General features: G+C 47.2%; 2 protein-coding genes across 4 annotated transcripts; one reads left to right on the plus strand and one right to left on the minus strand.

Moving 5' to 3' along the window:
- Positions 1-42,427: 42,427 nt before the first annotated feature.
- LOC138521947 (platelet binding protein GspB-like) lies at positions 42,428-62,884 on the plus strand. The gene is made up of 3 exons (XM_069635120.1): positions 42,428-49,445; positions 53,568-53,636; positions 62,626-62,884. The coding sequence occupies exons 1-3, from the start codon at positions 42,453-42,455 to the stop codon at positions 62,701-62,703; spliced, it is 7,140 nt and encodes a 2,379-aa protein (XP_069491221.1). The 5' UTR covers positions 42,428-42,452; the 3' UTR covers positions 62,704-62,884.
- Positions 62,885-118,931: 56,047 nt separating this feature from the next.
- Positions 118,932-453,852, minus strand: LOC138521948 (uncharacterized). 3 transcript variants are annotated; one of them, XM_069635121.1, is made up of 12 exons: positions 453,683-453,852; positions 321,627-321,693; positions 298,945-298,980; positions 236,290-236,575; positions 229,868-230,016; positions 217,066-217,348; positions 192,585-192,733; positions 189,065-189,350; positions 187,924-188,069; positions 140,641-140,729; positions 138,891-138,975; positions 118,932-123,586 (listed from the first exon to the last, which is right to left on the minus strand). In XM_069635121.1, exons 2-12 carry the CDS (start codon positions 321,679-321,681, stop codon positions 123,528-123,530), a joined length of 1,623 nt encoding a protein of 540 aa, XP_069491222.1. In that variant the 5' UTR covers positions 321,682-321,693; positions 453,683-453,852; the 3' UTR covers positions 118,932-123,527. The 3 variants fall into 3 exon arrangements, with proteins under 3 accessions (XP_069491222.1, XP_069491223.1, XP_069491225.1); XM_069635122.1 differs by lacking the exon at positions 453,683-453,852 and adding an exon at positions 347,588-347,650; XM_069635124.1 differs by lacking the exon at positions 453,683-453,852 and adding an exon at positions 347,445-347,532.
- Between the last annotated feature and the right edge of the window lie 29,855 nt (positions 453,853-483,707).

Here is a 483,707-nt window from a genome sequence, read left to right on the forward strand (position 1 = left end):
AGCCTTCTCTCGAAGGCCGGCTCTCGCCTGCCGGAGATCTGATTGGCTATTTGGCAGGGTGAAGAGCCAATCAGGACAAGCAGTTGCTGCCTCACAAGGGTGAAGAGGTGGTGGCCCTGGTGTCGGCCATCTTGGAGGGGTTTATAGCCTCGTGGCTACCAATGGTGGCAATGGCATCTGGTGGTTGCGGAGGGGCTCAGCTCCTTTATAATGGAAGGTGCCCAGGTAAGTCCTTGTACGCTTCCCAGTCATGGTGCGCAATTAAGATTAATGCCGATTTCGGCAATTTTAAAATTCACTCACGGGGTGCTATGGCCGCGTGGATCGATGAGCCCTGTCTTGCCTGCACATCTCGGCAGGATGAGGGTTTAAGGGGGTTGCTCCAGATGCGGAGGAGCAGGCCAGAGCTCCTGCTCTGGTGGCAATGTCCTGTGGATGTACAGCAGGGGACACCTTGCGAACAGTGCAAGGAGCAATCCTTAGGCCCAATGGTCTGTTTCAGCATCTACATATAGATTATGTGGATATGCTACTAGTATGTAACAGTTATAAGTAGTATGTCCCTTTTCCAGATGGATCGAAGCAGGTCCATGCATGCACCCAGATGCCACATGCACTGCCAAGATTCCTTTGCGTGAGGTGTTTCCTAGATGGGGTGTGTGCAAAGTCTTACGGTCTGATAATGGGCTGCATTTTGTTAATGAGTTGTTTTAACAGATAGATCTCCTATTAGGAATAAAACACAAGTTTTCCTCTGCCTATCAACCACAGGCGAATGGTATCTGTGAGAGGCTAAACAGGCTTCTCAAAGAAAGGATAGCAAAAATAAAAATTACTCTGAAGAAGGGATGGCTACACTGCCTGCCCCTTGCTTTATTTGCCCTGAGAAACCAGCCTGGTTCAGATTAGCACCTAACTCCTCACGAGTTGGTGACTGGTTGGTGCATGAGAGTACCTCTTTCTCCTCCCACACGAATAACAACCGATGCCCACAGTGCAGCAAAAACATTAGGTGATGAGATGCATGATCATTTAACAAATATGATTGCTAGTGTTACTTTTATTTCTCAAAAGATCAAAAAGCAAAAGGTTGAAGAAGATTGATGAAGATGGCCAAACAAATTACTTTATTGACACATTAAAACAGACTAGTTTGTACCCAGGGGACCAAGTACTAGTAAAGAGTTTTGTTTGTAATTGAAACAAGCCCAGTTTTGAGGGACCGTACATAGTAGAGGAGGTCGACCCCCACTGCTGTAAAACTTCAAGGGAGACGTGACTGGCTGCACCTAAACGATGTAAATCTCTACAAAGGAGAGACCCGACCCCTCTGGCACCCGTTGACAGTGAAGCAAGAAAAGATGTTCTGTGCATGCAGACTAGATCGGCTACCAAGGACAAGGACAAATAACTAATGGACTAAAAACATACTGGAACAAATTGACTTTTCCTAAGTCTAATAGGGAACAAATGGACTTGCTGCAGTTCCAGAACTTTTTTCACTTTAACTAAAATCAGACTATATATTGAAAATAAGACAAAATGATTGCACAACACACTTTTATACATAGCACGCATTTCTGCATGCTGTTTTTGTATACATACTGTAAAGAAGTCATGGTATCAAAGTAAGACAGACACAAGTGACCACAGTTCAAGGGTGTTTATTGAACTTTATCAGGGTGTGATAAACATCTATCTAAACCTAAATCTAAGATGGGAGCAAGCTACGACCAGAAAATAATAATAATGCAGTCCTAGTGGAGTCTCGACAAAATAAAAAGGGCCTATACTAAAAAACCTATTGCCAATCCTTACCGCTAAGTTACAAATATGGTGGGGTAATTTTCATGAAAAAGAAGGAAGTGTTCACAAAATGTTAAATCGGGATGTTCTGGCCGTTGGGCTCCCTTCCCCACGTTTTTGGCACGAGACAAGGTGGTTCACTCGAGCATAGCACACTCTTGGGCTTCTTCGGTATGAGGACACAGTTCCATTACAAACATTGGGGCCTTCTACATCCAAGTCTCTCAAGTTATCAAAAGTCTCTTGTTTCAGAGGGCCTGATGAGTCAACCAAACAACAAGTTCCTTTCCAAGCATTCAAGTAAGGGGTGATTCACTCTTCACCCTGGATCCCCCTCAGCCGGGCTCAGATCCTTTTTTTTCCACAATTCCTTTGCGCGTGACTCACGGTTCATGCCAGATATCCCTCAGCCGGGCTTAGATCCCTTTACATAATTAGTCTCCCTCAGCCGGGATCAGACCAATTACAGTTCGTATTAGCTATCGAAGACTTTCGAATGTGCACAGGGTTTGGCTTGACCCGTTGCAGGACCACTTCGATGTTACTATTCACGATTATACACTGTCAGGTGGCAACAGAGACCTTTGAGTGAGCACTCACGTGGTGCCGGACCAGTCTGTATATGGTACCTATTTTGGTTTCATAAAGTTCAATCACATATGAGTCATCTTTCCTCATACAATGTTGCCGCTTGCACTCTTGACCGTAACACAGTCCGGTCTGCTATCAGTCTCTCCAACTTACCGGCTGCGCTGAATTCACTGGCTGCTTTGTTGTCAGAGCCAAGGACAGTACCACAGTGACAACCACTTCTCCCTTCCTTGGCTATCATTGCAGGAGGGCCCTCTGTACCTTTGACACACAGTGCACTGTTCTTCTAGTTGTAATTCCCGGTCTTATGTTTCTTTTCCTGGAGAAATCCTGAAAGTCGTGGTTCTTCTCCGAAAAGGTCAAGGGTAGTTCCCTCCTTGTAGCCCTCTCTGGCCTCGCTGCCTTTCTCCTCGGTTTAAACTACCATCTCGGAATTGCTGCTTCCTTGTGCGTTTTGCCTTGCTCAGAGTTTGCTTTCGTGCTCTGTCTTTTATCTGTGTGGGGAAGTGTAATGGAAGTCAGGTGTGTGTAATTATCAGCAATTGCCTGACTCTGCCTGACCCTTGTGTTGGGACATGTCAGGTATACGGCTCTGGTGTTAGTCTGTCGTTGCTCATGGTGAACTGTCTGCAAGAAGGTGTCCGTGGTGGAAAATGGGTGTGGGGGTTGAGTTTCTAGGTATCCTACTTCGTAGGCTGGGAAAAGGTGTTACTTGGAAGGGGATACCACGTCTCACCCTCCGGTAACCCACATCCACTCCCCGCCGACCCCTCACCCAGGTGATCCTCCCGCAATGGTGCACCTCCAGGAACTGGTTCCAATAGCGATGGCCGTATCCTGGCCACCTGGATGACAGATCCCCAGGGACTAGCGGGTGAGACACCTTCGGGTTTCTCGCAATACTCTGAACATATCCAGCTCTAGTGTGACGAAACGTGGATGTTGTTGTATTTTTGGGAAATCCTTAAAACAGTCCTATCATTCGCAGAGTTATTATTGCAAACATAATTCAATTACAGTTATAACAAAGTGCACATTTTGAAAGATGATTAAAGTGAACAAATTGAATTAAAAATGGGAATTTTCCATTATATAAAACACACATTGCTAACAGGAAGACCAGCTACTCCAAAAGAGATAACGTGGCATCTTAATACTATGGCAATACTTTTTACACCTACAATTTGTCTTAGGTGTTGTCTTTATTTTCTTATGCTCTTTACATTTTGTGATATGTTGTTTTATAACTCAAATGAAGCATCCCAGACTGAGACATCTATTCTTATCCCTGACGAAAGCATGAGTGATATTTTCCTTTATATTTCCAAACAAATTGTTTGACTCAAAAGGGATGTTGGGGAAGATAATTAGAACATAAACTCTTGATAATTCGGCCCATTTAAAGAATAAAATGTGGTATCAACACATGAAGAAAGTGGGGAGAAAAACGTCAGAAGAAAGCTGCTATGTATGTTCCCTTATCTCTTATAGTATGGGAGCATCTAAAATATTAATAGCAACAGACGTACCAGTAAAAAAGGCACAATGCCTGACACACCCTACATTTTGCCTAACCAGGGGACAATTCAGAGGCAAGTCAGCATCAATAGTGTGGGTGAATAAAGCAACATCCCAAAGGGAAGACAATTACGTACAAGACATGAAGTCAAGAGCAAAGCAAGAGACATGCCCCGAATAATAAAATACAGGCAGCCTGGAATAAATATCAGAGTCGAGGGAAATCGGATGTTACAATGCAAGGATAAGAAAGAGGAATAAACACGAGAAGGCTGGGAAAGAGGTCAATTAAACAAACAGTCCTTACTCCTGAGAGATGGGCCAATGGGCAGGTCGTGTCTAAGGCAATGACATTGTTAAGACAATGGGAAGAGTTGTGGTGAATGCAGAAAGAGAATTCAAGGACCAATGGCTTAAGATCACAAGGTTGTTAACGTGGGTTGACGATGAGGGGGGACCATTGCACATATTACCCCTGAAGAATGCGTCCCTATGATTCAGAAATAATGGTATGATAACATTTGGAGAAAACCTCAAATGTGGTTTTGTTTTTGATGTACCAGGCATGAAGGGAGGAACAGCAGTCCGTATGGACCACTACTGGGTATGTGGATCAAGAGCATATATAAAGTTGCCATTAGATTGGGGAGGATTTTGTTCATAACTACTGATACACATACCAGCCCTAGTAGTACCACAAATCGACTTGCAGATCAGACTTCCCGAAAATGGATACACACCTGAGGAACATCGCTTAACCTTATTCAACAAAAGAGGGAGAATTACTTCTCAGCAAAATCAATAGAAGCCTACAATGACATTCCAGATGAGCATAAATTGTTCAGCAGCATGGCAGTGAAATGTACAGCTATATTCATGCCAGGAATTCAAACTGCAGTAAACGCCAAGTGGTTACAGATCACTAGGTGGGAGCTGCTGCAAACAATCAACACAACAATAAAAGAATTTAATGCGATCAGAGACGATCTGAGGGCAATCAGACTCATTGCCCTCCAGAACAGGTATTTCCCGGACTTAATTAAAGCAATGGAAGGAGGCGTTTGCGCCAAGATCAGGCCTTCTTACTGTACATGTATTCCTGCCCATGGTGAAGAAAATGGAACCCTGGCAGAAGCAATAACTATGCTGTCGACCCTGTATACGAAGATGGTGGAAGAAGTAGATGAGACCGAGGATGAAGATTGGTATTCGTCCCTGTTTTCATGGGTTCCAGCCTGGTTGACGAATGCCTTCAAACTACTTGGAGCAATACTAATGTTAGTGTTCCTGGGATTCTGTCTTAAAAGAATATTCATAGGACAGTGCAAGAAGACAGTAATTGGGATGAAGATAATGATCAATGTGAATGCTGTCACTGAGAAGCACACACAGACTGAAAATACAACCCATGAGCACCTGAGAGAAAGTGCTCTGGTACCTCCAGGAACAACGTTTAATTACTCTAAGGATCATAAGAACTATGTAGGGTATTGGGTGTTCTGTCAAACAACTGGAGAGTGATGCCATATGATCTGAAGTGTGGATGAACACATACAAAACGCAGGTGACCTGAGGGGGTGACTGAGATATGAATCCCAAAGACATCCTTCTGTGGAAGAATGAAGAAAATTGAGCATGAGGAGGTGGTTGAGGACTCGACCAGAGGGGGGGGGGAATGTGGAGGAGCAGACATGTACGTAATTGATAGAACCCGCCCCTCACCTCCAACATATTGGATGAAGAACAAGAAGACATTGTGCATGACACCAGGTATCATTCCAATACCGCATCGAGTGTATGAGAGACGTTATGCACTCAGAAAACCATATCGAATGTACCCTTGAACTGAAGTGGTAGCAGGAGATTTGCAGACACCACTGAATATTGACGAGCTGTAAAGAAATTCTGACAGGTACATGGTGATGTCATAAGGAGAAGACACAATGACGCACAGAACTATATGAGAATAATAAAAAAATGAAGATGTAACTGAAGAAGCAAGGAAAACATATATGTTATGTTATGTTATGTTATGTTATTTGGCATTTATATAGTGCTCTATATATCATTGGTATGACCTCAAAGTGCCGGTCGGTTGAACGCCCTCGGGGACCATAGTCCAGGTCAGTTGAGAGAGGAAGGTGTAGTTGGGTGCATGGGTGCACCAGTTATGTGTGCAGCAGATGTAATTGCTTGATGGTAGCTGCATCCTAGCATTAGGTGTGGTGCTTTTGACATCAGTTGAATGTGTGCAGTCTGGTGGGTGGACATCAAGACTGGCTCTGGCTGCGTTAGGCCGGAAGGACGCTTATGTGAGCAGCTAGGCCAGTTTGTTGTGGGGTATAGCTGCGTTTTATTAGAGTGATGAGTTGTCAATGGGGTAATGTTCGTATGTGAGCAGCTAGGCCGGATTGATCGAGGGGTATAGCTGCACTCAAATTGTGTGATGGTATAGAGCAGAGAGTAAGCATAGTGGTATGCGGAGGGAATGTTTGGTGGAGTTAGAAACTAAGGAGATCGATATTCCGGATTCCCGGCGTGGGTAATTTGTAGCGTGTCACAAGGCATATTTATTAGCGACATTGCTTGCGATCACGTTGAGCCAATTAGTTGTTGGATGCTAGGTTAGTCGCTAGAGAATGATTGTGGTTGGTATTATGGAAAGAGCCACGTCTTTAGAGCTTTGCGGAATGTCATATAATGATTAGGTTGAAGGTTGAAAAGGCGGACCCTCCAATTTTGGCAGAGTTAGTGGCTGGAATTACAAGAAGGAGGGCGGTGCTTGATCTTAGGATGCGAGATGGGAGGTAAGGTTTTAACTTCTCTTGTAGGTATAATGGACCAGACTTGTGCATAGCTCGGTGAGGGATGCATAGGGTCTTGAAAGTGGTCCTTCGTCCGACCGGGAGCCAGTGGAGGGTTCGGAGAGCTGGTGAGATGTGGTCTCTAGGACTCAGGGTAAGGAGAAGTTTTGCAGCAGTGTTTGGGCTCATTGGAGTTTGTAAAGTTGGTATGCCGGGGCTCCTAGGTATAGGGAGTTGGCATAGTCCAGTCCCGACATCACAATAGACATTATTGCGGCAAGTCTGCTTGGGAAGGAAAGGTAGGGAAAGATGTGTCTGAGAGGTTTGAGGTGGTAGTGACAGCATTTTGACACGTTGTTGATCTGACGTGAGAGGGTTAGGCCTGAGTCCATAGTGCAGCCTAGGTTTTTCACTGTGTTGGAGGGGGGGCTACGGGGGCCGAGGGACGTGGGCCATGGAGCAGATGAGATAGAAGAGCAGTGTTGCTGCACACCATGATTTCAGTTTTAGTTGGGTTTAAAAGGAGGTGGTTTATTGGCATCCATCGATCAATATCTCGAAGACAGGCTTCGAGGTCAGGGTGGGTGTTGGTGCCGGATTTGCGGATTCTTAGGATGATTTGGGTATGGACAGCGTAGTTGTAGCACGAGATGTGCATGAGGAGGATTCCAGGAAGGGTGGACATATAGAGGTTGAATAGGAGAGCAAATAGGCATGCACCTTGTGGTACCCCGGTGTTCACCGAGCGAGCAGTTGAGACAAAAGGGGAGGGGAGGGTTATTTGCTTCCTGTTGCTGAGGAAGGAGGCGATCCACTTGAGAGCAGTGCCAGGGATTCCAAGGGAGTGGAGGCGGTCAAGGAGGATTGAGTGGTTAACCGTGTCAAAGGCTGCAGAGATATCGAGGAGAATTAGTGCAGCGCATCCTACTGAGTCTGCATATAAATAAAGAAGATAAGTAACCAGATGAGTAGTAAATGTATATAAGCAGAAACACAAGGGAGATGAGTCACATAGAAGCTTGCTGCACTAGAAAATATAACTCGGGTAAAGCGGTCATGTTGAAAAGATGGACGTCAGTTCTGAATAATAGTACGCGAAAAGCTCGAAGGAGAGAGACCAGGGATGCAGAGCTGACAGACGCTGAAAATACAAATTTGGGCGTGAACAAAAAAATAGCCAGAGATCAAGAATGCCACAGCAAGAAAAAACTGCAGGGTAGAAAGGGAGTCAACGAGGATAAGCAATACACGCAGGACATATTCCTCTTAGACTAAGTAAATGAGCAAACATTTGTGAAAGCCAAGTATTGATAGTTAAAGATGCAGAATGCATATGTGAGACGGACCAACCAAGTCTCCAGAGGCAGAAGACGGTAATGACACCTGAGATACTTGAATCAAATAGCACTAAATAGAAAGGCGAGATGGACAAAATCATGGTCTCTTCACACGTGGTGGCTTATTCACAAGCTCTGTACGAAGCTACTGATATACATTAATTCCCATTAAAGCTCCAGAGAAGAAAACATTCAGCAAAGTCAAGTACAAAGGAGAAGCCTTGGCTGAAGGCTTGGCCGATGAGAGATGGTAGACTAATTGGGCAAGTGGGCGTTAGTCTGATGTTGTTCTCTGCACCTGGGCTTCGTTTTGCTTATGTGCTGCTAGTGAGTCGAGTGCCCAAGGTTGGGAGAGGATCCCAACCTATCATGAGGGCCTATACAATGGTGAGCATACAATGTTGCAGTGGCCAAAGCGCCGCTGTTATGCTGCTATAATCTGTGTTATATGTAGTTAGAGGGAGGGTCGAGGTATGCCTGCCAGATGAGGGGCGGCCAATGATGTTACTAACACCTATAGAACCTATAAGTAGATATGTTCCACTAACCATTCCCTCTGCCCCATAGGTTTTATTTGCCACGTAGGATGACATCATAGCTGAAGCACATCGAGGAATAAAGCCTTTGTGTGCCTGAAATGTAAATTAGAGTGTGTGTGTGTGCACTACGATTCCAGGTTTCCCTACTTTATTGAGCTAATGATAAAGTAGTATTTTGCCATATTCTTTGAGTTATTTGGGTCCAAGACTGTTTATTATGGTAATCCCATTCTGCACATAAGAACGCTCAAAAGTGCTACTGCACACTTAAGTGCTTCAACAGCCGTTGCTTGCATTTGCATTCTGGGCCTTGTAGTTTTTCTTTTTACCATTGTAACTGCAGTACTTGAAGCGCCAGAATTGAAAGGAGTGGGTGAGCCCGACACCTCGAGTCTTCTGAGGGACATGCAGTTAGGCAGAGATTACAGGCTGCCCGGCAGAGTCAGGCACATGTTGGGCTCAGGCAGGCCAGTGCCTTTGAAAGCCCAGGGGGATGGGTCAGTCAGTCACTTTCCAGGCACTGAAAGGGCCAGCAGAGCTGGAATCGGGTCACTAACAAGACCCGAGAGACTGCGAGGCCCCGTGCCAGGCATCAGCAGTTCATTGCATTCTGGGACTTGGAGTTTTGCCACATGAGTTCACCTGCACCAGTATACACCGTTTCAGAGCCAATCGCATGTCAGGATTGTGGATGGCCGCAGAGTGCGTGGCACGGCCGCCAAAAGGTTTACCAAATGCTGTGGATCGAAGTCAATCCAGCGCTAGCCCCTTATCCAGGCCTGGGTTTCATTCCTTTGCATGCTGGTGCCAGTAGCCCTGCATTACTAATGTCACAAAACAGACTTCCCTCCATGCCCAAAAAAGGGCAGGTTGGGCTTCTCTCACCTGACGAGGGGCCGCTCAACATGTCTGCGGAGGGCGTTAGGGGGTGCATGGCAAGGTGTCCGGAATCTATTTTCTAAGAAAAATGACTCCATGCCACGCACAGGCCCATATTCCAGTTCTGGTCTTTTCTTTTATAAACACCACCGGGCTTGTTACTTTAGAGCAGTTTGGCCCAGTACACCGAGTAAGAAATACAAGCCCCAGAAGTCATTACAAGTTATTAAGTGGGTGTCCATGGGCGGAAACCTTTCGATGCCACCCCCTAACACCTGGGTGTCCGTAGAGCCACACCTCCTGGGCTGTCTCCGGCGGCCTGCTGCCCTTTAAGGCGTAGGGGGGCTGGGCGGGGCCTCTCCTTTCAGTAATGGCCCGCAGGTGGTACTCCCGCACCTGACTCTCTGCAGGATCGCCCCCGGAGCAGGTACGGGCTAATGTCTAATGTCATAGCTTTTTTCTGCGTCTCAGGGGTGGGTTTAAGTGTTTTTTCCTTAGAACTTTAGAGTGTCGGTGATGCGGAGGGGGGAAGAGGTTCTGTGAAATACCCCTGAGGTGCCATTCTATGCCCCCTCGCTTATCACTGCATGCCCACTGATGCCATCCTCTCGCTGCACGTGGTAAGCGGCACGGATTTCTCGCTCTGTGTGCACACTTCCACCCCCCGCCTGCCTCTGGTAACATGGACTGACCACTCCGTGTCCCCCCTCTGTGCATTTCTGCCTCTTGCATCTCTAGTCTACCTGTGTGTGCATTTTCATCTCCTCTCCCACTCAGTGCGTTCCCCATCCTTTTCCTTTCACTGTTGGTAACTTCTTGCCCCTTCAGTCTCTCGCTGTATGTGCATGCTAACGTGATCAATTCTGTTCGGGAGATGTCCATCTGTCCTGGTTTTAACCGTGCATTCTGGGGCTTGCCCGCCCCATACTTCTCCATTTTATAAATCCAGGACTACAAGTCCCAGAATGCAAAGTTAAAACCAGGACTGGACTGGCGTCTCGTGAATAGAATGGACAATGTTAGCACATTCCCTTCAGTCTCGCAGCGTGATTGCAGTGCCATGGAAACAAACATTAGCAAAGCCAATATCTGGACTAATCTCTCAAGATCTATAATTTACTGCCTGCTTCGCAGCCCCTCGTTCTACCATGTATGAGAAAACCCTAAGGTGTTCCTGAACCGTTCGGGCTGTACCCTTGCTACTTCTTCTCCCTGTAACCAGCGCCCTGGTGCCCAGTAAATGTATGAGCAGCGCATGGCTATTCCCTGGGAGTCTCACCGTGTCTACCTGCCACCTTACGGCATACTGGCATGTCCTTGTGTACTCACTCCCACCATGACCAGATTCGCTGCTGGACTTTTGTTAGCAACTTCCATGTCAACTATAGAGCTGTACAAATGAAATCCGTAAATACAAGTAGCCAAGTAACACACTCAAGGTTTCAGTTATAAATAATACTTTTTTTTTAATTAACATTTTTTAAATAAGCATTCTTTAAAAAGGCCATTTGTGTAACTAAAATCACTTTTCAGAATTAAAACAAGTTAGTGGATAATCTTTGGATATGCTTCTTACACCGGGAGGTGACTTCAATCACAAGGACAGTAAAGGCATTTATGCATCACACTAGTATACTTTGCAGATTCTGAGGTTGCAGAAAGGAAAGGTTGGGGAAGGAAAAAGGTTAAACAGTTTCTCAGTATATGTGAGGACACTTAACTCTTCCAATGAAATCTAGATAAGTCTTTCCCAGCAGTAACAGTCTACACAAATTACCACCTATGAGGGACAAACCGTATCAAAGTCAGTGGACTAGAAGAGTATTCAGGGAGCTAGGACAGCCAAAGTCAATTGGGACACAGTCTATGGAGCTCAGGCACTTCTTAGATCAAAGTCCTGCACAAATTAGAGTTTGTTAGAAAAATCACTTGTAGGGTCACAAGCTGTTAGGCTTGTGAGATGAGAGTTGGGATCCACTCTAAAAGTAAGCCAATGCAATTCCCAACGTAGAGGAGCGCGACTAAAAGGCAATAAGGTAAGTCCTCCAGGCCTAAACAGTACCCCTGGTTTGAAGAAGAGTGGTCCGGCTGGATTCTGTCTTGCGGTGAAGACGCTTGTTCCTGGGCCTCAGTCGTGAGGACAAGGAGGATGTCTGGAGGGCTCCTGCAGCAGTACTTAGGTTGGCGGCAGCTATAGGCTCTTATCGGTTCAGCGGCACTTTGCGGTTTCAGCGCTTCACAAACGGCACCGTTGTGGATCTTGGACACCAGTTGGACTCTCTTCACTCCCTCGGTCCTGCACTCTGGTGAGGGGACTCTGGATCTGGAGTTCCTGCTTCTGGAGGGTGCTTGGGAGACTCTGGAACTTCTAGTCGGATTTGTCCCGCAACAGACATTGCACTCTATTACGGACACTCGACCCCTGGCATTGGGCTTCCAATGCAATGAAGAGGCACAGCAAGTCGGGATGGTGGTCCAGTGGAGTTTGTCTCAGAGTTGGTTTGTCCCACTAGCCCAGGGGAGAAGTAGTACCAGAGAAGCTTTTCTGTTGAGATGAAAAAGGGGTTCAGCACAGCGGCGGGGCTTCACCTGGCAATTCGAAGGTCCAGGAGGGTGCAGCAGACTTCGTTCACGGTTTCTTCGTCGGGTGTTTCTCCCAGTGGTCGACTCTGCCTGTAGTGCCAAGACCCTCGCCTTTTGGGCAGGTTTCTTTCATTCCTGCACAGCCTAGGCTGTCGGTCGCACATCAGGCTGGCTGTCCTGAAAGGACGGCCAGCCAGCCAATCGGGACTAGTTGCATTCAAGCATTCCTAGAGACAAAGGACAGGGGAGTTTCGGGACCCTCCTTCACGTCCTGTCCTTCGAGACGCGCTGGAGCCAGGGGTGGGTTTCAGGGATGAAGCCTGCCGAGGGCAGGACGAGCAAGGGGCTTGGGCCTGTCTCAACACGCAGAGTGAAACCCAAGAAAGACCTCACAAACAGAAAATGGGGGGGGGGGGAAGAAGATGAGGGCTTTGTACTCAACTGCTTTGTTAGGCGTAGGCCTCTCTCCCACTATACAGCACTCTCAAATCTAGCTGTGTTTAGCCTTGTACTCAATTGTTCTGTGAGGCGTGGGCCTCTCTCTCACTGTACAGGGCTCTCAAATCGAGCTGTGTTTAATCTTATACTTAAACACAGCTGGGTTTAGTCTTGTAATCAGTTGCATTGTTGGGTGTGGGCCTCACTCCCACAATACGTGACTCTCAAGTCTGGCTGTGTTTAGTCTTGTACTCAAATCTAGCTGGCTTTAGCCTGGTGCTCAATTGCAGTGTTGGGTGTGGGCCTCTTCCACTATACAGGACACTCAGGCCTGGCTGTATTTAGTCTTCTACTCTACTCGTCGAGATCAACTTGATTCACACCTAGAAGGGTCCACACTGTGATTATATTGTTGCTGCTAGCCTGCGCCGCACACTAGTGAATCAGTTGAGACTAGATAATTTCCCATCTAGAGAGGCCCCCACTTTGATAGTACTGTGATGGCTAGCCTGCTCCACACCTTATAGTATTACATTTGCTAGCCTGCTCTACATTACCATAGTCTGTAACCACTAGCCCGATCCGCACACTGGGGAATTTGTTGAGATTGACTTGACTCACATCTGGAGGGGGCCACACGGCGGTGGTGCTGTGATTTCTAGCCTGCCCCTCACTGTGATAGTATCTTAATGGCTAAACTGCCCCACACCGTAATTGATTACCTTCCCCACACTGTGATAGTGTTGTAACTGCTAGCCTGCTACATACAGTTATAGCATTGTAGTTGCCAACCTGCATCACACACTAAGGTACCCGGATAACGGAGCTCGAGATTAACTTGACTCGCATCCAGAAAGGTCCACACTGTGACAGCGCTTTGATTCTAAAGTATGTCAGTCCCTAGGATCTTGATCATACCTACCTTAAACCTAGACATCCCAAACTCCACCCCTCGCTACATGAAGCCTAGACCTCTACCGCTGTCCAGTCGCCTCAGATCTGGGTGCTGTGTTACTGTTCTATATAACCTAGACCTTTCTCTAGTTATTTAGGGGTCTCGAAACCAGCTATCGAACTACCACCTGAGACCGTTTGAAACACGGCCCTCTCTGACCCGCCAGATCCCAATTGAAGAGTTGAGCACTGCGTGCCTATATTGATCATCAACCTCAGTGAAACCCAAGTCCCACCATCCTGCCACCAATACCCCTGAGAACCCATCGCTACTTGCCATGACTGAGCCCTAAACCTCCTGACAGCCGAACGCATAGCACTCCCCAAAACCCCCTGACAATGCACCCATAGGAAACACACCTGACCCCTTGACAGGAAGGACAGACAGAACCGAGAGCATCCAAGCATATCAAGAACAAAGGAAACATCAATACTGTCTTAGCAAAATTCATCACAGAGGACCACTTACCCTGCTATCTCTGCACCGAGAACCAAAATGCCCCGATGTAGAAATGGACAATGAGAAAGAGAGCAAGATCACGCAACAATGCACACGGATACAGAAACCAACAGCACCCGATAGAAGCTGCTCTAAATGCAGTAAAACCCCGACTAACACTGTTATCACCAGAACAAACTATGTAAGAGAAACATCCTTGTATCTTACACCATACCTCGCGACAACCACGGAGCCTTGATACCTCAATGACACTGAAATCTCGAGACCAGCAAAGAATCCCCCCCCCCCATCTCAAGACCAGCAAAGAATCCCCCCAAACACCCGGAAAAAAGACGGGAGCACCCAATAAGAGAGTGGGATGACTCCAACCCACTTACCCCATACATCACAAGAACAGAAGGGCACCATCGATACCAACAACATACCAGACAAGACGACAAAGCCCTGGTAACCAACAACCCAACCATTAACCTAACAGACCGATTCAATGAAGAAGAAGCCGTCGCTGATCTTTCAACCATTGTCCCCACTGCCGAAGAACCACGATTGAACAGCCATGCTATCAATCTAGTGGACTGCTTCAATCAAGAAGCAGCCACCGCTGTTCTACATCCAATCAACATCAATACAGAAGCACCACGACTGAACAACTACAAACCAAAACAAGGACCAACCAATAAACAAAACCACGCCAAGAAAATCCACTGTAATTTAATAAATGCAAGGTCAATGTCCAAAGATTCAACTGAAATATACGACCTCCTATCTGACTGATGTATCGACCTCCTATTTGTAACTGAAACATGGCTAGACAACAACTACAAGATCACCTTCAACAACTGCCTGCCTGAAAACTTCAAATGCATCGAAGCAAACAGAAAAACCAAAAGAGGGGGGACTGGCAATCATCCACAAGGAACAGCTGGCTATCAAAATGGAAGACCCATTAAACATCGATAAATGCGAATCCTTAATACTACGCCTATCAGTAAACCCCAAAACAAACCTGAAATTCATACTGATATACAGACCACCAACCTACGATGCAACCTTCGTAGAAGCCTTCATGGAAGCAATCGCCATCCTAGCCATCAAGTACAATCATCTGATCATCCTCAGAGATTTCAACATCTGGTTTGATGAAGAAACCTCAACCACACAAAAATCTTTACTAGCAGCAATTAATCTACAACTAGTCAAAGGAGCAACACACTTGGCAGGCTGTACACTTGACGCAATCTTTTCCAATAAAGAACTCATTACCACGGCACCCCCAATTCAAATACTCTGGAACGACCACCTCATCATTCCATTCATAATCATAATGACCGTTTCAACAAACCAGCAACAGGACAAACCACTGATCACCATGAAAAGAAACTGGAGAACCATCAAAAATTCCAACCTAACTGAATTTCTGGAACTCTGCAAAACTACAAGCAACAACTATGGAACAAGCTGACCTGGACAAAAAAGTAGCCCTACTCCACACCTGGATCATAACCACCATAGACGACATCGCCAAAGGAAAAACCTTTCACTCCTTCATGTAAAAGAACAATGGCAAAATGATTAACCCCACTGCCATGAAATGAAAAAAATTGAAAACTAGAATGGAGGGTCAAAAACAACACTGCAAATAAGCTGAAATTTCTGCAACATATCCGCTCCTACAAAAAGGAAATACAAAAAGTAAAGGGGTAACACTACGATAACCAAACCTTCAAAGCACCAACACCCAAAAAGCACTCTTCAAAATCATAAATGCAATTAAAAAACACACTGGGATGCAACAACACACCAATACCATCGATGAAACTATGCAATGGCCTAGCAGACCACTTCAAAAACAAAATCATCACCATCCAACAAACCATACAAAGCAGACCACGCGATCATACTACAGACCCCACCTATTCTCACGAGGAACATCCGAACGAACTACAAAGCTTCCCCGAAATATCAGTGGAGACTATTGTCAAACTGATAAATCAAAGCAACAAATCAGGCTCTCCCAAGGACCCCTGCCCCCCAGACATATACAAATCAATTCTCAAGCAAGGAACTCCTGTGGAATACCATAGACATGTCCTCAACCTTTCGATCTCTATAGGCAAAGTGCCACACTCCTTCAAATCTGCGTATATCAGGCCGCTGCTCAAAGATATAGCAGGAAATGTAGAGGACCTTTCCAACTACAGACCATCTCCAACATACTGTACATAGCCAAACTGCTCGACATCATATACAAAATAACCCAATAATTCATAGAAGAGCACGGCCTACTAGACCAGGCACAAGTTGGCTTTACACCAACGAGAGGAACAGAATCGGTTCTCCTCTCAATATGGGACAACCTAAAAGCAAACACGGACTCAGACAACAGTACTGCCTTGATACTTAGACCTATCAACAGCATTCAACACAGTCAACCATGACATCTTCATAACGAGATTAGGACAGGGAATAACAAACACTGCCCTACTATGGATCAAATCCTTCCTGACAAATAGAACAGAAACCATATGGATGAAACCTTTCAAGTCCAACTCGAGAGACTCCACACGCAGAGTACCGCAAGGATCATCTTTCTCCATGCTATTATTCAACATCTACCTATCTCTATTAATCAAAATAATCAAAACACACAGCCTCACCTGCTACAACTACGCTGACGACACACAAGTAATCCTCAAAATACAAGACACCCAAGAAGAAAACACACTAGAGAACTGCCTTTGTGATGTATTCAACCGGATGAACTCGAGCCACCTCAAAATGAACACAGGCAAAGCAGAGATAATGATTGTCACAAAAAACGGAGGAGACATCTACATCCCTTGGCCAAAAGAACTCGGTACAAGCTCTACTCAAGAAATGCTTCTTCCTCCTGAGAGCGGCAAAAAGGATCCTACTGTTCCTGTCATTCGCCAACAAAACACTTACCATCATTGCTCTCGTCATGTCCTGGGTAGACTACGCCAATAGCCTATACCTGGGTATGCCTAACAACTTCTAAAAAAAATGCATACAAAATGCGGCAGCCAGACTCCTTCTCAAACTACCCCAAAGAGAATGCATCACACCTGTGCTACATTGGCTACCAATAAAACAACTAATAAAATTTAAATCGATGTGCATCACGCACAGAGCAATACACAACCAAAGCGCAGAATTATGCCTACATCAGCCAAAAAGAACGCTCAGATCAAGCAACGGCATCCACCTGGAACCGAAACCCTACAACAAAAGAAAACTTGGAGGTTCCTCTTTCTCTCATCAGGCACCGAAAACCTGGAATGACTTATCAAAGTATATACGGAGCACAAGAAACCACCTACTATTCAGGAAACTGCTCAAATCCTGGCTCTTCACTGTGTAACTAGAAGACCACACACACACAGCTAAAACGACGATTAATGTAGATGCCGATCCCGGTTCCCAGCAAGCAATCGAATACAAACAGAGAATCTGAGGAACGCACTCCACGACATACTAAACGACATAATGAGAGAGAGCCATGAGAGGAGAGAGCCATGAGAGGAGGACACTAAAGACTGAATACATAGTCAGACCAAGACGGAAGCACCTTGACGATTCATCAATTACATCCTGGCCCTGTACCACACCCGAAGTTCCAGCATACCGATTTCACATAGATAGCCAGGGAATAGGGGCCTCCTGATACCTAAGGAGGAGAATAGACACACTGTACTTCATTAGAATACAACGGAGAGTGCGCCGTACTAAAACCCACAATAGTCAGACAGTCAAGAAAGGTTAGTAGCAACTAATCCCACCCATAGTAATACAAATTAAATTGAACAAGATGTGCCATAACCAGGATTCTCACCCCACTAACCCTACCTTCAAATCTCTGCATACCTAACTGACCCAAAAATTCACACCACCAACTCTTGCCCAGCAAACCGCACGCACGTCACCACACCGCATCAACAACACATAATCCGCACCAATAGCACACAGGGTCTCGCCCCGGTCCAATACCTGCACCAAAGCTCAGCGCACGGTGTATACCGAACTGAAGCCGCCAACAGCACACCACCTCTCTCTCCTACTCCCGACTAACCCTGCCCGCCTTCTTGTTTTATAGATCCGCCAGAGCGCCTAGGGGCCAACTCTGTTGGTGATGGTGCGCGATATAAATACCTTTTAACATTTAATTATTGTCACCTTTGCCTAGGATTTTCTTCCTAGCCGCAGACACGTGCCACCCACTGCTCTGGACCTCGCACCATTGCCCATGCTAGTCTCGGCTAGCAAAGCAGGAGCACATGCAGGTTAAGGTGTACTGAAGTTCCGTTTTTCTTATGTTCGTTGCTCTCAAACATTCCTCTAGACACTTACTCTCTGATCTGTGAATGCGGCCAGCCGGGGAGCACCTGTGTCCTGTGCCAGCCATAGCACCTTCTAACCAGTCCCCTTGGGACAAAGAATCGAATACTGCATTCGTCGTGGGTATGGCCAGATGCGTCCATATTTATATCCACTATCTACTCTCCACCTTATTCGGTGTATTAATTCTGAGAATCAACAATATTTACATTAAGTCAAGAAACAGCCTACTAATTCTGACGTTTTTTCCCCTTGTTAATTATTAAATTGTTCAATATCGGAATGGTAGATCATTAGTTACAGAATTAATATTGGGTCTTGCCTGAAAATTCAGTTTCTGGAGGAATTAAACATGTTGTTAGCTTTATCCAGTCTCTATTTGGAGTACCCTGTTGCCTGTATTGCGTATTCTTTACAGAGATAAAATATAAGAACTATATATTGTGTCCTATGTATTCTAGTTCTTACAAAGGAATTCGTGTTTTAAAAAAAATAAATTCTATTCCTACAGAAAATTAGTATAACTACAAGATATCTTTCTTCTTAGGAATAGTACAAATAGTGTAACTATTAGTATTGCTAACGTTTTAGTCAAAAGGAAGGCAACCGAGCACCGTGATTGGCTTTCATTCACTCTGCCGCGCCATTTTGAATTGTATTTTATAACTGAAGTAAACAGCAAAAAAGGACTTCCATTTTCATGCTTTAACCTTTATTTGTGGCCATTACCTCACATGTTTACTATCCCAGCGAAATTCTTGATGAAAACGAAGTAACCGATATTATTAACCTGTTATCTAAACTAGTCCTGATTGTTTTTTATTACATTTGCTCTGTTGTGCTTGCCTCGTTCGAGGGGGGGCAGGCAGGGTCGGTATCCACTGCCTATTAACAACATATATTATTTGTTTACGTCCATATATTCAATAAAATAATAATCAGCAAAAATGAGCAGATGCATTCAAGAGCACCTGTCCATTGATACCCTTTACTAGATTGTAAAAGCTGGGGCCTGCACGCCACGTGCTTGACAGATCCACGTGTGTCCATGTGCATGGCCTAATCTCGTGATCGGTCACACTCCCAAACCTTTTCTCCTCGGAACACCCACTTATTTTCTGTGCTGTTTTCTCTTCAGGTTGGCCCGCCCATTAACCTGACCCCACGATGAGTGAGTGCTGCCCCTTCCAGCAGGAGAACTCGAAAGCAGAGACTTTAGACACTGGGGTGAGTAGTTTCTCTTCTATCTCAATTTTCAGAAATCTTGTGGGGTGTGAGGTGTTTTGCTTGAGATGTGTTGCCTTTTGGTCCTCCAGGATCACTGAACTTGGTCCCTTCTCTCCCCATTGATATTAAGGGACAGAACCCTGTTGCGAGGTCTATTCATGCCGCCTCGCTGGATCACTGCATCGCGATAACCTGCACAGATCACCTTATGCGCCTGAGATTTCATTTAGTTTCACAAAGATCCTCTGAAAACGTATCTTCCACAGGATTGGCCTATTGGCGGAGAACACTCTGTACATTAGTTTAACTGCAAAGCTTTAATGTCCGCCTAGGAGGTTGGCTTTCTGCTCTTAGGGCTGTGACATCGCACTTATTTTGGTCTGGATAGCTAAGGGGGGGGGTTGCGTGCCTCCACCTGCAATGTTCTGTAGGGCCGAGAGAAGGACGTGGTCCCACAGGGTTCCCCGGCCCATCAGAAGCCTAATGAATAAAGTTCCGCCCAGAGTTAAGAGAAAGCATTCATCCCTTAGAATACCCGTTTCTATAAAGTGGGTTCCTGAAACGCACGGTCCTCCGCCCAGGTAGTCCTTATTCTGATGGTCTAGAAAAGCCCCAGGAACACACAGACTTTCGTCACCCTGACCTTTCCCATAATATCATTTACCCACTTATCATGGTACGGTGGCAACCCACCCACCCCAAACCCTCAGTCTTCAGGAGTTATCATGCCCCTTTCCCGCCAATGAAGGCTTGAGGCACATGGACTCCTATTCATTTGCCCAGGTATAATCACCAGATTGTTGCTCAAGGGGCAACTCTTAACAGAGGGACTTGCATATCTTTAACCACTGGGTCCCAGCGCCTGCAGCAAACCAGCACGTGGCAGCAGTTTAGTGCCAGATCAACCGCAAGGTCCCTCCTTGGTGACTGGTGACCCCTCCTTTGAGTATGCCCATAGAGACTGGAATGTGCCATGCTGACTAGCAGCATGGCAGTGACGATGGACAGCCGTCGTGCCTAGAATGGCAAGGAAAGTAAAATGGCTGACACGCCTATTGGTGGCTTGCCCTGTGGAGCTACACTGGCATTTGTGGAAAATGGCAACGCATTTAAATCTCTGACAATCACTGCGTGGAGCAGGCTGTGCAGCATACCACCACAGCTGAAGACCACCTGGTTCATGCAGGCCAATGAGGTGGGTTCGTGGGAGCTTAAGACGGCTGCAGTTCAGAGAAGGTGTGGGTGTACGAAGGAGCACTGCAACAGGAAGTTGGGCAAGCAGAGAGCGAAGACAGGAGGAGGGAATGGCATAAGGAGGGAGAATTTGAAGGAAGAAAGGGGCAAGGAGTAAATCATGGCGTCGGATGAGGCATGGAGGGGAGAGGGGCGAGGAGATCATTAAAGAAAGTGATAAATATCTGAAGTGGGAGAGAAACGAGTATGAAGCCAGGTTAAAGCTGCATGGAAGGGCAAAGGGGGCAGAAAAGATTTGAAGGGGAGGAGTAAGTGCAGGAGGTGGCATGCAGTCGGAGGAGAGAGAAGGCTGAAAAGAGCTGAGGGGAGTAGGAGGAGCGGCGATGAAAGGACAAAGACATGGAAGCAAATTAAGAATTGCTGATACCCAAAGAAGGCCAAAATCGCCCCAAAGAAGAAAAGTTATTGGGAGTTTGGGGGGGTCTGAAAGGTTCCCAATAGCAGGGACTGAACAGTGCGAGAAGACAGAAAAGATACTGGATCAGGAGATGGAGGAGGGGGACTACAGTGTCCCCCCCCCCCCCCTGATAAGGAGCACCTCTCCATCCTGCGCTGGCAATGGTCCTGCAGAGCCAATCGCCAGTATTCCAAGATGCCAGGATCCAATGAGCTCTAGCGAAACGTGACCCAGGTGTGGCCATTCCAGGCCCCATGAGTCTGGCAGGTGGGCAGGACCACCCAGAGTCTGCATCGGACTACAGCGATGACGGTGGAAATTACCAGCCAATAACGAAGAGCGGGCGAAAACCCCTATGGACTGGAGTGATCATTTTTTTAAATTATTATTTTTTTTTTTTTTTTAAATTTATTGGGATTTTTAACATTACAGAATGCAGTACAGCCAATTCTAACATACATGCCGATCAACATTTCTTGCATTGGGCTAACACCAAGTCATCTAGTTTTGTCGCACCCCCCGCCCTCTCAGAACAACGCCTTCACCCGATCCAACAGGAACCACAGCTATTGGGGTCAGCCCCTTCCACACTACCAGCAGACCTGAGTTTTCCTTCGAATCCCGTTTCCATCGGATCGTCTTTCCCCTGCACCCTCCAGTTTGCAACCCCTCTTCAGCACTCTGTTCCTTCCAATCGACTTCCGCCCAACCCCTCACCCAACTGGGCTCTTCCCCCAAAGGCATGTACCTGGTCCGTAATTCTCCCCCCATTCCAACTCCATATTCCCTCCCCTACCATGTATGGCCGCTGTAATCCTTTCCATCACATATACATTTTTCCCTGTGTTTATCCATTACTTTTTACTTTGGAGATTCTCCCTCTTCCAATGTGTTGCCAGACATGCTCTCGCTGCTGGGCGATGCAGCAGGCTGCCTCATTCCCCATCCCATCTTCTAACCCAAATCGGATCAGTAGCAGAGCCTTTATTCTGGGGACGCCTTCCAAATCCTTGATCCAGCCCAACACATCGTCCTAGTAAATTTGGACTTTGACGCATCCTCACCATATGCCAGTAGTATGCCCTTTCGCTGAATTCATGACAGCAGTAAGAAGATACGCACTGAGTCATACTGACATCTGTGGAGTAGTTTGTTCGTGTGTAGTTTGCACATTTTCCACCATAGCGTTTCATCCACCCCCACACCTAAATCCTCTTGACACTTGGCCCTAAACTTCTCCGTGTTCCCCCTCCCAGATGCCACCAGAGCCCTATGTAGGGAGGAGATCAGCCCCTCATATCCTGTCTTGAATCAAGGCCTTTTTCAAAAGGGGTCAGCTCCGTAATCCTCTCCAATGCCCAGCCGTAACTACCCCCTTCCACTGAAGGAACGAGAATACCGACACTCTCCCAATGCCCAGTGCCTCCTCTAGATCTACATGCGAGATAAACTGACCGCCTTTCCATAACGGTCCCACCCTTTCCAACCCTGCCTCATATCAAGACTGTAATCTTTCCACATTCGGGATCTGCTCCCTCACCCCAGGGGCCCATAGATCGTTCAGGGGAGAGGGCCAGGTTATCACGCCCTTAATCTCTATTCCCTTAATCTCTGTCCCCTGTTGCCAAATAACTCCCAAAATAGGGTGCTCCCTATCCCTTATCCTTCTCAGGAGTGACTCCCTCGGTGCCCATGCCCATATCCACTCCCCCACTATAGCCGGCTGAAGACGTAAATTGTCAAGGCCTACCTATTGGCGGTCCCTCTGGTCCACAGGTGTGGGATAAGGACCCTAGGTTGTGTTGCCTTATAATATACATAAATGTGTGGGAACCCTTCTCTGCCCCTTTCAGTTGGAAGTGCTAGGGCCTTCTTTCCCTCCCACAAGAATCTCAGGAGACCACCTTTAACCTCACGGAACATAGAATACGGCATTCAAATTGGGAGCATCAGGAAGAAATAAAGAATCCTGGGAGGAAGTTCATTTTCAGTCGACCCAACCAGGAGATTGTCAATTTTCTCCAAATCTTTGAATAACCTTTGTAGGAGCGGTCGACAATTTGCTTTAAATAAGTCTCCAATTTCTCTCAGGCTTATGCCCAGTGTGGCTAGTTCCCATAGCTCCTTGTCCCCGATTCTGTCCAGCGGGAATAGTGTGGACATCCCTTTGTTGATCTTAAAGCCTGAGAGTGCTCCTCATTGCTCCACAATTTCCACTACAGCTGGAACAGATGACATTAGGTTTCTAAGGTGTCGCAAGACCTTGTACGCATATAGGCCCAATTTGTATTCCACTCTCTCCCCCACCCCCACAAGAATGCCCGTCAATTGGGAATATTCCCGCAACCTCTGGGCTAGAGGTTCCATTGAGAGAGCAAAAAAGTAATGGCGAGAGGGGACAGCCCTTTCTCGTCCCTCTGCCCAAACCACTCTTGAGAATTTTCCGGTCACCACCATGCAGGCATTTGGGTCACAGTACAGCGCCATAATACAGTGCCGCAACTTGACCCCTAATACAAACTAAAACTGCCTCTAGAAACTGTAAATTCACTCTGTCAAATGCTTTTGCATCTACCAAGAGAAGCGTAGGATTTCACCCCCACCACAGGCCTCTTCAATTAAGTGTAAGGACTTCTGCATCTTATCTGCTCTGTCTCCACCATATAAAACCCACCTGGTTGGAGTGGGCCAGCCGTGGCATATGCATGTCGAGAGGTCAGGACTCGCATGAAAGGTTTTCTGTCCACATGTAGAAGCGAGTTAGGTCGATGGGAGGCACAAACCCGTGGATCCCTGCCCTCGTTGTGAATCACTGAGATAAGGGCCTGTACAAACATTTTGGGGGCCCGACCCATGTCCCGGATGCTGTAAAAACTTAGTCAGGTGGGGGACCAGGATGCCCTCAAATGTCTTATACAACCCTGCAGAGTACCCGTCCTCTCCTGGTGCCTTTCCTAGCTGTAATTTGCAAATTGCCACCATGATCTGATCTCCCTTAATGTGGGACTCAATTTCTAGGGCTTCCTCTGGGGCCAGCGTCAGTAACACCTCTTTCAGGTAGCCCTCCAACTCTTCTTTCTGGTCGGTCTCTTCCCTTATAAGTTTTCATAGAAGCATGCAAATGACTCCCCAATTCCCCCTGAAGACTTGAATTGAAGTTTCCTGGTAACTTCCCCTCCTCCAGAAGCCTGAGTTCCTCCCTCTTCCCCCTCACATTCTTGACCCATAATCCCTGCATCCTCCTCAGAGTACTAAATTCATCTCTCTAGGGCCCCTATCTCCTTCTGCAATCTATTCGCCAGCAAAGTTCTCTCCCTCTTTCTCAGAGCCCTTTCCCTAATCAGCAGCCCCCTCCATGTTGCCTTCCCCGTGTCTCAAACCGTGTCCTGGCCCACTGCCCCCATATCGTTCAAGTGAAAATACTCTCGTATCGCCAGAGGGACTCATTACACCTCCACATAGAACACTATCTTCTAGGTCCGGACAGGATAAGTCTAAGGTGACATCCCTGAATTCCCTTGTGATACAGAGGTACTCAATGAGAGTATAGGTCCCTTGTGGTCCCATGTGGCATAAAATGTGAATCCCCTTTCCTCCGGGTGAAAAAAGCACCACACATCCCGTAGTCCATGTGTGTCAAGGCACACTTGCAACCCCTGTCCCCCCTCTGAAGCAGATCCTGTACCTTTAGCCCTTATGTCTAGTTGTGAATTTGTCCACATTTTAAGATCTCCTCAAAGGACCAGGTGTACACCCCCCTCATTTAAGTCTCATCCCACCATGGGCTTCAGGAAATGCATTTGACCCTGATTGGGGGCATACAAGGCCACAAGCGTAAACCTAGTTCCTCTCAAGGTACCCATCAGGAAGATTGCCCTTCCCTCCCCATCTGTCCGCTCCTTCGTCGCCTCAATTCTCAATCTCTTATGTAGGAGGATACCAGTGCCCCCTTTTCTCGCCTCCCCCGAACACCAGTAGGCCTGCCCCACCAGGCCACATGGTATCCTCCGTTCCTCTCCTCTAAGGAACCGTGTTTCCTGAAAGAACAGAACGTCCATACCCAGTCTTCGGAATTCTCTGGCTACCAGGGACCTTAGTCAATGAGTTTAACCCCTTGACATTTAATGTGCATATCCTGAGACCATCCTCCTGCCCCCTTTAGTCTGTTCCGCCATCCAGATACCTTAACCTTTCTGCTCGGGCTGACCACATTCTTTCCTGTACAATTTCCCCCTGGATCCTATAAGGGTGCGTAAACCACCACCCCTTCCCAATTCTCCCCTTATCCCAACCACCTCACCCCCTATCCCTCCCCTCCTTAACTCCCTCCCCCCTGAAGCGCCCGGAACCCTCCAGTAAAGATCACTGGATGAAAAGCGGGCCACCAATAGGACCCGACCCCACAGGCTGCCTCTTAGTGCTCCTCATCATTGTGAGGCCCCCGTACATTCCCTTTTCACCATCCTTGGACCACCCTCCCATTTCCCCTTGACCCATAAGTGTCATTTGCGCTTTCCATTAATATCCATCCTTGAGGCAAGGCACTGCAGCTCCCTCTGGGACATTTATCTTCCCTCCGCCCCAACCCCCCCCCCCCAAGGACTTTCTACCCAACTCTACTCCCCTCCCCTCTCATCTCAGAACCATTCTCGGCCCTGCAAACAGACCTAAACAAAACAGGAAACGACCCTGAACTTCAGTAGTGCCCCTCCACGCCCCCCTCGAGGAGGCAACTTTCATCCAACTCAATAAGGCTCAGACAGGGGGGGGGGGTATTCTGTTTCATGAATTTCCATGAACCTGGTATTTTGCACCTGTTTGGCCCTTATATGATTAATTGATTTGATATTTTATTTCTATCGCGCTCGTACACAAGTGTTTCAGGCCCTGAAGACTGTCTGTCTTCAGGGCCTTTCACATCTCCTTCTGTCATCGTTTTCCTCCCTACCATCAGATCCCATGAACCTCTGTCATCTTCCGTCACAAGTTCATAGCTATAACCATCAACCTCAAAGGATATAGGGGATGCCCCATCTCCTACTCACTCCCTTCTCGTTGAGCCATTTTGTAAGGGGGTGGTGCAGGGGCACATAGATGCCTCTTTGTCAACGTAAGCGAGGACAGATCATGATTTTCACATTGCCCAGAGCCACTGTGTCTTGTACCGTCACTCTTACGAGAAGTGTTTCTGCTTGTAAGGGTAGTTGTGGAAATGTGCGAAGACTGACCTTGGGCTCCCTTCCTGATTCCCCCCACACCCCCCTCACTCTATGCACCCTATCAGTTTTAGTTTCATCAATATTCTCATGTCCGAACAAGACCTTCCCTGCCTCATGGATGATTCTCCGTAGGTCTTTGAGTCTCAAGTTATTCCTCCTCTCGCAGTTTTCAAAATCCTCTATTTTCAGAATAACTTCCACCTCTCTTCTCTCCAGCTCTGCCAACCTCATATCCATTTGAGCCTCCCGTGCCTTGAGGGAGGTTTGGTTGTTCTCGACTGCTTGTTGATTCTAACATTTATTGTATCCACTTTCCCTCCAATATCTGCCCTCATCCCCCTAATCTCTTCCAGGAGTGAGGCAATGTCTCTTTGTGAACACAGGGTCGTCCCCCCCGCCTCCAGCATGATAGTATTTGCAGTGTCAATCTCCGACCTCAGCCTCTGACATGAATTGTTCCAACTTTTCCCTCCAGTGCATGGGTGGGTGGGGCCCACTATCATGGCCTCACTCCTCCCGGTCTGTGGTTTCCTTCCTCGTTTCAATTGGGGCCTGCCCCCCGCGTGTCCCAACCCTGCCTTCCCACTTCGCCCCATGGGGATTCTGTCTGTGCGCCTCTGTGATTCCTCAGGGCCTTATCTGGCACCAGTGGGGGCCGTGGCACGAAATCTCCTCCCAGACACCTACACCTGTGGTCTCAACAACCCTGTCCCCACGGGCTGCCACGGCCAGTCAGTAATCCTTGTGCTCCGTCGAGGTCCTCCGCCTTGTTTCACCACCCTCAACTTGATCCCATCACCATAGTCTTCTCCTCCTATGAACCTTCACCTAGGCGACCACACACCCCAGGTTCTAGCCCGCGGGCCCACACCTTGTCACTGGCCTTCGTGGGCACTTCGGACCCAGTAACCCAGGGTCACGAACAGCGGGAGCGTGGCGAGGCAGGCACACACCCCCCTGCCCTTACAGGGGGCCCACACCTCCACCGGCTTCCCAGATCCAAAAGGTTCCCCCTCCGGGTAATTATGTGGCAAGGTCTCTGCATGCCTCTACACGAGCACCCTCGGTGTCTGTAAGCCCCTGGGTGAATCATATCCGCTTCCTTGGGTGCTTGTTTTCTCCCCCAGCTACCACACGGCGTGTCAGCAGGATCCCGAGGAGACTGAGCCTAAGCGCCAGCTCTGGGAGGGACCGACTCCTCTCCCTCCTCAATTCCCTGTCTGCAGGGGGGTGAGGGGTGGCAGGCGGAACGTCCTGAGAGCCTGGGCCTATCCCTCAAAGGCCCTCCTCACTGCAGGCCTCTCTGCGGTGCACCGGTGGCTTTTCCGGCAGTTGTTGCAGACCTGCAGTCGTCACTTTCACTTTCCCGCTGGCATTCGCCTCCCAGAGAACGCGGCCTCCCAGAGAACTCCGCCTCCCGGTGCTCAATCTGCTCCGTTTTCTCTTTGGGTGCAGCTCTGGTCATCGGGGATCCCCTAGTTTCTGGTTCCTCCTTCCGGGGGTGGCGGGGCCAAAGTGGAGGCTGAATCCACTTTTCAGCCTGTTAGGGCGGGAGAGACACGCTCGGGCTGTATTCATGAGCACGCCTAATGGGGGGCCTTGACTGGAGTGATTTTATTTTTTGACCGATGGGAGGTAGAGCAGCCGGGGAGTGAGGGATGAACTGTCTGTGGTCCTCAAATCTGGAATTGCTCCCTTTTTTTTTTTTTAATTTATTTTTAGAAACCCTTTCATTTGCCGGGTGCATCCCAGGCCCTGGACCAGTTTACACTGTAAAATAAACCGGTTTTCACCATATATTTGGAGCCCTGAGTTGTCTAATTCCTCGGCAATGACTGGTCTCGGTGGAGAAAATTGGTGTGTTAAAAACAAGCTTTTCCAGCCAATCCCTTATGAGTGAAGGATATCGCTTCAAGGAAGGGATGTCCCCCTGCATCTGATTCGCTGAATTGTTGCTGAATTACAAGCTCAAGTAAAGCGCAAACCCCAACATTAATCTCACTCCTATCTCTGTATGCAATAAAGCTCTTCCCGGGCGCCTTCTACATCTGTCGCGATGGATCACTGCAACCAAATGCATTTCTATCCTTGTATCACTTCCAGGCGTTTACATTTTTCGTTGGTCCTTCTAGCCCCGCTATACCTACATCTACACTGTTTGGATCTCTCCATTTGGCTGCAGTACAATGACACCAACCAATTCTTTCAAGAAGATTTTCCTTATCCATCCCTTCTTGATTCCTCCGATGTCCCCGGAGAATGGGCGCTCCCATCAGCAAGACCTTCAGGACAATATAGTGTGGGTAAGATATTCCCCCCCTCAGCCCCCCGCCACACATGATGCTCTCTCTCTTTAAGTGAAGCATCACTACTAACAGGATTCCTCCCCCAACGGTTCTTTTCCACCCCCATAGCTGGTCCCATCACTCTATCCAGATACCCTGGGCTTGCAAGCGGAGTGTTCCTCATGGCAGCATACTTAAAACCTCTGCACTGCATCGTCCCTGCTGTGTTGACTCCATCCTATCTACCAGTAAAATTCATCCCATCTCACTCTACCTTCTCTCAAAACAGTCCTCGCCACTGTGGCCCTTGGCAGGCTAGATTACTGATCCAGCACCCACTTTCCCCTCCCCCGGATCTCTTATATAGTATAGAGCTTTGCTAGTCAAAGCCTTGGGCGCATCTGAGCTCTCCTTCCACCTCTGCACACCATCTTCACGTGGGGGGACTATCCGTGCAAATGCATCGTACTTGTGTATCAATCTATACTCTGGTCCGCGCACGCGGGGGAAATTCTCCTGCTACTCCCGCCCTGGGATGCTACACTACCATCCTCCCCCCTCAACCTAACCATGCCCTCATTCTCCCCATGCTACCTCTGGCTCCTTCATCCCACTGCCTCCCCATTTTGGGAACATTCAAACCTCCAGAAATGAGCAACATTTCAACAGCGACAGGCTTCATGGTCACTCTGAAGCGCCATCTTACTTCCTCACCACCTTCCTTCCAGGAGGAAGTCTCAGACGCCTGGTGCCATCATCCCGACTTCCTTCTTGATTGTACATCTGTAATTAATGAAGATGTATTCTGTGCTGTCCCCCATATACTCTTTGCAGGCCCCCTTCCTTCCTCACCAGCATGTTTAATGCACATCCTCTTAAACTAGCATTCCGCATGACTTGTAAAAGGCAAAGGTTTTCTCTCTTGGTCTGCTGTCTTCCACGGCTTAGGCCATCCTCCTGGCATAGGGCTAATGGCTTCAGCAATAAGCTCTCCTGCTTCTGCAGACCTGGGGGTGGAAGGGTCTGCTCTGGATTGTTCCCTTGGCCAATGCCACCGCCTTCCTCCGCTGCATGCACCTTCTTCCAGCGTCTGTCCCCATGCAGTGTGGAGCCTTGAGCTGTTTTGTATTGACCATATTGATCAACAATGAACATTGTTCGTTACCCTTGTGTGAATTTCCATAATAAGATGTTTTCTTCTTCTTCTTCTTCTTCTTCTTCTCGCGATTTCCTTCCGGTTGTGTTGCTTCACTTGTGGCCACACATCACCCCCTTCAACATATTAGATTAACTGATGTTGTTTTCTCTGAGGCCAATGCCTTCAGTAACCCACCTGCCATTTTGAATTCGGTGGAAACGGGGTTTTGGCTCCGCAGTAGATGGTCCTGGTAGTTCAGCACCTCCGATGGGAATCGCAGTGATGTGCAAGATTGGAAAGCTTGTTTATCCTTTGGCCAGGAGTTTGCACTATAACCTGGGCAGCGTTCATGAGGGCTTATTGAAGCCTTAATCAGTGCCTGTTTGGAAATGGGATTTTCTGAAGCTTTGGGTGATGTCAGAAGGGCAAAAGACTAGAGTTCGTGGAGTGGCTTTGAGGTACCAGCCATTTACTTCGCCAAGGAAGCGCATCCCGCCACGGGCAGTCACCCCTCGTCCCAGACACCACATCCTCCCGGAGTCCTAAAGAGGGCTTACCCATACCGGTTCTGTTGCGTTTGGCTAATTCCTCAGGGGTTTAGCGATCATGCAACTGTACATGTTCAGCAAACCCTGAGGAATTAATTGAAGGACTATTCCATGCATTAGTGTGGAAGGCTCTCCCTGATTGGGAGCTACATACAGACTAGGGAAAGCTGACTGGGTAATGTAATTTATAACCCGCTTAATACCCAGAGGTTTCTAAGCGTGGACACAGGGTTCGAACCTGTCTTGCTCTACGTTGTCTTGCTTCCAAGGCGAGCATGTTGCCCCTGAGCTATTCTCCCGGCCCAAACCCGTTAAGCCTATGAGGGACATCCCGTATGTTTCATGGAAACTGTCTTCCTAGTTGATATGATATTGGCAACACAAGCCGGAGAGACGCAGGCTTTCCCTGTCGTTCCTGTTAGGAAGTTTTGTAGACACAAGGTTGTTTTGCCTAAGACTGCTGTATGGCATAACTTCACAAAGCACTATAGCTTCCAGGCCTGGCAAGAAGGCAAGGGAACATTGGACATGCAATCCTATGGCATAGCTTCACGAAGCACTATAGCCTCCAGACCTGGCAAGAAGGCAAGGGAACATTGGACATGCAATCCTATGGCATAGCTTCACGAAGCACTATAGCCTCCAGGCCTGGCAAGAAGGCAAGGGAACATTGGACATGCAATCCTATGGCATAGCTTCACGAAGCACTATAGCCTCCAGGCCTGGCAAGAAGGCAAGGGAACATTGGACATGCAATCCTATGGCATAGCTTCACGAAGCACTATAGCCTCCAGCCCTGGCAAGAAGGCAAAGGAACATTGGACATGCAATCCTATGGCATAGCTTCACGAAGCACTATAGCCTCCAGCCCTGGCAAGAAGGCAAGGGAACATTGGACATGCAATCCTATGGCATAGCTTCACGAAGCACTATAGCCTCCAGGCCTGGCAAGAAGGCAAGGGAACATTGGACATGCAATCCTATGGCATAGCTTCACGAAGCACTATAGCCTCCAGCCCTGGCAAGAAGGCAAGGGAACATTGGACATGGAATCCGGAAGATCCTCTTGGTATAAGAGACCCTCTCAACACCCCCCTCCCTTTCTTCTCATATAAAGTGATGTCTGGCTCTGCTTGTTTATCTATTCAACAGCATGTGAATCTACGAAAGATCCATTGCTCGAGAAGAAATGGTCATAGACTCGGGAGGGGGGCACTTGCAAATCTGAAGATGGACTGCGGGGGAGGAGCTGCACACTACCCACCTTGTCTTCTGTGGGGCGAAGCCTGCACACAATGCTGCAGTATTTCCTTTCAATGCTGTGTTGAACCTATGCCGAGGTTTCCCAGCCTGATGACGGGCAATGTTCAAGCAGGTGAATCTATGAAAGATCCAGGGATGGCAGAATCCATACCGGCGACTTGCTTAGACAAATCTCTTCTGCTATTGTGTAAGCAGTAAGCGGCTTTCTGGTCTTCCTACAAAACATCCTAGTGAAAAGGCCCCCGTTCTGCCTTTCTTTGGTACTGAAGCACTGGTTCACCGGGGACTTTTCCTGTCCTCCTCATAAATACCAGTAATGTCCTACAAGGCTCTCCTCAAAATGCAGCAGATCGTTTCCATTTCTCTAGCACCCGTGGGACTGTCCGGTGGTTAGCGTAGACTTTGAGATGTTTCTTGATGCTTGTCCAGCCTTGCTCTCCCACACGTTGCCATTCTTCCAAACTCCAGTCAAGGACCTGGACATGAACCTGAAACACCACCGCCCTTGTCTCGGCGCTGCTGCTTCACTATCCTTCCACCTGGAAACGGGCTCCGCACTCTCCAGCTGTGTCCCTTGGCTCTGTCACATAGTGTGGCAGTGCCTCAATTTATTACTCATGTACATTCTCTGGATTGACAGATAAGTCTATTCTTAGTTTTTATTTTTAAATATTCACCTAGTGCCAGTTTTGCATGGATACAGGAGAGAGGGATGGGTGGCAAGCTTAGGAGTGTGGTGCCAGGGGACAGATGTGTTCTGGCAATATTTAGCGCCGCGGTGCTTCTACTGTCGTTCACGAGACACCCAGACATTGTGGGATAAGTGCAGCACTTGCTGACTTTGTACTCCAGGGCACAGGGCTGAGAAGGTGAACTGGTGCAAAGTGTGTGCTCGTTCTACACCATTAGCCTGGACTCTGCTACACGTAGAGAATGAAAAAACCTGGCCATGCCCCCCCCCCCACAAACTAGCCAATAGCTGGAGGAGGGTGCTGGCACACTCTGGCCAGACCAGAGACTGACATGATGGGCTGCTCAACACTCCATAACTAATGCTGAGGGGTTAGAGAAGGCGCATGTTCTCCTTGCTTCAGCAGAAATTTCCTCCCAGCAGAGCCCACCACCGGTCTTTAGCTGCATCTTCCACCGGTCGCCACATCACTCCAGATGTGGTCTCCTCATCTGGGCACAGCATGCGGGATGCCGTGACGGGTACACATCTTGCTTTCTCTGCTGGTTTTAGCTGCATCAACCCTGGGCAGAGCCAATGTATTTCCAGTAGTGTGTCCTTCCATTGTGTACCCCACTAGTAAAGCCTGTTGTGGGCCCCCACATCTACAAAGTGATAAAAACAATAATAGACTTATTGTGCTGGAGGTTTGACTCCTTGAAAACATGTACATTCTGTCAGCATTCCAAGAATTATTTCTCGCTGTGTCACTTCATCAAATTAAGATCTCTGCCAACATTCACTGAATTAACGTTTTGCTGTTTTCTTTTCAATTTAAGAACATTTTCCTAATGCCTTTAAAACTGATTTTTCTTTTTTCTTCTCTCCTAAGGTGGAGACGTCCATCGCCCAGGATTTACTGATGAACAGAGATGGCTCCACTGAAACAGGAACCCCAATCTATGCAGGCGGCTCCTCCATTGAGACTGAGCCTGCGGTCCGTGTATACAGTGGCTCCCCTGGAACAGAGCCTTTGGTCGCTGCATATGATGGTGTCCGCACTGGAACTGAACCACCAATCCGCACAGATGTTCTCTCTACTGGAACAAAGGCTCGGGTCACTGCAAATGATAGATCTTCTAATGGAAGAGAACTGCCAAGCAATGCAGGTGAGGGCTCCACCACTGGAACAGAGCCACCAACCACTGCATGTAATGGTTGCACTGCAACTGAGCCAGTGATCAGCCGATATGATGGCACCACTGGAACTAAGGTCACGGCAGACGATGGCTCCACTGGAACCGAGGCCCCGATCATGGCAGACGATGGCTCGACTGGAGCAGAGCCTCTGTTGACGGCAGACGATGGCTCGACTGGAGCAGAGCCTCTGTTGACGGCAGCCGATGGCTCTACTGGAACTGAGGCCCCGGTCACAGGAGAGGATGGCTCCACTGGAACTGAGGCCCCGGTCACGGCAGAGGATGGCTCCTCTGGAACTGAGGCCCCGGTCACGGCAGAGGATGGCTCCTCTGGAACTGAGGCCCCGGTCACGGCAGAGGATGGCTCCACTGGAACTGAGGCCCCGGTCACGGCAGAGGATGGCTCCACTGGAACAGAGGCCCCGATCATGGCAGACGATGGCTCGACTGGAGCAGAGCTTCTGTTGACGGCAGACGATGGCTCGACTGGAGCAGAGGCCCCGGTCACAGGAGAGGATGGCTCCACTGGAACTGAGGCCCCGGTCACGGCAGAGGATGGCTCCACTGGAACTGAGGCCCCAGTCACGGCAGAGGATGGCTCCACTGGAACTGAGGCCCCGGTCACGGCAGAGGATGGCTCCACTGGAACTGAGGCCCCGGTCACGGCAGAGGATGGCTCCACTGGAACTGAGGCCCCGGTCACGGCAGAGGATGGCTCCACTGGAACTGAGGCCCCGGTCATGGCAGACAATGGCTCATCTAATGGAAGAGAACTCCCAGGAAAAGTAGATGAGGGTTCCCCTACTGGAACAGAGCCCTCAGTCGCTGCATATAATGGTTCAACTTCTGGAACTGAGCCACAGATCGGCAGAAGCGTTGGCTCCACTGGAACGGAGGCCCTGGTGACGGCAGAGGATGGCTCCACTGGAACTGAGGTCCTGGTGATGCCAGAGGATGGCTCCACTGGAACTGAGGCCCTGGTGACGCCAGAGGATGGCTCCACCGGAACTGAGGCCCTGGTGATGCCAGAGGATGGCTCCACTGGAACTGAGGCCCTGGTGACGGCAGAGGATGGCTCCACTGGAACTGAGGCCCTGGTGACGGCAGAGGATGGCTCCACTGGAACTGAGGCCCTGGTGACGGCAGAGGATGGCTCCACCGGAACTGAGGCCCCGGTGATGGCAGAGGATGGCTCCACCGGAACTGAGGCCCCGGTGATGGCAGAGGATGGCTCCACTAGAACTGAGGCCCCGGTGACAGCAGAGGATGGCTCCACTAGAACTGAGGCCCCGGTGATGGCAGAGGATGGCTCCACTGGAGCTGTGGCCCCAGTGACGGCCGACGATGGCTCCACAGGAACTGAGGCCCCGGTGATGGCCGACGATGGCTCATCTAATGGAAGAGAACGCCCAGACAAAGCAGATGAGGGCTCTCCCACTGGAACAGAGCCCTCAGTTGCTGCATGTAATGGTTCAACTGCTGGAACTGAGCCACAGATCGGCGGAAGTATTGGCTCTGCTGGAACGGAGGCCCCGGTCCCTGCAGAAGATGGCTCCACTGTAATGGAGTCCCAAGTTAGCACAGAACTCTTGGTAACGGCAAACGTTAACTCCAATTTAACAAATCCCACAAAGAGCAGAGATGGCACTACTAGATCCGAGCATATAGTCCAAGCAGTTGACTGCTTCATTAGAAAAGAACTCCCAGCCAATACACATGACTTGATCACTGCAACAGAGCCCCCAGATGCTGTGGACACAAGAATCATGGATCAGACACTAGATGTATCCAAGTTAACAGAGCTGCTGGTCACTGTAGGCAGCCGCTCCACTTTAACAGACCCAACTATTTGTGCAGACGATGGCTCTACTGGAAAAGGGACGTTGGTCAGGGCAGACTGCTCCACTGGAACAAAGGCCCTGGGCACTGCAGGTGACTGCTCCAATAGAACTGAACTACTCCAGGGTGTGGCTGATGGCTGCAATACAACAAACTCGCCTGTCGGTGTAGATGATTACTCCAATGAAATGAAGCCCTCGGTCAGTGTAGATGACTGCTACAAAGGAACAGAGACATTGGTCAACGTTGACAACGGCTCCACTGGAAGGGAGCACCAGGTTAGCGCAGATGATGGTTCCATTAGAGAGCCATCATTCAGTACAATTGATGGATCCAATGAAAGCAAGCATCCAGAGCCCCTGCTCCACCCAGATGGTGGCTCCACTGAAATGCAGCACATGGCTCATGTAGAAGGTGGCACCACTGTAACGGAGACCTTGGTAAGGGTAGGGGATCGCTCTACTGGAGCAGAGTCTTTGGTCAGCACCGGTAACTGCTCCAATTGCTTAGAGCCCCCATTCAGCACAAATGATTGTTCCCCTGGATCTGAGCCCCTAGTCAGGGCAGAAGACTTGTATTCTAGAACAGATGGCCATTCCAATGGAACGGAGGCTGTAGTCCATGCAGATAATGGTAGGTCTCCTGGAACGGAGCCCTTGGTTGGGGAAGACTGCTCCACAAGAACAGAGCCCCCAGTTAGCATAGATGATTGCTCTAATGAAATCCAGCCCCAAGTGAATGCAGGCTACAGTGTGCCTGGAAAGGAGACCTTAGTTGGGGTTGACGATGGCTCCACTGACACAGAGAACCCGGTTAGCACAGACTGCTCTACTAGAATACAGCCCCAAATCAGCGCAATTGATGGCTCCAATGAAACCAAGACCCCAGTTAGCATAGATGTCTCCACTGGAACAGACCCCCTGCCCAGCCTAGAAGGTGGTTCCGTAGAAATGGAGCCCACACTCCATGCAGAAGATTGCTTCACTGGAACAGAGCCCTTGACCAGGGCAGAGGACGTCTATTCTGGAACAGATGTTGTTGCCTATGCATATGACCACTTCAATGGAACAAAGGCTCCAGTCAGCGATGGCTACAGCCGTGTTGACTCAGATGACTTCTCCACTGCAGCTCAGGCCCTTAGCCATCAAAATGACTACTCTGTGGTAACCAAGCCTTTGGTTAGGCCAGATGATTCCACTGGATTGGAGCCTCCAGTCGCTGCAGATGACGGCTCCACTAGAATGGAGCCCCCGCTCTGCGGAGGCGCCTGCATCAATGAGGAGAACTTGATAAATGCAACGATCGTTGGGAAGGTACATATATTTTTTCTTTGTTTTTAACTTCTATAATACTTTAACAAGATACAAAGACTTCCCGAACAGTAAAACCCTCAAGTGGTAATGCTAATCCATGGAATTTAATGGCACTTATTTGGCAAAGTGTTGCTAATCTATGCATATCTTAAGATTGTATCCCTGTTCTGCACTGAGATTCTGTTTCTCATTTTAACAAAGGTCCACACTATCCCATTTGATCACGGGGGCCTGTGTCAGCAAGTGCTTGAGTGGGTTTAATCATTGATTGTTGGAGTATTCTGTGCATGTTGAGACTCTGGACAACAGAACAAGCACTACTTTGATACATTGGTTAATACAAGTCACTGGAGATGGTGAAGGTCACCACATCTATACAACTGATCTCCCTCTCCTAGTGCACAGAACAACCGTGTACCCGAATGCTTCTGTCCACGGGTTCCCTCATTATGGTAGGCCTTCCTACCATTTCCATCTCCCTGTATCAGAATATGGAATGTATGGATCTCGAGGTGTGACCTCCAGTTCTGGGAGCAAGACTCCAGGTGTTGCCTCCAGTGGTAGTTGTTTTGGAATGGCTCCTGTGGCAAGAAAGCCAGCCTCCCTTTTACTGCTGGTTCTCGCCCCCTCCCCTAATGCCTTCACAGAGCAGGCTAGAGCCGCAAGTGTGTGATGTTAGTGTATACCGAATTAGTAAACCTTCCATCTGCATGACCATATCTAGACCTGAAAGATGTCTATAGAATCATGAGAACTATGGTATTCTTCTTAAGTTAGGGTACTCTTGTGCACAGGCGACAAAATTGCCAACAGTTAAGAAAATCAGTTCCAACACAAATCTGCAAGCTGTGCCTTCATACCACTGAAGATGCATGGCAAATCTGTGCAGTTCTTTGCATATGTGGGACTCGTATAATAGGTTTCAAGTTGTGCTGACGCTCTCCTAAAATCTACTGTGTGCAACGTGATGTCCAGTATAGGCTTGCCTGTCTCCCTAGTCACAATAAATATAGCCCCACGATTTCCACTTATTTTCAACTAGCATTCCATGGTGCTAACCTTCCCAGGACATTCTACCCCTTTTATTCACTATTCTATAATTCCAAGAAATTAACCCGCCCAGCATGTTGTGCTTTTAATCATAACCACTGTCCCAGAGGTACACAGTATTCATTTCTGAGACTGTGGCAGGCTTTACGGGAGATTATGCCAGACACAAAGCTCTTGAGAAAGTTGGATCTCTGTACCTATCGCATTAGAGATCTTGTCGCCTCAGCACCTGACGAGCTTACTATTGTACAGAAAATGTATTCTGGCCCTATACCCATAACACCTAGAAACACATTTTTATTACCTTTTGTGTAAAAATTAACATTAGAAGTCATCAGCAACTTCCACCGTTTTAGAACTAAAACGAGCATTTCCACTTGAATATAGTCTCTTTATTCTCCTAAATAGGAGCACACAAAGAATGCTCTCGCTTTTAAGATGCATATATACATGTTCTCTTGTAGATATGATAAGTATTTTCTAAATTTTTTTATTGATTTTAGTTGAATTTAATCAACTTTTTCAATAATACAAAATATACTTTTATCAAACATATGAAACATAAAAACAATTAAAATTTAAAAAACAAAAGACATTTTTACATTCCATTCCTGATGTACTCCACACAAGGAGAAGGAAGAGGACTACAAGTGCTCGTGAAATAACTTCACAATCATTAATATCAAACAATATAAAATTAGAATCATACAAAAAACGAGGAGATGGAGAAAAATTGATCAAAAATCTTAATCATTATCAACCTGGCAAAACTTAAAACAACTTTACATTTAAATTCTAAGTTTGTGTAAAAATAGTATAGTTGAACAATAAGAAGTCTCCAATCCTGCCACTAGTGTAATTGAATGAAGTCGAAGAAGCCTACTGTTCTCCTATTCACTTATAGGAAAATAAAGCCTAAAACCAAGCAACAATGTGTATATCCTTCTAAAATATGGCACAGCAAAACTAAAAATATTTGCGCAGTAGTGCTGTCGGTATTGGCGAGCCAGAAGCAATGTGATATTTTTCTAGCCTCTGTTAATTTATTAAATGTAAGGGGGCAAAAACGTGTCCACGGTGCCTAAAACCTATTGCATGAAAACGAGTCAGACCCAAAATACAAGCAAAACGGTATCAACCCCTGCCCATTGGACCTATACATGTCTTATTGGATGGAAGAGAAAAATCAATTTATCCGGGCTAGATGTTGCAGGAGGTTTTGAAATGTGCTTTGCTCCGACTTGTACCATGCCACTACTCTGTGCTTCTCCAAACATTAGTTTGTAGTTGGAGCTAAACTCACAAAATACAACTTGGCCAATCTTGGTTTTCAAATAGCATGAGAAACAAGACTTGGACTTTAACACCATGTTAAGCTTCCAAAATACTGAAAAGAAATATTATGAATTTGGGAAAATTGGCAAAATGCCATTTCAGGAGCAGAAGGCATGTTTGCTGTGTCATGGAAAATATATAAGAATAGCTGATGCAATCAACTTAACCAAATCAGCTGTGGTGAACACAGGGAGTTCATCCTTTCTCCCCAAGGAGGAGCCATCTTCTTTGGGACTAGGGAGGTGAGCCTGGTATACAATACCCTCCATACGGGACAGGGCAAGCTGGATCCCGCTGGGGGTAACACTCCCCTCCCATTTGGGGACAGGAAATGACCCAATGACAACATCCACCCTCCCCTTCTCCTCACACTTCGCGATGTTTATGGGATATGTATAGGAACTCAGTCGATGCTGTTTTGCAATACTCTTGTGTGTGCTCGGCAGGCTTGAAAATTTACAATGGCCATGGTGGGCCACCAAATCCGTGAATATGTTTGTCCCACATATCAAATATGTACAATTTCAAACCAATTAGTATCATGGCTTTTAGCTATCCATGCATGCAGGTCACTTAATGTTCAGGCATGCATTTTATTGTGTTCATGCCAAGGAAATCCTACCTCCTCTATTCCACTATCGCTCCACTGAGTAAGCCTTCCCAGTCTGTTTCACTACCATGTCATTCTGTGGTGTTAAGCTTCACAGGAATTCCCCATCAAAGGTGCCTTCAGTGCAGATTGTGTAATCCTTGCAATGGCAATCTCTGTGCTGATCCGGTATTCCTCGTGCCAAGCAAGAATCATTGGCCGTTATTTGTACAGATTACCAAATTCATGATCGATGATTGGCTCCTCCTTGGGTGACATTTTAGAATGTCCAAACGGGGATTGCTACTCCTTCGATTCCGCTAGCTTAGAATTCTATGACGTGAACCTTCACAGAAATTTCTACCCTTCGATTCCTTGCTCGTTGTATGGAGTGCACTTTCCCAAGAAATTCTATACTTCCCAAATCACTGCATTGAATTAAAAACCTTGCCAAGTTTTTCACGGAATATATAATCTTTTCTCTCCATGTCTCGGTATTTTCCTTGTAACACCCCAAACTTTCTAAAATGTCACCCAAGGAGGAGCCAATCATCGATCATGAATTTGGTAATCTGTACAAATAATGGCCAATGATTCTTGCTTGGCACGAGGAATACCGGATCAGCACAGAGATTGCCGTTGCAAGGATTACACAATCTGCACTGAAGACCCCTTTGATGGGGGAATCCCCGTTTGGTGCCACAGTCACCATTAACAAGGAATCCCGGATTAGCAGTGGGGATGTAGGTGGTGAGGAATCGCAGATTGGTGGCGAGGTTGCCATTGGTGAGGAATCCGATTGGCGTAGAGGCTGCCGTTTGGAAGGAATCCCCATTTGGGGCAGTGCTTTCAATTGGCGTGGTATCCCTGATGTCGGTGAGGAATCCCCGATCAAGGCAGAGGTTGCAGTTAGCACGGAATTCCTCACCAGAGTGTGCAACTCTATGGACTATGCTTTGCATATGGCGTGAAGGTGAGGCGGATGTTGTAACTTGCGTGATCTGCTAACAAACTGGAGTAGCCAACAATGGGCTGTTGTTTCCTTTCTAGATATATAGCAATGTGCAGGGCAAAGAATGTCCATGCCACTTCTATCCTCACTCTGTTACTCTTGGGCATTTATTGTAGCTATATAAGCGCTGATCTGTAACTTAAACGTGTTGGTGGGGTTCTAAACCCTGAGATTCTGTTTTTTGTTCTTTCAATTTAATGCTTCTCCCACCGATTGACCAGGATTTCGAGGTGAGCACAGCCTGCTGTCTCAAACATGTGAACTGAACAATAGGACATTGATAACCAGGTGTAGATGTTGCCATTAACATAATCATGCATAGAATCTGTCCCATGAAATAAATAAGATATTAATGCGTTTTCCTTAGTGACCTCATAGACGAACTGCATGCAGTCCAGGGCACAATGCACTTTGGTGCTTCTTATCTGACCAGCCTACATGGACTGCCACAGCTTTTAGTCGTTTGTGTTTGGCTTATAAGATGCCACACCAAATCAAATCGCTTTAGGACTTCACACCATTCTTACAGGAAGCTGAGCTCTCAACCTATACTGCCCCCAGCCCCCACACTTAGCAGCATCTCCTGTAAAATAGCCAATCTTCCTGCCCGACCCAATACTATTGATGCATTGATTACTCCGTCCTGTCTTGGAAACCTGAAACATGTCCTGCCAAACAGTCCTCTGAGTTTCCCCAAATGTTAAATGCCCTCCTGCTCCTTGCTCCAAAGGCATTGGAGGTGGGTAGAGTCTGTGGTAGGAAATCAAAACCGGGTACTGAGTGTAGCATGTTGCGTCTAAAAATGCATTATATTAAAAAAAAGCTCCCTTTTAAAGCGGTAGCACATCAATTTCATGCAGGGGTACTCTGCAAGGTGAAACTTCCTTTAAGGGGGTACTTTGGTTCCAGCTCCCGTGTCAGAATTGTGCAACAATTGATGCCTTGGTTCCAGTGTCTAAATTGAATCCAACACACGCTTTCCACGGTCATCTGTGCATAAGAGACACCTCGCACTCAAACAAGACTTGTGAGTTTCAGCCCAGTGTCTTAGGAGACCTCTTCAAAACATCACTTTTAGCTGTAAACCTATTCACCTCTAGATCCTCCAAGCTTTGCTTCCTGGTAAACTTCTCCACTGCTGATGTTACTCTTACCTGATCGTTCTGCAGTGGGAAGTCGACCCACCACCCCCTGTCATATTGAAACCCGCCCACATCCATCTGCTCAAAAAGCTTACCACAGACCCTGAGGACATGGCTATCGATGGACTCCTCTTTGATCACCCCGGTGAGCTAAATCCGCAGTGTTCCTGGTTAGACTCTGCTCGTCTTGAACGTAATTGTCTCACTTGGGCTTGCGCCTCAACGGCTCCTCAGACAGAGTTCCGATCCTGCCCACTTAGCCTGTGTAACCTCACCATGGCTCTCTAACTGATCTAGTCCTTCCATGGTTAAACTCTCATTAGTGGCGTGAGCAACACTACTAAATTAATGTTGTATCCTCTCTTGCCTTGAGTTTGTTCAGTGCATAGTGTGTGAAATGGAAATATTAAATAATCTTTTGTTTATTATAAATTGCTTCAAGCCAGGCTCCTCCCACCTCAAAGTGCTTTGATAATAACTTGAATTGTCTATGGTACTATCGGCACCCCAACTGGGTCCACCCGTTCTATTTCAGTATCCTTGAGTGGAATGAAGCTCCCATGAATTTGTTCATTTTTATTCTGCTAAGATACCATGTACTGAATGTAGTATTGTTTTTCTGTTTCCGAAGAACCATGATTCTTCTAACACTTCTGTTCTATTTGTTTCAACCAAAGGAGAACCAACTCCGTAATGAGGAATTCCAGATGCGCGCAGACGACGCCATGCATGAGAAACCGCTGCTCTGTATGGATGGTGCCATTCAGATGGGCACATGCAGCACACAAGAACCCTCAATCTGCCCAGATGCGGCCACTGACCAGAAGCGCCCGATGAGCTTCTTTGACAAGGAGTCGCCCATCTTCACAGAATTCAGCATTGAGAAGAACTCCTTGAGCAGTCCACATGGTGTAGGTGATTATAAAGCCCTGGTCCGCACAGATGGGGCTATTGGCATCAACACTCATCGTGCACATAGAGCAATTGATGAGGAACCAGCGATCAGCACAGAGGATTTTGCCCCCGAAATTGCCCAGATCAGCACAAAGGGTGCTGCCCTAGAAATTGACCAAATCAGCTCAGCCTGTGCCACCCTTGACAATGCCCATATCGGCACAGAGTGTGCCGCCCCTGGGGAACCGGCAATTGGCACAGAAGGTGCTGCTAGTGATATTGCCCAGATCAGCATACGGGGTGCCACCCCTGACACTGCCCAGATCAGCAAAGGGGGTGCCTCCCCTGAGGAACTGGCGATCAGCCCAGAGAGCCCCACCCCTCAAGTTGCCCAACTGGACCCAGAGAGCACCACCCCCGAGTTTGCCCAGATCCGCAAAGAGGGTGCCACACCGGAGATTGGCCAGATCAGCACAGAGGGTGCAGCCCCTGAGGAAGCAGCGCTCAACACGGTGGATGTCACCCATAACACTCCCCAGATTAGCACAGAGTGTGCTGCCCCTGACACTGCCCAGCTCAGCACAGACGGTTCCACCCCTGAGGTTGCCCAGCTCAGCACAGAAGGTTCCACCCCTGAGGTTGCCCAGCTCAGCACAGAGCACACTGCGTCAGAGGTTGCCCAGGTTAGCAGAGAGGGAGCCACCCCTGAGGAACTAGTGATCAGCACAGAGAGCATCGCCCCTGAGTTTGCCCAGGTCAGAAAAGAGGGAGCCACCCCCGATGTTGCCCAGGTCAGAAAAGAGGGAGCCACCCCCGAGGTTGCCCAGGTTAGCCCAGAGAGCACCGCCCCAGAGGTTGCCCAGGTTAGCCCAGAGAGCACCGCCCCAGAGGTTTCCCAGGTTAGCCCAGAGAGCACCGCCCCAGAGGTTGCCCAGGTTAGCCCAGAGAGCACCGCCCCTGAGGTTGCCCAGCTCGGCACAGAGGGTGCTGCACCAGAGATTGCCCAGATCAGCACAGAGGGTGCTACCGGCGAGGAACCGGCGATCAGCACAGACAGCACCACCCCTCAGGTTGCCCAGGTCAGCACAGAGAGCACCGCCCCTGAGGTTTCCCAGGTCAGCACAGAGACCACCGCCCCTGAGGTTTCCCAGGTCAGCACAGAGACCACCGCCCCTGAGGTTGGCACAAAGGGAGCCACCCTTGAGGAACTGGCGATCAGTCCAGAGGGCACCGCCCCTGAGGTTGCCCAGGTCAGCACGGAGGGCGTCACCCCTGAGGTTGCCCAGGTCAGTACAGAGGGCGTCACCCCTGAGGTTGCCCAGGTCAGCACAGAGAGCACCGCCCCGGAGGTTGGCACAGATGGAGCCACCCCTGAGGTTGCCCAGATCAGCACCGAGCATGCCACTCCTGAGGAATTGGCGACCAGCACAGAGGGCACCACCCCTGTGGGTGCCCTGACCAGCCCAGAGGGCGCCGCCCCTGAGGTTGCCCATGTCAGCCCAGAGGGCGCCACCCCTGAGGTTGCCCTGGTCAGTACAGAGGGCGCCACCCCTGAGGTTGCCCAGGTCAGCACAGAGAGCACCACCCCTGAGGTTGGCACAAAGGGAGCCGCCCCTGAGGTTGCCCATGTCAGCCCAGAGGGCGCCGCCCCTGAGGTTGCCCATGTCAGCCCAGAGGGTGCCACCCATGAGGGTGCCCAGGTCAGCACAGAGAGCACCGCCCCTGAGGTTGCCCAAGTCAGCACCGAGCATGCCACTCCTGAGGAATTGGCGATCAGCACAGAGGGCACCGCCCCTGTGGTTGCCCTGATCAGCACAGAGCATGCCAAGCCTGAGGAATTGTCGATCAGCCCAGAGGGCACCGCCCCTGAGGTTGCCCAGGTCTGCCTAGAGAGCTCCATCCCTGAGGTTGTCCAGGCCAGCACCCAGAGCTCCATCCCTGAGCTTGCCCAGGTCAGCACCCAGAGCTCCACCCCTGAGGTTGCCCAGGTCAGCACCCAGAGCACCACCCCTGAGGTTGCCCAGGGCAGCACCCAGAGCACCGCCCCTGAGGTTGCCCAGCTCGGCCCAGAGAGCAACGCCCCTGAGGTTGCCCAGGTCCGCACAGAGAACAAGAACACCACCCCTGAGGAACTGGTGACTGTTACAGAGGGTGCCACCCCTAAGGTTTCCCAGATCAGCAGAGAGGCCACCGAGGAACTGGTCATCAGCACAGAGGGTGCTGCCCCTGGGGAACCAGGGATCAGCACAGAGCGCACCGCCCCTGGGGAACCAGGGATCAGCCCAGAGCGCACCGCCGTGGAGGTTGCTCCGCTGAGCCCTGAGCGCAGCGCCCCTGAGGCTGCCCAGGTCGGCACAGGGAGCGCCACACCAGAGATTGCCCAGATCAGCACAGAGGGTGCTACCGGCGAGGAACCAGCGATCAGCACAGAGAGCACCACCCCTCAGGTTGTCCAGGTCAGCACAGATGGAGCCACCCCTGGGGAACTGGCAATCAGTCCAGAGAGCACCGCCCCTGAGGTTTCCCAGGTCAGCACAGAGGATACCGCCCCTGAGGAACCAGTGATCCGCACCGAGAGCACCACCCATGAGGTTGCCCTGGTCGGCAAAGAGAGCACTGCCCCGGAGGAACTGGTGACTGGCACAGAGTGCGTCACCCCTGAGGTTGCCCAGGTCAGCACAGAGGGCGCCACCCATGAGGAACTGGTGATTGGCACAGTGGGTGCCTCCCCCGAGATTGCCCACATAGGCACAGAGAGTACCGCCCCTGAGATGGCCCAGATCAGCACAGAGGGTGCTGCCCTTGAAATTGTTCAAATCGGCACCGAAGTTGCTGTACCTGAGGAACTGGCTATGGGCACAGAGGCTGCTGTACCTGAGGAACTGGCTATGGGCACAGAGGGTGCTGCCCCCGAGTTTTCCCAGAGCACAGACGGTGTGGCCCCTAAGGTTGCCCAGATGAACACAGAGGGTGTTGCCCAAATCAGCACAGAGTGTGCCACCCCAACAATTGCCCAGATCAGCGTAGAGGGTTCTGGCCCTGAGGAACTGGCACTCTGTGCAGAGAGTTCCACCGCTGAAATTGCCCTTATCAACATAGAGGATGGCAGACATGAGGAACCGGCGCAGAGCACAGAGGGTTCTGCCCCTGACATTGACCATATCCGCACAGAGGGTGCTGGTCCTCCTGAGATTGCTCAAACCACCATGCAGGCCTCCGCCCCTGAGGAACTGGATGTCGGCATGGAGGGTGCCACCCCTGAGGAACTGGCTATCGGCACACAGAGCACCCTTGAGGTTGCCCATGTCAGCACAGAGGGCACCACGCCTGAGGAACCGGTGACTGGCACAGAGGGTGCTAACCATGAGGTTGCCCAGATGAGAGAAGAGGGGGCCTCGCCTGAGATTGCCCAGATGAGAGAAGAGGGGGCCTCGCCTGAGATTGCCCAGATGAGAGAAGAGGGGGCCTCGCCTGAGATTGCCCAGATCAGAGAAGAGGGGGCTGCACCAGAGCTTTCCCAGGTCCGCAGAGAGGGCACATCTCAGGAACTGGCGATCAGCACAAAGGTTGTTGACCCTGAGATTGCCCAGATCAGCACAGAGGGTGCAGCCAGCCTGGAGATTGCCCAGATCAGCACAGAGGGTGCAGCCAGCCCAGAGATTGCCCAGATCAGCACAGAGGGTGCAGCCAGCCCGGAGATTGCCCACATCAGTACAGATGCTGCAGCCCCGGAGATTGCCCACATCAGTACAGAGGGTGCTGCCCCTGACATTGCCCACATCAGCATGGAGGGAGTCGCCACTAAGGACCCAGCGACTGGCACAGAGGGTGCTGCCCCTGAGGCTGCCCAGATTCACACACACGATGCCACTCGAGGGATTGCCCACATCAGTACCAAGGGTGCAGCCAGCCCGGAGATTGCCCACATCAGTACAGAGGGTGCTGCCCCTGAGATTGGCCATATCAGTATAGAGGGTGCAGCCAGCCCGATGATTGCCCATATCAGTAGAGAGGGTGCAGCCAGCCCGGAGATTGCCCACATCAGTACCGAGGGTGCAGCCAGCCCAGAGATTGCCCACATCAGTACAGAGGGTGCTGCCCCCGACATTGCCCACATCAGCATGGAGGGAGTCGCCACTAAGGACCCAGCGACTGGCACAGAGGGTGCTGCCCCTGAGGCTGCCCAGATTCACACACAGGATGCCACTCGAGGGATTGCCCACATCATTACAGAGGGTGCAGCCAGCCCGGAGATTGCCCACATCAGTACAGAGGGTGCAGCCAGCACGGAGATTGCCCACATCAGTACAGAGGGTGCTGCCCCTGAGATTGCCCATATCAGTATAGAGGGTGCAGCCAGCCCGGAGATTTCCCATATCAGTAGAGAGGGTGCAGCCAGCCTGGAGATTGCCCACATCAGTACAGTGGGTGCAGCCAGCCCGGAGATTGCCCACATCAGTACCGAGGGTGCAGCCAGCCCGGAGATTGCCCACATCAGTACCGAGGGTGCAGCCAGCCCGGAGATTGCCCACATCAGTACAGAGGGTGCAGCCCCTGAGATTGCCCAGACCAGTACAGAGGGTGCTGCCAGCCCAGAGATTGCCCACATCAGTACAGAGGGTGCTGCCCCTGAGATTGCCCATATCAGTATAAAGGGTGCAGCCAGCCCGGAGATTGCCCATATCAGTACCGAGGGTGCAGCCAGCCCGGAGATTGCCCACATCAGTACCAAGGGTGCAGCCAGCCCGGAGATTGCCCTTATCAGTACAGAGGGTGCAGCCCCTGAGATTGCCCACATCAGTACAGAGGGTGCTGCCCCTGACATTGCCCACATCAATACAGAGGGTGCTGCCCCGGAGATTGCCCACATCAGCATGGAGGGAGTCGCCACCAAGGACCCAGTGACTGGCACAGAGGGTGCTGCCCCTGAGGTTGCCCAGATTCACACACAGGATGCCACTCAAGGGATTGCCCAGATAAGTACAGAGGGTTCTGCCCTTGAGATTGCCCACATCAGTGCAGAGGGTGCAGCCAGCCCGGAGATTGCCCAGACCAGTGCAGAGGGTGCTGCCAGCCCGGAGATTGCCCAGATCAGAGAAGAGGGGGCCTCACCTGAGATTGCCCAGATCAGAGAAGAGGGGGCCTCGCCTAAGATTGCCCAGATCAGAGAAGAGTGGGCCTCGCCTGAGATTGGCCAGATCACAGAAGAGGGGGCCTCGCATGAGATTGGCCAGATCAGAGAAGAGCGGGCCTCGCCTGAGATTGCCCAGATCAGAGAAGAGGGGGCCTCTCCTGAGATTGCCCAGATGAGAGAAGAGGGGGCTGCACCAGAGCTTTCCCAGGTCCGCAGAGAGGGCACATCTCAGGAACTGGCGATCAGCACAAAGGTTGTTGACCCTGAGATTGCCCACATCAGCACAGAGGGAGCAGCCATCCCAGAGATTGCCCAGATTAGCACAGAGGGTGCAGCCAGCCTGGAGATTGCCCACGCCAGTAGAGAGGGTGCCCCCCTTGAGATTGCCCAGATCAGCACAGAGAGTGCAGCCAGCCCGGAGATTGCCCAGATCAGCACAGAGGGTGCAGTCAGCCCGGAGATTGCCCAGATCAGCACAGAGGGTGCAGCCAGCCCAGAGATTGCCCACATCAGTACAGAGGGTGCTGCCCCTCTGATTGCCCACATCAGTACAGAGGGTGCAGCCAGCCCGGAGATTGCCCACATCAGTACAGAGGGTGCAGCCCCTGAGATTGCCCACATCAGCATGGAGGAAGTCGCCACTAAGGACCCAGTGACTGGCGCAGAGGGTGCTGCCCCTGAGGCTGCCCAGATTCACACACAGGATGCCACTCAAGGGATTGCCCAGATAAGTACAGAGGGTTCTGCTCTTGAGATTGCCCACATCAGTACAGAGGGTGCAGCCAGCCCTGAGATTGCCCACATCAGTACAGAGGGTGCTGCCCCTGAGATTGCCCACATCAGTACAGAGGGTGCAGCCAGCCCGGAGATTGCCCACATCAGTACAGAGGGTGCAGCCAGCCCGGAGATTGCCCACATCAGTACAGAGGGTGCAGCCAGCCCGGAGATTGCCCACATCAGTACAGAGGGTGCAGCCAGCCCGGAGATTGCCCACATCAGTACCGAGGGTGCAGCCATCCCGGAGATTGCCCACATCAGTACCGAGGGTGCAGCCAGACCTGAGATTGCCCACATCAGTACAGAGGGTGCAGCCCCTGAGATTGCCCACATCAGCATGGAGGGAGTCGCCACTAAGGACCCAGCGACTGGCACAGAGGGTGCTGCCCCTGAGGCTGCCCAGATTCACACACAGGATGCCACTCAAGAGATTGCCCAGATAAGTACAGAGGGTTCTGCTCTTGAGATTGCCCACATCAGTACAGAGGGTGCTGCCAGCCCGGAGATTGCCCACATCAGTACAGAGGGTGCAGCCAGCCCAGAGATTGCCCACATCAGCATGGAAGGAGTCGCCACTAAGGGACCAGCGATTGGCACAGAGGGTGCTGCCCCGGAGGTTGCCCAGATTCACACACAGGATGCCACCCATGGGATTGCCCAGATCAGTACAGAGGGTTCTGCCCTTGATATTGCCCCTGAGGAACCGGAAATTGCAAAGCAATCACAGACTAAAACGGATGAATCTTTTGCTCAAAAATCTACCATCCGTACCAATCAAGTCATTAAAAATTCTTCGCCGATCAGCACAGTAGCATGTATTGATCTGGTTACCCATGAGAAAGAGGATGACTGCGTTAATGTAGAGAGCCGGAAAGTCGAAGCCCTACAAGGAGAGGTGGGTGTTTTACTCTTTTAGCTTTTCATATCCACAAACGTAATGATATTTCTGTCCCGTCTCACTGCATCACTGCCTGGGATGAAGAAAGCCCTCAGACGCGCTTTCCCATGCAGTGATATGGTCTGATAGGTAATTTATAACGCGCTTAATACCCAGAGGTTTCTAAGCGCGGACCCGGGGATCGAACCTGTGTTGCTCCGTGTCGTCTTGCTTCCAAGGCAAGCACGTTGCTTGCCCCTGAGCTATCCTCCCGAGACGTGACGACAGTGATCCTGTGAGATCAGGATGTCTGTGGCTTCCTTTATCCCCAGCAGTGATGCTGTGAGAAAGGAATGCCTGGGGGGGAAGGGTGTGCGAGGGGATCTTTATCCCCTGCAGTAATGCTGTCAGCAAGGAATGTCTGGGGGGGGCTTGGGTGGGATCCCTTTATCCCATGCAGTGATTCTGTGAGAAAGGAATGCCTGGGGGTGCCTTTATCCCCTGCAGTAATGCTGTGAGCAAGGAATTTCTTGGGGTGGGGGGGGGGGAAGGGGGCTGTCCCTTTATCCCATGCTTTGAGAAAGATATAGCTGGGTGTTCTTTTATCCCATGCACTGATGCAGTGAGAAAGGAATGCCTCGGGGTGCCTTTATCCCATGCAGTGCTGCAGTGAGAAGGGAAAGCCTGGGGGTGCCTTTATCCCATGCAGTGAGAAAGGAATGCCTGGGGGTGCCTTTATTCCATGCAGTGAGAAAGGAATGCCTCGGGGTGCCTTTATCCCATGCAGTGATGCAGTGAGAAGGGAATGCCTCGGGGTGCCTTTATCCCATGCAGTGCTGCAGTGAGAAGGGAATGCCTGGGGGTGCCTTTATCCCATGCAGTGATGCAGTGAGAAAGGAATGCCTGGGGGTGCCTTTATCCCATGCAGTGATACAGTGAGAAGGGAATGCCTGAGGGTGCCTTTATCCCATGCAGTGATGCAATGAGAAAGGAATGCCTGGGGGTGCCTTTATCCCATGCAGTGATAAAGGAATGCCTGGGGGTGCCTTTATCCCATGCAGTGATGCAGTGAGAAGGGAATGCCTGAGGGTGCCTTTATCCCATGCAGTGATGCAATGAGAAAGGAATGCCTTGGGGTGCCTTTATCCCATGCAGGGAATGCCTGGGGGTGCCTTTATCCCATGCAGTGAGAAGGGAATGCCTGGGGGTGCCTTTATCCCATGCAGTGAGAAAGGAATGCCTGGGGGTGCCTTTATCCCATGCAGTGTTGCAGTGAGAAGGGAATGCCTGAGGGTGCCTTTATCCCATGCAGTGATGCAATGAGAAAGGAATGCCTCGGGGTGCCTTTATCCCATGCAGGGAATGCCTGGGGGTGCCTTTATCCCATGCAGTGAGAAGGGAATGCCTGGGGGTGCCTTTATCCCATGCAGTGAGAAAGGAATGCCTGGGGGTGCCTTTATCCCATGCAATGATGCAGTGAGAAAGGAATGCCCGGGAGTGCCTTTATCCCATGCAATGATGCAGTGAGAAATGAATGCCTGGGGGTGCCTTTATCCCATGCAGTGAGAAAGGAATGCCTGGGAGTGCCTTTATCCCATGCAATGATGCAATGATGCAGTGAGAAAGGAATGCCTGGGGTGCCTTTATCCCATGCAGTGATGCAGTAAGAAAGGAATGCCTGGGGGTGCCTTTATCCCATGCAATGATGCAGTGAGAAAGGAATGCATGGGGTGCCTTTATCCCATGCAGTGAGAAAGGAATGCCTGGGGGTGCCTTTATCCCATGCAGTGTTGCTGTGAGATGGGAATGTCTGGGGGTTGCTTTATCCCATGCAGTGATGCAGTGAGAAAGTAATGCCTGGGGGTGCCTTTATCCCATGCAGTGATGCTGTGAGATCAGAATGTCTGGCTTCCGTTATCCCCCGCAGTGATGCTGTGAGATGGGAATGTCTGGGTAGTTTCCTTTATCCCATGCAGTGATGCAGTGAGATAGGAATGTCTGGGGGCTGCTTTATCCCATGCAGTGATATAGGAATGTCTGGGGGTTCCATTATCCCCCGCAGTGATCCTGTGAGCAAGGAATGTCTATAGATTTCCTTTATCCCATGCAGTGATGCTGTGAGATCAGAATGTCTGGCCTCCTTTATCCTCCACAGTGATGCAGTGAGATGGGAATGTCTATACATTTCCTTTATCCCATGCAGTGATGCTCTGAGATCAGAATGTCTGGCTTCCTTTATCCTCCACAGTGATGCAGTGAGATGGGAATGTCTATACATTTCCTTTATCCCATGCAGTGATGCTCTGAGATCAGAATGTCTGGCTTCCTTTATCCTCCACAGTGATGCAGTGAGATGGGACTGTCTATACATTTCCTTTATCCCATGCAGTGATGCTCTGAGATCAGAATGTCTGGCTTCCTTTATCCTCCACAGTGATGCAGTGAGATGGGAATGTCTGGGGGTTGCTTTATCCCATGCAGTGATGCTGTGGGAGAGAAATGTCTGGGGATGGTTTCCAGAGCAATGCCAGTGGTTAAGATTCATTCGAAACCTTCCAGCCATCACCTCTTTGTTTTTGCTTTGTCAGTCCGAGTGGGACAGGTATGCCCAGATGTGTGTCCCGTGCCTGCTGGGCCTAGAGACCCAATCTACTCCTCACTGATGAGGCCCAACAAGGGTGAAACATGTTTGGGGATGCTTGTGGTCTCGTGCAGAAGGAATGTGACCTAGCAGTTCGGGCTGGACTTCCCCTTTTGGGGTGGGGCCAAGCCTGATTTGCATATGGTCTTTCCCCTTCTGTAATGGCTTGGCAGGCCAAGAACGATGGTCTGGAGGGTTGCCCAGAGCAATGCCAGTGGTTAAGATTCATTCTAAACCTTCCAGCCATCACCTCTTTGTTTTTGCAGGGTTTCCTTTATCCCATGCAGTGATGCTGTGAGAAGGTAATGTCTGGGGGTTTCCTTTATTCCATGCAGTGATGCTGTGAGATGGGAATGTCTGGGGGTTTCCTTCCATGCAGTGATGCTGTGAGATAGGAATGTCTGGGGGTTGCTTTATCCCATGCAGTGAAATAGGAATGTCTGGGCGTTCCTTTATCCCCCGTAGTGATCCTGTGAGAAAGGAATGTCTATAGATTTCCTTTATCCCATGCAGTGATGCTGTGAGATCAGAATGTCTGGCTTCCTTTATGCTCCACAGTGGCTGTGGGAGAGAAATGACTGGGGGTTTCTTTATCCCCCGTAGTGATCCTGTGAGAAAGGAATGTCTATACATTTCCTTTAGCCCATGCAGTGATGCTGTGAGATCAGAATGTCTGGCTTCCTTTATCCTCCACAGTGGCTGTGGGAGAGAAATGACTGGGGGTTTCTTTATCCCCCGTAGTGATCCTGTGAGAAAGGAATGTCTATACATTTCCTTTAGCCCATGCAGTGATGCTGTGAGATCAGAATGTCTGGCTTCCTTTATCCTCCACAGTGGCTGTGGGAGAGAAATGACTGGGGGTTTCTTTATCCCCCGTAGTGATCCTGTGAGAAAGGAATGTCTATACATTTCCTTTAGCCCATGCAGTGATGCTGTGAGATCAGAATGTCTGGCTTCCTTTATCCTCCACAGTGGCTGTGGGAGAGAAATGACTGGGGGTTTCTTTATCCCCCGTAGTGATCCTGTGAGAAAGGAATGTCTATACATTTCCTTTAGCCCATGCAGTGATGCTGTGAGATCAGAATGTCTGGCTTCCTTTATCCTCCACAGTGGCTGTGGGAGAGAAATGTCTGGGGGTGGTTTCCAGAGCAATGCCAGTGGTTAAGATTCATTCTAAACCTTCCAGCCATCACCTCCTTTATCCCATGCAGTGATGCTGTGAGAAGGTAATGTCTGGGGGTTTCCTTTATTCCATGCAGTAATGCTTTGAAAAGGGATTGTCTGTGGGGTTTCATTTATCCCATGCAGTGATCCTCTGAGAAAGGAATGTCTGGGGGGTTTCCTTTATTCCATTCAGTGCTGCTGTGAGAAGGGAATGTCGTGGGGGGGGGGGGAGGGGATTATTTTGTCCCATCCAGTATAGAATACCCTTCTATTCAACAGCGTAGGGCAATCACGCTAACCTTTTCTAATGTCTGTGTCCCTGCTCTATACCACAGGTCACACCCCCTGCCACTGTGAGACCCCTGAACCTGACCATCTTGGACTGGGATTCCTCAGATGAAGAGGTGAGTGCCTACATCAACCTGCAGAGGAGATTATGTCCACCCCTTCCTGAAGATTTCTTGGAATGTATAGTCTTGGTGTTCATTGGGCGAGCCCTTAATTATTTATTGTGCATTTGTAAGGCGCTTATACATCAAGTAAATTGTGTTTCAAAGCGCCCACAGGGCAACGTGGTGGGAACATAGGAATGAATGCAAGTGTAGCAATGAAAGAGAGGCGGTCCTAAAAGGCCTTGTGAGTATCTAGAGCGTGCATGTGCAGTGAGAGGGGTGGGGGGTAAGTGCTAGGAGTAACAGGAAGGGAAGGGCTGGGGAGTAAGTTGCAAAACTGTTGGGTGACTGGCAGAGATCACTAGCTGAGAGTGGCCTACTGCCAATAAATAAGTTCAGGCCTGTGATGGCACAGGCTAGTGGGTGCCTAAGGCATGTGCTGGCAGTGGGTGAAGGCTGAAGACGATTGGGGGTCGGAGGCCAGGACCCAGGTGGGCACATAAGGGCCCTGGTCACCAATCGCAGTGTCTGTGGGATTTAGCAAAGGAGGGAGGGGGGAGGAGGAGGTGAAAAGGAAAGTCTTGAGGAGTTTCCAGAATTTTAGGAGATCCGGCTCAAGATGAAGACGAAGAGGGAGGGGGAGACTGTTCCATAGGAGGGAGAGATTGATCACTGGCCCGCTGTTTAGCGAATCGCTTGACATGCAGAGTTGGTGGAAGCGTATTTAGTGAGAGCCAGTTGTTGATGGCATGGTCCATGGTGTCTGACAGCCTTATAGATGATACAGAAGGATTTGACTTTGATCCTTGCAGCAGCATGGAGCCAGTGGAGAGTTTTTAGGGATGGAGAGATGTGGTCCCTGAGGCCAAGGATAAGTCTTGCAGCCATATTCTGAGTCAGCTGGAGGGGACGTAGAGAGGAAGAGGCTAGGTTAAGGAACAGGCTATTGCAGTAGTCAAGCCTAGAGTACTAGAGCTCTGGAGACATTGAGCTTCTGGGGAAAAGTGAGGAAAGGAAGGATTCCTTTGAGGAGGTGGAGTTGAAAGTGGGCCTTCTTGGCAAGGTCCTGGATGTGAGGGAGGAAGGAAAGAGAGGAGTCAAAGATGACTCCAAGGTTTTTGGCTTCAGATGAAGGAAAGGGGGCGGGGCTAGAGGTGGCCAGAGTGAAGGGGAGAAAGAGGGAGCAGGAATCCCAATGGGAAGTATCTCAGTCTTGCTGGCATTGAGGCAGAGATCATTGGAGGCACACCAGGACTGGATGGAAGAAATTCAGTCAGGAATGATGGAGGAGGTAAAGAGAGGATCAGAGGGCAGTTCGAAGAAGTTGTGTGTCATCTGCATAACACCGGAAGAAAGGGGAGTAGGTGAAAATTAGGTGTGCAAGCAGGGCAAGATAGATGTTAAAGAGCCAGGGAGAAAGGTCTGAGCCCTGGGGGACACCACAGGTGGCGATGGAGGTGGGAGAGGAGAAAGAGCCCAGGATAACCTGGGAGGGACGGTCATTGAGGAAAGAGGTCAGCCAGTCCAGTGCCTGCTCCGAGATACCTAGGGTATTGTGGAGCAGTTTTATGAGGATTGAGTAGTTGACCATGTCAAATGCAGAGGGGAGAGCAAGTAGAATGAGAATGGCAGGAGAGTTAGAATCAAGAGATGTGAGCATTTCTTCACCGGTGTTCAGAAGGCCAGTTTCCATGCCTCTGGATGCTCAGAATCCAGATTGATGGTCATGTAGGTAACCAACAAGCTCCGTATGCTGGGTCAGTTTGGGGAAAGACCAGCTTCTCCAAGAGTTTTTCTCAAGGAAGTGGGTGATAGAGATGGGGTGGTAGCTAGCCGCACATATCTGGTCTTCAGAAGGCTTTTTCAGGAGGGGGCGCACACAAGATTGCTTGAGGGAAGAGGGTAAAGACCCAGTAGCAAAAGTGATTGCAAAAATCAGCAGGGGCAAGAGAGCCAATATTGTCTTTAATAGTTCTGGATATTACTGATAGTTCTGGAATTACTGTCCCGCTGAATGGCATGCTTCTCCTGCATGGCCATGTTTTGCTGCAAGTCTGTGCAGTGATCCTCTGAGTTCTAACTTTTCGTGTTAGGCTTCTGAATCATGCTTGGTGGTTTACATTCCCTTGCTAGGCATTATCCATAGTGAATGAGTAATGATGCCTACATGGCATGCTGTCTACCACCAGACATTATCAGTGGAGCATGACCACTGGTGACCTATATATAGTGCAGACCATTATCTATAGGCAGGGAGTGATGGCAACAGTGATGACACTCTGTGCTGCCAGGCATTACCTGTAGAGCAGGACTAGCAACCCCTCTTGATAGCAGTTCTTGCAGCCAAACATTGTCTAAAGATGTGCAGCGAGTAACGCGTCTATATTGCTCTGATGCCCAGCATGCTCTATAAAGGGAAGGAGTAACAATAATCCTATAATGCTTCCCATTGCCAGGAATCCTCTATAGTGCGGCAGTGAAGCCCACTACACTGTCTAATGTTGCTTCTGTTTACCCATATATTTAGTGTCTATGGCACAAGTAGTGGGCTCCAGTACTTGAATTGAGGGGATGCAGCAGGCCAGGACTGTAGTTCATTGGCAATGCTATGTGTAGGAACCAGTACTGGTCTTGCACAGCACCCTGACTGTTACGGTGGAGTGTCTTTGGAAGAGCTGTGTGTGGTCTGTAACAGCAGACTTTAAATCAATTCTGGGTCCCCCAATTTCATTATTACTTATGACGGTGGCTATGGGTGAGAGTAGGGACCACAGGGGCTCCCTGTGCAGAGCTAAGGTGGTTTAATAAACATGTTCTACTAGGTTCTCCACTTCCTTTTTCCCCACATTCCTGAGTCCATCCCATACTTTCTAGGCTGTGGGTTGTTGGCCTCCGTAGCTCAAATAAGCACCCGGCCTCTGAGATATTATAGCGCTCCAGAGCACTTCTTGCTTTGTCCAATGGTCTAGTTTGGCACAGGATTAGTCGGGATATTGCTTTTGTCCAACATTTACTGCTACCGATCACCACCACTCCTGCATACTTTGTCAAGCATCTGACTCTTCAGGAGCAGCTGAACTCCTTGGGGCACTTTCACATCCCCCTCCTCATAGACTCTAGGTGCCCCTTTTTGCCTTCACCTCAATTTCCACCTTCTCTACTAACTCCAGAGCGGGTTTCATGCCAGACTCCAGCTTGACCAGACTCCAGCTTCTAAAGTGCGGGACCGGGGCTCTGTATCAAACTTGTGCTGCTGAGTGTAGTCCCTTTTCCAGGACAGGCGTGTTGCTCCTGAGCTATCCCCCCCACTTCTTTGACAACACTCCACTCCCCACCTTCATCGTAGTGTTCACTTTCCTCCTCCTCCTCCTTCCTTCCCTCTGCTCCACTCCATCATATTTGTATGTATTGAATGTTTAGGTTGTCCTTTTGGCCAGCAATTCCATACATAGGGAAAAGTGCAGTAGCAGTTCGGAAGTGGGGCGCCTTTACATTCTGTTGAGGCTGTATGGGTTAGAGTAGCTAATTGATGAAGAACTAGTTGATGGGGATATGACAATGTAACACGGGTAGCTTGTACATTTAATACAGGCCTAGTGGTGGGATTCCTCATATATGTATGAACAGCTAGGCTACTAGGCTGTGTCTTTTGTGGAATGGAGTCAGTGGGGGGGTGGAGGGAGTGAGCAAGCCCAAGGCCTAAGTTGGAGCTTCAGACTGACCTTGAAAGATTTCCCACATGGGATAGTTTTGTTATCTTGATAAGTACATGCCAGTGGTGTGGGGGCAAGTTAGGAGGAGCCGTGGAAGGACCGCCATGGGGGTGGGGGAGTACAGGGGTTAAGGAGAGCAGAGAAGCATAGTCTCTGTGGGCGAGAGTACAGGGAAATGCAGTCAGTGGGTCAGGGGGATGGGGGGAGGGGCAAAGCTGTAGCATTTAGAGCCACGTTTGTTTTGTGAGAAAGTGGACCTGGAGGCAGTGCACAGAAATTGGGGTGGGGGCGGGGGGGGGTGGAGGGAGAGAGTACAGGGTAGGTTATAGAGTGTGAGGAGTGGCAAAGGTCCGAACTTTAAAGGGAGGTGGGTAGAGAATGGAGCAACCTCGAGCAATAGTGTGATTGACTGAGCACATGTAGAGAGGAATATTTTGGATAAGCAAGGTAGGGCACGTTTCTGTAAGGCTGAGGAGATTGATTCTAGCAGCTGTAGAAGTGGCTGCAATGAATTGGAGTTTTAGGTCGCTGTCAGAAGGCCCCCGAGTTGGCATGCCTTAGGGGAATGAGATGGCAGTTTGGGATTATCATTGGAGGCCGGGCAAACCATAATTTCCCATAGGACTCCATGGGAACGGGGACTCGGAAGCACTGTACCTGGTGCTTCCATGGCAACTCTGGCTGCTGGGGCGCTGCGCACGGCAGGGTCAGACCTGCTGTGTACAGCGGGCTCAGCATGCAGACTCGTACTGTGGTGGTCTGGAAACAAGGGTTTGTTGTTTCCGGACCACCACACTTGTAATGAGGCCTATGGTGTGTATTGCTATATAACCTTTTCTATACATTGTTTATCGATTGTTGTACTGCGCTGAAGGTCTAATCCGAATAAAGCTATGCAATGAATGGAATTTCTTTTTGGGAAGAGTTCAGCATCCTGCAGTGTAAAGCCATCCAGTGGCAGATGGCTGTGAGGCAGCTGATGCGTTTTGAGAGATGGTAGGGGTGAAGAATATGTTGGGTGAAGAGCATCTAGGGGGGTTATCGGCAAAGAGTTGTTAGTGAAAGCCAGCGTGAGAGGTTGCTGTTTCGATGGGGTGCTTAATCCTGAATCCAGATTGTAAAGTGGTCGCAAAGAGTGGTCTTCGCCATAGTTGGCAATGAGTCCGCTCCTCAAGGAATGTGAAGTGGTGGGATAAGAAGACGCAATGGTCTCCAAAAGGAGGAGTTATTTTGGTCCACAGTGGGTACTTAGAAAAAAAGATGTGGTGTTTTATTGAAAGTAAGGAAAATGGCAGAGAGTGAAGAGGCAGCGCCGATGTAGGAGATGGGTTATTGGTGCAAGTACTTGACTCCGTGCACAGGAAGGTTTGGCAGAGCAGAGGGTCGGCAAAGATGTGCAGGAGGAGTGAAATGGAGGTTGAGGGGTTAATCGGAGATAGGGATGGCTGTTAAGGTGTTGTGTATGTGTGCGAGAAGTAGGAGGCAAAGTAGTCTGCTGAGAGAGGGAGGATAATGGAGATCTATTTTTAGGAGAGCGCAAAACTTGAAGAGACATGGAGAGTTTGTAAGGGTGGGAGTGGGGGGAAGCAATCTGGTTGTAAGGGTGCGATCCTTTCACCATTAGTGCAGGCACATGGATTTTCTTGGCTGCTGGATGGCTGGGGTTAACCATGGTTGAAGGCAATACTGGGTGAAGGTAGTGATCATTAAGTAAGGAGGCCAGAGTGTCACTGTGCTCTGTGCAGGCCACTTCAGTGGAGTGGGCAAGGGCAGGAGAGAGGATTTGACTTCGTCCAGGTAGGGAGCTTTGGAGTTGGGTTTCAATGTTCTCTTAGCGATAGCCGAGGGAGGGTTCGCTGCAAGTGGGGTGGGTACAGAGTGAACAGAAGGGGACGGATGGAGGGCAGAGGTGTGGGGATGACGGAGGACATGACGACCTGGTCAAGTGTAGCTGTGAGTCTGTAGCTTATGGCTGCTCTTAAGGGCGTGTATGTGCAATGCCAGGTTGTGGTTGATGGTCCTGGGCTATGATCAGGAAGTTTAAGTTCCCCATCATGACCAGCGGGATAGATACTGGGGGGAGCCAAGGTGGCAATAAATTAAGTGGATGAGTGCAGTGGGAGCAGGCCGGTGAACAGCAACATGTTACAAGGAGGGGGGACGGGGTAAAGTAAATAAAAACGGGCATTGGGGGCAGATGGTGTGGTCTTGCTGTTTAGAGCCTCACACCAAACCCTTTCTTTGAGAGTTGCAAATGTTCGCAAAGTCAGTATGTAGTGCAGCAAGGATTGCTGTACCATGGGAGGTGGAAAGTCCAGGCTTCAGGGATGTCCATGGCAGATCGCTTTGGGTGGTGGGGAGTTGGGATGGTCAGTGATGCCAATTGCAGATGGATTGAGCGTTCACAGGTCCAGGATAAGCACTTTGGGAGAGGGGCGGGGGGGCGTCACCTGAGGGATAACTGACAGGATAGATCAGGTCAGGGTGTACAGTGCATGAAAGAGATGGGCGGCATGGGTGCTGTTTGGAGGGGACTGGGGAGAGCAAGCAACAGGTGTTGTAGGAGGGATGGGGCAGTGCAGAAATTAAGGCACAGAGCATGAGTAAGAGGTAGAGAGGACAATGCCCCTTTGCTGCCCTTAGTCCACCCCTGGAAGGAGGTGCGTGCAAGGGAAGGGGATTGAATTAATAGCAAGGATGTCGAAAAAGGGGAACGGAGGTCTGATTTGAGCATTTAAAACACGCACAAGACGGACTTAACCGTATAAAGGCGCAGATGATTCGAAACGACTCGAAAGGGTGATTAACCCAATAAGCAAACTATGTTCGGAACACTAGTGCTCCTCAATTGCTTTATTTAAAGAGATACGTTTTGAGGGCTTTACGAAACTGATAATGCTGTTATCTCCCGAGGGAGGCTGTGCTGAAGTCTGGGCCGTATACCGCAAATCCTCTATCTCCACTGGAGACACAGGAAGTAGCTGGAATTGTCAAACGCAGCCGATCCCCTGAACAGAGAACCTTTGTGTTGGTTTTGTCCACCAGGTAGGAAGGAGCAAGGTTGTTCAAACATTCTAATATCAAGCAGTTGAACTAGTCTGAAAGATAATTGTTAGTAACGGGGTGGGGGGGTGGATTAAGAATGTGGTGCAAGGGAAGGACAGCAGAGGATAGATGAGCAAAATGGAGTAAATGAGACCGAGGTACACATCTGGAATGGTAGGTCTGCAGGATGACTGTTGCTGTGATCTCTGCCGGACCTGCATGCCACTGCACCCAATTGTGGGATTGGCTCAACCCCCCGCCCTTTCTTTCTTTTGACTAAGTGGTGCATACTTGCTTTATGAACATATATTTCAATTACTACTTCTCATATATATTTTCAGGTTGCTTTTTGATATGATTTGGTGGTTCTGAAGTTCCCACAATTGTGCAAACTAAGACTATAATTCTAGTAAGTTTTTGTTATAGTTGTTAGTCTGTTTCTCAGATGGCTACCTCGGGATCCAGGTGATTAATAGGATTCGCTTGGAGATACATTTGGTGTTTTAAAAACCAGATGTATTGAACAGTTACTCGTTTAGCCCTTGAATAACAACTATGTAGAAAGCATTTTTTTTTGTGCTCCAAATATTGAAAATGGAATAGGGGAAGATGAAGTCTCCCCTACTTTCTGAATTGGAAACTGCGGAACCAGGAAGACGGGGCTCAAATCCCCCCCTTCAACGCTTATACATTATGTGATGCTAAGCAAATCAATGTTCATCACTGTGCCTTATTTTCCTTAACTATCTGTAGAGAAAGCCTCCCTCATATGGGTTTATACGCTGTACAATGCGTTAATCATACTTGTGAGGATCATATGTTGTAGGGGGTGGGTACACAGGGTGCAGGTATGGGTCTTGTGTTGTGGGCTGGGGAGGCAGGAAGCCGGGTATGGATATTTTGCCATGCCAACTCGTGTTTGACTGTGAGAGGACAACTCGGACCGTGTAGTTCGTCAATGGCTCGGCTCCACCAACAAATTCTCTCACTTCGACACCTCTTTACGTTGTTCTGAAACTAAAGATTAGATGGGAGGGGGTGTGGGGCCTTCTGTCAATTTACAAACTGTACGTACTGACAACTGGGCTCAAATTCCAGCTTTCCCACTTTACCAATTCTATTATCCTTGGGAAATCATTTTACTATGTTTGGTATGTGGGAGAACCACAAACCTAACTGAAAAAGGTCACATAAAAGGCCAGCAATGTCAATAGTGTCTATTATTTATACTTCAGAATGTGTGGGAGGGGGGAAGAGGTTGGTATTGAGATTACTTGCTCTGAAAGTTGGGGCCGCTGCACTGTGGGCTTTGGCCATTGCACTATGGTGATGGCACTGAAGTATTGTGTGTACCTTATCTGGGGCAAGTGACTCCATCACAGGCCCCAGCAAAGTAATACCGGTGGGTGCAGCCGATACAGACTGAGGAACGTTAGCTGAGCAATGTCTGGTTCCAGTTCTAAAATTGCAAGTGGAGCCGTGTGCTCAGATCTGGGCACATTGGCAGAACTGTGCCGGTGTTCCAGTACTGATGTAGCAGTGGGCGGATGGGTGCATTACCAGAGTGGAATATGTGTATCGGTACTGAAATAGTGAGGGGGTACAGTCAGGGCGTTGTGTCCAGATTGAGGTCTCAACCAGTGCGTGCATGTCCCAGTACTGGAATAGTCGGAGGAATGCATGTGTGTGGAGGGGTCAGCTGGCCAGCGTGGAGGTGAACAAGCAGGTTTCCTTGAGGGTCCTAGTGCTGTACAGGCAGGGGAGACGAGAAGAAGATTTAGGTGCATCGGCAGGGCTATGGGCTCCAGTACTACAATAGCAGTAGGTACTCTGGCAGGATTGGGATGTTGAGGTACCTAGATAATTTGAGGTCTTGGGCATAATCCCTGAAATTCAGGTTGGAGGCCACTGATGAGCAACCAAGGTCAGTGTTTACCTAGTGACTCCACAGAGGGCACTACAAAGGAAGTCCCAATTTCCCACCTAGTAGCTCACAATCAGATAAGTGGACTCTCTACAAAATATCGGGACTTGGCAGAATGCAGTTGTTGTTGAATGCAGGAGTTGTGCCTCCTCTATCTCTATGCGTAAGGACAATGGCATCCTCTCATGATCACCACCTCCTGCAAACCGGACGCTGTGCTTCATACGTTTCTCACTTCTTTTTGGGGTTTCTAGGGGTCTACAGGGTGAGCTGCTATGCTTGTGTTGCTTCTAAACCCCTCTTGTCACTCTGTTTCCAGGTCTCCACTATTAAGACCAAGCACCCAATCCTCGGGCCGGATAATTTGGATGACACATTGGAGTATGAGTTTGATTGAGCAACTTGTTGGAAGATGGAGACCGTGGACTCTTGGATAGGAATTCTCCCAAACCTTTACCTCTCGTAACTGAAAAGCACTTAACATTTTGATGGCTGTGCGCATCTATAGGCTGCGATGGCTGCCTATTGTCATGACTTGACACATTTATATTGTAAATTAAAGTATATTTTTACAAAGATCTTTGCTTAACTTGAAATTTGTAATGGTTGTGTAAATGTACTGTAAACCTGCTTTTTGGCTCAGTCCTCTCTTGGTGTCTATGCTGCTGCTGGCTCACAGCGGTCTGGTGGGTTACTCCCTGACTCTTGGAGGTAATTTGAGTGCCGTACCCTTCCGCGTCCCTGCAGTCTGTTTAATGGAAGAGTATTCTATAAATTCATAATTAACTTTACGATTCCTTTTATTGACTAATTTTAACTCCGTTCCGCAGAGGATTATTTCAATGCAGGGGATCATTACTAGGAGGCCAGTTATTTATGTTGCAAGACCCTTTATTGTAGCACAAAGTTTCAAAATTCGGACTTCTGTTCAGTTGTTTCTAAAACATGAATTTCACATGATCAGAAACCAATCCCTAAAGACATGGTTAACATGGCTTTTATCCTTTCCCTCTACCATCTAATCAAATGTAATGTATACAAAATATCAGCTATAACTTGCCGGGGGGGAAAAACTCCCAACGCTGTCCCTAATGCATTGCTCTTTGGTGTCCCATGCTGGAAGGGCTTACACCGATTCATGGTGGTTACGTGCTTGGCTAACTGACAATTCCCAAGAATCCATTGACTGGAAGACACATGTTTGGTAGTATGGGGATTCACCGAATGGACTATCTTTTGGGAACCGCGTTAAGTCGATGCGCCTTTGGAACAAAGCAGGCATGGTGCTCCTTTAAGGTGTTGGTATTGTTGGCCTTCAGGGTTCTACACCCCATGCTCTGGATCCAAGCCCTTGGTATTTACAAGGCCAGTTTCTGTGTGAGACGGGACCTGGATTTACCCTGACCTGCACCCCTGCTGACATTGTAAAGATTCAGCATCTGAACTTGCCACAATTGCTGGCCATGGGGACACATGATCCAAAAGGTGTGTAAACTTACTTGAAATGTTCTAATACAATCTATGTGCAAATCCTGGAAAGACTTCTAAGCCCTAGTAAATGAGGCCGGTGAGGTCTTAACTAAGAAACTCTAGCACTTTTCTTTTCTAGTCCCACTCCCCGATTATTCCTCATGTTGACACCTTTGTATTGTCCCCTTTTGGTCACTCCCCATACATGCGCCTCTTGATTAGTCCACGTTTGGAGGTGTGAATTTTCTAGATTTATTTACGGCTCCTTTATCCTAATGGTCATGTTATGTTACCAAACGTGCCTACGTGATCTAAGATGTCTGTCTCGTATTACTGGTCACGCTGGCCTGTCAATACTGGCTCTTTTTTTTATTATTTTATTATGTTCATAACAATAACCTAAAAAGATCACCAAGTACAATTTCTTTAATGAACACAAACTAGTAAAAATAAGTAAACGGTACTGAAGTAGAACTATTATTAATTATTTTCTTTGTAATGTGCTAAAAACCTAAGGCATCAAAGCGCAGAGCAAGCTGATCCGAACAGTCAGATGATTATTATAGTGAAGGATGAAGACCGGAAAGAATGCTACCTAGAAAATCAGCAATAATAAGTCTCTTCTTAAAAGTCGGTAACTCTGAAATGAGCCTGAGTTCAAGAGGAAGTTGATTCCAGAGGTTTGGTGCAATAACATCAAAAGCGCAGCCTCCAGATCACACCAGTTTAAAGCACAGGGTCTGTAGCAGTGCTTTAGCAGAAGGCTGCGTACCTCTACTGGGTATGTATGGAGTGATACGATTCTTAAGATACTGAGGGGCACCTCACTGCCATATGCACAGTTATGGGTGGTAGTCAACACAATGGGCCTCATTACAAGTAGGGCGCAAAGGGATACCGGGCACCAGTAATGACACCGGTGCCGGAAATCCCTTTGCGCCCTACTACGAGTTCCCTTTGCGGGTCCGGACGGGACCCACAAAGGGACATCGGGGTCAATAACGGTACCGCAATTTGTGGTACCGTTATTGCCACCTTCCCCATTCCCATTGAGCCCTATGGGGGCTCAAATGGGAATGGGGAATGGCCCTGGTGAATGGAGAATTACCGGTCCCTCCGACCTCGGAATGGACCGGTAATTACTCCATTCACCAGGCCGGAGTCGGAACGATGCCATGGCGCAAATAGCGGCGTGGTTACCTCCAAAGTCGGAATGAGGCACATTTGTGTTTTATTCTAGCTGCTACCGGAAGGTAGTGTAATTGTCTTAAAGTGGGCGATATATGCTGGTGCTATGGAATGTTGGCCATCAACCGAGCAGCAGTGTTCTGTACCACCTTTAGGCGTTTGAGGTCAGACTTGTAGGCCCTAAGACGCAGTGTGCTGCCATAATCCATTTTCAAATTGATAATTGCCTTGGCAATGGTAGCCCTGTGATGATCAGAAATCGGGGGACCTGACTGTCTCAAATATATATGAAAAGATCACCAAACCTATTGCTACTGAAGGGGAAAATAGAACATTCTACAACGTCAATCAATGAGGTGCAAAAATCCACAACTATAATATGGCTATAGAAATACATACATGTGTATAAATCAAGTTGATAATACATCAGAGAACACACACACACACATATGAACACATACAAAAGGGAGGAAACTTGTACACGGGAGGGAAAATCATCAAAATGTATAATACATTTTGCACCATTCGGTCTGAAGCAAAATACAACCAATCTATACAGCAAAGTATGGGTTATTAAATCTGCTATAGTGAAGGGGTGTTGGAGGGAAGTGACAAAGGCATGCTATTTAATATCCTTTTTCTACATCAGATTTGGAGTTGTTGCCAGGCATTTCTCTTCTCTGTGTATACTACATATACGGTTGCACCATGTTTTATGCGTAATGTTTTGAAAGTGTTTGCAAATAGTTGTAATGCCCAGAATGGCGACCAGAACAAATGGCTAAGGTGCCGTTGTCAATTGCAGAGCTGAAAGCTAAACTACTGAGCAGCATATTTTCAAAGGAAAGGGGAACATATATATTGGAAATATTTTGCAATATCTTCTAAATCTAGAATTCAAAGAACATATGTTTGAAAGTACCTGTCTTGTGAAGACATGACCAGCGTTTCTCACTATTGTTTTTGGCATTATGAATTTTGAAGAGTGTTGGGAAAGCTCTACAAAAGAATGAAATATGACGTTTGAGTGAAACAAACCGATGCAGAAGTTGTTTGATCTCGACCCCTTAGGCAGGACGACATTTCTCCATCCCAGAACATACCGCAATCAGATTCACAATTGCAGGGAACCATTTAGCATCTGAAGACCTGCTAGTAATCAGTAAGGAATAAAACATGGGGCCTTAGAGGAGGACAAATTAGTTAAACATAATCTTGCATCATCTGGTGTAGACTTATTGGTTTCTTGCCTGTCCTATTTAATAATTGTTCAGTAATTTAATGCATTGGGATAGGAAAGGAACCTTTAGTCTTAAGTTCATCAAAGCCCTGGGGTTCCTCTCCATTAAATAGTTCTTACATAAGATCCCCTTTGTCACCCAATGTTTCCAGTGGATGGGTTTTCCATACATTTTAATAAGCGCTTTGTGCCATGAGTAACTAGAGATTATACAGGAGGTAGCATACATTCCTGGAAATGCGAAGCCATTATGTTAATGAATTTTGGCTCAATGATTTTGATCTTTTTATTCAAGTAAAAGGAATCACTAATTGACATGGAGGATATTTGTCCAATTATCTGGAAGAAACCAAGATTGTGCTCTTAAGAATAAAAACTATATGATAAAGCTTGAAGTTTGGGAACTTGCACCACTACTGTTTTTTTTTTTTTTAAACTTTTCTTTATTGGCAAGGAACAGTAGCAGGTGCAGAACACATTACATCGGCAATCAGCATTTCACACTTAGAACATGTAGAACAAGCAATGCATGAGTAGTAAACGGGCACATTGACAGAGGGCGAATTGAGTCTAGCGTGCTGCTCAGAGTCCAGGTTGTGTTTCCGCCCGCTCCGGAGATGTGGGCGAGGATAGAAGCTCTAAGTCAACTTTGTTGTTCAGATAACTACAAAACTCTGTCCACACATTTTTGGGGCGGGCATTCGCAGGTAGGGTATTGATCTAGTCCTGCTCACACATTTGCGTCCAGGTTAGAGCCTTTAACCACATCTCTAATGAAGGTGGGGGAGCGTCGCTTCCAGCACTGTAAGATGCATGTTTTGGCCACTATGGCCCCAACATAAAAAAATGTAGCAACTTGCTTTGCCCCAGTTCCCTCCCACAGTCCAAACAGCACAGCAAGGGGGTCGGGATTAATCCGGAACCCCACCATTTCCGAGAGGGCCTCAAGCACAGCATCCCAGAACGGGGCCAGCGCCCCACAGGACCAGAACATGTGGGTATGATCAGCTTCACCGGATCTGCATCTCTGGCACATGTGGGATTGGTTGTGTGTGAACCTCCCCACCTTATGAGGGGTGTAATACAGGCGATTAAGGAGCTTATATTGCATGCATCTAATTCTGGAGTTGAGGGAGACCTTACGTGTATGTATGCACATTTTTGCCCACATGGTATCAGTAATTGCCAACCCCAGTTCATTTCTCCATGCGTCCCGAAGTTTGTGGGACGGTTCTGCCGATTCTGCCATCAGTATTTTATATAGGGAAGATGTTATGCCCTTACCTCCTGCAGAGTTAGCAATATAGCAGATCTCGGGGGATTCAGGGGCTTTGTCTGGGTATGAGGGCCACATATCACATACTGCCGCTCTAGGTCTAAAGAATTGTAGTGCTGATTTTGAGTGTCCCGGTCGCCATGTCTGTGGGGTGATGAATTTCCCTTCAGGGAACAAGTCGGAGAATGCCCGATACCCCAGGTCCAGCCAGTGTCACATGAGAAGTTTGTCTTGTGTGGGGGCGAGGCCTGGGAATTACCATATGGGCAGCGCCTTGTAGTATGGGTGGCGTTCGGGGTGGGATTACAGAATTGATTTCCATGCCATGATCGTGGTGGCTACTGGATCAGCCGGGGTGTCAGTTTGGTACAAGTGGTAGAGGATCAGAGACATAACATTCACATTCTCCCTTGCAAGGATCTCAAGTTTGACGTGGGGAGGGTCCAGATATATGCAGTATCAGGTGAGGTCCGGGGCGTTGAATCCCCCCCTTCTCATAGGGCAGAGTCATATGTTGCCACTTCCTGCGGACGGCGCCAGAGTGCCACAGGAACCGGGTGCACTCTGCATGCAAGTTTGTGAAATAATGCTTGCCAGGCCAGAGCGGGACATTGGCGAATATGTATAGGATCTTTGGAACTATTATCATTTTGATTAGGGACAGCCTTCCCGAGAGGGACAAGGAGAGGTTGTGCCACCTCGCCATCTTAGATTCTGCATATTGCGCGGTGGCGATATAGTTGTCAGCCAGTCAGGAGGATCTCGTCGGGGATACCTGGACCCCGAGATATTTGATGCCTTCTGGGGACCACCGGAGTGGGAATTCACATGTCGGTTGGGGAGTTGCGGCTGTGAGAGGAAAAATGTCTGACTTGGTGCAGTTTATACACTGGCGTAACAGGGGCCCCCTGCAGCCCCCGCGGTGCGGGGGGCCCCACTAGCACATGCCTGGGAGGGGGCCCCACTTGGAGACAAAAAAATGAAAAAAAATATTTTTTTCAAAATATTTTATTTTTATTTCTTTTTGAAATCACTTTTCCTTCATAAAGAAATTATTTCTGTAACAGAAATAATGTCTTTATGAAGACAGAGTGACTACAAAAAGAAACCTTCTTTTTGAAGTCAGAGGGCTCCTCCTACCCCATGACATGGAAGACCCCAGGTTGGAGGCCTCCATGTCATGGGTTGGTGGAGCCCTATGAATTAAAAAAGAAATGGTTTATTTTTTAAGTCGCTCTGCCTTCATAAAGAAATGATTTCCGTTATGGTTCGGTCCTTAATAGAAATAATTTCTTTATGAAGTCAGAGTGATTTCAAAGAGACAATCAGCCTCATTACAAGTTTGGCGGTAGCCTTGCTGGTAAAACCGGTAGGCTGCCGCCAAACTTGCACTTTTTTCTGGCACCTGCGAATGGGCAATTACCGGTAATTGGCCATTCGCGGGGGCCGGAAAAAAATGCTCCCCATTCTCATTTGATCCTCATAGGGTTCAATGGGAATGGGGAGCTTCGATGCACCAGCACCATTCAGAATGGTGCCGGTGCATCGGACATGCTCTGCTCGCGGGTGCCGCTACGTCCGCCAGGTCAGACCTGGCGGGCGGGAAGGCACCCGGGAGCAGAACTCGTAGTTTGCCGGTCTGGTAACAACGGTACCGGCAAGCTTACTGGTACCATTGTTACCAGACCAGCAAACGTATACTGAGGCCCAATTTCTTTTTTAGTAATAGGGCTCCCTTCAAACCAATGAGGTGTGTAAGTGTATTGTGAAAGGGTGTACACTTAAATGTGGCGGTGGCTAACTGTGTGAGTGTATGGTGAAAGGGTGCACACAAATGTATGGGTGACTGGGTGTGCGTGTATGGTGAAAGGGTGCACACTTAAATGTAAGGATGGCTGGGCGTGCATGCATGTATATGGTGAATGGTGTTTGTGCTTGTGTTCAGGGGCACAACAAAACCTACATTTTGGGGGGCTGATTTTTCAAATGTTGGAAGAGGCGCTAACTTCACGGGTGGTGGGGGAAGCAAACTTATTTGTGTGAGGGCATCTAACTTCTTTCCGCATTTTAATGAGACTATTCTAGTGCAGCTTCAATGTTACAAGCAGTTAACGCTCTCCTTTAAGTGTAAAAGCACCCACTTATGAACTGTTGTGAGAATGAACAGTCCCCTGTTCCCTTTCTACCCTTCTAATCACTTCCCTGGCATGAAAGTACTAAACCCACATCAAATTTTAATTGCCTAAAAAATGTGGCATTTGGATGCAGGTACTAACAGTGAAATGCTTTACGTTAGTAACGGCTGGGCCCTTGTTAACAGCAAAACCCAGGTGCCATTTAACATCTGTGTCCTGTTCTGTCCGGTAACTGCTCTGAAGGTCAGCCAGGTTGAGTCAACATAGCCCACATTTTCTGGGGGTGAGTGCTGCAGCCCAGTCAACTGAATATTGTTAAGACCCTACTTGTGTTTAATGCCTTAATTACTTATTGGTAATTGTCATTACTCCTAGCCCTATTTTTCATTGTCCCTGTACTTGTGTATGAGGCAGTAGTTGGGTATGAGGCACCATGCCTCATACACAAGCACTGGGATGAGGTAGAGGTACATGGAGGTAATGCCTGACTTAGCTACCTGTATATTCATTACTCCTAATCCCACTCTTCCTCATGCCAGTACTTACCTATGAGGCAAGGATCCTCAAACGTAAGCTCTGGGACAAGGAAGAGGGACGTGAAGGTAATTCTGGGCAAAGGAGCTGATTTTGGAGGTTGGGGTAGGGCATGGGAGGGAGAAGGGATGTGTGGGCGGTGGGATTGTGCGATAAATCATAATGGTTGTGCATGTCCAGGCTAAGCAGGCATGATATGTGATATTAGTGGCTAAAGAGGCATTTCGGTGCAGCCAGTCTAGTCATTCCTCAGTTTATTATGACCTTTTTTTTAACTGCACATTTCTGATAAGGCAGTCCTGCTAAGTGTAATTACCTGGCTAGATTGTCATTTGGGTGCTGCCAGTCTAGCCATTTCTTACTGCAGCATTGTATATTTTTTTGAGCATGTGTGATCAAATGATATGATATAAGTCTATTATAGCATGCCTATACACACGTGTTTCTTGGTGCGACAATCAATGGTGTGAACATAGAGGGTGGACAAGACAAATGATCTTACTAGGCCTTGTGTCATTCAAATCGTGCAAGTGCGAGAATGAGAAATGCAAGGGGAAAGGGAGGGGGAAGTGCAAGGAAGAAGGGATGGGAAAACAGGGCTTTAATGCTCTGAGTAAGTGCAGCCAGGACAGTGAGGCTCTAGGTAGTGCAAGGAGGACAAGGGACTGTAGGGTTACAGTTACAGTCCCTAAGTGTGTGGTAGGCCGGAGGCAGTGCAAGGGTGACTGATCAAGAAAGAGCCTGGACTCAGTGAGACTGAGGGTAGCCAAGCAACCAGTCGGTACAGCAGACAGGTAGGTCAGCTGGGGAGGTCAGGTAGGTCAGCAGGGGAGGGAGAGAGCAAAAGCAGAGAAGAGGAAATGTTTGAGCTGCTTCCGGAACATCAGGTGGTCCGCTAAAGCTTGGGAGGGGCAGGGAGGCATCTGCAGAGGAAAGGGATCTACCCCCCACTCTCTGCCTGAAGAAGCATCTAGCCCTTAGAGAGTGGAAGTTGGACGGGGGAAGGGCTCGAGAAAAAAAGGTATTTTGGAAGAGAGCATTGGATGTACGTGTGAGCCCGACCCCAGAAAGCCTTGTGGACAATGCAAAGGGTCTTGAACTTTACTTATTGCAACCACCGGGAGCCAGTGGAGAGATTTCAGGGCTGTAGAGATATGATCCCTGGGCTTGTGGCCAAGGATAAGTCTTGCTGTCCTGTTCTGGATTAGTTGCAGAGGGCGGAGAGAGAAAGGCAGCTTGGGAAAGAGGCTGTTGCAGTAGTCCAGCCTAGAGAGAAATGGGGCTCTGGAGAGAGTGAGCATCTGGGGGAAAGGGAAGAGTCCCTTTGAGGAGCAGCTGGTAGGTAGTGGGACTTCTTGGCAACGTCCGAGATGCGAGGAGAGAAAGAGAGAGTGGAGTCGAAGATGACACAAAAGGTTTTTTGCCTCGCAGGAAGGTGAAGGAAGAGGGCCCTAGGTGGGCGGCCAGGGTGAGAGAGGGAAAGCAGGGGCAGGGGTCCCAATGAGACGAATCTCCATCTTAATGGCACTAAGGTAGATATTGGCGGTGCACCAATCCTGAATCACAGATAGACAGTCAGGAATGAGCAAGAGATGAGAGGAGCCTGAAGGAAAGCGGAGTGCCATCCCCATAAAACTGAAAGTTAGAGGACAAGGTAGGCCAAAGGGGCCAAGTAGAGGTTGGAAAAACAAGGGTGAGAGGGTAGAGCCCTGGGGAATGCCACAGGTAGAGAGGTGGCAGAGAGAAAGGGACCAAGTTGGACCTGGGAGGGGCAGTCCAAGAGGAAGGAGGTCAGCCACTCCAGGGCCTGATCCATGATGCCCAGGTTCTCACGTAGTCGATTTATCAGGATGGCATGGTTGACTGTGTCGAAAGTAGAGGAAAGATCAAGGAGGATTAGGACAGGAGGAATGCTGGAATCAAGGTTAGAGAGCAGATCTTCACAGGTGTTCAGGAGAGAGGTTTTGGTGCCTCTGGCAGCTCTGAAGCCAGACTGATGGTCATGGAGGCAACCAACAGATTCAATGTGGAGAGTAAGCTGGGAGATGGCCAGCTTTTTTCCAAGAGTTTGCTCAGGAATGGGGTGATGGAGATTGGGTGATAGTTTGCCCGACGGGTAGGATCGACAGACGGCGTGTTGAGGAGTGGGTGCACAAGGGAGTGCATAAGGGGAGAGGGAACATTCCAGTGGTGAAAGAGTGATTACAGAAATCGGCCAAGGTGCAGCGAGGGTGTCAATATGGTCCTTGATGGTTCTGGAGGAGCATGGGAGCACCGTTTGGACAGCACTTTCATGGATCAGACTTGTCTAGAAACCTTGTCAGGTGTTGTCAGAGAGAAAGAGGAGAAAGGACGAGGAGAGGTAGAGATTGCCAAAGGGGGGGCCAAGAGAGGAAGAGGAGATAGTGGACAGGATGTCCCGAGTTTTAGCAAAGAAGTGAGAGGCCAGAGCCATACAGAGAGTCTGGGAGGGAACAGGAGAGGTGGAGACCGCAACAGGATTTACCGGTTCCATGCAGATTTTAAAGAGTTTGGCTGTGTTGTTAGGGGCAGCAGAGACCCTCTCTTCTTGATGTGTTATTGCTTCGACTGGCATTTTTGCGCAACCAGTCTAGGTATCTCTAAATGTGGCCTGGCATGCTTTACTGTAATGTTATAATGTGTCTACACTGGTCTACATTGTGCAGCCAGTGGGACATGTTTTCAATGTGGCATGGCATTTTTAATAGCAACGTGTGATTTGCATGTATTGGATTGGTTTTATCCTACAAAACAATGGCAAACACTCTGGCTTTTTAGCCAATTTTTCTCAGAAAGTGTGCTGCATATTGCATTAAAACACATATTTATATCTTTCTCCTAGTAGTGTGCCGTATACCCCTTCAGCAGCACGTTCATGCGTATTGTGCAAGCGCGATAATCTAGGCCGGCCCAGAGTGTGGCACGACCCATGATTTTTTGCTGAGCTGGGGGGGGGGCTCTTCAGCATGGCTCGCAGGGGGGCCCCCCACATTGTGTTACGCCACTGAGTTTATAGTGAAGCCCGAGAATGTACCGATTTTTGTTATCTCGCGGATGATCGGGTCTAGATGGACTGAAGAGTCTGACATACTGGAGCACATCATCCGTGTACAGCGATATTTCAGGTGTGTCACGCAGGCGTATTCCCTTGCGGGTATGTTTGTCTCTTACACTATCCGCCATGGGTTTGATGGCCATTGCAAATAATAAGGGGGAGAATGGGCATCCCTGTGGTGTTCCTCTATGGAGGGTAAAGGGAGCCGACGTGCGAGAGTTGAGCAGGACTCTGGCCATTGGATTTGTATACAGCAGTTTGATGTAGGAAAGCATGCGTGGGCCGATTCCCATTTTCTCCAGTACCGCCCACATATATTGCCAGGAGACCATATCGAATGCCTTTTGGGCATCAAGTGTGACGGCCACCACGTTAGCTTTAGGGTCGATTCTAGAGATGACATTAAATAATCGTCGGATATTTAAGGCAGTGGAGCGGGCAGGGACAAAGCCGCTTTGGTCTGGGTGGACCAGGTGTGGCATAATGGGGAGGAATCTGTTCGCGATGACCTTGGGGAATATTTTGGAGTCTGTATTTATATGGGAGAGAGATCTATAGGAGCCACACTCGTCCGGGTGAGCCTGGCTTGGGTAGCGCAGTTATAATGGCCTCACGCAGGGATTGGGGGAAAGTAGCTAGGCGGAGCAATTCAGTCCAGACCTCATGTAGGTGCGGGGTCAGTAGGGCAGCATGTTCTTGATAAAATTCAGCGCTAAGGCCATCAGAGCCTTGCCCTTAGGGAGGGCTGAGATGGCCTCGGTTATCTCGTCGGGGGGGATGGGGGCATCCAGCTGCTCCTTGGTGAAGTGGGATATGGGAATTTGGTCCAGCAGGATATTCAGGTCCTGTGGGTTATGCTCGCGTTGTGGACCATAAAGGGCAGCGTAGAATTCCGCAAGGTCTCCAGGATGGGTTGGTCAGACCAATGCTGCACTCCGCTCTCTTCCCTGATATTGTCAATTTGGGTTCTACCCCACTCGATCAGGGCCAGCCTGGCTAAGGTTCGACCCGGTCTTTCCCCCTCACTATATTTCCGCACTGCAGTGGGCCGGGCATAGTATCGTACCTCCCTGAGGGCATGCGACTCAAAGGATTCCAATTCCGTCCTTATCTGCGCCAGCTTGGGTGGAGAAGGGGCGGAGATGTATTCCTGCTCAAGTTCCTTGAGTTTGGTCTCGGAGCGTTGTAGGGAATTTTTGATGTCTTTCAGGACCCCTGCTTCCCTAGAGATGCATATCCCTCTGATAAAAACCTTAAATGCCTCCCACCGAGTCCCATCGGATGTGTCATGACGCTTGTTATCGAAAAACGAGGTAATATCTGCAAGGATATCAGCTTTAAAAACTGTCATGCAGTGCCTCTGATTTGAAGCGCCAGTTGGAATGGTGAGGGAGGGCGGGTCGCAGCGTGATCTCCAGCGTAACTGGGGATTGATCCGAGAGCGTGCGTGGTAGTATCTGCATGTCTGAGGCTTTCCCCATTAGCCCAGTTGATATGAGAAATAGGTCAATTCTAGAGTGGCTGTCATGCACAGAGGAATAGAAAGTGTAATCCCTAGTGAGTGGGTGGAGCACTCTCCAGGCGTCGCGTAGGCCAGTAGAGGCCATGTGTGCGTGGAGCCGACGAGCAGCTCTGGATATTGTCCTGTTTGCAGTGCCCGATCTGTCCAGCACGTTGTCTAAGATGAGGTTCATGTCCCCACCCCAGATGATTGGGACCCCAATATATCTCATAAGCAGAGTGTTGACGTCATCAAAAAATTCAGGGGCATCTGTGTTTGGAGCGTATGTGTTCACCAATAGACACTCTGTGTTGGCTAGCAGGCAATGGAGAATCACATATCTACCCCCTTGGTCTATGTGGCTTGTGCGCAAGGAGAATTCCACTGACTTGTGGATCAAGGTTAGTACTCCCCTGGACTAAGAGGAATAGGTAGTGTAAAATTTATTGGCGCCCATGCAGGTGCCAAAGAGGATGAGAGGTGACCAAGAGCGTTGGTTTCTTGTAAAAGGAGTATTTTGATCCCATGTCTGTGGGCGTACGCTGTTATCTTACGGGCCTTTGTGAAGTTGCTTAGCCCCCGGATGTTCCACGTCATTAGTCTAATGGCCATATTGCAGTTTTACGGGGTGTCCCAGCAACGCGCGGCATCGCTTGTTGACCATGTGACAGCTACCGATGCATTGGTGCACCCCTCCGCTCTCCAAGCCACACTTTCCTTGCCATTTGTAGAATAACATCCCACAACTTTACCCCCACCACCCTCACTGCCCAGCCCAACCCAGCAGTGCGAAGTACCCACCAAGAAACCTGATGCAGGTGTGCCAACCCCAACAAGGCAACGCCTGCCTGTATGCCCAACTGGGGCACAACCAGTGATCATAACCTGCCAAACTTGGCATTGCAGCTGCAGCGGGGGTCGCCGCTGCCATTTCCCCAATTTAGCGGCGCACCATAGGATGTACAGTGGTAGGTGACATTACAATTTCAAGGGAACCAATTTGTTGAATTGTGACAAGCAAAATATAGAAGGGATGCCAAAGTCCATAAATTGTAGCGAGGGCCGACGAGGGAGTAGGGAGAAGCCGCCTGGGCATGTCACCATAAAGTGCGGCCTCTCAAGTACAGCCGGAGGCCCTCACATCAAGAAGGGAGATTAGACAGTGTGTGTATTGGTGGTGCCCAAGGTGGCCCACCTGAGGTGGCTGGCACTCATGTCCTCAGTCATTGTCTATTGGCTCATCCACAGGGTCAGAGAGCGAAATATGTGAGTCGATAAATTTCACTGCTTCGTCTGGGAACGTGAAAAAGTACAGTTTGTTGCGATGAGTGAATTTCAAGCGTGCCGGGAAGAGCATGGCGTACTAAAATTTTCCTTTCGCTGAGCATCATCTTCACGCCATTAAACTGCCTGCGCTCCATTTGCACGTTGACGGAAAAGTCTGGAAAGATTCGGATAATTTGAGACTCCAGTTTCAGTTCTCCCTTCTCGCGGGCCAGACGTAGTATGTGATCTCTGTCCCTGTAGCTGAGGACCTTAGCGATGATCGGCCTGGGGAAGTCGTCCGGTTTAGGGCGGGTGGCCAGCGCCCGGTGAGCGCGCTCGATCGTAAAGAACGGTGAGAGTTGGGGGTTATCCAAGAGGTCTCTCAGGAGGTTTTCAAAAGCCTGTTCCATTTTGCCTTTGAGGGCGGATTCCGGGACCCTACAATGCAGATATTGTTTCTTTGGGATCTAGACTCTAAGTCATCACATTTCGTCTTGACTTGTTTCATGTCACGCACTAGGTCAGAGACTGTGTTCTGGAGAGAGTGCACCTCGTCCTCATTGGCCCCAATTCTGGTCTCCGCCTCTGTTAGTCTAGTCCCGTGTTGATCTAGTTTGGTCCGCATGGAGGCCACGCTTGCGTTGATGTCGCCCAGCTTCTCGTGGAATGAAGTAAAGTTCTTTGCGTGTCGTCAAGTCAGGCTGGGGGGAGTTGGGGTGGATCCGAGTCATCATGGCTCGAGGCAGAGCCTCCCTGCTCCTGTCTGGGAACCGAATTGGCATATTTATCCATTGCTTCCACCTTGTTGGACCCGCGTGACTTATTTGACATGTTTCAGGAGGTCAATGGAGTAGGCCAGGGCCAAATTCTGCGGTGCTCGTGGTCTGTGGCCTCGGAGTTCTTTAGGGATGTTTGTGTCAGAACGGCAGAAAGGGGGCCTCACTGTCCCACCGGAGGCCAGGTCGAGCGCGAGGGGAGTTGGGGTTAGGCGGTTTACTGGATTTCTTTGTTCCGGGGTGCCTGTGATGTTATTCGGAGTGGATCATTGCAGCAACCATCTCGATGAGGGTCTCGCGGGCGAGGCGGGGAGCAGGCCAAATAGGGTGCAGTGTAAGGCAGGTTATTCCGCGGCCCACTAGAGGCACCCACCGCGGAGTCACAGGAGGGCCGCAGACCGTATGTATCCGCAGTGGCAGTCAGTGCAGTCCAAGGCGGCTGGTCAGGTGAGGAAGAAAGATGGCGTGATGTGAGGTCGCCCAGGCAGCGCGCAAGAAGAAGGGGGGGCAAGTCCCCGAGGCCCCAAATGGCGCAGCAGGAGAGGGTGGGGGGCACGGCGCTGCTCACTCTGGATTAGGGAGGTTATTGCACTGCCCCAGTTGCAGGATCACAGTCCGGAGGAGACGGGCAGACCGTGCCTTCAGTGTGTGGAGCCCAGCGGGGGGGGTGGTGTCATGGTGATCCCCAGGCATGAGGCGGGGCTTGGGTCTAATGCGGGTATAAGCTGTGCTGGGGTGTCCAGGGCCAGTTGGACTGGTATTACATCAGGGCCAGAGCTTAAAGCAGAGAAGGAGGGGATCAGTTTGGGATCACACGTTGCGGTCGGCGTCCCCAGCTGTCGCTGGATCGCGCTCCGGAGCTCGAGGAGGAGGGGCACAGGCAGGAAGCTGAGGTAGGGGCCGTGGTGGATGGCGGCCAGCCCCGCGGCCCGAGAGCACCCCGCAGAGTGGAGGCGAGCTAATTGGGTGCAAGGCGGGGGGCCGCGTTCACGCCGTAGCGGAGATCACAGCTCTGGCGGCCCCTGTAGTGAGGCGCAGGCTAAACAGGCACCAGCTCGGGTGGCTCCAGCCGCGAAGCCGACACAGCCCCAGGGCACCCGGGCAAGGAGGGGCAGCCCCGTGCAGCGGTGGGCTCAGGCGCACCTGTGCCTCGGAGAAAGCAGGATCCAGCGCAGGAGGCGCAGCCTCAGCAATATTTGGAGGGCCGGGCCCGCGGTTACAGCACTCGGCCCGGCAGGGCACAGCAGGTAGGGCAGCTCCGGCGGCCCCCGCGGTGCGGCGCAGGCCAAACAGGCACCAGCTTGGGTGGCTCCAGCCGCGAAGCTGACACAGCCCCAGGGCACCCGGGCAAGGAGGGGCAGCCCCGTGCAGCGGTGGGCTCAGGCGCACCTGTGCCTCGGAGAAAGCAGGATCCAGCGCAGGAGGCGCAGCATCAGCAATATTTGGAGAGCCAGGCCTGCGCTGACAACACGCGGCCCTGCAGGGCACAACAGGTAAGGGAACCGGCCGGGGAGGAGGGAAAGATCCCAATTCGGCCGCAGTGCTCCGTTTTCATCCAGGGACGGTTCTGTGTGCTGCTCTGGGTTCCGTCTACACACCGCACTGGTTCCGGTCGCAGGATGCTGCAAAGAACTGCTGATGTTGGCGGATGTTTGGCAGTTGGGAACGGAGCTCAAAGCTAGGCAGCCATCTTGCAGGCTGCTCAACAGCGCCCCCGCTACTGTTTTTAGATTGTTTACCAAGAACTATGTAAGCTCCCCTTTTTCTTAATAAGAAATTAATTAGGACCATGTGCTGACAAAATCATTCAGACGAGAGAACAAATTAGTAGAATTGTGTCCTCCCACATATTCCTTATCCTTGATATTTCCAATATCCCAGCCGGATCGAGGAGTGGACGACGCCAAAGCCATTTCAGGCTACCCTCAGCCTCCTCCTCGCTCATCCCGACTGTCTTTCTGCTATTCAGTCATGGTGTGCCTCTAATGATCTCTGCTTTATTGCCAGTAAGACGGAGATCCTTCACATTGGGACCCCTACTCCCTTTCACTGGCCGGCCTCCCTTGGCCCTGTGCCCTCACCCTCTTGTGAAGCAAAAAACATCAGGGTCTTCTTCGAATCCGCTCTCTCCTTATCTTCACACATCGGACCTCTCCAATTTCCAACTGCACCTCCTCTCAGGTATTCCACCTTTTCTCACCTTCCCCCCAGATGCTCACTGTCTCCAGAGCTCTGGTTCTCTCTAGGCTTCACTATTGCAGCAGCCTCTTTCTCAATCTACCTAACTCTAACCTCCGTCCTCTGCAACTCATCCAAAACAGGACTGCAAGATTTATCCTTGGCCTCAAGGCCAGGGACCACATCTCCCCGGCTGTGAAATCCCTCCACTGGCTGCAAGGATCAAGTTCACGACCCTCTGCATCGTCCACAAGGCTTGCTGGGGCTGGGGATGGGTTCTGTACTATTCCAACGCTCTCTTCCTAAGTAACTTCCTTCCAGAGCCCTCTGCTCGTCTACTTCCAATTCTCTGCCGGTGAGTAGATTCTCCAAGCAAAGACTGGGTGGTAGAGCTTTCCTATGCAGGTGCCTCCCTCTGGAACGGCCTCCTTGACACTCTGTCTTGAGCCGGACCTCTTTAAGTTCCGGGAGCTCCTCAAGACCTTCCATTTCCTCTCCCTTCTCTTTGCCTCTCTCCTGCTAACCTTCCCCCATCTCCTTTCTCTCTGCCTTTCTCTCTGCTATCCTTCTTTCTTCTGCTTAGTTACATTGTCTGGCTGCCTGGTTGTCATCTGAGTTCTATAGGACACCTTCCCCCGCTGGCACCCCTGTCCAGTCCCTAGCACTTGCCTTTGGGCCCTCCTGCACTGCCACCTGGCCCTCCTTGCACTTACGGGGCTTGTTGCCCTTGGTGGCCCTGCCTTCCCTGCTCTTAACCCAGGGCTCTGTGGCACTGGGTGCACTTCTCCCCTTCCTCTCCCCTGCACCTCTTGTCTGCGCACTTGCACGATCTAAAAGATAATGGGCCTAGTAAGATTGTTTGTCGTCTTCTCTGTTCTCCCCTCCCTGCCTGGTTGCACCATGAAACCCTCGTGTATAAGCGCACTGCAATCAACTGAAGTAGCAATCTGAACACTCAGATATTTGGTGCTATTTGGGCACCGTTTTATCCCAAAATCTGTCAAATCCTGTTTCAGACACAAATGGGTTGAGCAGAAGGCCTTCAATTGATCAATATTTGAGTTATAGCCAGAAACCATGGAAAATGTCATACATTGAAAAAGGTTCTGAAAGCCTGAATTCTCTATTTTTGAAGAGAATTAAAATATCTGCATGTGCAGCAGACTTCATCTGTATATTTTCTTATAAACTTTATGCCAGGAAGACTATAATTTTATCTGATCAGTTTTTTAAAAAAAAACATGCTAAATCGAGAATATACAAAATGGGAGAGGGAGGCCAACCCTGTCTAGGTCCTGTAAATGGAGAGGATGGGCGATCATTGATTAAAAAAAAAATAGGTCTTTAGATTAGAGTATAAAGGCTTATTTGGGCCTAAACTCATGGCAATTTAGTGCTTCAAATACACCGTCCCAATCGAATGCTTTGTTCACATCCACAGCAATTATTGCAAAGCTGCTAACTGCTCGAAGGGCGCTGCTGTTGGGTTGCCCTGTTATTTCCCAGCAGGGTTCAATGCTGCCACACCCCCTGCTGAGGCCACGCCAGGACATAGAAAGCCAGTTCAAAAACTGGGCCAGGTGGTCCTTGTGGTGAAGCCGGTCGCTCAAAGGGTGCCACTGTTGAGCCGAGCTGAGGTTCCCATAAAGTCCAGTCACGTATAAGCCCCAGATAGATACCTGCCCCCATTGGACCGGACTGATCCTAAAAGGCAAGTCATAAATCTGTTTTCAGGGTCGAATCTGTGTGGCGTCCCCAATAAACTGGGGGCATTGCACCTGTGAGAAGACATGGGGGTGTGCGGCAAGGAGCTAGACTACAGCAATAAAGCTGGGAGTGTAGGTTGCCTGGTCACCCGTCCGCTTATATTTTGGGGCGGACTACTAGCCCCTCTACCACACCGCTATTCTTGTACCCTCCCACTGGTACTGTTGGGATCAACTAGAGTTTAAGCTTCCCGCCCTACTCTGGAGGGGCAGGGTACAAACTAAGGGTGCCCACGGAGTGATTAAGGGTTCCCGGCATCAGCTTGCAGACCTGCGTCTCGCTGAGATCCCCTTGGAGACATGGGGGCAAAAAAAGCGAGTGTTCAGTGATTAACCCTCTCCCAATTTAATATCAATGGTCCAATAAATTGAAGAGCACGAAAGGCACAGTGCTACCGAACAATTAATTGAGCGCACACCAAACACTTTTAAATTGCCTGCTGTTAGAGATATAATCGTGCCCCTCGCTAACTATAGATGCACTAAGGGTGAGCTGGGTGTCGTTCGGGCGTGTCGGTCAGAGTAGGGGTGCCCCTTTAGCGGTCAAGGCACCAGTTCAGAGTTGTAACATGGACTTGTGCGCCCATCATCCGTTGGCCTCCAAGGTTCTGGACAGGGGCTAGATGTTTAGTTCATAAAATAAACTGGACCACAGAGGGCCAGCCTACACTTGAATAATTAGGGGGTTGACCCCATAGCTACAAGAAAATGTTATAGGCACTCGATTATATACAGTTTTGTTTTCATATTGAACTAGAACATAGCTTGTATTTTAGCAATTGATACAGCCTGTTCCTCGGTCACGTATTAATATGCATTTTCTTTTTAGCAAATAGTTTTATGACAAGTTTTGCATAGCATAGCTTTGGTCTAAAATATAATCCATACAATTCTTTAAGGCTGTGATTAACTCTGATCAAGGGCGATAAACAAGATACAAGCCAGTTCATTGGATATTTATTTTTTACATTTTTATAGCGCACTACAGCCCGCGGGCATTGAGGCGCTTTTTCAAGAAGGTGTAAGTAGGCAAGAATATGACTTTGGAACATGCGATTACTTAGTTACATCATAAGGCGGTCAGTTGCAAGTACATTAAGCAGACATAGATTTCAGTTGAGTACCAAGCAAATACTAGGCACGAACATTTCAGACGAACAGACTGGTTTTGATGGCTTTGCGGAACGCCAAGTGGGAGTTGATAGCCCTGATGTGAGTGGGGAGTGCGTTCCAGTGGCCAGCAGCGATAGCTGGGAAACTAGAGCCTCCAGCACACACTCTACATGTTTTCGGCTTGGTAATCAGGTTGGTGTATGCTAGCCTAGGCGGCCTGGTGGAGGTGGGCATGGAGATGCGCTGGGAGAGGTAGGGGGGCGCTAGATCATGGAGGCATTTGTGGGTAATGGAGAGGATTTTGAAGATAACTCTCTGTTTAACGGGAAGCCAGTGCACCTGTCTCCTGAGGTCCGATATGTGATCATTTTTTGGAAGTCCAGTGGCGGCCTTAAGTGCATTGTTTTGGACAAGCTGGAGTTTGGCAATGTTTTTGCTGGATGTGCCTCTGAGGAGAGCATTACAATAGTACAGTCTTGAACAGATGGTGGCCCTGGCAATAGTAAGGCAGTTCTGCGTGGTTAGGAAGGGTCTTGCTGCGTTGAGCAGTTTAGAGTAGTAGGCCGATGAGGATGCAATGGCGTTGACCTGCCTGTTCATGGTGAGGTTTGAGTCAAGGTAGACTCTGAGAGTTTTAACTGTGTGGGACACTTCGATGGGTATGTTATCGATGGTGAAGGAGCGATATTTCTTGTCAAGGTTACCAGGATGGTTGGTGACCCAATAAGTAGGAGCTTGGTTTTGTCGCTGTTGAGGCACAGCCAATTTTCTGCCATCCAGGCTTGGATGGTGCAGTAAATGGAGTTAAGGGTGATCCTGTCTGCCTCGTAGTCACCTGTGAGAGGGATGAGCACCTGCGTGTCATCAGCGTAGTTGGTGTATGAGATTCCCAAGGTGTCGAGAAGGTTGAAGAGAGGCCTTGTAAATAAGTTGTAGAGGGTGGAAGCGATGCAGGACCCCTGGGGTACTCCACATTTAATGTTGCTGGGAGAGGCACACGCCGAGTCGGAAAAGACTTTCATGGCCCGTTCCTGCAGAAACAAAGTGATCCACGCACACGCTTTAGGGGAGAAGTTGGCTGCAATGGAGAGGTGGTGGCAGAGTGTATTGTGGTCGACCGACAAGGTCGAATGCGGCGGATAGGTCAAGGAGCAGAAGGAGCACAGGTTTCCCTGCGTCTCTGATATCGTCCATTTGATTTTTCAGGTCGAGTAAGGCCGTTTCGGTCCCAGTTCGTGGCCTGAAACCAGACTGCCGAAGGCCCAGAAGGCGGTGGTCCTCAAGGAATTTTTGGACATGCAGGTAAGCTGCTTTGTCCAGAATTTTAAGCAGGAAGGGGACCGTGGTAATAGGCCTGTAGTTACCTGGTACTGAGGGGTCAAGGGATTGTTTTTTGAGGAGTGGTCGAACCCAGGCCTCTTTGAGGTCGGACGGGACAAGGCCTGATTGGAAGGAGGCATTGATAAAGGCTGTCAGGAAGGGGGCGAGGGTGGTACTGCAGTCCTTAAAGGAGAGTTCCGGGACTTTTTTTTTATTGTCCCTACGGTTCGGCCATGTGTTTTTAAGCATAACTCGGTAGATCGTAGAAAACTTTCCTATGGACCTTACCCGACTTTTCGTCCATTAACGCACTCGAAATCAGCCGCCATTTTATGATAATCCTATCACTTGCCGCATCGCCCTGGCTCACCTGCTTTTGCGGCACTAAATCAAATCCCCCGCCCCTGAAACAGACTTTATCAAAACATTCATATTCCCCGCCTCTATCCGTGACGTGACTGTGCTGCGTAGGCAAACGCGCCCAGGCGTCTTCTACGCGACTCCACACAGAACCCGGAAACCAACACAGATCAGCTCACACAACACAGCGCGCCACAATTCGCAATATGAAACTGTACTTTTAAATCAAACCGCAAGATTGTAAATTTGGTAAAGTACATTTATTTGACATCAAATGTTTAGAGAATATTCAGCGATTTTCTTTTTTATTTGCTCTCGATCCAAAATAGTTCGTTTTGAGGCACGCGATGTTCCTTTGCTGTACACAGGGTCTTAGATCATCTCACAATACAGCGCCACAATTCGGAATATCAAACTGTGGTTTAAAAGCAAACTGCAAGATTGTACATTTGGCAAAGTACATTTATTGGACATCAAATGTTTATAGAATATTCAGCGATTTTCATTTTTATTTGCTCTCGATCCAAAATAGTTCGTCTTGAGGCAAGCGATGTTCGTGTGCAGTAAACAGGGTGTTGGTTTACGATAAAATAAGCTCTTCAATCGCACTGATAATCGCATGGCTGTTCCAACAACGAGGCACTAGGCCACCACAACGGTCTGTATGTTGCATCTAGCCGTTAGTACCGCGTAAGGGCATACTTGTACTTGGCGATCGTCCCATAAAATGGTCAGGGTGGTAACGTTGTTCACGCGGAGAAGCAACTGGCGGTTAAAGAAGCCGTCCGCTGGTGTCTGGTACTCGTGACACATGCAGTAATGCATGATGTACCTGTTTGAAAAACATAAACAATGAAATTAGTCTCACCATCAGATCTTTATTAAAATTATTCATTTTATATATTCGGTCGGTAAATTATTTCATAGCTAGGATAGTGCAACTGGGTTTTAAACGTCAAGGGGGGGCTGTAGGATACTGAGACAGTCCCTCAGTGCAGGGGTTGACAGGGAGTGCAGGTGGAGAGTGGAAGGGCCCAGGACCGAGATCGCAGACAGTGGACCAGTTGTTGCAGGGGAGAGGGAGAGAGAAAGCAGAAGCAAAGGTTTTGAGGTGCTTCCGTAAAAGTAGACGGTTCTCCCCAAGATAGTGCGCGGTACAAAACAACATGCCACATAGAACGAACAAGTACAACTTAACCCGTCTTTAAAGCAACTGTATAGTAATTAAATTGCGGTATAAACTCATCTAAAGAGTTACTTACATTATATTTGCATGTTCCATTGCGTCTGTGCGTAGGGCAGCCCCGAAATACCACTCCTTCTATGCCGACGTTATTTCTTCTAATGAACGAACATGAAATGGCTTTCGTTTCTGAAATTATATTCATTATCGTTTCTTACGTGGTCCCGGCCTGTCAAGGTCAAAATACAATAGAACCTTATACTGAGTCGTGTGCCATTCTGGCACCCGAGAAAAAATCAAAGCAGCTGACCTTCACTTTGAACGAGCACACATTCCTAGTTAGCTACATTGAGTGTAAGGCATTCTCACAGGACTTGAAATTTACACTCCATCTTTGCATTTTGTCTGCGTGCTTTGCAGCCACACAGAACCATAAATACGGAGACATTCTATATTTTTTGAAAAATGATTTATATTACTGTTTGGTTTAATTTAATGCGCAAATGAACAAGGTTGGATAGATACACATATTCAATGGGCCTGCGACATGAGGAGACTTGAGAGAACAGACAATGAAATTACAATCATTTAAACCGTGATGTGTATTTCTCAATGAGTTCTTCTTTAGGTGGACATGGAACAGATGCAATGTTGGGTGGCAATGCAGTTGTCCCCTGCACAGGTTCGTTCACAACTCCATTTATGTGCCTATCTAGGATGTCAACAATAAGTTTCTCAATAAACTCATATTGCATATCCTCAAACACTGGTTTGATCACCCATTGTTTATTTCTTTTAGTGAAGGCCTTATTGTAGCGAAGCGTCCCTAAAGTTCCGGTCGTCCTACTTTGTTGACGGCCAACATTATGGTTATGTGCCAAGACCGCTAAAAGAGTCCGATTTGTCATGCCCTCCATGCCAAAATGCAATCGTTTTGGCCTGTACTTGAGGCACATATTGTGGAACACCTCCAAATCTCCTGTGTGGCAGAATTCCGTGAGTCCCCTCAAAGCTTTTGTTATAGTTTTATCAAATACAATCTTTTCAATGGCTTTGTGAGTGGGTGATGAAGGAATCAACCACTTCTTCTTCCGTGCCTCCTCTGTGGACAAATGGCCTTGTTCACAATTGTGGAAATGTTGGTTCGTGTTCCATCGGTGAACGTTTGTACCGTGTGGCATTACTGACCGCCATTTTTCCAGTAGAATTTCCAACGACCCTCCACATGTTTTTGAGCTCCACCAAAGATGGTTGCTGATTGACTTGGACCACTGTGAAATACCTTGCAATTCTTTTTTTTTACCTGCAGCCGACAATTTTTTATTGATTGATTTTGCAAGATGCCAAACGTCAAATTGGTGATTTATATTTTTGTACTGTTCTCTCATTGTCTTGGCAATTGAAACGTGTCTGTCCGTGGCTATCAGGTCGATCACCATTCCCCGCGATTGTAGTTCTTGCAATGATGCTACAAAGCCAACTTTCTCCATGGCCACTGAGGATGTACTTTGTGACACCTGCACGACCACCGAACTCACAATTTTCTTACTTTCCATGTCCTGAAAGTGGTAGGTGCAGTACTTGGCTGAAAATCCTGGGCTGTCGCACTGTCCATCACCGGTTAGCCTGAACCGTTTGCCCGCGAATGTACTATCAATAGACATTTTTTCCATTCTCCAAGCTTCGCTAATGGCTGGAAATAGATAATCGGTTTGGTATTTGTAGAACTGAGTTTTCGCAATGAAATGGATTCCCACAAACTGAAAGAAAGACTCTAATTTTTTAAAACTTGAACCACTAAAAAGTGCAGCCGCTGCACAAAGTAGATTGCCTGCTGGCAGTTGTCCCAGCATAGGTTGTGCAGACCATGTGAAAGGATGATATTTTGTACAGGTGGCATGTATTTTAAGGTTAGTGCCTCGAATTGCACGAGTCACATTAATCAATGGCTCCCCACATACTTCCCCACCAACCAAATGCCCACATTTAATCCGAATAATAATATCAATCAAACAACTATCGAATACAATGAATTTGGCCTCTTTCCTTATACTGTCACTCTGCATCCCAGCTGGTTCGGCCTGTAACGTTGAGGACATGTCACTCACATGAAAGGTACAATCTCTGATATCGTCTTCCGCTATGTTCAGTGATATTGATGGTGTTTCATTGTCGCCTACTTCATTCTCTTCCATTGCAACATCTGTTCCTTCTCCGGCGATGGGTGAATAAAACAATTTCTTCAACTTTCTCGCGGTCTTAGTTTTTGCGGGTGTGGATTCTGTGAATTGATCTCCGACTGCATCCGAACTACCAGGAGGACATTCACTATCAATGGCTGGTGGTGGTATAGCTCCGTTGTCAATCACTTCATATTCTTCCCATTGGCACGATGCTTCTCCAGTCCCTGCCAAAAGGTTTGACAAGCAACATCTCTCGTTCGCTTCACTGTCTGTGTAGATCTAGTTCGTACACCCACTCACAACTAGAGGACAGATTGGAAAAGGGATGTTCAGTTTAAACACAACTTACAGTATTGAACTATTAACAGTGAAACACCATAATATAGTGACCAGGACACTAACCTTCTTTTGCTTTCTTTTCTTTGAAACTTTCTTGCCTCGAACTTCAACATCAGGACGCTGTTGCTCCGACTCGTGTGTATATGTCTCCACTTCCTCTTGCGCTGCAACGACTATGTTTTCCTGATAAGCACATCCATCACGCACTGACGCTCCATCGACTCCCTGAAACATAGAACTTTCATTAGTATGTATAATAATATCGAAAACACAAAATGTACTTGGGGACCAATATCCACGTACATCTCAATAGCAAAACACGAATGAACGCTTTGTGTAGAACATTCAAACGACAATTATTCACGCATTGTTGATCTAGTTAGATGGAACTGTCAAGATCCATACCTCGGGCTCCTCATAGACTTCCATTGATGATATTATTGAAGATGATGCTTCAGTGACTCCCTGAAACACAGTAATTGCATTAGTCTGGTTTTCTATTTTGATAAAAAGAACAGAAACTTTGTGCAGGCGTCAACGGCTCATCTAAATAGACCTGCACAAATGATCAGTTGTCTAAAATAAATAATGGATATGTAAATTAGATTCGATTTGCTCGATCGTTGGAAGTGTCACCACCCAGAAATCTGCATCAACTACTAGGGGTGATGTTCTTGTAGAAGAAGCTCCGTCATCTCCCTGAAACATAGTACTTGCGTTAATAAAGAAGGAAGTATAGCGGATGTAATCACGTCATATGATCTCGCTTGATCGAGCTGTCAGTATCCATACCTCGAAATGCATCAGAACATCAAGGGACGATGTAACTGCGGTGCACACTTCTGCAAGCTGTTGCGCCGACCCGTAACTGCACGCTCCCCCTTCTTCTTGGACTAATGCTCCATCGACTCCCTGAAACATAGGACTTTCATTAGTAATGAACACAATATTGAAAAAAGAAGACACATACGAGGGCGACGACAGAAGGACATATCAATGGCTAAAAACGAAAGAAACATTGTGTGTAACAATCACGCTACAAGAATGCAAGATCTGATGATCTCCATCGATGGAACTGTCCTGAAACGTACCTCGAGCATCTGAGTGACATCAACGGTAGTCGTCAATACGTTGGACTCCTCAGCATCTCCCTGAAAGACAGTACTTGAATTATTTTGGATAACAATAATTATAACTCAAAACAAAGACTAGAGGACGAGTACAAGGGTGTACCATTAGGTAAAATAATTACACGATAAATTAAAACTGTTGATTTACATGCCTAAAACAAGTCAATGGCAGAATAGCTAAGTAAGATTACCCGATAGGCGCTTGAAGTGGCTGATGACTGCAATAACGACACGGATGGAGAATCTTCCGCCTTCATATTGAGTGGATACATAAATGGGGAAATTATTGTTAGCTAATGCTACACACTACCGCAAGGCCGAGAGATAAATACGTAAACTTGACTCACCAGTGGAGGGATGTGGACGAATAGAGTGGGAATAGCGGTGGAGAGCAATTTTCGCCTAGCTCGCGGTGTGTTGTTCTTTATTAGCAATGATGTGGAGTACATGTCAGAGGTAAAGTGCCTGCTGCAGATGCGGTATCGATCACCCCTCTTGTCCGCAAAGACTTCTAGGACTCTACTTTCAAGCTCAGAGGGTGGATATCCGCAATATCGGACCCATTCTCTTATCTGATCTATTGTCTTAGGGAAAACATGCATTATAGTACCTTCAGATTTATTATGGGTCTTCGAAGGGCAACCGCCAATGGAACAGGCAGGCATTGTGGAAAGTTCTGAAAAGTAAAGATCAACAATTCTCTATGAATATCAATGTGTTAAAAAATTAAATGACACATAAAAGGTTCAATGCAAGGTATGTTTTGGTTCTTGGAGCTATACACGTTATTCACATGCGGATAAGTATTTGAATAACTTTAAAAAAATAGAAAAATAATTTGACTAAACTCAGAACATGTGACTAGTTCCTTGCATGTACTGTCTTGAACGAAAAGAAATTGGACGCAAAATGAGTATGGTACATGGCCTTACCTTGACGAGCAAACAGTTAGATGCAGGGATCAGAGTAGTTTCTTGTCGTAGAACAGGGAGCAGTTCACAGGTTGCAAACTGACGAGTTTCCTCGAAGTGGTCACGGAAGTTCACAGAGACGAAGAGCAGATAACCAGCACCTTCACGGGTTGACTAGCAAAGCGCAAAGAAGTTCTCATTAGAAATATGAAGTGGGTTATAAAGAATTCGAAACAGGGGTGTGTTTGTGAATGAATGACGTGTATATGCCGTGGCATTATGTGGATTGCAGGGGGCCGTCCAGCGTGAGGGGGGATGCTTGGCAGGAGACACGGGGTCTGGCGGTAGACATGGGAACAACAACCCATGCTCTATAGACCACTTTGAAGTGTACATGGTCTTTGGCACCTCTTGGCCTTTATCGCTCCCTGACAGCTCCACTTGCCAGCACAACTACCCCGGTGCGAACTGCCTTTGATAGGGCGGGGGGTGGATTGGGGCGGTGGTCGTGCAGACAAGACACAGGAAGACTCGTGAATGGAGACACACTTATGTGGATTGCAGGGGGCCGTCCAGCGTGAGGGGGATGCTTGGCAGGAGACACGGGGTCTGGAGGTAGACATGGGAACAACAACCCATGCGCTATAGACCACTTTGAAGTGTACATGGTCTTTGGCATCTCTTGGCCTTTATCAATCCCTGACAGCTCCACTTGCCAGCACAACTACCCCGGTGCGAACTGCCTTTGATAGGGCGGGGGGTGGATTGGGGCGGTGGTCGTGCAGACAAGACACAGGAAGACTCGTGAATGGAGACACACTTATGTGGATTGCAGGGGGCCGTCCAGCGTGAGGGGGATGCTTGGCAGGAGACACGGGGTCTGGCGGTAGACATGGGAACAACAACCCATGCGCTATAGACCACTTTGAAGTGTACATGGTCTTTGGCACCTCTTGGCCTTTATCGCTCCCTGACAGCTCCACTTGCCAGCACAACTACCCCGGTGCGAACTGCCTTTGATAGTACATGGAAGGCAGGGGGGTGAGTTTATAAATACCTCACTGTCCCAGGAGAATATATGGGTGCAGTTCACCCTGGAGACCCTGGATGCCTAGGCTTGATGCCAACCCGCAAAATAACATATGTATGTCTGCTGCATATGGGTTCAACGGTTATGTGGATTGAAGGTGGGCGGCCAGCGTGAGGGAGGATGCTGGCCGGAGACATGTGGTGTGACAAGACAAGGCACAGGAAGACTATTCAATGGAGACACACTAGATTCATTTAAAAAATCAAAACAACCATTGTTAAAATATATGTTGTTTTATTTTAGATCTTAATTTCAATTGAACATAAATAATAAACATTACACATTGTAAAGTTGCGGTTGCAGCACATCCCGGGAAAATCCGCGGTATTGTCCACTGTCGCTGGGGAAATGTTGTCTAATGGCAAGTACCGCACAGGCAGGTATTACTCTCCGAACGCGGTGTCCGAGCCTCCCGTGAAGCCACCAAGTGAAGCAACGATAGGCCACCAGCCTGTACCACCTGTGAAAATGAAAGATGCAAACTGTATTAAAATGACAACTTTCTTATCACTGTCGATTCAGGTAAAAAATGTCATTCTGCTTTGAAAAAAATTCTATCTAGAAAATGCACAACATGGAACCAATTTACATGCATTCGAATGATATGTAGATGTAGTTTTATATGTGGGAGACGACCATGAAATAGTAGTGGCATCACTGACATCACAACCAGAGTATACTTACTCGTTACTCGGATTACGCGGACGAACAGTGCCGCAAAGTTCGTGCATAAGCACCATCATCATCCTCAACACGGTCCGTGAGAGGCAGGCTTCCCTGAACTCTGGCAGCTCGGTGATGCATTGCGGACTTGGCTCGCCTTCCGAAATTTAGGCCAAGCACCCGGAATTTTCACGGCAGCAGCAGTTCTCCTCCTCAGTTGGCATTAGCTCGCACCGATTGCACGTGCACCAGGTGGAGACGCCGTCCATGCGACATGGTCCAGGCTCTTCATCCGTTGACTGGTCCTCCCAACTGCCGTCCGAATCCCCATCGTTTTCGCGTGCTTGCCTTTCCAGTAGTTCTTCCTCGGTGTACTCGGGCTCGTACATATACGGCATTATTGTAGCCATTGTGTGGTAAAGAAAGTAAAATAATTTACAGAGATGGTACAGGTGTTCACAAGGCCTAGAAGCGGCGAAGGTAGCTGACCAGAGCACAGAAACGAGTCACAGAATACTCAAAGTAACACAGAGAGAGTAATGGAATCGAAAATCTGCTGCTGTGTGTTGTGAAACGGTGTGTTTATACTTATTGAGGAAAGAGGCGTCCTGCCATTTCCATGGCGACACTTCATTAGCTGAGGCGCAGCGATTGTTGACACAAAACGTGCTTTGGCGTTGGGAAATGGGCGGTACGCGTCTGCTGATGTCGGGCTCAGGGGCGGGGGATTTGATTTAGTGCCGCAAAAGCAGGTGAGCCTGGGCGATGCGGCAAGTGATAGGATTATCATAAAATGGCGGCTGATTTCGAGTGCGTTAATGGACGAAAAGTCGGGTAAGGTCCATAGGAAAGTTTTCTACGATCTACCGAGTTATGCTTAAAAACACATGGCCGAACCGTAGGGACAATAAAAAAAAAGTCCCGGAACTCTCCTTTAATGACCTGAGCGGGACAGGCGTCGCCCTTGCAGTTGGATGGTTTAATAGTATTTAGGAGGGAGATGACTTCGGATTCGGTGACGTCCTTGAAGTTGAATACCGGAGAGGAGTTAGTTATAGTCTCCTTGTTCTGATGACTATTTTGGGAAGCAATCAGGAGAGTTAGGGCTTTTTGGCGAGCTAGGATTTTCGTTTGCAGGGTATTGAGTTTGTTGAGCATGGCGGATTGGATGTCATTATACCATTTTTCATCCTTCAAGAGGATGGGTGGCAGGGAGGATGGTGTTTCTAACTCCCTAAAGATGGTGAAGATTTCCTTAGTGCCAGATTTGGCATTGGCTATCCTTGTGTTGAAGGAGTTAGCTTTAGCTTTGGTTATGGCAGATTTGTAGTCTTTGGAGATGGTCTTGAAGGCTAGTTTGGTAGTATCATTAGGTTTGGCTTTCCAGGTTGCTAGGGCGGCACGTTTTTTAGCACGCATTTGGAGTAAATCCTGGGAGAACCAGGCATTGGTGTGCTTGGCTTTCTTGGCTTTCCTGAGAGTAAGGGGAGCAATAGAGTCGACCGCTTGGGTAACGGCTAGCTTGAAGGAGCTGGTGAGGGTATCGGGGTCCTGCGAGAAAGGAGCCTGGAGTGCAGGTACTTTAAGGAAAGGAGTAATGTTTTCAGCCGTGAGCTGGCGGGAACTTCTGGAGAGGCCTGGAGGGAGGGAGGTTGTGGGAGGGGGGGCTCTTTGGATGTGTCAAGGTCAAATTGGATGTAGTGGTGGTCGGACCACAGGATGGGAGAGTTCTCAGTAATGTGTACTGGGAAGTTGTGGTGGGAGACCCAGTCCAGTGAGCGTCCTTTGGAGTGCCTGGGGTGGGCGATGGCTTGCGCGAATCCTAAGGTGGATAGGGCTTTATCTAGGGTGGCTGCGTGGGCGTCGTTGGGGTCATTGAGGCTGAGATTGAGGTCACCAGTGAGTAAGACTTTGGAAGTCTTTTTAAGGTTGGCGGAGAGGGAATGGATGAGGGAGTCATGGAAGTCTGTGGTAGGCCCAGGGGGGGGGGGCGGTAGACGATGTGGAGAGCCAGAGTCATGTTAGGAGAGAGGTGGATTTTGAGTGGGAGGTAGTCACAGCTGAGGCCAAGGTCGCCTTCTATTCTTCTGACAGTATGGCTTTCTTTGGCAATGAGGGCTACCCCGCCACCCCTGGTGAGGGGTCGATCTTGTCTGTGAATGGTGTATCCATCTACTATAACTATACTGACATAGTATGATAAATTAGTGGGCCAAGCTGTATACTGTGAGGTTAGGTGATCAAATTAAAAATGGGGGGAAAAGAAAAGCAACCAAAACCCTGCAATCGTCAAAGGCACCATCGTCAATGCATGGTGAAGAGCAAACCCATCGAGGAAGCTAATATACTTACTGGTGAAATTGAGGGTTTACTAAGCACAATACCATTCCTAAAAGATGTACATTCATCTACGTCTGTGGCAATAACAAAAGCCTTGGCATCGAATGGCATTATCCTACATGATCATCTCCTTTCCATTGAAGCCAACATTACCTTTCCCAATAAGGCAACCCCAAGAAGTATGGTTAGGATTATTAGGCAAACTAAGGATAAACAGCAGCCACTCTGTCCATCACTTGCCATTTTGGGAGACCAGCTGGAAGCCTTTGAGAAACCTAAAACTGATAACCAGACAGGTGGGAGGAATGACAAAATACTGATTGAAATACATAAAAAGAAACAACATTTGCACTACAACAAAGAGGTGGGATCAAACCAGATAAGTCAGAAAGGGGCAACATATCGCCCATCTGTTGTGACTGCTAATGGATACGAAGTACTGGAGTTAGTTGACTTTGTAGATAACAACAGTGTAGCCCGAAACATAATGATAAGCCCCACGTACCAAGTGACTCAGAGAATAGGAAAACATGCTAAACACCTGCAAATGATAATAGTGTAGACTCACAACAACTAGACAGGGGCCGTCAATAAGTAGAAATCCATGTGTCGAAAGTGGGCATGGAAAGGGATCACCGGAGGCAATACAACGGAAAACCATGCAAGTGCCACTGAGGGTTGCACGGGTTCTAGAAACATCACATTGGCATTAGCTAACTTGATGGATGGAATCGAAACCATATGAACAGACGTACTTGTAGTTAAGGAACAAATGGCCAGGATGCCTGAGATGGCATGCAAAGCAGTAACTAATCTAAGATCAATAGATGCCATGAAAGATTTAGATAGTTCAAACAGAGATGAATACGTTGCCCACAGATTCACAGTAAGGAAGTGAAAATCAATTAAGTAATCAAACAGGCAACAAGGAATGTGACCCCAAATAAAATGCATGCTTTCCATGCCGTAAAAGCCAAGCATAACATTAATAGGTCATTTTGCAATGAACAATTATCCAGTAGATACTGGGGTGTCGGGTGGGGGGAGTGAAATAATCAATAGGTGAAGGGTTAGGGAAGGGGGAATATATAAAATAAAAGATTAAGGAATAGTGTGAGCGGTCGGTAATGCAAGGCCAACAACTGCATCTAGTTTTCTCAATAGTTTACATTTTATTTCAAAGAAAAAGTGCAAATAAAACCTAACTAAGCCTACTCTACCAGTGAATTCCCTAACTAGTCTAGGGTGACAGCATGCATAATTAAAAGATGACTAAATAACCAGTGTCTAGGATGACTTCTACTGGTCCTGGGTAGATTTCGTTCCCCCAGGAATGTCCAAAGTCAATTTCTTCCAGGACAAAAAAGTTCTAAATCTGTTTGTGCAAAGTTCCAGAGAAACAAAAGTTCACCCAAACAAAAACCCACTGGTGACAGATCTTTCTTTGGTTGCTGAAAAGATTCCCTTTCCAAGTTCCCCAAAGAAAACCGTACCAATGGTAATCCTGGATAGCCTCCCAGTTCTTAATTGGGCTGGTTTAACCTTAAGAAGGCTCTGTCTACTGGCTTGACCAATGCTTGTTCTTTCTGTGATTTTCAACAACTTCTGGAATTGTTAAAAAGTCTGTTCTGGGTGTTACAAGATTCAGGTTTTCCTTCAGAAACATATTTAGGTATATGGGTATTGGCTATATTTAGGTATACGCAACCTTCTTTGGATGTAGAACTTCAACTTATAAACTTGCATTCCCTTTTGAGTCAGGCAGCATTATGCTTTAACATGTACGGGGAATCATTCTTATATGTGACCTTTCTTTCATGAAAGGTTCTTGTAACGCTTTGGGAAAGTCGACTATGGCTTCTTAAACCATTACCATTAACGTTCTCCAACTTAATCGGAGACACAACCTCTTGGTAATGATGATTTTGCAGGAATGGGAAAAGGAAAGATTTCTTCTTTTACGAGCACTTTGCTTAGTGCTGTACAAGCACATGCTATAATTCCCTTTGTTAATCAAGACTTCCCACAACTGCAAATGATTTCACTCACTATAACGTCTACCTGAGTGTGAACTATGCTGGTTACAGTTACCAGCAAGATATTGACAATGATTCGGAGTACATAACTTCACTCAATGGTTCCAGAAACGCTGCCATTGTGGGCGGCTTCCACTTCCCGACTTTTCTTTCTGTTACTACTTCAGGCACTCTTGGACCCACGCCCCTCTGTGACATGGGTGTCTCCGGTCAGTCCTCGACCACAGGGAATATCTTTCACTCCTCTCTCCCTCGGCTTGTTTCTGCACACAGGCCTCTAATTGCAGCCCATTCTCAGCTCTGCATTCACAGCTACTAGGCGCACTGGGGAAGACCTTTAACTTCGGCACATCGCTCTCAGTGCAGCCACAGCCATACAGGGTTTGTGAACACAGGGCCAACTCATAACTTGCAGGTGAAATTTGCTTTTCTCTGGTTCCCTGCGTCCCTTTAGTGATCACACTTCCTCATGACCTGCCAGCCTTGTGCTCTTCTCCTTCTACTACCGGCCTTCCAGCTCCTGCTCCAGCTCCTTCCTGCTGCACCCTTGTATGCTTCTCAGGTGGGGCAACTGACTTCAGGTCCAGGCCCTTAATGTTAATTGCCTGACCCTGGCAAAGGCTATGAGGCCTACTTGCCTGACCTTTACTTCTACATGCCTCCTCACCCCTTTTCTTCGTCTCAGTCCCTGTGGGATTCTTGGACATGTAGTCCTTTTGAAGGAAATTAGGTTTTTCAACTCATTTTACACTTTTAAGGGTAGTTTTAATTCCCTCCAAATTTTTAGAAGAGGGATTGTGGGGTTTAGTCTTATTAGAGACAGATGGTCAACAAAAAGCCACATTTGCTTCACTCCTTTTGGTATACCTTTAGCATTGAGGAAGATGTTTATTTTTAGTAATACAAAAGACCTGTTCTTTCGATATAATATATTTCAGGGTTGCAACTTTAGAGTTTGCCATTTCAGTCTTACTAGGAGGTTGAGACATATTAAAGTGACAATAAGTCACAAACTCCTCTGACGTGGTGGTAAGAGTATCCCTCTTAGAGGAGAAACACCATGTCTCATTCCATTGAAACTCCCCACCTCCCTGGACCTGGTCTCCACCCAGGTGATCCTCCTGCAATACACCATCCCCAGGATTGGGATCAGGAAGCATCTGCCCTCTCCTGGCCACCTGGGATGAAATCTTAGGCAGGGATTTGGTGAGGGATATGCAGGATTTCCCACAACACGCACTGCGTGTACATGGTGAATGTTCCTAAATTAAATGGGAATTCCAGAGATTCTAAAGAAACATCACTGAATAAGGTCACGCACTGAATCAGACACATGAAGGGCTGCCGCTCAGTAATTCGAGAGGGGTATCGGATTGTGTGCGATATCCAGTAAGGAATGACACAAATAAAGATTGCATACATGCAGTACTTATCTGGTGGAGGGATTGCTGTCATTGGAGTACAGAACGTACCCACTGTACGATGTTAGTATAGAACTAAGAGCCCAACCAGATATGAATACAAACTGATGATCGATGACCAATGAGAACTCCTCGGCATATGCACAACCACACAGAGGCCACCAGGTGGTACGATTGCAGAGTAGCTTATTGACAGATGCACAAATGTCCAGACCAACTAATGGTAGGGACACGAGGTTAGAGGGTGTCAATGGACCAACAGAGCATCTCAACACCGGCTGTGTGAACGTGGGATGATTAAGCATGAGGGCAGTGCTGAATGTGAAGAGCAAATTCTATCATGGAACATAGTAGGCTTGGCAAGGCATATCCCTGACGATGCATGGAATACATTTATAAGAGTGGTTCAGATTGTATGCTTCCAGGAAATATCAGCCATTAGACCAATATTATATCAAGGGTATGTTTGCCATGATAATCCATTGATCAAATGAAAAGGGCAGGGCAATAGGAGGCATGGCGACCTAGACAGACCCAGCACTGATAGCCTTTCTGGAGGTTGCAGATTATAAAAGCAATGATTTGCAGCAATTCCACATAGTAGTTCACAAGGGGGCTGAGCTTCTTTCATCAAACATGTCCAATAGGCCAACCTTGGCCAATGGGCTTATAACAATTGATTGTGTAAAAAACAGCATTGGAAGATGGTTGGAAAAGCACAAATAAAAACACATCATAGTAGTAGGAGAACAAAATGTCCAACACAAACCACTTGATGTGACCTCGGGGCTCATTTAGGACAAAGCATGGGACATCCCGGATATTGATGCTTTAAAGCCCAAAAGGAAAACAAATGTACAATAGAAACTGCGCAGACCTGGGCTTCTCTTAAGCAATGGAAGGGCAACCAGCGACAAACCAGCCAAGACAACATTTAAGGGCAAAAAACGAAGTATCCATATAGATTTAAAAACTGCTTGAACTCAAATCAGGGTCTATATTAAATATAATTCGAGGTGGTGACAAGATCAGATAGCGATCACTATCCACTCGCATTACTCTTGGGCTGAATATGAGAACCAATAGCAACAGAGCGGTTCCGATTAACATTGTGGCACATGCTCGGCCTGCGGTAAAATGGGATAAGATTAATAAAGAGGAAATGCTGCCAAGTAGTTATGAGGGAATCTGCGCTTCATTAGAATTGCCACTTATAGATACAGCAGTTACGAATAAAGCCTTGGTTAACTTGGATGGGGAAATAATGGAAACAATGAAACCCCTTGCGTCAAAACTGCAAACTAGGGTGAAGCAGGCAATATTAAAAAGAACTCTATGGTATGATAAGGAATGCAAACACGAAAAACAGCATTTGCTATAATGCCTAAAAAACACGAGCAGCCCAGACAGAGGGGAGATTGGCTTAGCAAGGCTAAAATATAAACAGTTGATATTGGGAGTGGGGGAGGGAAGAGGGATCATGCGGTAAGGGTATGGGAATCAATTCTAGAAGTGATTTTAAAAAACAATAACACCACTGCAACATTTTGGAAGTTAATGTCCTCCCCACATCCTGGAGAAAGTAGGACCATTCAGGGTGCATTTCAGAGAACACCTGTTACCTCCAATTCAAGGATTTATGCAGGGAAGGCCGAGATTAAGGTAAGGCGGAGGTTCCTCCACTCATACCATAAGAAGAACTAAAGGTTCCACTAGTATTCACACTAAAAGAGATTGGGTTGGCCATCTCAGTTCAGTGCAGTAATAAAGCCCCAGGTCTGGATAAAGAACCAGCGGACATATATAAAAGGGAGGATCAGATTTGGCCCCCTTATTTCATTGACTTTTAATGCCATACTAGCATCGAACCCAGTTGCGGAAACTTGCAGGTCTGCTGAAATAGTCCCATTGTACAAGAAATGAGGGCAACAGTGTCCATTCAACTATAAACAAATGTCATTATTTGGTTTGTTTGAGAAAAGTTTTGCACAAATGATTTGGGACACCTAAAGTTATGGATGGCAGAAAACAACTCAATAAGTCACATAAAGGTGGGCTTCCGACCAGGCATGAGCACAATAGATTGGTGCATTAGACTGTCCATATTGGGTGGAAAGAATGTGGCACTAAGGAAGATGAATTTGTATGTCGCATAGATTGACCTTAAGACAGCATTTGACAGGGTCGCTGTTGCGCAGCGGAATAGAGTAGGCTGCTTTGCACCTTGCTCCTCTCTGGCGGGCCGTTGGTGGGGCCATACCGAACCACCGGACTGCAAACTACTGCGGCTTGAAGCGGGGAGCAGTGCAGGAACAACTGAGGTGGAGTCCGAACCCCAGAAATTTTGGGACAACCAAAGTCCCGGGCTAAAAATCCGAGCCTCATGACCAGTCGCCGAAGTGGGGAAATGATGGCCGAGATCAGCGGCTGAGGAGGCAGACCGCACCAGCAGTCTCAGGAGAGGAGGAGGTGGGTCCCGGCCCCCCTCCACGGAGTGGCATTCCGGTGGGCCTGACTGGCTGGTCGCCGAAGTGCAAATGAGGACCGGGTGTGGCAGCTAGAGGCAGCAGTTCCCACCGGCAGATGACGGAGGAGACCCGCCTGGGATTGCAGGGAGTGTCACGGAGGTCAGTCCGGCAATTCAGGTAGGCGGCCCAGACTTACCAGCGAGCTTGCACACCAGCGGGGGACGAGGCGGTGAGCCCTGTGCTACAGCAATGCCTGGAGGTGCTGGAGGGGCCCCCACCAAAGACCTGCAGGCCCAATAAAGGCAGAGGGCAGAGAGACGCCTGGTGAACACCAGAGAAGGGGGAGGAGGCAGCTGGAGAAGCCCCCCCTGGGCCAGAGGGGGCAATAGAGTGGACTAGTGAGATCCGCTATCTCAGCCAATGAGCATGAACAGTCTATGCCTAACTACAGGCCTCCAAAATCAGAGTGTAATCAGATAAACAGACAGAGAATGTGGCCACAACCACGGCAAAGCTTCTGCATTTAATAATACTGCGAGACTTTAATGACCCGTCTGTTCCAGATTCCAGCCCCCTGATGGATGAGATGAACAACTTGTAATACATTCAACTGGTGAAAGGCCCTAAAGATGAAAAGCAACATACACTAGATAGGCACTGGGCTGTCGCACTTATCGGTGGAGAGGGCCCACCGGATCCCTAGCAGAGGGGGTCTTCCTGGGGCGCAACCCAGACAAGTTATTGCTAAGCTCCTTAAGTACAGGGAACGGGACGCCATTCTCCAGGCAGCTCGGAAGATCGGCCCCATCCAGGTAAACGGGGCAAAAGTGTTGGTGTTCCCTGACTTCACAAGGGCCGTCCAGAAGGCGAGAAAGTCATTTGACACGATGAAGAGGAGGCTGCGTCTCGTGGACTATAGATATGCCATGCTCTTATCGGTCACTCTGAGAATAGTGGGTCCTAAGGGAACACAGTTCTTCGCTGACCCGACAGAGGCGTGGGACTGGTTGGACAGAGCAGGTCAGGCCACCGGAGGTCCAAGGCGCGGAGGCGAAGAAATCCCCACAGAATAAGACTACCCTGAGTGGCTCAACCAACACAGATATTCAGAGGATCGAAGCAGTAGTGGACTGGGGAAATTTGCCCTGGCAGAAGAAACCGCAAGCATTGGTTCCTGCCGGAGCGGAGTGGAGGCTCAGGCCTGGCACAGAGTCTCTCCTTGACGTGCACACAGGGGGACTTTTGCGCACGTGATGTTCGGTTAAGAGTTTGGTTTAAGGGGGCCGACTGACGCTTCATTTTGGGGGGAAGTGATGGGTGGGGGGAGAGGTGAAGCAAAGGTATCGGCTCGTGGGGTCAGGTGGGGTGTTAAGGGAGAGCCAGAGGCAGACAAATGTGAGCGCCACAATGGGAGGGGTCCTTCAGGGGGTCACCATCCAGAATAGCCAGCGTATGGGGGAACAGGGGTATCGAGGGGGGGGCAGAGGCTTCCCAGCTGACTTGCATGTCATGGAACGTCAACGGGCTACTAGACAAAGTAGAGCAGGGGTTAGTCTCCAATTTCTTTACCGCTGATACAGCAGACATAGGGTCTGATTCAAGCAGCGTTTTCCAATGGGATTGCGCCATTATAAAATGTTTCCTTGAATCAGGCCCCTAGTGTTCATGCAAGAAACACATTTACTGGGGTCGACCTGTGCTTTTCTGGGACGGATTAAGGTTGCAGTGATGGAACATGCAGGGTTCACACGAAGGTCCAGAGGGGTAGCTATACTGGTGAGGAAGTCTCTCTCCATGGATGTAGAGAAGGTGGTGCAGGATGAGCGTGCGAGATGCCTGATGGTCACGTGGTCATTGTGTGTGGAGTCCGTATACTTACTCTTGATATATGCCCCCCTCCCTACATATATACTTGCGTGCAATCCCTACTGGCACCCACGCGGGAGACCTTACGATACTGGGGGGCGACTTTAACGATACAATCTCCCCCAAGTGGGACAGGTCATCTTACACATGGGGCTGGGTATACCCTACACGAGGCTTCACACTTTCACAGATACTGACACTACAGGATGCCTGGCGGGAGCTACATCCGGCAACAATGGGGTATTCTTTTTACTCGAATGCACGCAACTCTTTCTTGAGAATCTATTACCTCTTAGTACCATCCACTAATATAAGCAGGGTTCTCAAGGCCACCTTTCTGCCAAGGGGCATCTAGGACCATTCCGCTCTGGTGCTCACGGTGGAGGGAAGGGGAAACCAACCCTAGGGGGGTTGGAGACTAAATGCACACCAGCTGCATAACCCTGAAATAGCTGAAGGAATTGCTCAGGCGTGCACAGAACATTATGCACACAACGAGGGATCACTGGGTAGTCGCGTCGTACTCTGGGAGGCCTATAAGGTGCTGATGTGGGGAGAGATGTCTTCGGCGGTCGGGCACGCTAGCAGCTCAGGACGCTCCAGATGGCAGAATGGGAGGAAGAGACGGCTGCTGCTTAGGCAGCCCATGTGGAACACCCCAAGGAGGAGCGTAGGATGGCGATGCTCAGGAGCACCCTTTGACTTTGCACAGTGGCGAGGGATGATGCTAGGGCATCCCTCTGGGACAAGGAAAGTCAGAATGTACGAGATGGGGGATAAATGCAGAAGGATGCTAGCCTAGTTGGAGAGGAGGGATAAAGGGAACCGATGAGTTGGAGAAATCTGGGACGATGCAGGGAGCACTCTAACACAAGCGGCAGACATGGCAGAGGCCTTTGCAAGGTACTATCTGACATTTTATGTGGAATGGGGTGGGAAAGGGGAGGAAGAGACAGTGGTCTACCTAGAGGCCATTAATCTGCCTTCAGTGGGGGACACAGAGAGGGCGGCCCTGGAGGTAGAACTGACTGCCGAGGATATACAGCTCACAATAAGGCAGCTGCAAACGGGCAAGCCCACTGGACCAAACGGAAAGCAGTGAGTCATAAAGTCAGGAGGGTCATGTTAGGGGTGTTCCAGGGTAGCCAGGAGGCTGGACAGCTGCCAGAGGACCTGTTCCAGGCCACTATAGTGGTAATTCAGAAGAGAGGGAAACCCCCAGAGAGCTGTGGGGCCTATAGGCCCATCTCTCTACTCAACGGAGAATCAAAAATTCTGGCTAAAGTGCTGGCCAATTGACTCCTGGGAGTCTTGAGTAAACTGATCCGTAGCGACCAATGCTGCTTCCTACCAGGAAGGGCCACGAGGATGAACCGCCACAGAACGCATTAGGAATGGTGAATAGGCTTGAAGGGCTGCACACTCTGATGGCTTTAGATTGAGAAAAAGGCTTTGACCGGTGGGGTGATATGTGGGCAGTACTACAAAATATGGGCTTCAGCCCGAACTTCCAGAGCTGGGTGAAACTATTGTATGCGGGGCCCATGGACAGAGTCAGGGTGAACGGAGCGATGTCCTGGGAATTCCTGCTACAAAGGGGTACTAGGCAGGGGATGCCAGCTTTCCCCCCGTACTGTTCCTCATGGCAGTGGAGCCTCTGGCAGGCAGGATCTGGGGAGACCTTGGAATCAGGGGATTCAATGGTTGGTCAGAGAGAGAGGACTGGATTTCTCTCTTAGCTGATGACAATGTCGTCTATTTGTGGGAGCCCAGGGTATCGGGGCCCAGTGGTAATGGAACTAATGCAGGAATTCGGGGACTTCATTTTCCTACAGGTGAACTGGGATAAATCAGAATTGCTGCCGGTGAGGGGAGTGCAGGTGGTGGTACTTCATGACTGTCCACTAACAGTGGCTCAGGGGATGATCAAATACCTTGGGATCCACCCAGGCCCGGATGAACGCACCTTCCTCTAAAACAATCTGGACCTGGTACTGGCTAGAGCCAAGACAGACTTCCTTTATTGGAACACCCTCCCAATGTCAATGCTGGGGCGAGCACATTTATTCAAGATGCTGACTTCTAAGGATGCTATACGCCCTACAGAATACACCTGTGGAAATCCTGGTCAAAACATTCCGAACCATTGAGGGGATTCAATGAGAGGTGATATGGAGCAACAAGACGCCAGTGTCCACCCTGGTCAGGTCGTTCTTGGTGGGGCGGGAGGGGTGCAGTAGCGCTACCGGATGTCAGGAAATATTATTTGGCTTCACAGCTAGTGGCCGTGAATGAATGGGTATACAAACAGAGGGCTTCCCACATCCAGGTGGTGAAACATACTATGGGTGACTGCCTAACGGCAGTTCTGCTCTATGGGCACCCGCGGACGGCCATACTGTCACCGCCTGGCATCCGCACGACGGAGGCATGGACGGCACCCCTAAGGGCGATGGGATAGGGGGTGGTGACCAGGGAAGCGTACATCTGGGGAAACAAAGACCTCCCCGAACTGAGAAATCTAGGCTACCCAGCAGGTGTGCAACAAATAAAACGCATCATTGAACACAAACGCTTGGTACCCTTCTGCGGCATGCAGGCTTCCCACGGGCTAGGCGTTAACGAGCAATTCACCTACAAGCGGCTGCACCATGCCTTGAGTCAGAAGGGTAGGGAGGTCCCCGCTGGAGGCTTATCTGTTATTTATTTATAGCATTTGTTATACGCCCAAACCCGGAGGTATCACGGCGTAGGTTACAGAAGGTTTACAGGGCGGCATGCAGGACATTACATGCAGCGTTGGAGGTTGGTTATAGTACGGATATTTGCATTTACGTTACATGAAGGCACAAACAAAAGGTAAAACATTTCATAATTCTAGTGAAGGCAGGTATATAAGCAGGATTTAGTGGAGGAGCAGCAGGTTAGAATTTATTGCAGAGCTAACTTTTAATAAGATTCTTAAAGTGCTAGTGGGAGGGTTCGTTTCTGAAACTGTCAGGGAAAGTGGTCACCACAATTTGTCAGGTGATCAACAACTTTGCTGTGACTCCCATGAGCAAGTTGAAAGAATATTGGGAAAGGGACTAGGGAGCAATTGAGGAGGATGACTGGATGGGGGTTTTGGGCTCGGCAAGGGAATCTGGGGCCTCTAGTAAATTAAGACTGGTTCTGTTTAAGTTCATGCACAGGGTATACTTCACCAGGGTCAGGCTCCACAGGTTGGGGAGGGCGATGGATCCCAATTCTCTTAGGTGCCAGGTGGGCGCGGGCACCTTTCTCGATACTACATGGACTTGCCCTAGACTACAGCGGTTTTGGGGGAAGGTACAGGAATCTGTGGGGGTGGGAGGGCAGTAGGGAAACCGATACCAGACTGTCCAAGGTTTTGTTTGCTGCACATATGGGGGGAAATGGATTTTACCAGCAAGAAATGATGCCTGATAAGGACCGCATTGATGGTGGCCAAGAGAGACACTGCTGCAAAGAGGCATAGCAAGACAGCTCAGAGGTCTTCAACTTGGCTGGAGGGAATGGACCATTGTTGACCAAACGCAAGCAAATGTGGGGGAAATGGCTGGAGACTAATGGATGAAGGGGGCACTACACACGGGACGTGGGCGGACAGGGATGGCTCTGGATGTTGTTCTGTTCCTATTTTGTTTGATAACTCAATAAAAAAGGTTTATAAAAAAAAAGACCGCATTTGACTCCGTCCCAAGGATAATTCTCTGGGAATTATTAAATAACTTAGGCATGCTTCAGTCACTACTCACTGCAGTGTGTCTATTGTACCAAGACAACAAGGTTGTGGTAAGATGGAGTTTGGGCAGAGAAACAACAGCAGCATTTGCGGTCCAGAAAGGAGTCGGGCAAGGTTGCGTTTTGGAGCTAACGCTCATTTGCCTTTTTTTTAACAAGGTGAATGATGACCCTCCAGTGTTAGGCATAAGTACTCAATACTGTTTGCCGACGATTAACACTAACATCAGACACCCGGAAGGAGCAGCGCTATATTTTTAGCCATTTTCGTGACAATAATTGTGTTGTATTTCAATGTGTTGATAGAGTTCCTTTGAAACTCGTGGAATTAGAATGTGATGAGAGGCGCGTGGGAGAGAAGACTGTCGAGTGAAAGAGCGATGGAAGTAGAGGAAAAGGGTAAAAGTCGACTGCTTGTCTTGGAATAATAAAGTCATTCCTTACCTACTTTGCCTTCAGTTTTCCTTGAAGGAATGTACAACAAATTGGCGACGAGGCGGCCAGTGTTCCAGACCCACAACTATCTATCAAAATCCCACGATTGCTGTTTGCATCAAGGATTTGCATGCCGCTGTTTGGCCCTGCAGCATTAAGGCAGACGGCCGCTCCTGGCAGTGGGTGCGCGGATGGGTGAAAGGTCCCAAATAGGTCATGCGTGCACCCTCCGAGGCAAAAAGCACCTGCACAGATGAGCGAGGGATATGAGATGGTGGGTGAAGTGCAGTGCGAAGAGTGTGGCTCATCCGGTACGTGAATGTTTGAAGTATAATTGGAGGTTTGACTATTACAGGGATCGGTGGAGGAGGAAGGGGGGCACTTTTGGGTTTCACATGTGGGAGAAGGGAGTGCAGTGGGGTGTGGGTGATTTGATGATTGTGACAGATACAGATTTGGAGAGAAGGCCGAGGTGGATGATGAGATCTCCAAAGGTGTGTTTGGAGTTGGCGAATGTGGTATCGAAGAAGAGAGATATGCGGGGTGAGATCAAAGCTTTGGCTCAGGAGTATGTGGCAGAAAAGGAAGGATACAAGGTGTTTACGGATGGTTCAAAGGATCCTGTGTCTGGGAGAGTGGGAATGGCGTATTATCTAGAAAGCGTTGGGGAGTATAAAATAGGACGACTGACGAATGATGTGTCTATTTGTACGGCTGAGTTGGTGGCGATTGCATTGGTGATTGATAGGGTGTGTGAGTTGGGGTATGAGAAAGTGGTGGTGTTCTCAGATTCATTGAGTGGGTTACAGGCGATTGTGGCAGGGGATGGTGATAGGGAGGATGTGATTCTGGACATTAGGATGAAGATTGATCGGTGTGTGCGCAGGGGTATGGATTTGGAGTTGGCGTGGATTCCCAGTCACAGTGGCATTTTGGGAAATGAGTTGGTGGATCTGGAGGCGGGTGAGGGTATGAGAAGGGGAGCGATTGATGTGAGGTTGCCTTTGAGTGTGGATGAGGTGAAGGCTGTGATGGTGAGACGGGTCCTGGATGAGTGGCAGGAGAGGTGGGTGAATGGGGTGAAGGGCAGGTGGATGTTCGGTGTTCGTGGGAAAGTGTCGGTGAAGGTGGATGCAGGGAGTTTAGAATGGAGGAGGGGGAGGAGGTGATGCTGAATCGGTTGAGGATAGGTCATGTGGGGCTGAATGACTGTCTACTTCGAATAGGGAAGCGTGAATCAAGGCACTGTGCGGTGTGTGGGGTGCCTGAAACGGTTGGACATTTTTTGATTAGGTGTGAAAGACATGTTGCAGAGAGAGAATTGATGAGGGTTCGGTTGACTGCGTTGGGTGTGGCTGAGCTGAGTGGGAGGACTATACTGGGAGGTGATGGGGAGAGAGGCAGGAGGAGGAGTAGTGTGATGTTGGATTTTGTGAGGCAGACGGGGAGGTGGGAGGAGTTGTGAGCTTAAATGGAGCCAAATAATAATTAGTGGGTACGGTGCACATCATCCTATAGGATGGGGAAGCGCCTGCGTGGGTCGGCCCACGCCTCCGATAATTAAGAAGAAGAAGAAGAAGAAGACACTCGCACAGCAAGCTGGCTCTGTGAGGCAGAAGATGCTAGCAATGTGGATTACAGGAAGGGACCTTTTAGCAGGTCTGAAAGTCACGTACAGAAAGCAAACATCAACGGAAAGAGACGCGAATGGAGCATCACAATTAAATTAAAGCAACATTAAAGGAGCAATGTTTGTCAAGAGACATTTCCAGAAAGGAACTCGTCCCTATCCACATAATCGAAATTGAGATACTTATTGACATGCAGATTGACGTCTGATGGCATCTGACATTTGCAATATATACATTTGTACAGTACTTTGGAAATAAAAGAAAATGCATACCAATATAAGTATTTTAAACAAGAAGCACTAATAAGTTAGGTACTAACATGCAAGGGATGACCATACATCCCCCAGAAAATGTTTGACCAAATCCTGGCAAACACCCCATTCAATGGAATGAATGGAAACAGTACTGGAGGTAATATCTCAAGACAGTGCAGCACGAAAACCTTACTGCAGAAAAAAGGAAGTCACCTCTGCGGCATGCATTAGGACCAGAAGGACAATGGAAGTGCAGGGAGTTGCCTACCTTGCCAGAGGTAAAATGTTGGGACCTAGATGCACACGAACGAGTGATAAGACAATTTGATAAATACTATGGTCTGGAGCCCAATGTTGCAATCAACAGATTCAACTTCTATTCAAGGGTGAAGAAAGAAGAGGAGTCAATGGAAAAATATGTCTCCACTTTCAAAAATGTGTTATCCATGTGTTGATTTGGAGCTGACATAATGACTGAGGAGCTAATAAGAGATCAGATAATAAATACACACTAAAGATGTTTCTGTGAAAGAGCAACTGTGGATGTGCAGGGACCCATTACTGCAAGACACAAAGCCATAGCAAAGAAAACTGAGCACATGCAATTGTGCTCAAAAGAATTTAAACTAAAAAGAAGGAAGTCTAACAAGTACAATCGGAGAATAGAAAAGAAGAATGAAAGAATTGAGCATAAACAAGATTAAGAGTGATCCGAAAAAAGGTAAAGAAGAAGATAGAATGCAAAAACAAAAAGTACAAGAAAATAAAGATTACAAGCAGCCAGGATGGAATGGATATTATAAAGGAGAGGGAAGAGGAAAGGACACATGTTTCAGATGTGACAGAGTTAGACACTATGCAACTCAAAAATGTGTCCAGCGATAGGACAAATGGGTGCCCGGTGTAAAATGGGGGGTTATTTCGCAGTAGTGTGTAGAAATAGAAAGAGAGTGCTAATGGTGTCGAAACAGTCAGACTCAGAAGATGAATGAATGGTAGTAGAATGAGGAGAATTGGAGAACAACGATGGTGATCAGACTCTAAAATGGCCAAGCTGTTAAACAATTGTTGAAAATTGGAAATTGAACGTGATGGTGGACTGTTGTTCACCATACACAATTATTACTTAAAACAATTGAGAAGATTTGAAGAGTAAAGGGCTTAGAGCAAAGTTATGGGAATATGATGTAAAGAATCTCAGAGTATTTGAAGAGAATTGATATCATTGGTTGGATGAAGAGCCCGGTTCAGTTCAAGGGCAGAATAGTGGAAGTGAAGATATGTGTCACAAGGAAAGGAGTAAATGTGCTAGGATGGAAAGACCAACAGCTTTAAAAATAAGGTTAGATCCTTGCAAATCTGAACTGGTTTTACATCTGGCACTTGTGAGTATAGAGAGTTTTATTAAGTATTTCGGGCACAGATGGGTTTACTGAAGGGGTATTCCCACAGAATTATATTGAAGCCAGATGCGATATCAGTTATCCACAAGAAAGCACAACCCATTCCATTTGCATTAGTAAATACAGTGTAAGAAGAAGAATTAGAAAGATTGGATACGGATAAGGTAATTGAGAGGATTGAATCATCTCAGTGGGTAAGCCCCATAATTGTGGTAATGAAAAGGAATGCTAAACTATGGATTTGCATAGATTCAAGAGATTTAAACAAGAACATTCAGATCAACAATTTTCCATTGCCCATATCAGAAATGTTGAATTGTATACAAAGGGTAGATTTATTTACAACATTAGACCTTTCGAGTGCTTATCATCAGATACAATTGGTCGCTGACTGCAGTGACTTAACAGCTTTCATAACACTGTTTGGAATGTTTTGTTATCGAAGAGTGCCGTTCTGGCTGGCATCAGCAGCAGCGGTGTTCCAGATAGCAAGGGCATACATTCTGAAGGATTTTAAAGGAACTATGGTCTATCAAGATGATATCATGTATGGAAAGGGGAGCAGAGAACATGATTGCAGGTTGAAAATTGTACTAGAGAGATTGTGAGAGAAAGGTTTGAAAGTTGAAAAGAGCAAATCTAAATTTAGAGAAAAAGAAGTTGAGTATTTGGGACATTTAGTGAGTGGCAAAGGATACAGATCCTTTTTGGGGCTGGCCGAATACTATAGTAAATGTGTTAAGAACTTTGCAAGTTTGACGGAATCTATTAGGAAATTGTTAAAGAAAGTGAGGAATGTACAGAAACAATGAAACTCATCAAAGGAGGTATTTGTGGGGCGATGGATCTTGGAGGATTTGATACAGGGAAAGAAACAAAGATTACAGTGGATGCTAGCAGTACTGGATTAGGAGCAGTTATTTCGCAGATTGCCGATGGTATAGAGAAAAATATGAAATGCATCTAGAGCATTGACAAGTATTGAAGCAAGATATTCTGTTATCGAGAGGGAATTACTGGCATGTGTGTGGGTTGTGAATTATTTTCGTAAGTATTTATGAGGCAACAAGTTTATGATTCACATGGATCACAAAACATTAGGTGAGCTATTTACAGTAAGAGGGATGTGTAAGGTGACCCACAGATTGGCCAGATTGAGCATCAAGCTGCTGGATTACAACTATGAAATGAGATACATACCAGGAGTAAAAAACAAAGTAGCAGATTTTCTTTCGAGGTTGCCAGTAAAAACTAAAAGACGAGCAGAGGAGGATGAAGAGGAAGTGGTGGCTATTCGTTTCAGATACTATAATGAGAAATATGGGAGAAGAAACTGAAATGTGATGAGGTTTTACAAAGTGTCATGAGGTACAAGTGTCATGAGGCACATTGTTGGCGGATGTCCAGCGAAGTGTGAGGTGAGGGAGGAGATATTACCATTTTGGGAACAGGTTCCTGTTCGTTCTCATATTATCTCATTATTCTATTATCTCATAAGGTCTCTGCCACTTAGAGACAATTTCTTTTTGAGGTGGGGAAAAGGACCGTACTTAAATCTTAAATCTACTTTTTTGGATCATAAGCAGCTTTTTGTTGGTTCTTGGCCTTCCCCATATGAGTACAAACTAAGTCTTGGACCATTTTTATGTGTTCTCGCATTTGAGTGGTGGTTTGCGAGATTGGAATGGGGGCCTCCCTCGTTTTTCCCAAGTTTCCCAGAGAATGTTCAAGACATCTCTGGTTTCTCTTCCGTAGAGCAATTCAAAGGAAGAGAAACCTGTGGAAGCCTGTTTTTTTTCTCATGGCAAATAATGCCCATGGGATCATTCGGTCCCAGTCCTTCCCGTCCTTGTCTACTAATTTCCATAGAATTAGCTTCAGGGTCTTATTGAATCTTTCTACAAGGCCATCAGTTTGGGGGTGGTACACAGAAGTTCACAAGGTGGTAATGTGGAGTAGCTCGTTGACTTCCGCCATAAGCTTACTTATAGAATTCGAGCCCTGGTCTGTTAGTATTTCTTTGGGAAAGCCAACCCTGGAGAAATTGCAGTAGAAGATGCTTAAGGAATTGCTGGGTGGTATTATTTTGCATTGGGAATACCTCGAGAAATCGAGTTGCACAATCTACAATCAGCAGGACACACTTATTGCCCAATTTAGATATCTGAAGAGGTCCTATTATGTCCATGCCAATTCTTGAAAAGGGGACTTCTATGATAAGTAACGGGTTTAGAGGGGCAGGTAATGGGAGGTGCGTGCTGGTCTTTTGACATATTTTGCATGTCTAGATGAATGTTTTTATATCAGCAAGGAAATCCGGCCAATACAATTTCCCACTAATGTGCACCTGTGTTTTAAATTGACCTCAATGACCCCACCCCGATAAAATGGGTATGCATGATCTCTAGCACAACCTTTCGGTGACACTTGGATATTACCAGTTGGGTTTTTACCAAACCTTCGGGGGAGGTTTCTTTTCTGTAGAGTAACCCTTGTTTTAAGAAGAAAAAGGGACTTCCCTTCTCTCTGCCTTTTTCTGCCGGAATTGCTTGTAAAAAAAGCTTCAGCGAGGGCTGGACCATTTCATAGCGGAAATGCTAGGTCGTGATAGATGGTGGGTTCTTCCCCCTTCCTTTCTTTGATTTTAAGAGATTTATCAGCTTCCCCAAAGCCTAAGTTACCTCTTTCTGTTTTATCTGGTTTGCTTTCTTTAAATTAAGGGAATAAAGCTCTTTCCAAAATTCCCTGAGCAATCAGACCCACACCTCCCCCGACGTACCTCAAAAGGGGTTTCACCATGATTCTGTAAGAGAACCGTCACATCTCCTCGGAAGTCAGGATCAATAATGCCTGCTAAGACATCTATCCTGAGCCTCCATGCTAAGCCAGATTTTGGGGCTAATGGGATATAACACCCTGGAGGGGGAATCAAAACTAAGTATTTAGGAATCATTCCTCTTTTCCCAGGGGAAATAATAGCTTCCCTACTGCTACAGATATAAAACTCTATTGATTCCTTAGTGGCAATGGAAGGGCTAGAGGCTCTCTGACTAAGTTTTTGAAATTCTAGGAATCCCCAATGTGTTTCAATTGAGTCACATCCCACTCATGGTGGCAGCAGTAAAGACAGACACAAGTGATCATGATTCAAGGGTGTTTATTAAACTGCAAAGGTGGGTAAAATAAAGGCCTAATCTAAACCTAAATCTAAGATGGGAGCAAGCTTCGACCATCAAATGAAAATAAGGCAGTCCTAGTGGCGTTGTGTCAAATAAAAGGGCCTATACTTAGAAAAACCTATTGCCAATCCTTATGCTAATTACGAAAAAGAGTGTGGGATAGCATTCATAAGAAAGAAAGAAGTGTTCCGAATAATGTGTCCGGATGCCGTAGTCGGGGTTTCCCTTCCCCACATTTTGAGCACGGGATAAGGTGGAACCTCTGAGCACAGCACACGTCTCAGGTTTATCCAGCACGAGACGACAGTTTCTGCTCTCAACCTTCAAGAACCTTGATGGTTAAATCTCTTTTCCTGCAAAAAGTCTTGTGCATTCGAGGGTCAGAAAATAACAAACCAAAAAGTTCCTTTTATACAGTAGTTAGGGTGATAAAGGCTCACCTTTGGGTCCCCATCTTCCTGGCGCAGACCCTTCTCAATTTGCAGCCTCCCGTTTTTGGGTTTACTATGACTTTTCCTTGGTTCACGAATCTTAATGCCTTTTTAAACAAATATTTAGGCTTTGCCCCTTTCTGTTGGCATCCCTCTGACGGGTTCACTCTTGCCAACTTTTGCTAAACAGTTCACTGTGGACATACCTCCGTCGGGTTCCCTCCTGTCAACACACTGTTCATATGGACATCAGGCTTTGGCCCTTTTTGTCAGCATCCCTCTGCCAAGTTCACTGTTGCCAACCTTATCAATCGTGCCTGTCTCAATCAGCTGTCGGTCAGAGACTTTCGATTGTACAGGGGATTTTGCAAGACCCCTGTATGAGCACTTTGACAGTTCATTTGTGGTCTTCCCAAAGCCTTCTGGAATTGCAGTTTCAAATAACACAGGATTGACCAGAGTCTCTCAAGTAAGCACCCACGTTGTTCTGGATCCCTTTGCAGCTGGTCTCCCCTTTATTCTTAACAATTCTTTGAACTTCCTGTAAATTGCTACTTTGTGGCTTTCGTTCAACAAAGTTTGGTTTTTATCGCTTCTCCCCTCGACTTGCCAGCGGTGAGGAACCGCTTCAGCATATCTGGAGTCACTGCCGGTGCCACGGTAGCAGGTGCGTTGCATTCGCAAGACAACAGGGCAGAGGAGGTGGCACTGGCCACGAGTTCAGTCCCCCGGAGCCTTGAGGCATAGAAGGTGTTAGGGAGAATTCTCCAGAATGGCTAATTTCCCTTGCTTACTGAGTCCCTCAGCAGCTTTGCTGGATTTCTAGGATTTCTTTTTTCACTTGGTAAGAGTGTGAGCCTTTTTTCCCACTCTTACATGTGTTTTGCCTTGTGTGTTTAACATTTTTGTGTTCATAGACTGTGGAGCTTCACCTACTCCATAGGCATCATCTTTTTACTGTGTGTTACACAGACCCTTTAGTGCAGTGACACAGGGTTGTCTTTTTCAGACTACACACTTCAAACTCCATTTTCTGGGACTGAATACTGTCTCCCAGAACATGTAAAGTTGCCATTGACTTTATTAGTCTTTTTAAATTCACAGACCCAGTACAAACTATCGTAAATAGAGTTCTGGTCACTTGCCTGACCCTGCCTGACCCTTGTATTTGGACATGTTAGGCAAACGGCTTGGGTGTTAGTCTGTTGTTTGTGGTATGTGAAAGTGTCCATGTTGGAAAAGGGTGAGGGGGCACTGTTTCAGAATATCCTACATGGTAGGAGGGTAAAAGGCGTTGAAAGAAGGGCTATACTGCGTCTCACCCGTCGGTGTCCCACTTTCACTCCCCAGGGACACCCCATCCAGGTGATCCTCCCTCACTGGTCCACCCCCAGGAACTGGATCCAATAGCGATGGCCGTGTCCTGGCCACCTGGATGACAGATCCGCGGGGACTAGCTAGGGAGACACCTTCAGGTTTCTCACAGGTGGACACAGAGCTTTATCATACCGATACACATGCATATAAGAACGACCTCAACAACTGTCGCATCTTGGCCATGCTTGATGCTCTGGCAACAATGCTTGCCAGAGTTCTCCTTTGAGAGGTTAATGAATGGATACAAATAGACGATATTTTACATATCAGAATTGACCAAAATTGAAAAATGTTATCTTAGAACTCTGGTATGTATGCCCACATTATTACAAGCCAATTATTTAAGAATCGAATTTGGAATTAGCTCTATCAAATCTCTCATAAGGAAAATATGCATCAACTTACTCTGGACATTGGGCCTCATTACGAAGTTGCCACCAACCTCGTAACACCATTGCCGCCTGATATCCTGGTGCCACCAGGACATTACAGGTCACGGCGGCCCGGGATGTCAGGAGGCGGGAACTCTAAGTCTCCATTCCCGTGCTGTCCCATAGGACTCCGTTGGAATGGGGATACAGAAGCACCGGCACTGTTGCTAACGGTGCCTCCATGAAAAACATGCCTGCAGGGGCCGGTACTCCCGGCAGGTCAGCCCTGCTGGGACATCTGGTCCCTGCAGGTATTCTCATAATCTGGCGGTCCGGAAAGGGTGCTGGTATATTGCTACCGGCATCCTTCTTTCCGGACCGCCAGACTTAGAATGGAATCAAATTCCCTACTGGATCAACCACATGATACTAAAAGTGGGATATGAATGACGTGAGCGTAAGGACATTTGGCTTCATGACATGACTTTACCTACTTTTACATCCCGGATAAAAAATGGAATGGAGATTTCTGATAGAGAAAAAAAATATTGTAGATTTATCCAAAAGAAACACACAGCTGGAATTATATTCCATATGTCACAAAAAAATACATCCCTACAAATGATTTGAAATCTATCCCTAAACCTTTCCTGAGATGTAAATAACTGAAATATAAATATAACATTACAGAAACTAGGGAAGGCATGGGGGCACAAACAGGCATTAGTAGGGACCACCGTAATTGCAGATTGTGTAGCTCTCTAGAACCTGAAACGCACAAGCATTTGATTACCAGCTCTAATGCTTTATCACCCCAACACTCTAGATATTCGCTAATGTAAGGGGTAAACAATGTAACACCTATGAACTCTAAGCAACTATGGCTTAGATTAATGGAGGGGAATGCATGTATCCTTATACAACCTTCACAAAATGTTGGTTAGGGTGTAAAGCAATGCTCAAGCTAAATGTAATTTAACTCAGTGCTCCGAATTATTGGATATCCATTATTAGAGGAATGCATCAGTCTGCAATGTTCTGCGCCTTGAAACACTTGTGTATAGGCGCATTACAAATGAACAATAAATAAATAAATGTTAACTATCATAAAAGGCCTCTAGATGTAGTGAATTTTATTGTATATTAGCACCCGGGGTGGGGGGCGCAGCCAATCAGATTCCGTGGATCGTGGGCTGAAACCTCTGATCTCGGCCAGTGTTCTACAGAATCCGCAGGCGGCCTCCCTTGCCCCCCAGAGCCATCTTCCCCCAAACTTCATGTTTCATTTTTTACTTTACCCAACCCCCCTCCTGCCTCACCTACCTGATTGATGCATCGCTTCCCTCCTTTTTGCTTTGCTGAACGCCATGGATATGGAAGAGGGGCTCTGTATGGATCCCTGCCTTCCACAACCATGATGGCCATCTTGGCAAAGTATTAAAAAAAAATCTTAGTACCCTGGGTTACCGCTTTGGAAACCCAGGGTGCTACTGACGTTAGTAATCCGTTCCATGGGCTGCACCAGGGGGCGTAACAGCTCAGTGCCCTTGTTAACCACTCTTGTTTTGCTGGGGACGTTAACTCTGCCTGCCGTTACCCCTGGTGTAGCCCGTGGAACGGGTCACTAACGCCACATAGAATAATGCTTCTAGCTGTTTGTATTTATTGCTTACAATTATTACTGTAACTTTATATTTGTTGAAATTATAATTGTGTTAAAAAGCCCTTCAATTGACTTCAAAGAACTTGAAATCTTATTTAAAAAAAATTAAGATGGATACACCTGTCAGGTTTTCACATTTTGTACCTCACAATTGCAAGGGCCCTATGCGAATAGGTTGTTTCACATATTATTCCAGGAAAGCTAGAAAGGGAGGTTAGTTAAAGTATCTAATAAACCCTGGTTAGAGAGTAGAAAATGTCATTTTTAAGTTTGCTTTTATTTCCTTAACTAACTTTCATTTAGAAAGATGAAATGCTCCCAAGCCAAGATGGTGGAACACCTTCCCAGCAGTGATTGGTTTAGTTCACAGCAGTCAGCATTGTGTTGTCATTTGGAATATTCTAAATAGTTCTAAACTGCCTTTGATTAAAGTATTCATCTGAGTAGGTCATATATTTTGTAGCTCTAGTAAAAATAAAGTTATAGTTTAAAATTTTACAAGATTTAGAATCTTTCATTCAGTTCAAATTTAAATATTAGAAATACAAGTCAAGAAAGAAGTAGAAGAAAACTACAGAAGAAGATTTCCCATTTAGAACCAGTTTGCTGGGCAGCAGAATTGTTTTACTGAAGAAACAAAGACAAAGCTAAGTGTATTTCCACTATTTTATTAAGAGAAACTTTAAGACTGTCGATCAGAAGATATTTTAGGTTTTGAAGGAGTTATTATGATGTATTTTTTAGAAAAAGAATGCGTAGTAATTTTTGGAAACACAAGAAAAAGACCTCAAATTGTTTGCTAACCAGTTTTTGGGACTAACTAGGCGTGCAGATCATTTTTCGTTGTGTTTCTAACCTATTAATGTCTTTAACCATTACTTAACATTTATGGTTTCTTAAATTTGCGAGCGTATAGCGCGTATCGTAGTTTTTTCATGTGTGCGGTTTAAAAAAAAAAAAGGACCTTACGACGTAGCATTAGCGTCGCAGCCATTTTGGAAGTTATTTTTGCCTCACGTTTAGTTGCTTTACGGACTGCATTGAATCAGAGACGTTCTCCTGAAGAAACGCTTCGGATTTTAAAAGCGTGTCTGTTTCTTTTTTCAAGTGAGCGCCTTCTGCTAAGACTTTACATGGGACATTATTTTATGGAAGTTACAAGCAGAGTACTTTTCAAAACTTGAATCTGTCAGCAGATATTTAAAGAGACATCAGAAGAAATATAAGGTAACTATATATATATATATATATATATATATATATATATATATATATATATATATATATATATATATATATATATATGATAACTTTAGGAGAAGAAAATACACCGAAGTTTAATATTCATGAATTGAATTATAGTAATAGCAACATTGTTTGGATTTCATATTTCAAGAGAACAGCCAGAAGTTAAAGAGAGAAGAGAGACGAAAGACAAATAGAAGAGAATGTCTTACACAGCATTTTAAGCAGAAGCAATATTCCTTCTGAAGCAGCCTAAGGGCAAATCAAGTTTAGGCAACAGGTAAATTGAAACACATTACATTGAGAGTGTAGTCAGAAAGTAAGTTAATACACATTATTTATTAAAGGCTGTACTTTCCTTTTAGGAACTCTACTGAATCAAAAGACTTTCCAGTGAAGACAGTCTGAAGTACCTGCAGTGGGAGTTCTTGTCTTTTGTTGTTTTCTCCATTCCCCTTTCCCCTTGGGTTTGCCTGGCCAATAGTTTTATAGTATCTGGATTGTTGGGCTGGCAGGCTTAGGGGGTTTGGTGGGCCAGCTTCACTCCTGCAGGATCCAACTACTTCAGTTCTGTGACAGAATGAAAGGCCCACGTATTTGATCCTGCCTGAGTGAAGATGGACACCGAGTCAGAGTTGAGTTTGGTAGCTTTGGAAAAGATTTTCTTAGAAGTTAAGGGAGGCTAGAAAAGAGACATTGTCCCTGGGAGTTAAGATGGCAGAGTTGAATAGTCAAGTAAGAAAAGGAGATTCAGCCAAATCATCAGGTTTGAGTTTTGATTTTGAAAGGGAACCACTCATTTTGTATCCGGAAGAAGGAGACATAAAAGGAGCCAGAGTAGTTACAGAAAAGCGAAGAGGAGTCTGTAGTTTCTACTCCTTTGGCACCCCCAGAAAGATTTTGAGGGGATTTTAGGAAATTCAAATAATTCATTATGCAATGTGAATTGCACTATAAATGCAGACCAGAGGCTTTCCTCACAGAAACTTCTAGAGTAGCTTTTTTAATCTCTTATCTAACGGGAGAAGCGGCAGCCTGGTCAGTGCCTTATGTAGAGAGAAGGGCGGAAGAGTTACATTGTTGGTTAGATTTTAAGAAGGTCTTTGGAAAGATGTTTGATAGAAGAACACATTCACAGAGTGTAGATGGAGAACATTTAGAGTTACGTCAGGGAAATCGAGAGCTAATTTCTTATATCACTCAGTTCAGGGGATTAGTGTTAGAAAGTGGTTAGCCCGAAGAAAAAAGAGCTTCAATTTTTTATAGAGATCTGTGCAATAAGTTGAAAGATGCTTTATCAAATATTGTAGAGAGACCCACTTCATGCAAAGATTTGATAAATTTGGTAATGCAATTAGATATAAGATTGGGTGAGAGGAGATTGGAAAAGCGAAGACATTTTTCTGAGAATAGGGTTTGGTTCAGGAGTGAACGTCCCAGAACAAAACAAGTTATAAAAGAGGTTAAGGGTTCATTGCGGAATGATGCAGTAAATTCAGTTAGGAATCCATTGACCAAGGAAGAAAAGGACAGAAGAAGAAAGGAAAATGTGTGTTTATAATGTGGTGACAGTACTCATTTTGTAGGGAAATGTCCACGCACCCCAAAACGATTTCAATCATTTTCTGGAAAGGGTCAACAGGTGACGAATACAGTCCAGACAGCTGTTCCATACATCACATTAAACGTATCCTTTTCTTAGGAAGGTAAGCCAAAGTGGGGTGGACCATGTGTTATTGATTGTGGGGCAACAGGACATTTTTTTGCTATTGGTTTGGCAGGTAGATTGGGAATTCCTGTGGTTAAAAAGGGAATACCTAAGCAAGTACGAGCTGTAGATGGATCTCTACTTACCTCTGGATTGATAACTCAAATGACAGCTAAATTGGAGATGAAAATTGGGGATGAGCATAGTGAGGAAATTGAGTTTGAGCTAATAGATGCACCACAGTTACTAATTATTTTAGGCATGCCTTGGCTCTCATTACATAATCCTCTGATAGATTGGGGAAAAAGAACCGTAGAGTTCAAATCGGATTTTTATAAAAAAAACAATGTTTGGTAAGGATTACAGAGGAAGATCTGGAGGGAATTCCTAAATCTATTGGAGTATGTTTAGCAACAGGGGTGATTAGGGAGCATATAGTGGGGGCAGCAGTCGGAGTCCTACCAGAGTGTTATAAAGATTTTCAAGATATATTTGACAAGAAAGAAGCTAATGATTTACCACCCCATAGAGAATTTGATTGCAAGATAGATCTTGAAGTAGGAGCACCAATTCCTTGTGGAAGAATGTATGCTCTTACGGAGAAAGAGAACGAGTTCTTAAAGGAATATTTAGAGGAAAATCTTGCTAAAGGCTTTATTAGACATTCACAATCACCAGCAGCCTCACCATTGTTTTTTGTCCCAAAGAAAGATAAAACTCTGAGATTTGACTAAAACCACTATCAAGAATTGCTATCCATTACCCTTAATATCAGTAATGTTAGATAGGATTCAAGGAACTAGGATTTTCACAAAATTGGATTTACGAGGGGCCTATCACCTGGTTCGTGTTCGTGAAGGAGATGAGTGGAAAAACCGCATTTAGAACACACTATGGACTTTTTGAGTACCAGGTGATGCCATTTGGCCTTTGCAACGTGCCAGCAGCTTTTCAATTTTTTATAAATCAGGTCCTTCGTGAATATCTAGATGTATTTGTCGTTGTGTACATTGATGACATATTGATTTTTTCTAAAGAAGAACAACATTTGGAATATGTAAAGAAGGTTTTAGTGAAATTACGTGAAAATCATCTATTTGCAAAACTGGAAAAAAGTCAGTTTCACACAAATAGTGTGGAATTTTTAGGCTTTGTTTTATCTCCGGAAGGTCTTGAGATGGATTCAAGTAAAGTAATAGCAGTACGGGATTGGCCGCAACCAGGTTCTGTAAAAGATATTTAATGTTTTATTGGATTTGCAAATTTTTATCGTCGATTTATTCAAAATTTTTCTCAGGTGGTTTCTCCAATTACTAAATTGTTGAAAAAAGGAATGAAATTTGTATGCAGTGAAGAGGCTGAAAATGCTTTTAAATTTCTTAAGAAAAATTTATTTCAGGGCCAATTTTGTTACATCCAGATGTGAATAAACCTTTCTTTGTGGAGGCAGATGCTTCTGATTGTGCCATGGGAGCAGTTTTATCGCAACGCCATCCAAGAACAGGACAGCTTCATCCGGTAGCATTCTTTTCTAAGAAATTTACATCAGCTGAGAGGAATTATACAATTACAGCCAGAGAACATTTGGCCATCAAGTCTGCGTTCGAAGAATGGAGACATTGGCCCTCATTACGACCCTGGCGGAAATCGCGGTGCAAAATGCACCTTGGAGCACGGCGGAAAGCTGCCGATACCGCCATGGGGGTTGGCGGATTTTCCGCCCCATTCCGACCTTGGCGGGGCGGTAAATCCCCAATCCCCATTTTACCCTTCCCCATTCCCATTTTTGCCCCATAGGGTATAATGGGAGTGGGGAAGGCGTTAATTACGCCACCGTAAGGTACGGTGGCGTAATTAACAACAAGGTCCCGTAGCGCCATGGATTTCTCCGCCCGGAAAAACCAGGCGGAGAAAGGCTCCATGGCGCTACGGGAACTCGTAGTAGGGCGGACGGGTCCGCCACGAATACCGCTGGCGTAAACCCACTCCGCCAGGGTCGTAATGAGGGCCATTATCTTTTGGGTGGATGTCATCGAGTTACAGTTTTAACTGATCACAGAAATTTTACATTTCTTCGTTCGGCCAAGACTTTGACTCCAAGACAACTTTGTTGGTCACTGTTTTTTGCAGAATTTGATTATTTTTCTTCTGCAATGCTACATGCCCCTCTCCAACCCAAAATCCATTTTACTTTAGTGGCATCTTGCACTGATAAGTGTGTTTCCTGTAAACAAGCAATAGCCTTTTTAGACTTATTAAGATACAATAAAATGTTTGTCTTTTTATAGGAATGTTCAGCTTTTTAACATTCCATTAAATATATTTGAATAATATTGTCTTAATAGATTGGAAAAGATGATTAGCAAATGTGTAACAAGAACAGGAAACAATATGGATGTCCTACTTTAAGCAAAAGGTTGATAGTAGACCACCAGCAAGGATAGGATCTAATTAATGTATTCTATAAAATAAACTGAGGGCAGGAGCACACACAGAAGGGAAAGGCATTCAAACAATAAGATAGCTGAAACCTACATATCCAACCAGCTGGTAAATAAAAAACCTGATAAAGAGTGTAAATAAAACAGCAAAGCCACAAGGGATCAAGCTAAAGAGAAAAATTAGAAAAAAGCACAGCATTGATAACTGACGTCAGACTACCACGCTAACAAAAATATGACATTTCAACAAATAAAAGCTGAATAATAAAAATATCTAATCCTAGGAGTAACATCAGATATATAGCTAGGTTAAGCATTTGAGGCGGAAGGCAATTTACTATTGAAATTGAGAAATCTCCATTTCTTCCATTTTGTACGAATGCATGAATTGTTTTAGATCCTGAGGATTATCAAATGTGGAGGTACGACCTTTGAGAGTACCTTTAAAGGTGCTAGGGTAAACAAGACCATATCTGGCATATAGTTCTTGCAAGGCTGGTCAAAATGCCAATAACTCTTTCCACAGTCGGCCTGCACCATTGAAAACATCTTGTGAGTTGAAGATCCTGTTATGTTTCCAGAACAGTTATTTAGATGCTCATACTTTGTCCAAAATCATGTGCACCTGTGTATACTCTAGCAGTAAACAGATTAACGGCCTAGGACCTTGCTTATTATGTGAAGAGGCTTCTTTGGGCTCAATTCTCTTGATGCTCTTTGAATATTTAGAGGTATGGACTTAGGTAAGCGCAAACGATTTGGAAGCATGCTTGCTAAAAAGTAGATTAGGACATCCCCCTCTGCTCCCTCTGGAATACCAATAAGCCGAAGGTTGTTTCTCTTGCTGCAATCCTCCACCACATTTTCAGTATGTTTCTGAAGGTCACTAAAAGTGTATCCAAGTTGTATGACTTTATTGGCAATGTCTTCTGCATCAATTCTTTTTTCCACTTATTCGATTCTGGTCTCAGCGGAAGACTACTTATCATCCAATTCTTGTAACTTAAAGTGCATTGTTTCCATAAAGGGGTTAAGAGCCCTTAATTCCATTAAGATGGTTTGGATTTTAGGATCGACGCAAGGTTCTGAGGGGGTTGAGAGTCACTCTTAGGTCTCTTAAAGGCACTATGAGATGAAAGAGAGGAGTCTTCACTTAAAATGGCATTTTGAGAGTTCATGATAGCCAAGCAAAAACTTCAGAGAGTTCAGAATAAATGATGTAAGATGGAAAAATACTTCACAATGGATAGGTGCCCTTATTAATAGGAAGGATGAATAAACTGTAAAGAGTTAAGGCACCAATAGTAAGTCAGTCTGAGATTGGCATACATTGAGTTTCAGCAGGTGCTTAAGGAAAGCATTGAATAATAACGCCTGGAAGCACAGTCGTGCTTAATCAGGAGGATTCAGCAAGTAAAAGCAGTGATTGTAAACACTGAAGCTGCACAAATGCTCTAGAGAGAAAGGCCATGGAACTGTACATTGCTTACTCTCTAATTACTTTCATGTTAAAGTAATGAGGGGAATTTGCATCCAATTATGTTTCAGGCACAGACATGCATATCACGAGAAATCCATGTGTATATATTTGATGAATGAGTACATTTTATCAGATTGTAGTGATGAAACTGAGTAATAATCACTAAACACCTCACGGGATTGAAGTACTGGTGACCACCTCAGCGAGCATTCTCCTTCACAAGGTCAAGCAAGGCTGTAGCAGCAGTGAAGCAGCTTATGGACAGGAAATCCTCTATCATGTTTACTCTCCCTCCGGAGGAAGCATGGGCCTCCATTCACGCCGCACTGGAGGGAACACTGGTGCCGGCTTCTCTCACAGGGAAGAGAGGTAAGGCAGGAGCAGACGGTTTAGGTGGCCACAGCACAATGGTACCAAGTCACACCCTGCACCCCAACCACTTCGTCTTTATTGACTGGAAAGTGTGAATGTTAAATGTGTTTAGGTCTTGCCAACCTGTAGTTACTGTGCCTGGAAAACATAATTTGTAATGTCAATTGGGGAAGGCCTCAAAAACGCTTTCCCAGGTCCGCCTGGTGCCGAATCAGTAAAACAGTTATTGCTATTTAAATCATGTCATTATTTAGGATCATTATAAAGGTCAAACCTTATCAAACATATCTGAGGGAACACTTTACAAGAAATAATAGCAGAGAAAAACATTCCAATCTCGTTACTATAGAACAATAAATTATAAACAAAGACCTTTCAGCAAGAGAGTAAACCATGTACAAGCAAACATTGCAATATCTATTGATATGGCAGCAATAGAATGGGTCCATGTAACAGAATCTCACTCAGATCTGTTTTTTTGTACTTGGGAACCAAAAGGTGTTTAGTTCTCATCTAAAACCCCTAAGACTGTGGTCCTTTCAGAGGTCACTCTGGTGCCTGGTGAAGTGCTTCTGGCCACGGTGCTGGTGTAAGAGAGGCGATGCATGTGGGATCCTGGCAAAGGGCGAGAGGTTTGTGTTCAGGTTGCCGAGCAGTTGATAGGTGCTGTGTTTGTGGTTGAGGTGCGCACATATAGTCCTGTAGAGAGAGAGTGGGAGATGTTAATACGTCTGCAACATAGAATCAACAGAGCACACGAGTCGGAAGATTGAGTTCACAACCTGCAACTGTCAGGAGGGGATGGGGATGAACCTAAATATAAGGTAAGTGGGTTCTCCTACAAATTAAAAGAGGCTATCATTCTCCAGGAGCAATCTAAGGGGCCGGAGAATAGCCCAGGGGTAAGGCCCTTGCTTTGTTAGCAGTATAATGAAGTGCAGAACAGGTTCAAAGCCCGGTCCTGCACTTAGAGGCTGGACTCCGGCATGGAGCTTGATAACAGAATCCAATTTGATTTTAAGCAAAACAGTGTCAGCATTTCTGAGCTAATGGGAATACTAGGTCCTCCCTTCATCATTTATCACATTGTCTCTAGTTTGTGGACCAGCAGGCTCCCTACTACTTGCTCACAGATAGAAAGGAATTTGGATGAAGGCCTATAGCGTCAAGGGGGAGTGGTTTAAGACTAGAAATAATAAAAGGATACTATGGTGGACGAGTCAACTCAACATGTCTCCAGGGCCCTGCTAGAGAATGGCTGTTCTTTCCAGAATTCCCCAGCCTAAGACACAGTATTGGAGATTTAGTGCTCTGCTGCTTCTTGGCTTCCCTCAGCAAATAGTCCTTGTTCCACCCCTTTTCTTTAAAGTGCTGGTCAGGCCTAGATATTCTCACCCCCTAGCTGCGGGTCACCCTCCTGGGCTAGTGACAGTACTTTTAGACACACTCCTACCAGAAAGTCTTTTGTCTCTCCTAAGGCTAGGATTTTGCCACTGTCCAGCCACGGGCCGTTCTCGTAGGCCCTCATCTTCTATTAAAGAGCAAAGAGGGTGGGTCATGAACTGTATAATCACCTGCGCTGGGCGTGTGTGCAGTATAGTCATGCTGCGTCCAAAAATGCGTGCTACATGTGCCTTAATCTGGGGCCACAGCCTAAGTGCCCCAAGGAATTCACTTGCATAAAGAAGGACAAAAGGCAACTTTTCGCTTGCAGTGTTTGTCAGGGAGTTCTCTCCTGTGTTTTATTTGTCAGCAAAGTGATTGCACATTTAGTATATACAAGTTGCAATGTGTCTGGTTCCGACCTGTCCTTTTGACAGGTTCCTATTATAATTATAGAAGCAATAGTGAAATGGTGAAGGAACAGAACAGCCAACACGTGTTTCAGCCTTAAAGGGTATTTGTCAAGGCTGTGGCAATTAGTGAGATGTTATTTGGCCAGGGTGACAATGAACGCTTACATTGATTTATGAATATGTGGTTGTCTTGCATGGCACCTATTCCACCTGTGCAAGTTATTAATCATTGCAACATGTATGAATATGTGTCCATGAATTATGGAACTGAATAACATGTATCTATTACCATTCTGAACTATGCACGACACTAATTGGTGCAACTGTATCAATTCAAATTCTAACTATGCTCTTCATAAATCAACGTAAATGTTAATTGTCACCCTGGTAAAATAACATCTCACTAATTGCCAGAGCCTTGTGTGAGAAACCTGACGGTATTATCCCACCCACTCCCTCGGGATCTTCCATTCAAGTGGCCAGGGAAGGGCCATCGCTTTTGGATCCCGAACCTAGAGTGGACAAGTGAGGGAGGATCACCTTAGTGGAAGTTCATGAGGGATTACGAGGAGGATACCCAAGGCCGAGACATGATATTTCATTGGTCCCAAAAACACCCCAAACCACCTCTCCCTCAGCCTTTATGGGGTCTCCCCAGTCTCACTCCATCTCCCCCTGGCCATTTCCATTAAATACTGAGACGAGGAAGAGGCAACTAAGAACAATAAAGATTAAACATTGAATAACATGGTGAAAGTAAGGGAAACCTAACATAGAAAGAACTCAAGTTGTCCCACTAATAGAGTCAGAGGCAGGATCAGGCATTCAATAGTAACCATTCACACCTGACTCCACTTGACTGGTCTTTTCACTATAAAAGGTGTGGTCTGACACAAATGGATGAGGGAGTAGGAGAGCAAGCAGGAGAACGAGTTGGGAGGAGAGCCGAGACACCGGAGTTGCCCAGGACCAGAGGCCAGAGACTGGGGTGCCGCGATGCTGAGGAACTGACGTATCAAAGGGCAGAAGGGCGGCGGTAGGGAGCCGTGACTCCAGGGAGCAAGAAAGGTCTGTGTACGGGAGCGAAGAGGCGTGCTGGTGCCCCGCAGAACCTGCGTATGTGAATGCTCATTCTCTGGGGCCATTGAGACAGCCCAGCAGTGTCCAACGGGCAGGTAGTGAGACCCTGACCTCGGAAACGAAGAGCCGGTGGGACGTCTGAAAGTATCGCTGAGTCGGGTTGTGAAGAGCGAGATACAATTAAAGCCAGAAATGCATAAGAAAGAGGAACACATCAACGTTTGTTTGAAGCTGACAGGAAGTCATCAACAAAGATACAAGTAACTGTGTAACAGTTTAAATGTAAGCACGAGACGCGTGTGTGTGTGTGTGTGTTGGACAATGAAACAATATGAATGAAAGTGGGCCAATGGAAAAGGTGCAAGAGGCACGAAAGGAAAAGAAAGTATAAAAAAGGGTGTGAGCGACCCAAAGGGGGCCAGAAGGCCGTGGAAAAGGTGCAAGAAGCACGAAAGGAAAGCACAATATAAAAAGGGCGTGAGTGACCTGAAAAGAAAGAAGCAAGTGCAAGAGTGCGCAAAAGCATGAAAGAAGTGTGCAAGAGGCACAATCAAGATTAGGAATAAAGGTCAGTGCAAGTGTGCACTGAAAAGGCGAACAAACATTGGGAAATGGTGCAGGAAGCACCTGAAGATAAAAAATAGAAAAGGAAGTGAAAGTAACGAACCAAGAGAGGGGCAAAAGGGTCACGGTGGTCACGCTGAAGAAAAGTAAAGAGCCTAGCGTTTTCGAAAGCCTCTGATTCTACCCCATAAGAGGAGGATGATATACAGGAAAGGTTGTACATGAGAAAAGGCACATCCTAAACAGCTGACTTTGAAAACTGGAAGAAGGGCCTGGGCTTGGGGAAGGGAACCGTTAGGGGCCTATTGAAGAAACTGACTTTGGTTTTGCATTGAAAGGTGAAACAGCAATGAGTTGTCATGGATCCAGCCCCTATTGAAAACAATCTTTGCTGCCAAGTCAGGTAGGAGTATGACTTAGCTTCAGATGAGCACGAAGTATGTTGCAATCTCATGGAATTCATGCAGCCATTTAAATATATAAAGGTGGTTCTCTTCTCTTTCTCCTGCTACATTTCCTGCTTTTATTATCTTACAAGAAACAATGAAACTCGATGCCCTGGTTCTTCCTGGCTTCCGTACCTATTGTTCACATGCCATCAAGGGACGGGAAGGTCGCCCTTCGGGTGGCCTTGCCATCTCTATTAACAATATGCTTGAATGTCAGACCACGCTTTTGTATTTATCCGCTTACCTATTGGCTGTTTCTGTGATATTAAAAGAAGGTGTAGCCAAACCATTACTACTTATTTGTCTCTACTGGAAGTATGACATTGATTAAATGTTTGATGACATTGATCTTTGTCTAGAAAGTACTTTTATTCGTAATTCCAACTTCGAAACTATCATAGGAGGCGATTTCAATGCTCTGTGCATTGAGAGGCTCGATGGGATGAACAAATGTCAAAAGGACAGGAACATGAGGGCAGGAAATAGGGGTGAAAGATGGAGGTCATATTTCAAAGATTGGGAAATGTCATTTGTCGGTTGTAAGGAATCATTGCCGGAATATACATGGAAACGCAGGACGTCATGTTCCATGATTGATTTCTTTTGTGTGTCAGCTTCATTAGTATCGATAATTGAACCGGTTACTATACACGGAAAAAAGTACAGTGACCACGCACCCATTCAATTAATTTTTAACAATTTCATATGATGTTCTTAACACTAATGAACTTGTGCAGGCACTAGAAATTAACCGCTCACATATTTCACTTAGGTGGAACCCTGTATTATGCCGGCAACTAGCTGCTAGGGTCCCATCAGACTTAAATAACAAAGATGAATTTCTTACCCCTGATCTCTATTGCCCGCAGTATATGGACACAATCATTTCCTCCTCGGTTGCCAATGTGTTGTCCTACTTCCTGGCCAAGCAGAAACCCTGCCAGGCGCTTACTAAGCACCTGTTTGATTACGATCTAAAATTGCTAAAATGTAAACAAAATTGAGATTTGTGAATGCTCCATAGAGAACAGATACACATGCTACAATTCTCCTACCTGAAAAAAATAATATTACAAACATATAAAAATAGGGTAAAAAGCATCCACTTGTTGGGGCACAATAAACAGAACTGCGCAATTATTAGATCGATCTGTCAGCATAATACTAGGGCTATCTGGTCTGCAATTAAGAATTGCAATTCCAGAAGTGGGGAAGATACTAAAAACATTATTCAAGCTCAAACTTGGAAGGTATTTATTAGTGAAAAGTATCAACTCCCAGCTTGATTTGTTAACATGAATTTTGACATATCACCAAGACCACCGGTGAATTCTTTTAAGTGGTCTACCCTGGACATCGAATGGGCAATTAACAGGCTATCCACTTCACGAGCATGCGGTCCAGACCTTATTACCTCCTGTGTCTATAAGGCTGACCCAGCCTTTTGGGCAAAAATCTTGAAAATTAAATTTGATCACATTTTTATGTCATCAACATTGCCTGAGTCTTGGGTAATGTCTATTTTAATCCTGATTTATAAAAAGGGCGATCCAACAAAGCCGGAAAACTATAGGCCAATTTCACTAACTAATGCAGCTGCCAAAGTATTTTCAATTCTCATTTTATACGATTTGGAAAAACACATTGCACTACACAATATATACTCAAAATATCAAACAGGCTTCAGAAGGTCTATGGGCACTACGCTAAATGCTACTATTATGGCTCATCTGTTAGCAGGGACCAAAACTAAAGAACTTTGTCCAATGTACATGACTTTAATAGACATGTCTGCAACGTTTGATATTGTAGTGCGAAATTTGTTATGGTAAAAGATGTATAACCTACGTATTGCAGAGAATTTGATCTACTGGATTTCCAAACTTCATGCAAATACCTCTTATAAGATCAGAATTACCCAGGGGGGAGCAGTGACGGACTCTGTAATGTACTTGAAGCAACCTGGCAGCAATGTTGTTTAATTTATATTGGTGCGATATGGATGAACTTGGAAGAACGGTAACACGTTTGCTGCCAAGTTGTGTTCCTTGAGGCTACATTGGTTGGCTTTCGCGGACGATATTGTTTTGTTCGATCTCACTCCGTCGGGTTTGCAGAGGAAGTTGCAGTTATTTGGGAAATTTGCATTTAAACACAATCTTAGACCTAACTCCGCAAAGACTAATATCATGGTGTTTGACGCTGGCAAAAAAATGAAACATTATACGTGGAAGATACATGGTGAAGCCATATCACAATCTATTGAGATTGTACATCTTGGCTATTACTTAAGTAATACATATTCCATTATATATTGGATCGATCGTCTCCAATTAAAGGCAAGACCACTATTAAGCCAAAAGAAGATCATTTTCCACAAATACTGCAGATTCTCCTTAATCCCGTTGCTGTAATTCATGGCGTTAAAAGTGGAATCAGTTCTTCTGTATGCACTCGATATGTGTCTGTTCAACTTAAACTCATATCTCAATACCTCACAGGGGCGTTCATTAAAATCTGCACTTCTTCTTGTTGATTCCATCCCAAATTGTATCATTCGTCATGAGCTGGGTCTAATATCACTTTCATGCAGATGGGAGTGGAGAGCACTTTCCAGCTATAACAGATTCCTAGTTCCCTCTGGGAACTCCCTTTATCAAGATCTGAATCAAATGTTAATGGGATGTAGCGCCCGCTCTTTCAAGGCCTATCATGCAAGAATGAAATCAGTATTGGATGAAATTGGGGTAGAACAGAATGACTTATACCTGCGACCTAGCTTTGTGAAAAAAATCCTTTTCGAATTAGACTGGTCTAGGACTATAGATGAATTTACTAAATATAGTACCTATAATTAAAATGCCAGGTTCTCTCGGAAAAGGGAAGGATGCTGCTGTTACCTAGCCATCTTCCCCTGTAACATCACCTACATGTACTTCATGCGCTATAAAAATGAATCAATTTCATACGCTTGAAAGGACAAGGCATTGGGGAAAACCAAAAGGCAAGGGAAATACTATGACCTATAGATTTCCAAATTGTATGGAACCGGAGGAAATGCTTTAACATTTTATATTGGAATGTCCTAATTTTAGAGAATCGAGAACAATTCTGTTAATGAGATTTGTTCACGTTGAGTACGTTGACTGTGTTGACTCACTGTGGAATCAGATGATGTCAGGACAAGAAAAAACTCTAATCTTTGCTTTAGTTGAATTGTTGAAGCTAATTGAAGCAGAAATATCATTATTGCAAATGAACTGAAATCTACAGAGGCACTTGTAATTGACATGTTTATTTTCTGCTGCCTTTTCTTTTGTGTTTGTTTTAGTACAGGTTTAATTTATTTTAATCTGTTATTCTATATTGACAACATTGTATTGTAATGATTGAATACAATTTGTTTGTTGTAAATTTCATATGAATCATTTTTTGTAAAGGTTTTGTTTCAACCATAAACAAATAATTTAAAAAAAGGTGAAATTGAACCCCACAAACTCAAGGACATTGGAGTTGTTTTCACTGTAAGGGCCCTGTGAAGAAGGTTGTACGAACAGTCCTGGTGAATGAGCCCATCTTTGTGACATTAACCAAATTGCACCTGTCGAGAAACCAACTTTGGTTTCGCCATTTTTGTTGAACCACTATTTTTCCTTTGCAAAAGACCTCCTATCACATTTTTGTACAGCGTGAGGGCAAGCATAGATTTAGACACAGACAGACTTTTATTTTGAACTATTAAGATGACGGCGGCCAGTAGAAACATCAGTTAAGGGAACCATCCTTTTAGAGTTAGGGCCAGTCAGGCAATCCACCACCCCAGAAACCTTAGTAAATAAAGGTTTTAAAATTAATACTTTTGAGTCTGTGTCTCTCTTGATGCCATGCTTGTCTCACACTTGATAAAGACCCTTTAGCTCCAAACACGTTTTGGCTGTTCTGTTCCTTCACCATTGCACTATTGCTTCTATGATTATAATACAAACCTGTCAAAAGGACAGGTCGGAACCAGACACATTGCAATTTGTATATTCTAAATATGCAACTACTTTGCTGACATATAAAACAAAGGAGAGCACTCCCTGACAACCACTGCACAAGCAAAGTTGCCTTTGGTCCTTCTTTATCTTCTAGTAAGGTCTTTCTCCATGTTTGGGGTATAGCTTCCCACAAGCACTTGGTTCTCTCAAGCAGAGCTGTGACTTCCCAACAACCTCTTTGTGCTCTAGTCTCTCCCAGTGTGTGGGGATTTTCTCTCACCAAGCTCTGGCTGCTCTCAAGGGGAGCGGGTTGGGGTGTGTGCAACTTCTGTGCAAGCCCTGGTAGTATGGGTTTGGTCTCTCCCAGGGTATGGGGCAGAGCTCACAGCATGCTCTGCTTGCACTCAAGGAGGGGTGGGATGCTACTTTCTGGCAATCTCTTGATGGCCTGGTTTCTTCCGCAGTTTGGGGTGTAGATCGCAAGATGCTTCCCCATTTCTCTTTCTTTCTGTGCTCTCTGTCTCCAGCTCTACAGTCAGTTAAGTCTGTGGGTGCCCAATAATGTGCAGCATCGGGGTGCCCGATAGATCTGATTTTCCAAGTTTGTGAAAGGTTATTCCCAAAGTATTACAGAATGTCCCTGATTGGTTATCCCCTTTCTGGTGTTCCTTTTGATGTAATTGGTGTTCCCAGTTGAAAGTGATTATGGTTGCTGTTGGCGACCGCCATGGGTTTGCCATTTTGAAGTTGGGTAGAAAGTGGTTTGTCAGTGCTGCAGCTTTGCTGCTCAGGCATCTTGTGCCTTTGGGACAGCGGATAGCTGTTTGTGCCACCCAGTGAATATTCTTTGTCTGCTCCGCGAGCCAAAGCTTTAAAGTGTGGTATACTCTCACTTAACACTTCGATTCGCACTTACATGGTGTTTTAGAAAGAATTGGACGTTTGCTTTTGTGGCTAGTTGGAAGCAATTCTGATTGTTAATTTGAAGTTCAGCGAGAATTATTGCTTTGAGGTCTGAAATTCTGCTCGTAATCCAAAGTATAAGGCTGGAAAGGCTACTTGCTTGTGATCCTAGTTTTCTGTCATGGGTATCCTCATGTAATTCATAAATACTGAAATACTAAGATCCCACCCATAGGGAAAGCTACTTCCCCATTTATGAATAATAATATTAGGAGCTCAGTGAAGAATCTGGCAATCGAATATGCTCACCTTTACTTTTAACCACCGTGAAAGTTTGTGGACCACCCACTTTTCCCTCTGAGAAGCCAGTTCAAGACAAGGAAGCATGAAAGATACTAAAGCCGAGCCCTTACCTCTGTGAGTAGTGGCATGGAAGAAAGGGATAGGGGTTCTTACCTCTGTGAGTAGTGGCATGGGAGATACTGAAGGAGGCTCTTACCTCTGTGAGCAGGGGCATGGAAGATAATGAAGGAGGCTCTTACCTGTGTGAGCAGGGGCATGGAAGATAATGAAGGAGGCTCTTGCCTCTGTGAGCAGGGGCATGGAAGATAATGAAGGAGGCTCTTACCTCTGTGAGCAGGGGCATGGAAGATAATGAAGGAGGCTCTTACCTGTGTGAGCAGGGGCATGGAAGATAATGAAGGAGGCTCTTACCTGTGTGAGCAGGGGAATGGAAGATAATGAAGGAGGCTCTTACCTGTGTGAGCAGGGGCATGGAAGATAATGAAGGAAGCTCTTACCTGTGTGAGCAGGGGCATGGAAGATAATGAAGGAGGCTCTTACCTGTGTGAGCAGGGGCATGGAAGATAATGAAGGGTGCTCTTACCTGTGTGAGCAGGGGCATGGAAGATAATGAAGGGTGCTCTTACCTGTGTGAGCAGGGGCATGGAAGATAATGAAAGAGGCTATTACCTCTGTGAGCAGGGGCATGGGAGATAATGAAGGAGGCTCTTACCTCTGTGAGCAGGGACATGGGAGATAATGAAGGAGGCTCTTACCTCTGTGAGCAGGGGCATGGAAGATAATGAAGGAGGCTCTTACCTGTGTGAGCAGGGGCATGGAAGATAATGAAGGGTGCTCTTACCTGTGTGAGCAGGGGCATGGAAGATAATGAAGGAGGCTCTTACCTGTGTGAGCAGGGGCATGGAAGATAATGAAGGGTGCTCTTACCTGTGTGAGCAGGGGCATGGGAGATAATGAAGGAGGCTCTTACCTCTGTGAGCAGGGACATGGGAGATAATGAAGGAGGCTCTTACCTCTGTGAGCAGGGGCATGGAAGATAATGAAGGAGGCTCTTACCTCTGTGTGAGCAGGGGCATGGGAGATAATGAAGGAGGCTCTTACCTCTGTGTGCTGGGGCATGGAAGATAATGAAGGGTGCTCTTACCTCTGTGAGCAGGGGCATGGAAGATAATGAAGGGGGCTCTTACCTCTTTAAGCAGGGACATGGAAGATAATGAGGGAGGCTCTTACCTCTGTGAGCAGGGGCATGGAAGATAATAAAGGATGCTCTTACCTGTGTGAGCAGGGGCATGGGAGATAATGAAGGAGGCTCTTACCTCTGTGTGCTGGGGCATGGAAGATAATGAAGGGTGCTCTTACCTGTGTGTGCAGGGGCATGGAAGATAATGAAGGGGGCTCTTACCTCTTTAAGCAGGGACATGGAAGATAATGAGGGAGGCTCTTACCTCTGTGAGCAGGGGCATGGAAGATAATGAAGGAGGCTCTTACCTCTGTGTGCTGGGGCATGGAAGATAATGAAGGGTGCTCTTACCTGTGTGAGCAGGGGCATGGAAGATAATGAAGGGGGCTCTTACCTCTTTAAGCAGGGACATGGAAGATAATGAGGGAGGCTCTTATCTCTGTGAGCAGGGGCATGGAAGATAATGAAGGATGCTCTTACCTGTGTGCGCAGGGGCATGGGAGATAATGAAGGAGGCTCTTACCTCTTTAAGCAGGGACATGGAAGATAATGAGGGAGGCTCTTACCTCTGTGAGCAGGGGCATGGAAGATAATGAAGGAGGCTCTTACCTCTGTGTGCTGGGGCATGGAAAATAATGAAGGGTGCTCTTACCTGTGTGAGCAGGGGCATGGAAGATAATAAAGGGGGCTCTTACCTCTGTGAGCAGGGGCATGGAAGATAATGAAGGGTGCTCTTACCTGTGTGAGCAGGGGCATGGAAGATAATGAAGGAGGCTCTTACCTCTGTGAGCAGGGGCATGGAAGATAATGAAGGAGGCTCTTACCTCTGTGTGCTGAGGCATGGAAGATAATGAAGGGTGCTTTTACCTCTGTGAGCAGGGGCATGGAAGATAATGAAGGAGGCTCTTACCTCTTTAAGCAGGGACATGGAAGATAACGAGGGAGGCTCTTACCTCTGTGAGCAGGGGCATGGAAGATAATGAAGGAGGCTCTTACCTCTGTGTGCTGGGGCATGGAAGATAATGAAGGGTGCTCTTACCTGTGTGAGCAGGGGCATGGAAGATAATGAAGGGGGCTCTTACCTCTGTGAGCAGGGGCATGGAAGATAATGAAGGGTGCTCTTACCTGTGTGAGCAGGGGCATGGAAGATAATGAAGGAGGCTCTTACCTCTGTGAGCAGGGGCATGGAAGATAATGAAGGAGGCTCTTACCTCTGTGTGCTGAGGCATGGAAGATAATGAAGGAGGCTCTTACCTCTGTGAGCAGGGGCATGGAAGATAATGAAGGGTGCTCTTACTTCTGTGAACACGGGCATGAAAGATAATGACGGAGGCTCTTGATATGAGATGATATGATATGGCATTTATAACGCACCTATACACAAGTGTTTCAAGGCACGACGAGGCAGGGGAGAGGGAACAAAAGGGAAGACAGAGATAACGATCTTACTAGGCCAGGTGACATTGAGTTCCACAAGTGCAAGGGAGGGGAAAGGTGTGAGGGGAAAGGAGAGGGTGCAGTGCAGTATATGGTATCAAACAGTAAACACAATGAAAAAGTGCGGCCAGCAGGTGGCAAGTGCAAGGGTAAGTTCAGACATCAAATGTCCAAGTGCTGCTAGGGGGACTGTAGAGATACAGAAACAGAAACAGACCCCACCTACAAGGGTTGTCAGCAGCATGGCAGATAATGAAGGAGGCTCTCAGCTCTGTGAGGAAGGCATAGAAGATACTTCAGGGGCACTTTACTGTGATCTGGGGCATGGAAGATCATGACAGAGGCTCTTAACTCTGTGAGCAGGGGCATGGACGTTCATGAAGGAGGCTCTTACCTCTGTGAGCAGGGGCATGGAAGATAATGAAGGAGGCTCATACCTCTGTGAGCAGGGGCATGGAAGATAATGAAGGAGGCTCATACCTCTGTGAGCAGGGCATGGAAGATAATGAAGGAGGCTCTACCTCTGTGAGCAGGGGCATGGAAGATAATGAAGGAGGCTTTTACCTCTGTGAGCATGGGAATGGAAGATAATGAAAGAGGCTATTACCTCTGTGAGCAGGGGCATGGAAGATAATGAAGGAGGCTCTTACCTCTGTGAGCAGGGGCATGGAAGATAATGAAGGAGGCTCTTACCTCTGTGAGCAGGGGAATGGACGATAATGAAGGAGGCTCTTACCTCTGTGAGCAGGGGCATGGAAGATAATGAAGGAGGCTCTTACCTCTGTGAGCAGGGGCATGGAAGATAATGAAGGAGGCTCTTACCTCTGTGAGCAGGGGCATGGAAGATAATGAAGGAGGCTCTTACCTCTGTGTGCTGGGGCATGGAAGATAATGAAGGAGGCTCTTACCTCTGTGAGCTGGGGCATGGAAGATAATGAAGGGGGCCCTTACCTCTGTGAGCAGGGGCATGGAAGATAATGAAGGAGGCTCTTACCTCTGTGTGCTGGGGCATGGAAGATAATGAAGGAGGCTCTTACCTCTGTGAGCAGGGGCATGGAAGATAATGAAAGAGGCTCTTACCTCTGTGTGCTGGGGCATGGAAGATAATGAAGGAGGCTCTTGCCTCTGTGAGCAGGGGCATGGAAGATAATGAAGGAGGCTCTTACCTCTGTGAGCAGGGGCATGGAAGATAATGAAGGATGCTCTTACCTGTGTGAGCAGGGGCATGGAAGATAATGAAGGATGCTCTTACCTGTGTGAGCAGGGGCATGGAAGATAATGAAGGATGCTCTTACCTCTGTGAGCAGGGGCATGGAAGATAATGAAGGAGGCTCTTACCTCTGTGAGCAGGGGCATGGAAGATAATGAAGGGGGCTCTTACCTCTTTAAGCAGGGACATGGAAGATAATGAAGGATGCTCTTACCTGTGTGAGCAGGGGCATGGAAGATAATGAAGGGGGCTCTTACCTCTTTAAGCAGGGACATGGAAGATAATGAAGGAGGCTCTTACCTCTGTGAGCAGGGGCATGGGAGATAATGAAGGAGGCTCTTACCTCTGTGAGCAGGGACAGGGGAGATAATGAAGGAGGCTCTTACCTCTGTGAGCAGGGGCATGGGAGATAATGAAGGAGGCTCTTACCTCTGTGCGCTGGGGCATGGAAGATAATGAAGGAGGCTCTTACCTTTTTAAGCAGGGACATGGAAGATAATGAAGGAGGCTCTTACCTCTGTGAGCAGGGGCATGGAAGATAATGAAGGAGGCTCTTACCTGTTTGAGCAGGGGCATGGGAGATAATGAAGGAGGCTCTTACCTCTGTGTGCTGGGGCATGGAAGATAATGAAGGGTGCTCTTACCTGTGTGAGCAGGGGCACGGAAGATAATGAAGGGGGCTCTTACCTCTTTAAGCAGGGACTTGGAAGATAATGAGGGAGGCTCTTACCTCTGTGAGCAGGGGCATGGAAGATAATGAAGGATGCTCTTACCTGTGTGAGCAGGGGCATGGGAGATAATGAAGGAGGCTCTTACCTCTTTAAGCAGGGACATGGAAGATAATGAGGGAGGCTCTTACCTCTGTGAGCAGGGGCGTGGAAGATAATGAAGGAGGCTCTTACCTCTGTGTGCAGGGGCATGGAAGATAATGAAGGGTGCTCTTACCTGTGTGAGCAGGGGCATGGAAGATAATGAGGGAGGCTCTTACCTCTGTGAGCAGGGGCGTGGAAGATAATGAAGGAGGCTCTTACCTCTGTGAGCAGGGGCATGGAAGATAATGAAGGAGGCTCTTACCTCTGTGAGCAGGGGCATGGAAGATAATGAAGGAGGCTCTTAACTCTGTGAGCAGGGGCATGGAAGATAATGAAGGAGGCTCATACCTCTGTGAGCAGGGGCATGGAAGATAATGAAGGGTGCTCTTACCTGTGTGAGCAGGGGCATGGAAGATAATGAAGGAGGCTCTTACCTCTGTGAGCAGGGGCATGGAAGATAATGAAGGAGGCTCTTACCTCTGTGTGCTGGGGCATGGAAGATAATGAAGGAGGCTCTTACCTCTGTGAGCAGGGGCATGGAAGATAATGAAGGAGGCTCTTACCTCTGTGAGCAGGGGCATGGAAGATAATGAAGGGTGCTCTTACTTCTGTGAACACGGGCATGAAAGATAATGACGGAGGCTCTTGATATGAGATGATATGATATGGCATTTATAACGCACCTATACACAAGTGTTTCAAGGCACGACGAGGTAGGGGAGAGGGAACAAAAGGGAAGACAGAGATAACTATCTTACTAGGCCAGGTGACATTGAGTTCCACAAGTGCAGGGGAGGGGAAAGGTGTGAGGGGAAAGGAGAGGGTGCAGTGCAGTATATGGTATCAAACAGTAAACACAATACAAACGTGCGGCCGGCAGGTGGCAAGTGCAAGGGTAAGTTCAGACATCAAATGTCCAAGTGCTGCTAGGGGGACTGTAGAGATACAGAAACAGAAACAGACCCCACCTACAAGGGTTGTCAGCAGCATGGCAGATAATGAAGGAGGCTCTCAACTCTGTGAGGAAGGCATAGAAGATACTTCAGGGGCACTTTACTGTGATCTGGGGCATGGAAGATCATGGCAGAGGCTCTTAACTCTGTGAGCAGGGGCATGGACGTTCATGAAGGAGGCTCTTACCTCTGTGAGCAGGGGCATGGAAGATAATGAAGGAGGCTCATACCTCTGTGAGCAGGGGCATGGAAGATAATGAGGGAGGCTCTTACCTCTGTGAGCAGGGGCATGGAAGATAATGAAGGAGGCTCTTACCTCTGTGAGCATGGGAATGGAAGATAATGAAAGAGGCTATTACCTCTGTGAGCAGGGGCATAGAAGATAATGAAGGAGGCTCTTACCTCTGTGAGCAGGGGCATGGAAGATAATGAAGGAGGCTCTTACCTCTGTGAGCAGGGGAATGGAAGATAATGAAGGAGGCTCTTACCTCTGTGAGCAGGGGCATGGCAGATAATGAAGGAGGCTCTTACCTCTATGAGCAGGGGCATGGAAGATAATGAAGGAGGCTCTTACCTCTGTGAGCAGGGGAATGGAAGATAATGAAGGAGGCTCTTTCCTCTGTGAGCAGGAGCATGGAAGATAATGAAGGCGGCTCTTACCTCTGTGAGCAGGGGCATGGAAGATAATGAAGGAGGCTCTTACCTCTGTGAGCAGGGGCATGGACGTTCATGAAGGAGGCTCTTACCTCTGTGAGCAGGGGAATGGAAGATAATGAAGGAGGCTCTTACCTCTGTGAGCAGGGGCATGGAAGATAATGAAGGAGGCTCTTACCTCTGTGAGCAAGGGCATGGAAGATAATGAATGAGGCTATTACCTCTGTGAGCAGGGGCATGTACGTTCATGAAGGAGGCTCTTACCTCTGTGAGCAGGGGCATGGAAGATAATGAAGGAGGCTCTTACCTCTTTGAGCAGGGGCATGGAAGATAATGAAGGAGGCTCTTACCTCTGTGAGCAGGGGCAGGGAAGATAATGAAGGAGGCTCTTACCTCTGTGAGCAGGGGCATGGAAGATAATGAAGGAGGCTATTACCTCTGTGAGCAGGGGCATGGACGTTCATGAAGGAGGCTCTTACCTCTGTGAGCAGGGGCATGGAAGATAATGAAGGAGGCTCTTACCTCTTTGAGCAGGGGCATGGAAGATAATGAAGGAGGCTCTTACCTCTGTGAGCAGGGGCATGGAAGATAATGAAGGAGGCTCTTACCTCTGTGCGCTGGGGCATGGAAGATAATGAAGGAGGCTCTTACCTCTGTGAACAGAAGCATGGAAGACACTTACCTTTCCATGTTTCATCATGCTGTATTTGCCATTTTAAGACATTAGTGGGCCAATCGGAGAGGTGCTGTCCAATTCGGTCACGGACCTGCAAAAGGAATGAGGAGAGAAGAGTTTGAAACTAGCATTGAGGTGTTTAAAGAAAATGTGGACTCTACGCTGCCCGCCCTAACCCCAATCTACCGCTCTCCTGCATTCTCTGATGAAGTGCGATAGAGGGAAAGTAAGTTAAAGCTTGGATTTACTCTGAAAACTTCATGAGTAATTTAGGAGCCAAATTATCAAAGAGCTTCAATGTACCAAACACTGACATTGCTGGTTAAAGTTAAAATAATGGCTTAACTGGCCATTTTTCAGTCATATTTGACAAGATGCAAAAGCGTGGTCCTAAATGTCACTGCCCTTGGAATGGTATAGTGTGGTTACATTTAGTTAGAAGTCCGGTTCCCTCCAGGGTTTCATTCACTGAGCCCATTAATTTGCCAATGTGTGCATGTGTACCAGATCCGCAGTCTTGGGTTCAGCTTAGATGCATATCTGCACGTCTGGTCAGATACCAATTACCCTCTTCCTCCCACCACCTGTATCTGGCTCTAGTGGTTGAGTCCACAGGGAGAAGGATGACTGTGTTCTGACTGATATTTAGTGACCAGAGAAGGCCATGAGCCAGCGCAGGACAATTACCTCCATTTAATATTTTGCTTCCGGGATAGGATGTTAGCGACGCCCAAAAGGGGCCAAGACTAATTAATTAGGAGAAAGGGTTTTGGGACACAACAAACAGTGAACGCTTTGTGATTTGATGTGTGCAGTATTCTGCAGCCCTTGGAAATCCTGCAGAAACCGTATACCACACGTTGGTTTTAGTGTTGCTTTCAAAGTAAACCGGCTTGTAGTATGTCTTCACTTTTCGTGATTTCATGGAATGAGCAGTCTCAGCCCCTCTCAATTAAAACTCTATTTGTGCAGGGTTTTGTCGCACTGCTTGTGTTCTACCATGGAGTTGCAAGCTGGAGAATGAAGGGCCTCTGAGAGCAGGCAGATACACAGCAGAGTGAAGCCCTGAGTTCCTGTCCCCAGCACCCTGCAGAGAGGAGGATGGTGGCCCTGCGTTCCTGCTTGCCCCAGCCTCCTCCTGGACTTCTCTGCCGATAGCAGCAGGAATGGCGAGTTGGAGGAGTAAGGGCATGTTGTGTCTCTCCCACTGCCTGCATTAAATCGCTGCCCCACATCCAGCTACTTTTGTAGTATGACAGGAGAGCCAGAAGGGATGGGAGAAGTCAAGGACTGTGTACTCCTCTCCTGATGCTTGCAGGGTTGAGAGAATGGCATGGTGTGTGTGTGCTTCCCTTGACCTTCTCATGGGTGACAAAACCTGTGACATGTAGTTAGTACCTAGTAATGGCTGATATATCTTGTCAATATCTGGTAAATGGCAGGAGTATCCGACCAGTTGATGGAATACCTAGCCCCTGCTTAGCATTTCATGGCAATACTTTGCATGGGATATGAGTACATAGGCATGTGAGGGCAATATCTGGCATATAATGGGAAACTGCAAACAGAGAACCCAATTTTCATGAAGAAAAGGCACACTGTTGGCTTTACAAATTCTATTTAACTCTCTACTCGTCCCACCTAGCTGGTTCCGCCCACCCATCTATCCATTCGGAAATACAGCACATCACATTCAAAAGGAGGGCTAAGATCAGAAGGCTGGCCCTACGGATACAGAACTGAAGGGTCCCTTTACCTTTTCAAAAACCTGCTCTCTGCTTTCGGGCACCTCTGGGAGGTTGGCATCTGGGAAGGCCGTTGTGATCTTCAGAGCCAGCCTTCGATCTAGAAAGAGACAGATATTGGCATCAGACTCTGAAAACTCTGTGGGTGAATGGAGGGGTGGACGTTCTCAGTGCAGTGGAGTGCATTGGAGTGTGTGAGGTTCTCTTCCAAAGATCCCCACCGCCAATTTACATATATCCCTTCACTTGGTGGAAACGGATATGATTACAGACAAAAATTGTGGCTGTCTTTTGGATGAATACTGCCTACACCTGTGCTGATCGTGGGCTATACAGGGATAATATTCCGGAGCAGGGCTGAGCAAGTGATCTTCTGTGGAGACACTGTGCAGTGATGGAGTCTGCCTTCTTCATGGTACCAACATGTTCCCACGCCCGTATAGCTGCCCCATCTTGGTCTAGACTCTAGAGCATGCAGGGAGTACAGTGTCACCAATGGGTCCTTTGTAACTTCAACTCTCTTGCAACCTTTTTAGCTCAATCTCCCACAACTTCCTGTCCGCTCATCAACTAACAGACACCTGCGAGTGTGGAATCGTTCTATGAGTGACAGCTGGAGTTCTGTGTTCCCCAAATGCTGCAATATTGCACAACAGGATATATTGCGGTTACCCCGTTCTTGATGTCGCACTTACGTAAACACTGGGCCTGAAGAAGATGCCTCTTGTTTGCAGTGTGCTGTCCTCCTTCTGAAGACGTTTGAGGTGATGCCTAAGTCAAAGAATGAGTCCGCTTCATGATGAGGATTGCCACAGCATTATTATGCAGGCAAAGAGTCCTCATCCACAGGAGGGTTGACACGGCTGTACCATCAAACCAGTGCGTCCTCCTCCAGGTGAGGGATGTTACAACTGTACCATATTAGCAGTGAGTACTCAACCAGATGAGGTTACACACAGCTGTATCATCCAAGCAATGAGCCGTTGCTGCCAAATGAAGGTTGGCATGGCGGTATAATCCGAGCAATAAACCATTATTCACATTAGGGTTAATGCAGCTGTACCATTCAAGCAGTGAGTGCTTGCGCAGATGAGAGGTGAATTGTTTGAATTATCCAAGGAATGAGTCCTCGTCCACATGAGAGTTGGCACAACTGTTCCACCCAAGCAAGTTCTCATGCAGTTGACATGGCTGTATAAACCAAGCAATGAGTCCTCACCAGATGGGGGTTGACACTGCTGTATCATCAAATTGTGTCCTAAGTGCGCAGACTGCAGTCAGGACTTTGCAGTGTTTTGGAGCGGAGCTGTGCTCGGAATTCCACTTGTTCCCTGGTGGTCCATTTGCTCTGCAATCTTCTCACACGCCTTCTGAGAAGGGTGTAAAACCCGTATGCATAGCGCGCACATCGCAAGTGTGTCCTAAGTGCGCAGTCTGCAGTCAGGACTTTGCAGTGTTTTGGAGCGGAGCTGTGCTCGGAATTCCACTTGTTTCCCTGGTGGTCCATTTGCTCTGCAATCTTCTCACACACCTTCTGAGAAGGGTGTAAAACCCGTATGCATAGCGCGCACATCGCAAGTGTGTCCTAAGTGCGCAGTCTGCAGTCAGGACTTTGCAGTGTTTTGGAGTGGAGCTGTGCTCGGAATTCCACTTGTTTCCCTGGTGGTCCATTTGCTCTGCAATCTTCTCACACGCCTTCTGAGAAGGGTGTAAAACCCGTATGCATAGCGCGCACATCGCAAGTGTGTCCTAAGTGCGCAGTCTGCAGTCAGGACTTTGCAGTGTTTTGGAGCGGAGCTGTGCTCGGAATTCCACTTGTTTCCCTGGTGGTCCATTTGCTCTGCAATCTTCTCACACGCCTTCTGAGGAGGGTGTAAAACCCCTATGCATAGCGAGCATATCGCAAGTGTGTCCTAAGTGCGCAGTCTGCAGTCAGGACTTTGCAGTGTTTTGGAGCGGAGCTGTGCTCGGAATTCCACTTGTTTCCCTGGTGGTCCAGTGGCTCGGCAATATACTCACTTGCCTTCAGTAAAGTCTCTAAATAAGGGACACTCCTGAGATCCTGGAAGCAAGCAGCACTTGTACCAGTGTATAAGAAACATTCTCGATTAGATCCAAAAGAGTATCGATTATTATCCATGCTCGATGTAAGTGGGAAAGTGTTTGCAATGGTGATACTAAAGCAGCTGAAGGTGTGGGCCAATACGGCAAATATATTAAACATGTATCATATGGGATTCATGTCAGCAGCATCTACCACACATAGCTCTTAACCTGCTGATTGGAGCAGCCCGTAGAAAAAAACAACCCACCTCTGGATGTAGAGTTTATCGACTTTAGGGCCTCTTTCGACTCTGTCGAAAGGGGGTTGTTGTGGCAAACACTGACTAACTGGGATGTCCCAGAGACACTGTTAACCTAATTGTCCAGTTCGATGAAGGCACCAGTGTTTGTGTAAGAATGTGTAGCATGGGTGAGTGCACAGCAAGTAACAAGTTACTTACCTGTAACTGTTGTTCTCCAGCATGGGTCTGGCATGGATTCACATGCTCATGAATACATAGCAGTACACACATGCACAACCACGGGAGGTGGCAAGGCTCAACATTAAGCATTTCAACAACTCAACATTAAGCATTTCTTACCTCCTCACCATGCTCACCTTCAAGCAAACAGGTTGCGCAGCACTGCCTGGCTGACTCTGGGCTCCTCCCTGGAATCCCGGTCGATGCAGTAGAATCTCGTGAAAGTGTGCGTCGACCTCCACGTAGCAGCCCTGCAGATGTCCAGCAGGAGCACACCAGACAGGAAAGCCGTAGTCGCAGCAATCGCTCTGGTTGAATGGGCTTTCGGACGGCCGGGCAACGGTCGGTTTGCCAACCGGTGACAGTGCATGATGCAGCCGGGGAGCCATCTGGAAATGGAAGCCTTCGAGAGGGCCTTCCCTTGGTTCACAGGGCCAAATTTCACAAACAGCTGTGATGTCTTCCGAAAACTCTTTGTGCGGTCCACGTAGAACTTCAGCGCTCTCGCCACATCCAGCAAGTGCAAAATCCTCTCAGCCGGCGACGAAGGCGACGGGAAGAAAACAGGTAACACCAAGGGCTTGTTGAGATGGAAGTCCGACGGCACCTTGGGCATGAAGGAGGGGTGTGTCCTCAGCACTACCCTCGTCTCGTGGAATGTCAGATATGGAGGCTTACAGGAGAGGGCCTGGATCTCTCCCACTCATCGTGCAGAGGTGATCGGCAAAAGAAACACTGTCTTCCATGATAGGAACTTCAGCGGTGCCAAATGCAAAAGCTCGAATGGCGGACACATGAGCCTGGTCAGCATCACATTGAGCTCCCACGCCGGGGCCAGAGCCTTCACTGGCGGGAACGAGCGGAACAGTCCTTTCATGAACTCCTTCACCAGGCGATGAGACTACAGCGACGACCACCCCGGAGTTCTGGTGTAGCGGGAGATACCTGCCAGATGGATTTTGATGGAGGCATGTGCCAGCCCTGCCTTGGCCAGCGACAGCAAGTACGGCAGCACTTGAGGGGCCGTAATCCTTAGAGGGGGGACGCTGACATGTCCAGAAGGTCCGAGAACCATATCTGCCATGGCCATGCCGGTGCAAAGAGGATCATCCCGCAGCAGGACCGTCTGAGTTGACTGATGAGTCGCAGAAGCAACGGTGGGAACGCATACAGGAACAGGCCGTCCCAGGGGAAGGAGTATGCATCGCCCATGCTCCCCGGTTGGGGAAACCTGCTGGCAAACCTCCAGCACTTGGTGTTCGTCGCCATCGCGAACAGATCAATCTGGGGATTGCCCCACTGTCAGAATAGGAGATCCACTTGATCCTGCCGAAGCTCCCACTTGTGGCAAGAGCGCAGCTCCCTGCTGAGTGAGTCTGCGACTGTGTTCTTTACTCCTGCCAGATGAAAAGGTACCAGGAACATCCCATGGCCGACGGCCTAGTGCCACAGATCCTGCACTTCCTTGGATAGGGCCAGGGATCTGGTGACTCCCTGTTTCCGGATGTAGAACATTGTGTTGGTGTTGTCGGTGAAGACCCGTACCACTTTGCCCTTGAGGGACGGAAGGAAAGACATGAGGGCCCAGAACACGGCACAGAGCTCCAGTACGTTGATGTGCAGGGACCTCTTCTCCGGGAGCCAAAGGCCTCTTGCGTGGAGATCTCCAGTGTGCACTCCCCATTCCTCCCGGGAGGCATCCGTCATCACCGTTTCCATATGCGCTTGGTCTGGAAATCCATGCCCGCCGCAAGATTCTGGCGTCTGCCCCACCACCAAATCGCTTGACGGAAAGTCTCATTGAGGGAGATCTTGTCTTCAAGCTTCCCGCCACTTGCATCCAATGGGCATCGAGGAACTCCTGCAGTGGCCGCATCTGCAACCTGCACAGACGCACGAGGTAGATGCACGACGACATCATGCCGAGCAGGGTACTTGATGGACCTCACCCTGGCCACTTCCATGGTAAACAGCCGTTGTACCTTGCCCAGGATGGGCTTCATCCTTTCCTCCTACGGCGAGGCCAACTGCGCCACTGTGTCGAGTCTGGCTCCCAGGAACAGGGCGTCCTGTGACGGTACCAAGTGGGACTTCGCAAAGTTTATCTAGAATCCCAGTTCCGTGAGCAGGCGGACGGTCTTCGCTGTGTGGTCGACGGCGAGTTCTCTTGACTTTGCTTGGATGAGCCAATCGTCCAGGTAGGGGCATACGTGGATCCCCTGCAGGCGCAGCCGTGGTACCACTGGTGCCCGGCACTTGGTAAAGACCCTTGGCACCGACTTCAACCCGAAGGGCAGGGCCTTGAACTGGTAGTGCCACCCTTGGACTACGAAATGTAGGAACTTTCGATGTCCTTTGTGTATGGGGATGTGGAAGTAGGCATCCTCCAAGTCCAGCGACGGTAGGAAGTCGTCTTCCTCCAGCTGTCCCAGCACGTGCTGAAGGGTAACCATCCGGGACTTCTGGGATTTGATGTATTTGTTGAGGTGGCGAAGGTCTAGGATGGGCCGCCAGCCGCTGGTCTTCTTTCGGATGAGGAAGTACTGCGAGTAAACTCCGGAGCCCCGGAGCCTCTTTGGGACGAGTTCTATTGGCCCTTTCTCAGCATGGCTCGTACCTCCAGAAGCAGCTGCGGAACGTGGTTTTCTTTCCTGGCCACGGGTGGGAAACGGGGGCACTTCCTTTGGAACTCCAGAGTGTGCCCATGGGCCAGGGCATCCTGCACCCAACGGTCGGTGGAGGTGGACTCCCACACGCCAAGGAAGTTCGCCAGCCGGCCTCCCACCGGGGTGCTCCGGTGGGGGCCTCATGTCACGGCCGGTTCACTCCTGTTTAGCCAAGGCCTTGCCATCCTGGGCTCCTTGGCGACAGCAGTATCCACCGGCTTTGCTGCGGCCTCTGTAAGCCTCCTGCAATGAGGAACGGGCCGCTTGGCGGTACGATGGGGAACTGCCGCCGAATCCTTTGGAGGCACCTTGAGATTTGCCTTCGGAGGTCCGAAAGGACGGCCGTTGCTGATGGAGAGTGCCCAAGGCACGGGCCGTCTCGGTGTCTGCCTTGATGGCCTGCAGTGACTCGTCCACTGCTTTGCCAAACAGGTTGTTTCCATCAAAGGGCATGTCCAGTACCCTGATCTGCACGTCCTGATGGAAGACGGTGGCCCTGAGCCAACCGCGCCGGCGCAGGCGAACGATGTTGCCCATCTGGCGAAATCCGGTATTGGCGATGTCCGTAGCTACCGTGATGGCGTGATCCGAAGCCACTTCGCCCTCTTGCAGGATTTCCAGGGCTTCCGCCCTCTTGTTGTCGGGATAGGAGCAATCTTGAATCGCAGATCCCTATCATAGCGGGCCACGATGCAAGGGCGTTGGCTACCTTGATCGTCGTCGCTGCCGATGAGATGACCCGACGTCCCATGGCATCTAGCGTCTTCCCCTCGCCGTCCGGCGGGGAAGTGGAAGATGACGCTGTCGGCCCTGCCGCTTTCCTCTTAGCTGCCGCGTAGACCACTGAATCCGGGTCGGTTGCACCCTGAGGCACATAGGAGCGGAGTCCGGGACCCGGTACTTCTTCTCGTACCGGTCTCTCTTCGCAGGAGCCGTGGATGGGTTCTTCAAAAGGGACACTCCTTCGTCCCATATGTCGTCCAACAGTGGGACTGAGAGTAGGGTTTTCCTCTTGGCTTCCCATTGTTGGTAAAGAAATCCCTCTTTCTTCTGTTCCTCGGGGAACAGCTGGAAGAGCTCTGAGGCCCTGGTGATCATGGCATGAAAGGAGCCAATTTCACTGGGAGGGGACACCCGGGCGGGAGGTGACAGGAGATCCATTCCGTCGTCGCCACCGTCATCAGTCCCCGTCATCGCCGTCTCGTCCTTTGGCGGAGGGGATGGAAGTGAGGGATGGAAGGGAGGGGGAGGATGGACTCGCCTCCACTTGCTCGGAGGGCTCCCTGAAGGTCCAGGTGCCGCTGGATCGTACGGTGGGGCTAAGGGCAACCTTGTCCTTATCTCTGTACACAGGGTCTGCAAAGCCATCAAGATTGCTCCCGAGTTGTCCTGCGGCGTAGGCATCAGTTGCGAGGGGAGTGTCGACTGGGGCGTGGTTGTCATGATTCCTGCCCCTCAAGTCCCCAGCCCTCCAAGATGTCAGGCTGGAGCCAGGCCATGATCACCTACATGGCCCTCAAGGACCTCTCCATCCCTCCAAAGACCCACTTGAAGTCAGACTTGGCGCTTGTGGCACCAGGCACACTCACTCCCATAGGATAAAATTGGGGATTGGACTTGTAGTGCATTGATGGGGACAAGATGGATGCCCCCACATATTTCGGTTCCCAGAACTGCATGTGCAGTCTAGTCTTTTGGGTGTGGTTCAGCCCAGAGACACCTGGGATACCCAGAGACTATTTAAGCCACGCCCAGGCTTAGAAGCATGCTTTGCATTTTCTGCACCTGCAGTGTGACACTCACCGTGTTCGGATCGGTCTCCAGTAGGCCTGCATCTTTCTTCTGCGTTCAGCTCCTGCAAGAACAAGAACACCGTTAGGAACAGCCTTACCTTGCAGCGCTTCTGCCCATCGCTCCTTCTGTTCAGCTGGCATCTTCGGCGGTGTCATTCCCATCCCGGCACGCTGCTTCCTAAGGAAAAGGGAAAAGAACAGAAAAAAAGCATTAGTAAGCATTCAGCAAACCTTTGCTTATTTTTAAAAGACTGTTCGAGCTTCAAACGCTTACCTGAATTCCAGCCGCTCTGGGGGAACTCTGGAACTTCTCATCCATCTGCAAGAGAGAAAAGACACTCCAGGTTAGCGTGGAAACATCTAGAGGCACCGAATACCGCGCTTACTCACCGCATTTCTTCTTTATAACCGACATTCACGCTGAAAACGTCGCGGCACCTAAAAGACACCGAAAAAAAACTCAGTTCAATACAAATACGAAAGGGTCACATTGCGCATCGCGCTCTCACTCACCTTCAGCGCTACTCATCTCAGCAGCATGTCGCTATCCCCGGACGCCGGCCATCATCGAAGGAAGGAAAGGAATGAAGTTAGAGAACTGTTCAAAAGACTCATTATACTTACCTGTCGCACTCTTGCCAGTGAAGTAACTAAGCAGCAATGAGCCTGCATCAATCAACGCGCCTCTGCGCTGAAAGCAGGACGGAGAGCGCACTTTCCAAGAAAACAAGGTGAGCTGTGGATCAAAGGGAAGGGTTGGACCCTGGGGAAGAAGGGGTTCAAGCACACAGAGACAATAGGGGATTAAACTCTACCAGTTCTGTGTTTCAGGCCCAGTCTCCAGTCGAGTAGACTCAAGGGAAGGGTTCAAGGTCATAAGAGGTCAGAACAGGCTGAGTGACGTCCCAGTGTATACCAGGTGAGCATTACAGAACGCAAAGCCTCACATCAAAATCCACCTGGGCGTCATGGAAACGTAAGAAACCGACCAGTTAGCCCACATGTTGGGGCAGCTACGTTCCGAAGTACATGCAGCCAGGCAGGAGACCAACACCTTGAGGAGAGAGCTGATAGTAGCCAAAGAACGCACTGATGATTTAAGCCGGCAACTTCTCTAGTCACAAGCAGGGCATGCACCATTGCCTGGAAGCGTGCCCTCGATGCCAGCACCATCAGCCAATCCTGGGGCAGTTCCCTTGGCCCCGCCCAAACGATTTACGGGGGATCCCAAGAGGTAAGCAACTTTCATGAACCAGTGCCGCCTGCACTTCCTCTGTAGACCAGGGGCCTTTCCGAATGACCAATCACGGGTCGCTTTTGTGCTATCCTACCTGAGTGGTAGCGCCGCGGACTGGTCTGTCCCTTTGTGGCCCAAGGCGATCCTTTGCTGCATGACTTCAGGGGCTTTCAGCAGGAGATGGAAAAGCTGTTCGCCTGTCGTAATCATGGGCAGGCATTAGACAACAAACTTCTGTCCCTACGCCAAGGGAATCAAGACCTATTAACATACATAGCCACGTTCAATAGACTCGTAGTTGAAGCAGAGTGGCCAGTGGAGAAGAGAACCACGTTATTTCATCAGGGGTTGCGGGGGGAGCTCAAGGATGTTCTCGCACAAGTAGTGAACCCCCGAAAGACTGCTCAGAATTCATTGACCTTGTTGTTCAACTGGATCATAGGTTGCAGGACCGAAGAGCAGATCGAACCAGACCGGACCCTTGCCCTATGTATGTGCGTTCAAAGGACAATATTGCCCGCACAACGGAAGGTTCAGGAGAACCAATGCAAATCAGGGGGTCGGATCCCCCTTGACTAAAGCGGAAAGGGATAAATGGAGACAGCAGCAGTTATGTCTGTACTGTGGAAGGTCAGGTCATTTCCTTAAAGAGTGCCCTGTGAAGCCACTGAGGAGGACAGTAGGGGCCACAGACAAGGAAGGTACCATCAAGGAATCGGTAAACTCTCCAGCCCGGCAAGTGTAGGGGGCCACTTGTCGAGCGAAGAGCGAAGAAAGTGAACTACAGACCTCCCATTTTGCACTATCTGTGGTCTTGATCAATCACCAACAACCATCTCGGATGCACGCAATAAGAGCGTAGATTGACAGTGGAGCCGTTGGGAATTACATCGACCAGGATCTTGCGGCAAAGATGGGGCTTCTGTTACGCCCTAAATCAACCACCGACAATGTTACCACTGTCGACGGCACAGAAATAGCTTCTGGTCCAGTATCCCAATGCACTGCAGCTTTAACCCTTCTGTGCCAGGATGGACACCAAGCATCTATTGTTTTCGACCTCATTAAGGCACCACAGTTCCGGTTGATTTTGGGAAAGCCATGGTTGGTAGCTCACAATCCTCGAATCGATTGGCGAGCAAAAGAAATGGCCTTTCCCGAGACTCGCGCCCACACATGTTATTGCCAAGAGAAACAACCAATAGACACCAGAACCTCCACGCTTGCGACTGTGGCAATCGGCACCCTACCAACTAAATACCAAGACTTTCAAGATGTCTTTCAGAAAGAACAGGCTGATACACTGCCACTGCATAGACTATACGATTGCCAAATCGACCTGATACCCGGTGCACAAATTGTAACGCTCACCTGATTCCCGTAGAGGCGCCGGTCTTGACTGGGCGTATACCGTATCTTCAAAGGTGATGTGTAACACACGGCTGGCTCTTTGGGCTGGACCTCTGTGCACTGTATGTCTGGCTCGAAGGGTAAGATGTCTGCAGATAGAAAATGTGGGATTAATGAACTGGGTTATTGAATGTCTCTCTCTTCTTCCCTTTCTCTTCTCCTGTAGAACCCCAAAGGTTAACGCTCTCACCTTAGGTAAGTGAACGCCGTGCTCTCCATCTGCCTCGAGGCAGGGTGCTGTAACCAGTTTCTTCACTGGATAAGGGGAGCAGGCCTCTTGACTTCAGAGGACTGCTGTCCGCCGTTTACTGCACGAACGGTAAGTTTCGAGTAATTCTAATGTCTTTAAAGTCTTTAGTAATGATGTCTCTTGTTTTGCAGGGTTCCGGCGATGGCGGATGGCGGGCTGAAGTGAGTTGAAGATGGAGCCCGTGTGATGAATAGAAGCGCCTGGAAGCACGTAAGTAAGCGCTTGTTGCCTGCTTCACGATGCGCTCTAACTGTCTTTTTATTTTGCAGGTACACGTTCGGGGCTGCTGCAGGGTGCCTGAATACCCACTGGGTTAGATGTGGAAAGGAGTAATGGCACGTGAGTATTAAAGTTCCCCAATGTCTTTAAACGCACCTTGTTTTGTCTTTCAGATGCGGGATGCAGCGCCGAAGGCCTCCGGAGCGTGCGAAGAGTTGGTAAGCTTTTGTCTTTCAGATGCCGGAATGCAGTGTGAAGACCTGCGGAGCGCACGAAGAGTAGGTAAGCCTTTGTCTTTCAGATGCCGGAATGCAGCGCGAGGCGTTGGTGACAGCCGATGGACCAGGTAAGTGAAGAGCTGTCACTGAAGACCGTAATGCTAACCTGTTCTTTCTTGTCTTTATAGGTGTTGCTGAAGACTGGATTCAGAATGGTAAGCCTTTCTCCTTAGGCCCAGGATCAGATGCAGAAGACACAATGAGCGTTCTGCTGCTGAGGATGCAGAATAACGCAAAGCAAGATTCATCCATCGGGTGTGGTTTAAATAGCCTCCTGTAGTGCTTAGGTGTCTTCTTCCACAGCCACGCCTAGGTAAGAAAAGAGTTCCTGCTTTCCAGAAGAGTTCCAGTGTTCTGAATCTAGGGAGTGGCTCCTGCCCCACCCAACAGGAAAAGTAGTTCCAAACAGAAGAGGATCAGAGACTCAACTGGCAGGAAAGTAAGCAGCATGGTCTGCTGCAGGTAAGTCCACCCAAGCATTATGAGCCCGGCGCTTCCAGCGCTGGGACTGGGCATATTTATGAGCCTGGTGCCACTGGCGCCAGGACTGGGTCCAAAAGGTCCTAATTGGGACTGGTTGGCACTCGGAACCTGGGTTATGGATCTGCTTCCAAGGGAGTTGGGAAAACCCTGACCTTTTGGAAGCAGAGATCATGACAGTACCCCCCCTCAAGGCCCCTTCCAAACCGGGCTTCTCCGGGGGTTTTGGCTTGTCAGGAAATGTTCGGTGAAATCTTTTGATTAGGCGAGGAGCGTGGACATATTCAGCAGGTTCCCAGGATCTCTCTTGGGGGCCGTAGCCTTTCCAGTCAATTAGGTAGAATAGTTTAGATTTGGAGATCTTGGAGTCCAGAATGCTTTTGACTTCAAACTCAAGTTCTCCATCAACTAGGATAGGTTTTGGAGATTTGGTTAGTCGGGTTTGAGGTTGCACAGGTTTTAATAGAGAGACGTGGAAGACCGGATGTATCTTCATGTGCGGGGGCAAGTCCAACTTGACCGCTACTGGGTTTACTATGGTAGTGATGGAATAGGGACCAAGGTATCTTGGGTTGAATGTGCGTGGCCCTTTTAGAGGTAGATATTTGGTGGATAACAAGACTTGATCCCCTACTTGATATTGAGGGGCTTCCTTCCGATGTTGATCTGCTCCTTTCTTGTATTGTTCTTCAGCCCTTTGAAGGTGAGAAACAGCTTCCTTAAAGGCTTGGGTGATTGTAGAATGCAGGTAGTCTACTGCTGGTGTTTCAAGATCTTGGAGGGGATCCAACTCAGAGGTTCGAGGGTGACTGCTGTACAAAAGAAAAAACGGGGTTTTCCCAGTTCCCGAATGGACAGAGTTATTGTAGGCATATTCGGCTATCCAAAGGATGTCTTTACAAGTTTTTTCAGTTTGTTGCAACATGCAGCGTAAATACTGTTCCAGAGTTTGATTGGTCCTCTCGGTTTGTCCGTCGGGCTGAGGGTGGTGACTGGTCGATAGTCTCACATCAATTTGAGCCGACCGACAGCAACTTCGCCAAAAATGAGAAATAAATTGACTACCTCGATCCGAAATTAGAACCGAAGGAAAACCGTGCAGTCGGACGATGTTTTCGAGAAATTCTCGGGCCAGAGTTGCTGCTGTTGGCAAGCCTTTGAGCGGAATGAAATGCGCCATCTTGGAGAATAAGTCCACGATTACTAGAATCGTATTGTATCCGGAGCATGGAGGTAGATCGGTGATGAAGTCCATAGAAAGCGTATGCCAAGGGCGAGGTGGGATGTCAATAGGGCGTAAGAGGCCTGCTGGTCTTTCCTTTTGACTCTTGTTTTGGGCGCATACACCACAGGACATTATAAAGTCTCTGATATCTTTTTTCCAAGACGGCCACCAGAAGTAGCGCTTGATCTTTTCTGAGGTCTTGGACATACCGGGATGTCCTTCCATTAAAGAATCGTGATAACAAGAGATTACTTTTTTCTGTAAATCTGTGCTGGGTAGGTATAATCGTTCTTGGAAATACAATAAGTTGTCCTTTACTGCAAAGTCCTTTCCCTGCAGATGCCAATTCTGTATGTCTGCTGGAGTTACAAGTTGCCTGGCTTTATCCTTAACTTCCTCTATGGATTCTGTGGCGATTACACCCAGAATTCTTTGTTCGGGAATGATTGGTACAGGTTTAGGGTTGATCAAGTGTTCTTCCACTCCCATCCGAGAAAGGGCATCAGCTTTACCGTTTTTTGTACCAGGTCGATAGGTAATTATGAAGTCAAACTCGGCAAAGAATAATGCCCAACAGAGTTGTCTAGAGGATTGGGCTTTTGCGGTTTTCAAATATTGCAGGTTTCGGTGATCCGTAATCACAGTAACGGTGTGTCAGGCCCCCAGCAGATAATGCCGCCAAGCCTTAAAGGCAGACTTGATAGCCAGAAGTTCCTTGTCAGTAATCGTGTAATTGATTTCAGGAGGCGAGAATTTGCAGGACCAAAATGCCACGGGATGCAACTGATTGGTTACCGGGTCCTTTTGTGATAGAACTGCCCCCATGGCAAGGCTTGAAGCATCAGTTTCCACGATGTAGGGGAGTTCGGGGCGAGGGTGTTTTAAGATTGGTGCAGAGATAAATTTAGTCTTCAGATCCTGGAAAGCTTGTTCCGCCTCGGTAGACCATTCAAAACGTTTGTTTTTCTTTAACAAGGCAGTGATGGGCTGGACTATTCGAGAGAATTCGGGGATAAACCTGCGGTAAAAGTTAGCGAAGCCTAACATGCTTTGCACACCTTTTACGGAGGATGGTGATGGCCATTTGAGAACTGCATCGACCTTCTTTGAATCCATACGCACTCCGCCAGGTGATAATATGAATCCCAAGAATTCAACTTCAGTCACGTTGAAAACACATTTTTCCAACTTAGCGAAAAGTCTGTGTTGACGCAATCTTTCGAGGACCATTTTCACGTGTTTCCGATGTTCAGATTCCGATGAAGAATAAACGAGGATGTCGTCAATGTAAACAACAACACGCACATCTATGAGCTCTCTGAGGACATCGTTCATAAAATATTGAAAGGCGGCCGGGGCATTACAAAGTCCGAAGGGCATGACCTGATATTCAAATAGCCCATACTTGGTGCGGAAGGCCGTCTTCCATTCATCGCCCTCTTTTACTCGTACCGAGTGGTAAGCTCCTCTAAGATCCAGCTTTGTATATATGCATGCTTTTCTGACTTGGTCCAGGAGTTCAGGGATCAAAGGTAACGGATATCTATTCTTAACGGTGATCTGGTTCAGGGAGCGATAATCTATACAAGTTCTAAGGTCTCCTTTCTTTTTTGGAACGAAGAACAAAGCTGAAGAAGCAGGGGACTTGGAAGGACGAATAAACCCATTTGCCAGGTATTGATCCAGGTATTGTCGAAGGTGAAGGTTCTCAGGCTCGGTGAGGGCATAAATTCTACTACAAGGAGGAGTAGATGCAGGTATCAGGTCGATCTGGCAGTCATAAGATCTATGAGGAGGTAGAGAGTTAGCCTGATCCTTCCGGAAAACATCTTGGTATTCTAGGTATTCGGGAGGTAACTGGGGAGTCTCTGAAGAAATTGCTGCCAGTGCAACACCAGGTGGAGGGTGACAAGTAGAGACACATTCTGGAAACTGGACCGTTCTTGCTCGCCAATCGATCAGAGGATTGTGTTTCTCTAACCAAGGTATTCCTAGAATAATCTGAAACTGAGGGGCCTTGATCACATCAAACACGATCTTCTCATGGTGTCCATCTTGACTTACTAGCGTCACTTCTTGAGTGGTATGCGTTACTGGCCCAGAGGCTATCTCCGTACCATCCACCGTAGTAATGACGTCCTTTACAGCCCTGGGACAAAGAGTTAGATTCATCCTCAAAACCATTTCATGATCCACATAATTGCCGATGGCACCGCTGTCGACGTAAGCTTCAATTGCATGTAATCGATCTGGATTATCAGGGCTAATGAAGACCATAGGTATCACGAAATGCGAGGTCACGGAACTGGTTTTCACGCTCGGCAAGAGGACCTCTATTCTTGTCGGCGAGGTCGTTTCCCTGCTCAGAGTTTGTAACTTTGGTAACTGCAGCTCCTACTGCCTTCTTGGCAGGTTTCACCGGACAGTCTCGAAGAAAGTGCCCTGAGTTTCCGCAATAGAGGCATAATTGCAACTGTTTTCTCCTTTCCCGCTCCTTTTGTGTTAGAGGACCTTTCAGACCCCCTATTTGCATGGGTTCCCCGGAGTCTACTCCTTTGGAAGGAGTTGGCGGTTTGGAAAATACTCAAGCATCAAACTTGGAACGATCGGCCTTCCTGTTCTGCAGTCTGTGATCTATTTGAACGACTAAGTCTATATAGTCCGAACAATCTTGTGGGGGATTCACTACTTGGGCTAACACATCTTTGAGCTCTCCGCGTAGACCTCTATAAAACAGCGTAATCCTTTTGTCCTCAGGCCAGTGAGTTTCCACTACCAGTCTGTTGAAAGACGCAATATAAGCCAAAAGGTCTTGATTACCTTGTCGCAACAAAAGAAGCTCATTGTCCAAGGCCTGCCCCTGTGAATGTCTTGCGAACAGTTTTTCCATACTGAGCTGAAAAGCTTGAAAATCATGGAGGACCAGATCATCTTGATTTACTAGAGGGATCGACCAGTCTGCCGCATTGCCACTAAGGTACGAAAGCACGAAAGCTACTTTAGCTTGATCAGTTGGAAAGGCTGCTGGCCGGCATAAGAAATGCAACCGGCACTGATTGATAAATACTGCAAACCTCTTTGGGTCACCAGAAAATCGTTCGGGCGGAGCCAGAGGTACATTCCCAGGTAGGTTGATCTGCACTGGATTCATAGAGGATGTAGAAGGAAGATTTCCCCCAGATGCGGGTAACGGGGTCTGTCCGGCTTGTGACTGTAGCAATTGTCTAGCGAGATCATCTGTTCGCTCCTTGGAAATAATCAGTTCCCTTCTTAGAGCGTTCGTTTCCTGACGGGCTGCATGCACTTCTGCCCTTAGTTCTCCAAGTAACTGGGCTAGCTGGTCGGTATCCGAGGTTTCCATAGCGCCTGGACGGGAGTTTTGTGGTAGGCTTTGCGTTCTGTAACGCTCACCTGATTCCCGTAGAGGCGCCGGTCTTGACTGGGCGTATACCGTATCTTCAAAGGTGATGTGTAACACACGGCTGGCTCTTTGGGCTGGACCTCTGTGCACTGTATGTCTGGCTCGAAGGGTAAGATGTCTGCAGATAGAAAATGTGGGATTAATGAACTGGGTTATTGAATGTCTCTCTCTTCTTCCCTTTCTCTTCTCCTGTAGAACCCCAAAGGTTAACGCTCTCACCTTAGGTAAGTGAACGCCGTGCTCTCCATCTGCCTCGAGGCAGGGTGCTGTAACCAGTTTCTTCACTGGATAAGGGGAGCAGGCCTCTTGACTTCAGAGGACTGCTGTCCGCCGTTTACTGCACGAACGGTAAGTTTCGAGTAATTCTAATGTCTTTAAAGTCTTTAGTAATGATGTCTCTTGTTTTGCAGGGTTCCGGCGATGGCGGATGGCGGGCTGAAGTGAGTTGAAGATGGAGCCCGTGTGATGAATAGAAGCGCCTGGAAGCACGTAAGTAAGCGCTTGTTGCCTGCTTCACGATGCGCTCTAACTGTCTTTTTATTTTGCAGGTACACGTTCGGGGCTGCTGCAGGGTGCCTGAATACCCACTGGGTTAGATGTGGAAAGGAGTAATGGCACGTGAGTATTAAAGTTCCCCAATGTCTTTAAACGCACCTTGTTTTGTCTTTCAGATGCGGGATGCAGCGCCGAAGGCCTCCGGAGCGTGCGAAGAGTTGGTAAGCTTTTGTCTTTCAGATGCCGGAATGCAGTGTGAAGACCTGCGGAGCGCACGAAGAGTAGGTAAGCCTTTGTCTTTCAGATGCCGGAATGCAGCGCGAGGCGTTGGTGACAGCCGATGGACCAGGTAAGTGAAGAGCTGTCACTGAAGACCGTAATGCTAACCTGTTCTTTCTTGTCTTTATAGGTGTTGCTGAAGACTGGATTCAGAATGGTAAGCCTTTCTCCTTAGGCCCAGGATCAGATGCAGAAGACACAATGAGCGTTCTGCTGCTGAGGATGCAGAATAACGCAAAGCAAGATTCATCCATCGGGTGTGGTTTAAATAGCCTCCTGTAGTGCTTAGGTGTCTTCTTCCACAGCCACGCCTAGGTAAGAAAAGAGTTCCTGCTTTCCAGAAGAGTTCCAGTGTTCTGAATCTAGGGAGTGGCTCCTGCCCCACCCAACAGGAAAAGTAGTTCCAAACAGAAGAGGATCAGAGACTCAACTGGCAGGAAAGTAAGCAGCATGGTCTGCTGCAGGTAAGTCCACCCAAGCATTATGAGCCCGGCGCTTCCAGCGCTGGGACTGGGCATATTTATGAGCCTGGTGCCACTGGCGCCAGGACTGGGTCCAAAAGGTCCTAATTGGGACTGGTTGGCACTCGGAACCTGGGTTATGGATCTGCTTCCAAGGGAGTTGGGAAAACCCTGACCTTTTGGAAGCAGAGATCATGACAGTACCCCCCCTCAAGGCCCCTTCCAAACCGGGCTTCTCCGGGGGTTTTGGCTTGTCAGGAAATGTTCGGTGAAATCTTTTGATTAGGCGAGGAGCGTGGACATATTCAGCAGGTTCCCAGGATCTCTCTTGGGGGCCGTAGCCTTTCCAGTCAATTAGGTAGAATAGTTTAGATTTGGAGATCTTGGAGTCCAGAATGCTTTTGACTTCAAACTCAAGTTCTCCATCAACTAGGATAGGTTTTGGAGATTTGGTTAGTCGGGTTTGAGGTTGCACAGGTTTTAATAGAGAGACGTGGGAGACCGGATGTATCTTCATGTGCGGGGGCAAGTCCAACTTGACCGCTACTGGGTTTACTATGGTAGTGATGGAATAGGGACCAAGATATCTTGGGTTGAATGTGCGTGGCCCTTTTAGAGGTAGATATTTGGTGGATAACAAGACTTGATCCCCTACTTGATATTGAGGGGCTTCCTTCCGATGTTGATCTGCTCCTTTCTTGTATTGTTCTTCAGCCCTTTGAAGGTGAGAAACAGCTTCCTTAAAGGCTTGGGTGATTGTAGAATGCAGGTAGTCTACTGCTGGTGTTTCAAGATCTTGGAGGGGATCCAACTCAGAGGTTCGAGGGTGACTGCTGTACAAAAGAAAAAACGGGGTTTTCCCAGTTCCCGAATGGACAGAGTTATTGTAGGCATATTCGGCTATCCAAAGGATGTCTTTACAAGTTTTTTCAGTTTGTTGCAACATGCAGCGTAAATACTGTTCCAGAGTTTGATTGGTCCTCTCGGTTTGTCCGTCGGGCTGAGGGTGGTGACTGGTCGATAGTCTCACATCAATTTGAGCCGACCGACAGCAACTTCGCCAAAAATGAGAAATAAATTGACTACCTCGATCCGAAATTAGAACCGAAGGAAAACCGTGCAGTCGGACGATGTTTTCGAGAAATTCTCGGGCCAGAGTTGCTGCTGTTGGCAAGCCTTTGAGCGGAATGAAATGCGCCATCTTGGAGAATAAGTCCACGATTACTAGAATCGTATTGTATCCGGAGCATGGAGGTAGATCGGTGATGAAGTCCATAGAAAGCGTATGCCAAGGGCGAGGTGGGATGTCAATAGGGCGTAAGAGGCCTGCTGGTCTTTCCTTTTGACTCTTGTTTTGGGCGCATACACCACAGGACATTATAAAGTCTCTGATATCTTTTTTCCAAGACGGCCACCAGAAGTAGCGCTTGATCTTTTCTGAGGTCTTGGACATACCGGGATGTCCTTCCATTAAAGAATCGTGATAACAAGAGATTACTTTTTTCTGTAAATCTGTGCTGGGTAGGTATAATCGTTCTTGGAAATACAATAAGTTGTCCTTTACTGCAAAGTCCTTTCCCTGCAGATGCCAATTCTGTATGTCTGCTGGAGTTACAAGTTGCCTGGCTTTATCCTTAACTTCCTCTATGGATTCTGTGGCGATTACACCCAGAATTCTTTGTTCGGGAATGATTGGTACAGGTTTAGGGTTGATCAAGTGTTCTTCCACTCCCATCCGAGAAAGGGCATCAGCTTTACCGTTTTTTGTACCAGGTCGATAGGTAATTATGAAGTCAAACTCGGCAAAGAATAATGCCCAACAGAGTTGTCTAGAGGATTGGGCTTTTGCGGTTTTCAAATATTGCAGGTTTCGGTGATCCGTAATCACAGTAACGGTGTGTCAGGCCCCCAGCAGATAATGCCGCCAAGCCTTAAAGGCAGACTTGATAGCCAGAAGTTCCTTGTCAGTAATCGTGTAATTGATTTCAGGAGGCGAGAATTTGCAGGACCAAAATGCCACGGGATGCAACTGATTGGTTACCGGGTCCTTTTGTGATAGAACTGCCCCCATGGCAAGGCTTGAAGCATCAGTTTCCACGATGTAGGGGAGTTCGGGGCGAGGGTGTTTTAAGATTGGTGCAGAGATAAATTTAGTCTTCAGATCCTGGAAAGCTTGTTCCGCCTCGGTAGACCATTCAAAACGTTTGTTTTTCTTTAACAAGGCAGTGATGGGCTGGACTATTCGAGAGAATTCGGGGATAAACCTGCGGTAAAAGTTAGCGAAGCCTAACATGCTTTGCACACCTTTTACGGAGGATGGTGATGGCCATTTGAGAACTGCATCGACCTTCTTTGAATCCATACGCACACCGCCAGGTGATAATATGAATCCCAAGAATTCAACTTCAGTCACGTTGAAAACACATTTTTCCAACTTAGCGAAAAGTCTGTGTTGACGCAATCTTTCGAGGACCATTTTCACGTGTTTCCGATGTTCAGATTCCGATGAAGAATAAACGAGGATGTCGTCAATGTAAACAACAACACGCACATCTATGAGCTCTCTGAGGACATCGTTCATAAAATATTGAAAGGCGGCCGGGGCATTACAAAGTCCGAAGGGCATGACCTGATATTCAAATAGCCCATACTTGGTGCGGAAGGCCGTCTTCCATTCATCGCCCTCTTTTACTCGTACCGAGTGGTAAGCTCCTCTAAGATCCAGCTTTGTATATATGCATGCTTTTCTGACTTGGTCCAGGAGTTCAGGGATCAAAGGTAACGGATATCTATTCTTAACGGTGATCTGGTTCAGGGAGCGATAATCTATACAAGTTCTAAGGTCTCCTTTCTTTTTTGGAACGAAGAACAAAGCTGAAGAAGCAGGGGACTTGGAAGGACGAATAAACCCATTTGCCAGGTATTGATCCAGGTATTGTCGAAGGTGAAGGTTCTCAGGCTCGGTGAGGGCATAAATTCTACTACAAGGAGGAGTAGATGCAGGTATCAGGTCGATCTGGCAGTCATAAGATCTATGAGGAGGTAGAGAGTTAGCCTGATCCTTCCGGAAAACATCTTGGTATTCTAGGTATTCGGGAGGTAACTGGGGAGTCTCTGAAGAAATTGCTGCCAGTGCAACACCAGGTGGAGGGTGACAAGTAGAGACACATTCTGGAAACTGGACCGTTCTTGCTCGCCAATCGATCAGAGGATTGTGTTTCTCTAACCAAGGTATTCCTAGAATAATCTGAAACTGAGGGGCCTTGATCACATCAAACACGATCTTCTCATGGTGTCCATCTTGACTTACTAGCGTCACTTCTTGAGTGGTATGCGTTACTGGCCCAGAGGCTATCTCCGTACCATCCACCGTAGTAATGACGTCCTTTACAGCCCTGGGACAAAGAGTTAGATTCATCCTCAAAACCATTTCATGATCCACATAATTGCCGATGGCACCGCTGTCGACGTAAGCTTCAATTGCATGTAATCGATCTGGATTATCAGGGCTAATGAAGACCATAGGTATCACGAAATGCGAGGTCACGGAACTGGTTTTCACGCTCGGCAAGAGGACCTCTATTCTTGTCGGCGAGGTCGTTTCCCTGCTCAGAGTTTGTAACTTTGGTAACTGCAGCTCCTACTGCCTTCTTGGCAGGTTTCACCGGACAGTCTCGAAGAAAGTGCCCTGAGTTTCCGCAATAGAGGCATAATTGCAACTGTTTTCTCCTTTCCCGCTCCTTTTGTGTTAGAGGACCTTTCAGACCCCCTATTTGCATGGGTTCCCCGGAGTCTACTCCTTTGGAAGGAGTTGGCGGTTTGGAAAATACTCAAGCATCAAACTTGGAACGATCGGCCTTCCTGTTCTGCAGTCTGTGATCTATTTGAACGACTAAGTCTATATAGTCCGAACAATCTTGTGGGGGATTCACTACTTGGGCTAACACATCTTTGAGCTCTCCGCGTAGACCTCTATAAAACAGCGTAATCCTTTTGTCCTCAGGCCAGTGAGTTTCCACTACCAGTCTGTTGAAAGACGCAATATAAGCCAAAAGGTCTTGATTACCTTGTCGCAACAAAAGAAGCTCATTGTCCAAGGCCTGCCCCTGTGAATGTCTTGCAAACAGTTTTTCCATACTGAGCTGAAAAGCTTGAAAATCATGGAGGACCAGATCATCTTGATTTACTAGAGGGATCGACCAGTCTGCCGCATTGCCACTAAGGTACGAAAGCACGAAAGCTACTTTAGCTTGATCAGTTGGAAAGGCTGCTGGCCGGCATAAGAAATGCAACCGGCACTGATTGATAAATACTGCAAACCTCTTTGGGTCACCAGAAAATCGTTCGGGCGGAGCCAGAGGTACATTCCCAGGTAGGTTGATCTGCACTGGATTCATAGAGGATGTAGAAGGAAGATTTCCCCCAGATGCGGGTAACGGGGTCTGTCCGGCTTGTGACTGTAGCAATTGTCTAGCGAGATCATCTGTTCGCTCCTTGGAAATAATCAGTTCCCTTCTTAGAGCGTTCGTTTCCTGACGGGCTGCATGCACTTCTGCCCTTAGTTCTCCAAGTAACTGGGCTAGCTGGTCGGTATCCGAGGTTTCCATAGCGCCTGGACGGGAGTTTTGTGGTAGGCTTTGCGTTCTGTAACGCTCACCTGATTCCCGTAGAGGCGCCGGTCTTGACTGGGCGTATACCGTATCTTCAAAGGTGATGTGTAACACACGGCTGGCTCTTTGGGCTGGACCTCTGTGCACTGTATGTCTGGCTCGAAGGGTAAGATGTCTGCAGATAGAAAATGTGGGATTAATGAACTGGGTTATTGAATGTCTCTCTCTTCTTCCCTTTCTCTTCTCCTGTAGAACCCCAAAGGTTAACGCTCTCACCTTAGGTAAGTGAACGCCGTGCTCTCCATCTGCCTCAAGGCAGGGTGCTGTAACCAGTTTCTTCACTGGATAAGGGGAGCAGGCCTCTTGACTTCAGAGGACTGCTGTCCGTCGTTTACTGCACGAACGGTAAGTTTCGAGTAATTCTAATGTCTTTAAAGTCTTTAGTAATGATGTCTCTTGTTTTGCAGGGTTCCGGCGATGGCGGATGGCGGGCTGAAGTGAGTTGAAGATGGAGCCCGTGTGATGAATAGAAGCGCCTGGAAGCACGTAAGTAAGCACTTGTTGCCTGCTTCACGATGCGCTCTAACTGTCTTTTTATTTTGCAGGTACAAGTTCGGGGCGGCTGCAGGGTGCCTGAATACCCACTGGGTTAGATGTGGAAAGGAGTAATGGCACGTGAGTATTAAAGTTCCCCAATGTCTTTAAACGCACCTTGTTTTGTCTTTCAGATGCGGGATGCAGCGCCGAAGGCCTCCGGAGCGTGCGAAGAGTTGGTAAGCTTTTGTCTTTCAGATGCCGGAATGCAGTGTGAAGACCTCCGGAGCGCACGAAGAGTAGGTAAGCCTTTGTCTTTCAGATGCCGGAATGCAGCGCGAGGCGTTGGTGACAGCCGATGGACCAGGTAAGTGAAGAGCTGTCACTGAAGACCATAATGCTAACCTGTTCTTTCTTGTCTTTATAGGTGTTGCTGAAGACTGGATTCAGAATGGTAAGCCTTTCTCCTTAGGCCCAGGATCAGATGCAGAAGACACGATGAGCGTTCTGCTGCTGAGGATGCAGAATAACGCAAAGCAAGATTCATCCATCGGGTGTGGTTTAAATAGCCTCCTGTAGTGCTTAGGTGTCTCCTTCCACAGCCACGCCTAGGTAAGAAAAGAGTTCCTGCTTTCCAGAAGAGTTCCAGTGTTCTGAATCTAGGGAGTGGCTCCTGCCCCACCCAACAGGAAAAGTAGTTCCAAACAGAAGAGGATCAGAGACTCAACTGGCAGGCAAGTAAGCAGCATGGTCTGCTGCAGGTAAGTCCACCCAAGCATTATGAGCCCGGCGCTTCCAGCGCTGGGACTGGGCATATTTATGAGCCTGGTGCCACTGGCGCCAGGACTGGGTCCAAAAGGTCCCAATTGGGACTGGTTGGCACTCGGAATCTGGGTTATGGATCTGCTTCCAAGGGAGTTGGGAAAACCCTGACCTTTTGGAAGCAGAGATCATGACACAAATCCCTTGTGGGCAAATGTACGCACTCACAGAACCAGAAAACCAGCACCTGAAGGCCTATCTTGACCAATACCTGGCCAACGGGTTCATCCGTCCCTCAAAGTCTCCAGCAGCCAGTCCTCTATACTTCGTACCGAAAAAGGAGGGGGACTTGAGAACGTGCATCGACTATCGCTCTGAACAAGATTACCATAAAAAACCACTAACCCCTGCCACTGATCCCTGAATTGCTTGATCAAGTCAAAGATGCCCAACTCTACACAAAACTAGACCTGAGGGGGGCATATCACCTTGTTCGCGTAAAACAGGGGGACAAATGGAAACCACTTTTTGCACCAAATACGGCTTGTACGAATATCAAGTAATGCCCTTTGGCCTTTGCAACGTGCCTGCAGCATTTCAATACTTCATGAATGATGTCCTACGGGAATTGATTGATGTCTGTGCTCTAGTGTACATCGACGATATTCTAGTATATTCCGCATCAAAGCAGGACCACGTTAAACACGTCTGATCCGTATTGGAGAAACTCTGTGAACACCAGCTCTACGCCAAGCTCGAAAAGTGCTCATTCCTCGTCTCCGAGGTGGAATTCCTGCACTTTATTCTCAGCCTGAAAGGAATCCGAATGGATGTACACAAGGTAGATGCTATCCTGAACTGGCCATCCCCAACTTCATTCAAGGGGGTTCAAAGTATGCTGGGTTTTGCAAACTTCTACCGCCGGTTCATCCCAGGATTTTCGTAAATCGTGCATCCCATCACGTCATTGCTAAGGAAAAGTAACAAAAAGTTCCAGTGGACAACAGAAGCCGAGGAAGCTTTCCAGGAACTCAAAGCAAGATTCACATCTGCCCCAATCTTATGCCACCCTCGCCCTGATCTCCCATACCTGGTGGAAACGGACGCCTTAAGCATGGCTATGGGAGCCGTCGTTTCACAAAAGGACCCCGAAACGGGCCAGTTACACCCTGTTGCCTTCTGGTCGTGTAAATTCACACCCCCTCAACTCAATTACGCTATCACAAAGAACTCCTGGCCATTAAGTCAGCCTTCAAGGCATGGCAGCACTACCTCTTGGGTGCCAGACACACAGTCACCATAATAACTGACCACCGGAACCTCCAGTACCTAAAAACGGCAAAGCCCAATCCTCACGACAACTACGTTGGGCTCTTTTTTTTGCTGAATATGACTATGTGATTACATTTTGACCAGGGGTAAAAAACAGGAAGGCTGATGCCCTTTCCCGTATGGGGGTGGAAGAGCAAGGGTATCAGACCTCTGACCCAATAGCAATCATCCCGAGTGACAAGCTCCTAGGAATCACAGCAACCATAACTCAGAAAGAATTACATGAAGAAATCCAAAACCTGATGAGTCCGTAGCAATAACAAGCGTGGAGTGCACAAGGAGAACATTACATGATAAAAGATCAGTTGCCCTACTTCAGGAATCGTTTATTCCTACCAAACCAAGAACTACGAGAACAAGTCATGTCCGTTTATCATGATTCCTTGATCGAGGGCCACCCCGGAATCGCTAAAACCCTAGCCAAGGTAAAACGAAATTATTGGTGGCCCACGTGGCGTAAAGACATTATCCAATTCATCCTATCTTGTGGAGTGTGTGCTCAAAACAAGTCATCCAAGCAGAAACCGGCTGGGCTATTACAACCATTGGAAATCCCACCAGCACCCTGGCACACATTGTCCCTCGATTTTATTACTGATTTACCACACAGTCAAGGGTTTAACACTATTCTTGTGGTTGTGGACCAATTTTCAAAAATGGCACATTTCATTCCTCTTAAGGGGCTCTCAAATGCTTCCACTCTTGCAAAGGTATTTCTTAAAGGCATCGTACGGCTTCATGGGTTTCCTTCAGTTTTGGTCTCAGACCGAGGTACTCAATTCGTATCTAACTTCTGGAGAAAATGATGCTCTATGGTCCAGATCGACATCAGGCTATCCACCAGTCACCATCCCCAAACGGATGGTCAAACTGAGAACACAAATCAGACGCTCAAGCAGTATCTGCGTTGCATGTTACACCAAGCTGAAGGAAGCTTGTTCTACCTATTATGGATAGCTGAATATGCTTATCATAATTCCTTACACACCAGCACTGGGCAGACACCCTTTTATACCATGTATGGCAGGCACCCACGTACTTCTGAGTTGGACGTTCCTTCAACCCTGGAAATTCTGGCAGTCAAAACCTTGCCCACGACCATTTCTCAAACCTTTAAAAGGACAGCTGAACTCCTACTTCAAGCTAAGAATCGCCAAAAGAAGTTTGCTGATCAACACCGAGTAAAGGCCCCCAACTACCAAGTGGGAGATAAAGTCTGGCTAGCGTCTAAACACGTATCCATTAAAGGAACCCGAACTTTCCGTCCATGATACCTCGGTCAATTCACTGTCACCTCTGTGATAAATCCTGTGGCGGTCAGGCTAGCTTTGCCGTCAAACATGCAGATTCATCCTGTGTTCCACGTGTCTCTCCTTAAACCTGTTCAACCTGGGACCCGGGTAGCAACGCCACCGTAGCCAATAGTAGTCGCCGGGGAGCCAGAATTCGAAGTCAAGGACATCCTGGATTCAAAGTACGTCACATCCAAATTATACTACTTAGTAGACTGGAAGGGTATGGTCCCCAAGACAGGACATGGAAGCCTTGTGAGTACATCCATGCACCTCGCTAGCTTAGACAATTTCATCAAAACCATCCAAACAAATCAGGACCAGACAGAATAGCCACCTGGGGCCTTGGGGGGGGGAGTGCTGTCATGATTCCTGCCTCTCATGTCCCCAGCCCTCCAAGATGTCAGGCTGGAGCCAGGCGACAATCACCTACATGGCCCTCAAGGGCCTCTCCATCCCTCCAAAGACCCACTTGGAGTCAGACTTGGCGCTTGTGGCACCAGACTCACTCACTCCCATAAGATAACATTGGGGATTGGACTTGTATTGCATTGATGGGGACAAGATGGATGCCCCCACAGATTTCGGTTCCCAGAACTGCATGTGCAATCTAGTCTTTTGGGTGTGGTCAGCCCACAGACACCTGGGATACCCAGAGACTATTTAAGCCACGCCCAGGCTGAGAAGCATGCTTTGCGTTTTCTGCACCTGCAGCGTGACACTCACCGTGTTCTGATCGGTCTCCAGCAGGCTTGCATATTTCTTCTGCGCTCAGCTCCTGCAAGAACAAGAACACTGTTAGGAAAAGCCTTACCTTGCGGCGCTTCTGCCCATCGTTCATCGCTCCTTCTGTTCAGCAGGCATCTTCGGTGGTGTCATTCCCATCCCGGCACACCGCTTCCTAAGGAGAAGGGAAAAGAACAGAAAAAAGGCATTAGTAAGCATTCAGCAAATCTTCGCTTATTTTTTAAAGACTGTACAAGCTTCAAACGCTTACCTGAATCCCAGCCGCTCTGGGGGAACTCTGTCTCCAGAACTTATCATCCATCTGCAAGAGAGAAAAGACACTCCAGGTTAGCGTGGAAACATCTAGAGGTGCCGCATACCACGCTTACTCACCGCATTTCTTCTTCATAACCGGCATTCACGCTGAAAACGTCGCGGCACCTAAAAGACACAGAAAAATAACTCAGTTCAATACAAATACGAAAGTGTTGCATTGCGCATCGTCCTCTCACTCACCTTCAGCGCTACTCATCTCAGCAGCACGTAACCATCCCTGGACGCCGGCCATCATCGAAGGAAGGAAAGGAACGAAGTTAGAGAACTGTTCAAAAGACTCATTATACTTACCTGTCGGACTCTTACCAGTGAATTAACTAGGCAGCAATGAGCCTGCATCAATCAACGCGCCCCTGTGCTGAAAGCAGGACGGAGAGCACACTTTCCAAGAAAACAAGGTGAGCTGTGGATCATAGGAAAGGGTTGGACCCTGGGGAAGAAGGGGTTCAAGTACACAGAGACAATAGGGGGTTAAACTCTACCAATTCTGTTTTTCAGGCCCAGTCTCCAGTCGAGTAGACTCCAGGGAAGGGTTCGAGGTCGTAAGAGGTCAGAACAGGCTGAGTGACGTCCCGTGGATACCAGGTGAGCGTTACAGTGGTGTCCTCTGTTTCTTCCATGGCCCACCTCTCTACGTTCGCCTCATCCGGATCATTCCCGTAGGTCTTGACCTCATCGAACTTCTTGTCCAGGATAGCTTTGACGCCAGACAGCTCATCCTCGGAGGAGGTATCTGAGTCTGTTAGGGCTACCCCCCCTCCTTCTCATCCCAGGGTTTCACGAGGGTCTTTTTGATAGGCTGGAAAGACGATTCCCTCCGGGGTGGCAGGGAAACTCTAGGCCCAGAAGTCGTCGCCACTGGGGTTGCCCCTGCAGGCTTTGCCAGTGCTGCCACGACTCCCTCAATCGAGGCCTTAGCTGGGTGAATCAGGGCCTTCACGACCTTGGACGCGTATGAGGCCTTCACCGTGGGGGGAGGCTCACCGCCTCGCCTCGCACCCCCCACCCCTTTGCTTTCTCCATCGGGATCAACCGGGGCTTCTCCCGAAGCTTACCCAGGTTCTCCGACTTCCTTTTCACCAAACCAGAGCGTTGGCTCGTGGTTGACGGGGTCGGTGACATCGCGCCCTGCCTGACATCCGAGAAGCCTGAACCAACGGCGCTCCCAGTGCCCGCAGACTCGCGGTGCTTTGCCTTTTGTTGGGCCCCCATCGCCAGAGCACCCTCAAAGGTCTTAGAAGACCGCTCAGACTTCTTCTTCTCACCTGCTGCTGGGCTCTTCGCCTCCAGCCAGTCAGCGAGTCATTTACGACGGTCCTTCATGGTCTGGACGAACATGTTCTTGCAGAACACACAGTCCTCTTCCACGTGCGACTTGTCGGTGTGCACGCAGTAGAGGCACCGGGAGTGTTCGTCCTCCTTAAAGACGTTCTGCAATCCACATCCCGGGCAGTTCCTAAACAGCTTGGATCCAGTGGGCGTCTAATCTCCTTTGTCCTGGGCCATGCCCAACGCGAGGTAGGCCTCAAAGATCTTCCGGAATCCTCCAAGAAGTGGAATTCAGTGAAAATTCGCCCTTGAGGGGCGTAGAAATTTCCGAAACGGGTCCCCGTTAATCGAAAGAAGAATCGGTGGAGCTTGAGGCTCGAACTGACCGAAAAAATATGAGTAAACTCTTTGAAAAAAACGCAATATGCAATACGCAGTAAATGCTCGAGAGCTAAGCACGAGAACTCCCAACACTTGAACGTGCAGTAAAAATCTGAAGATGGCTGCCAGAGGAGGGGCTTAGGTAGAGGGCAGTCATTGGCTGGGGGCAGTATGACCCAGAGACCAGTGATTGGTTACTAGTAGAAAGACAGTTCAGAAACGAAACTGAAACTGATTTTTTCTTTCCCGAGGATTCCCAGCCTGATGACGGGGAATATTCATGAGCATGTGAATCCATGCCAGACCCCATGCTGGAGAAATATACATATGACAAAAGGACTGCTATTCAATCTTTACTTGGTTGATTTTCTGGGGAGATTGGCCGCTGTGAGGAATTGTGCACCAGAAATTGGTTCCAGTCATGTGGGCCTGCAACGTTCGATGAGCGAGCTTGGACTTTATGCTCAAGAAAATGGTCTAACACTTAACTTTGAAAAGACCAAGTATATGCACTCTAGAAATAAGAAGAATACAGCTAGAATGATGCGCACTGTAACAGGCCTGGCTAGCCATGTAACAAGCTATTGTTACTTGGGGGTCCCGAGTAACGCTTTTAGAATGCAAGAGGGAATAACAGCTTGTAAGAGGTCGAAAGCTCTGGTGTCATTAAATATGTGAGAAAGATAGCTCGAGAGACTGCAGGATATAGCATGAAGGGGACCCTGATGATATATACACAGTGCCACTGTCCCATGGTGCTCTATGGTATAGGGGCCATGATATAAAATGAGGAGAAATTGAGCTGGCTAAATGTATTTGAGAATACGCAACGAAAACGGGGGTTTGTTTGCACCAACTGGCGATTACTCAGCGACCCTGGATGATGTTGGTCATCAGTGACCGTGTCGCACTTGCAGGAGAGATAGAGGTACAGGACCCCACCTCTAAAAATGGATCGTCATCGAACACACCTTCCTACATACAAATGTGCCACACATGAAGTTCTGTGATTCAAAAAACTGTTGTTTATTATCACTTCCAGTTCTGAAGATACATCTTAACTTTCTCTATATTGGTGACACGTGTTTCGGCAAATTATAATTGCTTTTCTCAAACCAGGGCTCATTTCTGTCATGCTACAATGAGGGTAATGCGGTCTGTGCACGTCGTAATAACTGGGTTCAATCCCCAACAAGTAAGTAGCTCCTCTCGTGTATCTGTTAGGCTGCATCCTATATACATGTATTAGAGGGTACGTTTTGTAAAGAAACATTGGGACTGGCTAACTGTGTGCCAATGGCTGCAGTGAAATTGGAGCTAGGGCTGATGTCCCTGTCTGGGCACGTTAAATACAAGTGTGGGCACTTACAAATGATAAAAGAGCCTGAATGCTGACTGCTGGTGCATTTAGGAACCATGGTGGAAAATAACTCAAAACTGCGGGGAAGTGATTATCGAGTGTCTATTAGGAAAATGTTTGAGAATATTGGATTGGAACCTGATTGGTCTGAGGACATTGTGTCACTAAAATATAGCTTTGACAAATAGTTAAGAGCCCAGGATTGGTGTCTGAATTATGACCATTTGAGCTCCTTAAAAACAGACTCTGAATATGCTGGGCTGCCACATCAGTGTTATAGATCTCAAGGTTATCTGGAGTTATGCCCATCGAGTGAATTTAGGAGGTTTATCCTACGGTTGAGACTTGGCCAACTCCCGACCGTGTTTGTGAGTAGCCCGTGTATGGGACTCACATAAGGATAAAGATCTTGCAGGATTTGTAAATGTGGAGAGATCTTCAAAGCAATTAGGCATGTACTGACCTCCGGTACAGACCTAAGGGATGTTTACATCATTCATTTTGGGTGATTCGTTCACAACCCTGAAAGTATTGAATCGAAAGAAATTTGAGTGTAAAGTTTGAATACAGAGAATATGGCAGCGAGAATATTGTTTCATAGAATATGCAAAATAATTGTTAATTCTATGAAGGACCAAGACAAATAATGGGGGATGTGGTATTACAATTAAGCACAGGCACTTAGAGTAACGTGAATGACAAGGGAAGTAACGTTTTTATTGTTTTATTGAGTGGCATGGAATTCATTCTGGTTTTAAATTCGGGATTGTAAAATGAGGAACTGTGTATTATATGTTGTGAAAAGTTCCATGAACTGAAACACAATGGGCCTCATTATGAGGTTGGAGGTAGTCATGGCGCTATTAGCGCCATGACTACCTCCAAAACCAGTACCGTGTCTGGTCCCGTTCAATGGGGGCTTACCGGTCTATTCCGACCTTTGCGGGACCGGTAAGTCCCCATTGAAAAAGCCATTCCCCATTCCCATTTCAACCCCCATAGGGCTCAATGGGAAGGGGGAAGGTGCTAATAACGGTACCGCAAATTGCGGTACCGTTATTAGCTCTGAGGTCCCTTAACTGGTCCCTTCCATAACGCCTGGTAAAACCAGGCGTTAAGGCAGCGACCTGCTAAGGGACCTCGTAGTAGGGCGGTAAGGGATTACTGGCACCGGTGCCCTTACCGGTGCCGGTAATCCCTTACCGCCCACCTCGTAATGAGGCCCAATAACTTAAAGTGTTTAAAAAGTATTGTCAAAGTAATGAGTCCTTTTTCCAGATGAGAGTTGACACATCTATATTGCACAAGCAATGATTCCTCGTCCAGATAAATGTTGACTCCCCGGTACCATTCAAGCAATGAGACCTCATTCAGATGAGGGTTAACAGAGTTGTACAATCCAAGCAATGAGTCTTATTCCTAAGGATGGTTGGCAAGGATGTACAATCCAAGGAATGAGTGCTTGCTCAGATGAGGATTGACAAAGCTGCATCATCCAAGTAGCAAGTTGTCGTCCAGATGAGAGTCAACAATGCTGTATCAGCCAAAGAATGAGTGCTTGTCCAAATGAGGGTTGACACAGCTGTACCATATAAGCAGTGAGTCTTTGCCAGATTAGGGGTGACATGGCTGTACCTTCTAATCAATGAGTCCTTGCCATATTAGAGGTGACAGAGCTGTACCATCCAAGCAATGAGCACTTATCCAGAGGAGGAGTGACATGGCTGTACCACACAAGTAATGAGTGTTCATTCAGATGAGGGTAGACACGGCTGAATTATCCAAGCAATGAGTCCTTGTTCAGATGAGAGTTGACACCACTGTGACATCCAAGCAATGAGTACTCGTCCAGATGATTGTTAATGTTAACGTTAAAGGACATTTGTACCGTGCACTATCACCAACAAAGTAGTCCCCTGGTGCTCTGGCGGCTCTGAAAGAGGAAGGGAGTGGGGGTTAGTGGGAAGGAGCTGAAAAAGTGCAAGAGAGCAGTGATGTGCTGTTGGCAGCCTCAGCCTGGAGGGTCCGTTGGCCGGGCCTGGGGTGTTTTGCAGCCGGTAGTCGTCGTGTACTGTTGTGCGAGTCTATGTGTGTTTTTTGTTTTGTTGTTGCCATATAGTGAAGTTTATGCGGTTTGTTGTGCTGTAGGTTTGTGGTTGTGTTTGGTTTGGAGTTTGAGAGATGTATGCAGAGGGGGAAATTGTTAGTGCAGTTGGTTAGTTGGCATCTCCATCCTGACTTGAGGGGGTGGGTTTCTGTATTCTCCCCAGATGGGTTTCGGTAGCACCCCTATGCCTCTGTCATGATCTGGGTCCATCCAGCCTTCAAGGTCCCTTTCACATCTAGCCCCCTCCTCCCCCAGCCTGCCTTGCAGCGCTACCTATCTTCCTTTCCCACTCATATAGCCGGTGCACCTGCCTACGTCCACAGCTCAGCTTTTGTGGTGATTGGCAATATCCCGAGAATTCCAAACACTGTGGTACCTGGTGGCAACTAAGGGGTGGGTGCCTATGTTGGGTGGGAATAGGGTAGTTGATTCCGTCTCCATGGGTGTTGCACTCTACCCGGTGAGACTCGTCCGGGTGCCGTGGGAGCTTCCCAGTGGGTTCTGGGAGCTGTCCGTGTCTAATTTAGTCTAGTCATCCTTTTGCCTTTCTGTTTCCATTTTCAGTTTGAGTCTGTGGTGTTGAAGAGCCAGGGTTTTAGTAATTTCCTAAATTTTAGGTGATCTTTGGTGTTTCTTATTTCTTTTGGGATGTTGTTCCAGGTTTTTGCAGCTAAGTGGTAGAAGGAGGTGCCTCCAAGTTTTTTCTTGAGGTATGGTTTTGGTTCCAGGCGGATTTCGTTGCATGACCTGAGGAATCTAGTTGGCTTGTAGACTGTTATTTTCTTTTGTAGGAATTCTGCCCATTGTACGCTGATTGCCTTGTGCGCTATGCACAATGTTTTGAAGGTGATGCAATGTTATACTGGGAGCCAGTGTAGTGTTTTTAGAGCAGGAGTGATGTGTTAGCTTCTTGATAGTTTGAGGAGTAGTCGTGCAGTTGTATTTTGGATCCGTTGTAGTTTCTTCAGGAGGTATTCTGGTATTCCGAGGTAGAGGCTGTTTGCATAGTCGATTTTTGACATGATGAGGACGATGATAGTGATTGATACAGCTGAATCATTAAAGCAATGAGTCTTTGGCCAGACGACGGATAACATAGGTGTATCATCCAAGCATTGAATGCTCATCCAGATCAGGGTTGACATGGCTGTGCAATCCGAGCAATGAGTCCTCGGCCAGAGGAGAGTTGACATGGCTGTATCATGCAAGCAAAGGGTCCTCGTCCATATGAGGGTTGACATGGCTCTGTAATGCGAGCAATGGGTCCTCGATCAGATGAGAGTTGACACAGCTGTATCATGCATGCAAAGAGTCCTCATCCAGCTGAGGGTTGAGCGGGTGAGGGTTAATTTAGTGGCTTAATCCAAGTGGCCTGGTTAATTAGAGATGTCTTCTTGTATCAGTGGATTCATTGAAGCAATGTGTCTTACAGGTAGCATAATTAAAGTAATACATCCCCATACAGGCGGTATCATTACTCAATGTGTCCTCTTGCGGGTAAGGGCTGGAGTGGTTTTAATGAAGTGATGAAAGATAGCTCAGGGGCAATGCATTTGGCTTGGAAGCAAGACAACACATAGCCACACAGGTTTGAATCCTGGTCTCATGCTTAGAAACTGGTCTCTGGTATTAAGCACGAAATTATATATAATTATATTACAGCAGCATCTTCCATCCCCCTATCGGTGCCTACCCCCATCCTAACTCCACTCTCTATCGCACCCACCGCCCCAAAGCCAACCCACACTGCGTCGACTGCTCCTTGCAATAAGCACCGAGCTTCGTGCCCTGAGATGATCAGAATACTGGCTCAGGCGGTCCTCTGTCCGCTGACGCAGCAGTTGATTATGCAGAGTCCCCCAGCAAGTGAAGATGGCAATTACAGCTAATGCATGTGCAGGGCAGCCTCAGCCGCTCACTCCCTAGACACTTTTACCATCAGCCCCACAGTACAGGCCAGAAACAGAAACCTATGCGCAGGAACGCGCTTAAAGTACCCCGCTCACCTGCCTTCCTCACGTGCAGGAGCCGCGTCAAGCATAGGAGCCCACATCATCTCGGGGAGACACTACCCAGCAGTAACCCCGCCACTCTTCCATTGCACAAACATGATCTCCACCTCGCTCCGAACCCATCTCCCGGTTCTATGTGATTATCTCGAATATTAAAAGCCGCACACAAAAAAAATTGATTTCTTTCAGCCGATTTTGTGCGGCATTTAAAATTCGAAATACATCAATTTCCCTATGCACCTTTGAAAAAGGGGGGTTCACCCCCTAAAATCCCTCCAACCTCTGCCTCACCCCAAACCCCGCCTCACACTCAAACACTCCTTCTCCCCAGCCCCCTCCCCACCACAAACACTATCCCCTTTAATACACACACACACACGCAAACACACTTACCTGAAACCCATCTTCCCCTGCCCACCTCGGTCAGGCTGTGAGCCCCTGCGCACACTCATGTGCGGCAGGTGCGTGACAGTTAAGATTTAGAAAGACTGCTCTGAGCATTCTCAGGGTGGTCTTTTGTAAATCAGTCTTTTTCGTTTTCGCAAAAATGAAGAAAAAAAATGTTTCACTTAATACCCATCTCCAAGCAAGTATCAAGTCGTCATCGCAGCCCAGGCATTATGAACACTCTCCCGATGACGGCCGCGAGCCGGGCCCAACATATAAACACTGCCTTAGACTGCACACGGGTATGTACATGCCTCCCCACCCAGCATTGCACAATATGGGGCGAATATTCTCCTAGCCCTGCTAAAACTGTGGCCAAAGGTACCAAGCTTGACTCCCCCTATGTATGTCATTCAATTACTGTGGAGTCCATTGATTCTCTGTGCCATACTAATGATACTCGAATTGCTGCGACCAGTGACACCTCATGGCATGCTAATGATGTTAGAAATATAGTGCCCTCTGACACCTCTTGCCATACCAATGTGAATGCTAGGGCCCACCATTCTAAAACAGAGGCTGGCGAAGATACTCACCCCCGGGGAAATGACACTTACAGCCTAGCCAACGTAGACCATGGCACAGCTATCAACAGTACTGGTTCCTCCGACGATACCCTACCTTGCAACAACATCAATGATAACAGACACTCTACCTGCCTAGTCCACTCAAAGACCACAAGTGCACCGTGACTCACAGCTGGTGCTCCCTGTAGACCCAACCTCACCACTCCCAAACCCTCAGGCACTGCACTCAAATGTTCACTGGTCAATGCTTGCTCTCTACCTGCCCATGCTCCAGACATACATGACCTCCTGACAGAAGGGAACTAGGACGGTTTAGGTCTACTTGGTCGAAAATATTTGACCTTTTCACATTTCACCGAATTTTGTTTGATCGTTTTTTTTAATGCAGGGGGAGAATGATTTTTTGATTGATTGTTTATTATGCGCTTATACACAAGTGCTTCAAAGCGCAAGCATGCATGGGAGGGGAAGACATAGGGAAGACAAGTAATAATAATAATAATTAGGCTTTTATATAGCGCTACAAACCCTCAGGTATCTGAGCGCTGCTTATTATTACCCACGGTGTGTGGTGCTCATTTATCGACCTCGGAAGGATGAAAGGCTGAGATTGGCCCCGCCGGGATTCGAACCTGCGTTAGCAAGCTCTGCACGGATGTCAAAGCGAGCGCTCTACTCGCTGTGCCACTTGACCGGCTAGTCAAACGATCTTACTAGGCATGGTATACTCAGATTATGGGGTGAACAGAGAGGAAGTGCGTGGAGGGCAATAGGGACAAGTGCGACCAGTCCCGTCAGAACATGGGTTAAGTGCAGAGAGATACCACGCTCATGGGTTGTAACCGAAGTGCAGAAGTGCTGCGGCAAGTGCAAGGCCCATGGGCCAGTGCAGGAGACTGGCGAGGAAAGCGGGGACCTGTAAAGCTCTGAGGGTACACCGAGCAGCCAGTCAGGGAAACTGAGCAGAAGTAGAGGAAAGAGAGCGAGAGAGCAGAAAGAGGTGGTTAGCAGGGGAGGGGGAGAAAGAAGGAGGAGGAGAAGAGGAAAGTCTTGAGGTGTTTCCGGAATTTAAGGAGATCCAGCTCAAGACTGAGAGAAGCAGGCAGGCTGTTCCAAAGGGAGTCCCCCAAACCTCCTCCCCCTATTCCCTTACCCGACCCCATATATATATTTAATTCAATTTGACCGAATTTCAACCAAGAAAACAATTTTAAAAAAAGCAGTCAAAAGTAAAAGGTCGAATGTTTTTTGAACAAGTAGGCTAATACCAACTTGGACAACCTTGCAGTTACTGAAACCTGGCTACATGCAGCGTTAGGCCCGGCCCTGTCCCTAGCTATCCCGTCAGGCTACACCATCTTTAGAAGTGACAGACAGATTACCAGAGGAGGTGGAGTGACCCTCATAGCTAAAGACCATCTCCACATTTGGCCCATCCACAACCTGCTAAACAAACATTCTGACATCCTTTCCACATCCCCTCCCAACACCATCACTTTCCACCTTGTCTACCCCCCTCCTGCCCCCATCCTAACCTTTGAGGAAGACCTTCTCACATTAGGAGAGGGCATCAAGCAGCCCTCGAAAGTGACCCCTCTGACCTGCAGGCAACCTCCCTGACCAACTCATTGAGTTCTCTTGGTTTCAGTCATCGCGTCAGTCTTCCCTCACCAAAGGGTGGACGGTTGACTGGATAGCTGATCTTAACTGCTGCATAACCGTTAGGTCGAAATCCTGCTGCCCTTGGTCGGACAACCATGTCATTGCCTTCACTATCCCTCTCGACCAGCAAACTATCTCTAGCTTGCAGCTCCCGTAAACTAATTATAGATCGAATACTAGCCTTCCATGATGCACTCGAACATGGGCACCTTGGCATGCAAAACCCTAAGACCCTTGCTGATCTATATGCCAGAACGCTAACTTTCGCTGTTGACACTATTGCCCCCTTAGCTCCAAAAAAGGCCAAACCAGTAGCGCACATTAATCCCTGGTTCACCCGTGACCTTGCAGAACTCCGAACCCAGGAATGGCTTGCTCACATGAGCTGGAAGAAACCCCCACAGATGCATTAATGCAGGCTTTCTCTAGTATCTCCAAGCAGTACAAACAAGCCATCATTTAAGCTAAATCCACTACCTTTAACTCGAGAATAACCATCGTAAATCTGACACCAGGGAACTATTCTCCATCCTTAGGGAACTGTAAGCTCCTGCCCCCCTACCTTCTTCCCTCACTAAAGATTTAGCATGGTGCTCTAGAATTCAGAATACTATGCTGCATAAAATAAAACCACTACAAGAATAAATGGTAGCCAAACAGTCTACCTAACGTGAGCCTTGCTACCCCCCTCCCACAATGCTAATTCCCTAGGGACACCAACATTTCTACTTTATAAATATTACTGAGCAAGAAACCCTACACATGCTTCATAGTCTGAAACTCTCAAGATGCAAAGGGTATGTCTGCCCGGCATCTCTCATCAGGGAATGTGCTGAAACCATGGCACCATTTATCAAGGCTTTCATCAACTCCTCCTTCTCGACAGGCACAGTACCGTCTAGCCAGGCCTCCAGATAAGGTTCGTACCAGTCCTTTTGACGCATGTAAATCTTGCAAATACGACAGCTTTATTATTTTTCTGTGTACATTTATGCAAGTTTGGAGCAGAGGGCAGTGCAAAGGTCAGGTGACTTGACAGAAACCAGAATGCTTCTTTTGATTTTTATCTACATGGATGTAATTGCAGGCCATGGAGAAAAGCCTCTGAAACACAATGGGCCTCATTACGACCCTGGCGGAAATCGGAAAACGATGGCGGAAATGCAATACCGCCATCGAATAGCGCTCGGTGTGACTATGACCCGTCACCGCAAAGTACGAAGCCATTAGCGACACCGTAGTGAACGCCAACGCTAACTGCACCAAGTACGCGCGCGCGCGCCATGCCAAACCGTAAATACCACCATGGCGCAAGGGTACGCGAATTCCGACCCTAGCGGACATGTACCTAACGCCATCAAGCATGGCGGAAAGTACCATTCCGCCATGGTGAGAAGTACGGCATCGCGAATCAACCGTAAACGGCCCCACTGAGTGCCTGTACACCGCTCCCTGCCCACAAAGTACAACTCCCCGTAGGTGCAATGAAGTCACAATGCAACCAGTGAAAAGTACAAGTCACCCATGCATGCCAACGAACAAAAGAATCACAAGAGGGGTCAATGGGAGCTGCAGGGCACAGATGGCACGAATACAGAAGCCATTCCAATGGACATGACCACAGTCCCCCCCCCAGAAACGCACGCAAACACAGGCACCTGTGACCAGCAATATTCCGAAAATCACAACATTCCACCAGTCCACCTGGCTGACCGGCATCTGTTACACAAAACCCAATCCCCCGCCCCTGAGAATGACAACATTCAAACAGTCATATTGGCAGCCCCCATCCCTGACCTCACTCCGTAGGCAAACGCGCCCAGCACAGTACCACGCAACTAAACTCTGAAGCTGGAACCCAATGCAGATCTCCTCACAATACAACGCTCCCCAAATAGGAATATGCCACATCACTCGCAAAGAAGAACGCTACACGGCCCATATCAGAATAGAAATTTAATGCACAACAAAATCACCAAGCCCATACAGCCATTAGTCCATGAACTCCAAAACACATATCACCATTGTGGGCTGCATCCGCATGGAATGACCAGCTACTACTTGTGTGACGCCCTGTTCCATCATGGTACACAGAGCCACATTCACGTACGAAAAGGCAACATGGAAGCGCACAGAACTGCAGGGCCGTCCCAATGGGGAGGCACTAGTCCAGCTGAAAGGCCGAAATGTTTCTCCGAGCCACTAGTACTGCGTAAGGGCATTTGGCCCATTGGCGATCGTCCCATAAGATCGTAATGCTGCTCCACTGATTAACACGAAGCAGCAGGTGTCGGGAGTAAAAGCCATCTGCAGGAGTGGCATACAGATGGCAGTGGCAAAAGGGGAGGAGATACCTGTCAACCAAAAGAAAAGAAAAAGAACAGAATGGCCATCAGAACTACATTCGAACAACTCACTTCAATGATCACACTAAATCCACAGCCATATGCATGCTAGCCCACTCCAAAGGATCATCACCACCCCAAAGCCACTTGCGACTCATAACCATCTATATCGAGGTGTAAACACCATCACAAACGAGTGTACCTGTGCATGCGTCTGTCAAAACAGATTGCATCAGATGGGAATGTTAACGTGCATGCACACAAGTGTCTGAAGGCGCGTCGAGACAGGGAGGGCTCAACAAGGCCAGATAGACGATGGTCCCACTATGGCAGCCCTGCATCACATAGCGCAGGGGAGGCGGATAGAATCCAACAAGCCCTGTACATGGCAAACCCTGTATCAAATCACCTGGCCATGCATCCATTCCTCATTCCCTCATCACGGTATAAAAACGCCTGATTGTTTACTCACATAACATTAGAAATTTCCATTGAGTCTGTGCGTCATGCAGCCTGCAAAATCCACAGTGCCCCAGCCCGTAATTCAAGTGTTGTGAAGTAACATGTATTTGGGAACGTCCGGCCTCATCGCCCACGTCGCTATTGCGCATCCCAAACTATTCATATCAATCATTGCTTCCTCGCCATGGCCCCTGTCTCAAGGACATTGAACAATAGAACATTATATTTGCAGTCAGACCTGTGGGCATCTCCCCGCCGCTAGCTGAAAACCGAAAGCGCCGCCCTTCGAATTCCTCATTTGCAACATCACGTCGAAAAGGCATCTGTGGCCGTTTGAAATCACAAATTAATCCATCTAGTGCGGCTGTGTGTGAAAATGGCAACTGCCTTCACCCACTAATGGGACGCCCCGCCCGTCGTTGCAACTCGGTACAGTGATGCATGAGGGCCCACCGTTACTCGAGTACTACGTTCCACTGACCCATCACAAGTCTGTTCGCGACTGCAAAGATTGTATGTGAAACAATGGGACCATAGCCGATTGTACATATCAACAAATGTTACACGGCCATCGGGTCCAAATACATGATTGCATTTGCAAGATGCCATTCCTCGATTTGCAGCGTTGTGTGCGGGACGTGCTCGCCCAAAGGGGAGAGCTGCTTGCACAGGTGGAATGAATCACCACAGGTGGAGGCCATACAGCCTGAAAACACATGATTTGCACACCCGGTCTCCTCCCACAACCACACTGAAATGCTACCGGCAGGACTCGCGATGTTGGCCCTGGGGGACCTGATAGCACTGCAAGTACTCCAACTCCAAGAAGCAGACGAACACCAACTACAACCGCCCGCACGGAGGAGACGCAGGAGGAGGAGGAGGCCAAGGCAGGGCCAGCAAGGGCCGCCAGCACAGCCGCTACCACCACGCAGGCAGCCCGCAATCCCACGCCTCCGAGCACATCCGTTCAACCTCACTGATGAGCAGATCCACACCCTCTACCGTTTGGACCGGGACACCATAGCCGCCATTGTGGACATGACACAGGCTGACCTTGTCAGCATGATAGATAGCCCAACCGCCATCCCACCCCTACTGAAGGTGGTGTCTGTACTACACTTCCTGGCCACAGGCACCTACCAGCACACAGTCGGACAGTTGCATGGCATTTCTCAGCCACTGTTCTCACGGACACTATTGCAAGTGCTCGATGCCCTCCTGCAGCACGCAGACGACTACATCTCTCTACCACGCTCGGAGCAGGAAATTACCAACACAAAAGTGGGATTCCATGCACTTGCCGGCATACCGGGTTGCATTGGTGCCATCGACTGCACCCATGTGGAATTGGTCGTCCCACATGCCATGGAGGCCCAGTACCGCAACCGAAAACAATTCCATTCCCTGAATGTACAAATGGTGTGTGACTCCAACAGGATCATTACACATTGTTGTGCCAGATTCCCTGGATCAACCCATGATTCTATGGTCTTGAGGAACTCCACTATACCACGCTACATGGAGCGACACGCAGGGAACAGATCCTGGCTACTCGGTGAGTCTCATTGCATGCATGATGATGTGGGGTATGTGATGCGGCAATGACCTGGCAGGAAGGGGGGGGTGTGCGTACGTAGCAATGGCATTCCACATCATACGTTTATCGTCCACATACAGGTGATGCTGGGTATCCACTGAAGAGATGGCTCCTCACACCAGTCCGGAACCCACGGGACCAGCATGAGGAGGACTACAACCATGCCCACTCACGTACCCGTGTAGTCATTGAACAGGCATTCGGCCTACTGAAGACTCGTTTCCGCTGCCTCAGCAGGTCTGGCGGGGCACTCCTGTACCGCCATGAGAAGGTTGCAAAGATGGTCATGGCATGTGTCATGCTCCACAACATGTGTGTACGTAGAAATGTGCCCATGCCCCCTGACGCAGAACTGCAAGCACCTGATGATGGTCATGATGAGGGTGGGGATGTGGCAGCACCTCAAGGAGTCTGCGAGGCACCGGAGGGCCGTGACATTCGTCAGCATCTCATTGATGCATGCTTCTAGCACTCACGCCTGGTGGCTGATACATGGACACGGGACTCGTGGCACTGTGTGTGTCTTGTACATGCACAATATGGACTGTACGCCTATGATGGCCTAGTACACAAAGATCATTGTCCACACATCTCATTGGTTGATCGTGCACTGTTTATGGCATATGTGATATCATGTTGAACACCCTATCGACCCGCCACCCAAGTGAGCCCAACACACCCCCTCCACCCTCCTACCTCCCCCCCGAACACCAGTGTCCAAAGATGCTCATTGTCAGTGGGCTGTCGCTATTGCAAGCCCCCTCTGCGGGTATCAGGGGCACCCCTGCCTGTGGAGCGCAGGTTCCTCCCAGATCTACGTTGGGGGCTGCCCTGGACGGAACTTGCAACGGATGATGTTTCTGCCTGCTCACGTCCATGCATGTCCCTAAGGGTTTGTGAGAGCTCAGTGAGCACACGGCGCACTGCGGCAAGTTCGGCACATACGTCTTTGGACGTCGCATGCAGTTCCCCCCTCAGGCTCTCGGTGCTTCTCTCCATTTGGACTCTCAGGCTCTCGGTGCTACTCTCCATTTGTGCCCTTAGTGTCTCTGTACTTCTCTCCATTTCTGCCCTGAGTGTCTCAGTTGATGTTTCTATGTCTGCCTTAGTGCGCCCACATTCATTGGCATGGTCCTTGAGGAGCGTGGCCAGTTGCTGCTGTTGCACGATTAACTGGTCGAGGGACTGTTGCCTCTGCTGGGCCATGGCCATTTGCGGGGGTGTCACAGAGGGGCTGTCGACCTCATGTTGCCTTGCCACAGGGCTTGTGGGGGATGGCCAGTCGTCGTCTTGTGGGTGCCCCTGCGTGGTATCCTCATGTTGTACGGGATGGGACAGACAGGGGGAATGGGACAGGTCATGGATGGATCTGACTTCGACATCCCCGTCTTCTGTGTCGGAGCATGCTGCCATCAATGGGGTGTCACCTATGGTGCTGCTGCCACCAGAGGCAGTGCCTTCTGTGGCATCCGTTGGGGGGACCTGTGGTGGTGGTGTTGTGGGCATGCTGGCTGCTGGGGTGCCTGTTGATGTTCCCTCCTCTGTGCTGCCACCTGTTGTGTGCAGCTGCCGTGTCTTGATGCGTGCAGCTGAGGTGGAGGGTCTTTGGCCGTTGGTCTTGGCCCTCTTTGCAGGTGTGCTGGTAGGGGTGTCCTGATGCTCGTCGTTTGGATCGGAACCTGTGGTGGAGTAAAGGAGGGCGAGGGTTATTAATGGGTCTGTGGGTATTGGAATGGCATTGTATCACATGCATTGGGGGGGTACCTGAGGGTGATTTGGGTCGGGGCCTTGGAGGTGCTTTCATTTGTGTGTGGAGTGAGGGTGCAGTTGTTTGGCAGCCTGCAGTTAGGGTGTGCCTGCTGCACGTGTAGTGGTTGTTTTAGGTGTTTTTAATTATTTATGTATTTATTGTGAGTTTTAAAGTGCGCTATCAGGGCGATGTGTGTGGACGTTCTCCTGGACATGTGTTTCTGTTGCACTATGTGGACACATGGTACTTCACATGATTGGACATTGTGGATTTAGCATTGTTTTATCTGGCCCACCTACCTGAATCTTCGGATGTCTGCACTCCTTTCTCCATCCCTCCGACTCCCTCTATGCTCTCCATTCCGATGGTGGAGGCACAGATTTCTTCCCAGGGGGTCAACTTGATGGGTGATTCAGGACCTCCCCCGGTGGCTGTGGCAATGTTGCGGTTGGCAGAGAGTATGCTGCGGACGCGTATCCGCAGGTCGTCCCACCGCTTTCTGCATTGCTGTGGGTTGCGGGGTGCGGTCCCCACCGCGCTTACCCGCTGTGCCACCAGAGCCCATATGGCCTTCTTGTTCGCAAGTGCCGTCCTGGTCATTTGCGTGGAGAAGACGACGGCAGCATTCTCCTGGAGGGTCTCTGTTAGCACGGTGAGTTCCTCACGGGAGAAGTGGACCTGCCGCTTGCGGTCGCACGCTTTCTTTGCTACTTTTCCCATTTTTCTTGGTTTCGCTAGGGTGGATGACGGGTTGGGGTGTGTCTCGGGGTAGTGTTTTTAGTGGTTGTGTGGTTTTTGTGGTTTTATAGGTGTACGGCGGGATGTTTCCCGTTCCGGGCCCATGTTTTTACTTCCGTTTCCGTATATTTACGGTCACCTTACTTTCCGGTAGGCGCACACTGCGGTGTCCGCTGTGATGGGTGGCGGTATTGCACCTAGGGCGCCGTACGGCGGCGGTGTGGGCCGTTTTGGGGTCATTTCCGCCATCGCGGACTTTGCACTTCCGCCATGCCGTGGTGCTCGTGCCCGATGGGTCGGAATGGGCCGCACTTTGCTCCTTCGTGCAATGGCGGAAACTCTATTTACGCTGTGGCGGTCCGGTCAGTCACTTTCCGCCAGGGTCGTAATGAGGGCCAATGTATTTCTTTGAAGCCTTTCAAAATATGAAACTGCACACTGTGATAAAAGCAGTGGTTTCTTTCCATTCAGCTTCTGCTTTTTTGTGTGTAGATGCTCATGGAGCAAACAGAAGCACTGTGCATATTTATTTTCTCAGAATTTTAGGATTTTATAATTAATAAGATGGAAAACTAAGTTGCAATTAAGAATTCATCTTTTGTAACAAATTATGCTTTTTTTCCAGTGAAAGCAAACCAGTATTGCATAATTGTATTTTCAGAGTTCCTGTGCTGTGTGCCTAATCATGCGGCAGCAGATCATTTTTGCACTTATAATTTAATGCACACTCTAATTATAAAAACAGTGTGTACAAGGATGAGTATGCACAGTCTAGTTTACATCAATTCAACCTTGCAGTAAATGGGGTACATTACTATAAATGGTCAGTGGCAGCACAGTCTTTGCTCAAGGGTGAGTGATTGTCATTACACCAATCACAAGTGCTATAGCCTCTCAAATTTTCAAGCCTACAATTAAAACATCCAAAACCTGACTCTCCATAAAGTGCAAGCTCTGTTAAAAAACAAACAAAAGAAAGTTACATTTGTAATTGAAAAAGAAACTCTGCAGAACCTGTCTCTGTGATAATCCAGATAGGCATTTTAATAAGTAGCGCTTCATACATGGTTCGTTCAACATCTATGCACTGTGATTATTATACTTCAGTCGATACTCAGTTTACCGACATCCGAAAGATGTTAGCCAATAAGATAGCTCAGTCAGTTGAGAGTTTGTTGCTGTGATCTGTGCGTGATCTGTAGGCTCCAGGTTTGAATCTCGGCAAGGCCAACTTAGCCTTGCATCCTTTCGAGATCGATAAAGGAGTACCAACTTCGGTTTGGTGATAATTGTGATAAATATGTTCTATGTATAGTGCTTTGGCAAAAGCGGTATATAAATAAGCATTTGACCATGATATTAGTTATAGAATTTAGCATGAAGTCCTTGCCTCTCTGCACTGTTGTATCATAACATTGGCATACCATTAGGTAGTAATAGCTCCAGGAAATAGGGACTTTCATTAAACATCAAAAGACAATTCTGCTATTGAACCTCTAAATACACGATACAATTCATGCTTGCTTTACTATGTAATTGGCTAGGTTTTTGTGTTTTCAACATTTAAATATATACAGGAGAGATCAAATGGCCAGACCTTAGAGAAATAATGAAAGGTGTATTCTGTCACAATGCAGAAAGGTACAACCATGGTAATGATTTCCATACAGTTTTTGCACACGTCTGCTGGATGTCACCTACATTTTACTCTCTTGCAAAGGAGAAAAGTCATTTTTACTCTCTTGAAGTCACATTTACTCTCAAAGTTTAAAAATAGGGAGTAAAATACTCCCACCTCAAAATCTTTTCTGGAGCACTGTGTCTAGCCTAAAAGAAGCCTGGGTACTTCCCTTACTAAAATAAACCTCCTCTCGACCCAGCTCTGCCCAACAACTAACAGCTGATCACCACAGTACCCTTCCTGCTGAACATATTGGACAGAGCAGCATATGTCAAAATCCAACACCACCTGAAAGGTAACCGCATTTTAGGAGTTTGCCAGTCTGGCATCTGTTCTGGCCACGGCACGCAGTCAGCTCTCGTAGACCTTAAAAATCAGATTGATGAGATTAAAGATCAAGGGAAACCTGACCTGCTTCTCCTCTTAGACCTTTCTGTGCCTTTGACTTGGTCGAACATAAAATTCTCTGCAACCACCTTAACTCCGCAGCTGCTTTCTCACCGGAAGCAACATCTTGGATTGCCTCCTTCCTGGAAGGCAGAGTAATGAAAGTATTCTCTAAGAACACCCATTGCTGCTGCTGCTGCTTAAATCAGTTGCGACGTCCCTCATGGCTCATGCGTCTCACCGACGCGCTACAATATATTTACAGCTCCTCTTTTTGACCTCCTGGATGCCCTTGGCATAACATACACCAACTATGCCGATGATACGCAAATACTACTACCCCTCTCTGGCAACTCCGCAAATGATACTGAGACCCTGAGCTCAGTCTCTGCAACTGTCCAAGCCTGGATGGTAAATAATGTCCTTTGGCTCAATGACAAAAAGACCAAGCTCCTTCTTATCGGCCTGTCAACTGTACTAAAAAAACTCAACCCAAAATACCTAGCAATTGACTTTGAAGGAACAAGGTTTCCGGTCTCACCATCGGTAAAGACTTGTGGGGTCTACCTCGATGCTACCCTTTCCTTGTCTTATCAAGTCAATGCTATCTCCTTGTCAGCGGCATACACAACTAAATTGATAAATGCCGCCAGACCCTTCCTCTCCACAGCCAGCTGTCAAACTATCGCGGTAGTCTGCGCCAGACTTGACTACTGCAATGTGCTCTTTGCTGGCACATCTGCACACAACATTAAAAATACTTCAGACCATCCAAAACAATGCTTTGCTTGCAGCTTTGAATATTCCAAAAAAGGAACACATCTCAGCGGTGTGAAAAGCAGTGCAGTGGCTCCATTTTTGAGAAAGAATCACCATTAAAACCTTCACAATCACTCACAGATGCATCTCGAAAGAGGCCCCACCCTACATGGTCAACAAAATTGCTAAGACTCAATCGTCCAAACCCACCAGAACACCCTAGACCCACAGACTAGCGCAACCCAAGTTCAAACGATCTAAAGCGGGAGGGGCTAGCTTGCAGGTCATCGCTTCAAAACAATGGAACTCTTCCCCACTTGCTCTCAGGGCTGAGGAATCCTATTGGGCTTTTTGGAGATCCCTTAAAACCAAGTGATTTGCCTAAATCAGGTACACCAATCACCTCCACTGAGTATATTACCTGTTAACCCCTGTGGAGCTGATGCTTTGCATACTCACACTGTAACCTCCTTCATGTTATGTATACTCTGATGCACGCGGGTGTGTGTGCACTTTACTGATGAATAAATAAATGAATGTGGTTTCATTAAAGGGCTGTGTCCTCCTAGGGGTGAGGTATGAAGTAGTTTTATTGGAGTGAGGTGTCCTACTTTATCTGGTTTCATTGGAGGGCTCCTATGGTGAGGGCGTGGTTGCTTTTGTTGAAGCAATGTGCCCTCCTGCAATTCAGAGCTGGAGTGGTTTACTGGTTTTCTCAGCCAATCAACAACCTGCAGTCCCACAGGGAAGGACCAAGATGGCTGTGTCTGTCCCCTGACACATGTGGATGGGCTTCTGAACGATAAAATGCCGGAAGACTTTTATCCTTTTTAAGTTGTGATAGATAACTGCCTCCCCCATCTAATCTGAATGATGGGACTTGTGCCTAAAATGGACTTCTCCTACTGAGAAGTTCAACATATGTCAACACTTGCACCTCTTAACCTGATTTTGGGGTCTTCTTATAGAATCATACTTTGTTGCACCCAATAGAACTGACAATCTCTGCCACAGCTCTGGTGGTTTATGAACTCTCCCAACAAGTGGACAGGTTCTTTATGGGAATGCCCATTGAAACCGGAGCAACTGCTCCCATAAGGAGGCTTGTAGAAGCTCTACATTATTTGTATGAAATGCTCATGGTTCTCAGCCGAGGAACTCTCCTACCCTCAAATGAACTGGCACCACGCAAGCATGTTTCAGTCTGTGATCTCTAGTGGAAAATAGAGACCTAGGTGGGGTGTATGGGTGCAAGCTGGCTGGAAGTTGGCCACCAATGAGCATATGTCATGCATAGGAGGCTACCTGGTGAAACACAGCTTTGGCTTTCAATACTTAAAAAAAAAAAAGATTCCAGTCCCATCACTGGATGGGGGCCACTGTGCCGGTTCAGTTTGTTGGTATAGCAGTAATCCAGCTCGGCGGTAGGAGCCACGATTAAAATAATTCTTTATTATTGTCAAGTCTGGTACTCACCATCTTGAAGAAGCCCGAAGACCTGCACCTCGCACAGCGTCAGAAAATCGCTGCGAGGAATATTGATGGTTACATAGCGGCCGACCATCCAGCCGCAGTTGAAGGATTGGGTTTCTCCAGCTCCAATTGTCACAATGGTCACGCATCTGTAAGGTCAAATATAAATGAGTACTTGTGCTGATCCACTTATTATTAGTAATGACACCAAGGTTCTGTCCTCCATATGGTGAACACCCCGGGTCTTTGAAGCCCCCAAGTATACACACAGGACAACACACCCTGAGACAGGGGTGATGTAGAAAGGCAAACCATGAGAGGTCAAAGGTATGTGTAGAGCACAGCGAAGCATGGGTGTGTGACTTGGGTCATCACTTGAGAGCTCACAGTCATGGGGTGGCAGCAAAGCAGAGCCATCCCATGAGACTGGGTTAGCCCTTGGGAGTTCACAGGCATGGGGTCAGCATAGGAGAGGCAGAGAGTGGGCTCAGTGCTTAAGAGTTCACAGTATTGGGTACAGCACATCAAGGCCAGAGGCCGAACTCAGTCCTTGAGAGTTTAAATGCATGGAGGCAGAACAGTAGAGTTGGAAACTGAGGTCAGCCTTTGGCATTTGACAGGCATGGAGAGAGAGATATAGAGAGAGAGAGAGAGAGATATATATATATATATATATATATATATATATATATATATATATATATATATATATATATATATATATAGAGAGAGAGAGAGAGAGAGAGAGAGAGAGAGAGAGAAAGAAAGAAAGAAAGAAAGAAAGAAAGAAAGAAAGAAAGAAAGAAAGAAAGAAAGAAAGAAAGAAAGAAAGAAAGAAAGAAAGAAAGAAAAAGGAGAGACAGCGAGAGAGAGAGAGAAAGAGACAGAGAAAGAGACAGTGAGAGTGAGAGTGAGGGTGAGAGAACAGAAGAGCCAGAAACTGGGCTCAGTCCTTGTGAGCTCACAGGGATGGAGACAGCACAGCGGAGCCAAAGACTGGCATCTGATAATCAAACTTAATGTGCTCTATGAAAGCTGTAGACATCATGGCACTGTTGACTGTATATTGAGAAGGCTGTGAGTTGTGCGAGTAGCGGTCACGCTGAAGCGAACACATTGGGCTGACGGGTGAAGTATTTCATACCTTGGGTTTGTGATGCCATCATTGTCCAGAGAGTTCCCGATGTGGATTTCAGAACCATTGATTCTCTCTGGCACCGCATCCCCCCTGTTGGTCACGGTCACTGAGGCTACACGGTATGAGGCTCGGAGATCCACCCTCCACCAGGGCATCTGGTCGAGCTTTGTGTGGCTGCACTGATGGAGTTCGAAGTTACTGCCCAGGGATCCATCGATGGCAATGCGTGCAGGCGCGTAGGCTGAATAAAGGGTGGACTGGGTAACCACACCCTGACGCGCAACATTCGTCACTGCAAGGAGAGGGTGAAGATCCAATTGAAAACAATCATCCTTGTATTTAGCACTGTAGGGGAGTACTTTGACCAGAATAATGTACACAAGGCGTATTGCAGACAGAGCGATCCCGTTTCTAGATGATTCAAACATGATCAATGCAATGTGGATGTTATGTAAATCAGGATGTGAAAGGCGGGAGAGGGCAACAGAAAATATCAAACAACACATGTGTTAGTTTAAAAAAATGCACCACTGTGTGCAGTTATACGGTCTGCAGCTGAGGGGATTAAAGGGGTGAAGTAATGCTGAGAGTGCAATCTGGAGCTTAGCTAAAGTAGACAAGGGTATTCTTGAGATAAATCTGGCGATATTGGGACGGGGCTGAAGATCAGGGGCTAAGGAATCCCAGTGGAGGGAGGCAAGGGGGTACAGAAGTGATGCAGGATGGCGGGGAACGTGAGGATTAGAATGGCCTGGGGCGAAGCACACAGGGTCCAGGGGAGTAGCAGGACATAGGGCCTCATTACGACCCTGGCGCTCCCGGAATGAAGGGGGCCGATACAGCACCTGCCCCCTTCATTCCGGGAGTGCCGATTACAAGCTTCCCATCGCGGGACCCGGATCGCACAAGGGGAAGAGCGAGGCAATAACGGGACAGGTGTAATCTGCCCGTTATTACCTCCCTCCCCATTCCCATTGAGCCCTATGGGGGTTCAAATGGGAATGGGAATGGGTTCTTGCATGGAGGAATTACCGGGTCCTCCTATGTCGGAGTAACCCGGTAAGTCCCCATTGCAGGAACCCGGTAATGGAGCCCGGAACAGAGGCAGCCGTGGTGCTAATAGCTCCATGGCTACCGCCGTTCTCGTAATGAGGCCCCTAGTCTCCTAGCTAGAGGGGCTAGTCCATGGACAGATAGTAAAAGTGTTTGCGTGGATAATCCCCTGTGAGCAGGAGGTAAATGGAGATGGATGAAGAACAAGGGAGTTTTTAAAGGGTGCAGGTAACAAAGCTCAGCACTTTCCCTTTAGGGAGTGAAGGAGTAGGGGTGTCTGGCAATCTGGCTGGAGCAGTAGTCCAGCCTGTTAAGGGCTGCAGTGAAGGCAGGTGTTGTGGCGGAGTGAACTGTGAGACGCTGCAGGGTTCTTCGAAATGTTCAGCAGATTGGGTCTGGAATCTGCATCTGTCAATGTGATAAACTGTTGGCATTTAAGGCTGCAATCAAAAAGGACCCCAAGGTCGCAAGTCGTGAGGGGTGGGGTCAAGAGATCAGGATAATGTATGTAAGGTATAGGGTGTGAACAAAGGCTGGGAGATAGATCAATTTGGTCATCGAGGAGTTAAGCATCAGGCAGGGCAGCGCCATGCAGCGAGGAATGGCGGAAAGGCAGTTAGTGATGCACAAGGATGGTTCTGGGTGACTCATATGAACAAGCAGATGCGACTATCATTGTCAAATTGCTGGTGTGAGATGCTGAAAGAGGGGGTGAATTTGTAGACATAGGCGATCTAAAAAGAGAAGAGGAGCGAACCGAGGACAGATCCTTTTGGGACCCCTACTGGGAAAACTTGCTGCAGTTACAAGAGATGAAGATGGTGCGGTCGGCCGGGTTGGATGCAGGCAAGGGCAGTCTCCTGGAAGCCAATATGGGAGAGAGTTTGGAGTTGAGAGGGATGATCGATTGTATTGGACACTATAGTGAGGTAAATTATCAAGAGGGTGGAGGAGTGGTGACAGCGGTGAGATGTTGTGAGAAATATGAGGACTGAGGTGCGTGCCGTCTCCATGGATTGTCTGCTGCAGAACCCAGATTGTAGAGGGCTGCTGAGTCAATTAGCCTCTGCAAATGTGGTTGAAAATCCAAACTTCTAGGGCTTTGGAACAGTGTGGAAAAAGGGAGATTGGCAGATAGTTAGTACTGATTTTGGAGCTAGCAGTGGTTTTAATTAAGATGGACAGGACAGTCACCTTATTGAAGGTAGAACGGTAGTGCCTGTGGAAACTGACAGGTAGAGGGGCGCTAAGTTGGAGCAGCTCCAGAGTGCCATGTCTTTGACTGTCTGTGCTGCAATGGGGACAGTGGGGGCACAGTATTGGTTAGCCAACAAAGAGACAGGTGCGAGTTCGGTCAAGGTATTATTGTGAGGGAAGTATGATAAAGCAAGGAAGGTAAGGGGAGGACAGGTAAGCATAGACTGAACAGTCATAGATAGATGGCAAGTGGTGAGAGGGAAAGAGTTTAGTATAATAGGCATATGTTTCAGAGTCCAGGACAATGGAAAGAGCAAGGAGTGAATCATTGTAGGACACACAGAGGGGGCAGCACAATTTCCAACAAAGGTGCAGTTGGTTACACATACATGTCCTCCAGTGTTTGATGGCCGGGGAGAGTCAGGGCTGAGGTTGCAGGCGACATCAACTAAGGAATGGACTAGGGCAGGGAAGCTCAAAGGGAGATGCAAATACCAGGTTGAAGTTCAGGAAAGCCTGTTCATCTGAGCCGGTGGGAGGTGGAGAGAGAGCTTGGAGACAGCACCATGCTTGACAAGAGAGGGGATCAGGCTTGAATGTACGCTTAGTGAGAGAGGACGGAGAGTGCAAGAGCGGCAGGTACAGTGAATTGAAAAAGGGAGCGCACCATGAAGAAGAATCCATGTGTGGTGCAGAAGTGTTGAGGGAGAAGGTAAGGAAGAAGAGTTTGGGGAGTTGCTGTGGGTGCGAGTCCGTAGTTTGTGGATCGTAACCATGCAGTGGAATCTGTCAGCCTTTGGCATGTCCTTGATATTCTCCAGGGGCTTTAGGGTGGGGTATTTTCTCCCAAGAAACAGAATAGGTGCAATTCCCAAGATTCCTGAAAGCACTATTCCACAATAGGTGGATTAATATTAAAGGAAATCCTGCATAATCTGGGGAATTATGTGGAATAATGCTTCTAGTATTTCAATGCAACACTAAGGGTGCGAGAAGGCTTTTCTGATGAATCTTTGGCCAGCTTGCCCTTATTCCCACAAGGTTGACAGCCAACTGGGAAGTAGAACTAAGACAGACAGTGAGAGCCGAGGGGAGAGAAAGCAGGTTTGGGGATACAAGCATGCAGTGTCTTTCAGCTGAAAGGCAGAGTTTGGATGAAGGTATGTCAACACCAAGTTAAAGTTACCATGGTAAATGACACCTGATTCGACCGATTGCTCCTTTCTCAAGCTGGTCACCTCTCGCCACCGATCTTCAGGTGCGATGCAAGACTTACCTGCCTTAGGGATAGCAAAGACCTGCACTTCACACAGGGTCAGGTATTGAGTGATGGCTGGAATACTGACTATGACATAGCGTCCCGCCATTCCACCACAATCAAAGGATTGGGTCTCCCCCGAGGCAAGAGTCTTGATGATGGCGCATCTGCACAATGGAAAGAGAACAGGTGTCAATGCAATACCCGGAGGGAAGGTAAGTGGGCACCACTTGTTTAAATACACTTTCAAAAGGATGTCTCAAAAAAAGTCGAGATTATGGAGAATCTTGAAAAAAAAATTCAGGAGCTGGCTACGATGAATCTGGAGACACCCTGACTCGTAGAACAAAAGATATAGAAGACCAGGTAACAAACCTGGCCACACAGCCGCTCTCTGTATTTGCCCAACAAGGGCCGTGCAATTTCCAAAATTAGAGTCAAGTAGCAAATGTTCACTGTGTTAGCAGAATAAATCTTGTCCATATAAATCACCAGTCAGGTCAAAAGTGATATGCGTTTATCAAAAAGAAAATTCCAAAATGGTCACTAATTTAATCTTAGTGAGGGCGCGGCTAACACATCCCATAATTGTTATAGACATAAAGTGCCAATGCATTTCGGAGCATGCAGCTCCTTCGTCAGGGCAAGTCTAAATTACACAAACTGTAGAGTATTGCACAAAAGTAACAGGTTTAAGAAAACATACACATAATTATAAATGTGGTACAAAATATAACCATGCGTTAAAAAAAGTAAAAAAATGACATACCAATGTTCGATGAGATTCAGGGTGTATGGAAAGGGTAGGCAGTAAAGAAAAGAGAAGATACCAAAATTAATATTGTGCAACTGAAAAGTTTAAATGGTGAAAAATGGTGAAAAACATGGAAAGTTACCTCAAGGGATCGAGGTAGCCCGTAGAGAAAATGTAGAGGGAGTTGTCAACAAATCCACGTAAGATCGAAGGTCTAGGAACCAGACCAGATCAGCACTTCAATCTGTGGGTGCAACGGCATGTATTAAAGTAGGCTGAAAATGAACCTGTCACTGAAACCGGTCCCATAGGTCTAGAGGCTCACCTGCACTCGTAAAGCTGCGAGTATACAGAAGCTGGGATTGCGGTCAAGCGGAGCACGCCGTTCCGCATTGCCAAGGTTACTCAGCTTTAAACTTTTCAGTTGCACAATATTCATTTTGGTATCTTCTCTTTTCTTTACTGCCTACCCTTTCCATACACCCTTAATCTATTAGCTCCATGGCTGCCTCCAAAACCCTTCCGACTCCGCCCTGGTAAATGGAGCGATTACCGGTCCATTCCGAGGTCGGAGGGACCGGTAATTCCCCATTCACTAGGGCCATTCCCCATTCCCATTTGAGCCCCCAATGGGAATGGGGAAGGTGCTAATAACGGCACCGCAAATTGCGGTACCGTTATTAGCTCTAGAGTCCCTTTGCGGGTCCCGTCCTTAACACCTGCAAAAACCAGGCGTTAAGGAAGGACCCGCAAAGGGAACTCGTAGTAGGGAGGTAAGGGATTGTCGGCACTGGTGCCCTTACCGGTGCCGGTAATCCCTTACCTCCCACCTTGTAATGAGGCCTAATGACATGGATGCAACTTTTTGGGACAATCTAGAGAGCAGCTTTTATGAATTCCTCACAGCAGGAACATAGATCATCAGTTAAGAAGATAAGGGGCCTCATTATAAGAATTGCGGAATGGGTTAATGGGTGCCGCTAATGGTGGCGGACCCATTAAACCCATTACGCAATATTACAAGGTTCCCTCGCGGGAGCCGATGTGGACGTCTGGTTTTACCAGACGTCCTTACCGGGTCCCGCGAGGGGACCAGGGAGGTAAAAACAGGCCGGTCGTAATCGGCCCGTTATTAACTCCCGCGCCCCTTCCCATTGAGCCCTATGGGGACTCAAATGAGAATGGGGAAGGTCCGGGCCCGGATTCCCTGAGGGAGGAATTACCGGGCCCTCCAAACTCGGAATGGGCTGGTAATTCCACATTCAGGGAATCCGGACACAGGGCCTCATTACGGCCTGTGCGGAATGGGTTAACAGGTCCCGCTAATGGGTGTGGACCAGTTAACACCATTCCGCACGATTACAAGATCCCCTCGAGGGACCCGGTAAGGAACGCCTGGTCAAACCAGGCGCTGTTACCGGCTCCCGCGAGGGGAAGAGGGAGCAAACAACGGGCTGCTCGTAATCGGCCCATTGTTTGCTCCCTCTCCCATTCCCATTGAGCCCTATGGTGGCTCAGATGGGAATGGGGAAGGTCCGGGCCCGGGTTACCAGAGGGAGGAATTACCGGACCCTCCGTACTGGGAATGGCCCGGTAATTCCTCATTCTGGGGCTCCGGTAAAGGAGCCCGGTTTGGCAGCAGCCATGGAGCTAATAGCTCATAGCTCCATGGCTACCACCAAACTCGTAATGAGGCCCACGGTATCCCCAGTAACTGTGACAGCCAGAAAGGGATGCAAACCTCTAACAAAGTCACTCAAGCTTTCAATGTATGCATGATACAAATGGGAAAAAGAGTGCAGTACTAGCAGACACGTGAGTACTTAGTAATTTGGGGCCTGATTCACAGATTTAAATAGCGCTGAAAAACGGGTGCAAGCGTGCAAAACGCACGCAAGCGCCCGTTTGTTGATTCATGGAAAACATAGTGCGTGGCTTACCGGAGACTTGCGCTGAATCCACGCGGGTCCAACATGTCACTGCGACACCACAAACGCCTTGCACGAGACGCCCAGCGAAGGCCACGTCCGCCAAGGGAAAGCAGGCGTAAGCGTCACCGCTCATCAAAAACAATGCATAAAAAGAGAGTGCGAACACAAATGCGCATATACAGCTACAATGAATGCCCCATTTTCCGCAGCAGTGATCGATGGACACCGCAGAAGGAGGAGGATAGCCAGGGCATGCATTTTCTACCCAGGACCAGCTTTTTTGGGATGCCTGATGACCAGGTCTGTGGCAAGTATAGGTTTCCACCCCATATCATATTAGACCTGCTCAAAGAGTGGGAAGATGAGCTCACATCACCCACCCTGTAATCCCAAGCTCTGAGCGACTTGGAAAAGGTGCTCAATATACTGCACTTTTTGGCCACTGAGTCATTTCAGCGGACAACTGCCATTGTTGGGGGCATTTCACAGGCCACGCAGTCACGCTGCCTACACCAGGTGTTGGCAATCATGACTGCACGCCCCTCAGTCCGCAGGCACATATACATGCCCAAAACACCCGCAGAAAGGCAGGCCGTGGTCCAGGACTTTTACAGGGTGGCGCACTTCCCTAAAGTGCTTGGTGCCATCGATTGTACACATGTGGCCCTACGTCCACCTAAGTCCACTGAGCCCATCTATTGGAATCGCAAGCACTGGCATTCCATCAACGTGCAGGTTGTATGTGATGCCAAGGGAATCATCACCTCTGTATATGCCAACTATCTGGGGTCCACCCATGATAGTGTCATATTCAGAATGTCACCCCTACAGCGGGCCCTGTAAGCTGGGAGGCATGGCAACACATGGCTCATTGGTGAGTACAAATGGCCCTGCAAATGTATGCATGTCTCACACAGACAAAACCACACCACTGACAACCCATCTCACCTCTACAGGGGACAGTGCCTACCCTTTGAGCACCTACATGATGACGCCAATACGGAACCCCACCAATTGGCCAGTACAACAAACCAGAAACACAGGACCCAACAGTTAATCTGTCTGACCGTGACCATACCCAAATGCACATGTGCCTCAATGTTTCGTGACTTGAACATGCCACCCTTCTAAATTCCACCCTTCTAAATTAGTGTGGAACTGCTAACCAAAGGAGGCCAGGGAAGGTCATACAGCATGAAGGCTAACAACAATGGAGACAGTCAAGGCAATACATGAAGATGGAACATGAACAAAGGATGCATCTCAATGTACGAACATAAAATTATGGCAACCATGCACTGGACAAACAATCATGAATCCCACTAGGGGTGTATACACAGGTCGGACTTGAGACTGCCCACAGATAAAATGGAAGCCCAATGCCACTGTGTAAGTTACTTTCACATGCTGCACTCCTAGCAAGCCCATGGAAAGGGGAAGCAGGAGTGGCAAATGTGTCTGGACCCAAGGCACAAACACCAACACGGGATAAGCCTCTATGGGACCAGCTGGAACCTACAGGGTATGCCCTTTGCTGCCACACAAAGCAACACACTGCCACATAAATGCACAATAGACAAAAAACTAATTTAAAAAAATCAAAAGTGCCCACAGGGGACCAGGGTGGGAGGGGGCCCACCCAGGAGGGAGGAGGTGCAGGGTGCACGTCAACAACCACATGTGTGGATGTCAAAAAAGAACCCTGCATGGGTTAATGGGCCACACAGCTATGATGGAGTGGGAGACCCGTCGCTGCTGTCGCCACCCTCTGGTGCTACATCAGAATGTGGTAGTGGAAAGGGAGGATAACCACGCATAGCCCATGTCTGGTCCTCCATGGCAGTGGCCATGCGGGAGTGAGATGCTTGCATCTGCAACATGATGGCCCCGAGGTCACCATGCAACACTTCACGGGATGCACGCAGTTCCTCCGTGATGGTACGAGTCTGCTGTTCAGACGGTCTACTGCTGGAAGCCTCGAGTGCAGCCAGTGTAGTCCTGAGGGGAGGGACCTATACTCTGACTCAGGGTTTCCCTGTTGGCCCGACCCTCTGCAGCCAAGGATGCACGCAGAGCCCTCAGTTCTGCCCATTGCCTCCTGTTGCTAGCCACCATGTTTAGCCTGTGTGATCAGCATGTGGACCGCAACGCCTGTGGCTGGTGTCTTGCTGGGGGTGTCATGGAATTGGCTGCCCTTTACATGCCCTGAGCCAACATCTCCTTTGAAGCAGCCTGTTGTTGTGCAACAGCATACATGGACTGCTCCCACACAGTATTGCCAGCTAACACACGGCCACCGCATTGGTGGACGCCACGCCTGCCTAGGCCAAGGGTACCTGGCCCTTTATGTGATGATGCCATCTGTGGCTGCAGGACTGCATCCCTCCCTTGATCTGCTGCCCCAGGACCAGGAGTCAATACTGTGGAGCGTGACCCTGCAACCGTAACCACCACAGATGGGCGTCCTGACACTGACTGGCCCTGTGAGGGGTCGTCCCCCCCTCCATACGTTTGGGATGCAACAGCACCCACAGTCGATACACTCACCCGCGACACCACAGAGGTATCCATATCTGATTCCCCCTCAGAGCCTAAGGCTTCCTGGGAGGCAGACTCAGACTGAGTCTGGGCCAGGATGGCCTGTAGCACCAGTGGAACTTCATGGGCTACCACACCACGTTGGTCGTGGCACACTATCCTGTTCCTCCTCCACCTCCTCCTCTGCATCCAGTGCCTCATCACCTGCACATGGACAGCAAGAAAATCAAGAGCCATGTAAATACCACAGACCACACACATAGGCGTCACAATGTCGTCATTTAACACATCGACCTGCCACGTCACAAACTCAGTGTCAATGCAAGTGAAGGCTAGCATGAAAGCAGCCATGGACCTGTGTGGAAGGGCTAAATCCAACCTGTAGTGCATGGTGCATAGCACCTGCTACACACAGGAGCACCTGACTGTCATAGTTCATCCACCAACATCACAGATGCAAACACACATATGCCACGTACCATAGCCATGCCTGATCTGTAATACTGCATTAGATGTGACTTGCTGACTACTGTCCCAGAGCCATGTACAATGGATGTGACATGACATGTAAATCACAAACTGAATACACACAGGTGTCACACGGTGCAACGATGCAAAGGTGGTGGAATGGAGTGAAGCCAGACACACCCATCCCATGAGGCCAGCTCACATTGACATCACACGAGTGAATAGGCATGATGAAGGTGAGTCCTGGGGATGGAAGTTGGAGTGGGCAGTGCAGTGCATGGGAATGGCATACCAAATTAATACAACTACATTATCATCAATGAAAATGCGGTGTGCTGGTGGAAGTGTATGTGCAGACATCAGCTGTCAATAGCTGCTGGAGGGTTGTAGGGGTACAGTCAACCGCCGAGTATGGCAGGGAGGCAGTGCATGGGTACAACTGGTGGCTCAGAGACCCATGTCAGAGATCATATTGTGGGCAGGTGACTAGTGCATTATCTCAGTCATCCAGGACTTCAGCAGGGACGAAGAGGTAGAGAAGGCAGAACACGTGAGGAATGATCATAAGAGCCCCCCGACCCAGAGAAGGTTCACCTCCAGTGCCATTGAGGCAGGGAGGCTGTATCAGAGGTAGACCCCAGCCGAAGACAGCCATTAACCACCAACTAATTGCTCTGAGAAGTAATTGACCCTGAAGGAGTAGGAAAGGGGTGATCAAATACCATGAGAAGGAAGCAAATTGGGAAGATGGAGTTAAAAGAACTGCGGTACCAGGAGCCATAAGGGCCTGTGGACAATGCAGAGCGATTGACAATGAACAGTCGCAGCCACTAGGAGCCAGTGCCTTTATCACAGTCCTAGGGAGACACAATACTTGGCACCAAGACAAAAGGACACCCACCACTGTCCAGGTCAGGATGAGTTGCAGAGGGAAGAGAGTAGAGGCACAGAAACTTGGTATAGATCGATTGCAGTACCCCACCATAAGTATGACCAGTCCACTGGAGACACTTAGCTACTGGGGGAATCAGAGGAAAGGAGTAATCCCCCTGAGGAGGTGCAGCTGGGAGGGTGACCCGTCAGAGATGTGCGGAGAGAAGGCCATTATGGAGTGCAAGATTGTCACAGGCTATCCGCCATCACAGGTTGGAGCAGGAAGAGGGCCAAGAGAGCCTGGACAGAGTGACATGGAAGGAGTGAGCAGGTGTGGTGATGGGGTTCCTCACGATGTGCAGCACATTGTGCCTATGCAGTCTGCAGGTCAACGAGCATGTGTCAGACCACCATAACATGGTCCACACATTGCAGTCATGCAAATTCAGCCAGAACTGCCAGACAACCAACACACTTCATCCAAGCAACATACTCATGACCTGGACACACACGCATCACCACTTACCAGACATTGCCTCATAGATTTTCAGGTCTCCCACGCCTTGGATCTACTCCACATCAATCATAGCACCTATGATCTCCTCCTTTGGAGTGAGTTCTTTGTCCTCTTCTGGTAACCCACCTCCAGTCACCAGAGTAGAAGCGTAGTTGGCACCCATCTTACCTTTGGCTCGGCGCCACAGGTCATACCAATGCTTCATTGCATCAGCAGTTGAGGGCCTCTCATGGCCCAAGGCGTTAATAAGGCCAGAGAAACACTGCCAGTGGGCCATACGCTGGCAGGCGTATGTGTGCTCCCTGCCTGCACAAGCATGCCGCGTTGGTGTACCTGCACGTAGTCCACGAGGACCTGGAGCTCCTCACCACTAACGCTCCTCTTCCTCGATGTGCAGGTCTCCTGTGCCTTGGGACTGAGCCTGTTTGCCTACTGCACGCTTTGCCTTCTTACGAGGCTGTGCACACCCCAAGTGGCTGGGACCACTTGGGTCAGTAGGGGCTGGAGCACTGGTGGCCTGGGCTGTGGCATCACACACTGATGGTGTGACTGTAGGTGCCCTTGCAGGTGGCCTGTACCTGGGTGCTGGTGCCATGACACTGTGCAGCATTTCCCTTCCCCCTCGATGCATGGATAGCATCTGCCCCGGCTCCTCCGTGGACCGGGATGGGGAGCACCACAGGCATGGCCGAGTGACCCGGAGACTGGGTGGTGGTTGCTACAGCTGCCTCTGCAGCTACGTGACCCTGTCGGGTGCATACAGCAGGTGACACTGCTGCATCTGGACCCTGGGTGCTGGCGCCATGACACTGCATAGCATTTCCCTTCCCCCTCGATGCACGGATAGCATCTGCCCCAGTGTCTCCGTGGACCGGGGCAGGGAGCACCACAGGCATGGCTGAGTGACCTGGAGAATGAGTGGTGGTTGCTACAGCTGCCCCTATGGCTTCCTGACCCTGTTGAGTGGGGGGCATGGCTCTCCCTGCACAGGGTCGGACACATCTGCCACCTCAGGCGCCTCTGCCACCTCGCACGCCTCTGCCACCTCGAGCGCCTCTGCCACCTAGGGCGCCTTTGCTAAACGTGTACGTGACCCCTCTGCAGCCCACGTGTAAAGAAAAAACCTAACGCAGTACGCTGTGGCACCCAGAAACACAAAAAATATGTACGCGAAGGACACGTAAGCTACAGTGATGTTAAATAAGGGGTTACGCGACACACAGGGGCACCCACAGATTGCAAAATGCGTACCCTCAGCCTCAAAAGTAAAACGCGTGTGCGTGGAGGCAATCCCCCACCAAAAAAAGAGGCTTGCACGCAATGAAGAGATCACGTGGAAACGAAGTCCACACGTCCGTCTGCTATAACTCGGCAAGCGTACGATGCTCTCCTACGCACTACTTTATACCGATCCTGAACGTCACACCCAACGTTCAGCGCGTGTCACGTAAGTTACGCGCTTAGGGCCTTCCTCTGATTTCACACTTATGCGCTATTTCCGCACTTGCGGAGTCACTCTGTTTCCGGCTGGCCACGCGAGTAACACGGAAGACCCACGCTCCTGCCTACCAGTCAATTTACCTGCCTCCAACTGCCCCAAGCTGCCTGCTACGAGCCATCTGCTGCTGCCTGCCCACTCTGTGTGCCTGCTGCCCACATGCCCTGCATTTTTGTGCCTGCTCATCAGCCATTGCCAGTGATCCTGTCGTTGTGACCACCTCTGCTGATCCTGAAGACTCCCGACTGCCATACCACTGCTCCACAGCCCAGCCCCAGGACCACCTTGCCCATCCATACCTGCGTCAGGGGTTGCCATGTCTGACACAGCACCATCTGAGGCAAGTGGCAACCCCCCGGCAGAGAGGCAGAGGGCTGTCAGCTTCTTACCCAGGGAAGTTGGCATCCTGGTGTAGCAAGTCCTGGGGCATTATGATGCCCACTTCCCCGGAACATCGCAAGTCAGCAATGAAGGACGGAAGAAGATCTGGGTGGATACTGTGGGTGCCATCAACGCGGAGGGGGTGGCACCCAGCGACTACACACAAGTCCACAAGCGCTGGGAAGACTTCAAGTCCAGGACCCACAACAAGGCCCGGCGCTTCCACAAAGCTGGTGATGACGGAAGGGGGTGCCGGGGCCGGTTGACCACCGATGAGATACGGATACTGGAGCGATTCTACCCAGCGCTGTACGCCCAGGTCTTGGAGTTGGTGCTCCGCCTGGAGTCAACTGGTAAGTGTCCATGTGTTCTTGTCCACCATCGTGCATGTGCATGTTGACGTGTGGCTGGAGTGTGCACCTTGGCCTTATGTCTGGCATGCCACATGTACAGATGTCTGTGAGCATGTCCCATCAATGGTGTCTGTGTTGAAATGCGTGATGCGCGGCAGCATGTAATGACGTGCACATGTTTGTATCCGTGAGTCTGGACTGTGGCATGCCAGAGGTGTGACACATGGGTGCTTTGGCCGACATCATGGACATACATGGTGTACATGTGCATGTGTCTGAGTAGTGAGAGCATGACTGGACAACACTCTGTGATGTATGTTACTTGAGCTTTTGATTGTGTGATTGCCTCACGCTGCCAATTTGACCTCGAGTGCACTCTGACGTGATAGCTCCATGGCCTGCCTCATGACTGTCAGGTGATGTGTGTGAATGAGATGTGCATTTTCCATGGTGCGTCTGAGCTGAATGCACAATTCTGATTAGCTGGCAGTGCCTTGACCAAGGATGGGAATTTCTGTTGTGAATGACAGACATGATTGTGCATGTGTGAATGGCACTTCCCTGTGTTTAGTGGACGGTGATGCTGGTTGTGTCCTTTGACAGTGCTACTGATGTGCATTTGCATTGTGACAAACACACATATGTTCAGTACCCTGATGTATGTGTTCTATGTTTCCTTATCCAAAGCAACAATGAAAGAAGAGGGTGGAGAAGGCACTGAGGAGCACGGCAGCAGGGATGCCTCCACCAGGCGTAGCGCAAGGCCCAGTCTGCCTCCCAGGTACTGTCATCTTCCGGGAGCGAGGAGATTGATGCTGCGTCTGAGTCAATGGCCTCAGCTGCTGAGGGTACGTCCAAGAGGGTGAAGGTGGTGGAGGACTCCTCAGCAGTGGGAGGGACAGGTGGGCCCGCACAGGGGAAAGACACTGCGGAAGACAGTGGGGAGGCATCCAGTTTGGCTGGGGAGGGAGAGGAGGAGGAGGCTACATCAGCCCAGCCCATGCAGCCCGGCGGGGGTGATGACATAGGTGTGACTGGTGCAGTTCAGGATCAGGGGCCAGAGGCAGTGCAGGTCACCGTGGAGGGGACTGTGCCTAATCCTGTTCCTGGTACTGGGACTGCACCAGTATACATGCCCCAGAAAGGACCCATCCGCAGGTGGCGGATGTTTCCACCCAGACTGCGGATGTCGCCATTCGGTAGAGGGTGGAACCTGTGGTAGCTGGTATCACAAGGCAGGCAAACTCCATCCGTGATGATGTGCAGGCTTCCAATCGGGGGCTTGCATGTCATCATGAGGAGATCTGCCATCTCGTGAACTGGCTCGAACATTTCCTGGTATCGCAATGGGTGCATGGGCTGGCCACTTATGTAACTCCCTCCTCTGTGCGCCAGTCATCCTGCCTGCCATCTTCTAGCCCACATACCACCAGGGCCCCCTGTCTACCTATCCCAACCCCGGCAGCCAATCTGGTGGAGACCACATCTCTGCCAGGATCAGGAGTCGAAGGAGGATCAGCAGAGATGGTCACCACAGAGATCCATCCTGCGGCAGGACATGTGACAATGGTGGAAGAGCAGGCACCAAGCAGCAGGGCACATGCACGACAGCCCCGGGGGTTGTCATCATCCCGGAGGCTGTGCCAGAGGCGCAGGCACCGGGTTATTCGCCGGCAGCAGGCTCGGCGTAGGAGGCGACAGGACTCGGGGCTTCCAATGGAGGGGAGGCAGGTATCGGGCGGGAGGTACACGTGGACCTTTCAACAAGGATGTCTTCCATGTTGGAGCGATTTGGCCAGCAGATCGAAGCAGAGCGGCAATGGGCACAGGGGGCACGACTCACCATGTACAGGGCGGAGAATATCCTGCGTCGGGCAGAGAGGCGGGCCCAGTTACTCGAGGAGTCTTGCAGGGAGTTTGAGAGGAGCACATTGGAGTCCCTGCAAGCCCTCGAAGGGAGAGCACATGCCCACCTATTGGAAATCGACACAGAGTTCGATGATGCAATGGCCAAGACCTTGTGGGGAAAAGCTGAGTCAGAGGACTAGCTCGCTGCCATTGTACATAGTTTTTTAGGAGTAGGTTTCATTTGTTTTTTCCCTTTTTTTGGAGTTCCTGGACTTTGCTCCACATCTTGTATATAGTTCATTTTTGATGGGATTTTTTTAAAGTTCATATGTGTTTTGGGACCATGGACCCTGGATGTTTGTATATAGTTGACTTTTCCTTTGAAAAATGTATTTTGCACCATGGAGGAATGGTTTTGTTCTAATTTGTGTTTTTATCCCGTTTATTTCCATTTTCACTTTCTTTTGTTTTGATTCATGCAGGTTTTATTGCTTCTTTTATGAGTTTGACTTTCATGCATGTTTTTTAATATATTTTTATCCATTGAAATGAAAGTGGTGTCTGGTCTCAATGGTTTAGTGCATGTTTCACTTATGTTTCACTCTTCCTTGACTCTGTTGCGTGTCCCTGCTGTTGACCAATGTTGTACATGTGTATATACACATGCATGCATGTGTGATTTTAGGATTCACATGACATGGGGCATGTACTGGGAAGCATGACCAACGGATGGGTGTTGAGGTGCACCAGGGGTGTGTGCAGCATGTGGTGGCATTTTGGTTGACGTGCTGCATGATTGTATGTTGGTTCAATATGTTTTGGGGTGGGGGGCTATCCCATGAGGCGGGGTCTGCCTGTAGGTTGCCGTCACTGGTGGGGTGGGGAGACATGAGGCAGGGCCTGCCCGCAGGGTATGGTCACAGGTGTTGGGGGGGTCCATGTGGTGTGGGCTACCTGCGGGGTATGGTCACAGGTATTATTATTTGCATTTTTAAAGCGGTCAACAGCCCGGGGGAATCGAGGCGCTGTTACAGAGTTTTTTTTTTTCTGTTGTTTTAGTTGCATATTTATAACACACTGAAATACCCAGAGGTTCCTAAGCGCGGACCCGGGAATCGAACCTGTGTTGCTTCGTGTCGTCTTGCTTCCAAGGCAAGCACGTTGCCAATGAGCTATCCTCCCGGGACATGTATCCCATGAGGCAGGCCTGCCTGCAGGTTGCCGTCACTGGTGGGGTGGGGGGACATGAGGCGGGGCCTGCCTGCAGGTTGCTGTCACTGTTGCGGTGGGGCGACATGTGGCAGGGCCTGCCTGCGGCGTATGGTCACCGGTGATGGGGGGGCCCATGTGGTGTGGGCTGCCTGCAGGGTGTGGTCACGGGTGTTGAGGGGGGCCATGTGGCGTGGGCTGCCTGCGGGGTATGGTTACGGCTGTTGGGGGGCTCATGTGGTGTGGACGGGGTACGTGCAGGCCTTTCTATGCGATTTGGTGGCTGCGACCAGGGTATGTGATTACGCTGGGGTGCGGATGGGATACGCGCAGGCCTTTCCACGTGATTTGGCTACTGCGAGCGGGGTATGCGATTATGTTGGGGTGCGGATGGGGTACGCGCAGCCCTTTCCACGTGATTTGGCTGCTGCGAACGGGGTATGCGATTATGTTGGGGTGTGGAAGGGGTACGTGTGGGCCTTACCACGTGATTTGGCTGTTGCGAGTGGGGTACACGATTACGCTGGGGTGGGGATGGGGTACGTGTGAGCCTTTCCACACGATTTGGCTGGTGCGACTGGGGTACGCTCTGATTTTTGTATGCGATTACGATGGGGGGCTATGTGCTGGGACACAGATGGCGCGGGGCCTTGCGCCATATTGGAAATTTCACTGGCTTTTTTCTGCGCACAGGGGCGTGTTGGGGGTGCAACTGGCGCTGCTTGGTGTTCATTGCGCCATGGTGTAACGCTCACCTGATTCCCATAGAGCCGCCGGTCTTGACTGGGCGTATACCGTATCTTCAAAGGTGATGTGTAACACACAGCTGGCTCTTTGGGCTGGACCTCTGTGCACTGTATGTCTGACTCGAAGGGTAAGATGTCTGCAGATAGAAAATATGGGATTAAGGAACTGGGTTATTGAATGTCTCTCTCTTCTTCCCTTTCTCTTCTCCTGTAGAACCCCAAAGGTTAACGGTCTCACCTTAGGTAAGTGAACGCCGTGCTCTCCATCTGCCTCGGGGCAGGGTGCTGTAACCAGTTTCTTCACTGGATAAGGGGAGCAGGCCTCTTGACTTCAGAGGACTGCTGTCCGTCGTTTACTGCACGAACGGTAAGTTTCGAGTAATTCTAATGTCTTTAAAGTCTTTAGTAATGATGTCTCTTGTTTTGCAGGGTTCCGGCGATGGCGGATGACGGGCTGAAGTGAGTTGAAGATGGAGCCCGTGTGATGAATAGAAGCGCCTGGAAGCACGTAAGTAAGCGCTTGTTGCCTGCTTCACGATGCGCTCTAACTGTCTTTTTATTTTGCAGGTACAAGTTCGGAGCGGCTGCAGGGTGCCGGAATACCCACTGGGTTAGATGTGGAAAGGAGTAATGGCACGTGAGTATTAAAGTTCCCCAATGTCTTTAAACGCACCTTGTTTTGTCTTTCAGATGCAGGAATGCAGTGTGAAGACCTCCGGAGCGCACGAAGAGTAGGTAAGCCTTTGTCTTTCAGATGCCGGAATGCAGCGCAAGGCGTTGGTGACAGCCGATGGACCAGGTAAGTGAAGAGCTGTCACTGAAGACCGTAATGCTAACCTGTTCTTTCTTGTCTTTATAGGTGTTGCTGAAGACTGGATTCAGGATGGTAAGCCTTTTTCCTTAGGCCCAGGATCAGATGCAGAAGACACGATGAGCGTTCTGCTGCAGAGGATGCAGAATAACGCAAAGCAAGATTCATCCATCGGGTGTGGTTTAAATAGCCTCCTGTAGTGCTTAGGTGTCTCCTTCCACAGCCACGCCTAGGTAAGAAAAGAGTTCCTGCTTTCCAGAAGAGTTCCAGTGTTCTGACTCTAGGGAGTGGCTCCTGCCCCACCCAACAGGAAACGTAGTTCCAAACAGAAGAGGATCAGAGGCTCAACTGGCAGGCAAGTAAGCAGCATGGTATGCTGCAGGTAAGTCCACCCAAGCATTATGAGCCCGGCGCTTCCAGCGCTGGGACTGGGCATATTTATGAGCCTGGTGCCACTGGCGCCAGGACTTGGTCCAAAAGGTCCCAATTGGGATGGTTGGCACTCGGAACCGGGGTTATGGATCTGCTTCCAAGGGAGTTGGGAAAACCCTGACCTTTTGGAAGCAGAGATCATGACAGTACCCCCCCTCAAGGCCCCTCCAAAACGGGGCTTCTCCGGGGGTTTTGGCTTGTCAAGAAATGTTCGGTGAAATCTTTTGATTAGGCGAGGAGCGTGGACATATTCAGCAGGTTCCCAGGATCTCTCTTGGGGGCCGTAGCCTTTCCAGTCAATTAGGTAAAATAGTTTAGATTTGGTGATCTTGGAGTCCAGAATGCTTTTGACTTCAAACTCGAGTTCTCCATCAACTAGGATAGGTTTTGGAGATTTAGTTAGTCGGGTTTGAGGTTGCACGGGTTTTAATAGAGAGACGTGGAAGACCGGATGTATCTTCATGTGCGGGGGCAAGTCCAACTTGACCGCTACTGGGTTTACTATGGTAGTGATGGAATAGGGACCAAGGTATCTTGGGTTGAATGTGCGTGGCCCTTTTAGAGGTAGATATTTGGTGGATAACCAGACTTGATCCCCTACTTGATATTGAGGGGCTTCCTTCCGATGTTGATCTGCTCCTTTCTTGTATTGTTCTTTAGCCCTTTGAAGGTGAGAAACAGCTTCCTTAAAGGCTTGGGTGATTGTAGAATGCAGGTAGTCTACTGCTGGTGTTTCAAGATCTTGGAGGGGATCCAACTCCGAGGTTCGAGGGTGACTGCCGCACAAAAGAAAAAACGGGGTTTTCCCAGTTCCCGAATGGACAGAGTTATTGTAGGCATATTCGGCTATCCAAAGGATGTCTTTCCAAGTTTTTTCAGTTTGTTGCAGCATGCAGCGTAAATACTGTTCCAGAGTTTGATTGGTCCTCTCGGTTTGTCCGTCGGTCTGAGGGTGGTGACTGGTCGATAGTCTCACATCAATTTGAGCCGACCGACAGCAACTTCGCCAAAAATGAGAAATAAATTGACTACCTCGATCCGAAATTAGAACCGAAGGAAAACCGTGCAGTCGGACGATGTTTTCGAGAAATTCTCGGGCCAGAGTTGCTGCTGTTGGCAAGCCTTTGAGCGGAATGAAATGCGCCATCTTGGAGAATAAGTTCACGATTACTAGAATCGTATTGTATCCGGAGCATGGAGGTAGATCGGTGATGAAGTCCATAGAAAGCGTATGCCAAGGGCGAGGTGGGATGTCAATAGGGCGTAAGAGGCCTGCTGGTCTTTCCTTTTGACTCTTGTTTTGGGCGCATACTCCACAGGACATTATAAAGTCTCTGATATCTTTTTTCCAAGACGGCCACCAGAAGTAGCGCTTGATCTTTTCTGAGGTCTTGGCCATACCAGGATGTCCTTCCATTAAAGAATCGTGATAACAAGAGATTACTTTTTTCTGTAAATCTGTGCTGGGTAGGTATAATCGTTCTTGGAAATACAATAAGTTGTCCTTTACTGCAAAGTCCTTTCCCTGCATATGCCAATTCTGTATGTCTGCTGGAGTTACAAGTTGCCTGGCTTTATCCTTAACTTCCTCTATGGATTCTGTGGCGATTACACCAAGAATTCTTTGTTCGGGAATGATTGGTACAGGTTTAGGGTTGATCAAGTGTTCTTCCACTCCCATCCGAGAAAGGGCATCAGCTTTACCGTTCTTTGTACCAGGTCGATAGGTAATTATGAAGTCAAACTCAGCAAAGAATAATGCCCAATGGAGTTGTCTAGAGAATTGGGCTTTTGCGGTTTTCAAATATTGCAGGTTTCGGCGATCCGTAATCACAGTAACGGTGTGTCGGGCCCCCAGCAGATAATGCCGCCAAGCCTTAAAGGCAGACTTGATAGCCAGAAGTTCCTTGTCAGTAATCGTGTAATTGATTTCAGGAGGCGAGAATTTGCGGGAACAAAATGCCACGGGATGCAACTGATTGGTTACCGGGTCCTTTTGTGATAGAACTGCCCCCATGGCAAGGCTTGAAGCATCAGTTTCCACGATGTAGGGGAGTTCGGGGCGAGGGTGTTTTAAGATTGGTGCAGAGATAAATTTAGTCTTCAAATCCTGGAAAGCTTGTTCCGCCTCGGTAGACCATTCAAAACGTTTGTTTTTCTTTAACAAGGCAGTGATGGGCTGGACTATTCGAGAGAATTCGGGGATAAACCTGCGGTAAAAGTTAGAGAAGCCTAACATGCTTTGCACACCTTTTACGGAGGATGGTGATGGCCATTTGAGAACTGCATCGACCTTCTTTGAATCCATACGCACTCCGCCAGGTGATAATATGAATCCCAAGAATTCAACTTCAGTCACGTTGAAAACACATTTTTCCAATTTAGCGAAAAGTTTGTGTTGACGCAATCTTTCGAGGACCATTTTCACGTGTTTCCGATGTTCAGATACCGATGAAGAATAAACGAGGATGTCGTCAATGTAAACAACAACACACACATCTATGAGCTCTCTGAGGACATCGTTCATAAAATATTGAAAGGCGGCCGGGGCATTGCAAAGTCCGAAGGGCATGACCTGATATTCAAATAGCCCATACTTGGTGCGGAAGGCCGTCTTCCATTCATCGCCCTCTTTTACTCGTACCAAGTGGTAAGCTCCTCTAAGATCCAGCTTTGTATATATGCATGCTTTTCTGACTTGGTCCAGGAGTTCAGGGATCAAAGGTAACGGATATCTATTCTTAACGGTGATCTGGTTCAGGGAGCGATAATCTATACAAGTTCTAAGGTCTCCTTCCTTTTTTGGAACGAAGAACAAAGCTGAAGAAGCAGGGGACTTGGAAGGACGAATAAACCCATTTGCCAGGTATTGATCCAGGTATTGTCGAAGGTGAAGGTTCTGAGGCTCGGTGAGTGCATAAATTCTACTACAAGGAGGAGTAGATCCAGGTATCAGGTCTATCTGGCAGTCATAAGACCTATGAGGAGGTAGAGAGTTAGCCTGATCCTTCCGGAAAACATCTTGGTATTCTAGGTATTCAGGAGGTAACTGGGGAGTTTCTGAAGAAATTGCTGCCAGTGCAACACCAGGTGGAGGGTGACAAGTAGAGACACATTCTGGAAACTGGACCGTTCTTGCTCGCCAATCGATCAGAAGATTGTGTTTCTCTAACCAAGGTATTCCTAGAATAATCTGAAACTGAGGGGCCTTGATCACATCGAACACGATCTTCTCATGGTGTCCATCTTGACTTACTAGCGTCACCTCTTGAGTGGTATGCGTTACTGGCCCGGAGGCTATCTCCGTACCATCCACCGTAGTAATGACGTCCTTTACAGCCTTGGGACAAAGAGTTAGATTCATCCTCAAAACCATTTCATGATCCACATAATTGCCGATGGCACCGCTGTCGACGTAAGCTTCAATTGCATGTAATCGATCCGGATTATCAGGGCTAATGAGGACCATAGGTATCACGAAATGCGAGGTCACGGAACTGGTTTTCACGCTCGGCAAGAGGACCTCTATTCTTGTCGGGCAAGGTCGTTTCCCTGCTCAGAGTTTGTAACTTTGGTAACTGCAGCTCCTACTGCCTTCTTGGCAGGTTTCACCGGACAGTCTCGAAGAAAGTGCCCTGAGTTTCCGAAATAGAGGCATAATTGCAACTGTTTTCTCCTTTCCCGCTCCTTTTGTGTTAGAGGACCTTTCAGACCCCCTATTTGCATGGGTTCCCCGGAGTCTACTCCTTTGGAAGGAGTTGGCGGTTTGGAAAATACTCGAGCATCAAACTTGGAACGATCGGCCTTCCTGTTCTGCAGTCTGTGATCTATTTGAACGACTAAGTCTATATAGTCTGCACAATCTTGTGGGGGATTCACTACTTGGGCTAACACATCTTTGAGCTCTCCACGTAGACCTCTATAAAACAGCGTAATCCTTTTGTCCTCAGGCCATTGAGTTTCCACTATCAGTCTGTTGAAAGACGCAATATAAGCCAAAAGGTCTTGATTACCTTGTCGCAACGAAAGAAGCTCATTGTCCAAGGCCTGCCCCTGTGAATGTCTTGCGAACAGTTTTTCCATACTGAGCTGAAAAGCTTGAAAATCATGGAGGACCGGATCATCTTGATTTACTAGAGGGATCGACCAGTCTGCCACATTGCCACTAAGGTACGAAAGCACGAAAGCTACTTTAGCTTGATCAGTTGGAAAGGCTGCTGGCCGGCATAAGAAATGCAACCGGCACTGATTGATAAATACTGCAAACCTCTTTGGGTCACCAGAAAATCGTTCGGGCGGAGCCAGAGGTACATTCCCAGGTAGGTTGATCTGCGCTGGATTCATAGAGGATGTAGAAGGAAGATTTCCCCCAGATGCGGGTAACGGGGTCTGTCCGGCTTGTGACTGTAGCAATTGTCTAGCGAGATCATCTGTTCGCTCCTTGGAAATAATCAGTTCCCTTCTTAGAGCGTTCGTTTCCTGACGGACTGCATGCACTTCTGCCCTTAGTTCCCCAAGTAACTGGGCTAGCTGGTCGGTATCCGAGGTTTCCATAGCGCCTGGACGGGAGTTTTGTGGTAGGCTTTGCGTTCTGTAACGCTCACCTGATTCCCGTAGAGGCGCTGGTCTTGACTGGGCGTATACCGTATCTTCAAAGGTGATGTGTAACACACAGCTGGCTCTTTGGGCTGGACCTCTGTGCACTGTATGTCTGACTCGAAGGGTAAGATGTCTGCAGATAGAAAATATGGGATTAAGGAACTGGGTTGTTGAATGTCTCTCTCTTCTTCCCTTTCTCTTCTCCTGTAGAACCCCAAAGGTTAACGCTCTCACCTTAGGTAAGTGAACGCCGTGCTCTCCATCTGCCTCGGGGCAGGGTGCTGTAACCAGTTTCTTCACTGGATAAGGGGAGCAGGCCTCTTGACTTCAGAGGACTGCTGTCCGTCGTTTACTGCACGAACGGTAAGTTTCGAGTAATTCTAATGTCTTTAAAGTCTTTAGTAATGATGTCTCTTGTTTTGCAGGGTTCCGGCGATGGCGGATGACAGGCTGAAGTGAGTTGAAGATGGAGCCCGTGTGATGAATAGAAGCGCCTGGAAGCACGTAAGTAAGCGCTTGTTGCCTGCTTCACGATGCGCTCTAACTGTCTTTTTATTTTGCAGGTACAAGTTCGGACCGGCTGCAGGGTGCCGGAATACCCACTGGGTTAGATGTGGAAAGGAGTAATGGCACGTGAGTATTAAAGTTCCCCAATGTCTTTAAACGCACCTTGTTTTGTCTTTCAGATGTGGGATGCAGCGCCGAAGGCCTCTGGAGCGTGCAAAGAGTTGGTAAGCTTTTGTCTTTCAGATGCAGGAATGCAGTGTGAAGACCTCCGGAGCGCACGAAGCGTAGGTAAGCCTTTGTCTTTCAGATGCCAGAATGCAGCACGAGGCGTTGGTGACAGCCGATGGACCAGGTAAGTGAAGAGCTGTCACTGAAGACCGTAATGCTAACCTGTTCTTTCTTGTCTTTATAGGTGTTGCTGAAGACTGGATTCAGGATGGTAAGCCTTTTTCCTTAGGCCCAGGATCAGATGCAGAAGACACGATGAGCGTTCTGCTGCAGAGGATGCAGAATAACGCAAAGCAAGATTCATCCATCGGGTGTGGTTTAAATAGCCTCCTGTAGTGCTTAGGTGTCTCCTTCCACAGCCACGCCTAGGTAAGAAAAGAGTTCCTGCTTTCCAGAAGAGTTCCAGTGTTCTGACTCTAGGGAGTGGCTCCTGCCCCACCCAACAGGAAACGTAGTTCCAAACAGAAGAGGATCAGAGGCTCAACTGGCAGGCAAGTAAGCAGCATGGTATGCTGCAGGTAAGTCCACCCAAGCATTATGAGCCCGGCGCTTCCAGCGCTGGGACTGGGCATATTTATGAGCCTGGGGCCACTGGCGCCAGGACTGGGTCCAAAAGGTCCCAATTGGGACTGGTTGGCACTCGGAACCTGGGTTATGGATCTGCTTCCAAGGGAGTTGGGAAAACCCTGACCTTTTGGAAGCAGAGATCATGACACATGGCTACTGATGTCTCGGAAAATCCATGAATGTGCATGTCGCGCAATTGCTGGTTTCCACCACGGCTGCCGCACGCTTGGCGCACGCTCCTACTCCGCGTGCAGCGCTTGCGCTACTTCTGCGCTGGATTCTATGAATTGGGCACTTGGTGTGTAATACGTTTTTGAAATGCTAAAACATTTCCTCAATACATGAGGAAATGTGTAAACTTTATGTAAGCATTAGATACATATGACAGGTAAATATTAACAACTAGAAGCAAGTGTCAGCGGGCTATGCAGTAATGAGAAAGCCTTGTGCTGCAGCAAATCAGAGATAAGCGCGGTGGGGATTATATCAATCCCGGGAGGTTAGCTCAGTGGCAACGTGCGCCCCTTGGGATCAAGACGACACGAAGCAACACAGGTTCGATCCCCGGGTCCCTGCTTAGAAACCTCTGGGTGTTTAAGCGCATTATAAATACGCAACTAAGACAAAAACAATTATGCAACTAAATAAACAGAAACAATTCCTGTAACAGCGCCTCAATGCCCGCAGGCTGTGTGAGCGCTTTAAAAATGTAAAAATAAAAACAAATGAAGAGTCTATATAGTGTAGGACCTCTACGTGACAAAGAGATAGATAGATGTCTAGGACATCAGCAAATGCAGGTTGTAATGTCTGGAGATTAAAAACTTGTCTGAGCAGGAAATTCTGCTTATTTTTCGAGAAATGTTACAGGACGAACATGGAGTTGTACTGGCAACCATTGGGGTACGCATGGCTGTACAAAAGGTACTGAACCAGCAAATGATGGACAGGCGAAGGTATGCAGGCTGTAGAGTGACGGACTCAAACATGAGTATTTTTTGTTTCCCCCAACATGGTGACTTTTTACTATCCATTTTACACATAGGTGGAGAGGTATTGGCTGTTGGGAAGCATGGCTATGACAGTCATATCTCCCTGCGACTTGCATGCCGACAGATTTCCTGTAGGTATTTTAAAAAGTGCACAAGCTTAGGAGCCCAATACCTTTCTGCTGGGATGTCCCTGCTCTTCTGGTGAAGGCGAGAAGCTCTGCCAAATTACCCATAACTAGAGCTCAAGGATAGTATGGAAACTGGAGATACGGAAAGAAACTTATACTCTTTGATTCTCTAGAGGTACCTCTTGTAGTAGGGACCATCTCTGGGGCTGCATTGGCTGGTGTGTACTGGCTAGTTTCTCGCTCAGTGAATTACATAATTAGTGTTTATGCATTCAACAAGGGTAAAAGACCAGGTTGCAGACAGTTCAATAGTGGATGTTTACAGGATGGGTTAGCTGAATGATCTGGGCCCATCACCCCAGAGAAAAACCTTGGCAAAAACATCCATGACCAAAACATTGCAGTAAAAAATGACTAGAAATGTTAACACAGGTTTACTGGCGTTGCTGGGGAATTCTTGGTTTGAACGTATTTTATGTTGCTTCTTTTTCGTTTTTTAACATCAGTTATTCATAATGTGCCTCAAACGAACATGTTGCTTCGGGGTGCTGGTTTATTGGGAAATGCATTCTCATGGAATAACATAGCAACTGTTTCTTCATGAGGACAGAGTTATCTCAAAGTTTTATGAGCCCAATCTTGAGGCAATACAGTCCTATGGGTATATCCTCCAATATTGAACTTACAGCTAATGCCTTTTTCACTGATATCCAAAATGTTGATTGGCCATGTAGTATACACAACTGCATGCACGCAGAAAAGCTAGCATTCTGCTGTCAAAGTTTCTCCCGCTGATGCCCGGCTCTCTTTGAAGACCGTTTTATAGAAGTGTGTACAAATACACAGGGGGACTTGTTAGGATTGCATTTACGTGCACCCAACATCACCATATTTAACAGATTTAGACCCTATCCACTTTCTATCAACAACCATGCTGTCACTTTTTGCACTCCACAATCCGAGGGGGGCCCATATGGTTAACCTGCTCAGTCGGTACCAACCACAAACAACGTAAAGATTTTCACATCAACACACATGTAACGGGTACTTCTGACCTGCATCCATGAACACCGAAGGATTCTGCACCTGCCTTCCAGCTACCCAACTAACACACCCTGCACTCGTATCTTACAGAGCCATGCACAGCGAGGCCAACATTATTGGCATAGGAGAGCTATATATGACCACTTTACATTACATTACCATTAAAAAATTTCAAAAAGGTCTAAAGACAGTTGAAATCCCCTTCACGCCTTGCTTTTGCACTTACAACATTTAAAATGGACGCTTATGGAATCCAACTGCTTTGAGCAGGTGTAAAAAGCAGGTGGATTCCATAGTAATCTAATGCATTTACGACAGCCTGAAAATATTATGCTAGCGTAATGGCGTTCAGTTTTAGCTGGTGAGGAATAGGGGCAGACAGAAATGGCATTTCAATTTCATGCCCCTGCTCTGTCATCAAAAAGAACGTAAATGCCCCAGACGGGTATCTGAGGTCTGAAACAAAGTGTAAACATTTTATACATTGCTTTTATACCTCGGATACCTCTTTGGAGACTTAGAAAACAGTGCTCTTTGCCTCCTGAAATCATTTATATTGTAGAGGCTTGACAAATGGTGTTAACCCACAATGATCCTTCTGCTAACAGTGGGCATGTTTGCATTTTCTGCAATGCCATATTGTGCTTACATCCATGCGCCTCAGGTCCTCTGATGATAGCAACGTACAGTATCCAGATGGAGGGAGATCCCATATCAACAACATTAAAAGACCTGTCCCTCATTACGAGTTTGGTGGACCTGGAAAAACAGGCAATAATGGAATTTACCGCCTAGTTTTCTAGTCCAGCTGAAAGGCTGGACTCCCATTAGGAGAAAATAACTCCAGCACTTGCATGCAGATATTACATCCAGAAACTGGCGGAATGACCACTACAATGGATACCACCAGCGGCGATTCCTCCAATCCCCAAACACGTCCTTTGGGACTTCCTGTAAATGGGGATGAACTGAAATTCTAATGTGGCAGATTTACCTGATACAAATGGCGAGTTGCCTTTTCCACAGGGAATGTAATGAGGTCTTCAGTTTTACTCTGAGAATTCCATGAAAAATGGTTTTGACCACGGAATATGGATTAGGGAGGATTAAACACTATCAAAAAACATTTCAAAAGACCTCTCACATCAGAACATCACAAAAGAACAGAATGAAAAAGAGGACCAACCGTCTCATACCTCTTTCTTTTCGAAAATAGATTTCTCTTAAATCCATGACCCAAACATATCTTTAAAGTCACAGTTTGTGTGCACTACATGTAGTTTAAATCTTCATTGGTGTGCAAGAGGGCATGACTTACTATAGATTTCTAGCCGAATGATGTCTCGACAAGGACTATTTTGTTTTTTAAATAGACTGTCACTCCCGGAACACACTGTGTTGTTTATATTATGGCTTTCGTCCTCTAGGCGTAGGGCGGACATGGCCAGTAACAGCTCGCCAGCCCGAGCCATGGTAGGCCTGAGCGAAGCAAGGCCTGCATGAGGGCTGTGGGTTTGTTACCGGCCATGTCTGCCCCCTTCTCCTGCCATGGGGTTGAAAGCCATTCACACCAAAGGGTTCATCCGGGGTGCAAATGTTTTTTTCACCCTAAAGAGATTCGCTAATGAGATTTGCTAATGTGGGGAGGCAACATGGAGAGGCTCCCGGTGGCCGCCACAGATAAAAAAAAAAAATGGTGCCACCCGGGAAGGGCCTCGGGTGGCTGGAACAGCAGGCAGAGAATATATACACTCTCCCGCTGTTGCAGCCAGCTGATTGGCCAATGGCCCTTTCCCGGATGTGCATCTGCAATATTTAACTTGCTACTTATGTCATACGTGGAGTAATAACCAACGCTTTGATTGGCCACCTAGGATTGCAACACATATATGCATGTGTGTAGAAAGCACACGACAACAGCTTGCTATTAAAATCCAGCTTACTAATGACTCCCTTTGACTCCTGACATCTCTTATACTGTAGAATAATGGCTCATTAAGAGGTGTGACCCCCTCCTTGACCTTTCTATCCACCCTGTGATGCCTTCTGCATGGTGCAGAAACTCCGGACAGTACCTGGCGTTTAAGATGCCATTCCCCTCCAAGGAACTCCCGACGTAGATGTTGGCTCCGTTGATTCTCTCACTGTTGGGGCCCGCTCTGTTGGTCACAGCCACCGAAGCAACAAGGTACGTGTCCTTTAAATCCACCCTCCACCAGGGAGAACGTTCACTGTTGGTGTGGGTGCAGAAGCCATGATCATAGTAACTTCTCAGGTTCCCATCGATGGCTCTGCTGGCGACTCCGTAGTTCATAGTGCTGGACTGAGACGCCATGCCCCCTAGGGCCACATTGATCACTGTATAGACAGACATGAAAGTATTATTAACAAATATTCTCAGAAAGAGGTTGAAAACCTTGTCGTAAACATTGCTTATTCAAAACACAATGTCTACTGTGTCTCACCATTTTAGACTTGCAGGCTACATTGAACACCAGTTTAGTGGAGTGTGATTACGTTCTGAAGCAGCCATGCAGGTCCATGCACAAAGGTGTATTTTGTAAGATGAAAACACAACACTTATTAGGTAGAAACCAAACAATCCCGCAACAAGCTCCAAAACATCCACAGAATCCCCAAGGTTAGGGGTTTATAACATCATATCCTCTAATAACTACAGATGGCATCCTTGTCTTGAGCCCAAGTCTCAAAGCAACACAACTGAATCCATACTGAAACAAAACCATGTACAATAGACAGATATCATAAATGTACTCAGAGCAAGATGCCGAACAACAACACCATGTACAACTGACAGATAACATGGCAGCACTCAGGACAGGATGACTAATAGCACACGCATGTACACAAGACAGATCAAAGGATGTACTGAGGACAGGATGGCAAACAACAAAAGCATGTACAACCGACAGATATCAAGGATGCGTCCTGGACAGCATGCCAAACAACAAAAGTGTGTACAACAGGCTCATAACAAGGACACCCAGGACTAGATGACAAGCAAAAGGACCACACACAAAAGACTGATAGGAAGGACACACCCAAGAGAGTATTTCAAACAATAAAAGCATGTACAAACGGACAGGATGAACCCAGGATAGGACAACTAACAACACAAACATGTACAAAAGACAGATAACAAGGTTGGACATGAGGCAGGATGCTGAAAGACATAAATATGAACAACAGGCAGATAGCAAGGATAAATTGACATAACTGACAGAGAACAAGGATTCACCCAAGTCAGGATGGTGAACAACAAAAGCATGTACAACAGACAGAGAACAAGGATTCCTCCAGGTCAGGATGGTGAACAACAAAAGCATGTACAACCAACAGATATCAAGCATGTAGCCAGGACAGCATGCCAAACAACAAAAGCATGTATAAAAGACAGATAACAGAATGCACACAGGACAGGATGCCAAAAAACAAAAGCATGTACAACAGGCTCATAACAAGGATACACCCATGACTAGATAGAAGCAAAAGAATCACGCACAAAAGGCTGATAGGAAGGACGCACCCAAGACAGTAGTTCAAACAATAAAAGCACGTACAACAGCCGGACAGGATGAATCCAGGACAGGACGACTAACACAAAGATGTACAAAAGACAGATAACAAGGTTGGACATGCGGCAGGATGCCAAAAGACAAAGATATGTACAATAGGCTAATGGCAAGGATACCTTGAGGACAATATGCCAAACAACAAAAGCATGTACAACTGACAGAGAACAAGGATTCACCCAAGTCAGGATGGTGTACAACAAAAAGCATGTACACGAGACAGTGAAGAACGATTCACCCAGGTCAGGAGGGTGAACAACAAAAGCATGTACAACATACAGCTATCAAGGATGTAGCCAGGACAGCATGCCAAACAGCAAAAGCATGTATAAAAGATAGATAACAGAATGCACACAGGACAGGATGCCAAACAACAACCAATAGCAAGGATGCACCCTGGACAGTATACTGAGCAACAATAATATTTATGCACCCAGGGTAGTATGCCGAACAACAAAAGCACGCGCAACAGACTGATGAATAGGATGCTCTAAGGACAGGATAACTAACAACAAAAACATGTACGACAGACAGATAACAAGGTTGGACATGAGGCACGATGCCGAAAGACAACGATATGTACAACAGGCAGATAGGAAGGATACATTCAGGACAAGATGCCGAGCAACAAAAGCATTAACAAGAGACAGGGAACTCCGATTCACCTAGGTCAGGATGGTGAACAACAAAAGCATGTACAACAGACAAGATATCAAGGATGCAGCCAGGACAGCATGCCAAACAACAAAAGCATGCATACAAGACAGATAACAGAATGCACAAAGGAAAGGATGCCAAACAACAACCAATAGCAAGGATGCACCCAGGGCAGTATGCTGAGCAACAAAAATATGTATAACAGAATGAAAACAACAATGCTACTGGGAGAGGATAACTAACACCAAAAATATGCACATAAGACTAATAACAGGATGCACCAAAGACAGGAGGCTAAATAACAAAAGCATGTTCAAAAGACCAATAACAGAATTAACCCATGGCAGGAGGCTGAACAACAAAAGCATGTACAATAGAGTGATAACAGGATGGATCCAAGTCAGGATGACAAATAAAATCATGTACAACTAACAGACAAAAATTATGCACCCAGGGCAGTATGCTAAAAATCAGAGGTCCAAACAGTATAGCCCTCTACCTGGTATTTGCCAATAAAGAGACAACACAGAGTGGATTGTGATATGCCAAATGCAAGGTAACCCAGCTAGTGTGCAAAAGCTGGGGAGGACACAAGATCAACGGCAAAGCTCTCTCTCTCAAATTCCTCTGTTTTGAACAGCAAACATAGTTTAAATAATATAGATGAGTCACTCTGATGTCATCATAATCACTGTGCTATGAAAACCTATCTCTACTTCTCATTGGTCCTAATTGCTAATATCTATATGTCCCACCCTACAGATTGGGTAACTCTCTAGCTAGGGTCCCACCCATAAACATCTCATAGAAATGTACAACCTCATCATGCTTGAATATTATTGGTAAGCTCTAAATTACTTCTATGGTGAAAAGGACATTTGCTTATCGGTTAACATGCGGTCACACTATCCATGAACTGGCGGCATGATGACATGTTTATGTAGATGGAAGGAGAAGACAAGTGTATCGTCTTTGTTCTTAATTAAATAAAACAGCCCATGTTATCTCTCCCATGATGTATCTGAGTTTCAAGGACTTGGTCTTGCCGAACTTCCAGTAATTACGGCCCTCCCCTGTCTTCCAAGAGTAAATGCGCCACTCTGTTCTTGACACAATATATTTTTTACAGATTTTTAGAGGGCAACAAAGACCTGGTGGCATCAAGGCGCTGAAGAGAGAGAGTGAGGTTGCGCCAGGGTCTAGAAAATAAAAGTTTTTAGCTGATTTCAAAAGGAACAAAAGACAGGGGTGCCCCATATATGAGGAGGAAGAGAATTCCACAATGATGGAGCAAGCACAGAGAATGATCTGCCTCCAGCTCACACTCGCCAAAAACCGGGGGCAACCAGCAAAGACTGATAGGCTGATAGAAGAGGCCTTTTAGGTTGGAAGGGTGAAAGTCTGGATTAAAGAAATTCATCCCCAGCATAATGTATTACACGATGGGCAATACACAAAATCTTGAACTTCACTCAGCTTCTAACAGGAAGCCAATGAAGGTGGCGAAGAAGGTCATGAGAGTGGGACAATCTAGGGGCTTTTAGGGAAAGCCTAGCTGCTCTGGAGGCGTTGGAGTAGAGCTTCTGGTTGACCAAGATAGATCCCATTACAGTAGTCGACTGATGGACGCGGTCACAATTTTTGACCTGGAATCAGTCGGAAGAAAGGGAAGAACCTTCTTCAAACTAAGTTTAACAAAACCTGTTTAACAGACTGCAGAAATGTGCACTTCTCTAGAGCCAGAAGCTATGATTTTAATGCCTAGGCTCTTCACTGAGGTAGAGGGTTCAAGACAAGGACCCAAAGACATAGGCCAATATTCTGAGGTCCACCATTGGGCCTCATTCCGAGATTGGTGGTAGTCATGGCGCTATTTGCGCCATGACTGCCTCCAATAACGGTCCGGCACCGGTGTTGTTCAATGGGGACTTCCCGGTGCAGTCCGACCCTGGTGGGTCTGGTAAGTCCCCATTGAACAAACCATTCCCCATTCCCATTTGAGCCCCCATAGGGCTCAATGGGAATGGGGAGGGCGCTAATAACGGGCTTGTGACTTGCAAGCCCGTTATTAGCGCCCTGGTCCCTTAGCGGGACCCGTAAGGGACGTGTGGTCAGAGATCACACGGGTAAGCAGCATTTGTTCACTACACGAACCACGCTGTTCTCTACTTTATTTCCTTGTTTTGGAAACGTATGCGCACAAATTATATAATCTTTTTTAGATAGTTGGAATTATATAATTCTACCGTATGCAGTAGAATTTATTCAGTGATCAGTTGGTCAAGATATTAAGGTACCCATTTATACTTTCACCAATGGCATTTTTGATTAATAGCTGTGCGCAATGACATCATTGCTGTGTTCATTTCTCTTCTCTTCCTTTTTCACCTTGACATTACTGTGCACTGAAAATGGGGTATGTACATGATGCTGACTACATTCTATATTGCTATAATTGCATCTGCGGTTATTGCATACTGCCTTTGTTTGTTTCCATGAATGTTTGATATGATTGCTATTGTACTTCATTTACTTGAAACTTGTTAGAATTACTAATAAAGCTTAGCCCTGACAAAGGAGCCATAGGCTACGAAATGCAATGGCAAATGAGCCTTCAATACACAGAGGTCTATTCGAGTCTACTCTTCTACCTACATTAAAATACACATTCGTTTGTTTGCTATCAACGACTCATTGGGCCTCATTACGACCCTGGCGGAAATCGAAAAACGATGGCGGAAATGCAATACCGCCATCGAATAGCGCTCGGTGCGATAATGACCCGTCACCGCAAAGTACGATGCCATTAGCGACACCGTAGTGAACGCCAACGCTAACTGCACCAAGCACGCGCGCGCGCGCCATGCCAAACCGTAATTACCACCATGGCGCAACGGTACGCGAATTCCGACCCTAGCGGACATGCACCTAACGCCATCAAGCACAGCGGAAAGTACCATTCCGCCATGGTGAGAAGTACGGCATCGCGAATCAACCGTAAACGGCCCTACTGAGTGCTTGTACACCGCTCCCTGTCCACATTGTACAACCCCCCGTAGGTGCAATGAAGTCACACAATGCAACCAGTGAAATGTACAAGTCATCCATGCCTGCCAACGAACAAATGAATCTCAAGAGTGCCCAATGGGAGCTGCAGGGCACAGATGGCACGAATACAGAAGCTATACAAATGGACATGACCTCAGTCTCCCACCAAGAAACGCACGCAAACACAGGCACCTGTGACCAGCAATATTCCGATAATCACATCATTCCACCAATCCAACTGGCTGACCGGCATCTGTTACACAAAAGCTAATCCCCCGTCCCTGAGCATGACATCATCAAAACAGTCATAATGGCAGCCCTTATCCCTGACCTCACTGGGCTCCGTAGGCAAACGCGCCCAGCACAGTACCACGCAACTATACTCCGAAGCTGGAACCCAATGCAGATCTCCTCACAATACATCGCTCCCCAAATAGGAATATGCCACATCACTCGCAAAGAAGAACGCTACACGGTTCATATCAGAATAGAAATTTAATGCACAACAAATTCACCAAGCCCATACAGCCATTAGGCCATGAACTCCAAAATATATTTCATTATCGTGGGCTGCATCCGCAATAAATGACCAGCTACTTCTTGTGTGACGCCCTGTTCCTTCATGGTACACAGGGGCTACATTCCCGTACGAAAAGGCAACATGGAAGCGCCTAGAACCGCAGGGCCGTCCCAATAGGGAGGCACTAGTCCAGCTGAAAGGCCGAAATGTTGCTCCTAGCCACTAGTACTGCGTAAGGGCATGTGGCCCATTGGCGATCGTCCCATAAAATCGTAATGCTGCTCCACTGATTAACACGAAGCAGCAGGTGTCGGGAGTAAAATCCATCTGCAGGAGTGGCATACAGATGGCAGTGGCAAAAGGGGAGGAGATACCTGTCAACCAAATGAAATGAAAAAGAATAGTATGGCCATCAGAACTACATCTGAATTACTCACTTCAATGATCACACCAAATCCACAGCCATATGCATGCTAGCCCACTCCAAAGGATCATCACCACCCAAAAACCACTTGCGAATCATAACTATCTATATCGAGGTGAAAACACCATCACAAACGAGTGTACCTGTGCATGCGTCTGTTAAAACAGAATCCATCAGATGGGATTGGTAACGTGCATAGACACAAGTGTCTGAAGGCGCGTCGAGACAGGGAGGGCTCAACAAGGCCAGATAGACGATGGCCCCACTATGGCAGCCCTGCATCACATAGCGCAGGGGAGGCGGATAGATTCCAAGAAGCCCTGTACATGGCAAACTCTGTATCAAATCATCTGTCCATGCATCCATACATCATTCCCTCATCCCGTAATGAAAACGCCTGTTTCCATACTCACATAACATGTGAAATTTCCATTGAGTCTGTGCGTTATGCAGCCTGCAAAATCCACCGTGCCCCAGCCCGTTATTCCAGTGTTGTGAAGTAACATGTATTTGGGAACGTCCGGCCTCATCGCCCACGTCGCTATTGCGCATCCCATACTATTCATATCAATCATTGCATCCTCGCCATGGCCCCTGTCCCAAGGACATTGAACAATAGAACGTTATATTTGCAGTCAGACCTGTGGGCATCTCCTCGCCGCTAGCTGAAAACCGAAAGTGCCGCCCTTCGAATTCCTCATTTGCAACATCACGTCGAAAAGGCATCTGTGGCCGCTTGAAACCACAAATTAATCCATCTAGTGCGGCTGTGTGTGAAAATGGCAACTGCCTTCACTCACAAATGGAACGCCCCGCCCGTCGGTGAAGCTCGGTACAGTGTTGCATGAGGGTCCACCGTTACTCGAGTACTACGTTCCACTGACCCTTCACAAGTCTGTTCGCGACTGCAAAGATTGTATGTGAAACAATGGGACCATAGCCGAATGAACATATCAACCAATGTTACACTGCCATCGGGTACAAATACATGATTGCAATAGCAAGATGCCATTCGTCGAATTGCAGCGTTGTGTGCGGGACGTGCTCGCCCAAAGGGGAGTGCAGCTTGCACAGGTGGAATGAATCACCACAGGTGGAGGCCATACAGCCTGAAAACACATAAATTGCACACCCAGTCTCCTCCCACAACCACACCCACTCCGAAATGCTACCGGCAGGACTAGCCATGTTGGCCCTGGGGGACCTGATAGCACTGCAAGTACTCCAACTTCAAGAAGAAGACAAACACCAACTACTACCGGCCGCACGGCGGAGACGCAGGAGGAGGAGGAGGGCAAGGCAGGGCCAGCAAGGGCCGCCAGCACAGCCACTACCACCACGCAGGCAGCCCGCAATCCCACGCCTCCGAGCACATCCGTTCAACCTCACTGATGAGCAGATCCACACCCTCTACCGTTTGGACCGGGACACCATAACCGCCATTGTGGACATGACACAGGCTGACCTTGTCAGCATGATAGATAGCCCAACCGCCATCCCACCCCTACTGAAGGTGGTGTCTGTACTACACTTCCTGGCCACAGGCACCTACCAGCACACAGTCGGACAGTTGCATGGCATATCACAGCCACTGTTCTCACGGACACTATTGCAAGTGCTCGATGCCCTCCTGAAGCACGCAGACGACTACATCTCTCTACCACGCTCGGAGCAGGAAATTACGAACACAAAAGTGGGATTCCATGCACTTGCCGGCATACCGGGTTGCATTGGTGCCATCGACTGCACCCATGTGGAATTGGTCGTCCCACATGCCATGGAGGCCCAGTACCGCAACCGAAAACAATTTCATTCCCTGAATGTACAAATGGTGTGTGACTCCAACAGGATCATTACACATTGTTGTGCCAGATTCCCTGGATCAACCCATGATTCTATGGTCTTGAGGAACTCTACTATACCACGCTACATGGAGCGACACGCAGGGAACAGATCCTGGCTACTCGGTGAGTCTCATTTCATGCATGATGATGTGGGGTATGTGATGCGGCAATGACCTGGCAGGAAGGGGGGGGGGTGCGTACGTAGCAATGGCATTCCTCAATATTCCTTTCCTGTCCACATACAGGTGATGCCGGGTATCCACTGAAGAGATGGCTCCTCACACCAGTCGGGAACCCACGGGACCAGCATGAGGAGGACTACAACCATGCCCACTCACGTACCCGTGTAGTCATAGAACAGGCATTCGGCCTACTGAAGACTCGTTTCCGCTGCCTCAGCAGGTCTGGCGGGGCACTCCTGTACCGCCATGTGAAGGTTGCAAAGATGGTCATGGCATGTGTCATGCTCCACAACATGTGCGTACATAGAAATGTGCCCATGCCCCCTGACGCAGAACTGCAAGCACCTGATGATGGTCATGATGAGGGTGGGGATGTGGCAGCACCTCAAGGAGTCTGCGAGGCACAGGAGGGCCGTGACATTCGTCAGCATCTCATAGATGCATGCTTCTAGCACTCACGCCTGGTGGCTGATACATGGACACGGGACTCGTGGCACTGTGTGTGTCTGGGACATGCACAATATGGACTGTACGCCAATAATGGCCTCGTACACAAAGATCAATGTCCACACATCTCATTGCATGATCGTGCATTGTTTATGGCATATGTGATATCATGTTAAACACCCTATCGACCCGCCACCCAAGTGAGCCCAACACACCCCCTCCACCCTCCTACCTCCCCCCCGAACACCAGTGTCCAAAGATGCTCATTGTCAGTGGGCTGTCGCTATTGCAAGCCCCCTCTGCGGGTATCAGGGGCACCCCTGCCTGTGGAGCGCAGGTTCCTCCCAGATCTACGTTGGGGGCTGCCCTGGACGGAACTTGCAACGGATGATGTCTCTGCCTGCTCACGTCCATGCATGTCCCTAAGGGTTTGTGAGAGCTCAGTGAGCACACGGCGCACTGCGGCAAGTTCGGCACATACGTCTTTGGACGTCGCATGCAGTTCCCCCCTCAGGCTCTCGGTGCTTCTCTCCATTTGTACTCTCAGGCTCTCGGTGCTACTCTCCATTTGTACTCTCAGGCTCTCGGTGCTACTCTCCATTTGTGCCCTTAGTGTCTCTGTACTTCTCTCCATTTCTGCCCTCAGTGTCTCAGTTGATGTTTCTATGTCTGCCTTAGTGCCCCCACATTCATCGGCATGGTCCTTGAGGAGCGTGGCCAGTTGCTGCTGTTGCACGATTAACTGGTCGAGGGACTGTTGCCTCTGCTGGGCCATGGCCATTTGCGGTGGTGTCACAGAGGGGCTGATCACCTCATGTTGCCTTGCCACAGGGCTTGTGGGGGATGGCCAGTCGTCGTCTTGTGGGTGCCCCTGCGTGGTATCCTCATGGTGTACGGGATGGAACAGACAGGGGGATTGAGACAGGTCATGGATGGATCTAACTTCGACATCCCCGTTTTCTGTGTCGGAGCATGCTGCCATTAATGCAGTATCACCTATGGTGCTGCTGCCACCAGAAGCAGTGCCTACTGTGGCATCCATTGGGGGGACCTGTGGTGGTGGTGTTGTGGGCATGCTGGCTGCTGGGGTGCCTGTTGGAGTTCCCTCCTGTGTGCTGTCACTTGATTTGTGCTGCTGCCGTGTCTTGATCCGTGCAGCTGAGGTGGAGGGTCTTTGGCCGTTGGTCTTGGCCCTCTTTGCAGGTGTGCTGGTAGGGGTGTCCTGGAGCTCGTCGTTTGGATCGGACCCTGTGGTGGAGTAAAGGAGGGCGAGCGTTATTAATGGGTCTGTGGGAATTGGAATGGCAATGTATCACATGCATTGGGGTGGTACCTGAGGGTGATTTGGGTCGGGGCCTTAGAGGTGGTTTCATTTGTGTGTGGAGTGAGGGTGCAGTTGTTTGGCAGCCTGCAGTTAGGGTGTGCCTGCTGCACGTGTAGAGGGTGTTTTTAGGATTTTTAATTATTTATGTATTTGATGTGAGTTTTAAAGTGTGCTATCAGGCCTATGTATGTGGACGTTCTCCTGGACATGTGTTCCTGTTGCACTATGTGGGCACGTGGTACTTCACATGATTGGACATTGTGGTTTTGGCATTGTTTTATTTGGGCCACCTACCTGAATCTTCGGATGTCTGCACTCCTTTCTCCATCCCTCCGACTCCCTCTATGCTCTCCATTCCAATGGTGGAGGCACAGATTTCTTCCCAGGGGGTCAACTTGATGGGTGATTCCGATCCTCCCCCGGTAGCTATGGCAATGTTGCGGTTGGCAGACAGTATGCTACGGACGCGTATCCGCAGGTCGTCCCATCGCTTTCTGCATTGCTGTGGGTTGCGGGGTGCGGTCCCCACCGCACTTACACGCTGTGCCACCAGGGCCCATATGGCCTTCTTGTTCGCAAGTGCCGTCCTGGTCATTTGCGTGGAGAAGACGACGGCAGCATTCTCCTGGAGGGTCTCCGTGAGCACCGTGAGTTCCTCACGGGAGAAGTGGACCTGCCGCTTGCGGTCGCACGCTTTCTTCGCTACTTTTCCCATTTTTCTTGTTTTCACTAGGGTGGATGACGGGTTGGGATGTGTCTCAGGGTAGTATTTTTTATGGTTGTGTGGATTTTGTGGTTTTATAGGTGTACGGCGTGATGTTTCCCGTTCCGGGACCATGCTTTTACTTCCGTTTCCGTATATTTACGGTCACCGTACTTTCCGGTTGGCGCTCACTGCGGTGTCCGCTAAGATGGGTGGCGGTATTGCACCTAGGGCGCCGTACGGCGGCGGTGTGGGCCGTTTTGGGGTCATTTCCGCCATCGCGGACTTTGCACTTCCGCCATGGCGTGGTGCTCGTGCCCGATGGGTCGGAATGAGCCGCACTTTGCTCCATCGTGCAATGGCGGAAACGCTATTTACGCTATGGCGGTCCGGTCGGTTGATTTCCGCAAGGGTCGTAATGAGGGCCATTGTTTACTTTGAAGGACAATATTAGTCCCAACAGAATAAGAAAAACCATCAAAATAGTTATGCTTTCACTGAATTTAACAGTAACCCCCTAAGGGGCACAGTAAGAGAGTGGCTGTCTAACTAAGTACTCTCCACAGTTTTTTCCTTGTGAAAATATTAACCACTGCCTTTTGTTAAAATGGTACATGACGCCATAAGCACACTACCTATTTGGTGCTATGCTTTCAAGCATACACAGTGAAACTTGTATTTGCTATTTACTGGGATAGTAGATTTGGCGAGCCCTGAAGCTGTAACATCTTAGATTAGTATGGAGCTGTTCTGCGAATCTTCTGCACAGCCTGGCCCAAGTCACCTGCCTTCGTATTGGGTATTTCCATGTTTTGCCAATTAATGGTAATTCGCTGAGCCTAGCATATAAAAGTCCAGCATATAAAAGGAAGTTACACCTGCAACTCCCTCATACCCCGATCTCGTCTGCAGCATTGGCTTGGGGCAAGAGATAAAGCAGGCAGGGGCAGGAAGGGGCAGTGAGGCAGTAAAGCTTCATCGATTGGAGTGAATACTGAATGCAATATTTTAACGCATGGGGACGTTGTCTCTAATAGACTTCGGATCACAGAGATTCCAATATTATCGATGGCTCTAACGATCTCAAAGAAATCCGCTAATTTACCCACCAAAACATTATGCTGGTCTAAAATAACCAGACTAAATTTTCTCATTGTAAATCCCACCATCAACAGCACCTCCCCGTCCTCCAATGTGGCCCACACTTGCAAAGACCATGCCCCCGAATGGGAAATATATATAGCGGCCCCCATGTACTCTAGCTCCTGCCGTGAATCTGAAGGCCGGGGTTCTTCTAGATGGCAGGTAAACTCAATATAATCATCGCCAACACCCCAAAAGTGTGAAGCTCTGAACCATGCAAAGAAATACTAGATATTGGCAGAGATGAAAGATGGGTTTTGGACCAGAAATAGGCTCATCCCTAAAATGATTAAGCATAACTCAATGGGACAATTACATCATTATCGGCTGCTGCATAAAGGACTATTAACTCAGCCACCTCACCTCATCAGCCCCTATGGTCCAGTAAGGCATTTGTCAAGAAAAAACAGACAATGGTAGAAATATTCTAGGATGCAAAAAAACTAAGCCCTACCCGAAAATCATAAAGATGGTATTCACGCATGTTTAGGCTTGGTTGATTGTGGTTGTGCATTTGGTGCTTCCGAGAGTTGCTGGATGAGCAGCCTTGGCATTTGGAATACTGCATGGCAATGGCAGCTTCTCACATATGTTCAAGTAGGGTGGATTGATGGGATGTAGGGTAGGTGTGTGGCCAACCACAGCCGGTGAATGGGATGACACGTATCAAAACCAATTCCATGTGCAATTTTGTTCAAAAAGAACCTTTGAGAAACTGGACTGAAATGCCCTTAAACTGTTCAGGATGAAAGTTTACAAACAGAACAGGGTTTAGCCTCTATGAGAGAGTTTGTTTGACTTAAGAAGGGTGTTGAAGAGAAAGGTTAAAAAGGCCATCAATAGATTGTCTAGAAGTGAGGGGGAGCAGGTATGGAAGGGATATTACGATTCACGCATACGGATGGAGATACAGATGCGTACATAAGAGGTGAGGAATGTAATGACCATCCTACGATGCCACTGAATAATCACCCCAGCAAAGCTCAACTCACCTGGTTTAGGGGCAGCAAAGACTTGTACCTCGCATAGTGTCAGAAATGTATATACTGATGGAATGTTGACAGTGACGTAGCGTCCGGCAATCCCGCTGCAGTTGAAGGATTTGGTTTCTCCAGCGTCAAGAGACCCGATGGTCGCACACCTGCACAGCAGAACACAGACATGTAAGTCCTCTAAAACATCATGGCTGTCCATCATCTTGACATGAGTATCTCTGGACATCCAAGTTATTTAGAAAACAACGACCACCCCCTCCACCTAAATATATGCATCTGAAACATGCCTTCTGCCAACCTTTCCATGGCACAGGCATCCATTCCCACCTGATGACTTGGGTCAGTCCTGACCAAAGACCCCTCTCTATGTCAAGCCTGTCTTCCATCAGATGTTATGAAGATCTGTGCCATTTTCAATGCACAGGTACCCCTCAGGATCATTTGTGATTATGGTGTGTAATATTGGTTGTTGGCAGTGATTACACTAGGTAACTGGATTAATTACATGAGTATGAGATGTCCCAGAGTTATCAGCAGGAAGTCAATCCAGAATGTTCTACACTTTAATAATTATTAATCTCCCTTGGAGCGGCCACTCAAGCATGCTGTCTTGAAGCATTTAGTTTCTGTGATTGTGCTAGCCCATCAAAAAGAGTTCTACATGCACCACACCACCCAAATGCACCGCCTTACTTCATATACTCTGAGTCTTCATCCTGGATACAAAAGAACAAAGGTTATGAGCTACAACTGTCCTGCCAACATCATCAGTGTCCAGCCCGGTTACATAACCTGATCACTAACGCACATTGAAATGACCTGTCTTTCAGCGTGACCGGGTTAAACGGCACTCCTTTCTAGTTTACTATCACCACAAACTGCTCACAGCCTCATCCACACTAACCATTAAGCAGATGTCAATACATCATGTAGGTAAATAGAAAAAACAACAAGAGAAATTCCAACAGCAAAATGATTCAGAACTGCCTTTTCCAGAGAAATTCTCCTCCTAGTGATCCACCCCTGCCTTGCACCCTGCCATGAATGCATCCTTTGGGCTACCTACCCACAGGTAGCTCAGCTCACTAGTCTTACAAAGCAAAGGGACAAAAAGAATTCATCACAATTCACACACTTTAACTTGTATTCTAAACACAATTTTCCGCATTCCCTGATGTCTCCAGAAAGGTCCCTGGACAGACCTAAAATGTGTCTCGTTCTAAAAAGCACGGCCTATCCCTGCAGCCACCCAGAAAATAGCCAGTTGATACTTCCATTCATATCTGACTCACCTCCATTAAATCCTCATTAAAGATGCCTTTGACCGATACTTCATCCCTAGCACCTCAATGGAGCCCAAGCCTGTGCATCGCTCTTGGACCAATTCCTTGCCATTGACATAAATTCCCTCCACCAACTCTACACCCTTAAAAAGCTCAATTGTAAAAAGGTTTCCAACTGGATGTATTCTAAGTTATAGAGCAAATTATGAAGAGCGGAATCACATCAGATTTGGGTAAGGAGATCCTCATTACCAATCGCTCTGAATATAAAATCTTGGTATCAACAAGCAAATAAGACCTTTTCATTACCAATGACGTATTCTTCTGCTCCCATACTGATACATATCATCACTGTAATAAAAACACTACAAAACTAGGCCTCTACAATCAGCCAGATCCGCTAACTCTGGGGCGACATTGCTGCATTCTTGAAGGAAATGTTAGAAAGAAATGTAAGGTGACAACTAGTACATTAAGACTCTAAGCCACCTCAAACACCCACAGCTTTCCTCTTCTGCTTGCAGTAGACCTACACAAAAGACATATGTGCCCCCCTTTAGCAACTGTCACAGATGGCCTCAAGAACACACCAGCTCTCGAGGACAGGTCAAGGGTTTTTATTAAAAGGTTTGAGAAGGGACTCACTAAGGGGTGTCCTTCTGTCTCTTGTCTCTCATGGGCTTTGTGCTTCGTAGCCCGGGTGTCCCTAAGCCCCAAGATGTTCGCTGAAGATCAGTAACCCCTACTAACCAAGATGTGGTTGGCTACTGGTGAGTACCTAAAGGCAATTGCTTTATCCCTCTTACTCCCTTTGATTCTTCCAGGTGTATCCTAAACTGGGGTCTCATAATAAAAATAACAAGGAGTGTTGCCTTTCAATTAACCAGGTCTCACCCAATATTCTTTGTTGCATGCTCTTGTACTCTTTACCCTGATGTTCTGTTCTTCCTTTTCCTTTCTTCTACACTCCACCACTCCTTATCCTACTTCTCGTTCTGTCCCTCAGATGTTACTCTGACTCGTCTGCTCCTATTCTACCTCTGTTCTCCACACCCCTCGCTACTACCCGCCACTCCCCATCTCCACTACTCTCCATTCTGACTCCTCTCCACTCCTCCTCCTTGCTAATCTCCACTACTCTCAGCTCCCACTCCCTTCACACACCACCCACAGCTTCTCCCACAATCACCCTCCTTTCACTTTCTCAGTCACACTTCCCAGTCATTCTCACTCACACCCCTACTCTCACCTAGTCTCATTCACTCGCCTAATTATATGCAAGAACATGGATCTGGGGCCATGAGGTTGGATTAAATACTCTACTATCAATTGTTCACACAAAATGTATTCCAAAAAATATTTTACCAAATTCCGTTAAAACAACATGGATACTGTACAACAAATCAATTTATGTCAACAACACCTCATTTTTCCACCTTTCATACACACCCATATCTTCACACACTCAATCTCTTCACCATATTTTCTGGCTATGCAAAGGAAGAACAGTTTACAGTACAGTCTCCCTTGCCACCTCTTCACCTATTCTATAGGATACCATTGGCACCATTTTGCTTTTCAAGGTATGCCTTTTTGGGCCACTACAGTTTCTTTGTAGGCTCTTTCTAAATACGCTTCGGTCTGTTGAGGGCAACCAAATATCGCCCACAATTCAAACGACCCTGGCCGATCCCTGGGGGATGCCACAGAAAAGCAGTCCCGGCAGGGAGCAAAAAGGGGGCAGGGACACTGACTGGGTTCGATTGGACATAAAGGCTAGAAACCAGTCAAGGACCTGACCTGAAATGCCAGCATCAAACAACCGAGCCAAAAGAATAGAATGGTCCACCGTGTCAAATGCAGCTGACAGGTCCAACACTAATACCACTCCCACCCCGCCCTGGTCAACTAACCGGGAAACATCATCCATGACAGAGTTAAGAACAGACTCTGTTCCCCTTCCATGGTGAAAGCCAGACTGGAAGGGATAAAAGAAGCCAGACGATTCAAGGAAGGAGGTAAGAAGACAGGAGACCAAGGCCTCGAGCAGCTTCATGTTAAAAGGTAATAGAGATAGGTCTAAAATTAGCCATGACCTTAGGGTCAAGAGTAGGCTTCTTCAGCAGGGGAAGCACTAGTGCATGTTTGAGTTGGCTGGGAATTGTACCGGTTTGAAATGAGTTGTTGATAGCGGCAGTAATATGAGGGAGTAACTCAGTGGCAATTTCTTTGATCAAAGTGAGCGGAATAGCATCTGCCGGAGAGGCAGATTTGAGGCCATGAATTGCCTTAAGTATCTTGGGATTAGAGAACACAGGGAAGGAGAACCATGAGGCCGTGGGGACAGAAAGCACGGAAGAGCACAGGCAGTCAGTAGTTGGTAATATCTGCATGTATAGTTTCTATTTTAGAGGAGAAGAAGGATGCGAGAGAGTCACACAGAACGTTTGACGGAATAACTGCCGAGCCTGTTTTGGTTGGAGCAGAGAGAGAGTTGACCAATTCAAAAAGGGCCTTGGGTTTATTTAAGGCTGCTTCAATCCTAGCCCCAAAAAAGACGTTTTTCGCCAGGACAATAGCCTGGTGGTATTAATTAGTCAGCAGGCTGCGAAATGTAAGCTTAGCAGAAGGAGAATAGCGCAGTCTCCTGTTCCTCTCAGCGTGTCTGCAGGCCAGTTTTTTTAGCTTAAATTCATCAGAGAACCACAGCTCTGATCTATGCTTAGTGCCTTTGGACAGTCTGAGAGGAGCCATGAGATCGGCCACTTCCAGGAAGGCGTTCTCGACTGTAGTGAGAGTAGGGGAACTGTCAGGCTTTCAAAGGATGAGTAGGTTTGAGTGGGGATGGTGGAGGCAGGAACCCACTCAGGCAAGATCAGAGCCATTGCGCCACCAGGCCGGGAGGGCCTGGGATTGGACAGGATTTTGTTGCCATTTGTCAACGTTCGCAAATGATTCACACTGCCTGGGACCACTGCACGCTTTACCCACGAATCAAAAATCCTGCTCTGACAATTGCTATGGTAAGCAACATGGATCACATTGGCCTGGACCACACACCGCCCTAGGACACTCTGTCTGCCTTGGCTTTTTCCTGCTGCGTTCCCTACCTGCCTAAATATAACTGTAAACTTTGCACCTACTGAAATATGCATCTTGTGCAACTTTCTGAAGGCCCCTGGCTCCAACTCTCTGCAGGTCAAATTTTTCTCCAAGCAAAGAGTGGGAAGTAGATACTCTCCTCGGTTGGTTCCTTCGTCTGGAACGGCCTATCTGCCCCCCTCCGACTTGAGCCAGATCTTCAGTCCCTGAAACTTCTCAAGACTTTCTTTCCTCCTCTTCCTTCTCTCCGCCCCTAACAAGGTCAACAACACGGCTAATATTTCAGAGGCCCTAGAGATTATCACTACTAGTGTTTAAGGCTTTGACATCAACGGTGTCAGGTTGTATTACTTCTCCCATTCAATGGCTTTAAAACTCAAGGGAGTTATGTGATGTGCTTTGACTGCAGTACAAAATTGTAAAACCGTGTGGATACAAACAACATTTCAAGCTCTTGTTTTGTTGTATTTGTGTCAGATTTTGGTCAATACCAGTTGCTGAGTAACACCACAGAGTTCTTTAGAAGGTGAAATGATAATGTCCTATCCCCAGAGAATACTTTTCCAACATTTTGGGGGCTTTTTTCAAGTATCTGCCTAAGTACTGACTCTGCTTTAGTGATATTTAATTTTCTTTTAAAAGGGGACATCTATCACTTTACGCTATCGAGAAACTGACTCTGAAAATCAAATGTATATGTGCAAATGGTCTGGTTATTAGCTAATGTTACCTGACCCTGATGTGCTTGTCCTACTGCATTCTTCTTATTGCGAAACAAAGGTTTAGCTGCTCACTGAAATGCATAACTCAGTGTGAAGGAAAGTCAGTAATATTCTCAAAAACATGAGGCTGCGTGGCGTTTAACTATGAGGAAGTTTGCTTGCAAGGTTCTCCTTCCAGAACAAGCACAAGCCCGTATGCGAGGGGGGACAATATAAGCTGACGTAAGATTGTCAATTGGTGGCACCACAAAATAAACAAAAATAAAGAATGAAAAAAGAATAGATCACTAACATATATGTTAAGGAAATGCCAGCAGACACTTTGAAGGCACAATTGTATAAGTCAATTACGTTGCGGTTTCAGGTTATCGAATGGATTAAGATCCACCGAAGACAATGAGATAAGATAGAGAAGATCAACTATGGAAAAGTGAAGCGGTTGGGTCCTTTTTTACTGTATTATTCCTACCCAATGGCGGTGACGCCGAGGTTTAACACTGACGCAGAACTGACCTCAATGAGACTGGACTGCGAGAGAGTTCAATCCCCCAGGTAAAAGAAGCAAGGGAAAATGCTTTGTCGTATTCCTGATTGTAATGAAATGCCTTGGTTAATAAATGGTCACTTAAACAAGTGTGTCCACATTCACTGGACTAAAAAAAAAAGATTTTGGGCCAGATTCTCCAAAACAAACTCAAATAAAAAATGGTCACAGGATGTGTTTTTTTGATGTGCAGTAGTTTTGGATAAGAGCAGGCCATCTCATTCTCAAAGGTGACCTGCCCATTTCACTGTGAAATGTTAGAAAAAGAAAAAAGGCACTTCAACCCTAGTTTAAGTGATACAAATGCAAGTGGGACAGCAGCAGTTCGTAGCGTTGCTTATGTTTTAAGAGAAAATACATGGAAGTGTCAGGGATGACACTGTCAAGCTTTGGCAAACTCCCTGCGCCTGCATCAAACAGGCACAGGGGATTGTGGTTATTTTCTGTGCATTGAAATAGGTGTCTCGTTTTGAAATTTGGAAGGGCTTTGAAATGCGCAGAAATGCCCCGTTATTTGCACAAAGGGGCCGGTAAAGGGCATCTGAACGCCCACATCCATGACTAGGTTTGATTATTTCCCTTTGTTGGACTGAAAGTGGTGAGACAGAGCAAAAGGATGGCCACCCTACACGGAGGACCTCGGCCACCCAGTCCTTGCATGTTTTATAAGGTGGTTGATGGAATCATAACCTGGCATTTGCGGTTCATTATTGATTGTCTAACTTTCCCATGTAACCAGTCCCACCACCCAGCTTTAGCCCACCCTACCTGGTGTTCAAGATGCCGTTCATCTCCAGCGAGTCGCCGATGTGGATTTCGGTGCCGTTGATTCGTTCAGGCATATCATCTCCCCTGTTAGTGATGGACACAGAAGACACAAGGAAGGTGGCCTGTAGATCCACCCTCCACCAGGGGGAGAGGCTGTACTCGGTGTGACTGCAGTAGCCTTGTGTGTAATCATTCCCCAGGTCTCCATCGATGGCTTTGCTTGCGAGACCCACCCCATCCATCGTGCTGGACTGGGTGGCAACTCCCCAGAGGGCCACATTGATCTCTAAAAAGGGAATGCCAAAGAATGTGGTTACATCTTTACAGTGAAAAGTGAAGTTATACAAACAGAAAACAATACTCGGATGGCAATATTCCCATATGGTTAAACACAAAGACTGGAATGACAGTTGCTGGGAACTTACAGAGAGCTGAACAGGTGGAAAACTGAAATGAAATGGCTAGAAACCTGGGCTTTTTCAACCCAGGAAATCAAAGAGGGTGTAGGGTGATAGGACACTATGAGCCTAGAGCCAGACAAATAGAAGAGGCACTACAGTGTTAGCTCCCAATACATTCATAGTCCAAAGAGTAGAAGATAGACAAGTGGCACCCTCCTTACCCCTACATATAGAGAGAAATAGGACTGGAATGAAGTGCTAGTTACCTTTTGTTTCTGGAGCGAAGGAAGAGAGGGGTGAATAGAACATTTGTATAGTTATCTCGCTTGAGGGTGCTCTGTGTGTATTTTGTCTAAATGTTTTGTCTGCGCCCTGATGCCCAAGGGTCCATGGTTTACGCAATATAAATGTTATAAAGTAAAGTAAATAGTTGAAATGATGTTTAAGGCCATTCCTGAGCTGCGTGCTGAGAATGCACCTGTTTTAAGATGAGGGAATTATCGTTGATGCAGTTACACACACCCTCTACAACGAAACAATAGCTGTATAGTTTGGTAAAGAACCCTTAGGGAAACAATGAACCCCTTTTGTGTACATTTTTTTTTAATGGGTAGGTCCAAGCACCGACCACTTGAACATATGCATTAACTAATAGAGAAATATTTTCATGGTGATGGGGAGGGTAGTGATGTTGCAAAGGATAGGCGACATTCTGCCTGACGACGCATCTTCTCCGATGGATGAACAGTGAAGGGACAATATAGTTATTAGATCCTCCAGTTCTTTTTCAGTAGGAATACCTGCGCCAGTAGCATTTGTGAAATCAAGGTATTAACTGTGGGTTCTGTACAGCCATTAAATCAAGAATTTCTGCTCAACAACATGATTGTGTATAAAGTCTGCTGCTAGGCCTTTCTGGGTCTGATTTTCATGAAATTCCCTTTGTCAGAAGCTGTTGTAGAATAAAATCCTGAACCAGTTCTCTGTAGCTCCCATGTCTTTTTATTATTAACCAAGTGGCATAGTGGTCTCCCGGGTGCCAAAAATGCTAACAACTCTTGCCAGTGGCAACTACAACATTTGGGGCAGTGTCAGATATGTGCCCATTCTAATGGAACGTACCATTCCAGTGGAAAATGGTAAATAGTGGACATGGCTTCAATTTAAACAGGAATGATTTGATAGGCTTGATCGACTAGATTTTTTCGTATGCACACATATGAATGTGAGCGTTAGAGGCTGGATTTCTGGTAACACTGTGCTGTATGCGTTTAATAAGACAAATCAATTTGCTCAAGTAAGTCTGCCTTCCATGCCCTAGAAGGTCAATTCCTTGGGTGTGAGAAGCCGTGTTCATATTAAACCACAACCAGGCTTTTCTTCATATCGTGATGGTGTAAGAAAGCTTGCCAGATGTTTCCGTCATACCAACGGCAGAATTAAGCAGCCACCCTTGACATTAATCACAGATTGTTGGCACACGGCTGAGCTTTTTCATTGTCTGTGCACCTGAGGTTGTACCCATATAGAAACTCGCATTCCCTTTATGATATGTTGCCCGCCTTACGCCACTGTAAGGGAAAATGGCTTGGTCTTAGATAGAGGAATTCCAAAGTCACTAGAGTAAAGGGAGCCATAGGTTTATCTTTGGGGGTGACCCGTGCAGAACCTCTTGCTTATACACCTGATATTCTATTGCTTGCAGGATCAGAACCATGCTGTTGTGAGAGAAACATAGAGAAAAACTGCAGATACCTTACGTTTATAGGACTAGGACATACATTGACTGAATCGCTGCATAGATGCAAACTCTTCAGCGAGCTCCAGGGTCACTTGTGTGTTACCCACCAAATAAGTTTTGCATATTTAGGAACTTTGCATATGTCCACCCACCACCCTAAGAGCCACTGCCACATAGAGGGTCACAGAATTGCAGCACGCATGAGCTACAGCAGCAGCAGGGCATTCAAAGAAAGAATGCTGGTGCTGGGCACATTTTCCATGTTGTGTGTATTGCAATGAAGTTAGGCCGAGCCGTTCATAAGGGCAGGTTTTCTTTGAACTTTGCAGCCTTGCATCTTTTGATCAGTGGCCGAAGTGTTAAAAAAAAAGGAGTGGAACGATGTTCCCTCTGCACCACCCCCTTTTCTGCTCCCTCCCTTCCCCCATACTGATCGACCCCCCCACCTCACCTCCCCAATTCAAACCCCCTCCTGTCATTATCCCCCTCAGCATGCAGCTTTATGAAGCCTCCCCTTCCAATCACCCGCCAATGGCACCTCTTAAGGGTCATGCCCAGGACTGGAGCCACTGACACACCCCTCGCAAACAATGCTGGGCCTACAGAAATGTGGAGATCAATGATGAGCTGGGCTTTTTGACTGCTTGGGAATGGGCTTTATGTCTTAAAGGGTCTATTAAAATAAAACAAATGCCAATCTAGCACTGCATTGTTGCTGGCAGGGCCTAGGTGCGAATCCCCAGCAGGAGAATAGTTAAAAAAACTAAAATCAAAGGTGGCCTTTCCTATTGTCCTGGAATGGTATTCCAGGTCACATAAAGTAAGGAGACAATGGCAGATTTCCTCAAGAAGTACGGGGACGTCTTACCCTTGTATTGCCTCACACTTTGACCTCTGGCTTTGATTACGATCCTAGGTCAGACTTTCAAATCACGGTTAACTTGGCAGCTCTGTCTGTGGAAGCATTAGAATTTAGTAATAACAATACAAATACATGTTTTTTTCTATATCATTTGCTATCTCCTCTTCTACGGATTCTTGGAGCTGTATACCATGTCATAGCGGGTGAGAGCCCATTGGAATGAATGGGCGTGCAGGCCGCTTGGCGGGTGAATCAGCTCTTTACAAGGCAGGTGACACCCGCCAAAAGCGTGTGAGCTGACAGCTATGCCATGTATTACTTTTTCCTAATGTAATGGTACTGAACGTGATGAAAACAATTACAACCTCTTCTTGACTCCCTTTTAGAAGAGCTGTTTCGCGATCATAAATGTTGGGGGTCGCCATCCGCGCCCCCGATGCGGTCCCGCAAGCCCCCACAACAGACAGCACACGGAGACCGGTGTTGTTCGTTCGGGCTTCCCGGTCGCTCTGCTGCGGCCGGGAACGCCCCCTTTATTTAAACACCACGCGGCGGCGTGATGCGTCACGCCGCCGCGTCCGCCCGTCATCGGGCAACGCCACACTCCTCCTTTTCCGGGAGGATCAACAAACATTACAAACTCGTCAACTTTATTAACTTCAACCCACACTTATAAAACTTCACCGCACACCCAAACTCGTGGACCCCTTTAATGACAGCCACCCCCATTCGGATCCCCAGGCTCAGGGGCCATCTGCCCCACAACATAGTCACTGAGGTAGGCGGGCTTCCCACGCCCAGGTCTCTGGGGGTACCTCCGGCCTACCTCTGGCACTTGATGCCCCTCGGCTCCTTCACCTCGGATGGGAGACTCCGGCACTTCAGCCGGGAGACTGTCATTAAACAACGTGTAGGGGGGATCAGGCTCAGGGGGAGTTTCAGTTCGCGAATCACCCAACTTCTTAAAGAAACTAACGTTCCGGGTGACGGCCGACCTGCCGTCCGAGGCCGTGATCATGGAACCCTTCACCGCCACCACGTCCAGTGGGTCGGGTTCGTAGGGGAGTGAGAGTTTGCCCTGGGGACGTCTATTCCGGATTAAAACCTCATCCCCTTGCTCAAGACTCTGTGGCTGGAGGCCCCGTCGTAGATTTTCCTGCTCAATCCGAAGCCGTCTTTCACTCTCAACACGATTATCATCGATGACCCCTGGTTCCCTGTCCCCCACTTCCGGCAACAGTCCTCGGGGGCACCTCTGGAACAACACCTCGGCCGGGGCTACTCCAGTGGCGGCGTGTGGAGTGGTGCGATACACACGGAGAAACTGGTACAGGGCCCGTTGTAGTGATTGGCCTTGTCCCTGAGCAATTCTGAATGTTTTGTTCAAGGTCCGCATGAGTCTCTCGGCATCCCCATTGGCCCGGGGCCACAGGGGGGACACCTTCCGGTGATGTACTCCACAGCTCTCCATCAGCTCAGAGAATCTCTCACTTTGAAACGGTGAACCATTGTCGGAACAGAGCGTGTGTGGAAAACCATGGGCCGCAAATATTTTCTCAACGGCGATCACCACATGTTCGAATGCTACGGACTCCACAAACTCAACCTCTGGATATCTGGAGTATTCGTCAATTATCACCAGGAAATGGGTCCCCACCGATGTCGAGCCAAAGTCCGCATGGACGATCTCCCACGGCCTCGTGCCCCGGGGCATGGCCTGAATGGCGGGCTCCCGTTGGAGGGGGGATGCCGCTTGACACCACACACATGCGGCCACGAACTCGTCGACCTTCCTCTCGAGCTCGGGAAACCAAACCTTCAAACGGAGTCGCGCCTTGGTCTTGGCAGCCCCTTGATGACCATGGTGTGCAAGGCTGATTACCTCAAGAACCTTTGACTGTGGAACGACAATGCGGTCCCCCCGGAGCAGCAGCCCTGAGTTAGAGAAGGATAGCTCTTCCTTGACCTTCCACAACTGTTCCAGGCATGCTCTCGCTCCTGGCGTGCGTCCAGCCCCGGCCTCCAGCACGGACTTCCAGGACCCACTGTGCATGGCTTGTTTCAGAATTCGGAAGCACTCATCTCCTGCGGCGGCGACTTCCAGTTCTTCTATGGACATCGCGTTTGGTGTTGCCGCCTCCACGACCATGCGTATGTGACTGTCAGTTTCCTCTTCACAGGCCTCGTCCTCCTCTCCCCCACTCGCTCCAGGGTGGCGGGATAGATAGTCCGCCGCATTGTTAGCTCCTGGTCTGTAAACAAGTGTTACGGAGTATTCCAGTAGGGCCAGCATCCATCTCTCGATCCTTGCCGGGGGTTTAGATGAGGACCCCGCCAGTATTGGGATCAGTGGCTTGTGGTCTGTCACCACCGTCACCGGGCGCCCCAGCACGTAGAGCCGGAAATGGCGGCAGCCCCACAACACCGCTAGAGCCTCCCGTTCGATTTGGGAGTATCTCTGTTCCGTGTCCGTGAGAGCCTTGCTGGCGTACGCCACGGGCTTGATGGTCCCAGTGATATCAATTTGGGTCAACACAGCGCCCAGCCCGAAAGGGCTCGCGTCTACCACAATTTCGGACTCCAGCGCTGGGTCGAAGAATGCCATCGTATCCTCCCTGGCGAGGGCACCTTTGATGTCGTCGAAGGCAGCCTGTTCCAGTGGGCCCCAGTGCCACAGCGTGTCCTTCTTGGTGAGCGCCCGGAGGGGTTCCGATCTTGAGGCCAGACTTTGGATGAACCGCCCACAGTATGTGACCATACCTAGGAAGCTCCTCACCTCCGTGACAGACTCAGGTGCTTTCGCCGCCTTAATGTCTTGGACTTTCTTTGGATCTGGCGACACCCCACCCTCCTTGAATATGAATCCAAAGAACTCGATCGACGAGCGCAGGAACTCACATTTTTCCCGGTGAAGGGTGAGGCCCAGCGACAGGAGACGCTCCAGGGTCTTGTCCAGTCTCTGCATGTGGTCCGCTTCGGTCCTGGCAAACACCAGAATGTCATCACTTATATTCAGGACGCCCTCCAGATCTGCCAGCGCGCCCCTGATGATATTCTGGAATACCTCGGCGGCCGATGACACTCCAAAGCTCAGCCGCTTGTACCGGTACAATCCCCGATGGGTGGTGAAGGTCGTAATGTACCGGGACTCAGGGTGGAGTACTACTTGATGGTAGCCCGCTCGGAGGTCCAGCTTGGAGAATACGCGAGCCCCTTGAACCTCCGCAATAATGTCATCAATAGTCGGTGTAAGGTGCCGCTCCCTTCGGATGGCCTTATTGGGGAGCCTCATGTCGACGCAAATGCGTACTGAGTCAGGTTGCTTGGGCTTTCTGGCAACCACGATCGGGGACACCCACGGTGTCGGGCCCTCCACCTTCTCGATGATGTCGAGTTGTACCAAATTGTCTAGCTCTTTGTCCACAAGTTCTCTGAGGTGGAATGGCACTCTGCGGTGTTTCAGCGCCACCGGTTGCACGGACTCGTCAATATGCAATCGGATCGGTTCTCCAGCCATCTTGCCGATCCCCTGGAAGAGCTTGGCATAGCGGTCTAGGAGGTCGCTGATGTCCTCTCGGTGCACGGCGTACGCAAATTTTACGATTCCCAACGCCTCCGCAGCCGCACAACTGAGCAAGGTGTTGCTACTGATCGGTGTTACGTAGAATCGAGCCTTGATGTGCGACCCATCATGTTCCACCTGCGCTATAAATGCCCCGTCCAGTGGTATGGGATCTTGACCACCAAACGCAAATATGCGGGCCCTCGGCGTTACCAAAACTGGGGGAGGCCTAAGAGAGTCATAATGTTCCCTGGCCATCACATTGACCGAGGCACCTGTGTCCACCAGGACTGGGACCGGGGCGTTGTTGATCCCTACAATACACCGTGGTTGCCTTCTGCTCTTTCCTTTAAGCATCCCCACGCTCGAGATGATGAATATGTTTTCCTCGTCCTCTTCATCCGCCACCTCCGCCTGGGGATCACCTTCACCCTGTTCCACCTGGGCTACGCTGGGCTGCTGGTATTGGCGAGGGGCCCATATCCTAGCCTGACCTCTCGGCACCATCACGGGCAGGGCGGCCCGGCACACCCTCGAGAAATGATCTGCCAGTCCGCATCTTCCACAGACCTTTCCGGCCGCCGGGCACTCCGCGGTATGAGGGAGGTCGTAGCCACACTTTTGGCATGACTCACCGGCTCTCCCTGCCCTGTCTCTGGGTCCTCCGCCTGGACGCCTCACTCCTCGCCCACCTCGCCACACGGCACACACCTCCTCCGACCTCACTGATCGAGATCCAGACTCCATCTTGACGGCCCTGGCCTCCGCTACCTCATGGCACCGGCCTAGTTCCAGTATGCGCTGTAGCGTGATGCCGGGCTCCCGGAGGATTTGTCTCCTGAGTTTTCCGGACGAACATGCTTGAATGAGCATAGTGCGCATCATGTCGTCCGCATCACCCCATGCACATCCCAGAGAGAGACGGCGTAGGCGACCATAGAAAGTGTCTAGCGTCTCTTCCTCCTTCTGTTTGGCCGAGAGCATGATAAACCTCTCATAGTCCGCGTTGGCGAGGGGGATAAAATGATTCAGGAGTGCCGCTTTGGCCGCATCATATGTGTTATTGGCAGGCGTCAGGGACTCAAAAATGTCTTGGACTGCCGACCCAGCCGAGTACAGCATAGTGGCAATTCGGCTGTCGTCATCCGTTACGTGTGCCGCCCTGAAATACATGTCCAGACGACTCACCCATCTCCTCCATCGAGGCCCCATGCTTGAGGGCGGACCCGATGCATCGAACTCCGGGATGGGCTGCAGAGCTGCGTGTGCGATGGGCACCGGGAGTTGAGCCATGATGGGAGGTGCAGGTTGACCCAGTGGCCGACCTGGTGTTGCAGCAGCGGGCTGTTGGTTGGTCAGCGGGGCAGTCACCTGGCTCTGATCCCGGGGCTGCGCCGTTAATGAAGAGTCACTGTCAGCACCATCCGATTCATCCATGGACTTGAGCGCACAGGCACCCCCAGCCACAGCGTTGGGGGCCGCAACTCAGACCCACCTGATGATGAAGGAGATGAAAAAGAATGCACAGCACACTGATGATGAGGGTGATGAAGAAAATTGCATGCAGCCACTGTGTCATGTCCCTTCCAACTCAGAAAGTTCCAAAAATTAAGCCTGGAGCATTGGATTGGTATCAGGCAAACCCAGTCATGGCAATCCTTCTCCGGGCTTCTACACGACGTGTGAGTCCCAGGAAAACTCAAAAAACCATATCACAGGTATGGGCGTGCAGATGGAGCTGTCCGCTCCTGATGTGTCCAAAAATTAGGCCCATAAAGTGATTCCGCTCCGAACCGGAGCCTTCGAAATATTTATGGCCTTCAAACAAAATGGCCGCCGGCCGCGTGTGCCTCCTCGCGACCCGGCCTCGATCGGAGCGAATCTTCGATCCGCTCCCACTAGAAAAATTGAGATGAATGCATTCACCGCCGGGCCCGGGTCTCCTCTACACCTCGTCGCCACTGTTGGGGGTCGCCATCCGCGCCCCCGATGCGGTCCCGCAAGCCCCCACAACAGACAGCACACGGAGACCGGTGTTGTTCGTTCGGGCTTCCCGGTCGCTCTGCTGCGGCCGGGAACGCCCCCTTTATTTAAACACCACGCGGCGGCGTGATGCGTCACGCCGCCGCGTCCGCCCGTCATCGGGCAACGCCACAATAAATAGGCGTGTCAGGCGAAGGATAGTAAAAAAAAAAGGGTTAAAGATAGGGAAACTGAGCAAATCGGGAGCGTTTTATATAGTTCTAGTGAACAGAAAAATCAAAGAACGACGGGAGGCAAATGGAAATAAAAATAGTCATCAAAAATTGTCAATTTTACTAAATGTATCAAAATGAGGGTTTCACAAGAAATGCGCCATGTTCGCGCTATCCCCAGCCAGCTTTCCCGCCCGCATACGCGATGACGGGAGGACGCAGACGGCGTGCGTCATCACGTCACTGAATGGCTTGCCGCTTTCTGAGCGCCTACGCAGTGATTCTCTTGGGAAATCTCAGGCTGGTTTTTCCTCAGCTGCTGAGCGCTGACCTACCCACGGCTCTCCTCAACGTCGCGATTGGGAGCGACACTGGGAGAGCTTGCTCTCAGTGACCCACCCCACAACAGCTCATAGGATGGCACGAGATGGTAAGGAACTAGGCCGCGCACCACTCCAACACTGGCACGCCACATCCTCGCCCTCCATCACTGAGGTCCATGCACAAGGCCAAACCCACCCCACCCCCACCTCACCACTAGTGGATGCTCTGGCTGTAACCAGTGGTGGAAACGGAATAAAATTGGTGGGGGATCCCACAAGGGCGAGGGAAGAGGAAGGGGGGCGGGGTTAAGGGGGCAGAGCTGGCAGTTGACCTCCGATCAAAGGAAATGTCAAAAATAATAGTTTAAAGCAGCACTATTTCTTTCATGCTGCTTGTTTTCCAAACTATAAGTCAATTACACTTTAAACCACTTCCATGGCACTGTTGATGAGTTACATCACTATGTGGATATGATATTTTATTTGCATCGCGCTCGTACACAAGTGTTTCAGAGCGCGACTAGGCAAGGGAGGGGAACAAGGGAGAACACAGCACAACATAAAAACGTTCTTACTAGGCCCAGTGACATTGAGAACGCGCAAGTGTATGGGAAAGGGAAAAAGTGCATGGAAGGGGGAGAGTGGAAAGTGCAGAAGCCGGGGAGCGCAGATAAATAAAATAAATAGAAAATTGAGGCAAACTGTGGTAGTGCAGCCAGCAAGTGGCAAGTGCTCTGTTTAAGGCAGCAGACTGGGTAAGTCTGAATAAGTGCAGAAAAAGAAGAAAAATGGGGGGGATGTATGGGTACAGATACAGTCCCCAGTGCAAGGGGTGGCCAGGAGGCAGTGCAGGAAGGTGGCAGGGTGAGCAGGTACCTGGGCCCAGGGGACAGAGGGTGGCCAGGTGCACAGTGCCAAGAGAGCAGATCAGCAGGGGAGAAGGGGAGCGAAGACAGAAGCAAAGAGGAAGGTTTTGAGGTGCTTCCGGAAGCAGAGATGGTTCTCCTCAAGTTTTAGAATGGCAGGGAGGCTGTTCCAGATGGAGGCCCCAGCCAATGACGGAGAACTACCCCGAGCTAATTTCTTTGAAAAACGACTGACACGAGGGAGTTAGAGGTAGAGGAGCGAAGAGCTCGAGAGGGGAGGTATTTGAGGAAGGGATAGCTGAAGGTATTTTGGACCCAGGCCCCAGAAAGCCTTGTGGATAATGCAGAGGGTTTTGAATTTAATCCTTGCATCCACTGGGAGCCAATGGAGAGATTTCAAAGCTGGAGAGATACGATCCCAGGGCTTGAGGCCAAGGACAAGTCTCGCAGTCCTGTTCTGGATAAGTTGTAGAGGGCGGAGAGTAGAGGCAGGTAGATTTAGAAAGAGGCTGTTACAAAAGTCCAACCGAGAGAGAACCAGAGCATGGGAGACAGTGAGCTTCTGAAGGAAGGAGAGGAAAGGAAGAATACCTCTGAGGAGGTGCAGTAAGAAGTTTGACTTTTTAGAGACATCAGAGCTATGGGCCAAGAAGGAAAGTGTGGAGTCAAAGATGACGCCAAGGTTCTTAGCCTCGCAGGTAGGCGTAGGAGGAGGGCCAAGGGAGGCTGGCCAGAGAGTGAGGGAAAAGGATGGAGATGGTGTGCCGATGAGGAGGATCTCCGTCTTGCTGGCATTCAGACAAAGATCATTGGCGGCACACCAATTTTGAATGTCAGTTAGGCAGTCAGAGATGAGGGAGGGAGAGGAGGTGGCCGAGGGCAGCTGGAAAATGAGTTGAGTGTCATCAGCGTAGCACTGGAAATTTGAGCAGAAAATGGCAATGCAGTGAGCGAGAGTTGCCAGGTATTGGTTGAAAAGCCAGGGTGAGAAGTTAGACCCCTGGGGAACCCCACAGGTGGAGAGGAAGATAGATGATAGGAAAGACCCCGGTTGGACCTGGGAGGGTCGATCAGAGAGGAAAGAGATCACCCAGGCCAAGCCTGATCAGTGATACCCAGATTATCACAGAGACGGTTGAGCAGGGTGGTGTGGTTGACCGTGTCGAAGGCAGAAGAGAGATCAAGAAGGATGAGGAAAAAGGGAATGTTAGAATCAAGGTTGGAGAGCAGATCTTCACGGATATCCAGGAGAGCAGTTTCCGTGCTTCTGGCCACTCTGAAGCCAGACTGGTGGTCATGGAGACAACCAACAGAATCTGAATGAAGGTTAAGCTGAGAGATGGCCAGCTTTTCCAGGAGTTTTTTGCCCCGAAAAGGGGTAATGGAAATTGGGCGATAGTTTGCCAGACAGGAAGCGTCAGCTGTGGGTTTCCTGAGAAGAGGATGCACAAGGGAGTGCTTCAGAGGGGAGGAGAAGGATCCTGAGGCAAACGAGTGGTTGCAAAAATCAGCACGGGCAGGAGCGAGGGTGTCAATGTGGTCCTTGATGGTTTTGGAGGTACAGGGATGAACCTGTTTTGACGAGGGTTTCATAGATCAGACTTGTCTAGCGACCTCGTCAGGGGAGAAAATAGGAAAGCAAGAGAAGGATGGTAGGGGTGTGCTTAAAGGGGGGTCTCCAAGCACAGACTGAGATGGAATAGGAGGGGGAGGGGAGGCAAGGGCGGACAGGATGTCCTGTGTTTTAGAGATAAAGTGCGAGACAAGGGCATTGCAGAGAGCCTGAGAGGCAAGAGGAGGGGAGGAGACTGCTGCAGTGTTGGCAAGCTCCTTGCAGATTTTGAAGAGTTTGGCCGAGTTGTTGGATGCCGCAGAGACACGGGCTTGAATGTGGGCTCTCTTCGTAGTGCGGACAGAGAGTCGGTATTGCCTTTGGAGCAGGCGACAGGCCAGTTTGTCAGAGGATGAGCAAGAAAACCTCCATTTCCTGTCAGCCACCCTACACTTACGTTTAAGTGAAGCTAGGTCGGAATCATACCAGGAATTGCACTTGGCTTTGGACTTCAAGCGGATCCTCATGACAGGGGCAAGAGTATCAGAGATGGAACAGCAGAGAAGGGACAGGGTTGTGTTGGGGTGTGAGTCAGCCAGGGGAGAAGGAGGGGGAGAGAAGGTAGCAGCAAAAGCCTCAGCTGACACACGCTTCATATGTCGGCTGTCTGAGAAAGTAAGTGGCAGTGTTGGAGTGGGGTTGGCTTGGGGAGAAGAGTGAGAGATGGGAGGAGAGGAGGCAGTGGTCACTCCAGGAGAGAGGAGTCGTCAGATGAATAGAGAAGGGGAGGCCAGGCAAGATCAAGACATCAAGTGTGTGTCCTGCAGAGTGTGTCAGGCCAGAGGGGAGGATAGAGAGGGAGAGGGTATCGCAGAGGTTGCGAAAGAGCAGCGATGAGGGACAGTGAGAATCAAGGTGAATGTTGAGGTCACCAAGGAGGTGGAGTTGAGTGGTTGAGGCCAGGAGGGAGGAGGAGAGGTCGGGCCACCCAGAGAGAAAATAGGTGATTTGCCCGGGGGGGGCGGTAGAGAGTAGCAACAGAGGATAATAGTTTTCCCCAGTGTTGCTGAGTAAATATTCTTTAAAATGCACACAATTTGCATTCCATTTTATAAAAAAAAATTCCCCTTGGGTACTATTCAAACAAGGCGATTTCTGTTCGCCAAAAGCAGCGTCTTCCTCAACATGAACCCCACACGGCACACCTCCTGCAGCTCCCCTGATAGCAGTTGGGTGGCTGCATCGTGTGTGATGTTAATAGGGGTATTTATTTATGCAACGTTTGTTGGACAAACGTTGCATAAATAAATAAATATTTTGGGACCATGTATCCGACAAACATTGCATAAATCCGACAAACATTGCATAAACAAATAAACCGGAATGTGGCTGAGCACTGTAACTTCCTCTTGTATGGGGTCACCAGAGGAAGTTACAGTTTGCTTGCGTGCACTTTTTTTCTTTCTCCCCAGCGCAGAGCAGGGATTTGGGGGGCTGACTCTGGCCGGATCCCTAGTAGTATGATGTGCAATGGGGGGATAGGACAGGGGCAACTACCTTGGTGGTTCGGCCGGTATACCAAGAAGCTCTAAAACGGGCAGCCGACTGCCTCTATTAGGAAGGAGGAGGGAGGGCAGTAGTGGCCATGGGCCGACGGAAGATGAAGGGAAGGGGTGGCAAAGTGGAATGGATGAACAGAAAAGGGACCATTCGAAGCAGGGGAGGGGGGGCTGAATGCACTGCAAAATCACAACCAAAAGGCAGGAGTGGAGGCAGGATTCAAAGAAGTGAAGATGGCTAACTGTAAGGTGGCAACACTGACGTGAAAGGGCTGAACTCCCCAAACAAAAGGTTGCCTTCTTATAGCGGAAGGGGCACGCAAAAAGAGGGAAAGAGCGCTGCTAGAGGTGAAGGTATGGGAGCAATTCAGAGACATGAGGACAAAGCTAACAGGACCGCGAGTGGACATAGAGGGTTTATTGGAGACAATGCGGGACAAGAGACAGGAACCACACTCACTCCTGATAGGGGAGGTGGCAAACAAAATGAGATATACCAAACAAAGGTTTTACGCAAGGGGGGACCGGGAGCGGACACTGTTGGCAAATAGGGTCAGAGAATGTAGCAGGGACAGGGAGGCCCACCGACTGAGGGACAAGAACGGGGAGGTCATCGGATCCGAGGAACACATCCCTGACTGCTTTGGTGAATTCTATGAAACACTTTACTCCCAGCCTACAAAACTGGAGAAGAAGGAAGTTAAGGAATACTTGTATAAACTCCCCATTCCCCAACTGATAACAGGGGGGAAATCCATGCTGGAGACCGAAATGACAAGGGAGGAGGTGAAGAGGGTGATAGTCTGGGAAGGTACCAGGGGAAGACGGCTATGCAGCAGTCGTCTACAAGCAGTTCCCAGAAATCCTGGCGGAGCACCTGGTGAAGGTCTTTAACTTCATAAAACAGACTGGAGATATGATCCCCAAACTGGGAAAGCCAAGAGGGACTGTCCTTCGTATAGGCCCACATCCTTGCTTAACATAGACGTAAAGATCTTCACAACAATCTTGGCGTTCGATCTGGATATACACCTTTCCCGCCTGATACACCCAGAGCAGACGAGATTCATTCAAAATAGGCAAGGCTCTGATAACCCTAGAAAAACTTTACATATCCTGTACGACCCGAAGACACAAAGGGAAGGGAACTTTGGTCGTCTCCCTGGATGCCGAAAAGGCACCGGGTTAACTGGACCTTCATGGAAGGGGTACTTGAGGAGATAGGTACGGGAGAGCGATGGATGGGATGGATCAGGGTCCTGTATCACACTCCGAGAGCTAGGGTGACATACAATGGGAACATGTCCAGGACAATAGAGCTCCATAGAGGGATCAGAAATGGATGCCCCGTCACCCCTGCTGTACGTGCTGGTTATGGGGCCATGGCTAATAAGCCTGAGAGGTGGCAGAGATATAACGGGGGTGCAAATAGGTGGGCAAGAATGTAAAGCAAGTCTTTTCGCAGGCGATGCATTACTCTACCTCACAAACCCGCAGTCTTCAGTGCCCGTCCTTTTAAAGGGTCTGAAATAGTATCGGAAACTATCAGGGTTCCGGGTTAACCTTGCCAAGTCAGTGGTGCGCCTAGTGGGGAATTGGGATGAGGCGAACAGCAACTGGATTGATAAATGGGGATTCAAGACGAAGCAGGCAGGCTTCAGATACCTCGAATCGAAATCACAAGGGAGCCCGAGAGTTTATTTGAAAAGAACTACCTCCCATTATGGAGTAGTATAAGGGAGTACATGCAGCGCTGAGGACGGATCGGTTTATCTTGGATGGCACGCTTAAATTGTATCAAGAAGACAATCCTCCCCAAACTGCTGTTCCTCTTCCAAATGCTCCCCACAAAGGTGCCAACCCACTTTCCAGCCACAGTACAGAATGCCCTGTTGGGATTCCGATGGCCAGAGCAAAACCTCGGATAGCATATATGATGCTGGTCTTGTCAAAGGAGGAGGAGGGGTGGTATTCCCAGACCTGGGAGCATATTAAAGGGCGGCCCAACTGCGGATTATGGTGGATCACCTAGACCCAGAAACAAGGAAGCAATGGGTCCATATTGACAACACTGTTTTGCAGCCGGTAACGCTGGGTGAATGGATGTGGGTCCCGCAGAAAGAGATCCCTAGGCGAGTACTGGCACACCCCATCCTGGAAGTGTACTGGTCGATTTGGCTGCGCACTCACCTTTTTTTTCATTTTTTTTTCTTGAGCCCTCCCCACCGCAGGAGTAAGGCGGAGCCATCCCTGCCCGGGCTCCTGCAGGGACACTGAGGCGGCGAGAAGACATGACACCGGTAGCCTTCTTCCTTCTCCCTTCTGACCTCCAGCACGACACTCCAATGCCGTAGAGCGCACATCCAGCAGGACACAGCAGGTAGCTGGGTGACTGCATCAGCACTGCAGGTCTGAAGTCTTTCACTGCCATTGTTGTAACTGTCTCGTGGGCACACACACCAGCCAGAAAGTTTCTGGGGGCACCCAGCAGGGAACCATATTGCAGGGGTCACACGGACTTGGACTGGTGCAGGAATCACCCTGATTGCTGTGATCATACGGCTTATCAGTTTCCAGGGGCTCCTGGGTTCGCAACTGGGCTGTGGTCACAGGGCGTGACAGCGGCCTGGGTACTCCCAGGTTACACCTACTGGTGGTGGCTGCAGTACTGTGGCCGCAAGGCGTCACCCTTCAGGCCAAGGTAGCAAGGCCGTGATCACACAGCATCAGCCTGCAGGCCCAATAAAGGAGACACAAGGTAGAAGTGCCATTTATTGAGTCTGCCACCGTTTTGGCGCACATGCCAAATGAGGTATTCGCTTATTTGACCTAAAACAATTGACCTAATGACCAATTTGGTCGAATTTTGCATGGGTAATTTGGCCTTTGGGGCAATTTGGTTGCATGTACTGCAAAATACCAACCATGGAGAGCAGAGGTTGCGGGGGTGTCCCCCGCCCCCCATGTTTGATATTTTTCAATTTTAGGGGTGCAGAAGTGTCCCCTGCTCCCTTAAAATTGGAGGCGGGGGACAAAATAAACCCCAAAAATAAACGCATGTGCGTTCAAATTGGGACGAAGGCACATTCATTTTCAGTCAGTTTGCCGTAATTAAAAACATTTTGGTAAAACATACCCAAATTCCGACTGAGGCTCCTTTTTATTGACAGTCATGACACATCCTCTTAAAGGGGCAACACCACACAAACCTAAACTACTACTCCGCCAAATAGCTCCAGCAGATATTGCATGAACTGGGGCACGTTCTTGCCCAAATCCCTTGCATGCCAACCCTGCCAATTTACTGTTTCCCATGACAAAATCTCCTTCCCAGGCGATCCAAGACATTGGTATGAATGCACCCTAGACCTCGCAAAGCGTGCAAACTAGTGGAGATGCAAACACGTCTGTCAGTGCCATTTAAAGCAAGATACTTAACTCATCTCCATTGCATTCGGCTCCACGTCTGAATCAGGGCCAGCTCATGGCAAGCAGATACTGCTATGCCATCCTCCTTCACACGAGCACCTGCCCAGGTATGGGCCTCAGTGCACAGTGCACATACTGCAACCAACTTAACAACTTTGCCATGGTGCAGCTGTTCAGTTGACACACCATGTCAGAGGAACAAACCACGCTGAGCTCAGAGTACGGCTGGCAAACGCGGCAACTCTCTGACAGCACTAGCATCCTGGACTCTCAGGATGACCAAGAGGTTTGAGGTGTTCAAGGGAGACATCAGCAACCCAAGTGCAAGTTTAGAATACTGCACAGTTTAGAAATCTAATAACATGTCAAGAACTGTCCCCAACATCAGTGTGCGTGCTTTTGGCTGCATTAACCATCTCCTACTAGGTGGTGTTTTTGAGCTGAAGTCACTCATAGAATGATTGCCCAGCATGTGCTGTTTACATGAAACAAGTGGGCAATGGAAGCCTTGATAGCTGTGCAGCGGCTGAAACCTTGTGGTAGATCTACTTTACCTTTATGAAAACAAGGTACAGCACATACTGAGAGAATACACATGTTTGTTGAAGCAGATTGGTCTAACTGGATGATTGGATCATCTACACATTAACGACATATGGGAGCCCAAAGCCCTAAAAAAAAAAAGAATCCAGCCGGCATCATGAAGAACTGGTGGCACCATCTTGTGGAGGAGCAGATTTGTTTTATTGCTAAACAAAGGGGGGTCTGGGAATCTCTCTACCAGCACGAACACAGCCCAATGACCTGTTCTTGGGTGAATAACCCGTGGGAGAGACTCTACCAAGTCTTTAGCTCACTGTCCCTTTCACAGAGAAGAAATTTCCCCGCATATCAGCCTTTGTCCTGCCCAGGGGCAGTCCAGCGCCGAAATGCTAGGCACCGACAGCAACCCCAGACACGTGTTTCAGCCTTGTTGGGCATCATCAGTGAGGTGAAACTGTTGCCTCTCTAAGAACAGTGAGCAAGGGGTCCACGTCTGGATCGCCCTGTTAATTTAGGGTGAAACCCAAAGTTAATTTATGCAAAACAAAGGGGGGTCTGGGAATTTCTCTACCAGCACGAACACAGCCCAATGACCTGTTCTTGGGTGAATAACCCCTGGGAGAGACTCTACCAAGTCTTCAGTCTTTGTTTTATTGCTAGCCATGCTATACCCATAGCACTCTCAATTCAGGACATTGCCAGTGCTACCCGTTGAAGAAGAATGTGCCCAAGTGATTGCCACACTACGCTGGGCACTAGCAACGGGAAGGGCTACCTTGATAGCCAAGATTTACGTCCTGAGGACTCTGAAAAGGCTTTTTATGCTCCGCAATGAATGGTCACCCACAGAAGAAAGAAGTCCGCCTGTGGTGTGACAGACACGTCATGATACCACAGAATCTTGCCAACAGAGTAACTTGCCAGACGTACACAGGACGCAAGGCTATGGTAAAACCAACAGCACAGCTACTAAGAAGTTCTGGTTCATAGGAATGGCGAAGACCATGAAGAATGTGGTGGTTTGTCAGTGCCATCCAATGGCTGGCCATAGGAAAACTGAACCGGCCATACCTCATCATCATCACAGGAAGATGCGATTCTGCAGCAAAACGTGTGTGTGCACTTTTGTCTGTCGGATGGTTGATCCCTGTTCATTTGTCTTTTTGCACCAGATACGCGGAGGGCAGCGGCATCAACAGAAGCCGGCTCTGTGCAACGGAAACGAGAAAAGGTGATGACCATGCATAGGCCGCTGGAGGAGCTCAAGTCAGGCAGTGGGCCTTGTGCAAGGCCAACAGCTTAAAATAAGGGAGGAGAGGGGCATTGGTCATGTGTGCATTACAACATGCCAACCACAAGTAAATGACGATGCAGAACCGCTGATACACAATCTGAAGAAAACTACGAATTGCAACAGAGGACTGAGAAAACAAACTCATTAATTCCTAAGTGAATAAAGCACCCCCACGCCCCCCAAAAGGTGCATTGGCATGTCTCTGATAACAGAATTATTTGCAACATCCGGAAAGTGATGAGCACTCACCTATAATGACACACACTGAGTGAACAAAGGGTGGCTGAAAAGTACTGACTTCTAAACAATCTCAAAACCACATGGGGGGGAGCCCAGGAGTCGACTATTGACGTGGGGGACACAGAGCTACTCAAAAACTGCAAACCCATAAAAGCAGCCAGAATTTTTAACCACATCCACTAACATGGGCAACCATCAGTGGCTTGAAAGGTTTCGCAATTTGGGAGAATTGAGGAGGAATCAAGGCCAAGTGAGACAGAGGATAACAAACACTTTGGTGAGGCGGCGGGCCAGCTGAATCACGTACATCCACCACAACTTCAGGAAAAGCCTTCTTCATTAAAGGCTGTGCAGGCATCCACAAATGAGCACAGTGTGGACTGTTAATCTGTTGATAGGTGTCAAACTCGTTGCTCCTCAGAGGCTGCACACAATGTCCCTCCTCGCATCCCTGCTTGGTGGGTGACCTTTACACAGAGACCTACCACACTTCTCATCTGCCCTGAGCTGCATTTGATAAGAGACCTCAGTCTTCAATGGAAGCAGAAGAAAGACTTAAATGAGAGAAGTCTTTGCTGTTAGCCATGGAAATAGAGACGGGACTGCAAAAGCAAGATTCATAGCCACAGTTGTACTTACCTGTTCAAGGATGACACAGGAGTCTCAGGTACACTTTCAGGGTGATTTATTCTTCGTCTTAGGTTACAGGTTAGTGTCAGAATGCGTAGAGGTGAACACCCATCGCACGGTTACATGTCTATCGCGGTAATGACGAATGCCCATATATCGAATATTTTATCTTGAAAACCTTTATAGTGAATGCATTATTTACTAAAACTTAAAAAAACCTTCCAGACCGTTTCACAAAAATATTTAACACTTTATCCCACCCTAAATACATTCACTATAAAGGTTTTCAAGATAAAAGATTAGATATATGGGGATACAATATACAGGATTCGATATAAACACTGTATACCCCATCAGACACACAATCACATTCAGTTTCCAGGAAGATTCAGTTTCCAAAACACTCAGCCAACACTCACCCGGCAACACTCTCAACATTTCACTGTTTCATGCAGCGTGACATACATTCCAGATGAACATACTAACAGGTTGCACCACCATACATGGCAACATTTTGGATCACCTGGGAGGGAGATTTTGTCACAGAAAGCGGAATAATAAAATGTTCCTATTGAGATGCATTGGAGTCAGGCTTATTTTAGGAGGGAAAGTAAAAAAATAGTATCATTTTTGATAGAAATGTCAGGAATCCCCCACGTAATTTGGGAGGGTTGACATGCATGTACACCACCTGCCTCCTTTCCACACATTCACACCCACACAGCCAGAGCAGAGAAACCACTGGTGGGATACAGCAGATACGTCCCTCTTTTAGACACAACTACACTGACGATACTCAAATCATCCAACAATCCACACGCCTTAGCACTTACACAGACTGGATGTCTCTAGACCGAGTGCAGTAGCTAGTCATCACATTTGCGCTGCCATGGCCTGTGGGAGTGTCCCTGCGTTCTCCCTCATTCCCTCCCTTGTCATCGAGAGCGCTTCGAAGCGCATTGTGCTTAGGCGCTTTGTGGCTGAACCATCATATCACTATGCTTATCCTTTACTCTACACCATCACTCAATTAGAGTACAGCTATATCCCTCGATAAATTCGGCATGCTGTTCAAATACGAACACTACCCCATGAACACCTCATCACTCTAATAAACCGCAGCTCCATTCCATGACAAACCGGCCTAGCTGCACACATAAGCGTCCTACAGGCCCAACGCAGCCAGTACCCAGTCTGGGTGTCCACCCACTAGACTGCACACATTCAACTGATATCATCACCACCACACCTAATGTTAGGATGCAGCTACCATTAGGCAATTACATCTGCTGCACACATTACTGGTGCACCCACACACTTTACAACACTTACTCCCTCTACTGACCTGACTGTGGTCCCCGAGGGCGTGCGTACCCACAACCCCTTAGGTCGCCATGTTTCACTATTGCCCAGACCATCTTGTCACTGCACCCCAAACCGCCGGTCCACTATGATGCCACTGTGTGCCCAGCCCCTTGGCTCCCTGCAGTGTCGCTATGCACCCCCAGCTTCCCTCCTGGTCCCTAAGATATCGCAATGTACCCTATGCTCCTCTAGTGTCCCATATAATCGCTGTGTGCCCAGCCCCTTGGTCCTCCTTGTTGTCGCTGTATACCCGCAACACCTCTGGTCCTGTGATGTCTTTCTGTACCTCTTGCTAGCTGCTTGCCCCTACCCCGGCCCTGCAATGCCTCTGTGTACCCAGGCCCTCCGGTCCCCATGTACCATTCCCAGTCATGCACTCCTGTCTGAGCCTTTGCACGTACACGTCTGGGTTCTCCAGACCGAGTACAGTACCTAGTCTTCACATTTGTGCTGCTCATGGCCTGTGGGAGTGTCTTTGCGTTCTCCCTCGTTCTCTCCCTTGTCATCTAGCACTCTCGAAGTGCCCTGTGCTTAAGCGCTTTGTGGATGAACCATCATATCATATCACTACGCGCTCTCTCTACACCATCACACAATTCGAATACAACTACACCCCTCGATAAATTCGGCCTAGCTGCTCACATACGAACACTACACCATGAACACCCCATCACTCTAATAAAACGCAGCTATATCCCGTGACAAACTGGCCTAGCTGCACACATAAGCGTCCTACAGCCCTAACGCAGCCAGAACCCAGTCTGGCTGTCCACCCACCAGACTGCGCACATTCAACCGACATCCCCACCGCCGCACCTAACGCTAGGATGCAGCTACCATCAGGCAGTTACATCAGCTGCACACATAACTGGTGCACCCATGCACCCTACAACACTTACTCTCTCTACTGACCTGGACTGCGGTCCCTGAAGGCGTTCAACCTACCAGCGCTTTGAGGTCATACCAATGATATATAGAGCGCTACATAAATGCCAAATAACATAACAAATAACATAACAGTATAACATCGGGGAAGTAGGACACCTCATGCAGCTCACACATGCATAATAAAAAGGTGGAAAAAGGGGGCAGAGGATGGACCATAGGGGCAACCCTCTTATGACATGGACACTTCTCTTTCCCAAGGGGAAATGAGGGCTGTTCCCCGCAAGGGCGAGCCTGGGGTGTAGAACACTCTCGGCCTTCCCTAAAGCTGGCGGGTTGCGAGTAAAGTCGGATATGGTACACTAGGTAAAGCTAGTGGGTAAAGTGGACTGTGAACCAGTCGCGACTCAAAAGCATTGGGTGTCCTCACTCCAGGTCCTCATTGCACTCAGTGCCATGGAGCCGTCGCATTGTGAACTCTACAAACAAAACAGAACGTGCATCCACACTGCAGACCCCCCCTTGCACTCAGTGGCGTGGTGCTGTGGAACTTATAACAACCACAATGTGCATTCAGACTCGAATAACATGATATGATATGATCTTTTGTTTGTATCGCATCTACTTGGCATGAAGACGTGGCATGTATTCAAAGTGTGTAGCACTGCATGATATGAAATTGAGGGGAGCTGGGAGCTGTTTAGCTTCTGCCTGTGTCCAAGGAGCGCCTGGCCAGCTTGAAACCAACAGCTAACAGAAGCTACTTTTGGATACCCAGGTCAACAGAGGCCGAATAAGCACACCTATCTAACCATCTATAAATCAAGCTTAGAACACATCTATGTATCATTTAAGGCATAAAGGCTCTAGAACAATGGACAACATGATAAGATGCAAACGTATGTGGAAGTTAGATTTGTGGACTGCTGTGTGCTAGCTCCCCATTGGTAGCTCCTGGCCACTGGTTAATTCTGAATACCCAAGAGCTGATTTTCGCCCCTTTTTTATCACGTCTTGCTGCAAACAATATACCTTGACTCTTATTCAGCACATCCCGCTCTCCAATTCAGTACTGTACAAGAGAATGGTAAATCTATTGTAGGGCCTGTATGAAGTTCATTAACTGTGGAAGACACATTATGAGACATTTTTTAAGGAACACAAAGTGCAAGCATTTTAGGTTTTCAGTACGAATCTTTGCAGGTTAAGTTCGCTGTGCTTTTATTTTTTTTGCAGGATATATAAGAGTTCTCTTGGGCAATTAACTCATTTGGTAACAACATGGAAAGAATAGATATGAAAATTGCTTTGAACAAACGACGGTGAACTGTACGAAATCGCTTGTCACATGCCAAGAAGTGCAGCGTTTCTGTATTTGGGCAGGCTCACTTCCGTGCCTTGGAATGCTTATGTGACTGAAAGGGAACGAACGGCCCACCTAATGTGGACTACCTTTGCATGGGCAGAATATATGCAAGTTGCAACCCTTGTGAAGTATTGCATCCGAATGAAGGTTCTGGCCTTGGACGCGCAGTCACCTCTTTCACCATACGCGGCATGCCGCATGCACGCATCAGTGAAAAGCCTTGTGACCCAGACATGTGACGTCTGCCAGGGGTCTTAAGTCAAAAAATCGTTTTTTAAAAAACGATTTAAAAAAAAGTTGCTTTAGAAAGATCGCTCTGTGGCCGGCGCATAGAGTGGTCTTTCTAAATCGAACTGTCATGGCCCTCCTGCACATGAGTGCATGCGGGAGCTGACAGGCACGCCAGGACTGGGAAGCGCCATCAGGGGAGAACGGGTACGTGTGTGTGTTGCGTGTATGTGTGTTTTATGTTGAGGGAGGCAGCGGGGGCTGAGGTACAAGGATCCGGGGGGTGGGTGGGGGGGTGGGGTGGTGAAACAGCCTGATTTTCCGACAAATCCCACCAGAGAGGGTGGAGGTTACTGGGCGGGGGGTTGGGGATGGGGCAAAGCAATGTCGCCTTTTTTGCTTTTTGTAGGCCGTCTGCTGACAAAGAATCTGTCTTTTTGTAAGGCGATCTACAAAAAGCAAAAAAAAGACATAGGGCCTCATCACGCGTTGGGCGATAACGCCAGCGCTAATAGCCCTAGCGCCAAACCCCCTGGCGCTATTAGCGCCGGATCACGGGTTTGGCGGAAGGGTTATTGCCCATTCCCCATTGGGCCCATTCGGGAATTCCTCATTCCCCATTGGGCCCAATGTGGAAAATTCACGCTATTACCACCGGTGGATTTCCCGCCGGCGGTAATTGCGCCGAAAATCAGCAATTTTGCCGCGGATTTCCCCACAGTTGATAGCTGGGGGGAAATCCGCCAAAGCCATGATCTGGCGGACCCTTAAATGCGGCGGTAATAGCGCTATTGCGTGCAAACCTTTTCAAAGAAGGGTGGACGGTGCTGGCCTGAAGGCATGGTTGCAAGCTCTATGAAAGCACAGCAAGCAGCCAGGGGCCAAGGGCAGAAACCCGGCACAAGGACAGGCCTGGCTGAGACACACCCCACACACAGCTCTGGGCTTTCTCACCGGATTGGTGCAAGAACGCGTCACTGCAGGAACTCCTCCTCCCCCATGATGTTAACAGTGGCACCTGTGTCGATTAGGGAGCAATGAGTGACACTGTCCGCCTCAACCATCACTACTGGGGCTTCCATGTCCTCCTGTTCCCTGTGCATCAGGTTGACACTCATTTTTATACTCGGGGCATGAATCTTGCCCCACTTCCTCGTAGTCCTAGTATAGGTCAGGCGGGTAGTCATAGAGCACGGGGTATCCCATGGGGTGCATCGGTTGGTCATCGTACTGTGTCTCATTGTATTCAGGGCCCTGCGCCATCGTCCGGACCATCCTTTCTGGCATTTGTGGATGCATCGTCGAGGGCCTTCTGACAATGTCCGTCCATCCTTGTGTCAATTGGAAGAATTTGGGGGAAAAATACCTTTTGATCCAGGAAGCATTTTAATTGTTTTGACACCAGGATGGACTGACAGTGTCAAAATAATTATAGGAACAACAAATAGAGTTATTTGAAGGAAGACCATTTTGTTTGAAAAACGTAAGGCTTCAAGATTACCAAATTGACCTGAGGAAGACCTTTCATAGGTGGAAACATGGGTAAACAGTTTTTTGGACAATGCATTCTTGTTTATATTCATTTGGATACCATTGGACAATTCATTTTGAAATCAATTAAATAATGATGTAGAGGGAGATAAGGAGCGCATGATCTTAGCTATCCAGGAGAATTGTACCTTTATGTGATCTTGGGCTTAGGCCATTTGCTAAATGTAGACCATGCCTGAACCCTACTATGGCCACTACTTTATATCGAGAATAATTTGAATATTCACCAATCAACAGGTTGTTAGCTCAACCAGATGGTAGCCCTTTCAGCCTACACTATGAGTGGTAGAAGTGTACCTAATAAATTAGTGGAACTGTGGCCTCGGCAGGGGAGAAGGTAGGCAGAAGCATAGTGCACTATGTGACAAGTGTTGCGGCCGGGGCATTCCATTATTCTAAAGTGACTAGTAACTAAGGCTCCTATTAAAACTTTACACTTGCCCAGGGACATGAATGGACACATCTTCTATATAGAATGGTGAATATGGTCATAAAAAGTAGAGGAATGATTGGCCACCAGGGGGCGCACAAACAGACATGCTCTGCGCGTGAACTCTGCTGCCACGGCCCCCAAAGTGGATTGATCCCCCACTTAAGGTCCCCCCGTTGCAAAAATGTACGTACTGTAGTCGGAGGGCCCCCCATGTGGTAAAAATCTGGAGCGAAAACGCTAAAGGGATCGCCCAGAAATCACGCTGTGAAGAAGCGGACCGATCGACATACGCGCACCAGGAAGTCTGGCGGGCTCTCAGACAACAGAGTGACTTGAAGAGGAGGGCACTGCCAGCGGCATACGTGTTGTCCTCCACCACGATGAACCGGTGAGCGGGGAGCCGGCGGCTAAACAGATCCGAAAGAGGGAGATACACAGTGCGTGGCCGCGCTGCTGAGAACTTGGCCACCAAGCGCCGTGGATAATCGCTGCGGATAATTGAAATAGCCCGCCGGCGTAGAGACTCCCCCACCCCCCGAGCCCCAACGAAACAAGAGATTTATGGGACAGAATAGATAAGGCCCCCGGCACCCCTGCCCTACTGCAGCCTGAGGAAAGGAACAAAGCGGACACTGCGTGTCACGGCCACAGTAGATGAAAGACGACCCGTAGGGGGTGAGATGCTGTGCCCCACGGCAGGTACAGTGCTGGAGAAGCGCAGTGCACGTGGACCCACCCACTCTCAGCATCAGTGAACACAAAGACACGCACTGCACTACGACGCAGCGCACAAAGCCCACAACCAAGACCTCGACCAGTGGCTACCAGAGGACGCGGTCTTGCCTGCTGAGCAAGACTGCAGGCACGTATCCAAAGAGAACTTACAAAGTGAGCCTAAAAGGGGCAACAGAACCCCCCCCTTGCTGAACAGAGCACCCCTAAACAGGCGGAGAGCCCCGAGCAAGACAGAACCATGCCACATTGCACCTGGTCCCGTATATATCTATTGAAACACAGTGAATCCCAGGAGGCCTAGCACCGGCAGTGAGCGCAGACTCACCAGCAAGGGAATAAAGCTTATAATCAGGGTTAGAGGCCACAACTGAAGAAATAACCACATCGGGCCAACAATCGCAGCACGCGCTGCAAAGAATCAACCATACACATACTCATCCCCGGAGCCCAGGCTACCAACCGTAACGCACAACTCTGAGCAATTACAAGACGAAGCCTGAGGTCCAACCCGAAATCACCCCCTGAGACGCCTGTCCAGCACGACCTCGGAAGCCGACCCTGTTTAGCGTAAGGGACACAGTCCCATCACACAGTGACCATAATAAGGACAGCGATAAACGAGAGTCTGAGGCACAGTCTTTGCCCCCAAAGGTAATGGATTGCACAATGACGCACCTCACAAATTAATAATGTAGTGCACAAAGTAAAGTGAAGCCAAGGAACCAGATCGGCAGATGCGGGGGGACATGACGCCCCCCCCTGCAAGACTCATACTACTAGCCCAGAATTGAACACACACCTTGGGCTTGTCCCATACCACCTACACTACTCCAAAGATCCCCGAGACCCCATGAACATAAAAGAGAAACTAGCCCCATTCGCCTACACCACTCTCTCCTCCGAGACCAGCGGCCTCAACATGGCAAACACAGATACTACAGAACGTGAAGCAGCAGCCACCAAAGGGGACATCTGTTACGCTCACCTGGCACCCACAGAGGCGTCGATCTGATCTGGACAGCTGCGGTCTCCACCAATGTGACGCGTAGGGCCGAGATGACGGACTGGACTGGCCCACCTAGCTTTGTTTGCTTGGCCCGTAGGAATATCCTTCTGCAAATGGAGAAAGGGAATTAACCAACCGTGGAGTCGAGTGTAAATTCCCCCCACACCCCTGCTGTTCTCCCCACAGATCACCTTTGATGTCCCCTCCTATAGTCTCACCTGATGGTTTGAAAAGATGAGCTCTCCATCCTGCATTGAGCGCAGGGGCGCGTTGATAACCAGTTGCTTCTCTGGCTAGAAGGCATCAGTGAGTTCCAGAACAATAATGACTCCGAAAAATATGTAGTTCGTAAGAGTTCACATGTCTGACTTTCACTCTTGTCCGATTCCTTGCAGTTTGCAGCTTGACCCCAGCGAAGAGTTCCTCGTGGTAGCTGACAAAGTTCAGGTAAGGATTTGGCTCATCCTACACAGTTCAATAAAATAAGGCCAGGATGTAAGCTGCCTGTTCCCTTATTCAGGTGTGGTGAGAAAATATGAAGTTCGAGGAATTATGCCTCCGGCGGTAAAATTAGGTAAGTCTATTGCAGTGAGAAGAGTTCCCCTTATTGTCCCGTTGTCTCACCTTGTCGTCCTTTTGTTCCCCTTAGGGGCCGGGGTGCGGCGAGGAGGCAATGGAGACTGCGCCGATCCGTGAAGAGGAATAGTACCCCCGGTGGTAATCAGGTAAGTCTATGGGGGTAGTTACTATTGCCTCTATTTATTTCCTTGGCTCACCTTTGCTGTTCTTGTGTTCCCCTTAGGTGCCAGAATGCGACGGAACGTGCACAAGGATGCAGTGGACCGTGAGGATGCTGCAAGGGCCGGTGAGTTCAGCGCGGCACTGCAGCAGGCGAGGCGGCGCGCTTAAATGCTTCTTTCTTCCAGTTCGAAGGTGCGGTGGATCCGGAATCCAGGTAAAGATCGAAGGTTTGCTCTTATTCTAACCTTTCTCCTTCTGTTCCTCCCTTTTTCCAGGAGCTGCAGACTCGAGGCGGGCGTGGCAGAAGACTGGATGCAGGCTTGCAGACACGGTGAGCGTTACGCTGCTGGATGCAGAATAACGCGAAGCGTGTGCTGCTCTTCGGGCCTGATTTAAATAGCCTCCAAAGTAGTCCCAGGTGAGTATTCTTCCCCAGCCCAACCCGAGTAAAAAATAGTCCCTATGTAAAATAGTCCCTTCCAAGCCTCATTTGGCTTGGAGCTCTGCAGCATGGTCTGCATCAGGTAAGTTTACTCTATGAACCTGGCGCCATGGCGCCAGGACTGACTCTCCATATGAGCCTGGCGCCATAGGTGCCAGGACCGCACCCAAACAGCCCCTAACAGGGGCTTTTGGGCTTGCTCAAAACAACTTGATGCCTGCTTCCGGGGTTGCTGGACCTGGTCTGGTTCCCCAGGGGTAGGCATCATGACAGCACTCCCCCCCAAGCCCCCTCCTAAAGTCGTTCTTCCCCATGGTTTTGGTTTGTCTGGGAAATTTCGGTGGAATCTTTTCACCAATCGAGGTGCATGCACATGGTCACTGGCTTCCCAAGACCTTTCCTGTGGTCCGTACCCTTTTCAGTCGATTAAATAAAAAAGTTTTGACTTCACCATCTTGGAGTCCAGGATATTCTTAACTTCAAACTCAGGTTCCCCATCTATAAGGACGGGGTCTGGTGGCTTGGTTAGTCTTGTCCCTGGTTGCACTGGCTTCAAAAGTGACACATGAAAGACGGAATGAATTTGCATATTAGCAGGTAAGTCCAACTTGACGGCCACCGGGTTGATAATGGCCTTAATAGAGTAAGGTCCCTAATACCTAGGGTTAAAGGTCCGCGTTCCCTTGAGAGGTATGTGTTTTGTGGCCAACCATACTTGGTCCCCTATCAGGTACTGTGGAGTATCACTTCTATGCCGATCAGCATCTTTCTTATATTTCTCCTTCACCTGTTTCAAATGTGCAGTTGCCTGCTTAAAGGCTTGTGTAATCGTAGCGTGTAGATGGTCCACTGCGGGCATTTCTAAGTGTTTGGGTGAGTCAAGGTCTGAGGTTCGAGGGTGGTGTCCATATAGGGTATAAAAGGGACTTTGTCCAGTTCCAGAATGTACTGAATTATTGTATGCATATTCGGCGATCCAAAGGATGTCTTTCCAATTACTCTCAGTTTGATGTAATATACAACGCAGGTATTGTTCAAGAGTCTGGTTGGTCCTCTCCATTTGACCATCGGTCTGGGGGTGGTGACTGGTCGATAATCTCACGTCGACTTGCGCCAATTGACAACATTTCTTTCAAAAATGTGCAACAAATTGACTGCCCCGGTCAGAGACCAACACGGACGGAAATCCATGTAAGCAAACAATGTTTTCGAGGAATTCTTTGGCCAGGATTAAGGCTGAAGGTAGTCCTTTTAAAGGAATAAAGTGGGCCATCTTGGAAAAAAGATCCACAATAACTAGAATGGTGTTAAACCCATTACAAGGAGGTAGATCAGTAATAAAGTCTAACGATAAGGTGTGCCATGGTGTAGGCGGAATGTCTAAAGGTTGTAAGAGTCCAGCTGTTTTTTTCTTTTGACTTTTGTTTTGGGCGCAAATGCCACAAGACATCACAAATGATTTAATATCCTTTCGCCAGGTGGGCCACCAGAATTGTCTTTTAATCTTAGCTTCAGTTTTTGCAATACCTGGGTGCCCCTCCATCAGGGTATCATGATAACGGGAAATTACTTGCTCTTGTAGTTCCTTCTGTGGCAGAAACAGTCGCCCTTGGTAATAAGGCACATGATTGGTGACAGAGTAGTCCGGGCCTTTCTTTACCCAGTCCTGCAGGGCTGTAGGATCAAAGAGTTGCTGGATCTTTACCTGAATGTCCTCTAGTGCCTGTAGAGTAGTCATGCCAAGGATCCTTTGTTCGGAAATTATCGGTACTGGTTCTGGGTTCACTTCTGCCTCTCCCATCCCAATTCGGGATAAGGCGTCTGCTTTACCATTCTTACAACCTGGTCAATAGGTTATCACGAAATCAAACTCGGCAAAGAACAATGCCCATCGGAGTTGACGTGACGATTGGGCCTTGGCTGTTTTTAAATACTGTAAGTTCCGGTGATCGGTGATCACAGTAATGGTATGCCTGGCGCCGAGAAGGTAATGCCGCCAAGCCTTGGAGGCGGATTTAATGGCTAATAACTCCTTGTCGGTAACCGCATAGTTTAACTCGGGTGCCGAGAACTTTCTGGACCAAAATGCTACTGGGTGAAGCTGGCCAGTTTCAGGGTCCATTTGAGACAGGACAGCTTCCATGGCTAGACTGGATGCATCAGTTTCCACTATGTATGGAAGTTCAGGGCATGGGTGCTTTAACACAGGTGCAGACGTGAATTTCGCTTTCAGCTCTTGGAAGGCCTTTTCAGCTTCTTCAGTCCATATAAAGCGTTTATTTTTTCGCAAGAGTGCTGCGATGGGATGTACGACATGTGAAAAATCTGGGATGAACCTGCGGTAGAAATTGGCAAAGCCGAGCATGCTTTGTACTCCCTTAACTGAACTTGGTGATGGCCACTTAAGGATTGCATCCACCTTTCGTGAGTCCATTCGGACTCCCTTTGGGGTCAGGATAAACCCAAGGAATTCAACTTCTGTGGCATGAAAAACGCATTTTTCTAGTTTTGCGTATGGTTTGTGCTGGCGTAATTTCTCAAGGACTGCTCGGACGTACTTCACATGGTCAGATTCTGAAGAGGAGTATACTAGAATATCATCGATATACACGACAACACAAACGTCAATGAGTTCACGAAGGACATCGTTCATGAAGTATTGGAAGACTGCTGGTGCATTGCAAAACCGAAAGGCATCACCTGGTACTTGAATAACCCATACTTAGTGCAGAAAGCAGTCTTCCATTCGTCGCCCTCTTTTACACGTACCAGATGGTATGCCCCCCGGAGATCTATCTTGGTGTATATACAGGCGTCCTTCACTTGGTCTAATAGTTCAGGGATCAGAGGCAATGGGTATCGGTTCTTAACAGTTATCTGGTTCAATGCGCGGTAGTCTATGCACGTTCTGAGATCACCTTCCTTTTTGGTCACGAAGAACAAAGCTGAAGATGCGGGGGACTTGGATGGGCGAATAAAGCCATTGGCAAGGTACTGGTCTAAATATTGCCGTAGGTGAAGGTTTTCAGGTTCCGTAAGGGCATAGATCCTGCTACAAGGGGGTTGTGCACCGGGTATGAGATCGATTTGACAATCGTACGATCTGTGAGGAGGTAAGGTGTTTGCCTGTTCCTTTTGGAAGACATCCTGGAATTCTTGGTATTCTGGAGGTAGTTGCATGACTGCTGTGGTTACTGTGGCCAGGCCTACGTTTTGATTTTTCTGTGGGTAACAGGTTTGTGCACAATCCAGGAAGGTTATTCTCTTCTCTCGCCAATCAATACAAGGATTATGTGTTTCCAACCAAGGTATCCCCAGTATTATTTGGAACTGTGGGGCTTTGATTAGATCAAACACAATAGTCTCTCGATGCCCATCCTGACCCAATAGTGTCATCTCTGCGGTGGAATGAGTTACAGGCCCAGAGGCAATTTCAGTTCCATCGACTGTGGTGATGACATCTGAGGTGGTTTTTCAACAGAGAGGTAGATTCATCCTGGAAGCCAATTCATAGTCCACATAGTTTCCTATGGCCCGCTATCAATGTATGCCCTCACTGCGTGCATACGCAATGGCTGCCCTGGATCTACGAGGACCATTGGTATGATGAAATGCGAGGTCTGAGTATCCTTCTTCAATCTCGGCAAGCGGACCTCTATGCTTGTCGGGCGTGGTAGTTTCCCGAGTCTGACTCCATATGGCTTTTATCAGCAGCTCCTACCACCTTCTTGGGTGGTTTTACAGGGCAATCCCGTAGAAAATGCCCAGAAGTTCCACAATATAGACAAAATTGCATTTGTCGTCTCCTTTCTCTTTCCTTCTGGGTTAACCCCTCAGATTTGCATGGGTTCTGAAGCATCTGCTCCTTTGGGGTTAGCGTGAGTTTTGACCAATACCCGATTCTCAAACTTGGCTCGATCAGCCTTTCTGTTCTGAAGTCTGTGATCTAACTGGACCACTAAGTCTATATATTCAGCGCAGTCTTGAGGTGGGTTCACGACTTGAGCCAAGACATCCTTGAGTTCTCCTTGAAGCCCTCGATGAAATAACGTGATTCGTTTTTCCTCAGGCCATCCAGTTTCCACTATCAACCTATTAAAGGTCGCGATGTAGGATAGAAGGTCCTGGTTACCCTGTCGTAGGGACAAACGTTAGTTATCGAGGGCCTGTCCTTGGGAGTGCCGGGCAAATAGTCTTTCCATGCTAGTTTGAAAGCCCTGAAAATCCTGACGAATTGGGCCATCCTGAGTGACAAGTGGAATTGACCAATCGGCTGCACTGCCGCTGAGATATGACAATACAAAGGCTACCTTGGCTTGGTCGTTTGGAAAGGCTCCAGGCCTGCATAAAAAGTGCAGGCAACACTGGTTCATAAACACGGCAAACCTTTTGGGATCTCCGGCAAAGCGTTCGGGTGGAGCTAATGGAATATTTCCTGGTAGGTTTATTTGCACAGGGTTACTCGATAACACAGGAGCTGGGTTACCCCTGGAACCAGGTAGGGGTGCCTGTACAGCCTGGCTTTGCAATAGCTGCCTAGCAAGGTCATCAGTTTGCTCCTTTGACAAAATCAGTTCTCTCCTAAGAGCATTAGTTTCTTGACGGGCCGAATGCACTTCAGCCCTCAGTTCCCCTAGTAATTGGGCCAATTGGTCAGTCTCTGAGGTATCGATAACGCGCGGGTGGGAATTTGTGGGTGGCTTCGCATTCTGTTACGCTCACCTGGCTCCCATAGAGGCGTCGATCTGATCTGGACAGCTGCGGTCTCCACCAATGTGACGCGTAGGGCCGAGATGACGGACTGAACTGGCCCACCTAGCTTTGTTTGCTTAGCCCGTAGGAATATCCTTCTGCAAATGGAGAAAGGGAATTAACCACCCGTGGAGTCGAGTGTAAATTCCCCCCACGCCCCTGCTGTTCTCCCCACAGATCACCTTTGATGTCCCCTCCTATAGTCTCACCTGATGGTTTGAAAAGATGAGCTCTCCATCCTGCATTGAGCGCAGGGGCACGTTGATAACCAGTTGCTTCTCTGGCTCGAAGGAATCAGTGAGTTCCAGAACAATAATGACTCCGAAAAATATGTAGTTCGTAAGAGTTCACATGTCTGACTTTCACTCTTGTCTGATTCCTTGCAGTTTGCAGCTTGACCCCAGCGAAGAGTTCCTCGTCGTAGCTGACGAAGTTCAGGTAAGGATTTGGCTTATCCTACACAGTTCAATAAAATAAGGCCAGGATGTAAGCTGCCTGTTCCCTTATTCAGGTGTGGTGAGAAAATATGAAGTTCGAGGAATTATGCCTCTGGCGGTAAAATTAGGTTAGTCTATTGCGGTGAGAAGAGTTCCCCTTATTGTCCCGTTGTCTCACCTTGTCGTCCTTTTGTTCCCCTTAGGGGCAGGGGTGCGGCGAGGATGCAATGGAGACTGCGCCGACCCGTGAAGAGGAATAGTACCCCCGGCGGTAATCAGGTAAGTCTATGGGGGTAGTTACTATTGCCTCTATTTATTTCCTTGGCTCACCTTTGCTGTTCTTGTGTTCCCCTTAGGTGCCAGAATGCGGCGAAACATGCAGGAGGATGGGGTGGACCGCGAGGATGCTGCAAGGGCCGGTGAGTTCAGCGCGGCGCTGCAGCAGGCGAGGCGGCACGCGTAAATGCTTCTTTCTTCCAGTTCGAAGGTGCAGTGGATACGGAATCCAGGTAAGGATCAAAGGTTTGCTCTTATTCTAACCTTTCTCCTTCTGTTCCTCCCTTTTTCTAGGAGCTGCAGACTCGAGGCGGGCGTGGCAGAAGACTGGATGCAGGCTTGCAGACACGGTGAGTGTTACGCTGCTGGATGCAGAATAACGCGAAGCGTGTGCTGCTCTTCGGGCGTGGTTTAAATAGCCTCCAAAGTAGTTCCAGGTGAGTATTCTTCCCCAGCCCCACCTGAGTAAAAATTAGTCCCTTTGTAAAATAGTCCCTTCGAAGCCTCATTTGGCTTGGAGCTCTGCAGCATGGTCTGCATCAGGTAAGTTTATTCTATGAGCCTATGGCGCCAGGATTCCGGGGTTGCTGGACCTAGTCCTGGTTCCCCGGGGATAGGCATCATGACAACATCGCTGCCCTACTAGGGGAAATAAAGAATATGGGGGCCAACATTGGCTGCAAAATAGACAAGATTACGCATCACCTGGATAGTATGGAAGAAAGGTTGGAAGGTGTAGAAAATAAGCAAGCTTCCATAGACACCCTGGAGGCACATCTTTACCAACGGATGATGGAATTAGAGCAACAGGAAGAGAACTTTAAACTGAAGCTCGACGACTTGGAAAATCAGGAAAGACGGAACAACTTGAGAATTTTCGGCATCCCGGAACGAGAAGGGATGACAGAGAGCGACCTGAAGAATATTCTACACGACATCATCAAACTTCTAGTCGCCGATGATGCGATAGATGAACCCAAAACAGAGAGGATGCACAGAGCCGGAGGCCCCCATGGGTGACCAAGATCCGTACTCGCCCGATTTCACCGCTTTCAGGACAAGGCCAGGGTGCTTCAAAGGGCAAGGAGCAGCGACACGATCACTCTAAGGGGTGCCCAGATCTCAATATATCAAGATCTATCATCCATGACGCTCGCACTCCGGCGTATGTGTGGACCCCTTACAAAACATCTGAAGGAAAAGAACATAAGATACATGTGGGGCTATCCCTTCTCCCTCTCCTTTGAATACGAAGGCAAGAAAATCAAGCTAAGCTCGGAAAAAGAAATCAAGGCATGCATCTTCAACCTACTTGGGCCGCACACAGAAGGAGGCAACTGGGAAGGACCAAGACGAGAAGACGGAGAATGGCGTATACAAGGCCCCAGGAGGAAACGGGTGAAGGGCTCGAGAAAATACTGAAGAGGTAACACCTCCCCGTGGGGAGACAACTGAACAGCCACAACTTTGGTAAGATGACATTTATTCCAAAACAAAAAGTGACCTGAGAGGAGAAACATGTTTTGGCATAGAACAAGGTCAGGACACGAACAAGAGGGGGGAGGACAAACGGGGCTCAACCAAGAGTGAGAAGTTACATTAAGTAAAGGGGCGTGAAGTAACGGTCCCCACTGGTGGTTCAATGCAGGACCAGTGTTTTCACCAAAGTTCGATCGAACGCCATCAACTTGGGAAGGGAGGGGAATGGGGGGATGGGGGGATGGGTGGACACAAGATGGGAAAAGGTTGCAGCAACATCGGTGTTAATTCAGAACACCCAAGACACTGTGGGACTCATTGAACAAACAATCTACTGGGCTCGGGACATAAACAACTACCCAACAAGCACTAATAATGGCACCAACTGAGGAGCAGAAGGGAGAAGACTCCCTCAGGGTAGGGACACTTAACGTAAAAGGACTGAACTCGCCAACCAAAAGATCACTGGTAGCTAGAGAATTCCGTAGATCTAAAATTGACATCCTTCTCCTACAGGAGACAAAGTTTGCCAAAGGCGAAGAACGATGTATTATTGGGAAACGGGGAGGAATGGAATTCTGGGGCTCTGGGCCACTTAGGAAAGGAGGCGTGGGAATCCTGAATAAGAAGGGAATCAACTTTGAGGTGGACAAGACATGGTCTGATGTGGGAGGGCGGGCTCTTTTGATAACTGGAAAAGTCGCAAAGGTAAATGTAACGATTGCAGTGATATACTCACCCAACATCGGGCAGGTTAAATTCCTTGAGAAAACAATTCCCAAAATAATGCTAGAAGCCTCAGGTCATATTGTTCTGGGAGGTGATTTTAATCTATGGGCAGACCCAGCCATAGACTGGAAGCCAGGAAATCCCGAAACAAGAAACCAGAATAGAGGTGACCGCACTGAACTAATAGACATGATGGACATGTACGATCTGAAGGATGTGTGGAGGATCATGCACCCCAATAATAGAGGCTACACTTTTTACTCTAACCCTCACAACACATTCACTCGAATCGATTATATATACCTCACAAAGGATCTCCTTGATACCACAACACACTCGGAATTCATCCCGATAACATGGCCAGACCACGATATGGTCCTGGTAGACATAAAATGGGTAGACCTACCTGTCACGGGAGGGAAATGGTGGTGTAATGAGAGTCTATGGAAAGACGCTGTTTTTAAAACAGAAATGGAGACCGAAATTAATGAATACTTCAAATTGAACAATGATGGCGAGGTATCCAAACAAACCATATGGGAAGCTGTGAAAGCCACTTTGAGGGGCATCTTAATACGAGAAGGGTCCTCTAAGAAGAGGGAGCGGAAGATCATAGAACACAGACATAGAACTGAAATATGTCGATTGGAAGGGGACATAAGACGAAACCCAGGGGTAGATCCTGATAAAATAAATGAAGCCCAGCTCAAAAGGGAAGAACTATGGCTGTCAAGTGGCACAGCGAGTAGAGCGCTCACTTTGACATCCGTGCAGAGCCTGTTAACGCAGGTTCGAATCCCGGCAGGGCCAAACTCAGACTTTCATCCTTCCGAGGTCGATAAATGAGCACCACACACCGTGGGTAATAATAAGCAGCGCTCAGATACCTGAGGGTTCCTAGCGCTATATAAATGCCTAATTATTTTATTATTTATTATTATTATAAACAAGTAGTGCGTAAACTTCGATTCCTCAAACAAAAATGTTATGAAAAAGGGGACAAGGTCGACGCATTACTGGCCGCTAGGCTTAGAGAACAAAGGGCAGAGCGAAAAGTAAAAGAAATAATTGAAGAAAACCCCTCCACGGCTCACACTCCCCACACCATCCCTGAGAGGTTTGCCAACTTTTTTGAGACCCTATATACCTCGGAGGTGAATCCTGGCCAATCAAACATAGATCACTATCTATCCTCAATCGACATGCCCAAAATATCGTACCCAGAATCTGAGCTCCTAGACTCCCCAATATCTGAGCAAGAAGTCCAAGGCGCAATAAAAAGGTTAACCATAGGCAAATCCCATGGAGAAGATGGCTACATGGCCGGCTTTTACAAAACCTTTGGTGCACAGCTAACGCCGTTCCTAACAGAATTATTTAACGAGATACTGGAGAAGGGGGAAGCCCCAGACTCTTTTACAAGAGCACTGATAACGGTGATTCCCAAAGAAGGGAGGAACCCTAAATATTGTGGATCATACCGCCCTATCTCCCTAATCAACCTTGATGCTAAAATCTACACTAGAGTGTTAGCTGCCAGAATAGAGGTACTGATGCCTCATCTCATACACCCCGACCACGTTGGTTTTATACTGGGTAGGAAGGAGCAGACCCTGTGCTCTTGAAAGGGGCCCCTAGGGGACCCTGACGTCTATGGAAACAAGGCGAGTCACCACACACGATAGATTCGTCAGACACAAGGTTGTATTCCCAAAGCTAGGGTTTTATTGCAAAGCAAAAGTCTCAGTTGGCCAACTCGGTCTCATGCCCCGCGACGTGTATCTCTAGACCTCGAGGGACGCAAGAGAGTGAATTACGTACATCAGTTACATATATACAAAATGCATATCAAACAATCAGCTATGACATGTTTAACACCCCCCTGTATTGGGTTTCTTTGAACTTGGTGTGATGATGGACATCTCCGACCAGTATGACACCTTCAAACATCTATTCTAGTAACAATTTGCAATTTGTGAGTGCGAAGGCATCTTTCAGTTGTTGAATAGAACACAGCGCTTCTGTTCTTGGAAGTGAACTACATACGGGGGGAGTTGCATTCCGGACCTTGCTATCTATCAGGTGCTATTCGCGTCCTGGGAGCCGACATGCTCTAGTGGGCTCAGCAAAGGGGGGCCGTAAGAAAAGCATAATTCAAGCCTTTAGCTGTATTATTCTAACATATTCTACCATATAACGAGACTGGCTGGCAGCTGTGAAATGATTAAATGCCCTGCAGCTCTGCTTCAAGACTACATTCGGGAGGGAGCCGGGCATTCTTCCTGGCGCTGCCTATGTTTGTGTTTCAGCGAACTCTTGTTATCCTCACGGCCCTAGGGCCTTGTCCTTTTCACATACAGACAACAATGTTTCACAGTCGAGCAGTGTAAGCGGAAAATATACTGCTAAGCAATAGGAACAGAAAGCAATGAGCAATGGTTAGAAAATAAAATGGCGATTCTTGTTACATCAAAATGGCCGTTCATTGGCAAACTCGAAAACCTATATTTTGTCATATCGTGCATGAGACGGTTGGCCCACGGCCACCAAAATGCGTTTGCGGTTTCAAAGTAGAGGTATCCGTATTTCTAGACTGACAAACCCTCCTTTGGCCGTATGCCAACGTCTCATCTATTTATTGAAACCTCCTCTAGTGATGATGAATCTGAACTACTTATGTCTGAGTCTTGCATGCTATCGTAGATTTCATTGTCTTCATCAATATCTATTGCCATCAACTCTTTTACTGCTCATCTCATTTGGGTCTGGGCTAGTTCGATCATGAGGTTGTTTTTTCTTTGTTATCATATGCATGCATCCTTCCGTACATCCCTCAGTTACCTCAGCGCAAACTATGGGTAAACAATGTATACAACAACAGCACGTTAGGAATATTCCGAACAACCCTACTAATATTGAGATCAACTTCCATGATCGTAGTATTCCCCAAAACCAAGATTCTATTCCCCAGCTCCCTTCTCCAGTAGGGAGTTCAGAGCTTAGAACGTGCATTTTCTTTATTGCTTCAAAGGTCGTGGGGGAATAGTCATCGACATAAACGCAACATGCTGATCCCACTATTTTGCAAATTCCCCCACAAACAACCAGGATCACATCGAGAGCCATTCTATTTTGCAGCGTCATTAACCTGATTCCTCTTTCTTCCAACGTCATGTTAAATAATATATCTGTTGTTGTGTTTATTGTATTCTTTAGGATTCTGGACAGTTGCCTTATATTATAGGAGTTCACTATCTGCCCTAAGAATGGAATGAATGATTTTGCTACATCAGGTGCTATTAAAACACCTTTGTCAGTCCTTTTGACTCTAGTTCTGGATAATCTGGCCATGGCTGCTGTTTCTAAGAGGAATACTCATGGGAACATTAGCCCTAGGTAACATGTGCCTCCCCAGTTTCTGGGCAACCAAGGGTATGCTTTCTCTCCACATATAAAATAAACTGGATCACCTACGTATACTGGTTCTATTTCCCATTTTAGTACCACTGTATTCATACAACCAGCATATGTTCCGACTGAAAAAGAGCCTCTCTTTTTTAGACAAAAAGGGACAGTTCTTGGGCTATAATTCACCGTGTAAGATGGGGGAATTGCATCTTTGTCCCCTTCTGTTCTTACACGAAATGTCATTACAGATGTTTTTTCTGGTGGGGACAATCTATCTCGTCTATTTTGTCGTGTTATCTTCGTGTATTTTTCCTCGAGGTCTCTGGGGCTATTACTTGTGCTGTATGGAAAATGGAACAACCCACAGGCTTCATTATCTCCTCAAACTCATTCATGTTGGTTCTGTCTAATTGACCCATATTACTCTCATTCCATTTCCCATAGAACATTGCACCTAAAGATGCACTACATGCAGAACTTAATGGTAATGGCTGCATATACAAACCCTATTCCTTTCCCGGCATGATGAGGTAAATGGGCACATACCCAGCAGTTTGTTTTCTTCAGAATTGCATGTGTCATGTTCATTATCAACAGTAAGGTGTTATTTCCCAAAACTTTCCCTGTGTTTTTCTTCCATTGGGGGTAGGGTATAAGTGATCACCTGAACCGGGCTTTCAGTAGTGGATATATTACTTATTGGAAAAAACATTTCTAATGGGTGTATTGTTTCTACCCACCATAATATTAGGGCTGTCGATATTGGTGCTACCACGCTCATAAAGCACATTATTATCGTTAGTACCAGCATACAATTTGTTTTACCATGCGTTTTTCTTAAGCTTATAGTCTTTATAATTGACTCATTCTCAGTGGTGGTGGTGCAGGAGGAGGCTGGAACCAGTCCCGGTATGTTGCTCGTCGTCCTTCTTCTTTTTTATCACAGTTCGTTGTGGATATCTCTCTTCGTTGCGCTTGCTCTGATGTTAATAAGTTCAATGGAATTGTCACAGTTCAGTTCTGCCTGTCTTTTTTTTTTTTTAGCCTGGATTCGATTATTCGTTTTTAGGCGAGATCACTTGTCCCCTCTTATACTGCTCAGAGGACCTTCGATCAGTTATCTTATCGCCTTAGTATCATGTGCGCCCAGCTTGTCCGCTCTGGTTCCGGACACATGTACTGTTAATCAGTTATCTCACTTGCCATAGCACCATGTGCGCCCAGCTTGTACGCTCTGGTTCCGGACACATGTACTTTTTATGATCACACCGAGGAGCCGCGAGTCTTGAATTGTCCGACTTGCACAATTCTCACGCTTCTCTCCTCTACACCTCTGGTTCCTTCTCCGTCCATGAGCTGAACCAGAGGTTTGACATAAACACCAAAAAGAACTGCAGATCACTTTGTCTTCAGAGGTCGCAGGTTGTATCGTCTTGCTCCTGGTATCGTATGATCCGTGAACAGTGACGATGCACTTCCAGATTCAGGCTTGAAGTCAGCCTGTGGCGCTACTGCAGGTGCTGGTGAGCGCCACGCCAATGATGCAGATCCGTTCTTTGGTGTGCTGGCAAGTGCTGGTGGGCGCCAAAGGGGTACACGATTTGGTTTTGCTGGTATTTGCAAGGCAGATTTCGTGACATTCAGCAGTGATGTCGATTCTGCTGGGCAACGTCGGGGCACTCTTTGCCCTTCCCCCTCTTTGGCAATCGTCTCAGGCTTTGTTTCGAGTTTCACTTCTCGTTTTGGCAGATTAGGTGGCTGCTTACTGGCAACAGTTTCTTTCGTTTCTGGGACCGCTGTCTCTTTCCGGTCATCAGTGTCAGGCAAGTCTTTCAGTGCAGTTGGAATCTTCTTGGCATGGGTGGCATGGATCCACGACTTCCTTCCATCCACCCGTATTGCCGTCTGCGTTGCCAAAAGTACTTGATGGGGCCCGCGCCATCTGGGTGCTAATGATGACTTCCTTTCAAAGTTCTTTAGCAGCACCCAGTCTCCTGGCTCCAGCACGTGCCCCGGACCGGTGTATCTCACTGGTCATGCCTCCTGCACCTGCTGATGAATCAAACGCAATTTCTGCATTAAAAGGCCACAATAAGTACTAAGCACAGGATGTTCTATCTCACTAAGTCGTTTTGGCTGAGGTGCGCACCAAACATTTGCCGGCCTCGCCATTACGATTTCGGACGGGGAGAGCCCAGTTTTAGCCTGTACAGACGTACGCATGCATAATAGTGCTATTGGTAATGCATCCACCCAACTCAACTTGCTTCCCGCACAGATCTTGATAATCTTTGATTTAAGAATCCTGTTGTGCCTCTCCACAAGACCGGCAGAACTCGGATGCCTTGAACTATGGAATCTCATCAATCTGGAGACCAGCACATATCTGTAATACCACTGCACCCACAAAATGCGGTCCATTATCAGACCATAGGACTCGGGGCAAGCCAAATCTGGAAAAGTACTCCTTCAACATTACTTTTGCCGTACTCATTGCTGTGCAGTCTTTCAAAGGATATGCCTCCACCCACTTACTGAATGCACAGATCACCACCAAGACGTATTTCAAGTTTTGGCACCTCTCCATCTCTATGAAATCAAAATGAATTACCTCAAATGGCATGGAGGGCGGGCCAAAACTGCCTGTTGGAGTCACCGTTCGCTTCCCTACATTGTGTTGCAAACACGTGATACAGTTCTGCACCAATCTCTCTGCATTCTTGTTTATGTTTACATTCTGCCAAACTGTAGAAAGGTGCTGTATTATTTTCTTCGCACAGATGTGCGTAGGGCTGTGGGCCATTGTGACTATTGCAGTCACATACGAATTTAGCAACATCCAGTTTCTAGTTCCCTTGTCCACCCAACAACCCTCCAGATCCAACTCAGCAGATCCCTCTGCCCATCCCTGTATTTCATCGGCCGTAGCCTCGGCCTGCATTTCTTTGACAGTCGTAACTCCATCTTCTATCATACAGGGTACTTCCTCTGTCTGAACCGTCATCATCTTGGTATTCAAATCAGTGGCAGTTTGTTTCGCAATTCTGTCTGCAAACGCGTTTCCCTCTCCTACTTTGCATGTTACTTTTTTATGTGCCTCGCATTTCACTATTGCTAGGCGCTTTGGAAATGTGAGTGCAGACAGCAATCGTACAATCAAAGGGCCATGTTGAATTCTGGCACCATGTGATTTCAGAAACCCTCTCTCAGCCCAGAGTCGACCAAAATTATGAACCACTCCAAAAGCATACTGACTATCAGTATATATATTCACATTCAAATTTTCAGAAATCTCGCAGGCTCTGGTCAATGCTATTATTTCCGCGACTTGTGCTGAATTATAGGGAATTCTTTTACTTTCTACAACACTCTCTAGAGTAGTGATAGCATATGCAGCAGCTGTCGTGCCATCTGGTAATTTAAAACATGAGCCGGCACAAAATAACTCTCCATTCGGCTCTTTCTGTGGAATATCACTTAAATCAACTCTTCCCTTGGTTTCTTCCTCAGTGACCATTAAGCAATCGTGGGGGGGTGATTGATTCTCCCCAATTTCTTTTATGGTTAGTGGCATTAATTCTGCAGGATTCAAAGCGCTACACCTCATAATCTGGATATGGGGCGCAAACAAGATAATCTCATATCTTGTCAATCTAGCAGAGGTGAGGTGTTGCGTCTGTGTCCTATTTAATAGAACGTCTATGGCATGTGGCACCATCAGAATTAAAGTGTGCCCCAATACCATTCCTTCCGTTTGTTTCACTTACACAGCAGCCGCCGCGACAGATCACAAACATCGTGGTAGTGCGCGCGCTACAGGGTCCAGCGCAGAAGAAAAATAGCCGCACGGCCTATTTCTTCCACCTTGTTCCTGTGTCAAAACCGCCAATGCACATACTTCACTTTCACACACAAATAGTTTAAAAATGTTCTCATAGTTCGGCGTACCAATCCATCAAATGCTTTCTGACATTCCTCATCCCACTGCAAAGGCATAACCGCATCCTTTCTAGTTAAATTCACTAATGGTTTCACAATTAACGCAAAATTACCAATCCATTGTCGGCAATATGAAGCCATCCCTATTATGGCTCTTACTCCTTTTTGTGTCTTTGGAATAGGCATACAAGAAATACTTTCTATGCGTTCTGGCGTTAGTCTTCTCCCTCCTTTCGAAAGTAGGTAGCCCAAATAGGCCACCTCCTTTCGATTATACTGACATTTCTTCAAACTAGCTTTATGGCCATGTGCCGCTAGGTGTGACAGTAGTAATACAGTGCTTTCTTTACAAATCTCCTCTGTGTCTGCAGCTAGCAATAGATCGTCTATGTATTGCAAAAGTGCACAACCCACGGGTAATTCCAGCATGTCTAGCTGCTCTTTTAATGCTCTACTGTAAATACTTGGTCTTTCCGTGTAACCTTACGGAATCCGCGTAAATGTAAATGATCGTCCTCCTAATGTGAACGCGAACAAATATCTTCTGTCCTTGTCCACTGGAATACTAAAGAATGCGTTTTTCAAATCTACTACACTAAAATATTCTGCTGAAACAGGTATCATTGTCAATATTGTAGTGACGTCTGGCACTAGAGGAAATTGCGGATCTACTACCTTATTATTCAATGCGCGTAGATCAATTATGAAATGGTATGGTACCTCATTACCTCCTTTTTTATAAACCGGAAGAATCGGGCTGTTGCATGTACTGCCTGTGATTTCCTTGATTACCCCTAATTTCACCAAATCGGTAACAATACTCTTCAATCCTTTCTCACCTTCAACTGAAATTTTGTATTGGGGTATTCACGGTAGGGTAACGCCTTCTTTCAAAATAATCTTTACTGGCTCTATCTTTAAACATCTCACATCGTTGTCATGCATTGCCCATATACAGGTTGGTACTTTACTTAGTTCCCCTGGTAACGCTTCAGACATGAATTCTGACACAGGGGCAATGTGTTGCCATATCGTTAGAAACACTCCGTCTGCCGTGCAATGTATAACAGAACCTAGTTTTTTTTAACAAGTTTAATCCCAACAAATTTTCTCCACAATTTTCTGTTAGAAGGAAAGGACAATGTTCAGTAAATGGTCCTATGGTAACTGGGGCTGGTTTGGACACTGGGTTTATGACTGGTGTACCTGCGAACCCTACGGAAATGTTCTTTTTCCCTGATAGTGGTATATCCAGAATCAAGTGATGGTCTATTGAACACTTCTGTGCTCCTGTATCTACAAGAAAGCGGTGCTCCTCATTCCCGACTCTCATTTCTACGTAGGGTCCTCTCTGATTCACGGGAATAGACACTGGTTCCGACCCCTGTCCTGGGCTGTCCTATTGGGGAAATAACACATCGTCCGATGTGTAATCATTACTATTACTGTAATACGTGTTTGGCTGTGTATCGAAAACATTTCCACTCTTCCCTCTATTTCCCCCACTCTGATTTCCATATTGTTGATTTTGCTGTCCCTGACTCTGGTTTGGGGCATTTTGGTTTTGGCCTTGGTTTTGATTACCTCCGTTATTATGATGCTGCTGCATACTATTCCTATTTGGTCCATTTGCTCCTGGGTGTCCTCTATGCTGTCTCCTCTGACCAGACCCATTTCTATTCTGTAGATGCGGACATTGCGCTCGCCAATGTCCTTCCTCCTTACAATATGCACACTGATTCGGTCCCACTGTTCCCCCATGCATATTCGAATTACTCCTTCCTTGTGCGTTCCCTCGCCCTATATTATGTCCTGTTACTTGCTGCAATAGTACCTGTGTTCTTATTAGACATTCTTTCAAGTCTGCCCCCACATGTTTTAGCAACGATAATTCGTTCACCATCTCCTTCCGCCCCGGCGATGGTAATTGCTGCCGTTCATTATGCGACCCCTTTTCCCCCTTCCCAGGTCTCCCGATATCCCTACTCCTGTATGCAGGTGTAGCAAATATTTCGGCATAATCATTATCTGATTCATCTTTAAGCTCAAAAAGTCTATATACATGTTCTCTCACTTCTTCATCCCTCTCCCTACAGGGTGCTAATGCATTCAAATCTAACAATCGCTGCAGTGGTAATTTCCCAATTAGCTGTTTCCATCTCTCCACCAAATATTCACCCATGCATTCCAACACTACCTGTCTTTCGTTGCTTCTACGTAAGTCATATATCGAAGCCAATGTTGTCGTCCCATCATTCCCGTCTATATACATCTCTGCCTGTTGCTGCAATTCCACCTTCCTTTCTTTGCTGATTGTGCTGCGGGTTACCCTCGTGCACCCCCGTTGGTCAGTCCCGCCTCTTGCTCCCGTGGTTTTAACTTCAACCCCGGGAGGAACGGATGGTACCGAGTCTGTGTCTGAGGCGGGAGGTGCGGATGGGACAATGGGAACAGGGAGTGTCTGTTGTAGGCCTGGTTGGCTAATAGGAAGTGTTACGCGTGCGGTCTGTGGCTGTGGGAGGGCTTGAGATACCGGAGGGGGAGCTTGAGCTACGGGCGGGGTCTGGGCAATAGCTGCTGACGTGTCTGGTCTTACTTCTGATCTTGGGCCTTGTTTTGTATGGATCAATATATTTTCTATCAATTCATCTGCTATGTGTAATTCTCGTTGTAGGTATATCTTTTCTATATTCAACTGGTCACGCCTACCTGCCCTTCTGAGACTCTCACTCCACTCCTGCTCTTCTTTTTCTTCCGCTACTTCACCTTTCGATTTATGCCTTCGCACATGCTTTGCTCTGCTTTTAAATCGGAGCATTGCTTCCTTTCTCCAGTCTTTAATAGTCTCAAATGTTGCAGGACGCGCTTTCTTTCTTATCAACACCCTTTCCAGGTTATCTATCCTCGCTATTTCAAAACTACCATTAATCGGCCACTGATGGTCTTGTTGCTTTCTGGTTTGCCTATGCCAAGTCTCACAGAATATTATCGCACCCACTCCATACTTCACGTACATCTCATACGCCGGCGTTCCCCCGGGTGGTACAATTTGGCCATCTTCGAAAGATTGTCTACCACAGCGGAAAAACCCTGCTAGGGTGGACAATACCCCAGGCATGTTTCAACCTTCCCCCTGGTTAATCAACCTTACCCAGGGCGTTTGATTTTGCAAAGTCAACTCTCAACCAATATCAGGATACTTTGAATCGGGGAATGACTCACCTGATAAATCAAGTCGTCTGTATACTGACGCACCAAAGGACGTCGTGTCTGCGTTTCGTGGCTTCCGCCTCGTTTCAGCACCCTCTCTTCCTTGTTCTCTAGCCAGGCACGTCGATCAGGGATCAGATGTGTACAGATCTGCAAAGGAGTCTCTCATCACTTTTACAGGGCGCCCCGAACACCTCTTGATCCCGGCTCGATCGTCCCGTCCTCGCCGTTCTCTGCCTTACTCAATTACAACGTTACGCGATGGAACAAGTGGGGTAGGGTTCCTATTCGGGCACCATCTTGAAAGGGGCCCCTAGGGGACCCTGACGTCTATGGAAACAAGGCGAGTCACCACACATGATAGAGACGCCAGACACGAGGTTGTATTCCCAAAGCTAGGGTTTTATTGCAAAGCAAAAGTCTCAGTTGGCCAACTCTGTCTCACGCCCCGTGACGTGTATCTCTAGACCTCGAGGGACGCAAGAGAGTGAATTACGTACATCAGTTACATATATACAAAATGCATATCAAACAATCAGCTATTACATGTTTAACACCCCCCTGTATTGGGTTTCTTTGAACTTGTTGTGATGATGGACATCTCAGACCACTATGACACCTTCAAACATCTATTCTAGTAACAAATTGCAATTTGTGAGTGCGAAGGCATCTTTCAGTTGTTGAATAGAACACAGTGCTTCTGTTCTTCGAAGCGAACTACATACGGGGGGAGTTGCATTCCGGACCTTGCTATCTATCAGGTGCTATTCGCGTCCTGGGAGCCGACATGCTCTAGCGGGCTCAGCAAAGGGGGGCCGTAAGAAAAGCATAATTCAAGCCTTTAGCGGTATTATTATAACATATTCTACCATATAACGAGACTGGCTGGCAGCTGTGAAATGATTAAATGCCCTGCAGCTCTGCTTCAAGGCTACATTCGAGAGGGAGCCGGGCATTCTTCCTGGCACTGCCTACATTTGTGTTTCAGCAAACTCTTGTTATCCTCACGGCCCTGCGGCCTTGTCCTTTTCACATACAGACAACAATGTTTCACAGTCGAGCATTGTAAGCGGAAAATATACTGCGAAGCAATAGGAACAGAAAGCAATGAGCAATGATTAGAAAACAAAATGGCGATTCTTGTTACATCAAAATGGCCGTTCATTGGCAAACTCGAAAACCTATATTTTGTCATATCGTGCATGAGACGGTTGGCCCACGGCCACCAAAATGTGTTTGCGGTTTCAAAGTAGAGGTATCCGTATTTCTAGACTGATACGCAAAACACTCCACCTCGTCCATGCATCGCATACCCTACCTGGTGACCCTGCCCTATTATCGATAGACGCAGAGAAGGCCTTCGACAGAGTGGAGTGGGAATTTCTGAGGGCAGTCCTACGAAAGGTGCAAAAAGGGCCGAGATTTCGAAAGGGAATCCGAGTGGTATACACATCCCCCAAAGCATCAATATCAGTAAACGGAGAATACTCCAGATGGTTCGAATTGGAACGTGGAACCCGGCAGGGTTGTCCCCTCTCTGCAATTCTCTTTGCACTCTCTTTAGAACCTCTGGCCCAAAACATGAGAATTTACCCCAGGGTAGAAGGTATGCAGTGGGGAGCACAGAATACAAAGTAGCACTCTACGCAGACGATATACTGCTACATATAACTAACCCTTCTGAATCCGTCCCCGTGCCCTCCACCTACTAGAAGAATACTGCCGACTCTCTGGGTTCAAAGTGAATAAATCCAAATCAATGCTATTTCCCCTACAGGGATCGAAAGAAGAAAACGAAACTAAATGTCTCCAGTTAGGCCTCAAGATTGAGCATTCCACATTGAAATATTTAGGTATACAGATCACCAAAACCCTGATGGAACTATACGAAGCTAATTTTCCTCCCCTCCTCTAGCGATTCTCAGCTGATCTAAACAAGTGGAACAAGCTAACGATTTCATGGTTAGGGCGAATTAACGCCATTAAAATGGTATGCCTCCCCCGGTTCCTGTATCCCTTCCAAATGCTACCTGTTGAGGTACCAAATTGGTTCTTTCTGGAGGCTAAAAAAATTATGGTTAGGTTCCTCTGGCAGGGGAAGAAGGCGAGGATCTCATACAACACTCTAATGCTTCCCAAAGATAAAGGAGTAGGGCTCCCCGACCTAAAAATATATTACAAAGCCGCCCAATTACGCATTCTAATCCCCCATCTACGTGACCACAAAAACCTCCAATGGATCCAAATGGACAACCACTACTTATCACCAGCAACGGTATCTGAGTGGTTATGGACCCCGTATAAAAGACTTGAACGTAGAATCAAAGGCCATCCAATACTAAGTACCATATGGAGTTTGTGGCGGACAGGCAAAGAAATGCGCAAGATCACCAGATGGCCATCTCCGCTCAGCCTTTTATGGTCCCCTGGCATAAACAACCACATACCCAAAGTAGGAAGATTCCAATCCTGGTACGAGGCGGGCCTGGAAAGGGTGGGGCAATTGCAGAAAAAAGACTCCTTCATCCCACTCCCGGAACTGACTGAGGCCCTAGGAATAGGCCCACGTCTACTTTCCAATACATCCAGATAAAAGGGGTCCTAACAAAACCTGAATGGAAGGTCAAACTGAAAAGAGACCTTACTCCGTTTGAAAAACTTTTAGACTCCAGGTCCGAAATGAAGGGTCTAATATCCGCAATGTACAAAGAACTAATAGAAGCAGGAGAGGGGTCCACGGAGACGAAGCAGATGGGAAAGAGACATAGGAGATGAGATAAGCCCTGATCAGTAGGAAATAATGTGCAAAGTGGCATCCAAAACATCCATATCCAGCCAATATAAACTACACGCCATTAAACCGCTACATAGATGGCAATGTGACCCTCTCAGGTTCTCCAAGATGTTCCAAACAGCAGTCCAAGATGCTGGAGGGAATGTGGGGAGATAGCCGACTACTGGCACATGTGGTGGAGTTGCCCGTACATAAAGATATTCTGGGAGGAGGTTCTGGGGTGGATTAAAGAAATAGATGGCATACAAAGGGTTCCCGACCCTCACTTGATCCTGTTCGGTCTAGAGAGGGATGAAGACGACTGGACCAGATCTAAGGTACTGGCTCCACAATTAATGCTAGCGGCCCGGGCCTTACTGGTAATGAACTGGAAATCCACAACAGTCCCGGGGAAAAAGGAATGGATCAATGTGGCATCCAATATCTGCACAATGGAAATGATCACAGCCTCTCTGCACAATAGAGCGTCGCAAAGTGAGGCCCTGTGGATGGACTTTAGAAATAAACACTTCTCAACAACCTCAAACTCCCAACCCGACGAACCTCAGAGGATCTAATGTAAGCCAGAAGAACTAAAAAATGACGTAGGGAGACGATTCAGAACCCACAGCCGAGAAAGACCCGCAGCAGCAGAACTATGATAAATACTGCCCAAGCACATACTATGTCTGTGAAGATGTTTGCTCAACCAACAAGGGGGGCAGGTGAAGGTACAGTTTTGTTAATTGTTACAACCAGAGAATGGAGACACATATAATGTGGTTTGATAGTTAAAAACCAAAGGCTCTATTTGTGTAATGTAACCATGAGCTAGTATTGACGTATTATGTAATGTGAATTTTGTTTTTGTTTTTGTTTAAAATTAATAAAATCAATGTTTTTTAAAAAAGTATAGGAATGGTAAGCAGTACAACATAAAAGTAGTGGAAAGCCGCTCCCGGCCGTTCCCGCTCACTTGGATCAATGTACACTACCTATCAGCAACCACAATCTTCAGCTTTGACAGTCTATACCTTAACAACAATTTTAGGCCAAGACACAAAGGCTGCAATTTTGCATTTAACTCATTTCATGACCAGCTAGCAGCAATGAATGAAAGAGTTCAAGCTTACTAAACAGAAAAATACACTCCCTAACGTGACCCCACATGGCCATATTCAAGCATCAAATGTCTTTAAATAGCAATTCATCTTCAGGCCCTTCTGATTTTTCCAGTTCTTTTTACCACTCAGAACTCATCAGACCAGCACAGAGTCTCTCCCAGCCCCATGCCTTCCACATTCTGCAGCACATGCGCAGTGTGTGACCAGCAGTCCTGTCCAATTTCATAGCTGATTAGTTCTCCGGCGGCTATTTCTTCTCACAGAGAGAAGGGATACATCGGAGCATCTTTTTTCCCTGCTAGACTATGGATGCTGAACTTGAGCTTATTTCCAGTACTACGTAGGGCCCCTCGGCGGTGCCTAGAGAACAATGTCAGGATTTGGCTAAAGTTTATTCTCCTTTGTTGGGTATTTAGTCCTTTTCTTCCACCATAACGGCTACCTTATCAAAAATGTCAGTTAAAGCTGGGAAAGTTTAATCGGGGAAAGTTTAAACATTTAAAAATGTTGGTTATGTCTCGTGACAGTGAGGATCAGGGGTAGCCTGCTGATGGTTCTGGGCCTTAGGAATCTTATGTAAAAGCACCTGTGAAATTCCTAGAAAGCATGGTAGTCCTTCGATGCAAGTCCTCCAGCAGAGGCGTAGACAGGGTAAGGCCTGAGTGGGCAAGGCCCACCCTAAATATATAAATGCCCACTCAGCAGCACTGTGTGGCTTTTACTGATGTTATTGTAACTGCAGTGGGCCCAACTGCATTAGCTTCAGGCCAGACTTGCTAGAGAATCCTGGCTGTGCCTCTGTCCTCCAGAGGTGCAAAGAGCAAAATGCTGGTTTGCGTACCTCAGTATAAATAGAGCTTATAGTGTTAAAGTTCCCTTCCACTTTATCTGTAAGCAGGGCAGTAGTCCCAATAAAATAAAAGTGAGAAGTGGCCTTAACCTCCTCCTCGAGGAGCGAGGCTGTTGCCGAATCAGATTCCCCTGACCTCGTCTTAGTTTCAGAGGGCATTAACTGGTGTATATGTAACATGTTTCACCTATGCAAGAAGCATTGGATGCCTTAAAAGGAGTTCCAGACACCCAGGGTAACCCATTGTGGGGCCCACCGCAGGCTGCACATCCCGAGCCTGGGAATTGACGCATTTGTCCCAGGCAGCAAGGTCCTTAGATGTGAGATTATGGAAGCCCCTCAAGAAGGAGGAGAAAACAAATTATAGGCTGAATGGTCCAGACCTTCTGCCTTTAACATGTCCACCATTACTCCAGAATGGAATCCCCAGTTGGTTATCTTTATGTCCAAATCGGGTAAAGAGCCCAATAAATGCGTTGGTGGAGCCCTCAAGTGATCAGGATAAGGATCTAGATATTTCAGGGTGTTAACAAAACTTTGATTTGGCGGGAGAACCTCGGCAGAAGGGGGACCAGTGGATCCAGTGCCTTTTTGTGAGTGGGGCCACAGAATTATCTATTTCCTTTGAAACGGCAACACTGTCATTGCAGCTGAGCACAGGAAAGGAGTACTTTTATCACTAGACTGTGAGGTGGCACAATTAGCAACCAAGGAGCCAGATACTGAAGCAGGCTTTCCCTAGGTGCCGAAGGACTCCACACCTCCTGGGATAAAGGTCAGACGTCTTTAAAGAGTGTTTTTGTAGGGGATTGTTGGACAGATCAGGAAAGGAAGAGTTTGTTTTTCCCGGCTGTGCTTTACAAGGACTGCCTAAGCATGTGCATCTGGTCCAGCAATCTCAAGAGAATTTCCAGGCCAATGTGTCCATCCAGTGGCAACAGAGAATTTCAAAGACAAAGGTGTCAAGACATTTTTCCATGTCATCAGTTGTTCCCTCAGAAAACAGTAGCTAGCAGACTAGCTGGGTGTTCCCCTGTATGGTACACCATCACTCACAACCCTGGGATATACAGACTATTCAAGGCTTTCACTGCATATTCTGTTCAAAGCCTCATCAAGTTTCCCTCCCTAATCAGATTGTTTTTCCCAAGAAAATATTATTCCAGTCATGTGGTTCAGGATTTACAAAACAAGGGAGCTATCATGCAGATTCCCATTCACACAGTAGTAAAAGGTCTAGCCTGCCACCAATCTCAGAAAAATAAACAACTTCCTATAATACAATCATTTGAAATTTGAAGTTATTCCTCTTTAAAGGTATTCTTTGCTGCCAGGAGACTGGATGACTAGACTAGACCTCAAACATTCCTATTTACGGCCCCATCAGAACTACCTTCAATTTATTTGTGGCAACAGTAAGTGAATAGGAAATCTGAGAATTTAAATGTATCTCTTTGGCCTGATGGATAAGGGTCTTAAAGCGCCTAATTGCAAGCTTATAAGTAGTAAGATTTAATTCAGAAGGCGGTTTGTGCCATAAACGTTCCAACTTGCGTTTTCAGATGGAACAATATATGCAGGAATGTGACATTGACATCGTTAAATCTAGAAGAAAGAGCAAGACAGATCTTGATCTTGAACAGGGTGTACTGGACACCACAGAAACTGTATGAAAGGGGCCTCTTGGAATCAGAAGCTTTTTGGAGATGCAAACACAGAGTGGGGACATTTGAGCATATGGTGTGGGAGTGTGGCAGTTTGAGGGAATTTTGGAAAGAAGTGACGTTGACAATTAATAAAGTATTGATGAAGAATATGATTTTACAAACAAAATCCTGAGTGAGGAGGAGCTGATAGCAGATCTATCTTTTCCACAGAGCTGTTGGTTCTTCAGCCATTTGCTTTCCGCAAGAAAAATCGTTCTATGGGACTGGAAGACTGAGCAAATACCATCTGTTTCAGCATGGTTGATTGATTTACAGCAAATGTCAAAAATAGAGATGGTGATGTTGTATAGTAATAAGAAAATAAACCTATATGAACAAATTTGGGAAAGATTCTTGGATTTGTAATCTATACCTTGATAACTTTATACTGTTTTAGAGCACAATGATTTAGATGGAATAAAGTAGCTAGTTATTATTTAAACCGCAAATGTGAAGGAGTTTATTTTTGTTATATAATATGTAAAATGTGATGTAATATTAATTGTTAATTTTTAAATGCTTAATAAAAATGTAAATACAACAAAAAAAATAAATTGCTTCTTGAAGAAGTCCCACTTTACCGCTGTCCCTGTCTGTCCATAGACTTTCTGGGGTTCCAGCTAAATACATTGTAGGCTTTGATTCAACTTTCCTCGTTCCAAGATCAAGTCCATCAGGAAACAGATCAGAGTGGTTCTTACAGCCTAAATGATATCTTTAAGAACGCTACCTCTGGTTGTGGGCCTGTTGTCCACATGGATCCAGAAGACTTTTCTCTGCCCTCTTCATTATTGGGCCCTTTTCAAGGATGAAACCCTTGAAACCAGGAAGGGTCTCAGTTACTCAAAAACATTTCTTCTTTAGCATAGGCCAGGACAGAGATCCAATGGTGCCTGGACCACAATCAGGTATGGAATGGCAAAGCAATTTTTGCAATGTGCCCAGATTTAATTACAGAATTGTATGCCAATCTTTTGGGTTGGGGAGCTGCTGCAGATCCTGGGGGAGGGGAGTGGTGCCCAGGAGAGGGTACTTAACATCAATTGTTTGGAGTTGATGGCAAGCTTGTTGGCCCTAGAGAGGTTAGTCAGGGACTGGGTGAAGTCTTGCATTCTCTTGAGAAAGGGCAATCATTCGGCAGTCCAGTATATCAATCACATGGGGGACGGGAAGCATTCTTGGATGTGAGCAGTCAGTGATAGTCAGTGATAGTTTAAGATGTTGGGCACTTTTTTCTAGACATTCAGATTGTGAACCAGACAGAAAATCTTCTAGGTCTACACACAACATAGTGGCAGATTGGAATTCTAGGCACCTTGGCAATCCAGTGAACAGAGACTTCACCCTTCAGTTTTTGACAATACTTGTGCCATTGGGGGCCCCCAAGAAGTGGATCTTTTTGCTCCTTTCACGATTTTTCAGTAGGATGCTGGATTTTGAGCCAGCTGCTTTGGATGCTTTCCAACAGGATGGGCCAGAGATCAGCGACTATGCCTTCTCCTTGCTTGATGATTCAGAGGATGATTTGGCAAATAATAATGCATATGTGTTTTGTGAGTGTCTCAGGCTTGGTAACCTAGAGAGTTTCCTTAACTATGTTTGCTCGCTTCCTGTCATATCCAGACAGGGAGGGGCTTACAACCTGGTATATGAAGTATCATTCCAGTAATTGGCTTAGAGGATTTAATGGGTTCTTAGGCTGTCGAAGCCTTCAGTCAAGATCTTTTATCTTCTGGGAGTATTGGCCCCTGGAACTCCCATGGGTTCTCGCACAGATTTAGGAGCTTAGCTTTGCTGATGTGGATCCCACTATGGCTCCTCCACTAGAGCTAGTACAATTTTTGTCTTGCCTGCTCTAACAAGGTAAAGCTTTTCGCAACATTTATTTTTATTGATTGGCTATTTCTGCAGGTAGTGTTATTGGGTTTTGTACCTATTGGTAAGCCTCCCATCATATGTCTGTTTCTTAAGGGATGGGAAAGTAATTAAGCCCTCCGACCCAAAATACACAGGTCTCTGGGACATTCATTTCGTTTCAACCTTTTCTTATACTAGCCCCCTACCTAATGAGCTGTAATCTTTGAAACAATATTGCCAACCTATCCATATTGCTATGCTCCATTTCATTCAGAAGAGTCTATGAGGGCCTTAAATATTCATAACAGATATTTTCTGCCTTTTGGAGTATGCATAAATGTTACAAGACATACTTTGAGAATTTCGACCATCCACACAGTTGGTGTGTGCTCTCCTGTGCTTTTTTGAACTTTTTAAATTAAATTGAATGATTTTAGATCATCCTCCGGAAAATGTGTGGGGCTAACACGCATATATTTTCCTATGCTCAGCACACAACATGCACATAGACCCGTGTATTCTGGGTGGACACAACCTACAGGCACAGTCCCTGCTGTCATATTTAGTTGGGATATAACAGGAGGAGTACACGATTCATCTCCAGAAGGGGGTGGACCAAAACTTCCCCCTGCCATGGCCAGTCAGGTTAACTTACAACGGCTCCATGGATCCACCATGTCCTTTTGTTGGACACTGCAGCTGGTGGCAGCGATTTGCATACCATTCAGAGGGTAACACAAACAGGCCCTCATGGGGCCTGGCTGCAGAGGCTAACAAAGGAGACAGGAAAACCTAACAACCTTTTATATGCAACTGAATCAGCCTGAAGCCAGCTCCCGCCCTCAGTATTGATTGACAGTGAACTGTCATATCTGGTACTGCGTGTCTACAGTAGCCGAGCACCAAGAACACCTACAGCACAAGGTTCATAGTGGTCCTGTCCTCCTGTCCTTCCCAGAAGGCCCATAGAGATTTTAAGAACCATTGCACCCTTTGTGCTGAAGCCAAGTAACCTTGAACATTTTCGATTATTTACCATACCGAATACCATCCTGTCAGTATCCAGAGTACATCCCTTTTCCTTCTTTGAAACTGTCTGTCCTCTGCATTGCTTTACAGGGTGAGTTGTAGTTCGTAGTGTTGCTAGAACTTTCTGTTGTGATAATAATAAGGTAGACAGTCCCTTTTATGATTGGGTAATAATTGTGTTTTCGCTGGTTTGCAACTAACCAACGTTCCACGACCTTCCGGAGATAAGCCTGCCATTCAATGCACGTTACCCAAATTGGACAAGGAGGTTTATAGTTTGATTGTTATTTCAATCTGTTTGGATCCCTTCTGGTGTACAAGAGGTGCGGGGCTGATTGATGGTTTAGAAACCGATGTTCCCCCCATGACCACTGGTGCCCCTGAAGTTGATTTGTCACGCATACTAACTGTGGGTTGGTAACTATTAATCGCACTGCTTTACTTGATCAAGGAATTATGTAGTGCTACAGCTGATCCCAAGAATGCCAATCAATCACAGCTACTCATTTCTTTCAGAAAAGCCTTAGCTCCTGTGTCCTGTTCGACACTTGCAAGATGGGTTAGGTGGGTAATGTTCCTCTCGGGAATTGCCATTTTAGTGTTTGTGGCCCATTCTTCCTGGGGTGCTATGTCTTCTAAATCCTCTTGTCTTGAATGTTCCCTCCATGCCACCCTGAGATCAGCTTATTGGTCCAGCGATTCCACTCTGAAGGCGTTTTAATTTAAACCAGTTCTGCCTGCATCACAAGTGGCTGTACGTGCAACATCACAGCCTCTGTGTCTTGTCCAATTCTCTTAGCTGGCTGTGTAGGAACATCACAATTTTAATGAAGACATAGAGGAGGAGATTTTCTTTCCTTTGCTCCCTCACTTCTCACCTTTCATTCTTCTTTCGTCCTGGTTAATACTTCCTGAGGTCAAGGAGCAAATGCATGCAGAGGTCCATGTCCGAATTAGGAGATGCTTTTTCTACACCATAGCCAACTTGGAGAAGTTTGTATCAACACAAAGAAGAGGAGGGGCCTGTGGATGACCTATATTAGCGCCAAGTTGCCTTCGGGTGTTCGCACACTCCATACATTCCCACAATAATATATTTACAGGCTGTTGATGGTGGATTATGGCCACCTTTGTTCACATCAATCACGTTTCTGGAGTGCTTTGTTAACCCTTTTTTTGCAGCAGGCAGTAGAGTTAACAAGTTAAATGTCCTCATGAAAATTACAATTTTCTTACACAGCTAGCTAAAAAAGATAGGCATTTTGCAGCTGCCATTAATGAAGATTGCCCAAGCGGATAGTGCAGGAAGTCTTGATTCTATTAAAGACACGGAGGCAAGCAGTATGCTTAATCTCCTTTAATCTGTTTAACAACAGCATTTGAAATCTTTCTTTTTAGTATACAAATTTTTCTTTTTTTTACACAAGCCCAACTGGCTTAGAAAACAAAGAAACAAACAAAACAACATGACTGACAGTGGAGGTGATCCTACATGTCCCATGATCCTTCTCCTGACTAGTAGTCCCAGCCTCCATCCTGTGGACCAATGAGGGCTCCTTCCCTAGTATAAGTCTCTGTCAGTGTAGGTACTTTCCTCTTCTTTTAACTGTCTTTGAATTACTAACACCATAAACAGAACAGTCTATAACTCAGTCTGATAACGAGCTCGCTGACTCTTCTACTCTGGCCTCTTCTCTGATGTTCCCTGATGCTCTGCTAGAAGCTCATTCTCTGGAATTCTTCTGCTCCTCTCCTATGTGGAAAGAGATTAACAGTATAAGGGAGGGGAATTCGTCACAACTCCTATATTATACAATATTCTTTACTAATCCATTTCTGTTATATTAACATATCATCTGTTAAATACTTGAATTCCCAGAGGTTGGGATAATGCTTGCATCTGTGTCGTTAATAAAATCAAGACTTCCTGCGCTATCCGCTTGGGCAGTCTTTATTCTATTACAAGACCAGAGGCGAGCATTATGCTTGTTCAAAGCTTTGGATAACCGCTGATGCAATATTTGGCACTGGTTTAAAATAGAAGGTTCTAAACACCGAGTCACTGGACCAGTCTGCCGCTTTCATGATCTCATGCAGTGGAACTCCGACTTGCAAACGCTCTGGAAGCCATTGCTCCTCTGGTCGAATGGGCTCCAAATACTGAAATATCAATTCCTGCTAGTTCCATTACTTCCTTCACCTACCTAGCTATAGTAGCTGGCGCCACTGCTTTATGAGGTATCCTGCGCGCTATAAGTAGCTGCGTTACCCCTGCGGGTCTCAGTTCCGCTGTCGCTGTCTCATACGCCTTTATGCATTTAGCTACACAAAGCTTGCTGTTATCTGGGAAATAAGGGTAGGTAATAACCTTGGAATTGGTCTTAGTACGCTGCGCGATATTAAATGCCACTCCTTCAGGATAGAATATCTTCCTGTCAACATCTGACACTCTTCTACAAGGTACTAAGCATAGTAACGTGGCTAGTTTCCCTGACAGCTGTCTATGCATTAACAAATCGTTTCTGGGCCACTGCTCGAAAAGGTGAAGTACTTTGTTGACATCCCAGAGTGATGAATACTTTGGCAGCGGAGGATTGCTCACTTTCACGCCTTTAAGTAGTCTTACTAAGCCTGGGTGTTCTCCCACTGGTGCACCGTCTGCTAGCTCATGTCCGGCTGAGATCGCCGATCTCTATACTCCTATTGTCCTGAAGGCCTTTCCCACTGTGGTCAGCGATGCTAGGAAATGTATAACTTTATAACCACAATTCCCATGCCTGCCAAGTGGAATTATAGCTCCTGATTGTGGACGGAGCCCATGAAACTCTGATAAGGTCTGTAGCCTCCTCTGAAAGGTCTGGCAAACACCATCTACGCCTGAAATTCTGCAGGCTAAGAGAGTCATCGTCTGATCCTGGATTAGAGGGTGAGGAGCTCCTGTCGGATCTGCGAGGAGATCCGGTCTGTGAGAAATCCTCTGGGGGAAATCCGTGGAAAGTTCCATCAGAACTGGAAACCACGCTTGTGACTTCCATTCTGGTGTCACTATCACCAGCTCCGCTTTCTCCCTGCGCACCTTTGCTAGTGCCCTCGCCAGCATCGCAAATGGGGGAAAAGCTTAGTGGGTGTGATCTCCCCAGTAGTGTAGGAATGCATCTGTCCCTGCTGCATCCGGATCTAGTCTCCAGCTGGGGTATCTTGACAGCTGCGCATTCATTGTCGATGCAAAGAGATCTGTATGGAAAGGACCCCATCTCTGCTGAATCCTGTCGAAGGCTGACCTGTGTAGTCTCCAGTCACTCGAGTCTACCAGGTACCGGGAGTTCCAGTCCGTTACTGAATTCTTTACTCCCGGTAAATATTCTGCCTTGACTGCTATCTCCCTCTCTAGGCAGGCGTGCCAAAAATCCTTGGCTAGTTCTGCTAACATCTTGGATTTCTGGATTTCGTGCCTCCCAGCTTGTTGATATACCTCACCGCTGATCTGTTGTTCATCCTCAAAAGGATGCAACACTGTGCTCTGTCTTTGGTGAAGGCTCTGACTGCGAAGGAACCCGCTAGGAGTTCCAGACAGTTGATGTGCAGTGTCAGCTCCTCCTGAGACCACTTTCCTCTGGTTTCTGTGTGACCGGAGCTGGCTCCCCAACCTGATCTGCTGGCGTCCAATTCTATGGTCATCTCCGGCAGATCTCCGAAGATTGCTTGGCCGTTCCAGGCTTCCATGTTGTGAAGCCACCAGCGTAACTCGGTCTTGCTGTCCTCGTCTAGGGTCACTAGTCGATGGTATTTCCATCCCTTCTGTAGGTATCTGATCTTGAGCCTTTGCAGGGCTCGATAATGTAGAGGGCACAGGAAAATAGCTTGGATGGACGCTGCTAGGAGGCCCACTATCCTGGCTAGATTGCAAAGTGATATAACTGGCTTCTTTAGGTCCGTTCTGAGATCCTTCTTGATCGCCCTTATTTTGCTCGGAGGGAGTTCTAATGTGGCTTTCTTGGTATCTATAGTAAAGCCTAGAAACTCCAACCTCCTGGATGGCTTCAGCGAGGATTTCTCGATGCTGATGAGAAACCGCAGCTCCGAGATTAGCGACGCTGCCCATTGGACCTGACTGTGCAGCCTTTCTTTGTCCTCTGACATAAATAGGATGTCGTCCAGATAGATGATCATCCGAATACCCTGATCTTGCAGGGCGGTCGCTAGGGGCCTCAGGAACGTGGTAAAGGCCCACGGGGCTGAGGCTAGGCGAACGGCAGAGTCTTGAACTGCCATATTCCGTCGCTCCAGCTGAATTGCAAAAACTGCCTGAACTGAGCCGCTATGGGAATCGTCAGATAGGCGTCTTTTAAGCCTATGCGCGCTAACCAATCGTTCCTTCGTAGGAGGTCTGTTAGAAGATGGATTCCCTCCATCTTGAAATTCCTGTATATGAGCCAACTGTTCAACTCCTTCAGATTGATAACAGGTCGCACCTTACCCTTGCGGTGAACTAGAAACATGTTGCTTACGAAACCTGCTGAGTGACTCTGAGCTCTCTCTATTGCTTGCTTGTTCGCTAGCGCTTGAATCTCTAGGTCCAATACACACATCTCTGCTTGTGACGTGTGCATGCGCCGTGGTGAGACTGTCTGCTGGGGGGTTTCTATAAACTCTAGGTGGAATCCCTGCGCCGTCTACAATACCCATGCATCTGACCAAAGCTCTCGCCATTTGTGCACAAAAAACAAGGTTCTCCCTCCTTCTGGGGGATATGCCGCTGCTAGCTCTCTCACCTGAGGTATTGCTATGCTCCCTGAAGTATCCTCTGCCTCAGCAACCTCTGAATCCCCTGCTCCTATTGGGGGAAAAAGGTGTCTTGTTGTCGTGACTCCCAGTTTTGGGCTCTCGGGCCCTGAGGTCTTCTATTGGAGTTATACCGGCCGGTCGATCGACCTCTGAAGCGACCAACCCCTGCAAAAACTCGTCCAGGGAACACTTTACGTATTGAGGCTTGCGCCTTCTCAAGCGCGGTATAGGTGCCTACGAATGTGTTCATCCCCTTGACGAACGTGTTGCCAAAGAGGAGGCCTTGCGCACCTTCGCCCTCTTCATATGATGCCAGATCACCTAATTTATTATCTATCTTTAGAAGCATAGATCTTCTTCTCTCGGCTGATATGGCGCTGTTAGCGTTTCCAAGCAGACACACTGCCCGTTGGGCCCAGCCTGCTAAGATAACGGGGTCCACTGGCTCTCCTGTGTCCTTGGGTCTCTCCGCTAGATCCATTATCTTGGCGATCGGGCCTGTGAGATCCAGGATCTCGTCCTGGCAGGACCACCATGCTCAGTCCATTCCCCTCCAGGTGTCTTTGTTGGCCTTCGTGACAAATGTGAGCATCTTCGGATCAAGTTCCAGAGTTTCTGCCACTTTACCGGCTAGATCTGGTCTGGGACACTCTGCTCTGAGTCTTTTTCCAACGGTTTTCTTATCTTTTGCGACATATAAGTCGCAACTCTTGGAGACGAGGTCCTTCTGTGGACCTGGGGTGCCTAATGGACTCTGGCTCAAACATATCCAAAGTGTCCTCGTCTTGGGGCCCCTCCAATAGGCTGGCTTTGGCATCTAGCTCTTGCATGCTCTCTTTATCGAGGCTAAACTCATCCTCCTCTTGACCCTCCTCCTGTCCGAATTCGTCGGAGGATGACAGAGTTTCCCCTGGATTATCAGCCCCTGGGGCAGGGGGTACGAGGCAGGGCACAGCTGATGCTTTTGCCAGGAAGGCTTTCTTAAGTCTGTTGAAGGCATCAGCAGCCTCCTGGGGCTTCTCTGTATTCCCCGTGATATGGTCTGGCAGGGTAGAAGAGTGATTTCTCTTCCGGTTGACTTTACTCCCCCTTGTATAGTTCTCTAGAGGCTGTGAAGTGGAGGTCCCCTCACCTGGGTCATTTTGCTCGCCAGCTCTGGTGCCCAATAATTCTTCTAGGACTATTAGTCTGTCCTGGATGGGCTGCACCCCCTGTGCTACTGCTTTGACCAGAGACTTTCCTAAAACCTTTTTAAAACTTAGGGATAAATCCATCTCCTTCTCCTGCATTTCTGCTTCCTGGTCACTGTAATCGGCCCATTATTCCTCTGGTCTGTCTGAGGCCATGATCAATTGAATCAGAGAGGGGTTCTAGGTGGTGGGGGTGTTGCAGCCACAGGCTCACAGGCTCTGTTAAAGTGACCTGCCTTGTCACAGTAGTGATAGGTCACGCGTTCCTGATTTGCAGTAATAAATATATATATTTTTTTATATGAGATCCCTAAAATGCCCTCAGCCTCTTTATATCGCTAGGAACGCTGCAAAAGTATACATAAAGAAGCTTGCGTACTCGCTAGAAGCTTTGTGTCTGATCAGAGCTTTCTCCCGTGTTAACGGACGTCTGAAATGCTCCTGCGCATGCGTGCTCTTTAGATAGTGCGTCATTGCGAACACACTTCCCCTCGGGGCTCGGATTCTGGCCCGAATAGTAAGCGCATTCTCAAACTGGAAATAATGCTGCCCTAAGTGCGAGCGAGATCGCTTGCGAGCCGCGTTATGGAAAAGAATGTTTTATAAAGTAAGAATCTCGCGTGCGGCTCTAATTCGCACGTAAATTTGTTTCATTGTGTCACACAACTCGCGCTGAAAACTTAACGCTGCGCGTTGTTTAAATCATATGAATGCTTTGCTATCGCATGTTTACACAATAAATAAACGTGCGTACTGAATAGATGAATGATAATTATAAGGTACTTAGCTGTCGAAAAGCAGCAAAAACGAAGAGGAAAGTACCTACACTGACAGACTTATACTAGGGAAGGAGCCCTCATTGGTCCAGAGGATGGAGGCTGGGACTACTAGTCAGGAGAAGGATCATGGGACATGTAGGATCACCTCCACTGTCAGTCATGTTGTTTTGTTTGTTTCTTTGTTTTCTAAGCCAGTTGGGCTTGTGTAAAAATAAAATGTGTATACTAAAAAGAAAGATTTAAAATGCTGTTGTTAAGCAGATTAAAGGAGATTAAGCATAATGCTCACCTCCGGTCTTGTAATAGAATTGTATGTATGCCTTTGTCTAGAAAAGTGTCTACCGGGATGGGAAATTAAGCAAATCAAAGCATGCTCTCCTTACCGCTGTTTCCTGAGGTAAAGTCAGATTGAGCCAGGCCTGGAAAACAGGACACAGAGAAAATCGAAGTTAATTGCGACCCTGAAACCTATTCCAAGTTACCATGATAGAAAAAAGATTGACAATCAACCACAGATCTCAATGTATTGAACCCTGGTGCTCTGACACTGTATTTTGTATTTGATTTGTAATTTATATAGAGCTTTACGCCAAAGCACTGAACAAGATACACTTAACATACAATGAAAGTAAAATCACAAGTTATACAAAATGGTCTTAAGACTGGAGAAGGTAGTTTTCAATAGAAGTACTTAATAAATAATAAGAAGTAATAGAGCAAAGAGAAAGAGAGTTCGACTGGTATGGGGCAAGCAATGAAAAAGAACAAAACCATGACTGAGCGCCAGGGGGGTGAGAAACTAATAGCAAGAATTGAGTCTGAGAACTTAAGAAGGGACATAAAAAGAGACAAGAGCTGAAAGATACAAAGGCTCAAGACCAAAAAGAGATTTAAATACAATACAAAGACAATTCAATTTAAGGCGTGAGTGAAAAGATAGCCATCCAAGAGAGGATAGTGTCAGTGAAATAGAATTCCAAGGGGAAAGTAAATATAACAAACAAACGGAAGCATTAAAGACAGACTTTAATGGAGCCAAGCGAGAGACGGGGAGAACAAGGAGTAAGGTAGAGCAGTAGAATAAGCGTGAAAAAAATGAGAGAAGAAATACAAAGTTTAGTAGCATTAAACATGAGAACGATATATCAAACAGGAATACTCTCTCTCATGGACGTCATATGCGGGTTACCAGGGGTACCAGCTAATACACCTAACTCCCCCTCTGTTACTCCTAGCGCTGTTTTTGCAAACCCTAGCACCAAGGGAAAAAAGCTAACACTGCTTTGATGTAGCTATCTCCTTTTACATGTAAATAATGCTTATGTGCAAGTCAAACCACAATATAGGGTACACATGGATGTGGGGTGCTGCAGGACTTTGGGGCCTGTGAACAGACAATTCCTCATTACAACACATCATGTTAGCACTGGTGAAAGCAGTTTTTAACTTTATAATGGTCCCACTGCAAAGCCTACTATGCAAAGAATCCATGAGTATCCTCCAGTCCCTTATACATTTGAGAAATAGGTACTTATCCCGCTCTGCCTCATTCCCTACCTAAACAGGGAAATAGCATTTTCGTTCTGCATGGTCTTCTGGTGCATGTTTTACTTATTTCAGATTGTGTCAAATAGAAAAGTAAAGGAAGTAGTTGGTGCCTCTAATCCTGCAATACTCTCCCAGTTAATGCATTAAGTACATTTAACCCTAGGGCGCTCTCCCTGTTACGCATTAATAGAAACATCTTACCCTGGAGCAGTCTCAGTGTTACAGTCAGTACACCCTGACCCTGGGGCCCTCTCACTGTTACATGGGCAGTACATTTGTGGCAGGGTCGTGGACTCCAGAGAGGGTGTGGGTGAGTTGAGGGAGACCCCTGTCCCTGGCTTCCCAGCATGTGAGGAGCCACAACATGTACAGCAGTGCCTCTGTCTCAGTGCCCATCAGCCATTTAATCTCAGTAGGGCCATTTTGGTATCCGCTTCTTGCCAGAGCCAGCACGAGGCAATGGTGGCCTGTGTGGCCTCACAGTGCAGGGGGTCTTGCAAACAACATTTAACATTTTTTTATAAAGTGCTTCATGCCGGACTTTAAGACTCTAAGACCAGATATCGAACCTGTGCTGCTCGGCATTGTCTTGTTTCCAAGATGGGTGCGCTGCCCCTCAGCAATTTCCCCCCACCCCCACTTGCCTCCATAACAACTAGAGGCCGGATAAGTAGGATGCCTTAGAAAGGCGGTTTCTTGGAAACCTCTCCTCTGGCGCCTTAAATAGGGACCTGGCATTGGGACCTTGCAAATATATTTTTATTTTAATCTCTTCATCAGCAACACATTTAAAATGAGGTGCTCTCTATGAGGTGCTCTCTATTAATGATGAATGGCAACAGGTGCGGCAGTAAGTGGGTAATTGCTCATTAAAGTGATCATTGTCAGGGCCAAGACACCCTGAAAAGTGCAAAGTTTTCGGCGATGTTTGCCTCTAAGGAAAATTAAGCTAAGCCCTCTCCTTTTTTTAAAAAAAAAATGTTTTATTTGTCTTGGTTTATTTAAACCTTTACGAAAACATTTCATCAAAAGACAGTACAAATTAATAACTAAGCATATCCAACAACAATACATTAATAAAACACAGTAAAACATAGCAAATTTCATCACAAAACAATGCATGGATAGTTTTTCAAAAGATAAAAAACCAACCAGTTTGCCTGGCTCGAATCTCTAAAGATATTTAGAAGCATGCTTTATGTCCTAGGGGACCTCACTGTAAGAAGAATATCGGTATAGCATAGTATTGAAGCGGCAGTATTGAGTCCCGTCTTTTGTCCTTTCCATTGAACAATTAAATCAAATGTATAAGCTTTAGAACATGATTTACAAAGTATCTTCAATATCAACAATACATCATACCGAATTTCAAAATAAAGGCTTTAAGACAGGTCACAGATATTTTTCAGAAAGGCAATAACCCTTATACTTAAAGCAATAGTATTGCCATGTCTCATTTGATGCCACAATAATTCTCTATTTACACTATATAAATGCTCAACAAATTGCTCAAAATATGGAATATGCAAGGCTATTAAGCAAGGCTGCACAAATAAGTAAAATATGCTGCAGAGTTTCCTCAGTACCCTCAGTTTTACAAAATCTGCACCAGCCCCATGTATCAGTTATCAGATTCCATTTTTTTAGAATATAATTTGTTCTCAAAACACTTAACCTGAATCTCATGATTTCGGCAAGGATATTTTTCCAGATAGACCTCAATTGTAGGAAAGAATTTCCAAAATGAACATATCTGGTTGGAAATTTTCGACTGCAACTCTGTTCTTACAGTCTGTTGCCAATCATCACTTTTTAAGATCTGTTTTACTTTCAAGGGGTTCGACAAAAGCATATCAGTGGAGACACCTAAATTGGAAAGATACATCTCCATATTAGCCTTCAGCTGATTACAATAAGCATTATTATGGTCCATTGCCACAACTGTATATAGAACCTCTGGTGGATTTGTTAGACATTTTCTCCATAACAACATTTTTTTTCCATATAATAATAGATTTCAAAGATTGAAGGCCTAGCTCGTATCTAATTGCCTCAATCGATACACATTTAGGTATATAGAATAAGATTCCTTTCCATATTAAACCTTCTAGTGATTTTAAAAAGCCAGTATTTTCCAAATTATGAAACTCCATACCATACATTAGTCTTGGAATTCCCTTCATAACATAGACATTTCTTAGAGGAACCATTGTATATTTACAGTATTTGGTCTCCAATTTATGCATTTGTCGTAAGGCCATCTCTGCTTTTGTTCTCAATTGTTTTTTTGTAATCACGGTAGAGCCTGATCCTATTAAGTAGTACCCTAGGTATTTAAATGCATTTTGGAATTTAATACATTTACCTTCAACTTGCCATGTGAATCCTAACCAATTTTTTGGGGGTTTACCCAAGCATATAATAGTTGTCTTAGATGCATTGATTTTTAAATGTATTTCTGATACGAAAATAACAAATGCATTTATCATTCTTTGTAGACCTACTTTCGTGCAGTCAAACAACAAAAAATCATCAGCATATGCCAACCATTCAAATGATACATTACCTAGTCTAGGTGCAACCAGCCCTTTATTCCTTAGTGCTTTATCCGCTCTACAAACATATACATTAAATAGGGTAGCTGCTAGCATACATCCTTGACGAAGTCCATTCGGGATATTAATCTCTGCTGTAAGTCGACCTTCAGAATTGAGCCTCACTTTTATCTTTGGCTCTGAGTATAGCTCTATAATTATCCCCAAAAGATGTTTAGGCATGTTCAGGTCTTTCAGTATCGTCCATAACATTGGGCGGTCAACTAAGTCAAATGCTTTACTGAGGTCCATGAACGCCACAAAAATAGGAGTCCCTTCTTTCATCAACGCCTTTGCTTGAAGACTTTTCAATATTAGCCCCCCACGTCCGTGACCATATTTGTTTTAATCCAATCTGTTTGGAATCAAGTATGTTGTTACAGCTAATCCATTCTTGCATTTCTTCCACTATAATAGAGGCAAACATTTTTGACCTAGGGTCTGTAATAGCTATGGGTCCATAGCTTTCCGGCGCAAGTCTTGAGCCCTTTTTATAGACTGGAATTACAAGCGCTATTCTCCAAGACTCTGGTATAGTTTTGGTCAGTAGTATATCATTATTATTTTTTTAAAGTATTTTATTGCCATTTTTAAAGCAGTTTTACAGAATCTTTTCTGTCATAATTATGCCTTGCTGTGATGCGATATACTGTTCCTGGTTAACGGTACTTAAACAATAAACAACAATTAATGCTAACTGTCCTCTAGCTACTTTGTGTTGGTGTCGGTTCCTTATTCATCTTTTGCCACTACTCTCTAAGTTGATGTTGAGTTGCAGAGTTTGAGAGTTATGGCTTGGGGATGGGCACTTAGAATGTCTAGCACTGCTCACGGTGTGGTTGCGTTTTGCCTTGCTGATGGGCTCATGGGGGTTTGTGGTCTGCAGAGAAGTTTGTCTCTTAAGAGGGCTTTCCAAGATTCAAGGGTGCCATTCGAGTCTCCTTCAGCTCTAGCTGCTCCTGCGCACCAGGCTCTGGTTTCTGCTTCTGTCCATCTCTCCATCTCTTTGATCCAGGCCCCATATCTCGGCCCTTTGGGCGATTTACATGCCATCGCTATCGCTCTCTTCGCAAGGATGCATGCCATGTCCATTAGCTTTATGGCGTGTTTGTATTTGCTTGGTCTGGGGAATGTCCCTAACAGACATTCGCTAGGGGTCCATGCGAATCTTCTTATGCCGGCCTCTGCGCATGTCCGCTCTACTTTGGCCCAAAAGCTTTGCACTCTATGACAGGTCCAGTACATGCGGATCATATCTGCGCCTTCGTTGCTGCACCAGGGGCAGTGTGATCGGGCTTGTTTGTTGAAGCTGGCTACTCTGTGTGGGGTCATATAGGTCCTGTAGAGGATATTCATCTGTATGAGCCTGGTATTATTATCATCTTTGTGATGGAGGCTTTGCCCATCATGGATAGCGGTAGTTTAGCAAATAACAAGGGGGGTCCTGGGAGACTCTCTGCCAGACATGAGTCCTGGTTGCATGAGCCTTACCCAGAGTCTTTAGCTCACTATCTTTCACAGAGAAGAAATATCCCAAACATATCAGTCTTTGTCCTGCCCTGGGGCAGTCCAGCACCAAAATGATAGGCAATTCTCCTCTGAACAAGAGTACCAACAGCAACCCCAGACACGTGTTTCGGTCTGGTTGGACCTCATCAGTAGGGTGGATCTGTGCCTCTCTAAGAATAGTGAGCAAGGGGTCCACCTCTGGATTCCCCTAGTAACTTAGGGTGAGACCCAAAGTTACTTAAATATGCAAATATTTGTGGGAGTATAGCTCGGAGTAGAACTCTGTGAAAACTTTGTTGATCTCTGATTGCGTTCGGTGGATTGTTCCATCTTTGCCCCTGATTTCGGTCGGTAGGTGTTTCGGATGCTCTTTTTTGTACAGCCATGCCAACAGTCTCCTTGGTTTGTCAGATTCTTTGTGTGCTCTGGCGGTGCGTGTTGTGTAATCAAACTTGGCCCGTCTCTCCCAGGCCGTACGGCAGTTGTTCCTGATCTCTTTGAGTTTTTCCTCATTCCCATTGGTGCTCGTGAGATTGTCTTCCAGCAGCTTTATCTCGCTTTCCATACCCTCTAGTTCTTTTCTTAGTTGTTTCTGGACTCTGCCGGCGCCCGCTGTAATTTCTCCTCGTGTTACCACTTTCAGAGCTTCCCATATTGTGCTCCACCTGTCCACTGTTCCTTTATTTAAGCATATGTATTGTTCAAGGTTTTCGCCAAGGTTTTCGTTGAATGCTTGATCAGAAAGATCAGAGGGGTGTAGTTCCCTCCATACATCTTCTAGGTCAAGGTGTTCTATCGTGGTGGTCAGTGCCTAGGTGGCCGTGTTTGTTGATTGTGGTGGCGCTACGTAACTATCGATGGTTCCGTCTTTGACGCAATTGAAGTCCCCCCCATATGAAGGGTCCGTCTCTGTGGTGGGTCATTTTGGAGCATAGCTGTTTAAGGTGCGAGGGTATACCGTGGTGGGGGAAATAGTTCACTATGCATATTTTGACGTGTTCTATTAGGCCCCACATGATCAGGTATGTGCCTTCTTTGTCAGCTTCCATTCCCATTAGTTGGAATGGTGTTTCTGGGTTTACCCATGTGTATACTCCACATGCGTATTTAGAGTTGTGTGCACCTCCACCTTGGCCTCCCCAGTATTCTGTTAGTTTTGCTGTTGTTTCCGCCGTTAGGTTGGTCTCTTGGAGCAGTGCTATCGAGATCTTCTTCCGCCGTAAGAAGGACTGGATTCTGTTCCTCCTTGGGTATGTTCCCATTCCTCTCACGTTCCATGTCATCACCCTAAGTTGTGCTGCCATTGTTGGTTCTGGGGGTCTTCATGTCCCGGGCCCAGTCGGGGTGTCGGATTAGTTGTCCTCTCCTTTTCCCGGTTTTTCTTTCTATTCCACCTTCTTCTTTGGTCCCGTGTCAAACACTGTTCGCTTTCGTTGTATCTTTCACTGTGCTCTGGTCGAGGTTGTTTTTACAAACATAATAACAAACATCACTGTAACTGGTGCGCCCAGCGACTGCGTTTCCGTCGCAGTGCTCAGGCGCCCTTGCGCCTTCTGTTCCCATCTCGGGTTTCGTTCACGAGCGTGGTCGTGCTGGCAACAGGCCTGCACTATTGTGTTCGTGGGTTAGTGCTGTGTGCTCGGGTGAGGAGGCAGGGTGAGTTGCGTAACCTATACGCTGTATCTATTTAGTTGCTTGGTGTCTTTATCATTTAATGTTTTCGTTTCAGTTTGTGGTTGAGAGTTGGTGTGCGAATGCAGTTTCCTGTCGTTTCATTGCTTCAGCTCCGGGCTTCTCGGGGGGGGGGGTGACTCTCCTCCTTCTGAAAGATTGTTGTGCTCCATCCACATGGTGGCAGCGGCTTGGGTTTCCAGGAATATTGCTCGGCCTTTATAGATCACTTTCAGCCTGGACGGATATAGTAGCATGTATTTTAAATTTAGTTGTCTGAGCCTGGCTTTGATTGGGACAAATGAGTTCCGTGCCCTTTGTACCGAAGGCGTGTAGTCGGGGTAGATGGCTGTTACCCGGGGCTCAACGGGTTAACGCTCATGAGCCCCCTCCGTTGGAAAGGCGGAGTTTGATTGGGCAAGGGAGTTATGGGGCACGTGTGCAGGAAGCGACACTCCTTGCTTGGTTGTAAGAGAATAAAGAAGTTCCTCCTATCTCTCTGTGTGTGCGTCCTTCATTAGGCCTAGGTCCCTAGGCAACATTTGGCGACGAGGATTTCTCCCGCACACTGGAGTCCTCCTCCTGCAGCAGTCCGCTGCTTTCCACTCCCGCGTGGTGGGCAACCCAGCGAGCCTCCTCCTCCTGCTCCTCCTCCGCGCAACACGGCAGTCCCGTTCTATCACCCCCCTTCCCTGGAGAATTTTAGTATGGTTTCTCTGTCCTGAAAGTTGAGGATTTTTGCGATGATCGGGCGGGGATAGGAGCCGGGTGGTGGTTTCTTTTGTAGAGAACGATGTGCCTTTTCCACAGCGAAACCCTGTGTCAGTTGGCCTGCTCCTAATTCCTGCTGTATCAGGGTTTCAATGTAGGATGTCGGGTTAGGTCCCTCTGTGCCTTCAGGCACTCGAGTATTCGTATGTTACTGCGTCTTGCGCGCCCTTCAGCCTCTTCGGATCTGGCCTCTAGCGTGATCACTTTTTTCTCCAGTTCCGCCATCCGGGCCTTGAGGTCTGTGGTGTCCTCAGTCATTTCTTGTAGGGCCGTTTCAGCTGTGGTAACGCTCTCAGCAAGGTTTCTGGCATCCTGGTGCATAAGTTGCATATCAGATTTTACTTCTCCTATTTTTGTATCTATAAATGGCTTTAGTGCAGCTATGGCCTCTAGTACCTGTTTGTCTTTTCCATCCCTTTCATTTTTCTGCTGGTTTTCAGTGTCAGGGGTTGAGGTGTGCGTGACAGGTTGCGGCTTGGTAGTGATGTAAGTGTCCATTGTGGAAGACTTCCCTTTATTCCTGGATGAGGACATTGCGGTATTGCACTGTGCTTTGGGTAGGCCGGGTGGGGTGCCTTAGGGTCCTGTCGTGCTATTTAGTCTCAGTGAGATATGTGGCTCACTCTTCGTGTCTGTGAATAGCTTGTGCTTGCTTCAGTGTCTGGGTGGATCTGTGGTTCACCTCTCAGGTGTGCGGCGTGGGTATCACTGTTAATGCCCCTGGTCTGGGGGGCTCTTGGAGAGAGGGCGTGTTGGGTTGAGTGACTTGCAGAGCAGTGGTGCCTAGGGTAGGCCATCCAGTGTTGTTTTGTAGAGTGGGTGGTGATGGCGTCTGTGCTGCAGTTCTATATGCAGCACACCTCGGGTGATGGTCTCGCTGTGCGCTCCGGTGCTTAGCCTTACTGAGGAGCTGCTGGGCATCTGCTCGAGTGCCCTAGGTTTTCTTGGGCCACTGTTGGTGTTTGGTGGCACCCCAACTCTCTGGTTGCCACCCGCCTCCCTGGCTCACCTTGTCGTTTCTGGGGTGTTACGAGGGCCTCGCTCCCCACACCGGGTCTCCCCACTCTTTGGCCGTGTCCTGGGGAGAAGGGGGGACAGGGGAGTCCCCCGCTCGATCCGCTCCCCCTCCACAAGCTGACACGGAGCTCTGTCGGGCAAGTTTCACTTGCTGCTCTCCTTGTTGCAGCGATCCCTATTCGCCTTGTATTCTGGCAGCCGCCCCGAGGTGCCCCCGCCTGGTTCCGGGAGCTCTTCCCGCGTGCAGCTCGGGCCGCTTCGCGTTGAGTGGCCTGCAGAGTGGTAGTGCCCAGTCTAGGCCGTCCAGTGTTGTTCTGCAGAGTGGGTGGTGATGGCGGCTGCGCTGCAGTTCTATATGTAACGCACCTCGGGTGATGGTCTCACTGTGCGCTCCTGTGCCCAGCCCTATGGAGGAGCCGCCGGTGTCTGCTTGAGTGCCTTGGGTTTGCGCGGGCCACCGTTGGTGTTTGGTGGCACCACAGCTCACAGGTCGCCTCCCACCTTCCTGGCTCACCTTGTCATTTCTGGGGTGTTGCGAGGGCCTCGCTCCTCGCGCCGCGTCTCCCCGCGCTTCGGCAGTGTCTTGGGGATAAAGGGGGAGGGCGGAGGAGTCCACCACTTGATCCGTTCCCCCCCGCGAGCTGGCACGGAGCTCTGTCGGGCAAGGTTTCGGTTGCTGCTCTCCTTGTTGCAGCGGTCCCGAATCGAATCGCCATGTCCTGCGGCAGCCGTCCCGAGGTGCCCCCACCTGGTTCCGGGAGCAATTCCCACGTACAGCTTGGGCCGCGTCGGCGGGTCACGCTTCTTGCTGGAGTTGGGACAGGATTTAGGTGCGATGTGCTGGGTGCTTGTCGCCTCTCCGCTTATTTCGCTCCCCCAGCGGGTTGGTGTGCCCGCACAGATGACTCTCACTGCATTGCTCTTGCTGCAGGTTGCTGGTCTCCCCCCAGACAGCGCTGGGATGAATGGCGGCTGCCATCTTGTGTTTCATGTTGCAGGAGAGGGGGTCGGGTCCCGATTTGAATTTCCCCCGTTCTGCTTGTGCGATTTTTCCTGGGGTTGTCCCGATAAGCACGGGTAATGTTGCCTCCTCGCTCTCACAAATTCTTTTAAGTTCAAAGTGCTCTGTGGGCACCGTTACAGGATCAGGTCACGTAAACTCGGCCGGAGCTCGGCGTCCCTGCTTCCTCACTCCATGAGCACCAGGCCACGGGCCACGCCCCTGTAGTATATCATTATATAGAATGTGTAGGATTTTTGCCCACAATATGATATCAGATTTTAGGATTATGTTAGATAGATTATTAGGTCCGGGAGCAGCAGAATTTTTTGATTTTCCAATTATACGAGAAATATTTGGAATTGAGATACTCAAAAACCATTCAGCGACTTTATCATTGTCACCCATAGGAATAACCTTATTGTTATCATACATTTTGGTAAAATGATCTTGCCATCTTCATTCACTAATTTCAGTGAATAGCAGATCTTTTTGGGTCAATTCAACATTGTTAATAATTTGCCAAAAGTTGGAGATGTCATTACCTTTTATGGCATTAAGCATTTTTCACCATCCAGTTGGGCTCTTATACTCTTGTGGCTAACTAACCAATTTTTATAGTGCTGTTTTATTTTTTTAGTCAATATAGATGTCTGACCGGTAGTATAGCCATCTTTCAGAATTGTTCGAATTTCTTTTCTCATTTTTAACTTCCGATTTTGAACCTCAATATCAAAGCAATGTTCATGCCTGCCTGTACTTTTACCAGTAGGATTGTTACCCTCTACCAAATTAAGTCTAATATCATTGACATGTTTTGAAAAGGTAATCATAGAGAGATTCAACAAACGTTCTTCCATAGACATTTCATCAAAATCCTGTACTAGGACAGAAGTAATTCTCTTTGTTTTAGCATAAGTCCATCGCATTCTATTTCCTCTACAATTCACAAGCAAACCCTCATTATAGCATGATGTTTTTTCTGTTAAACCTGTATAAGTTAAATGGATATATAGCAGATTGTGATCACTAGTAGGCATATCAACCACAGTAAATTTTGACATATGTTTATCAAGGCCAGCAGTCACAAAAATGTAATCCAAAATAGAGCTGCTACCTCTAGCATTCCATGTATAACAGTTGTTATCAATTTTTATCAATCCCATGATTTTGATAAAATTGGACCAGATAGCCCCTCTCAATTTGCTCCAGTTTTAACCTTTGTGTTGTCCAGTTTGACATCAGACATTAACACATCAACCTCTAACTGGTCAATATTGCAGTCCACGTTCAAGTCACCTGCTATAATTAGTAGCCCATTCGCATTAATTACACGCCATTCATCAATTTTCTTGGTCAAGTTCTTCATTTCCTTATTCAGCTGTGTATCTGTGTATTTTAACGGGTTACAATATACATTTATAATACAAAGATGCATACTTGTAACACCAGAATTCAACAAAGGTAGCAGGCGCCCCTCTCTCGGAAGAACAAGGCATGATAACCTGTTCAGTGGTTGTTAACCACATTGAGAGTTCGCAGCCATCTGCTTTTTGCTCACTGTACCTTTCACAGATGGGAAATATCCATTTGCATATCAGTCTTTGTCCCGCCCACATGGGCAGTCCAGCACCGAAATGCTATAGCAATTCATCTCTGAACAAGAGTACCACCAGCAACCCCATACACATGTTTCAGCCTTGTTGGGCATCATCAGTGAGGTGAAGCTGAGCCTCTCTAAGCACAGTGAGCAGGGAGTCCACGTCTGGTTGCCACCAGGTAACCTAGGGTGACCAACCCCAAGTTCCTTCAAAGAATTCAACAAAGGTAGCAGGCGCCCCTCTCTCGGAAGAACAAGGCATGATAACCTGTTCAGTGGTTGTTAACCACATTGAGAGTTCGCAGCCATCTGCTTTTTGCTCACTGTACCTTTCACAGATGGGAAATATCCATTTGCATATCAGTCTTTGTCCTGCCCACATGGGCAGTCCAGCACCGAAATGCTATGGCAATTCCTCTCTGAACAAGAGTACCACCAGCAACCCCATACACGTGTTTCAGCCTTGTTGGGCATCATCAGTGAGGTGAAGCTGAGCCTCTCTAAGCACAGTGAGCAGAGAGGAATTGCCATAGCATTTCGGTGCTGGACTGCCCTTGTGGGCGGGACAAAGACTGATATGCAAATGGATATTCCCCATCTGTGAAGGTACAGTGAGCAAAAAGCAATGGCTGCTAACTCTCAATGTGGTTAATAACCACTGAACAGGTTCTCATGCCTTGTTCTTTCGAGAGAGGGGCGCCTGCTACCTTTTTTGTATTTTTGAAAGGAACTTGGGGTTGGTCACCCTAGGTTACCTGGGGGCAACCAGACGTGGACTCCCTGCTCACTGTGCTTTTAGAGGCTCAGCTTCACCTCACTGATGATGCCCAACAAGGCTGAAACACGTGTATGGGGTTGCTGGTGGTACTCTCGTTCAGAGAGGAATTGACATAGCATTTCGGTGCTGGACTGCCCTTGTGGGCGGGACAAAGACTGATATGCAAATGGATATTTCCCATCTGTGAAGGTACAGTGAGCAAAAAGCAATGGCTGCAAACTCTCAATGTGGTTAATAACCACTGAACAGGTTATCATGCCTTGTTCTTTCGAGAGAGGGGCACTTGCTACCTTTTTTGTATACTTGTAACACCAGTATTGAACTCATGGGTCACAGACAATAGTGAATTCAAACTAGACCATTGATTGATTATAACTGCCTGTAGGGTCTGTTTACACACTATTATGAGGCCTCCCGTTGGCCGTCCTTTGGCACCTTTTGTGGCAGTCAATTGTACAATATCAAAACCTTCCCATAATAGTCCAACAGTAGCCCAGGTTTCTTGCAATAATATCAAATCATAATGTTGGAGTATGTCTGTCACTTTGATATTTTGAGTCAAATGAAGGTACCCTTGTGAATTCCAACTTGCGAGGGAAATTTTTCCAATCTTCCTTTAAGGGTTTTCTCAATTCCCTCAGGGTATTGATGGATTCTCTGAGTGAAAGTGAAAGCCACCTCCATTCTTGTTTATCAACATTATCAGTTGTCGAGATGCTAGGGTCAGCCTTAGATGTATCTAGGCCACTTCTCTCAGCAAAATTCGTACTTGGACACTTTGCAATACCCGTATGCAAAGGCGGTTCGTATTGCAAAATGTCAAATCCCCCCAAGCTGTAGTGATTCAGCCTCCCTTAGTAATAAACTTCTTACCAAGGGCGACGGAATCACCAGGCGCACATAATCAAGCCTCTATTTGTGAATAAAGTCCACCAGGACAATATCTGCAGATGTTATTAATGCCAATTCAGGAATAGCCGCAAATAAAGAGAGAATATATGGTCGATTTTAAAGATATTTGCTTCCCCTCCCAAAACAATGTTATCAATATAAGGCTAGGAAAGTTAGTCAGGGCAGGTTTTTTCAGGTCATAAACATCATTAGCCTGTCCAGGATATTCCTGTATTTTTTTGATCGGTCCTTTCGGCATCTAAGGCAGCATTCTGGTTAGTATAAGGGAATTGCCATCTATTCTCCTTAAGAGAAACTTTGTCTTCTAGAATTTTCTTTACAATAATTGCGATTTCATCTTCCTTAGTATTAATATTCTCAGTATTATTTGTTATAGTGTTTATACATACAGGCTGGTCTTTCTAAGATGTAGCAGAAGGTTCGGTCACAATAACAACTGTGGGTAAGCATCCCCCATTTGTTATCAATTTCTCGTGCGTGGACAAGTCCTTGCTATTTAAGGCCCAAAAATCAATCTCAGAGGGAACCATGGAAAAGCATCCTGCATAAGACATAGGAATACTGGTCGTAAGATCTTTATTATGCCATTCTTTATTACCCAACTCAGTATTCACCGTACTCATCTTTGGTCTCTTGTCAGCACACGAGGTATGACTCATAGATAGCGATTTGCTACAGATCTTGTCTTTTATCTTTTTTTTCTTAGACTTAGGTTCAGTTAAAACAGTTGGATCTATAGCAGCATTAGCAGACACAGAAGTAGCTGTAGTCGAAGTCAGAGTTGACATCGAATTCGCTTTAAATATTTCAAATATATCAACTAGCCCAGATTTCAGGGATGATAGTTTTTTTTTTTAAACTTTTATTTTTGGAGGCACAAGGTTACATGGTGCAAGCAGTGAGGCCACCAGTTCGGGCACACGTTGAAGATGTAACAATACAGTACATTCAGCATAGTACATTAGACACAGCAATATCAGGCAACGGTCACAAGGGTATATACAAGTACAAGTTCACATAGTAGGGGTGGTTACAGAGGGGGTGGGGGACAAGCCAGAGCTAGAGGCGCTCGCACTTTTACTGTTAAGGTATGAGTTGAATTCCGTCCAAATATTTCGGGGGCGAGATGTAGCAGGGAGCATGGATATGAATTCCTCCTCACAGTTGCGTGACCAGGTAAGCATATGGAGCCACTTCCGGTGGGCCGGAGGGGAGGGATTTTTCCAATTTTGAAGAACGCATTTCTTGGCAACCATACAGGCAATATTAAGAAATCTAGCTGAACATCTAGTGTCATCAGTCGTCCAGACGCCAAACAGGACAGCCAGAGGATCCGGATCAATAGCCGCTCCAATGATAACAGAGAGTGTTTCTAGGATACCCTCCCAAAAACCAAGCAGTTTGTTACAGGACCAGAACATGTGTAGGTGATCGGCCCCCGTCGCCCCGCAGCGGGGACAGGGGTGCGCCGCAGTGTAAGTGAACCTAGAGATTCTATGCGGAGTGTAATAAAGTCTATTTAAAAGTTTGTATTGCATGGCGCGAAAGCGGAAGTTGAGGGAGACTCGTTGGGTGTGCAGGCACATACTCTCCCAGGCCTCATCTGATATTTCCAGGCCCATGTCGCCGGCCCATTCGTCTCGTGCCTTGAGAGTGGGAGCGCGGGAAGCCGCCTGAAATATCTTGTAGAGTGAGGAGACCACTCCCCGGGCGCCCCCTGAGTTGGCAATGTATGCGATGGCCGGGTTGTCTGGGGGCTCGTTCGGGAATGTGGGCCATCTGGAGCGAAACGCGGCCCGCAATCTATAATATTGGAGGGTCTCCAAAGCGGTCCCGGTGTGTCCCGGTTTCCAAGATTGGGGGTCAATAAACCTGCCTTCGGGGTAGAAGTCAGTCAGTGCGTGGTATCCCAGCTCCCCCCAGTGTCGGGCCAGTGCTACATCGTGAGTGGGTTCCAGGCCAGGAAAGGCCCACGCGGGAAGCCACTTGTAGTACGGGGAGGCTTCAGGCGTCTGGGAGAACAGGCAAGTCCAGGCTAAGAGAGTCGTGTAGAGAGGGTCGATAGGAGAGTCGGGTGTGTATTGGTGGTGCAGTATCGCGGACATTAGATCGGTGCCAGTAGTCGCCAACCTCTCCAGTTTGACATGAGGACGCGTTGGCGTACCAGGATACCAGTGAGTAGCATGTTGGGCCTGAGCTGCGTGCCAGTAAAGTGATAGATCCGGGGCCGTGAGTCCCCCCAGTTTGTATGGAAGTGTCATGTCCATCCACTTTTTGCGTACTGCGCCCGCGTGCCAGAGGAACTGTGCGAATAGTGTGTGCAGCCTGGCAAAATAGTTACACCCAGGCCACACGGGGACGTTGCTAAATGTGTAGAGGAGTTTGGGGAGCAGGATCATCTTAATGAGGGAGAGCCGTCCAGCGATGGACAGCGGGAGGGTACGCCACCTGAGGACTTTAGTTTCGACTATGCGTGTTACCGCAGAGTAATTGTCAGCGAGAAGGGTGGGTTTGGCTAAGGATATGTGTACGCCCAGATATCTAACACCATTCGGTGACCAACGGAGGGGGTATTCAGAGGTAGGTTGCTGGGTGGATTTAGTGAGCGGGAAGATCTCTGACTTGGAATAATTGATAGTGAAGCCGGAGTGAGTGCCTATGTGGGTAATGTCTCTCAATATTGAGTCAAGGTGTGTTGCGGGGTCTCTGATGTATAACAGAACATCGTCCGCATATAGGGATATAATTTCGGGGCTGTCTTTCAGTCTTATTCCCTTGCGGGCGTGGTGAGCTCGGACATAATCTGCCATTGGTTCAATTGCTAAAGCGAACAGTATTGGAGAAAAGGGGCATCCCTGTCGGGTACCTCTGAACAGTGTGAAAAGATCAGATGTTAGTGTATTGGTCCTAACCCGTGCCACAGGAGAAGTGTATAGCAATTTTATGAACCTAATCATGTTTGGGCCAATGCCCATAGTCTCAAGAACCAGCCAAGTGTATCTCCAGGAGACCATATCGAAGGCCTTTTGGGCGTCCAGTGTGACCGCCACCGCTTGTGCATCTTGATCAATGCGGGACATTACGTTAAACAGTCTTCTGATGCTGTGGGAGGTGGACCTACCAGGTACAAAGCCAGCCTGGTCCTCATGTACCAAATATGTCATAATGGGCAGGAATCGGTTCGCTATAATTTTTGCAAAGATCTTTGTGTCAAGGTTCATTAGGGAGAGGGGTCTATAAGACCCACATTCATCGTCCGGTTTGTCAGGCTTGAGCAGCACCGTAATGACTGCCTCGCGCATAGAGAGAGGAAGAATAGAGACTCGGAGCGATTCATCCCAGACCTCGAGTAGCTTGGGGGCGAGTATGGCGACGTGTTCTTGATAGAAAACGGCGGTCAGGCCGTCGGGCCCCGGGGCTTTGCCGTTGGGTAGGTCAGAGATGGCTGTCACTATCTCGTCTAGTGTGATTGGGGAGTCTAGTCCGTCACGGGTGGCGGGGGAGATCTCTGTGGTGGGGATCATGTCAAGGAGTTCCCGCATATGTTGCTCGGTATGCTCAGTAGGCTGAGAGTAGAGAGATCTGTAGAACTCGGTGAATGTGTTTAGGATTTGTTGGTCAGCCCACTGAACATTGCCCTGTTCATCTTTAAGAGAGGTGATTTGCGTTCGGCCAGATTCCCATTTGATTAGTGTCGCTAACGTTCTCCGGGGCCTCTCTCCCTCACCATATTTCCTGGCCGCTTGAGGGCGGCCAAGGAATTGTATCTCGCTGACGGCGAGTTTGTTGAATGTTTGGAGTTCATCGGAGATCTGGGCAAGGGTGGCAGGGTCGGCACCAGAGGCGCCATGGGATTCCAATTGTTTCAGTTTGCCTTCTGACCGGCTCAGTGCCGTTCTGATCGATTTCAGCACCCCAGCTTCCCGGGAGATGGACATTCCCCTGATGTACACCTTAAAGGCGTCCCATCTCACAGCAGCAGAGGTGTCTCGGAGAGTATTTTGTTCGAAGAAGGACAGAATATCATCAAGTATTTCAGCCTTAAACACCACATCCCGCAGGGCATCAGATTTGAAACGCCAGGTGCTGAACGTCGGAACGGGTATTCCCAGTCTGGCTGTGAGTGTGATCGGAGCATGATCAGAAAGCGTGCGGGGTAGGATCTGGGATCCCAACACCCCTCCCATGACACCTTTTGAGACAAGAAACAGGTCTATCCTAGAGGAGCTCTCGTGCACTGATGAATAGTAAGTGTAATCTCTAAGATGAGGGTGCAGCGTCCTCCAGGCATCGCAAATGTCGAGGGTCTTAATGTGAGAGTGCAGTCTGCGTGCAGCGCTGGACAAGGGGCGGGGGTTAGTTCCAGTTCTATCTAGGGCCGTGTCAAGGATAAGATTTAAATCTCCCCCCAAATGATCAGTGTTCCCGCATATCCCAGCAATATAGTGGTGATTTTGTCAAAAAAATCAGGAGAATCCACATTGGGGCAATAGGTATTGACGAGCAGATATTCTTTGTTGGCCAAGGTGCAGTGTAGTATTACATAGCGTCCATCGGGGTCAGTGTAATTTTTATGCAGTGTAAACTTGATGGATTTATGGATCATGGTCAGAACCCCCCTGGATTGGGTGGAGTAGGAGGTAAAAAATCTAGCAGGTCCCCATGCCGGGGCCATTGTTCTGGGAATGTGGCCATTGGAGTGTGTCTCCTGCAGGAGCAATATCTTGCAGTTATGTCTGTTGGCATAGGCCATGATTTTACGCGCCTTAGTATGATTGCTTACCCCACGGACATTCCATGACATCATGACGGTTGCCATAACTGTGCCAGGTATCTCAGTGTGTAACACGTGTTCTCAATGAACGTCTCGGATCCAACAATAGTGTGCGCCCCAAGGCTTGAGGCAAAACTCGCGATCGCGGCCCAATAGTGCTCGCCCCATGCAACCTCGTATGCCTTTTGTAGATAACACCCGGTTTCCACCCCCCACCCTCACCACCAACCCATGATCAGCAGTGTACATCCCACCCATCCCCAACAGTGCACAGTAGGCCCGACCCCAACATGGTCCAACCTGTGCATGGGCCCAACAGGGGCGAACCAAAAACAAAAATATAAGAAGCATTGCAATCGCAGTGGGGTGCGCTATTGCCGTGTGCTATCACGCTTGGGACACTAAGGCATCCGTGGGAAATTAAACAGTGTTTGCGGTTTCGTAATGCATGTCACAGCCACTACCTGTGGCCGCTTCGGCCTGGATGTGAAATAGGGAAACATTGCATTCGATGAAAACTGGAAATCAGCATGATCACGATGAGTAGTCCAACAACATGCAAAATAGGGAGTGCATATCTGAGAGCTTAGGAACCGGAGGGCATGAAAAGTATGAATATAACAGCAGAGTAGTTATAGAGGCGGTCGAGTAGGCGGTGATCAAGGAGAGCAAGTTCCGGATTAAGTTCAGTCATTTTCCATACCATCTTCGGCAGGCGGATGAGGGGGAATGTGTGCCTCTATGAATTTCACCGCTTCTGAGGGCACCGTAAAGAAGTAGAGTTTGTTGTTGAATGTGAACTTTAGACGGGCCGGGAATAGGATGGCGTATGGAATGCTTCTCTCCCTGAGCAGGTTCTTGACCCCAAGAAATTGGCGACGCTCCTGTTGTACTGCGATTGAGAAGTCAGGGAAGATTCGGATCACCTGTGAGTCCAATCTGAGTTCACCCCTTTCCCGCGCGAGGCGGAGAATATGATCCCGGTCTCTAAAACTCTGAATTTTTGCAATGATGGGCCTCGGGAAGTCTCCTGGTTTGGGACGTGGGGCTAACGCCCTATGGGCCCTTTCGATGGTGAAGAAGGGGGATAATTCCGGATTGCCCAGCAGGTCTTTCAGGAGGTTCTCGACCGCGGATTCGAGTCGACCCTTCAGCGCATTTTCCGGGACTCCTATAATACGTATGTTATTCTTCCGTGATCTAGATTCGAGGTCATCGCATTTGGCTCGCACAAGTTTCATGTCCGTGACAAGGGTGGATACTGTGCTTTGCAGTGTGGATATATTGTCCTCGTTGGAGCTGATCCTGTTTTCGGTTTCAGTAATTCTCGACCCCTGTTGGTCCAGTTTAGTTTTTAGAGATGCCACATTTGCATTAATCATTAATATCATCTAGCTTTTCGTGAAAAGCTGCGAAGTTTCTGGCCATGGATTCCATGACGACCGTCAGGTCCGTGGGGGGGGCCTCTGCAGTGAGCGGCACTTCGATCTGGTCGCATGATGTATGGGCCGAATCGGGTCTCGGGGTGGCCTTAGCAAACTTGTCCATGGCCCCTGATTTACCAGTGTTCCTGGACCTGTTGGACATCGTGGCGAGCAGCACGGCGTGTTCCAGGGGGTCAGTCTCGTGTGGGTATCTTGCACCCCGAAGCAAGGCGATGCACTGACAGGGCGGAGAGGGCCACTCGCTTGTTGGTGGGGTAGCGGCGGGCCACGTCACCGGCAGACAAGGATAGCAAATGTTCCTGGGCCCTAGAACCGAGTGCCGGAGGTAGTGGGCGAGAAGTTCGTCCTAACTGAACACTGCGCGATTCTTAGGGCGGCAGACAGATTGTCCCAGGGGGTTTGTAGAAAGATGCCGCACACCTAGGGCCCACCACCTCCTCACCTCAGTCTCAGCTCGCCACCGTTAGCCAGATCAGGCCAAGGGCGTCTTCAGCGGAGTCTTCAGCGGCGTGTCGCCGGATCGGCCCACGTGTATCTGCGTAGGCAGCGCAGGTGGCCCTCGAGCCCCGACCTCGGCCCCAGTCACAAGGCAGGCGGGCGCGGTGGTCCAGATGGGAAGCCAGACAGGGAGGCGCCCCGCCGGGCCGCCAGCGGCGACGGGCGGGCGTCCGCGGCGCCGTCCGCGGCGTCAACCGGCAGCGCGCGGGCCCAGCTCGGCTCAACGCGAACACAGGGTCAGAGGGTCCGATTCGGGGCCAGATTTCACAGGCGGGTGGCCCCAAGTGTCAGCTATGTGGGAGCCAAATCTGGAGACGGGGTAGAGTATCAAACCGCAGATGGAAGCAGATGCAAAGCGGCAGCACACGGAGCTGAAAGGCTAGGCAGCCATTTTGTCGGCTGCTCAACAGCGCCCCCCTTCAGGGATGATAGTTGAGAGGCAATGTCAAGCGACTCACTTTTCTTCTTCATAACGTCTGAAATTAAATCATCCGGTCTAGAGTCACTAGGCATTTTTTCCTTTGTTCTCCCAGCTATATATGGTGATTGCCCCTCCACGTCCTCCAAACCCTCCATGTCATTCCGAGCCTCCAAAATGGCGTTTTTAAATGTCATGTCTCTTAGGTATTTACAAGATGATTTAGCCATATTATTTGCTTGATTCGATTTTATTTGTTGTATCCTTTTTTTTAAAATCTTTTGTTATTTAACATGTTATTCGTTTTGGGTATGATTATCAATTCCCCTTCAGTTATGATTGCCTTTGGGATGTCAGTATTTTCAACCATCGCCATCGTGGCAACTTCCACCGTGTCAGTATCCTTCATGTTACTTTGTGAGTCTAAAATAGTAATTATTTCTTTGTTGTTCGGGGTTCAACTACTGGTTGGATATGTATCAGGTCTGGCTTTGTTAAACCAATATTGTCTTCTAAAGTCATTTTTAATGCAGTAAGAGGACTTAATATCAGATTATTCACTCTCAAGGGAATCTGTTCAACTGAAGTAGTAATTTGCATCAATACTTCAGTCTGTCGTATTTTTCGTGGTTTCTCCAAACTCACTAGAAGGAATGTTAGTGTTATTCGATAAGCCTAAAGGGTCAAGATCAGCAGTACAAAAAACACTTGGCGTATCGCAAAATGACTCATTTGGATTTGGGGTATTATTCTGCTTAGAAGTCATTTCTTCCCACTGTTGTTTTAATTCATTTTTATCTCAATGAATCGAAAACTCTTCAGCGTAAAGAGATTGAGGATTCAATCGGCCCATGTGGTTAATAGTGCTATCAACATTAGATCTCAATTCATTCGAGCAAAACTGTGCACATTGCAGAAGCTCTTCCTCCTCAATACACGAAGATGGAAGAGGTAGTGCAACTGCACGTGCCAAGCTAGCCCTGCGCGGTGTTACCGCTGAAAAGAAGTCGGCGCGTGGGTCCTTAATCATATTAGTAGTTTTACTACTTTTACCCATAATAGAAGACGTATCTTAACAATTGTCAGTTATAATAAACAAATAACTCAGCAGACATTAGTATGCGTCACTCAATATAAACTTTAGAGCTCATGTATCACTTACTTACAAAAAACAAGGTTTATTTGTAGACGCCCCAAAATCATTACAACTCATTAGATGTCTGGTAAAGAAAGTATATAATAGATCCGCATCCCGCACCCCACACCCTAACAGCCCAACAGAGTACACTTGCGTGCACTTCCGGATGTGCGCGCGAGATACGCGTGCACCAAATTGTTATGGTGACACTGCACCAATGGGCTGCAGAGGGGGCAGTTCTCAGGGCGGATCTGTGGGAAAACAAGAATAATTTGTTGGTGTTTGAATCTTGTAAAAGCACGAACAACAACAAAAGCGCGTGCCCTAAAAAGGGTGCGCGAGCCCCAGTCACAAGGTATTTACTTGAAGTGTTACTTGAAAGGAGTTTGCGGGTTTCGGTATCGTCGGACTTCTCCTTGCCAACTAGTAGTATCAAAGCAGAACCGTCACAGCAGGAAGGTATTCTTTTAGGCAACAGTCAGGCAGCGATGAACAGGAAAACCAGCCCAACAGCGTACACTTGCGTGCACTTCTGGATGCGCTTCTTATAGAGTGCATTTTCCCATGAATTCTACTTGTTTGGTGTGCACACAAAAGGGTCACTTTCTGGTGGAACTCTCCATTATTCACAAAATGCACACTAAAAACAGCATGTCTGTCAAACAATTACTACAAGTAGGTGACTTAATTGTACAGTTGATTTTGTTTGCTACTGCAAGTCTGAAAAATACATTTGCGAAACATAGAGAGTCTTTTCTAGGCTCATATTACTTTGTACTTGGACCATACGAAGAGGGACACATTAAAATGTAATCATGCTATTTTTCTTAACATGTTTCTATAAAAATATATTTTTCAGGTTCGTTTATTATGTGATTGGCATAATTTTCAAGTCACCTCTATTAAACAAAGAATTAGATCAGTGCGTGAAAGCTAAGCATCACCACTAAAGATGCAAATATATGTGTGGGCTAGTGCCTTAAATTACAAACAGGCTCAAATCTCAGGTTCAGCTCTAAAATAAAGGGGTCAATATTTGAAAAATCATGTTATCTCACTGTGCCCTAACCGCCCAACTTTAGAATGACTGCAAGTTATGTGATGCACAGTGCACAAGATATAAAAGTCATACTCATGGTTTAATAGACACCAGTGTTACTCCATATGTAATGTCAATGTTCATATATTCCACATCAGTTATTTGTGCCATTGCAACCTCGTCTAATGTCATTTCCCAAAAGGCCCTCATGTTCTAAGACTGATGTCAATCCCTGTGATGTCATTTTCTGTGATGTCAATTCCTTAAATGTGCAAGTTAGAATGCACTGCACATCTATTGCCGCACAAGAGCTTGCAAATCCTAGAAGCAGGTAAGCATATGAGGAGTCTTACTTTTATCCTTCCATCCAAAGAGATGCAATGCCAGCAGGAGGCTCCATCCTAACATGTCTGGTTCTCTCTGTGTGAGGGAAAAGACCAACATTAGTGGACAAACTAACACGGAGGCATAGCATCACTCACGGTACAAAATGAGGCCAGGCGATAGAGTCGTAGCACAACCCACCCACCTACCACTGACTCTGAATTCTATTTAATACCAGCAGAAATCGGGCAACTTTCCAGATCTGTCCAAACATCATACAGAGCAATAAAAAAAGTTTATACCACAAGATGAATGTCTCTTGGCACTTCAAAGCTTTGTTGTTAGTGTTACTCAACTCAGTGATACTCTTTGTATCTACCTCAGAAGGATGAAAGGCACAGTCCGAATTTGAAACTGTGACCATAGATGACATGGATATCCTTGCAACAGGCTCCCAAACCACTGAGCTAACTTACCTGTGATTTTGAATGTGACCTCTAGTGCTATATGAGAGAAGAGCAAGTTACTTACCAACTGTAACGTTCTTTCGATTGGATGTTCCTCCCACGTATTCCTCATCTGAGCTATATCCTTACCTTCAGCTTTGCTGCTTCGGAAATATTTTTCTCTCTTCACCAGAGGGCGCTCCACTCGAGGCTGCAGCGTCGATGTCCACCAACGTCATCCGCTGTATAAATGCCTCGATCCGCGCCGGTTGGCCTCAGTTTTTTCATATATTGTAGCCAATTTGTTGTAGATAATGGCATGCCTGGTTTGACCCAATCCTTAAAGGAATTTTGAGTGTAAACCACGTAAACTGTACTGTGGGGTAGGCTGGGAGGGTCGATGAGGAATACGTGGGAGGAACAGCCAATCGAAAGAACGTTACAGTTGGTAAGTAACTTGTTCTTCAAATGGATTGTGTCCTCCCACGTATTCCTCATCTTAGACTCCCAAAGCAGTTTTGTATTGGAGGCGGGAGTACAGAGATACTAGTCATGTATAGAATGAAGTACTGATTGAGCAAAGAGACCTCCCTGTGAAGAAGTCGAATCTAGGGCATACTGTTTTATAAATGTGTGAATGGATGACCAGGTGGCTGCTGCGCAAATATCTTGCACTGGGACTCCCCTTTGAAGTGCTGTTGAATTTGCCATGCCCCTGGTTGAATGAGCTCTCAGCCCATCTGGAGGATCTTTCACAGCCAATCTACAACATTCAGTTATAGCCAAAATTATCCATCTAGATGTTTGCTTAGTCACTACCAGCCCCAATTTACGGCCAGTGTATCCCACAAAGAGTTGGTCACACTGACGTTATCTTGCCAATCTTGAAATATAGAACCTAAGAGCCTTCCTAGGGTCTAATCTATGTAGCCTTTCCTCCTCCTTACTTGCGTGAGGGAGAGGGTAAAAAGCAGTCATTGTTATTTTCTGTGACAGGTGAAAATCAGAGACAATTTTTGGCAAAAAAGAGGGTTTGACCCTAAGAACAATCTTATCTTTATAAATGGTGGTGTGAAGAGGTATGCTAGAAAGTGCCTGCAACTCACTTACCCTGCGGGCTGATGTAATACCACTAGAAGTATGGTTTTTAAAGTAAGGAGCCTTAACGGATAAGAATGTAAAGGCTCAAATGGGATGCATGTGAGGAACTTTAGTACTAAGTTTAAGTCCCACACAGGTACTTAAAAAGGTATTGGAGGAAACACATTATTAAGACCTTTTAAGAATTGTGTAATCAAAGGTATTTTGAAGTAAGATTCTTTCTCTGAGGAGCGCTTAAAAATAGATAGCGCTGCTAAATAACCCTTTATCGTGCCAACCTGGAACCCCAGATTAGCCAAGTATAGCAGAAAAGACAATATTGTGGGAATATTACACTGAAAAGGGTCCACATTCCTATCTCTGCAACTGTTACTGAACTTGTTCCAACGACACTGGTACAGAGATTTAGGGGGTAATTCATGGATTATTTGCGCCAAAAAAAACAGGATTTGTGCGCCATTCTGCCCGCAAATCCCTGTTTAAGAAATGGGGATTTGCGGGCAGAATGGCGCACAAATCCCGTTTTTTTCAGCGCAAATAATCCATGAATTACCCCCTTAGTTGCCGGCCTTCTGGCCGAAAGCAAAATCTCCATGACGTCATCCGGAAGGTCCCAATCCTTGTATCTCAGCCTCTCAGAAGATCCTCTCTTTGTGGAAGATGTATTGGAGGGAAGATGGACATGTCCAGAAGGTTCTCCTGGCCCAATCGGGGACAATTGGGATCATGGTTTTGTTGACCCTACTTAGCCTCTTGATTACTTGAGGGATCACAGGGACTGGAGGAAATGCGTACATTAGTGGAAATTCCCTTGAGCAGTACAGTTCGCACTTCCTGTTGACACTGGTCGCAAACAGATCCACTTGAGGGGTTCCCAAAGGGCGAAGATCTCTTGAAGGACTTCCTGAGCTAGTTCCCACTCTTGGAAGACTGTGCTCTGCCTGCTCAGAGCATCCACTGCTGTGTTCTCCTCTCCAGCTAGATGAACTGCCGATAGAGAGATCCCTTCCTGTATTGCCCAGAACCAGAGCTGCATTGCCTCTCTGCACAGTGGTAGTGACCCTACTCCTCCTCTCTTGGTGAGGTAGTACATGGCCACTCTGTTGTCCGTCAGTATCAGGACATTCTTTCCGTGTACAGAGGTCAGGAAGGCCTTCAGAGCTAGTCTAATTGCTCTCAGCTCTAATAGGTTGATGTGTAGTTTGGACTCCGATGAAGACCAACGACCACTGATTGTCAACTCGTTGGTGTGAGCTCCCCACCCTGTGAGAGAGGCGTCCGTCACTACCGTTATCTCCAGCCATGCTTGCCAAAAAGATTCTCCCCTGAGGATATGTTCTCTGCAAGCCCACCATCGAAGATCCTGTGCTACTCTGGCTGGAACTTGCAAAAGATCTCACATTTCCCCTGAAAATTGGGACGCTTGAGTCCTGAGGGCCCATTGAAGGGATCGCATCCTCAATCTGGCTTTTGGCACCAGAAAAATGCAGGATGACATGAGACCGAGCAACCTGAGGAAATCAAAGGCCAGTAGATGCTGGGCATTCTGGAATTTTGTTACCATCTGCAAAATGTGGTGAGCTCTTTCTTCGGGAGGCAAGGCTTTGCCCGAGCAAGTATCCAGGACTGCTCTGATAAACTAGAGTTTCTGTGAAGGTATCATGTTTGACTTTTTTAAGTTCAGAGAAAAGCCTAGTCTGTGAAGGATGTGGCAGGTCTTGGATAGATGCTCCTGGGCTTGTTCGGGAGGACGTGCCCTGATCATCTAATCGTCCAGGTAGGGGTAGACATGAATTCCCCCTCTCCTGAGACTCGCTGCCACCACCGCCATCAACTTGGTGAAAACTCTCGGGCAGAGGTCAACCCGAAAGGCAGAACTCGAAACTGATAGAGAGTTGGCATTTGCAAATCTCAGGTACTTCCTGTGTTTGAGATGTATTGGCACATGAAAGTGAGCATCCTGAAGGTCCAATGATACCAACCAGTCTTGGAGTTGGAGTGCCTGAAGGATCTGAGAAACTGTGACCATTTTGAACTTGTCCTTCTTGAGGAACTTGTTCAAGTTTCTCAAGTCCAAAATGGGTCTCAATCCTCTGTCCTTTTTTGGTATGAGAAAATATGGGGAATACCAACCCTTGTTCCTCTCTGCTACAGGTGCATGTTCTATTGCACAATTCTCCAGCAGGGTTAAGCTTCCTGCAACAGGAGCGGGTCTGGATGTTTGGCAGAGTTGTATCCCGGCGGGTGATTCTGAGGTTTCTTTTGAAAAGGAATGCAGTAACCTTGGGATACTGTTTCCAGTGCCCAAACATCTAAAGTAATGCCCCGCCATTCTTCCAGATGCTGTGAGATCCTGCCTCCCACCGGGGTCCTGTGGGTCAAAACCTCAGAGTGGCTTTGCGGCAGCTGCAGCAGCAGCTGAAGGAACAATTGCTGTTGCTGGGGCAAATCTAGTACCTTTTCCTCGCCTCTGAGGAAATTTCCTATGTCCTCTTTGACTGGCCTGTCCCCTTCCTTTTCCAAATGAGGAATAAAAACGAAAGGGATGACCCCTCCAAGAAGATGAGCCTGTGTAGGGGCGTTGTTGAGGTTGTCATATAGCGATGCTGAGTGATTTTGCTGCTTCTTTGGAGGTCTGCAGCTTCTCCAAACTTTCATCCGCCTTCCTGCCAACCTGCCAAACAACCTTGAGCCGTCAAATGGCATATTGAGAAGCCTTGATTGCACATCCGGTGCAAAACCTGACTTCTTCAGCCACGCACACCTACGTAGCACCGTACTAGATGCCATGGACCTACTGATGCTGTCAGCCATGTCCAAACCTGATTGAAGGCATTCCCCAAAGCCTCCTTTCCATCCTTACTCTGGACAGGAACCCTTCCCGTTCCTCACCTTCAGGGATGTGTTCAGCTGCCGCTGTCATACAGTCCCACAGGGTGTATGTAAATCTTGCAAGGGTGCAATTTACATTTGTAGATTTTAAAGCCACGTTCCCTGATGTAAAAATCTTTCGGGACCAAGCATCAATCTTCTTATCATCCCAATCTGGGGGAATTGTAGGATATGCTGCATTTCTAGTAGAAGTAGCTGCCTGAACTACAAGACTCTGAGGTGATGGGTGTTTACTCAAATATTCAGGATCTGAAGAGCAGGGCCTGTATTTTGAAACATATTTTTTTATTTACTGCCGGAATAGACTCAGGGTTTTCCCATGCAGTGTTCACCTTCCTTTGTAGGGCTACATGAAAAGGAAGTATGGGGTCTTGTTGAGGTCCCCCCAAAAGGATGTCAGTCATATCATCTTCCTGATAAACAGGTGAATTTCTGCTACACCCCATGAATTCAGTTACCCTGTTCATCAACTTTCTGTATCCTGCATCAGCATGCTCAGCCGGATCAGGCTTTTCAAATTCGTATTCTGGAGATGTGTCCAGAACACTTGCTGACTGCAAGCACTCATATAAGTCATCTTAGAGGGTCAATCAACTCCTCAAGTACTTGTTTTGTACCAGATTTCACACCAGCAGGTGAAACATCTTCTCCTGATGAACCTCCCTCATAAATGGAGGACATGGTTCTAAAGAAATCTTGTCTACTTTCAGGATGAAATAATTTCTCAGTTGGCATAGACTTCGACACAGATTTTGTAACAGGAATGAATGAAGACGTCGACAAAAGCATCAATCGCGTTGACGTTGTATTTATCACCTTTGACATCGTCGAGGTAATCTTCGACACCTTTGAAGGAATTGTCGACCGCGTCAAAGGAATTGTCGATACCATCAACACCGTCGAAGGAGACTTCGACACCATTGACTGTGCACTCGACGTAACCTTTTTGGAATGGTTTATCGACACCCTGTGCTCGACCGCCTTCGATAGAGGCTTCGAGGAAGTTTTAGACAAGGGTTTTGATGGCGTATGAGTATCTGACGCCATTCTTTTGAGTTCTACCCCCGATTTTTGCACCGGTAGGCATTTTTTATGAGGCGTCGGGGAAGATTCCCTAGACGACACCCTCGCCGATTTTTTTTTTTTGTCGGATTTTCTTGTCTTAGATCTTCCCCTATCACTTTTTGTATGACCTGGGGCATGGCCAATGCTAGACTTTTTTGAGGGGGTCTGGGCTGCATTCTCAAAAATCTTCAGCATAGATGTTCTGAAGGCTTCACACTTTTTTGGGGAATCATGTTTCGACGGATATGTAATAACTTCCTCAGATGATGTCGAGGAAGAGGGAGACCGGTGTCGTCTTTTCTTCACCTTTTTTGAGGAAGAAGAGGACTTCCTGGATCTACTCCTCGACCTAGATTTTTTGTGATGTTTTAAGGAAGACTCAGCCGAGTCTTTTCTCCCCCTCGAAGAAAACTTTGAGGACTCCTCCCCCACCGCCAGTTTACCTCTCCGTTCCTTTAAGGCCTTATGGGTCATCGATTGACAGGAACCGCACTCGTCTATACGGTGGTCGGAACCGAGGCACCAGAGGCAATTCCGATGGGGATCAGTCAGTGACATCTTCCACCCACATTTCTGACATTTTTTTAATCCAGTCTTTGGCGTGGAAGAATTAGATGAAGACGACATTTCTACGAAGTGAAGCACTGTTTCCTCAATCCAAAACAAACGGAAAAACAGAACTGAGGCCAACGGGCGCGGCTTGAGGCATTTATACAGCAGGATGACGTCAGCGTTCGATGGATGCCACCGAGGGACATGGACGCCGCAGCCTCGAGTGGAACGCCCTCTGGTGGAGAGAAAACATTTTTACCGAAGCAGCAAAGCTGAAGGTAAGGATTTATAATAAGATGAGGAAAATGTGGGAGGACACAATCCATTCGAAATGCGCATTTGAGCAGAAATCCCAGTTTTACATGGGCAAAACATGTGGCACTTTGCAGACAGTGCTAGCATTTACCTGCGCATTGATGAGTTTAGGGATTAATATGGCCCTGGCCTACCTCAAAAGGACAATGGAGTAATTTACAGGTAACAATTTCCAGAGAACCTGCTCACCGAACACAACAGCAGCAATGTTGGGAGTGCAAGGAACGGGTTAATAGAATTGGGTGATGGAAAGAGTACAGGGTGGAGGAATGCAAGCAACTAGGTTGAGGGTGAGAAATTCTAACACCCTCAATCAATATGACAGTAATGGTAAAACAGGCAGTATTTCCAAGCACCGTTACTATTCCTACAAGCATTAATATTACTGTGACTGGTTATGGGTTTTGCGACCCATGGGCAAATAAATGCCTGCTTGCGAGTGGAGGTATTACCCAGGTCTCACAAGTTCTTAAAAATCCCACTACACCTGCAGGGCGAGTTCCTTAGTTTACATACTCGCCCAATGTTGCCACCAAAAGGCCAGTTATGTTGTGACATTTTGTTTGCAGTAAATGGGAAATACGTGTCAACCCTCCCCATACTAGCCAGCAAGGTTGAGTACCATGCAAATAGTGCTCAACCTTCATATAGTCTCCTTGCCAATGTGAATGGGCTAGTAGATTTTGCAATCCCTGTGTTTATCTCCACTCACAGTCACGGAAATGGGGCTGGTATTGCATGCAGCAATACTGCCAGTCCCCAAAGAGGTCCTATTGGACTTCAGCAAGGGTAGTTATAAACACCCATAATCAGGCAGTCAACTACCATCCTCACTGCCAGCAACAGTAATTCAGTAATTCAGTTTAGCAGTATTAGCAAAGCAAGTATAGAAACATGTATAATGAGGTCCTAAGTGTGTTTTTTTATAGGTTTTGCAGTTATCCCTTATGGTGTACCCTGAGAGATCTGCTTGTATTACGACTCTACTGACAGAGCAAGCCAAAGCAACAATGGGCCTCATTACGAGTTTGGCAGTAAGTGGTAAAATTGGCGGTACACCATTACTGCCAACTTTACCCCTAGGCCAAATTACGAGTGACACATAAATCTGTGGTAATTCCACCAGCAGAATTACCTTTGGTGGAATTACCTCCAGCTGTAAATCTGCAGAAACAGCGCCAAGGTTAACTCCGCTGACGGAATCACCACCAAATAACAAAAACCCATTACTACAAGATTACAAAAACAGCGGAATTACCTCCAAATATCAAAGATAATTCCTCCAAAAACAAAGCACAACTTCCGTCACAAAAAAGGTGGAGGTAAATGCATATAGGTGTCACAAATTAAGGCCCAGGTGCACCTGATCCACTGAGGTAGAGTATAAAAGGCCCACACCCACCCCAGCACCCATCCTAGCAACATGCAGCCACAAGCAGACGTAGATTCCGGACTTCCCAACCTGCTACTCTACATCGAGCTACAGCAGCATGCTGAACCACAGCAGGGAATGAGACAGGCGCAACCAAGGCGTAGGAGACGCATCCTGCGAAGGGCAACCATACCACGTGTCCATCCATCCCCATAGACACTCACAGACAAGCAATTAGTCACCTTATACAGACTGGACCGTCCAACCATCGCCGACCTGCTCATCCTGACACAGGCACAACTGTAGAGTGTCATTTTCATCAGGACAGCCACGCCCCCAACCCGCCTGCTGAAGCTGGTGGCAGTCCTACATTTCTGTGGCACCGATGCCTTCCAGCATACAGTAGGGACACTACATGGCATGTCCCAGCCCACATTCTCCAAGGTGCTGGACCAAGTCATGGATGCTCTAATGACGCACACACATCTGCACATCTCCATGCCCATCACCCAGGCACAGGTGCATACATCCCATTTCCCCAACACCATTGCGGCATAGGATTGCACCCATGTGGCGTTGGTACCACCCCAGGCAACAGAACAAGCATACCGGAAACAAGATCACCTCGATGAAATCGCAGATGACCTGCGATGTCGACCTCACCATCAGTCACTGCTGGGGTCGATATCCTGGGGCCACACATGATTCACTGATTCTCCGCAACAGCACCCAGCTGCGTACAAGGCAGCACCACGCAATCAGACCAATGTACAACCCATGTAAGCATTGCCATGTACCCTACATGGCGTACTGCCACACCATTGTTGAACAGTGCATTGCCAATGTCACATCAGTGACAGACTCCACATGACTACCTACTCCCACAATGTGTATGAATGATGCAAGGGAGCCATGTAGCCCATGTCCCATCAGCCCCGATGCACACAAGGTGCACCGTACCCATCAACTGAGTCATGCACATAGGGGCATACACGTCAGGACCATTGACTTGTTCCAGAGCCCCTCGCACCACCCTGTCTCACACAGTCCATTCATGTTTTGCAGGTGACGCTGGATACCCGTAGTTGCCATGGCTAATGACCCATGTGAGAAACCCTAATACGCCACAGGAGACAGCATATAATGAAGAGCAGAGGAGAACTAGAGCATGCATTGAGCTGACATTTGGCCTTCTGAAATCCAGGTTCTGGTGCCTGCATCACACAGGCGGTGCACTGATGTACAGCCCCAAGAAAGTAGGGACAATCGTAGTGGTCTGTGCCATGCTGCACAGCATGTGCATATGCAGGAATGTTGAAAATCCCCCCTAGCTCTGATGAGGAAGAAACGGGAGGAGGGAACAGGGCACCACAGCCCAAACGTGGGGAAGTAAGGGAAGGCAGGATAGTAAGCAAGGAGCTGATTTATAATGATTTCTAACTCATACATGCAATGAATGCATATGTCAAAATTGCATCAAATGAAAACCGTCAAACTGATAAAGGTTCAAGTGTGTTTATTACTGGCAACAAGGTGACCCCATCCCCAACACCAACCCCCATCCCCAACAACAACTCCCACCCCCACCGCCATTCCCAACTCCCATCCCCAACAACAACTCCCACCCCTATCCCCAACAACAACTCCCACCCCATCACCAACTCCCACCTCCATTCCCAACTCCCACCTCCATTCCCAACTCCCACACCATCCCCAACGCCAAGAACTTCTCCCATTAGCACTTGCGCTTGTCCCCATTGTCCGCAGGCCTGGCAGCATTTGAGACTCGCTGTTGTGTGTCCCTGGGCAGGGTGCTCGCCAATGACCCCTCAGTAAGGGTAGCGGACTGTAAGCGCCCCTGCACGCTCCCCTCTAGATGGTCCATGCTGAGATGTATGGCTCTGGCCACGGTCTCATCTGATGAGGACATTTGTTCAACCAGCTCCTGCACCCTCTGGCTTGTGAGGCACAGGCTGGCACTGCATGTCACTGTGCTCCTGCAGAGATGGTCAATTGACTTTAACATCCTTCTCAAAGCCCCACGGATGCAGTTACGCATTGCTTCAGCATACCTCAAGTGTTCCTGAGCAATGGGATGCATTTCCGCCTGCCTCTGTGCCAGACGGTCCCAGGTGGCCTGAAGTGTGGGGGCAACCACTGTCCGTGATGATTGGCCCTGGTCATGTTCTTCATGCTGTCGTTGATGGCGAGTATTCTTGGCATGCTCATAAGATGAGTCCTCCACATAGCGCAGGGCACAGAGGGAATCACGGTGGGATGGTGATGTGTGCAGTGGGTAGAGGCTGCACAGGGAGGAGGGCTCAGGTGAAAATTGGCAGATGGGGGAATGTAGGTGGCTAGACGCAAGGGAGGCACCCTCATATTCCTTGGCACCCGTGCTTGCAGTGGCCTGCTCTGATTGCAGGCTGTCATCCACACTCTGACCCACCTATTCATCCGCAGTTGGACCAGATGTGGTTGTGTCCTGGCTTTGAGAATGCCTTTTCTTTACCCCTTGTCTCCTTTCCTTTGGTCTGGCTGCGATTTCCCTCTGCTATGGGGAGGGTGCCCTTTATATTTTGCCTGTCTTGCAACTGCGAATTCCCTGGGAAAGACACCCATCGCTGATGCAATCAGTGTCCACCTCGTGATCACGATGAGCTTGACTGAAAAGCCTGTAAGCTCTTTCGGCCCAAGACTCTGAAAGACAGGCGTATGTTTATGTATGTGCTTATAACGCGCCGAAAGCCCGCGGGCATATGAAATAGTGGGTGACCTATGCTATTCAAGCCGAGAGTCTCTATCGGCAGCCGCAGGTCTGATTTGGAGGCCGTCGACCTACCGTGGAGCCTTTGCGCTCCACTGTGTCTATTCCCAGCCCGACGAGCATGCCACCGACAGTGTCATGAGGGAGTCACATCCCGGCGACAAAGACACACACGCACCATCTGCTCCAAAGCACACAACCTCTAGCCTTCCCTCAGCAGGGCCGTCGAGGAAGGTTTCTGTGCCTGCGGGACCTTGCTGTTCAACACCCTCTGCTCACGCGCCCCTGCGGCCTGCGCATAGCAGTAAATCCTCGTCTGTAGCGGGCACATCCACTAAATCTACGGCCTCCAACATGGGAGTCGTCGAAAGCCGCAGTGTCGTCGAAAGACACGGCAGCATTGAATGATGCATACAGACAGATCCACTTGTTGAAAACACACCCAAAGCTTCAGGAGAAGCTTTCCAAGACTGTTTTGCACATTTTGGGCCCCAAGATAGGCTCTCCTTTGTCTGAGGACTATTCTTTGGCCTCTAATCCTCTTTCTCCTCTTTCTGAAGCCCTGCACCAGGACTCAGTCCCTCCTGCATGGCCCCTCCCCCCTCCTGATCCTTCCGACTCCTCTGAGTGGACCAGGGACAAGTTTGAGGCCTGTATGAATAAAATGGCTGAGTTCATACATTTTACAGCCCAATTCTATGATCTTTTGCAATGGCATAGGGATGTTGACCCCTGTCCTGTCCCTCTTAAATCGCAGAGGCTCTACTCACCAGGTGCTCAATTCTCACATCTGGTTGAATCCCATCAGGACCCCCAGGTGGATGTGTTTATGGATACCCAGGTGACCCTAGTCAAGACATTTTTTTTGCCCAAGACTCTGGCCTAGACACCTAAGATCCTACCTATCAGGACCCTGATTGGAACCCTGTAGATGACTAGGGCACGTGGCATACCACTCCCCTCATGACTCTGACCCAGTAAATATTTTTCTAGATGCTCCTCCTATTCCTCAGACCAGAGACTCGCCTATTGATGACCAGATGATGTTCAATAACCTCTTAAAGAAGGCTGCTGACAATTTTCAAATTAACACACAAGAAGCCGTCCCTGATTCGGACTTTGTGGAAAATACCCTTAAGGAAAAGACTCCGGTCAGCCAAGCCATCCCTTTGTTGAACTCAATCAAAAATCATCTGGTCCCCTCATTGTTCACACCATCGCTCACATGTGCAGTTAATCCCTGTGTGTAGAAAATGTTCAGTCTGGCTCTTTCAGACTTGTTGTACATCAGGGGCCTTGCCATCTTGGACTCACTAGTCATCACCACTACACGGAATAGGGCTGGGATACCACTGTCCTCGTCGGAATCCCCTCCCGGCAAAAACTGCAAGAAACTGCACGCCCATGGCAAGCGTGTCACCACCTCTACTACCGTCTATAGTGACGTTCAGTGCGGTCTCATCCAGGAGGGCCTCCAAGAAGTCCCAGAACCCACTCGCACCCACCTTTGGCCATGGTTACGGAAGGACGACAAGTGACCCAAAATATTTTTTTAAATACCTTAGACTATGCTGAAACTGCAGGGCGCGCCCTTGCCCACGGGACTCTTCCCAAATGACACGCCTGGCTAAACAAATGCAGGCTTTAAACCAGCAACCCAAGCCTCCCTAATCAACACGCCAGTGGAGGAGGCCAACCTTTTTGGGAAATCAGTTGATGAGGCTTTTGAGACTACCAAGAAAGAGCACAACCTTTTTAAATCACTCAATCAAATATCAGCCAGGCCCTTCATCCAGCATGGCTATTTCAACACCCACCAGCCTTTTCGCGGGCAATCATTCTCCCGCTCTTCTCAAGGACAATATGGTTTAGGGGGCACCAACTGGACCTCCGGACACGGCTCCCCCAGTGGTTTCCAGTCCACTCAACAAAGGATTTAATTTGGGAAAAGGTAGATGGACGTCATTTCACCAAAATGCCAGGGGTAGCTGAAGTTACATCACACAACCCTCGGCCCCTGGTGACATCACAGGAAGTGATGTCATTTCACCCCACCCCGAAGTGATATCACGGGATGCGATGGAACGCGACCTTTCACCCATTGACAAAACAGGAAGTGCTATCACATAGCATTGTACACTACAAAAAATATGGTTACCATATCACTATAATGTGATGTACATTTCATACAAGAATGGATCGCCATATGTATTGTTAATGTGTATAGGCCCATATTACCAAATCACTGTGAATGCAAGCAGACGTCCATGACCAAATGATAATGATGTGTTATTATATAGCACTTACACGTAAGCGCTTTATATAGAAAAAATATACACCCAATATCACCCATCCTGTGTTGGTACTCATTTATCGACCTCAGAAGGATGAAAGGCTATGTTGAGGCGTTAAAGAACAGACTAAATCAGTGACTCACCCCCTGCAGGGTGCCTGAAATAAACCTTTAATGAGTCTAGCAATTATTGTATAGAATTCCAGAAAGACACATTATTTGGTATTCCTAAACTTTCTTATTTAGGATCAGTGCTGAAAGTGTTAGACTTGTGGCACTCCGGTTCTTATTTTTCTTATTTTTTTTAAGGGGCTTTAACAATAAAGCCAGCCACCCAAAAGTAAACAGCCACATGGTGCTGGCCACAGCCCATGAGCTTGCATTACAAACAAACAACAAAAAATATTTTTTTTCTTTTTTTTACTAGAGGTCGCAAGGGTGACCACAGAGGTCGCAGGGGAGACCTCAGAGGTCGCAGTTGCCACCTCTGGCGACCCCTAAATGACGTCTCTGAAGGTAGAGGCAGAAGCTCTGCTTGCAGAGGCCCCCTGGCCTCCGCCTCCAAGTGACTTGGCCGTACAGGTCCCCTCCCACACTACCCCGGTCAGGGGACATCTAACATCTTTTACCCAAGCATTAGAGGGGATCACATCGGATCAGTGGGTACTCAAGACTGTCGCCCACGGGTACTGCATCAAATTCCGCCTTTCACTCTGTGACCACCCACCGGGGACAGACGACTGTCGTCACACCATCTGTGCATACTATTGGAGGGGGTCAAGGTCCTGCTGGAAAAGGGCGCCATCGAAGTCGTCCCTCATCTCCAGGCAAATAAGGGTATTTATTCAATATGCTTCCTTGCACCCAAAAAGGATCTAACCATGCGCCCTGTTTTAGATCTGCGCCCTGCAAACAAATATGTCAAACAAATTCAGGATGACAACTCTTCAGGCAGTAACCCCGTTGCTGCAGTGGGGAGGGATTACATGGCCACATTGGACATGAAAGATGCATACTTTCATTTTTCAATGTTGCCAGCGCACAGACAGTACCTCTGGTTCAAGATAAAGTACACACACTATCAGTTCAAGGTTCTCCCCTTCGGCATTGCCTCAGCCCTCAGGATTTTTACAAAAGTACTAGCGGTAGCAGCAGCTTTCCTGCGCAGAGAGTCCATCCCTGTGTACCCTTACCTTGACGACTGGCTCATAACCGGAGACTCGTACAGAACATGCCTGGGAAATACCCAGAAGACAGTAGATCTCCTATTTGATCTAGGATTCTCGATCAATGAGAAGAAGTCAAGTCTGGTCCCCAGCCAAGTCAAACAGTTTCTGGGAGCCCTGATTCGGACAAAGACGGGTTCATCTTGCCCTCAACCAGAGGGTTCAAAACATGCTGTTCCAAATCCCTCAATATGTAGCCAGTCACCGGGTAACCGTTCGCAAGGCCATGCAGTTGCCAGGGATGATGGCTTCCTGCATCTTCCTAGTTCCTCACACTCGTTTACGCATGTGCCACATGCAGAAGTGGCTCTTGAGCCAATGGTGTCAGGACAGCAGCCAGTGGGACGATCTAGTGGTTGTCTTGACAGCCCTCGCTCTGTCTCTGCAGTGGTGGTCAAAGAAAAACCTTCTGCAGGGGAAAACCTTCACCACCCCCGCAGTAGAGGCACTCTCACCACAGACGCCTCTCTGTCAGGGTGGGGAGCTCACCTCCTTCAACAGACAGTGCACACTGTATGGCCGCCATCAGTAGCATTCAATCACATCAATCTGCTGGAACTGCTTGTAGTGTTCAAAGCACTGAAATCCTTTCAAGTTCAACTTCAGGGGAAAACAGTTCTTGTCCTTACAGACAGCACCATGGCCATCCCTGAACAAACAGGGAGGCACTAATTCTCTAGGGCTATTCAAGCTATCCCAGAACATCTGGAAATGGGCACTCAAGCACAACATGTTCCACAGGGGAACTCAATCTTGTGGCTGACGTGCACAGCCGAGACTTCAACCTACCCGTAGAGCACGATTGGTGCTTGCAAGAGCAAATTCTACTCAACGTCTTTACAGAATGGGGCTTTCCAGACATCGTCCTGTTCGTGACTCGGTAGTATGCCCAAAGCCTATATCACGCCTCCAGGTACCCACAGAAGCGCTCCAAAGGGAATGGTCTCTGGATATCATGGTCTGGGAGATTTGCCTACGCTTATCCTCCTGATTCCCCCTTCTCAGTAGGCTATTGCACAACATGCACCAGGAACCAGTCATAAGGATCCTGGTGGCACCCCTGTGGACCCTGAGGATGTCAATCTCACCCCCCCCCCAGGAACAACATGCTATCGCAAGACCAAGGGAAAACGCTGCACCCGTGCCCCCAGACACTCAATTTAGCTGCCTGGCTCCTGAAGTCATTGAGTTGAGTTTGGACACCTCCAACTCCCTCAGAGATGTATGGACATACTCAAAGAAGCACGAAAACCCAACACTAGGCATTGCTATTCCAATAAGTGGAAACACTTTGCTATCTGGTGCAATGCTAAGAACGTAACGTCATTCCCATTGACTGCTCCACCAAAGATGTTGTCCTGTACCTAACAAACCTATTAGACTCAGGACTTGTTTTCAATACCGTAAAGGTCCACCTGGCCGCTCTCTCTACGTATACCACATCCCAAAGCAAGGTTTCAAGGTAGAAGATTCCTTTCTTTAAAGCCTTTATGGAAGGGGTTAAGTCTTCAACCCCCTATTTCCAACCCACTCCCAAATGGGACCATCCAGAGAGCCAATGCTAAATGAGGGACCATATGTTCGGTTGGTGGGATTAACCCGTAATATTGGCAGCAAACATAAGAATGAACAATACACGCATTGGAAGTAATACAAAAGGTTGTGCAAAGTAGCACCCTAATTTGAAAAAAGGCAACTAGAGTGCTGAAACACGTGTCATCAGTGGGCAACTTCTAAAGGAGTAGAAATATTCTGTTTAAAATAAACAGCTTTGAAACCAAGATTAAACTGTGGTGCAGCTTATTAGTGAGGACCTAACATTGTGTTACTTATCGGAGGTGGGGTGTTGACCTCTGTGTTACTCACACATGCGACACTATCCACAAGGAAAAATAAGAAAACTGGTCGCCGAACATAACAAGTTGATTGTTGTAACCCCCACTCAAACTCAACACTCCCAAAAGGATGTGAATGTTGTCCTCACAAGATAAATGGGACCTCCTTTTGAACCCATGCACAAGGCTAGCCTTAAGGTTCTCATCTTGCTTCCTAGTGGCCATCACCTCAATAAGGAGGGTAAGTGAACTGCAGGCCCTCTCAGTTCAGGACCCATTTCTAACTATTCACAAAGAAAAGGTGGTTTTGCACTCTCACTCATGTTTTGGGCCTAAATTCATCAGTATCCAGTAATAAGGTGGCCAAAAAATTGCTGTTTTTACAATAAATCGCAGCAAAAAGGCTGTGGTGTGACCCGATAAAAGTGTGTCCATTATACCACACAAGGGGAGCGGGGGTTGCAGCGGAGTCCCCCGACCCCCTTGTGCAGTATAATGGGACTGGGGGTTGCGGGGGACCTACATGCATTGCGGGGGCTCCACCACAGCCTTTTTGCTGCGATTTCTTTGAAAACGCCCATTTTCGCTGCCACTTTATTACATGGAGCAATTCATCTTGACATTCCATGTAACCCAATCAATCAAACTTCCAACTTTCTTTCAAAACCCCACTATCTTGGCCGAAAGAAGCCTCCATACACTGGATGTAAGAAGAGCAGTAATATACTAACTTGAAAAGACCAAGCCACTAAGAAAAACTAACCAATCCTTTGTCCCTGTGGCAGCTGGTAGAGAAGGGGACCCTGTCCCCAAGTCAGCTATTTCCAAGTGGATTGTAAATTGCACCATGCTGTGTTACTCTCTCGTCAAAAGAGATCTGCCCTTTATGCTATACCTAGAGCACACTCTACTTGGGACATACGGGCTACCACAGCATTCATTGCAAATGTTCCTCTAGAATAATTTGCAAAGCAGAAACGTGGAGTTGCGTTTATACTTTCACACATCACTACTGCTTAGACACAAACACTCTAAGTCTGATTTTCAGATGGGGCAGGCAGTATTAACACATCTCTTTGCTGCTGTTCCTTCACACTTCCCACCACCATCTTCAGGTATTGCTCATTAATCTATGCACAACATGTGATCTAAGCAGATTCACAAACATCAGAAGACATACATTACTCAGCGTAATCGTATTTTTGATGGTTGTATCTGCTTAGATACACATGCGTCCAACCTTCCTCCCCTCTTGGAGAAGAAGGAACATAGAAATCTTACACCTACTTTCTTCTGTACTCACTCACATCTCTGTAAGGCTCCTTCATGGCAGAACAAAAACGACCAGTGGGACCTCGACGCATGAAGGATTTTGGGTACACTACACATCACGTTAGGGATAGCGTTAGAGTCACGCCCATGTCGACGTCCCTTTCGATCTTCGAAAAAAAACATGCAATACTCTGCAAATTCCACTAGAAGATAAAACTATCCGAAATACAATTACGGTGAGTAATGTATGTCTTATGTGGCTAGAATGGCATTTAGGTGCAGTCAGTCTTGTCATTTCACACTGTGGTATTCAACATCGACATGGCCCTTCTAATGAAGCTCATAAAAACTCATGGACTGTCCTTCTACAATTATGTAGCCAAAACTCAGCTCATTTTCAAGATGACTACCAACAATGACCCCAACAACACCCTCCATAAATGACTCACTGATATAAACATCTGATTGACAAATAACAATCTTAAACTAAACCCAACCATAACGAAAATAATGATAACCCCTAGAGACAACAAACCAACACAAACAACTCTTGTCTGGACCCTGAGTATGGGAACTGTGACAAATCAAGTGTATTTGCCCCTTCTCCCCAAGGTGAAGCCACCCCCTTTGAGGCTCGGGAGGTGAGCTGCCTCTGCAAGACCCTCCCTAGGGGTATAGGCAAGAGGGACCTCAACAGAAGTGGCCCCCGCCTATATGGGGACCAGGACTCACTTTCCGATGATCAGCCTATATGGACCTTCCTGCTATAAAGACTAATCTGTCATCCTTATGGTGGGCTACTGACAATCTGGAAAGAAAACAGCAATACAGAGAAAAGGAAATGCCTGCTTAAATAGAGACATGCATATAACTGGGAAGAGTGAATCGGATGCTGAGAGAGAGCAGGATACGCAGGGGAAGCCTCCTGACATGTTGATGACATGTTGATGCTTGCCAGAGGCAGAGCAGAACGAAGCCGCAGAACCCACAACTTCAGGAGTAGCAAGTAGCCGAGGAGAGAGAGGCTGGAAATCTGATGAATGCAGCAACGCCAGAACTGTTGCTGATATGGGAAGATGCCACCCATACAAGCTGGTGGTGTGAGCACATTGACAACTTACTGGACAAGAGGCCCAGCCAACAAAGCGAAACCCCAGGTGTTGGGAGCGTTGTCGGCTTCCTACCGGCCATTTACGCAGACGGCCTCCGAGAACCCAAGCACCAGAGAGTGTGCTGGAAGAAGAGGGATTCTGCTGCAGGCACTGAAAAGTGCCACTGAGGAACCAAGTACCCGACAGTGTGCAGAGCTCCGGGAGGGCCTTCTACAATAAAGCACAAGACCAAGCTGAGAAAAGGACAAGCCGAGTAACCGAAAGCGTGCCAAGCCCCGCAACGTTCTCCTACAAGGAAAAGGTATCAGGGAGAGGCAGGAGGCTGCTCAAGCAAGGAAAAGGACTCTCGAAAACGTAATTTGGAATGTCAAGCAGTAAAGGAACATTGGAAAAAAGACAAAGCCATACAGAGTGTGACAAACAAGGATGGTTGGGAAGTAGGTAAAATGTGGAAAGAAATACCCTAGAAAGAAAGGGTAAATCTCCAGAGAAGGAGATTTGAAGAACCAAGGCGGCCAAGAGAACAAGGCCTTAAAAGAGACAATATAGTGTCATGAAACCCAGAGAGGGTGACTAGTGATTTAAACAAGGTCAAAGTGATTAGTGGAAAGATTGAATCACAAGGATACAAGTGCTGTCTGAGTAAAAACCAGAGACTCTGGCGATATCTCAAGAAACACGTAGTTAGGAAGGAGAGTTCAAAAGACGTAAGCATATATGAAGAGCTACACAAACTCATGACGCAAATATCAAGAGACTAGTAGATCCAAATAACTTTGGAAAATCTCTATTCTAATACAAAGGCATTGGTACATCAACCAGGTGAAGAGATAAGACGGTGATAGAAAGATGAAGCCTCTTTGGAGAATGACCAGGAGAAGAAAGACATTCTTTTGGACTATATTTGAATTATTCCTAATGGTGATGGCGTCGGGTAGAATTAGGTTTGGGACTGAGGACAATTACGTTTGACTTCCTGACAGTAGACAAGCACCTTTAGTTAATTTAGATAGGTAGGGTGATCCAATTTCATTAAACACCAAACTAACATGTTCTCGTTGTGCCTGAATCCTTCTTCTGACCCGCCACATATGGCGTCGGCAGTGGGATGTCAACCGACTGATAGAAGTTGGGGACCCGTACTGCCTATGAAGTTAACGCCAAGGGCTAAAACCCTACTGTAGCTACTGAACAGTCCATAGGCTTTGATTTGCATAGTGTAAGAGAAATTATGATTCCGTCAAATGAGAGAAGGTTTATAGCTACAGGACTCCCTCACTCTCTACCGCAGGTACCTATATTTGATTACCTTCATTTCAGGGCTAGCCTGGAGATGGGGCCTAGATGTCATGGGGGTAATAGATCCTGACTTCAGGGGAGATGTTGAAATCCAAATACACAATCACGGAAACAATCCCTACACCGTTAATGAGAGGGAGAAAATAGCCCAAGGGATTCTAGAATGCATCTTGTTTCCGAGATCCCAAGAAGTGGAGGAAATAAGAGAGACCAAGAGGCACTCGTAGGGTTTTGGAGAAGCAGATATTCTCTTAAACGAAACCTACCAAGAAGCGGTGGAGGAGGTTATTCCCCTTCACAATTTGGCTTTTACACAAAGAAATTACCAAGTCCTCACAGAGGCTTTTGTTATGGTGGCCATTGAAGAAAATGGGCGCAGCCAGGCCAGACCTTTTTTCTTCATTAAAACAAGGTTTATTGTATCAGGGGGTGGGTATAGAGATGGATGGCTCACACTGAACACAGTCATTCCCTGGAGCCATAGAACATCTGTGTTACAGCTAGCCCATTCCCATCCGATGAACTTTCACCAAAGGGTGGGAAACGCTCAGAGCCAGGTAGTTCCAATGTTCTGCTGGCCTGGAATGCTTGCAGACATTAATAACTATGTCTTGGCTTGCAACATCTTCCAAATGACTGCAGCAATGCCTCTCCCGATAGCACACTTACAAACCTTGCCAATTATCGAGGTCCCTTTCTCTAGAATAGCGATGGACATTGTGGGCCCGCTTGAAACATCTATGTTAGGAAACAAATACATTCTGGTGATAGTGTATTATTCCATCCGATATCCTGAGGCATTTCCACTTCGTACTAACACCATCTAGCAAATTCTAAAACATCTGATACCCTTTCTTTCTAGAGTGGGATTTCCGAAGGAGATCCTTACCAACCAAGACACTATCTTCATGTCCTGTCTGATGCAAGAGGCAAATGAGTAATTAAACATCAAACCCCTAAGAACTTCAGTCTATCATCCTGAGACCAACAGGTTGGTCCCTAGTTTGAATCAGATCTTAAAAAGAATATTGTGCAAACTGGTTGAAACTGATGAAACGAATTAGGATATGATGATTCCATGGGCTTTATTTGCATTCCCGAAGACCCCTTAGGCATCCCAGGGATATTCCCCATCTGAGCTTCTTTATGGGAAGGAACCTCGAGACATTCTAGACATGCTAAAGAAGACATGGGAAGAGAGAGAAGAAGTAATGTTATCAATTTCGTACACGGCACAAAATTGAGAACCCATATGGCGGCCATGAGAGAAATTGTGAAACAACACATAGGACAAGCCCAAATATTTCAAAAGGCAGTCTATAATAAACACGCTGTGGCCAGGTCTATTTTTGTGGGTCAATTAGTCCTCTTTCTCCTCCCCACAAGTGAAAATTAAAAAGATCTGCCAGTGGTATGGAACATATGAAGTTCTAGGGAAAAAAGGTCCCTTTAGTTGTTTAATATCCCAACCAGACAGACGGCAGAAAAAGCAGATCTACCATATTAACTTAATCAAAAATGGAAGGTGAACCCTAGTGAGACAACTGCAGTTAATTGGCAGCCCTTCTTACTGACTCAGAAAATGGAAAATACATTAATTTCCCCGAAGTTGGCTCCTTCCCAACAGAAAGATCTCAGCGACCTACTGGCTGAATTCCCTGAGGTGTTTTCAAAACAAACAGGTAGTCGCCTATTTCTTCCACTATGTCTGAACACCATCAGGGAAGACTATAAACCTAAATCCTTACAAAATCCCAGAGGCGAGAAGCAAAACCATTTAACAGGAAATAGAGAAGATGCTGAAGGCAGATATCATCGAGCCCACCGAGTCGTTGGTGCTCCCCTATTGTACTAGTGGATAAGCTTGCCCACTCTTGGCAATTCTGCATCGATTTTAGAAAAGTTAATTTAATTTCCGTTTCCATTTTCGACAAATACCCTATGCCACAGATCAATGATTTAATAGAAAAATTGGGCTCAGCCAAATGCATAGCTGCATTGGATCCGACAAAAGGATATTGGCAAGTTCCATTGAATCCAGCGGATAGGGAAAAAGACAGCCTTTTTGACACCTCAAGTCCTTTTTCAATTCAAGGTCCTTCCCTTTGGATTACATGGAGCACCTGCCACCTTTCAACGGGTTATGGACAGGGTACTAAAACCATATACTACTTTCAGTGGTGCCTATCGCTACGACATAGTCAATCACAGTAACATCTGGCCAAAGCATGTATACCATCTGTACTCGTTCGCCTGTGACCTCAAAAAAGCAGGATTGAGAGCCAACCCATGAAAGTGCCATCTAGCCCAGTCGGCCATAAAGTATCTTGGTAATTCGTAGGAAAAGGTCTCATCCAACCCCAGGTGGAGAAAGTGAAGGCAGTACAACCAACAGGAACACCTAAAACAAAAAGAGAGCTTTGAGCTTTCCTGGGATTAACCTGTACCTACAGGAGGTTTATCCTAAACTAATCAACTCTGGCAGTCAATTTGACTGAAAAATTATCTCCCAAACCCAGAAATTCAAGAGGAACAGAGAAGACCAAGTTAGTTTTCAGGGCCTGAAAACCATCCTCTGTCAGGAGCCAGTTCTTTAAATGCACGATTTCGACTAAATGTTCCTGCTGCAGACGGGCGCTTCTAAAGTGGCGTTGGGAGCAGGTGTATCCCTGTAGTATGATGGTATTGAGCAGCCTGTACGCTACACCAGCAGGGAACTCTATCCAAGAAAAAGCATATGCCACTGTGAAACTCAAGGCTCTCTCAATCAAGTGGGCAATTCTATATCTTTGATACTACCTAACTGGGAGGAGGTTTAGGATGATTTCCAACCACTCACTGTTAACTTGGATGAGCCTCAGGGAAGACACGAACCCGAGGGTAATGAGGGGGTTTCTGGACCTACAACCTTTTTGTTTTACTGTGGAACATTGAAAAGGAAATTTAGACTTTTTTTAGCAGCCATCACCCTGAAGTGAAGGGTATGTGACCAATCAAGGGTTTTCCCCCTTTCTCCCCAAAGGGGAGCCACCCCCTTTGAGGCGAGAGAGGTGAGCACACTCTGCAAGACACTCCCTAGGGGTATGGGAAAGTGGGACCTCAAGGGTAGTGACTCCATCTTAAGGGACCAGGGCTCCCTTTCCGATGAGGAGCTCCCTAAGCCCAATACCCTATCAGCCTACATGCGTCTGCCTGCTGTAAAGACTAATCTCTCATCCTTATGTGGGACTACTGACAATCTGGAAAGAAAACAAGAAACAAGAAATGTCTCTTTAAATAGAGACCTGCATATAACTGGGACAAGTGACTCTTATGCTGATACAAACTCATGAAACAAATATCAAGAGACTAGTAGACTCAAATAACTGTGGGTGATCTATATTCTAATAGAAAGGCATTGGTACAGCAACCAGGAGAGCCTATAAGGCGCCCATACAAAGAGGAAGCCTCTTTGGAGAATGACCAGGAGAAGAAAGACTTTATTTTGGCCTATACTTGAGTTATTCTTAGTAGTGGTAGTGTCAGGTAGAATTAGGTTTGGGACTGACGACTATTACTTTTGAATTCCTGACAGTAGACAAGCACCTGTAGTTAATTTAGAGAGGTAGAGAGATCCCTCTGGAAATAGGGAAAGATATGCATTTCTGGTATAATTTCATTAAAAACCAAAGTAACATGTCCTCCTTGTGTATGACTCTTTCTTTTGACCGGCCACAGAACCCCACCTAAATCCTCAAATGTGATTAAAAACCTGGGAATACTGATGGATAGCGCTGTCACCCAGGAACCACAGGTCAATGCAATATCAAACACATTTTTCTTTCACCTTAGACTAATAAGAGGGATCCTACCTTACCTCAACTTCCCACACTGAACCCTTGCTATCACATCCTTGGCATTATAAAGAATAGACTACGCCGATAGTCTCTACCCATGAATGCCCAAACACCTCATCAAAAAACTGCAACGCATCCAAAACACAGCAACACGAATGCTGATAAGACTACATAGAAGAAGCCACATCACCCCAGGTCAGAGACGTTTACATTGGCTACCAGTCAAGAAATGAATTAATTTCAAAGCCTTCTGCATTTTCCACAGATCACTACACAGGCAACAAGCCGAATTCCTTCAAGCAAAAATCCCCGACACATACCCAGAAGAACCTTAAGATCTAGCACCGACCTCCAAATAGAAACAGGGCACTATGAGAAAACTTAACTCAGATTTGATTTGATTTATTGTTTGCTTGTTAGGCGATTATATACAATAAGAAAATACTGTTTCAAAGCACCCACATGGCAGGGAGGGAGGGTGGTAAATACAATACAACACAATATTAAGAGCAGAGGGGGAAGAGGAAGAGTGACAAACCTACTATGCCATGTGAGTATTCCGAACGTGCAAGTGCAGAAAGGAAGAGGGAAGAGTAGGTAAGTGCTGAGGAGTCTGAGCTCATGGGTGAGCCATGGACGAAGTGCTAGGAATGTTGAGTGCTGCACAGCCTGGGCCGCAGGAGGAGTAAGTGCGAGTCTCCAGAGCACAGGGTCTGCAGATCTAAAGTGCTGTGGATAGATAGGAGCTGAGAAGAATTGGTTTGGGAGGTCAAGGCCCCAAAGATGCATAAGTGCCAAGAACACTGATTCAGCAACTGTGGGATTAGCAGACGAGAGAAGGAGGGAAGGAGGAGGAAAAGAGGAAAGTCTTAAGGGGCTTCCGGAATTTTAGAATGTCCTGCTTAAGGCGCAGGGGGAGGCTATTCCAAACGAGGGAGCCTACAGATGAAAGTGAGCCCCCCATGCCCTCTTTTTGGAAAAAAAACGCTTTATACACAAAGTGTTGGTGCCAGAGGAGTGAAGTGGTCTAGAGGGAGAGTATTTAGTGAGATAAAGTTGAAGATAGTGTGGTCCCCGGGCCCAGACAGCCTTGTGGATGATGCAGAGGGATTTGAATTTAATCTGAGCAGCAACCGAGAGCCAGTGAAGACTTTGTAGAGCAGGAGAGATGCATTCCCTGGGCTTAAGGCCAAGGATAAGTCTTGCTTGCCTATTCTGGATAAGCGGAAGGGGTCGAAGAGTGGAGGAAGGAAGATTCAGGAGGAGGCTATTGCAGTAGTCAAGTCTAGAGAGAACTAGGGTTTGGGTCACATTGAGCCTCTGGGGGAAAGTGAGAAAAGGTACAATTCCTTTGAGAAGGAAGGGCTGAAAGTGGGACTTCTTAGCAATGTCCTGAATGTGAGGGAGGAGAGAAAGGAGTCGAAGATGATCCAAAGTGTCTCGCTTCAATTGAAGGAGGAGGGGGAGAGCCCAAGGAGGAAGGCCAGAGTGAGGGGAAGAAAGAGGGAGCAGGGGTCCCATTGGTAAGGATCTCAGTTTTACAGGCGTTGAGGCAGAGATCATTGGAGTCGCATCAGGACTGGATGGCAGATAGGCAGTCAGGGATGATGGGGGGTGCAAGAGGGTCAGCAGGGAGTCTGAAGAAGAGCTGTGTGTCATCTGCGTAACACAGGAGGTTGGATGAGAAGGAGCAAATAAGGCGTGCAAGGAGAGCAAGTAGATGTTAAAGATCCAAGGGGAGAGTATAGAACCCTGGAGGACACCACAGGTGGAGAGGGAAGTAGGAGAGGAGAAGGTGCCCAGGATGACTTGGGAAGAGAGGTTAGTGAGGGAAGAGGACAGCCAATCCAGTGCCCGTCCCGAGATACTAAGTGTATCTTTTCACTGGAACCATCTTTTCCATTTTCATAGCAAAACTATGGAACTCGATTCTAAAAGGAAATCAGCGTGACGGAATACCACCGAACCTTCAGGAAACCACTAAACACATGGTTATTCAACTCACAGGGATAAGGTAGATCCACAGGTTTCTAACAATTTAACGATTGGGAACCCTCTTTAACTGCATACACCCACCTTAATGACACCCAACATCTGCACGCCTATGCTAAGGTGAACCCCCCACAAAAGAAAACAAAACATTAGCTCAATAATATCCCGAGACCACCATAATCCTACCAACGATTTCCCTTCTCTACCATACCCCCCCACTACACACAACTAGATGACTACCAAACCACCCTCCTAAAACACCCGTCATTCTCAGAAAACGACTGTCACACCCAAATAGCCTCTAACACCCAACAACACAATCACTGGACAACGCCCTTCTGGAAAATATAAAGATCCAGTGTACGAAACAAAGCTCACCCAGTTATTGTATAACCGGTTATTCATGGTTATACACAGATGAGCACGGCCTGCCTGTCCATCTCTCGCCCCTAAGAAGCCCCACCTCCTTTACCTTACAGAGCCATGAGCGTGCACATTCACCAGCCGCCACTTTTCCAATGCCCCTCAGAACTGATGGTATGACCAGAAGGCGTCAGGTGGCATCACAGCCGGAAATGGACAGTGAAGAAATGAGTTGAGTAATAATAATAGCACCTTTCATTTACCCCCGAGAGACACTCCAGGTCATTATGTGCATCTCTCCAGTCCAGGTTTTTACAGTGTGTTGGAAAAGGGCTAATACAGACTGCATTCAGTGTGAGTGACGTCATGGCAGGGTGGAGAGAGCAAAGAGAAAAGGTGCTTAGGAAAAAATATGCTAACTGCGTATTGGCCATTCCAGAAAAGAGTAAATACAGCAACACCTGCCAGCAGCAGCAGCACCCAACTCTTTCCAGGAAATACCAAAAGAACAGACCGTTCCGTTCAACTCTTTATTTGCCATTTGCAAAGGACATGCAAATGAATTTAACAGAAGAAGGACTCACACAGCGGGGGTCAGAAACGAAAATGCGACTAAATGATAAATGAGAGAAGAAAAAGAGGGGATAACAACTCTTAGACAGAAAAGAAGATGCCTGAGAATTGGTGAGCGACAGGAAAGAAAGAAAGGGGGAAACAGGCGAGTGAAAAAAACAATGAAAGGAAAGAGAGAGGAAGAAATAGAAGAAGAAAGAATCAGGGAACAAAGGAGGACTAGGATACGAGCTAGAGGAGGAAAGGGGAAGAGGAAAAAGAGTAGGAGAAAGAAGGAGGAAGGGGAAGAGGAAAAGAGTGGGAAAAGGAAGAAGGAACATAGGCAGGAAGAAATGGGAAAGGGAAAAGAGAGTAGGAGAAAGAAGGAACAGGCAGAAGAAGAAAGGGGAAGAGGACAAGTTAGTGGCCGAAAGATGAACCCATGGAGATAAGGGGAGAAACGGAAGAAGAGAAAGAGTGAGAGAAAGAAAGATGAAGGAATAGAGACGGGAATAGGAAAGGGAGACTGAGAGAAGGCCAAAGTGACAGAGAAGAAAGGGGGAGCGGAAAAAGTCAAGAACCAGAAGGGACAGAGATGCGGAAGAAAGGGAAAGAGGAAAAGAGAGTGGGAAAAAGATGAAGTAATAGTGACAGTAAGAGGAAAAAGAGACGGAGCAAGACGACCGAACAGAGATACAAGAGAAAGAGTGGGAGAAAAAAGAAGGCACAAAGACAAGTGAAAGCAGAAGAAGGGAGAAGAAAAAGGCAAACGAAGAAGGGACAAGAAGAGAGGGACTGGCGAGAAAGGAGAGCATACAAAGAGAACGTAGGTAGAGGAAATAATCGATGGAAGAAAAGAGTAATAGAGAAAGAAGAAGGAGGACCAGTAGACGGTAAGAGGGGAGTGATAAGCTTGTGGACGACAAAACATGTGTAGCGACCATAGAGAGACCGGAGGAAACGAGCAGAAAAAGAGGTAAAGACATAAAGGGCAGGAGGCTAGCAGGCAGAGAGGAAAGAACGAAGAATAACAGAGGAAGGGACGCGAGACAGGAACGAGGAAGGAGCAAGAAAAAAAGAAAACCGCCCCTCAACAGACACATATGTAGCACCCACAGCTCAAATGCAGCGCTCTTTCAGACCCAGAAGACACCACAGGAACGACCAAAAACCAACAAGCTCTCTCAAGCTATGCTCCTGCATTCTGCAGTCTCGAACTCTCAAAAACTTCACGAAACCCCTGACCCCCTTATAAATCCCTTTAATAGGACGTAAAACCCTTCAGTTCCCTTTTCACTCCTCCCACGCAATGCCCACAGCCTGGCCTTTTCTCCCCAGGACCCCTCAAAACACATTACCCTTGTCTGTAACTTGGTAACCATTCCCCAAGCACTGTAAAGTGTGCATCTGTAATGCGCACAACTCGTGAGTGCACCCTCTTACCTGGCGCTACGTAAAGTGCTTTGCTACTTCATGGGGCCAGTTCAGCACTATAAACAGAAACTAAGAAAATAGCACAGAGAGGAAAGAAAATGACCAAAAGGAGTGTTAATGTGAAAATGCTGAGCAAGAATACAAAATGGGAAATAATAAAAGAAAAAAGGAAGGGGAGGGAGAAAGCAGGAGAACATGTGCTGTACCAAAACTCGAAAGTAACAAATCATTAAGATGATGGACCGTGAGCGAGTACAGGATTGGATTTATTTGGGTGTCAATGCAAACGATCAAGAGTCTGATTTGCCCTCAAGAATAAAATGCGCACAGCAATCTCCCAAGCGGGACTGATGCCAGCCAATTGTGACTTTCTTTAAGCAGGCCACCCAGAGCCACTGTACGGTGCAGAATCCAAGAGTATATCATCAGAATCTTTTGGGCTGGAAATCGAAGGAAAGTTTTGGAAGCAACTGTTGAACGTACCCCAGTGTGTACCGATGGCCATGATTAGATTCCAATTGGGGTTAATGTCGCTATATTGTATGTATACATGGAAGTTGTGTGCGCTATACAGGACATTTTTGCTAGCCCCCGGATCAGATCTACTGCTGCATGTAATAAATAGCAGCTCATGTATGATCAGCGAAACACACATTCACGGTTACTTGGAAGAGCACAGACAGCAACATGTTAATCGCCACAGATATTACAATAGAGTTGTTGCGGGATAATCCAACTTGTGCTAAGCAAAAATTACTTCAATCACATTGTATAGGGACAAGACAAAAAAAGTATTGTGTATTAGAACCTAAGATGCCCGTCACCATCTCATAGCAAATGCTGTTCTGTGGTTAAAACTCAATTTATGGCCAACAAGAGAAATCTTGGCAAGACGAAAAATCATTGATAGAACCCAAAACATGTATGGGTACTGTGAGCCCCTGAATAAACCTGAAACTTTGAAGCACTTGATTACAGAATGTCCAAAACTCAGAGATAAGCCTTCCTTCGACTTGAGAAGATATTGTAATCATTTTAAATCTGTTGATTTAGAAGCCCTTTGGCAGCATATCTTTTGTTCAAATTGGAATTCTCTTAGAATTGCAGCCATTAACTTTCTAACCGCCTCCCAACTGAATTTATGTACAGACATTTTCAGTTAAGATCGTTTAATAACCTGTTTCTATTTTATACTACTCATGCTACTTTGAACTATTCAGTCATTTTATGTTTATTTATTCAAATGATCATATATATAGTATTGTTCTAAATTTAATTTTTATTCTGTAAATATGTACTTTTTGTAATTGATTGTTTTTTCCTTTTTTAATTTTTTTATTTATTTGTATATGGCTTCAAAGAAACCTTTACACAATTCGTATACAAAAGTTAAAACATACAATTTACAGACACATCAATTCATTGTTTTCCATACATTTTGATCCTACAAATTGACTTAGCAGCACAACCTACACACTATGATTTTTTAACCGCTAAGGCATGACAAATCAATAATCTCTTTTAAAACAAACTATTAGCAATTAATACAGAATTACAATAGTTCACATTCTACTTTTGAAAAACGTACTACCGGCATTTGTAAAGGTATTTTGTTGTCAAAGAGCATACGCTTCCATAATAGCTCCAAATCTACTTTTGAGGCAACAGGGACAAAGCGCTGAAAATAAAGCTCCCTTTTCTGACTCAGCGCAGGACACTCAATTAAGAGATGTTTTAATGTCTCTCTATAACCACTGATTTTACAATGGCTACACAGAACTACTGCCTCAGATGTTTTAGTTCTAACTGCAACAATTTCTCCTGTGAGGAGAAGATTCTCCAACTTTTCTGTGGAAAAGAGTGTAGGTACGGTTCCGGAAGACCCATACATTTATTAAAGGATACCATGTGCCCATACAATTTATAATGACACAGTTTCTCCATTGTGCCGTCCCAGTCTGCATTTCTTAGTAATAGTTTAACTGTGTCTGGGTTATTTATAAGTGAACTCACTGACGCCCCTACTCTGTCCAAAAGATGTTTACAAATTTCCACCAGTTTTCCCATGAAGACAGATTTAGACGTACCGTTAATAAACTTGGTTGCCATATCATTGTATAAAGTCTCTCCGTTCTTACTTACGATATTCCGAAAAAGCAACAAGCATTTCCATTCAATGGTACTTTTTAATGACTGTAGCCCTAGTTCATATCTTATTGCTACAAACGGCACACTCTTTGGAAGACACCATGCCATTTTCCGCAATAGGATTGATTCCAATTTATCTGAGTCAATTTTGCCATGAATAAACGGAAATTCAATACCGTAAGTAATTTTCGGGATGGCCTTAAGGATGTAATATTTCACAAGTGGTAGGCAAGAAAAAGCCCCATATTTTTGGTCAACTATTTGCATCTGTAAACAGCATGTTTTATTTTCATCTTATAATGGCTGAGTGTTAGTGCTCTTTCCGGAGTATCACTCACATACAGACCCAAGTAAATTATGTTATGTTTGACTTCTAATTTCGTCTTATCTATAAACCAGTTTTTATTATGGAGTTTTTTTTTCCGAGTAAGACATAAAACATTTGATTTAAGGGCATTCACCGCTAAGCCATTTTTGGTCATATAAATGAAAAATGCTTCCAGTATGCGTTGCAACCCTACCGGGGTCCTGTCAAATAGAAGGTAATCATCCGCATAGGAGCACCAGCTTAATTTGTTACCTTCCACAGACGGCTGTATAAACGCTACTTTCTGCAAAAATGGGCCGATATCCGAAGTGTACAAGTTGTATAAGGTTGGAGCAAATATGCATCCCTGCCTTAAGCCATTGAAGGTGTTAATTGGTATTGAAAGAAGGCCGGCGTTGTTTAATCTGATCTGATCACTCGAGCCATCATGTAGATGAATTAAGATAGCCAAGATCTCTATCAGCATACCCAATCTTTGCAGTTTGCCCCAAAGATGTCCTCGATTCACTAGATTAAACGCCAGAGACAGATCCATACTGGCAATATATACTGGCGGAGCATTCTTTTTCCAGCCTATCTCTTGTAGGAGATTTATAAGAAGGCCTCCTGCCAACGTACCACAGTTTTTTCTAAAACCACATTGCTGTGAGCACAAAATAGATTTGTCAGATATCCATTCATCTATTTGGTGCAATATCAAACCAGCAAAGATTTTAGAGTCCGAGTCTAAAAGCGCAATAGGCCTATAGTTGGAGGGTGTGAGTCTATCGCCCTTTTTGTATATTGACACAATGAATGACATTTTCCACGTTAGTGGGATAGATTTAGTGCGCCCGATATCTTTGAATAAAATTTCCAACGCTGTTGCCCAAGTGTCGGGATCCCCTTTCATTAACTGATTGGATATACCATTAGGTCCTGAAGCCCTCGACCGGCTGGAGGCCATAATTGTCTCCTTTATTCTCAAGAAGGAGAAGTCACATTTCCATGCAGCTGTTTTTAAATGTTTTAAGGTTTCTGTCTTGAATGAGCCTAATTCACCCTTTGCATATAGATTAGATATATGTTTCACCCAGACATGTTCATTAATTGGATTTAGGGAGCCTTCCATGTTCATAGGAGGATTTTTGTTGACCAATTGCCAAAATTGGCGTGCCGAGTTATGGTTTAAGGCAGCTAGCATGTTTTCATTATCAGTTTGATATAATTTACATTTATAGCCTCTTATCCAATTTTTATATTGTTGTTTTAAATGTCTCCCACCATCCTGTAATGCAGAATCGGAAATTTGCAAGGATTTTAATTTTCTTAAGTGTCTACGTAGGAGGGTCTTGGCCTGCATGACTATTGTGTAGTGTTTATGTATGTGTGGTTTAATTACAATTGTTGACCTTGGTTTTTTCACAGATGTGTCAATCAGATTTTTAAAAAAGTTCCCCACATTTGCATGCGACAAGCTTACACATTTCTCTGTATGACTAGTCATGGAAAAAAAATTTCTTAAGGATGTATTACACGCTTCAACATTTCCCTCATGCCAAATTATCCTGTTCCCCCTTTGATTAGGAAGAACATCAATTTGCATTTTTTCATGGGCCTCACTTCCTCTAACAACCATCAAATCCAGTTCCAGCATACCATGATCACTCATCAAAGTCATACTTATTTCAAAGTGTATTACTAGGTTAAGGAGCATTTCTGAGGCATATATGTAATCAATCGCGGAAACCTTATCCCCCGCAGACCAGGTTGTATATTTTGCCTCAGTTCTAAGTTGTTGGTGTACTGATCTTAGGCCCCATGATTTAAAGAACCAGTTCCAGATTCTCGCATCAGATGTCTTATCCGATATGCACATCTTGACCATATACTCCGAAGTCTGATCAAATACTTAGCTGGCACTATGTGGGCATCTTTAGTGTCTGACATCAAACATAACATATTCGTGTTTAGATCACCCATTAACATCACTTGGACTCCCGGAAAGCGTACTGCACAGTCCACCAGTGTTGACTCTATATTTAGGAGAAGCGTGTATAGATCACATCCTGGAGTCCATTATATATTCCATAAAAGAATATGAGACAATAAAGGGGAATCACAGATTTCCAATAAAGTTCCCAGAGCATGCGGGAACTCTCTATATGTCTCTTTGATCATAATCCCACATTTAAGCTTTATTGCTGTAATAATACCTCCAGACAGGCGGCCAATAGGACCTTTAGTAGCCAATAAATGTACACATTCAAATCCGTCCATTTGTTCCCTATTCATCATCCATGATTCTTGAATACATATTATGTGTTTTGATTTTAGTTTACAACATAGTTCATTCGAAGATGATAAATAAGAATGCCCTCTCGAATTCCAGCATACTAAGGAGAGATGTTTCTGTGTTCCTAAAGATTTTTTTTTAGTGATTGGAGTTTGGAGATCGAGTCTCTTAGGCTTAATGCCAACCATCTCCAACTTGTTTCCTGTTCTGGCACATGATCTGTAGCCCTTGTTTGAAAAGACCCACCCGGATAGAGAGGCCTGGAGTTGTCATTTATTTCATTTTCAGATGAGATCTTTGACCCATCAGTGAAAATCAATACATCAAAGCCCCTTCTATTTAATTGGTCCAATTCAGATAAGAGTTTATGAAAAACGAGTTGTGAGTGGAAAACTACCCGAACATGATCGTAACAATACAGGTGAATAAAATCGACCCTTTTGATATCAGGACAGGACAAATCTGCTAATGATGGAATATCATTAATTAAGGTTAGGATTCGATTTCTGTTCAGTGCAGGTTGTTTACCAGAATCAAACAAAGGATACAGAAGAATACTTGGAAAATCCAAATGACAGAGTTTCCTCCAAACCACATCCCTCAAATCCGTTTCCATATAATGTTTGGGCACTCTCAGATCTCCTCCTCCCTCATAGGTAGTCGAATGGACAGCCCGTTCCCGTGCAGCACCCACTGAACATAAAGGAGCCTCCCCTTGTTGTGGCTGCTGTGACTGGGAGGATCGAGCAAGGCTGACGGCCCTCACTTGTGGGGAATATCCGTCCCCTCTGGCTATTTCTGCCAAGGCATCGTCATCCTGTATCTCAGTCGAGACCTCTCGACCATCCCAATTTTGCTTTTGTTTGTCCAGTTTCTCCTGTATTTTACCCACTGTTGCTTTGTCCGAGGAAGGTACTCTCGGTAAAGATTCACAGTTAAGTTTGGTCCTAAGTGCCTCCTCCACCACTCTACTCACCATTAATGCAAGCTCATTATGCATTATGTCCGCTGGAGCCCCTAGCTTTTCCTGAGGGATTGCTGAAGCAGGTTTCCTGGGACAGTCAATCGGTACCTTATCTATTTTATTACCTGTAACTTTCGTGGCGACTTCCCGGGTGGGTTTCAGATGGAGACCCTGGTCCTTTTCCTCAGTCAACCTCTCAGCCCTACCTCCAACTGGAGGATAATTTTGAACCCCCTGCTCAAGGTCTTCGCTGAGTTTCGGCGCCAGTGGACCCTCCAGCCCTAGCTGCCGGAGGATCCCCTACTCCTGTCTGCCCCGTACCAGCCTTTACCTGATATTCAATTTCCCCTAACTGAGCACCCTCCCATATTGGTTGTTTTTCTTTGGGCTTAGCAAAAAGGCCATACATTTCTCTCATGGGCAGGGGGGAAGGAGGATTTACCCCCTTCTCCTCCTGCTCCTCCCTCGAGGGGTAACTCATCTGCTTTGTGGGGGCTGCACTTTCCTTGCCATCCAATATCTTTTTGCGAGCCAATTCTTCAGATAAAGAATTGGTAGGACAAAAATATGCTGGGTTCTGCCTTCACTCCCATCCTGATTTGAGCTCAATACCTGTCCCACCTCTTCCCTAATAAAGTTTCTCCAAGTGTGTTTGGCGAAATTTTGACTATTCACATGCGTAAGAGAACTTTTTTTAAAATTATTTTTCCTATTTTTTGGAGGATTTTTCTTTTTTTGTTCCATATTACCTTTCTTGCCACCCAACAGTGATGTTATCTGCTGGCGGGGAGCAATGTCTACAACCTTGCACTCTGCGGCCGCTGGGATGACTGAGTCTACCTTACTCTCCCCATCTGCCAAACTGTCGTCTGCTTTCTTTTCTAGGGGATTTGCCTGGACCAGCCCCAATGATATCAGACGCGTTATCGTTCTTATAGGAAGGGATTCCATCAAGTCCACGCTGATTTTTGCCTGAGCTATCTGGCGCTCAGTCAAAATTCTCAGCTCTGTAAAGCCCCAAGAATGTGTTTTTAATTCTTGGAGAATTTGGGTCAAAATCTCAGTTGTAGCCATGTTTTGTTCAGGAAATCCACTCATTGCGGGTGTTTGTCGAGAGGGGAGCTCGTGTAGGTGTTGAGACATATTGCATGCTTCGGCCTCCGCCGAAAAGAAATCTGGTGGGGTATCCAGAAAGGAAGAAATAGGTATAATACTTTCATTTTTTCCCACAATATTCTCAAACAAGGATGAACTAGATGCTATGTCCTGCCTATTTGAGGTGTTTCCTCCTAGGGATAGCATAGAAGAATGTGCCATGGCTGCTCCCTCCAATATCAGGGAGTCACTAGGCTCCGGAGGAGAAGGCGGCAAGGGCATATTCATTGCCATATGCATCGTGTTCTTTACTGGAGTAAAGATCAAAGGGGCTGAGAGAATATCATCATACATTCTTACCCCCAGACCTTGCGCAGTCCTAATACCTAGACCATTTGCGGAGGGATCGCTAGTTGAAGGACGGCTGTACACATATTCGAAACTATTGCGCCGCCTCGACATTGTCAAAATTTTTGAACAGTGTTGGGTAATAGTCCAGACTCTGGACTGCACAATGGGGGCAAGTGCAGGAAATACGAATGCCTACCTCCAATGCTATTCCGGTAATCACCTTGGATATTCTAACTCTACCCTTCAATGCAATTTCAGTCCACCCAGCCTCCACTATCTGCTAAAAGGTCAGCGTATCATCGCCACCCACCACCCATCGACCCAATAGGCGTAACAGGCATGCACTTCTGGCGTGCACTTCAGAAGGGCGTTCTGGGAACTTTCTCACACCTTTCCCCCGGGATCAAAGGCCTAGGGCCCGCAGTCTCCTATAGAGGGACAAGCCAAGGATGTGAGGTAGATTACACAGAGACTCCAATGATGCTTGCAACGGTGCACTCACCGAACTTAATAATGCAGGAAACAAAAATATATGGCAAGAAGTGGACTAAGTTGCGTTCTCGGGCACCAGAAAATCATAGACTACCAAGCGCAAGCGAGGCGGGGGAAACCTTGCAGCCGCCTCCGAGCTCCACGCGAACCGCGAACAGCCAACAGTACTTGCAGGTACTTGGCTGGTGCGCGGCGCGGGTGCGCAGGGAGGCAGGATTTTATGAAGGCTTCCTGAGCTCCACGCGAACCGCGAACAGCCAACAGTACTTGCAGGTACTTGGCTGGTGCGCGGCGCGGGTGCGCAGGGAGGCAGGATTTTATGAAGGCTTCCTGAGCGTCACGCAGCACAGGGGGGCGGGGCCTCCTATGCAGAGGAAACCTGAGGGGGGGAGAGCACAACAAAGCAGGGGATTAGACACTCCTCAAAGACGGATGTTAAATAAAAAACAACAAAAGAGTGAGAGGGGAGGAGTTCCCTTCCCTGGGAACAGTTCGAATTTAGAGAAAAAAAAGTCACCTCCTTTCCACGAGCAGGGGCCAGGCAAGCTGTGTAACACAAAAAGACGTCCTCCAGCCTTCAAGGAATCTGAGCCGTACAAACGGCAACAGGACAGAGGAGCACGGTACAGCACAGGGCAGAGACAGCGCTGTGTCAATAGTCCAGCGGGCAGAGCAGTCCAGTCCACAGCCAACAGTACTTGCAGGTACTTGGCTGGTGTGTTTTTTCCTTTTTCATAAATTGAAAAGTTGATTGCAATCCGCTAAATCAATTAAAAGGAAAAGAAAGGCTAGAGGAAAGAAGGAAGGCTTAATGAGTAGGACTGTGAGAAAGACAGAAAGGGGCCATGGAGGAAAGCACTAGTGCTCCTGAGAAGTTACATGAAAGGGAGAAGAGAACATTAGTGTCAAAGAAGAGAAACAGGGGGCAGGAAGATTCACAGAAGTGAAAAAGAACAACAGGAAAACATACGCATACAAATACATTTGAAAAGTTAGGATTGCATCGAGAGGAGCATCCAGCGTTATGACGCACGTGCTACTGGCTTCCCTCCCTGCAATCTTCACCCACTATGACCGGGTCCCAACTGTAACCACAAATAACTCCTGTAACTAAAAGGGAGTAATGTACTATCATCTTAACCGCTACGTCTATTGTAACCAGTAGCAATCTGTGTACCATGTAACCAAGACATATCCTGGTATCAGTGCCTCGATGCCTCTGGGCTGTTAGTGCACTTTATAAGTTCACCAGTTGCAAAACGGAGTGCAGAACCAAGGTGGAAAAACAGACGCTATCACCTATATGCACTGTTTTTGGAATAGTGTAAATAACGCCTGTCATTTGTGGTTGGCAGACGGCATTTACATGGAGTCCAACTGGTGCTAAAAAGAGGTGGATTCCATAAGACTCCTTTCGTTTTACGCCAGCGTGAAAATCATCGCATTCTGGCGGGAAACCATGTGGTATTTCAAGGCAGCGCGCAAACGCACGTCCAAAATGTACATTCCGTTCCCTGGTCCTACTCCGCCACCAGATGAAATCAAACGCCCCCTCCAGTAAAAAAGTGAGGCATAAACTGCTTACAGCTTGGTTTTACGACTTAATTTTATACACCAAGGACCTAGAAAAAGACCCCCATGAAAGGGAATGACAAACACACAACGTGATGTGAAAAATAAACAAAAGTAAAGGGAGGAAGGAAGTGAGTCTGAGGCAAACGTCGGGCACCAATGAAAAGGTGGCCCACAGTTGCAAATGGCAATGATTCCGTTTGAGAAAGACTGCTTGAATAGTACCCAAGGGGGAGGTTGTTGATCAAGTTTGATGTAAATTGTGCATTTGAAAGAATATTGATTCTGTAACACTAGCCGCATGGTGAAGTAACTTATCAAACTAGCCACAAAAGTGTCCCACTTTGACCAGAAAACTGGCCCACACTAGCATTTTGTGTTTTCGGTTCGGGCATTGCCCTAGACCAGCCCGAGCCTGAACGCAGGAGAAGAGAAAATACACACAGTTTAAGCACCAGGATGACACGTGAAAAAGTAAGGAAAATCAAGGAGCGAAAGTAATACAGAGAAAACGAGATGAAAATGAGAGAAAGCCAGAATGGCGAGAGGTGAAGCAAGGAAGGTGGAAGGACATTTGTATTGATATGCTATGATGATATGATATGGGTATCACAGGGTAGTGTGTACAGTGGGAGTAAGTGGGTAAAACAAGTGACTGAGCAGTGGCGCAGCCCAATAGAGCTGATCGGGCTTCAGCTTCAGCCCCCGAAGCCCAAAATCCGAACCCCAAAAACATTTTGGGCTATGTTGATCCGGCCTGGCAGACCTACAGAGCCGTGGACGGACAGAACAGGACACAGATTTTAAACGGCACGTAAAGCATTTATTTCACTGTTAGTACCTGCATTCAAATGCATACATTTTTAGGCAATTGAAATCGTGATGTGGGGTCAGTACTTGCATGCCCGGGGAGTGATTGGCAGGAGGGGAAGGAGCGCAGGAGACAGCTCATTCTCACAGCAGTGCTTAAGTGGATGCTTTCAGACATAGGGCCTCATTACACGTTAGGCGGTAAGGGTTTACCGGTACCGGTAAGGGCACCGGTACCGGTAAACCCTTACCGCCTTACTACGAGTTCCCTTTCGCGGGACCCGACTTTAACGTCTGGTTTTACCAGCCGTTAAAGTAGGGTGCCGCAAAGGGACCTTGGAGCTAATTACAGTACCGCAATTTGCGGTACCGTAATTAGCGCCTTCCCCATTCCCATTATGCCCTATGGGGCAAAAATGGGAATGGGGAAGTGCCTTGGTGAATGGGGTATTAACGCCCCCGCTCACCTTGGAGTAGGGCGGTAATTCCGCCATCCAACAAGGCGGACACACAGTGTAAAATACAGGCGGCAACCATGGGGCTAATAGCGCCATGGTTACCGCCTACCGTGTAATGAGGCCCATAGAGGGTTAACTGCTCGTAACATTGAAGCTGCACCAGAATACTCTCATTAGAATGCGTAAAGGAGTTAGATGCCGCCAACAGGAATACGTTTGCCCCCCCACTGTCTCTGAAGTCTGCACCATCCCCAACATTTGAAGGCTTAGCCTCCCTATCCCCGAAATGCAGGTTTTGTTGCGCTTCTGTGTGTGAGCATCAGAGAAGAGACAAAGAAACAGAGGAGAGTGAGGGGAAACAATGAGAAAGTGATCGGACAAATATTTAAAAAAAAGGAAGGAGGAAGTGAGGAAAAGAGAAAATGGGGCAGTGAGAATTAGAGCAAAGGGAGAGAGAGAAAGGAGCCGCAGAAAGAGAGAGAGGGAAAATGGAACAGTTGCACGAGATACCTTATCCATGGACCAGCAGAGACTGAAATCCGTTCCCGGGGAAGGTCTCCTCAATTAAGAGTGTGTCGGACACTTCCCTGAGGGGGGTGTGTGTGGAAGTGCGTCACAGGCTCCTTATGAAGAGATGACAGGGACCCACGCTTTGCATAATGGCGCCAAGGCGAGGGGGGCCCGCAGGTGGCTAAGGGAACAGTAAACACTGCTGCGCTCAGCAACACCATAGCTCACATGCTGCCCTCCAATCACTTCACCCTGCAAAATCAGCAAGTGCTGCTCACTTCCAAGCCAGGAAGCCTCTCTCCTCATCACCTCAGTCATGATTGGGATGGAAGGCTAAAGCAGCTGGGAGAAGGAGGCACTGCTAAAGCCGAATGCTGCAAAAGCAGTTCAGCAGGTTGGGCGACTGTTGCTCAGATGTTATAGCCCTGAGTTTAGGCCCGACTCCAGAAATGTTCATCTGGGTGGACCAGGTTTGTGATAGGGGGTGGGGGGGGGGCAATGTCCATTGTGTGTGGGTTTATGTGTACCCTAAACAAAGTGCTGGCATTAATCCAGATTTCCCAGATCTGTGATCCAGAATTTTTTTTCTCCCAGTTCCAGACAAAAATACAATATGATATGATATGATAGTTTATTTATATAGCGCCTATACACAATGTGTTTCAAAGCGCTTCAAGGCAAGGGAGGGAACAAGGGAAAATACAATGACATTCTTACAGGCCTTGAACTGTAAAGATGTGAAATTAACTATCGTACTCGGCCTGGCGTCATTTCAGATAGTGCAAGAGCTAAGACACAGATAAGGCAGGGAGGGGGAGAGTGGGAAGGAAATGGAAACAGACAGGCGACTACCATACTAGGCCTGGCGTCATTTCTGGTAGAGCCGGAGAAAAACAAAAGGTGAGGGAAGGGGGTGCAGAAAGGAAGGGGAGGAACAACACAAGAGACTATCGTACTAGGCCTGACGGCATTTCAGATAGTGCTGGGGGGGGAAAAGTAAGTGGAGGGGGGGGGGGACAGACGAGGTTGCAATCACATACTAGAAGAGTACAGAGCAAAAGGGAAACGAGGAACACGTGTTGCAACATCAATCTGCATATCATCCCTTGCCATCCGCTCCTCCTGTTGCCATTATATCCACTTTCCCTTCACCTTTCACCCCCAGTCACCTTCCATACTTTCAGGTCCCCTTGACCACCATTCCCATTTACCTCCAATCCCACCTCCCGCATAAACCCACACCATGTCTTTCTTGGCCTGGCTGGAGAGAATCAAGGGTGATGCTTCCTCCTCCTCCTCTGCGAGGACGAGCAGCGAGGCCCCCAGGCTTTGTTGCATCTCATGAGGTGTGCGCTCAACAATGCCACCAGCAACACTGCGGCTACTCCCAGCAGGCCCCCAAGGAGGTACTTGTGGTCCCGCCATCTTGTAAGAGACCGCCCCTCACCTTCCAGTATACTGAAGCAAGGAATAGGACATCTTGTTTCTTCCAAAATGACCTTTCGAAGCACCTTTTATTTTTGTTGTTAAATTTTTGAAGAACATTTTAATTGAGTTGAGTGTCCGAGGGAGTGCAAGCATGCAGGAGAGAGAGCCAGGGTTGGGGGGAGGGGGGTAGTATCGGGAGGCAGACAGTGCAGGTGGAGGGGTTTCCAGCTCCCTGGTAACGCTCACAGTGGGACTTGGCAGGGGGGAGAGGCCCTTGCTCCCCTGCCATGCTCTGTACAGCATTGTCTGCTACATACTGTTTACATACTGGTTATAAAATATGCAATTGTCCATGATGGCTTGTTTGATATGTTTACTTTGATTTGCTATTCAATTTCACAATTTTGTTCCATACATGTGGCCTGATATTTTCAAAGAAGGGTGTGTGTGTTCTTGGCAGGTCCTGACATATGCACTGCTCATCTATTGAACCGCGAGTGAGGCTTTTTTGAAATAGCTTATACTGTGATCTGAATCACTTCTAGAGGCACCTAATTTTGGCAGGTAAGGCACAGGGTGATTAAAAGGTTTGCCCAGGATCACACACTTTGGTTAAGAGGTAAAGCCAGAATTTGAGATGATCTTGAAATTTAGATACTTGACGATGCATCCTCCAAGATCAAGTTGGTACACATATGTGTTGACGTTTGGTTTTGAATACCTAAAATAATACTACATTTTATACAATTACTTTAAAAAGTCACATGAAAAATCAACCTGACAATGTCATCATTGTAGAAACGTGTTGATGAAAAAGAGTAAGGGAGCCATTTTTCTTTGAATCCTAAATTGCACCACTCCTGTTTGCAGTTTACTGCAAAAGGTCCCCTCCATGGAATTGGAATTGTTTCCACCAAGTAGTGGTAAAGTAAAGGATAAAACACTGGTAAATATCGCCTCTGATCTTCGCTTTTCCACTATGTGTCTGGAAAAGTGTACATCCCTCTCACAATTAACGATTGTGGGAGCCATCCATAATCTGCCTGCTTTTACCAGTGTGTAAAAGTCAGGCAGATTCTGTAGGAATCCATTGGTTTTGCACCAACATAAAAATACATGTTGGTGGAAAACCAATCGGATTCGGCAGGGGTCCTGTAAGAGCAGGCAAGCTTGTTAAGTCCGATCTGCTCTCCAACTTCGCCTGCCACATCATACAAAATCCTGCAGTGCATACAAAGTGGTGATAAATGCATTTAGCGCCACTTTTCCACTACGCTTGACTTGGAAAACGACCCACAATGATTGTCGCTTTATTCTCCCCATCCTGGATGGAAGCCGAAAAGCTCCAGCATAGAAATGAATGAGAATGTAAAATAAATCTGATAAAACACAAAGTGAAATGAAATGCATGACAAGGTCATTGTTTCACACAACCTGTTGTGCATCCCCTTAATTTCTAATCACCCAACAGTCACACAGATCATTTAAAGAAATAAATGCCACAGCAATGATCAATGCCAGTTACCTTTTCTCATCTCTAATCACTTCCTGCTGTAAATAATCCGTCTCTGAGACACATTAAAAAGATAAGACCTCACCGGGAGGGCCTGTCTATCCCTGGCTGTTTGTGTTTGGGGGGAGGGAGGCAGAGCAGGGGGGCGGGGAATGGGCATCTGTCCCGGGTCCAAATGTTAACTCCACCTCTGAATGCACTCTTTAGGACATATTTAAATATTGTTTTTTAGTTTTAAAAGATGTACACCTTTTATACATTGCCCACAACATTAAAGAAAATGCTCTTCTCTTGTGTTATTTTCCAGGTGTTTGTGATTAATCCTATGAGAGGGAAATGCTTATTGGGGGGGTGGTAACAATCCCCCTAACCCACTGCCCTCCCCATCACTGGTGGGCTCGATTGGCAGTGGATAGGCTTTTGCCTGGCACTGCCATAAAGGTACCCCCTGGCCATATGATGGGAACAACTGTGAAATCGTCTGAGTACCTGGCATATGATGTCATTGCCTGCAAATGTCTGTCTAATACCTATACACAAGCCAACACTGCTGGCTTTGCGATGATTGCTTATTGTAGACAGGACTCCAGTCCAGGGAACAGCGGCACTGACACAGATCAAACGTTTATCTCACCAGGAGCTCATTTACAGAGGCAATTCAGTAATTTCTGACCCTTTAATTATTTGTTTTTGCAATGTGACAGCGGCAGCCTGTCATACATTACTATCAGGAGCATGCTTCTGTCACTCATTTATGGAAGCGGGCTGGACAGCGCATCTTTGCGCCAATGTACAGTCCCTCCTGTCACTTTTGAGAATAATTCTGACAGCAGCACATTCTGTGCACTCCTTTCCTTTGCATAACTTTTCAGAATCAGGCACTAGGTCTTTTTTCTAAATCCTGCTGCTAAATGGGCTGTAAAAATGCTTCTACCTGGAAAGAAATATGCACTCCCCTGCTTTGCTCGGTGTGGGAATTTCTACCCCTCATAGTGAAAATCAAAATTTGGTTCTGCCACGGTAGAGAAAATCAAAAGTTGACACACATTGTGATGGTATATAGGGATTGGCAGCCAGACCACTTGCTCTGCCCATTATCACCATGACCCTTTTCGTTGTTTGCCATCAGTAAACTCAAAAGCCTTTAGCAGAGGGCTGGTGTATCTCTGAAATGTTCATTAATGGAAGGATCAAATCGTTCCTGGACTGTAAGAGAGACTTTAAACTTTTGGAGCCAGTTCAGCTGCAGTACCTTCAGATCAATCACTGGGTCCTTCCTTAGTCTAGGAAAAATGCGGGCACCAGATCTCTCCTACCTGTTGAGAGATTAATTAAGCAATAAGTCCTGAGCAGGGGGGAATTATCACTTCAAGTAGTGCCCCGGGGCCCATAGTTACAGGCCCGAGCAGAGCGAGGGCCGTAACACAGGCCCCGGGGCATCACCGGAAGCGTAATGCCCCCCATACGAGAGACTTATTGGTATTAGTACTCCGGACCATAACACTGGGGTACAAAACGCAATTTATTTCAGTTGCGACATGCTCTGGCGTCTCACAACTGAAAAAAAGAAAATGACCGCCACAGAACAGAAAACTCATTCCATTCTCCATGTTTCCATGGTGGCCATTGAAAATAGTAGAAAACAAAGTAAACAAATAAAATGCCCACTATGGAACAGAGTCCCTTCTCCCTTTCCATGGCGGCCACTCACGGGAGGACATGGCGGCGAACAGTGCCTTGTCGGCCAGGTAAGAAACAATTGAGGGCCAATGAGCTCGCTCGTAACAAGCTTGTTGACCTTCACCGGGTACTAATAACGGGTCCCCTCAGAGTTTAATCTCAAAAGTTTATCAAATATTACCGTTACTCCTCATGACCCAAGACATGCTGGTACTATGTGGAGAAATGGCAGACCGACTTCCCAACACTGACCGCCCATGATTGAGAACAGATTGAGAACAAATAAGGTACTAGACTAGCACATCACCTATATCTATGCAATACAGGGAACTATTTCTATTTTCTTTTTAATTAAACGGTTAGGCGCTACTACCAGGATGGGTTTCACAGCGCTCGGAAGGCCCAAGAAGGGAACAATGGATGATAGAAGGTATCAATAAGGCAACAATTACCATTTGGCCATGAACACAAGAGTTTTCTGTCTCCTTCGGAACTATTGGAGGTCTGAGATTTCTTTGATGTGCCCAGGCAAGCTGTTCCACTATTTACTCCCAGCCACCATGCCGGACTTCCCGAACGCCCTGGCTTTCCAGATCCTGGCGACTTGGCTTGACAAGCCCAACGCTGATCTAAGTGGTCTGTCCGAATTATACCAGGCAAACCATTGCTTCAAGTAAGTGGGGATCAAGCCATACAGGGTTTTATGGATCATTGTTAAAATCTTAAGATTGATTTTGGGCCTCATTACGACTCTGGCGCTAATGGGTTAACGGCGCCGTAAAAGGCTGCGGCGCCGTTAACCCATTAGCGCCTAATTACGAGGTCCCTTTGCGGGACCCGACCTTAATGGCTGGTCTAGACCAGCCGTTAAAGTAGGGACCCGCAAAGGGACCTTTGCGGTAAGTATGGTACCGCAATTTGCGGTACCGTACTTAGCGCATTCGCCATTCCCATTATGCCCTGTGGGGCAAAAATGGAAATTGGGAAGGGCCATGGGGAAATGGGGAAATACCGCCCCGCCAACCTTGGAATGGGGCGGTATTTCCCCATTTCACCATGGCGGACACGTTACGATACCGGCACCAACCATGGTGCTAATAGCGCCATGGTTTAGTGCCGGTATCGTAATGAGGGCCTTTGTCCTGGATGGGGAGACAATGGAATTTCTCCCGCAGCGGGGTTATATGATCTCCAAGGCTACTATTGTAGACTATATGAACCGCCATGTCCTTTCAGCCTCCTGGGCGGTTAGTATGGTATCTATTAATGCCCAAGTTCAAACTTAACAATAATATAAGGCATCTCTTACAATAGCCCTACCTATAAAGGCGCAATCAGGTGCAGACAGCAATGGTCTAAGGTGTTTCAGAATTCTGAGATGAAAATGTGTGACTTACCAGGCTGCTAGGCTCCTAATCTGTGAAGCACACCCAAGGGCTTTACTTTGGCCATCCCTGCTGCCGAGCAATTGGACATTGGCAGATCTATACATATGGGTAGTTATTTCCTCTGCGACGTATGGGAGGAGTAAGCAAGATCTCTGCTTTAGTATAATTCATTCCCAATCAATCCTCAGACATCCAATCGGCGATGTCTTGAAAATAGCCCGTAGTATAACTGGTTTATAAGCAGCTATTTTGATACTATATTGCGTTACATTGTAGGTTCTTTCCCCCCACCCGTGATATTTATGAGTTGTACTATATATGATGTCACAAACTTGCATGTCATTTTTCATTGCACAACATTTTGCAGAATCTTTGCATTGTACTTTTATGGGCTATGCCCGAAATAAGGTTGAGCTGACTGACTACTACTTTGCTGGCCTATGACCATGCAAACATTAGCAATTATTTCTCATGGATTCTCAAGAGAATTATGGAGAAATTGTGGAGGATTAGGTTCCCTGTACCATGTTTGGTGGGAACGACCTAAACTGGTCCCATTATAGAAGGAAGTAATACGGGAGCTGTCGGTGAGGATTTCCCATGGAGTGCGAGGGCTGGCCGGTTCTGCTAGGGCTCCCGGTGAGGATGTCTATCCTCTCCATTCTACCAGAGAAAGACGGATTACCACTATTGGTAGGACCACACTGGAAAAAGGGAGATCCATCCCATATAAACTTATGCTGGTATAAGCTTTGGCACTTTTTAGTGATGTATAACTGAGCAGTGACATTTACAGTCGGTCGTATACATTTCGCTCTGTCTGGCGCCATTACCTAGGATACCCTCACAAAGATATACTTTGCCCAGTGTGTCTCAGAGGATCTATGTTGTGACGGCACTCTCCACAGAGCTTTGCTACAAAAGAGTGCCACCTTTTGGCTTCCTCCCTCAATACCCTGCAACACTCCTCACCCACTCTGTATTTTGATGTGTCCTCTCGCTCGGTATTTCAGAGGGTTCCCCGGTATCCCTATTCACCCTCTGTGCATCCCTGCCACTCTCTCATGCCTGTCCCAGGCCCAGCCCTACCTGTTTTCCTCCCGACCCACTTACCTTTTCTCAGCCTCCTGTAAACCGATTTTAGGTTCGGAGGCTGCCGGGCGAGGAGCATCATGGTACCGTGGCAGCCTCATATGCAAAGATGTCCTGCTGGTGACATTTTTGTTGGATGCCCCAAGGAGCTACAACTAAGGGTGTACCGAATAGTAGATTTAGTATTCGGCCGAATACCGAATAGTTGGACAAGTATTTGTCCGGAGCCGAATACAGAGCCGAATAGTTGCCTTTTTAATAAATAAAGTTACATAGACGAAAACAACCAATTAAATACACACTTTAAAATCTATGTACATTAATTCTTTATTGCATTTCAGTTCTTTGTTGTCTACAGAAGATGCTTGTGTAAACCATGAAGGGTATACATTATCAGAAAATAAACAGTTCATCACTTTTCAGGCTTGGCCCAAGTAACTAAGAATAGCCCAAAAGTATAGTATACAATCATAGTGAGGGGGGACTGGGATGTGTCTACTTTTTTTTTTTAAATTTATATTTACAAAGTAACTTTTACAAAACAACAGGAACATTCTTATTTTCCCTTAACTTTTCCTTTGAACATATAAAGAAACATAGAAACATAGACAAGCACAGCAATACTAACAAAGAAGTCTCAAGATTCCATATAATTTCATATAACAATTACGTACAAAATTTTATAAAATCCCTAAAAACTCAGATCATAAAATTCTAAGAGGCCGTATGGCTAAAAATAATGTTAAGATTCGGTTTGCAGTACGATCCAATAAAATACATATAAAAACACTCATCCAAACACAGCAATTTCCTTACCGACAATACATACGGGTGACGATTTTCATTTCCATAACACACCCAGTATATGTTACATTTAGGGGTTGATACAATTCAAATGCATTGCCAGACATTATATAAAACTATTTTGTATTGTTTGACAGGGTTTTTAAACTCAGCACATTAATTAATATGGTACCAGTGCGTTGCAAGTACATTATATAGCACTATGTCATCTGGTAATTAAAAAAATATCATAGATTGCAACACGTTTTTAGAAATCTTATTATTGCAATCTGTAACTTTACTCTTTTCCCATGCAACATATCTTGCCACAAAAGCTCCAAGTCCACGCACTCAGTATTTGGTACATGGCAACTGAAGTAGCTGATACGTTCCTTTCTTAATCCGTCACATTGGGTCAACAAGTGCATTAGTGTCTCGCAGTAATCCTTCTGTTTACAAAACGTACAGAGCGAATAACCCCTAACTTCACAATTTCTAATATCATGTATTTCTCCCGTTCCCAAAACATTAAATCGAAATCTCATAAATTATTGTCTCCATTCTCGATCCGGAAATTTGATTAGATATGATGCAGTTTGCCCCATCTTTTTGCTGTCATTTACAATGTGATTGTATAGGCAGGTTTTTCTGACCTCATATACTGTAAGATTCCAGTCCGCATGTGACAGTAGTTTTTTTACTTTCATTGGGTTCCGAATTAACATATCTCTAGGAACACCACATAGGTCCAATACAGCATTAGCTTCCTCCATCATATCGCTCAAATATTTAGAAGTAGGAGCACCACGCCGGATGCCCTTCCCCATAATATCATACAATGTAGATTCGTTGCTGGCGATCATTTTCCTGTAAAGGGACAATCTTCGCCATTCTAAAACACTCCTTAATGAGTGCAGGCCAAGTTCATACCGAATTGCCGCCAAGGGTACACATTTAGGCAGACACTTCACCATTGATCTTACAATTTTGGCTTCGTATAGTGCCACCTCCGATCTGCACCATAATGGAGCTAATTCTAGGCCATAACTAAATTGGGCTACAATTCGGTTTTTATACAGGCGAATAGATGGCATTAACGGAAATTTACCATATTTCGAGTCCATTTTTCTCACTGTTAGGCAGAAACCTGTGCAGTTCCCTTAGGGACCACTGCAAAAGATTTAAGACTACAGGTGTTGGCAGTAAACTCACTTGGTAGCAGTCTGTACCACCCAGATTTACCTGGTAGCTGTGGCTGAGCAGTCAGACTTCCCTCAAGAAGAGTTAGGTAGTATGCAGAGTATACACAATAGGCACTCAGGTACAATAATACAAGCAAACACTGACCAGAGCTTTGGTATCAAAGTATATAATTATTTATTTAAAAACACACAGTTTAAAACACTCCAGCACTCTTATTGTAAAATATTCTAAACACAGTTACTATTGTAATATATACACCCCTTTTCCCTTATCGGATAAGTCACAGTAAAACACCACTTATTTTCATACAGAGGTGAGCGCTTAACTAGATTGCACTCCAATAAGTTTGTGAGAAGGGGGGGGAAGACAGAATATGGAAAGGTACACCCCTCTAAGGTTCAGGAACACTGTTAGCAAGGCAGAAGAGCAAAAGTCACTGGTGAGCCAAAGTCCTAAGGCTGGGCCCACTCTTAGAGAGAGCAGAGCACAAATGCGCCCAAGATCACACAGTTACACTAGGCTTTGAAAGTCTTGCAGAGGGTTCAAAAAGGGTTTAGAGAGGCTTTAAGAAAGTTTAGCCAGGTTGTCCCAGACTAACGTAGGTTCGAAAGCCGGGGACTAAATCTACCCCGTACAGTCGGTAGCAAGGGAAGTCAGGCGGGACACGGTACCTTAAGTGGGAAGGATCCTCCAGCGGTGGCAGTTGTTCCTGGTAGTGGGTGCAAGTTGCGTCGTCGTCCGGGGGAAGAGAAGATCTCGACTTGGAGGAAAGATGAAGGTCGTTGCACTACCAGGGAAGAAACCCGCCGCAGAGTTTTCTGGTTAAAGGTGGTACCTTTGTTTTGCGGGTGTGGTAAAACGTGGTATCCCGGTTGCCAGGGTGCTTGGCACGGGCAAGACGGCCACGAGATACGTCGGGAAAGCGAAAAGACGGTGAAACTGGTTATCCCCACCAGTCAAAGGAAGAAGACTCTCCGGCGGGAGATCTCCTCTGTCGTTGGGAAAAGTGGTGAGGCAGTCCAGCAGGGCTCCACCGGTGGTGGTGTTGTGGCAGGTCGGCTCAGCTTCTCCCTCGTCGGATTCTTAGGTCCTGTGGCGACTTCTGAAGTTCCAGTCCCCAAAGCCCTGCTTTTATGCAGCAAACCCCCATTCACTCAGCCTAGCTGTCACTCTAACATGCTAAGTGGTGAGCCGGCCGGCTCACCACTTGGGCCAATCAGGATGGAGTGCGACTTGAGTTGCCTAGGCAACTCAGTCCAGGGTGCCTAAATTTCCCTCCACCCCTCCTAAGTACCCCAGACAGAGTGGCACCACTTTGGAGGGCTTCTGTGGAGAAGCCCGCCAAAAAGTGGAACAAAGGGCTCGACTTGGGTTGGAGTCACAGAAGAGAACACAAACGCCATTTTAGAATCAAGTTTTGGCAAAAAATACCACCCGGAGAATTAATATTAATCAAATAAACCGGCGGTATGTTCGAGGCTACCGTAAATAATTAAAAAAAGGTAGTAGCCTAAAACAATGGGAAATCCCATAGGAAAATATTCGCGGTTGAATATAAAAAGTAGTATCCACTGCCACCAGCCAAAACTCAATCAGGGGGGACGGGGACGTGCCCCCTCGACTAACAGACCCTGGGGCAATTGAATTGCCCCAGCCAGTACGTCCTCAATATGATGGTTTGTACTGGTTCTGTTCAGAATTTAAGACTAGTAAAGTCAATGGTGACTTTACATGCCCTGGGAGACAGTAGTCAGTGCCAGGGTATGGAGTCTATACTGGGGGGTCACTATGACACCCCTGTGTTACTGCACAGAGGGTGCTGTGTAACACACATCACAAAACACATGAAGCCCTATGGAGTAAAAGACCCCATAGCCCATTAAACACATCTAGATTCAAAGAAACACACTGAAATCATGCCCAAGAGTGAGGGTAAAAGAGTCTCACTCTTGGCAGGAGAAAAAAAATAAACCCCAAAAATCCAGCAACGCTGCTGGGGGACTCACTAGGTTAGGAAATTCAGCCTAAACAGAGAATTCTCCCTAACACTCGCCACCCCCAGACTAAGGGACAGGAGGATTTAATCCACTCCTGGATGAACCTCATACCTCTAGTCGATGACATACATCCTAGAGAGTCCATCAGCATTTTGATGGTGACACCTTTACCTATGTTCTAGGGCCCAAGCAAAGGTTTTCCTTTGTAAGCTATATGACCTACAAACCCTTCGAGGGACATCAGTCTTTTTAAAGTTATAGGGGATCTGGTTGACCAGTCCCTCAGAAGTTGTTACAACTTCTGAACCTGTGTTAGGCTTTTTCAAGGGGTCCTTATAAAGGATTCCCTTAGATCTAGAGGGGCCTCCAAGGTTCCTCACCACCTCTCTTGTGGGAGCAGGTTGGGTCTTAGGCCTCTTGGTTGGAGGGGTTGGGGTTAGGCAATGTACCTGCTTCCCCTTCCTCTTAGATCTAACCTTACCTACTTTAGGAGTTTCCCCCCTAATACTAGGATTTGAGTTGGGGTCTTCAGTAGAAGGTCCAACAGTCTGAAGGTTTTGGCCTTAGACTTTTCTTTCCTGGTTTTCCACCAGTATTGAGAATGACCAGTTCTCTTAGGCCTACGTAGGGGCCCAGTAGGTCTATCCACCTCTTCCTCAGAAGCAGGGGGAGTCACAGACTCTGAAACTGGGGGAACAATGATGAAGCTTGGTTGGGGCTCCCATTTCCCGACTGTACTAGCCTGAAATGTGCCTGGGTTAGAGGTCAACTTACTAACACCACGGCTTGCAGTGGGGGTCTCAGTAGAGGTTCCCACAGGCTTAGAGTGCTCCCTTAAGGTGGCCTCTCTAGCCAATTTGGTTAGGTTCTGGTTCTCCATACTGGGAGGCCTGGGGGTATGTGACACTACTCCTAGAGTTCTCAGGTCATTCCCCCTCAGGACTTTCCCAGGCACCTCAGTCTGAACACTGACAGGGATCCTCACTGTCATGTTGTTACACTGAATGAGGGCTGGTAGAATAGGAACCATCTGGACAGGGCATCCAGACATTTTAGTGGGACCTTTGGGTGCTCTTGCCACATCCTCAGGTTGAAATAAGCTTTAATCCACTACTGTTCTGCTGGCCCCAGTGTCTCTCCTGGCAGGAGTATCCTGTCCATTGACAAGAACACTGTCCACATAATACAAAGTAGAGTTAACAGGTAGGGAGTTATACACAACCCTATTCTGGGGACTAACCAGACCCATAGGCTCTAAGTTTACAGTTGCTTGAAGACCCAAGGGTTCTTCAGCAAAGAGTTCAAAGTGGGCACTAGCCATCTGTACTTCATCCTCAGGAGTGAAGGCTAAGGAGACTGTGCTGATCCCTGCAGGTTTACCCTTGCATCTAGGATCCCCTTTGATATGGTCAGTAGCCTTACAGATATAGCATTGTCCAAATGCTCTCTGAAAGGGTGGCTTGTTCTGACCTCCTTCTCGTTGTTGACCAGAAGGTACACTAGCCTGATTCCGTTTACCCTGGGGCTTACCCTGGTTATTTGGTTGTTTGTGGCCCTCTTTGGTATGGGAGGTATTAGAATTCTCTGGATTCACTTTAGATGGCTGCTTTCCCTCATCCTTTTTCTGAGTGACCCCTGAATCCTTGTGAGTGGCCCTGTTGGCAACCCACAAGTCAGCAGCCTTAGCTAGCTTTCTGGAATCTAATTCCTTTGAATCAGCCAAGTGCTGTCTGAGCTCAGGAGAGCAGGCATCATAAATTGACTCCAACATAAAAAGATTTTTCATACCTTCATAAGTGTTCACCTTGTAACCCTTAATCCATCCCTCTAAGTTTTTCAAACATTCACTCACTCAGGTAGCCCAAGGGGTACCATCTTTCGTTTTGATGGTTCTAAACCTCTTAAGATACTGGGAAGGGGTCTTCCCAAATCTAGCTATCACGCTAGTTTCACACATTCATACTCTTTCCTATCCTCCTCCCCCAACTCCATTACCACATCGGTTGCAACAGGGGGAAGCCTAGAGAACAACCAGGTGAGTAAGTCATTTCCTGTGATGTTCTGGAGCCCATGATTATATTCAAACAGAGACAATCAATCCAACACATCCAACTTAGGCTCATACATACCAACCAATTCTTTAGGCATCCGGGGTCTTTTAGGATTGGAACTTCTAGAGGAGCCAGAGAGAGAAGCATTTTCAACAGATAATTTCTTAATTTCTAGCTCATGCTTGAGCTCCATTTCCCTTAGCCTTAGTTCTTGATTCATTTCCTGATGTCTCTGTTCAGCCTGAGTATTCAGTCTCTTGAACTCTAGTTCAAGTTTAATTTTCACTAATTTGAGATATTGAGGACTTAGTGTGGGACTTGGCAAAGGCCCAGTAGGTACAGCAGGTAGAGCAGACAGAGGCCTAGGGGGGACAGTCACAGCAGCCTCACCCTCCTCTTCTGACTCTTCCTCAAGATTATCAACATTTTGATCAATATCAATGTCTATACTGTTATCTACATTTTCTGGCATGGTAGGTTCCTCAGACCCATCATCCAGACTTTGGTTAGCTAACAACCTTTCTATTAATTCCATTTTCTTGCCTTTAGTCAGGAGGTTCTTATGCTTACATAATACTCTTAAACAATCAGCAGTTTTTGTAGCAAGGGACTCTTGACTATAAGTTTCCATAGTTGACATGTTAGAAAGATTACTTTTTCAGTGCTAAGCTTTGTGGTTAGTTGTACTAAGGTATCCTTAAGCACTCTAAAGTGTATACTCAATTTTTTTTTTTTTTTTATTTTATTTATTTTGTTATAGCTGAATACAATCAACTTTTCAAAATTATGTAATGATTCGAAAAAAAGAAGTCGTTACATAGTTAACATACCTTAAAACATACATAGAAAAAACTAAATGACACTAAGTACCACAATTTACAAAATGAAGCAAATACATCAGCACAAGTTACCTTATTAAAAATGATCTTGAACGATAAAAACATACATCAGCTCCTGTACATTCGACCAATTGTTAATATCACTATTTATGAAGGAAAAAGTTCCCAAGGTAATATAGATTCCATAAAGTGCACCAGTGACTTCATGACCGAAAATCTAGTGCTGTTGACTAGAGCACTCCATATCTCCAGCTCATCCCGTTGCACATGCACATTCAGCAAATTCGTGAAGTGTTTTGCCCGTATGTGTTCCAGAGCATGGCATGTGACTATCACGTGTTGTAAGGTCTCTTTAACACCGTGACAATTACAAAACGACAAAACTTTAGCTCAGGAGGAATAAGCTTCCGCCTTGCCAACACTTCTCTCGTAGGCCACAAGTTCATTCTCAAACGCAAGAACTTGGACCGAATTTTCGCAGAAGGACATTTTAGTAAGTAGCTTGGCGCTTGACCCAAGCATTTAATGCCAAAAATTTTGGGATTGAAGTCTTTGTATTGCATACAACGTTCATAGTTCTGGATCCACTCCCATTGATAATATTTAATTTTAGCACGGTTTGGGTTCTCCATCAGCAGCTGTAATGATATGTCAGCTTCAGACATGGTGTTTATTACAAGGCCACGCCATCGACTAGGAAAAGCCAATCCGGAAGTGGTCAAATAACCAGCGATCGTGCTCATTATGTTATTCTCACCACCACCAAGAATACATTTACGAAAAAAGGAACACAGTCTCCATTTGACCCTACTCGCTAATGATTTAAGCCCTAGTTCAAAACGCAGCATAGGCAAAGGTAAGCAATTTGGCAAATTTAAAACCTTTCTCCAAAATGATGCCTCAAGTTTATCCCAGGCTTGATCGTTAGTGTACAGCTTGGATTCTACGCCATATAACAAGATGGGGATGACTTTTTGCTCATAATACATAAACAGATGCCTCAGTGTAAATTTCCCGTACTTATAAACAAGCATTTTCGCCTGTGACAGCAGCATTAACAGTTTTGACTGTAACACAGTCAAGTATCTATTGTCGTTGATGGTATTTTGAATGTATAGGCCCAGATATTTGTATTCTGACACAGTTTCTATTGGTTGCTGTTGTAAATACCACACTATGTTTAAACTCTTAGTTTTCCCTCTTGGCTTGCAGACAAGAATCTGAGATTTTTCCAAGTTGACTAGGAGTTGGTTCTCCTTGGTATAGTTAGACAGTGCAGACAACAAGTTCTGGAGACTTCTAGGAGATTGCGATATTAAAACAAGGTCGTCTGCATAAAGCAACCATGGTATGCGCTGACCACCAAGTTCAGGGGCATCTGACAAAATATGCACGAAATAACTCCCCATATCCAATATAAACAAATTAAATAATATCGATGCTAAACTACACCCCTGTTTGAGTCCCAAAAATGTTGAAAAGGAAGAAGATAAAAGACCTTCAAAAGAGAGCCTAACACGCATAGACGTGTTCGTGTGTAGTTGAATGATGATTGATAGAAGAGAAAGAGGACAACCAAAAGCTTTTAACTTATGAAACAATAATTTTCTGTTAATAGAGTCAAAAGCAGAACAAAAGTCGATTACCGCAAAATATAAGGGTTGCTTCCTAAATGCATATTTCGACTTTAGCATATTTAATGTAATCATGTTAGGAAGTGTGCCAAGTCCACTTACAAAACCTGATTGAAAAGGATCTCTCTTATGGCATTTGTTTGTCCAGTTTTTCAACTCACGCAAGATCAGCTGAGAAAAGATCTTGCCCGGGACATCCAAAAGAGAGATCGGTCTGTAACTTGTTGGATTGGCGCGTTCACCTTTTTTATAAATCGGAACAACAATAGATTGCTTCCATGACAGGGGGATTTTCTGTGAGGTGTTGACATGATCAAATACGAGACAAAGAATGTCAGCCCAGATATCCGGGTACCGTTTAAGGTGAGCGTTGGATAAGCCATCCGGGCCTGGGGCTCTAGAATTATTAGCTCGCTTAATAAAATACAAGATGTCTTCTCTATCAAAATGTATGTGAAAAGGAGGAAGAGTATCAAATGAGGTTTTATAGGAATGTACTGGAGGTTCAGCAAATAGTTTAGCATAGTGCTGTATCCACCTTGCTTCAGACACATCATTTGATTGAATCGCCACCTGATGTCCTGCCGTCACCTGATTTATTATATTCCATGACTGAGCAGTGTTCTTTGAAGCCAAAGTTTTTAATATGCTGATTCCATCGATTTGGTAGAGCATTGCCCTCCTTCCTCTTGCCCAATTTCGATATTTAGTTTTGATACGGGACAAAACAGTTTGCCGCATATGCAGAGGGAGCTTAAGAGCTGCTCTCCTCTCAGACCGTACCCTAGCTTTCTCAAGTCTAGTTTGGTGATCAAATATATGCAGGTGGGGGGTTTGCTTCTCTTTCTGTTTGATGGACCCTGGTTGGTAAGCCTGCATTAAGTCATAGTATGGTATGACTGGCAGAGAGTTTTGGGATGCTCCATCATTAAATTGAGCAAGATAGTGTGTCCTGAAGGCTTCCAAAGAAGACTCGGTCCATGTTAATCTAGTTCTAGCTGGATTTGTATTATGCAAGCCCATAAGAAAGACAGGTTTTGGTTGATCGATGCTGGCATTTATAGACAGATGCATACATAGCATATTGTGGTCACTCGTGTCTGAGTCAATTATTTTGAATGCTGTTATCTTATTGAACATCTGTGCATTTACATACATAAAGTCAATTATGCCCTCGCTATTAGCACGATGCCAAGTAGATTTTGGTGGCATGTCTTGCGGGAAAGCACCGTTTAACATAAACAAATTTCGAGATTTGACTAATATTGATCATTTGCTCAAGCGGTTTTTTTCCAATTTACCTGGAGGGCCTAGGCAATGCAGGTTTAGATCGCCAGCAAGAATAATAAAATGAGACAAACCCTCAAGCATCACAATGTCGATAGCCTTAACCACAGAATCCAAGAAACACTCATCAGAAATACGCAACGGGTTCCAGTACACGTTGATAGCGGCACCCACAAGACCCTTGCCACCGATCTTTGTCATCTGTAGAAAAGCGTTTGGAGAGAACCAAGGTTCAATTTTCAGACCCACGGTCTGTTTCACCCCCGTCAGTAGACCAGAAGTAGGTCGTCCCCAAAGACCCTTCTCAGCTGGTATCAGAGTGACATCGTAGTTGTTCCATGTAGGAACATTAGTAAGCCATGACTCTTGTAATATAATTACGTCATACTCTAATAGCTGTACACTCCCATTATTTAGCAAATGTCTGTTCCCTCTCGAGTTCCAGCTTATAAATGATAGACAAGGTTCTGTGATTTCCGCATGCTAGCGTTGATTGTTTTTAAGCTCGCAAGTGCATGTGGAATGAGACAACGCTTGGTTTTTGTTTGGTGTTTGTTTTAAGTTAACCGATTGTTGTAAGTGTACGGCGGAATCTGATAAGTCAGATCTAAGCTGAAGAGAGAAGCCCAGGTCCAACAGTTGAGATTTGACAGACCAGAGTGTGTTTGCTACAAGCCTTGAATTAATCCAAAGAGTGGATGCAGTCCAATTGGAGTTGTCAACAAATTCAACGAGCTCAATGTCAACTGTCCCGATATCGTCGAGCTCGGGGATCTCACTAAATATAGCTAACACCGATGCACGATTCAGGTTATATTGCTTGGCTGGTGCAGGCAAACAGCTAAGTGTTAGAGCATGGATCGCTGGCCGCTTAACACCCATGCGCACACGTTTTAAAGTGTCGACCTGAGGCTGTGGGTTCAAGATTGGTTGGACTGGTGGACAGACTTTATCTTGGGTCATGGGAGGGATCTCAAGAAATTTAATTAACGAGGACTGAATCATCCTTTCGATCTCACTAGCAGACAAAGGCTCAGGTACCGGGGTGTTTTGTGTGTTAATGACAGATGCCTGAGACACAGCTAGAGCTCTGCTCACTTTGAAAGGAGCTTGTGAACTTGCTGTTTGAGGTGATTGTGTCAACATTGTTACAGGTTTATGAGGAAGAGCTGTTTCACAGGGTGCAAGGGATAGACTTTTGAGAACAGGTTTAGCTACCATATAGTCATCAATTGCTTGCCTTAGTGCTTTAAGCCGTTCATCCCTCACCCCCATTCCTGACAAAGTAGCAGATGTAAGAGTAAGGTCACTAGATGTTCGATTTTTGGGGTTATTTTTAGATACATCAGTAGCCGCACGTATCAACTCATTTAGGGGACTGTGGTCTACAACCGGGGGAGCTACCACCGGATTTGGTTTTGCTTTTTTTGACTGTGCCTGAAGAGCATACTTCTTTGATATTGCTTTAGCTGCAGCTAGAGTATTTGCAGCTGGTGTAGACAAATTCTTCACAAAAGATTTAGTCTGTGAGGCACATTTAGTCACAGATTTGATGTTTTTTGTCTTTTTCGGTTGAGAAACAGCTTTGTTCAACCCTGTTTTCGCTGATTCAGCTAGGTTTGTGTTGACGTCAAACAATGGGTATGATGTCTTTTTCTGCTGTTTAGCTAGAGTTTGGCTTGTGGGGATGAAAGGGTCAACTAAAGGTACTGGGAAACTTGGTAAGGGTTGATATGTTTGTTGAGGGTTACATGACAATTGAGCCAAGGTTTGAGACATTACAGACTTCTTTTTTTTTTAAAGACGGAGTCAGCAAGTCCTAAATTAGTTAATTTGTTAGAAAATGCAAGTTGTTCAGCTAATAGCTGGTTTAACAAATCTGAATGAGCATCGGCTTTTGTAACTAAGACTTCGAACAGCTTTGCTAATGCTATGATTGCCGTGTTCAGAGAAGTAAGCGCAAATCCTATGTTTACACTCTGTGATTCAGCCCATCCACACTCTGGCATGTTATGTGAGGGTATTTTCCGTGGAGTTGGAGCTAAAAAGGATAGATTCGCTACAGAATTTGCCACACTAGTGTTCGTAAATAAGATGGGTGATTTGGAAAGGTGTTCAGGTAAAGTGTGATTCGATAGGCCAGAGGCATTTATGTCAGAATCAGATACTGGCGCCTCGCCCTCCGAAATAAGTGTCTTAAAGTTTGATGCATCACTTATAGATATTACAGGACTATAAGCTGTTTTGTCACACGGCACACCAGTCAGTACGTTGTTAAGCAAGATGCTATCTGTGAGCGAGACGTTTTCTTTGGCAAACTTTACTATAGGTTCAGTTGAAGAGACAGTTTTTGCCACCTCTGCCGTCAGAACATCATCCATTACACTATTCTTGTTTTGTTGTCCATATGGAGAATTTTTTTTTATTTTAACAACTGTGATAGGTTCAGCCAGACAATCAGTTACTTTCAGAGTGTTATCCCTGTTGTTGGAATCACAGGGAGTCTCATAAGTGGGTTTGGAACAAAAGGATCGAATGTCCATCCCATCGGATACCACAGCTTTGCTTTTGGCCATCACTTTTTGGGTCCTCACACGAGGAGTTGAACTCAGCCTCGTTTTGTTCAAAGTTTTCACAGCCACGTTTGACATGGCATGTATGCTATTCGTAAAATGAGCAGCAGTAGCAGGAGGCATTCCTGTTTTTAAAGAGTTAAAGCCTCGTTTCATTTTTGCAGGCACTAACAATCAGGAACAGATGTGATAGCCAGGAGTGGCTTCTATACAATGGGTGCACGAACAGCTGGGCACTTACCACACTCTTGCGCTGTAGACCAAAGCGGAGACGCGCGATGAGTTGGTTTTCGCCCTTTCACCCGCCCAACAGCCTAACAGATATGCAACGCCCTTATCACTGCCGGGCTTTACGCCGCAAGGGTGACTCTGTCGCAGGGATGAGGCCTTGGGTGGCTCACGTGACCACTCACGTGGGCGGCTGTGACTCCGCCTCCTCCAGGAAGCGGATCGCGGAAATGTAGATCCCGGCAAGAGCTTCGCTCCTTAGCTCGCAGTGCCGGGATCGAAAGAAGCAGTTCCAGAGAGCAAGCACGAGAGAAATAGCACCGCTTCAGTCTGCAACACACACGCCACTCGGGCGACTCTGTCGCAGGTATGAGGCCTTGGGTGGCTCACGTGACCACTCACGTGGGCGGCTGTGACTCCGCCTCCTCCAGGAAGCGGATCGCGGAAATGTAGATCCCGGCAAGAGCTTCGCTCCTTAGCTCGCAGTGCCGGGATCGAAAGAAGCAGTTCCAGAGAGCAAGCACGAGAGAAATAGCACCGCTTCAGTCTGCAACACACATGCCACTCGGGCGACTCTGTCGCAGGGATGAGGCCTTGGGTGGCTCACGTGACCACTCACGTGGGCGGCTGTGACTCCGCCTCCTCCAGGAAGCGGATCGCGGAAATGTAGATCCCGGCAAGAGCTTCGCTCCTTAGCTCGCAGTGCCGGGATCGAAAGAAGCAGTTCCAGAGAGCAAGCACGAGAGAAATAGCACCGCTTCAGTCTGCAACACACACCAATACACTCAATACAAATCCCATCGCTGTACACCAGTGTTAGGCAGAAACCTGTGCAGTTCCCTTAGGGACCACTGCAAAATATTTAAGACTACAGGTGTTGGCAGTAAACCCACTTGGTAGCAGTCTGTACCACCCAAATTTACCTGGTAGCTGTGGCTGAGCAGTCAGACTTCCCTCAAGAAGAGTTAGGCAGTATGCAGAGTATACACAATAGGCACTCAGGTACCATAATACAAGCACACACTGACCAGAGCTTTGGTATCAAAGTATATAATTATTTATTTAAAAACACACAGTTTGAAACACTCCAGCACTCTTATTGTAAAATATTCTAAACACAGTTACTATTGTAATATATACACCCCTTTTCCCTTATCGGATAAGTCACAGTAAAACACCACTTATTTTCATACAGAGGTGAGCGCTTAACTAGATTGCACTCCAATAAGTTTGTGAGAAGGGGGGGGAGACAGAATATGGAAAGGTACACCCCTCTAAGGTTCAGGAACACTGTTAGCAAGGCAGAAGAGCAAAAGTCACTGGTGAGCCAAAGTCCTAAGGCTGGGCCCACTCTTAGAGAGAGCAGAGCACAAATGCGCCCAAGATCACACAGTTACACTAGGCTTTGAAAGTCTTGCAGAGGGTTCAAAAAGGGTTTAGAGAGGCTTTAAGAAAGTTTAGCCAGGGTGTCCCAGACTAACCCAGGTTCGAAAGCCGGGGACTAAATCTACCCCGTACAGTCGGTAGCCAGGGAAGCCAGGCGGGACACAGTACCTTAAGTGGGAAGGATCCTCCAGCGGTAGCAGTTGTTCCTGGTAGTGGGTGCAAGTTGCGTCGTCGTCCGGGGGAAGAGAAGATCTCGACTTGGAGGAAAGATGAAGGTCTTTGCACTACCAGGGAAGAAACCAGCCACGGAGTTTTCCGGCTAAAGGTGGTACCTTTGTTTCGCGGTCGTAGTAAAACGTGGTATCTCGGTTGCTGGGGTGCTTGGCACGGGGAAGACGGCCACGAGATACGTCGGGAAAGCGAAAAGACGGTGAAACTGGTTATCCCCACCAGTCAAAGGAAGAAGACTCTCTGGCGGGAGATCTCCTTTGTCGTTGGGAAAAGTGGTGAGGCAGTCCAGCAGGGCTCCACCGGTGGTGGTGTCCTGGCAGGTCGGCTCAGCTTCTCCCTCATCGGATTCTTAGGTCCTGTGGAGACTTCTGAAGTTCCAGTCCCCAAAGCCCTGCTTTTATGCAGCAAACCCCCATTCACTCAGCCTAGCTGTCACTCAAACATGCTACGTGGTGAGCCGGCCGGCTCACCACTTGGGCCAATCAGGATGGAGTGTGACTTGAGTTGCCTAGGCACTCAGTCCAGGGTGCCTAAATTTCCCTCCACCCATCCTAAGTACCCCAGACAGAGTGGCATCACTTTGGAGGGCTTCTGTGGAGAAGCCCGCCAAAAAGTGGAACAAAGGGCTCGACTTGGGTTGGAGTCACAGAAGAGAACACAAACGGCATTTTAGAATCAAGTTTTGGCAAAAAATACCACCCGGAGAATTAATATTAATTAAATAAACCGGCGGTATGTTCGAGGCTACCGTAAATAATTAAATAAATGTAGTAGCCTAAAACAATGGGAAATCCCATAGGAAAATATTCGCGGTTGAATATAAAAAGTAGTATCCACTGCCACCAGCCAAAACTCGATCAGGGGGGACGGAGACGTGCCCCCTCGACTAACAGACCCTGGGGCAATTGAATTGCCCCAGCCAGTATGTCCACAATATGATGGTTTGTACTGGTTCTGTTCAGAATTTAAGACTAGTAAAATCAATGGTGACTTTACATGCCCTGGGAGACAGTAGTCAGTCCCAGGGTATGGAGTCTATACTGGGGGGTCACTATGACACTCCTGTGTTACTGCACGGAGGGTGCTGCGTAACACACATCACAAAAACACATGAAGCCCTATGGAGTAAAAGACCCCATAGCCCATTAAACACATCTAGATTCAAAGAAACACCCTCAAATCATGCCCAAGAGTGAGGGTAAAAGAGTCTCACTCTTGGCAGGAGAAAGAAATAAACCCCAAAAATCCAGCAAAGCTGCTGGGGGACTCACTAGGTTAGGAAATTCAGCCTAAACAGAGAATTCTCCCTAACACTCACTTGTGCAGTCATTGTGCCGACCTTCGCATTCAGGAGGTTACGAAAATTCTCCTTTTTTTTGTCCCCGAATATGGGATACCCAAGGTATCTGATTGCTGTACTGGTAGGAAGTTTCTCATGGTTTAGAAACCATGAGAAGCTAGTTTGTTTTTTCTTATGAGAAAGACGGACTATAACTGTTTTTGAGTGGTTTATTTTTAACGCGTTTGCAAAGATGTAATCTTTGAAAGCCGATAGGAGACGCTGGAGTCCAATGGGAGTATGGTCGTACAGGGTCACGTCGTCTGCATAGGCAGTCCATACAATTTTGGTACCCTCAATCTTTGGTGAGTTAACTAAAAGATTTTTAAAACTCTGCCCCATATCCGAGAAATACAAATTAAAAATGGTCGGTGTGTAAATACATCCTTGCCTTAGGCCATTTTTGACCCTTATCTCTTGAGATAGGACTCCCTCCACATTAAGTCTCACCTTAAGTCTAGAATCTTCATGCATATTATACAATATAGATAGCAGAGGTGTTGGCATACCTAAATTTTCAAGTTTGGACCACAAAATTGTTCTATCCACTAGATCAAAAGCAGCAGTGAGATCAATTGAGGCTATATAGATAGATGGATTTCCTGGGGTCCACGCTGCTTTTTGTAAGATGTTAATTAGAAGACCACCTGCGTCTGTGCCTACATTTTTTCTAAATCCAAACTGATTGGGGGACAAAATCCCACACTTGTCCATCCAACTCCGAATATGAACAAGTATGAGACTTGCAAACATTTTGGAGTCAACATCTAACAGAGCAATGGGTTTGTAGCTTGATGGAAGTGACCTATCCCCTTTTTTTATAGATGGGTACAATATACAACATTCTCCAACTTGAGGGGATAGTCTTTCTAAACAGAATTGGCACACTCAATGTCAAGGGTCTCAACTCCCCCACTAAGAGGTCGCTAGTATCCTGAGAATGCAAGAGAGCAGGCTTAGACGTACTCTTCTTACAAGAAACCCGATACTGCAAAGGCGAGGTACAGAGGGTCTTATATCCCAAACTAGGCACAGAGCATTGGGGCTCCAGCCCGTTGAAGAAAGCTGGAGTGGGCATCTTGATCAACAAGGCATTACAATTTGAGCTATTGAGATCCTGGTCAGACGTGAGCGGCAGAGCAATCGTGCTGGTAGGCAAGATACAAGGCATCATTATCACACTCGCATCCATATATGCACCCAACACTGGCCAATCCCAGTTTCTCCAACAAACAATCCCCAAGGTTATGACCGAAGCAGAGGATGAAGTGATCCTAGGAGGGGACCTTGTGAGGTGGAAGCAGTGGCAGCCGCCCTGGATACTGGGAGAAAGGAGGGGGTTGCGGAAGGGGCCCGTCAAGTGCTGGCCATCAATGAAAAGAGACAGACTACAGATCCCAGAATGCCCCACGGAATACTACATCAGGGAGGGGGCACACAGATGGGAAAGGAAAGGATAAAGACTACAGATCCCAGAATGCCCCATGAAATACTGCATCAGGGGGGAGGCACACCAATGGGTAAAGAAAGGAAAAAGAGGAAAGGTAGAACCGGGTTTCCATATGTTAGAACCGCCCGAACACAAGCAAGGTACAGGGTTAACCCACAGTGGACGGAGCAGGGAGGAGGTGGGGAATCAGAATCAGGTGTGTTAAAACCGTTGCTGAGAACACATGGGGCTGATTACGGGGGAGGGGCCGGACAGGGGTTAAATGCAACGCCAATAGACTCAGGAGGCGTCTTATCTTGCAGGAGCAGCGCGTGGCGAGAGACGCCGCACCCGAGTGGAGTGAGACCAGCCAAGAATACGAGTGGGCTTACTAGTATTAAGCAGAAAGCCCACAGATTGACGCCGTACCTGGTCCCAGACTCAAGACATTCCAGTGGAGAGAAACGGCCGCCGAAGAAGAAGGATTCGGAGGGGTGAAGTGTGTACTGTGGCCATTTGTTCTTTTTCGTTTTCATGGCCGGCAGACAGGTTTTAAAAGGGTGAAAGCCTGAAATCGCCTGGCTGTTATTTTTGGAAATAATTAAGCCACTGCAGCAGAAGGTGCAAGTAAAGCAAGGCACAACGCCCGTGCCTACAAGGTGAAAGGAACTGTCATTAGTTGCTGAAGTTATTGATCTGTGAACAGTATTTGTTGTGCAATAAACCGCTGTGAAAGGAAAACCTTGTTTGTCTCCAGCTGACTACTTAACAGTGGTGGCAGCGGTGGGATTCCAGAGGAACGCAAAATCACCAGCAGCATGGAAGCCGTGTTAAAAGCATTGGCTGAAGGCCATCAGCAACGGCAGCAGTTGGTGCAAGTTCAAGGGCATCAAGCGCAGGCGGACCGGCAGGCCCTACAACAGGCTCTACAAGTGCAAACAGCAGCTCAAGAACAGGGAAGAGAAGCATTGAGGATACTGAGTGAATCAATGGCTAACCAACGGGCACATCCAGCCATTCCCCCTACCGTACTTCAAAAATACCAGGCAGGGGATGACCCTAGTTATTTCTTTGTAAACTTTGAAAGAATAGCCTGAGCAGCACAATGGCCACAGGACAGATGGGCTTTCTTTTTGGCGCCCCTGCTTACTGGAGTAATGCAGGGAGCCTATCAGGCTGGCAATCCCACAGGGGACACCCCATATGTGGACATCAAGAAATCAGTGCTGGAAAGGCTGGGGATGGATGAGGAGTCCTATAGGCTCCAGTTTCGTGAAACTAAACTGAAACCCGGCGAGAGCCCCAGACAACTGTTCTACCGCGTACAGGATTTAGCGGAAAAGTGGCTACAACCCAACACAGCCACGATTGGACAGATTAAGGAAAAGGTAATGTTGTAACAATTCATTGACGCCCTGCCTAGTCCCATCCAAAGGTGGGTAAGGCAACATCACCACCTTACGCTGTCGGAAGCCATAGATGTGGCCAACGCCTATCAAACATCCGGAACACCCCGCACCTTCACAACCCTACCAGCGAGGCCCCCCAACGAAACTCCTATTATGCGCAGCAATTACAGGGGAGCAATCCAGGAACCCAGGAATAGGCCAGACCATAAGCCCAACAACGGAACCAGTGTCCTAAAGGGACAGGCACCCCAATGCTTTGAATGTGGGGAATGGGGCCATATAGCCCTGTTCTGTGCCAGAAAAACCAAGGCAGAGCCAATGGACATTGGAACACTACAAGCTCCAGGATATCGGAAGAAACTGCCCTATGTGATAGAGGGAACGGTGGATGGACATCCCCAACAAGTCATGATGGACAGCGGTAGCAGACAGACGGCCATACAACCGCATGTGAGTGAGCAAGACCCAGGAAAGGTGAGAACCATTGACATTAAATGTGTGCATGGGGACGTAAAAAGGTATCCTACGAAAGACATTGTGTTGGGGCTACAGGGACAAGAGATATCAGTTAAAGTAGCCATTATTCCGGCCATACCAGCCCCGGTACTAATAGGGACAGATATTCCAGAATTCGATAAATGGTTAAAGGAAGCTCCATTTGCCAAAACAGAGATCGGGGTACCAGCAAGAAGGGGGAAACTCACAAAAAGCCAGAGAAAGAATATGGAAGAGAACAGGGGAAAAGGAATGGAAATTGCCCTCATAGACTGGCGAGTGGGAGACCATCTTCCCTCGTTCCGGACCGAAACCGGACTGGATGAAACCCTAAAAAGGGCCAGGGAGCAAGCCCAAGCAATGAGAGGGACTCCAGGTACCACTCCATACTTCAAGGAAAACCACGGGCTTATATATAGGGTGACCAGAAGTTCCGATAATCGGGAGAGGGAGCAATTGCTGGTTCCCCAGTCATACCGGAAAACTCTGATTCAACTGGTCCATGATCACACAACAGGGGGGCCACTTAGCGGAAAACATGATGGTGAAAAGGGTGTTGCAGAATTTCTACTGGCCTGGAGTGTATGCGGAAATAGCCAGATATTGTCAAGAGTGTGCCATATGTCAAAAAACTAATCATCATATACCGGCTAGAGCACCTCTACAAAGAATGCCCCTGATTAGGGAACCCTTCCAGAGAATAGGAATGGACATTGTAGGGCCATTGGAGCCCACCAGTAGAGGGTTCCGGTTCCTCTTAGTGATTGTGGACTATGCCACTCGCTATCCCAAAGCTTTCCCTTTAAGGGGAATTTCAGCAAGACAGGTATGCGATGTGCTTATGCCGTTCTTTGCTAGAGTTGGAATTCCCCTTGAGATAGTGACAGACCAGGGGAGTAACTTCATGTCAGTGGTTATGAAGGAGGTGTGTAAGACCTTAGGAATTCAACACTTGAAAACCTCAGTGTACCATCCCCAAACGGATGGGTTGGTGGAACGATATATAACAAAACTATTAAACAGATGATAAGAAGAGCCACCAGCCCCACAGGGTTGGGATGGGATCGGGTTCTACCTTGGGTGTTGATGGTACTAAGGGATACCCTGCAATCCTCAACTGGATACTCCCCTTTTGAATTGTTATTCGGGAGATAGCCCAAGTCCATACTGGGTTTACTAAAAGACACCTGGGAACAACAGGGGGAAACCTCACTCACCGACTATGTTAATGACCTAAAAGAACATCTAGGTAAACTGAGAGACTTTGCTCAAGAAAACCTGGGGAGGGCCCAAGACAGACAAGAAAAGTATTATGATCAAGGGAGCCGACCTCGAACTTTGAAGGTAGGGGATAAGGTATTGGTTTTACTGCCTACCCACACAAACAAAATGTTGGCTCAGTGGAAGGGCCTGTATCAGATAACAAAAACATTGGGACCTGTAAACTATGAGGTGGAACAACCCGAACGGAAAAATAGATTTCAGAATTATCACATTAACTTGCTCAAGCTGTGGAAAGAAGGAACAGCGGACATATCATGTGCAACACTCTCAGATATGTCAGTCTTAGAGCAAATGGTCCCTAATAGCCATAGTAGTCTTCAAGATGTGGAAATGGGGGAACAGTTGAGTGAATCCCAAAAGACCGAATTATTGGATACCTTAAAACAGGTGGTCGAGATTTTTTCAGGAATACCAGGAAGAACACATATGGCTACCCACTCTATACCCACGGAAGAAGGGAAAATTGTAAGGCTCAGGCCTTACCGAATTCCGGAGTCAAAACGTGGGGAAATGGCCAAGGAAATAGATAACATGCTCGAATTGGGGATCATTGTGCCATCTAAAAGCGCAAGGTGCTCGCCAGTGGTCCTAGTACCTAAACCTGATGGTACTACCAGGTTCTGTATGGACTTTCGGCAGTTGAACGCAATATCCCACTATGAAGCCTACCCGATGCCCAGAATTGATGAACTGATAGAAAAATTGGGTTCAGCCTCATTCCTGAGCACCCTGGATTTAACCAAAGGGTATTGGCAGATCCCCCTCAACCAAGCAGACCAGGAGAAAACTGCCTTTTCGACACCTCAAGGCTTGTTTCAGTTCGCTGTCCTACCCTTTGGTTTGCATTTGGGGTGATGGGGGCAGATAGGGGAGGGCCCACCTCATGCATCCCTCCCTGGGGTCAGATGCCCCTTCCTAGGAGCAGATATCTGCCCCCAGGGAGGGTTGCATGAGGTGGGGCCCTCCATTTGGGGTGGGGGGGGTTGAGGGCCACCCCCCGTTGCGGTACATCATTTGCTGCCAATTTAGGGTGGCCCTCAGCCCCCCCTAAAAAGCAGCCTGTGATTTTGTATATTTTTTTTTGTTTACCCAACTTCGCTTGGTGCAGATGGGCACATTAGTGTGGCTATCTTCCCCCAGGGTGCCCAAACCCTACTGCCCCATCTATTGGGGGTCCTGCCCCACCTTTTGGGGTGCCCCACCCCCAATGGCTGGGGGACACACCTCATGCAGGCCTCCCTGGGCCACCTCCAAACGGCTGCGTGAGGTACACCCCACCTCCATTTGGGGTGAGGGGGGAGAGGGCCACCCCAAAAGGTGGGGCAGGACCCCCAATAGATGGGGCAGTAGGGTTCGGGCACCCTGGGGGCAGATAGCCACACTAATGTGGCCATCTGCACCAAGCAAAGTAGGGTAAACAAAAAACAAAATACAAATTCACAGGCTGCTTTTTAGGGGGGGCTGAGGGCCACCCTAAATTGGCAGCGAATGATTTACCGCAACGGGGGGTGGCCCTCAACCCCCCCCACCCCAAATGGAGGGCCCCACCTCATGCAACCCACCCAAATGGAGGGCCCCACCTCATGCAACCGACCTGCGTGTGCACTGTCAAGGACGAGATACCTCGCCGTTGGCACTTAAAGGGTTAAATAAGAGGAATAACATTTTTGCCCATGTATTTACGTTTCCCTTCATCACACTATTACAGAGCAAATTTGGACGAGGGGCCCTCGAAGAGGAGCTTTTAACAATGATACATTCAATATCTTTCACATCAAATGGAATGTCCCAAATGACATTTACCATTTGAGGTGAGGGATTCCAAGCCACCCCTGGAGCAGAATATAGTGTGCCAAAATGTCCTTCCCATTTTCCAGAATTTACACAAACGGATTGAGCTTTCATTAGCATAGTCCCTCCCTTATTTACTAATGCCCAGAATCTATGTGTGTTAGCATCACGAAGAGATACCAACATGTCTTCAGCGTCTCCCTGATATAATTTTGCACGTAGACACCTCGCTTTCCTCTTCCATCTATTTTTTAACTGGGAGAATTCACTCTTATTCAACACTTTTAGTGAGTATTTATGACAAGAAAGGAATCTACGTATTTCTCCATTACGTTTGTTCTTAAGTGTTTCATTTCCTCAGAGAATACATGCTTGTGGGGTTCTTTCCTATTTGTATATATTTTTTTTTGTTTAATCCCGCTTTGCCAATTACTGTGGATTCTATATAGCCCCCAGAGGAATTATGGGCATATAACAATTTTATTTGAGTGTGCGTGCTATTGTCAAAATCATCTTGAAAAAACATATTAACTCTATTGATGTTTGTTTTGTGCCATACAATTCGATTCCGTTGGGCATTTAAAGACAGTGGAATGTCATAACCAAGTACGTCCACCCTGTCCACCTCAGTTAGTAATACCATTCTCAGCATTTTGTGGTCACTCTCAGATACGCCCATTAATTTAAACTCCTGTATGTTTTGAAAAATCTTCGTACACACAAAAATATAGTCAATAGTAGAGCTCCATTTGCCATTTGACCAGGTAGATTTATCCGTTCAATTTTCCAGCAGATTATTTGCCCATTGAAGCCCCCAGCCACCTATAAATTGTGCCCATTGCTGCCCCTGAAGGTGCTTACGTGATTCCCCTGCTCCATTCTAGTACGACCAACCTTTCCTACGTATTGTTCTTCTTCCACACAAATTTCAGAGTTAAAATCCCCACACATAACAATGTACAAATCCTTATCTAAGTCCTGACATTCCTGAATTACTGAATCAATAGATTCAATAAACTGCTTTAAATCATGCTCTGGTTGCCAATATATATTTATGATTAGCAGATAAATTCGAGCACTCTTCCAACCCACATTTATGAGTGAGGCTATACACCCATTATTTATACTAAAATTCTTGATTGTTTCAAAGTTAGTATTATTCTTGATAGCAATGATCAGTCCCCCCGCCGGTCTCCCCTTAGTTTTTTTCGTAGCGGGCTCCTGAAAAATTGTAAAGCCATCTAGGAATATAGCGGTAGTTGTCCAGGTTTCTTGAATGCACAGAAAGGAATATTTCATGAGCTCTGAACAGGTGTTTACGGAGTAAGTTAATGGACGGGACCCCCTTGAGTTCCATGATAGGAAATTTAGCTTCGCAATACTCTAGGTGGAGTCTTTCAGACCTTTAATCTTGGCTATGGATTCTCTCAGGGATTGTGCCAATGTTCTAAGCTCATTCATGTCTTTGAGCTGTTTCTCAATGTTTATGTTGAAACCTCCATTTGTTTGGTTATTCCCTTCTGACTTGCCGGAATAACCTATCCAGTCCCCACCCTGTTGTGTTCCCGAACCTAGGCTAAAATTTACAACATTGTAACCAAATCTTTGCAAAGCCACTCCTTCTGCGAGTACAAGTTCGTAAGTTGCTCTCGAATGGAACACAATCCTGACACAATCATATCTCATCGGATGGATATAGTCTATAAGCTTAATATTGTAACGCTCACCTGATTCCCGTAGAGGCGCCGGTCTTGACTGGGCGTATACCGTATCTTCAAAGGTGATGTGTAACACACGGCTGGCTCTTTGGGCTGGACCTCTGTGCACTGTATGTCTGACTCGAAGGGTAAGATGTCTGCAGATAGAAAATATGGGATTAAGGAACTGGGTTATTGAATGTCTCTCTCTTCTTCCCTTTCTCTTCTCCTGTAGAACCCCAAAGGTTAACGCTCTCACCTTAGGTAAGTGAACGCTGTGCTCTCCATCTGCCTCGGGGCAGGGTGCTGTAACCAGTTTCTTCACTGGATAAGGGAAGCAGGCCTCTTGACTTCAGAGGACTGCTGTCCGTCGTTTACTGCACGAACGGTAAGTTTCGAGTAATTCTAATGTCTTTAAAGTCTTTAGTAATGATGTCTCTTGTTTTGCAGGGTTCCGGCGATGGCGGATGACGGGCTGAAGTGAGTTGAAGATGGAGCCCGTGTGATGAATAGAAGCGCCTGGAAGCACGTAAGTAAGCGCTTGTTGCCTGCTTCACGATGCACTCTAACTGTCTTTTTATTTTGCAGGTACAAGTTCGGAGCGGCTGGAGGGTGCCGGAATACCCACTGGGTTAGATGTGGAAAGGAGTAATGGCACGTGAGTATTAAAGTTCCCCAATGTCTTTAAACGCACCTTGTTTTGTCTTTCAGATGCGGGATGCAGCGCCGAAGGCCTCCGGAGCGTGCGAAGAGTTGGTAAGCTTTTGTCTTTCAGATGCCGGAATACAGTGTGAAGACCTCTGGAGCGCACGAAGAGTAGGTAAGCCTTTGTCTTTCAGATGCCGGAATGCAGCGCGAGGCGTTGGTGACAGCCGATGGACCAGGTAAGTGAAGAGCTGTCACTGAAGACCGTAATGCTAACCTGTTCTTTCTTGTCTTTATAGGTGTTGCTGAAGACTGGATTCAGGATGGTAAGCCTTTTTCCTTAGGCCCAGGATCAGATGCAGAAGACACGATGAGCGTTCTTCTGCAGAGGATGCAGAATAACGCAAAGCAAGATTCATCCATCGGGTGTGGTTTAAATAGCCTCCTGTAGTGCTTAGGTGTCTCCTTCCACAGCCACGCCTAGGTAAGAAAATAGTTCCTGCTTTCCAGAAGAGTTCCAGTGTTCTGAATCTAGGGAGTGGCTCCTGCCCCACCCAACAGGAAAAGTAGTTCCAAACAGAAGAGGATCAGAGGCTCAACTGGCAGGCAAGTAAGCAGCATGGTCTGCTGCAGGTAAGTCCACCCAAGCATTATGAGCCCGGCGCTTCCAGCGCTGGGACTGGGCATATTTATGAGCCTGGTGCCACTGGCGCCAGGACTGGGTCCAAAAGGTCCCAATTGGGACTGGTTGGCACTCGGAACCTGGGTTATGGATCTGCTTCCAAGGGAGTTGGGAAAACCCTGACCTTTTGGAAGCAGAGATCATGACAGTACCCCCCCTCAAGGCCCCTCCCAAACCGGGCTTCTCCGGGGGTTTTGGCTTGTCAGGAAATGTTCGGTGAAATCTTTTGATTAGGCGAGGAGCGTGGACATATTCAGCAGGTTCCCAGGATCTCTCTTGGGGGCCGTAGCCTTTCCAGTCAATTAGGTAAAATAGTTTAGATTTGGAGATCTTGGAGTCCAGAATGCTTTTGACTTCAAACTCGAGTTCTCCATCAACTAGGATAGGTTTTGGAGATTTAGTTAGTCGGGTTTGAGGTTGCACAGGTTTTAATAGAGAGACGTGGAAGACCGGATGTATCTTCATGTGCGGGGGCAAGTCCAACTTGACCGCTACTGGGTTTACTATGGTAGTGATGGAATAGGGACCAAGGTATCTTGGGTTGAATGTGCGTGGCCCTTTTAGAGGTAGATATTTGGTGGATAACCAGACTTGATCCCCTACTTGATATTGAGGGGCTTCCTTCCGATGTTGATCTGCTCCATTCTTGTATTGTTCTTTAGCCCTTTGAAGGTGAGAAACAGCTTCCTTAAAGGCTTGGGTGATTGTAGAATGCAGGTAGTCTACTGCTGGTGTTTCAAGATCTTGGAGGGTATCCAACTCCGAGGTTCGAGGGTGACTGCCGTACAAAAGAAAAAACGGGGGTTTCCCAGTTCCCGAATGGACAGAGTTATTGTAGGCATATTCGGCTATCCAAAGGATGTCTTTCCAAGTTTTTTCAGTTTGTTGCAGCATGCAGCATAAATACTGTTCCAGAGTTTGATTGGTCCTCTCGGTTTGTCCGTCGGTCTGAGGGTGGTGACTGGTCGATAGTCTCACATCAATTTGAGCCGACCGACAGCAGCTTCGCCAAAAATGAGAAATAAATTGACTACCTCGATCCGAAATTAGAACCGAAGGAAAACCGTGCAGTCGGACGATGTTTTCGAGAAATTCTCAGGCCAGAGTTGCTGCTGTTGGCAAGCCTTTGAGCGGAATGAAATGCGCCATCTTGGAGAATAAGTCCACGATTACTAGAATCGTATTGTATCCGGAGCATGGAGGTAGATCGGTGATGAAGTCCATAGAAAGCGTATGCCAAGGGCGAGGTGGGATGTCAATAGGGCGTAAGAGGCCTGCTGGTCTTTCCTTTTGACTCTTGTTTTGGGCGCATACTCCACAGGACATTATAAAGTCTCTGATATCTTTTTTCCAAGACGGCCACCAGAAGTAGCGCTTGATCTTTTCTGAGGTCTTGGCCATACCGGGATGTCCTTCCATTAAAGAATCCTGATAACAAGAGATTACTTTTTTCTGTAAATCTGTGCTGGGTAGGTATAATCGTTCTTGGAAATACAATAAGTTGTCCTTTACTGCAAAGTCCTTTCCCTGCAGATGCCAATTCTGTATGTCTGCTGGAGTTACAAGTTGCCTGGCTTTATCCTTAACTTCCTCTATGGATTCTGTGGCGATTACACCCAGAATTCTTTGTTCGGGAATGATTGGTACAGGTTTAGGGTTGATCAAGTGTTCTTCCACTCCCATCCGGGAAAGGGCATCAGCTTTACCGTTCTTTGTACCAGGTCGATAGGTAATTATGAAGTCAAACTCGGCAAAGAATAATGCCCAACGGAGTTGTCTAGAGGATTGGGCTTTTGCGGTTTTCAAATATTGCAGGTTTCGGTGATCCGTAATCACAGTAACGGTGTGTCGGGCCCCCAGCAGATAATGCCGCCAAGCCTTAAAGGCAGACTTGATAGCCAGAAGTTCCTTGTCAGTAATCGTGTAATTGATTTCAGGAGGCGAGAATTTGCGGGACCAAAATGCCACGGGATGCAACTGATTGGTTACCGGGTCCTTTTGTGATAGAACTGCCCCCATGGCAAGGCTTGAAGCATCAGTTTCCACGATGTAGGGGAGTTCGGGGCGAGGGTGTTTTAAGATTGGTGCAGAGATAAATTTAGTCTTCAAATCCTGGAAAGCTTGTTCCGCCTCGGTAGACCATTCAAAACGTTTGTTTTTCTTTAACAAGGCAGTGATGGGCTGGACTATTCGAGAGAATTCGGGGATAAACCTGCGGTAAAAGTTAGCGAAGCCTAACATGCTTTGCACACCTTTTACGGAGGATGGTGATGGCCATTTGAGAACTGCATCGACCTTCTTTGAATCCATACGCACTCCGCCAGGTGATAATATGAATCCCAAGAATTCAACTTCAGTCACATTGAAAACACATTTTTCCAACTTAGCGAAAAGTTTGTGTTGACGCAATCTTTCGAGGACCATTTTCACGCTCGGCAAGAGGACCTCTATTCTTGTCGGGCGAGGTCGTTTCCCTGCTCAGAGTTTGTAACTTTGGTAACTGCAGCTCCTACTGCCTTCTTGGCAGGTTTCACCGGACAGTCTCGAAGAAAGTGCCCTGAGTTTCCGCAATAGAGGCATAATTGCAACTGTTTTCTCCTTTCCCGCTCCTTTTGTGTTAGAGGACCTTTCAGACCCCCTATTTGCATGGGTTCCCCGGAGTCTACTCCTTTGGAAGGAGTTGGCGGTTTGGAAAATACTCGAGCATCAAACTTGGAACGATCGGCCTTCCTGTTCTGCAGTCTGTGATCTATTTGAACGACTAAGTCTATATAGTCCGAACAATCTTGTGGGGGATTCACTACTTGGGCTAACACATCTTTGAGCTCTCCACGTAGACCTCTATAAAACAGCGTAATCCTTCTGTCCTCAGGCCATTGAGTTTCCACTATCAGTCTGTTGAAAGACGCAATATAAGCCAAAAGGTCTTGATTACCTTGTCGCAACGAAAGAAGCTCATTGTCCAAGGCCTGCCCCTGTGAATGTCTTGCGAACAGTTTTTCCATACTGAGCTGAAAAGCTTGAAAATCATGGAGGACCGGATCATCTTGATTTACTAGAGGGATCGACCAGTCTGCTGCATTGCCACTAAGGTACGAAAGCACGAAAGCTACTTTAGCTTGATCAGTTGGAAAGGCTGCTGGCCGGCATAAGAAATGCAACCGGCACTGATTGATGAATACTGCAAACCTCTTTGGGTCACCAGAAAATCGTTCGGGCGGAGCCAGAGGTACATTCCCAGGTAGGTTGATCTGCACTGGATTCATAGAGGATGTAGAAGGAAGATTTCCCCCAGATGCGGGTAACGGGGTCTGTCCGGCTTGTGACTGTAGCAATTGTCTAGCGAGATCATCTGTTCGCTCCTTGGAAATAATCAGTTCCCTTCTTAGAGCGTTCGTTTCCTGACGGGCTGCATGCACTTCTGCACTTAGTTCCCCAAGTAACTGGGCTAGCTGGTCGGTATCCGAGGTTTCCATAGCGCCTGGACGGGAGTTTTGTGGTAGGCTTTGCGTTCTGTAACGCTCACCTGATTCCCGTAGAGGCGCCGGTCTTGACTGGGCGTATACCGTATCTTCAAAGGTGATGTGTAACACACGGCTGGCTCTTTGGGCTGGACCTCTGTGCACTGTATGTCTGACTCGAAGGGTAAGATGTCTGCAGATAGAAAATATGGGATTAAGGAACTGGGTTATTGAATGTCTCTCTCTTCTTCCCTTTCTCTTCTCCTGTAGAACCCCAAAGGTTAACGCTCTCACCTTAGGTAAGTGAACGCTGTGCTCTCCATCTGCCTCGGGGCAGGGTGCTGTAACCAGTTTCTTCACTGGATAAGGGAAGCAGGCCTCTTGACTTCAGAGGACTGCTGTCCGTCGTTTACTGCACGAACGGTAAGTTTCGAGTAATTCTAATGTCTTTAAAGTCTTTAGTAATGATGTCTCTTGTTTTGCAGGGTTCCGGCGATGGCGGATGACGGGCTGAAGTGAGTTGAAGATGGAGCCCGTGTGATGAATAGAAGCGCCTGGAAGCACGTAAGTAAGCGCTTGTTGCCTGCTTCACGATGCACTCTAACTGTCTTTTTATTTTGCAGGTACAAGTTCGGAGCGGCTGGAGGGTGCCGGAATACCCACTGGGTTAGATGTGGAAAGGAGTAATGGCACGTGAGTATTAAAGTTCCCCAATGTCTTTAAACGCACCTTGTTTTGTCTTTCAGATGCGGGATGCAGCGCCGAAGGCCTCCGGAGCGTGCGAAGAGTTGGTAAGCTTTTGTCTTTCAGATGCCGGAATACAGTGTGAAGACCTCTGGAGCGCACGAAGAGTAGGTAAGCCTTTGTCTTTCAGATGCCGGAATGCAGCGCGAGGCGTTGGTGACAGCCGATGGACCAGGTAAGTGAAGAGCTGTCACTGAAGACCGTAATGCTAACCTGTTCTTTCTTGTCTTTATAGGTGTTGCTGAAGACTGGATTCAGGATGGTAAGCCTTTTTCCTTAGGCCCAGGATCAGATGCAGAAGACACGATGAGCGTTCTTCTGCAGAGGATGCAGAATAACGCAAAGCAAGATTCATCCATCGGGTGTGGTTTAAATAGCCTCCTGTAGTGCTTAGGTGTCTCCTTCCACAGCCACGCCTAGGTAAGAAAATAGTTCCTGCTTTCCAGAAGAGTTCCAGTGTTCTGAATCTAGGGAGTGGCTCCTGCCCCACCCAACAGGAAAAGTAGTTCCAAACAGAAGAGGATCAGAGGCTCAACTGGCAGGCAAGTAAGCAGCATGGTCTGCTGCAGGTAAGTCCACCCAAGCATTATGAGCCCGGCGCTTCCAGCGCTGGGACTGGGCATATTTATGAGCCTGGTGCCACTGGCGCCAGGACTGGGTCCAAAAGGTCCCAATTGGGACTGGTTGGCACTCGGAACCTGGGTTATGGATCTGCTTCCAAGGGAGTTGGGAAAACCCTGACCTTTTGGAAGCAGAGATCATGACAGTACCCCCCCTCAAGGCCCCTCCCAAACCGGGCTTCTCCGGGGGTTTTGGCTTGTCAGGAAATGTTCGGTGAAATCTTTTGATTAGGCGAGGAGCGTGGACATATTCAGCAGGTTCCCAGGATCTCTCTTGGGGGCCGTAGCCTTTCCAGTCAATTAGGTAAAATAGTTTAGATTTGGAGATCTTGGAGTCCAGAATGCTTTTGACTTCAAACTCGAGTTCTCCATCAACTAGGATAGGTTTTGGAGATTTAGTTAGTCGGGTTTGAGGTTGCACAGGTTTTAATAGAGAGACGTGGAAGACCGGATGTATCTTCATGTGCGGGGGCAAGTCCAACTTGACCGCTACTGGGTTTACTATGGTAGTGATGGAATAGGGACCAAGGTATCTTGGGTTGAATGTGCGTGGCCCTTTTAGAGGTAGATATTTGGTGGATAACCAGACTTGATCCCCTACTTGATATTGAGGGGCTTCCTTCCGATGTTGATCTGCTCCATTCTTGTATTGTTCTTTAGCCCTTTGAAGGTGAGAAACAGCTTCCTTAAAGGCTTGGGTGATTGTAGAATGCAGGTAGTCTACTGCTGGTGTTTCAAGATCTTGGAGGGTATCCAACTCCGAGGTTCGAGGGTGACTGCCGTACAAAAGAAAAAACGGGGGTTTCCCAGTTCCCGAATGGACAGAGTTATTGTAGGCATATTCGGCTATCCAAAGGATGTCTTTCCAAGTTTTTTCAGTTTGTTGCAGCATGCAGCATAAATACTGTTCCAGAGTTTGATTGGTCCTCTCGGTTTGTCCGTCGGTCTGAGGGTGGTGACTGGTCGATAGTCTCACATCAATTTGAGCCGACCGACAGCAGCTTCGCCAAAAATGAGAAATAAATTGACTACCTCGATCCGAAATTAGAACCGAAGGAAAACCGTGCAGTCGGACGATGTTTTCGAGAAATTCTCAGGCCAGAGTTGCTGCTGTTGGCAAGCCTTTGAGCGGAATGAAATGCGCCATCTTGGAGAATAAGTCCACGATTACTAGAATCGTATTGTATCCGGAGCATGGAGGTAGATCGGTGATGAAGTCCATAGAAAGCGTATGCCAAGGGCGAGGTGGGATGTCAATAGGGCGTAAGAGGCCTGCTGGTCTTTCCTTTTGACTCTTGTTTTGGGCGCATACTCCACAGGACATTATAAAGTCTCTGATATCTTTTTTCCAAGACGGCCACCAGAAGTAGCGCTTGATCTTTTCTGAGGTCTTGGCCATACCGGGATGTCCTTCCATTAAAGAATCCTGATAACAAGAGATTACTTTTTTCTGTAAATCTGTGCTGGGTAGGTATAATCGTTCTTGGAAATACAATAAGTTGTCCTTTACTGCAAAGTCCTTTCCCTGCAGATGCCAATTCTGTATGTCTGCTGGAGTTACAAGTTGCCTGGCTTTATCCTTAACTTCCTCTATGGATTCTGTGGCGATTACACCCAGAATTCTTTGTTCGGGAATGATTGGTACAGGTTTAGGGTTGATCAAGTGTTCTTCCACTCCCATCCGGGAAAGGGCATCAGCTTTACCGTTCTTTGTACCAGGTCGATAGGTAATTATGAAGTCAAACTCGGCAAAGAATAATGCCCAACGGAGTTGTCTAGAGGATTGGGCTTTTGCGGTTTTCAAATATTGCAGGTTTCGGTGATCCGTAATCACAGTAACGGTGTGTCGGGCCCCCAGCAGATAATGCCGCCAAGCCTTAAAGGCAGACTTGATAGCCAGAAGTTCCTTGTCAGTAATCGTGTAATTGATTTCAGGAGGCGAGAATTTGCGGGACCAAAATGCCACGGGATGCAACTGATTGGTTACCGGGTCCTTTTGTGATAGAACTGCCCCCATGGCAAGGCTTGAAGCATCAGTTTCCACGATGTAGGGGAGTTCGGGGCGAGGGTGTTTTAAGATTGGTGCAGAGATAAATTTAGTCTTCAAATCCTGGAAAGCTTGTTCCGCCTCGGTAGACCATTCAAAACGTTTGTTTTTCTTTAACAAGGCAGTGATGGGCTGGACTATTCGAGAGAATTCGGGGATAAACCTGCGGTAAAAGTTAGCGAAGCCTAACATGCTTTGCACACCTTTTACGGAGGATGGTGATGGCCATTTGAGAACTGCATCGACCTTCTTTGAATCCATACGCACTCCGCCAGGTGATAATATGAATCCCAAGAATTCAACTTCAGTCACATTGAAAACACATTTTTCCAACTTAGCGAAAAGTTTGTGTTGACGCAATCTTTCGAGGACCATTTTCACGCTCGGCAAGAGGACCTCTATTCTTGTCGGGCGAGGTCGTTTCCCTGCTCAGAGTTTGTAACTTTGGTAACTGCAGCTCCTACTGCCTTCTTGGCAGGTTTCACCGGACAGTCTCGAAGAAAGTGCCCTGAGTTTCCGCAATAGAGGCATAATTGCAACTGTTTTCTCCTTTCCCGCTCCTTTTGTGTTAGAGGACCTTTCAGACCCCCTATTTGCATGGGTTCCCCGGAGTCTACTCCTTTGGAAGGAGTTGGCGGTTTGGAAAATACTCGAGCATCAAACTTGGAACGATCGGCCTTCCTGTTCTGCAGTCTGTGATCTATTTGAACGACTAAGTCTATATAGTCCGAACAATCTTGTGGGGGATTCACTACTTGGGCTAACACATCTTTGAGCTCTCCACGTAGACCTCTATAAAACAGCGTAATCCTTCTGTCCTCAGGCCATTGAGTTTCCACTATCAGTCTGTTGAAAGACGCAATATAAGCCAAAAGGTCTTGATTACCTTGTCGCAACGAAAGAAGCTCATTGTCCAAGGCCTGCCCCTGTGAATGTCTTGCGAACAGTTTTTCCATACTGAGCTGAAAAGCTTGAAAATCATGGAGGACCGGATCATCTTGATTTACTAGAGGGATCGACCAGTCTGCTGCATTGCCACTAAGGTACGAAAGCACGAAAGCTACTTTAGCTTGATCAGTTGGAAAGGCTGCTGGCCGGCATAAGAAATGCAACCGGCACTGATTGATGAATACTGCAAACCTCTTTGGGTCACCAGAAAATCGTTCGGGCGGAGCCAGAGGTACATTCCCAGGTAGGTTGATCTGCACTGGATTCATAGAGGATGTAGAAGGAAGATTTCCCCCAGATGCGGGTAACGGGGTCTGTCCGGCTTGTGACTGTAGCAATTGTCTAGCGAGATCATCTGTTCGCTCCTTGGAAATAATCAGTTCCCTTCTTAGAGCGTTCGTTTCCTGACGGGCTGCATGCACTTCTGCACTTAGTTCCCCAAGTAACTGGGCTAGCTGGTCGGTATCCGAGGTTTCCATAGCGCCTGGACGGGAGTTTTGTGGTAGGCTTTGCGTTCTGTAACGCTCACCTGATTCCCGTAGAGGCGCCGGTCTTGACTGGGCGTATACCGTATCTTCAAAGGTGATGTGTAACACACGGCTGGCTCTTTGGGCTGGACCTCTGTGCACTGTATGTCTGACTCGAAGGGTAAGATGTCTGCAGATAGAAAATATGGGATTAAGGAACTGGGTTATTGAATGTCTCTCTCTTCTTCCCTTTCTCTTCTCCTGTAGAACCCCAAAGGTTAACGCTCTCACCTTAGGTAAGTGAACGCCGTGCTCTCCATCTGCCTCGGGGCAGGGTGCTGTAACCAGTTTCTTCACTGGATAAGGGAAGCAGGCCTCTTGACTTCAGAGGACTGCTGTCCGTCGTTTACTGCACGAACGGTAAGTTTCGAGTAATTCTAATGTCTTTAAAGTCTTTAGTAATGATGTCTCTTGTTTTGCAGGGTTCCGGCGATGGCGGATGACGGGCTGAAGTGAGTTGAAGATGAAGCCCGTGTGATGAATAGAAGCGCCTGGAAGCACGTAAGTAAGCGCTTGTTGCCTGCTTCACGATGCGCTCTAACTGTCTTTTTATTTTGCAGGTACAAGTTCGGAGCGGCTGCAGGGTGCCGGAATACCCACTGGGTTAGATGTGGAAAGGAGTAATGGCACGTGAGTATTAAAGTTCCCCAATGTCTTTAAACGCACCTTGTTTTGTCTTTCAGATGCGGGATGCAGCGCCGAAGGCCTCCGGAGCGTGCGAAGAGTTGGTAAGCTTTTGTCTTTCAGATGCCGGAATGCAGTGTGAAGACCTCTGGAGCGCACGAAGAGTAGGTAAGCCTTTGTCTTTCAGATGCCGGAATGCAGCGCGAGGCGTTGGTGACAGCCGATGGACCAGGTAAGTGACGAGCTGTCACTGAAGACCGTAATGCTAACCTGTTCTTTCTTGTCTTTATAGGTGTTGCTGAAGACTGGATTCAGGATGGTAAGCCTTTTTCCTTAGGCCCAGGATCAGATGCAGAAGACACGATGAGCGTTCTGCTGCAGAGGATGCAAAATAACGCAAAGCAAGATTCATCCATCGGGTGTGGTTTAAATAGCCTCCTGTAGTGCTTAGGTGTCTCCTTCCACAGCCACGCCTAGGTAAGAAAAGAGTTCCTGATTTCCAGAAGAGTTCCAGTGTTCTGAATCTAGGGAGTGGCTCCTGCCCCACCCAACAGGAAAAGTAGTTCCAAACAGAAGAGGATCAGAGGCTCAACTGGCAGGTAAGTAAGCAGCATGGTCTGCTGCAGGTAAGTCCACCCAAGCATTATGAGCCCGGTGCTTCCAGCGCTGGGACTGGGCATATTTATGAGCCTGGTGCCACTGGCGCCAGGACTGGGTCCAAAAGGTCCCAATTGGGACTGGTTGGCACTCGGAACCTGGGTTATGGATCTGCTTCCAAGGGAGTTGGGAAAACCCTGACCTTTTGGAAGCAGAGATCATGACAAATATCCCCAGAGGAGATCAATGAGAGGCGAGGGATTTCGTTAAACAATGAGAGGATTCTGACTCGATTTAGGGAGGGGGGACCTCCTATTGTTAATCCAAAATTTAATATGACACTGAGGTCATCCACATATTTCGGTTCCCTCCATTCTCTCCAGTTCTCTTGCCCAGCATCTTGATACCTAAGATCTTGTTCCTCAAGCTTAGTTTGCTTATCTGATTCCCACTCCCTGCCACCACGGGTCTCAAACTTTACATCCCGCCCTGGATTGATGTCCCTTCCTTTTTCATGGGCCTTCTCTAAATTCCATAGTTCAAATTTTTCTGATACGTTCGTCAAATTCCTTGTCCACCTGTTGTATTCGATTAATCGGTGGTCCTTCCCCTCTACCTTCCATACTCATCTCAGTGTTACTGACCGCAGCCTTAGTGGAAAGATATTCATGTTTTAGATTTGACATGTCAGTATTAGACCCATCTTCATGCGGTCGATCATTTAGTCCCTGCATACTATAGTCTTCATTACTTTGTGTGACAATTTCAGGAGGGTACCTCCTTGATGCTTCCCCCAAGGATTTATGTTCTAAATGGACTATTGGCGCAGGGAGGGTTAGAGCAAGCTTGGATGATTGTTGAAGGATTTTGAGAAGTGCTTCCTGTACCAGTAGTTTTATATCTTCACTGGGGATAACAGTTGAATCTTTCTCACTGGCTTCCTCAATTTCAATCCCTCCCATGCTTCCAGTCCCCTCTTGCTCAGTTGGATTAGTGAGGGGGTCTGAACCCTTAAAGGCATCCATATGTGATGTCTTATCCATTCCTGTCTCCTGCACTTTTTCTATAATGGTTTTTTCTTTTGTTTTTGTGCTGAAAAACTGTTGGATACTCCTTACCGCTTTACACCCTTCTGCTCCAATATCATTCGACATTTTGGGATCTTCTTTTTTTTTCTAGTTGTTTCTATTTTTTTATTTTTTTGTTTAGTGGTAGCAATTTTCCCCTTATTGTTCATGGCTTCAGATAGGGTGTTTTGGGCTTCTCCATATTCAGCATCATGGATCTTACATAAAGTTTCTACTGTCTGTGTGGGAGTGCCCACTTTTCCCAGATCGTGTCTACCTGAGTCTTCCTTTACATCCAATGCCAACTTACTTTCTTCATTAAGTTGGGTAAAATCTAATGTACCACTCTCACCTGATAAACTGCAAATATCTTTAATGTTCATGTTCGTATTGTTTATTTTTAAGGAGGTTTGGTTTTGTGATTTCTTTAATGATCCTGAGTTGGCAATCCTTTCGCTCTTAGCTCTTCTTTTAATAGCTCTTGCCCTAATTTCCTTTTCTCTACGTGAAATAACACGTACAAAGGGTTGATCTTCTCCCTGATTGGGATCTAAGCCTTGTGTTTGTATCAATGCCTGCTTCTCCGTCACCTCCTCTTCTAAGACCCTCAATAGAATAGATGGACTGTCGGGTTTACTTCCAATACTTAATTCTGATACATTAGTTTCTTTACTGTCTCTAATTTCATGCTCCATTTCTCTATGGTTTCCCACATTTTTTATTTTCTCCGAGTTGATCCTAATCAACTTTTTCGGTTCCTTTAATTCTTTAGTGGAGCTCTCTTGCGCATTTTTATAATTATACTTATTCTGTATGACATCGTCCCTCGTTTGGCATCCTACATTATGCCCCACCTTGGTTTCCTTATCTAGTTGTGGTAGGATATCTTTTTTGTATATATTCAGAGCATGCACAAACCCTTCCACCCTACTTACTATTTCCAAGCATTCTACCATCATGATTCGTAATTCCTGAATCTCTCCATGTGTCCTTTCATGCCCCTTATTAAGGAGATTGAGGTTCCTGGTTAGGACCGGAAAGGATTCTAACAGATGGACAATATCTTCGGTATTAGACTCTTCATCTGCAAGGATATTGGCTGTTTCCTCAAAGTTATGATTTTGAGGCGCGATAGGAATTGTTGGACTGGAGCATTTATGAAGATCCGGCCTAGAATCCCCCCGAGTTCTGCTTCCAAACATATCCCTCACTTCTCTTGTGTCCTCTGCGAGAGGTTGAGATATGGACGCTAGGGGGTGCTCCTCCATTCTGCCCAAACTGGATTTGTGGAGGTGCACATTGTCGAGCCCCCCGCCCCATGCCCTTACGGGTGTTGACGGCCCTGTGGATAATCTTACCCTTCGATCCAACTCTGCAGATACTACCGAGGCTAATAAAGACGTATCCAACTGCGGGGTGGAGGGCAAGGTGTCATCCAAATTTAGAGTTGAGGGCCTTATTAGTGTGTCTTGAACACTTAGAAAGCTTTTTTGCTTGTGCTCCTCGGGCAGGTCGGCCTGCTTTAGTGACTCACGGGGATCCTTTACTGAGGATTCCAATGCAATTGGGAGTGGGGGAAAATCAATACCACTAAATTCCCATTTTTCTGAGGCCCCTACCCCCTTAGGATCCTTGGAGTCTTTTACATCCATCCTCAAGGAATACTGGTTTACCCTTAATAAGCTATCAATGTTGGGGAAAACAAAAGTTCCACTCGCAATTAGAATATTTTTTTTTCCAATATTTTTTTAGCATCCTCACATGGGGTATGTAACTTGCCACTTCGGGTTCCTACCATGCTCATGCACACACAAAAAATGCCCCGAATTTAACAGTGAAAAGCACCCCCAGTTCAATGCGTTTAAGTAGGCCTTCCTAAAACGCTCTTCTCATTAGAAAAGGCAACGTAAACTCATATATTTGTCTGCATTCACGTGCTACACATGCACACACAAAAAGTACCCAGAGTTTCACAGTGAAAAGCACCAATTAATTCTATACGTTTACAAAAAAGCCTTCCTAAAACGCTCTTCCCATTAGGAAAGGCAACGTGAGCTCCACCTTGAACCAGAAAATATTATGAGAGCCTTTTACTCACGTGATTTAGATATACATCTAGATATAAATATATATCTTGGTATTACAGACCTCCAAAAACGGCTTGCTTTCTAAACCCGCTGTGGCCCATTATGAAGTAGGATGAAATAGGATGCGTTCGGTGTGAGCTGCTGTGCTGCGAGCAGCGGACAGCAGACAGCCCACTTCCAGACCACTTCCTTGGAGCGTGCGCACGGGTCAATTTAAGAGTTTCTCAGAAAAGGGGCGTGGCCTAAATAAAAAACATATAAGAAGAATATTTTTAGAGCCTATAATGCGTACTTAGGCTTATAAATCATATTGCAAGAGTTGTAAGGTCCATACTCATAGTCCATGCAGAGGTAAGGCAGTGTCAAGGATCCAAGTCGGTAAACAGCGTTTCACAGCACAGCAGACAGCCCACTTCCAGACCACTTCCTCAGAGCGTGCGTGCAGGAGCGCGTGCGCGGGTCAATTTAAGAGTTTATCAGAAAAGGGGCGTGGCTCATAGTCCATGCAAAGGTAAGGCAGTGTCAAGGGTCCAAGTCGGTAAACAGCGTTTCACAGCACAGCAGACAGCCCACTTCCAGACCACTTCCTCGGAGCGTGTCTACTTGTACTATCAAGGGTTCCTTTTGGCCCTGCCCATCTGTAGAGTTATGACTCCAGCAAGGTACTAAAACACGAAAGGAGTGATTAAATCAATTAGTTCACTGCTGACTGCTGAAGTGCTACTGAATACAAATCTTTAGGATGCTTACACCATGCTTTCTACATGTGGTACTGAGAGGCGGTGATATATTTGAAATATGTCTTTTCATTAATAGTATTTGTCATTGTTTTTCAGGTGGGGTATGTTTGTGGTATTTTGGGGCATGGTAAAAGACACCAGCTAAAAGTATATTGGGAATGTTGAGTCATCCATGCTTCTCAGCTGATCCTATAGGGAAGGGAAAGTGCTGGTTTAATTGGAATGTCCATGTTTATTTTACTCATTTGCACATCTATTTTGGTCCAATGTTTCAAAATTGTAAAATGGTATCGCCTCATCTTTATTGCACAAATATGCCTCTTTTTAAACTCTATAATGTTTGGAGGACTGTTTCTGCTGCCATCGACTAGGGCATTTTGGTAAAAAATATTTCTTCGTAAAACTCTCAATCTTTTGGATAGGCACATCTTTTAGTAACATCTGTCACTTTTACCCAATTCAAAGGGACTCATTTTGGCAACATGAGAAAGTGAGGGGTATACAGTTCTCTGCTGCAGGTACACGTCCTCCTGACCTATTTTGCTCAGGTTTTGGAACCTCGTTGGACCCCTGCAGCAATTATATTAATCCAGTCAATTATATTAGTTGGATTGGGAATTGGTGGGATTGGAACCTGTAACTTTCAGATTACTCACACAGGTCATCATCATACCAATAACCCCCTAAAGAAAATACAATTGTCCAATAGCAATTTTGTAAAACTACTGTTCCAGCGCAATGGTTTTCAACTGCGCGTAGAAGGAGGAGACTGGCAAGGATTAGTCATATTGTGGGTTACAAACCTTTAATCAATCAATAAAGAAACCTCTCTCTTCAGATTTTTAAGGGGCTTGCCCGGTCTGAAATAAGGAAAACTTCAGTGAACAGTCAGAATTTCCATCAAAATGAAACATTCTCCGTCATCGGTCATAAACCATTTAATCTAATCCAAACACTATTAACATACATCTTTAACTAAAGTGAAGTTTGTGTTTCCTTCACCAGGAGAATGACTCCCTTCTCCTGGCTGCTTCAGTCTTATAGTAAAAGTAACTCCTTCAATGTCGCATATCAAGGGACGAGGGGAATGACGCCCAGCTCCTGGTCCTTCTATAAAAGTTCTCCACAGTGGTCTTTAAGCACTCCTGCAGAGAACTTGGATTAGTCTCTATAACTTCTTTGAGGAAGTAGAAAAACGCATAGCCTTAATTGGCTTCTATTTACCACTCTAATGAGGGAGATGGCTATCTGCATGGGCAATGGTGTTTAACCGACCATTGCAACAAGGGAGATGGCTCCTGATACACTCTGCTTGGACCGTGGTGTTTGGCTGACCACTGCAACAAGGGAGATAACTCCTGATGCACTCTGGCTTAATAGTATCATTCAGGTTGTCACCACTGTGACAGGGGAGAGAACTCTTGATGCACTCGGGCTCAATGGTATGGTTCAGGTTGTCACCACTGTGACAGGGGAGATAACTCCTGATGCACTCTGGCTCAATGGTATGGTTGGGGTTGTCACCAATGTGATGAGGGAGATGACTCCTGGTGCACTCTGGCTTCTTGGTTTGGCTTCCCGGACCCCTCCCGGTCTTTCTACCATTCCTGTTACCTTGTTTTCTATTGGGGCATGGCTCTGGTTCTTCCCGGGTTTGTTGGTTCCTTCATCTGCTATTTTTGACTGCTGGGCGACTCCAAGGCCAGCTCCAGATGTTAGTCTCGGCACTGTTTCCAGACCGCACGGTCCACCATTCTGCAGTTGCGCCACCACCTCTATTGCTTCTTCTTTCTGGTGAGTGGGCTCCCAGCCGGCTCCTGGCACCTTGTTGCATGTCCCATTCTTTGCGCCCTCCGCCTGGAGGAACAGCTTCTAGGCATCTCTGGTCCCCCCCGGTTTGAATCCCCCGGGCAGGACTTGCGTGCTGCTGGCTTCCGCAATAAGAACTCCATAATCCTTTCTTGATTTCTACATTATATCATTAACTCTGTCCTCGCGTAACGTCATTACCATTTTGAAAAGTCTCTTTGGCACTCTCCATGCCTCCAGTGAGCCACCTCGTTGCAGTACTTGGCTGGTTTTGCATATGACTTCTCATGTTCTTCTTCGTCCCGACATTTTCTATATTTGTCACAGTCATGGCTTTACACATGGTTCCAAAACCAATGGTGGGAGAAAAGGGTGACCATGAGGGTAGGGGTATCTGTGAAAGGGTGGTAGGGAGGCTTTTCCCCAGGTGGGTGTCCTTATCACCAGGACAGGAGTCCCTCCCTATGAGGTCCACCCGCATATTACCACTCCTAGGGGACTATTGGGTAGCAACATCCCCTCCCTAATCTCATAGGAAAGGACTCCTCTCTGGGGAGAAGTGATGAAACCTGGTGAATCATCACAGAGGCCAGAGACATCTCCTTGCACGTTGAAAATATTGAACGTTTTTGGAGATCTCCAACACAAATATGGTTTATCCAAAACTAAATTATATCATTACTTCAGTTCAACTCACGCCTTCAATCAACATAAAGGGGACTTACACGACCTTCTGCCTTGCTTGCCTCTAGAGGTGAATGTGCTATCTGAAAAATAGTTACGAAAGCCACCTCCACTCTATACCAGACTATATAGCTTCTTTGACATCCCAGGAGCTGTCCAACCTTAAAGCTAAATGGGAAAATTCTCCACCCCTTCTCCACCCCCCGCCTTGTAACCCCTTCCCCTTCTTGCTCCCCCTCCTTCCTTTCTTCTCCCCTTGATACCTCCCTCCACTCTCCGACCACCCCACTCTCACCCTTTCCCCTTCTCTCCTCCTTCTCCTCCCCACCTCTCCCTCTCCCTCACAGACCTACTGCACTACTCTCCCTATACCCCTCAGTTTAATTGCTCTTCTTACTGTTTTGTTGACTGATTCACAACTGTAATTTGCTTCTACCCTTATATTGTGTCATGTTTTATGTACCAAGTTGTTCAATTGTGCAGCGTTTTGGTGTAAAGCGCTATATAAACAAATAAATACAAATACAAATACAAAATGATATTTCCCCTCTTGATTCGTAGGAATGGACTGAAGCACTGATGCTTCAATGTGAGGTGGCAATATCGTCCATGCTTCATTTGATCCAACTAAAATGTTCACATAGAATCTATTACACACTTACAATGCTCTTTAGATGTGGCCAAGCAAGGCATCCACAATGCTTATGCTAATAAAATATGGAGGGCACCTTTTTTCACATAATTTGGAAAAATGCCCCCATATACGTAGAATGTGGACCTCGACTCTTAAAAGAATAGCAGCGATGATGGGTTGTGAAGACCTGAAGTTGTTACTACAGGGGGTGTGTGTGAAAAGGCACCCATTCTGTGTTATTCTGTGTTAGCCTAGGCACACACATTTGAATGTGGCATTCAGGTTCCATTTTGCTCACTTTCTGGGTTTTCATTTCCCCATGCAGAAAGTGATCACAGCCGAAAGGTTTGCAACCGCTTCTTCACGAAGAATGCTTAGCTAATGGGATTTTCCAGCTACAAACCTTGAGCAGGCAGCCATGGACAGACGAAGATAAAGGATAGTTTATATTTCTCCCTGTCTTCTGCTCTCCAGAGCTAATTACATGACCAATGTATGCAGACATAGCTGAATTTGGGTCTAGCTTCAAGCGAGAATAAACTGTTGTTATATATTTTTGTCATGACTTGTGTGTTCTTCATTTATTTGCAGTAACTCAAATTTAGGACTAACAGATGGTGCCCGGAACGACCCATCGCATTACGAGGACGAAGTGGACTGACGAGGACCAGTTAGTACCAGGGCCCCCTGCACTGAGACCCTGTTTCTCGCAGTCTGCTACTTTTGATCTCCGTTGGCACCGCTTCGCCCAGAGGTCGTCACAGCATGAGTCACCGAACCAAAGTCAGCGAGTGTTTCGCTTCCTGGGAAGACGACCAGCCACGACGGGGTTCATTTTGATTTGATGGGGGATTGAATTTTGAATCAAGTGAGTTTGTTTCAAACTGGAATTGTTTGGATATTTGGGTAAAAATATTCTGCGCAAAATATTTGGCCAGGTAATAATTGTTTTTCTGAAAATATGCCTGGCTTCAGTAAGTTGTCATCTTGTTGGGCAATGCTTTGTTGTAGGAGGATACAAACTAATGGTTTGGAACATAGTCAGCCGGCGCCGCCAGAAGGGTTCCCTGCCTAGGACATGTATCTTAAATTTGGATTAGGAGCTATAGTTTTTAACAGTATTTGGCATCGCCAGACCAGGCATGAAGCAGACCTTCAATGGCCAGAATTGGGGAGTTTTGAGATTGATAGAGTACAAAATTTAGAGTCAGTACTATTGAGGAAGAAGGCTAGGACTGCCGCTTTTGGCGTGGTTACGGACTGGCGCAAAGAAGCCACCCAACGCCTCAAAGTAGGGAGACATTTGCACATAGACATATTACCCAAGCTGGAAAGGCTTTAGCGCATGACCAACAAAAAAACGAGGAAGCTATTAGGAGCATGGATAGAGGGTTCCAATTAGAAGTACAGAAAATATATCCATCAAAGGAATTGCATGCATATGATGAATTCATAAATAAACTGTTGAATAAAAGGTGAACACCTCCTACCGCACCTCTTCCGTATGTCCAGCTACCTACCATGCCAGCAAAGCCACCATTACCAGCAGCAGACACACGCTCTGTCGATTGGCCTCCACCCCGTAAAGCACAAGATATACTTCTACCTTTGCTACCAACTACTTTTGCCACCCCTCTTTTGGCATCTATGAATATCCCTAGCGACCAGGGAACTGTAACTTGCAGTGCAGTACCTCCTGCACGAATGAAAGAGTTGCGCAGATGGGCATAAATATATATACTGGAAGGTGATGAAGCAGCCGCTTCGGGCGCTCTAACAGATCATGGGGGTATCCATGAACAAAAGGTATTACTAGAACAAATGGGACTATACCTAGCCAAGATTTGGGGCGATCTAACTGACTCCGCTATTGCACAGGAATGGCAGGATTAAAATGTCTTGTCCTGTACTAGAGACACCTCATTGAAAGTGCGTGAACACATGTCAAAATTATTTTTCTTTAAACTAGAACTAGACTGCCAAATAGAATTGGACAAAGGTACAAGACAAACATCATATGTGCAGAAAAGATTTTAACCCTGCTGACATCATTGTCCCTTGACCTAGCTTTGTTCCTTAACAAACTATCAGAGTTTCCCACTGCACAGCTACCCATGAGAGGTTCCTCCTACTCTCGTGCCTACGGTAGAAATACCTGTTCCATTCTCGCGGCAGGAAGTTAACACTCTTAAACAGTCCATCCCTGACATATAAGGAAATAGAGTCCGTATTACACTCGTCGGTTTATTATTCCCTGTGAATTTACCGGCAGATTTATGGAAACAGATTAGGACCATAGACGATGCACCTGTTATGGTCGATACTTGGGCTGCACTAGTCAAGAAAAGCAGGAAAGAAACCTCCACAGGGCATATTAATGTTGCCAAACCACATTGTGACCAAGCTTAAGTCCTTGGTGCCCGAGAAAAGAATAATTTGGGATAAATTAACCACATGTATGCAAGGAAAGACAGAGGGAGCCACAGAGTATTTTAACAGGTTTGAGCAAGTATTTTCAGATTTCAGTGGACAGGATTTGAGTACGGAACCAGGAAAGAGATTGTTTGACAAATGTGTACGTGGGCTATTGCCCGACATTCAGTCTCAAATCACTGCCTCTGAAAGTGCCTAGCAGACTAAGTCACAGTCTGAAGTTGTCCATATTGCTCAGTATTATGAGAATAGAGTGAACAGTGGGAAAGAGAAAATAGAGAAGAAGAAGGTCGACTTAAAAACGAGGGTGCTCTTGCAGCAAATTGCAAAAGGACCATGCAAAGGGAATACTCAACAGAGAGGACAGGTTACACCACAAACAGGACCTGTGAAGATAAACCAATGTGCATATTGTAAGCAGGAGGGCAACTGGAGGGCACAGTGTCCGATCCTCCTGCAGAAAGCAAATGGAATGCCAAGTAGAAGGCCGAGAGCGCATAGCAATGGCATGCAAGGACAAAATAGACATCAGTTTTCCCAAAATCAGCAATATGATAACAATGCAGGGAATCAGGAGGGGCAGCAAAATACTAGAAGCACAAATGTTTTTGACAACATTACACACACATATTTTACTGAAGATTTTACATCTGATGACGTTTGGTTCTGCTAGGACAGCCCGCAGCAGGGCCCGGAACCTCCTACTATCCCCGTAGACTAGAAGGGACCCTACGTATAAATGAAAGTTGGGGATAGGGCACACACTTTTCTGGTGGCCACGGGAGCGCACAAATGCTCTATTGACCACGCAAAGGTTCCAGATATTCCCCTGTCAGGGCAACAAAACCTATCAGTAGGGTTCTCTGGTACCCCAGTAGTAAGCCCAGTCTCTAAACCGGTGCCAATTTCTTTAGGACCATTCACTGACTCATGTCCAGTTTTACTGACAACCAACTGCGGTGAAAATCTGCTGGGATTAAATTTATTTTAAAAATTGCACACAGTGATTTACTGCCCTCCAGATGGAGTATACTTGACTGTTTCTCCCAAGCTGAATTCCACCTCACAATTCATTACTTTGCCTTTACCCAGTGAGTTGCACCAGGTACCTATACATCTATGGGTGGTAAATGATAATGATGTGGGAATATTAGATGTTGAACCTGTGCGCGTTGTTTTGAAAACCGGTATTGCATTGTCTCGCATTCCATAGTAAAGCATTTCAGTTGATGGTGAACAAGCACTTAAAAGTATTGTCTCTGATTTAATACATCAAGGTGTGATAGAAGAAATCTCTGGTAGCACATGTAATATCCCTGTTTTGCCTGTTTACTAGAAAGGTGACAATGCTTTACCCTACCGTTTTTGTAATTGATCTTCGAGCACTTAACAAGGTAGTTGCACCACAGTTTCCCATTGTTCCTGACATCACTACAATTCTGACTATGATTCCTGCAATGGCAATACATTTCTCAGTCATTGACTTGAAAAATGCATTTTTTAGCTTCCCCATACATCCAGGTAGCAGGTATTTGTTCGCTTTTTCCCTCGGGTAACGCTCCTTTACTTTCACACAAATACCGCAAGGATACACAGAGAGTCCTAGCATTTACAGTAGGGCCCTTCGGCAACAACTGGATATGCTGGAATTACTTTCCACTTGCACTCTTGTGCAATACATTGATGACTTACTTATTGCTGCATATTCAGAAAGTGCTTCCAATGAGGGTACTATTTTGCTACTGAGACATCTAGCTGACAATGGTCATAAAGCTTCTTTAAAGAAATGTCAGTATTCTCAACAGGAGGTCACCTATTTAGGCTATCTCCTGTCGAGGGAGGGAAGGCGCCTTGCGTCTGAAAGAATACAACGCATCTCTGATATGGCGATACCAAACATACAGAAAGAGGTTAGGGCTTTTATCGGAATGGCTTCCTATTGCAGGAAATGGATTCCTTTTGATTAAGCCTTTGTTGACATGGACAAGGAAAGTTGTACTGTTATCTCTGCCTTGGGATACGGATTGTCAAAATACTTCTGATCTGCTCAAAACTGTGCTGTGTTCTGCACCAGTAATAGGCACACCAAATTATAGAAGGGAGTTGGTTTCTCATGAGAGAGAGGGATGTGCTTTGGCTGTTTTGACACAGGGACATGGAGGAAGGAACAGGCCATGCAGCTATTTTTCCTCCATGTTAGACCCTGTTGCATGCGCTTTGCCGAAATCTCTCAAGGCTGTGGAAAATGCCGCCGCCTCAGTTAAACAGAGTGAAGATATGGTTTTGGGTCCCCCCTTAACTGTGATGGTGCCTCACGCAGTACATGTACTACTGAATAGAATGCAAACTCAGCATCTCACATCTTCCCGGCTCACTAGGTAAGAGTTTATTCTAAATTAAGAGATGCTGTTCTTTGAATCCGGCTGAACTTTTACCTCCTCTAAACAAGACACTAATGATGACACCAACCATGATTGTCTTTATGTCACTGAACAAGACACCAAAGGAAGAATCGACTTGAGTGACACACCCTTGCCATCCCCTGATGGGGAAATATTTTGTGATGTTTCATGTTTCAAACTCCCAGACAGCACTTTTACCGCTGCTTATGGAATTACCAATTTAGACACCATTTTCAAAAGCAGAAGAATTCCTCACAACTTTGCCCATGTGTCATGATGCCTACCCCGGGGACCCAGACCAAGTCCAGCAACCCCGGAAGCAGGCATCAAGTTATCCTAAGCAAGCCCAACAACCCCTGCTAGGGGCTATTTGGGTCCAGTCCTGGCGCCTACGGCGCCAGGCTCATATGGAGAGTCAGTCCTGGTGCCATAGGCGCCAGGCTCATAGATTAAAACTTACCTGATGCAGACCATGCTGCAAGAGCTCCAAGCCAAAAGAGGCTTGGAAGGGACTACTTTACTTAGGGACTATTTTTTACTCGGGCGGGGCTGGGGAGGAATACTTACCTGGGACTACTTTAGAGGCTATTTAAACCACGCCCGAAGAGCAGCACACGCTTCGCGTTATTCTGCATCCAGCAGCGTAATGCTCACTGTGCCTGCAAGTCTGCATCCAGCCTTCTGCCACGCCCGTCTCGAGTTTGGAGCTCCTAGAAAAAGGGAGAAAGAAGAAGAAAAGGTTAGAACAAGAGCAATACCTTTAATCCTTACCTGAATTCCCGATCCATCGCGCCTTCGAGCTGGAAGAAAGAAGTTATTTTATGCGCGTCACCTCGCCAGCTGCAGCGCCACGCTGAACTCACCGGCCTTCGCAGCATCTTCACATTCCAGCGCATCCTCCTGCATGTTCCCGCCACACTCTGGCACCTAAGGAGAAGACAAGAACAGCAAGGTGAGCCAAGGGAATACACAGAGGAATATTAGTTACCCCCCCATAGACTTACCTGATTTTACCACCAGGGTTACTATTCCTCTTCACGGGTCGGCGCAGCTTCCACTGCATCTTCGCCGAACCCCGGCCCCTAAGGGGAAACAAAAGGACAGCAAGGTGAAACAAAGAGACTAACAAGGGGAACCCTCCTCACCACAATAGACTTACCTGATTTTACCGCCGGAGGTATTATTCCCCAAGACTTCATACTTTCTCTCAGCGCCTGAATAAGGGAGAAAGCAACAGGTTACATATTGACATTATTTTATCGAACTGTGTTGGAAAATACAAATCCTTACCAGAATACTACCGGTTGCCATGAGGAACTCTTCATTAGGGTCAAGCTGCAACCTGCAAGGAATCGCACAAGAGTGAAAGTCAGGCATTTGAACTCTTACAAACTTTATACTTACGGCGTCTTGCAGGGAATCTCGGAGTCAATATTGTTCTGGAACTCACCAATTCCTTCGAGCCAGTGAAGCAACTGGTTATCAACGCGCCCCTGCGCTCAATGCTGGATGGAGAGCTCATCTTTTCAAACCATCAGGTGAGACTATAAGAGGGGACATCAAAGGTGATCTGTGGGGAGAACAGCGGGGGTGGGGGGATTTACGCTCAACTCCACGGGTGGTTAATTCCCTATCTCCATTTGCAGAAGAATATTCCTACGGGCCAAGCAAACGAAGCTAGGTGGGCCAGTCCAGTCCGTCATCTCGGCCCTACGCGTCACATTGGTGGAGACCGCAACTGTCCAGTTCCGATCGGCGCCTCTGTGGGAGCCAGGTGAGCATAACACCAGGCTGCGGAAATATTTGCCTTGACTAGAGTGTGTGAAATATTCCAGGGGCTTGGAGTGAATATTTATACTGACAGTCAGTAGGCCTTTGGAGTAGCTCACAACTTTGGGATACTATGGGCCGAGAGGGGATTTTTAACTTCTCATTGTACCAAAATTCAACATGGTGCTTTAATAGTGCAACTATTATCAGCATTGGCACTGCCTAAACAATTACCCATAATGGAATGCGCAGCACACCAGAGAGTGACTGACGATAATGGGAGTGGGAACACATTCACAGACAAAATAGCCAAACAAACTGCCACAGACACGCAATCAAGAATGTATTTGTTGGACTCTGCTAGGTGGGTTGCTGAAACTGGAAGGTTGGAAGAGGGCATTAGTAGCGTGAAAGAAATTCAGCCAGAAGCCACAGCAGAGGAAATTGAACTATGGGGTTCCGGCCCAGCACGGTTGGATAATGAGGGTTGTTGGGTTGATCATAAGAAGCAGAGATAGATGCTGCTCAACGCTTATATAACAGCTGCAGTTACTATGGCACATGGGCCAGCTCACATCAGTGCCAAAGGTATCTGTAAACATCTAGACCCAGTATGGAATAATGACAACATTCCCAAAATTACAGAGCGACTAGTTCAGAGCTGTATGATCTCTCTACAACACAACATTGGAAAGGGAACACCAGCACCTAAGGGTAGTTTTGGACCTCCTTCCATGCCATTCAAAGTGATTCACTTTGACTTCATTGAGATGGAGCAATGCCAAAATTACAAGTATGTGTTAGTAGTGATATGTGCATTCAGCAAATGGGTTGAGGCTTTCCCTTTGAAGGATAATACTGCCATGTCCACGGCAAAAGTCATGTTAAAAGAGTACTTCCCTAGATTCGGATTACCGAGAGTAATATGGTTGGACAATGGACCTCATTTTATTGCCTCTGTCATACTACAGGTATGTGAGGGGGTACAGATTAAAAAATGTTCCACTCGGCAAGACATCCTCAGAGTGCCGGTTTAATTGAGCACCATAACTGTACCCTTAAGAACAAGCTAGCAAAGGTGTATGCATATAGCAAACTGAAATGGCCCGATGCCCTACCACTAGCTCTGTTATCTATGTGAACCACTGCCCAGGCAAGAACAGGACTTTCTCCCTATAAAATAGTGATGGGGAGACCTGCTAATGCATGGAACGCACATAGACCTAAAAAGCTGTCCGATATCGAGTATCCACTATTGTTTGATTACTGTGACCAGTTAACTCAAAGTTTGCGTTTGATTCAACAACAGGTTTGTGCAGCACTGGCCGATAAATATGCGGGTCTTGGTCACCGCATTCGACCTGGGGACTATGTTTTGGTGAAAGACTTTGAGCGGAGGTCCAGTATTGCTGCTCATTGGAAAGGTCCCTATCTGGTACTACTGGCTACTCAGACGGCTGTTCGAGTGGACGGGAAGAAACACTGGATTCATGCAGCACACCTAAATCAAGTGCCTTTGCCTTTGCCCTATGACAAATGGGAGAAAGAGAAAGGCAAAGATCTTGAAACCAAGAGTGTGCCTTTCAGTGACGGCACACCTTCTGGTCCTGAGACCAAGCAACCTGATCGTCCAACACTTTTGCCACTTTCTTCGGGTACTGATCCTTTGTTCACAGCTCACTCTGTGCCTGGGGCAACCAGGTACAACCTTCGACCACAGAATTAGCTAGAGGATGACATTTTATAGTTGGGAAAGTGTGGTAAAAATACTGCACCCACAAGAAACCCACAAGAAACCAACAATGGTTCCCTGTATTCCCCCCAGAGATGCAGAAACGTTTGTTTTGGAGCAAGAGGGGGGCTGGGAAAGAAAGACTGAATTGTTCAAAATTCACTCTGTGCCCAGGATGATGCAGAAGAAGACTACAAGCAAGATTGGCCACGTGGTCAGGTGCCACCCACGGATGAACTTATAGAGCCTGTTTCAGTGAAGCTTCTTAACGGACACTGAAAAACTATATTTGGGGCATGCAGAAATGATGACATGGAAAACATTACAACTGGAGAGCCCACCTCTAAAGGGCTATGGTCCACGAGGGACAAATGTATAATCATAGTTATGTTAGCATGCATTATGCTTGTTGTATTGTGTCTCTTTTGCTATAAGGGAGAAACACAAACACTTATGTCTCCCCAGCTCCTTCTCGCAATAACAAATAATTGGACTCAGACTAGCAGAAGAGACACACACACCATATAAGGTTATAAAAAATGGCTCATGATAGGCCATTTATTAATACCAAATAACTACAAATAAACAAATAGAACACTAATACATACAAATAGGTACACACAGATAGATAGATTACAATATAAATGTCATCACCGTTATCCATACAGCAGAGGAAAACTTCATCCTGGCCACCAAACAACACTGCTTAGTCCCTCAGCAGGTAGGCGAAGAGATAGCTCTGGTCAACAGGGTCTGAAGCGGAGCGTCCTCCCTATCAGCGAGACTGCAACACACGGGGTCCAACATACAACAACCACCTTTCCATGATGCCCTCTCCTTTATGGGGCATCCATGCCCTTCCAAATTGCGTTCTGCCCTCGGCCGAAAGGCAGATCACAAGTCGAAGAGACAAAGGGTGGAAAAATCCAGTTGAAGGTGCAAAAACCCAGCTCTTCTCTACTTACATGCATTCCAAGACCCCTTTTTGTGCAGCTGCAGCGTACTCCAACTCCCCTTCTGTATTCTTCCTTCGCTGGACAATACAATAACTATTCTCTGTAGTCAGTCTGCTGCAAAATATCTATGTGACCCTGCTCTGTTTTCCCTGCTACTTGTTCATTCTGTGAGGCCCGTGGAAGCGCAGATTTTATTACTGCAATGGTAAATGAGTGTTCAAAATGGCTGTGCATCGATGCCATGTTATTCTGGCTCGCATTTTACACACTAGCATTACACTCGTACCGATACCCGTACTATGGTTTTTGGAAAGCTCACATCCTCTCAGCATACAGTTACCTAAGGTCAGCACCAGTACCTTATCTCCTCTCTGTGTGCACTCACATACTCTTTATCCCCTTGATCTCGAACACAGGGAGGGGTATCTCAACAACACCCTCATAAGTATTATGAATGATACACATGCTATACTAAACAGAACAAATTGCTGGGTATGTTCTCACCTCCCACAACACAGTGCGAAAGGTTTAGGTTGGTACATATATCCACTACCCTTATCAACTGCTTTTTATGCTCTTTTAGAGCTCTATTCTTTGGTAAATGGAATGATAGTACCACTGGTAACTTTGATGGGACAAACATCAATGTATTTGATCGACAATTATTACTGCCTCTAGGATGCTCTTTCTTTGCTAATAAGAACACAACCAATATTGAGTCTACCAAACATACAGATAAGAGATCTCGACCCTACCAATCAATTATATCATGTAGAATGGCACCAGTAGGAAATAGGGAAGCAACTCCACCATTTTACAAAACTTTAACCATGATCCTGTTCCAGTACCATTCTGTTTAAAGAAAGAAGGTTCTCAATATATGGGTACATATGACAAATGTATGCACACTGCGGTATTGGTAAATGAGACAAGTCCCTTATACATTGGAGGGTCCATTTACTTTGTCTGTGGGAAACGAGCATTGGCAGGGAACATGATATTTGGGGATACTACTGCCAGGGGTTTACAGATATATTGAAACATCGCCCTACGAGGGGGATCGACGATGACACACCTCTCCAGATACTAGGGGATGTAGCAAAATCCATGATTCCCTTTTGGGAGCAAATAATACATTCTCGAGATATTAGAAAGTTGGCCACAGTATTAGAGAAAACCATTAATGAAACAACTGATATGCTGTTTAATATGATGTTAGAACAAAGAGCCATCAGATTAGTTGCTCTTCAGAATAGAATGGTTTTAGATGTCATTTTAGCTGAGCGTGGAGGTGTATGCAAAATGGTCAGGTCAGCAAGTTGGGTATTTATAACTGACTCCGCCCCTACTGTGTTTCAAGCTGTCAAAAGATGAATTCACGTTGATGAAGGTGATTGGAACATTGGAACATGGGCTCGGAATCTGTTTAGGACCTGTGGTTGGAAGATATTCTCTGCACTAGCCATTTTTCATTGGAATCATGTTGTTATGTTGCTGTTGCATACAGTGCCTACCAGTTGTAGGTTCTTTACTAGGCAACTGCTGCTCTAGAGCTCTGGGTAAATAGAAACCTGGTCCTTATTCCTCTATTAATAAAACGAATGCCTTGGTCATGCAGGATGTAGCGATTACACAATTTATGGCTAATGATATATGTGATAATGATGATGTATGAGTTCAATTGTGTTAGCCTAGGCTAAGGTAGGGTTTGTGAAAATGCACCCATTCTGTGTTAGCCTAGGCACACATATTTCAATGCAGCATTCAAGTTCCATTTTCCTCACTTTCTGGGGTTTCATTTCCCCATACAGAAAGTGATCACAGCCGAAAGGCTTGCAAATGGGTCTCCGCGAAGAATGCTTAGCTAATGAGATTTTCCAGCTAAAAACGTTGAGCAGGCAGGCACGGACAGACGAAGATAATGGATGTTTATATTTCTCCCTGTTTTATGCTCTCCGGAGCTAATTGCGCGACCCATGTTTAGAAAACCTGATGTACCATAATGTACCATGCACATTCTGGGAAGGGAAAGATAATGTAACGCTCACCTGATTCCCGTAGAGGCGCCGGTCTTGACTGGGCGTATACCGTATCTTCAAAGGTGATGTGTAACACACGGCTGGCTCTTTGGGCTGGACCGCTGTGCACTGTATGTCTGACTCGAAGGGTAAGATGTCTGCAGATAGAAAATATGGGATTAAGGAACTGGGTTATTGAATGTCTCTCTCTTCTTCCCTTTCTCTTCTCCTGTAGAACCCCAAAGGTTAACGCTCTCACCTTAGGTAAGTGAACGCCGTGCTCTCCGTCTGCCTCGGGGCAGGGTGCTGTAACCAGTTTCTTCACTAGATAAGGGGAGCAGGCCTCTTGACTTCAGAGGACTGCTGTCCGTCGTTTACTGCACGAACGGTAAGTTTCGAGTAATTCTAATGTCTTTAAAGTCTTTAGTAATGATGTTTCTTGTTTTGCAGGGTTCCGGCGATGGCGGATGAGGGCTGAAGTGAGTTGAAGATGGAGCCCGTGTGATGAATAGAAGCGCCTGGAAGCACGTAAGTAAGCGCTTGTTGCCTGCTTCACGATGCGCTCTAACTGTCTTTTTATTTTGCAGGTACAAGTTCGGAGCGGCTGCAGGGTGCCGGAATACCCACTGGGTTAGATGTGGAAAGGAGTAATGGCACGTGAGTATTAAAGTTCCCCAATGTCTTTAAACGCACCTTCTTTTGTCTTTCAGATGCGGGATGCAGCGCCGAAGGCCTCCGGAGCGTGCGAAGAGTTGGTAAGCTTTTGTCTTTCAGATGCCGGAATGCAGTGTGAAGACCTCCGGAGCGCACGAAGAGTAGGTAAGCCTTTGTCTTTCAGATGCCGGAATGCAGCGCGAGGCGTTGGTGACAGCCGATGGACCAGGTAAGTGAAGAGCTGTCACTGAAGACCGTAATGCTAACCTGTTCTTTCTTGTCTTTATAGGTGTTGCTGAAGACTGGATTCCGGATTGTAAGCCTTTTTCCTTAGGCCCAGGATCAGATGCAGAAGACACGATGAGCGTTCTGCTGCATAGGATGCAGAATAACGCAAAGCAAGATTCATCCATCGGGTGTGGTTTAAATAGCCTCCTGTAGTGCTTAGGTGTCTCCTTCCACAGCCACGCCTAGGTAAGAAAAGAGTTCCTGCTTTCCAGAAGAGTTCCAGTGTTCTGAATCTAGGGAGTGGCTCCTGCCCCACCCAACAGGAAAAGTAGTTCCAAACAGAAGAGGATCAGAGGCTCAACTGGCAGGCAAGTAAGCAGCATGGTCTGCTGCAGGTAAGTCCACCCAAGCATTATGAGCCCGGCGCTTCCAGCGCTGGGACTGGGCATATTTATGAGCCTGGTGCCACTGGCGCCAGGACTGGGTCCAAAAGGTCCCAATTGGGACTGGTTGGCACTCGGAACCTGGGTTATGGATCTGCTTCCAAGGGAGTTGGGAAAACCCTGACCTTTTGGAAGCAGAGATCATGACAGTACCCCCCCTCAAGGCCCCTCCCAAACCGGGCTTCTCTGGGGGTTTTGGCTTGTCAGGAAATGTTCGGTGAAATCTTTTGATTAGGCGAGGAGCGTGGACATATTCAGCAGGTTCCCAGGATCTCTCTTGGGGGCCGTAGCCTTTCCAGTCAATTAGGTAAAATAGTTTAGATTTGGAGATCTTGGAGTCCAGAATGCTTTTGACTTCAAACTCGAGTTCTCCATCAACTAGGATAGGTTTTGGAGATTTAGTTAGTCGGGTTTGAGGTTGCACGGGTTTTAATAGAGAGACGTGGAAGACCGGATGTATCTTCATGTGCGGGGGCAAGTCCAACTTGACCGCTACTGGGTTTACTATGGTAGTGATGGAATAGGGACCAAGGTATCTTGGGTTGAATGTGCGTGGCCCTTTTAGAGGTAGATATTTGGTGGATAACCAGACTTGATCCCCTACTTGATATTGAGGGGCTTCCTTCCGATGTTGATCTGCTCCTTTCTTGTATTGTTCTTTAGCCCTTTGAAGGTGAGAAACAGCTTCCTTAAAGGCTTGGGTGATTGTAGAATGCAGGTAGTCTACTGCTGGTGTTTCAAGATCTTGGAGGGGATCCAACTCCGAGGTTCGAGGGTGACTGCCGTACAAAAGAAAAAACGGGGTTTTCCCAGTTCCCGAATGGACAGAGTTATTGTAGGCATATTCGGCTATCCAAAGGATGTCTTTCCAAGTTTTTTCAGTTTGTTGCAGCATGCAGCGTAAATACTGTTCCAGAGTTTGATTGGTCCTCTCGGTTTGTCCGTCGGTCTGAGGGTGGTGACTGGTCGATAGTCTCACATCAATTTGAGCCGACCGACAGCAACTTCGCCAAAAATGAGAAATAAATTGACTACCTCGATCCAAAATTAGAACCGAAGGAAAACCGTGCAGTCGGACGATGTTTTCGAGAAATTCTCGGGCCAGAGTTGCTGCTGTTGGCAAGCCTTTGAGCGGAATGAAATGCGCCATCTTGGAGAATAAGTCCACGATTACTAGAATCGTATTGTATCCGGAGCATGGAGGTAGATTGGTGATGAAGTCCATAGAAAGCGTATGCCAAGGGAGAGGTGGGATGTCAATAGGGCGTAAGAGGCCTGCTGGTCTTTCCTTTTGACTCTTGTTTTGGGCGCATACTCCGCAGGACATTATAAAGTCTCTGATATCTTTTTTCCAAGACGGCCACCAGAAGTAGCGCTTGATCTTTTCTGAGGTCTTGGCCATACCGGGATGTCCTTCCATTAAAGAATCGTGATAACAAGAGATTACTTTTCTCTGTAAATCTGTGCTGGGTAGGTATAATCGTTCTTGGAAATACAATAAGTTGTCCTTTACTGCAAAGTCCTTTCCCTGCAGATGCCAATTCTGTATGTCTGCTGGAGTTACAAGTTGCCTGGCTTTATCCTTAACTTCCTCTATGGATTCTGTGGCGATTACACCCAGAATTCTTTGTTCGGGAATGATTGGTACAGGTTTAGGGTTGATCAAGTGTTCTTCCACTCCCATCCGAGAAAGGGCATCAGCTTTACCGTTCTTTGTACCAGGTCGATAGGTTATTATGAAGTCAAACTCGGCAAAGAATAATGCCCAACGGAGTTGTCTAGAGGATTGGGCTTTTGCGGTTTTCAAATATTGCAGGTTTCGGTGATCCGTAATCACAGTAACGGTGTGTCGGGCCCCCAGCAGATAATGCCGCCAAGCCTTAAAGGCAGACTTGATAGCCAGAAGTTCCTTGTCAGTAATCGTGTAATTGATTTCAGGAGGCGAGAATTTGCGGGACCAAAATGCCACGGGATGCAACTGATTGGTTACCGGGTCCTTTTGTGATAGAACTGCCCCCATGGCAAGGCTTGAAGCATCAGTTTCCACGATGTAGGGGAGTTCGGGGCGAGGGTGTTTTAAGATTGGTGCAGAGATAAATTTAGTCTTCAAATCCTGGAAAGCTTGTTCCGCCTCGGTAGACCATTCAAAACGTTTGTTTTTCTTTAACAAGGCAGTGATGGGCTGGACTATTCGAGAGAATTCGGGGATAAACCTGCGGTAAAAGTTAGCGAAGCCTAACATGCTTTGCGCACCTTTTACGGAGGATGGTGATGGCCATTTGAGAACTGCATCGACCTTCTTTGAATCCATACGCACTCTGCCAGGTGATAATATGAATCCCAAGAATTCAACTTCAGTCACGTTGAAAACACATTTTTCCAACTTAGCGAAAAGTTTGTGTTGACGCAATCTTTCGAGGACCATTTTCACGTGTTTCCGATGTTCAGATTCCGATGAAGAATAAACGAGGATGTCGTCAATGTAAACAACAACACACACATCTATGAGCTCTCTGAGGACATCGTTCATAAAATATTGAAAGGCGGCCGGGGCATTGCAAAGTCCGAAGGGCATGACCTGATATTCAAATAGCCCATACTTGGTGCGGAAGGCCGTCTTCCATTCATCGCCCTGTTTTACTCGTACCAAGTGGTAAGCTCCTCTAAGATCCAGCTTTGTATATATCCATGCTTTTCTGACTTGGTCCAGGAGTTCAGGGATCAAAGGTAACGGATCTCTATTCTTAACGGTGATCTGGTTCAGGGAGCGATAATCTATACAAGTTCTAAGGTCTCCTTCCTTTTTTGGAACGAAGAACAAAGCTGAAGAAGCAGAGGACTTGGAAGGACGAATAAACCCATTTGCCAGGTATTGATCCAGGTATTGTCGAAGGTGAAGGTTCTCAGGCTCGGTGAGGGCATAAATTCTACTACAAGGAGGAGTAGATCCAGGTATCAGGTCTATCTGGCAGTCATAAGACCTATGAGGAGGTAAAGAGTTAGCCTGATCCTTCCGGAAAACATCTTGGTATTCTAGGTATTCAGGAGGTAACTGGGGAGTCTCTGAAGAAATTGCTGCCAGTGCAACACCAGGTGGAGGGTGACAAGTAGAGACATTCTGGAAACTGGACCGTTCTTGCTCGCCAATCGATCAGAGGATTGTGTTTCTCTAACCAAGGTATTCCTAGAATAATCTGAAACTGAGGGGCCTTGATCACATCGAACACGATCTTCTCATGGTGTCCATCTTGACTTACTAGCGTCACCTCTTGAGTGGTATGCGTTACTGGCCCGGAGGCTATCTCCGTACCATCCACCGTAGTAATGACGTCCTTTACAGCCTTGGGACAAAGAGTTAGATTCATCCTCAAAACCATTTCATGATCCACATAATTGCCGATGGCACCGCTGTCGACGTAAGCTTCAATTGCATGTAATCGATCCGGATTATCAGGGCTAATGAGGACCATAGGTATCACGAAATGCGAGATCACGGAACTGGTTTTCACGCTCGGCAAGAGGACCTCTATTCTTGTCGGGCAAGGTCGTTTCCCTGCTCAGAGTTTGTAACTTTGGTAACTGCAGCTCCTACTGCCTTCTTGGCAGGTTTCACCGGACAGTCTCGAAGAAAGTGCCCTGAGTTTCCGCAATAGAGGCATAATTGCAACTGTTTTCTCCTTTCCCGCTCCTTTTGTGTTAGAGGACCTTTCAGACCCCCTATTTGCATGGGTTCCCCGGAGTCTACTCCTTTGGAAGGAGTTGGCGGTTTGGAAAATACTCGAGCATCAAACTTGGAACGATCGGCCTTCCTGTTCTGCAGTCTGTGATCTATTTGAACGACTAAGTCTATATAGTCCGAACAATCTTGTGGGGGATTCACTACTTGGGCTAACACATCTTGGAGCTCTCCACGTAGGTCCTCTATAAAACAGCGTAATCCTTTTGTCCTCAGGCCATTGAGTTTCCACTATCAGTCTGTTGAAAGACGCAATATAAGCCAAAATGTCTTGATTACCTTGTCGCAACGAAAGAAGCTCATTGTCCAAGGCCTGCCCCTGTGAATGTCTTGTGAACAGTTTTTCCATACTGAGCTGAAAAGCTTGAAAATCATGGAGGACCGGATCATCTTGATTTACTAGAGGGATCGACCAGTCTGCCGCCACTAAGATACGAAAGCACGAAAGCTACTTTAGCTTGATCAGTAGGAAAGGCTGCTGGCCGGCATAAGAAATGCAACCGGCACTGATTGATAAAATACTGCAAACCTCTTTGGGTCACCAGAAAATCGTTCGGGCGGAGCCAGAGGTACATTCCCAGGTAGGTTCATCTGCACTGGATTCATAGAGGATGTAGAAGGAAGATTTCCCCCAGATGCGGGTAACGGGGTCTGTCCGGCTTGTGACTGTAGCAATTGTCTAGCGAGATCATCTGTTCGCTCCTTGGAAATAATCAGTTCCCTTCTTAGAGCGTTCGTTTCCTGACGGGCTGCATGCACTTCTGCCCTTAGTTCCCCAAGTAACTGGGCTAGCTGGTCGGTATCCGAGGTTTCCATAGCGCCTGGACGGGAGTTTTGTGGTAGGCTTTGCGTTCTGTAACGCTCACCTGATTCCCGTAGAGGCGCCGGTCTTGACTGGGCGTATACCGTATCTTCAAAGGTGATGTGTAACACACGGCTGGCTCTTTGGGCTGGACCTCTGTGCACTGTATGTCTGACTCGAAGGGTAAGATGTCTGCAGATAGAAAATATGGGATTAAGGAACTGGGTTATTGAATGTCTCTCTCTTCTTCCCTTTCTCTTCTCCTGTAGAACCCCAAAGGTTAACGCTCTCACCTTAGGTAAGTGAACGCCGTGCTCTCCATCTGCCTCGGGGCAGGGTGCTGTAACCAGTTTCTTCACTGGATAAGGGGAGCAGGCCTCTTGACTTCAGAGGACTGCTGTCCGTCGTTTACTGCACGAACGGTAGGTTTCGAGTAATTCTAATGTCTTTAAAGTCTTTAGTAATGATGTTTCTTGTTTTGCAGGGTTCCGGCGATGGCGGATGAGGGCTGAAGTGAGTTGAAGATGGAGCCCGTGTGATGAATAGAAGCGCCTGGAAGCACGTAAGTAAGCGCTTGTTGCCTGCTTCACGATGCGCTCTAACTGTCTTTTTATTTTGCAGGTACAAGTTCGGAGCGGCTGCAGGGTGCCGGAATACCCACTGGGTTAGATGTGGAAAGGAGTAATGGCACGTGAGTATTAAAGTTCCCCAATGTCTTTAAACGCACCTTGTTTTGTCTTTCAGATGCGGGATGCAGCGCCGAAGGCCTCTGGAGCGTGCGAAGAGTTGGTAAGCTTTTGTCTTTCAGATGCCGGAATGCAGTGTGAAGACCTCCGGAGCGCACGAAGAGTAGGTAAGCCTTTGTCTTTCAGATGCCGGAATGCAGCGCGAGGCGTTGGTGACAGCCGATGGACCAGGTAAGTGAAGAGCTGTCACTGAAGACCGTAATGCTAACCTGTTCTTTCTTGTCTTTATAGGTGTTGCTGAAGACTGGATTCCGGATGGTAAGCCTTTTTCCTTAGGCCCAGGATCAGATGCAGAAGACACGATGAGCGTTCTGCTGCAGAGGATGCAGAATAACGCAAAGCAAGATTCATCCATCGGGTGTGGTTTAAATAGCCTCCTGTAGTGCTTAGGTGTCTCCTTCCACAGCCACGCCTAGGTAAGAAAAGAGTTCCTGCTTTCCAGAAGAGTTCCAGTGTTCTGAATCTAGGGAGTGGCTCCTGCCCCACCCAACAGGAAAAGTAGTTCCAAACAGAAGAGGATCAGAGGCTCAACTGGCAGGCAAGTAAGCAGCATGGTCTGCTGCAGGTAAGTCCACCCAAGCATTATGAGCCCGGCGCTTCCAGCGCTGGGACTGGGCATATTTATGAGCCTGGTGCCACTGGCGCCAGGACTGGGTCCAAAAGGGCCCAATTGGGACTGGTTGGCACTCGGAACCTGGGTTATGGATCTGCTTCCAAGGGAGTTGGGAAAACCCTGACCTTTTGGAAGCAGAGATCATGACAGATAATTAAACTACTGAGCCGAAAATGCGAAGTGACCCTTTGGTGTAAGACAAACAGTGTTGAAGATAGGCCAGGAATTTTACCTTGTGTTGGTAACAGGATCAACCACTACGCTCTGAGAACAGTAAATTGTATGATGACGCAGAGCGATGCTCCATGTGTTACCATGGCAAATGCCCACATTTCGCGGGTCATGAACTGTCAGCATACAAAGAACTGAAGCAGATTTGAAGTGTATTTAAAGCTGGCTGTTCCCCATTTAAATGTCTCAATTTCTCTGACTGTACGCTGACATAGCTGAACTTGGGTCCCGCTTCAAGCGAGAATAAACTGTTGTTAGATATTTGTGTTAGTGACTGGTGTGTTCTTCATTTATTTGCAGTAGCTCAAATTTGGGACTCCAGTAACTCAAATATGTGAACTTCTTTTTTATTAAAACAAAGAAAGCCACAATCTACATTTACGTCAACACTGTTTCAACAAACCCTCTTCACCCATTCCCCCCACTCCCCAGGATGCAGACATCTCCTCAGAAATAAGCATTTTAGAGTAACTCCACACAACATTATTAACCAATTCCTAAAACAGGAGACTGTTATCCTTGTATCATGCTGAGCAACAATAGACCGGACACCGATGAAACCGGAAGAGGGGAGGATCATGCAGGCAACACCCCCTACCGTGTCAAGTAAGCATCAACTCCATCATTCTCTAATCCTATTAGGAACCTATTTTCTATTAGACTGTTCTCAGAAAAGAGGACCATTCCCCCCACATCAGAGCCACTCTCCCTGGAGTAATAAGGTCATGTTCTCCATAAAATATCTCTTTGATTTTAGCAATCCACTACCTCTCCACCAACATAAAATGGGCCATATGCGGGAGGAACCTCCAGCCCTCATTATCTGCCTCCAAACCACAAAGAACCAACATAGGGTCCAATCTTCAGTCAAGTCCGTCTGCCCCCTTTATCCACCGGGGACCGCCATCCAGTACATCTGGACCCTTCCACAGGACCAACACATGTGCCAATATGTTGCACGTTGTCCACATTTGCACCAAAAATATGGGCTCACTGACGTAAACATCTTAGATAACCTGACTGGGTCATACTGCCATTTATGCAACAATTTCACCCCGTGCAATTTGTATTGGCAGGCAAACAATGTTTTACAGGCTCCTCTACACATCTTCAGCCACAACAATTCTTCAACCTTCCTTCCCAAATATCTTTCCCATCTGGCTCTAAGGCAGTCAATATTGCTACCCTTCGCCAATACCAATGCAACGTATAGTCTAGAAATTAATTCCTTAGTATCCACCTGTGTATCCAATATTTTCTCCACTGGTGTGAGCTCCCTCTGTACCGCCAGCCTCCATTTTTATGCCATCAGAACTCCCTTCAACTGTAAATAAGAAAACACTGATAGCTTCCCAATATGCAGGTAGACTTCCAAATCCTGGATGGAAATATATCTCCCCTTCACCCACAATTGACCCATCCTCTCTAATCCCACCTCGTACCATTCCTGGTATCTAGCTGAGTGAGGAATATCGTCTTGAACCAGAGGGGCCCATAAATGACTCACTGGCAAAGGCCCTGTAGTGACCCCTTCCATTAAAGTACCCTTACTCCAGATGTCCCAGATCAATCCCAGGATATAAAGTTCCTTTATCCTCCTTGGAACCCTTCTCTTAGGAACTCACAGTCACTCGCCCACCGTCAAAGGTTGTATAAGAACATTTTCCAACTATACCCATTGTTTACCCCGGTCCACCCATAGATGCGACACTAATACCCTCAACTTCGCCGCCCTATAGTACACGTTCAAGTCCGGAACCCTACACCACCTTCATCCTTGGGACGCATTAAGGTGTCATAGGCAATGCATGGTTTCTGTCCCTCCCAGAGAAAATGGAGCATGCAGCCTTTCCCCTCTCTTAGCAATGAATCAGGCACGTTAACAACATTTGGAACAAATATAGGACCATGGACAAGAAGTTAATGTTCAATGCATTTAGTCGACCGATCCATGAGATAGTGTGCTTACTCCACAAGGCCATTTGCCCATACAATTTTGCAAACAACTGAGGGAAATGTACACTGCACAGGTCTTCCAATGACTTGGATACATTCACCCCTAAGTATCAGATACTCTCAAGCTGAATATTCATTTCCAAAGGTTGGAGGACCACTATATGCCTCATGACATCACCCCAAAGGGGAACAATATTGATTTCTGCTGGTTAATTTTGAACTCCGAAAGGGGCCCATATTCCCATATCACATCCATAGCATCTGGAAATGAATTGTGAGGGTTACATAAGTGTAGAAGGATATCTTCCGCGTACATCCCCAATTTAACCTCCTTCTCCTCTACCTGTATTACCTCTGTCTGATAGCAGGCCATTATTTTCAGAGCCAACAGTTCGAGGGATAACACAAACAACAATGGGGACAAGGGACAACCTTCCCTTGTCCCCCTTTGCAGCCCAAATCCCCTCAAGACTTTCCCATTCACTGCAGCCCATGCCCGTAGGTCGGTGTAAACTGTGGGTTGAAATATAGCCCCTGAATGCCAGAAATAAAGAGGACATAGTAATTTGGGAAGTCCCATTGAAGTATAAGGCCAGCAAAGAAATGGTGATGTCGGATATTTGGCCTATTGTACCAAAAACAGGCCTAAATCCCAAAGGAAAGAAAGTGGGCTTAAATCTCAAAAGTGCGAAGCTATGCGCAATGCATTTCAGCATGGAAAAGAAAGACATGTGGCTGACCATGCTGTTTGCTTAAATCCATGGAGAGCTGCACTTTTACGTAAAGAGACAGATAGCAGTGTGTATAATATCTTAATGCAACATGAGACTGTGATCCCGAAATCTTAATTGAAACCAAGCGTCTTGCATTTACAATAAATAAAAGAACTTCCTTTTTGTTTTTCCTCACCCAAATGACAGTATGCAGAGAGAAGTGCCTACTAGACTTTCAGAGTTTGAACATGGTTTTCTCATACAACTGCCCTATACATATGGACAATCCAGAAGTGATATTCATGTATTTTGCAGCTCTGAGATTAAATAAGTACATTACACATGGATATAAAATGTCATGTAAAATGCATTGTGTGAGAGTTTAAAAGCCATTTCTTGCAGAATTTTACATGCGGCCGGTCATTTCTCCTAAAGATGAAACTTAACCTCCAAGACCTTTCCTCTGCTGGTACTGGAGAGGGAGGTCTGGTTGTCAACCATCAATCAGGGCCATTCTTTAAAAGTATAGAAAGAAATACACTGCCTAACTAACTAACTAACTGAATACATTTTTATATAGCGCAACACTCACCCAAAGGTCTCAAGGCTCTCACAAAACAGACAACAAAGAACAGATCCTAGATTTAAACCACAGTGGAAACAGATAAGGCCCTGCCTGTTCTTTCAGCAGAAGTGACCTTGAGGTCACAACAACCATAAGACCATTAGAGTTGAAGCCAGGGCCATTAAAGGCTATGAAGGGAGAGGCGAAGAAACATGAGCCAGCCTCTGGTTGCTCACATGCTTAAGGGGAAATAAAACTTAAAGCGAATAAAGAAAAGACTGGAGTTTAGTTAATAGAAAACTAGTGCATAAAAAGGGCAGCGTATATGCCCCAATGGTATTTCGAGACTTTAATTAAAGGTGACAGTAACCCCCTTTGAACCATGCCAAAACGATGTTTGTGTGATAAACATAACTAAAGTTATTAATGAAAATTTGATTTGGCCCTTCCCTTGATTCTGAGAGATTTGAAAGTTGGTGTGAGGTTGAAGGATAAAATTAACATGGGAACTATGAAGTGGCATATTTCTCACTGATATTGCTCCTGAGTAAACAAAGAAAAGCCACATCTCTACATAGAAAGAGTGTGCCGACTTCAGATTAGCCTCATATGATTGGCCTTAAACTGTAGTTATTAAAAATATATCTATACATGTAAAGATTTGAAAAATTAGGGTACTTACCATGTTGGTAGATTTCCAGAGTCTAAACAGGCCAAGCCCACATGTCAGTTTGAGATGACAAAGTTTTCTCCTCCCACAGCTTTCCTAACTCACACCCCTCATCTCCTTGTCCTATTACCACACAGGTGGGAGGTGGGTAGAGAAAACCAACCAATACCTTTCGCAGGAATCATGACACGTTTGTGATGTCATTTGCCCCATAAGTCCCAGCGGTGTCCTGCTGTTCCCTGATGCCTTTGACAAGGCCTCTCCTGTAAGTAAAACTATCCCAAAGTCATAGATTGTGTAGGCCCTGCATTTTTCAAATATTGTTCTAGTTATTTCCCCATAGCAAAATATCCTGTTTGTCTGTGTAGATCCTTGGCATATTTAATACAAATAAATCAATTATTTCCCCTATAGAAATCACGGGATGTGTTTCGTTGACATTCAAAACTAACAAGCTCTTCCCAGTGTGTTTTGAGCCGGTATAGACATAACGATTTGCCAAAGGAATTAATCCCAAAACCCTGTTTCCACGTGAGTGTGCAGGGTGCAAAACTAAATTGCCCCTTTGTTCCCATTGTGCTCTGACCAAAACTACAAAGCCCTGCATGTTCTTTTTAGGTGTGGCAAAACAAACTTTCCCATTGCTTTTCTTTCCCTCATATTGCATCTGTGGTAACAAGTAAATAAATGATTTTGCCCCTTGAATCCCTTTTTCCAAAGATTTCATTTTATCAGAATCAGAAAACAATTTTCCCATTGTGTTCCCACTCTTTGCCACTGGCCTTCAATTCAGAGGGGTCAAGTCTAATGGATGTTTGTAGGGTGGGGGTTGCTGGGGGAAAAGTATTATAACCAAATCAGCAATCACTGTGTGTTTTGAATTGTTCTTTTTCTGCATTGGTGAGAGATTTTAAAAGTAAGCTGCGGGAAATTGTGACTGCATATCTCAGTATTATCTCTGTGTTGGTGCCATTACGGAAGTCATTTTTGTTCTTGTGCTGCCACAGCATTGGTGGCTGATGTTAGTCTATTTGTCAAATTTGGTTTAAATTAATTAATAAATCTATATTCTTACTACACACCGGCCTGGTTCCTAGTCCATTGTGGCACCAGGTATTTGTTGGGGTTGGGTGCAAGACTGGTTGGGGGTCTTACCAAAGTGAACCTTAACAAACTAATAGTGCTTTGTTGTGCCCCATATTCATTGGGGGAAAGGAGCTCCCTGAGTTGAGTGTGACCACGTAATAAACCGCAACAAAACTAGGGGCTTGTGCCGGGATTGGTAGAGAGTTTTCACTTGTGACACTGCAGTATCAGCAGACTCTTCATTTGGGTTTAATTGCATTGCAGAGGATGGAAAGTTGTGTTGTATTGTGAAGGTGCCATTCAGACCTGTACCCTGGGTTTCAGAGTTGTGCGTAGATAAAACAGTGTTGATTTGAGTTGTCATTGTGGGTACACACTAGGTAGGGACAGGGTTGAGATTTCGCCTTTCCATACAGAGCAAATTAGGTGCAGAACACATTTCAGAATGAGCAACGTAGAAATCAATATGGCCAGAAAGCACCTTCTACCCAAATCGTTAATAAAAGGTGAATGGGTAAAACAGGAGCATGAAATGTGGAAAGCTAGAATGATGCAGGAGGTTACCTCTGCAAATGTGGATATGTGGCAGGATAATGGGCTGTTACATCAGGCCCAGACATACTTGTATATGACACAGACCAGCAGAGATGAGCAAATTAAAATGGCTCAGGACACAGCATATATGTCCTTCCATATGATGATCATGGACGAAAGGTACCAGGATAGATTAGCCTCTGTGCAAAACCAATCTGAGCTTTTGGAGTGGAAATGTTTGCAGGCCCACACAACTGCCCAGCTTTCTTTTTCCGCCTGGGAATAGGCTTGTTCAGTTTGGGACAAACTTCTGCTCGCATATGAGACGATGTGCCTCTGTCCTGAGCCATCAGGGCTCTTCTGTGCTCATATAGCTCCCAGACCCACTGGGCTCGCATTGACTGTCAGTTCGGTCTCCCTGGCCACGTCAAAGTAGGCTATCTTTTCCACCCTCACTATTCTGTTGCGAATGGCTGCGAAGCATGCTTGGCAATCTGTCGTGAAAAAGTGTACGTTGGTTGGTTGGCGCCCTCAGGGGCTCACTTATTGTCGCGAGGTCCTTGATGTAACGAGTGCAATAACTCACCAGGCCTAAGAAACATCGAAGTTCTGACACGTTAGTTGGCGGCGATGTCTCGTTTAGTGCATGTACTTTCTCTGGGTCAGGTGTCATCCCATTCGCCGAGAAGATGTGACCAAAAAAACAGAGTACCTTTCCTGAATTCACACTTCTCATGATTTAATGTGAGGTTGGCTGCCTCCAGGGCCATGCATACTCGCGTCAGTGTATCATCGTGCTTTTCCGTTGTGCCGAAGACCAAGATGTGGTCACTGTAATTGATACAGTTCGGGATATGATTGATCACATTGTGGATTTCAGCCTGGAAGATGTCGGCTGCTGACGAGACGCTAAAGCTTAGCCTTTTGTACCTGTCTAACCCTAGATGGGTTACAAATGTTGTAATGTACCTGCTATTTGGGCTTAAGACCAGCTGATGGTACCCTTTATTCAGGTCCAGTTTCGAGAAGACTTTGGCGCCGTTTAGTAGATGAACCATGTCTGTGATGCGGGGGGCTAGATGCCTCTCCCGTTTGGTGGCCTCATTGGGCCTTCTCATGTCCACGCAAAGCAGGGTGGTATCTGATCCTTTCTTTGGGACGGGCACGATGGGCGACACCCATGGCATGGGCCCGATGCCGGTTCAATTATGTCTTGGCTCAAAAGCTTATGTAACTCCTCTTCCACCTGGTGCTATATATTCACTGGGATTCCCCGGTAATGCTGCACCACCGGTCATATTTCTGGGTCAATGTGAAGTGTAATTTGGCGATTCAGGAGCCTTCCGATTCCTTTGAACAAGGTCGGGTAGAGTTGGTCTATCTTGTCCACAGTATCAATGTATTTATGGACCATGAGCTTGTAGAGGATGTGAATTCCCATTTTGATTGCTGTCTTGAAGCTCATGATGCACCCGGACTCTGTAGGGGTGGAGATCACATGTACTGGTATGTCCATGGTATGTGTTTTGTACCGACAGTGTGCCTCAAATTGCCCTAAGCACCTCAAAGGGATTTTTGAGCCATACAGGTAGATGTCTACTTCTGCCGTGCGTAAGCTAGGAGAGTGTGGCAACGACCGGTACACCTGTTCGCTGATGACATTGACAGTTGCGCCCGTGTCTATGAGAAATTCCGTTTGTGTCTCGTTCAGTTGCATAAGTAGCGTGGGGCAGTGCTTGGTTGCGTTCTGATATCCTAGTGAGTAGACGTAGCCTTTCTTTCTTTGCTCCCCTCTGAGGAACTCTGTTCGGTGTCCGTCGGAGATTGTTCAACTAGGTAGCAGACGTGATGCCTCGAGCGGCACTTCGGTCTTGCCGAGGTCGTCCGGCATCATCTGCTTTCCATCCCTGATCTATCTTCCTTCCTTTCTCTTCTGTGCCTCTCCTCGCCTGATCCGTGGTCTCTCCTCTGTCCTTCCTTTCCCTGTTGAAAGGACTGTGCAGCCGTGTGAGAGGGTTCAGTGGCTGTGATGGTGGGAAGGTCCCGACCAGTGCAGGCATGCTGTAGGGAATGGTGCCCAGCCCAAAGGCGGTACTTCAAGGCCTAAGGCCATGGCGGTGAGTGAAGAGTGCTCGGGGGAGCGTGTGGGAACGTGTCAAAAGGTAATGGTGCTCGTGTCTCAAGGAAGTGGCCGTTTTGCCCACCAGTGGGCGATAAAAAAAAAACAACTATTTGAAGCATCCAGTGGAGGAGTGCATAGGAGGCACTGGGGAAGTGCAGGAAGTTCCCTGGGGAGCGGTGCTTGTGCCTAGTCAGGCAGCCACGACCAGTGGGTACCACCCACACTGGGCAGGGCAATCCACACACCACTAATTAAGGGAAGCACAGCGTTCTGCCCACAACATGTCAGATCAGGACATCCCAGACACAGTACTAGTGAGCCAACAACAGGGCCCTCAGCGAGTGGCAGACTCCTTGTCTGTGTGACTACCTGGCACATTCAATGTCACTGACACTAGCAACATGGGGCCAAGATGGGCCAGGTGGGTCCGAGGCTTTGACCTGTATGTAGGGACAATTGGCCCAGTGCAAGATGCATGTCAACAGTGCCTACTGAAAGTAGCGGCAGGCCCAGCCACCAGAGACATCATTGATGAGTTCCCGGCTGACTCCATTGACACGATCTAGGGGCTCCAAACAGCTCCAGCCGCATACTTCACATCCCATACCAACGTGGACTACGAGAGGCATCTCTTCCACACCACAAAGCAGGCAAAAGGCAGAGACAGAGCTGAATTCTCCACGTCTTTATAACACACCTCCAAGTAACTTACTGCCCAATCCCGTGCCCATCCACTTCACTTCCCTCCCCACACCCTTGTCCCGCCCCTGCCCTCACAGGACTACAACACTCGACACTACACATTCCATCTTAGGCTGAAGCACTCACATTCCCTTAACGTCTGCGTTGCTCGCAGGGGTTCAAGGGAAACAAAAGTGTGCACAAAATGAATGTAATGTGTTCCCTACACGGCTCACAGGGTCTGGTATGGAATTGGCCCTTTGTTTTGGCAAAGAGAAGTAAAAATAAATATCCCCACTCGCCACTTAAAGTCTAACATGTCGGGTGCAGTTGCATCGTCTGTGGAGCCACAATTTGGGATTCGCTGCCAGGAAGTCCCTAAAGTATTGAGAATCGCCTCCAAATGAGACGAGCTCTGGAAACCTTTTTCTTCTTGTTGGAGATGGAAGATTGAATAGAGCACCTGGGGGCCACCCTGGGAGTGTCAGTGCGCCTAAGAAGCCCCCTAACATAATATAACAGAAAAAGAAAACATGGTGAGCAGCTTGGCACACAACATATCAATCGGCAAGGCTGCAGGTGCATGCCAGTGGCATTCCCAGTTGCCATGCCAACCAAATATGCACTTCCCAGCGGCCCTTTCCTCCTCGCTCCTCTCTAGTATTGTAATGGCCACGAGGTGGTGCTATAGTACCACCAAGCGTGCAACAAGAAACACGCATTGGCAAATTCAATAGTTGCGGCTTTTGCATACTGAAAATGTACCTGAGTATTTTCTTTACATCCCCAGGTACTGCCACCACGAGTTTGGCTCATATCATGTAGCAAGCATTGCTATGATTTGCCATTGCGACTACTCAGATACTCACACCCTTTGCCAGCTATTGCCATGGTGTGTGCCAATGTGCTCACACAAGATTTTCCAGGTTTTTCCATCATATTCTCAGGCACTAGCACTGTTTTCCAGATACTCGTTTTGAATGCAAGCCGTTGGTGTCATTGTCCAGGTAGTGCCATCATTTGCCAGGTGTTGCCATTGTTTGGCCAGGTAGTCCGATCATATGCCAGGTTGTGCCATTCTATGCCTATCATTTAAAGTGCTGACATCATATGTCAGGTACACCTACCGTATCACAGGTTTTCGCATGAGATGCCCAGCTATCCAGTACCACCACACGCCAGGGTCTGCCATCAAATGCCTAAGTGCCCACACCATTTAGCAGGTCTTGCCATCATGGGCCCAGGGCTGCAGAGGGCCAGCGCGCCAGGCGTCGAAGTGTAAGAGCAGGAATGCTGCCCCCCCTTCCCCTCTTGACTCACACAGACCAGTGGAGGTGATCAATCCTTGCACAGACTGGGAATGGCCCATTGCCACCATCCAGCCAATCCCATCAACGAGAGAGATCGGTATGCAGTGCTGTTATCGAATAGATCACCAAGAATGCAGATTTAAACGAACCCAAAACCTCGAGAGAAAAGAATAACCAATTATAGAAGACCAATTAAATGTGGTTTGGAATGGGAAAAGTGGTTTAAGGGGTGGGGCGAAAGTATTTGAAAAAAGGGGGGTTGGGCATGAACCCCCCTCAAACAAAGAAAAACTAAATTTTAGGTGTTTTTTGTTTGTTCAATATTAATTCTTTGTTTTCTCATTCGATAAAATCACATGTAAACGAGAGATCGAGTCAAAGCTATATACACCATTTAACCCAAAGGGCATAGAAAAAAGGAGCAAATAGCAACTGATTGAGATTAAAAAAAGAAATAGGAAAAGAGAAGGAGAGTGGCAGAAACAAGAAAGAAACGAGAGAAAAAAGAACAGAAACAAAGACACAAAAGAAAGGAACAAGAGAGAAAAGAAAGATTAAACAAGAGAACAAGAGGACTAAAGAAAGGAAGAAAGAAGAGAAAGAAACAAAGAAAAGAAAGAGATTAAACAAAGGAAAGGAACAAGAGAGAAAAGAAAGATTAAACAAGAGGAAGAAAGAAAGGAAGGAAGAAGAGAAAGAAACAAAGAAAAGCAAGAGATTAAACAAAAGAAAGGAACAAGAGAGAAAAAAAAGATTAAACAAGAGAACAAGAGGACTAAAGAAAGGAAGAAAGAAGAGAAAGAAACAAAGACAACAAAGAGATCAAACAAAGGAAAGGAACAAGAGAGAAAAGAAAGATTAAACAAGAGGAATAAAGAAAAGAAGAAAGAAGAGAAAGAAACAAAGAAAAGAAAGAGATCAAACAAAGGAAAGGAACAAGAGAGAAAAGAAAGATTAAACAAGAGGAATAAAGAAAGGAAGAAAGAAGAGAAAGAAACAAAGAAAAGAAAGAGATCAAACAAAGGAAAGGGTACAAGAGAGAAAAGAAAGATTAAACAAGAGGAATAAAGAAAGGAAGAAAGAAGAGAAAGAAACAAAGGAAAGAAAGATTAAACAAGATGAAGAAAGAAAGAAAGAAAGAAAGAAAGAAAGAAAGAAAGAAAGAAAGAAAGAAAGAAAGAAAGAAAGAAAGAAAGAAAGAAAGGAAAGAAAGACAGGGTTCTGCAGCAGCTGTGTCCTGCCTGACCGATGGTGGTTGGTTGCCGGCCCCTGTCCCTACGCCGTTTGGATAGCTCTGCTTGTTCGTGCGGATGGGGCGATGCTGGGGCTCCGCGGCATGATGGTCAGATGCATGCATATGCTAATGATAGGCGTCTCAGGGGGACATGGACCGCCTGCGAAGATTGGATGGATTCCATGTTCTGAAACTCAATACCTCGAACACCGAGTTGCTTTGGTTTTGTAACTCCTCCCAGCTGCTGACACCTTCTTAGAGTTGCTTTGGTTTTGTAACTCCTCCCATGTGCTGACACCTTCTTAGAGTTGCTTTGGTTTTGTAACTCCTCCCATGTGCTGACACCTTCTTAGAGTTGCTTTGGTTCCCAGCTGCTGACACCTTCTTAGAGTTGCTTTGGTTCCCAGCTGCTGACACCTTCTTAGAGTTGCTTTCGTTCCCAGCTGCTGACACCTTCTTAGAGTTGCTTTGGTTCCCAGCTGCTGACACCTTCTTAGAGTTGCTTTGGTTCCCAGCTGCTGACACCTTCTTAGAGTTGCTTTGGTTCCCAGCTGCTGACACCTTCTTAGAGTTGCTTTGGTTCCCAGCTGCTGACACCTTCTTAGAGTTGCTTTGGTTTTGTAACTCCTCCCATGTGCTGACACCTTCTTAGAGTTGCTTTGGTTCCCAGCTGCTGACACCTTCTTAGAGTTGCTTTGGTTCCCAGCTGCTGACACCTTCTTAGAGTTGCTTTGGTTCCCAGCTGCTGACACCTTCTTAGAGTTGCTTTGGTTCCCAGCTGCTGACACCTTCTTAGAGTTGCTTTGGTTTTGTAACTCCTCCCATGTGCTGACACCTTCTTAGAGTTGCTTTGGTTTTGTAACTCCTCCCATGTGCTGACACCTTCTTAGAGTTGCTTTGGTTCCCAGCTGCTGACACCTTCTTAGAGTTGCTTTGGTTCCCAGCTGCTGACACCTTCTTAGAGTTGCTTTGGTTTTCTAACTCCTCCCATGTGCTGACACCTTCTTAGAGTTGCTTTGGTTCCCAGCTGCTGACACCTTCTTAGAGTTGCTTTGGTTCCCAGCTGCTGACACCTTCTTAGAGTTGCTTTGGTTTTCTAACTCCTTCCAGGTGCTGACACCTTCTAAGAGTTGCTTTGGATCCCAGCTGCTGACACCTTCTTAGAGTTGCTTTGGTTTTGTAACTCCTCCCAGGTGCTGACACCTTCTTAGAGTTGCTTTGGTTTTGTAACTCCTCCCAGCTGCTGACACCTTCTTAGAGTTGCTTTGGTTCCCAGCTGCTGACACCTTCTTAGAGTTGCTTTGGTTCCCAGCTGCTGACACCTTCTTAGAGTTGCTTTGGTTTTCTAACTCCTCCCATGTGCTGACACCTTCTTAGAATTGCTTTGGTTCCCAGCTGCTGACACCTTCTTAGAGTTGCTTTGGTTCCCAGCTGCTGACACCTTCTTAGAGTTGCTTTGGTTTTCAAACTCCTTCCAGGTGCTGACACCTTCTTAGAGTTGCTTTGGATCCCAGCTGCTGACACCTTCTTAGAGTTGCTTTGGTTTTGTAACTCCTCCCAGGTGCTGACACCTTCTTAGAGTTGCTTTGGTTTTCTAACTCCTCCCATGTGCTGACACCTTCTTAGAGTTGCTTTGGTTCCCAGCTGCTGACACCTTCTTAGAGTTGCTTTGGTTTTGTAACTCCTCCCAGCTGCTGACACCTTCTTAGAGTTGCTTTTGTTCCCAGCTGCTGACACCTTCTTAGAGTTGCTTTGGTTTTGTAACTCCTGCCAGCTACTGACACCTTCTTAGAGTTGCTTTGGTTCCCAGCTGCTGACACCTTCTTAGAGTTGCTTTGGTTTTGTAACTCCTCCCAGCTGCTGACACCTTCTTATAGTTGCTTTGGATCCCAGCTGCTGACACCTTCTTAGAGTTGCTTTGGTTCCCAGCTGCTGACACCTTCTTAGAGTTGCTTTCGTTCCCAGCTGCTGACACCTTCTTAGAGTTGCTTTCGTTCCCAGCTGCTGACACCTTCTTAGAGTTGCTTTGGTTCCCAGCTGCTGACACCTTCTTAGAGTTGCTTTGGTTCCCAGCTGCTGAAACCTTCTTAGAGTTGCTTTGGTTCCCAGCTGCTGACACCTTCTTAGAGTTGCTTTGGTTTTGTAACTCCTCCCATGTGCTGACACCTTCTTAGAGTTGCTTTGGTTCCCAGCTGCTGACACCTTCTTAGAGTTGCTTTGGTTTTCTAACTCCTCCCATGTGCTGACACCTTCTTAGAATTGCTTTGGTTCCCAGCTGCTGACACCTTCTTAGAGTTGCTTTGGTTCCCAGCTGCTGACACCTTCTTAGAGTTGCTTTGGTTTTCTAACTCCTTCCAGGTGCTGACACCTTCTTAGAGTTGCTTTGGATCCCAGCTGCTGACACCTTCTTAGAGTTGCTTTGGTTTTGTAACTCCTCCCAGGTGCTGACACCTTCTTAGAGTTGCTTTGGTTTTGTAACTCCTCCCAGCTGCTGACACCTTCTTAGAGTTGCTTTGGTTCCCAGCTGCTGACACCTTCTTAGAGTTGCTTTGGTTCCCAGCTGCTGACACCTTCTTAGAGTTGCTTTGGTTTTCTAACTCCTCCCATGTGCTGACACCTTCTTAGAGTTGCTTTGGTTCCCAGCTGCTGACACCTTCTTAGAGTTGCTTTGGTTTTGTAACTCCTCCCAGCTACTGACACCTTCTTAGAGTTGCTTTGGTTCCCAGCTGCTGACACCTTCTTAGAGTTGCTTTGGTTTTGTAACTCCTCCCAGCTGCTGACACCTTCTTATAGTTGCTTTGGATCCCAGCTGCTGACACCTTCTTAGAGTTGCTTTGGTTTTCTAACTCCTTCCAGGTGCTGACACCTTCTTAGAGTTGCTTTGGATCCCAGCTGCTGACACCTTCTTAGAGTTGCTTTGGTTCCCAGCTGCTGACACCTTCTTAGAGTTGCTTTGGTTCCCGGCTGCTGACACCTTCTTAGAGTTGCTTTGGTTCCCTGCTGCTGACACCTTCTTAGAGTTGCTTTGGTTCCCAGCTGCTGACACTTTCTTAGAGTTGCTTTGGTTCCCAGCTGCTGACACCTTCTTAGAGTTGCTTTGGTTTTCTAACTCCTCCCATGTGCTGACACCTTCTTAGAGTTGCTTTGGTTCCCAGCTGCTGACACCTTCTTAGAGTTGCTTTGGTTTTCTAACTCCTTCCAGGTGCTGACACCTTCTTAGAGTTGCTTTGGATCCCAGCTGCTGACACCTTCTTAGAGTTGCTTTGGTTTTGTAACTCCTCCCAGCTGCTGACACCTTCTTGGAGTTGCTTTGGTTCCCAGCTGCTGACACCTTCTTAGAGTTGCTTTGGTTTTGTAACCCCTCCCAGCTGCTGACACCTTCTTAGAGTTGCTTTGGTTCCCAGCTGCTGACACCTTCTTAGAGTTGCTTTGGTTTTCTAACTCCTTCCAGGTGCTGACACCTTCTTAGAGTTGCTTTGGATCCCAGCTGCTGACACCTTCTTAGAGTTGCTTTGGTTCCCAGCTGCTGACACCTTCTTAGAGTTGCTTTGGTTCCCAGCTGCTGACACCTTCTAAGAGTTGCTTTGGTTCCCAGCTGCTGACACCTTCTTAGAGTAGCTTTGGTTTTCTAACTCCTCCCATGTGCTGACACCTTCTTAGAGTGGCTTTGGTTTTGTAACTCCTCCCAGCTGCTGACACCTTCTTAGAGTTGCTTTGGTTCCCAGCTGCTGACACCTTCTTAGAGTTTTTTTGGTTTTGTAACTCCTCCCAGCTGCTGACACCTTCTTAGAGTTGCTTTGGTTCCCAGCTGCTGACACCTTCTTAGAGTTGCTTTGGTTTTGTAACTCCTCCCAGCTGCTGACACCTTCTTAGAGTTGCTTTGGATCCCAGCTGCTGACACCTTCTTAGAGTTGCTTTGGTTTTCTAACTCCTTCCAGGTGCTGACACCTTCTTAGAGTTGCTTTGGATCCCAGCTGCTGACACCTTCTTAGAGTTGCTTTGGTTCCCAGCTGCTGACACCTTCTTAGAGTTGCTTTGGTTCCCAGCTGCTGACACCTTCTTAGAGTTGCTTTGGTTCCCAGCTGCTGACACCTTCTTAGAGTTGCTTTGGTTTTCTAACTCCTCCCATGTGCTGACACCTTCTTAGAGTTGCTTTGGTTCCCAGCTGCTGACACCTTCTTAGAGTTGCTTTGGTTCCCAGCTGCTGACACCTTCTTAGAGTTGCTTTGGTTTTCTAACTCCTTCCAGGTGCTGACACCTTCTTAGAGTTGCTTTGGATCCCAGCTGCTGACACCTTCTTAGAGTTGCTTTGGTTTTGTAACTCCTCCCAGGTGCTGACACCTTCTTAGAGTTGCTTTGGTTTTGTAACTCCTCCCAGCTGCTGACACCTTCTTAGAGTTGCTTTGGTTCCCAGCTGCTGACACCTTCTTAGAGTTGCTTTGGTTCCCAGCTGCTGACACCTTCTTAGAGTTGCTTTGGTTCCCAGCTGCTGACACCTTCTTAGAGTTGCTTTGGTTTTCTAACTCCTCCCATGTGCTGACACCTTCTTAGAGTTGCTTTGGTTCCCAGCTGCTGACACCTTCTTAGAGTTGCTTTGGTTCCCAGCTGCTGACACCTTCTTAGAGTTGCTTTGGTTTTCTAACTCCTTCCAGGTGCTGACACCTTCTTAGAGTTGCTTTGGATCCCAGCTGCTGACACCTTCTTAGAGTTGCTTTGGTTTTGTAACTCCTCCCAGGTGCTGACACCTTCTTAGAGTTGCTTTGGTTTTGTAACTCCTCCCAGCTGCTGACACCTTCTTAGAGTTGCTTTGGTTCCCAGCTGCTGACACCTTCTTAGAGTTGCTTTGGTTCCCAGCTGCTGACACCTTCTTAGAGTTGCTTTGGTTCCCAGCTGCTGACACCTTCTTAGAGTTGCTTTGGTTTTGTAACTCCTCCCAGGTGCTGACACCTTCTTAGAGTTGCTTTGGTTCCCAGGTGCTGACACCTTCTTAGAGTTGCTTTGGTTCCCAGCTGCTGACACCTTCTTAGAGTTGCTTTGGTTTTGTAACTCCTCCCAGCTGCTGACACCTTCTTAGAGTTGCTTTGGTTCCCAGCTGCTGACACCTTCTTAGAGTTGCTTTGGTTCCCAGCTGCTGATACCTTCTTAGAGTTCCTTTGGTTTTGTAACTCCTCCCAGCTGCTGACACCTTCTTAGAGTTGCTTTGGATCCCAGCTGCTGACACCTTCTTAGAGTTGCTTTGGTTTTCTAACTCCTTCCAGGTGCTGACACCTTCTTAGAGTTGCTTTGGATCCCAGCTGCTGACACCTTCTTAGAGTTGCTTTGGTTTTCTAACTCCTTCCAGGTACTGACACCTTCTTAGAGTTGCTTTGGATCCCAGCTGCTGACACCTTCTTAGAGTTGCTTTGGTTTTCTATCTCCTTCCAGGTGCTGACACCTTCTTAGAGTTGCTTTGGATCCCAACTGCTGACACCTTCTTAGAGTTGCTTTGGTTTTCTAACTCCTCCCATGTGCTGACACCTTCTTAGAGTTGCTTTGGTTCCCAGCTGCTGACACCTTCTTAGAGTTGCTTTGGTTTTGTAACTCCTCCCAGCTGCTGACACCTTCTTAGAGTTGCTTTGGTTTTGTAACTCCTCCCAGCTGCTGACACCTTCTTAGAGTTGCTTTGGTTCCCAGCTGCTGACACCTTCTTGGAGTTGCTTTGGTTCCCAGCTGCTGACACCTTCTTAGAGTTGCTTTGGTTTTGTAACTCCTCCCAGGTGCTGACACCTACTTAGAGTTGCTTTGGTTCCCAGGTGCTGACACCTTCTTAGAGTTGCTTTGGATCCCAGCTGCTGACACCTTCTTAGAGTTGCTTTGGTTTTCTAACTCCTCCCAGGTGCTGACACTTTCTTAGAGTTGCTTTGGATCCCAGCTGCTGACACCTTCTTAGAGTTGCTTTGGTTTTCTAACTCCTCCCAGGTGCTGACACCTTCTTAGAGTTGCTTTGGTTCCCAGCTGCTGACACCTTCTTAGAGTTGCTTTGGTTTTGTAACTCCTCCTAGGTGCTGACACCTTCTTAGAGTTGCTTTGGTTCCCAGCTGCTGACACCTTCTTAGAGTTGCTTTGGTTTTGTAACTCCTCCCAGCTGCTGACACCTTCTTAGAGTTGCTTTGGTTCCCAGCTGCTGACACCTTCTTAGAGTTGCTTTGGTTTTGTAACTCCTCCCAGGTGCTGACACCTTCTTAGAGTTGCTTTGGTTCCCAGCTGCTGACACCTTCTTAGAGTTGCTTTGGTTCCCAGCTGCTGAAACCTTCTTAGAGTTGCTTTGGATTCCAGCTGCTGACACCTTCTTAGAGTTGCTTTGTTACAGCGAATATGTGAGGGGCTCCTTCTGAGCTTGTTTCTTCTGCATAATCCCTGGGTTTCTCTAGATTCTCGATTGTCTTGTGTTCCTCGTGGTAACTCTTTGATTAAACCTGCTCATTATGATGTTTTCTCAGTAAAAGCTGTACAACCCTTTTTTGCCTGCTACTCCCTTTATTTGTGCAATCATGATTTCTGTTCCCGATTGATTTTGGTAACTTTGGTTACTTTGATTGTAGGCAGAATTTAGCCGCGCTTCGAATTCGGCTCCTTCTAAATTCAGCTGTATCTACGAAACCAAGAAACCAGCCGGGACACACGGGTACGCACCACACGCCATGCCTATGGAAGATATCTGAAGGCACGGACACCCACCCGCACGCATTTTCTATCATACACTACTCTAAGACACATCACACAACACCTCTGCCATTGGAATGCAGCTATCCCCCACAACACAAATTCTGTCTAGTTGGACCCATGATAAGTCGCCTGCACTCGCATACTCTCCGGATTACCCCACATCACCCACCCACGTGCCAGCTCTGCATGGGTCGCTAGCATGGACTTGGCCACCCCTACCTACCTTCGTATTGACTCAAATGCACTCATGCATTCCCATATCCTGGACTTGAAAAGCTGTGCTTCACGCGGCTGAGGCATGTTGCCAAGAAATGTGACCGCCCGCTCACATTCTGAAAAGTCTTAATTGGCTAACGTCAAAAGCCAGCATTTCTTTTACATTTGTCAGTCTTGCTTACTAAGCTACTCATTTACAGACCCCTATACATCCGACTGATCAAATGAAGGTGTATGGGTTCCCGAGGTCTTCGAAGCGTATGGGGTTAGGCACTCTGAACCCATTCAAGCTTCCGACTCGAATGCGCTCCCACCTGAATCACACATGATCCCTGATTGCTTGAAATGTCATAAAGCCTCAAGGCTTGCTTATGGAACTACGTCTTGTAGATCTGATTTTTCTGGATTTTATTCTTGATGGAAGCTGCTTTTTACTGTGGTATTATTTATGACTTTTGATTTGATATTTGTATTGATTTGTATTTTTCATAAATGGGAGCAGGCGCTCGTCTCCAGAAAGAACATGGCATGATAACCTGGTCTGTGGTTTTTTCCCACGTTCAGAGACCGCAGCCATCGCTTTTTGCTCACTGTACCTTCACAGATGGGAAATATGCATTTGCATATCAGTCTTTGTCCCGCCCACATGGGCAGTCCAGCAACTAAATGCTATGGCAATTCCTTTCTGAACAAGAGTACCGACAGCAACCCCATACGCGTGTTTCAGCCTTGTTGGGCCTCATCAGTGAGGTGAAGCTGTGCCTCCCTGAGCACAGTGAGCAAGGGGTCCACGTCTGGTTGCCCCCAGGTAACTCAGGGTGACCAACCCCAAGTTCCTTGCAAATATTTCAAAAAGGGTAGCAGGTCCTCCTCTCCAGAAAGAACACGGCATGACAACCTGTTCAGTGGTTTTTGATTTGTATGTTGTATATGTGTTATCTGATAAACTGGTGGTTTCATTGCACTTTATAGACATTTTAAATAAAAGAAAGGGAAAAGAAAAGAAGTAAGAAGAAAGGCAGGAAATATGTGAAGGAAGGAAACGGTGAAAGGAAAAAAGAAGGGGAGGGAGGCAGCGAGAGAGGAGGGAAGGAAGGAAGGAAAGAAGGAAGGAAGAAAGAGGAAGGAGGGAGGAAGGAAGGAAGGAAGGAAGGAAGGAAGGAAGGAAGGAAGGAAGGAAGGAAGGAAGGAAGGAAGGAAGGAAGGAAGGAAGAGAAGAAGGGGAAAGGGAGGAGGGGGAGGAATGAGAAAGGGAGGAAAGAAGGAAGGGAGGGACGGGGAAGGAAGGAAGGAAGGAAGGAAGGAAGGAAGGAAGGAAGGAAGGAAGGAAGGAAGGAAGGAAGGAAGGAAGGAAGGAAGGAAGGAAGGAAGGAAGGAAGGGAGGGAGGGAGGGAGGGAGGGAGGGAGGGAGGGAAGAGGGGAATAAATGATACAGAAAGACAGGAAAAGAATAGAACGGAGACACAAACAAAAAACTACAGAAATGAGAGGAACAAATAAAGAGATAATCTTGGCATTGCGTGGTTGTCGGAAGCGGCTGTGTGGCTTGTGAGACTTCCTGACTTCCTGAGAAAGACGCCGGTTCGTGACACAGTGCGGCTTGACTCCACGTTGCGCACGCTCCTAGGTCCTTTCCTCTACCCCGTGATAGTGATAGTGGAAGCCCGAGGAGGAGGAAGACGGGAGGAAGACGGGAGCGGAAAGCGCGGGGAAAACGCGTGGAGAACCCAAGTGGGCAGCAGAGGGGAGTGAGACTGCTTTGACTGGGGCCCCCCGTGGATCCTGTGGCTCCGGTCCATAGCGTGTCAGTCCAAGACAGGCCAAGACAGGATTGAGTGCTGTCGCCTGTGATAATATACCCACGCCAACGCATGCTCCTGCTGGCCCTCTAAGCCGGTGAGCATTGTGTCCTGCGGGGCGGTGGATTGCCGGAGGAGTAACAGGGAAGGTAACAATAGCTGTGTTCTGTGGCTGTGGCGGTGAATCTATTGTGAATCTATTTTCACTAAAGGTAGTGGTGGAGTGCACATTACTCTTGCCTCATCTTGCCCTTCATTGCCCCTCCTCCCCCCCCCTACCCCGTATCCCACGGTTGGCCCTTAGACGGCATCCAGACGGTCTTCGGATTAAGACGGGAGTGCAACAACTTGGGAAGATTGTGCCCCCCGAACCGTTGAATTTGACAAGGGGTTGGGGGGTAAAAAATACTGACAACAAAAAGGAGACACCAGCTGGACTTAAGTCCGTGGTGTATCAGTACTAGCAGGAGCCAATAAGCCGAGAGACCAAATCCATTTCCTGAGTGTGAACTATCTATTCCAGTCTTGGCTTAAATGCAACCAGGAAGTGAGCGGAATCACACCGCATACAACCTTAGGAAGTCTAAGGCTGTAATAACATCGGCGAATATTGTGAATGAAGAGGTCCCTATGGGTAAGCGTAAGCCAAAAAAGGCTCAACTAGCTAACCAAGATGCTATCACGAAATTCTTTCCTGTCAATCATCCACGTGAAATTAATTCCACTGCGATTGAGGAAGATCCGCAGGATCAGCACGACAATGACCTATTGAGTGTGTCTAATTTTGATGACATTGACAATAATTCATTATTGGACTTATGTCTCAATATTCAAAGATCTATGACACCATTATCTGTGTTAAGGCCGACCAATACCGTCAAGGTGCCGGCAAACAGATCGAGATCAATGATCTCTGAGGAACGGTCAGTGGTTGGGGGTCAGGAGAGACTGTCCACTTCACCAAACCTTGTGATGGTCTCTATTGAGGACGACCCGGATGTTGAAACTGACCATACGGATAAGCCTTACCCAGGAGCAGTGGAAATCTCGGAGATTCAGTCATCTGTGGTATCACTGCAATTTGCATTAAAAATCTTGCTGAAGATGTCGGGGCGCATCCTAGCCAATACTGAGTCCCTAACAATGATGGAAAAAGAGAGAGGAAGGAATTCTGATGAAGTAGAAATAAATCTGTCTGACGCTATTCATATTGCTGATGCAATTGGAGGGCAACAGAGCCTGGAAATCGACGAAGAGGTAAATAGCCCTAACCCATTCTTCTCCAAAAAACAGAAGAGGTTGGCCAGGAAAATGGGAAAGCCGAAAAAGTCTGGTGCGAAGTCTACTTCAAAGGCAGTACAGAAATCACTAATTCTCCCTACCAAGAAGAGTAGGAAAAAATTAGCCAGAGCAAAAAAAAGGAAAGCAGCGGGTGAGGGTTGCCTGACCAGTTGGCTTCTCCCTGATCAAGAGGTGGAATTGGAAGCCGAGGAGGAGGAAGAGCCAGGGGAGGAGGAGATAGCCCATATAATTGCAGAAACAGTGCTAAGTGAACCAACGGTGCCTGAAGTATTAGTAGATAAGGAGGACGAAGTCACTGTGGATAACAAAATTACGAAGAAAGGAAGTCGAATATGCTTGATTAAGAACTTATACCAAAGCAAAAACACGAAGTGGCTATCGTGCTCTGAGCTATTGATAAGACTCTACTCTGTTCCACAGCTACGGGTACTTAAATCAGAAGATTTCCAATTTGTGGAACCTCTGAAAGGTCCTAATATCAACGTTTCAGCCTTACACTGCAAATTTATAGCAACGGCCGAATTGCTTAGAAGTTTTAAAGTGGAACTAAAAACAGTGGATGTTGAAGTGGACGCTGATATAAACGAAATAGACCTGAACAGCACCGAGGAAGAGACAGTGTTTCCTTCAGCAATAATGACTCCTCCAAACCTTCCGATGGACAAAAGGGTGGAAGCATCTGATGTTAAACAAGTGCTTAAATGGCTAGCAGACGCACTTCCCGAGATTTTATCCAGACCATGAGACTTATTGATCCTATCATGGAACTGTCAGGGTTTTGCGCATCTTCTGTCACCTGAAGGGTCAACAAAGCTATTGGAGAAGCAAAGTTGCTTCTGCCTACAGGAGACGTGGGCCATCGATCCCTTACTTTTAGACGGCTTTGTACTCCACCACTCACCCGCCAGAAGGGGTGAAAAAGGTAGACCGTATGGTGGTATGGCTATAGGGGTGACTAATGCTCTGGTTTCCAGAAAGATTGACTCAAATCTTGAAAGTAACTTAATGGCAGTAGAAATAATTTTGAACAGCAAGGACCCCTTGGACAAAATCCTGCTGATAAATCTTTACAACCCCCCTGGGGCAACCTTAAGTGTACCATTACAAGATTCCCTCCATGACATATTGGCCACATGGCTGACTTCATCTGCAGGTGCAGGGATAATTATTGCCGGGGATTTCAACTGCCATATGAAGGGACGGGAGAGCAAAACGGGAAATGTGAAATTGAAAGATCGAAGTGAGATGGTCCATAATAAAAAAGGGGTGGAAGGGGAAGCATGGGAATATCTGTTTGAGTGCTGGGATTTGACAATGTTGAATGGTAGAACGATGAGTGACCACCCGGGCCATCAAACATGGACAAATGGCAAAGCCCACAGCACGTTGGACTACATATTTGTCTGCCCCAAGATTCTTCATTTAGTAGAAGACATGATTGTTAATCCTAATGAGTGGAGTGATCACGCTGTCCTGAACTGTATAATTAGTAGTAGTAGAGAACAACAACTACGCACTAATCTAGGGCTGCTGAAAATTAACACATCAGGCAATAGGATCTCCTGGTCAGATAATAATATAGAGCTTGCAGCTGAGGCTTTGGGGGCACTTGAATTTCACAAAGGCCCCAATTTCAATGTAATGAGTATTGAGGCCATTGAGAATTGGATTTATGCTTTTGTAGGTACACATGCATCGGTGCCAATAGGAGCAATGATAAGTCAGCTGGGCAAAAAAATATCTTATGATAAAACCATCAGAGACATGAAGCGGACCCTTCGAGCAGAACTCCGCTGGGTTAAAAGAGCCTATTCACCGGGTGAGAACTGTTATGTAAAGATAAGGGAAATTAAAAACAGATATAGGTCAGCCATTAAGGTAAAGAGAAGGGCGGATAAGTTACTCTCCTGGCAAAGGTTAGTAAAGACCATCTGTGAAGGTAAGACACGTAAAATATGGTCTCTTTTAAGTGAGGCAATTGGAACTCAAAAGGGAGCCCTAACTAATCCTATAGAGGCTGGGGTTTGGGTTAAATTCTTAGAAAACCGAAACTTGAAAGATGATAATGGTAGCCTATTAGGCAGTCCCCCGACAATTGCCCCGATTATAGTGTCATATGAAACTATATTGAATAAAATTGGAGAGATAAAATCTTCTCGAGCGCCAGGCCCTAATGGCTTAGCCAATATTGTTATAAAAGCTTACCCAGAATTCTGGGCAAGATTGCTAGCTATATTATTTGAGAAAGTTTTAAACACTGGTAAAATCCCCTGCTCCTGGCAACAGGCGATATTAATCCCTGTATATAAGAAGGGAAATAGACTCGACCCCAGTAACTATAGGTTGCTTTCCATGCTCGATGCATCTGGGAAGATATTTGCTTCCTTACTTCTTCAAGAGTTGCAAAGATGGGCTGAGAACTCTGGTGTTTTATCAAAATTCCAGAGTGGGTTTAGACAGGGCTACTCTACTTCCTATAATATCATGGTCATGGACATTCTCAGATCGAGAGCTCTTAAACCGGGGGCAATACCATTATATGCCTTATATATAGACTTTACAGCGGCTTTTGATTCAATTCCTAGAAGCCGGCTATGGAAGAAATTGCAGGTAATGGGATGCCCGGAAGGACTAGTATACTATCTTAGACTCCTCCATCAAAATAATTTCGTTAGATTGAGACTCGATCAAGAAGGTCACACGACTAAGAATGTATCCCAAAATAGGGGAGTAAAACAAGGCTGTGTCACTGCTCCCCTTATTTATAATCTATATGTCTATGATATACCGATGGCAATAGCTGTAGCGAACAACTGCCCACCTAAAATAGGTAATTCTCCCTGTCCCGTATTGGCATATGCAGATGATTTGGTTATCCTTGATTATACCATCAGTGGGATCCGCAGATCAGCGGTTGCATTGTGGGAGTATGCAGAAGCCAATGGCCTCAGCATTAACCTAGGAAAAACCAAGCTTATGCGCTATACCAAAAAGAAGACATCACGGGTACAATTAATAGTAGGCCTGGAAAATATTTCATATGTCCCCCACTATCGATATCTGGGGATTGATTTTGAAACCTTTGGAGATTATACGTTATGTAAACAATCTCGCAACATTAGAGCGGCACAATTGACTGCTCTATTCCATAAGTTTACGGCCCAGCAGGGAGGTTTCACCCTCTGGGGAACACGCCAACTATATCTACAAGCCTTTTCTCCTGCCATTATCTATAGGCTGGAAGCACTTCTAGACATAGATCTAAATTGGCTTCAGGTAATTGAAGGTAAATTTTGGCGTGCGGTTTTAGGCCTACCCCCCTGTATACCGATGGCCATTATCAGACTGGAATTTGGCCTGATCTCACTAAAAGCAACTGTACTGAAGAAGCGGGCCATGATCTATCTAAGGATGACCCGAGATGTAGGGAACGGGCTTCTAACAGCTGTCTACCAAGAAATGGCCAGGGAAAAATCGTCTTGTGCTACAATACATCAGATGACCAGATTTTATGCTGAAATAGGCTGGCAAATTCGAGAAGGACCCTATACAGAAGAAGCTTTCAGGGCCCTCAAGAAGCGTATTGATCTCTGGGATTGGCTGGAAAATTTCGAACATCTAAGGAATTTAAAAATCTATAAATTCGTCCAATATAGACTCTATGAATTTAAGAAACCCCAGAGTTATCTGAACATCTGTCCATCTGTTAGGCTTAGACGATTTATCCTATTACTTAGATTAGAGCAATTACCAACGCTCACGAATACTGGGCGCAAAGATAAGATAGCCGCTGAACTGCGTATATGTCGATTATGTAAAAATAAAGATCAGCAGGAAACGGCAAAACATCTCCTAACTGACTGCCCTGAAATGAATATAACAATCTCTATCCTGCTAGGACAGTATGCCCATGATATTAATTACATCAAAGAAGATCTATTCTGGCACCACTGTGTAAATTCTAACAGTATGCGATTATTGACAGCATTATACACCATCTGGCTGAGTGTGGAAGCTAGATTGGGTATAAAGTTGTAGCATATCTAATAAGAGCTATTTTAGCCAAGTGGAGACTATTGTGAATTGAAGCATTGGGACTTAAGTGTATACAAAATCCCCGCTGCTTACTCTTAACTCTTTATGTTCTGTTAGAAATCTGATTTTATGAGATTATTAATGTTGAGTGATATGCTGACTGTGCATATTCTTATAAGAATGTTTTGTATTTTTCTTTTCTCTTTTCTTCTTTGTCTATTTTTTAAATATTGTTATATTCCTATTTATACTTGTGTAAAGTTTAATAATTAGAACTGCAACACAATAAATAAATATAATATATAAAGAGAAAGGCAAAACAACAAATAACGAAAAAATGAAAGACAGAGGATTGAAAAGGAGATCACCATGACCCACCCATGTGCACAGACCTCGTGCCAGGCAAACGCACCTGAGCCTCCCCACAACCCTTTTAATGTTTATGGAATAAATAATCTTCTCGTGTCGCGCAAACCTGGGCCTGGGTGTCAGTCTGCATGCTGAATTACACCATGAGTGCATGTTCTATGTGAGCGCGGACTCCCTGTGTGATCCTGGGCAGGTCTCTCTTGCTAATAGCTCTGCCTCATGACCCCCGCACCCTGGCCCCACCCTTCCCCACTGCTACATTGAGAGACACAAGTGAAAAGGGGGTGACAGCGATTTGGTGCGAGAGAGAGAGAGGGAGAGCAGGGGAGTTGCTAGGTCTGGAAAAGACCCGGGGCTCCGCTGATGTCGGAACTGTTGGGACTGGGGGCTAGCTAGTCTTTTGGCTGTAGCGCCTGAGATTCTATCCAGGGCTGCAACCAAAAGATCAGGGGCTATAGCCCCCTTAGCGACCCCCCCTAGCAACGCCCCTGAGGGAGAGAGAGAGAGAGAGAGAGAGAGAGAAGAAAGGGGTAAGAAAAAAGAGGGTGTGGCTTGGAGGGAAGAGATGTGGAGAGGTGACAAGGGAGGAGAGAGAGATACAGAAATGTAATGTGTGCAACGTACCTTCCGTCACGGTATTGATCAGGCGCCTTGTGCTCGCCGCAGAGACGGCCCAGTTGCAGTGCAGAGTGATGGAACACACCACAGCGAGTGGCCTACGGCACGACGATGTGGACTCTGTGTGGAGGCAGGAGGGAACCACAGTTTTGCATGAAGTGCTCCCAGGCAAGGCACCTGGGTCACCGAGGAGAGTGTCAACAGGCCTCTCTGTGTGCGTGTGCCTCACACACCGCTACCCCTCCTCCCTTCCTTCCTTCCTTCCTTCCTCCACCCTGTGGTGCAGGCCTCTGAGCCACATACTCGACCATTTAGCTGCATGCGTCTGCTAACTCTGCTTCCTCGTCACCCTCCCTGTTGAGGGAGGGTGACTCCATGTCTGTGAAACACTCGTTAACCTGGAACTGTATTCGCAGCATTGGTGCAAGCTACAGTACAGGTCATCCAGTCACACGTGGACCAGAACGCCAGCGGTTCCTTTTCGGGTCATGGGTGTCTGTGTGGCTTCCTGAGGTGGCCCACTGGGCAGCGATTGGTCGGTACCTCACTCTGGACAGCGGCAACCCCCTTTCTCCATGGCCTGCTTTGTCCACAGTTATCCACATACGTACGGTCTTCGGAACCATCTAGAGACAGGTCCCTCTCTAGCGCCACGACATTCTCGACACCCACCAAGCACTAGAGAGCGCCGGTCCTCATGAACCGCCAACTCTGTCGTCATCCTTTAGCGTTGAGTCTCGAAGAGAGGACATCACTTCATTGTGTGCTTAGTGCCCCCAGATGAAAGATACGTACACTTTGGGGCACTGACTTTAGGAAAGAGCCAGACTGACCCCGTCCTTGTGACCGTGACATGGTAGGGCGTTCCCATAGGGCAACTTGGAGATTTCAAGACTGGCTGGTACCTGTGCGAGATAAACGGAAAAGCAGGCGTTCCTAAACCTAGGAACAAGGGGGAGTAGAATTGAAGAACAGAAAAGGGTTCTAGGTCTTATTTGTCAAAGAAGCTTTTATTTAAGGTTCTTTTTTTCACATAGAAAGTAAATCGTTCAATTAATTCAGAAAACAGAAAACAAAGTCTAAACCCAATGGACAGCCCACCCTTAACAAAAGAATAAAAATCACGAAACACTTATAATGGCAAAAAGTACAAATCATATACTCAATCATACCATCAGCAACTCATTCCCAATCAATACTAAAATTATACAAAGCAAACACATCCTTCTCAATGTAAGATTTCATGAATCAATTTCTTTAGTCAGGGTACTAAAGAGTTTTTTCTAGGACCCTGTAGTTAGCCAGTCCCAACCGGTTTCGACAAGTACAAATTTCACGGCTTCATCAGGGGAATAAACACACTAAAAAATGGAAAAATGTACACAACCATCCATAAGAGCATCGTCCATTGTACATGTATACTAAAAACACTATTTACAAAATCCATACCTAACAATTATTGGTATGAGTGTTAAAAAGGGGGTTTGTGGGGGAGACAGGAAAACTTGCATTCCCACAGCACCAGTGTACCATTGCAAACAAAAGAGGTGGTGTGTGTGTGTGCCCAAAGGAAAGAAAAAAGAGGAGGGGAAAGGAAGGGCAAACACCAGGCCATGTGTCAGTCGCCAAAGGGGAGATGGATGAACAACTGAGTACCCAGAAAATGTGGTCAGGAAGAATCAGACCAATAGACCAACGCTCTTATGGATGGTTGTTTGAATTATTCATTTTTTAGTGTGTTTATTCTCCTGATGAAGACGTTGTGAAATTTCTATACGTCGATACCGGTTGGGACTGGCTAACTACAGGGTCCTAGTAAATCCTCTTGTGTACCCTGACTTCTGGACCAAAGGAAATGGAATAATTAAATCTTACATTGAGAATTATGTGTTTGCTTTGTGTAATTTTAGTATTGATTGTGAATGAGTTGCTGATGGTATGATTGAGTATATGATTTGTACTTCTTGACATTATAAATGTTTCTTGATTTTTCAGTCGACTTTTGATAATGGTGGGCTGTCCATTGGGTTTTTTGTTTTCTGAATTAATTGTACAATTTACTTTGTATGTGAAAAAAAGAACCTTAAATAAAAGCTTCTTTGACGAATAAGACCTAGAACCCTTTTCTGTTGTTCAGTGGTACCTGTGCGAGGTCCCTCCGGCTAGGGCAGAATTGGTTATCAGACCTATACCTTGAACTAGTGTCCTACGGGTACAAGTTGCGCTTTCTATGGAGGTAGTCTCATAGGGACCACGGCCAATGCAGATTTCTCCCACAGCCTCAGGAGATTTTTTCCCCAGAAGATGGCAGCAATGCAGGGAATGGGTTTTTATTTGTTGGTTTGAAAGTCATCGAATATTCTCATGTCGTGTTCATCGAGTCTGACACCAAAAGGAGCATGCAGAGACAGAAGAAATAAAAATGACTTTAATGAAACAGAATAGTCCCTCAGTATAAGGGAGAGGGTCCTGAAATAAAGGTGCCGGTAAAAAGTTACTGCCACCTTTTCCAGACAGGCTCATTTTGAGTCTGTCGATAGGGGCACGGAATGCAAGGCAGCTCAGGCCCCTACTGGCAGACTTTTTACTGAAGCACTGACACCGTGACTCCATGGGAATGGGAAATAAACGTACCATGCCTGCCTGTGATATTCTGGTAGCACTTGGATGTAAGGCGGCGGTAACAGTAATACAGGGTTGCCGGCAACCTCGTAATGAGGCCTGAAAATGCCTTGTCCTTGGTCCATTCTGCTGCGGCTTCTGGGCTGGTTACTGCTGCCAATTATTCATGGCTCCTAGGGTCCAGAGCAAGCCGCAGGAGTGATTTGCATGGGTTAATATTGCTTCAGGGTCTAAAGACCGTACCCAGACTGGCTCGACCACCACTGGGAAATTTGCCTGTGGTTTTGTGGCAGCTCTGATTGGGAAAAGGGCCTTGTTTGCTTTGCTTTGCTTTGCATGGTCCTATATAGGAGGGGCCCCGGGCCTTGGAACTTGGGTTGGTAACATCGCTCAGCACCTGTTCTAGAGATCAGGGTCAGATCAGGGTCACAGGTACGAATCTCAGACGGTCAGGCCCAGGCGTTCATGTTTCTGAGGTCATTAAAGGGAGCTGCGCGAGGCACAAGTGAACAAAAACATGTAATTATGTATACGCCCATTCATGATTTGCCTTCTGTGCAAGTGCTACCAGTGTAGAATAGCAAAGGGAAGTCTGTTTTCATTCCCTGTCTCGATGAGTGGCCGTGCTTGGTTACATGTGAAATGTATGCCGGTTGCTTTGCTACATGGGCATAGCTGCCGAGTGACACAATGGGCATCATTATGACCCGGCCGGTCCAGAACGAACAGTGGTGGTAAAACCGCTGCCACCTTTCTTTCCGGACCAGCTGATTAAGAGTCCTGCAGGCAGAAGGTGTCACCCCCGCCAGGTCTGACCTGGCGGGTTTAACACCACCCTCCTGCAGGCGGACATGGAAAAACCAGGTCTGTCATAGATGGAACCAGTGTTTCCATTGTCCCCATCCCCATTGTCCCCATTGTCCCCATCCCCATGGAGTCCTTTTGGACTCCATGGGAATGGGGATTTACACAATTCCGCCTCTGGAATTCCTGGGTCACCGGGGTTGCAATGCCCCGGTGATTCCAGGAATCACGGAGGCGGAATGGTAATACGGGTCCGGCGCTAACCTGCCCGTTTTTCCAGCTCGGTTACAGACGGACTTGTAATGAGGGTGTGATGCCTAGTGATACGAGGTCCCAGAAAATAAACGGGAACATTCATTTCAAAGACGTTTCCTCATACCAGGTGCTGCTTGGCTCGGACATTGTTTTTATTTTATTTATAACATGTATGTAACGCCCATATCCTGGGGTATCCAGGCGTTTGGTACAATTATCAGAGTTCGGAGGTACATTTGAATTTTATGAGTAAACCAAGATATGCATAATGCAGTGTATGGTCATAAGGTAGCAACGTGAATTTAGACCTATGAAGAGTACTTAGAAAATACGTATTGTGCATATAAGTACATTTTTCCTGGGTTGTGGCCAGCAGCATGCAGTGCGGCTGCCTTCCTTGTGAACTCCCGCTTGATCCTTTCCAACAGTAGCTTTAGATCACCCGTTTTTATGTTTAAAAATAGCAACTTGAACCGGAAGCCAACCCGAACGGGAGGGAAACCGCCACTGAAATCGATGGTTGGCGTGAGCAGCGCTGAGGAATCGGAGCGACTTGTGCCTCCAAGATGGCGGCTGCTGTCCCCTGCCGGGCCGCCTAGAGCTCTCCATGGCAGCGGGCAATGACAAACAGCAGCTAGCGCGAGCTGGGTGGTGTGCGGCCTAGCTCAGGAGAGGTGGGCATGTGCTGGTTGTGGCACAGAGGTCTTTCGGGCCTGGCCGCGCTGTCCCCTGGGAGGCTGCACTGGCGAATAGCTCACCACCAAAGGAGACGCTGCAGAGGTGACGGAGGGTGCATGGTGGCACAGCCCAAGAAGTGGGGTGCAGCACCTGGGGTTTGTATCGCTGGAGTGGGTTCAGAGAGTGGCTGGGCAACGCCACGCTACATTACACATATTGGTTCGGATTGCTGAGTACTGCCGGTTACCCTGCCGGAGGAGGTGAGCCGCCCGGGATACTGGAGGAATGTGGCCCTGCAGAGTGGGGGACGTGGGCTCCCACTTCCCAGATGCTGTCCGGGCCTTCCCGATGAGGAGGCTTGGAGGCAACAGAAAGCCTCTAGTGTGGTGGAACTTGGGAGGAGCATTATATCTGGACATTCTTGTGAGTGGCCTGACCCTGCTGGTGAGAGTTGGTGGGCGGCTCTAGAATGCTGAAGGCCCTGCTAAGCGTGCAAGGATGGGGCCATCAGACAACGATGCAGCAGCATTTTTCAGCAGCGAGGCATCCGTCCCGCTGACATTACACTGGAGCTGTCCTCCTTGTCCCCTCTGAGGGAGGGTCCCACTGCAGCCTGCAACATTATCCCCAGTGGACTTAGTGCTGCGCCTGAGGCACTGAACTGAGTTTAGAGGTCGGGCAGCTGCACTGGGTTTTCTAGTGGTGTGTGCTCCTGCCACACAAATGCCTGACAAACATCACTAAAGCAAGGGCAAACAGACCATGATGGACGCCTACACCCGGCAAAGATGGGGCAGGCGTGGTGAAGCCGCTTGCGGACATGGAGGGCAGTGCACCCAACGCGTCTTTGGGACAGCTAGTGGAGAACCACATCCTGGCAGCTATTGCATTCTGAAAATCTTGCTTGGAACAAAAAGTAGATGCAGTTATAGTGAATGTGGGACTGCTGCGACAGGACGTGAGGACACTGTCTGACCGGATCGGGTCTGTAGAAACGCAGGTGCATGAAAATACATCCAACATCTCTCCGGCACAGGTGCAGGTGTCTGAGTTGATGACCGGAGTGGGGGTCTTGGAGCGCCGGGTTGAAGATTCTGAAGGTTCAGTCAGGAGGAACAACATCAGAATCCTTGGCTGACCAAGGGCTTCGTGGTGGAGACAGCGCACAGGTCGCTGGTCCGGGGACCACCCCCGGAACCCCTACGCGACCCATGATCGCGAAGATCAGAGAACAAATCCTGGCTTTCTCTAGGGCACGGGGGAACATTGTGTGTGCATCAGATAAGCTAGCGATATATATCCTGATTACACTATGCTGGTGCAGAGGCGGAGGGCCATGTTCAGCCCCACCAAAGAACGACTGAGCAGGGCAAACATCTGCTACATGCTTACATATGCAGCGAAGCTCAAGGTGTTCCACAACGGCACATGCTTGGATGGATGCAATGGGCATTGCGCAGCTCCCGGAAATAGGGGTTAATGTCCTGTGATGCTGGGACGCTGGGAAAAGCACGGACACTGCCTTCTTGCAGTGGTATAGGGCAATGCTTGTGCAACAATGTGCGCGGGTGCTTGTTTGAAGTTCGTGAATTTTTGTAGACGAGGGCAGCAGCCCACTTTGGACGCTGGACACACCTATGGACGTTACCTCTGATGTCAGTTTCACGGCATCAAGCTGCTGTGTGCTGCCCTTGGTGTGGGGGAGGGAGCAGGAGAAGCAGCTGGACCCGAGTGTGTTCTACGCTACTGGGCCTTTGGTTCTTGGGGTGGGGGACGGGGCTTGGTTGGATCCCCCCTGGTTTCTTTTGTTTTGTTGTTTTCCTAAGGGTGCTGTTGTGCTTGTTGGTATTGGGTTTCCAACCTTTGTCGGCAGGAGGGGAGGAGGGAGCATAGAGACAATGGGTGGGTTTTGAGGACAGCACCTTTCAAGTATGAACTCTGCAACTGGTACGAATGACACTTCTACCATTGGAATGTGTTTTTGTGAGGTCTACAGATGGTGGAGGGGAGATGGAGTCTTTGGCTCGGTGCAAGGATGGGTCAGTGGGAACAGTTAGGGAACCGGACAGTGCTGGATATGGTCAGTGACCTTAACATTGTTACATGGAACATTAGGGGCCTCAATAGTCATGTGAAAAGACTCAAGAGTGATTGTTTAGCTTAGGAGGATGGGGAAGCATATAGCGATGTTGCAAGAAACACACCTCACTGGGGGACAAGTAGAATGTGATTGACAGGAAGTGGGGAAGTAAGCTTTATGGCTCTCCTTTTCATCATACTCCAGGGGGGTTCTAACGTGGATGGCGCCTTCGGTTCCTTTCCAGTTAACAGAATTTAAGAATGACAATGAGGGTAGGATGGCCCTGGTACATGGGTGCATCGAGAACAGGGAGGTGTGCTTCATTAACCCTAATGCCCCCAATAATAACACCACAGTGTTTTTCAATTCTCTATCTTAGGGTGGCTAGGTCAGGGGACAACATGGATCTGGGGAGGTGACCTTAACTGCACCCTCAACCCTGTGTTAGACAGGTTAGACGATAAATATCTGAAACCGTCTCCCCCAGCTAGGGTGCTGGACTCCCTTCTGAGGAACCTGGAATTAATTAATGGACATCTGGAGGTGGCACCATTTTGAAGACAGAGGTTATTCACACTATGCTGCACCGTCAGGGGTGCACACCCGCTTGGATTACCACTTCACTAGGCAGGTTATTGGGGAATTCACTGCCACTTAGTATAAGGCTAGGGTGCTTTCAGACCACGTCCCGCTGATGGCGATCTGGCAGATGACCTTCTCTAGACCACCAGTCCCGACTTGGCACATCCGTGCCGAGGCTTCGCATGATGGGGTTTTTCTGGGAATACATAGAGGACCGAATCGACGAGTATTTTGAGATTAATACGGGTAGTGTGGCTAGGTCTGGAACTGTATGGGACACCTTTAAGATGGTGATGAAAGGGGCTGCTATTGGCAGGTTGGGCAGGCTCTGGAAGGAACTATCGAAGACCGTTTGCAACACGGAAGCAGCGATTGAAAGAGCGAAGCGCGATTGGGAGGGGGTAGCTGATGGGGATGAGCATTTATTGGTCCTGCGACAGCAGTGTATAGCAGAGCGGCAAATTTGACTTCCCAATTCATACCTGCCGGTTGCATGCAGAGGGAGATAAGTCTGATACGCTGTTGGCGTGGCTATACCGTAGGGATGTGCCTAGGGAAATGATTTGCGCCATACGAAATGATAGGGGTGAAGGCATCAGGACACAGGGGGAGATAAATGATGCCTTTTCCCAGTATTATCAGAACGTATATACAAAGGTAGCATCTGGGAGAGGGTAGGACGTTGCAGAGGTGTTTACTCAGATTTGCCTAGGCTGGACTAGGCACGGGCGGGCATGCTAGATGCCCTGAAAGGAGCCCCTAGGGGACCCTGATGTCTATGGAAACAAGGCGGGTCACCACACACGATAGAGACGCCAGACACAAGGTTGTATTCCCAAAGCTAGGGTTTTATTGCAAAGCAAAAGTCTCAGTTGGCCAACTCGGTCTCACGCCCCGCGACGTGTATCTCTAGACCTCAAGGGACGCAAGAGAGCGAATTACGTACATCAGTTACATATATACAAAATGCATATCAAACAATCAGCTATGACATGGTTAACACCCTTCTTCATTGGGTTTCTTTGAACTTGGTGTGATGATGGACATCTCCGACCACTATGACACCTTCAAACATCTATTCTAGTAGCAATTGCAATTTGTGAGTGCAAAGGCATCTTTCAGTTGTTGAATAGAACACAGCGCTTCTGTTCTTGGAAGTGAACTACATACGGGGGGAGTTGCATTCCGGACCTTGCTATCTATCAGATGCTATTCCCATCCTGGGAGCCGACATGCTCTTAGCAGGCTCAGCAAAGGGGGGCCATTAGAAAAGCATAATTCAAGCCTTTAGCAGTATTATTCTAACATATTCTACCATATAACGAGACTGGCTGGCAGCTGTCAAATGATTAAATGCCCTGAGGCTCTGCTTCAAGGCTACATTAAGGAGGGAGCCGGGCATTCTTCCTGGCGCTGCCTACGTTTGTGTTTCAGCAAAACTCTTGTTATCCTCTCGGCCCTGTGGCCTTGTCCTTTTCATATACAGACAACAATGTTCCACAGTCGAGCAGTGTAAGCGGAAAATATACTGCGAAGCAATAGGAACAGAAAGCAATGAGCAATGGTTAGAAAACTAAATGGCGATTCTTGTTACATCAAAATGGCTGTTCATTAGAACACTCGAAAACCTATATTCTGTCGTATCGTGCATGAGACGGTTGGCCCATGGCCACCAAAATGCGTTTGCGGTCTCAAATTAGATTTCTAGACTGACAAACCCTCCTTTGGCCGTATGCCAAACGTCTCATCTATTTATTGAAACCTCCTCTAGTGATGATGAATCTGAAATACTTATGTCTGAGTCTTGCATGCTATCGTGGTCATCATTGCCTTCATTAATATCTATTGCCATCAACTCTTTCATTACTCTCATCTCATTTGGGTCTGGGCTAGTTCGATCATGAGGTTATTTTTTCTTTGTTATCATTTGCATGCATCCTTCCGTACATCCCTCCGTTACCTCTGCACAAACTATGGGTAAACAATGTATACAACAACAACACGTTAGGAATATTCCGAACACCACTACTAGTATTGAGATCAGCTTCCATCCCCAAGATCATACTATTCCCCAAAACCAATATCCTATTTCCCAGCTCCCTTCTCCCGTGGGGAGTTCAGAGCTTAGAACGTGCATTTTCTTTATTGCTTCAAAGATCGTGGGGGAATAGTCATCGACATAAACGCAACATGCTGATCCCACTATTTTGCAAATTCCCCCACGATCAACCAGGATCACATCGAGAGCCATTCTATTTTGCAGCGTCATTAACCTGATTCCTCTTTCTTCCAACGTCATGTTAATTAATATATCTGTTGTTGTGTTTATTGTATTCTTTAGGATTCTGGACAATTGCCTTATATTATAGGAGTTCACTATCTGTCCTAAGAATGGAATGAATGATTTAGCTACATCAGTTGCTATTAAAACACCTTTGTCAGTCCTCTTGACTCTAGTTCTGGTAATTTGGCCATGGCTGCTGTTTCCAAGAGGAATACTCCTGGGCACAATAGCCCGAGATAACATGTACCTCCCCAGTTTCTGGGCAACCAAGGGTATGCTTTCTCTCCACATATAAAATAAACTGGATCACCTACGTATACTGGTTCTATCTCCCATTTAGTACCACCGTATTCATACAACCAGTATATGTTCCGACCGAAAAAGATCCTTTCTTTTTCAGGCAAAACGGGACAGTTCTTGGGCTATAATTCACCGTGTAAGATGGAGGAATCGCATCTTTGTTCCCTTCTGTTCTTACACGAAACGTCATTACAGATGTTTTTCTGGCAGGGACAATCTATCTCGTCTATTTTGTCGTGTTATCTTTCGTGTGCTTTTCCTTGTGGGCTCTGGGGCTATTACTTGTGCTTTATGGAAAATGGAACAACCCACAGGCTTCATTATTATCTCCTCAAACTCATTCATGTTGGTTCTGTCTAATTGACCCGTATTACTCTCATTCCACTTCCCATAGAACATTGCACCTAAAGATGCACTACATGCAGAACTTAATGGTAATGGCTGCACATACCACCCTATTCCTTTTCTGGCATGCTGTGGTAAATGGGCACATACCCAACAGTTTGTTTTCTTCAGGATTGCATGTGTCATGTTCATGATTAATAATAATGTATTATTCCCAAATCCTTCCCTGTGTCCTTCTTCCATTGGGGGTATGGTATAAGTGATCACCTGAACCGGGCTTTCAGTAGTGGATATATTAATTATCGGTAAAAACATTTCTAAAGGGTGTATTGTTTCTACCCACCATAATATTAGGGCTGTCGATATTGGTGCTACCACGCTCATAAAGCACATTATTATCGTTAGTGTCAGCATACAATTTGTTTTACCATGCGTTTTTCTTAAACTTATAGTCTTTATAACTGACTCATTTTCAGCAGTGGTGGTGCAGGAGGAGGCTGGAACCGGTCCCGGCATGTTTCTCGTCGTCCTTCTTCTTCCTCAGTTCGTTGTGGATATCTCTCTTTGTCGCGCTTGCTCTGATGTCTATAAGTTCAATGGAATTCTCCCAGTTCAGTTTTGCCTGTCCCTTTTTTTTTTCTAGCCTGGATTTGATTATTCGTTTTTAGGCGCGATCACTTGTCCCTTCTTATACTGCTCAGAGGACCTTTGATCAGTTTTCGCCTCAGTATCATGTGCGCCCAGCTTGTCCGCTCTGGTTCCGGACACATGTACTGTTAATCAATTATCTCACTTGTCATAGTACCATGTGTGCCCAGCTTGTCCACTCTGGTTCAGGACACATGTACTTTTATGATCGCACCGAGGAGCCGCGAGTCTTGAATTGTCCGACTTGGACAATTCTCACGCTTCTCTCCTCTACACCCCCTGGTTCCTTCTCCGTCCATGAGCTGAACCAGAGGTTGACATAAACACCAAAAGAAAAAGAATGCGCATCACTTTAGCTTCCGAGGCCGCAGGTTGTATCGCCTTGCTCCTGGTATCGTATGATCCGTGAACAGTGCCGGTGCACTTTCAGTTTCAGGCTTGAAGTCAGCCTGGGGCGCTTCTGCAGGTGCTGGTGTGTGCCACGCCAATGATGCAGATTTGTTCTTTGGCGTGCTGGCAAGTGCTGGTGGGCGCCAAAGGGGTACACGATTTGGTTTTGCTGGTATCTGCAAGGCAGATTTCACGTCGGTCAGCAGTGATGTCAATTCTGCTGGGCAACGTTGGGGCACTCTTTGCCCTTCCCCCTCTTTGGCAATCGTCTCAGGCTTTGTTTCGAGTTTCACTTCACGTTTTGGCAGATCAAGTGGCTGCACACTGGCAACAGTTTCTTTCGTTTCTGCGACCGCTGTCTCTTTCGGGTCATCGGTGTCAGGCAAGACTTTCAGTGCAGTTGGAATCTTCTTGGCATGGGTGGCATGGATCCACGACTTCCTTCCATCCACCCGTATTGCCGTCTGCGTCGCCAAAAGTATTTGATAGGACCCGTGCCACCTGGGTGCTAATGATGACTTTCTTTCGAAGTTTTTTAGCAGCACCCAGTCTCCTGGCTCCAGCGCGTGCCCCGGACCGGTATACCGCACGGGTAATGCCTCCTGCACCTGCTAATGAATCAAACGCAATTTCTGCATTAAAAGGCCACAATAAGTACTAAGCACAGGATGTTCTATCTCACTGAGTCGTTTTGGCTGAGGTGCGCACCATACATTTGCTGGCCTCCCCATTATGATCTCGTATGAGGAGAGCCCAGTTTAGCCTGTACAGACGTACGCATGCATAATAGTGCTATTGGTAATGCATCCACCCAACTCAACTTGCTTCCCGCACAAATCTTGCTAATCTTTGATTTAAGTATCCCGTTGTGCCTCTCTACAAGACCGGCAGAACTCGGATGCCTTGAACTGTGGAATCTCTTATCAATCTGGGGACCTGCACATATCTGTAGCACCACTGCATCCACAAAATGTGGTCCATTATCGGACCATAGGACACGGGGCAAGCCAAATCTGGAAAAATACTCCTTCAACATAACTTTTGCCGTAGTCATCGCTGTGCAGTCTTTTAAAGGATATGCCTCCACCCACTTACTGAATGCACAGATTACCACCAAGACGTATTTTAAGTTTTGGCACCTTTCCATCTCTATGAAATCAAAACGAACTACCTCAAACGGCATGGAGGGCGGGCCAAAACTTCCTGTTGGTGTCACTGTTCCCTTTCCTACATTGTGTTGTAAACACGTGATACAGTTCTGCACCAACCTTTCTGCATTCTTTTTTATGTTTGCATTCTGCCATACTGTAGAAAGGTGCTGTATCATTTTCTTGGCACAGATGTGCGTAGGGCTGTGGGCCATTGTGACCATTGCAGTCACATATGAATTTGGCAACATCCAGTTTCTAGTTCCCTTGTCCACCCAACAACCCTCCAAATCCAACTCAGCAGATCCCTCTGCCCATCCCTGTATTTCATTGGCCGTAGCCTCGGCCTGCATTTCCTTGACAGTCGCAACTCCATCTTCTATCATACAGGGTACTTCCTCTGTCTGAACCATCATCATCTTGGTATTCAAATCAGTGGCAGTTTGTTTCGCAATCCTGTCTGCAAACGCGTTTCCCTCTCCTATTTTGCTTGTTACTTTTTTATGTGCCTCGCATTTCACTATTGCTAGGCGCTTTGGAAACGTGAGTGCAGACAGCAATCGTACAATCAAAGGGCCATGTTGAATTCTGGCACCATGTGATGTCAGAAACCCTCTCTCAGCCCAGAGTCGTCCAAAGTTATGAACCACTCCAAACGTGTACTGACTATCAGTATATATATTCACATTCAAATTTTCAGAAATCTCGCAGGCTCTGGTTACTGCTATTATTTCCGCGGCTTGTGCTGAATTATAGGGGATTCTTTTACTTTCTACAACACTCTCTAGGGTAGTGATAGCGTATGCGGCAGTTGTCGTGCCATCTGGTAATTTAAAACATGAGCCGTCACAAAATAACTCTCCATCCGGCTCTTTCTGTAGAATATCACTTAAATCAACTCTCCCCTTAGTTTCTTCCTCAGTGACCATTAAGCAATTGTGGGGGGTGATTCATTCTTCCCAATTTCTTTTATGGTGAATGGCATTAATTCTGCAGGATTCAAAGCGCCACACCTCATAATTTGGATATGGGGCGCAAACAAGATAATCTCATATCTTGTCAATCTAGCAGAGGTGAGGTGTTGCGTCTGTGTCCTATTTAATAGAACGTCTATGGCATGTGGCACCATCAGAATTAAAGTGTGCCCCAATACCATCCCTTCCGTTTGTTTCACTGACGCAGCAGCCGCCGCGACAGATCGCAAACATCGTGGTAGTGCGCGCGCTACAGGGTCCAGCGCAGATGAAAAATAGCCGCACGGCCTATTTCTTCCACCTTGTTCCTGTGTCAAAACCGCCAATGCACATCCTTCACTTTCACACACAAATAGTCTGAAAATGTTCTTATAGTTCGGCGTAACCAAAACTGGAGCCGAGCATAATGCAGTTTTCAATCCATCAAATGCTCCCTGACATTCCTCATCCCACTGCAAACGCATAGCTGCATCTTTTCTAGTCAAATTCACTAATGGTTTCACAATCAACGCAAAATTACCAATCCATTGTCGGCAATATGAAACCATGCCTATTATGGCCCTGACTCCTTTTTGTGTCTTTGGAATAGGCATGCAAGAATTACTTTCTATGCGTTCTGGCGTTAGTCTTCTCCCTCCTTTCGAAAGTAGGTAGCCCAAGTAAACTACCTCCTTTCTATTATACTGAAATTTCTTCAAACTAGCTTTATGGCCATGTGCCGCTAGGTGTGACAGTAGTAATACAGTGCTTTCTTTACAAATCTTCTCTGTGTCTGCAGCTAGCAATAAATCGTCTATGTATTGCAAAAGTACACAACCCACGGGTAATTCCAGCATGTCTAGCTGCTCTTTTAATGCTCTACTGTAAATACTTGGACTTTCCGTGTAACCTTGCAAAATCTGTGTAAATGTAAATGATCGTCCTCCTAATGTGAACGCGAACAAGTATCTACTGTCCTTGTCGACTGGAATACTAAAGAATGCGTTCTTCAAATCTATTACACTAAAATATTCTGCTGAAACAGGTATCATTGTCAATATTGTAGTGACGTCTGGCACTAAAGGAAATTGTGGAAGTACTACCTTATTTAATGCGCGTAGATCAATTATGAAACGGTATGGTACCTCATTACCTCCTTTTTTATAAACCGGATGGATCGGGCTGTTACATGTACTGCCTGTGATTTCCTCTATTACCCCTAATTTCACCAAATCGGTAACAATACTCTTCAATCCTTTCTCACCTTCAACTGAAATTTTGTATTGGGGTATTCGCGGTAGGGTAACACCTTCTTTTAAAATAATCTTTACTGGCTCTATCTTTAAACATCCCACATTGTTGTCGTGCATTGCCCATATACAGGTTGGTACTTTACTTAGTTCCCCTGGTAACGCTTCGGACATGAATTCTGACACAGGGGCATCATGTGGCCATATCGTTAGAAACACTCCGTCTGCCGTGCAATGTATAACAGAACCTAGGTTTTTCAACAAATTCAATCCCAAAATATTTTCTCCACAATTTTCTGTTAGAAGGAAAAGACAAGTGATATATTCGGAACCAAGTGATGGTCTATTGAACACTTCTGTGCTCCTGTATCTACAAGAAAATGGTGTTCCTCATTCCCGACTCTCATTTCTACGTAGGGTCCTCTCTGATTCACGGGAATAGACACTGGTTCCGACCCCTGTCCTGGGCTGTCCTATTGGGGAAATAACACATCGTCCGATGTGTAATCATTACTATTACTGTAATACATGTTTGGCTGTGTATCGAAAACATTTCCAATCATCCCTCTATTTCCCCCACTCTGATTTCCATTTTGTTGATTTTGCTGTCCCTGACTCTGGTTTGGGGCATTTTAGTTTTGGCCTTGGTTTTGATTACCTCCATTATTATGATGCTGCTGCATACTATTCCTATTTGGTCCATTCGCTCCTGGGTGTCCTCTATTCTGTCTCCTCTGACCAGACCCATTTCTGTTCTGTAGATGCAGGCATTGCGCTCGCCAATGCCCTTCCTTTTTACAATATGCACACGGATTCGGCCCCACTGTTCCCCGATGCATATTTGAACTACTCCTTACTTGTGCGTTCCCTCGCCCTCTATTATGTCCTACTACTTGCTGCATTAATACCCGTGTCTTAATTAGACATTCCTTCAAGTCTGCCCCCACCTGTTTTAGCAACGATAATTTGTTCACCATCTCTTTCTGCCCCGGCGATGGTAACTGCCGTAGTTTATTATGCAACCCCTTTTCCCCCTTCCCAGGTCTCCCGATATCCCTACTCCTGTACGTAGGTGTAGTAAACATTTTGGCAGGTGCAGTAAACATTTCGACATAATCATTATCTAATTCATCTCTAAACTCTAAAAGTCTATACACATGTTCTCTTACTTCTTCTCCCTACAGCGTGCTAATGCATTCAAATCTAACAATCGCTGCGGTGGTAATTTCCCAATTAGCTGTTTCCATTTCTCCACCAAATATTCACCCATGCATTCCAACACTACCTGTCTTTCGTTGCTTCTACGAAAGTCATATATCGAAACCAATGTTGCCGTCCCATCATTCCCATCTATATACACCTCTGCCTGTTGCTGCAATTCCACCTTCCTTTCCTTGCTGATTGCGCTGCGGGTTACCCTCGTGCACTGCCGTTGGTCAGTCCCGCCTCCTGCCCTTGTGGTTTCAACTCCAACCCCGGGAGAAACGGACAGTACCGAGTCTGTGTCTAAGGCGGGAGGTGCGGATGGGACAATGGGAACAGCGAGTGTCTGTTGTGGGCCTGGTTGGCTAGTAGGAAGTGTTACGTGTGCGGTCTGTGGCTGTGGGAGGGCTTGAGCTACCGGAGGGGGAGCTTGAGCTACGGGTGGGGTCTGGACAGTAGTTACTGACGTATCTGGTCTTACTTCTGATCTTGGGCCTTGTTTTGTATGGGTCAATATATTTTCTATCAATTCATCTGTCATGTGTAATTCTCGTTGTGGGTATATCTTTTCTATATTCAACTGGTCACGCCTGCCTGCCCTTCTTAGACTCCCAGTCCACTCCTCCTCTTATTTTTCTTCCGCTACCTCACCTTTTGATTTATGTCTGCGCGCATGCTTTGCTCTGCTTTTAAATCGGAGCATTGCTTCCTTTCTCCAATCTTTAATAGTTTCAAATGCCGCAGGACGCGCTTTTTTTTCTTATCAACACCCTTTCCAAGTTATCTATCCTCGCCATCTCAAAACTACCATTAATCGGCCACTGATGGTCTTGTTGCTTTCTGGTTTGCCTATGCCACGTCTCACCGAATATTATCGCACCCACTCCATACTTCACATACATCTCATACGCCAGGGTTGCCCCAGGTGGTACAATTTGGCCATTTTCCAAAGATTGTCTACCGCCGTGGAAAAACCCCGCTAAGGTGGACAATATCCCAGGCATGTTTCAACCTTCCCCTTGGTTAATCAACCTTACCTAGGGCGTTTGATTTTGCAAAGTCAACTCTCAACCAATATCAGGATGCTTTGAATCGGGGAATGACTCACCTGGTAAATCAAGTCGTCTGTATACTGACGCACCAAAGGACGTCGTGTCTGCGTTTCTTGGCTTCCGCCTCGTTTCGGGACCCTCGCCTCCTTGTTCTCTAGCCAGGCACGTCGATCAGGGATCAGATGTGTGCAGATCTGCAAAGGAGTCTCTCATCACTTTTACAGGGCGCCCCGAACACCTCTTGATCCCGGCTCGATCGTCCCGTCCTCGCCATTCTCTGCCTTTCTCAATTACAACGTTACGCGAAGGAACAAGTGGGGGAGGGTCCCTATTCGGGCGCCATCTTGAAAGAGGCCCCTAGGGGACCCTGACGTCTATGGAAACAAGGCGGGTCACCACACACGATAGAGACACCAGACACAAGGTTGTATTGCCAAAGCTAGGGTTTTATTGCAAAGCAAAAGTCTCAGTTGGCCAAATCGGTCTCACGCCCCGCGACGTGTATCTCTAGACCTCGAGGGACGCAAGAGAGCAAATTACGTACATCAGTTACATATATACAAAATGCATATCAAACAATCAGCTATGACATGGTTAACACCCCTCTTCATTGGGTTTCTTTGAACTTGGTGTGATGATGGACATCTCCGACCACTATGACACCTTCAAACATCTATTCTAGTAACAATTTGCAATTTGTGAGTACGTAGGCATCTTTCGGTTATTGAATAGAACATGGCGCTTCTGTTCTTGGAAGCGAACTACATGCAGAGGGGGTTGCATTCCGGACCTTGCTATCTATCAGGTGCTATTCGCGTCCTGGGAGCCGACATGCTCTAGCGGGCTCGGAAAGGGGGGCCGTTAGAAAAGCATAATTCAAGCCTTTAGCGGTATTATTCTAACATATTCTATCATATAACGAGACTGGCTGGCAGCTGTGAGATGATTAAATGCCCTGCGGCTCTGCTTCAAGGCTACATTAAGGAGGGAGCCGGGCATTCTTCCTGGCGCTGCCTACGTTTGTGTTTCAGCGAAACTCTTGTTATCCTCTCGGCCATGTGGCCTTGTCCTTTTCATATACAGACAACGATGTTCCACAGTCGAGCAGTGTAAGCGGAAAATATACTGCAAAGCAATAGGAACAGAAAGCAATGAGCAATGGTTAGAAAACAAAATGGCGATTCTTGTTACATCAAAATGGCTGTTCATTAGAAAACTCGAAAACCTATATTCTGTCGTATCGTGCATGAGACGGTTGGCCCAGGACCACCAAAATGCGTTTGCGGTCTCAAATTAGATTTCTAGACTGACAGCCCTGCTCACAGTCGAGGAAATTGTGTATGTAATAATGTCACTGCCAACTGGAAAAACCCTGGGACTGAATGGGCTACCATGGGAATTTTATAAAACATGCGCGGTATCACTGGCGCCAAACCTCCTTTGAAATATTTGAAGAATGGTATGAAGATGGTATGCTCCCCTGCAGTCTGAGAGAATCTCTGATTGTGCCGGTACTCAAGTCGGGAAAGTCAGCTCTGGATTGCCCTGCTAATAGGCCGGTATCCGAGAAAAATCTGATTACAAGATTCATACTGCTCTGTTAGCCAATAGGTTGAAAGGTGTGATCGGAGACTTAATACACACTAATCTGACAGGATATGAGCCTGGCAGGAAAACAGCGCAGAACCTGCAACTTCTGCACCATGTGATGGATTGCGCCAGGCACCTTGGCTTGGACTGTGCAGTGGCTGCACTAGACGCTGTCAAAGCATTCGATTCTGTGAGGTGGGACTGGCTATACGGGACCTTGCAGCACTTTGGCGTGGGACCTGGATTCCGGCGATGGGTCAGACTGCTTTATAAGCAGCCTCAGGCTAGGGTGCAGACTGGGAAGCACATTTCTGAGCCGTGGGAGCTATGTAGAGGCACTAAGCAGGGCTGCCCATTGTCCCTGATGTTGTTCATTCTTGCTTTGGAGCCGTTAGCCGAGTTCCTGCGCACAGAATATGTGAAAGCTGGCATCCCGATTGACGGTGTTACACACCCGATTTTGATGTATGCTGATGACATGCTCCTTTATATCCACTCACCTGATGAAAATGTACCACACCAAGACGTTATAGATCAGTTTTCAGAATTTTCCGGCATTCTGATAAGCCGGGAGAAGTCTTGCTTTATCCCATTGCCGGAACTCGTAGGTCGTGGCCGCGCACAGTTGCCAGACCTCGGGTTGAGATGGCATTTAGTGACCTTTACATATCTGGGGATAGACGTCGGACACGACATGGCGCCTTCAAATGTACATAACACACAGAGGGTGTGAGACAGTGACCTCAGATCGATGATATTTTGGCAGCGACTGCCCCTGTCAGTAATGGTTAGGCCTGACCTGCTCAAAATGGTAGTGTTGCCTTGCCTGTTATATCATTTCACCAATATCCCTTACGATATCCCTATGGGGTTCTTTGTTGCTCTGGATTCGGCGTTAAGGACCTTTCTGTGGGGCGGGTGGGGGGGGGGATAAGCAGGATTGTGCTTGGCACCTTGCCGAGGGACTTTGATGGGGGAGGAACACGCCTGCCCCATTTTGAATGATACTTTCTGGCAGGTCAGCTGCAGTTTTTGGTGGGCTGGTTGGCGGACGAGAGGAAGTTGGATTCGATTGCTTCTGCAACTGTCCCTCCAACAGCCTTTCTTGAATAAGATCCAATTGGTCGCGGACACCGGTCCTTCGCCCAAGCCCTGGCTTCTCAGGTTGGGGCGGACACTTTGGCATAGGGTTTGGTAAAGTTTGGGCGTCCCAGACCCTTATTCTCCAAATATTCTGCTGGTTGCGCTGGCAGGAAAGGGGTAGGACTCTATCACCAGGATCCGGAGGCACTGGGAAGGCCATGGGCTGGTGACACTGGTAGACTTGGTAGAAGAGGGGAGGTTGATGGAAATTGTGAGTCTAAAACAATAGTCTGGTATACATGTGGGCCAGTTTTTAATGTACCAAGGTTTGGTGAGGAACATTGAAGGCCGATGGCTGGGTTTTTCCATGGGTCTTGAAGGAGATCGAGCACTGGAGTCAATGTACCATTTGGCTGAACCATTTGGCTGAGGGTGGTCACACTGTATCTCGATTGCACAAATTGCTTCTGACCAGGCACAGGGAGATGGCTCTGGGATTACATGCGCGGTGGGAGGTGGATCTGGGCAGGTCACTCACTGACGTTGAATGGGCTTACAGGCTGGGGCACATCTGGGGCACAATTCTGGGTTCGCAGGCTAATATCAAAAAACTAAGCCAAGAATTCTCATCATTCAATATTGACGGTAACACCATTAAAGTTTCCAAGGAAGTAAAAACTCTTGGATTCTATTTGGACTCCACACTGTCCTTTGATAAACAGGTCAAATCCCTTACGTCTGCCACGGTTTACACCTGAAAATTACTCAGAGCTGGTAAACCGTTCCTCTCTGACAATAATTGTCTGATCCTGGCTAGAGCTCTAATACTCTCCAGAATCGACTACTGCAATGCCCTCTACAGTGGTGCCAATAAATCTACCATTCAAAAGCTCCAAACACTACAGAATAATGCCCTAAGAGCAGCACTAGGCATAAATATGAAAACTCACATCTCCTCCTTGAGACGTCAACATAAATGGCTATCCACATCTAACAAAATACTACTAAAAACACTCTCCTTGACACATAAATCCCTTAACAACGTAGCCCCCAGCTACCTCATTGATAAACTCCAGAGAAGAACTTCTCTCAGACCTACCAGAACTGGGAATACTAATTGCCTGACTATTCCCAAATATAAGCTTACTACCATTGGGGGTAATAGCTTTACTGTTAAGGCAGCTAAAAGTTGGAACTCATTGCCTCAGGAGCTGAGAGCAGACCAACCCTACTTACATTTCAGGAAAAATTTAATAAAACATATCGCTGCTACGGATCCTTAGTCTCCCATTACCCTCAGAGGACTTGCCCACTCGCACAGAGACTTGGTCATCCTGCAGTAACAGCAGACTACCGTATTACTTTTGAGTTTTGCATTAATCTCTAAAGACCTTGTGCATTGTGATCCATTCGGGAGCCTAGTATTTTACAAAGGGCCCCACGTGGCACTTTCATCCTTTGTACAGTGCCTATTGTTCATTTATTTAATCTCATTGGCTATTTTTTCTTCGTTCTAGTTTGTACATTGTATATATCCTGTATTCACGTAAAAAACGGTATATTTTGCTATCATGTAAATATTGTAACCTGTGGATACGAAACTATGTAAGTCATGCATTTCCATTTTGCTGCGCCCTTTTACTCACGAGTCTGGTGCGCTTAACAAATGAATAAACAAAAAAAAACAAACAAGAGGGTCTCCAGAAACTCCAGATTTCAGCTTATTCATCTGTATGTTACGCATAGGGCCTATATGATCTCTCATAGGATTTCTAGGTTTGAGGTAGTGGGGACGCAGGGTTGCCCGAGATGCGCTCATGAGGTAGCCGATTTTTTACCATATGTTTTGGTCCTGCCCGGTTACTGGCAGATTCTGGTTGGGGGTGATGGACAAGGCTGCTGGAGTGGGTATTCAGATGCATACTTGGCCGACTGAAGCCTTTTTGCTAGGCCTATATCCAAAGGGAAGGAAGCATGCAGCACACATTACACGGATGAAAAACCTCATCTGTGTGTTGGCTAAGAGGAGAATCGCTGTGGCCTGGAAATTGGCTGGGGGCCACAGGATAGAGGCCTAGTGGGCAGACCTGGAGAGGTGGGCCTTGGCCTAATCGGCGTTGCGGTGCAGAGGGCTGCACAGAAGCATGAGGGAAGGGAGCATAGACATAAGGCATGGGATGCTCTGGTGCAAGCAATGTTTCCATCATCTGATGCACGCCCTCTGTGAGCTCGCCCCTCTGCAAATGTGGATGTCCTGGCGGGAGGCTGAAGGCGTGTGGGGGGGGGCACCTGAGGGTGTGGGCTGGGCTCTGTAGAGGTATTTTGTAGGACCCGGCTTACGGGTGTGGCTGACCCCTGGGCGATTACAATGCAGCTACGTGGTAGCTCGGGATTCACAGCACTGTTAAGTGCTGCCTTGGTCATGAATTGCTCACAGGCTGGGTTTATGCATAACGGAGGACCATGGACAATGGACGTGCAGACAGAATGCTGGTCAGGGTGGCTTGGGAGGGTCATACATGGGTGCAGGGTTAGGAGATGTTTTTGAGGTATGCTGCCGAGGGGCTGTGGGGGTTCATTGGATTGTGTTCCTTTGCTTTTCTTAAAACACCAATAAAAACTTTTTAAAAAACAGTTTTCCTGAACATTCTGTTTTATTCTGACAAAAATGCTAGTCCCTCTTCCTTAGATTAGTCCCTCTTAGTACTAGCCTTCTTCCACATCCTCGTCCTAATCCCTCTTCCTTATCCGAGTCTTTCTGTGTTGTTCCAGTCCCTCATCTCAGTCCCTCGGCCCATTCCCTCATCCCTGCCCCATCTCAGACCCTCGACACCTTCCCTTGACTTAGTGTCTCATCCTGGTCTCTCATGCTAGCCTCCCATTCTAGTCTCTTCTCCTAGAGTCTCCTCCTTGTCTTTTGTCCTAGTCTCCCATCCTAGTCCCAGTCTCTCATTCTATACTCTCATCCTAGTCTGAGTTAGTCTCTGAGGCACAGTCTCTCAATCACAGTTTCTCTTTCGTCCCCTCCCTCTGTATCGCTCGGTCTGTATTTTCATATTTTCTTCTATCCATATGTCAATTTGTGCCTCAGTATTTTATTTTTAATGTATTATTTAAAGTGTGGACCTAGCTCGCGAGCAGCTGAGTGTTCTATACAGTGTGATTAGCCAGAGATTGGGATGGCATCTTTTAACAGTAGCACCTTACTGTGAGATGTGGTCTGTGCATCCCGTGGGATTAGTCCTTGGCCAGATTGTTGTTGATAAAAGCCTTGTTTTGAAAGATTTTCGAAACTGGAGAATTATGCAGGCACTTTGAGCTAATGCAGGGATCGGGTTCCAGAGGGTAGGTGCATGACAAGAGAAGGATTGTTTGTCGGTCTTGTCTTTGCAGGCGAGTTGTGATTCAAGCCAGTTGGCCGGTTTGCTGTGTGAGGAGCGTGTGCCACCAGATATGTGGAATGATACATGCAGTCTTGAACAGTATCGTGGCCTGGAGATGAAGCCAATGTAGTTCACGTGGGATGGGGGTGATTCGGACAAATCTCCATGCACCCATAATAAGAAATACTGCAGTTTGGTGGACTGCTTTTAGGGGAGCCAACTGAGTGACTGGGAGCCCTGTCAGGAGGGCATTTCCCCCATCAATCTGCAAGATCACAAGCACCTGCGCTACAGTTGGGAAGGCCTATGGGGGGATGAAGGGTTTTATTTTGGGAAAGGTGTAGGTTTGGAGCCAGGCCGTTTGGGCTGTATTGGCTATGTGTTTCTGGAAGGACAGGCTGCTGTCAATGTTCAAGCCTAAGGATTTAGCTGAATCCGAGAGTTGTGGGTCAAATCCTTCTAGGCGCATGTCATTAAGCCATTTTTGTTAAGGTTGTTGTTTAGCGGGGGACTGATGAGGATTAATTCAGCTTTGGATGAATTAAGTTTGAGATAAGCAGTCGACATCAAGGACTGGATGATGGCTAGGAGATGACTGATGTCCTGCAGGCTTTCTTACTCTCATGTACAACGGAGTATCTTGCGTTTATTGGTGTATTGCTATATCAGCATTTTACAGGATAGGGCCCAGAGGCTAAATGTAAAAATTTAAAAGGAGCGGTGAAAGGATGGAGCCTTGTGGGACTCTGCAGGAGACTGGGTGTTGGTTAGAACGCAATGTGTTTATCTGGACGGTCTGGTGTCTGCCCAAGAGGTAGGAAGTAAACCAATTCAACACAGTACCAGAGAATCCCATCCTGCTGGTTAGGAGAGAAAGTAGGATGCGGTGCTTGACTGTATTGAATGCAGCTGAAAGGTCAAGGAGGACGGGGAGGCGTGAGCCGCCCTTATACATGATTTGGAGGGCATCATCTCTATGCTCAACTAGGCGCAGAACACCAACCGACAGTTGTTTAGAAGGTGTAGTTGTTCGATTTTGGCAGGTTGTTGAGTAGCGACTACTTTTCCCAAGATTTTGCCAATAAACAGGAAGCTCGTAATAGGCCAATAACTGACAACATCATATGGAACCCAGCGTCGTTTTATTCAAAAGAGGTCGTATGAGACCAATCTTGAGGGTGTCTGCGAATTACCCTTCTGTGAAGGAGGCATTAATGATGCTGAGGAGTGCAGTAAGCACCGTGTCTATCAATTGTTTAATGATGGAGGCTGAGAGTATATCGTCAGAGTAGGAAGTAGGTTTGAGGGAGGCGATTATTTTCAGGAGGTCTGAGGGAAAGAGAGGAGTGACTTTGGCCCAAAGGGGCAGTGTACATGTTGAGGTGCAGGATGGGCTGTGGAAGGCTGATTCGATGATTTGCCCGATTTTGTCTGTTTCCAATAAAAAGGTGTTGATTCAATCACATTTTTCCTGAGTTGTGGGCACTGGAGGTCAGGTGAGGGTTTTGTAAAATGCTTTACAACTTCTAAGAGGGCTTTGCTCCTGTTAGAGGCTGTTGCATTGGCGGTGGAGTAGTAAGCAGCTTTGACCTCGGGAATCAGAATCCTACATTTGGCACAGAGAGATTTAAGGTATGTGAGATCTTCGGTGTTATGGTTTTTGTGCCACCATTTCTCTGGACTCTGATTGTGAGCGTTTGTTGGAGGTGAGCTTTGGGGTGTACCAAGGGGCGGACCGTTTGGTCTTAGAGCAGCTGATTTTTAGAGGGGAATGAGCATCTACAAGTTTCATAGTAGAGGTGTTTTGTCTCTCCTCTTCTTTTTCGTGTTTGGTCTTTCTCGCACTTTCATTCCCTTTCACTTCACTGCTGTGGTTGGTGCCAGTCGGGTTGATAATGGTGAAAGAGGCGGCAAAGTAAGAATTAAAGGTTGCATGGAGAGTTTCTAAGAGGTCTAGATTCTAAAATTATCAAATGAATGTTGCTCTGTTATGCTGGAAGATCCCCCCCCCAAAAGCCCTAAGCCTGCATATGTACTTCTGTGTGATATATCCACATTTCTTATTTTCACCAAGATTTTGTGTGTACACAAAGTGGTTTAAAGCCAATGGGGGAGGCCATGAAACACTCTAATATGATGAAGTAATTAAAGAGATAAAAACAGATTGAAACATGTAACATTAAAATGGATTACTGTCACACACAAAGCCAACCCAATGTCCACCAACCCGCAACCCTGCCCCCGCCTCTGACCCACCGCCACACCCCATTCACCCAAGGCCATTTTGTCCTTCTTGCCTACAGCCCCTTTGTTTTACCTCTGCCACTGAATTCCAGATTCAGTGTTATCTGGGGGACCCCTAGGCTGGTGTCCCCAGGAAGCAAGTATGTCTTCACACACGTTTCTCCCCTGCTCCTGCACAGAACCTGCAAGGACTGATCACCTGGCACCAGAGAGGCAGAAGCTCGCCCCTGAAAGGCACCCGGGGTCAGTGGCGCCGTTCTAGCAAGATACGAGGTCACACAAGCCTAGACTTTCGGGAGAGCACTTTCCAAAGGCCTGGGTGAAAGGTCATATGAGCTGAGCTCAGGGTCCAGGAGCGGGAGGTCAGTAGCTCATGACTTGCAAGTGTCACGAGTCACATATGGGACCTGTAAAGGCAGGGTTACTACAGAGTTCAGATTTGTCCGAATCTATCTTTCCTCACCACAGATGTCTCGGGATGAGAGATAGGGAGGAAGTAGAGTCCCAGCGCAGTGGGCCACTGGGAACAGCAGCTGGGTGTGCCTGCCCTAGAGGTGGAGTCATTACACTGGGGTTTGAGCCCACCCACTCTGCCACCCAGCCAACCATATCCACCTACATATCTCTGCATGCACCAATATTCACATCATCCCTCCCTCCACCCGATCGTATTCAGCCACTCATCCACCCGTTCAACCATATTCACCCGCTTTTGTATGCATGTGCCCATATTCACATCCATTTCCTCCCTCCACCTGTTCATATTCATCCACTTATCCATCCATCCACCTATACAAGCATACACTCCCACTCATCCATCCCCCTGTATTCACCCCCTCATCCAGCCATGCATCACACAACCCTATTCATCCACTCATCCATACAACCCTATTTGAATACTCATCCACCCATGCACACACACAACCATATTCACCCACTCACCCTGCCACCCACACTTGAACACTCCTACAACTGTATTTTTACATATTCAGGGGAGCAGAAAACACTATATTCACTCACTCATTCATCCATACAGCCATATTTACCTTCTCATCCATCCATGGGCCTATATCTGCCCACTCACCCTTGCACCCGTTCAATGGTATTCACCATCACATCCATCTACCTACCCACACACACAACCATATTCACCCACTCATTCACCCATGTAACTGTATTCACATGCCCACCTATTTACACAGTTACCAAATAAAGCCATAAGTATTGCCTTTCCCATTGCATGCTTTCATTTGAGATAAGGTTGTTTGAGTGGCCACTGAAAACACTAATTTTACTAGCTCTGAGCTGGCTTAGTTTCGAGCTAAGCTTTGTTTCCTGGCATGCAGCGCCCGTGTGTTGTGCGGCATGGAGGGATGGATACACGGAGGGATGGATTGCTTTATGGATGGATAGGTATGGATGGATACACAAGTGGTTACATGGATGGATTCAAGGATGGATATACGGAAGAATATATGGATGGTTACATGGATGGATGCATGGTTGCATAAATGGATAGATAGCTGGACAGATAAATTGATTGTTACACCTATGGCTATATGGAGAGCAACATGGATGAATACAAGGTGGACATATGAATGGAAACATGCATGGATACATTGATGGGTAAATGGAGAGCAACATGGATGGATACATCGATGGGTAAATGGATGGACGCATGGATGGATACAGCGATGGGTAAATGGAGAGCAACATGGATGATCGAAGGTGGATATATGAAGATACATCAATGGATAAACGGAGAGATATATGGATACATTGATGGGTAAATGGATACAAGGTGGAGATATGGTTATATACATGGATGTATACATCGATGGCTAAATGGAGAGATACATGGACGGATACATAGATGGGTAAATGGAGAGATACATGTGTTCAGGGGGTTGCCCTTGAAACTCACCAGTAAGAAATTACAAAAGTAGTCAAAAAAGGAGAGTACGCCAGGCAAGAAGTAACAGTTTTATTCAGGGCCCCAGACGCAGGTGGGACAGCAATATTCAAACAGAACTGCATGAAAGGGCGCTGTCAAAAAAAGGCCCAAAAATCAAAAGCTTTTATAATCATCGGAACAAATTAACATCAATCACTTTGCAACATTGAAATGTCTCCCCACAAGAAGATGATTGGTGAAAACATTTCATACCCCTATAGAAGGGTATACATTATCTTCTATGATTGGGCCCCGCAAACCTTATCCCACCATGCCTAGCTTCCAGTTGTGACATCACAATCCAACCCTCAATTCCTACATCATAGTGCCAATTCATTGAAACATTTAAGATGACCAGCTGTACTGCTCGCCAAGAGTGTATGGACAGTTATTTATCACCAGTACATTTGCAGAGCAGAGCAAATACTTCGAACGCAGGAAGACGGAACAATAACTCACAGCCAGACACGCAGTTAGCGGATAATGAGCACTTATACGGCTATTTATTCATAGTTAAGAAGCAACAAGTGATAAAACAGAAATAAATCACAGAAAAGAATTAAAGAGAAAATACATCACCATGGGCGTAACTGAATCCCTCATCTCGCCAGAAGCGGCTGGAAGAACCCGGTAACAGCCAGGCAGAGAGCACAACAGTCTACAGGAAGGTCGGAACAAGGCGTCCCCCCCTCCGACTGAGGTCTTTGTGTTTTTTCCACCTGACCTTTCCAGAGCTTCGCATATATGCCCTCCTCAAAAAGGGGTGTCAATTTCTCGAACCTTCTGGCATTAGTGCTTGCGCATTGATAAGTGACAGTTGGTTGCCGGCCGAGTCAACCGACAGTAACCCCAAGGAGTAAAGCTTCCCTCTTCTAAAGCACCACGGAAAACAATTCCATAACTCATCCTGAGAACTTGTTGCCAGTATAGCAAGACATAACAAAACCTTTTTTTTATATCTGGTGCCAGCCGGTACCTGTGGATCCCAGAAGCTTTTCCAGCAGTGGCCTTGACTGAGACCTGCATACCAGGCTCAGCAAGGAATAACATTGAAAGCATATTTTTTAGCAAAGCAAGTGCAGTTTTCACTGAGCCATGGAATAAATATCCATTCTGGCTCCGAGTGCCCCCAAAATGTACTGCGCATCAGCGCCATGTTTTAGCTCAAGCATCACACCAGCAGATCTTTATTCATCTGTCCTGGTCACCTCATCTACGTTCTCATAAGAAAGTCTTCTACCATGACACTGTCAGTACCTTGAACCAAGAACAAGTTACCATGTTAATGTTGCACATTAGGAACTCTTTGACCTTCTTCGCAGGCAGAAATGTACTTGGGGGCAATTTTAAACCGCCATGGGCTTTCAGAAACCATCAGTAGATCAGGCTTTGTAAATTAATATGCCGAATTATAAAATTATTGTGCATTCATTGCCTTCCCGCAGCACCCATGAGCTGTTTTATGACCTTGAAAGTAACAAAGATTGTTCACTTCCTACCGATCCTGGGTTCGTGGGATTTGCAATGTGCTACCAGCCACTGTGGCTTCTAAGCAAATTAATGAAATGAGCACTTGTTTCAGAAAAGGATGTGTTGAGGCCTATTTGCCATGCCTCAGTCTAATGCTAAACCTTGTATACTTACCTGTGGCCCATCTTTATTATCTGTTTTTTTAACAGGAAATACTACTATTTGTGAAATACTGTTATTTTAAGGCATTATCCAGCCTAGTTCAAATTACTGTATGGCTAGCGAGGAAACCCCCTCCCCGTTCAGAGTTCTACTCCCGCAGCTGATAGGTTTGCGCCTTTTTTTACTGCATTGAACTTGTATTTCTACTACATTATTCCCCCCTTGTATTGATCTATCAATAACTCTTTTCCCCCACCCCAGTTCCTTTTCTGCTGCTCTATTTTTATAAATCCATCTTTTTTAATCTCGTCATGTCACCCCCAAGCTTCTTCCCAGCCATCCACTGAGTCCCCCAACCATATACACCTCTGTCCTTCCTTAAAACATGAGATCCAAAATTGCTCTATGATTGCCTGTCCCCACTCCAGATCTCCTGTTCATCCTGAGACTTCCCAGTAGGTTGTTATTCCTTGGCTCTCAACATTTCAAACCCACCACAGAGATCCCTCTTAAACTTCTCACCCTCAAGATGGTCTTTCTTCATGCCATCACTTCAGCCAGGAAAAGCAAAAAGAGATGGCTGCTGACTCTCAAAGTGGGGGAAAAAAACACAGCTGCACCTCACTGATGAGGCCCAACAAAGCTGAAACACGTGTCTGGGGTTGCTGTTGGTACTCTTGTTCAAATGAGGTTTGCGTGGCATTTCGGTGCTGGACTGCCCTTGTGGACAGGACAAAGACTGATATGCAAACGGATATTCCTCCTTTGTGAAAAGTACAGTGAGCAAAAGCAATGGCTGCGGACTCTCAAAGTGGGGAAAAAAACACAGGACAGGTTATCATGCCATGTTCTTTCTAGAGGGGCGCCTGCTACCTTTTTTCTATAGTGAAATAGCCCCTGCAAAACACAAGCCCAATATGGGATGTGTGCTTTGACACTTTGATGTGGTCTTGTGCGTCCAAATCCCGGCGGCCAAACTCTTGCAAACAAACTTTTTTGGAATACCAGCCTCAAACACACCTGGAAAGGGGGAGGGTAGGGACCACCACCAACAAAATGCGGGCAGATGCAGTCAGCCAATGTGTCATAGCTCTCAACTCACCCGCTTTTGGCGGGTGTCACCCGCCTTGCAAAGGGCTGACTCACCCGCCAAGCCTCCTGCACTCCCATTCATTCCAATGGGCGTCTCACCCGCCAAAAACAAAATTGGGTGATTTCACCCGCCTTTGCGAGGCAAATGGTTGAGAGCTATGCAATGTGTACATACCCTCAAATTGTTCCCTGAATATGAACACATGGCAGGACAAGGAAAAACAGTCTATCCAGTCAACCCATTACTTTAAAAAATGTTCCAAGCGCGAGGTCCAACTGCCACCACCGTCCCCATCCCCTGCTACACTATGCACTAGTGGGATCCCCCAGTAAATGATTTCCATTTCTAGCCCTGCTGATGGTTTTGGCTGCGTCGGTAGGATATTCACGAGTGAGCACCGCCTCTTCAATCTGATGTGCAATGGTTGAGTCCTGTGAGATGGGCCTGAAAGGGGACGC

The sequence above is a fragment of the Ambystoma mexicanum genome, chromosome 13 (genome assembly GCF_040938575.1).
Source record: "Ambystoma mexicanum isolate Mex_15411 chromosome 13, UKY_AmexF1_1, whole genome shotgun sequence".
Classification (NCBI taxonomy): Eukaryota; Metazoa; Chordata; class Amphibia; order Caudata; family Ambystomatidae; genus Ambystoma; species Ambystoma mexicanum.

Excerpts from the sequence above, each read along its gene's own strand:
- LOC138521947 (XM_069635120.1), top strand. The coding sequence starts at position 42,453 with ATGCGCGCAGACGACGCCATGCATGAGAAACCGCTGCTCTGTATGGAT. Across the intron at positions 49,446-53,567 it reads TCGAAGCCCTACAAGGAGAG|GTCACACCCCCTGCCACTGT; the intron begins GTGGGTGTTTTA and ends TCTATACCACAG. Across the intron at positions 53,637-62,625 it reads GGGATTCCTCAGATGAAGAG|GTCTCCACTATTAAGACCAA; the intron begins GTGAGTGCCTAC and ends CTCTGTTTCCAG.
- LOC138521948 (XM_069635121.1), bottom strand. The coding sequence starts at position 321,681 with ATGTTAGGATGGAGCCTCCTGCTGGCATTGCATCTCTTTGGATGGAAG. Across the intron at positions 236,576-298,944 it reads CTTTACCTCAGGAAACAGCG|AGATCAATGTGGCCCTCTGG; the intron begins GTAAGGAGAGCA and ends TTCCCTTTTTAG. Across the intron at positions 230,017-236,289 it reads AACGGCATCTTGAACACCAG|GTGTGCGACCATCGGGTCTC; the intron begins GTAGGGTGGGCT and ends TCTGCTGTGCAG.